The sequence below is a fragment of the Tamandua tetradactyla genome, chromosome 11, assembly GCF_023851605.1.
Source record: "Tamandua tetradactyla isolate mTamTet1 chromosome 11, mTamTet1.pri, whole genome shotgun sequence".
Classification (NCBI taxonomy): domain Eukaryota; kingdom Metazoa; phylum Chordata; class Mammalia; order Pilosa; family Myrmecophagidae; genus Tamandua; species Tamandua tetradactyla.
The window spans coordinates 70,438,781-71,015,496 of NC_135337.1; the positions used below are offsets into that span (position 1 = coordinate 70,438,781).

The following is a 576,716-nucleotide window of genomic DNA, read 5'->3' on the forward strand; positions in this document are numbered from 1 at the left end:
GGCAGTTCAGCCATCCTGGGTGTCCCATCAGACTCACCCCGGGGGCCTGACCGCTTCCCTTCGGATTTTAACGAGCTGAGAACAGGTTTATGACCGCAGTCGCTGGCGGCCATTCACATATAAACGTGCACTGCAATAGCTTGGTGTTTTCTGCAATCTGGCCTGTTTTGGGGTCACCTATTTGAGCAAGTCTGTGCTCAGCAGGTAACTGTGTCTGCAGGTAACTCTGTCTGCGCTGGGCACTGCTGTGGAGTCCTGTGGTCATCGCCGGCTGCACCGCCCAGCAGGACCGCGCCTGCTCCAGGCGAGAACCGGAGGACCCTGAACAATTTTAAAATCCTCGGCCACAGACACAAACACTAGTGCAAACACTTAGTGAGGACACTCAGGAAGGGGAAACAGATTTTTTTAAAATGTGGAATTATTCGACTAAGAGAAAAGAAACTGAGCAACGATCTGAAGGTGAGAGCCCAGTCCCTGCTATAAGGAAATCTTATATAAAGCGTCTCTAGACACTGTGGACAGGGTATGAGAAAGTAGGTTTTCAGGATTTAGGTGGGGGAAAATGTTTTCAACTGAAGGTAGTAAAACTCAGTGAAACTTCCAGAAAGGCTCAGGGAGGCTGTGCCGTCTTGTCACAGGCTCCGGTAGGAACTGTGCCATGAGCCTCTACCATGTGCAGGCGCTGCAGCAGCCTCGATGCTCACGTGAGGAACAGGCTCCCGGGAGAGCAGCGGACACTGACGTGCCTTGTCAGTGGCTGCACGCAGCGGCTGAGACAGCAATCACCCCCAGGCCTGGGCTCTTGGTTTGCTGAGTTATGAATTTCCTCAGCATCTACTCTTGCAAGCAAGATTTATTCTTTTTCTCTGGAGAATCACAGACCAGATGCACTTGAAGGATTCACTGAGCCTTAAGCTTGGATCAGTGAGTAACTTCTGCTTGGTGCCGCCTTGTTTGAGCCCAGGGGTAAAGGCTTTGGTGGCTCTTTCAGCAAGCCTCACTTGTTTCCAACATCTTGGAAGGCAGATGCACGTTAACACCCTGGGTTCATGTTGTTTATTAGAAGTAACTAGAAAAAAACCTCGGGAAAAAAATATATATTAAAAATATTCCGAAGGAAAGGTGTATGAGGGCTATTTGAAATTCTGTAAAAGACTGCTGTTTGTGGGCTACTGTGCATCTGAGATTGAGAGTTAAACTGAATGTCTTCTGCAAGATAAATGCAATAGCCCAAGCGTGAACCCAGCCTTCTTCTTCCACGCCTGCCAGTGGTTACTTGGATGACACTGAATTCAGCATTTGGGGACAGTAGACACAAAGTTGAGCTACTTAATGTTGAGAGCTATTTCTCCACGCATCTCCTGCAATTCTCCTATGTCAGAGCAGAGTCACCGGGTGCTTTTGTTGTGGACTGCCTTGTCACAGATGTTTGTATCACAAAATGTCTTGGAAGACAGAGAGGTTGTCCTCCTCTGTGGCAGAGGGCAGGCTTGCCTGCTGCCCAGAGTAATAAAGATAAGGACCCCCCTCTCTGGCAAAGACTGGCAAAGACTGGGCAGGTTTGCTTGTCACCTTAAAGACTCTGGCTTTCTAGGCTCAAGGTTCCGCTGCTGTGACGCAGTTTCCACCTGAGCCATTCCCCACCTGGGAGACGTGGGGGGGGGGGGGGCGCAGGCAGGACGGACTGATTTGCGGCGAGAGTCCATGCTGTTTGCTGTACTATCCCTGACCCAGGGGTCTCATATCCACTTCCTGCCACTCATGAAATGGTGGCAGGCTAATTTGTGGCAAGTCGGGTAAGCTCTCAGAAACGTCTCAGTTCTTGACGCCTCATTTTCGCTCAACCAGCACAATTCAGGCAGACTGGATGCTGGAAGCAAACCTATGCTCAACTCTGTACAGTGTTGCAGGCAGAGCAGTAGCCCTCCCCAAAGTGTTCTCTTCCTAATCCCTGGAACCTGCCAACAAGTAGGTTACTTGGCAAAGGGAGATTAAAGTTGCAGATGGAATTAAGTTTAGAGTAGGGAGATTTTTCTGATTGCCCAGGTGGGCCCAGCGAAATTAAAGGGCCCTTAAAAGTGGAAGCGGGAGGAGGAGGAGGGGGTCAGGGTGAGGTGGTGTGAGAAAGACTCGACCCGAGACAGTGCCGTGAGCCCAGGGCCGCGGGTGGCCTCAGAAGCTGGAAAAGGCAGAAAACAGATTCTCCCATGGAGTCTCCTGGAAGGGGCATGGCCCCACCGATGCCGGGGTGCTGGCCCAGGGGCACTGTGTTGGACTCTGACCCAGAGAGCTGTACAGTGACACACTGCGTTGTTTTATGCCACTAAGTTGTGGCAACTTGTTACGGAAGTAATAGGAAACCCATCCCTGTGGGATGCAAAGGCTTTTTCCCCAACTGGCATTTCCTGAGCACGGCCTGGGTGTACTTCAGTGCACTGACCTTGAGCCGTAACACATTTGAACAGGACATTTGCCTAAAAGTCTGCAAAACTAGTATACTGCTTAGTTTTGAAAACTGAGTGACATGCACGTTTCATTCATTTCTACGCACCCTGGCAGTGCCAGGAGGCACCCTTTCTTGTGTGCTTATTGTTAGCCCTGAAATTCTCTCAGTAAGTTCCAACAGTCTTGCTTTTACAGTGAGTCTAGAGGATTTTAGGAAGAGTCTCTCTGATCTGTTGGAGAAGCAAATCAGAAAATGATGGCAATTTATAACAGGAGCAAAAAAATGTGTGTGTGTGTGTGTGTGTGTATGTGTGCGTGTGCTACCTGCTGACACATGCTGGCTAGAAATTAACCAAATAGAAAGAAAAAATTAGGCTGGTGAGTCAACAACCACTGGTGCAGATTTTTGTTTTATTTCTGTATAAAGAGGGGATGGCGTGCCACGGCCAGGCGGCTGTGTACAGGAGGAGGAAACAGCGAGCGCCGCCACCAGCCGCCCAATCCAGTGGCCACCTGCTTCGCGACACAACACGGCTGCCCACGGTCCCCACCAGTGCCCCTGTCCCACCACCCAGCTGGGCTTTGCACGGGGCAGCACACGCAGTTGCACACAAGGGGGTCTCACTTCCGCGGGGGGACCTCGGTGCATGGCCCTCGGGAAGAGGCCGCAGGCAGCAGAGGCTGGCGGCAGCCCCGAGGCAGCGGACCGCATGGTGACGGCAGGGCGACCGCAGGGCGAGCAAGAAGCGGATGCGCAGACGTCTGCTGGTGACAGTGTAGAAAGTCCAAACAGTGTTGTTAGGCTAGAAAAATATTACACTTCAGAAAACCCATGTTTTTTTTCAAAAAATCTATTCGGAAAGTCCAGAAAGCATAATAAATATCTGTACAGTGGCCACCCATCACGAACATAAAATACACAGCGAGGACATAAAGGTGATGTGCAAACATAAATGCTGAGCTTGTAAACAAAGTGCTGACTCATGGCATCTAGGTAGGGGCTTGTTACACGCTAATCAAACCCACTTCCACACGGGACACAGGGCACCTGTGCTGCTTTACTGCAGGGGAAGCGAGCCCGCCAGAGTGGAATTCCTTACAATTTCCTACCGCCGATTTCCTGCTTTGTTTTGTTTTGCTTTTTTTTCCCTTATCGATCAAGGATCTAAACTGCCCCTTATCATTCTAGAATTTTTATGACACTTTGAAAGATAATGAGCAACAAAACCATGTTGGAAGTAGAATGGAACGCAAATCAACTATTATCATGTGTTTGAGGGAATCGGTGAAGCAGAAGGTAAAAATCCCAACGTGCAGCTTTCAAGAATAACATCATTTAATGAACAATACTCACCAACATTAAGTACGACTGTCACTTAAAAAGTCAAACAACCTTTCAAACATCAACACACACGAAATGGGTTTAAAATCACATACGCATCTGACCCGCACACACATGACATCCCCGCCTCTGGGCTGTGTTTTGATTCTGTGGGTTGAATCTGGCAAAGATCTCAAGCCGATGGGATCAGGGATTTCTGGAAAGCAGGGGGCTGCCAGCGTAGGACGACGCTCCAGTGAAGGGGACACTGTGTGGAGGGGTGGGGAGCCTGAGCTCAGTTTTCTCATTAGGAGTCCTATGGTTTACATGGTCCGGAGGGAAAAGGCTGTATGCATGAGCAGGGAGAGCTGTTTAACTCCTTGTGCGGTGGTACTGTTTGTGCAAATCAAGTTGAGTCTCTCAATCCTTGTGGAGGTGCACTGTCCAGGTGCAAAGAAATTAGTAATAACGCCTGCCCTTTACAAACAGACTGCTGCTTATGAATCACAGCCGCCTGCGGGCTCGCTAAACATGTCTGAAAGTTCATTTAAAAATATTATGTCCTAACTTCAGGCTGACTTTCTGTTGAAGGATTTCAAGTATCATTTCATCCTACATCAGGGTGGGGAAACAGAGGTATTTTACAGACATTCAAGTAGAGTTGGTTCGGCAGAGCCGGTGTTAGCCAAAGTTTTCTTCCGCTGACACGCGCTGAAATCTTTGCTAAGGATGGAGTTCGGTGCTGAGTCTTTGGAGTGCTCACGGTTCTGAGGGTAAAGCTGCGTCAGTCTGCATGGCCCCAAGGTAGGACCTGGCTAAGAAGTGAGGAACTGCCGCAGCTGAAGCCACACAAAGGGACACGCCCATGGCCCCTCTCAGTGGCACTTTCTCGTTTATTCCTCTGTGTTCCCTCTCCTTCCACCTGAACTCATGGACTTAGACCAGCGTGCAAACAAAACCCAGGCCCAAAGCCCTCAGCAGCTGATGGGCAGAGTTGCCTGCATGGCAAATATATGATATAATGTCTTCTGTTGATCTCTAGGAGGGCGAAGCCTAGGATTTGAGGACTCACAAGTTTTTCAGAAGTTTCTGAAATAACTCAGAGCTGAAATAAAACTCCTGTGGGTGGAAGCCACTTTGGCCACAGGGAAAAAAGCACTTCCTACTGAGAAAATATGAGACATGCCTTATGAGCTCTAAGTGGAAACAAGTGCACAAATCTATGTGCCTCCTTGTATTTTATTTTTTTGTGGTTCTCTGAAAATAAGAAGCCTCATAAAATAATTAAATGTTCTCTAATAGGTTTATAGTTTAACATCAGAAAACAATTAGACCATGTTTAGTGGTTAGAAAGCAGCACTTTTTTCCTTTTTTGAGTGGTACTAGAATGAATGGAGGTGGCTAGAGGAAAGCAATGGTGACTTGCGGCCCCACTTTGTGAAAACCTATCAGTGGCCTAACTGGTGCCTGGGAACTACCTGGGAGCAGAAGGAGAGCTACCTGTCAGCGAAGCTGAGGACAAAAGAGTCTGGGGGCAAGAGTTCTCCCTGACCCACCTAGGCGGGGGTGGGGATGCAGCACAAGGGGTCCCCAGGGAATAAGCTCCATTCAATCTAACCAGGAAAAGCACAGCCACGGCCCCTCCGTGGGCGGGCACGACGCGTGGGGTCAAAATCCCGCTTCGACCAGGAAATTCGCAGGTGTCAACTTAAAAACGGAGCTGTGCAACAGAAACATCAGACTCGACACACAAAACACTCTTTACAAACCGTGTCGCTGCTGCGGCCGAGCTCCCCTCGCCCCCCAAACGCTGCACGGCCGCCCCCGCCCCCGTGGGCCCCGGAAAGGCACAAACCGCCGCAGAACTTGCCGGGCCCCACCGCGCCACATACTCAGGAGTCACAGTTTCTCCGTGGACCAGAAGGGAAAAGCCGGCTCAGCAGGGCCATCCTGGGGCCGCCAGGCAGCGGCTGCCCCCGCTCAGGTCGTCCTGGCTCCCTCCCGGGACGCCCCCCTCCCAGCCCCGGCCCGTGTCCCCGGCAGGGAGCCCCACGGCCTGACCCCGGGCAGGGTATTTCCACCCCTGCACCTGGTGGCCGGGCAGGGCAGGCTCAGCACCGCAGGCCACACGGAGGGCGCGACAGGACGGCTCTTTGGATTATTCTGGAATGGGACCACCCGCTCCCCGGGGTCGCGGTGCCCAGTCCACCCTCCCACCCCCCTGGAAACGCCCGGAGCCGCGACCGAGGCGGTCCTGCACCTCCCGACGGGCCGGGGCCGCGGCGGGCTCGGTGTCGGGGCAGGTGCAGCCACGCAGGAGGGGCCGAGGGCGTGCGGGAGCCCCGGCGGCCGTCGGGTCTGGCGGAGGAAGGAGCGCGCGGGCGAGGCGGGCGGGGCAGGTGGCGGCGCCGCGGCGGGTGTACGCGGGGGCTCAGGCCCGGCCCCGCTCCGGCCCCGGGCCCGGCCGGGCGCTACAGCCGGGTGGAGGTGAGCCGCTTCACGCCCCGGCGCTGCGCCAGGCTGGACGACAGCACCGGCTCCAGCCGCGGCGCCTGCGGCGTCCTGTGCAGGGCGAGGTAGGTGGCGGCCACGGCGCCCTGGAAGACAGAGAGGCAGGCTGAGGGCAGCCGAGAGCCCGGGCCCCGCACAACCCCCGTCCCCGCACCCCGCGCCCACAGGCGGGAAGTCAGACGTTCCTTGCAGCGCTGCTGGGCTATTTTTTTCTTTTAATTTGATTTGAACCTCTCCCGAATCCACCAGTGCTCTCTACCCACCAAGCCAAAGCGCCCCCCTGCCCCTCCGACGCCCGCCCCTGGTGACTTCTAATATGCTTTCTGTCTCTATGAATTTGCTGTTTGCAGATATTTTAGGTAAGTGAACCCTGCAGTATCTGTGCGTGTGTGCCTTCCTCATCTCAGCATAACGTCTCAAGTTCATCCCTATGGTGGCATGTTGCACAACCCTTCCTCCTGACAGCTGGATGACACCCCACGGGTGGGCGCCTGGCTTTATCTGTCTGTCTACTGGGACACTTGTGGTTGCTTCCGCCTTCCTTTGGAATAATGCTGAGGGGTGCTGGTTGGACACTGGCGCACAGCATCTGCCTTCAGTTCTGCCCAGCAGACCATGGCAATCCCCTGTGTAACTTTCCAAGGAACTGCCATGTTTTTTTTGTTTGTTTGTTTTTTTTACATGGGCAGGAATCGAACCCGGGTCCTTGGGCATGACAGGCAAGCACTCTTACCTGCTGAGCTACTGTGGCCCGCCCCCAAGGAACTGCCATGTTGCTTCCAATAGCCGCTGCCCCATTTTCCATCCCACAACAGTGCATGGAGTGCCTGGTTCTCTACAGCCTCCCAGCACTGGTTATTTTCCATATTCTAAATAATAGCCTCCTTGGCCTCTGAAGTGGCCTCTCACTGTGGTTTGGGTTTGCATTTCCCCAGTGGCAAATGGTGTTGATTCCTTTTCATGTGCCTGTGGGTCACTTGTCCATCCTCTTTGGAAAATGCCCATTAAAAATTTATTTTTGGCTTTTTGTTGTTGAGGTGTAAGAATTCTTATATATTCTGGATATTAAGCCCTTATCAGAGGTAATTTGCATTGATTTTCTTCCAGTCTGGAGGATGTCTTTTCACTTTCTTGATACTTGAATACTATGTGTGGGCGTGGGGCCGGGGTCTGAGGCAGCCTACTGGGATCTTCATAAACGATGTGGATTGTTATTTTGATTACTGTATCCATCTACCATTCTGGGTCAGCCTCGCATTGTGTGTGTGACTTGGGGATGCACATTTTAAACTTAAATCACATAATCCCCCGAAATGCTGACCATTAGGCAGGTCAGTTCTTGGTGGCTGGTTGGGCCCATCATAACATACTCATGGCAAATACCAGAGTTTTGTCAACCTTGAATTTTCCCACCTTTAAGCAGTCTTGGACTAACTTGGTGTTTTAATCTTCTAGTTGATAAAAGAACTACCATACAATAGGTTGGCTTAAAAACAGGAATTTATTGGCTCATGGTTTCAGAGACTAGAGGCTTGTTTCCTCCAGGGGTCGGTATCTTCTCGCTGGCCAGCAGTCTTTGGGGTTCCTTGGCTTCACCAGCACATGGCGAGGCACATGGCAGTGCCTTGTCTTTCTCTTCAGTTCTGTTCACTTCCAGCTCCCGGCTGCTCCAGCGGCTTCCTCTCTGTGGCCTTCTCTATCAGGCCCCCAGGATTAGGGTTAAGTCTCACCCTGATTGAGGTGGCCACACCTTAACTGAGGTAACGTCATCAAAAGGTCCTATTTCAATGGGTTCACACCCACAGGAGTGGATTAAGATTAAGAACATATTTTTCTGGGGTACACAACTTGAAGCCACCACAGTCCACCCTCTGGTCCCCCTGTCCTTCCACATGCAAAATACATTCATTCCACCATGACACCCCAAGAGCCTTAAGCCATTTTAGAACAAGGCTAAATTCAGAGTCTCATCAAAGTCAGTCATGGGTGTGGTCCATCCTAGGGCAGAATGGATTGGCTTAACAACAGGAGTTTATTGGCTCACGGTTTCAGAGGCTGGAAGGCGGGCTCCCTCCTGGGGTCGGTGTCTTCTGGCTGGCCGGGAATCTTTGGGGCTCCTGGCTTTTCATCACATGGCAATGCACATGGCAGTGTCTTCACCCTTCACTTTTGGGTTGCACTGAGCTCTGGCTCCTGGCTGCTCCCCGGGGCTTCTCCCTCGGTGGCTTCCCTCTCTCTGGCCTCTCTGTAAGGCCTACAGTAACAGGACCGAGACCCATTCTGATTGGGCCGGGCCACACCTTAACTGGAGTGACCTCATCCAAAGGTCCCACTCACAAGACTTCAAACCCACAGGGACGGGTTAAGATTAAGGACATGCTCCACCACCCTCAGTAAACTGGGCTTGCCCAGCACAGCTTTTAATCCTTGGGACATTCCTCGGTTCTTACCGGACAATTCTTAGCCCTGAATCGTTGGGGAGAGTCTACATTTCTTAGAAGAGGGGTCCCGTCCAGAATACAGGGTTACCCTGATTGGTGAATACTGCTCTGAAGGTAAGTCACTTAAACTGAGCTTTTTAACATGGTTTATATCATACACCTGATATTGTACCAGGGGCTCACCGTCTCACACGCCCTTACCTATCAGGATGGATTTAAACACTTCTCTGGGAATTCTCTTTGAGATGCTGCATGTCACTTTGCGAAGCAATACTAGGGTGCTAATGTTGTATATTAAAAGTGAACTCTATAAAAGAGTAATTTTTAACCCCCCAAGGGCAGACCCTGAAATCTGGAATTCTGAACTCTCAGCTTTGCAGTCCTTCTCCATATTCAGCTCTAAGCTGCCAGCCCCAGGGGATGGGAAGTGACCCAGGAGGTGAAACCTCGCTCCTGCCTGGGCTCCCCAGGCCACTGACCTTTAATCGGTTTATCTGGGGCGCCAGGGCAGAGCTGCCTCTGCCTAATGCCTCCAAAGCCACCGCTTTGCTGAGTCAGGCTCAATGACCAATGATTCCAGTGCCTCAAGAAGGGTCCAGAAATTATAGTTGTTATGGCAAGGTCAGAAAAAATAAGGTTTGGGGATTGTCAGGTGGCAAGAATCTAGCATAATACATTAAAAAATTTAATCCCCCCAAATCAGACCTTTTTGCTGATGCCTGGTGTCCATACTACGTGGAAGAATCCTGAATGCTTTTGTTTCCGCTATAATCTTGGGTTTCTTTCATGGTCTCCAGGCTTCAGAATCCCTGCCATTACATAGTGCTTGCAGATGAAGAGATGATCTAATTTAAGAGGCAAAACTAGATTCCATGTTGCACGTGCCACAGCAAATTTATGAGGAAGACTACAAGAGAGGATTAATGGTCTAGAATAGAGATCAGGGAACGATGGCCCACAGGCCACATCAGCAGCTACCTGCTTTTATAAATAAACTTTTACTGGGACACGGCTGCAGCCCTTTGCTGATATCTCTGCTTGGTCCGTGGCTGTTTTTGTGTTACAATGGCAGTGTCGAGCAGTTGCAACAGAGACAGGTGGCATCCAAGACCCTAAAATATTTAGTGTCTGGGCCTTTACAGAAAAAGTTTGCAGATCCCTGGTCTAGAATTGAGGGAATTGGAATTTTGAGGGGTGTAGCCATGTCACCCCCCCATATCCCCACTCCCCCCACCACACACCCTGAAGTTGTTGGCGTACGCTAATAGGAGTTGTAACTTATTCAAATAAGAGTTTTGTCTGTGACTGCCCATGTGTGATGAAATGCGTGAAAGCGAGTGCACCAGGGCCGCGTGTCTGCGCCTGTCGCTGGCCCGCCCCGCGCGCTCTGCTGGTACCTTCACAAGCTGCACGTCCTGTCTGCTGAGCTGGCTCTGCGGCAGGCACTCCCTGTTCACAACCCACGGGTGTGTGAGCACCTGCACGGCTGTCAGGCGCTGCTGAGGGTCCACGTGGAGCATCCTGGACACAACATCCTGGGGGAGACCCAGAGAGAGAGGAAGGAAAAACCATGGGTGCTGGCCCGGCGAGCCCCTCCGCCCCCTTCCGCAGAAGCTGCCGTGCTCTGGGGGGGCCTCTGCGTTGTGGGGTCCGGTTTTGACTTCCAGGTGTATAAATGTGCCAGCGGCTTTTAAGTGCTAGCGGTCTCCAGCTCAGCAAGCTTACTTTTTTATTTTTTTGCATGGCCAGGCACCGGAAAATGAACCCGGTAAAGATTGGATGTCTGAAGAGACAGCAGATGTGGAAATGTTAAACGGTGTGTGTCAATTAGGAAAGTACCATTTTAGTAAAAATGATCTTTTCCCAAAGCTTTCATAATGAATGTCTCACAGATATAAAGCGGTTGATAACATTGCATGCAGTAACATTTTTATTACTACTATCCACAGATAGTTACTACAAATAATCACTAGTCACAGGGCCACAATCTGTAATCTTCACGTATACCGTGGGCTCATGTTCGATAAAGCTAATGTTCATAACTGATAGTAAATTATAACACTAAAAATTCCTAAAATTCATTTAAATATAGAGCTCTACGTTACTGGTTTACATTTGCATAATATTTCACAAAAATATCCTGATATCATTGCTGCATCTTCTCGTATGCGCCATCATCATCGTACCTGAGGTAAGAATCTTCCTGGTGAAGAAACTAAAGTTTCTAGTAATTAATTAATTGTCCAATGAAGACCCAAGACCAGAACCCCTGTTCTTCCTGCTAGCCTACTCTCCTTCCTTTAGCATCTCGCCACGTTTAGAAATGAAGTAAAATGAATTCAGGTGTATACACAAGGTGAAGCTGAATTACTCAGTAGACTTTCTGTTCAGAAACCAGAACAAAGAAATACTATGAACTATCATGATATTCTTTTCCTACAGAGTAACACAGCACCTTTTGATATTTGATAACACTAATTTTGGTAACTGCTGGGAATAAATATATCCTGGAAGTATTACTGTTCCCATTTCCAGGTATAACAACAAAAATAAAGAACTTTACTGACTTTCTCAAGATCTTGTAGTCATGACATTTAGTAAAGAAATGCATTTTTATACAGCAAATGCAGGATGCTGATGAGGAAAAAACACTAATTAGTAGGCTATATCTGTTTTTGGAGGACTGGAATTTTGTTTTCCGATGGCACAGAGAAGGGAGAATGCAGAGGGAGACGAGGGACGGGAGGCTGTGGAGGCGGCAGGGGCCAGCGGTGAGGGACATGAAGGAGGAGCAGGCAAGTGGGGACATGTGGGACCCTCTGCCCAGGGCAGCTGTCCCGCTAATACTGCCTCCCCTTGACCACCCTCCTCCTGATTCCTTCTTCTTGCTCCCCCAATAAGTCAGCACCTATGTCCTGTCTCTTGCCCTGCTTTTGGAGGAAGCCAAACTAAGACAATTCCTACACTTCTGTAGAGACAACAGTGACATGTGGAAGGAAGCACTTGGTGTGGCAGGCCTGACACATGGAAAATTAACCTGCCATGAAATGTCTCCTCCACCATCAACTCTGCCATCACCTCCACCATCAACTCTGCCATCACCTCCACCATCACCTCTGCCATCACCTCCACTATCACCACCACCATCCCTTCACCATCACCCCTGCCATCTCTCTACTATTCCTCAATCGTCACCTCCACCATCACCTCCGCCATCACCTCTGCCATCATATCCATCATCACCTCCACCATTACCTCTACCATCACCCCCACCATCACCTCCATCATCCCTTCAGCATCACCTCTGCCATCATCTCTACTATGCCTCAATTGTCACCTCAGCCATCACCTCCACCATCACCTTCACTGTCACCTCCACCATCACCTCCACTGTCACCTCCACCATCACCTCCATCATCATCTCTGCCATCATCTCTACTATTCCTCTATCATCACCTCCACCATCACCTCCATCATCACTTCCACTATCACCTCCATCATCCCTTCACCATCACTTCTGTCATCATCTCAACTATTCCTCCATCATTACCCCCACCATTACCTCAACATCACCTCCATCATCACCTCTGCCATCACCTCTACCATCCCTCTATCATCACCTCCACCATCACTTCCACCATCACCTCTGCCATCACCTCCATCATCACCTCCACCATCACCTCCATTACCTCCACCATCACAACATCACCTCCGCTATCACCTCCATCATTAACTCCATCATCACCTCTGACATCATCTCTATGATTCCTCTATCATCACCTCCACCATCACTTCCACCATCACCTCCACCATCATCTCAACATCACCTCCATCATCACCTCCGCCATCAGCTCTGCTATCACCTCCACCACCACTGTATGAGGCTGCACAGCCATGGCAGAGTTTGATTCAGAACCCCAGATCTTCTCACTCCCTACTCTTCTAGCCCTTTCACAGTAACAAGGAAAATAGACTGTTGATGTTTCTTCTGGTGCTTTGGATTGCAATTTGCTATTTGATTAGAGAGGAATCTGACAAGGCCAACTCTAAAGACCAAGAGTCTGACACTCAGAAGAAATGAGGCTGGGTCACAGATGAGGCAGCCTGGAAGAGAAGCTGCCGTGCAAAGTGCTTTAGAATAACAGATCGACACTGCTCTACCGGTGCTCCACTGATGTGCAGTTGTTTTGCAGTATCTCTAAGAAATTACAAAATGTGAAAAGCACTAGAAAACACTTTTGTAAATAAAATTTTTAGCTAGAAGGTCTTAAAAAACCTATAATTTTATGAAAGGTAGTGTCCTAACTTCCTCACAGCTAAATGGGACTTTTATAGTATCTCCATACTGAAAAAGTAAGGTTACCAAAACATGTACTCACCTTTGCTGCATCAGATATTGAATCCCAGTTTCCTCCAGATAGGGCATACTTCCCACTGCCAATCCTTGCCAGAATCTCCTCGGGGGTGTCATCTGGCCCATTGGCAAAGGGGGTAAATCTGTGTAATGAGAACATTTTACCTTAGCGTCCATCTTATAGTCTCAAATAAAGTTAGATGATGCCACTTTATGGTTAGAAAGAAGAGCTATTTTCTCTTCTTTACTTCAAATCTGTTGCCTGAAGATTCATGGCAAAGCATAATTTATTTCCTAATACTTATGTCGATTTCCCTTATTTGATTAAAGCTCGCCGTTGGTAAGGGAAATGGAGAAAGCTCTGTGGACCCTGATTAGCCATTTCTGGACCATTCTGGTTTCCCTGGTGATTCAGTTTCCATGGTGACAGTGATGTACAGTGGTGGGAGCCAGAGACTTGAAGTCTGAGAGATGCACATCAGAGCCTCAGATCTATTACCAACTGTGGGTTCTTTGAAAAATTATTTAATATTTAATATTTTTAGCCTCTGTTACAAAAGGGATTATATAATATATGCACAGGCTCCTAGGAAAGTTATGTGTGGGAATACATGTAAAATGTGAGGCACAAAACTTAACCTGTAGTAAGTGCTCAGTGGATGTTCATTTCATCACCCCTTAAAGTAAATCTCGGCATATAAGACAGGTTTTCCTAGAAGAGAATTATATGGGATTCCCATAGCACTTCCTTTAAGGGCAAAGTCTGTGACAAAGTATCAGAAGAAGGGAAAGAATCTAAGCATCTGACACGAGGAAGAGCCTGCAAGACTTTCCTTTGTTATTGCAATCCCCGGGTCACGAGTTTGCTCTCCTTTCAGCATGGATGTGAACTGCCGAGTCACCATGCGATGCCTCACTATGTGCTCACTAGGAAAAAGGACTGGTCGAGGGTCCTTTTGTAAAAAGGGATTTTATAAAGCTTAACAGTAGCTAATTTTTCCTGCTTAATTTCGCTATTTACATATATCTTAGCTTCTGAAATATCCAGCAAAAGCATTTGTGTCATTTTGTATTCATGGCTATGCATTTGGTGTGAGTTAAGAATTATAAAGAAAAGAATTATGAGCCCCATCAGGTTGAAAATAAACAATCCGAGACTTTCCCAGGGCGGTTATCTGTTTCTCGCCCTTCCCCTCCCCCCCCCACCCCGACTCCTTGCGCCTAAATCACTTGTTGTAAAACTGTGGCTATCTGCAATAGCCACTCCCATGACTCATGCTCAAGAAATGCTCGCTGTGAAACTGTTAAAAGTGCTTGTTGTAAAGCTGCTCTTATCTGCTTTTTGAAAAACAGCACCTGTGACCCATGCTCAACCCCCACCCCCCTCATCTTACCCTTTAAAAAGCTTTTGCAGACTTAAGTTCGGGGCTCTCTGTTCCTGCATGTTCAGGGAGCCCCACACATGTGTGGAAAATAAACCCCTTGCGTGTTGCATGAGAGAACGTCTCTTGGAGTCCTCCTTTGCGTGGCAAAATTCTCAAATTCTTACATTTGGAGGTTCCACCGAGATCAGCTCTTCGTAGGGGAGGCTCTAACAGCCTTCTCTCTCGGGGTAAGTGAGGCCTTTTTGTCTGAGGTGCGATCGCTTAGTCTGTCAGACTGGCAGTGACTGTCGGAGAGTCGCGTGAGCACTCCCCGACCGCAACCGACAGACGTGTCCGGGGTTGCAGGTCACTCTCCCGAGGGACGCCTCGGGATTGGGGGACCTCCGGGGACGCCTGGAGGCTTCCTACAGGGCCGACTCTGATTCTGTTTCCCTTCTGATGGGGGAAACTCAATCACAGTCATCAGGCCAGTCTGAGCTGTGTCTCTGAAACTGTGTAAACGTGGTGTGCCGGCTCTGTGTGTGTCTGTCTGTATTTGTGTGTTGGGAATTGTTTTTGTTTTAACAAAGATGGGTCAGGGAGTGTCGACTCCACTTTCTCTGACCTTAAGACACTGGTCTGAGGTCAGGGAAAGAAGTCAGAATCTATCTTTTATTGTAAAGAAAGGCAAATGGCAGACCTTCTGCTCGGCTGAGTGGCCCTCTTTTAACGTGGAATGGCCTCGGGAAAGAGCTTTTCATCTACCCTTGATTCGGGCCGTCAAGTCAGTCATCTTCCGCCCTGACCCGTATGGCCACCCGGACCAGCAGCCCTACATCATGGTTTGGCAAGACCTGTGTGAAAATCCACCTCCATGGGTAAAGCCGTTTCTCACTCCTCTTGGTCAACATGACTCTCCCTCTGTACTCCCAATCAAGGTGCCGGGTCCTTCTCAAGCTCCGAAACTCTATCCTTCCTTACCTCCTGCAGTCCTACCGGAATCCCAATCGGATCTATTCCTCTTCGACGCAGGTCCTTCTTCCCCTCCTCCCTACCCTTCAGCTCCGGTACAGGACCCCCCTTCTCTTAGCTCATCTTCTCCCTCCTCTAGTTCCCTCTCTCCGCCCTCTTCCATTCCCTCTCCGCAGGTTCACCAACAGACGATCCCAGATGAACCAGGACCGGCACATAGTACACGAAGCAGACGAGCACTAAGCCCATCTGATGTAGCGGTCACTCTCCCCCTCAGACCGTACGGGCCTCCAGTGGATGATGGACACGGGGGAGAAATGCCCGCTCTACAATACTGGCCCTTTTCCTCCTCTGACTTATATAACTGGAAAAATAATAACCCTCCTTTTTCCGAGGCTCCCACTAGGCTGACTGGATTGGTGGAGTCCCTTATGTTCTCTCACCAGCCCACTTGGGATGATTGTCAACAACTCCTGGGGACTCTCTTCACCACGGAGGAGCGAGATCGGATCCTACTGGAAGCCAGGAAGCAAGTTCCTGGACAAGACGGGAGACCCACCCAACTCCAGCATATCATCGACGATCGGTTCCCGCTGCGCCGCCCTAATTGGGACCCAAACACCTCTGAAGGTAGGGAGCATCTGTCCATCTATCGCCAGACTCTAGTAGCGGGTCTCCGAGCAGCCGCACGCCGGCCCACCAATTTGGCCAAGGTAAGAGAGGTTATTCAGGGAGCAGACGAATCGCCCTCAGTCTTTTTAGAAAAACTAATGGAAGCATACCGCAGGTATACTCCCTTTGACCCTCAATCAGAGGATCAAAGAGCCTCAGTGGCCATGGCCTTTATCGGCCAATCAGCTCCAGACATTAGACGCAAGCTGCAGCGCTTAGACGGGTTGCAGGACCTAGCCTTGCGAGATTTAGTCAAAAAAGCTGAAAAAGTGTTTTATAAGAGAGAAACAGAAGAGGAAAAAGAACAAAGGAACGAGAGAGAGAGAGAGGAAAAAGAGTTAGTGAGAGAGAAAAGGAAAACGAAAGAATTAACAAAAATCCTGGCCACAGTAGTTGAAAGAAACACTGAAAGTAGAGGACGAGCTGGAGAAAATCCCTCGGGTCGGCGTTATCATACCCCTCTTAGTCCAGACCAATGCGCCTACTGCAAAGAAACTGGGCACTGGGCCAAAAACTGTCCGAAAAAACGGAGGGGTACTAGGCCCCCAAATTGGCAACAACCGGCCACGTTGGCTCTAGAAAGTGAAGACTAGGGGAGTCAGGGCTCGGCACCCCTCCCCGAGCTCAGGGTAAAATTTAATGTGGAGGGGGTACCAATTAATTTTGAAGTCGACACAGGAGCAGTAGTGTCGGCCCTCCAAAAACCTATAGGCCCGCTCTCTACAAAAAGGTCCTTGGTGCGGGGAGCAAATGGCAGTCGCTACCGCGCCTGGACTACCAAAAGAACCATGGACCTGGGGAAGGGGAGGGTTCAACACTCCTTCCTAGTCATTCCTGAGTGCCCTGCCCCGCTTATAGGAAGAGACTTGTTAGCTAAACTAAAGGCGAAAATCACCTTCAATCCTAAGGGGCCAAAGGTGGAATTTTTAAACCCGCTAGTAAGCCAACCTGTAATAACTGCCCTCATCTTGCCAGTCGAAGAAGAATATCAGCTGTATATAAAACCAGAACAGCTCCGCAGTTCTATTCCTCAGGCCTGGCTTGAAGAATTCCCTAATTCCTGGGCAGAAGTTGCCGGGTTAGGGTTGGCAATCAATCAGCCCCCAGTAATAATGACCCTAAAGCCCACCACCTCTCCAATTTGGGTAAAACAATACTACTTAAGCAAGGAAGCCCGGGAAGGAATCAAGCCCCATATAGAGAAATTCCTTGGCTTGGGAGTACTTAAGCCCTGTCAATCAGCCTGGAACACTCCCTTATTGCTGGTCAAAAAGCCAGAGACTAGAGACTATAGACTGGTGCAAGACTTACGGGAAGTAAATAGCAGAGTGCAGGACATACATCCTACTGTGCCAAATCCCTATAACCTGCTCAGCACTCTCCTTCCTGAAAAGACTTGGTATACTGTGCTTAATCTAAAAGATGCTTTCTTCTGCCTGCCCTTGCATAAGGACAGCCAACCCTTATTCGCTTTCAAGTGGATCGATCCAGAGACGGGATCCTCGAACCAACTGACTTAGACACGCTTGCCCCAGGGGTTCAAAAACTCCCCCACCATTTTTGATGAAGCTCTTCATAGAGACTTAAGCTCCTTCAGAATTCAGCATCCCAGAGTCACCTTGCTACAATACGTGAACGACTTACTGTTGGCAGCAGACACTAAGGAGGACTGTGAGTATGGGACCCGAAAACTGTTAAATAAGCTAGCCGCACTGGGGAACCGAGCCTCGGCCAAAAAGGCCCAAATCTGTAAAAGGGAAGTAATCTTCCTGGGATATACTCTTAAAAATGAAAAGCGATAGCTCACTGAAGCTAGAAAGAAAACTGTAACACAAATACCCCCGCCCACGACCCAAAAGCAGCTACGAGAATTCTTAGGGACAGCGGGATTCTGCCGGTTGTGAATCCCAAAGTTTGCAGCCCTTGCTGCCCCATTATACCCCTTGCTCAAAGGGAGCGCTGATTTCCAGTGGAGAATAGCCCAGCAGGAAGCCTTCGACAGCATTAAGAAAGCGCTCCTGTCAGCTCCAGCTTTAACCCTCCCAGACGTGAATAAACCTTTCACGCTCTACATAGAAGAAAGGAGAGGCGTGGCTAGAGGGGTCCTAACACAGGCTTTAGGCCCCTGGAAAAGACCGGTGGCCTATCTGTCCAAGCGATTAAATTCAGTTGCCAGTGGATGGCCACGCTGTCTCAAAGCCATGGCAGCAGCTGCCTTCCTGGCAAAAGACGCAGACAAACTCACTCTAGGACAGAAGCTGACCATAATAGCCCCTCATGCCCTGGAGAGCATAATCCGCCATCCTCCAGATAGATGGATGTCAAATGCCAGAATTACCCACTATCAGAGCATCCTCCTAGACAAGGACAGGGTGACTTTCGGGACCCCGTCAGCTTTAAACCCCGCTACCCTGCTCCCGGACGAGACCGCGGGACCTGTGCAGCACACTTGCCAAGAGATATTAGCTGAAGAGACCGGAATCCGCAGAGACTTAAAAGACCAATCATTGCCTAACTCGGAGGTAACCTGGTTTTCGGATGGAAGCAGCTTTCTCCAACACGGTAAGAGACGAGCGTGAGCGGTGGTAGTCAGTGGGACAAAAGTTATTTGATCATCTAGCCTCCCGGAGGGAACATCTGCCCAAAAGGCTGAACTAATTGCCCTCACAAAAGCTCTAAAATTAGCAAAAGAAAAGCAAGCAACTATCTATACAGATAGCCGTTCTGCCTTTGCTACTGCCCACGTACATGGGGCAATTTACCAACAAAGAGGGCTATTAACCTCAGCTGGTAAAAAAAATCAAACACAAAGAAGCTCTGACCCAATAACCCTGGGTAATAAGCAAGCAGATGAAGAAGCAAAAGCAGCAGCATTAAAGGACCTTATAAACTTAGTCCTAGTAACCAAAGAAAACCAGCAACCCCCTGAAACACTATCTGAAGTTGCACCCCTAGGAGAATCGGAAGCCCTAGCTTACATACAGCAGGTCCACCAGCTCACTCACCTGGGGACAGGGAAGCTACAGCAGCTCCTGCAAGACCAGAGGGAATTGTACCCTCTGACAGCCTCAGAAAAGAAAAAGCTGGCAGATCGCGTAGCTAGAAAATGTCAGGCGTGTCAAATTGTGAACGCCTACCCCACCAAAGCTCCTAATGGAAAAAGACTAAGGGGAACTCGACCTAGGCAGTTCTGGGAAGTCGACTTTACTGAAATTAAACCTGCAAAATATGGACTTAAATACTTACTAGTTTTTATAGACACCTTTTCAGGATGGGTTGAAGCCTACCCAACTAAGAGAAAAACAGCCCAGGTCGTAGTCAAGAAGATTATGGAAGAAAATTTTCGGTCTACCAAAAGTAATAAGGTCAGATAACGGACCCGGATTTGTAGCCCAGGTAAGTCAGAGTGTGGCCAGGATATTGGGGATTGATTGGAAATTGCATTGCGCATACAGACCCCAAAGTTCAGGACAGGTAAAAAAAATGAACAGGACAATTAAAGAGACCCTAACCAAATTAGCTTTAGAGACTGGCTTGAAAGATTGGACCATGCTCCTGCCTTATGCCCTGTTCAGAGCCAGAAATACCCCCTCTGCTCTCTTGTGTAATCTAACCCCTTATAAAATCTTATATGGAGCGCCAACTCCAGTCAAGGACATGTCTTCCATTCTAGAGATTAATAGTTCCCTTCATACCCCCTTGCTTGACAGGCTGCGAGCCTTGGAAAAAGCCCAGCGGTTCCTGTGGCGGCAGCTCTCCACCTCCTACCAGCCTGGAGACAACAGAACTCCGCATCAATATCAGGTGGGAGACTTCGTCTATGTCCGCTGCCACCAGGTCCAGACTCTTGAACCTCGCTGGAAAGGACCGTATCAGGTACTCTTGACCACCCCCACCGCAGTCAAGGTTGATGGCATCGCATCCTGGATCCATGCGTCTCATCTCAAACCTGCGCCTTTGCCCTCTGAGTCCCAGTGGAAACTAGAAAGGACTGACAATCCTCTCAAGCTGCGGGTTCGTAGGGTTACTACTCCTTCTCCTCCCTCCCCCATAGGAACCCAATTCCAACCCGCATAAGCCTTGGAAATAGACAATAACCAGATGGGAAAATGGGAAGACTATAAAAACTTGGGAAGGAGCAGGGGAGCCTTCTTTTCTAGTGACCCCTTGTAATCTTACCACTCTGGGGGTAACTGTCGCTGCCGGTATAAGCACAGGGACTGCTGCCATTTTACATAGCAATCAACAAACCAGTCAATTACAAGCTGCGATAAATCAAGACTTAAAAGAAATTAAAAAATCTGTCTCAGCCCTTCAGAACTCTCTGACCTCCCTTTCAGAAATAGTTCTGCAGAATAAGCAGGGACTTGGCTTACTTTTCCTTAAAGAGGGGGAACTATGTGCAGCTTTAAAAAAACAGTGCTGTTTCTATGCGGATCACTCTGGTGTTGTTAAAGAGTCCATGACAAAACTCAGAGAGCGCCTTCGTGAAAGACAAAAAGAACGAGAGGCGCAACAGGGGTGGTTTGAATCTTGGTTTACTAAGTCCCCCCTGGTTGACAACGCTATTATCTGCTCTCGCTGAGCCCTTAACTGTGTTACTTTTAATAATGACTATAAGACCATGTATTCTAAATAAAATTATACAGTTTTTACAGGGGCAGATTAGAAATGTCAAACTAATGCTCATCAGACAACAGTACTCAGTGTTAAATAATCCAGAAAATCTCTAAGATTAGAGATTTATACGAAAAAGAGTGGGGAATGTAAAAAGGGATTTTATAAAGCTTAACAGTAGCTAATTTTTCCTGCTTAATTTCGCTATTTACATATATCTTAGCTTCTGAAATATCCAGCAAAAGCATTTGTGTCATTTTGTATTCATGGCTATGCATTTGGTGTGAGTTAAGAATTATAAAGAAAAGAATTATGAGCCCCATCAGGTTGAAAATAAACAATCCGAGACTTTCCCAGGGCGGTTATCTGTTTCTCGCCCTTCCCCCCCCCCCCCCCCCCCCGACTCCTTGCGCCTAAATCACTTGTTGTAAAACTGTGGCTATCTGCAATAGCCACTCCCATGACTCATGCTCAAGAAATGCTCGCTGTGAAACTGTTAAAAGTGCTTGTTGTAAAGCTGCTCTTATCTGCTTTTTGAAAAACAGCACCTGTGACCCATGCTCAACCCCCACCCCCCTCATCTTACCCTTTAAAAAGCTTTTGCAGACTTAAGTTCGGGGCTCTCTGTTCCTGCATGTTCAGGGAGCCCCACACATGTGTGGAAAATAAACCCCTTGCGTGTTGCATGAGAGAACGTCTCTTGGAGTCCTCCTTTGCGTGGCAAAATTCTCAAATTCTTACACTTTGTTGCCTCCACTCCATCTCAAACAAGCCCAAAGACGCTGAGCTCCATGGATCTCTGAGGATCACACACCTTGGTGGCTGGCAGGCACCTGAATGCTGGCGGCTTCTCTTCTTGCTCACCCCCGAGGGCGGTGAGGAGGCTGCGCAAGCAAAGGGGCTTAACCTCCCTGCAGAGGTGTGGACAGGAAGCTGAGTCCAGACTCAGGACCAGTCCTGCTGTCACCCCATGTCCCCCTGTCACAGTGCCCTGGCTTGTACACAGCTGGGTGCCAGGAAAGCTGGCCACGGGGCCACTGACTGCCCCTGTGGACGCGTGAGACCCTCAGTCCCACAGGCACATCTAGGCGCAGACGTGTGTTTAGGGAACAGCTGCTGCTACTGTTTAGGAGTGGGGCGTGGGGCATTGGGGAAAGCTGAGCCGCCCGTCCAAAGGCTTGGCTTTTCGCTTACTGCGCTGGCTTCAGTCTTCTAATTGAGGGGGTAGTTTTTTTTTTTTTTTTAATAGCTGAATGTCTTATTTGTATTCTTTAATTGTCCTGAAAGCAACTGTGGTGGTTTGCTGTGTGTGCCCCAGAAAATGTGTTCTTAAAGTTAATCCTTCTGTGCACCCGCTGTAAGGAGAACCTTCTGATGAGGCCACTCCAGCTAAGGTGTGGGCCACCTCACTCAGCATGGGGCTAAACCCCATCCCTGGAGACCTTTATAAGAGACTGAAATTCAGATATAGAGAGAAAGACAGAGTGGGCAGCCCAATGCTGAAACCAGCGGAACCCGGGAGGGGAGGGACAGGCAGGGGACGCCACCACGTGACATGCCCAGGACTGGACGGCGGCTGCAAGCCCCGAGTGCCAGGGTCCTGGCGAGAATGATGGCCCTGGTGATGCTGCATTTTGAGCTTCTCGCCTCAAAAGCACGAGCCAGCGAGGCTGCACCATTTAAACAGACCCACTCCGTGGTGTTCACTGGAGCAGTCCGCAGGGACACCCCAGCCAGCGTGGAGGGGACGGCCGTGGGGGTATCCCCTCCACTGTCGTTGGAAAGGACGCCACTGAGGAGCCCACCCGAGGCCGTTACCCCGCAAGCATGGTGTATAGCAGGATCCCCAAGCTCCAGACGTCACACGCCGCATCATAGCCTTGTCGCTTCAGGACCTGGAGGGGAAACACAGAGACGGAGACCAGGTTACCGCCCGTTTCCCGCCGGCCAGCTGGGTGAGCGAGGCAGCGGGGGCTGGCGCCTGTCTTTGGGCCCCCCCCGTAGGAATGTAGAGGCACCCCCAGCCTGCAGCGGGCGCCCCGTCGCCCCAGCACAGCACGGCCAGGCCCCCCCCCCCGGGGGTAGGGGAGCAGTGGGGGGGAAGTGAGCTCCTAAGGCGGGGCCGCTCAGGTGTCACAAGCCTCAGGCCATTGGCCACGCCCAGCTCACACGCCAGCATCAAAGGTCACCTGAACTTGCTGAGCTCCTTTTTCTTCTTAACTGTGGAACACAGCTGAGAACATCCACCTGTCCACTTAACATGGCTGACGGGGCCAGCACTGAGACCACTGGTCAGAGTGCACCGCGATGGTACAGCAGTGTGCCACGTAAGGCATTCTATCACCAATGGAATCAATAATATCAATAGTGGTATTGATCCAAGAAGGCATTAACAGAGGTCCATTGCCATGTTATTTCTAAAGGAGGCACAGCTCCCTCTTCTAAGCGGGGCCTCTGGGTACCACGGGCCTCAGCCTGGGTACCCAGAGGCCCCGCTCCCTCTTGAGTGGCTGCTCTCTCAGGACTTCCCCGGACGCCTCACGGACTCACCCGACAGCAAACCTCCCTTCACACACGCACAGGCTTGTCGACAAGCAGATGGGCCACTGGGCTCATGTTTATTTTTGTGCCTAATGCCCAGCCCCCCCGCCTTCTTCCCCCCTCAGCCTGCCTTTGCCTGCTTTCCTAAAAAGGGAGATGCCAGATCCATCCTCACAGACATATCAAGGATCAGAAAATGTGGAACTATCGCAGGGACCCAGCATCCCCACGCATCCCTTGGCATCCTGAGATGAGGGGGCAGGCAGAGCCCTTGCGTTCACTGGAGCTTTCGTTTCCAAGACCCTGTGGGACTCTGGTGGCTTAAAATGTGGTGCTGCCACCTCGCTCCTGCCAGGAGCAAGAATTAGGACATAAAATCAGTCCGTAAAATGTTAATCTTTTGCTGGACTGTTGTAGAAATATTTCTGATTATAGACGCCCATATGTTCCCCTTCCATGTTTTGTAAAGAAGCCAAAAGCTTATTCCTCACTGAGTTGCAGTGAATATGCAGATTTGACCCAAATTGTCTATAGTACGATGACAATTTTAGCTGAAGAGGTGATCATTTAAAAAGTTTCCACATAGGCAAACAGAGTGATGAAAATGACTGAGTTTTATAGCAAAATCAGTGGGCGAGTCAGAAGAGACAGGAGGTTCTCGTGTATGTCCCTGACACCACGGCTGGGCTTAGATGGCTGGGCCAGGGCCCTCGAAGGAGGGGGTCAGCGTGGGCTTGGAAGGGCCTGGCTTTAAGGAGGGGGTCAGCGTGGGCTCTGGAAGGGACCCCAGCTTTAAGGAGGGGGTCAGCGTGCGCTCTGGAAGTGCCCGGCTTTAAGGAAGGGGTCAGCGTGCGCTCTGGAAGGGACCCCAGCTTTACAGGGTCTGCTCACCTCGGGGGCCACGAAGTTTGCTGTGTAGCAGGGGGTCATGAGCAGCCCATTCTCGGCTCGCAGCTGCTTGGCAAACCCAAAGTCACAGATCCTGATGGCCTCGGGGTTCCCGGACTCGTCCATGTACAGTATATTGCTTGGCTTCAGGTCGCGATGGACAACCTGGGCAGGCGGGGTCAGCGCGACAGTGGACGGAGGAGAACAAGGGGGGAGTTCAGAAGATAAGGCGGCATTATGGGATTCTTTACCCCAAGCAGGCCCTTCAGCAGGAGCAAATGAACTCTATACAGTGGGGCGCTTCACCCTTCAGGGGGTCCCACCCTCCCTTCTCTGTCTCTCACTGAAGTCCCAGGGCCCTGCGCAAACGGCTTTGACCGCGCGTAGATATTTGGGTGAGTAAATAAACGCACACGTATGGGGGGGAGGGGGGACGCCTGTTGGAGCCATTACATGGAAGGAAATGTTGGGGTGAGTTCAGGTAACGCGGAAAAAAGTTGTCTTTTAAAATTATATTCATCAGTAAATATTTGCAGCATGCATATAATGTGCTGAGCGCCGTTTGTGCTGGAGAGACGACGAGTGGAGGAACAGAAAGCTGACAGCTGCCCGAGGACTCAGCCCTGGCACCTGTGAGGGGGGCCACGGAGGAGGGGGCAGGGGGCAGGAGGGCAGGGGCAGAGGGGAGGGCGGGGGTCAGGAGGGCAGGGGCAGGGGCAGAGGGGAGGGCGGGGGTCAGGAGGGCAGAGACAGAGGGGAGGGGCGGGGTCAGGAGGGCAGGGGCAGAGGCCACTCAAGAGGAGCAGCTCCTTAGGGCCTAAACAGATTTGTTTAGAAGGGGCTGGGAGGCCTGTGTGATGGCCACGGGCACCTTTCTATGCCTGGCCCCCACCCCACTGTCCTGTTGAAATCCAGGGAAAGGAGGGAAGTGAGCAGGACGGACTAGGCAATCCAGCTTGGTTACACCCCGCTGGTCCCAACAGCAACAGAAAGGAGATATTTTGGTGATAGTTTCGTCACCTCCCTTTATTGAATATAAGCAACCCCGCAAAAGCTCTGTTCGGAGGGCTTCCTCCAGGCAGAGGGGTCTAGGAAAAGCAGGAACACTTGCTACCCCCAGCCCACCCTGTGACCCCAGAAAAGGCCCACTGTGTGGCCCTTCCAGATACTCTGTTCAGAGATGACTACACTTGAGAAACTTATAGAAAGACACACAGCGCTGGCTAAGGAGGTACTGCCTGTTTCATAAGACACGCCAAGAAGGAGAGAGGGAGGGGAAAGATGGTCAGATGTGCCCAGGCTGTGCTGCCCCTGGGCAGGTGTGAGCCCCACTAGCCAAGCGAGCTTGGAGGACAAGCCCCCCACGCTACGGTCGCCTCCTCTACGAGGGACAGAGAGGGGCCAAAGTGCCCGGAACCCGCGGGGTGGGCAGCTCTGACTCCCATTTTCACTGACCGTTGCTGTGCACCCCCCAATCAGCAATTTCAGACACTGCATGCCACGAAAATCCCGGCGTTTGCCTTCATTAAGCCCAAAGTATCTCTAAACACCTGACTGTGCAGGTGAATTTAATTTCCTTGCCTGTCTTGTGGGCACAGCGCCACGTCCCCGGGGTTCCAGATTCTCCTGGAGGCACGTGCACACACACGCACATGTGCATACATGCACGTGCACATACACCCGCGTGCACACATATACACATGCACACACACGCATGCACACACATATACATGTGCACACATGCACACATATGCATGCACACACATACACACGAGCGCACACATGCACACAGATATACACACATGCGCACACATGCACACACATGCATGCACATACACACATGCGCACATACACGCATATGCACGTGCGTACACACATGCATGCACATGCCTATGCGCACGCACACGGGTGTGAGGGGTGCCTGCGGTTTGGAGGAGATCCCCTTGTCCCAGGTCCCGGCTGGCCCCTCACCCCCTGGGCATGGAGGTAATCCATAGTCTTGGCGATGGTGCACAGCACGTCGCGGGCCTCCCGCTCCGAGAAGCACCGCTGCCGCAGGATGCGGTCCAGCAGCTCGCCGCCCCGCATCAGCTCCGTCACCAGGTACACGCACTTCCCGTCGTCGTAGACCTGAAGGCCGGGGAGGGGAGGGGAGGATGGGGCTGAGAGGGCCGCGGGTGCCGCAGGACAACCCACCGCCCAGGGCTGGCATTGTGCCCGCAGGCGAGCTGGGTGGGGGCTGACCGGGCAGGGGAGCAGGCTGGGGGGGACGGGTGCGCCCCTCCCGCGCTCTAGGGCTGCCCTTCCGCGCCCCAGCCTCGGACCCTGACCGCCTGTGCGGCCGCGTGCGTCTGGCTGTAGCCGAATGAATGTCCTTGCCCTGGCACGTCTGTATCAGAAGCCCAGCTACTTAGAGATTCAAGTGTGAATCTTGGCACAATACCATGCAACGCGCTGTACATGCGTTACTAGAATAAAAATGTAAAAACCCACACAGAGGACTGTAGAGGACAGCGAGCCTGCTGGGAGCGATGCACTGCTGTTAACAGGGCTCGCGTTGAAGTGTCCTGTTTGAGCGGCCACAAGCGCTCGGCCCCAATGCCAGATGCTAATGAGAGGGTGGTGTACGCGAACCCTGCACTGATGCACGGCTTTTCTGTAAACGACTTCTCTAATAAAAACAGAAAAAAGGCAGTTCTTCCCAAACTTTAACATGCATATGGTCTTGGGGGACTCCTGGGAGGATGTACTCTGTGGTTTGCGCTGAGATTCTGCATTTCTAATCGGGTCCAGCTAAAGTCCCGACTGTGGGCCCAGGAACATGCGCTGGGCAGAGTTAATTTGCAACGCCTGGTAGGGCTTTCTTTCAGAAAGGCAGTAACAGAGGTAGCTTTTGCCTGCACTAGAAAGCCAACCCCTCTGGCTAACGCACGCAGGTGCATCCGCCGCCGAAGCACAGGGAGCAGGAGCTGCACGTGAGACGCGGCGAAGCAGGACAGATGCGTCCGCGACTGCAGCTCGCAAATCAGTCCCTTCCAGGACGAGCTACTGAAAGGACTGCTCTGACTCTGAACTTAATAAAAGAGGCACAATTCACGCTGGTGAGTTAATTTCTGACTTTCTCAGCATGAATACCCTGGTTCTGATAATGCAATCACAATGACAGTTCGTTGGAAATCACTTGTCAGGTATAACACCTAACAGGGTTTCCAAATTAGTTGATTTCTGTTTGCTGATTGTAATGGATAAATGGAAGCCTGAATGGCACATGCACTGGAGATAACCGTCACCCAACATGGATAAAAGTGTGGCTTAATTGCACGCTCCGTCACACCCAGTGCTTCTTCCACATTTCTCTCAGAATTTAGCTGGCATCCTGAAGGCCTCTTTCTCTAGGAATGTACCAGGTCCACAGGAGGGGGAGGTGACCCGATGCTCTGAAGGCTCTGGGTTGGGGGGTGGGAAACCCTCTAGGGCTGGAGGGGAGGGGAGCACGTGAAGGTCACCCCGACCCCCACCCTCCTGCTGTTCCTGGCCGCCTGGCCCAGGGACCCTGACCTCTGATCACCCACTGGAGGACCCACTGCGTGCTGCGGGAAGTCCCCTGGCCCAACCCCCAGACCGGAGTCTCGATGCTGACCCAGCGCCCCTCTCGCCTGCACTCCCCCGACCCCCATTTCCCTTACATTTAAGAAAGACAATGAAAAACAATACATCTGAATTGTAAGCCACAGCAGTTGTCTTTCGTCTCTTATGTGTGCAATCTGTGGGATTTGGGAGGAGCAGGGGTCTGCCTCAGTGACGTGAAGGGCCAGTCCAGAGAGCCCGGCCAGCCAGCTGCCCAGCGGCCGGGGGACACGAGCGGCACACAGTGGCCCTGGCATGCACTCTTGGCTGCCAGGGGCAGCTGCCCAGGCCTGCAGAAAGCTGGCCCTCAGGAACCCAGAGCCCCAGGGACGCCTCCGCTGAGGACCACTTACGTCTTTCAGGGTGATGATGTTGGGGTGCTGGCCGTACCTCAGCAGAATCTCGATCTCCTCCGAGGGGTCTCTCTTACTCTTATCGATGATCTGGAGGAAACGTGGGTGACAGTGAGAGCTGTGCCGAGGCCCCCATCCCAGGGATGGGCCAGCTGCCCTGACCACACACCCACGGCCACACTCAACTGGGATCACTGACTGTTGCCTACAGGCTCACACTCACTCCTCCTGTCTCAACTGGCACGAGAGTCACGTAGCTACTTTTAAGATCCCGTGAGGTCGAGTGGAGAAGGCTGGGTTTGGGAAATTCATATGGACACCAAAAAATAACGGAGGGCGCTTTCCTGCCGACACCCGGGGTCTGGGTTGGACTCCCCGCGCCTTTCACTAGTCCCGTGAGCCACGTGCCAGCCACAAATCACCGAGGAAGCTGGGCACGGGAAAGGGCGCTGAATTCACTGTGTGGCTCACACATGCCCGCAGCTCTTCCTCCTACCCGACCCCCCCCCTCCACGAGTGTGTCAGTGCCTCACGCCCACAGGTGAGTGACTTTTCCCTAGAGGAAAGAGATGGCCGGGAGACCTCGTTCCATCCTCATTTACAGGCTTTGAATTCTGAGCCTTGTGGATATAGTATCTATTTAGAAAATTAAAGAAAAATGTCACAATAGGGCTGCAAGATACAAAATCTGGGATTAGGAACCATACTTATCTAGTAACCCAGATTCACTTTTATCTTGCCTTGTTGTTTTCCTGCGAGCCTTAAGAAAAAATTCTGATTTACAGTAGCAAACATTTGTAAAAATCACAGTTTTAAAAGACAGTTTACCTTAAAATCTAACTTACTTTTGAAAAATATTGTAGGATTGTAAGAAAAATCAACGTATATCCTCAAATGCACAGCTCCCTGAGTTTTTTTCCCATGTGTTTCCATTTTTTTGAAAACTTTTTATTGTATAGTATAACATATATACAAAACAAAGAAATAAAAAAGCAATAGTTTTTAAAGCACTCTTCAAGCAGTTACAGGACAGATCCCAGAATTTGTCATGGGCTACCATACCATCCTCTCATTTTTCCTTCTAGCTGCTCCAGAATAAAGGAGGCTAGAAGGCTTAAATATTTTTTTCTCATCACAATCCATATATAATATACATATAAAAAAAGCAATAAATTTCAAAGCACAGCATCACAATTAGTTGTAGAACATATTTCAGGGGTTGACATGGGTTATGATTCTACCATTTTAGGCTTTTAATTTTAGCTGCTCTAAAATACTGGAGACTAAAAGAGATATCAATTTAATGATTCACCATTCATATTCATTTGTTAAGTCCTATCTTCTATGTATAACTCCACCATCACCTTTGATCTTTCCATTCCACTCTTTAAGGGTGTTTGGGCTATGGCCATTCTAACATCTTCATGTTGGAAGGGTCTGTACTAACATGGGGTAGGGAGATGGAACCATCTGATGTTCTGGAGAGGCTGGGCCCTCTAGGTTTCAGGACTTATCTTTCCAGGGAACTTACTGGAGGTTGTAGGTTTCTGAAAGTTACCCTAGTGCCTGGAACCCTTGTGGAATCTTATATATAGGCCTAGGTGTTCTTTAGGATTGGCTGGAATGGTCCTGGTTGGGGGTCGGCAGGTTATGATAGGTAGCAAGGTCTACCTGAAGCTTGCATAAGGGCAACCTCCAGAGTAGCCTTTCGACTCTATTTGAACTCTCTCTGCCACTGATACTTTATTAATTATGCTTCTTTTTCCCCTTTTAGTCAGGATGGCATTGTTGATCCCCTGGTTCCAGGGCTGGACTCATCCCTGGCACATTGGAGATGCCATCATGTTAAGTGATTACGATTCAATACCCATTTGAGCATGCATGTTGGTTTTTAGTACATTTTTAGAACTACTATTTAAACATTTTTCAATAAAAAATTCAGCGGCTCTCACAAAGCACCACTGGCAACAACTGAAAACCAGGGACTGGCAGTTTGCTAAGGGGCATGTGCAGGAAGGAAGGAGCCTTGGACAGAGTCGATATGGGTGTCCCACAGGGATGAGTGACTGCTGGAGAAGACCTGCGTGGCCTCAGATGGTCCTGCTGTCTCCTTCCTGGAAGGAAGCTACTGCAGGCTTACTTGTGGGGAGGCACAGATTTTCATTAGAGTAAGGACTTGCAGTGGTTTGGTTGTTTACGATGGAACAATATTAGAAATTACTTTAAATAATTCTACAAAAATGTAAAAAGGTTGATTGCTTTAGTCGTAGATTTCATCTCGGAAGTTGTATACAGTGGAAAATGAAGAAAAAGCACCCCAGCCCTGCAGTGGGGGAAGCAGAGTTACCCCTAGCACCCAGCACGAGTGTGTGGGGCACGGCTGGCTCCTCCTGCAGTGGCGTGAACAGCCCCGATTTCCCGTCCTCTACTCCCGCGGTCTCGCTGCACTGAAGGAGGATGCTGAATGGCTGCCCTCCTCACTGAGGCCCCAGGGCGGTCCCTTGCCCTTGCCAGCTTCCAGAGGCCGCCACGTCCCTGGTCCCCAGAGCCAGCACAGCGGGCAGCAGGCCCCGGGATGCAGGGTTCCCCGCTGGACCCTCCTCCTCTTAGGGCCTGGGGGTTCCTGGATAATCCAGGATGCCTGAGGAAGGACTCTGCTCCACCTAACAGGGTTTGATTAGAAGCAATGCTGTGTGGAATACCATGATAATGGATAAGGCATTCTGTAAGCCCACGGATGGTAGTTTTGGCAGAAGCACTGCGTGCAGGGAAAGCAAACCCATATCCAGAGTATGTATCTATTCCAGTTAGAACAAATCGCTGCCCCTTCCATGAAGGGTGTGGTCCAATGTAATCAACCTGCCACCATGTAGCTGGCTGGTCACCTCGGGGAATGGTGCCATATCGGAGGCTGAGTGTGGGTCTCTGCTGCTGGCAGATTGGGCACTCAGCAGTGGCTGTAGCCAGGTCAGCCTTGGTGAGTGGAAGTCCATGTTGCTGAGCCCATGCATAACCTCCGTCCCTACCACCATGACTACTTTGTTCATGAGCCCATTGGGCAATGACAGGAGTTGCTGGGGAAAGAGGCTGACTGGTATCCACAGAATGGGTCATCTTATCCATTTGATTATTAAACCTTCCTCTGCCGAAGTCACCCTCTGGTGTGCATTCACATGTGACACAAATATGTTCATGTTTTTAGCCCACTCAGAAAGGTCTATCCATGTACTTCTTCCTCAGACCTCTTTGTCACCGATTTTCCAATTATAGTCTTTCCATGTCCCTGACCATCCAGCCAAACCATTGGCAACAGCCCATGAGTCAGTACACAAATGCAGCTCTGGCCAGTTATCCTTCCAAGCAAAATGAGCAACCAGGTGCACTGCTCGAAGTTCTGCCCACTGGGAGGACTGGCCCTCACCACTGTCCTTCAAGGATGACCCAGACAGGGGCTGTAGTGCTGCAGTTGTCCACTTTTGGGTGGTACCTGCATATCATGCTGAACCATCTGTAAGCCAGGCCCGAGTTTTCTCTTCCTCAGTCAATTCACTATAAGGAACTCCCCAAGAGGCCATAGCTCTGGTCTGGGAAAGAGAAGGTAATGTGGCAGGAGTGGAGACCATGGGCATTTGGGCCACTTCTTCATGTAACTTACCTGTGCCTTCAGGACCTGCTCTGGCCTTATCTCATATATACCATTTCCATTTTATAATAGAGTGCTGCTGCGCACGCCCAACTTTATGGTTTGGTGGGTCAGACAACACCCAGCTCAAGATTGGCAACTCGGGTCTCATGGTAACTTGGTGGCCCATGGTTAAGTGTTCAGTCTCTACTAAGGCCCAGTAGCAGGCCAAAAGCTGTTTCTCAAAAGGAGAGTTGTTATCTGCAGTAGATGGTAAGGCTTTGCTCCAAAATCCTAAGGGTCTGTGTTGTGATTCTCCTATAGGGGCCTGCCAAAGGTTCCAGACAGCATCTCTATTTGCCACTGACACTTCCAGCACCATTGGATCTGCTGGATCATAAGCCCCAAGTGGCAGAGAAGCTTGTACAGCAGCCTGGACCTGTCGCAGAGCTTCCTCTTGTTCAGGTCCCCACTCAAAATTAGCAGCTTTTCTGGTTACTCTATAAATGGGCTGGAGTAGCACACCCAAATGAGGAATATGTTCTCGCCAAAATCCAAAAAGACCAACTAGGCGTTGTGCCTCTTTTTTGGTCGTAGGAGGGGCCCGATACAGCAACTTATCCTTCATCTTAGAAGGGATATTTTGACATGCCCCACACCACTGGACACCTAGAAATTTCACAGGTGGAAGGCCCCTATATTTTTGTTGGATTTATCTCCTATCCTCTGACACGCAAATGCCTTACCAGTAAGTCTAGAGTAGTTGCTACTTCCTGCTCACTAGGTCCAAGCAACATGATATCATCAATATAACGGACCAATGTGATGTCTTGTGGGAGGGAGAAATGATCAAGTTTCCTGCAGACAAGATTATGACATAGGGCTGGAGAGTTGATACACCACTGAGGTAGGACAGTGAAAGTATACTGCTGACCTTGCCAGCTGAAAGCAAACTGTTTCTGGTGGTCCTTACTAACAGCTATCGAGAAAAAAGCATTTGACAGATCAATAGCTGCATAGCAGGTACCAGGGGATGTATTGATTTGCTGAAGCAATGATACCACATCTGGAACAGCAGCTGCAATTGGAGTTACCACCTGGTTGAGCTTACGATAATCTACTGTCATCCTCCAAGACCCATCTGTTTTCTGCACAGGGCAAATAGGAGAGTTGAATGGGGATGTGGTGGGAATCAGCACCCCTGCATCCTTCAAGTCCTTAAGAGTGGCAGAAATCTCTGAATCCCTCCAAGAATCCAATATTGCTTCTGATTTACTATTTTGCTAGGTAGGGGCAGTTCTAGTGGCTTCCACTTGGCCTTTCCCACCATAATAGCCCTCACTGCATGAGTTAGAGAGCCAATGCGGAGTTTCTGCCAGTTGCTCAGTATGTCTATACCAATTATACATTCTGGAACTGGGGAAATAACTACAGAATGGGTCCGGGGGCCCACTGGACCCACTGTGAGATGGACCTCAGCTAAAACTCCATCGATCACCTGGACTCCATATGCCCCCACTCTGACTGGTAGATCAGAGTCACGTTTTGGGTCCCTGGAATTAATGTCATTTTTGAACCAGTGTCTAATAATCCTCGAAATATCTGATTATTTCCTTTTCCCCAATGCGCAGTTACCCTGGTAAAAGGCCGTCAGTTTCCTTGGGGAAGGCTTGGAGGAAGATTAACAGTATAAATTTGTGACAGTGTAACAGGGTTCTTCCCCAGAGGGACCTGGCCTCCCCTTCATTCATCCCCTTCATTCAAAGGGCTCTGGTCTGAAAACTGTTTCAAGTCTGGAAATTGATTAAGGGGCCGTGACTCTGTGTTTTTGTAATTCAGGTTAGACTTCTGTTCACTTGACTTAGAACTCTTTTGTTTATACAGCTCAAACAAGAATTTAGTAGACTGCCCTTCTATTGTATTTCTAGGTACCCCATGATTTACTAGCCAATGCCACAAATCTCTGTGAGTCATATAATTCTGACGCCTGCTTTGAGTTTGCTGTCTATTATAATAGCCATGTCTACCCTATCTTTGGCAATTAAATGCTGCCACCTGCCTTCTGCCACCTCGGGATCCCATCATCCCCATTGTGTTTAATGATTCCAGCTCAGTGACAGCAGTTCCTACAGTAATATCTGACCTACAGAGAAGTACAACCACAGAGCTCTTCAGGGATGATGGCGCTAGTCTCACAAATTTATTTCTCACTGTTCTGGTAAAAAGTGCATCCTCTGGACATTCTTGGAGTGTAAGAGCAGGCTGTGCATGATAAATCCACTCTAACATTCTAATCTCTCTAAGCCTTTGGGTCCCCTCATCTACTTTATACCAGGGCAGTTCTGGCATTTCAATCTCAGGTAATGTCGGCCATCTTTTGATCCATGTTTCAACCAACCATCCAAACAAACTGTTAATACCTTTTCTAACCCCTCGAGCTATAACATCGAATGCAGAATCTCTGCTTAGTGGGCCCATATCAATAAATTCAGCCTGATCCAGCCTTATATTCCTCCCACCATTATCCCACACTCTTAAAATCTATTGCCACACATATTCCCCTGATTTCTGTCTATATAAATTGGAAAACTCACACAGTTTTTTTTTGGAATATAACGTACCTCCTCATGTGTGATACTGTGTACCTCACCTTTAGGGGCCTGTTGGGACTTTAGTCTAGTTATAGGTCTGGAAGAAATGAGGGGTGGTGGGGGTGGGTCATGAAAAGAATTAGAAATATCTTCCAAGCCATTTGCTTCAGGGCCTCATTTGCAGTTTCATCTGGTGAAACAGGATTAATCACTCTAGGGCTAATCCCTTTGGGAGGAGGTTGGGTGGTCAACTCCTCAAGGCAGGCTGGAGGTGGGGAGGTTATGTCCTCACGGCAAACTATTACAGGGTTATCTAGAGAAGACTCCGCATGGCCTAGGGTTTCAACCTCACCCCTGACATCATTATCAATCCATATGTCACCATCCCATTTTTCAGGGTCTCACTCCTTTCCAATCAATGCCCTCACTTTAATGACAGACACCATGCAACACTGAGATTTCAGTTTATGCTGTAAAGTTGCTACTCTAACAATAAGATTCTGAGTCTGATTTTCAGAGATTTCAAGTCTACAGCTACAGGAAATAAGATCTTCCTTCAGGATACTCATAGAAATTTCTACATCTGTCAGACGGTGCTTAAGCTTCTCATTTGAAGCCTTAAGCCCATCCCTTTCACTCCTTAATGTAGCCAGTGTATCTAACAACAGCCAGCCAACATCTCTATACCTCTTATTTCCACAAAACTCTGTAAAGGTGTCAAAAACATTATCCCCTAGATCTTAGCTTTGTACAAGCGAAGTATTAGGAGAATTGAATGGTGATATTTTGACTATTTCTTTTGCCAACTCACTCCATGAATTAGGAGTGTCATTCTGATTATGGGAATCAGAGTCCTTAATGCCTCAGAGTCCAGTCAGAGTAGAAAACCATTCATAAAAACCCATTTTTAAGATTCTATCTCTTAAGAACCACTCCTGGTACCAAGATGTATTAGTTAAGGTTCTCTAGAGAAACAGAATCAACAGGGAACACTCGCAAATATAAAATTTATAAAAGTGTCTCACGTGACTGCAGGAACACAGAGTTCAAAATCCGCAGGGCAGGCTGTGAAGCCAACAATTCCGATGGAGGGTCTGGATGAACTCCACAGGAGAGTCTCACCAGCCGAAACAAGAAGAGAGCCTGTCTCTTCTGAATCCTCCTTAAAAGGCTTTCAGTGATCAGATTAAGCATCACTCATTGCAGAAGACACTCCCCTTGGTTGATTACAAATGGAATCAGCTGTGGATGTAGCTGATGTGATCATGATTTAATTCTATGAATTGTTCTCATCATAACAGACAGCCCAGCACTTGCCCAACCAGACAAACAGGTACTACCACCCAGCCAAGTTGACATATGAACCTGACCATGACAGTCGAGTTCCTGCTTCTGGTAATAAAATACTTTTATAATCTTTATTATGACATAAAATTAAGGTGGGGGGGCGCTATGACAGTGGCACAGTGGCAGAGTTCTCGCCTGCCATGCCGGAGACCTGGGTTCAATTCCCAATGCCTGCCCATGCAAAAAAAAAAAAAAAAAAATCTAGCGGTGAATTGCCAGTAAACAAGTTTCTGTATAAAGCCCCCTCTCCATTCTGAAGCTCAGAGAGGAGAAGTGAAAGCAGCTGCCCCTCCTTCCTCTTCTGATCTGCCGTGAGCTGCTGGAAGGTGAACCTGGGACGGCTGCGGGACCACGAACTACATTTTCACTTTCTGTAGGAATGCTCATTCATGCTGTCGGAATGTCCATGACACAATTTCCTGCTGGATGGCATATGATAGTGATTCTTCTCAGCAGGTGAAAGATACAGGTATGGAGCCAGTACGTTTTTATTCCTGGTGGCTGGAGACACTAGCAGGAGTGGGCATCACTTCACCACCATGGACACACCTCTGAGTTTTCGGCCCTTGGATCCATCCCCCCAACTTCCTCACCCCCCTCTTCTTCTGGGGCATTGAATAACTCAGGAAACTGGGCATGGAGGCACTGCCGTGGTTTCTGGAAACTGGGTGTGGAGGTGCTGTCGTGGTTTCTGGCTGCGACAACTAACCCTGGGCAGTGGGCTGTGCTTCATCAGCGGGAATTTATCGGCTCATGGTTTGGAGGCTCTGAGTAGTGCAAAGTCGGGGTGTGGTGAGGCGGGGCTTCTTCCCAGATGACCGCCTTGGGGCCACTGGGGCCACCCCATGGCACACATGGCTCCTCCTTTCTGCTCGGTTCCAGGGGAAAACCCAACTGGCCCCGGCCTCAGTGACCCCCAGCAATCTCATTTACCGCGGCTGCACTCCCGCAGGAGGCCAGCTGAGCCCAGGACCACGCCCAGGCACCACTGAGTCCACCACAGGTGCCGACCCAACGAGGTGGGTGCGCCCGTGAGCTGCAGACCCACTCCCCACGCACTGCAGCCCCAGGCAGGCAGCAAGGCGCCTCCTCCCCCGGACGGTCAGAGTGTGGGGTTACATCTGAGAGAAGGGTCAGCGAGAGCATGGCCATTGGTAAAACCTAACAGGCACCATCTCCCTTAAAGCTAATTTATACAGACAACCCGGGAAAAGCACTCCAGTGTCTTCTAATGGGAAAAAAATTAAAATTCCCATGCCAATCAGTGTTCCATCTAAAAATAAGCTCTATTCATGTCAAACATCTGCCTTAATTTCATTTCTCTTTTGGTTGACAAATTACATACACAGCATGAGACTGTGCACAGAAGTGTTAATGCTATTTTAAATGATCTGGTTTGAATATGAACAGGAGTTTCTTCTAGAGAGAACTGATCCCAGCTTTGGGCATGTGCATTTTATCAATAGAATTAAGAACTGGGTGACCTGTACTTTGTACAATTTTAAGGGTCTCTATGTGAGATTAAGTATAATGGTATTTCCAGGAATACTGAGCACTACTCTTATCCCATCTATGCTCTGACCACCTGATCTTCTTTGTCCTAGTTTGCTAGCTGCTCTGACCATCTGATCTTCTTTGTCCCTGTTTGCTAGCTGCTGGAATGCAATACACCGGAAACAGAATGACTTTTAAAAAGGGGAATTTAATAAGTGGCTAGTTTATACTCTTAAGGCTGAGAAAATGTCCCAATTAAAGCAAGTCTACAGAAACGTTCAATCAAAGGCATCCAGGGAAAGATACCTTGGTTCAAGAAGGCCGATGAAGTTCAGGGTTCCTCTCCCATCTGGAAGGGCACATGGCGAACACAGCGTCATCTGCTAGGTTTCTCTCCTGGCTTCCTGTTCATGGAGCTCCCCGGGAGGCGTCTTCCTTCTTCATTTCCAAAGGTTGCTGGCTGATAGACTCTCTACTTCTCATGGCTGTGTCATTCTGCTCTCTCTGAATCTCCTTCATTCTCCAAAATGTTTCCTCTTTTATAGGACTCCAGAAACTTTTCAAGACCCCCCCAAATGGGGGGAGACATGTCGTCACCTAATCCAGCTTAACAACCACTCTTGATTAAATCACATCTCCAGGGAGATGATCTGATTACAGTTTCAAACATACAGTATTGAATAGGGATTATTTTGCCTTTATGAAATGGGATTTTTCTTGTTTTTTTTTGGTTTTTAAAAAGGAGAATTTATTAAATTGCAAGTTTACAGTTCTAAGGCCATGAAAATGTCCAAACTAAGGCATTTAGGAAAAGATACCTTGCTTCAAGGAAGGCAGATGGGTCCAGAACATATTTGTCAGCTGGAAAGACACATGGCTATGTCTACTAGCTTTCTCTCTTGGCTTCTCCTTTCATGAGGATCCCCGGGGGTGTTATCCTTCTGTATCTCTGAAGATCTCTAGCTGTGTGACTCTTTTGGCTCTGGTGGGTCTGAGCTTTTTCCAAAATGATTCCTTCTTATAGGACTCCAATGAGCAATCCCACCTTGAATGGGTGGAGTCACATCTCCATGGAAACCATCTAATCAAAAGTTACCACCCCCAATTGGTGGGTCACATCTCCATGGAAAAAAATAAAAAGATCCCACCCAATGAAATGGGATTTTGATTAAAACATGGCTTTTCTAGGGTACATGCATCTTTTTAAACTAGCACATTCTTCTTAGAGAGAAAAGCTTGCCCTTGACCTACTGTCCTTGAAGTACCCACACTTGGAGCTATTCCTTGGTTATAAGGGGTACATGGAGCTGGTACCCCCACCCCCTGCCTCTGGTTAAATCTTGGGAAACACCAAACTCTTAGTCTGATTATCATCCTGCTACGAAAACAGCAACCAGAAACTTGACAAAGATGGAAAGCTGCCCCTTTCTCTAAGCCATCAGTGTTGTGGGTTATCCAAAGGAGCAGTCCAGAGGAAGGGCTCTCTCACTCTCGGTGCCTCTGAGCTCTGCTGGGGCCATCCTGAACATGGAAGGGTTTTCAGCAGCACCTTCAGTCTCTGCCCAGGGCAGCAGCACCCCGCCCACCTGGTGGCACCCCAAAACACTGGCAGATGTTGCCTATCTCCTGGGGGGCAGTACCCCGTGACTGGGAATGGCCACTCTAGGGAGACTCTGCAGTCTCCACAGGCTGAAGTGTCACCCTTTCCTCCCCGGCGCTCACGCCTCCAGGGGAAGCTTCTGAGCTGCCCCATGGGGAGGGACTGCCCAGCCGGGCTCTGCCTTGGGTCCTCTCTCAGGATGAAGCAGCTGCCCCTTCCCACCTGAGCCAGGTAGAGCCCAGGGGAGCTGGGGAGTCCTGGGGAGCTGGGGAGCCCTGGGAAGCCCTGGGGAGCCCTGGAGAGCTGGGGAGCCCTGGGAAGCCCTGGGGTGCCTTGGGGAACTCTGGGGAGCCGTGGTGGCCAAGCGCTCAAGAGCGCCAGGGGTGCGGGAGCTAAGGCTGGGCCGCAGTGAGGCATCTGTGACCTGGACCCAGCCTGCAGACCAGGTGACGCAGAGCCACATTCTCAGACCTGTGTCCACGGGGCTCACACCTCATTTAGCTGGTTCTCAGCTCTTCCACCAATGGTGAGCTGGCACAGGAAACAGCCCCAACAACACACTGCGGCATAGACCTCAGTTATCCGTCACCCTGCTGACCACAATGCCACGGGCATGGGCACCCTGCTAAAGCCGACTGGGACTCAGGGCCCACCCTAACCAGGGCCCCCGCCCCGAAACCCCAACCCGGTGAAAGCAGTCGGGACAAACGTGTCCCCAGACGGAAGGGCCGCGTGTGCGCTCCGGGGTTGCCTTTCTGCTGGGGGCGGCCGCAGGGTGACTGGCTTCGCGGCCCTCAGCGGCAGCAGCGTGCGCTTTGGGGGCCGGGTCGTGCCCCAACAGACGACGTGAGGAAGCTCAGTGAGAAACGACGCGCGCAGCAAACACTCCCGAGAAGCACGTGCACGCTCACAAAGCGTGTGCAAAACGCAGGTGCAGGCCCAGATGCAGCACTGTCCTCAGGCCGGATGTGGGGCTCCACCACCCTCCTGTGCGGGCACCGGGGTTGCAGGCGTGCGGCCATGTGCCAACGGGGGCGTGTAGTGAGGGACGTGGCCTCTGCCCTGGGTCTGGGGGCGGGGGCAGCCTCCACAGCCTTGGGATTTCCCTGGAAAGGGGTGACTTCTGTTACTCGTGGCCCCGGACCTCAGCTGACCGTTTATGCCAATGGAGTGGGGCCGAGGGGGGCCAGCCACGGTGATCTCAGGGTGAGGGGCCAGGCAGGGCCTGACCCCCGGGGAGGGGCGTGGTGACCAGAGATGTGTTCAGCCAGCCCTGTGCTCGGGCCTGTTAGTGACACTCCAGGAGAAACTGGACACAATGTCCGACGAGCTTCCCTGAATTGGGTGCTGGAACAGGGTGTGCCCGATTCCAGGGGGAAAGACAGGCATCGGGGGCCCCCCACAACCCCCTTTGCATCTCTTCCTTGGGCTTCTTCCGCTTTGCATCCTTTCTTTTGCTATAATAAAATCATGACTGTAAGTAGAGAGTTCGTGGGTCTCTCTAGCAAAGCAGTGATGCTGAGGGAGTGGCGAGAACCCCTGAACTTGGAGCCATTTGGTCCAGTGTGGGAACCCCCAAGCTTGTAGCTGGGTCTGAAGTGACAGCTGAACAATGGGGTCTGGCCTACCTGCGGGCAGAGTCGGAACTACACTGCAAATGCAGCGTCCACCTGAGCTATGAGGTGGAAGAGGCGGAAGAAGAAAATTCCCCAACAAATCACATCCTTGAACCCCATTGAGCAGTGCCTTGCACGAACCCACCCATGCCCCGCCGTGGGGTGACCCCTTCCTACCAGGTCTGGCGTTCTCGTGCTCTGAAATCACAGCAAAGATTTAGAAATCTCAGTGCTCCCCGCACCCCCAACTGTCTACGGGTGGGAACCCAGGGCATAGCTCCTTCCTGCCACCCCTTGCAAAGGCCTCAACACGGGGTGGCTGAACGCAAAAACCCATCCATGAACTTGCAAATCAATTCTTCTGTATTTAACATTCTTCCTCCAAGAAAGTCAGGGTACATTTCTCAGAATGCCGTAAATTCCCGCCCCAAGTTAAATCGGGGGTCCGGTCCCGGGCCTGCCCCTGCCCAGGGCTGGGTGGTCTCACGGCGCTGATGCAGGAACATGTCCCCAGGGAGCGTGTGCGCCGTTTCCCAGGACCTACCTTTTTGAAGAAATCTTCGTTTTCACAAAGTGACTGTAGAACGGCGGGTGAACTGGCATGAAACAAGACCAGCCTCGTAGCCCTCCCCCTCTTGGGGCAGTTTTTTAAGAGTTTAGAAACATCGCAGTGGAGACGACGGTTTTTCTACGGCACTTCGCTGGACGGGTCTGTCTCTCCCCAGAGGTGCTGAGTTGCATATGAGCCGGATCGGGAGGTCCCGGTCCCGGGGACAGCATGGGGGGTGGGGACAGCATGGGGGGCACTTAAGGGACAGCGATGGAATTTACAGCATCTCTTCCTCTCTTGTCAACAGAATGAAGGATTTACACATTTTACAATAAATTAAATTCTCATTTTAGCAGGAAGCTTTAATGCCAACTCACATTTCTCAACCAAGAAACTCTAGAAACTGGTATGTGGATTAGCAGGTCAGCTATTTAGTCTAGCACATTAAGGAGGCTAAAGGTGACATGAGGTGCTGGCTAGGTGGGAGGACAGGCCATCGTTACTGCTGACCACTCTTCATGACACTTCAGGGAGGGAGCCACTAGCTCTCGGCCAAAGTTTCTACAAATAACCTCATGCTTTGTCTACCTGATTCCCATTTCCTCAAAATGCTGGGTGTCCAGGCTTCCATTCTAAGTACATATTCCATGCACAGCTGCCAGCGGGGCACCCAGACACACGGGCAGGACGGGAAACATGGGTGACCTGCAAAACTGCTTTTAAGGGTGACCCAATACAGTGCACATCGAGCCATGTGTGATGGGGCCTGGGCAATGTGCATGGGCGCCGAGGCTCCCCAAGAAGGGAGACGCCGACAGAGTGTGTGCTGGGGGGACGTGCAGCGGGTACAGCCTCACCTTCACAGCGTACTCGGCGCCTGTGGCCTTGTGCACGCAGCGTTTGCACACCGAGTAGGAGCCCACGCCGATGTCCTCCTGGATGTCGTAGCCGTCGGTGAAGTGGACGTTGTTTCCATGCAGCTGCTGCAGAGAGAGGCCGAGAGAGGAGAGCGCTTTTAGAAGTCTTGCACAGGCCCACGCCGCCAAGGCCGCCTGCGACCTCGCGGACTGCGAGCCAGATGAGGCAGTGAGGTGGCAGCTGGCCGTTTTATCTGCCCACGGCCCCAGCCCACGCAGAGCCGCCCTAGAGCAAACTCCCCATGCCCTGCGCCCACCAGCCAGCCGTGGCTCTCCACGGACAGGGGAGTCCGAGCGTCAGGCAGAGAGGTGCGCTGAGACGCTGGCTGCCGGGCCCCGGGGCTCTGATGCGCCGTGTGCTCACAGTCTGGACCCCATTATGCACAGCCATGCCAAGGGTCCCCAAAGAGCCATGGGGAGAGAAATGCCACAGGAATCCCATATATCCTGACTTGGTCCCTAAATAAACATAATCATAATTTCTTAAAGAGCTCGGGATCTTCCAGGCACAGCTAAAAGGTGGACCCTCCTCATTAAGATGCCTCCCCAGGAGGTCATTTCACAAGGAAAGCGCCATCTTAGGAACTGGCTCCACTAAACAGGCAGCGCTGCCCGAGGCTGACCCCGAAGGTGGTCCCCCGGCTACAGTCTTCTCAGGACTCTTCTCCTCTAAGGGACTATAGAGCGGGGGGAGACAATGGGTCATGGCCTGAGAAACGCCGCAGGATGTGGTTTTGGGGGGTCATCATTGTTGTGAGCCCTTGAATAAAAACTGGAAGTGCTGGGATGAAAAACAGCTGGAGGCGAGAACCACCCGTGCAGTGGTCAGGGCTCAAGGGCAGGGGTCATGGTAAGTAGGGGTCACTGTGGGCAGGAGTCATTGCAGGCAGGGGTCATGGCAGTCAGGGATCACCATGGGCAGGGGTCACGGTGGGCAGGGGTCACAGCGGGCAGGGGTCATGGCAGGCAGGGGTCATGGAGGGCAGGGGTCACGGTGGGCAGGGGTGCCCGCAGGCAGTGATCACCACGGGCAGGGGTCACCGCGGGCAAGGGTCATGGTGGGCAGGGTTCACCGTGGGCAGGGGTCACTGTGGGCAGGAGTCACCAAGGGCAGGGGTCACAGCAGTCAAGGATCACGGTGGGCAGAGGTCATGGTGGGCAGGGGTCACAGCGGGCAGGGGTCACCATGGGCAGGGGTCACCGCGGGCAGGGGTCATCAAGGGCAGGAGTCACCGCGGCAGGGGTCACAGCGGGCAGGGGTCACCAAGGGCAGGAGTCACCGCGGCAGGGGTCACAGTGGGCAGGGGTCACCGCAGGCCTACCTGCACGATGGGATGCACGGCTGCTTTGTGCGACTCATGCTGCGCGGGCTCCTGGGCCAGGCTGGACGCCACGAAGCTGAAGCCTCTGAAGAGGTGGTGGGCGTTGGCACTGGGGGGGACGCCAGGAGAGTCTGCATGGAAACAGGAGTCAGAACCCCCAGGAGCGCTGGGGGCGTGGTGCTGCAGCTCTGTGCGCACGCGCGTTGCAGGACGGAGCGCAGAAACGAAAAATCCCAAACCACAGCAAACCGCGCTTTAGTCCGGGAGACGCCAATGACTTGATTTTTTTCTTTGACTGTCACGCGCTTTTTATTTTTAGCAGCTTGATTGAGATATAATTCACAAACCATATAATTCCCCCATTTAAAGTGCACAATTCAGTGGTTTTTATATTCACAGATTTATACAACGCCACAGTCTACGTTTACAACATTTTTGTCAGCTAGAAAAGAAACCCTGCATCCCTTAGCCATTATTTCCATCCCCCCACACTCTAGACAATCGCGTCTCTCCTTTCTTTTTCTATAAATTTGTCTATGATGGATATCTGAAATATATTTTTCGAACCTTCAGTGAGTTTTATAAAATCATTTATTTTTCATTGATATATCTTATATAGTCACATACCATGTAGTCATCCGAAGTGTACAATCAATGGTTCACAATACCATCACATAGCTGTGCATTTAGCATCACCATCTACTTCTTTTTTTGGTGAAAAAATAACCTATATACAAAAAAGCAATAAATTTCAAAGCACACTGCAAAAGTTAGTTGTAGATGTTAAGAATTACTGATTGCATATGTAGAATGGAATGATTTCTAAATGTTGTGTTAACTTCTCTTTTTTTCTTTAATTAATAAAAAAAAAAAATTAGAGTTAGGGCAGGCCACGGTGGCTCGGCAGGTAGGGTTCTTGCCAGCTGTGCCATAGACCCAGGTTTGTTTCCTGGTGCCTGTCCATGCAAAAATAAATAAATAAAATTAAAAAAAAATTAGTTGTAGAACAGATTTCAGAGTTTGGTATGGATTTCAATTCCACAATTTTGGGTTTTTACTTCTAGCTACTCTAAGATACTGGAGACTAAAAGAAATACCAATATAATGATTCAGCAATCATCCTCATTTGTCAAATCCTATCTTCTGTGTATAACTCCACCATCACCTTTGATCTTTCTATCCCTCTCTTTAGGGGTATTTGGGTTATGCCCATTCTAACTTTTTCATGTTGGAAGGGGCTGTCAGTAATATGGGGTAGGGAGATGGACCTATCTGATGTTGGGGGTGGTCCCTCTAGGTTTCAGGACTTATCTGGACCAGGGACCCATCTGGAGATTGTAGGTTTCTGGAAAGTTACTCTAGCACCTGGAACCCTGGTGGAATCTTATATATTGCCCTAGGTGTTCTTTAGGATTGGCTGGAATGGTCCTGGTTGGGGGTTGACAGATTATGATAGGTAGCAAGGTCTTCCTGAAGCTTGCATAAGAGCAACATCCAGAGTAGCCTCTAGACTCTATTTGAACTCTCTCTGCCATTGATACTTTATTAATTACACTTCTTTTCCCCCTTTTGGCCGTGATGGAATTGTTGATCCCATGGTGCCAGGTTTGGATTCATTCCTGGGAGTCATGTCCCACACTGCCAGGGAGACTTTCACCCCTGGATGTCATCTCCCACATAGGAGGGAGGGCAATGGTTTCACTTGCAGAGTTGTGCTTAACCAATGGCTACATTTTTAAATGGCAGAAAGCCCTAGAGCAAGGCTAGGATGACCCTTAAGCCTACCTTTTAGCTTTCTGGTTGCCTAGACATTCTAAAGCACAATGGTCCATGCCTACCCCTCCAGACAGCGCAAAGCTGCAGGGGTGACTGCCAGCTCACGGCTGTGGCCCACAGATGCCCCGCTCTGAGCCTTGGCACCTGCAGTCCAGGAGGGACACAGGCAGGGGCACCAGGGGCACCATGTTCCTTTCCCACTGCCTACATGGCACTCTGCGGGAGGCCTTTCCATGGGGCACTGCCCTCTGCCCTGCAGAGAACATTGGGGAAAGTCAGTCCCTGTCCAACATGGAGGCAACAGGGCACAAGGGGCATTGCTTTGATGACGACTTTTCTAAGTTCTCCAAGATTTGTTAAAAAAGATGACCCCTGCAAGGCTGGACCCAGCCCAGGTTTACTATTAAGTAAAACGCCACGCTCCCTTGGGTGCTCCACGCCAGACCCCTCGGGTGCTCCACGCCAGGCCCCCAGGTGCTCCACACCACATCCCCTTGGGTGCTCCACTCCTGGCCCCTTGGGTGCTCCACGCCTGGCTCCTTGGGTGCTCCATGCCAGGCCCCCTCGGGTGCTCCACGCCAGGCCCCCAGGTGCTCCACGCCTGACCCCTCGGGTGCTCCACGCCAGGCCCCCTTGGGTGCTCCATGCCAGGCCCCCGGGTGCTCCACACCTGGACCCCTTGGGTGCTCCATGCCAGGCCCTTCGGGTGCTCCACGCCAGGCCCCATGGGTGCTCCACGCCACACCCCTTCGGTTGTTCCACGCCAGGTTCCATGGGTGCTCCACGCCACACCCTCTCAGTTGTTCCACGCAAGGCCCTTGGGTACTCCACGCCACGCCCCCTTGGGTGCTCCATGACACGTCCCTCGGGTGCTCCATGCCATACACCTCGGGTGCTCCACACCAGGCCCCCTCAGGTGCTCCATGCCAAACCCCTTAGGTGCTCCACACCAGGACCCCTCGGGCACTTCACACCAGGACCCCTTGGGTGCTCCACAACAGGACTCCTCGGGTGTTCCACACCAGGCCCCTTTGAGTGCTCCACGCCATGCCTCTCGGGTGCTCCACGCCAGGCCCCTTTGGGTGCTCCATGCCACGCCCCCTCGGATGCTCCATGCCACACCCCTCAGATGCTCCACGCCAGGTCCCTCAGGTGCTCCATGCCAGGTCCCTCAGGTGCTCCACGCCAGGCCCCTCGGGTGCTTCCAACTCTGGCCCCCTCGGGTGCTTCAAGCCAGGGCCTCTCCAGGGCCTCCAGCACGGCCACCCTGACTGATGAAGGCATGCACGTGACCCTAAACACACGCTCTGGGGGACTGTGCTTGGGACAGGCCCCTGAGGGCAGGGTGTGGGCAGCCGTGAGCAAAGCCCGAAGGGCCGAAGGGCCGAGTGGGTTTCGGAGCCTGTCCAAGCGCTGTGAGGCCCCAGGCACTCCAGGGGATGCCGTGCCTTCCCCACCCATGGAGGCAGCTCAGCTCGCAGGCTCCCTGCTGCTCCCCGATGCCATGCCTCTGGCTTCCAGACCTGCCCTCCCGCAGAGTGCCCAGCTCCCGGGCTCCCACCAATGACGACCACGTGGCCGTCCGAGCAGCCTCCACACCCGCAGCCTTGTCCCTGTCCTCCCTGAGGTCTGCAGACTGAAGAACCAGCCCTTTGTGGGAATCAGCAGGAGCCCCGGGACCCCAAGCTCAGGCGTGATGCCCTGGGAATGGCTGTGGGCTGGGCTGGGGCACGCTGGGGCGGGGAACAGCTCAACAGCTCGCCAGTGTTGGGGTACTCACACATCAAATTAGCCATCTCCCTCCAGAACAGCAGGCACCAAGCACTGCGGCACCTCCTCCTCTGGGCACACTGGCCTTCCCGGGCGCAGACAGGGAGGGACGCCTGAGAGGGTGGGAACCGGCTGAGTTCAGACGCTTCTTAAGGGAGGTGCTGAGCGGAGGCTGGGTGGGGAGAGACTGCGGGAGAGAGCGCAGCACACACACAGTGCTGCTTTCCTCCAGATTACCTAAGGGGCACTGAGCTGAGCACAGCATTTGAAGGTGACCAGGGTGTGTCTGGATAAAACTGAGTCCAAACCCTTCATGCGCTTTCTGCCTTGCAGAGTATACACCTGATGACTCTCGGGCAGGTGGTGTGCGATCAGGGAACACAGCCTAGTTTTAACAATGGCAGAATTTTAAAATAAAAGACTAAACTCCACGTCTGCTACCAAAAAACCCCACAGTGTGCACAGAAGTCCAGCAGAACGGGTGTGTGGATTATCTGGTTTCAGACTTACCGCTCCTCTTCCAGCTGTGCTCCCAGCAGCCAGTTACTACCTGCCTCAGAGGTGAAGTGGGCGGAATAATCAATGAACTTTAAATAGAAGTGACTGGAGAATTCGAGAGTAAGGGTTATCAAAGCCAATTCTGGATGGCACTGGAACTCTGTCTAATTGCGTTTTCCTTAGGTCAATATTAAAATAAAACTGACTTCTCTGATTACACCAAACGCTTATGAGTGACTCAGAAGATGCTTCCGGTGAAGCCGGCAGAGCAGGGGTAAGAGAAAAACCCTGAGCGCGTGAGCGATGTGAGTAGCCTGTGTCGCAGTGCCTACGAGGGAGCGCAGGCGTGGCCCTCCAGCCTTTTAGACACAGGGCCACACAAGGGGAGCCGTGATGGTCTGACGTTGGACGGACCCCAGGAGACGTTCCTAAGGCTGACCCACTCTGGGCGTGGGCCTGCTGCGGGTGGGCACTGTGGACTGGACCATTTCAGTGGACGCGTGCCCAGGTGGGACTTACTCCTCTTACTGGAGTCCTCCATAAGAGGAGATTCAGAGAAGCACACAGAGAAACTGAGCGAGGGCACGAGCAAACAGAGAAAGTACAGACACGAGTGGAAGCCACTGGGGCCAGAGCTGGAAGCAGTGACACCCAGAGAGCAGGAGCGGCCAGCTGCCGCCACCGCGTGCCCGGCCAGGCGGCCGAAGAAAGGGAGCAGGTGCTGCAAACTGGGTCAGCCTTTTCAGCAGTACTAGTAGGTATTGTTCAAGAAGGTGGAGAAGTGTCTGAAAACCCAGCACCCCCATCGGAGGGAACAGGCCACGGGTGTCTCTTTCACCTGCAGCCTGGCTGGGTTCCGGCACCAGCAACCCCCAACCTGAGGCAGGTGTCACTGGGGCCGCACCACGGTGGCAGTTTCATTTTTATCGGGGGCCTCAGGAGGACCCAAGGAAGTCGGTTAACAGCAGGCCAGCGTTCCCGGAGGCACCAGGACCGGCGTCGTTCCAATTCTGGGACGGGAACGGCCCAGGCTCACAAGTGGCTCCCTGCAGGCCACGTGCGCCATGCACACGGCGTTCACACCTGGCACACCTGGCACGCCCGCGTGGTGCACGCCTCTGTGGCGCGGGGAGCTGGGTCGGACAGCCTGGATTCAGACGCAACAAAACGATTCTCTGTTCCAATCTCACCCACTCAATGGTTTGAATTTGGCCATCTATTTATTTCATATCTTAAAAGAAATACACTTTCTGTTACAATTTCAAATAGACTCTGAAGCAGGGAAGAAAGCCCCCCTGAACCCCGCGTGCCCCTTCTGCAGCCCAACAACCCTTGGCCGGCAGAACCTCTCTACTGTGTCTCTACAGGGAGCGTCTCAATTGTGCCAGAAAACACCGCACCATCTGCACACGCACCCACGAAAGAGCAGCCCATCAGCACCGCCAAAGCGACACTCACTAAAGGGAGCAGACTGGGTCCGTTGATTGTGACAGGCTGTAAGAAGAGCTCCAGATTCACAGTGAGCGTCAAATGTGCGTGCCCATCTGCTGTCCCCGTGGAGCTCTGCAAACCAGCTAGTTTTCCGCACGGGGAAGGCCACACTCTTAAGTGGCAGACAGAACTCCTCTTTCTCCCTCGCTAATTCAATGGGGGGAGCTTGTGTCCTTGAATTTCTCTCCTTGTTCTCACCTGTGTGCACCCCTCGGGAGAGGAGGGAAAGGAGAGGGGCAGGTCATGGCAGAGGTGGCACAGGGGCGGAAACCCACAGAGCTCCCTGTGGAGCTCCAAACCGGGTCCCATCGAGGGACCGATCGATGACGAAAGTTTTATTTTTGAGCAGCGACCACAAGGGAACCAAGCAAAACTGACATTCACTTCCTAATAAAAGGATCCTCAACTTTGCACACCACGGCACCCACACTTGGCACACCTACGGCATTTACACTGGGCACACTCACGGCAGCACACTCCTGCGTATTGTGGTTCTCAGGTTCTAAGACGCCTGCTCCCCGGAGCTCAACTAGGAAAACACGACGCTGGAAAGCACCCCCGATGCTTCTCCTACTTGCTGCTGCACAAACCTGTGGGCGTCCGGGACGTGAACTCAGGGTCAAAGTGGAAGGTGTCCTCCGGCCTGCCCACGGCTGGTTTAAAAGGCGGCTTGATCTCCTTCCTGTACAGCTTCTAGAAGGAAAGCACCAGAGGGCACTGAGCAGCTGCCAGCACCACGAGAAACCATATAAATCTGCTGTGGGGATGAAAAGCATACTTTATGATATACTACTTCAGTTTTCATCTTGCAGCGGAATCTCTTATTTTTCTGGCAGTTAGAGAAGAGGTACAGCTGGGGATGTAAAGGTTGGGCCCGTGCTGAGTGCTCGTTTATGAAATGAAGCTATTGGAATAGGGTGGAGCTCTCAGCCTTTTTCGTTTTTCTTTCTTGCTACGGACTTGTCTTCAAGTACACTGACGGGACAGCCACCTCCTGCCCCACCCCTAGCAGTGGAGGGGGTGGCCCGGGCCTGGGGCTGTTGGTCTGCACTGGTCAGGAACCCCCCGGGTCCTTTCTCAGACGTCAGGGCATTGCGCTGGGGGTCGGCTGCTTTCTCTGGACCCTCCCGCTGGGCATCCCCAGCTGGGTCCCCCACGCCATGCCCAGGTGGAGGGGCCCCCCGGGAGCCTCTGCCCATCTCCCGACAGTGTCTTCTCAGAATCCCACAGACCCCGCCCTCAGCGCCCAGAACTGCCTGGAGAAGCCGTCCAGGAGGGGCGCGGTTCCCAAGGCGCAGGAGGACATCTAGGGTGACTGGGTCAGGGCGCCGTGGGAAGCTGCTCACGCATGTGCCGGGCCCAGTGAGCGGCAGATGGGAGCTGGGGCCGAGGGGTGCTGCGGCCGGGCCTGGGGGCTGCCCTGGAGGCAGGCGAGCGAGGTTCCGCGGCCGCCTCCCCTCAGCAGAGCCCCGAGTTCCAGCCAGGTGGACTCAGAACCAGAGGGCGGTAGGCCCAGGGGACGCCCCGTGGACAGCAGGGCCTGAGCTAGGGAGCACGGCCGGAGGGAGGGCAGCACGGCCCGGGGGAGGGCAGCAGGGCCCGGGGGAGGGCCACCCGGGGAGGGGCCGTGGTCCCTGTGAGCAGGTGCTCACCCCTCCTTGGCACTCGCGACCCTCCCACCCCGCTTTACCCGGTGCGAGCTCAGGGCCGCGGGGATGCCCGGGTCAGGCGCGTCTGGGAAGTGGGCCTGGTGACTCTCGGTCTAAGTTAGCTCTCAATCACTCCTCACCCCAATTTCACAGGCGAGGAAGCTGAGGCTGAGATGGCCAAGTGCCCCAGCCCGGGTCAGGACAGTTCAGTGGCAGCACAGGACAGGACCTGGGTCTCCAGACTCCTGCAAGAGGAGCACTGGCTTCTCAGGCTCGACAATGGACTTGGAAGCCAATTCCAGGTTAAACAGGGAGGGGGGAACGTCTCCTGATGACCTCTGAGTGCCTAAAGGACACACGCGGCTAAGGTGGGACACCCAGTGAGGGCCAGGTGAGGTCAGGTGAGGGCAGGTGAGGGCAGGTGAGGTCAGGTGAGGGCAGATGCCCACTGTGGAGTGCCTGAGAGCAGAAGGGGCGCTGGCAGGACATGGAAGAGCTTAGGGTAAGCATCTGGGAGCCATCAGAGGAGAAATGATTTGATTCAGCCCCAGATTACTCGGTCATTTCCTGCCCTCGGTGAGTAGCTCTCAGGCATTGAGTCACCCTTTAAACTCTTTCCAGAAATAAAGGGATGCTGCTTTCTGTCTGACGCGCTTGTTGAAGGGGAGAAAGCTGCTGGATGCACAGGCTTGTCGGGGGCCGCTGACCAGGCCGAGGAAAGCTCCACTCTTGCTCCAGGGTTGGCTGACGGAGCCCACTGGCCATGGCTCTGCCTCGTGCCTTCATTTTCGGCCGTGCGGCGTCACCCACTTTTTGTGTCCCGGAGCTGGGTTGCTAAGTCAGGGCCTGCCCTGCACCAGATCTTTTGTCTTCATGCACGTTCACCTGCCCCTTTCCCCAGTGGTGGGGGGGAGGGAGGAGGGTCCACTACAGAGCCACAGCTCCCACTTTTATTAGGAGGGAGAAATTATGTAAACGAGGGCTTTCCAGCCTTAAAAAAATGGTTATCACTTAATTCAGTTGAGAAAAATGTTATCTGCAAAGCTGAGCCTTGCACACGTTTTAGCTTCTGCCCTCACGCAGCCTGTTCTCTCCCGGAGCCCAGGGACCCTGGAGGAGGGCGGTGGGTCTGCACACTGCCTCGGCCTCACAGAAGCTGGCAAGGTCATGCCCTGCCATGGCTCTCTACTGGAGGCCAGTGTGCCTCCCCTGGGGACGGACGTTTAACAGGCAGCCTGGGACAGTTCTGGTTGTGATACCCGGGGGTGGGGAAGGGGTTGGGGTGGGACAGGGGTGGGGTTGGGAGTGGGGGTGGGGGGCAGGGGCAGGGTTGGGGGTGGGGGTTGCGCCTGGGAGCCAGTGGGTAGAAGCCAGGATGCTGCTAAGCACCCCATGACGCAGGGGACAGCCCCCCCCCCAGGGAAGATGATGGGTGCACAAGGGCAGCGCTGAGAGCTGTGGTTTAACCCCGTCTCCCCTTCTGTTCTCTTTCCACCTTGTTCCCGGGCACTCAGTGGCAGCAGCTGAAAGCCAGGTTTATTAGGAAGCAGGGAAGGAGTGTCCGGTGTGTGGCCATTGTCCTTGGAATTGCGTCCTTTCCCTACAGGAATCGCCTGGGCTCCGGCGCCCCTTTCTGCCCCCTCGTTTCCCCACACGGGCTGCGGAGGCAGGTGGTGGGTCTCCACTCGGGGCTGTGGACCCTGGACCAGAGCCCCCCACTCATCTGTGTCCCTTCACCAGGGGCCATCCAGGAGGCGCCTGCGGCAGATGAGACGTGGCTTTGCTCACGTTGGGGTTTTTACCCGTGTGGAGGGAAAAATCAGACGGATGACTCGGCAGTGGTGCCAAATAGTTCTCAGCTTCAGGGATGGGGACACCCCGTCTTTTCCAGTGCAGGGAGGTGGGAGTCAGCGCAGGGCCTGGCTTCTCCTGGGGGGCCCGGGCCGCGGGGCTCAGCTCGCCCTTGCACTCCCCTTCTGCGCCCTGCTGCAGCCGGCTCCTGTCTGTCCCGTTCAAGACCCTCCCCTGGCCAGGCCTGCACAGGTGCAGCTGCTCCAGGGCCACGGGGGACGGCGACACGATGGTCCCCTAAAAGGCACCAAACCTCGTTGGGAGGTTGGTGCAGGCATCTGTGCTTTTCAAAGCTCCCCCCTGGGTCTTGTGTATCGGGGAAACCCTGACCGTGAAGTGACAGGAAGGGGACGTTGGAGCAGCCGGGGTGCTGGCCACTCGTGCAGCTGTCCGCTCCCCACCCTCCGCTGCCCTCTGGGACACTGCCCCGTGGTGGCTCCCCTAACCTACGCCCTGGTGCGGGGGCCAGCGGACTACCCGCCTCCCGGGCCCCAGCCATGGGCCCCCCTGCTCTCGGGTGGGCAGCGCGGCTCTGTGGTAGCTGCTCCCTGGCCTGCCGATGGGCTCTCTGGACCCGCGGTCACCAGGAAGCCTGCCCATTTCCTCCCATCGTGGGAGAACATTCTAGAAGGTGCTAGTGTCTGTTATTACAAATGTTCTTCACTTCCCCTGGGTCCAAAACTAGCAGCGGGGTTGAGCTTGTAGGAAAATGAAATAGTTTGCCTCTGGGTCTGCAGTGCGAGCTGACGGGCTTCGGGCTAACTCAGAACGAGAGCAGCCGTGCTTCACTTGGCATGTGCTAGTAACTCCGCCCCAGATTCTCTCTCCCTGAGGTGGGAGCAAGTCAGGACCCCCACGGGGAGGGGCGGGTGTCAGGTCCCAGCGCCGGCTCTCACGTCACACCAGCCCGTTGGTGCCAGGGGCCGAGGACACCACACGAGGCGCTTGCTGGGGGCTCCACGTGCCTAGGGCGGGTCCCTCCAGCCACATCCTCCAGGTCGGTGAGGACAGGGGCGAGGAACCCCGTCCACCGGGCAGTGCAAGAGGTTCTCAAATGGACAAGCACAGATTCCCGTTGGGGGCCACAGCCCCTGACATCTGCTTTCTGCTGACAGTTTGGGTCTCGGCATCTCAAAATCAGCACGCTCCACTGTGGCCAGGGGCATTCCCGAAATACTCATGCAAAAACATGTGTAAGAAAGAACCTCAGATGAAAGTTAGCTGCCTTTCCTCTGAAGAACTAACGAACTAAATCCCTTTTTATTAAAAGCCAATCCGTCTCTGGTGTGTTGCATTCCGGCAGCTAGCAAACTAGAACAGTTCTCTTCACAGTGTCGCGCTCTCTTCATGCCATAGCACGCATCTGCCTGGGAGGGGGCTCTGGGGGTCAGGCTGTCCGCCCCCCCCTCCAGGAAGGAGGTGCAGCTGAGCACACCAAGAAGGGTGACCAGTGGTCCTTCCCAGCCTGCGGTGGGCAGAGGGCACGACAGGATCCGACGCAAAGGGGCGCCGGGGCATGGCCCTCAGAGGAGGTGCTGGCCTGCAGGGATGAGCTGCCAGGCTCCCAGCGTTTCTACAGGACGGTGCCCAGGCATGGCGCTAATTAAACAGGCCCACCCGAGAGCTGGCCAGCGTGCACGGCGGCGTCCACGGAAAATGCCGTCCACTGCCGGGCAGTCCACCACAGGATCGTCCTGCGCCCGTCTGTGCGCGGAGGGCGCCTGAGGGCCTCATCGCACCAGCTGCTGCAACGCCAAGGAAAAAAGAGATTTCCAACGCGGGCTGTGGTTTTCACTTCTCTGAAATCCTCTACTCTCTCTCTCTCTGTTTTTTTAAATCACAACCAGGTTTCTGCTTGGTCCTGGAACACGGCTTTTCCCTGGCTGGGAGCTGCGCGTGCTTCTCTAATCCTACCTTTGAAAGCAGGTCTCATCTTATAAAAGTTCAACAATCAGATCTGTGAAAACAGGCTGAAAAGACTCCGCATCCCCTCCCCATGGGCCCGCGTGCCTGAGGCCGGGTTGGAAGAGGAGAAGCCATGACGGACCAGGTCGGCCGGTGGCGAGGACAGCTGTTTGTGCGCCGCCCAGAGCACTGGAGCCTGGCCACCTGTGCCACCTGCACAATCCACGCCTCGCCGAGATCCGGGGGAGTTTCCAACTTCACAGGGCACAGAAGGGACAGGAGGACGGCAGAAGCAGCTAATATATTCTGTCTTGAAAAAGGGCGTTTTATTTTACTCTTTCACATTCAGTTAAAAGCCCCTGAGGTTGTTAGCTCAGGAAGAGCCAATTCCAAATGTGACGTGGTCGGGTCACCCTGAAGAAAAGACTAAAGGAGCCATGGATCTGAGCAACTGCCGGTGTCAGATGGACACGCTCGCACAGCCCCTGGGGTGGGCGACCTGTGCGCCCAAGCTGAGCTGGTCCTGCCTGGGGCAGGGGATGGGAAACGGGACAGGGAGCCCAGCACCAGGGCCCCGCGAAAATATCAGGAAGTGGGGCTGCATCTTCTCCCCAGAGGCCTGGAAGCCCAAGTCGCGCCCGAGTCGTTACTGCCTGACCCCGGGCTCTTCCTCTCTGTACAGGAGGCCTCGCCAGGGCGGCTGCAGTGCAGGCGTGGGCCTGCTCAGAGGGCCCGTGGGGAAGGGGCTGTCCTGGCCCCGCCACCTGCCCAGTGCCTCTGGCTGGACTGCAAGGTGACCTCTCCTCCGGGTCAATCTGGAAAGCGTCCTTAGCGGGCGGGCGGGTGCAGGGGCCAGCTAAAGGCTGCTTCTTAGTAAAAGAACGCTAAAGGGACTTTGAGCTGAAGAGCAGGCGGGAGGGCGGCTCATCTGTGCCTCGGAAACCTCCTTGTCCCCGGTGACCTGGCCCCCTCCCCACAGCCCTGCCTTCCACCGGGATGGAGAGGACTGCCCTGGGCCTGGCAGCTGCGCGCACCCCCCCGCCCCACCCCCCTCCACCCCGCCCCCCACCCCCACCCTGCCTGCCCAGCGCTGTGCCGTCAGGGCCCGTGGACGCAACTCACGTTCCAGTCTATGGTGAGGAAGAAAGGGTGCCGCTTGATGTCCTCCACGCCATCCAGGCCCGCACCTGCCGGACAGCAGAGCAGAGGGGGCATCAGGACAAGCCCAGGCGCCAGGTGGACGGAGGGGCGGCAGGGCAGGGCCTGACCCGCTCTCCCTGGGGAAGGGACCCCCGCTGCTCACGGGCCCACCCGGGGCCTCAGAGCCCACCTGCCCAGCCCACCTGTCCAGCCCCGCTGCAGAGCCGCCCAGGCCCGGGCCAGGTGTGAGGGGGCAGGGGTGGGGGCGGGCGGCCTGGCGGGGGCTCCGGCTGGCCCTGAGCAGCGAGCCCCGCACAGCTTCCCCAGCGGCACACAGGACACCCGCGGGCGCGGGGAGCAGCAGGACAGGAGACTCGGTGCCCAGCGCCTGGGGGTGGCCTGCTGGGGGCCCGTGGGGAAGGGAGGGGGCCTCCGAGGGGAGGGCGGGGGTCTGGACAACCGCGGGGCAGAGCCCTGCGACGAGCCACTGAGAACCCGGGACTGCGTGGGAACAGACCAACACGTCCTTTTTTTTTTCACCTTGAAAATGCTCAAAAAGATTTTTGTGTTGTTTGTTTCTTGTAAATCCCTGGTCCTTACTAAAATCCTAGCTCCCTAAGGGGGCTGTGGGTCCCGTGATTCCTCTGGGATGGATGGTCAGCGAGAAGCCCAGGTCCCCCGCCATGGGCAGCAGGCAGGCTGGACGGGAAACCGGACCAGGGTGGACCGGGCAGGGGTGGCTCCAACCGGCTGCAGGGTCCGTGTGTGGGGGCAGCGTGCTCTGAGCGTCAGGAACCCACGCTGGCGGGGGCGGCCCTGTCCCCGGGTCCCCTCCTCACACCCCCCCCCACGCTCCCTCCGCTCCCCCGACAGGCCTGAATGCAAACCTCCTCTCCCCTCCCATTCCCACTCGCTGAGCCATGCCACAGCAGTGTCCACGAGGGAAGGAATGGGAACCGGTGGGGAGTGGGCGGGGAGGGCAGGGCCAAGCCATGGAAGGCGTCTTGTGGAAAGGCTGCTGGCCGCTTGCCCTGTGCTGGCCGCTGGGCCCTGGGCCTCGTCCCTCACCCCCTGCAGTCCAAGATGTGAGAGGACGGTCATCAAAGTTAGAGATGTCACCTCCCTATGCGGGGGCAGTGGGGGCCACTGCACATCTATTTCTTAGCTGGCAGATGGGCAATGAGGCTAAAGTGGGTTCAAAGCTTGTCCAAGGTCAATCCAAGAGCTGGACTCTGGCGTGAGGGTGTGCACTCCACTGCAGTGTCCCCTCTTCTGGGATGGGAACTTGGGTGCCCCTCGAGATGGCGCAGGGGGCCCTCGTGCCAAGGCCCTCATGGGCTTCATAACCAGCTCCCTCACTCTTCTGCAGGCCGGGAGCCCAGAGTGCTTATGTCCCATGTCCGTATTTCTATCACCTGGCACTGTACTTGACTGAAGCTCCCAGGGTTGTAATAAAACGGGGAATGCAATGAATGGCCTAACTTCCAGCAGCTCTCACAGCTTTCCTTCCTGCTGCAGTGTGCCTCTGATAACAGCCAAAAATCCAGACTCAAAAATCCTTCTGGTCATGATGATAAAAGGAAAAGGAAACAAACCAATCGCCTTCTATTTGTACCTCTTCCTAGTTATTTTATTTTGTAAATGCCTGATTTCAGGAAATGCCAGGGCTTTCCAGGTAGACAGTTATTTAACCTCATCTTTCCAGGCTTTCCTGCAGGACAGAAAGAGTTACAACAAATATAAAACCTAATGAGCCCACTACATTTACCAGTGGGCAGCAGGAAGGCGCAAGGGGACCTTCAGTGACAAAAAACAACCCTGCTGAGACTCAGACGCCCATGTCCCATTTTATATGTCGGATCCATTATATTTCACTCTCGTTCAGGAAGAAAAGAAAAAGTGAGATGCAAAAGAAGTACAGGATTTGGTGTCGCCACAAATTCTTCATTTGGCCTGTGCTGAGAGTTTTTGGTGCACGTAACAATGCACTCTTATCTCTGTATCCGCCCTTCTGCTGCAGTGAGATCTGGCACCATGTGGTGTTTTAGACCCAGCAAACAGGGTGAGTGTGGATTTACACTGCGCTGTCACTGCACAGGCTTAGGTGTTCCGGCAGGGCCGAGCTGGATTTACACTGCGGCTGGCACTGAGCAGGGTTAGGTGTTCTGAAGAGGGGACAGTGGAGACAGAAGGAACACTTCTGCCACAGTTCTCAGAGCAGGAGGCAGCCCTCCTCGGGCAGCATGGCCATTGCTTTGGACTCTAGTTCTGTTTGCTCTCCCCTGCAACACTTAAAATCGGCTGTTCTGTGCTGTTCATCCGAAATGAGCACGTGCGGCTAATAGCAGCAGACGGAATCCCAGCCCGGAGAACAGGAAGCGTCCGTGCCAGCATCTGAACCATCCCATCCGCCAGGCCTGAGACCGAGTACACTGTTCAAGGCGACGCCTGCGATTCACCTGCGTCACACAGGGCTCACCAGGAAAGAAATGTCTAGAACTGTAAAATAGCACTTCTCTCTTATTGAGCTTGGAGATTTTTCATTAAATTCCCCAATGCCGGATAAACAGGACTTAAAATGCCCAGGGAGCGGCATACCCAAGGATCCACCCTTTGGTTCTCAGTGGTAGCAGCATCTGATTACAGAGCTTCCAGGCACTTGGGGTCTATTTCCAATCTGGGGTCCACCAAATGGGTTGATTCCACCCCGTATCTCAGTTTAATACATTTTTAACGATATAACTTGGTATCTAGTTGGAAGTTTCCTAAATATACATATATATTTCTAAAATGCAGTGCTGTGTCTGTGCCATGGTTTTACTTTTTATTACACCAATCGGATAAAGCTCTTCTCCTCCACGTTAAGAAGGTAATCACAGTCGCGTCCTTGTAGTTTAATCACCATTGGACTTCTAAATTCTCAATAAATTATTCCCAAAAGCCAAAATTATGTTTATTATGTGTTTTCATTCGCAGATAGCTTTGGGAAATGTTTAATTCTTAGATGTTTTGAAACTCCTTTAAATATTTAAATTTTTTTGTTCAATAGTACTAAAAATCTGACTGTAGACTATTCAGAGGTAAAGCTCTATGATACACAACGCTTCTGCATACTTTCCTTGAATCCCACAACTCCCTGTGCACAGCTGACTTTTAATGTCCAGTGTGCAATCATCAGGGTGACTGCTGACAGCTGAGTTGAACACGAGGCTTGCTTCTCTCAATCATTCATGGCCTTGCCATGTGCTATTTTCATAGTTTTAAATTATTTTCTGCCAACTTGAGATTTCATTCAGGGCCTGTCCAAGGTCTTTGCTTGCTGGTGGCCAGTGCCCTGTGGAGCCCAGCTGGCTGGGCCGTGGGTGGCTGCAGGTGCAGCCCTGGTCACCGCTGCCTGGGGAGACCAGTGCATCTGTGTGCCGTTCCCGCAGGCTCCCTGGGGCCGTGCTGACCAGCCCCACGTGCGGGGCCAGGATTGTCAGCTTGTATCGAGCAGACGTCCAGGCTGGTGACCACCTAAGGTCATAGCAAATGGAAACCTGCATAAGGTAGGGAAGACAGCATGTGTCGTGCCTGAAATCAGCTCCTTAAAAGACATCTCTCAAGGAGTGACTCTGGGAAGGAAAACAGAAAATGGTACAGCAGGAAACCCTCTGCCAGCGGCATTAGCTGCACCAGCTGGCATTCTCTGACAGACGGTGAGGCCAAGCTCGTGGAGGGTGGGTTACTGAGCTGCGCTGTTGTTTGTTCATCTCACTCCTTCCCAGCCTCTGCTTCACGGTCCCCATGGGGGTCTCACAACAGCCGGTGAGTATCCGCTTCATGGACTCTGAGAGAAGCGACAGCTGCTTACTTGTGATGGGTTCCTGAATAGGAGGAGCAGAAAGTGGGTCCCTTAAACTTTAAATTCATCGTAACTATTTCTGTCCTGTGGAAAAGTCTGCAGAGCTGAGTTTCAAGAAGCATTTACCTTGAGAGCCCTGACATTTCCTCAAGTCCACACAGCCAGATGCTTTTCACATTCTTTTTGGAAATCAATCAGCATTAACTTTTATTGGAAGAGGGATTGGCTCAAGTTGTGTCGAAAACAAATAACATCCTGCCAGGCTCAGGTCTACAAAATTCACTTAGCAGAACACGCAACCACTGCTAGGTGGCGACTCGAGTGATGTCCGCAGTCTGCCACCAGCGCATCTAAGCCCAAAGGACACGCACGCTCCGGAAAGCCTGAGGTTTTGCAACGTGCTTGTTCCAGGATCCACCTCTGTGGCTTCCTCTGCACGTTTACAGGGTGCTGTGAGGAGCTGGTGCTCTTGACTCAACGTTTTAGTTTTCTGGCTGCCAAGACAAATACATATAATGGGGTTGGCTTGAGCAATGGCAATTGATGAGCTCACGGCTCTGAGGCCAGGAGAAATCTAAAATTGAGGCGTCAGCAAGGAATGCTTCCTCCCCAGAGGCCGTGGCACCCTGGAGCTGGCTGTCGGTCCTTGGCTTTTCCGTCACGTGCACTGCATGTGGTGGCAGCCTCTCCACTCTCCTCCGGGTTCTGTTGGCTTCCAGCTTTCTCTATGTCTGAACTTCATTTTGCTTAAAAAGGCCTCTAGGAATCCGGATTAAAGCCCACACTGAGTCGGCTGGGCTGCACTTGGCCTGTGGCGACATGCTGAAGGGATCTAGTCACGACGGGGCCACCCCGCCAGGAGCAGATCAAGGCCGGGGTGTGCACAGGGGCACCTCACGCCCCTCACTCTCGCTGCCTCACTCCCCGACTCTCCTGTGGGTGGAAATCAGTCTGGGCCATGGAGGGTTGTCGCTGGGGAGCCTCTCACTGCACAGAGAAAGCAGCTGTCCCAGCTCCTGGTGTGGGCTGAGCTGTGTCCCCCGAAAGATATGCTCCTCGCCTAAGCCCTGTCTCTGGGACAAGTCCGTATTTGGAAAGAGGGTCTCTGCGCATGTCGTCAAGTTAGGACGAGGTCATCCTCGGGGAGGGTGGGCTCTAACCCATCGCCTGGCGTCCTTCTAAGCAGAGGGGCCTGGACACAGGTCACTGAGATGTAGGGAACAGCCACAGGTCAGCGACCCAGAGACTGGAGTGAGGGAGCTGCAGGCCAGGGACGCTAAGGATGGCTGGGGGCCAGGAGACCTGGAAGAGGTGAGGAGAGGCCCCCCAGCAGGCCACAGAGGGAGCACGGCCACACCTCGAGGTCTGGACTTCAGCCTCCAGAGCTGTGCAAGGAGTTCCCTTGTTTCAAGCCACCCTGTCTGTGCTGCCACAGCGGCCGAGGGAAGCCACGTGGTCCCCACGTGCCATGCAGCCTCCGTCCACCCTGTCCGGTTCCCCTGTGACACACAGCTTCCATCCACCCCATCTGTGCTGTCACAGCGGCCGAGGGAAGCCACACAGTCCCCACGTGACACGCAGCCTCTGTCCACCTCGTCTGGTCCCCACGTGACACGCAGCCTCCACCCACCCTTAGCTCCTGACCCCTCGGCCCCAGCTCACCCGAGGCAGCCACACTGCCTTTCTGCCTCTAGTCGGCCCTCTCTCCTTCGGGCCACACTGCTTCCAGAACAGTCACTGTGAATGAGAATACGGCTTGGCCCCCTCTTCCCCACGCCTCCTGGGATCCCCACACCTCACGCAGCGAAGCCCAGAGCTCCCCTTGGCCCCTCCCGGGCTGCCCGTGGGCTCTGCCGCCCTCGGTGTGTGGGGCCCTCGAGGCGCTGTCTGTTTAGGGGCGAGACTTTCCTGGCCTGGGTCTCACTGGACGGCGTCCCCTCCCACCCCCGCCGCCGGGCGCGCCTTTCACCCAGCTCAGGCGCCTTCTCCCTGTGCAGGTCCTGAGGGCAGTGGCCCATGGCTTGGCACGTGCCTCTGGTGTGGACCCCACAGCACTGCTGCAGTGACCACGCCTCACCCCCCGGTTCAGATGCCCCCAGCCCTCCTGAGCCCAGAGGCGTCCGATTCAAAAGAAACACAAATCTTTAAAGTCTGCCATGTGTGACTGCGTCGCCATGCCACACACAGGAAGCCCCCCGGCCCCTGCATCCGCCCAGGTGTTCACGCTGGCCGGGCCTCACTCCTGGCAGCCGCTGTCAGCTCCCACTTCGGCTCTCCCTCCTGAAGGGGCCTGTCCACCTTACTCTGCTTCTCCAGTCTTCTGGCTGCTGGTTTCTTCCCGGAGCAGCTGCAGGTTCCTTCCCAGGTGATCCAGCCCACTAATTCTTCTGTTCTGCGAGTGCAGCCCCCACCCCCGCAGGGACGTGGACACCCCAGCCTGAGGCTCGGCCCTCCTTGTCCCGCGTCTGGCTCCCTGAGGCCAGGCGTCTGTGGACACCCTGCTGCGGTGTACAGTAGGCGCTTACTGTATGCACTGAATCAGTGGCAAGCTGGAGATTTAGATTTAGGTCTCTTGGAGTGAAGAAGGCACTCCGGGTGCTGCGGTAGGAGAACCACAAGGCTCCATGGAGGGGTGGGGTGGGCGGGTGCGGCCAGGAGAGGGGGCCACGTGCATCTGGGCTCTTCCTCCAGCTGTCCAGCTCAGCTCTGTGCACACTGTGGAGGAGCACCCAGTGGACACCGCAGGGCCTCCCCCGGCTGCCTGGTGTGGGAAGTGCCATGCACGGGTCAGTTCCCTAAACCGTGAGCTCCACAGGCTGCTCTGCCCAAGCCCTCGTGGTTCCCAGCTTACTGCCGGATTAGCTGGGGCTGCCCATGGCGTCGGGGTGGCAGCAGCCGGCGGGGGAGGTGGAGGGCGGGGTGGGGGTCCGGCTGCGAGAGGGTCTGGGGCCCAAGGAGCGGGCAGGCGGCACAGGCAGGCCTGCCTCTCCGGTGGCGGCTTGGTTCCCGTGTGCGTGAGCATGGGCCCTGGGTACGGTGTCCAGTGTGGGTGGTGCGTGTGTGGTTTACTCCTCAAGAGACAGAGCCCTCAGCGCTGTGACGGCGACATGACCATGTCAGGAATCTGGTGGGGGGGCTAGCATGGGACAAAGGCCTTCCAGTAACCTCTGACAGCTGAAATGGGTGCTCTGCGGGGGTGTGAGGAAAGGCTCGCGGCGGTGAGGGGGTCCCCGCGTGTCCCGCAGCTGCGGTGACGGGTTCCCCGTGTGTCCCGAAGCCCCGGAGACCAGGATCCACCCAGCCAGAGGCAGCCCCATCCTCATGCTAAAGCGTCTCCACCGACGGCAGGGCAGCTGGCCAGGGACCTGGGTACAGTTCTCTCCCGGGTTCAGCCTGTATAGCTTAGGTTGCAAAATCCAGCTGGGTGGGGAGGGGTAAATTATATAAATTTGAAAGCTTGTTGCTAATTCACTTAGCTCCTACTTGAAGGACAATATTTGGCGGCAGAGGAACGATTACCCACGCGTATCCGCAGCCACTATCAACTGACGATTAGCTCACCATCTCACAAATGCATCTTCCTCTCCCCAGTTATTTAATGAATGATAGAGCCACATTTTGGATTAAAGCACCATGATTTTTCCGACACCAAATTCTAAGACAAAAAAGGAACAGATGATTTAGAAAATTATTTCCTTTGTCCAGATCCAAGGGGAGATACCAAACCCCCCACCCCGTGCTGGTCACAGCCACAACTTCCTCTCTGACCAAATGTACTGACTCCTGAAAGAAATCGTGACCCACAAGATAAATTTCGTGGCACGCAGCCAGCCCCCCACCCTTGGATCCCGTCTTCCCACACAGCCTCTTAAATTGTTGCAGGAGACGAGCCTGCCTTTCTCCTTCGTAGGTGCACCTTTAAACGGCAGCAACGCGGCCGACATCTTCCCTTCTGACTCCAGTTCACAGCTGGGGGAGGTGACCTGGGCGAGGACGCACGGCGCGGGCTCGTGGATGCCTGGGAGCAGCCGGGGGGTCCTGGCTGATCTCGGAGGAAAAGGACCACGGAGCGAAATCAGTGCCAGCTTTCAAGGAGGATGCTCACAGCACGTTAGGAAACGTGTCATTTTCAAACACGCTCACACGTTGATAATGTCGGTGAGTCTAGATTTCACCCTTACGCTCAAGAACGACAAGGCGGAGATGAGACAGATTTTCATCTTAAAAACTCTGTGTTGGAAGAGAAGTTTCCAGCATCAGCAGTGTTACTGGTGTCAAGCTGGGGAAAGCGCCCTGGAGGGTAAAGGTGGGGCCTGTGCTCTGAGGTGGGGGTAGGGGGTAGGGGGTGTGACTTCATGCACACGCAGAGCTCCAGGGTCACCTCTAGGATGCTGGCAGGTGCCTCGGGGTTTCTGTCGGACCAGGCAGGGCTTTCTGGATGAAGCCAAATAATCCCTTTTCCATTTATTTTTCCTCTTTGCAAAGATCTCAGGAGAGGGCTTCCATGTTTATTATAAAACGTGATGGTCTGCCAGCAGTCGGGCTCACCGGAGCCTGTGCATCTGTGCATCTGAGAGCAGTTGTGGTTTCGTCTGGTTCTGTCCAGCAACCATGTGGCAGAGAAACAAGCAGGGTGAAGGCACAGGAAGCGGTGCGGCCAACAGGCACAAGCCCAGTGCCACCGTGGGCAGGTTTCCATGCCAGTGCACCACACCTGGCTGGTGCCGCCTGTGTGTCAGGCCTGCCCGCATGCGTTCGGACCCCAGCAGGTCCAATGCTCGACATTGCGTGCCCACCGGGCGCAGCCAGCGGGGCCAGGGCACAGGGAAGTGGGCGCCGGCCAGGCAGGGCTGAGAGAGCCCAGACCCCCGCCGCGCTGCCCAGCCTCCTTTCAGCCAGTGGCTCCATCCTCCCCGGGGCAGCAGGGCTTGCAGGTGCTTCTTGGCCTGGGATCCGTCCTTTTCAGTGCCCTACAAACTCCAGGAGGGTCCAGTGAGCTTCCGTCTGGTTCCAGAGGCCGGCATGTGCCCAGCAGAAACAGGCAGGCCGATGCCTGCTCCTCCTGGGCCCCTATTCCGTAAAGACCCCCTTCCCACCGCAGACAGGCCACTAAGAGGTTGCAGGGGCAGCAAGCCATGGGCAGCCACGCGTGGTGCAGGACCCTCCTGGACGGCAAATATTTTCTTCTAACGCAACTTGCAAATCATGAAAATAACACAGACTATCGGTCAAGAATTTAACTCTGGATGTGTATGTGGGGAAGGGGAAAGCTCGCCCCCACACCTCTCACGGCTGCTCGCATTTGCAGATGTTCCTTGCTTGCCTCCTGTTTTAGTTAAGGTTCTCTAGAGAAACAGAATCAACAGGAAATATTCATAAATATACAATTTATAAAAGTGTCTCATGTAACCATGGGAACGTAGAGTTTACAATCTGCAGGGCAGGCTGTGAAGCTGACGATTCCGATGGAGGGTCTGGACGAACTTCACAGGAGAGGCTCGCCAGCCGAAGCAGGAAGAGCCTGTCTCTTCTGAATCCTCCTTAAAAGGCTTCCAGTGATTAGATTAAGCGTCACTCATAGCAGAAGACACTCCCCTTGGCTGATTACAAATGGAACCAGCTGTGGATGCAGCTGACCGTGATCATGATCTAATTTTATGGAACGTCCTCATTGCAACAGACAGGCCAGCACTTGCCCAACCAGACAAACAGGTACCACCACTTGGCCAAGTTGACACATGAACCTGACCATGACACCTCCCTTCCCCCTTCCATCGTGTTTAAAAACACAAAATAGATTATTCTAGACGTTCCTTCTGCAATTTGCTCCTTTTACTTAAAGCTTTCTATTTTTTTTTTAACTTCGACGTCTTTCAGTGTTGAAAGATGAATGCTTCCACACCCACCTCATTATTTAGTACCTGCTTATGATTCCACTCTTTTGGACCGTAATTCAGCTAAGCATCAGTTCTGGTGGGAACTTAGGTTTCTTTCTTCCTTCTTGCACAGATATCTCATGTATTTCGGTGCAACTGAATATATTTGAAGGATAAATTCCCTGAAGTAGAATTACTTGGATAAAGAGTATGTGTATTAAAATTTTTGATAGATATTTTCAAAGCACATGAAAAGGTTGAGCTAATTTGCATCTCTCCAAAGTGGAACCCCTCCAATCACATCCTCACCAACACTGGATATTATCAAACATTCATATCCATGCTAATTTGAGTAGTTAAAAACTGGTCCAAAACTCTTCTTAAAAAGACAGAAAGGGGATAAAATATCATAAAGAACTATACAGTCCCTGACTGAGTTAAAAGCACAAAAACATATAGAAAGCAATAAAACAACTGCTCTGAAGATCTTAAAACCTACATGCTTGCTACAAGTTTTAGATCTGATCAATACAGTCTTATATTCTTTGAGACTGGGATTTTATGTAATTATCTTTTTTGGGCTTTTCTAAATCTTGATACTGTTATCCACTTTTTTCAACAAAATTAAAATCAATGAAAACAAGTGAGATTCTTCACACAATTTATTAAATCCACTTTCAGTCAAATTTCAGGGAATTTTCTGCTGGTTAAGGGAGGAAATTACACTCTCAGCCCCAATTAAACTAAACAAGAATCATGTTGTGAGTGAAAGATACTTCACTTTTTAAGTTTAACAGGTCCAGAGAATGTGCTTCTCTTATCAGAAATACAGAGCTATAGGGAATTTTCACTTGTTGGAAAAACAGCTTTCACAATTCCTAAAAAAACCTTTTCATATCTTCATTAAAACTTGGAAAATCCAAGCATGGCTGTCCTAGTTTGCTAGCTGCCGGAATGCAACACACCAGAGTCCAATTGGCTTTCAATAAAAGGGGATTTATTTCGTTAACATATAGTTCTTCAGAGGAAAGGCAGCTAACTTTCAATTGAGGTTCTTTCTTACGTGGGAAGGCACAGGGTGATCTCTGCTGGCCTTCTCTCCAGGCCTCTGGGTTCCAACAACTTTCCCCGGGGTGATTGCTTTGTACATCTCCAGAGGCCTGGGCTAAGCTGCGAGTGCTGAGAAGAGGTATGCTGAGCTGCTTGGGCTGTGCTACGTTGCACTCTCTCATTTAAACATCAGCCAATTAAGTCAAATATCATTCATTGCAGCAGGCACACCTCCTAGCAGACTGCAGATGTAATGAGCAACAGATGAGGTTCACATACCATTGGCTCATGTCCACAGCAACAGAACTAGGCACCTTCACCTGTCCAAGTTGACACCTGAATCTAACTACCACAATGGCATTTGTTGCTGCAGAGATTAGAAAGAAATAAACCATGTGTTAATTAAGCTGCCCGAATGAAATATACTAGAAATGAAATGGCTTTTAAAAAGGGAATTTTATAGGTTACAAGTTTATAGTTCTAAGAAAGTGGAAGTGTCCAAACTAAAACTCCAACAAGAGGTCACCTTCACTCAAGAAAGGCTGAAGGCTTTTCTAACCCCTCTGTCAGCTGGGCAGTCACATGGCTGGCATCTGCTGGTCCCTTGCTCCTGGGCTCTGTCCCTTTCAGCCTCTGTTCCTGTAGGGGTTCCTCACTTGGCTTCTCCAGGGCTGGTTTTCATCTCCTGGCTTCCCTTGGATCTCCCCAGATTTTGATTTGCTCAGTGTCTGCAGGGCTGCAAGCAACTCCAGACATACTTGTCTCTGCTCTCCACATGTGCCACCCTCCTGAGGCCTGGGGCAGCATAACACCTCCTCCAAAATAAAGCGGGAAGCCCATCCTCTGCTCCTGGGGCAAACTCACCCTCTCCACGTGTATGGGTCAGTCCAGTCTCCTAGCCCAGATTTCCTGGCTCCAGACCTTAGCTTCTAGGGTTCTGCTTCTGAAGCCATTTTTCCTTTAATTTGTTCCTTTTAGTCCAGACTTGCAGTGAGTCCATTCATATAGATGTCAAAAAAAAAAAAAAAAAGTTCATTTTCCATGTAGTACACAAGGATCAAAGCCATCAAACAATAGGACTTTCCATAAATCCTTTCTGGAAACTCCACCTTCAATCCTGGCTTGTCTTGTATGGCTGACTGGTTCCATGTTTGGTTAAATCCTCATGTGGGGCACTATTCTCTGTGGTCTCACTTTCTGGAAGCCCAGATTTTTCAGACCATCAGTTTCTGTTTTCTTTATACCAAAGAGTTTAGCTCTTAACTTATCTCATTCCTTGCACTTTTTATTGTAAGTTTCAAGGAGCAGCCAGGCTGCATTTTTCAGATTTAGTTTGGAAATGTCCTCAGCTGATTATCACACATTATTACCTTTAAATTCTACCTTCCATCCCAAAGCAGTGCACAACTTTGCAAGATTCTCTGCCACTTTAAAACAAGGGTTGCCTTCCTCCCAGTTTGCAATGGTACATTCCTCAGTTCTGTCTAAAGCCACATCGGAGGAATTTGTAGAGTCCACATTTCTACCAACAGTCTTTCCAAAGCATTCTAGGCCTTCTCTATCAAGATCCTTACAAATCTTTCAGTATCTTCCCCTAATTCAGTTAAAAAGCCGTTCCAATAGTTTGGTATTTGCAAACCTCAGCAGCACCCCACTTCTCCGGTACCAAAATCTGTATTGTTTTGTTAAGCTGCCAGAATATGATATACCAGAACTGGAATGGCTTTTAAAAAGGGAATTTAATATGCCACATGTTTACAGTTCTAAGGAAGTAAAAGTGTCCAAATTAAGGTATAAGAAGAGACTACCTTCACTCAAGAAAGGCTGATGGGTCAGGAACCCCTCTGTCAGCTGGGAGGGCACATGGCTGGCATCTGCTGGTTCCTTGCCCCTGGGCTCTGTTGCTTTCAGCCTCTATTCCCGTGGAGGTTCCTCACTTTGCTTCTCCAGGACTGGCTTTCATCTCTCATCTTCCCTTGGCTCTCCCCAGGTTCTGGCTTGCTTAACATCTCATGGCAATGTCTGCTGGGCTCCAAGCATCTCCAAACATCTGTGTTTCTGTTTTCCAAGAGTTGATCTGTTCAGCTCAGAAATTTCTCCAAAATGTTTCCGCTTCTACAGGATTCCAGTAAACTAATCAAGACCCACCTGGAATGGGTTGAGTCACATCTCCACCTAATCAAAGGTCACACCCACAATTGGGGATGCCACATTTCTGTGGAGATAATCTAATCAAAAGTTTCTGCCTACAGTGTTCAATCAAGGTTGAAAGAAATGGCTGCCCACATAAGATAGGATAAGGATTAAAACATGGCTTTTCTGGGGTATACAATAGCTTCAAAAAGGCACATAATGACTGCTTAGCTGTAGCTTTAAAACAGCAGAGTGATGCCTGGTATTGCTCTGGAAACAAATTAAAGTCCCTTTGAAAGGCTCTGCTTTTTGGGAAGGTTTTGCTTGGATTTATTTAATGAAATTATAAATACTGATTCTCTCTCATCTCTCACTCCGTTTTTAGTGTATATATAAACAAATACATTGTAAAGTCTTGGTTCTTTCTTATTTTACTTGGGTTGTCACCAGTTCCTACTTCTCTGGGTCCTGGCACTGAATCTGCTCCAGCTATTTGAAAGGATAATCTTAAGGCCTGGCATCACCCAGAAATTTTCCAGAGACATGCTACTTTCAAATGTCACTGTATTCACACTGTCCCAGTGTGATGTGACTGTTCATGGGGGTTGGTATATTTTAGTTTTTGTCTTCTTGGATCTGGAGGAAGAAGTTCTTTATTTCTGTCTTAGAAAATCAAACCAACAGAGTATTACAAGTTAATTTTATGATAGCTTTGCAGTAGCATGTGCCCGTTAATATAAAATGTTTCAGATGCCAATGAATAAATGGAAAGGTATGGCACAGATTTCATGCTGACTCCACTGGAAAGAGATGTTAGTGTTTGGAGAACAAAGAAAAAACAAAGTGAATATTCAGCCTCTTTTTGGGGATCTGGGGTTGGTAGGTATGGGGTGAGAGAAAGGGATACGGGAGGGAGAGAGAGGGGAAAACCAGGGTGGGGGAATTCCCAGCTTATTCTGCATTTTCTAAACACCAAGAGGCAAATGAAATGCCATTCTACAGGACTCCAGTACAGTGGGGTCAGCAGAGGAACCGTTGTAGGTCAGCGCGTCACAAGGGGTGCCACACCAGTCTGGGACCTGCAGCGCGGTTTCCTAGCATCTCCGCAGCTGCCTGAGAACAAGCATTCCTGAAGGAGCAGGTACCCCAAGGCGCCCAGCGCTGCAGGGTTCTGAGGAGCATGGGGTGGGAACTCGGACCGCGTGGGCGCCCCACCTGGATGGGCAGCCTGGGGAGGAGTCGCGGAGGAGGCCGTGGAGGTAGGAGGAGCCGCGGGGAGGGCTGAGTCCCCTACTGCCCGAGGAGCCGATCCCCGCACAGCCAGCGCCCAGAGGTCAGGGCAGGCTCTGCGGTAGCCTTCAGGGTTATGGGTAGAGAGGCCGGTGGCTGAAGAGCATCCTCGCCTTTTCCAACGTGCTGGCATCAGGAGGCTGCGTGCATCCAGCAGCAGGACAGCACCCAAGGCTTCCGGGAGAGGGACAGGGGGTCCTGCCATCGCACAGAGAGGCGTGCTTTCTCCTCACAGAGCCTGAGAGGGCCAGAAGCAGCGGTGCTCCAATCTGCAAAGCCAAGTGCAGGGCCTGCCAGGAACTGGACGAGAAGGACCCTTCAGCCCTTTTGAAGATCCGAGGCACATCACGTCTGGTTGAGGGGAGCCATGGACCCGCCTTCTCAGAAGCCCAGGGAGCATGCTCCTGCGGCCCGCTGCCCCTCTGCCAGGGCAGCACCAGCTGGGAGGGGTGCGCTGGGCTTCAGGCCGGCCAGCGGGAAACGACCAGTCCTGCAGCCATGTCCATTCTTCCTCTGCAAGGGGCACGTGTTAGCTCCAAGCCCGCAATATACCGGGGTCAGGACAAACCTGAACCTTCTGAACCAGGTCTTGTTCAAACACACGGTGATGGATGCACGTTTCACAGCAGTCACGGAGCCAAGGGGGACGAGCGACGTGAATGTGTGGGACATCTGACACGTTAAACAAATGCAAGATCCTGGAACTCAACAGGGGAAAAGTCTGTTGTAAAAGGTGCTGGGCATGCACCCAAACAGCAGCAGCTGTCGAGCGTGGCGGATCCGAAACACGCACTGTGGGAAGTACCGGGGACTCCAGCATGAGCACCTTTCTCCGGTGCTGTCTTGTTTTCTTTCTCTCTCCTCCCTCCCTCTCCTTCTTTTTTGGCTGCATGGGCCGGGAATCGAGCACGGCAGGTGAGGGGTCCACCACTGAAGCACCCGTGCACCCTTTGCTTTAAGCAATTTCGTGACAAGGAAAATGGGTTGGGATGGAATGGGAACCTCAATGGGCAGGCTCCAAATAGGTCCATCATCTCAGAGCCAGGTAGTGCCTTCCATTCACTTCTGTTCAACAAATGTTTACTGGGGTCTCTGAGTGACCAGGGAGCTAGGATGTAAAGGAGAACAAGACACAAGAAGCTCATAGTTCACTGCATTCCTCCTGCGGCCAAAATTCCCACCCTTTCTCCTTGACTCCAATGACAGATGCTTGCTTGCCCGGCCTTCCTCTCAGTTTAAGCACCACGTGGCAGAGTTCTCACCAGTGAGAAGCCAGGGTTGTCCTGGGGGCACCTGGCTGCGTGCCGCGGCCTCCCCTTGCTCTGCCTGAACCCCACTCTCCGACAGAGGACTCCAGCCCATGGGGTCAGGACCTACCTGACCGAGGCTCATCTAACGGACGTAGGCCCTCTTACACCGGGCCACGCACGCAGGGGGGCTTCAGGTAACGACCAGTTTCTGGCCCCTCCTCCCCACAGGGGGGACGGGAAGGTGTGGGCAGCGTGCGGCGGTGACGGCAGCTCAGCACCAAGACGCACGTGGCACCAGGGATGTTTTAGGTTGTATGGATGTTCCGGGTGTAAAAACTAAAAACACAAAACAAACTAGAAGCCTGTGCAGGGAACCCTAAGGTAAATGATGGCCTAAGTTAACGGTGAAATTACAATAATGTTCCTTCATCAATTGTGGCAAAGGAGCCGCACCACTGCAAGGGGTTATAATAGGGGGGTTATGTGGCAACTCTGTACTTTCTGCGTTTTTTCTGCAAACGTGCAAGTTCTCTAACAAATGTATTAAAAAAAGAAGCTTACTTACGTGATGCTCCCCACCCCCAATAGTTAGGACAGACATTTACAAGATTGGAGGAACACGAGCCGGGGCTGTAAGGCATGGACTGCGGGTTCGGAATTGTGTGGAAACGCCGCGCAGAGGGGTCCACGTGTGTTCACGTGGCTCATGGCTTTTCGAAACTAGATGGAGAGGCCGTTGCAGATCCGCTGGCCCTGGCTACAGCTCCCTGCACGGGCACCTGGGCCCCTTTGTACCGGAAAGGAGCAGTCGGCACTCCTGCCAGCCTTCCCCAAACATCAGTGGGAGGTGCTCAGGGTGGCTCAGACCCAAGAGCCAGCGGGGCCCGGTGGGCAGCTGTGACCTCAGAGACCCCGTAAGAGACGGAGCAAGGGCCCTACAAGGACTCAGTGCAACCGAGGCACTGTGTGTCCTGACATCTCAAAACGCAGTCCCAGCTCTAAAATACTGCCCACCTCCTGCACGGGAGGGGCCACACAAGCGGGAGTGGGGTGGGCGTGGGGTGAGGGCTGTCCACCTCGGGGCCAGAGGACAACGGCAGAAAGCTGCTGCCTCCAGGGCAAAGCCTCGGCCCCGGGGACGGGGTCCCGGGTGCCGCGACAGCCCTTGCGCTGGCCCTGCGGCCGTCCTGAGGCAGAGACCACCCGGCAGTGGGTGGGCGTGGGGGGGGGGGGAGATTCCAGGGTGATGGAGGCGGATGCAGGGGCCCCAAGGGGTTACCAGGGAACCTGCCAGCCTCTCCACTGCTTTCCTGGCCGGCTCCCAATCCAATCACAACGTTAGGAGGCACGCACCCTCCCAACAGACTTGTGGGCGGTGCTCAGGGAGCGAACCCGCAGCTCTCCGCGCGCAGGGGGCGCACAGCCCTTTCCCGCAGCGCCCCCACGCCACAGCCCGCTCGGCCCCGCCCAGCGCGCGCGCAGGAGCGTGGCCGCCCCCGCGGGTCCTGGCCTGCTGCCCTGCGGACGCCGCTCTGCGGGCTGCGGGCACTGCGGTCTCGGCCTTCCGCTCGCCGCGCTCCTCGCGGGAAACACTCCACCAGGCGCAAACTCCCCGCGCGAGGCTCACGGACAGCGCTATGGACAAGCCAGCTCACTTGCATCGCGCTCCTTCCACGACGGTCCCCGGAGCAGAGGTGGCGGTGGCCCCAGGCGGGGCAGGAGGACGCCTCTTGTGGGGACTCCCCTGGCAGAAAAGGGGGCACCGGGATGGGACAATTCTGTACTTCTGGGACACTGATTCTTTCTTCAACCCAAGAGTATATGACGGGCATCTTTCGGGTTAGTCCCTGTCCAGCCAAGTTCTCATCAGGGTATTTTGTCCATGGACATGGGGCCATTCTAGAGACATTTCTGGGTGCCACAGCTTGGGGATGTAGCCTCAGGGGGGCAGGGCCGAGGTCTGCTAACGCCCCGCAGGGCACAGCACAGCCCCCACCCCAAATGGACAGGCTGAGTGGGAAACCTCCAGCGTCTTCTGGATTGTCACCTGGGGTGGGGTGGGGGGCTTGTCTTCTGTCCTCTTTCCCCGTCCGCTTCTCGTCCAGGAAACAGGTGGCCACGGGAGGGGGCTGTGCACGGCCAGCTCCAGACCAGATTCCACGCGGCTGAGAGCACTGGGCACCTCCTCTGGGTCTCATGAGGGGCACATCTCAATGCTCTTAGCTGCTTCCTTATTAGGATGCTGTGTCTCTGGGTCTTTGCTAAGCAGAAATATTTTCAGCATACCTTTTCTATACATTGTGCCCACTGGCACAGGCGTTTCTATAGGATAGATGTCAGAGGTAACATTTCTGGGGGTAAAAGGCAAGTATTCACTTGACATTTTGACGAGTTTCATCACACCGCCGACGCGTGGTCCAACCACACCGGGCAAGTGCATGGGGGAGGCTGCTGCCGCACTGACAGCTGTGAACTGGTCCAACCACACAGGGCAAGCGCATGGGGGAGGCTGCTGCCGCACTGACAGCTGTGAACTGGTCCAACCACACAGGGCAAGCGCATGGGGGAGGCTGCTGCCGCACTGACAGCTGTGAACTGGTCCAACCACACAGGGCAAGCGCATGGGGGAGGCTGCCGCACTGACAGCTGTGAACTGGGGGCAAAAGGGGCATTTGTGGTTTTAGTTGGCTTCCCCACAGGTCAGTTTAGGTAAGGTCTGCCCTCCTGCCCCGACATGTCCTCCTTGGCACTGAGGGCCCCTCCCGGGACAGTCATTCCTAGTGACCACACGCAGCATTCACAGCAGCACTTGGTGACAGCGAGAAATGGCTTTCCAGGATTCTGCAAGGCAGTGAAAGCTCGGCAAGCGGGAAAAGATGAGCAGTAACGAGCTCCTGGAGGGTTCTTAAGTGGAGGTTTTAAGAGCCAGTTACTTGTAGGAGAATTGCCATTTAAAGGCAACTGGGATACTCTGTTTCTAATGAAAAGAATTATTTTGAAAACAGACTAGTACTTTGCACATGTTCCTGCAGATGTTGGCTTTAATGCGTTAGAATTTCTTAATTAAAGGGGGATTAAATTAAATGCAGCTGTTTGATTATCCTGCCCTTAATTCAGAGTTCCAAAAGTAAGGGAAGAAATGTGTACAAGAATTGCCACCATTTTGTAGTCAAGCCATGGCTTTGAGGAACCAGCTGACAATTTGCAGCGGCTAGAGGGGGGTCTCACGAGGCCACACAGACCTCGGGGGGTGGACGTGGGTCAGGTGCACGCTTCCCGCCTCTGCTTTTGGTTCTGCATGGGTGCTGGGGGCCCTGGCGGGCCAAGGTGGGGGCTGGAATGAGTGGGGGGGGCCCAGGGCTGGCGCTGGGGGGCAGGCCGGGAGAGGGGCACCCCCGGGAGGGGAGCAGGCTGGAGGAGAGCCCATGGTGGACAGGCAGGGAGGCTGGGTCGGGAGAGGGGCACCCCGGGGAGGGGGCGGCAGGGGCGGGCAGGCAGGGAGGCTGGCCCGGGGTGGCCAGGCGGGGAGAGGGGCACCCTGGGGAGGGCGGCCGGGGCGGCCTGGAGCTCCTACCGAGCCGGTTGCTGGGGTTCCGCTTGAACAGGGCTCGCAGCAGACTCTGGGCTTCGGGGCTGAGGAACTGTGGCATGCCCAACTTGGCTCTGAAACACAGAATCGCCACCCAGGGTGAGAAGGACCACGGGGCAGGTCGGTGCTTTTCTCCAGAGCTTCTAGATTCTTCTGGGTCACACTGGGTGGGGGGCTGGGCAGGGCAGGGGGACTTCCTCTCCTACCCGGGCAGCAGGGCGCAGGCACCTGATCTTAACGCCCTTTTACGCTCCTAAAAATGGTTGAGGACACCAAAGAGCTTTTGTTTTTTGTGAAATGAAATTAAAACAAGAATTCAAACAAAAATTTTAAAAAGTGACAGTATTTGATAATTCAAATGATCAACATTTGACAAAAAGCGCTGAGATGTAAAAATACTATGACCGTATAAAAGTAACAACAATGATCCCATGAACATAACATTTTTGATAAAAACTGTTTCCAAAACCAGAAGCCTGCGTGCGCTCCGCGGCGCTGCGTCTCCTTCTGGAAGTTGCTCCCTGACCTGGCGGAGGCAGCGGGTCCTGTGCGCCCCCACCCCTCGGGTGGGTCTGAGGTCCGCGTCTGCCAGGAAGACCCCCCGACAGGGTCTCCGGACCCAGAGCCAGTGGCCATGCGCTGGGGCCGCTGTAGAAGGGCCCCGCCCCGCACGGCTTCCCGTGTGACCAGCGGGGGGAAGGCTGGGAGCCCGCCCCTGCGGACGCCGACGGGGAGGCGGGCGCGACACACGGAGACGCGCTGGGCTCTGCAGTGCCAGGGTCGCTGCGCCACTGCCCGGGTTCTGTGTGAGCCAAGAGTGCCCGGCTCTGCACGCGGGGGGGTACTGTCCCCACTGCTGGCGCGTGGGACCCGCTCAGCAATCAGCCCTTCTGTGGGGCGCTCAACAAAGGTCAGAGAGAGCGGACACCACGCGTCTCCGAGGCTGGGCAGTCTCTGCTGGGTCAGAAGGGCGCATGTCGCTGTGACTCACATTGGTGGGTCAGAAGCGAATTCCCTCGGAGTAGGGGCCTGCGGACGGCCGTGAGACAGAGGGAAAGGAACCCCGGCCGCCCCCCACGCTGGAGCCCTAACCCCTGCTGCTCTGAAGCTGCAGTTGGCCTCCTCGAGGTCAGCCGTCACCCCACCTCCGGGGGCCAGCTCAGAGGACGGGGCCGGTGGAAGGCACTATCTACGGTGGCGAGCCCTCCAGAACTGCTCACCCGCATCAATCCAGCCCGCAAGGGGCCCCGCCGGCCTCTGCCCCCTGATGGCTCACGGTCCCCGGTGATTCGGGCGCCTGGCGGCCTTTCACCCACCGCTCCTGCCGGCCGAATGAGAACGGCCGCAAGGACTGAGGCGGGCCGGCCAGCCTCTGCTGGCCCTGGGGTGGCAGCCCTCCTACTCACTTGAGGATGAGGGCCATGGTTTCCTTCCGGTCCTTCCCTTGGAACGGCAGCGAGCCTGTCAGCATCTCGAACTGCAGAAGAAGACACAGGCTGGTGACGCGAGAGCTCGACAGGTTAGCAGGAGACCCCTACAGAGCAGTGTGACCGACACTCAGGACAGCGAATCATTCAGGGCAGGCACTGCTTGCAGCACAGCAGTGAACAAACCTGTCCGAATGGAGTTAGATTTCATGGGATGAGGCAGATGCATGAGAAGTGGCATCGAACCTGCACGAAGTAGGTGCCAGGCAGGGTGGGCGCCAACCTGCCCACCAGTTGGGAGGGACCCTGACTTCACTCTACAAACAACAGCTGATAGCAACAGGTAACGGCACCAGCAAGCTCTCAAGCTTAGGCTGCCGCACGCCAAAAAGGACAGCTGGACGCCTGTGGAGAGAGAGCTCGTGATCAGAGGACACGTGGTGCCGTCTCCGAGCGCCGCGTTCCTCTCGCGTGAACCTCTCTCGGCACACGCCGCTTTCATTACCTGGAATCCGAGAGACGGTTTGGCGGCCGCACGGTCTTACCAGGACAACGCGCACATCTAGCCACCTCAGATGAAAAGAACTAGGGCTGCACAAGCACAGAAAGTCCACTTAAAAAAGGGAAGAGCCCGATCTAATTGAAAAGGGCTTTAGAGCGATGCTGCCGTTCCATGTCTTTCATGTCAGTTTCAATGACAGGAAAGCAGCCTTGATGCAGCTGTTCATAAACCGAATATCTTCTGCCCTAGTCTTGAGTTTTAAATATCTCTGCCCCTTTCAGATTTATCCCACAGTAGTTTTCCTTTACAGTACAAAAATCTCGAGCGATACAGGAAAGTAGAAAGACCAAACTAACCATTCACAGTCCTATTCTAAAGAGAGTCACAATTATTTTTTCCTTCTAGTACTTTCTTTTCAAAATAGATAAGATCTGCTTTTCACTGGATAATATAAAAACTTTCAATGTTTATTATAAAATCTTTTTTCACTTTATCTGTGCTTGTGGCAAAAGATAATAGTTTATTGTTGGACACAGGGTATTTCCAATTTTCTGCTATTGTAAGTGATACTGGAAAGTACATAAAAGTTTTCCTACATTTTAGAATTTTTCTTATGCCAGGCTACCAGGAGTGAAATTACAATGTGAAAGAAATGGATGTATTCAATTAGGCCTTATTAATGTTACTGGTCTGCTCCCTGAAAACAACTTTTTACAAAGAATTTTTAAATTTCTGTCAGATCTGATGGTTGAAGCCTCTTTCCTTACATTCAAGTTTCCTCTCCATCCTGTGCATTAAGTGAAGACACTCAGGATGGATAAACCTATAGGCAATAAATAAATAAACAGATCAATAAATAATAAAATCAAGAATAAGGAGAGTCCAGAAGAGCATTAAAAATAAAAATAATTAAATTGAAAGGCTAGAGTACTCCAGCAAGTGAGACACCCATCTGGTATTAAAGGAGGAAAGCTGGGATCACCCAAATGAAACATCTCAGAATACGGTCATATCCACTAAGAAGAGTCCCCGCCTATTTTGGTTCTTCCTGCTTTCCCTCTTTCTTTTCTTCTTGCTTTCTTGAGTCTGCTGTCAACAGCACTCGGGAAGGGGCGTTTTGTTAGAATTGGCCAAGCGCAGTAAGAAAGCATCACTGAGTCCTGCCACAAAGGGCACCCTCCCTGCCGCCGCATGCCGGCCCTGGCTGATGGCCCAGCATGCAGCGGTTTGCCTCGAGTCCGGCTCCTGATGCCGACTAGCGGTTGGGGTCCGTGTCCTTTGTGCTGTTCTCTCCTTCTCCCCCTCGCCCTCGCTTCCTGTACAGCTAGATAGAAGGGCGTGGTCCATTTATTACCCCATGTAACTGCTACATGATGCCATCTGCGGGTGCTTAATCTATGCTTCTTGACAATGACGCCAATAAACCTCATTTTTCCATTCCCCACGAGCCATGGGATTTGACTTCTCACCAGCCTGTCAGTCCCGGTAATAGTCAACTTTCTGTCCATTGCGGAGAAGAGAGATCATTTCAGCATTAGCATCCTGCAGAAAGCCTCTCAGGAATTTTCAATTGCTTAAGTGTCACTTTAAATCAGAGTAATTTCTCGTTTCCCTGGGACACTGCATAGCACGAGCTTTTTGCTCTAGAATTGTGCAAAACCAAGAAAGATGGCCAAATTTTCTAGGCCAATGGAAAAAGGCCACAGGGACATGAGAGTCCACACCTGGACCCATGCTGGGTGGGCACTACAGGTGATTCATTCACAAATCACCCCGCAGGTAAGGAGGGGACCTGCAGACACACCTGTGATCAGTTACCGTGCTTCTGAGCAGACATATAACTCGGTGTCTCTAAGCACTGGTTCCCTAACGGGGGACATTCTTCCCCAAAGGGACCATCTGCCGTGTGTGGAGAGATTGCGGTTGTCCTGGCACCTGGTGGGCGCAGGCCAGCGACGCACTGAACACCCCCCCACGGCTCAACCCTCCCCCAAATGCAGCACTGGGGGTGGGAAGCCTGCTCCAAAGGGACATCTGTGAACCCCAAACTGACCGGGGGTCACAGGCACAGCAATGCTCCCGGAGCCTCGAGCGAAGGTGCCAGCCTCTGAAAGGAGAAGGTTCTGTGAAAGGGAGCCGAGAACTCAGGTTTATTTGGCTGAAAATACCCTTAAAAAGACACCGAAGGCAAGTTAAATTTTAAATCTGAAACTAGGCAAGGACAGACACTACTAAAAGTGGACTGTTCTAGGCAGTGGCTGTGCTGGGTCAGCGGGACGTGGGGGGCTGCAGTGTGCTAAGAAGGGCAGCCCCACACATGTGTGAGTGTGTGTGTAGCGGTGTCTGCGTGTGCAGAGACACACAATCACAACTTGACTGCCTGCTACACGTCAAGCCCTGCTGTAGGTGCTTCACATGTAAGGACGTATTTAGTCTTCAAAACAACCTCGTGCGGGAGGCGCTGCCCTTTGTGAGGGAGCTGGCAGCGCTGCCGGTGTGCGCAGCTCACACACGCGGGGGGTGCAGGTGTCACGTGCATTCTCTGCCAGCGGCCAGGGAGCAGCAGAACCTCCTGTGGTGTCCCATGAAGCCAGAGCAGGGAAAGGCTACGTATGAACGTCCACAGAGAGGAACCGATGTGTCCTGAAAATGGACGTGCAGGCTAGTATGAACTGTGCTAGCCATTTCCTGAAGCTACTGAGCGATTGCTATTTTTTGATGTTCTTTTCTAGTAACAAGTAGTTAGCAGTGGGCTTTCAGTGCGTCCACAGACAGAGGTTTCCACCACCAAGGACATTTCCATGAGCCCCAAGGAGAAACCTGTGGGTTTTCAGAAGTGACGATGAACCTGCCTCAGCAAGGAGACTCAGGGAAAGCGTGGCATCTTCTCTAGCAAAGTCAGGGGCAGGTCTCACCACTACACCCATTCCTTTATTACAGAAGAGAATTCAGAAGCAATTTCAGATGCCAAAGGAAGTGCTGCAAACACGAGGTCATCATACTCATTGCATCTGCTGAAAGCTGATCATCACATGGGGTCAAGAGAATTTGGTGGGCAGGACTAAAGAAGGATGTGTAATGGGAATGAATTTTTAAGAACAATTATGTGAACTTAAATCAATCACATGTTCCTGAGCCTTAATGTCCTTTTCTCTAAACAGGGAGAATAATCTTTCCTGCCAGCCTTACAGATTTTTTTGTCGCTCAGATCAATCGTGAAACCACGCACATGAGGATGCTTTGTGAACTCCGAGTGCCATGCACATTTGCTGTCGGCATTACAGTGACACCTCTCCTACTTCAGGCAGGTTAGTAAAATAACGGGGTTGGCTCTGCTGACCGAGAAGCTAAGCGTATTAGCGTTTTTGATTGAAATGATCAGACTATTCCATCAAACTGAGGGCCCAATAACAAGTATTGAGTGCTCAGTGGGAAACGTCGCTGGACAATCCTTGGTGTTTTTCTTTCAATCTTTTTATGCGACTTTACTGGTCACGTTTTTTCTCAGCTTCTCCATTTACTTGTTTTGCAAAAAATTTAGGCCAGAAACATTTTTTAAAGGAATATTTAAAATGCTTACAGAATCGATTTTATGGCCCACTGTCCTAATATAAGCAGCAGGTTAGAGGAACGTCATGTACGTGCCTCCCTCTTTGCAGAAATCTCCCAGAACTAAGCCAGGGGGTTCTGAGTTGTGGGGTTCTCAGGCTGTCAGGCCTGCCCGGCCCCCCTGCTCGTTCATGGGTAGCAGTGGCCGAGGCGGGAGCGGCAGCGCTTGGACTTCGGTTCAGGAGGAAAAGGGCCACCCCTTTCGGACCATTCCCCAGCTCACTGCACCCTGCCCTCTTCCCTAAGGGCTCCGTTTGGTTTTAGGGGAAAACGTAGGTGCTGGAGGCCACCCAGGATGGGGCAGGCTGAGGAGCAGGGGGTGCGGGGAGGCGGGAGTCACGCCCCGGCCGCGTTGGGTCCGCTGCCACCCGCCGGCCACCTGGGCCTCGGCCCATCAGGGTCTCAGCAAATGGCTGCCCGCAGCTAGAGGTCTAGGCCCCCAGCCCAGGCTCCCACTGCACAGAGCGACAAAGGAAAGGAAGCAGGAGGTGTGGCGTGGGGGAGGGTGAGGCCCATGAGGGCAGTGCCCGCGGTAGCGGCTCCCGCACAGACCCTTCCAACTCGGAGCACAGAGGAGGGCTGGGGGGGGGTCGAGCCTTGTCTGGGAAACTTCTCACGTGGACAGGAAGGGCCTGTTAGCGAGACATCATCTAATGCCTGGACGGTCACAGAGCAGAGCAGCAGTGGCCCCCACGAGGCCCGAGCGCTGCTCTGGTGGACGCGGGCAATGCTCTAAGGTGCCAGCCGCAGCTTTTGCCCTACCCCTGGATGTGCTGGGGTCTGCCCATGGGGCATGGGGGTCCTGAGGCCTCGTGGCTGGTGCACAGGAGGTGCGCACTCCGCATCCCAGCTCCATCAGCCGGCGGCCAGTTTAGGCCTGAGCCCAGGTGACCAGGTGGTGAGGGCAGCTGTGAGGTCACCTGGGACCAGCCTGAGGTCTGCCCGGCGACGCCCCTGACCCCAGAGCAGAGCTCAGCGCTGCAGCATCCCCGGCAAGGGGCGGGGGCTGGCGGTGGCAAGAGCAGCTGCTGCTCCGCTATCGGGTATCTAGAGGGAAGCTGGGTTTGTGACCCTTGCACTGGGCCGTGCTAGCCGAGTGGCCTTGGGTCAACTGACACTCTTTCTGCCTCAGTTTCCTCATTTGTTCAGTGCACAAGAGGTAGGGGCTGGAGAGCCCTGGGATGCTGTGATCCTGTTACCGTCCAAATGCCAGCTTCCCGGACTCCAGGGGTCTTGTGTATGAGGAGGGCAGGGCAGGCACCACAGTGGGGGGCAGGGGGAGGGGAGGTCCATGCTGTTTCCATCCAGCTCCAGGTGGCCCAGGCAGAGGGACCGCAGACGTGCTGCCCTGGACACCCGCTCCTCTTTGCCCCCTGGCCAGCGCATGAGCTTCTGGGCTGGCACGTGGCAGTGTTTAGCTCCCTGTACATTGTGGTTCGTGTTCACTTTTATGAGCAGGATTTTATGACTAGGGTTCTACATTTGAAAGGAGGAAAGTAACCTGGAAGTCACGATCCCTTAAACCCCTTGTGTTAAAGCCGTTAGAGCCATTAGTGCCAAGGAAGATTTGACCATCAACATATCTGCTTTCCTATTTGAAGACAGCTGCCTTTTTCCAGGCCTCGGGGTTTTCACTTTCTGGTGGCAAGAATTCAGGATGGCCAAACAAGGACGCTGCAGAAAGAAATGACCGGGCAGTGCAGGCGCAGGAACTGATGGGCCTCTCTTCCGCTCAGGTGCGAATGGATATAGGATTTGCACACTTCGAGCATTACTTCCTTCCCTTCACTCCAGGGTCTCTGCACCAACCTAGAGTGGGACCAGGCATGGGGACAGCTGCACCCCCGGGGGAGGGCAGGGGAGGGGCTTACCATGAGCACGCCGAACGACCACCAGTCGGCGCTGTGCGTGTGTCCGCGGCGGTTCACCACCTCGGGCGCCATGTACTCGATGGTGCCGCAGAACGAGTAGGCCCGCTTGTCAGGGTCCACGGCCTCCTTGCTCAGGCCGAAGTCTAAGTGCGAGACAGACACACAGACTGGCTCAGAAGCGGGGGCGGGCGCAGGACAGGCCCAGGCAGGGCCTAGGGGGGCTCAGGCCCTTACGTGAAGTCCACTGACCAGGCCCCGTTTATAGTAATACCACTGGCCAGCACTGCACCCCCTTATATTAATAGCACCGGCCAGCACTGCACCCCTTTATATTAATACCACTGACCAGGCACTGTACACACCCCCCCCAATATGCTGCAGGAACCCCCTCCACAAACACAGGCATTATCACATCCCAGCATGTGTTTACACCCCAATTCAAAATCCACAAAGTACAGTGAATTCTTTCTGAATCCACTATTCCTGGACCACTTTTCAAACAAAATTTAGAAACTGCATGTCTAAGCCACTGATATGAGTCCCTAGAGCCCCTCCTTGGCTGCTGAATTTCTAACAAGCCTGCTGGGTGGGATTTTTGCCCCAGTGCTTGTGTCCAGGAGGAATCTGGGGCAAGAGGGCAGCTTGGGGTGCTGCCTCCCTGGAGGGGAGGGACGTGGCTGCTCCTGAGAGCCTGGGGCCTTGGGAAGCTCTGCACATCAGGGTGGGTGAGGTGAGAATTCCGTTAAATTTATAGCCTCCCTCTGATGTACAAGTTCATGAGAAATAAGAAAGTCTCCCTTTAAAAACATCTCATAAATATTTATCATGCCATTATCCTGTGCTCTGTCCTAGGCCGGGGACTCATGGCATGAACAGGACATGACCGGTTGGTAGGGAAGTGAGGCCAGGGAGGATGAGGCAGGGAACAGCCAGCCCAGGGTGGTGCTGGAGCTGCCAGGGGTGGGGAGAGAAGAGGGCAGGGACGGCATGGGGAGCCCCGAGAAGAGGGGAGGCCCAAGGCAGTCCTGGAGGATGAAGGACTCCCAAAGGAAGCAGCACATGGGCTGAAGTCGGAGGGGCAGGAGAGTGAGGCAGCATCGGGGTGCAGGGAGCAGGGCAGGGCGGGGTGCAGTGAGTGTGTGGGGTGCAGGGGAGAGGGACAGGGTGCAGGGAGTGGGTGGGGTGCAGGGAGCAGGTCAGAGTGCAGAGAGTGGGTGGGGTGCAGGGAACAGGTCAGGGTGCAGGGAGTGTGTGGGGTGCAGGGGAGCAGGGCAGGGTGCAGGGAGTGGGTGGGGTGCAGGGGAGAGGGGCAGGGTGCAGGGAGTGGGTGGAGTGCAGGGGAGCAGGGCAGGGTGCAGGGAGTGGGTGGAGTGCAGGGGAGAGGGCAGGGTGCAGGGAGTGGGTAGAGTGCAGGGGAGCAGGGCAGGGTGCAGGGAGTGGGTGGGGTGCAGGGGAGAGGGGCAGGGTGCAGGGAGTGGGTAGAGTGCAGGGGAGCAGGGCAGGTTGCAAGGAGTGGGTGGGGTGCAGGGGAGAGGGGCAGGGTGCAGGGAGTGTGTGGGGTGCAGGGGAGCAGGGCAGGGTGCAGGGAGTGGGTGGAGTGCAGGGAGTGGGTGGGGTGCAGGGGAGAGGGGCAGGGTGCAGGGAGCGTGTGGGGTGCAGGGGAGCAGGGCAGGGTCCAGGGAGTGGGTGGGGTGCAGGGGAGAGGGGCAGAGTACAGGGAGTGTGTGGGGTGCAGGGGAGCAGGGCAGGGTGCAGGGAGTGGGTGGGGTGCAGGGAGTGGGTGGGGTGCAGGGGAGAGGGGCAGGGTGCAGGGAGCGTGTGGGGTGCAGGGGAGCAGGGCAGGGTGCAGGGAGTGGGTAGGGTGCAGGGGAGAGGTCAAGGTTGGGGAGTAGGAGAGTGTGGCAGTGGCAGGGTGCAGGGAATGGATCAGGGTGCAGGGGAGTGGGTCAGGGTCGGGGTGCAGGGAGCAGGGCAGGGTGCAGGGAGTGTGTGGGGTGCTGGGGAGAGGGGCAGGGTTGGAGATCAGGAGAGTGTGGCAGTGTCAGGGTGCAGGGAGTGGGTCAGGGTCCGGGTGCAGGAGAGCAGGGCGGTGTCAGGGAGAGGAGGCAGTGGAGTGTGGCGGAGTGCACAGAGCCAAGGGGGCTGGCTGGGGGCGTGGTGTAGCAGGCAGCGCTGCTGTGGTTGCTTCCCAACACCCGTGCCCTGGAGACCCTGCCTGTGGTAGCTGCGTGGTGCAGGGCCTCTGCACCTGAGGTAAGGATCCTGAGGTAGGAGCCTGACCTGGGTTATTTGGGGCCAGGCGAACACAGAGCCCTTACAAGGGGAAGAGGGTGGAGACAGGGGATGGAGCGAGAGGTGCTGCCCTGCTGGCCTCAGAGACAGAGGGGGTTGTGAGGTAGAGGTGTGGGTGACCTCAGGGAACCGGACAAGAGCAGGACAGATTCTTGCCCAGAGGCTGCAGAGAGGACACATGAGCTCCACCTGCTCTTGCCCAGGGGGACCCATTTTGGACTTTGAACCTCAAGAGCTCTAAGATGGTACATGTATGTTGTTTTAAGCTGCTAAGCTTGTACTCATTTGCTCCAGTAGCAACAGGGTATCGTGGAATTAGGGGTGTCCCGTGTGAGCTGGACTTGGGGGAGTGCAGGACAGCTGGAGGGATCCGAGGGGGCGGACGGGATCATTTGAGCGGCACCGGACAGGGAGAGCACAGCACGGGGCTGCACAGCGAGGCTGGGTGTGAGCCTGTGTGAGAACCGAGCAGCAGGGTTTGGGAAGGAAAGACCCTGAAGGTGGCAGTGCTGAGGTGCAGGTTGTGGGGAAAGCCCCAGGGGTAGTGTTGCTGGCCAGGAACGGGAAAATGCAGGGCACGGAGAGGAGAGAGAAAAGAAAAAGAAATTGCAATCAGAAGATGAAATAATTTCTAAATGCATATGGATACATAACTAATCCATATGCTCAGTCGATTCAGCAAGATCGAAGGCAAGGGTCTAAGATAGCAAATATCACTGTGGTCAGGAGAGTTCAGCTTTGAATTGATCCCCAAACTTTCCAGGACTGACACGAAGGCACAGGGGTAACTGCTGTCTTTGACAAACCTGTGATCTTTATATGTCCCTCTTCGTCCAGGAGGATGCTGAAAGAAAGGGAAAGAAAACATGTGCTTTAAGGAGACAGCAACTTAAGAGGCCCGCCAGAGCTGGGAGCTGAGAGGGGGTGCAGAGGCACGGCCGTCCAGGAACACCAGGGAAGCCTGACCTGGGCACTCCTACCTGTTGTTTGGGGAATGTGCGCTTTCAAGTTACTGCTTCCCAAGGCAGCAACTTCTGTTAGGGGTCTGTGGCTCTTTGGGGAGGCAGGGGTACATGGTTTAAGCAGGCAGAAGCCACGGGCACAAAAGCTTAGTGAGCCCCTGGGAAGGTATGGGCACTGGCAGCCGTCCTGCATGAAAACAGAACTGAGGGGTCGGGGCTGGCTCTGGCCCAGGGAGACCCCGGAGCCGCGGCTGAGCCCGCTGCACCTCTGCTGTGCCCGCTGCACCTCTGCATCCAGAGACCAGTGCCTCGGCGTCTCCCGCAGACCTTTTCCCTCTCCTGGGACTGAGGCTAGCCTGGCTACAGGGAGCATCCCGAGTTCCCTGGAAGCCCTGCCCCACGTGTGGCCTGAGCCTGCAGGACTCCTGTGATTAGCCAGGTTTATTTGCCATAAGACCTGGCCCCAAATGTGTGCCCCTCCTCTGACCCAGGGTCCCTGTCTTATCCCTGGATGTGGCTGCCTGGACTCCCCAGGAATGAGATTTGCTTTGCTCCTTTCGCCTCTCCTGCTGCAGGGCAGAGAGCAACTCCTTGTTAGGAAGGGAGGAGAGTCTGTTACAGGGCTGGAGAGGGGTCAGCGCTGAGTAGGCGCCTTCTGTTGCAGGGCTAGAAGGGTGAGTGCTGAGTAGGCGCCTTCTGTTACAGGGCTGGAGAGGGTGAGCACTGAGTAGGCACTTTCTGTTTTGGGGCTGGAGAAGGGTGAGCACTGAGTAGGTGCCTTTTGTTACAGGGCTAGAAGGGCAAACACTGAGTAGGCGCCTTCTGTTATGGGGCTGGGGAAGGGCGAGCGCTGAGTAGGTGCCTTCTTCCTTGAACCTCCTGCTGGACTCGAGGGCTGTACTGCCCACTGCCCCTCTCTTGTCCTGTGATTAAATCCTGTTCCTCCAATCCCGCCCCCCCACCCCCCCAAGGAAGAGAAAGACCAGCAGGAGAGCCCACCTCCTTCAATGTCTCTGCCCTGGGATGATATGGAACAGCTACTACTATGGAAATGGGGAGGGAAAAACAACAGTGTAATTAAGATGGCAATTTATAATTACAGAGCCAAATGTTTTTATCTTTGCTTTTCAGTTATACTTAATCTTTACCCAGAAATAAGCAACTTCTAAAATTAATTCCCTAATAATTCTAATTGAACAACAAGACCTTTCTCTTCAACGCTGCAATTAAATATTACTATTTTTAACCGCAGGGATGACTTTGACCTTTAAAAGACTGGAGAACAACAGCAGCTGCTTTAATACATGCCTGGGGCAAGCTCTGCGGAGGGAGGGCTCAGTCCAGGGCGGTGGGTCTGGAGGGGTTAGGGAGCAGCGCCGCAGGGCGTCCCTAACGGGATACACCTGGGGGGGGCAGCAGTTAAAGGTGCTAAGGGGTGGCGGGCCAGGTCCCAAGAGAGTGCCTGAGTTAACAGATGGTCTAGGTGCCAGGTCAGTGGTTTGACCTCTGACATCTGGCCGCATGCTCCCCACCTCTGAAGGAGACAGTTGCCATTCTCAAGAAACTGTTCTTCCTGTGGATTATTAGAGATGGGGCTTTTTACGCTATTTTAAAACTGCATTTACAGGGGTTGCTCCCAGTGGCCTCCTTTGTTTGCAGCTACGTGTAACCCAGGGCCCGCCGCGCGCTTCCAGGAGCTGCCCACGTAGGCCACGGGTCGGGCTTCTGGGCGTGGGCTGGGACCCTGCCTGGCCACGCGTGAGCCCGGGGCTGCCCTGCCCCGCCCACGGCTGGGGGTGGGTATCCACTGTCCGCCCCATGGGCAGTGGCTGGCGAGGGTGAGCAGGACTTCCCGGGTACCGCTGTGAGGCCAGGCTGCCGGAGCCCGGCCCCCAGCTGCCACGTCTCCTCTCTCCTAAAAGGGCGACGCGTGGTTCCTGTGACAGCTCACACGGGAAATGCAAGGAGAAAAAGAAATCGGAAATAGGAACACTATTATTTTGGAGGGACTGGTTTATTTTTAGAATAGATTAGCAAAGTATATTCGAGGTGCTCTTATAGGCTTTCATGGCAAACGGACACAAATCTTACTGGAATTTAGGTCTGGGGAGTTCTGATGCCTTTATTTTTTTCAGAGTTAAAAATACTTTCTTTGAAACTTTTAGAAAACACCACGGGGGCTACAGCTAATACAGAGCCAAACTTACCCCCGTTTACCTGAGGCTGTTGTGCCAGCTGCCAGTACCGTATGGCTCAGCTCAGGCACCTTTAACCGCAGGGATGTGAAGTGACCCGGGGTGACCAGTCCCTGACCTGGGGGACACAGACCGACGTGTGGCGCCCTCTGTCCATCGTATGTAAACTGTACCTCAATAAGGTCGATAAACACCAAGCCCTTGGGTGGGGGGCAGCTTTAAGAGCAGAAATGTGACAAACACTGCCCTCAGCCAGGGAAGCAAGGTCAGACCTGATAGTGACAAGCCAGGTGGACAGTATTTGCCCTTGATATGAGGCGAGGGAATCCACTTTACTTCTCTGTCTTCCTGAGGAGCCAGAGCCCAGGGGAGTCACGGGGGAAACATCGGACATATCCAATTTGAGGGATATCCTACAAAACGCACGCTCACTACTCCTCAAAATCATCAAGTGATACCTGTTTTTATAGATAAATTCTTGGAAGAGTTAATCTGACTTGTCACCTAGAAATGCACCAAATAGTTAATTAATAAACAGCGAACTGACCACTTTCCTGGGCTTGCTGGGGTAGCTGCAGGGACAAGACGACAGGGAACAGAAGCGGCGAGGCAATGCCACAGGAGTGGAGTGCACCGCAGGCAATGGGGGAGAGGGGGGGTGGCGCAGACCCAGAGCCCCTCAGTCCCTCCCCCCCACAGCACCCTCGGGCATGTGCCTGCCTCTCAGACCGTTCCTATGACGACGCGATGGCAGAGGGCCCGAGAAACTCCCCTGCAGGTGGGCAGGGGAGACCTGGGCCCAGGAAGTGGGGTCTGCTGGCCTCTTTGGGAACCCCGCTTCCGCCATGGCATGAGTCCCCAGGCCGATTTTCTGAGAACTGCTGAGACGCGGCTGCCGTTGGCAGCAGAGCCAGGCTCGTGCGCTCGCGAAGGTCCCACGCGTTCCTCCCACTTACTTCTCTGGCTTCAGGTCCCTGTAGATGATCCCCAGCCCGTGGAGGTGGTCCAGCGCCAAGGCCAGCTCAGCCAAGTAGAACTTGACGTCCTCCTCCGTGAACATGACCTGGGAGAAAAGGAAGGAACGGGGTGCTCGCCCTCCCTCGTGGCCTCCGCACGGTGCGCAGCAGGCAGCCCCTGCACAGCCCCGCCTCCGGATGGAGGATTGAGGGCTCTGGAGGGGAGCGGGGGCAGGGGGGAGCGGCAGGTGAGTGGAGAGGCAAGGGCTGTTGGGCAGGTCGGGCCGCCAGGCACGGTTCCCCCTCACCTTCCGTTCTTCTCACCCCCAGACCGCTGGGCGACGGGGTGCTTAGCAGGAGGGACGAGCTCTCCCCTGCAGACCCCCGCCCAGGCCCAGCCGGAGGGTGCACGGGGGCGCTGGGGCAGGCTGGGAAGGGGCGGGGCCCAGGCCCCTACACCTCCAGGGCAGAGCTCGGGCCGGGCTCAGGGGCACCAGGGGCCGCGAGACGGGGGCCAGAGTGGTCACAGAGGCTCGAGGTCAGGTGCCCGCCCTCCTTGGTGACACGGCTCTGTCCTCAGGGGGGGATCAGCAGGTGCGGCCCGCGGCCGCCTGCATGGGAAGCCACGTCCTTATCCCAAGCCAGTTCTCAAAGGCGCCGTGGGGAATCTGCGTCCTGCAGATGACAGGTCAGTCCCCCTGCTGAGGCCTCTCCCGCGAGGCGGGTGTGGGAAACGTCAGCTGGTCACGGGGGTCGCGGGGCAGGCGGGGTGAGAGCAGGGTGCCAGGGAGCGGCTGTTGTCTGTTTTCCGGAGGAGACAGACTGGGCGCCTACCAGGGCCCGGGCAGTGAGGTGGGCGGATCTGGGCGGTGGGGTGGGCGGATCTGGAAGGTGAGTGGTGGGCAGGCCTGGGCGGTGCGGTGGGGGGGGTCTGGGAGGTGAGTGGTGGACAGTCCTGGGCGGTGCGGTGGGGGGGTCTGGGAGGTGAATGGTGGACAGTCCTGGGTGGTGGGGTGGGGGGGTCTGGGAGGTGGGTAGTGGACAGGCCTGGGCAGTGCGTGGGGGGGTTGGGGAGGTCTGGGAGGTTGGTGGTGGGCAGGCCCGGGTGGGGGGTGGGGGGGTCTGGGTGGTGGGTGATGGGCCTAGGCAGTGGTCAGTGGGTGGTGGCCGGCCCCAGTGGTGGGCGGTGGGGTAGACAGCCTGGGCAGTGGTAGGACGGCTGTGGCCCCAGCTGCTGCTCCTTGCTTGGCGTCCCTGGGTCCTGTCTTTGTGCCTGGCCAGTGTCTTCTCTGGTGGCTCTTTCTTTTCTCAGTGGGTCAGTGCCTGCAGGGACCTGCTCAGGTCCAGTCCTGCTGGCAGTCAGCTCTCATCCACGTGGCCACACCTGTGTCCTGCCTCGCCATGGATGGTGTGTGGGCTGACGCACGCAGGGACCTCCCTTCCCTAAACGTCCTGCGCTGGGGACTCATGTCAGAGCCCAGGCTCCCCCCAGGGAGTGAGAAGGCTCAGGCACGGCCCTGAAGGCAGGAGGTATAGGGGGGCCGGCTGGGAGTGGGGCACCCCTGCTGAAGGAGGGAACACAGGGAACACAGAGGACAATTCCCTGTCCCTGTGGGCCCCGGGCAGCCTCTGGGCCACATCTGACAGCTTTGCTTCCCCTTGAAATAAAGGTTCTCAGGGAGACAGACTTCCCTCCTGTGAGGGCTACAGGGCTTTTTGTTAATTACAATTTGCTTTCATAGTTTTTTTTTTTTTAATTAGAGCAGTTGTGACTTTGCAGAACAATTGTGCCAAAAATACAGGGTCCGTAAATACAGGTTTTCCTTTCTGCTCAAGCCCAGCCCAGGGCCTGGCTCCCTGGGGCGGGCAGGACAGGTGTGTCTGCGGCTGCAGGCGGCCGAGGCTCAGGTCCCCTGGTCACCCGTGGGGACCAGGTGCACACGGTGCAGCTTCTGCCCTGGGAGGGGCTCTCGGGTGGGGGGGGCGGCTCTGCTCCTCCAGCCACATCCCAAGAGCCCCCAACATACCCGGGGCACTGCCTGGCCGTGGGCAGGGGGGCGGCTGCTGGGCCCCTCACTCTGCTTCAGCCAACAGCTCTGCTGATAACATCACTTTGGGGGGTTGCTCAAGATAAAGGGGCCTCCCCCTCAAAACAGGTAGGGTCCCTGCTGGAAAGGGGCACTGCAGGCCACGGTTAAAGTCAGCTCAATAGCTCAATAGCGCAGGCATTCCGAGCCTGGCCCGTGCTTTTCCTGACAGGCTGCTGCGCTTGTCAGCATTTTATACGAAACAATAATGAATAACCATTAGCAAGCCCAGCCTTCTCATGGCTGCTGGCAAATTCTGCTCTCCCTGTCCCCACGCTGCCAGCTGCCCGCCCCGCTGAGTGCCGCGTGAGCGATCCTACTCAAGGCCTGGCAGGTCAGGGGTGGCCCCGGGCGGCAGGTCACCGAGGGCCCCAGGGAGCATGGATGGTGCACGGGGACGCCACTGCAGGGGACGCCACCGCAGGCTCTGGACCTGCCCAGGCACCAGACCTCCCTCAGTGCGAGCGGTCAGCTGAGGGCCCAGGACACCTGCCCACGATGAAGAGGCAACTGAGGAAAGAGCCCTGGGCCACCACTGCAGGGAGTAAGTCTGGGCCCGTCCCCCCACGCAGGGTGGAGGGCAGGGTATCCCCACACTCAGGGTGGCTGGCAGGGGTCCCCCACGCAGGGTGGCGGGCAGGGTGCCCCCACACACAGGGCGGCGGGTAGGGGTCCCTGACGTGTCCCTCACTGTGCCTGCTTCTCTGCAGGAGACTTTCTGCTCAGCTGTGAGGATACCAAGGGTCCCACTTGTGCTTGCTGCACTTCTTTAGAACCAACACACACACACTGGTACACACAACACGCACAAATATCACAGATACACCCACAAATTACATAACACACAGAGCTATCACAGACACACAGTACATACATATGCAACCCACAAACATACACAACACGCACATACATGGAGAGATCACAGATACACGTCCACTCAAACATATATAACACACACACAGACATCACACACAAACACAAAGGCCACCCACGCAAACATACACAACACACATACATACACAGATCACACACATACGACACACACATATACACAAACATATATGCACGACACACTCAAAAACTCAACAAATATCACACACAAATACACAACACAGGCGACACAACACACACAGATATCACACACATACACAAGACACTCACAAATACAACACACATATCACCTGCAAACATATACGTGACACTCAAACTACACAACACACAGACATTACAAAAATACACACCCAACACATTCATATATACAGCACATACACAGATATCACAAACATATATGACACAATCACAAACATACACATATCACTACCAAACATACACATCCTACACATTCACACACCACATAGGTATTACACACAAACATACACACGACACATACAGAGAACACACACAGATATAAACATATATGCTACACACTCACAAACATATACAACACACACACACAGTACCCAAACATTCACAACACAGATATCACATGCACATGACATACACATATACAACAGGAGAAACATACGTAATGCACACAGGTATCACACACACACTCCCACACACACAGACGTCCACAACACGCACGCACACAGATGGAGACGCACAGACTGCGTCCCGCCCCCTGCCCCTGGCCGGCCCGCGTACCTCTTTGGAAAGCCTGGTGAACAGATCCCCGCCCCGCAGAAAGTCCAGGGTCAGGTACAGCTTCCCCTCCGTCTGGAAGGCTGCGGGGAGAGTCGGCGGTCAGCAGGGGCTCCGAGGCTCACGCACGGCCCTTCCAGAAGCCCACCGGGGAAAAATGATGGCCCCTAATACATTCTCTCTTGACTCTTAACAGTGTTGAGGATCTTTCCCTTTTCCTCCCCACCCCTCTCCCCGGCCTTCCCTTTTAACTCACAAAGGGACTGGAAGACGCCCAGGGAGAAAAGAAGGGGCACTTTCAAAGGTGTTCTCTGTCCCCAGGTAATTGCAGGCCGAGGCCCGGGGCCTGTCCACCGAGGCTGCCTCTGCGGTCAGCTGTGAGTGCTGAGGCCGCCGCCCTCCCAGGCCCTCTGCACTCCCACTTCCTAGGACCTGAATCCTCTGATGTGGCCTCAGGCACCCAGTGCTGAGCCCTGAGCCCTGGGGTGCCCGATGCTAAGCCCTGCAATAAGCCCTGAGCCCTGAGGTGCCCCGTGCTGAGCCCTGAGCCCTGCATTGAGCCCTGAGCCCTGGGGTGCCCAATGCTAGGCCCTGCAATGAGCCCTGAGCCCTGGGGCACCCTGTGCTGAGCCCTGAGTCCTGCATTAAGCCCTGAGCCCTGAGGCGCCCCGTGCTGAGCCCTGAGCCCTGCATTGAGCCCTGAGCCCTGAGGTGCCCCGTGCTGAGCCCTGAGTCCTGCATTGAGCCCCGAGACCTGAGGTACCCTGTGCGGAGCCCTGAGTCCTGCATTGAGCCCTGAGCCCTGAGGTGCCCCGTGCTGAGCCCTGAGCCCTGCATTGAGCCCTGAGCCCTGGGGCGCCCCGTGCTGAGCCCTGAGCCCTGCATTGAGCCCTGAGCCCTGGGGTGCCCAATGCTAAGCCCTGCAATGAGCCCTGAGCCCTGGGGCACTAAGTGCTGAGCCCTGAGCCCTGCACTGAGCCCTGGGCAGCAGCGCTTGCTGATCCAGCCCTGGCAGGTGGGAAGAGCTGAGGGGGGCAAGTGCCTCACAGCCCCTGCCATCAGGTCCAGTATCCTCGACCTCACACGTAAGGTGTTGGGCTGGGGGATGTCCTGAGATCACTGCCTACAGCAGAACTTATCTTCTCATGTGATAAGTGTGGGGATTTTACAAACACAGTCTTCAAGTAGAAAACTCTGTGCCAGAACTATGTCTGTCTCTTGGACAGAAACAGAGAACAAGCAGATTTTGATATAACCCAGAGTCTGAGATGAAAGCCTCTGGAAGCTGCCAATACTAGCTGTAAGCTGCTGGTACTAGCTGTAAGCCACCGGGTACTAGTCATAAGCTGCCCGGTAGGAGTCGCAAGCCTCCAGGCACTAGCTGTAAGCCGCCAATACTAGCATCTTCAGCAAAAGGCCCAGAGACCAATGAGAACTCTATGGGGTGGGATGTGACCCCCACCAACCAGCAGCAGGAGGTACAGCAGCAGGAGGCGTGGAGGGGGCCCAGCTCTCTCACCCTGTGCTCTCTGTAAGAGGAGCCGGGAATCTGTCCCGGGGCTGAGAGGGACTGTGGCACGAGCTGTGGCTCATGGCAGGTGCACGATCAATATTCACTTTTCTTTTTGGAAAGCAGAAGTTATGCAATGTCCCAGCAAGACTGAACTGTTTCCTCAGTAATACAAAAACTAACCAGCTGCAAAGCTCGATGACTCCTCTGTCCCACCTTCTGGCTCTGTGTTCATGTCTCTGCTGCACAGTTAGGGACGCCCTACTAGCAGCCGCCCTGACACTCCATACGCCCCTGCTGCCTTTGAAACCAGCACCCAAGCACATGATTTCGCGATTCCACACTTTACTTGCATCATTATTTCAGTAGGGTAGACAGCTTTAAGGCAGTCTGGCATGACCCTGAGTCACCACTTTATTATTATTTTTTTAATTTGAAGACCTAATTCACTGTTCCTCTGAGAAGATGGAAAAGGCAGAAAGCAAACTAAGGGAAGTCGTGTGGCCTGGCAGACACGTGGCCTGGGGTGAATTACCTGATGTGAACCTCAGTTTCCTCTCCTGAAAAGTGTAAATGATAACCTCCCTGCAGTGGAGGCTTTGAGGCGTGTGACATGGTAGTCACATAAAATACAGGGGCTGTTAGCTCGGGTTGAAAGGAATGATTAGGTCATAGAATATTTTATTCCGAAACAGCACAAAATTAGATCACAGAATTCACCCCTGTTGAGATGAAGAGACCTTTGAAGCCAGATCATCAATGACAGTGATTTAATGAACACAAATGGGAGCCCCTCCGAATGAGGCCTATGCAAGGACAACAAGGCATCTCCATCGGTGGAAGAGCCACAGACAAGAGCGAGGGGCTGGGCGAGGTGAGACAGTCACCCCCACGCGGGCGGGACTACTGAGGATGCAAGAAGGACCCTCTTCCTTCCGACCCTGCCTCCTTTTACGTTTCCCTGGGATTGGAGAAGATGGCCCTATGGGCTCCTCAGAAGTAAGCTAGTTTGCATTGTGTTTACCATAATGAAGCTTTACAATGAACGGGTGATTCACTTCTGCCAAAATGTCTCTCTCCATCTTCGACCTGACACGGTCCCGAACTGCAAAATAGAGAAACAAAAGCTTTAAAAAGGCAGGGTTTAGAGTTCTGCTGAGCACTGAATTCAAAACACTAGAACTGATTTCCCCCAACTTTTTATTATAACAATTTCTGGACATTTACTAAAGGTGATGAGGAGTAAACAATCACCCTGAAATGGTCCACCTCGATTGGAGAATTAACATAGTGACACGTTTGCCTTCTTCCTCTCTCTCTCTCTACACATACACACACACACACACACACACACACACACACATATGCTTTTAGCCAAAAATATTGAAAATAAACTGTAACATCTTGATTCTTTACATTTGGGTGCCTCTGCATGTATCTCCTAAGAATAAGAGCACTCTCCTACGTAACTAAAATACCTGACACACCTAGGAAAGCCAACAATAATTCCACAATGCAATCTAATATCCGATCCCTGTATAAATTTCTCCCTGCTGTGGTTAATTTTTGACTCGACTTGGCTGGGCTATGGTGCCAGCTGCTTGGTCAGCCGCTGGCCTGGACTTGACCTTGAAAATGTTTTGTAGAAGGGTCAGCATCTGCCGTTGGGCACTGCGAGTGGAGATCACCCCTGACAATGTGGGCAGCTTCAGCCGATCAACCGGAGACCTTTAAAAGCAAAGAACTGATGGTACCAGACCAAAGAAGGAATTCTGCCTCAAAATGACCACAGGAACTTCCAGCCTGCCAACCTGTCTGTGGTAGTTAGAGTCAGTTGTCAACCTGACCAGGTGAAGGCACCTAGTTCTGTTGCTGCGGACATGAGCCAATGGTATGTGAACCTCATGTGTTACTGATTACATCTGCAGTCGGCTAGGAGTTGTGCCTGCTGCAATGAATGAAGTTTGACTTAATTGGCTGGTGCTTAAATGAGAGAGCTCAACGTGGCACAGCCCAAGCAGCTCAGCATACCTCATCTCAGCACTTGCAGCTCAGCCCAGGCCTTTGGAGATGCGGAAAGGAGTCACCCTGGGGAAAGTTCTTGGAACCCAGGGGCCTGGAGAGAAGGCCAGCAGAGATCACCCTGTGCCTTCCCATGTGAGAAAGAACCTCAGTGGAAAGTTAGCTGCCTTTCCTCTGAAGAACTAATGAAATAAATTCCCTTTTATTAAAAGCCAATCCGTCTCTGGTGTGTTGCATTCCGGTAGCTAGCAAACTATACAACACTGCCCTACACATTTCAGACGCATCAGCCTCCACAATCAAGCTAATTCCTTAAAACAAGCCTTAAAATACCATACATACACGTATGTGTGGTGTGTGTCTGTAAGTTTTGGGGGCCCTGTTGATTCTGTTTCTTTGGGGATGCCCAACTGACAGCATCCCACGGCCTCTGACAGCTGTTATCTTTTGAGAGCTTGGATCCAAACTTCACCCATTTGGCTGTTATGTTTTATTCTTTTTGTATCTTGAATGGTCTCCCACCTTTTCTTTTTCCTGTGCCACTGGCTTTGTGATAAATCCAGCCAGGTTTTCTTGTGGAATGGTCCACATTCTGGGTTTGCTGATTGTTGCCTGATTTCTCTAATCCTCCTATTTCCTGTAAACAGAGGGGGGCTTCACTCAGCTCAGGCTAAATGTTTTTTGCCCTAAGTCCTCTGCTGAAGCTGCTGTGTACTTCAGGCCGCATTGGTCAGGAGATCAGGGGTGCTCAGGAGGGGCCACTTGGCTGAGGAGGGCCCCTGTAGAGGGCCGTGCGCCCCGCTTCAGCACCCAGGGCCCTCAGGCTGATGCTGTGCCCCCCACGGATGGGGCCCCCAGCCGTCTCTCACTGCAGGAGGTCAGCCTGAGTGGATGACCCCTCCCTGAATCATGTGGGGTTACAAAATGGTAATTTTCTAATTTTGGATGGAGCTAGAAATGTGGAGGATGCTGGTCCCTTCTCTCCCTGAGGGTCACTACGCACCCAGGTACTTTAAAAATATTTGCAATTTAACCTGTTATAACGTGTTGTGGAGATTCTTGTTTTTGATGCTCATTGTGGTCCGAGTTCAGCCATTTGGGATATAGATGGAATTAGTTTTGAGGTAAAAACAACAAAAGCAGGGGACCACTTTAGAGTAAGAATAACCTAGAAACTGGGCATGCTGGCCGGAATCCATTGTGGGGCCAGTGGTCAGGCTGTCTCCATGGAGATAGGGCCCAGTGCCCTCACCGTGGGCCGTAGTCCCCTGTTGGCCGTCCTTTATGAGAGGATAAAAGATCAAAGTCCAAGAGCCCAGGAGAGCAGCAGACGGGGGACACCCAGGGACTTTGGAGACAGCCACTGACACCAGAGGCAGGAGAGGAGGGCGGCAGACAGCGCCACGTGCCTCCCGCACCACCGGGGAGCCCGGAGGCAGCAGCCTCTTCCTCTGGACGCCTTAATTGGGGCATTTTCATGGCCTTAGAACTGTGAATTTGTAACCTAACAAACCCCCAGTATTAAAGAAACCCATTTCTGCTTTATTGCATTCCGGCAGCTGCAGCAAACCGCAATGATGGGCTGCCCAGGTGAGTGCCAGGTGTCCTCACGCGGACCCAGGCGGGTGACGGCCGGAGACCTCCTCCTTCCTCTACGATAAACGTCACATCACCCGGCCAGGTAACCTAAGTCAGTCCTTCCTTGGCCTTGCAGCGAACACTGCTGAAGTCTGGCTGAAGCACTCGGGCGCGCCCAAAGGAGGGTAGGGGCACCCGCCTCTCCGGGCACTCAGCCTCACCTCACCCTCAGGCTCTCACCTTTGGTGCCCTCAGACTTTTACTTTCCCCATACAGGGAGCCAGTTTCCCGACACCATTTATACCACAACCCACCGCTGCCCATTAAGCTGCAGCTGTAGGGCCTGGCAGTCAGCTCCAAGTAGAGGCTGGGCTTACCTCCCCGTCCCTCGGGCTCTGCCCTGTTCCCCGCCGTCGGGCCGCCTGGTGGGTCAGCGTCCCGCAGCCAGCGTGGTGCTCCCAGCCGCACCCACCCACAGGGTGACGGTGATGGACACACAGCGCTGGGCACGCAGCTTGGCTTTGCTGGCTGAGCCGCTGGCTATGGCGCCGCCTCCCAGGGGTTTGTCTATGATGTCCCCTGTAGCCCCACAACCCTGTCCCCACCCCAGTAGCAGGCCACTGGCACCACGAGGCCCAGTGATGTGCCTCACTACTCGGCAGGGGTGGGGCCGGGCGGGCTGGAGGGAGCCCCGTACTCTCCGTCCCCTCTCCCCACCCCCCACCCCCTGCCCCCCCCCCACGGCCCTGACTAAGCTCCCCTGCCAGCTCCAGGCCCCTGGCCAAGATGGGAGGCGAGTCTGCATATGGTCACCCATGCCTGATGTGACACACGGGATGCTTTCCTTCTGCTTAAATAAATGGATCATAATTTTATTGCTTGAAAGGTCTCGGAAATCAAGTAATTCAACCCTTACATTTTATAGAAGGGGAGGCCAAGGCTCACTGTGGGAAAAAGTGGGCTCTCAGATAGAGGGTCGGTGAGGGCCACACTGAGGGGGAATCCAGCCGAGGCTTTCCACTGCAGGAAAGGACAATCTTTCCTGCCTGCGAGCAGCACCACAACAGCTAGAAAACAAGCAGGCAGCGCAAATGACATCCACTCTGGGGAAGACGAAAGAGAAACAAAGCAATTCAGGTGGTGAAGGATTTAATGAAGCAAGGGCTATGAATGGAAACTATTACCAAAATAATGAAAGCAAGAGCACTGGGACCAGGAGTTAAAATGGCTGCTGGGCATTTTTATTTAATACGATTTCACTTCCCCGACTGTGGTTCCAGCTCTGGGGTGAGGCTCCCTGACTGCAGGTTCTCCTGTCTTCCGTGCTCAGGTGAGCATGCTGCAGGAGGGTGGGGTCAGGACCCAGCCTTGCACCCTGTCCTGTCAATCATGTGTTTGCAAAACCACGTGTGAATTAATGCCTTAGAGATGTGGACCCTGGATTTTGGTTCACGCAGATTTTCTTGTCTACGTAAAATGAACCAGAAAAGAGACAACGTGGTGGAGACGCTGAAGGTAGCGTGAAGATTCCTTAAGCAGTGAGAACAGAGTGATGTGGAGAAATGGCCAGTCTTCCTCAGCTCTTTTATGAACTAGACAACTGTATGGCAAAGTAACAATTCCAGTCACCTGCCTCGAGCTTTATATTCCCCTTCCCACTCCTTCTCCATAAATATACACCAGGCTTCTTTGTGTTGGCCAAGGGATCCAAAGCTGAGAGGCCCTGCCCCGTGGGGAGAGGCTGTGAGTGGAGAGGGAGGTACAGAGAGGAGTGGCCCGTCCTGAACGCGAGTGTGGGGTCGTCCACAGGACAGAGCGATGCCACTGGGGAGATTCTGGGGGTTCCCACGGAGGCTGTGCCACATGTGCCAGAGAAACAGGGGTCTTCACTCGGGGGTAGGGTGCTGCAGGCAGAGTCGCGGCAGCCCAGACGCTACGCCGTGCCCTGCTGCCCTGGGCTGGGCCGCAGAGCTGGCTGCGGCTGTGGTGTGGGAACGGGCGGCGAGGACCGGGTGAGGTTGGGACCTGAGAAGGGCTTCCACGGACAGCACGGCCTGCTTGGGACTTGGTGAACTGAATCGGGTGGCGGATGCAGTGGTGCGAGCTGACCCTGTGGCGGGGAGGTGACACGTCCCTAGTCAGCGAGAGGTGGAACAGAAGGACTTTCATGGGCGCTTGGATCCTGGAAGAGCTGGAAATGTACAGCAGGCCCCCGGTCTTCTGGCTAGGGTGAGGGTGCGTGGAGAAGCTGCCCGGAAGGAGAAGCACAGGAGAGGGTGGAAGAAGCCACTTCTGCGTCCCGCTGGGTTGGAGTCAGCTGTGCGTGGGCAGGTGCGACCACCAGGAAGAGAGAGCGCCTGGGGCTCCCAGATGGCAAGGGGTGAGCTAGACCCCAGGGCGAAGACTTAGGGGACACCCACAGGAGGGGACAAGGGGAACGGGCCCTGGGAGAAGCTTGGAGGTGACCCTGATGTCACAGCAGGCTGAGGAGGGAGAAAGGACTCAACAAGCCATGTCAACCATGCTGGAGACCCGGAGACACTGCGGCAGGAGATGCAGAGAGAATTGCAGAGGTCGTGGCCCAGCATGGCGAATGCCCGAGGACGGCTCCCGGGGACCCCTGCGGAGACACTGGCAGCTTTGGGGGAGTAGAGGCCTGAGCCCCGGCTCATCACCGGGGAAGAAGTCGGTGTTTCTAGTTGACTTTGTAAAATAAATTTTCACAGACACTTTTATTTAAAGATATTCCATTTTTTTTTCCCATGAAAAAAGGTATAGCTCACGAAATATGTAAAAATGAGAAAAATAAGAGAGTGCATTATTAACATGATGGCAGTTAAACAGCAGAGTTTCTAAAAGGCAGAACTTCATGCCAACATGTGTCTGACTCCTTAGGATGCTCTCCGACAACTCCCAAGAGACAGGAAACACTATCGCCTCCCAGATGCGCCTTCTTCCCTGCCCACGTGGGATAATGAAGCAGGAATGAGACGCCAATCCACGCATCCCGGAGACAGTTATCCAGGCTCTCGCATGTCCTGCACAGCCTGAGCTGCAGGTTACACAGCTCAGCCAGCGCGGACACCGAAGGGGGAGGGTCCCGGGAGAGCTGACAAGCGAAACTGACATCTGTCATTTCCACAGAAGGTGCTCTCAAGGTAACTAACCTGGAAGAACGGACACTTGTGGTGCTGGCATCAGAAAATTCTCTTTCAAAATACAACTCGAGAGTGAGAAAGAGATGGTGGCGAAGGCCAGCAGGCGGCGAGTGCTGGGTGAGGGAAGGCCCGGAGCTGGAGCTCACGTCAGGGCGTGGGGGGCGGTCCCTCCGACACCGTCACATCTCAAGCCAGGCTCTGGGAGGCGGCTGAGGGTAAATCGAGCTGCTTCTCTGTGTCACCTGACGACTGGGCAGCTGCCAGGTGGCTGGGCTGCCTCTGCCCATCTGGCCAGGCCTCTAGCACTGTGCCCTGTATCTTGTCGGAGCATGGCCTTGTGGAGAAGGGTCTCTGGGGAGCAGGTTTCCCGCTGCCTAGTCTGCCTCCTGTTCTGGGGAGAAGTTCCCTTCTCCTCCGTCCCTGCATGTCCCAGTCACGGGCCCAGGTCAGCAGGTGACAGAGAAAATGGGACGGGCGTGTGTGCACCCATCTGGCTGCCTCTTTGCAAAGCTCAGTCTGTGACGCTGATCCAAAGAATCTAAAAGTCCCCCAAGTAGGATTGATGCTATCATCAAATTCAGGGCGATGGGAATGAACAAAACTGTTCAAGCACATCACTGATTAGAGGACTGATAATGCAAACCCGAGGTCACTCAAACCTCTCGAAAAACTAGGAAAAGATGTTTTACAATCAAATTTCCAAGGGGTTGTCAAGTTACTGTGGAAAAATAAATATATACTCCTCCCTTCATCTTATGCTGAAAGCTGTTAAAGAGTTTAAAAAAAAAGACCAAACCATAAAAACTTATCTGATGCCCAAACAATGGGAATTGTTTGTTTTGTTTTTTAAATAAAAGCAATGGAAGAAATAACATAGGAAAGATTGATGGGGCTACAAATCACCTACAAACTGGTCATCCAAAAAGATCATAACATTAAAGGCAAACACAGAAATTGGAAATTATCTGAAACAAACAGAAAAAGGGCCAGGAGCCTAAATAAACCCTGTATGCTCTCCTGGTATCTGAGCTATAGGGTGGAGTCCAAGCTGGACACTGCAGCAGCGAGCCGGACATGGTGTGGACAAGTGCATCGGCTCAGGGAAGACCCTTCCTGGGGGCACCCACTGGCCACATGGACTGGGCCCGGGGGTGGGGGGCAGGCAAGTCCGTGTTCTCATCCCAGGACAGGCCCTGCTGCTAAGCGCTGACCATCTGACCCCACCTAGACTAGCACAGGCTCCAACCCCGCAGATGCCAAAGGAAAGTCTTCACCCCAAATGACTGCCTGGGTATGTGAAACACACGTGCGGGGAAGTCTCTCCCTGGACCACGGGACAGCTTCAGATCTCTGCAAACCGGGTGTGTGCCAGCCATGGCGGCAGTTCTTTGATCTTTGTGGTGCTGGCCGGTGCGGAGGACTGAAGGGCTAGACCAGGCACCCATCAGTTCATCCCACTGTCAAGGGCATGGCTGCTTTCCCAGGAACATATGGGAGAGAACACTTTGTGAAACTGCTTCAGTGGACATGGCATACACGCAATTGGAGCCATGCTCTAGAAACACTCTCCTTAGGATCCCAGGAAATATGGGAGAGGGCACTTTGTGGGAATGCCCCAGTGGGTATGGAATAAATGCAACTAGAGCCGTGTTCTAGAAACCCTCTCTTTACGGTCTGTCACCACGGCCTGAAATTGCTTGACCTGCCTGATTTTTAAATTATATCAATCAATACATATTACCTGCATATTATATTATTTATTATAGATACGTTCTAAAAGAAAACGAAGGGTAAAATAAAAAGAAATGTCAATCTGTCAGTCACTGTGAAGACAAGAAATGACCAGCTTCATAAGTACACCTTAGAAAACAATCACGGGGTCATGGTGGCTAGGAAGTAGAAGAAGTAGCAGCAGTGGCTCTCATGTTAAAAAGCCCCAGTGCAGTAGGGCCAGGCCTGCCTGTGGTATGGTTTGCTGCACCTGGCAGTGTGATCCGTGGACCTGCAGTTTCTAAGAGGCCCGGCAATGAAATAAATGAGGATGGTTTTGTGCTTGTGCGTGACAGCTTTAGGGGGTCTGAAGACTGAGTTGAGTTGTAATTTTTTCAATCCGAGACTTCACGATGAACACACCATGGGGATCCGTGACTGAAGTTCAGGTTCTTCCAAACTGCGTTATCATATCTTCACGCTTTCTTTCTTTGCCCTCCATGAAGCTCCTTGGTCTAAAACAATATCCTGAGTAAGTTTCAGGATGCAGAATAAAAACCCATCTTCACACAATATCTCCTAGTACTCAGGAGGCTACAAATGGCTTTGCACGAGCAGTTCTATTGCTAAACGTTTTAGGGTCAAAACTGCGTACTGTCAGCCATTCCAAAGAAAAGAAGTAAGGGATAAAACCATAAGTAAAAAAAATATTAAACATTCATGACAGTACACAGGCATAATGCCTCAAAGATGTCATTTTATAATAAATTATTTTAAATAAGACTGCCATAGTCACCTAACACATTTTCCTTAGAATCTTTCTGCAGATAAATCTTAAGTCCATTACTCTTTAGCAAGGACATTGCAAAGAAATTTGAAGATGACAAGAAACAACGCAAAAAGTCCATTTCCTAGTTTTTACATATCTGCAATTCAAAAAATACACACCGGCGAAAACAAACATATACGGGACTCCAAAGCACACAGCCGGTGCATCAGTTATGAGCTGGAGGACCCATTGCCCTAAGGCTGTGCACCTAAGCTGGGCAAACCTGGGAGCGCGGGTGCTTTACAGAGGGCCTGGGGGAGAGCTCTGCTCGCTAGCGGAATCACCTCTCCTGACTTTTCGCCCTAGGGGACGGAATGAGAGTGTAAATCCTGAACACAACTCCTTACGGACACCGAGGCAGGCTGCGGGGCCCGTGGGGGAGTGGGGCGCAGGCAGGGGAGTGGGGTGCGGGCAGGACTGGGGAACGGGGCCCCACCCCACTCGGCTCTCAAGCCCCACCTCCACACAACAGAATTTTGATGAGTGCCTCAACTGCTTTGTGCCTCAGTTTCCTCAATGTAAAACGGGGAATAGGATAACACCAGGGCTCCCCTTAAGAGTGCTTAATGCTGGGGCTTGGGGTTTACCTATTCCCACCTAAGAATGTGAAATCGTTCCAATGTGACTCCTGACGTAAGTGAACTAGCTAAGAAATAAAGCCAGTTCAGACTCGGGCGACAGCTGACGCTTCCTTTCTGGGTTAGCCCCTTTCCTTTCAGGCTTAATTCACTTCACATTCCTTGAGGAAAGAGCCCACTTGGTGCCCACGTGGGTGGGTCCTCAGCACGGAGGCCCTGGGGGCGCGGGGAACGCGGTCCCCTCCCCACAGGACGGCGCCAGGGGCCGGAGGGCTCGGGACACACCACAGGTGGCCTTGAGATGGGCCTAGGTGGCCGTGCCGCCCCTGGCTGAAGTGCAGCTGCCGGCGCCATGAGCAGCAGCTGCTGGCGCAGGGCTGGGACGCGGACAGTGCCGGAGGGGCCAGGAGGATGGCGGTGGCTCCTCCGGAGCACGACGGCCCTGAGCTGCTTCTGCGCCTCGTCCTTGGGGGCCCCCCAGGAAGATGGCCGTGACCGCAGCCTCCCCGAAGGGCAGAGACGTCCCCTCAGGGCCCTGGTCTCCCATCTGTGCCCAGGCCGGCCAGCCTGGTGACAGCGGGCAGCCCTACAGCCTTGGTCCCAGGCCCGGCCACAGTCACGGCCACCACCTCTGCCTGGACTCTGCTGCCCGAGCCCCTGCGGTCCCCGGTTCCAGGGCAGCACTGGCCTCCCCCCCAGTTTGGTGTTTCCTCCAAGAAGTAAGCTCATTTTTTAAAAACAGTATCTTTATTATGGCGTTAATGTTAAACATCATAATATGAGGTCAATGTTAAAAATGTGAAACATGGAAGCCGTTGCTTGTGAAGTCATTTGCTACTCTAGCTGCAGAGATGCATCATCTAGTTCAGTGCTACACACGAGTGTAGATTTGCTTCCTGGGTCCTATGATTTGGGTTTTCTCTATTTGCCAGAGGCATAACAGTGAAATCATACAGTATGCATCCTTTAGTGGCTGGCTTATTACACCCAGCATTTTGTCCTCAAGGGTCCCCATATTGCCATGTGCTTCAGGACCTCACTGCATCTCACTGCTGCGTAAAATGCTCTTGTATGCATATACCACATTTTCTGTATCCTCTCATCTGTTGATGGGCACCTGGACTGTTTCCATCTTTTGGCAATTATGAATAGTGCCACTATGAACATCAGTGTGCAAATGTCTGCTTGTGTCACTGCTTTCAGCTCTTTTGGTTATATATTGAACAGCGGTGTAGCCACGTCACAGGGCAACTCGATATTTAGTTTCCTAAGGAACCACCAAGCTGTCTTCCATAAGAGCTGTACCATTATACATTCCCACCAGCAGTGCATTAGTGTTCCAATTTCTCCACATCCTCGCCAACATTTATAGTTTCCTGTTTGTTTAACAGCAGGCATTCTTTACTTCCTTACAGGTGTGAGATGATATCTCAGTGTAGTTTTTTTTTTTTTTTTTTTTTTTTTTAGATTATACCACTTCAGTCTTGATTGTCTCTCTTTCCTTCTGATTTCATTTGTGCCCCCAGGCCTCCTCCCTCTATTCTCAGTATAGTTTTGATTTTCATTTCCCTTATAGCTAAGGAAGATGAGCATCTATTCATAGGCTTTTTAGCCAGGTGTATTTGCCTTTTGGAAAAATGTCTATTCACAGATGTCTATTCATATTATTTGCCCATTTTATAATTGGGTTGCTCATTTTTTGTTGTTGAGCTGCATAATTTCTTCATATACACAGGAGATCAAATATTTATCCAAAATATGGTTACCAAATATTTTCTCCCATTGAGTTGGCTCCTCTTCACCATTTGACAAAGTCCATTGAGGCACAGAAGCTCTTGATCTTACAGAGTTCCCATTTACCTATTTTTTCTTTCATAGCTTGTGCTTTAGGTATGGAATATCCGAAGCTATCTCCCATCAGTAGGTCTTGAAGACATTTCCTTGTATTTTCTTCTAGGAGTTTTATGGTACTGGCTCTTATATTTAGGTCTTCGATCCATTTTGAATTAATTTTTGTATAGGGAGTGAGGTAGAGGTCCTCTTTCATTCTTTTGGCTATTTGTATCCAGTTCTCCTAAGCCCATTTATTGAAAAGACTATTCTGCCCCAATTCAGTGTATTTGGGGGCCTTGTTGAAAATTAATTGACCATAGATTTGATGGCCAATCTCCGTGCTCTCAATTTGGTTTCATTGGTCAATACTTCTATCTTTGTGCCAGTTTTGTGCTGCTTTGACCACTGTGGCTTTACAGTAAGCTTTAAAGTTGGGAAGTTTAGTCCTCCCATTTCACTCTTCTCTTTTAGGATACCTTTAGCTATATGAGGTTTCTTTCCCTTCCAAATAAATTTGGTAACTAGCTTACTCAAGTCCTCAAAGTAGGTTGCTGGAATTTTGGTTGGTATTGCATTGAATCTATAGATCAACTCAGGTTGAACTGACATCTTAACAACATTCAGCTTTCCTATCCATGAGCAGGGAACATCTTTTTCCATCTATTAAGATCTTTTTTGATTTCTTTAAGCATTGTTTTATAGTTTTCCTTGCACACGTCCGCTCCACTCAGTCCCCAGTGCATCTGTAGACATACCAGGATGAGTCCAGGCTCTGAAGAAGGGATAGACGGGTGACCAGCAGGCCCCTGACACGCTGCTCCAGGGCACTCCCTCTTCTTCCATCCTCCGGGCCTGGACACAGTTATTTTCTTCAAGGCAGGGGGAAAGTGTCACATTTGTGTTGAGAAAGTTGACTTGCAGAAAAAATTGTTGACGATAGACAAATCAGATCTGAAAATGCAGGTGAAGTCTTATTGGAAAATTATCATTGCAAAGAAATAAATGTTTAATAAAAAGATCTCTGCACATTGTGGAGGGTTACCCACTGAAACAAGAGACTTCTGCATGATAAATATCCTGGCTCGTAAGTTTCTTTTTGGTTTCTATTCAAGCACCTGTTCTCTTTGGCAGTTAATATGATTATAAGCTGTTAACCTTGTAGCTGGAAAGACTGGTGCTGAATCAAGACACGATTCTTTCTAATCAGATGGCAATTAACGTTCAACCTTCCTCACCACTTACCCACTCGGTCACAGCTCAATAAAACCTAGGTGGGAAGAGTCCCGACACAGCTCCAAAGCAAAACCATTTTGGTGGAGGAAAGGATGAGCGATGGAGACAGCTAACATGGAAACTCCCCATCCTAACCAATGCAATGGGCGTGCCAAAAGCTCCAGAGGTAGGAACTGTAATTACTGTAATCCCCATTTTAACATGAGGAAATGGAGGGAGAGGCTCCCCAAGGTCACTCAGCCAGGAGGCCCAAAGCTTTGGAGGCACCTGAGGGCTTTTACAATTTCTCATGTTCAAACCACAGCCCAGGTGAGCTAAATCGAAATCTCTGGGAGTGGTCTCAGGCCTCAGTATCTTGTTAAAGTCCCCCAGGCAATTCTGACATTCAGCCAAAGTTGAAGACCATTGCTTCACCCCACACAGAGGCATTTCTTTTCCTTGGCGGCTGTCTTCATTTGCTAGCTCCATCCCCAGTGGACGGCGAGCAGGCTTGCAGTTTCTGTCTTGTAGCTTGGAAACATGTTTCTTAGCAGTGCTCTTTTAAGCCGACTCCCTCATAATACAAAGTGGTACATCTCCCTTGGGCTATGTTATATCTGAATACATTATACAGAATCTTACCTCTGATAACTCAGTGCGGAGTCACGGATACAGAAACTGTCCATTTAGAGAAGGTGAACGTTTTAAAGGGTGCTCAGTTAACCAGGACAGAACAAAATCATCCACAGCTAGGAGGGGAGAAGGAGGTGGGAAGGGAGGGGAAGAGGGGCAAGCCTGCCCGGTACAATTCTGTCTGTACTTAAGCACTTGGCATTCCTTTAGCGATGACTTGCCACCCTTTAAAGAAAGGAGGGGCAGGCGGCTGACAGCTCCAAACTTTGATAAATTAGAGCTGTCAGAAACTTATCCTTGAAACCGAGTTAATAGAGGCCCCCACTGACAACAATTTTCACTTCTGTACACATGACTGTCATCCAAGCTTTTGAGAAACAATCTGGAGTTTTAAAACTATTTCCACAAACCTCCCACCCCCTTTCCATTTTTCCTTTTCAAAATAATTTCACCATTCAAAATCCTTGCATTTGCACTTGGGTGGGCCAACCGTATTTTTAGATTTCCATTGTCAGTGAGTGGAGCGCACCACTGCTGCTTTCACACTGTATTCCTTTTCTCTCCTTCAGATTCTTGGGAATGGTTAATTAGATTGCAAAATGGTGACATTACAGAGATGGAGAATGAGCCATGGGATATTTAAATAACTCACGCTAATGGAACGCAGAGGTGTTACAGCAAATACAAATGGAAATGATCCTTTGAGCCAATCCTTTCATTGTACAAGTGTGGAAAGGAAGGTTTAGAGAAGTTAAGTGTCCTTCCCAGGACAGGTTAGTTAGTGGCTGACCAGAAAGCAGACGCCCCCTCTGTGTGTGACCCAGCCACGTTACGGTCAGAGCCACAGGACTACCTCATGCAAGGTGCTATTTTATAAAGCTTTTACATTCTCTTTTAAAATGCCTTAAGATTCTAATTGAATTTCTGGGGGAAAATATCTTCCTTCTCTCTTTTAGTGATGGATCATTACAGAAAGCTAAAACAATTTATCATATAAAATAATATTTGATTATAAAGTAGGATTTTTAAAGGTCCACAAGGAAATGAAAACTTTTTCTATTCTTCTATGCTTGTATGGCTCATCTCACAATATAAAAACAATTTTACGTAGTCTGGCATATGGTTCAGAAATGTTTTAAAAATAGCTTTTTATTACCTGAAGAAATATATATTGTTTGTTGAAAACTTGAAAAGGAGAACATTGAGAAGAAAATAAAAGTGACACATCATCTTCTACCTGAGGGGCAGCCACTGTTTCCCTCTTGGCCTACTCCCTGCTGGCACGATAGGATCCAGTACTCGCACATGCACGCCAACACCTCCAGTTACACCAACGGGGAAAGTCGCACCCTGAACAATATTCTATCAATCTGTACAAGTCTTATGTCAGGAATGTTTCCTCAGGGACACTCTGGATTGGAGCAGACACAAACACTCACGGGTCCAGGGGCTGTGAGAACACGTCAGCCGCGCGCTCTGCGCTAAGGAGTCGGGGCCAAGAGGGACAAATGCAGGGCACGGCGACAGGGGAGGCGAGGAGAGCAACTTCCCAGCCCCTCGACTTTATTTCACCCCTCAAGAGAAGGGTGAATAGTGACAGATTCCCTCCACAATGATTCCAATTTTACTCCCGATAGATTTTTTCTCCTTTTCAAGAGCAGGAAAGGATGTGATCAGGATCAGGGGAAAGAAGGAACAATTAAGGTATTAGAAGAAAGGAAACCCAGTGCTCTAGGCCATGACTCCTACCCTGTGAAGTCAGTATGGACTCTGCAGCCAGAGAGGAAAGTGAGTGTGTGTGAGAGAGAGAGAGTGTGTGTGTGTGTGTGTGTGTGCGTGAGTGTGTGCCCATCATGAACAATCTGGGTGTAATGATAAATTATCACATCTTCCCATTTCTACCTTCTTTTGCCTTAAACTAGAAGAAGGTATCTTCATCTTGTTTTGAGATAGTAAATCTCAATGCCTTGAGGATGTAAGGGAGGGTTTTAGTAAATGGCCATACTATTTGGCTGCCCTTCATTTTAACATAATAGCTTTATTAAGAAATAATTCACACACCATACAATTCACCATTCCAAGTGTACAATTCAGCGGTTTTTGGTATAGTCACAATTGCCACTTTTAGAACTTTAGAACATTTCCACCGCTCCAAAAAGAAATCCCACACTTCTTAGAAGTCACCCCTCATCTCCCCTCCCCCTGCCCCTAAGCAACCATGGACCTCCTTTCTGCCTCTATGGGTTTGCTTGTTTTGCTCATTTTGTACACAGGGCATCACGTGGCATTTTGTGACTGGCTTCTGTTACTTAGCGAACGGTTTTGAGGCTCACCTGTGCTGCAGCAGGTGCCCACATGCCCTTCCTCTTACGGCCAGATAACGTCCGCTGCTTGGGATGACCACCCCTGGGAACCCCAGCGGGCCGACACTTGAGCTGTCGCCACTCCTGGCCATTGTGAATAGTGCATGTGAATATCCGCATGCACACTTGGCATGGCGCAGCTTTCCATTTTCCTCAGGGGCAGAATTCCTGGGTCATATGGTTACTCTTCCTTGGACTTTTGGAGGAAGTGCCAGGTAAGCCTTTTGGTTTTTTGGTACTTAGATGACACCGAACTAACAAACATCTAATGGGATTTTCTATTTCTGTGAAGTGCTATGAAGTGAAAAGATTATTTTATGGTAAGGTGGGCATAGAAAGTCCAAACCTGCTTTGTTTTCTTGCACATTATCTCTTTAGCAAGGAACAATTATTTGAAATAACTGTTTCGTGAGAATCTCGGCATATTCAGCTGCATCCACTTGATAACTTTAGAATATCATTATAGCTACAATTAAACCATGCAGAGTGTAGTTTAAATCATGTTGCTACAGACAAAGCTGAAATGAAAACTCACTAGAATTCCCAGACCAGAGGACCTCAAAATTACTGGGGCAACCTGTCAAAAAAAAGCCCAATTCCAGGCTCTACCCCTAAGAGCTTCGACCCAGCGGCTGAGTAGAGGGGAATGCATTTTTAACGAGGCCACCCCCTCCCTGGGCCCAGTTCCTTCCCTCAAGGCTCATGGGGCGGGGCCAGGCTGGGGAGGGTCTGTTTTCTTCCCACAGGCCGTGCTGACCAAGTCCCCCTACCCCTCTCTTCTACAGAGATGTGTCCCATTCTGTAGGACCTGAATCTTGCCCTCCAAGTCCTTCTTTAACTGTCTTATTTGAAGAGAATGTTTCCTCCGTTGTCCACTTTTAAGTCTGTATATATTTATTTTTATGCATTTATTGTTCTATGTTATATATGGTTCAAATATATATTTTATTTCCCAACCAAGGTTGCGAGTGACCTGCAGGCAGGGAATGACAGTCCTGGCACCACCCGCATGTAGATGCGGGGACGGGGTGGGGTACAGTTAGCACGTGTTGACTGTTAAAGGACGGGGAGCAGGGAATACATGTTTCTGATGACATCTTTATATCAAGCCTGTGTTTGGGGCATCTGCCTTCCTGGGGCAGGGAGGACAAAGGGCTGTAAATCAGTCATTTACTAAAACCCAGCACCCACAACAAAGGGGAATAGAATCCTGAGTCACATGTTATATAAAACTGAGCAATTGGTCTGACGGAGGCTATTTAAGCTGATTTGTCATGCCACATACAGTCATAACAACGTGTTTTCTCGTTGTTCTTTTTTCAACTAGCTCTCTCCAGCGCAGCATATGTGGGAGAGCGGTGTTTATGCAATATGGCTTTTCTCTCTGAAAATTGTTGAGCTTGATGCAGGGATGTATTAAATATTCAGGCAAATGTCTGTGCTATTTGCTATCAATTGGGGGGCTACATGCCCGCCCGACGCCTCTCCGGATAGCTCTGGAAACTGTGCAACACGAAATGGAGTGAATACACCCTGAGCAGCAGGATGACTGGAGCCGCACCCGCAGGTCTGCAGAGCCGCCCCGTCCCCGGGGCGCTTACCTTTCAAGGTGGCCTTCTTAAGGACCTTCATGGCGTAGAGCTGCCCCGCGTCAGGCCCCTTGACCTTCCTCACCAGGAACACCTGACAGAGAGAGACAGGACAGATGAGAGGCCCGCGCAGGAGACCCAGCGCAGCCGCCTTGTTCGCTTTGAAAAACGGATAAACAGGGGAGTTGAGAAAAATTCGAAAAGAATAAAGGACAATTTAAAACTTGCTCTACTGTCTAGGCTGCCAGGAAAAGTTTTGTCTAACGCACTACACAATGATGAACGTCCTAACGTGTTTGCAGGAAGAATTGACGCTTGTTTTCGGTACCATTTGGCTGTCAGCAATGTTTTGTCAGGAGCACAGTACCCCTTTTATCTGCAGGCCAGCTGTTTAGAGAAATAAGCACTGTTCCGACATGCTAAGGGAGGGCAGATTAATTGAAATACCCCTTTACAATTCCCAGCTGTAGGTCATCCCCAGAGCTGCAGCCAATGGGACGGGCAGGCTGTGCGCGCTTTTCACGTAAACCAGCCCCTCCTACTCTGAGCTGGGGGTAGGTTAGGTTTATAGACTGAGTTATTTCCAGCGGGCTCTTAAATCTGCCCGTGTGCCATCTAACGGCCTTCCTGAGATGTTCGTTTGAAGTAGAGTCCAGAAGAAAACTTAAAAAGAAGAAAAATGATAACTGTGGGGGGCTACGCTGAAAGCCCTATTAAACTAGTAAAAAACTGGACTCTCCTTTATGAAACATTACCTTCTATGCGAAACATTACCTTCTATGCAAAACATAGTATTTGATTTTCCTGAAAGTATTTTCTCCGAAACGCCCCCGCAGCGTGCAGGAGGGCAGGGACCAGCGTTGGCTCCCGTGCGCGGGGGTCGGCCCCACGCCAGCGGGGGGCGAGGCCGGTGGTTGGGGCCGCAGGGGCCGCCCTGGGCAGCTGACGGCGGATCCGACCACTAAATGCATTTCGGGCCTCAGGCTCGGGGGACACGCAGCGGGGGTGCACGGCCCCCGTTCTCAGCCCTGCCGGGCCACCAGCACGTCCGTGTTTTCTTCCCGCACGGCCCCGCGAGGGGGAGAGGGAGGGGGCGGCCCAGAGACCTGCGGAGGCCGCGGAAGGCAAACTGAACACCCCCCAACTCCCGTGGGCGTCAAGACTGGAGAGGCACCGGGACCTCGGGTCTACGCGTCCCCCTACCCGGCCCCGCCCGCCGCCACCTCCCGCACCGACGCGACTCTAATCACGGCCCCTCCGCAAGGGACACCGGGTGTCGGGTGTCGTGGAGACGCCGGATCCGCTCCGCCCCGCCCCGGGGGTGGGAGGTGGGCAGCGCTGCACAGGTGCCAGCTGGTCAGGCCCTGGGGGGGCCAGCAGGGGCTCTCTCCCCGGGTGTGGACGCTTGTGTGTGTGTGTGTGTGTGTGTGTGTGTGTCTGTGACCACAGCGTTTTGATGGTCAGTTTGGTAAACAAGCCTGCAGTGTAGACTACTGGGGAGGCCATCTGGGCCCCCACTCACCAAGCACAGCTGTGTAAGATACACAGCCTGACACGCCTGCAGGGCCGGGGGCTGGGGGCTGGTGTGCAGTGCCTCTCCTGCAAACCCAAGGGGGGAATGTCCTGGGGAGTGACCCCTGGGCAGAGGCCAGGCCCCCAGGTGGACAACTGGATGCTGGAGGGGCAGGCAGAGGTGTGCACGTGCGGTCAGGGGGAGGGAATGGGGAGGAAAGACAGCTGGGAGCTTCTCCCACTCTTCCCCATTGACTTAGGGGAACATTCATGGGACAGCTCCTGCCCCCCTGCAGCCGTAGGGCCTTCCATTCCTTGGGTCTACACCATGGGGCGAGCGTGGTGGTGTAGAGAATCAGGCTGGGTGGGGGACTGCTGCGCTCCCCCAGGTCTGCTGAGGCCCATGGTGGGGGAGATGCATCCCAGGAGCTTGGGACGTGGGGGCTGGGGTGAGGACGTGGGAGCTGGAGATCCGCTCTCCTGACAGTCGGGAGAGAGGACTGGTTCTGGGCAGGGACATTCAGTGGCCAAACACCGCCGCACTCTCCAGTTGCCCTGCAGCACGGGGTGGCATGGGTGAGCGGAGGTGGGCTGGCCTAGGGAGTGGCACAGGTGAGTGGAACTGGCTGGCCTGGAGGGTGGCACAGGTGAGTGGAGCTGGGCTGGCCCTGCAGTGTGCGATGGCATGGGTGGGCGGGAGCTGGCCTGGCCCACCCGCTGTGCCCCGAGGAGCTGATGCCCACCTTCTAGCGGTTGCCTTCCCTGCTGTAGTCCCAAGGACACCAGCGGCCGTGGCAGAGCCTCATGCACGAACGGCCGGGACCCGGGTGGTGGCCCAAACCAATGCCAGCGGACGGACACCAGCCTGATCTGGCCTGTTACAGGGGAGGGGCCATGTCAGCTTCGGAGATGAGGCACTATTATGACTGGAAAGCTAGTGACAACAATACAACCCTTCTTTCACAATGGGAGAAGGCTGAGCAAAACATAAACAAAGTCATGGAGGAGTCGTGTTTGGACGGTCGCCCTTGGAAACCCGGAACCCACGGTTCCTGTGTCCTGGCCATTTCCTTCCCTGCCCCTCCTCCCCAGGGCCCTTCCCTCTGCGATGAAAGGACAGCACGCTACACTGATTCAGGAGCAGCGGAAAAGCCACTCCTCCGAAATCTGAGCTGGAAACCAGGTTCAGATGGGGCAGCAACCAATCAAGATCTGGCTTAAATGAGGTCAAATTGTATGTAGAATTTTACAGATGAAAGTTTTTTCTCCATGGTATTTCAATGTAAGCAAGAGATGATGGATAGCCATGGCGAATCTTTGTACTTAGTTGTTTTAATAAAGAATTCCACTTGCAATTTGTTTAAAAGAACAGGAGAAATACCACTGTATCGATATTTATCAACTCCGTTTCTCTGCGCGTCATCGCACGTCCCGCGGCAGGTGTGTGGCGAGCAGAGTCCCTGCCGGGACAACAGCAGCTTGAGATGGAGAATGAAACCGTGAAAACCAATTTCAAAAAGGCAGTGAATAACGAGTAAGGAGCGTGGCTCTCCGCAGCAGGGCACACGTCTCACGTGCAGCGGCACCTGGCCGCGCTCTGCCTCTGTCATCCTTATGTAACTTGGGAAGAAATTTCAGTGTAGTTAATCCATTTCTATGGGTTCCCAAAAACTCTGCTCGATTTTAGCAAAAATAGTCGCTGAATCTTTAAGACTTAATCCAGGTTGGGTTTTTAAATGTGCTCCCCATCTCATTCTGAGAACTGCTTCCTCAGCAGCTCGGCATGCTGCACTGCGGACGTCACGTGAGAACTGCCATTAGGAGAGAGACGCCCTGTCCTTCTCCACTGCCCCGGATCCTCCTGTGTCACCGCAATCAGCAAAATCACTACCTGACTCTTTTAGCAGAGCGTTCGTTCAGCTCTATCGGGAAGCTGGACTGCCATGTCCTCACGGCGCCTGATGGCTGGGTCCCTTCTAAGGACACGGGGGAGCAGTCCCCCCCAGAGGAAGAAATTTAGAGAAGGCACATTCTTATCATGCCACCCAGTAAGTCACAGGAAAGCAAAGGAATTTTTTTCTTTTGCTTTGATCCCTTCTCAGAAGGTGGGATCAGAACCTAAGGCCCGCCCCAGGAAATGTTAAATAAAGCCATGTCCATGCCTGCCCCTGGTGTGGACCTGTGCAGGAGAGCAGGTGAAGAGATGGGGTTGGAGGAGCCTGTTCCCCTCCAGACTCCCACGCTCCCCTCCCTCTCACAGGGAACGTGTTGCCTGCCCCGCTCACTCCAGCACTGGGATCTCTCTGCCATGTTTCCCAAGTGTTTCCTGGCCTTCGCAATCCAATTTTTTAACGCACTTTTCTCTTTGAGGATAAGACTGTAACCCAAGCATCACTGAGACCCCGACCTCTACAGAGGGTTGAAATCAAGCCAGCCTTGGATATAATTAGCAATTACTGGAAGTTTCAGTCATCACTCCCGACACTGGCTCCCACAGGCGGGTCACTTGCTCCTTGCAAGTCGCAGGGCTGCCTGCAAAGGCCCCAGGTGGGCGGGATGCGCGCCGATGGCCTGAGGCTGCCCGGGGACGCCCACCAACAGCCCTGACCCTGTGGTCCCGGCAGGGATGGCATGTGTGGGGGGGTGGCACACGGGGCTAGTTCGTGGGCGCCCACACAGGGGGGCGGGGACAGCACCCACCCGGCTCCCGGAAGGCCGGGGACAGAGCCCTAGAGTCAGGTCTGGTGGTCAGTCCGGCTTCTGTCCCGGATTCTGTCCCGCCCGCAGGCTGAGTGGCCCAGGAAACAGTGAGGGCGCGGGATGGCCCGGCCCATGGGAGGTTTGCTTCAAGGTTGGTGGTGGTGCAGCGAGTTCAGTGCAGGGGGGCTCTTCTCCAGGGGCTGGGCGCTCTTCCCCAGGGGCGGGGGGCTCTTCCCCAGGGGTGGGGGGCTGGGTGAAGCTCAGTAGACACTCTGCGGGCTGAAAACACACCGCCACAGGTGGCAAAAAGGGGGCTATTCCCCAATACACATGATTCTTACTTAGAGACAGGTTAAGAGAATATGGGGTGTTCGAACATACGACTTTTCCTTCTCTTTCATTAGTTTTGTTTTTTCCTTAAGGGATACATGACACAGCCCTGGGAGCACAAGCACCCCTCAGAGGGCTGCCCAGGGTGAGCGCTGCATCTCCTGGGGGGCTTCCCATGGGTGATCCTGTCCACACTGTTTCCCTCCGGAACTCTGTTCAGATAATTCCTTCCCCCCTTACACCTCACCCTGCCCCCGCCCAGGAGGCCCGCCCTGCTTCCCATGCCCCACACCCCCAGACCACCCACACCCCATGCCCCACACCCCCAGACCACCCACGCCCCCATGCCCCACACCCCCAGACCACCCACACCCCCATGCCTCACACCCCCAGACCACCCACACCCCCATGCCCCACACCCCCAGACCACCCACACCCCCATGCCTCCCACCCCCAGACCACCCACACCCCCATGCCCCACACCCCCAGACCACCCTCACCCTCCATGCCCCACACCCCCAGACCACCCACACCCTCCATGCCCCACACCCCCAGACCACCCAAGCCCCCATGCCCCACACCCCCAGACCACCCACACCCCCATGCCCCACACCCCCAGACCACCCACACCCCCATGCCCCACACCCCCAGACCACCCACACCCCCATGCCTCCCACCCCCAGACCACCCACACCCTCCATGCCCCACACCCCCAGACCACCCAAGCCCCCATGCCCCACACCCCCAGACCCCCCACACCCCCATGCCCCACACCCCCAGACCACCCACACCCCCATGCCCCACACCCCCAGACCACCCTCACCCTCCATGCCCCACACCCCCAGACCACCCAAGCCCCCATGCCCCACACCCCCAGACCACCCACACCCCCATGCCCCACACCCCCAGACCACCCTCACCCTCCATGCCTCCCACCCCCAGACCACCCACACCCCCATGCCCCACACCCCCAGACCACCCTCACCCTCCATGCCTCCCACCCCCAGACCCCCCACACCCCCATGCCCCACACCCCCAGACCCCCCACACCCCCATGCCCCACACCCCCAGACCACCCACACCCCCATGCCCCACACCCCCAGACCACCCACACCCCCATGCCCCATACCCCCAGACCACCCACACCCTCCATGCCTCCCACCCCCAGACCACCCACACCCCCATGCCCCACACCCCCAGACCACCCTCACCCTCCATGCCTCCCACCCCCAGACCACCCACACCCCCATGCCCCACGCCACCCACACCCTCCATACCACCCACAGCCCCAAACCTCCCATTCTCCCACACCACAGATACCCCCCAGCCCCATTTCCCCATGCCCCCTCCCCCACCACCCTGCCCTGCCCTGCCCGGCCCTGCAGCTGGCGGCACAGTGGCCGAGCTGGTGAATGAAGCACATGGTGGCAGCTGAACACCCTCAGAAGTAGCCACCACCTCTTCCCGGCATTTCCCCTGCTCGCTGTCATCCTGTGAGCCTTGCTTTTTTATTCCTTATATGATGATGACATGAGTAAAGATAAAATTAGAGTTTGTGAGAGGGCTGGGAAGAAGTGTGCTGCGCTGTGAACGCGCCACTCCAGGGCTTCTGCCAAGCACCGCCGATCAGCTGCTCTTGCCAAAGAACAGTTTTTTAAAAGCAAAATTGTAATTCAAAATTTGCAATTTGAAAGTGGAAACTGGTGGAAGCCTTTCCACCCTTCATCTTTAACTCCTCCCTTATCCGAGGCGGACTTCTTCAAGGTCATTTTTAGGTCGCTGAATGGATACCCTGGAGCCCTGGGCCTCTTCCCTTGAGCTCAGAAAGCGTTTCCCGTCTCTCCTGCAGCACGGGGGCCTCCGGGGTGCCTGCCCTGGGCTGGGCCAGCATAGTGAAGCAGGAACCAAAGCCCACCCCAGCCCTCCCCGGGCTCCCCCAGATCTGCCAGGCCACGTGCAGGCCAGTCTGCTCACAGTGTGCCCGCCTGGGCTTAGAAACAATGCAGGAACATAGTCCCTGCAAGGCGGAAAGAAGGAGGTGGCCCTGGCTTGTCTCTGTTTTCTGTTCAAACTTCTTAGGCCCCTTCACTCATTTCTCCTACATGTCTTATAAATGGCAAGGCATTACATTACCACACGAAATAGGCTTTGCCTTCTGTTGACACTGCAAAAAACTGAAGTCATTATTTCCCTTCTTCCATAAATACCATAGGCACCATATGAATCTCCTTAAACAGTTGTTTTTGTAGGTAAAAAATTGAGCACTGGTAATTTCATATGGTTAAATCTGTTTGTATACACGTCAGCATAAACACATGTTCCTTACCAGCATACCTCGTGGGAAAGAAAATGAGGAAAGAACAACACTTTCTACTGTGTGAGCATGCCAGAAGATAAATTTTGCGAATAATCAAGTTTATGCAGTCTGTAAGAGTTTACCCAGATATTAACATACTACTTAGTAGTCGTAACTTCAACCAGCAGGAGCCAGATGTCATTTTGGCACCAAGCCCCACGAAGAATGGAAGAGATGTGGCAAGCCAGACAAAAATAGTTCCATTAGAGGCAGGAGTCTGTCCTACCTTCCCAGTTCATTTTAGGACCTTACATCCTAGAAATAATTTTGCCTGAATCTATATATTTCTACCCAATCACTATACCAAGGACGCAGAGAAATTAGCATGTGTGTCTGCGTGCAAATCTGGGTGTGTGTATGTGTCTGGATTTGTAAGTTGATGTCTGTGTGTGAAAGTCCGTGCACGTGTATCTGCGTGTGTGTACTGTGTCTGTGTGTGTGCCTCTGTGGTATTTTCACGAGTTCAGGCAGACCCCAGTCTGCACAGGTCCAGGCAGTGGGATTCGAGCTGTGCAAAGAGAGGCCACAACTCCGGATTCGGGGACCTGGCGCCCATGGGGAAGTAAGGACTGCAGGGGCTTCCATCAGTTGAGTGAGTGGATGTTTGCCTTCGGACAGCGCCTCTGTCTTCTCTCCGTACCCAGCCAGGGCTTCGGCCTAAGAGGAGGGCCAGCCACACCGTCCAAAGAGGAGTGGCCCCACTCTGAACTCGGCAGTTCAACTTACCTTTCCGTAGGATCCTTGTCCTAAAACTTTCAACAGCTCGAACTGTGAAGGGTCTGCCTTTTCGAATCCCTCTTTTACATGATGACTGATGTCGATTTCCTTCACAATGCCTTCGTCCTAAAGAGAGCAGAAACACGATCAGACACACCAGAGGCCCCTTTAAATCTGTCACCGTTTGGCCCATGCTGAAGTTATGTGATGAGCTAGGTGGATTATGGATTTTTAGAATTGGAACTTTAAAAGTGGGATCCCACATAGCTTTTTAGAATTGTCCTGGTCGTTCACCACGTTTGTTAATTTTGGGGCTGTGCCAGTTTGAAACTGTTGTGGACCCCAGAAAAGCCATGTCCTTTAACTCTCATTCGATATTGCTGGGTGGGAGCTTTTTGATTGTTTCCATGGAGATATGACCCACCTAATTGAGGGTGGTACCTTTTGATTAGATGTTCTCCGTGGAGATGTGTCTCCACCCATTCAAGGTGGGGTTGCTCATTGGAGTCCTTTAAGAGGGAACTATTTTGGGAAAAGCTTTGGAACCATGAGAGCTCACACAGCCAGAGACTTTTGGAGACGATGAAGGAAAATGCCTCTGGGGAGCTTCATGAAACAAGAAGCCTGGAGAGAAAGCTAGGAGATGTGGCCATGCGCCCTCCCAACTGAGAGAGAAACCCCGAACATCATCTGCGTTCTTGAACCAAGGTATCTTTCCCTGGATGCCTTAACTTAGACATTTTCATAACTTGCATTAATTTGGATATTTGTCCAGGCTTAGAACTGCAAACTTGCAACTTAATAAATTCCCCTTTTAAAAAGCCATTCCGTTTCTGGTATATCGCATTCTGGCAGCTTTACTAACTAAATCGGGGGGTCAATGTTTCTTTTCTCCATGGATTTCTATGATTTGGTCTTACCAAAACCTCAAGGAAATCTAAGGGGCTTTCAATTAAATCCATCTTCCTTTTTGACAGTTTGGTGCTTCTTAAATCCATCCTGCTTCTCAAAAGTTGTGGAAGGGATGAATATAAAAATTATGGAACAAAATGACCCTCTCAAAAGGTCTTTGTTTTACTGTCTGCACAGCTGTGCTGTGAGCTACAGGTTTTCCCCCTCCTCCTCTTCCTGCCTGACATTTCCCCCGTGGCCACAGCACAGAGTGTGTTTCATAAGAAGCAACCTGATAAGATTTTCTGCCAGTCCAGAAGCAAGATTTTCCAGTAGGAAAAAGAGTCCTTCATCTTTAAATTAAAATATTGACAGAAATCACTATAAATTTCCATCACAGAACTTCCTGTCACCAAAGATATATGATTCCCCTTGGAAAGAGGGATTGTTATCAGCCCAAATGCCAGCAATCTGAAATTGAGAGACCGCAAGGCAGGTGTTTTCCCTGACACTCTGGCCCGATGGGCCTGTGAAGTTATTTCTGTACTTCTCTCAGCTCCCCCTTCCAACCTGTCCATCCATCCCACCGTCCATCCATCTCATGGTCCGTCTGTCCTCACAGTCCATCCATCTCATGGTCCGTCTGTCCCCACAGTCCATCCATCTCATGGTCTGTCTGTCCCCACAGTCCATCCATCTCATGGTCCGTCTGTCCCCACAGTCCATCCATCTCATGGTCTGTCTGTCCCCACCGTCCACCCATCTCATGGTCCGTCTGTCCCCACAGTCCACCCATCTCATGGTCTGTCTGTCCGCACCACAGTTTCAGCCTCAGCCTGGGCAGGTGGGCTTGCTGAAAACCTCATTAATAACTGTGACGGCTGAGCAAAGGCGCATTGTGGTCTGAGCACAGAAGACTTTTCGTAGCTCCCGTACTTATTCCTTGGGAGGTTCATCTGGGGTGGAGACAATTCCTGACTGGGCCATGGGGCTGGAAGCATTGCAGGTGGCCTTTCGATTAAAGGCTGAACCCCACACTGTACTTTCTCCCTACCCATTTTAGTCTAAGAATAAATAATTTACATGACAGTGGTACGTAAATGTTTAAACTTTCTGTCTCTCAAAAGTTTTTTAGAAATTTTATTATTTTTGTTATTTCCATTAAACAAATATTGCATACCTACAAAAGTCAAAAAAAGTTGCAAAACCTTATTTAGCAGGTCGGAGGCTATGGAGTTCCCTTTAGCTATTCCATTTGGTGGTTAAAAGAAACACTTGGATTTTTATATCTTAAAGCACTGTTTAACGTTTTTGTAAAAAAACAATGGTGTTTCTATTTGGGTAAACAGTGAGCATGGACAAAACGGATCCTCTTTGGTCAGTTAGCGACGATCCGTGGCTCAGTTAGAAGATAAAGGACGACAATTTAATTGCTTTGTCTTTACTTCTTGAACAAACAAGTAAAATTGGGGAGGGGGGGTACGGGCCAGCCAGGAGGCTCGGCTCACCCATCGCCCTTTGGGGTGGAGAAGGGCGCTCATTCTTGAGCTTTCCACGCGGCTTTCTGAAACCGCAGGGCCAGTCAGCCTGGGGAGACAAACCAGCACAGCTTTCCTAGGGAAATCTTCGAGTTTGCAGCAGGGAGAAAAGAGTAGACAGGGGGCCCTGCATGCAGTGGGAAACAGCTCGAACCTGGCTACAAACAGACTTCCATTTCCCACTTAGAAAACAAAGCCAAACGCTGGAGTGTAAAGAAATGCTCCAAATCCCTATAAAAGTAGGTTATCCTTTCTTCCACTAACATAGCAACACTAAAGAAAGATACCTGTCAGTTAACTAAGAATAAAGGGCCCCTTTCTGTTAATAAAGTTCTCCCGCGGCAGGGGACCCTGCACATCATCTAGCTACACACACCCAGCCCACCTCCCGTTCCACACTGCCATGTCTGTGAGTCAGTCATTAGCATCTTGGGTCACAGGTGCAGACACAAGACTTGTGACACTTCAAGTGGGGTGCAGGTCCTCGCGTGGACGCAGGGAGAGCTGACCTTCCAAAAGCGCATTCCTGATTCCGCCAAGACCAGCAGTCCAAGCCCCGGTGCTTTCCCAGGTAATATAGTTAATTTATCATTCAAATCCAATAAAGTTTCCACAGCAAGGAATCTTGACTATCAACAGGAAAGGAACCCACACGCACCCCCTTTCCACCTGGAAGCTCTGCCTCCACGGTGACATCTTGTCCTGAGCTTGCCTGAGGATGTGTGACTTCGTTCTCTTTTCCGGGAACTGAATTTTTTTAAAAAAGGTCTGGAAGCCAGTGCTGACTCCAGGTCCTCTGCAAGGAGTAAACGGGGCCTGGTGGGAGGAGGGCACGTGCGAGCTGCCTGCACGGCCCCATTTTCTGAATTATTTCTCGACTATTGCCCCAAAGAGCAATCAGGATTAAAATAGGATCTTTAGGTCTCATTTTGACGTAAGTGTCTCCTCTGTCTTAGGAGGAAGGTCCGTCTAGCAAGGCCTCTATGTGGACCCCACCGGCCTCTACGCGGACCCCACCGGCCTCTACGCGGACCCCACCGGCCTCTATGTGACCCCACCAGCCTCTAAGCGGACCCCATCGGCCTCTTCGCGGACCCCATCGGAAGCTCCGGGAGTTCCATCCCGTCTCTTAAAACAACAGGGGCTGCTCCTACGTCCTCAGCACACAGCACCAGCACGCCATTCCCGGCACAGCTCCTGGGACAGGGATTTTAAAATAACGACACATTTCTGGGGAGAAGCTGGTGTCATCAGCAGCAGCTTGCTCCCCAAGCGAGGATTTCGAAAACAATTTCTACTGTGACAGCGAGAAACTAGCAAAATAAATCACTTGAATGGCACTACTATTAATAATAGTTCATGAGAATGAATTTGAAAAACTGCGGTTGGATTGCTTTTAAAACGCTGACCAACTGCAAAAAGTCCCTGCAGGGAGCTCGGGGGTGGCGTACAAGGGGCTGGAGGGAGACACTGTTTTGCCCTGCTTCTTTCCCCCCTGGGCAATGTCACCTTATTTGGAGCCTTCTTCTGTGCAGAATCATTTGCTTTTCATGACATTTAAGCACAATATTTATGATGAGCAGGCAAATTAAAAGCTGTAAAGTATTAATAAAAAGAGAAAACTAAAAATGGGCAAGTATTCGCTTTATTTCTAAAAAAGGAAAGAGGCAATCTAGAAATCGCTGATTCACATGCTTGACATCAATTCTCAGCAAAATTACAGAAAGAAGTATTAACCAGGTGGTTTATGAGAGTTAGGAAAGAGGAAGGAAATCCCCTGAACTGTGTGACTGACCACAAGCCAGCCAGGTCCAGCCAGCTGTGTTCTACGTTGCTCTGGCGAGTGTACTGGGAGGTAGAGTGCTCACGGGGCAGACGGTCCCCAGCCTGTGATGACAGCTGGGACACAGTCTCTCCCGACACTCGGGGAGGCAGGAGGCTACTTCATAAGGGGTTGGATAACAGCATAACCAGTTGCTCTGCTGAGGCACAAAAGGGATGTTTGCACCCAGGCGCGACGTCTTCCAGAGGGCCGCAGAGTGTGCAACCAGAACCACCTGGGGGACTTGTTAAAAATGCAGATTCCAGGCCCTGTGTGGGGCCCCCTGAATCTGTAATCACTTTGCAACATGGGGGAGCTAGCTCAGGAATTTCTGTTTCTAAACAGATTTTTAAATTATTATATTCATTAAATTTTAAGCAGCATTTATTCATTCATTTCTCCATGCATCCATCTCTTAGGCCATCCATCCATCCATCCATTCATCTGTCCATAAATCTGTCCATCCAGTAGGAATGTATTCAGTGCATACTAATAGGCTAAGCAGTGCTCTGGGCCCTAGGGACATAAATCAGTGAATTGAAAGAACAAATTCCCCTTTCCTCATGGCTCCTACACTCCAGTGGGGACAGAAAGACAACACATTTCCCATAAGGGGATATTAGCTACAGAAAGAAAAATAGAGCCGAATAAAGAGTTTGGCAGTCTGGGAGGAAGGGCTGCCCTTTAAACTGCAGGAGTCAGCAGGCCTCCTGGAGAAGGTGACACGTGAGCACAGATGGAAAGGAGCGCTGTGCAGGTACAGGGGGAACAGCATGGCAGGCAGAGGGAAGAGCCTGAGCACAGAGTCTCAGGCAGATGGGGAAGCACGAGACGCCACGTGTGCGATCCTGGGTGGCGTGCGAACTGGACTTTGGTCTTCACTCTGAAATGGCGAGCTCTGAAGGGTAAGATCAAGCCTACATTTCCACAAGCTCCCCCTGGCCACAGTCTTGAGGATGGGCAGCAAGACCCAAAGCAGGAGAGAGAGTATCTGGGGCATTTGCAACAAAGGAGAGGAGTCACATTGGTGGCTTGGGCAAGGCGGGGGTGGGGAGTGGGGGGATGTGAGTAGAGTGTGGTACATGCTGAAGAAAGCTCCAACAGAGCACCAGCAGGGCTCTCTGATGGACAGATGTGAACAGACAACAAGAGAAGTCAAAGTTGGCTCTATGGGTTTAGCTTGAGCATCCAAAGGGTAGAGCAGTCATTTACCAGGAAGACTAACCAGAGGATCATCACATTTCACAGAAATATCTTTTATCCTTAGAAATTTTAACATGCAAAGCAATTTACAAAAGTCTGAAGTGATAATTCATGGCTCTTAGAAGAACTTAGCCCTAATCATTCACCTTCCAACACGTATAATATTGCTGCTGTACTTTTATTTTATCTACAAAAACTCACAAGACTTTATTACTGTTTTGTATTGTTCATTTTGTGTAGATTTACACACATATTTACAACTTTCTATTACAAAGTTCTATTACAACTTTCTATTTTTGTTCCATTTTCGTATCAAAACTTCTAGCTGCAATTAACTTCCTTTTGCCTGTTTAGAATTTCATTAAGTGTGGGTCTACTGGTCGTCAGGTCATACAGTTTCTGCAAGTCTGAAAATATCTTTATTTTGCCCTCATTTCTGAAAAATCATTTCTCTGCATATATAATCATAGGTTGACAGTTTTTATCTAAGCACACCTAAGACATTTTCCCATTGTCTTCTGTCTTTCATTGCCACTGTTGAGAAATTAGCTGTCAGTCAAACTGTTCTGTTGTTCTCTTGAAGAGCATTTATCTTTTCCCTCTGGATGCTTTTAAGAGCTTCTCCTTGTGTCTGACCCATCGCATGTCTGGATATGGATAATTCTTAGTATTGTTAGGGACTGCTGAGGTATCTGGAATCTCAGAAATGGTATGTTTTATTAGCACTGAAAAATTATCAGCCAATAAATCTTTGAATATTTTTCATCTCTCCTGTCATTACGGAACTCTAATTAGATATGGATATGAGACTTCTCATCTATCCTCTTTCTTCAGATCTACTTTTTCATTCACTATTATTTTTGTGCTTTGTATAAGTTGCTATTAAATGCAACTATTCAGTTTGTATTTTTAATTTTTATATAATTTTAGAGGTTCTATACGTTTTTGCTTATTTTCATAATTAAAAAAATCATTTTTAGTCATATTTTCAATCCTTTCTTTTATGTCATCAATCATTTTAGACATACTTATTTTATATTCTGCACATAACGATTACAATATCTTAGTTCTTTGCCAAAATGACTCTAATTTATATTGTTTTACTGGCTCTCCTTCATGGTACCCTGCTTCCTTATGTGTGAAGAAATGTGACTGTGAGCTCACATTTCTTATAAGATTTTATCCAGAGAAGGTTTCTGTCGTATCTTCTTGCTATCTGGGGGACATCAACAACCCATGACCATTTAAAAACTAAATATGTGACTTATGGCTCTTTGGGCCACTGCAAGTGGTTACCAATTCTCACTTTCCACTGCAGTGACCCTCATCTCGAACCAATATTAGAAAGTCAATCAATTTTCCTGGTAGATGGAGGGAGGGAGAGGGGAGAGAGAGAGTTAGTCGAAGGGGCACAGGATGGTGTGTCCTGGTTTATTCCTGCAACAGAATACAGCTCTCTGAAGTCTTGTTTCCAGCAAGGGTGAGGGGCAAGAGATAAACCTTGGGGAAGCCTGAGGCGCTGTCATCTGTTCCCCCTGCCCTGTGAAGCGATAAAACTCCGACATCAAATTCACTAATTTTGTCAACTCCTGTTGAGGAGAAAGTCAGCTTTGATTGTCTCTGTAAATTACTTATGACCTTCTTAACTTCCAAAGCACTTAAATAATATATATATATACTTTTTTTGCATGGGCAGGCACCAGGAATTGAACTCAGGTCTCCAGCATGGCAGGCGAGAATGCTGTCTGCTGAGCCACCGTGGCCCGCCCTGCACTTAAACATTTTTAAAAAGATATTTTGTCCAATGCATTTAGTTGTTTTTGGCAAGAAGGATGGTCCACCTAGTCTAACCTATTGCTAGAATGGAAATTGAGGAATGTCGTTAAAATGGAAAGAAGATCCACTGAAGAGTTTTATCTGCCTCTTCCAGGAAGGAAGGAAAGAAGCAGAGGTGGGTACACCAAGGGGACTTAGAGGGTGCCCGGCCATCTGAGAGGGTTCCTCGTGGCCCCTGTCACCGCAAAGCTCACTGCACCCGTAGGCAGATGCAGCTCACGACAAACATCCTAGAGGAGGTGTCTGGGCTCACAGCACTGGGAAGAAGTGAGAACCAGACCTGTGAATTACGGCTTCTAGGAGCCAGAAGGAGCCTCACTCCCTACGCAGGTTGGGTGGCTGACTCCAGGGGTAGCGGCAGAAGCAGACCCCACCTCCTGCTCCTGGGCCCCGGGCCCGCTGCTCCCAGGGCCTGGGCACTTTGTAAGGAGTAATGGCTAAGGAATTCCGGCTCCTTCCCTGCCTTTTAAATCGCCCTTTATATGTATCAGCAAATGTGTCTGCTTTTGCTGGTGTGCACAAATGCAGAACGAAATTATAGGACTGGCTGCATGTTAAACCAGTCTCATGAAACTATTCCTACAAAAGGCTTCCCTTCATTTCTAAGCTGAACATTGGCCAGCCTGAATACCATAGCAGCACTCTCAGCAGGAGATGAAGGCAGGTCGACTGTATCAGTACATGTTGACATTTAGGGAAATCAAAGGTGTCTTTATTTAAAGTAGAATCAAACCTCCACAAAATCCTCAGTACGGGAAGCAGGGAGGAAATGGTGTGGGAAAGAACAAGGAAAATGCGGGCTGAAATGCCAGCACAGTGGATAGGAACCCTGCAAGTTGAGGAGTGGGACAGAGCATACTTGAATAGAGGGAAAAGGACCCTCGCAGCTGCCCAGGTCCCATTCTCCAACTCCAGGGACTTGCAGGGCTTGAACTAAGGATAACACACGTGATGCGATGTTGAACTGACGTAGCAGCATTCCTGGAGGGATAGAAATGAACAATAACATGGCTGACCTCTGTTTTCTCAAATACCCTGGAACGTTGGTCCTTTCTTTTTCTTACCAACAAATAGTGACTTGGACTCAAGAGTAGCCCCTGAAGTAATCACAAACACAATAACCAAAAGTAAGGACTGGCTTGGCAGCCCAGTGCCTTCCTTCAGAAGGAACTCTCACACTCAGACTACTCCCAGAAGACCCCTGGCTAAACTAAAATGAACTAACCACAAGATTTTATAACTGGTGGCACCAAATGAAGAGATACTAGTGGAAAGAGAGCAGAAACAACAAAAACAACTTAAAGCCAAACACTTATTTTCTTTCTTCTCTCTGCCCCCTGCCCTCCCTACAGCCACATTCATTTTTGTTACTCAGGCAAGATGAATCGTGCCTTGGTTACATTTCCCCCCCTCTGTTTTTGAATTAAAGCTCCTTACTCTCCTGGCCTGTTGTTCCTATGATTTTCCCTCCCAGCAGCCTCCTGGTCTGCTGGTATTTTTATCAATCCCAGTCTATGCAAGTTGGACTCTCTAAAAGCTGTGATTACACATGATGCTGACAGATGGAGCCACATTTTTGCAGCTCTGTCTTCTTCATCCAGCAAAGAGGTGCAAAGATTGGAGAGTAAGGGCATACGACAAACACAGAGGCTGCAGGCTCCTGGCTACTAACAACAGGTGTTCTTTCTGGGTGGGTGGATTCCTGTGAGTTCCCCCATCTTTAACCTCCTCGAGAACGGTTACTGTGAAATGGTAACTGAATTATAATGTGGCACAGTTCTTTTAGCATTTGGATGTGGTGCTTTAGGTGTAGGCTCTAAATAGGATGTGCTGATCCACAGACCTTCAAAATTATCTGCAATGGTTTGCTCCATAAAAAGCCATTACTAATGTGAGCAGGAGGAGAAAGTATCTACTTGATGTTAATTTGTTGAGATGCACTAAGTGATTTTTAAAGAGTCTGGAAGCTGGGAGTGGATGGAAAATGTATCTGTGTTGGGTCTGAGCCTCAGATGAGATTCCTTCTGGAGAATCAGTGTCATGTGGGGGAACTCCTGTTTCTATGCAGTGAGTTGCATGCCTCTGGTTTAAAAGGGCTAAATAAATCTTTATTCTTTAGCACAGCTTCAAAAATGTTGCAAAGTAAAATCCCACAGCGGATAATATAATGGCACCTGACTGCACACCTGGTGAGCACTGAATAAGAAATTATGTATGCTAATGAGTCATCTTTGACTTGGAAAATTACATTTTCTTCTTTCTCTTACTTAGAACATTTTTTTTTTTCACTCTGGCTTTGGGATGTCTAGTATTAAATGCAGCACACACCAAAATAATTGGAGAGAAAACTGCTTGCATAGACTTTTAAGTTTATCAAGACTTTAATCATGATAAACTATAATATCAGTATAATTGAGGAATGAAAAATCCCAGTGAAATCTAAAGGGTTCAACTTCATATTATGTACCAGAGAAGGAAAATGTTATTTACCAAATATCTTCTCTGAGATTCTCAATTCTCTAGAGATTTCTTATACTATGTCCTAGTTCTTTTTCAAAATCAACAGTAGTAAATACTACTATTGGAGTAATTTGTTGATAAATGTGATATCTCTGGAAAAATAAAGAGTATAAGAGAATGCTGGGTTAACTGAGACAGAGTGAAAAAGTACATCTGATTAATAACTTGTTATCAGGAACTTTGTACCAGTGGAGTTTTTCACCTGCCCTAAATTATTTTCCCACTCCAAGTCTCTTTATGATGACAATCAGTTAAAAACCTTGCATCTTCACTGCTTACAATTATATATCATAAATATTTAAAATGTGCTAAACCAGTTGTGATAGTTAGATCATCACTTTTCTCTACTGCATGCAGCCAGTTCTTGTTCCTACATCTAAGCAGCCAGTTCTTGTTCCTACATCTAAATATTTTGTCTAACAAAAGGTGACAGTCATAGCAGGACTACCTATTTAGAGGTACAAAATGCATTACAGATTAATGTGGGATTATAGAGTGTGACTACAGAGGTTTCCTTTAGTTCTTCCATAAAAAGAGAATTTGAGGTGTGCAACCACGGTTTCTCTGGTAGCATTAAGAAGTTCTTTATATCTGAGGCCGGTACATGTGCCTCTTCAAAAGGGCGAAGAATACTCAAAAAGATAATAAGGCAGGACAGGTCCTTTGTGCTGACCGTGATGTGCTGGGAGGGCTGCCACTGGAGACTCATCCTTCGAAGTGTTTATGGCAAAGGCAGGAATTTTAATGAAAGTTTAGCACTGTCTATGGTCAACCGGCAAAGTAGACCGAAACTTAACCCAAGGCTGGATATGGAACGATTACACAAAAATAATGAGCTGTGGGAATCTGATCATGCAGACATCCACCAGCATGACACTTTGGGGAGAACTGTGGACCAGTGAGATGAGTTTTTGTACCTAGCAAGCAGAGAAAAGAGTATACAGAAGGTTCATACTCACTAAACATCTCTGCAAGCAACACTTGTTCAGAGAAAGACAGTTTGGTTTGGGCAAAGAAAAAGCTGCCTAAGTAATTGATTTTTTTCATGGTCCAAAATGCACAGCAATAGTTAATGAAACTGATTATTGTGGATCGGAAAAGTCTTATCTTGGCATGTTTAGGGGCAGAAGCCTGTGCCCTTTCTATGACAGCAGAGAGGTGCAAAGGCCTCTGCTCCCCCAGAAGCCATGCTTGCACCCAGGCATTTAGCAAACATGCTATGTGGGATCTGGATGAGAGCAGAAAGACCTTTAGACTGCAGGTAGAATGAATTATTCCAATGCATTACATCTTAGCACACAGGAGTCATGAGCTCAGGGCTGGTAGGGGGCACTGGAGGGGGCACAGGGAGGGCAGCGCAAATAAATCAAGGGACATTTAAATCAGTGGGGAGAGTTCCGTGTTCCTAGATTTGAAGACACAGTAGAAGAAAGATGTCAATTCTCCACAAATTGACTGTAGGTAAAATGAAAACTTTACTGAAATCTGAGCTATGTTTTTTTTTTAATATGCGCAAGCTTACACTAAAATTTATATAGAAAAGCTAAAGAACTAGAAGAGCTAAACCAATTTGGAAAAGAAGGATGAAGTGGGAGGAGGAGCTCTGCCCGAGGAGAAGGCTTCCTGAGAGAATACAGCAATCATGACAGGTGGAGTTGGCAGAAGGACAGACACACTCACCCATCAAACAGAACGGACAGCACAGAAACACATGCACACCACTGATTTTTGACAATGGGGCAAAAGCAATTCAACAACGAAAGGACATAGTCTTTTCAACCAACAGTGCTGCAGAATTGGGCATTTGTAGGCAAGTAAATGAAACGCAGCTAAACCTTATACCTTCTATACAAACTAACTGAAAATAGATTCTGAACTTGAACCATGAAACTATCAAAGTCTCGGAAGAAAACAGGAGAAAATCTTCATGACAAAGGGCTAGGTGAAGAATCCTTAGACAGGATACCAAACGCACAATCCATAAAAGGAAAAATTAGTAAACCGAGCCTTATCAAAATTAACTTTTGCTCTGTAAACGACCCTGTCAAGACAATGAAAAGACCAGAATGGGAGAAAACATTAGCAAACCATATATCCCACAAAGGTCTTGTATCCACAATATACAAAGAACTCTCTAAACTCAACAATAGACAATCCATTTAGAAATGGGCAAAAGAGTTAAAAAGATGCTTCACCGAAGAAGTTATATGGATGATTAATCATGCCCGCGGAAAGATGGCCAACATCACTACCCCCTAGAGAAATGAAAAACCACAGTAACATGCCACTGCACATCTATAGAGTAGGTAAGAAGTAAAAAATAAAAATAGTGACAGCAACAAATGCTGGTTCGGATGCAGAGAAACTGTCCTTTTCATACAGTGTTGGTGGGGACGGGATACTAGCCTGGTGGTTTCTTATAGAGGGAAGCACTTATCATGCAGCCCAGCAACTGCACTCTTGGACATCTGTCCCAGAGAAATGGAAACTGTGTTCATGCAAAAACCCATGCACCAATGTCCAGAGCAGCTTTATTCAGGATAGCCTAAAACTGGAAACAACCCACGTGTCCTGCAACGTGAGTGGCAAGATTACACCATTCCATCAAATATCACCCAGCCGTGGAGGAAGGAACTGTCGAGACATGTAACCACCTGGACAGACTGCCAGAGAATTCTGTGGAGCGAAAAGAGCCAATCTCGAAGGTTTAGATAATCCATGCCGCCACCTCCACAATGCTCTGAACTGGTTGCCAGGGGTGAAGGACAGAGGGCGAGGGGTGGTGGAAGGGAGGGGGCGTGAGCACAGAAGGGGGCACGGAAGACGTTCTCGGGGATGGGATGGCTCTCTACCCTGATAGCGCTGGTGGCTCCACGCGTCTACACGTGTGAAAAACTCTGCGGAACAATTTGCATGCATAGACAAGGACGCATGAAATGGGCAAAACATGAGTAATGTGCCAAATGTCCACTTTTCACATTGCACGACGGTCTGAGGGAAACCAGAAAAGGCTGGGCAGGGTTCTCAGTATTAGCTTCTGTATCCTCCAGTGATGCTATCATTTTTCAAAATAAAAAGTAAAAAAATAAATGTGACTTTGATGTTTACTTTGCAACACTGAAAGACCCTTATTATAAGATTTAAAATTAAAGAAAGCAGTACCATTATATATATATAATGATTAAATGACAGTAACATTAAAAAAGAGCTGTAGGAGAAAGAACTTACGCAAGCACATCAAGCTATAAACAGAGATAGTGTTAGGAATATAAAAATGATTAATTTTTTTTCCTAAATTTCCCAAACAGAAATATTAAAAAGATCAAGAGGACACCAGGCTTCTATATAAGGGAATTTAAAGCAATAAAGCCACGTCGCCAACCGTCTGTTTGGATTCCCACCACTCGCTCACTGCCATCACATCCGACTGCACTGAAATATAATGGAAAGTCTGGGCCAAATTAGCTGCCTGTTTTGAAAAGCAAATATGATGAAATAACTTGCTGCAAGAAAAATACAATGGAAGCATAAAAAGAAAATAATGTGGATGTCATTCGTGATGTGAAGAATAAACCTACTCATTTAATGAACAGGAAAGGCTCAGTATTTTTAAAGCCATTAATATTTTATACTAGGTGTGCAAGATTCATCTTCTGGATGAACACAGAATTTCCCATCAGGGCACAGACAGCATAAGTGCATACAGTATGGAGAGCAAGACAAACTTTTCAGCGTGGCAATCAGCCACTTAGGTAATTGATTTTGTTTCCTCCCCAGGAGGCTTGATGTTGGAGATGGGACTATCAGTTTACTGAGACCTGACAATTAAACAATAGCAAAAAACAGTTCAAAAGTGAAATTAGGAAAATTATCTAATTGGAAAAGGAATTAAGTGTGATACATTTATCTCCCTTAAGTGAAGCAGTTTTCTACAAGTAAATATAAACAGCTTAAATCTGTTTCCTCCCAGTCATTAGCAGTGGCCCGAGTGAGTCCACTGCAGTGAGTCTGCAAAGCATATGCGGTGGAGGAGACCTCTTTGCTGTGCCTCTGACCAGGGCCAGCTTGCCCAACTGAACACCCACAGGAGCCCACGCCAGCCTCAGTCCACTAGTAGGTCACTCTGTCACTGAGCCTGACACAGACTATTGCTTTACATGTACCTCACTCGTTTCTTCACCAATTACAAGCTGATGCACCAAAAAAAGAAAACCAGCTTACTATCTTCTGTTTTTGAAGATTTCCAAATTGCTATTCTTTCCGAGAATGACAGCTTTGGAACATCAGTGCAAGTCCCCACTGAGATTTGCATCCCTATTTCTGGCTCTGACCCAGAGTTCTGCGCCACTGGCAGAGGCACAGAGAGAGGTCAAAGTCTGTCCATGGAAAGCAGCGAGAGCCCAGCAGACTGAGTGCTCCCCAGCAGCCAGCCCAAAGCACCCCACGAGAGAGGGTGGGGTCTATAGGGAACAAGCGACTGGAATTCGTGGGGTCATAAGCATGGAGTAGCTGACTTGGTTCATAAGTTCAGCTACTTCTTCCCACAGAGTGACACAGTTTTCTTATTATACTTTGAAAATTTTCAAATAATGCTTAGCCTAGAAATTACTGCTACCACTTTCCCATAAGGGCACCGCAGATTCTAACTAGTTAATGCAAATGTAAACTTCTGCCTGAAGCCTCATGACTAACACTCCCAATTTGTCAGGCCAGTTTTGTAGAACTGAACATGATATAAAGCTTAAGCTTCTTTTCGTTGTGAAAATTGGATGCAAAGAAGAATTAACTACTGAACTAAGAGCTGCAGATTGCACAGAAATCCCACAGGAATTTCTGTTCTATTCCTACTTCTCTTCCCAGCTCCAGATGTGCATCCTGTTTGACAGGAGAGGCAGAGAGAAATGCCTGGGAACTGTGACTTAAGTCAGTAGGTTTAGTTTGATAAAAAAAAAACAACACAAAAACAGACTCTAACTTCCTAGTGATAGAGAGGCTTCCACTGCAGTGGAGTCACATTGTTTCATTTGCTAATGCCGAGGCATGCAATAAAGGCATGCAATAACCAGAAATGGATTGGCTTTTATTAAGAGGATTTATTAAGTTACAAATTACAATCCTAAATCCATGAAAATGTCCAAATTAAGGCAGGAACAAGAGGATGCCTTCTCAGAGGAAAGGCTGCCGGCTTCTGGGACACTGACACCTCTGTCAGCTGGGATGGCCCGTGCTGACATCTGCCGTCCTCTTCCTGCCTCTGGGTTCGATGGCTCTCTCAGCTCCCGCTTCCACCCTAACCATCTGTGCTTCTCCTTTCATCTCCCTGCTGTGTCGGCTCTTTTAAGGTCTCCAGTAAACTAATGAAGACACCCCTTAGATGGGCAGGGCCACATCTCCATGGAAACACCCTAACCAGAGGGTCCTGCCCACAGTGGGTCTGCCCCCACAAGACCGGACTAGGATTAGGAGAACGTGGCTTTTCTGGGGTACACAACAGTTGCAAACCAGCCACCATGACCCTCCCTCCTCTCAGCCCTGGTGAAGGGCACACTCTGTCCTTGGAGAGGTGGGAGGGAGTCAGAGCCACTATTCCATCTGAAACATAAAGCTTGTTTTTCAGAAAACAGCGCTGACCCCCATCCCTGGGCAGAGAGTCTGCCTAGGAAAGGGCCCTGCGTGTCTGCAGAGCAGTAAGCAGCCCCACTGCAGGGGCATCACGCCTGCAAAGTACAGAAATTCCATGATTTAACTACCTAAACCAAAAATACACTCAGGGTCCACCCACAGAAAAAGGTTATGAGTTTTGCAAAGATCAAATTATAATTTACAAAAACTGATTTTTAAATGCATTTCGGAGTTTCCAGCTCCTGGATTCCCCCCATGGTGTGGCTAGAAGACATCCTCGTGACAGCAGGAAACTCCAGTTCTGTGAATATTCCTGGTTTCCCTAGCAGTGGAGACTCAGGAGCACACACGCAGACGCAGGCACATAACCCCACGCACTGATGGGCACGCGCAGACCCCACAGCGGGAGGAGGGCGTCCCACACCGGCCGCACGTGCTTAGGCCTCTGTTTGTAAGGGGCATTTCCCCTGTCGCCTTCAGCATCAGAGGCGTTTATTCTCAAAGGGAAGAAGGAGTCACCCCTGAGAGCACGTCCTGCCTGCATCCGGCATGGCCCTGCAGCCCAAGTGCTGAGGGTCGGCTGCTGTCGCCTGGCTTGCGGGCACAACGTGGCGGGAAGGAAGAGTGGGGAGGGGTGAGAAGGCGAGGCCGAGGGGGCTGCTCCCTGGGGGCACCCTGGGTGGGGGAGCTCGGGACCCGGTGTGCAGCCCTGCCTGCACGGCTCACAGAAGGCCATTCCGACGCTCTTTGGGTGAGCGTCCCCTGGGAGAGTGCACGCCCTGGGCGGCTCTGCTCCGCCTCCCCACACTTCTGGACCACGAGGAAAGGAGAGGCCCGGCCCTCCGGCAGGGTCCTTGCTCCAGTCCCAGAGGCGCCGCGCTGCCCAGCCCGCGGGGGCCCGCCCGACGTCCAGACCAAGTCTGCTACGGCCACGCCCCCAACACCCACTCGGTGCCCCGGGTGACCAGCCCTGAGGCTCTCCCTTCTCCTGGCTTGTGAGGCCCCGAGCTGTTTCCTCCTGTACCTGACGCTCCGAGTCTCCAGGCCTACAGCCACTCAAGTGTGTCCTCTCTGTCCCTGAGCACGTCCACCTCGACCTCCACCGCGGCCTTTTCAGCACACAGCCCCGGTCTCAGAGGACAGTGAAGCTCAGTGGGCAGCAGCAGCAGTGGCTGAGCCGAGCAGGGGCGGGGACACGGCCATGGCTCCGACGGGCAGGTAGCACCTGTGGATGCTGCAGACTCCGCAACCCCTCCTACCCCCGCAGCACACTCAAGGGGAATCAGAAGAAGCTGCGTCCATGTGTACATTTCTGAATTGAGCCTCATTATTCTAGGCAGGTATCTTTAACCTTCCAGAACATTCCACCAAACACCCCCCACAACCCAAACCAAACACAACCTGTCGGGAACTCTAAAAGTAACTCCCTGGGATGAACACTCTGTTCCTTCACCAAGCTGTAAGAAGCCTGCGGGGGTGCCCAGCCTGGCCGCAGGACTCTACCTGTGCCCCTGTGTGTGCCACCCCCACGAGGGCTCAGCTAGGGAAACGTCTGGCCTGGGCAAGGCCACGGCCTCCTGTCTGACCAGGTGAGTTATTTTTTGCCCAGATGCCAAAAGGCAGCAAAGTGCAATGGGTCAGCGGGCACAGCTGGGGCTGCCGGCGACCTCGGAGGGCTGGGCAGGGGGTTGCACGTAGGGGGAGGGGGCCCGGGTAACTGGCTTCCCAGCGCAGCAGGCGGGATGGATCCCAGCAGGGGCGGGGCCCGGGTGGGCTAGCCCTGCCTGCCACCCCGGAGTGAGTGCTCTCCACGCCAAGCAGCTGGCACTGGGGCGGTGGTATCACTCCATGCCACACCCTCCCACCCTGTATTTCCTCTAAGCTATGTGCCTCGAGCCGCATGTGCTGAGAGAAATGCAGACGTGTGTCCTCCACTGGATGCTTCCTTCTCCCTGCCCCCGCCGCACAGCAATGCCACAGTGCTTGCAGCACCCTGCGCCTACTAAAGTGAAGGCGTCCCTCCTCGCCCAAATCCAGTGCTGGGCAATCTGTTTTTGAAATCCAGGAGCCTATGTCCTGAAATGATAACATGTTCCCAGCTCAGCCCAGCCCAGTTCTGTCCCAGAAAGACCACTGGCATCCTCTGAAATGCCTCTGCAACAGCTGACAAGGATTTCTGCCTAATGGGAAAGCACCTCCAGCCCACGTGTCCCCTCCTGTCGGCCTCCATGAGCTCCCACAAAGGTGCCCTCGTGGAGTCCAGCCATGGCCTGGGTGCCACCATGCCGCCCTCTCACCCCTGGGTTCTCGTGGGTGAAGGTCACAGAATGTGCTCCCTCTGAGAGGGCCATAGCAGTAATGGGGCCTCTGCAGCAGGCACGCGACCCTCCAAAGGCCGAGAGGAAGGGCAGGGGGAGGGTAGGGGGGAGAACAGGGGAGAGGGCGGCGGGCAGCTTGGGGCATGGAGCTGCAGGGAGGGCTCCTGTGAACAGCCCCCACCCCCAAAACGATGGAAAAACCCGTTGCCAGGCCTGGAGCCTGCTCCATTCTCAGAACTGCTTATTTTCTTTCTTCCTCCCTAACCCCTCAGCAAACACGTGCCGAAGGAAATTATCACTGGTCACTTATTTCCATGCAAGGTGACCTATTTTGTGGCCGAATGGGACATACTTTTAGCCCAGTGGATTCTTCTTTGCCCCCAAGACTAACCCCTTTTGCCAACCGTGTGCCTCAGTGATTCATGCCTCCATCAGGGAGGCCGACCCTCACCATTTACCCTAACTGAAGGCAATGATCAGAAAAAACTGGGCAAGTCACCGACCACTTTAAAAAGGAACTCAGCGCTATTCTCTTCATGGTGATCACACAAAGTTAGACTGCTTTTCCTCTGATGGCGGCATGTTGCACAAGCTTCTACAGACACACACACCTCCCTCTGGCCGTGCACACCTTTCAGAAGCCCACGGGAAGGCGGCAGGCAGGGGCTCCCTTGGCCATGTCACCCCATGCCATGCATGTGCTTTCATCCTTGCCCTCTCTCAATGCTTGTCTAGTCTCAGAGGATGAAGAGCCAGTGTTAGCTAAATGTCATTTGTTATTTAAAGTGCTGTCGTTATTCCATGTGCCCACCTGCACACATCTCTGTGTGCACTTACATGTGTGTATATGCAGCCAATAAACGCCACAAAGGGCACCCACCTCTGGGCTCTGTGAAAGAAAGGGGAGGTTCTAGTCTGTAGCTCAAAATGTGCAGGTTCTGGTAAGGCGAACAGCTGCACAAACAGTGAGACAGGAGACTGAGGAACACTCTAACAGTCATTCAACTAACATCTCTCACTCACCTCCTGTGTGCCCTGTGCTCGGGGTTGGCTGTCCTCAAGGCTCAATCTCGTGGGAGGGCAAACGTAGTGTGTAAAAACCACATATCAAGTGAAAAGCCTCAACAGAGCCTGTGCCAGGGGTACGGAAACTGGGGGGCAGGAACCCGGGGTGGAGGGCCCACTCTCGTGGCCGCAGAGGGACCTGGGGCCCAGCGGTGTCCACAGAAGATGTGTGGGAATGGGCATGCGGTCACAGGGACTGCCACAAGTGGCGGGGGTGGGTGGGACAGGAGGGGGCACACTGAGAGTACAGGAAGAGTCCAGATGGTGTGGGTGGGCAGTGGGGCCGCAGTGGGCCCAGCAGATGCAGGGCGGGGCCTGGGTGGGCAGTGAGGATACAGGGGCCCACAGTTTGTTCTGGGGCCCAAGGGGAGCGTGAGCCCCATAAGGTGAACAGAGACTGACCCGTGCGTGCTTTCTAAGCCAGACCCGGCAGGCAGGCTGCGGCAGGTGGTGGGAGCTGGGAGAAACCCTTGGGGGGAGCGGGGAGTGGCTCTGTGGAAAAGGGGGGTTCCCTGAGGGTCCTGGGTGTGTACCAGGGGTGCTGGCCCTGCCCTGGAACAGGGCTCCTTCCTCTGCAGATTCATGATCTAGAGAATTGTTCCGGGGCCTTCTACCGTGGAGCCTTGCCCGGCTGAGCTGGGCTTCCCTTCCACCCGAGGCCCCGAGGCCCAGACCCCCTGCTCGTCTTCTTGCCCACCCGCCACCCCCTGCCTGGCCCCCATGGTCCTGCCCCGTGGCCCCCAGCAGGCACCTCTGCCAGGAAGCCCAGGGTCGGGGGCTTTCTGGGCAGGAAGAAGCCGGGAGCAGAGGGCTGGGTGCCCGGCCGGGAGGCGGTGATGGATGGGAGAGGACGTGGTCCAACCACTTAGGTATCTCAGCAGTGTCACAGGTTGGCTCAGCTTTTATAGGCCGGACCTTTACACTTTTGTGGAAAAGTGATACTGTTTCCACAAAAAAAAGTTCCCCGTGTTGACACCAGATTTGCAAATGAGCCTGACTGGTCTGTGAATTATGAACTGTCGGCACATGGGCGGAGATAGGAAAAATGGAGAAAAATTATTTTTTTCAACAGGAAAAAAAAAAACTTTAGTATTACAAATGCTTAAATGGTGAGTAACTTTACTTATGACCAGGGCCAGTTGGCAGAAATATTGAGGAGCCTGCTCCGAATAATCAACCGTGTCCCCAACTTGGTTATGCTTTGGTTCCTAAGGAAACACAGCTGCTTAGAGAAGCAATGATGAACAACCTTTCCCAGGGAACTGCAAAACCCTTTTTATGAATCAATTAGGCCCATCTTTATTGCCCTTTCCCCCCTCCAGGTGTCTTTGTTATGTTATTCAAATTTCTGTCCCAGATAATTAAATCCGAGATTGGCTATAATATCACCCAGTTAAAATGATCATGCATTTGCCTAACTGGCAATTATAGCCATGCTCCTGGGATGCCCTGCCTCTGGCCAGCCGTGTGTCTGCCCTCTCCACCCGCAGCTCCCCGGTAAGGGCCTGAGGACAGGCGGGACAAGCTGAAATATTCTCCCTTGGCAAACACCTCTTGTTCCCTTCCGGTCCTTTGACCACTTAGGCATCTGCTGCCCGTCCCACATGTTCTCTCTCCTCCCTGCTGTCTCTCCTTCAGTTTGTAAGAGATTCTGCAAGAACAGGAAACCAGGAGCAGACACATGACTGGACGCATTTTCCTTTTTAGGGCTTGTGTGTCTCACACCCGCCCTTTAACTTGAGATGCCCTGGACAGTTTTCGCTCCCCTTTAGGGGTGCTTGCTCAGACGCCGCCCAGAGGCTGTTTCCCAGGTGTACCCCAGGCAGCGTGGGGCGAGGTGGGGAGAAGGCCTGGGCACTGGACCCCTGTAGCACCCGGCACGGCACCCCACTGAAGTGTCCCCTCGTCCTGGCCCCCTGCACTGCTGCTCTCACCCAGAGGCCTTCGTGGTCGGTGTACCTGACAGCTAGAAGCTCCCTGCCGCAGAGCCAAGGCCCAGGGCGGGGCAGGGGGGCTTGGGGCACTCTGTGCCACTTTCCATGCAGAGCTGGCATGGAGAAAGACGGCAATGAGAACGGCCAGGTGGGAGGTTTGCAGTGAGGAACCTAAAGAGGCTGCAGCCAGGGACAAAAGCAGATGGCTACCCCCTAGGGTGGGAAAGCAGCATTTTAAAAATCACCCACCCTTTTGCCTACTGAGCCTCGCCTGAGGTTGATCTGGGGGGATAGAGCTGAGATCCACCATTGTCTCAGTATTATGGGGTTTTGAGAAATTGAAATGGCCCCTTGCATAACCATGGGACTATTTCAATTTCCTCTCCGAGGCTCCTTAAGTAAATCGCTAACATTAAGAAGAGAAAAGGAAAACGAGTCTTCCACAAAAGTCCTACTAAAAAACACAGCTGTTCTACAGTGCAAAATTGTCTTAAGCAATGGAGACATGCTTTGGAGAGGCCGACTTTATTCTGAGGCTGCAGCCAACCCGCGTGGGGAAGCTGGGTTTGTGGGACACTCGCAAACGCGATGGTCCCAGGACAGCTCCTGGGCCCAGAACCCCAGCCAGCCTTGGCTCAGCTGCCTCCAGGGGCTGCTGCCCTGGTCCTCTCCCACCCCTAGATATTTCCACTTAGAACCAATTCCAAACCTCTAAACCCAAACAGGGGAGGCTCCCTGTGAAAGCCAGTGACTGAGGATGACGACAGGGACCTGCTTTTAAAGCAGGTCCCAGACACTTCCTCATGCTTTGAACCTCTGCCACCTCTTCAGCCTCGCTGCCGAGAGTGCAGTGCGCTCCGCATCGGTGCCTCCGTCCCCGGGGGCCAAGCCTGCACTGAGGCCTCGGCGCCCATAATGACACACGGCAGTGCTGCCCTGTGCACCCCCGCGTGTTGGTGCTGCCCCGTGCCACCCCTGCATGTCGGTACTGCCCTGTGGCCTCCTCACGTGTCGGTGCTGCCCTGTGCCTCCACCACATGTCCGTGCTGCCTTGTGCCCCTCCCCCCTGCGTGCTGGTGCTGCCCTGTAGCCCCCCCCACATGTCAGTGCTGTCCTGTGCCCCACTCCACATGTCGGTGTTGCCCCGTGCCCCTGCCCCCAGCCCCACGACCGGGAGGATGCGGCGGGCGTGCTGAGCGGGGTGGGTGGCCTGAGGGCACCGTGCCCCCCACCTGCCTCAGTCGGGGCTGCCAATGGGTCTAGATGCCACCCGGATTATTCTGCAGGACGCCAGGGCAGAGCTCCTGCAGGCGAGGCTGGCACCACCGAGGGCTGTTTAAAATGAGACCCCAAGTGCTGCCCTGCCTTGGGATAAACCGCTGCCATGACCACGCACAGTTTGGGTGGCGACTTCTCAGGAGGGAAGCAATGGAACTGGGACAGGATTAGAGAAGGGGCAAGTCTCCACCTAACCTAGATGGAGAATTCAGAATGAACCTAGAAATCAAATCTGAAACAGGCGGTAATGAAAAGGGTGTGCAGAGGACGAAGAGCCTTCTATTGCACTCCAGGAAGCTGGTGTCCCAGGCTGAGACCCGCCTGTCACCCTGGGATAAGGCGTGATCCCTTTCTGCAGCTCTGGCCTGTGGGGAAGAACCTACATCAGCATCATTTCCAGAACATTCCCCCTGGAAAGTCTCCACCGGCATCTGCAGAGGGCTGGCGCACGTGTCACACACCAGCCTTCCATCGTGGTCCTCACTGCCCGTCCAGCTCTGGCTGGGGCCGCCACCACTCACCACTGCCAGAGCTTCGCGGTTGCTGCCAAAGGTCCTGCCGGAGGCTGCCAGAACTTCTGTTCTCTCCAGATCCCACGCCCTGGTCCTGGGGTTCTTTGGAGTAGCAGAATTCCGCATGGAAAGGGGATTCCACGGCGGGCTCGGCCCTCTCAACTCTGCAAGGTGGTGTGACCGCCCGCAAGTCCTCCCCTGCGCCAGCCTCAGGTGTGCCCAGACATGCCTGCGGCTCCTGTGCATGACAGAGCCCTCCCGGGGGCTCGCACCAGGCATTTCAGCACAGGCAGATGCGAGAACCTGCAGCCTCAGAGCTTTCAGCAGAGGCAGGTGTGTCCTCCAGCCTGAGGCCTCACACAGGGAACTTCCAGGTTGGCTGGTGGAGGGGCTGGGTGCCCAGACCCCACCCCCCTTCCCCGCCTCCCTCCTCACCCACTCACCCCTCAGGCCTAAAGGGGCTCAGGTGACCTGTGACTGGCCTGAGGGCAGCACGCCAGCCGGTGGCGGTGCAGGGCTGGATGGAGCCAAGTCTCGTAGCCCACCCTTGCATGTTGTCCAGCATCACATCATAGAGATCAGAGTTAGCAGAAAGGGATTTTCCTCAGATTCAAAAGACTTAAAGAAAAAAGTCCTATGTTACACAGCAGACGGTAAATTTAAACTTCAGCAAGTTGTGGTGGTGTGGAGCTGTCCACACCCCAGAAAGACATCTTCTTCAACTCAGTCCCCTCCTGCGGGCGCACCCAGAGTACGCAGACCCTCCTGACAGGCCCCTGCAGCGTCGGTGTGGCCCACCTCACTCAGGGGGGTTTTCATGAGAGAACTTTATAAGCAGAATGGAATTCAGATAGAGAGAGGAAACCATGGGAAGCCAGAAGCCGAAGTTCAGTGGAACTTGGAAGAGCAGGGAGAGGCGAGGAGAGGCCACTGCGTGCTGGCCACGTGGCAGTGGCCCAGGGCGAGGGGGAGCACCAGCCCGCAGGGAGGCAGCATCGCCTTGACGACGTCTTGATTGGACTTCTCCCGTCTCAAAACCACGAGCCAATAAATTCCCATCGTCGAAGCCAGCCCACTGTATGGTATTTGCTTGAGCTGCCCAGGAAACTAAAACTAAATGCAAAGAGCTGTGAATATGCTGAGCACAGATTCTGGGGTGAGTCAGAGGAAATAATGGAAGAAAAGTCCCTAATCAGCTCCTGAGGCAAATTCAGAAGACATTACAAACATCAAGGATCCCCTTAACACTCATCCAAAACCACCATTTGGCTCCCTAAAAAGCAGATTATTACATCTGTTGTACTAAATGTGACATTATTTCTATGGTGCGATCTTAGGAATCGAGCTTCGGATGTACCCATCCTGCCTGCAGTACCACCCTCTGCCTTCCTGCAAAGGACTCCTCCCCAGGTAATCTTTCTGTTCGTTTCCACACGTGTCCCCAGGCACGAAGGACTAACAGGGAGGCTGCAATCCAGAAGATTCATGCTCCTGAGCAAAACACTGGGAGGAAAAGGCTGGCCGAGTTAGGGCCACACAAAGAGATGAGCAAAAGCCAAAGGGGAAATAACAAAAAGATGGTAGTTTTGGCCTATATCCTAGGGCTCTGATTTAATATAAGAGTGTAGACTTGAACAGATTAACTCTGGGGAATTTTTGACCAGGAAGCAATTTTAAAACACAAGAGGAGTAAATCAGCAGTTGATTTATTTGTTTATAATTGAATATGCAATTCTCTCTATCTCTGAATTGAGCCTGGGTTAAAAATTTAGCTGGGACTGAGATATAACATAGAATGTACTCACTCCCCAGGGAGTACTGAACTGTAAAACCTGTATGGGGTAAACCCACTCCGTTCCAGTGGAAGATGCGGAATTTCTCAGACCCGTTACATGCAGGAAGGTCCATCTCTCTCAGGCAATCTATGATAAATTTAAATTTCCCAAGTCTCTTGCAATGGGTTCAACAGCATCCCTCAAAATTCATGTCCACCCAGAACCTCAGAAAGTGACCTTATTTGGAATAAGGATCTTTACAGCTGGATCTCAAAATGCAACCATCCTGAAATTAAGGTGGGCCTTAATTCATTTAGACTGGCTTTGCCTAAGAGAAAAGTGAGGAAGACTTGAAACAGAGAGCCACACAGAGGAAAAGGCTGCACTATGACAGAGGCAGCAGCTGGAGGGCAGCCACAAGCCCAGGAGTGCTGAGTGGCCAGCAGCCACCAGAAGCCAGGAGAGAGGCATGGAATGGGGTCTCTATCAGCCTCTGCAGAAGGAACCAACTTTTCTGAGACCGAGCTTCAGATTCTGGCTTCTAGAACTTTAAGCCACCCAGTTTGCGGCAATGAAAAATAATGGCTTAGGGAAAACTATTCCCTCCTACTTGATCTGAAAACTAGCTCATTTGGGGAAAGAGACACCACCAAAGTAGAAGCATTCCCCGACGCGGCCTGCCTGCCAGCATAAGCACACCATGGAGACCCCAAGGCACCACACGACAAGACCAGGAGTGCGAACAGAGCTGCACGCCCTTCGCGGTCTGCCCAGGGCCGCCCCTCAGCCTGCGGCTCTGTCTAACCAGGAGGAAGGGCAGCCTGGACTCACGCAACGGATCGTCACTCTCCTGGGGTGAGAGGGGTGCTTGAGAGTATGATACGATGTCTGTCTTCTTCCTGGAAAGACACATACATGCAGGATTCCACTCACAATGTCAGGAATCCCAATTTAAGAATTCCTGTTCTAAGTGGACCAAGCTAAAAGAAATTGAATTTCAGTGCTATTACTTAAAGTTTCACACTTTGGGGGGTGAACTTATTTCAGTGTTCCTGAATCATGTCAGACTTGAAAGAATCAAATGCATGTGAATCGTCGCACTTGTCACTACTTGTAGCAAGTTGCTGGGGGCAGCGTGACGCCTTAGGCTCAGTGTGGTCTCCAGCTGGGATCTCTGTGGGTTTGTGGCTTAAACTGCCATGCTGGAAGACAAACGAGCCTGTTCCGTGCAAAGAACAAGATATTTTAAATCAGAAAAGCTGAGTCTCAGGCTAGATTTTGCTTCCTCTGATTTTATGATTTGGGGCAAGTAAGTTTCTTAGTCTTATTTGCCAAATAATGTATGTGAAAGGTGTATTAAAAAATTCAAGTTACTTTTACACATTTACATGAAATATTTTATTCTAGATTTATTAAAAAAGGAATTCATTGGGGGAAAAACTGAACATTGCTTTAAGTAAAAGAAATGCAGGTTTACTATAAATTGATGGGCATTGCACAGATTTATTTCCTTTCAACTTGGGTTTCTCCCTAAGCACAGAGCACCCAGCCCGCAGGCTGCGAAGGGCTCCTTGGCCAGCAGCTGGACTGATCCCCGCCATCTTTGTGCTGCCCACTCCTCCTCACTGGACTTTCCCCCAACAGCAGGGTTTGCTCTCTGTGGAGGAGCATTTTTCAAAACGGTGCCCCAGCCTCAGCCACGTGGCCACTTCCAGTCGTGCTTCCCTTCCAGATTATTCCTCTTTGCATGTGCGCCTTAGAGGTCTGGTGTTTTACGCCTCCTTCTCTGTAGAAGAAACTTTTGGACAGTTTGAAAAAGATGCCATCGATGCCATCTGCCTGTGTCCTGGGGACCTGTGCTGGCCTCCCTTCCTGGCTGGCCACAGCCCTCTTGAGCTGTCCCATAAGTAGGTTTGTAAGTAAAAAGATATGCTGGGAAGGAAGAATGAATATTATAAAGATGCTTATTCTTTGCAATGTCATAGATGTTTACTCCAGTTTCAATCCAAAAGGGGGGATTCTTTAAGAATTTAAAAATGACAAAATTATTCTAAATTTTACATGAAATAATAATCTGAAAAAAATAGCCTAGAAATTTTGGGAAAATGAAAAGTATTTTAAAGGAGAGTTATACCGCCAGATCTTAGCCATGTATAAACCTACACCAGTTAAGACGTGCGGTAGAGGTGCAGTGATTACCAGAGCAGGAAAACAGCACGGCCTCGAGGAGAAATAAGAAGTTAATATAGTTGAGGAGGGTTTCACAACCTGATGGGAAGGTGATGGGTTAACTAACAAGTGATGCTGGGAAAACTGCCTCTACTTGGGAAAAAAAAAAGTCAAGTCTATCTTCAGTTGACATCAGATACCAAAGGATATTCCAGCTGGCTGAATGCTGAATGCACATATACACTGACACACACACGACATGGAAGGCTGGAAAACAATACAGGACTATGAGCGTGTCCCTCCTTCAGGACAGGGAAGAACTTACTCCAAAGGGCAGGGGAAAAGCATCAAGACAAATATTCGACTACATACAAGGTTCTAAACTCTACAAAGCTCATGAACAAAATTAAAGGGCAAATGAGAAACAGGGAAAATATTTGGAACACAAACAATAGTGAATGTGTTTGCATTTGTGTGTGTGTGTGTGTTACAGCACCCCAAAAGAAAAAAGCAGCAAATGGAATGAATAGACAGTTTATGTGTAAGGAAATTAAACATCCAAGAAATGTATTCTTCTAAAGTAATCTCACCAATAATCAATGAAATAAAATTAAATAAATGAGATGCCTTTTTTTTGCCCATTAAGTTAACAAACATGCTAAAAATCGAAATATCCAATGTTTTACAAAGTGAAATGAAGTTATTAACAGCTGGTACTGGTGGGAGTAGAGATTAAAGCAGGTTTCCAGAGAGCAGTCTTACAATTTTCTATTAAAGCCTCAATCTTGAAACAAGTGATTTCACTTTCAGGATTTCTGGAAACAATCAGTGATAGGGAAAACTATTTGCGTGTAAGGATGTCATTTTTGTGTAATTTGTGGTGAAAACTTTGGGGAAAAATCCCTAAATATTCTGTAATGCTTAAACTGCCGTCATGGTCCACCACGGGATTTACTGTGTTATAAAGTCCTGGATTTTCACTTCCAGCTTTCCATCTGTGACCTGCATGCCTCCAACCTCCCCCTTTCACCCACTCACACGCAGCTCATCACACTCACAGTAATGCGCCACGTCACCTTACCAATCTCCAAACGTGAATTCAGCCTAGTTCACCATTCCGCTCGGTAAGCAACTGCTCCCATCTGTCTCCTGGTGCCCCACTGCCTGGGCCCCCATCTCATCTTCATACAGAGGAGGGTTTAGGGCCACTTTGCAGGGAACTGCAAGCGTCTGTGCAGAGCTAAAGTAGGGACAGTGGGGACACAGCTCTGCAAATGTGATCCATGAGGTTCTGTATCTAATATCCGAACTTGACCATAGTGCACTCGGGAGGCCAGGACCTCTGTGTTTCACATTCAGGGCTCGTGAGAAAGCCCAGGTGGAAAGAAACAACCACTCTGATGGGAAGCAGCCCAGAATGGGGAGGAATAGCAGTAAGGCGTACAGACAGGAAGAGGCCATCAGCGGGCAGGGAGAGCTCATGGCGGCCACTGCGCTTGGCCACGCCTGCCCCGGGTTTCGTGGACATGCACGAGCACGCCTCTACACAGCTCGCATGCTGCATCCAGCTGCGTTCCACTCCACAGGTTCAGCCGTTTCTGAGTCCCATGGACACCGTCAGTTTAAAGTTATAAAATTCAGAATTTCATCAAATGGGTGCAGGAGCAGGTGGAAAAAGTCAGCAGAGCCCCTTCCATGCCCCAGGGGGCCTGTGCCCACCAACCCCTCGCCAACTGCCTCCCTGCCGTCTCCTGGCCTAGACGGCGAGACAAATGCAAGACCATTTGTTTCCAAAGGTTTTGATGACAGCAATTCTGCTGTCACAAATACAGCATCAGTGCCTTGTTTACTTACAACAGGAACACATAATTACAGAAAAAAATTAAACAAAATGTTGCTAAGTATAAACTTGATTTTGGAGAAGTTGGACAGGCTGTGTTGCCATGACATTGCTTTCCTAAGATCAAGTCTTGAAGAAACTGAGTCACGTTAAAAGAATGAAGCAGTCTGAGTTCAGTTCAAATGGGGGAAAAGACCAGTTTTGTGGTATTTAAATCAACTAAATTTTGATTTACTATCCTCTACGTGCTTGTTTTTTCCATGAAAGATCCCACTGTAAAATTTCTTTTCTAGGTTCAGAATGGGCTTTTCAAAAAAGCCATTTGATGATTATGCAAATAACTCAAATACTGTTTGGAGAATGGAAAACATCAACAATTGAATAACCTGAGGATGAGGATGCTTCATCAACATCCCAGCCTCAAAGGACAGGGCATAGATAGTTAAAAATGTACCCCCACCTCTGGCCTTTCTACTCAGGGTGCTTTACTCATTGTGGCACTTAAGAGTCTTTCTCTAGGGCTCCAAAAAGCGGCTCTGGGGTGGTTTCCATGCCGCCATGGTGGGCCACAGCCACGGCCACGCCGCCTGGCTCCCCACGGCGACCAGGCTCCTCATGCCGCCCAGCTCAACTCCTGCCAGCGGCCGTGCTGAGGCCCTTGGAGGTGGTGAGGAGGGGCCAAGACCCACCTGGTGCCCCTGGAACCCCCGGGGCTGGGCCAGTGTCCTGGCCACGCGCTCAGTGTGGACAGCAGTATCGCCCGCCGCTGCTCCCCAGCCCTCGCTATGTAGGGTTAAGCTGAAGCCAAAAGCCTGAAGTGGCTCCTAGGACCTAAGCAGAGCCCCCAGCCCGTCCCCTGGCCCCTCCCAGCCCCCAGCCCGCCCTCTGGCCCCCCTCCCAGCCCCTAGCCCCTCCCCTCCCCGGCCCCCATCCCACACAGCCCCTTCTTCCCCGGCACGACAGCCAGGGGAGGACTGGGGACACGTGGCGTGCTCACACAGCCGTGCGACAGCCCTGAGAAGTGCAAAGGAAGTGACATGACTGTGGCGGGTTCCACTGTCCTGGCAGGAAAGGTGGGACCAGAGAGCCTAGGGGGTTCTGCCGATTAGTTGTCTTAGGAGAGTTTGGGGTGTCAGGAAAGAGAAGAGCTGTCCATGCCTCAGAAGAGGCTGGGGAATCCAGCTCACCATGAGATTTGACGTCCTATGAGTTAAACTTAAGGTTCACTACAAAGGACCTCTCGCGAGCCCTGTCCCCAGCACCAGCCCTTGGCTCTGAGTGGTGACCGTCCCTACGGGGTGGAAGTGGCACAGGCCAGGGGCTCCTCTCCGCCGGGGCCGGCCTCAACAAGGCAAAGACTTCCCACCCGCCAGGAGGGTGCTGAGGGGCTCGCCACGCCGCCCAGGCCTGGGTGCCTTATTACAGACGCCGCATGAGCATCCTCTCCAGTCTGGGCAGGAGCCACGTGCACTCGGGGAAAGCACTGCTGGCCAGGGCCCCAGCACCCCAGTGCCCCTAGCACCCCCCGCGCCCGCAGGCTGGGTGTCTGTCCCTGGGCTTCCTTGCAGGTGGGAGACACAAGGCCCTCACTGCCTCCCCAGCCCACCCCCCACCCCAGTCCCCCAGCCTCGGCCCCAGCAACCTGGAGCAACGTGGGAAAACAAGCGCCCTGCCCCCAAGGATGGGATGGATGTTCTGCTTCACTCTTTCAGCAGTCGGTCTCCGCTAGCCCCGGACAGTGGACTGACCCCAGGCATGGTTCAGTGTTTCCAACACACCCACGAACACATGCGTGCAGGGAGCCAGGCCCTGCTTCGGGGGCTGGACACTTAGTGAGGACACTTCTTCTACGTCACCTCTGCGTGACAGACTTGTGTGCAGACACACGCCATTTTAGACTTGGAAAGTCCTTACAAATCATCAATGCAAATGAGAACCTAGAACCTTCTCACCTTGGAGAGGGGTAGGGGGTGGGGCACGCCCATCTGAGGCGGGAGGAGCTGGAGGAGGCGGGGGACAGAGCAGGGGCCGGGGGAAGGCAAGGTCACGTGCCGTTTTACACTCCCGTGCACCCAGGATGTTAGCAGCTGCCGGGCCGGCTTCCAGGGCAGAGGTGCTGAAATTAGCTTTTTAATTGGAGCAGATTCACGCCCAATAAAACCACACTTCCCAGAACATGGAAAGATTTTAATAATGCCATTTATTAATCTACCACACTGACTATTTGCAGCTGCTAAATGCCAGTGACCTCGTTAAATGGACACAGATAAAAATGCACTCATTTTACACCCTCAGATTATGTTCCATACCTTGAATGTGTGATGTGTCTGCAATGGTTTTCTAATCGCAAGATTCATAGTAGGCTATGGACTTTTGCCAAATATAAATGGTACATCTTATTTTGGACCACTAGATAGTCATTTATTTTCTTTATTGAAAAAAATACTAAAAAATAAAGATGGTACTACAATTTCCATTATTAAAACTGTCCAATACTTTGGAAGACTTCTACCTTTTAGAGGTTCTTATGTAATTGCAATTATATACCCAGTTTGCAAAGTAGGAAGAACACACTGTTGAATAGTAAAATTAACAAAACACAACAATATAATAATCAACTGGTTTTACCACAAATATTTTGGTAATTTGATGTGGAGAATAATTTGGAACTTAGGAAAACACCTCACTGGCATGCTTGCTCCTATTTTAAAATTCATTTAACTTGTCTTAATTTGCTTGTTGACTGCTTTCATTCATGCAAAACTTCACTGGGGGGGAAAGGAATTAAAGCTTATACAAAATCGGACTTGGAAAAACAAAATAATTATGACATCAATTCCTAACTTTAAAACAGTTTGATAAAACTAAACATTGCACGTTTAGTTCCTAGAAAATACCAAATTGCTATCAGTGAGCTAAAAGCACTGAAGGTGTACTTGTTTGGAAAGCAGGCAGTTTCATCTGTGTGCTCTCCCAGGGTCTCCAGCCCACTTCCCTGCAGGTTTTGTTCCAGAGGAAGCTTCTCCTTAACTGGAACCATGAAATTGTCGGCTTTGACTTGCCAAAATGACTCGCTGCCCTTTGCCTCCCTTTGACTTCGGGCGTAACAGACGCAGGCTCCCTCGCCTGAGGTGGGGGGATTCCCACAGTCACTTGGTCCTGAAGCACTGTACATGCGCACAATGAACCTGCTCAGAAGAAACACTCGGATTTGCCATTTCTCATATTTTTCTACCAAATTTTACTTCCGTGAATGTACTGCAGGCTCTGTTTAAGGGAGTGTAGCGTGACACAGGTGTCAGCCTGGCCAGGTGATGCTGCCCTGTGGTTCTGCTGCTGGGGACTTAAATCATGAGCACGTGGAATTCATCTGTGGCTGATCACATCCGCAGCCAGCTCAGGGGACAGTGCCTTCTGCAATGAGTGAGGTTTAACCTAATTAGCTGGAGGCTTAAGAGAGAGAGGTCAGTAGAGAGCTCAGCAGCTCAGCCCAGACATTTGGAGATACAGAAAGGAGTCGCCCAGGGGAAAGCCGTGGAGCCCCGGAGCCAGGAGAGAAGCCAGGAGATGTCACCATGTGCCTTCTCCTGTCACAAAGAAACTAGATGAACACTAGCTGCCTTTCCTCTGAAGAACTATAAGCCTTTAACTAAGTAAATCCCCTTTGACTAAAAGCCCATCCGTCTCTGTGCGCTGCAGTGCTGGCAGACGGAAGCAGGGACTGACATTGAGCTCCTCCCACCGCGGGTAGGGCCCTGGTGGGGGGGGGGGCAGGGGGGGGCCCGGCTGGACAGAGAGCTGGGCTGTGAGGCGTCTGCACCCTGTGTAGTCTCTTAGCGTCGGGTGGGGGAGCACTGGTGCACCAAGGCACCCCCTGCCCCCATGCCGCAAAGAGAGCTGTGCCCAAGAAATGCCTGCGCCTGGTTTAAGTCATTAAAAAGCAAAGGCCAAGCCCACTGAATTCCTTTTTGGGGTTTATTAAAACTCTGCCAGCAAAAAAATAAATAAAAATAAAAAACTCTGTCGGCTAAAAGAGGTGGCAGGTGTCATAGACCCGGGCTCCCTCGCCTGGGGAGGGGGGTTTTCTACAGTCGCTTGGTCCTGAAGCACTGCACGTGTGCACAATGAATTTGCTCAGAAGAAACACTCAGATTTGGTGTTTCTCAGATTCTTCTACCACATTTTACTTCTGTAAATGTACCGGAGGCTCTGTTTAAGGGAAGCGTAGCATGACACAAAACACCATCAATATATTTGCTTTATATATAGTAATTTTGTGAGGATATGCAGTGGTGACGGGACAATCCAACTAAGAGTCAATAAAAATGTACATCTTAAGAACATCTTTAACACAAAACAGATAGCTCTATTAGACCAGCTGTGCAATGAGATAACTTTGATAGATGAAAAATGCCTGGGTGTTTTATGGATATGACTTAGCCCTCCAGAGTAAATGAACTCAAGCAGTTTATCCAATTTGCTCATATCCAGGTGCTTGTGATGGCATCCGTCACCCTGTCCCAGCTTCTCTTCTAGTAGTTCCAAGTGCGTGTTTAAATGAAAGGAAGGAGCCGCAGCGCCCAGCGTCCGGGAAGCGAACTCCCTGAAAATCTGTGGACACGGACACCGTTCCACAGGGCTGACCACGCAGTGAGCAGGCCAGGAGTGGTCAGTGTGGGAAGCAATACTGCTCCAGAGACTAGATCCATATGACGGAGCCCAGGGGTTTGCACCGACAATGTCGGGCCAAGCGCCGACCCGGGCATGTTTAAGAGTGTGGGGCGGGGGGAAAGAGTCGTCCCGGGAGCGTGGCGCTGTTCCAGGGGACGGACAGCTGGGCACGGGTGCCTGCACATGGACAAACAGCTACGACCACGCGGGCTCAGGAAGCACAGGTTCCAGAGGAAAATGCTGACTAATACACTGTCGGGTGCACGTGTGATATCTCAAAGCAGACATGTGCAAAGCCAGCACCGACTCGATCAGAAAGAGCCGGAGATACAACTGAGGGAACCACCAGCATCACTGCCGGGCTGCCATCTCACCCTCACATCTACAAGGACGTCAGCTTCTCAATAACACCTGTTTTGGAGAGTGAAGAGTTGAGGATGTGCACACGCCTGTTTGGAGTGGAAACAGTTCCCCGTTACGCCTCGCTCCCAGTCTAACTGCATAACCTAATCCTGGAGTTCATTGATAACTGTGTGTCACTGCCCATGCTGCTCATGAATGTTAAAGAGAAAAACTCAACCACCATATCAAAAACTTATTAAAATGAGTCCTATGAACTACTCCACATTAAAAGAAAAAGAAAAAAACCGAGCAGACGTGTATTCTGAGGGGACGACCGACTTAGCCTACATCAGGTCCAATTCCCTCGTCGCTCAGCAGCAGAGCGTGTGACCGTCCACTGGGGATGCCTCCCCCGCCCTCGTGGGCCCAGGCGAGGCCCCGCAGCCAGTCCCCACCCCGAGCTGGAGAAATGGCAGTGGAGAGGCTCTCTTGAAATGCAGAAGAAAAGGACAAAGATGAAAACTGAGAGGGAAGACAAGGCAGAAAGTGGTAAGGGAGCAGGCAATCAATAATGGGTACTGTGGGCCTCAGGAGATGACCAGAGAAAAATCAAACAGGAAAAAGAATTAAAGGTATGAATTAAAGTCTTGTAGGATTAAAAATAAAAAAAAAAACCTCTTTGCAATTAAATGAATGTGCTTGCCATGTTACAATAAAGTCAATGAAGAGAGTCCATTCTGAGCATTTTTATTACAAGCACCCAAAAGCAGACACAAACAGGATGCCTTATCTGACTTGAGAATTCTCATTTGCATATCAAATACCAGAATAGAAGAGAGAGCAAGGTTCATTGAGCATTAGGCACAGAAAAACCGCACCCCCGATGCTGCCACAGCTCCCTAAACCCGCGCATCTGTAAAGGATGGAGGCAATGGAAGATCTGCGATGCAAGCAGTCAGCAGATTCCCTGTCCATGTGGCCTGCATTGAAAAAGTCCTGAAGACATATCTGAATTTCTTTAGCTAGGAAACATGACTAAGAGCTCAAGAATGGAAAAGCTCCGTTATTACCAGAACATTTCTAGGCTGGCAGAGCTGGGGCTGTTCCAGTCAAAATGGCACAATCACCATGACCTCTGCTAACACATCCCCTGCACCCCTGCACCCCACACTGGTCCATCGTGGCCACTTTCGAGCTTGTTCATATTGCACAAATAGTACCAGAAAACATAATGTTTTAAACAATGACCAAACCCAAACCCAACCAAACAGAAGAAAGACTGACTGTGAATCTTTCAAACCTTGAAGGGACAGAAAGCATTTCTGATACAGAAGTAGTTAAGAGCTCAAAACAATACAAGGAAATGATGGAAAGGTTTATTTAAAGCAAATAATGAAACGATAACCTTGTTGGAAAATAAGTCAAGGTGCCAGTGGCAGACCAGAGAGTCTGGAGAAATCCCAAAAGAAGAAAAAACACTTGGGAATGGCCTGTCAGGAAAGATATATGACAAAGCACCAGCATCAAAGAGTTACTTCCCAAAGGAACTAGAGAGCCAACATTATCAACAGTGGGCTTGGGTCATGGGGAAGTCATCAGGGTACGAGTTAACGACTATACTTGGAATCACTGGTCTTTGGGAACCCCTGGCTGAGGGTGGCATCAGATTAAAACTGGAGAACAGGTCTCCAGTGAAGGAGCCGCCCTGGGCGGGAGCCGCTAGCAATAAGAACTGGCCCTTCAGGGTGCGTCACGCTGCTGGGCCCTGTTCTGAGTGTTTCACGTGGGTGAACTTTTAGCACAAGCTTGCGAGTTAGGCATTATCTGTTTATCTCACCTTTTGTGCCAGGAACACAGAAACATAAAGATAAGTTCTAGCAAGATGGTGTTTCCAAAAAAGTATAGGTGGGCCCTGAAGGAGGAGCCTGCAGCCAGGGCTTTAACCACTACCCCGTGATGCCCACCTCAAGCTCCAGACAAGTCACGGGAGAGAGGCAGAGAGGGGGAGCGGGAGGCCGAGGGAAACCAGGCAGGCAGTGTTCCTGAGTGGATGGCGCCGAGGCACTTCACCTTCGAGGAAAGCAGTCGTCCTGGCAATGGTGGGCCAGGGAAAGCGCCCCGGATCTGTCCAACCTCTTGTAAAGGGCGCACCTGTCGGGAAAACAGACCCACCAGCGCCCCTCTTCTTTCATTTATTTGTAAATTTGAATCACTAATAAAGGATCATTAGGTGTCTGAGCTGAAAATACCAGCAGCGTGGAAATGAAAGCTGAAGACGAACAAGCAAAACAGTTCACCCTGGAGGAAACAGAAGGAAGAGGACTATTCAAATCTATCTGGTAACCTCAGGGCCTTTGAGACACTCCTACATCCATAAAACAAGAACAACATACCATAAAATAGGAAGAATCAGAACAGGAAAGAATGTCTTATCATTACAAACTTGAACTTCAAAATAAAAATATTCAGTGGAGGATGGAGATGGGTTAAAAACCAAGAAGGTCACCTGGGCGATAAAGTCAAGGAAATATCCTAAAAGTGGGGCAGGAGAGTACGGCACACGAAGGAGGTTAACTTAAAGAGCCAGGGGCCAGGCCAGGGGTGCGGCTTCGCCGTGTCTGAAGGAGCAGAGGCCAGCGACAGAGACAACGTGGGGATGAGAAGCATCCGAAGACGAACATCAGGAAATGGCACAGCCAAGACGGCGATGGGGTAATGCAAACAGCGAGGGCGGCGGGCCGGGAATGAGAAGATGCACTTAGATGCACACCATGAAGCATCTGAGCTCCAGGGACACTGAGCAACGACAAAGTTTTAACTCCTCCAGAAGGAGAGAGGGGGGGAGGGAGAAAATAACTTTGAACCTCTCATTCAGTCTCTAGCCAAAATACAAATCGCATCTGACAGCAACACAATTTTAGACACACAAGGATTCACGCATGCAGCCTGCAAGAAAAAGGAGCTCAAGCAATATTACCTGAAAACAAGGAAGCGATGTAGAAGAAAGGGTGACACAAAATAAAAGAAAAATAACTACTGACTATAACATGAGAACAAAGAAAGTGGATGAGAAATCAAAAGAGAACTCACCAACCCCTCAGGCTTGGAATACTGTCTTTCGAGGGGCAGTACATAGAGCTGGTTTATTTCCTTCCCTATGGGTCTAAGTATAACACCAATTGGTGGTGAAATTAATGACATTCACATGCATATAACATCATAACTGCTGTCTTATTTAGGTAAAGCTTTTAGAGTCAACATCCAGAAAAAGAAAGAAGATTGCATCACGAAACAGAACTCAAATATTAGAAATTAAAAAAAAAAAATCAGCAAAAGCAGTTAAGGCACATCAATCTTCTTATACACATATCTTTTTTCTTTCTTATATAAATGTGATGATTGCACATACTGTTTCTATTGCAAATAGGTTTGTCTTTTTCTAGACAGTTTTATATCCTTGGCTCTGCCTCCCTCCATCACACCCACCCCATCCCACCAAGTAACAAATGTTAACAATCTGTTAACAATTTTTACACTGTTCTCAAGCTACATATTAGATAGCTCTCTGCATCTTGCTTATTTTGCGTCACAACACATTGTGATATTTAACGCTTTCTTTTTAAGTGGCTGCATACTTTTCTATGCTATAAGGAATTTATTCAACTAAGCAGAAATAAGTATCTTTGTTCATAAATTCCTTAAGTACTGGAATTTACTTTTATGGGATGTTTTATGAGCTTTTATATTTACGGGTTAGATTCAAAAGAGGAATTGGTGGGTTGAAGGATAAGTACACTTCTTAAATAGCCATTTACAGATTGCTTTTCCACAAAACTGCAACTATTCACATTTCCACCAATTATGTCTAAAAATAATCCTTTATCTACACCCTGGCAAATAAAATTTTAACTTTCATTAATTTCATTAATGATATTTCATTCATTCATTACCATTTAAATCAATACATTTAAAACGGCCTGCCAGGTGACTGGAGAGAAGTGATATTCCATGGTTACCTGGGCTTTTATTCCTCTCTCTGGGAGGTGAGAAGGGCTGGGGGACCTGTTGGACGTTTGTTCTCGAGCCCCTTTGGACAGCCTCCCGTATCCTTGCTCCCATGTATTGGTCTTGTTACATTTTCTTAGCAATTTGTTGGACTCTTTGTACACTTTTAATGAAAGGAACTGCACATATTATAGGGACAGCAATAAACCTTTTCAAACTATTAAGGACTATCACAGAAGCAAGCGACATTTTAAAAAGTGAAATGGTAAAACTATTCATATAAAGTGAGGAAACGCACAATAATGGCTTCTAGCAATCTTATTTTTCAGCATTTTTCTGGAGGAACTAGGAAATAAAATAAGAAAATCAAATACTCAGTTTTAAATTTTCTCTCTCTCTCTCTTTTTTTTTTTTTTGCATGGGCAGGCACCAGGAATTAAACCCGGGTCTCTGGCATGGCAGGCAAAAATTCTGCTACTGAGCCACTGTGGCCCACCTTTTTTTTTTTTTTTTAATACTCAGTTTTAATACTGGGAAAGAAGTGGTAAACTTCATGTTGGCTCATATCCTGATCACATATCCAGAAAACCCATGTAATTGTCGTAAACAACTACTACAATTTATGAGGGAATTCCTGAAGACAGCTGGAATCATGAAAACATGTAAAATTGTATTTTCTCCATAACTAGAAACAACCAGCTCAAAAGAGAATGTGAAATTATATTCTCTTTAAAAATACCAATCAAATTTAATGAGAAAGGTATGGAACCTACCTGTATGTACAACTGTACATTCTTCTTAAAAGAACAGAAGACAAAGTCTGAACAAGTGGAAGATATTTACCAATGGAAAATCTCAACGTCATAAAATACAAATGATCATAATACATAAAAGGCATGTGACTTCTTTTTGAATAAATCCAATTTTTCTAGAGGTAATCATAGTATTAAATTTCATTCGGAAGAATTTAAATGTATCTTAAAAAGAAGAAAAATTAGAAGCTTCCGTGCCAGGTATTATCACACAGGACAGTATTGTGTCCATACATACATGTACACGCCATGTGCTTAACCACCAGACATTCCTAATAAATGTGTTAAAGTTAATGTTTTGAATGCAAAAGGCCTAAGCATAGTCCATCATATTAAAAACTGGTACTGAGAAGATGACGTTAACTACTTGAAAAGGAACCCTTTCAAGTCGGCCTGGGATTAGAGGAAACTCCAGCTGAGATGGTGAGACACGCGGCAGCCACGGCACCTGCCGACCTGGAACAGGAGGCGATGCGCGGGGCTCGGCGCGCCCGGGAGACCTGCACCCCACGGAGCAGCCCGCGGTGAGGGAGACCCTGCACCCCACAGAGCATCCAGAGGTGAGGGAGACCTGCGCCCCACAGAGCATCCAGTGAGGGAGACCCTGCACCCCATGGAGCAGCCTGCAGAGAGGGAGACCCATACCCACAAAGCATCTAGCGATGAGGGAGACCCCGCACCCACAGAGCAGCCCGTAGCGAGGGACACCCCATGCCCACAGAGCATCCAGCAATGAGGGAGAACCATGCCCCACGGAGCATCCAACCGTGAGGGAGACCTGCGCCCCATGGAGCACCCAGCGGTGAGAGACCCTGTACCCCGTGGACCATCCAGCAGTGAGGGAGACCGGTGCCCCATGGAGCATCCAAAGGTGAGGGAAACCCTGTACCCCATGGAGCAGCCTGCAGAGAGGGAGACCCGTGCCCATGGAGCAGCCCATGGCAAGGGAGACCCCGCACCCACGGAACATCCAGCGGCTAGGGGGACCCTGTGCCCATGGAGCAGCCCACAGCAAGGGAGACCCTGTGCCCCACGGAGCAGCTTGGGCAAGGGAGACCCTGTGCCCACGGAGTGTCAGGTGCAGGAGCCCACAGTGAGGGAGGGGCCCGGGGCTCTCCTGCACACCAGTCGCCAAGCAGGAAACGGGGTTTCCCAGTGCAGGGAATGATAGAGAAACGAGCCTGTTCTGGATGGCGTGGTGCTCCGAAGCTGAACGGGCCTCGAAGATCACGTTCTGAAAGCTAATCCACTCCTGCGGGCAGAGACCTACTGCGGGTGGGACCCTGTGATTAGGTTATTTCAGTACAGACGTGCCCCAGGTGGGTCTCAGTCCTTTTACTGGAGTCCTGTGTAAGAGGATGAGAGGCAAGGAGGGCAACACAGAGAGAAAAACACAGAAGCAGAGAGGAAGCCACTGGAGTGAGAAGCTGGCGGCAGGAGAGAAGCCACCTTGTGCCTGGCATGTGACAGAGAAGTCCAGGACTGCCAGGGGCCTGTCTTCAGGAAGAAGGTATGGTCTTGATAAAGACTTGATTTGGACATTTTCATATCCTCAGAACTGTAAGCTTGTTAAAAGCCAGCTCATGGCTGGTGCCATGGTGCCTCGGTGGCAGAGTTCTCGCCTGCCATGCCCAAGACCCAGGTTTGATTCCTGGTGCCTGCCATGCAGAAAAAAAAAAGAAAAAAGCCAGCCCGTTCTGATATATTGCACTTTGGCAGTTTTAGCAAACTGAAACATATGGGAAAGGCTTTCTTGACCATGAACCTAAATTATGCACAGCTCCATGAGCTTCGTGTAGAGCGCGCTATTTCCCCTGTGCCCGCCACCGTCTGTATGACAATTTCAGTTATACAGTATATTTGTTTACTTGTTGGATATCTGCCTGCCAACTACAAAGGAGTGAACACTTCATATCTGTGGTGTCCACCTCTGAAAATCCAGGATATTTTTAATTATAACCAAATGCAATGCATCTTTTTGGATACTGAAAAAGAATTTTAAGTGTAAGGAAGAAAAATACTCAAAAATTCATACCAATGCTAAAAAAGAAAGAAAAATGAAAACAAAAAAAGAGACTAAAACAGAAGAGAAGAGAATAAAAGATGAAGCAAGCCTAGAACTATACAAGAAGAGAGCATCAGGAAAAAAAGGCATTTAAAATCATTGGGTAAACCATTAAAAATGGGCAAAACACTCAAGCACACATTTTTGAGTCCTATTTTTCTTAAGTAGGAATACTGATGGTCAATAAGGAGAGGAAAAGATCCTCCATGTCATTAGCCATTAGGGAAATACGAATCAAAACCATGAGACATCACTTCATACCCACAAGGAGGGCTATTATTTAAGAACAAAATAGTAAGTTGGAGAGGATGTGGAGAACTCAACCTCAACTTACTGTTGGCGGGAATGGTAAATGGTGCAGCCAGTGGGGAAAGCAATGCAGTGGTTTCTCAGAATTTACATACAGAATTGCCACATAACCTGCGGGTCCACTTCTATACTCAGAGAACATGAACAGGGTCTCAGACAGACACTGAGACACAAGTGTTTAAAAGCAGCAATAACCATAATAACCAAAACCCACAAACAACCCAAGTGTGCATGAAAAAATGAATGGATAAAAACATGAGGGACGCTCCTACAATGGAATTTTATCCAGATTTAATAAAAATGAAGTTCTGAGGCAGGCTGCAATATGGAAGACTCTTTAACACAGCACGCTCAGTGAAATAAGCAAGGCATGGGACAAATATTGCATGAGGTCACTTATCAGAGCTGTCTAGGAGGGCAGATTCACATAGGCAGAAAGTATATTAGAGGTTACAAGGGAATGGGGAAAAGAAGGAGGAGTGCATGTTAGGTTGGGTATGGGGTATTTGTAAAAAATTTTTAAAAATTGTTGGGTAAATAGATAGCTAAGCCAACAAATACATATGCAGTCTCATACCATCGTGTGGAATGATTGTGATGACATGTTAAAAGTAAACAGTACAATTAAAACTTAACTAGAATAAATATAGATGAACATCTCCCTAAACCCCAGAATGGTGGAAAGCTTTCTTATTTAGATACAATAGGCAAAGGAAGAAATTATGAAGGAAATGATTTATATATTTGACTATGTTAAAATTTAAAATTTAGCAAACATTCCATAAAAAAGGGAAATTAAACAAACTAGTTAAAAAAATATTTGATTTGCAACAGGAAAATTGTTGACAATCAATATACAAGGAGCCCTTACAAATCACTAAGACAAACAGCTCAATTAAAAATGGCAAAGGATCAAAACAGGTGATTAACACAGATATACAAGTGATCAATAAACATATGAACAAATCTCCAACTCACTAATATTCACTAAAAAAGGTATAATTTTCAATCTATAAAAGGATGCAAATTTTACTAAGGCTTGTGAGCAGCCGGAGGGTGACAGTCTCCAATGACACTGCTGGGAAGGTAAGTGAGATTCCTACATCCACTCAGGGACCCAGCAAGCTCACATCGGAAAATTCATCCCAAGAAAACCAAAGGCGAGGGGCCGTCTCTGGAGCCGGCAACACAGGGAAACGCGAGGACCTCTGGTGGCCCAGGACCGGGAGCTGGTGGCCAGGGAACACTGGTGACAGTAGCCGGAGAAGGGGATGGGCTGGGGGGCAGAGGGACATTAGCCTGGGAAGGAAGAGGGGTGTCTCTTTCTCTGGAAATAGAAAAGGGAAAGATCAGTGTACAGATAAAGATACTTAAGATATATGGGAAAGTCAAATTAGAATTTCAGTCAAATGGTCACCACAGTTTTCAGCAGATAAAACACCAGATTGTAGTGCTCCTGGAGAGTATAGGCAAAACCAGCATTTTCATAAATGGTTCTCTGGACTGGACAGTTGCATGGAAATGAGCACTTTTAATGCTGAGACCCAGGAGGAGAACTCCCCAAGGGCGGCGTGCGAGGGGAAGCCATCTTGCCGTGAGCAGCTCTGGGGCTCGGCTCTCGGTTTGCTGTGCTTGGCCCTGTCCCTGACTGTCCCCCCACGGTTCTTCTGGTTTTACTTCGCCCACCTGTCCTGCCAAACAGAGCGCCCATGTGCACGTGGCATGTCTCCCTCCATTCAAATGCCCGCCTGCTCCCCTCTAAATGGCCCTGGAGATGCACCTTGGACTGCGGAGAAGCAGAGCCTGCTTTCATGGGCCTGTGACAACCAGAACCGTGGCTGTCATTTGCCCCTCAGTGTTCACCTCTCAGGCTGAAAAAAAAAAGAACTTCTCAAGAAGGAGGGGAAAGAAGGGAAGGAGAAAGGTGCCGCAGGGCCAAACTGGGGCGCAGGCCAGTGTGCGTGCAGCATCCGCGCTGTCCTCGGTGCCCTGGCTCCCTGCTGCCAGGGACAATGCCGCGTTCTCTTTGCTGAGCCTGGTGTGGAAGGAGTCCCTGTAAGAGGTCAGGAGAAGACACAGCAACCATGCTTTTATTTTCATATATGCATGTATGTTCCTATGGGAACAATCTGAAGAGGCTTGCAGATGGAGTAAATGGTTTGCAAAATTAAGTCTGGATTCACAGTCCTGTAGCTAGGTAGGGAAAGGAGCCAGCCCTGAAAACTCAAGCTACATTTGGGGCTAATGAAATTTCAAAACCAGCTTTAGACAGAACCTTGGAATTAGATGGGCTTTTGAATCTTTTAGACATTTGTTTAAACGACCTGGAATCTGAGCTTTTGAGCCTGCTTACCACGAACTAAATCATGGGTGGTTCGCACGGTAAAACGTGTAAACATTTGGGTTCCACATTTCTGTTGGCTATTGCAGCAGGAAAAGGAAATTTGTTTCTTTGTGGAGAATGGAAGCAGTGAAGAGACGTCACATCCGACTCTGCTAGAGCTGCAGCAGTGCAGGAAACAAAGAGACTTTCTCCATGCAAGCATCCTGGAACCCCTCTTTCTTTCTTCCTCCACCCTGCGTTCTTCCAAAGCTGATCAGGAGGCACTCCCATCAGCACCACTTCTGTCTGCTCTGAGATGCGAGGCTTGGTGACCAGGTGATTTTTCATCTGACGCCTACGACACTGCAGCTGCTCCCAGGACCGGGCACGGGGGAACAGCTGGGGCAGCAGACGGACAGGACAAGCCCAGCTCGCCAGCAGGTCTGGGGCACTGAGGCTTACAGTTGTCTCAAGCACAGAAACCGGAACCTCTGTGATGGATTCCAGCCCAAGAAGTCCTTCTGGAAGGTTCCGGAACAAGGAGTCACCTGGTATGTTCAGGGTGCGAAGATCCATGTTGGGTGGTCTTCGAAGAAGCACGGGGTCCTGCATTGATAGCAAGGACCAAAAACAAGCAAATGATTTCTGAGAGCTGGATTCTACAAACCACAGTCCAGGATAGCTGAAGACAGTTTGAGAATAGCTTAGAGTGAAGCTGTGATCAATAGGAATCAGAAGAGTTACGCTAAAAGCCAGCCCATTTCCTTCTCTCTGACAAGGCTGCCCGATGAGCAGATGAGGGAGAGGTAAGCCTGGTGTCTCCAGTCTTTAGGACACTGGGTGAGGGTTTCTCATTGAAATATTTTGAATAAAATGGACACCTGATGATGGGGATGAGAAGCAGCCTCAGTGACTCGACAAAAGGGTGTGCTTCACCCTCCATGCCAAGGACAAAGGGGATTTCTGATAGGGGCACCCAAGGCCCTGCCTTCAGCATGCTTTCCCGGCCTGTGATGCAGAAGTCGAGGGAATGAAGCCAAGAAGGAGAGTTCCTGTGCAAGGTTACAGGGTCAGCAGCCAAACAAATACTGACCACTCAGAGGGCTGAATGTAACACCAAACAAAATAACAGGAATAAATGGAAGATCTCACTGTGTCAAACAAGCAACAAACAAGCTGCAGTGATGGAGTTTAGTTCAATATGAGCTCAATGATGTGACCATAATAATAAATATTACACAAATGAAGGGGGATGGCATTTAATTCTTTCCTGGGCTGGTCAGCTCACACCTGCAGCTCCTCGTCCCAGGTGCAGTCCTTGGCTGGTCCTCTCCTTCCTATGACATTGCCTCTCACTCGTCAAATGCTGCTCAAACGCCATCCCTCCACAGGGCCCTCCCAGGTTCCCTGTGATGTGGCCGTGGTACTCTAGAGCCCTCCTATGCACCTCAGGGCTCTGGAGTGCCCGTTCACTGGCTCCCCCAGTGGACGATGGCGCTGGGGCTGGCGGTGCCCATCGCCTATGTGACTGTTTTCCGAGGGCAGTGCTGGGTCCCTGTAGACACTCTACAGCTGAGCGCGTATGAATCGGCCGGCGCTCCCTCTCTGGCATACCGCCCTAGGAACCAGGGATGGCTCTTACTCCTGACAGATTTTAGGGCAGAGAGAGGGCCTAATTAAACTCAAAATAAGCACCCATGGTAGTTTCATGCTCAAAAGTTGGTAGAATAAATGAATGGGAGACGGAACAAAAATTCTTTTAGCATAAAAGTTTATTTTCTTGCCCTGTATGTGGGACCAAGTAATAAAGCTGCATACAGAATATTTTCAGGGAAATGAAATTTGAAATGTATTGAAATCCATGAAAAAAGCTAATCTATTCTACAAAGTGAATAGAAATAGCAAATAGAATACTTAGGCACTTTGAAAACAGTCTTGTCAAAATCAGTAGGAAATTAAAGTTCAAACTCAAAGTCACTTTTATTATACTATTCCTACTGAAGTTAACCTTGCTTCTGGCTGGTAGACATGGGGAGCAATTTATTAAAATACCCTGAGTACCCAGTATTTCTTTAAAAGAAAAAAAAATAAAACTGTTGGCATTCACCTCAAAAAGATGGTGACAAATGAAGGCATAGTTAGAACTATTAAAAAGTAATAACTGATGTACCTCGGAGCCTGGTTGATGATTTAATTCAGATACTATTTACTGAGCACCACAGGCTGCCTGACTTTATAAAGAGGAAGTCACGTAAATCAAGCAAGTTATCCAGTAGCAGGTACAAGGGATATATAAAAAATGTCCTTAACTATAACTATCAACGACGACATCTTTATCATGTGAATATCCACAACTCACATTTGTATAGCACTCTACCGGTCAGGAAGCACTTCTACGTAAACCATCTTTCTTTCTTATCTGAAGGCCAGGCAATCTGGCTGGACTGAAGAGTTGAGTCCATGATAAGGAGTCTCTAAAAGCCAAACGGAAGCACAAAGGACCAAGAAGAGGAAAGACAGTGTGCCGAAAAACAAAGCGAAGCTACGAGAGACTTGCCGTGTCTGGTATCAAGACTGGATAAAGCTGCAGTGACTAGGAGAGTGTGGTTTCAGCACAGGTTAGACAAATGCAGCGGTTCAGTCTTTACATGGACTCTCGCAATGGGAGGGCCGTGGCCCTGCAGATAAGGGGACAAAGGATGGACAATTCACCAGGCAGTACTGAGAGAAGTGGTTATCATATTAAAAAGAAAAACAAAAAAAATTAAATTAGTTCCATATGTTAGAATTCATTCCAAGTAAAGACTAAAATGTGAAATGTAAAACTTAAAATTTTTAGATAAGAATGGATTATTTTTATGACTTCAGCATAATGACAGGCTCCTTAGCTAAGACAACACAAAAGGTAAAGAAAAAGACTGGTAAACTCATCGACAGAAATTAAAAACTTCTGCATAAGGAGGCTGAGAGGTGCCACTGGCTAGAAAACACGACACCTATAACTGGGTGAGAATTGTTATCAGAAGGCATCAAGGCTCCCATAAATCAATTAAAAGAGGGGGAGGAGAATGGGAGAGCCACATAAGTGGGCAATGTAAAGCCGAGGGAACACAGAAAGGTCCCAGCCACACCAGTCATGCGGCACTGCAGGTCGAACCAGAGTGACACGGCGGGGCACAAGCGGCAGACGTCACAGACCCGGCGGACGTCACAGACCCGGCAAACGTCACAAATCCTGCAGACGTCTCAGACCCGGGAGACGGTCACAGACCCGGCGGACGTCACAGACGCGGCGGACGTCACAGACCCGGCAGACGTCACAGACCTGGGAGACATCACAGACCCGGGAGACGGTCACAGACCCAGCGGACGTCACAGACGCGGCGGACGTCACAGACCTGGCAGACGTCACAAATCCTGCAGACGTCACAGACCCGAGAGATGGTCAAAGACCCGGCGGACATCACAGACGCGGCGGACGTCACAGACCCGGCGGACGTCACAGACCTGGGAGATATCACAGACCCAGGAGATGGTCACAGACCGTCGGTGGAGTGAGACAACAAAACACTGCACAGAAGCAAACACATGACCAACAGGCAAGCGTCTCATCCATTTAACAGCGAGCACTAGAATACATGCAATGGGATTTAATTTATATAACACTCAAACCGTGAAGAAATTATACGATATACTGTTTAGGATATTTACAACAAAAATATACAAAAGGAGATGGGAATGATGGGCCCCAAACTCCAGAGGGAAAGGAAGGAGAGCGGGTGACGTAAATTGTGCTCAACCACATTGACAGTCTTTCTCTTAATCTGAATTATTATACATAAGCGTTTGAAACAGTTCACGACAAAAATGTCAAAAGGACCCACGTGAGTATTTCTGCTTACAGAGCTGAGGACTTTTCTGCAGGTCCAATAGCCTGACTGGGTGTGGCGGGTGGAGGGAGATGTGCATGCTGCCTCCACGGCCCGAGTGAGCATGCCTGAGACTAGAGAGAGGTCAGTGTGCAAACAAGCACTTAAATGGATCTGCACAGATGGCTGCTGTCAAGTATCAAGCTCCTCCACGGTACAAGCAGGAGCATAAAAGATGCTGGAGGACTGGGGGAGCAGACAGGAATTACTGTTTAGCCGGCAGTTTCTGTCCTGGATGATGAAAAACTATACATAACAGGTGGTGGGGACGGCAGTCCCGCACTGTCAAAGTAACTGACGCCGCTGATGTACACTTACAGTGGCTAGGATGGCAAGCTGTAAGTCATGTGTGCATTTCCACAATTTAAATATGTTTAAAAAGTATACTAGAGAATCAAGAATTGAATGCTGTGGGTCTAGAGAGACCCTCTGTTCTGCGGACCCTGGGATCTGGGGACCGGGCTGCCGTTCTGAGGGAAGGGCATTTCTGCTGGGATGTATGGCGCCTGCTCCTGTCGTCAGTGGGTTGTGGTGCCTCCAAAGCAGAGGGTGGACGGAGGACTGAGCCGGGGGAGGGGGCTCACAGGGGTGGCCCTAGTCCCTGGAAACACCTGCGTGGCAGGCAGGGCCCTGGGGTCTGCACTGGATGGCCCACTGTCAAAGCCGTCTGTGGGAAGGACCCCCGTGGTGCTGCCAGCCACTGCAGGGAATGGGGAGGGAGGGTCCTGCCAGCAGCTCCGCCCTGACCAGCACAGGCCATCGGTAGGCTCCAGGGAAGCTGGCAAACAAGTCCAAGGTGACCCAAGTTGCAAGTGAGACGACGTCATGGACCTAACCAAGGAGCCTTGGGGTGTTAAGAGAGCCTGAGGGAGGGGGTCCTAGGGGCTGCCCACAGCCTGGGCACAGTGTTGGGGCGGGGGCAGTTACCAAGCTCCTCGTCAGCTGCCCAAGAGGCCATCACCTCTGCCTCCCGCAGAGGTCCAGAAACTGCAAGGTTGAGATGCTCAAAAGAGTGAGACAGAAGCTAAGACATTATCCAACTTCCTGTGATGAAATCTTCCTTCCAAAGGTCTCAAAGAAAAAAGGGAGGGTCTACAAACAAGAAGAATGGAATATATGCCAAAATGTTTAAAGGTAAGGAGACATGATAGTAACAGAAACGCCACGTTTCCTAGCCCACCATGAAAAACGTCCCAAGGAGGAGATGGTTCCAGCATGAAGTTTGCACTGTGAGTGACACACGTGCACATGCACGTCCCTTTGCAGAGCACAGTCCTGGTATGAAATGTGACTTGGAAAGTTCTAGGAAGTGATCGTGTTACAATCAGTGCTTAGAAGTTCCTGAGTTTACTTAAATGGGAGCATAACGTTTCACTCATTAAAACGTAAGGAATTTCCTTCTTTTATAAAATTTCCCCTAGTACACGTTTGCTTTTGTGACCTATTTGGATATTTGGTGTGAGCTTGTGGGGAAACTTATTTTTTTAAAGGCAGAGACAAGTAGCTGGATAAGCTACACATTCCACATTGCCCAGGATGGTTGCTGGCTCCCCGTGGTGGGAGGAGCTGAAATCGCTGGACTCATTCATCTGGTGGTTAAATCCGGAACCTGCGGTGTCGGGAGTCTGTAGACCTTTCTGGTGTGGGCTGGTGGATGGTGGCTTCTCCAGCTCCGTCTGGGGACCACCAGCAGGTACCGGTCAGGTGGTGCCTTCGCTTCCCACTCTGCACAGCCAAGTGAGGAAGAGCTCTCACACCCAGGGCCGTGGTGAGCATTCGACATAAATGTGCAGAGCACTTGGCACGTGGTGCAGTGCTGTCTGGGGAAGACGCTAGAATCAAACACTAATGTTTCCACAGCACTAGGATGACTGCACTAAGAAAGACAAACAAATGAGACGCTGCAACGCTAGGGCAGCCCAGCGCCCATGCCCAGAGGCTGTGTGTGCCAAGGGGCTCGCAGTACACAGGTCCAGACACGGGCACCATTCACTCCCGGTTAGGGGTGTCACTTGGAAGTCCTTCATTCTTAGACTCAAGATCCTACTCCCACCACCTGTCCCACTCCACTCCAGTCGGGCTTTCTCTAAAGGAGGCGAGAGGCAGGATTTGCAACGGAGGCTCATTCACTCGGGGGCCCGGCTCCGATGGCCGCGGCCAGCATTCAGAGGGTATTTCTTCATTACATGAATGAATATTTCAGCCTCCAAGACTTTCCTTGTCCTCAACCCCACTGTATTGATAATCTGTGCCACACATGTAGCATTCTCAATTATTTCAAGACTATTATGTTTTTTCTCCTTAATTAGATTACAAGCTCCTTAAAAGGTAACCCTGGGGTCATTACTCAGCCACTAAGGCAACGCAAAATGTGAGGACCCTGGCGATTGTGGCACGGAACTTAAATTTGCTTGTTAAGAAGCAATCCAAATAGGATACTAGGATTTGCATTTATTAAATCATTAGTACTGATTCCTATTTGTTTTAAAATATGGTTTCTTTCTAGCCACTTAAAATTGATATACTATTCTTAAAAATTAGCATAAAGACTGTGATTCTAACCGTAAAGAGCTGTGTGGGGGGTGGCATCTCTGACGTAAATACACACATGGTTGCACACGCGCCTTTTCTACATTCAACTAATGGGCTGTTTCAAAGGTGACATCACAATTTAAATGGCATACCAATTCTATCAAAAAGAATAAGCCCAAAGATTGCTTCTGCCTTAATGAGATGTGAAATAAAACACGAGCCATGATGAGACACCCTCTGCCTGAAAACACATGGCCAGAGCAGACGTCCCTCCTCTGCGGGATGGCGTGAGCGCGGCCTGGCCACTGAGTCACCACTTGTCCCAGCTCACTGGCCTCGCTCCCTGGCATCCTGCCACCTGTTCAGAACCTTGACTGAGGTCACGAGACAGCAGAGCTGGCAGTGAGCCGCTCCACGGGGGGCTGTGGGGCACAGGACTCAACCCATGAGATTCCCCAACTTTCTTGTTACACCTACAACCTGTGGGTTCAACTCCAACAATTCCTGCCCTGATGAAAAGAAAATGGGGTACACAGCCCCGGATAGTTCAAACAGCTCAGACTTCAGCCATCTGCACCCTATTTCATTGGCCACCCACAGATCCCAGTGCTTGCAAAAGAGTTAAAATTGTTTCCCTTGAAATATGCCGACCTGATCACTGTGAGGGAGACAAAGCTGAAGAGACCCCACACATTCCTTGCTATATTCTATGAGAAAAGCAAGAGGCACCATGAATTCTGCATAGATATATCCTGAATAGAACACCCTCCTGGAAACGTGGCAGAGTTCAATCAGCCTTCAAAGTGACTGCAAATCAAGGTGGAATGGTAGGTAACCCAAAAGTTACATACAGATGTATCATTTGTGCTCCAAATGATACAATGAAGAAAATGTAAAATAATTCCGAAAGGGAAAATATTTGCAAATCATATATCTTATAGGGGGTTTACATCCAGAACATAAATAACTTTTACAACTCAATAATAAAAGGATAAATAACCCAACTGAAAAATGGGCAAATGATTTGAACAGACAATTCTCTAAAGAAGATACACGAAGAGCCAATACGCACATGAAATGAAGACCAACATCATCAGTTACCAGGAAAATGCAAATCAAAACCACAATAAGAATATCACTTTATACCTATTAGGATGATGGTACCAAAAAGATGAATGATAACAGTGTTGGTAAGGGGGTAGGAAAACTGGAACCCTCCCATACTGCTGACGGGACTGTAAGATGTACAGCCACAGCGGAAAGCAGCCTGACAGTTCCTCAAGAGGTTAAACACAGAGTATCCGTATGACCAGCACTCCCATTCCCAGCTATGTACCCATGAGAAATGAAAACACATGTGCACCCAAGGACTTGCACACAAATGCTCAGAGCTGCAATATTCATAACTGCCAAAAAAACTGAAAACAACCTGAGTATCCATCAACAGACAAATGGATAAACAAAATGTATCTAAGTCTGCAAAAAATCTTACCAATTACACTATTGAGAGGCTTTAAACAAAAACAAAAACATGTCTAGCCAAGCCGTGGCCTAGAATTCAGCACTAAAGAGGAACACAGTCATGACAGACGCTACCATGTGGATGAAGGGTGAAAACAGGACATCAAGTGCCAGAACCCAGCACAAAAGGACAAATGCTGTATGATTCCACTTACACGGAACGCCTGTGACAGACAAACGTACAGATACAAGGTGAACGTGTGACTACCTCGAGCTGGCGGGGCATACGGGAGGGAAAAGGGAGAGAGTGCTAACGAGATGGTGGTTCTAGGTTGGGGTGATTTTTACACAATTCTGTGGCTTTTATTAGAAAGCATAGAATTACACGCTTCAAATGAATGACTTTCATGGTACATGAATTATATCCCAATAAAGCTGCTAAAACGAAAGCAAAAAAAAAAAGTTATGGCATTCAAGGGAATTTAGAACAAAGAACAAATACTGAGGCAGCTCCTAAGAGGACATCTCCCCGTGCCTTTTGCTACAGAGCAGCCGAAAAATGAGTCAAGACACAGGAAAGATTTTGGAATATTTTCAAAGATCCCCAAGAAGCACTGGCTTAATGGACGATAGACTGTTTCCACAGGGTATTTGTTCAAAGGCAGCATCAGAGAATTTAGGATGCAGACATGTTTGGGAAGGGATTTATCTCCAAAAGGGAAAATGCTTCCCTCGGCTATTAAGCAACCTCATGGTTTAGAAGTTAGATAACGTTATTTGTATGGTGGTAACAAATGTTTTTATATCCATGTAAATTTAACCCAATTTGGGGCTACAAAAATAAAAATTGCTTGATTCAAAATCCTCATGTCTAACTTAACTCAAATCTACCTAAGAATTTCCAGCTTAAGAATTTAGGATTATTTTCTTCTGGGAGGGAGACAAAATCTAGAGTAACTTTCGAGTCTCAGGGAAAATCTAACATTCAACTTCTGTTAGATGTAAAACGCACATGCAAGCAAATGTCCTTGGAGACCATAGAGATGTAATATATTAGAAATTGGTAGAACAGTCCAATAGTCTCTTTTCTATGAGACTTACAGCAGTTTTCTTCATTAGTTTTCTAATCTGTTCTTCAAAGGAAAACTTTGTCACTCTTAGACTTTTCAGTGTGGGCCCATCTCAGAGGCGGAACTATTCTTTAGATATATATGCTGCTTCTTCTGAAGTTGATTCAGAGTCATGTTTATTCCCAGATCCAAACAATCAGGAAACTAAGGACACTTTTTAAAAACAGAACCTCTGTGAAAGAGATAAATGAACTAAACATTTTAGGTTTATTTGTTAAGCAACAAAACAATTTAAGATTGGGGTTTACACTGAAGCGCAGCTTCCAGACTATTGAATGGGGTGAGTTCAAATTCAACCCAAGCTCCACTGACATTAGAAAACTGTCAGTAAGAAGAGGGGGCAAGTATGCCCTGTTCTCTAAATCCCAAGCCAGGCGAAGGGTAAGGAGGTGGTTATTTGCTTCTACACCCAGCACATGTGCTCACGCGGACTCTAGACCACTGCTATTCTGGGACCCTGGATTTCAGGGGGCCTGGCTTGAGGCCCCTACCAGGGGCCCCTACCAGGAGTGGTGAGGAGGGCAAGGAGAGCACCAGGAAATCAAGCAAGCAGGACTCCAAGTCCACTCAGCCTCATCAAATGCAGTGGTACTTCTAAAAAATCTGTTTCAGATACTGGAGTTTGAACACGATGCTTGACAAAAGGGTGTTAAGTGTATAGGGTAATGGAAAAATCTTGATTTAGATCAACTTTCAGGGTTATTACAGACAGGACTCCTAGGATATTTTGCAGTTAGATATTTCTCATAAATTTTTCTATGGTATATTATTATAGCTACAGCAGTATGCTCTAATATTTGGTATTTATGATAATGATGTAGGAACACTAGGATCTTGAATGGCATTTGGAATTATCAGAAGTTTAATTTTATTTAGTAAGGTTTTAATGTCAAGTATAGTGCACTAATCTTTAACTGTTCTGAAAATGGAGAATTCATGAACTGAAACATTCAGATAATCAGAAATAATCTTTCTGTGATTATTTCAAGATCAAGAAACTTTATTAGCTTTGAATCACTTATTCTTATTTTCATTTTATATATTTTTCTAGCCATTTTTACTTTTTCTCTTGTTTTGTAATCTTATCCAAGTCCATCTCCTAATTATATTGCTTGCTGTTTATGTCAACACAAAATCTTTTACTACCAAAGAGCTTGCTAGAAATGGCATTATGTAAAGGTAAACAGAATGTAAAAAAAAAAAAGTCCTGAAATAATGATGTAAGCATGACAAGCTTCTACAACGTGAAGCATGTCATTTAATGAACATAGGAAAAGCAAGTCATAAATGACTTTTCATTCCCAAGCAGCGTCGAAATATCATGCAAAGTATCTGCAAATGGTTTTGTTTCCTTGTGGATAAAAAACGCTCCAACCAACAAAGATAGTGGCTGCAGGGGAGGGACATGAAATCAACGTGAAACAGGGACTGAGAATGAACTGCTTGTCATCTACAGAAGAATCCAGGACTCAACTCAAAGTAAAGAATCCATGCTGCTCAATACAGATAAAACCCTATGGCTATTTGGTTATAAGTTTCATGACTCCAACAGTTAAATATGCATTTAGTATATAGTTTTGTTTTTCTGCCAAGGACTGTGAATACTTCCAGGATTTAAAAGGTTCCTTGCATCCAGATTTCTTGAGGAGGCTTTTTCTTGTACATCGTATTTTTGTATATTATTTTATACAACATATTCCTTCTACTAATTTGTCAAAATGTGGTCACTATTATTAAAGGTGGTACTGTCAAAAATTTGAGCATAAAAGAATGAAATGTAATAGGAAAGAAAATATTATAATGTTTTCATAAAATGTATTCTACAAAATGAATATATATATATATACACACACACACATTTATTATACAAAGTTATAACTCTGACTAATTCTAAGAAGAACTGGGAAGCTAACCAAACTACTTCTTCTGAAATCCGTATCCATTTCTATCCTGCTCTTTTGGATCTTTATTTTTTTTAATTATTATTCACATATTCTGGATTTTAGACTGGGAGGTCATTAAGGGTAAAGAAAAGTAGACAGAACAAAAACTAAAGCATACTGGAGACCCAGGCTCGATTCCTGGAGCCTGCCCATGCCCAAAAAAACAAAAACAAAGCAAAAAAAAAATAAAGCATCCTTAAGTACATGAAAGAATAAAAGGATGATTGCAAACATAGAAAATAACACATTTCATTTTTTTCACTGAATGAAAAAACTGAATTGTAATTTTCCTATTTTATGATCTCAATTAAACTTATAAATTCGAAAAAGTGTGTCTACTATATTTCGAGGATAAATTTAAATTTGAATTGCATTTTAGAAATACACATATTATTAAGATATGCCCGTATTTTTTATATGTACCCATTTAACAGAATTCTCTTGACATTTCCAAAACTGTTAAAGGAGCGTGAATGTCCGCTGCTTCTAATGAACCAAATAGCATGGAGACTGCCAGGGTCAAGCCCCTGACAGCTGGGGACTGTCTAGAGACTGCAGAGCAAAACCACTGTGTTCCTTGTACATCCCGGCCCGGCTCAGCCCAGCTCAGCCTGCCCCATCTCGAAGATGTGCCCAGTGTCACCGAAAATGGAAGCCCAGGAGAGAAAAACGCCGAGGCGCCGTGGCAGAAAGCATGGCTCCTGTCGTGAGAAAGCTCTCCGGAGCCCTGAGAGTGAGTGGAAGGCAACCCCGGATTCTAGTCGCGGTGCTCTCGAGGCGCGGAGACACTCCCCCGCAGGGCCTCAGGACAGCCGAGGCGCAGCCTTCCACGCCTGCAAGCCCTGCTTGCTGAGCTCCTGCCTTCTACCAGCAACACGAAAATGCAGCCCCTCATTACAGGGAATTTATAGCTAACAAGCCAATCTCCTACGAGACATATGTCCATATTTAACAGAAAACACCTTCAGGATGGCATTCTCCCGGCCAGGGGGCAGGGGGCAGGCAATTGCCCTAACTGCGGTGCTGAGGGTGGCGGCAGCAGGCCCCGGAGGCTAAGGGAATTAAGCCTGTCTGCTCATGCCCCATTTACTATTAGCGTGACCCCAGGCAAGCTTTTTGACCCTTTTAAAATTCAGGTGCCTCACCTAAGAAACACTTTTTAGGCTTTTTAGTGAAGAGTTAATGAAGTATCAAGATGGTTTTGTTTGCAAATAGGAGAAAACCCAGATCAAACTGTTTTAAACAATAAAAGTAAAGACCAGACTACAGAACTAAAATGTCCCAAGGCAGCTTGGACTTCAGGCTTGAGCTGATGAGGGCTCCGATTTCATTTCTCTACGATTTTCTCGGCTCTGCCCTCCCCTGTGCATTAGCTTTACCCCTAGTTTGGGTAACCTCCTGTCACAAGAGGGCTGCCAACCAGCCAACCATGCATCTACGCTTCCTCATGCTGCCACAGCCACGGAACAAAGGGCTTAAGCTCCACTCTGCTATGACTGCTGTGGGCCACGTGCTTGATGCTGAGCTAATCACCACGGTCAGGAAAGTCACACACACATACACACACACACTGTCATAACACACCAGCTGCTATGGCAAGAACCACACAATGCTGGCTGAAACAGCAAGCATTTATTGTCTCACAGTTTTAAGGCTAGAAAAGTCCAAAATCAAGATATGGGCAAGGGTCCCCGCCCCAAAAGGGAGAAACAGGAGGGAAAACGGGATAACTGGAAGAATAAAAAGCACGTGAAGACCAGGTGCAGACAGCACAGCTCCTGAAATGCAAAGGTGAGCTGCTATTGGCTGATGGGGTTTTATGAAAAGAGAAGAATTCATAGAAGGCTTTTGTCATGAAGAATTTGGGGAAGTAAGACAAAGTCTCCTAAATGGTCATTCTTGAGACTTTTATCACAGACATCGCAAAAGTTCAATAAAACTCAGTCCTGTGAGCTGCCAGCTCAAACATTTTACACTGTTAAGCAGAAGATGATGCCGTCTTACATTTCCATAATGTCTTAAATAGTTCTCAGAACTCACCTGACTGTCACCAGCGACACAGGATATCCTGGGGGAGGAACAGGCCCACTTGGCTGAGGAAAAGCTGGAGCTGTGGGTCCTCTGGGGATTGCACAGCCAGCCACTCAAATACAAAAACATGCATTTTATTCCTCACACACAGGGTAGCCTAGATCTTCTCCCAACTACCCCATTTTTCTAATCCCACAGAATGAGCACTGGGAATGAACTGAGCACATGACCCTCCATCGCACGCCCCTTCCAAAGCCCTGTGGGCATTTTTCCTTCAATTTTTCAGCGGGGCAGTGCCCGGGCGCGGGAAGCCAGCCCGCCAGGCCCAGATGGGGCAAGGCAGCGGGAGGCGCGAGCCGGCTCTCCCCACGGGGCCTTCCGTGAGGGTCCTGCACACTCGCCTGCGGGGGCTCGGGGCCAGCCCGCCCCTGTCCACCGTGTCCGCACGTTGTGACCTAAGCTACAGCAAAGCTGCGTGCCCATTCTTCTGGGATCCGGGTGGTGGTGGATGGCCCTTTCCCTGAGGTCAGGGCACCGGGAGGCTCTGGGCTCAGAGGCTCTTCCTTAGGGAGCAGTTTGGCACCCCCTGGGCACACCGGGAAGCCATAACGAACCCCTGCTCCTCCAAGCGGGATGGGCGTACCCCCTCTTCACCCAGGAATCCTCCTTTCCCTGGGCCACGTGTCAGGCCGAGGGAACTGTGCAGCTGGCTTGCGCCTGGCTTCTGTTTCCACCAAGCACACTTTCCCTTTCCCCTTTGGCAGGCTGGGTCGTAGCTGTGTAATTTAGGCGAGACACCTGCTTCGCAGCGGCGCCAGGAGGAGCCACGTCGAGAGGCTCCGGGTGTGCGCGGCCTAGCCAAGCGGCTGTGAGGGCAGCTCGTGCCACCGTGCAGACGTCCATCCCTCCCGTGGACAGATACACTGCCCTAAGCACCCCACGACCTCATCTCTCAAGGCCAGCGACTCGCTTTATCTTTTTTTTAACACATGTTTCTCTTGGTACCATGTCCATCTGTCCCACCTGCCTTTTGGCTTTCTGCGAACTGCCTGCTTCCCGTTTCTTTGACTCACCTTCCCTCCCACTTCCCGTCTTTCTCCCTGCCCCTCTTCTCCCTCTCCCAGTTCCCGCCCCTTAATTATTGTGTGAAAAGAAAACCACTCGTGTTAAATTTTCAAGACCTGTGTGGAGTCTTTGGTGAAAAGCATGGTGAGACAACTACTCAGCAACCAAGGCTAGCTAACCAACTAACTAACCAACTAACTAACCAGCTCACAGCTCACAGAAGCGGCTCCTGATTCCTGACAAAGTACATCTCATTCCAGGTGCCTCCTATCAGGGCCAGGCAGGCCCCCAGCACTGCCAAGTGCTTTGTTTGTTGGGAGGGGGGTGGTGGCACTTATCCCAGGGACCTGGGCAGGGCTGGGGGGGTAGACCCTGGAGGGACCCCCTGAAAGGTGGGGGCAGCCCTGGTGGGCAGTGGGGCAGCCGGGGGGCTGCGTGGGCAGAGCCAGGCTGGCTGTGCACACAGGGAACCCTGAGGAGTGGAGGGCCAGGCTCCAAAGTGCGGTCGTTTATCACAGAAATACGTGTTAGGAGGCTGGAAACCTTTACATTTGACTAGATTTGCCTTCAGAGACATCACAAAAGCGTTTAGCTACCTAATCAAGCCTGTTTGTTTGTGAGCACTGCTGCGAAAATAAAAACAGTACCTCTACTGTTTTTCATTTTTCAAAAATATACAAGTATCAGTACAGTTTGAAATCTGATTGTTTTGTGTTGATAGCTTCTCAATAGCTTGTTGCTTTTAAAATTAAAATGGATTTTTTTATGCATCTTATGGCAAGATGACATTGTACCAGCTATCTTCTGAAGCTACCTTATTTCTACAGAAAATCTTTAACCCCTTACCGTTTGTAAACTGCTCAAAACCAGTGCCAGCTCGCGCTGCCGCACTGCTCTGTCTCTGTTTCTCAGTTCCTCCACACAGGGGGTGGTTTTAATTTATGCCCACCCACCCCCGATTAATTTTAGATCGCAAACATTTTTTCCTACATCTTAATCCTTTAAATACAAGTTCCCTCAGATAATGCTCGGCACATAGGGACTACTGAGTAAAGGGTTAAGGCGTGGGGTAAAATTTGCAGCCAACCCCTTCGCCTGTGGACACGGGGGTGGGGGTGGGGATGGGGGGCTGCTGCACGGGGGTGATGGTGGCTGTGCTCACGGCGGACATGAGCGAGGCGCAGGCCTGTGGCTCCTCCTGCAGGCGGCGGGGCCGGTTTCCCACACAGGTCAAAGCAGGTGTTATGAAAGGTCACAGGTGGCAAAGAAACAGTGGGGCCCCCGGGCGTGGTCTGGCACCCAGCGCGATGACATCGTGGAGGACAAATGCGAGCGGCCTGACCCCGCAGGCAGCTCTTGCTTTACTGAGACATTTCTAAAGCAAAGGGCAAATCCTATCCCGTGGGTTTATAACCTGGATTTCTGAAGTCCAGGTTACAGGAGAGGTGACTGAATCCAAGTCACAGAGAAGGTTCCCAGCTTGCTCCACCACCCAGCACATGGCTGGCCCCTGAGATGGGCATGGCTTTGAACGCGATGGCGCCTCTGGGTCAGGCTTGGCCGTGGGGCGGACCCCTGTGGGCTCAGCCACTCCCACCCATGCACAACAAATCCAACCTGTCTGGGCCGCAGCCTTCCAAAGGGCGAGCCGGGCTGGAAGCTGAGCTGGGGACAGCGCGGCCGCCAGGCACAGGGCTACAGACGGGTGTGGGCCGAAAGCGGACCCTGAGTGGCAGTCTCAAGGAGTGGCAGAGGGAGGGGCAGAGACACAGAGGATAAGGAGTGGAGGTGGGAAACCAACTTCCTGAGGGGCGAGAGGCTCTGCTGTCCTTCACTGGGTTTTAGCTGACCCTGGCTGGGTGGGCTGAGCAGGTGCTGAAACAAAATACGTCCACTGCTCCACGACTGCCAGCACCATCTGGGCAAACGCCTATTAAATAGGACCCATCGGGGTAGGGACCCTTTGGGATAGGGACGAGGGCCCAAGCGAAGGCTGGTTCACATGAACTAAACACTCTCACACGTCAGTTGAGTTTTTGTGCCATGAACCTCGACCACACACTGTGCCAAGGAAAAAAGTAAAGTGTTGGTGAAGACGGAGAGACCGAGGACTAAACACTTACAGTAGCTGACCAACCTGCTTCACACATGCACGAACCCACGGCGTATTATTGCCAGCGTACCCTGTCAGGCTCATCATTTTTATTTACTCCTAGGTTGAGTTGGATTCCACAAAGTCTTGATTAGGTCACACATCAAAACTCAGGCCATCTCATTTTGCTAAGATCTAGAAATATAAAAGTTATACCCAAGCTCAGGCTGTGTCCAGGACTCTTGTGGACGGGGGCAGCCAGCTGTAACTGCTACAGTGACTCCTATCTCCCATCTGTCCCATTTCCTGAGTGATTACAAACTAAGCAGAATTCAAGAAGCCAGAGATGTTCTAAAAATAAATGGCCTTTTCTGTTTTGCTTGTGTTTTTTTTCCCTTCCCTTATCTTCAATCCCTTCCCTTATCTTCAAAGTCAACCACACTAATAGTGTTTTTGGGTCCCCTATGCAAACATGCCTTGTCGGCAGAGAACTCGCGTTTCCTACGTGTTTCCCCCTTGGGTGTGAGCCCCTGGGCCTGAGTGAGGGCAAGGGGTCTCATCAGCTTCACAGAGACCGAGCCTCAGTCCCCCTCCTGCCTCACCATGATTCTGGGGTCCCCATTTCTTCTCCCATTCAAAGGGATCTCCAGGGCACCCCTTGAAGAGCTTACTTTCCCTTGTGTTTTATCCTCCATTGCAGAATATGAAGCTTCTCATTTTTTATGACTAGAAAGGGATTATCCACATTATAGTTGAATTTTAAATTATATTTGGCAGTGAATATCATATCTGATATTCATTCTAGAAAGCTTGCAATTATCCTGGACTGAAAATGCTAAAGTTGTGAACAACTTTGTAAATAGTCACTTGAGCATTTTTACAAGAAGCATTCAACAATAAAGCCTTTCCAAGTTAAATCTCTTTCCCTTTCCCAACTGTGCAGGTTTAGCAAATCTGGCTATAGTTAAACAAGTAAAAGGTGCAAGGACTGGGGCCTGTGCGGGAGGGTGCATGTGGGATATTCTACTGAAAAGAGAGCTACAACTCATAACCTGAATGCACAGAGATGCATTTTGCAAAGCAGGCTCTGGACTTGCCTTCTGGCTGATGCCCATCCGAAAATCCAGAGATTGTGGAAATAACAGCATACAAATCATTCCATGGGTGTGAAGCATATTTTTCTTAGCTTGTCACTCTCATTCAAGCCATTCTTTTCTTTGGCAACAGGAGGAAAAATGCTGGCCAGGAGCCTAAATACTCATTCTCTGGTCGTTCTATTAGAATCTTACTCATTTCACATAGGAGACAATAACAGCCAAGAGAAAAAAAAATTCTTTTCTCTAAGAAGTCAGGTAATTTCTCATGGCTTCTCACCCCTCTCCCCACAGCTCCAGGGACAGCTGTTCCTCAAAGCCCAGGACACAAAGGCATAACCCGAACGCTCTCTTTTGTTTTACAAGGCTTTGAGCTGCTATGTGCATGAATTATGTTTAAAATGACAGCCACATGGATTAAACCATCATTCTCATTAACGGGGCTGTAACCTAGGGGAAAGCTGGCTTTATGGCGATAATGCTAATTTGAAACAGATCATCCTCAAAAGGGGCAAGGGAGAGGGGGTGGCAAGGGAGGAAAACCGTTTTTCTCTTCCGTGCCGTGGCGCAAAATTCCTTATCGAGAAGGGCTAATCAAAGTCTGCTCTGAGCAGCGCCATGGAGCAGCAAATGCAAGTTCTCTCCTGACAAAGCACGTTTCGATTTCCAGACAGTTCGTAACTTGAGGATAATCATGATGGGAGGGTGACACCTGTTCGGTAGCTGGGGCCTGGCGAGGCAGACCAGGCAGGAAAACGAGTGGAGTGTGGGGTGGCAGGATGCAGGCGTGGTCAGTGGCATGGAGCCACGAGAGGGACAGGGACATGGGTGCAGAGTCTGAGGGCGAGGGCAGCCTGTGAACTTGAGCTCAAGGAGAGAGCCCAAGGCCACTGCCTCCGCTGCGGCCGGCTCTCCGATCAGAACCACCCTTCCTGGGACGCCCTTCAACAGAGCTCGTGGAACTGATGCCCAGCACCGCCCGGCTGGGGTGGTTACAATGCTGTCCTCGCCCGCTTAGTAAAACACCACAGGTGTGTGCAGGCTGCACGTCCATCCTGCGGACCCCACGCATACGTTCCCTGTGTTTAATTATAGCTGTACCATAATTTCATCCCCTCAGCTAACTAGCCAGCGTGACAGGCTTCTAACACAGCTGCAAATATGATTAACAGCATTTTCTCCAGATCCATTTGCCTGATTAGATCACACTGTAGCTTAGCAGGCTGTTTGTTCATCGTTTCTACCTATTCGAGTTTAATTTAATAGCTTTCACCAGTGAAAATCTTTCAGCGCGCATACAACGCTGGGAAAAAAATTACAGCAAAAAAATTCCACTGTAATCGGAAACAAAATTGTAGCATTCTAAAAAAAAAAAAAACAAAACGCTTCTAGTGTTAGACTAGCTTTACAGATTTAACAATCATTGCACAAAACCTTGAAGCAAAAGATGTAGCGTATTTCCAGTAAAACTACCGGTTGCCTACTTGACTCGGTTTCGGCGCAGACACAAACAAGGCGCGCTTTTCCTGCGTGCTCTGAGTCACCCACACTGCCGCAGTTTACATGGACAGCCCATTCTTCCTTCCGCCAAAACTCCAAAGTCTCTCCTCTCTCAGAAAATCCATATGTCTCCTACCCGTTTATCAGTTTTCCACATCTGAGAAAACATTCACCCAGCAGGTGAGAAGCAGGGAGAAATCCTGAGTAAGTCAGATGAGATGGACAGATATCCCATTTTTAAATTTAATATGGCTTAATTTCATTCTTCTACTTAGAAATGCATGAAAACTATATTGAAATATCTATGCTCTGTTGGTGGTAGAAGGCAGTAAGTAAATGGGCTTATGTAATGGAGTTGAAGAAAGGGGAAAAAAAGAGGTGAAACTTCAATAGTTTAAGTTGTCCTTTCTCTCATGTTTGAGTAAGCAATGATATTCTGGGGGAATTTTCCAGGTTATAAGGAAAGAAAGCCTGTAATCAACTTTTAAGGATAAGGCATATCAGAGACACCAACCAAAAATGAAGAACCTAGTTTAGTGTCTTTAAAATAGAATAAAACATAAATAAGCAAAAAAATAGGCAAAATAGGTATTTACTAATATGGATTACTTATCATAATCTTATCTTAAATATATACTTTTGGTTGTTAGGAAGCCCAATTAAAATAAGGATTACCATGAATTTGGGGATGTATTTATTGGTAATACCCACAAAATTTTTAAATCAGAAATAGTTTTCCTGGAATTCACCCAAGACCCAGAAGAAGAGCTCACCTATGAAGTAACCAGCCTTAATATTTAATATTCCAAGAAGATTTGTCCCCCATGTCTGCAGCTAATATTGCTCAGGATATTTGCTAATAGTCCTTTAATATTTAAATTATTAGGATACTATACTTCCCTTTTTTAAGGGGTAAGCAATTAAAATATATTTATATGTACCCATAGATAACTTATGTATCTCTGTGACCGTGGAAAATAGAAATCAAAAATTGATTTAATTAGACCATTTAAATCCAGTGATGCCAATAATTTCCCAGGACTTAAACACTATCTAGCAAGCATCCATTTCCTTGTCTGCCTCTCTCAATAGATGTTAAGTGTCCTGAGGGCAGGGATCATGTCTTCATATCCCAAATGCTTAGCACAATGCACAAAGGACGCATTAAAAAAATTTGACTGCATGAACAAATGAGCAAATACTTAAATGAAATGATCCTTCTACTCAGCAGTTCACCATTACCAAAATCCCATTAAAGGGCTTGCATTTCACTCTCATCATTTATCCCCAACTGTCTTTTAGTAGAGACACCAATAACAGGTGAAATGGCCCAGTGATAGGTAACAAAAGAGGTCCCTTTGGCTTCAGTACCTCCAAACTAAAGGACTTTTCCCTAAAGGAACTGATCATGCATAGTGATACTTTAGCAAATTCATTGATCTTGTACCCTGAGTACATAAGACACCTTTTAATTACTTAAAAACCTCTAAATCCCTCCTGGATTTTTTTTTTTTTGAGCTTCAACCTGAAAATAAAATTTTCATTAATGAAAATACAATTTTTCATTAAAAAGTATGAATAGGTAAACCACTGAATATGTCTTGACATCAGAAGGTCAAACTGACTGGAAGGAATAACTAAGGAAAAACAGTCCCGATACGGTTCAAAAAGGAAAAAAATATGTCATCTCACAGACTTTACCCTCTTTGTCAGAGTCAAGCCTCCCAGGCTCCCAGGTCACCCAGGCGGGCAGGGATCCGCGCGGTCCTCGGGGAGGGCTAAGGGGGCAGCGCCTCCCGGCTGGGGTCTCAGTTCCACCAAGGGGAGGCTCAGGAAGTGGCCTTGGCCACGGTGCCCGTGGCCGGGAGCTGGCTGTGAAGCAGCAGAGGATGACTGCAGGTGACCCACAGGGCAGGCACCCTAAGATCCTACAGGCCTGTCCAGGTCCAGCCGGAAGGAAGTCACTTCACATGGGGGCAGCTGATTGTTCCCCTGGAAATCTCGGCTTCAGACACACCAGGAGACAATGAACAATAGGGAAAACATAAATATGCCTCTGTGTTTCTCAATCTCACACTACTAACAGGCCTCCTGGCCTAAGTTTCACGCTATTGTGATCAGTGTTTCTCGGCTGTGAATACATAAATGCAGCAAAGGATTCTCCAGAAACGCCCCTGAGGGCAGCTGGATGGACACTGGATCTAAGTGGACCGAAGCTCAGGCTGTGCCTTGTGTTCCATCTCCCTGCCTACGTTGGAGGCTCCCAAGCCAGGCCTCTACATCTTTTGTATTTCTTGGATCTGCAGTAAAGGGTGGAAGGGTTTCAGTAAACATCCACACAATGAACTGGCTGGCAAGCCTGCAGCGAGACCTTCAGCTTCTCGGGTGCTCTTTCTCCCAATCTGGGTGAGGAGAGAAAATGCACCCACCTGGGCTCTGCAGGCGAGAGCTGAGCGCACCTCGGCGGAGGCAGTGGTCAGGCTAAGGTGCTGGGTCAGCATTGGACGTCTTGGCCAGCACCCCTGGCCCCGCCCACAGTGGGCGCTCACCCATCTTTGCTGATAGACTACCTTTTCTCCTTCCAGTCAGCTTGACCTTCTGGTGCCAAGACATATTCGATGGTTTACATATTCGTATTTTTTAATGAAAATTTTATTTTCATTAATGAAGTTTTATTTTCAGGTTGAAGAAACCTCAATTCTATGCCCCCCATGCACTGTTTCTCCATTGCATACTTTTTTTGGTAGGGGGGAGGCATTTCCACAAACCCAGTTCTCCGCCAAACCACAACCCTGGAGGTGAGGGTGAGAATTCTCAAGGCTGAGGGGCTCAGCACAGCGCCCAGCGTCTTCCTGAGCAGCCCCCGAGAAGCTCACACACACGGCTCTTTGGAAAGGCCCACAAACTGGAGGAGACAGGAAGCTCTGCGAGGAGCTCTACAAGAAACTCAGCGTTGGGATGAAACAAGAAACAAAAAACTTATTTAGCGAAAAGGTAAATTCTGTCCTGAGCTTCTGCTCTTACCAACTTTAGATTTTTTAAGCGCCTGACTCACGGGGTTATTATGTAACTCAACAAACTTATAATTAATTTCAGTCAGCCTTAAATTAAAAAAGCCCTCCACCAGGTGTGTGTGCGTGTGCGAAGCTTAGTTTTCCCTGGCAGAGCCACAGAAATCCTATCTGCTACTCTAGATTCTGAATCAGCCATACCACAGCAGAAACTTTTTAAACACATAATTCCCTGCTGCTTTCTGTCTGTTTCCTTAAGGATCTGTCTCTTTTTTTCTAATATTTTTATTGTAAACAACAAACAAACATACAAACATTCTTGACAGGGTTACGATCAGTGGCTCACAATATCACATAGCTGTGTATTCATCACCATGATCATTTTTTTGAACATCTGCATTTTTAAAAATTATTATTTTTAGGCTCTCTTAATTGTTCCAGAACTCACACAAGAGTCTACTCTCCTGGCAGCAGGAACCAAGGCTAAGATGAAACCATGGCTCTGTTCCAACCTATGCAACTTCTTTGCCAATAGGCAAACCCAAACCCCACAGACAGGAGCGTGGGCAGGACATGCTCCAGGGAGTCCCCAGGCTACCTGTCATGGCTCCTTCAGCCACAATGTCACTTTCTTCATTTGACATCTGCAGGTTCAAACAGTGTAATCGGGATCCTGAGAAGTAAAGGGGAATGCATGGGGATGGACAGAGAGACCACCATGAAAGACCCGCCCATGAGATGACTCTGGAAGCCTGGACAGAGGAGGGACCTGAGGAAAGGACACGGCTTTCAGGCTTCTGGGTTTTCAGGACCAAATACCCACCCAGGCTGCGCGGGCTCCTGCCTCCCGCCGGCCACTAAGGGGCATCTCCGGGAGCGGCTGAGAAGCCTGGCCGCTGCTTTTGTGGCGCTGCTGTCACTTGTGCATCGGCTCACTCACACCCCAAGGGCCACGATGGATGGCGCTGCCTGCGCCCCCGGTCCGCGGACACACACCTGGTCCGGCTCGGCCGCGCGCAACTGGGGTTCCCCGGGGCGCCCGACGCCAATGCAGGACAGCCCGCCCCGCCGGCCGCACCCCAACCCCCGCCTTGCGTTTCCCACTACTGCCCCCAAGTTTCTGGGCGCGGCGCTCAAGCCCGCGGGGACTGGAGAACCAGGGCTCTGTGACAGAGTCACCGCATACCCGGGCGGGCCATTCCCGCTCGGTTCTCCGCCACCGCACAAGCGCTCCCGGGACGGCCACCGGCCTGGGTCCCGGGAGCCTCCCTGCGGGCCTCGCTGGTGCGGGGGACGTCGGGATCCCTGGACACCTTGGCGCAGGGACACCTGGACACATGGGCTCAGGGACACCTGGACGCCAGGACACCTGGACACATGGGCACAGGGACTCCTGGATGCCAGGACACCTGGACACCCTGGCGCAGGGACACCTGAGCGCCGGGAGACTTGAGAGCCGGGACACCTGGGCGCCGGGACACCTGAGCGCCGGGACACCTGCGCGCAGCGGCCTTTACCTCGAGTCCGCTGAGGCTGGCGCTCTTGCCGCGGGACTTCCTGCGGAGATAGACCGAGAAGAAGCGGCGCACCGTGAACTTCCTCATGCCAGCGTCCATCGCCCGCCGGCCCCCACGCAGGGCCAGGAGGAGCCGCGGGGCCGGCGCCGCGAGCTCGGGCATCCCCGGCGCCCGCCTGTCGGGTCCGCGGGCGAGCGCGCACGGCCGGGGAGCGCGGGCCCGAGCCCATGCAGGCCGCGACGCGGGTGGGCGGGCGAGCGCAGGGCGGGCCCTCGGGCCAGCGCAGCCCGGGCCCCTGCGCGCCGCCTCGGTCCTCCCTCGGGTCACTCTGCGCCCTGGGCCCCAGGCGCCCCGCCTCGCCCGAGACCCCGCCCTTCTTGCCCCGGCTCCGCCTTTCGCCACTCCAGCCAATCTACGCCTCGTCCCGCCCCCGTCTCCGAACCGCTCCATTCCAACCAATGAGCGCCCACAGCCCGAGGCACCCCGCCCCGCCCCTCGTCACTCTAACCAGTCATCGGCCGTAGTCCAAATCTCCCCGTCCCGCCCCGCCCCACTCTTGCCAATCAACGCCCGCAGTCCTAGTCTCCCGGCCCTGCCCCGCCGCCTCTGCTCCGCCCCGTCCTCATCTGGCCAATCAGTGCCCGCAGTCCAAGACTCCATGCCCCGCCCCACGCCGCGGCCCCACCCCGCCCCGCTCCAGCCAATTAGCGCCCGTGGCCGCCGCCTGCACAGTGAGCCGAGCTGACAGCCCCGCGGCGCACCCCGCTTGCGGGGCGCACCTGCCGGGTCCGCCCGCTCCGCCAGCGGGGCCTGGGGCTCGCCACGCGGACGCCCGCTCCCGGCCGCGCCGCGCCCCGCCCCGCCCCGTCCCTCCCGCTCGGCCGCTTTCCACCGCGCGCCGCGGACCGGGGGGCTCTGGGTGGGGCTCCTGGTGGGGCCCTGGGTGCGGCCCTGGGTGGGGCCCTGGATGGGGCAGAGCTCCCCCTTGGTCGGTAGCGGACGGTGCAGGGACGCGGAGATGGCGAGGCGCGCGGGGAGCCCCGGGGCCCTACCGGTCCCCGAGGTCCCGTCCCGAGGCTCTCGCGGCAGCGCCCACAGCTGGGAGGCCTTCCGGCTGCGGTTCCCTCCTCGCGCCGGCGCTGCCAGCCCACCCGGGGCAGCCCGCCTCGCAGCCTTGGAGCCCCTAGCGAGGAGGGCCTCCGGAGGACCACCTGCCCAGAGGGCGCCTGCTGGCTGCTGGCTCTGCTTCGTCCTAAAGCAAACGCTCCTTTTTTCCTCACCACCCCCCCCGGGGGGGCACCGACCCGGGCGTACCCTGAGCACTGTCCCACCTGGAGTCTGTGTACAGAGAAATGGGAGAGCCTCTTTGCTAACACTAGCACCGCCACCTGGGAAGCCCAGAAGCGCTGATGCGGTGTGGAGGGACTCCTTTTGCCCTATGGACAGTACAAATCTGCGGGTAGTTTTATTCCCCGTGGCTGTATCAGACTATTTATGCCAAAATAGGCAAAGAGGGTCCAAATAGGAACAGTAAGTTCACGTTGCATATCCAGGCCGTGAGGTAAGAGACATTCTCTGGGATTTTAGTGGAGGCTGCAGGGCTCCGCGTGGAGAGGGAGTCAGATCCCAAGAGGCCACTTCCTTGTTGGTGAACCTGGGCCCACCTGCACATTTTGGGGCCCCCCTGCTCAGCACTAATTGGGTGTATGATACTGCTTTATGATGAGGCTTAAACAAGACAGTGCTTTTAAATTAAAAAGTACAAATTCATTTTTCATATGTTACTTTAAAACAGCCATAACTGATGTTTTTCTATAACTGTCACCAGAAGTACAGAGTCCCACTATCTACTGCTTCTCAAGACAAAGTGTGCCAGTTGAATTCCTATCAGAACCGGCTTCCTGCTTCATTTTAAGGCTCTGATAGAAGAGAGCTGTCTGTATGCTCAGCAGAGCCAGCCTCCTACCCATTCTGTGGTTGCCGCCCTGGCTCTCAGCACATGCAGGCAGGACACGGAAATGCGACACTGAGGCGCTGGCATAAAGCGCTGACATCTGGCTGGTCCCGGCTCCTGGGGCTGAGGGAGGGGCAGCACGGCCAAGTTTCTACTGTGGAGGGGCTGGGACAGCTGGGCAGAGACAGAAGTACAGTCTGCAAACTAACTAGCGGGTTTCCTGGCTCATGGCAAAAACTTGTGTTTTACCAAGAAGAGCATTTTACCCTGGTGTAACAGAGTTGGAAAGGAAAAACCACACGGAACATTCAGGGCCCCCCAAGTCCAAGTGCAACAAAATTATACTATTAAATTTGGAAATCTCAAAGGCAAAAAGAAGATGGAGGAGGAGGAGGCAGAGGACAAGGAGAAGGAGAAGACAAAGAAAACTTTCCATATTTCAACAATGGAATTCAGTTCAAGAAAAAGAATTTCTTCTGCTTTTGTACTGGTAAAACACAGCTAGATGAAAACCTTTGGCCATCACTCAACCCGACTGTACTTACATAATAACTTTCTCCAGGCCACCAAGGCCCACTTTTACTTGGCTCCAAATGATTCTTACCAAGTACTAGAAAAGAAAATGTAGACTCAATAACGGCTCGGGCACAGGTGAGACAGGGCAGGCGGCTGAAGAGAAAACAAAGAGCTCTGTGGGTATCTCCTTACGTTTCCTCTCACTTAAGCACAAACATTTTGGGACTAAATCCATGGCTACCAATAGGTCTTAAAAATGTGTTCAAGAAGCCCCAGCTTGACTGCATACAACTGAGGGTAAGGAAGGCTGAGCCTTGGGAGGCACCAGGCCCAGCCTTAGGGAAACAGGTGATGGTGACGTGCCGTGACCTGAAGATGTTCACAGGTGCACGGAGGGAAGGTTAGCAAACGAAAAGTACAATGCGGCTTTTCATGCGATGTGAGAGAACAGAAATGCATGTCAGGGAGGTGACACTTGGCCTGAGCCCCTGGAGCTAAGTAGACTTGCGGGAGGCAGAGCGGCTGGGAACGTGCAGGGAAAATACCAGGGAGGCTGGCCATGGTGTCATCCCATCTGTCTCACCACCTGCCAGAATCCCAGCACGGGGGCAAGGCCTGCGTCCTCCTGCATTTTGGAGAGACTTCCAGCGCTCAGGGTGGAGAACCACGTGGGTTTCCAGCAGCGGAAGCCCTGCAGAGAGAGGCCAGGGAGGGGCCGGAAGGGGCTCCAGCCTCTCCTCTTGGTCAACTGAACAGCTCTGAGCTTCACTTGTTTTTAGGACCACATGCCTGCATAGCAGCTTATCCCAGGAAAGAATGTGGGGGCTCAAACCCATTTGCAAACCACAGGTCTAGGATGGAAGGGGCTGTTGATCCTGGCAGCTCTCTGGGAAACGTGGGTTCTTTTTTAGCCCTCTGCCTGTTGTGCCTAGGAGAGCACATCTGCAATCATGACTCCCCATTGGGTGAGAAGGTAGAGACCAGCTGCCAGGGACATTTTATTTTCCTTTCAAGACAGAGTGAAATCTAAGGGGTGCTGGAAATACACAGTGGGACGAAAGAGAGAGCAAGGCAGCGAGACAGAGAAAGGCAGAGCAGTTACCAGGTCTGGGGTCACAGGCATCATCAGCTCAGGCATACGTGCTTTGAAAGGACCTAAAGCAAATCCCAGATTGAGAAAGATGCACAAATTGAAATTCAGACAGAGAGCTAAGAGGTGGGGACAGAGACAGAATGAATGAAGGACAGAGAAGAATATAAAATGGACGGTGATGGCCACAGAGAGAAAATAAGAGGCACAAACCACCCAGAGTGAGCTTTATCTACAAAATAAGAAAAATGAGAATGGGCAGCTTAATGAGTAGAAAGAAAGCAGAAATGGACTGTGAGACTCAAAGGATAGAGTTGTGTCGAATCAGATACAAATTGAAAGACTACAGGAGAGCCAAGGAAAATAATGATACGCCCAATAGGAATATGAAGTTTATCAAAAGTGAATGGATCACGGTGAGGACTGAGGAAAATGTTGCTGCTTGAGGCAGAGTAGAGGAGCATGTCTCTTTTACTATACCTGGGTGATAATGTGTGATAATGTGATGTCCAGAGCTAGTGCAGCTATTTTGGGACCATGAGGGAATTTTGCTAAGGATGGCATCACAGAAATCTGGAAAAATCTTGACTCCTTGATAACATAACTGAGTTACTGCATTAACCATTTCTGAAGCCAAATTTCCTTGGCATTTACTTTTATGGAAAATAATAAATCTCCTTACTGAACCAGGTTTTCTGTTATTTGCAGCTGAAAAAAATCATAATTGATATATTTAGCAAGCCACTTTGTTTTACTTGCTCAGTTGATTAATGTATAAAATGGATATATTTTTTAATTTTTAGAAAAAGTTAAAAAGATCATTTAAATAGCCATAATATTTGTAAAACTGGTAGAAAATGTTTTGAAGTTATAATTGCAGTTTTAATTATATGACGGAAGAATTACTCTTTTTGATTCATTCACATAACACGAAGCCCTCCTCTGTTTGCGGCACTGTGTCTTCCCCCGGGAAGGCCACAGCCAGTGGAGAATTAACATACACACATGTGACGATTTGGAGCTTTATGGACCCAAGGAGACCTCGTTCTTAAAGCTGATCCATCCTGCGGGTGAAGACCTATTGTGCGTGGGACCTTTGGTTAGGCTATTTCAGTGGAGACGTGCCCCAGGGGGGTCTGAATCCTCTTACTGGAGTTCTTTATAAGAGATGAAATCCAGAGCGAGCACGGAAGCTGAGAGAAGGACACACCCAGATGCTCAAAAAGAGCTGCAGCCGAGCGGCTGGACGCAGTGGAGCTGGGAGTGAAGGAGGAGCGGGCACTGGTGCGTGCCTGCTGGGTGCCAGGAGCTGCGATCATGGGTCACCTGCTGATGCCTGGATTTGGGCACTTCCACAGCCTCAGAATGGCAAGCCTGGAAGCTAATAAATCAGAAAAGCCAGACTATTTCTGGTATTTCCGCAGCTTTAGCAAACTAAAGCAACATACCCAGTGTACAGTGCGCTGCTGGGCACGGAGGGAGGACAGCGGGCACAGGGGCAGGGGGTGGGGGGCGACTGCCTGGGAGAGGGCTCCTCGGGGAACGGGGCGGTCTGGGGAGAAGGGCGAGGAAGGGAGGGGCATCTTGTGCCAGGGCTTCTGGGGCATCCTGGCTCACAGGTGCTTCCCACATGGCCCCGAGCATGGGTGGGTGGCAGGTGAACGGGTGATGTTGGCCCTCGCATTAAGCAGTAAGCAGGGACACATGGGGACACAGCTGCAGCTGGGAACGCTGGCTTGTGTCAGGGTGGAGAGTGGAGGAGGACCCGGGAAGCCTGGGCACAGCACTTTGGAGGAGAGGCTCTCCTGACAGTTGTGAGGGGCTTGACAAGCTCCCGATGCGGTGGACACAGGAGTGGCAGGAGTGACGTGACGGGGTAGGAGGGATGGCTGTGGAAGGTAATACCCAGCATAGATGCAACCTGGGACCAGGTGCTCGCGGGGAGGGCGGAAGCGTGTGTTTGCACTGGCCAGGAGAGCCTCGTGCCCTCACGCTGTCCCTCAAATCCACTCTCGCCACCCTGTCCCCTGCTCCTTTGTGACTCCCACGATAGTGCCCTACAATCTCTGAGTCTTGATGTAGCACATTCCGTGGGTGCCCTGGAAACCTATGATTTGCAATACAGTCCATGTTTGATTCCAGAAGTGACCACGAACATGGAAAGAGGGAAACCCAAAATCATATGAGATGAGAAGACAAAGCATAAACTCTAAAAGATGGGAATTTTACTTTTGTCAAATTTCTGGGCTGCTTGGTGCATTTTCACACTATCCATTCCTGAACTCTGAAGGAAATTATTCAGAAAAAAAATCTAACAGCAAGAGGTAACTAGAAACCTTAAAATAAAACACGCAGAAGATGAGATCATAATTAGGATAAGATGCCTCATAAATGTGAACTAATTATAGCACAATGAAACTGATAGACCATGATGCGAATATTTAGTTGTGTTAGCAATTCATGTTCTTGATTTGCTAATTATTAATCAATCCTGTCTCCCATCAATTTTAGCATAAATTTGTTACAAGAGAACCACAGCCAGGTGGCATTCATTTCTCCAACACTGTGCATTTTGCTGGACGGAGCCAGGAGTCAGCAGAGAAGACGGAAAGCTTAATTCCTGCCTTGGTACAAACAGGCCAGCGAGCACCTTGGACAGTGTGTTAAGGGCTCTGGAGGAGAGGCAGAATGGAACAGCCCTTCCTTCCAGGTGGGACGTGGCATCAAGTCCATACCTCAGGGTGAGAAGGAGTTAGCCAGGTCACGGGGGTAAGGAGAAGATGGTCCAAGTAGATGGGGGGACATCTTACAGGGCCAGAAAGCACAGTGCAAAGGAAGTTTCCTCAGGCTGGAATGCACGTGTGTGCGCGAATGGACGTTTTGGCATGGGGGGGGCTGGGCCAGGGGTCAAGGAAGAGGGTGGAGGCTGACGTTAAAGGGCCCTCGGGTGCACCTGAGGACAACGAAGGGCACTGAAGTTCCCTGCACGGGAGTGTTGGGGATGAAGTGGCGTCTCCCTCAACAGGCATGTTGAGGTCCAGACTCCTGGTTCTGTGGACGTGACCCTGCCTGTAAGTGGGACATCTGAAGGTGCCATGGCTAAGCTAGGATGGGCCAACCTGACGGGCGCGGGCCTTGACCCAGTGGGCCGGAGGCCTTGTAAACAAGGATTTGGGACATGTAAGTAGAAGCCAGAAGCAAGGAGCCAGAGAATGAGCGCTCACCAGGAGGCGGAGAAGACCGAGGACCTCGGTGAGCCAGCGCCAGCACGCTGCGGCCCCGGGGAGAAGGCCTGGCCTGTGGCCACCATGGTGGGAGCCTCCAGCCTCAAGCCCTGGGGGCAGTACATTCCTGTGTAAGGTGGCCAGGGTGTGACGTTTGTCCTGGTGGCTGGGCAGTCGGGGACAGAAACACTGCCTCCATGCAGTGCGTGCCGGTCCAGTGGAGGCCCTCTCGAGTCTGTCCCCTTCTCCACCCGTTTCTGCCATGAGTTCAGTACCAGCTGCTGACTCCTGCCTGGGCATGTGTGCCAACACCCACAGTCCGCTCCACACGCAGCAGCCAGTGTGGGGTTTGTAGAACCCACAGCAGACAGCATCACTCCCCTGCTTGAAACCCTGCAAGGACCCCGCTTTCTTGCCATGAGAATAAAACCCAAACGCCTCAGCATGGCCATGAAGCCTCCATGCCACAGAGACCCTGCTGTGTCGCCCACCCACCTCGATCCCCCTTGTCCTTCACTCCCAGGGCTCCGGCCACCCCAGCCTCCTCTCTCTTCTCTGAATGGGCCAAGCGTGTCCTCGCCTCTGGCCCTTTGTACTTGGTCTGTCATCTGCAGGACCTCTGTCCTGCTGGCTCCTTCTCGGCTTCAGCTTTCTGCTTAAATAACACCTCTCTTCCTCAGAACCCTGTCTAAAATAGTGCCTTACTCCTTGACGCTCCGGAACATTTATTTTCCTTATACAAATTCTCATGGTAGATGATTCTCTTTTACTTCTTCCTCTGCCCCGTTGTCGTCCTCCTCCTCCTCCTCCTCCTCCTCCTCCTCCTCCTCCCCCTCCCCCTCCCCCTCCCCCTCCCCCTCCTCCTCCTCCTCCTTCTCCCCCTCCCCCTCCTCCTCCTCCTCCTCCTCCTTCTCCTCCCTCTTCTTCCTTCTGTTTCTTCATAGTAAAAATGTCCCCACCAATTCCAATGCGAGGCTCTACAGGACAGAACTCACCATCCCCGAGGCTAGCATTATACACCCCAAGCTCACAGCACACACTCGGTAGATACCTATCGAATGAACACACTAGAGGAATGGAACAGCAGCTAGTGCAGCAGTCTAGGACAGAAACGACGGCAGCTTAAACAAGAAGAGTGGTGGGGAGAGGGGAAGAGAAGTAAATGAACTACAGAGTTATTGAGCCATTACAACAAACAGGATCTCAGGATTAATTCATTAAAAGTAAAGTTTCTACTAAAACTTTAGAAGGGGTCACATTCAAAATCTCTGTACAAATAACTGTATGCCAATGACAAATAACTGTGCACCTGGGCTCCGCGCCTTCTCTGAGAAGATAAAATGCCCTGAGGAGTGAAGGACAGGAGGGGCTTTGTAAGAAAATCAACTTGGGCAAAATCTGTGCTGTGCTCGCCCTTCCTCCCATCCCAGCCTGGTAGAGGACATGCCACTGTGGCCGGAAGCTGCCCCCAGGGCCTCTCGCGGACCTGGCAGAGCTCCGCGGCTCCAGCTCCAGCTCCCTTGGCTCCGGGGCTGGCAGAGCGTGTCGCTGCGGCCTTTGGGCTCTGGGACCCAGAAGGGCTCAATTCCTTGTTGATGATAAGTTTACTCAAGAGACAGTAGGGAGGCATCACAGTGAGGCTTTCTAGTGAAATAAGCATCAGCATCGAGAGAGAAGGATGAACAGAAGCGAGGGGGAGATTGGTAAGCATGGCATGCAGACGCTTTAACTTGCATCCTTTTTGGCTCAATACAAACGTGGGGTGGGGTGGGTTAGAGGGGCATTCTCTCACCCAGAGGTGACGCTCCCCCCTGGCTTTTGGATTTGAGCTTCAGTTCGGCTTTTACACTCCGCATTCCACGGTGGGATGCCTGGTGTGGGTGGTCAGTGAAAAGGCTTATTATCGACGGAAGCATTTGGTCCAACAGAACAGAAGGCTACTTTTGTGAATGGAGAAGTGAGGAGCTTTCTGTTGCCAACCCAACCATCTACCTAAATTCATTATAGAGGAACTTAAAAAGGAGGGGAGTGGGTGGGCCACGGTGGCTCAGCAGGCAGAGTTCTCACCTGCTATGCTGGAGACCCCGGTTTGATTCCCGGTGCCTGCCTATGCAAAAAAAAAAGGGAAGGGAGTTAGCAGGAAAGAGGAAACAGGTTAAAACTATAGCAGGAAGGATTTCTGTTATTTAAAAAGGAAAAAAAAAACCCTTCATAATAAAAACGTCTCTCAAGACCTGGAATGGATACAAAGGAGAATGCAAACTCCCTGCCAGAATATTTTTAGCAAGAAGTTTTCATCATTTAAAAAGATTTCATAGACATTGCAGGACTCCATGAATACCAAATGCTTACAGTAGAGGCGGGAACTAAATGAACACAAAGAGGAACGCGTGGGGCAGCTGAAGCCTACAGGGCTGTCATCCAAGGGGGCCGCGACGGGAGGGGAGGCACGCTTGGCAATATGGTGGGCTGTCCCTGTAGAGAACTCCTTCCTGGGATACACACAAAACACCCTCTTTTTTAAAGCATGGTCAATCTGGTAGTAGGTAGGGAAAAACAAACTCAGGCCAAAAAAAAAGAGGATAAGAAGGTATCTCCCAAAGGTAAGGCTATTGTGATTGGCAGGTGAAGTCATCCACACCTGTCCCCACCCCCCCCACCCCCCACCCCCGCTGCGGCCCAGGGAACGGGTCAGACCAGAGCCCCCTGAAGTCGGGGTTCTGGGGGAGCAATGCCCAGGGGCCCCCTAGGAAAAGCCCCTCCCTGAAGAAGGAGACTGGCCTACTCGGGGCAAGCACCAGAAAGAGCAACAGAAAACAGTTCTCTGCGTGGACGTCTGGACCAGATGCCCACAGTTATGCCAGTGTGAGGCCTCAATTCACACTTAGGAATGACCTGAAAAACTCCAAACCAAAAATGTAGTTTTTAGAGGTGGCACCCCAAGGACCTGGCAGAAGCAAATCTACGTAGTCTCTGGAGGCATGTACCCCAAATACAAGTCCTCAAACTTTAAAAATGGAGAATGTTGACAATAAAAATAAAGGTGCTTAGGAGTAAACATAACAAAAGATATGCAAGGTCTATGTGGAAATAATTCTAAAACTATTAAATGACTTTAAAAGATACTTATGGGAAATGGAGAGACAGCAGCTACTCCAGAATAAAAACAAAGTATCCTCAAGATTTTGAGCATGTAAAGTCTCTCCAAGGTGATCCATAGCATAATGCAATTCCAATGAGAATGCAGCTCTATAACCTTTATGGAGAATGAAAGGATGAGGGTGACCAATTGCCCACCAGAGGTCAAGCAAAAAGCCTTAATCTAGTGACTAATGACTTCATCAAGGTATCGAGAGGGGCAGCATCGTGTAGAGAAGAAATGGAACAGAACAAGGACACCTGGACATAGAAATCCAGATGCTCTATCGGAGACTTCATGGAAGCACCCATGACCTGTTAACAGAGATCTTGGACCGATTTCCCTACCGATGCCTTGGGCTGCCCTTCTCTCCCTGCAAGCCCACGCGAGCCTACCAATCCTCACCCCAATCCTCACCCCACCCTGTAGCAACGACCGAGACAAACGTGGACCTTCTGGCCTCCGCTCGCCAGGCTCTTCCCCCTTCCCCCGGTGCCAGGTCTTCAGGTTGTACGAGCACGTCGCTGTCTCGGGGCCGTCCTGCCACCTGCATGTGGAGCATGCCTACCCCCACCCATTCACCTGGGTTGGCGCCTAATCCTCCAGCTCTCCCTCAAATGTTAGCCCTTCGGGGATGTCTCCCAGGACCCCCCCAGAATCAACCAAGCCCCACCAGCTACACGCTCCTGAAGTTCTTGGCCATTTTCCTTTGGGGTACTTAGACACTCACGTGTGGGTGTGCAGGACCACTGATTATTTCCAATGGGCCGTAAACTCAACGCGGGCGGGGGGCTGACTGCACCCCACTGCCTGCCCGTGCCTGCTCAGAGCTTCACCTGCTGGCAGGGAGGGGAGTGGGCGCTGGCCGCGGACCCCTGCTGGGGCGCTCCAGCTGCCCCTCCCGCAGGAGGCGCCGCTGAGGCCCAGGAGGACCGAGGAACCACTCAGCACCCCCCACCCTTCCCCTCGTGTCCTCTCTCCATCCTCTCTTCCTCCTCCTTTCCGTTTCCTCTTCTTTCTTTAAGCCCATGAGGCCACATCAGCTTGGGGAATGAAGGGCCTAAGTTAGCAGCCCTGAATCATATTTTTGGGTTTGCTAAGTGGTGCGATGTGCACTATTAAAAAAAAACTTTTTTTTAGTCGGGAACCGATGTCACATGCACAACGGTTCATCCTCGAGTCTGGCATCATGCAGAGCCGCATTCCTGAGCCAGTGTGTGCCCGGCTGACACGGCCTGTCTCCTTAGCCCTGATGTCACTCTTCCAGGTATGATCATAGCTGTGCTCCCTCCCCAAGGGACTGGCTGGAGATTCTGGGGAGTTATCAGGAAGCTTGAGAGCCCATTTCTGCACAGCACGTGCTTTCGTTACCCCACCCAGTCTTCTCAGGGAAGAATTAGACGTAAGCTGCAAACCCAAAGGCAGAAACATTTTACCATGGAAATACTTTTCAATAAAGACCTGAAAACATGGAAAACCAAAGAGAGATTAAGTCCTGGGAATTTGTCATGCCCATACAGTATTAACATGACTATTATACAACCTTTAAAGCTATTGAACTTTGCACAGAATGAACAAGTATGTGCCTTTTTTTTTTTCCCCGCATGGGCAGGCACCGGGAATCGAACCCGGGTGTCTGGCATGGCAGGTGAGAACTCTGCACTGAGCCACCATAGCCCACCCAAGTATGTGCCTTTTAATGTGAAAAAATACCACAGCAATTGGTGATGAGGCTTCCATAAAAGTAGATACATTTTGGAGCTAAAATTAAAATTTCTATAGCATTTAGTTTCTGAATTACTAACCTTGTGGGTAAGTCAGTTAAATAAAAGCACTGAAACAGGGAGTCAAAAGAGTTGGGTTCGAGTTGCAGATCTGCCTTTTATAGCTATGTGACTTTCAGCCTCAGTGTCCCTATTCGCAAAATGAACAATTCAGACTGAATAATCTCAAAGAAAACCTTATGTACTTGAATTCTGTGACAGGTAGAAAAAAGCACAATGCTGTCTAATATGTTTCTTTTTAGAAATGCCAGGATTAAACAAGATCACCTGTGTTTTCTTCGAGTCATGACCTCCCAACCCAGTTCTCCTTTCTCCTCAACAGCCTTGCTTCTCCCCATCTCGTTGGCCCAGCTCAGCCCTCACCTCCCCTGGGGAGTCTCCCCTGCCTTCTCCAGGCTGCATGACAAGTTCTCCGCCAGGAACTGGCCCTTGTTTCTCTGGATGTACCTGGCATGAATCCTGGGCCCTCAACCAGCATATTCAATGCCGGTCCAGTTCTGAGCCCATAATGGGTCCAGAGCTAAAGAAGTAAATCTAGTAACGAATAGTGATACTCCTCTTGCCGTGGTTTTGCAAATTCACACAATAGGTAACATGTTTTTACCCTTCAGCCCATTAACTTCCAGTGCCTAATAAGTGTGTGTATATGTATACACGTAGTGTGTGCACGCCTACACACAAACACACCACACATATAAATACATACAGCTCCGCAGCTCCCGGAAACAGTTTTTCTCTCACAGTTAAAGGGATGACAGTATTTTCCAGGTTTGTGCTTCCCTTACTCTCCTCATCGACAGGGACTGTTCGTGCTTTTTACCATTTTCTGGGCTGAGCACATTGGCAACGGGCACCGAGGGGCCACAGAAAGCACCCCTTCTGGCCAGACTCACCAACTGTGCTGGTCTGGAGCTGTTATGTACCCCAGAAAAGTCATGTTCCCCTCATTCAGTCTTGTGGGTGCAGACTCATTGTGGGTGGGACTTTTGACTAGGCTGTTTCCATGGAGATGTGGCCCAGCCAATTCAAGGTGGGTCTCAGTCAGCTTACTGGAGCTCTCAACAAAGAGAATAAACCATAGAGAAGGCTCAGAGTCAACACAGAGAACAGAGAGATGAAACCAAGTGAAGGATGCAGAGAGAAAGAAAATGCCCCAGCAGAAGCCCAAAGGACCCCCAGCAGCTGAGAGAGCCATTGTGGAAGCCAACCCAGGGGAAGGGCCAGCAGACATGGCCATGTGACTTCCCGTGTGCCAGAGGCACTCCGGATGCCAGTGGCCTTTCCTTAGTGAAGGTTTCCTCTTGTTGATGCCTTAATTGGGACATTTTCATGGCCTTAGAACTGTAAATTTGTAACCTAATAAATCCCCTTTGAAAAAGCTTATCCACTTGTGACATTTTGCACCCTGGTGGCTGTAGCAAACTGAAGCCATGCGCATACACGTCCTCCCTTGGTGGACCCGTGTCCTTGTGGCCAGTATCACGGCGGAATATGGGGACAAAAAAGAACTTTTTGTATGTATTTTTAAATTTTTCCATGATTTTTCACACTGCTTGAGCTCTCTGAGATAGAATCCACTGTCATGTGTGTGTGAAAAGAAAAGGGTGATAGAGGTAGGAATGCTGAAATATTTGCTATTTTCCCACAGATTTATTCCTCGAGTCCTTTTCCTTGTTCTGATATGAAGTTAGTTTCCAGTCTCTGGACACACACGTGCTGCAAAGCAGGTGCCACCCACAGTGTGGTAAGAAGGATGCTAGTCTAGTATGAAAAGTAACTTTTGCATGGATAATTCACATTTGACTGGGGATTGATGTTTTTACATTCAATTTAGTTCTAGCACATAGATTTTGCTGCCATTATTTTGTGGTAGGGATTACTATCTTGGATTACCACAAGCATTCTTTGATTCTAAGATTCTAAAGCTGCATGAGATTGAAACACAAAAATCTCTTCGTGAAAGTACTGAGCCCAGAATAAATGTGTGTGCATGTGTGAATGTGCGAGAGAATGTGTGTGTGTGTGCAACATCAATCTAAAGGGGATTCTTAGCCAGCACCCCCTGGGCACAGAGATCTGGGGGCAGTTTTCCTTGTCGTGAGTAGAAGGCTGCGAGGGCACCCAGAAGCCAGGCATGCTACTCTGCATGCTACAATGCAGGGGATGGCCCCGGCGCATGGGCTTAGCCACCCCAAATATCAACCCTGCTGACGTGGGAAACTCTGAGCTAGAGAGCTGAGAGCTTGTATTGCCAGGAAATAATAGTGTATGAGTGCTGAGGCGAGTTTAAGAAGATCACATGTGTTACTCAGCATTGCTACCCCTGCCTCAAGGTTTAGCAAGAGTAGGCACTTGAGTGTTTGCTAAATGAGCACTTACTTAATGAAGACATACAAAAGCAAAATTGCACAGGATTTTGTCAAGAGCTGATGCATTTGTGTTATTTCAAATTTTCCTAGAATGATCCCTATTGTATGTTTTAAACATGTCTGGTAAAACACAGATATGTCTGGGCTGAAATACCTGTGCTGCCGCTGTGGGCACACCTGAAATTGTCCTCCCTCATTCCAGGAGACTTGTGGCCTCATCCATTTCTCTAACCGAACATTTCCTGTACAGAGTGCATAGCTCCATTCACTATGCACCCAATTTAACAAAATTAATAGCAGGCTCCAGGCACCTCAGCACTGAGTGGGCCATATATTGATTGGTTCCCTGCAGAGATCAATCTCAGACACTGGCCGTGGAACAAAAGAGAAGGCAGCTGTGACAGGGAAGACAGGATGAAGGTACCGTGGTGCCTCCTGGACTGGCAGGGCTGGGTGAGGCCAGGATCAATAAATGCTAAGTGGCCCTAAAAGAAAACAGCAAAACAAGCTTTCCCCAAAAGAGGGGCTGCAGTATTCAAAGAGAAACAAATAAGCCGTGGAAATGATTATCAGCCACGTGTGGGTTCTTTGAGGAGGAAAGGCCATGGTAAGGATCAGGGTCTTGGGATTTTATTCAGGGCTCTGTCCAAGCCGAAGGGAGAGGGGCCGCACCTGCTCTGTCAAAATCATGATGCCGCCGGGCTGGCCCTGCCGGGGGTATTTCAGCTCCTGGCCTCCCCAGGATCTTCTGTGATCTACTGCTGCTCTCAGCGACCCGGGATCACTTTACGAGAGCTTCTCGCTCTGGGGCGGAACCCACAGAAGTCACTCTCCTTTGACCCTCCCCTGGCTTCCACGACTGCCACCTCCCAACACTCCTGCTTCTTTCTCCTTGGGAATGTCCTCTGAGACTCGCCAATGAAGGCATGGCTCAGGAGTCTCATCTCTTTCCCCCTCTCTAACAAATCCTCCTGCTTTCTGAGGACATTGTCTTGGGCTCAGAAGCTGACTATTTTCCCCTGTTTCCCCTCAAAACAACGTGCCAGCCGGGCTCCCTCTTTTCAGCCCATGCCCTTTCTAAGGCTGATGTTCCATCAGAGCTCACAGAACCACGCTGGGATGTCCAGGGAATGCCACTCCAGCTAGAAATGAACTCGTGTGACAAAGATTTACTATGTGCCAGGAAATTTTCCAGGAAATGTGAACTCCCCAAGTCACCAATTTTATCCCCAGACCCTTCCTTTTATTTTATTCCTGCTTGTGGTCAGTGACATCATGTTAGGTCATTAACTCCAAGTCAGAAATCTGGGGCTCATCCTGCAGTTCTCCCCTTTCCCTCATGTTCCAAATCCAGCCTCCCATCAGATCTTGCCATTCCATGCTTTTAATAACTCTCACAACTACATCCTCCTTCCAGGGGTTCCCATGGCCATGGTCTCCTCTCCAGACTGAAATCCCGTAACTTCAATGGTTTCCCACAATTTTTAGAATAAAGTTCAAATCCCCTAGAGGGCCACGCAATGTACCTTTTCAATCTCTTTTCCCTCTACTCTCAACAGGAATTCTTTACTTGAGTTGTTCTGATTTAATTTAAATGACCTGAAATATAGCTTATTTTAAAATAGCAGCTTCATTTAGCCAATTCCTTTCCATCCTTCAAAAGTTTGTTCCTGCGCCCTTTCCACCACGAAAGCTTTCCTAACCACTCACACACACGCGTGGCTGCGCCTGGTTATATGCCCTTGCTCTGAACATCTTGTCGTAGCACACGGTCACGCACCTCCAGCATATAATTTATAATGACTATAATAGTTAATTTCCCTTTTACTCATGACCACACAGAGAACTATTTGAGAGTAGAGACCGTGTCTCCTTTCAAAGTAGGCAGTTGGCACATGGTAGAAATTTAGTGAATGTTTCTCGATTGAACAAACAAAAATTCTTGTATTCATGGACCAATGATTTTAATTCAGGGACTGACCATTTTGGTGTTTCCATTTATCACGTTTACACAGCAAACTTCTAAATCTGTGTTTGCAGCTCCAATGTCTCTCAATAGCTGTAACCTCATATATCCAGCCATCTGCTGGGCGGTTCCACCTGGATGTCCACGAGCCCTTCACACTGAATGTATTTCAGTCTGTATTTCTGATGCTTTCTCTGAAATATGCATCTCATCCTGAGCTCCTTAATTTTATAATGGCACCACCACCCTCTGAATCACTTAGTCAATCAGACTCAAAACTTGGGTGCCAGGCACAGCGGACACTCTCTCTCTTCACCACCCTTTAGGCATCTGTACTGGTTGGAATGTCCCCTAGAAAAGCCATGTTTGAATCTCAATTCCATTTCGTAAAGGCAAAATAATCCCTATTCAATACTGTGTATTTGAAACTGTAATCAGATCATCTCCCTGGAGATGTGATTTAATCAAGAGTGGTTGTTCAGTGGATTAGGTGACAACATGTCTCCATCCATTCGGGTGGGTCTTGATAAGTTTCTAGAGTCCTATAAAAAAGGAAACATTTTGGAGACTGAGAGATTCACAGAGAGCAGAGCAGAATGACATAGCCACGAGAAGCAGAGTCCACCAGCCAGTGACCTTTGGAGATGAAGAAGGAAAATGCCTCCCGGGGGGCTTCATGAAACAGGAAGCCAGGAGAGAAAGCTAGCAGATGATGCCGAGCTCACCATGTGCCCTTTCAGCCGAGAGAGAAGCCCTGACTATGTTCGCCATGAGCCTTCTCACTTGAGAGAGAAGCCCTGAACTTCATCGGCCTTCTTGAACCAAGGTATCTTTCCCTGGATGCCTTTGATTGGACATTTCTATACACTTTTTTTAACTGGGACATTTTCTCGGCCTTAGAACTGTAAACTGGCAACTTATTAAATTCCCCTTTTTAAAAACCATTCCGTTTCTGGTATATTGCATTCCTGCAGCTAGCAAACTAGAACAGCATCTAAGTCAACTGCCAGATCCCACGAAGTTGCCTTTGCAACATCTCATAAATTCACTTCTCCCTTGTCCCCATCTCTAACTGAGCTCCTTCCTTGGGTCTTACTCCAGTCTGGCCATCATGTTACTAACAGATGAGCGCCTATACAGTGCTCTGTCCTTAAGTCATCTATGGCCCCAAAGCCAACTCCGTTAAATCCAAGCTGTCATCCAAAATTCCTGGCCACTTGTCCCCATCTTCCCTCAAGCCTCACCTCCCACCACAGCCTCTGCTCTACACACCACCGAGCTGGGCCAGGCAGCATTTTCAGGTCTGCTCTTTGAGTTCCTGCTGCATCCTCTTCCCCTTATACTTTCCCTCCTCCCCCACGCCACTGCCCCCTGAAGCTCTACCCGCCTTCTAAGCCCAAACTCAAACAGGACCTTTTAGCCATGCTTTTTCCGAATTCCCAAACGGATAAGACTTCTTCCTTCTTCAAAACCCGTAGAGATCTGTAATCAGTGTGTTGTCTAGATCATTTTAACTTGTATTCAGTTATTCATGTTTTGCATTATCCTCCCTGTTAAAACACATGCTCTTTATAGATTATACCTCCTTTGCCTCTGCAGTCTCCACTAGGACAGTTTGGGCAGAGGAGGGAAAGGGCCAGATGTGGGCAGGGCTCCTTGTACCACCCCAGGCAAGTGAGTCTGTACACGAAGCTGGCAGGACCCAGCACGGCTCTTCCAGCTGCCAGCACCCAGGGCTGTTCTGGAACCCTGTCTCTCTGCTGCTCTCCTAACAATCGGGCTCTCTAGCAGGGATTTTAGAGATGTGTGGAAACATCTCATTAGGGCTGTCATCGAAAGTGGGAAGACGACACAGTCCTCACGCCAAGAGGGTAGATGAGGCACCCGTAATGCACCATCGGCTTTCACTCTTCTCACACCTGGAAATCTCTTTCCACGGGGAAGATTTCTTAGTCTCATGCTCATTTGTTTTATGGGGAATTAAAAAAAAAAAAAGCCCACTTACCTGGGGCCACATGCTATGGGACAAAAGCCCCTTCCTATCTGTGCGGGAGTGAGTTGCTGCTTCCGCCAGGGTTTCTATCTTCCAGGCCTCCCCCAAGAAATCTTCCATCACCATTTTCTTTTTCATAGCCCTTGGCCCACTGCCAGCGCGCAGTAATGGACTTGGGGGTGCTAGGACATTAAGGAGAGGGGGCTATCTTGAGTGGGAGGGGGAAGTGGTGCCATTTTCACCATCCTAAGTTCCCAGACCACAACTTTGGGGTCAAGAACTGACGCTTTCCCTTCCAGCCTGTGTCCTGCTCGGCGCAGACGGAATTCAGAGGCATAGGTACTTCCTGCAGTCGGGCGCTAAGGCCCGGCCTGCGGGTGTAGACAGCGGCCTACGGACTGGGGAAAGCTCAACTTGTTGACTGCAGACGCGCCCAAGCCTCCCCCTTGGTCTTTTTGATGCCGCAGCTGGAATTCTAAATAACCCTGACCTCGGGAGCTCTCTGAACAAAGGGCCCCCAGGTTTCCACGCTGCGCACTCACGGTGGGGCTGAAAGTCGAAGCCCCTTCTGCAGAGGTGCGGGCGGGGTCTGCGGCGGGGTGGGGCTGCGTGGCCGGGGACTGCGGCAGGGCGGGAGGGGCGTGGGCATGGGTTACGGCGGGGCATGGGCATGGGCATGGGCTGCGGTGGGGTCGATTGTGGGAGGTGGGTGCCGGCCCCTGAACCTCCCTTTGGCTGGGGGTTAGCACCTGCGCGGCCCCTCGATGTTCCCAACACCTACAGTCCTGGCCCTGGACAACCCCTTGCAAGGGCCTCTGGACCACCGGGATTCCCCCCGCCCCCGCCCCCCAAAGGGCCCGATGACATCCGCACGTCCAGCGCCTCATCCTGCAGCCCAGGAAGGCGTGCACGGGAAAGCATCGGTTCTCCTCTCAGGTCGCTCGGCTGTCACAATTTACATAAGCATTTTTAGCTTAAAAATCAAGCTAAAATTTCTCCTTCATCACACACTTACATCTTGGTGTTGTGCGTGCGTGTGAACACATCTCTACTTCTAATTGGCAATCTGTAACCATTTCTACAATTCAGCCAGAACAGAAAAGTGTTGTATCATGTGGGCAGCAATTCAACATTTGTTTTTGTTTTTTCTTTTTAACAGATTATGCCATTATCTCAATGCACAGCATTATGTAAGTGTACCTGAAAAAATAGGTACTTCACGCAACAAAATTAGAGATTTGAAGTTGATTCATTCTTGCGTGGTTTTAAACTCTTGAAAAAAATTTATACAGGCACCAAGTTGTTTTGTTGCTTAAGTTAACATTTTATCAACGGCAGACAATTCTTCAAAGAACGGCAAAGTAAACCCACAGAAGGCTATGAATACTTGTGTCCTATGAACTGAAGAAAAAATCTTCCTTGTCGCGCTTATGCTCTCACTTGGAAATACAGGTGGGAGAGGCCCATGCACCCCACGGTCCGGGCCTGCTTAGAACCCAGGCAGCAGCAGTGGACCAGGGTCCTTAAATGCACACCCCAACCAGCGCGGTCAGGACGCCGACCCCCAAGCAGCCACGTCGGCTGGGGACGTGCAGGTAGCCGCTGCCACCCAACCGTCCTGCGCCTGACAGCATCCTCCTGAGTCCATAAAGCCCGGGGCCTGGGCGGGCACGTGCGGACCCGCACTTGCCTTCAGTGTGTCGGGGTCCCTGCCACTGCGCACGACAGCAGCCCTCACCCTTACACCCACGTGAACCGTGCCCAGTCGGGGGAGACCTACCATTGTGATGGGGTGAACTAGGCCCTCGCCCCTGAGCGGGGCCTGTCAGCAAACAGGGTCTTCGAAGGTGCTAGCAGTTAAGACAGCCTGGACTCCGGGGGGCGGGGATGGGGCTGGTCCAGCAGGACTGGGGACCTTACAAGGAGAGGGAACCTGGACACAGAGAAGACGCCCAGTGACAGAGGCAGGGGTGGAGCGGTGGCCTGAACTGCGGGCACAGCCACCCCGCGGCCTGCAGAGGGGCCCCGTCCCAGCCCCCCGCCTGCTGCGCCGCTGCCTCCACCTGGGTTCAGGCTGTCCCACCCCCCACCCCCACACCACCTGTGCTCAGGTTGCGCCACGCCCCCCCACCTGCGCTCAGACTTGAAGGCCCTTCCACACCTGGGCTCAAGTTGTTCTACCCCCTGCCCCACCTGCGCTCAGGCTCCGGACCCCCCTGCCCCCCCGCCCCCCTCCCCCACCCTGTGCTCAGGCTGCTGCAATACCAGAGCGCGCTCGGCACACCTGGGTTGTTTTAATTCGTTTTTGGTTCGGGCACTTCCCTGTAACCGAGACACCCATTTTAGGACTTATTTCCCAAGTGTTCTTATGGCTGCCACATGTTAACTTGTCCTCCGTTTCTTTCTGCTGTTAGGTTTTTGAAACCATTGAGTGTTGAAAGAACTTAAGAATGTTACAGAATATTAAAATAGAGACTCGAGGGCAATACTGTGCTTTGCAAATTGTTGCCCTACGGTCCCACGGAAGTAGAAGCCGCAGGGATAGAGCTGCAGGTCATCTCAGAAAAGTTAGGTGTGGAAGGTGGATTTTTTGATAATACATCCTCTCGTTTGTATTTGTTTCAGTCTGCAGGTTACATTCCAATTTTCTTCCCCTTTTCAAAAATTTTATTAGACATTTTTAAACTAACCTTTCTTGGGAAGTTGACACCAATTAATTTTTGACCTATAGGATGGATAAAAACGCACAGTCTTAATGGTAGTAATCTGCCTTCATTTAAATAACTCCATGCAGAGTGTGATCATTTTTACTTGGTTCTGTTGAGGAGTTCAGCAAAAAACACATGGAAATCTTCAGTTGTAGAATGCTCGCCTCCCATGCAGGAGACCTGGCTTCAATTCCTAGACCATGCACCCCCCCAAAAACATACAAACAAACAAACAAACAAAAACCCACATGGAAATCACTTTCCTGTGCTGTACCCATGTACCAAATGCTACATTTCTAGACTTAACCAGTTCTTACTTTGGCTTATACTGCATTTCTTCACATAATCGAAAACCAATTTGGGACTTGCCAGAGGGTAAAACAATAAAATACTAAACTAACAACTGTGTTGCTAAAATCTGACCAACAGCAGCCTGTTTGGGTTCCCAGGGTAAAAGATTCTTTAACATTCTTTAATTTAACAAATGTTTGGTTCAGAGCTATTGAACAGAAAAGGGCTAGAAGTAATTATGGAGAATAATGCACCCAGTGCTATATTTTACTCTCCAGAAAATTAAGAGATTTCTCTGCAAGTAATATCACAGAATTACAATGAGTCATCCTAATGCCTTATAGCTAACATTGAGTTGGAAACAAGCACCCCTTCCTTGCTATATTTAGAATGAAACAGCACCGTTCGTTCTATTAGCTCAATTAATCACGGGGGGGTGGCAGAGAGGGCTGAGGGCGAGGTGGGCTGGAGCCAGCTGCGGCTCGCCACTTATGACCAGCCAAACCCAGCCTTTCATCTCCGCAAAATGAAGTGCTTTACTGGATGCTCTCAAAGGTCATTTCCAACACGTTCTGTGCAAAAGTTTTATTTTCTTAAATGAGAGGCGGCCACCCCACGCTTTGGGAAGCAGGGCCCTTCCACTGCCATCACCCGTCCGCCACCGTGTCTGCTCCTCCTGGTTTGCATCGTCACCATCCTGTGACTCCGATGAGCTGCCGGATGCATCCACCGGACCCAGAAACACAATGGGATGCGGCGCCACTCCACAGCCACAGGGCAGCTTGGGGTCAGGGACGCGTGAGACTGGAAGGGGCAGGGACTGGGACATTCCCAGAACCGGTGAAATCCTTCGAGCTTACTTATTTTTCCCCCAGTCTGTGTGAATTTTATTAGCTCTTATTCAGAAATGTTTCTCTGTCCCTCCAGGGCTGTTAGCGTGCCATTGCATTTTTTCCTTTTGTCTGAACTTCTGATGTTGAAAAATTTAAAATCTTCAGAACCATTTTGGGAGAATTGTCCTGTGTTCCATTCATCTCGCTGCATGGACTGGTTAACCTTTGCCACATTACCTTCTCTTTGTTACTCTCCCTCCTTCATGTAGATGCATCTATCTATGTATATGATTCTCCCTATCTATTCTTTTTTTCTGAAAAAATTTTAAATAAATTTGATATCATGAGATTTGACCCCTAAAATGCTTCAGCACATTTCTCCTAACATTTATCACTGCCTGACATGCAACTCTTTAATTTTTTCATTTTCTAATTTCCCTTGCTACTTAGGAAGCTCTTGAAGAACAAAGACTTTGCCTGTTCTTTTTGAGGTGGTAGTCTCAGCACTTTAGAAGAATGCCTGGTATGCAGGAGACAATCAGTAAATATTTGCTGAACACAAGAATTAGTTAAATTTATGTCTCTAGAGCCCAAATCTTTCCCGCCATGCCATACTGCCCACACGACATTGGCACGCACCCGTGTCCTTCTCTGTGCCATGGGAACTGGCGGCACTGACCTAACCCCACCGCTGCCGTGCTTTTATTCAGTCAAGGGGGCCAGAGTTGGAGAGGAGTTAGAAAGATGGAAAAGTCACAGGAGACGTGAACAGAGCGTGCAGGGGACCTTCCGGCCAATTGCAAGGACTTTGACTTTGTGAGAGAAATGGGAGGTACAGAAGGGTTCTGACTGAGGAAGGAGTACGATCTGGATAAAGTTTTTAAGGGATCGTTAGCTTTTGTGGTGAGAATCATCTATAGCTGCGCCATCTAATGCAGTAGCCACTGGCATACGTGGCTATTGAAATTTAAACAATTTAAATAAATACAATTTAAAATGTGGTGCCATTAGTGGAAAAATTGGTGAGACCCAAATAAAGTCCGAAGTTTAATTAATAAATATGAAGGAGAATCAAGGAGAACAATAGAAAGTGCTATTTTAAATGCAGGTTGGTCTCAACTGTGGGCATTACAAATTCTCAGCTTTACGTCCCTTCCCCAACATACCAACAGTAGTTCTCAGGTTTGAAAAATGTCCCATGATAACGTGACATGTCAACGAGAGAGGAAAGTGGGTGAGGGCTGTAGGAAACTTTCTACTCTTTGTAACATTCATGCGATTCTAACGTTATTCCAAAATAAAATTAAAAACCAAAAACTGCAACAAAATTCAGTTCCTTAGTCACACTACCCACATTCCAGGCAGCCACAGATAGAGAACATTTCCATCATCCTAAAAATTCTACTGTTCAGTGTTGGTCTTTAGGCAGAAGGGTGGAGGCAGGGGAACTGACCGGGAGCTCAGGTGACAGAAGAAGATGGCTTGGTCAGGGTGTCACAGGGGTGCCAAGGAGTGGTCTGGTTCGCTTGACCCAATATATTTTGTCAGATCATTATACTTCATACTTCAGGTTCTTATGGTCCAACTAGGTCCCAAGTCTCTATATCATTTGGATTGCAATTGTGGGGTTCAAAAACTCAAGAGGGTGTGCACAGGCTCCAAGGAACAGATGGAAAGGTTTTCAGCCTCCCGAGGCGCACAGCTGAGTTAGGCCAGCATCCCGCAGGCCCGCTGCCCCACTCTGGCCACCTGCCTCACGTGAGCTCCCCTAACTTCTCTCACTGCCTCTTTTTTAGGGGGTGCATAGGCTGGGAATTGAACCCGGGTCTCTGGCAGGCAAGTGTCCTATCACTGAGCCCCCATGTGCCCTCCTCCTGCCTCTTGACCTTCTCATTCCCTTCACTGGACTTCAGCATAAGCCATTTTGTCTGGCCAGTCATGGTTGCAGTGTGCCAGCAAATGAGAACCATCAGTCAGATCAGGAAATTGTGGGGGGAAAAACAAAAAAGATCAATTCCCCAATGCTCTCTTTCTATTTAAAATATATAAAAACACATTTATTTGCAATCTTTTACGTAGGGCCAAGGACTTCTTATCTGAATGTGGGTCTACTTTATTTTTATGGTTAAGCTCAGCCCATAGCACAGTGGGTTCTGTGGGTGCTGTCAGTGGCCAGTGACCCAAGCAGCCTTAATAATGAGTGTCAGGTTCTCACAGTCCAGGGGTGAAGGCTGGTCCAGAGCTGGCTCGTCGGCGGGTCCATGGCATGGGCAAGGTCCAGGGTCCTTCTCACACTCTTCTTCACTAACTACAACGTTAGCTTAACGCTGAGTGTTTCTCTGCTGGTAGCCGTGCCTACGGCAGGGCTGCATGTTTACATGTTCACATTTAGCTGGAAGGTGAGATTTCACTCCGAATTCTGGGACCCTAGACCCCGTCTCATCTAAGCTGTATTCCATTTTTAGGAATGTGAAAAAATGTGCATCTCAGCATCAGTTGGCCAATTTACAGGCTCCCCTCCAGCTCAAAACCCCCTAAGAGAATGTCACCTGCTAACAAGATGAAGTGAGAACCTCCTGTCACAAGGAAATGGTTTACCTTGCCGACACCACAGACCCACCAACGAGCCAGCTCTGGACCAGCCTTCACCCCCGGACTGTGAGATCCTGACACTCATTATTAAGGCTGCTTGGGTCACTGGCCACCAACAGCACCCACAGAACCCCACTGACAGCACCCCACAGAACCCACTGTGCTATGGGCTGGGCTTAACCATAAGAACAAAGTAGACCCACATTCAAAAAAGAAGTCCTTGGCCCTACGTAAAAAGATTGCAAATAAATGTGTTTTTATGTATTTTAAATTGAAAGAGAGCATTGGGGAATTGATCCTTTTTGATTGTTTTGTAATTATTGCTTATACCATGCCAGCCTAACTCAGCTGTGCACCTTGGGAGGCTGAAAACCTTTCCACCTGTTCCTTGGAGACTGTGCACAATGTTGTGAGTTTTTGAACCCCACAATTGCAATCCAGATGATACAGAGACTTGGGAGATAGTTTGACCATAAGAACTTGAAATATGAATTATTATGATCTGGCAAAATAGATTGGTTCAAGCAAACCAGACCACTCCTTGGCACCCCTGTGACACCCTGACCAAGCCATCTTCTTCCGGACAGTCCCCTGCCTCCACCCTTCTGCCTAAAGACCAACATCCATAACTGGCAGTGGATTTGCCTCTGGTCCTGGGGTACAGTCCCCGTGCCCTAGAACAAAGTGGTCTCCAGCCTGTGAGTGGGGCATGCCTGGACAAAACTGGACCCCATTTGGGAGAAGAGAGTGAGGATGGGTGTAGGAAGGTCCCTGATGGTTTTCGTGATAGTGATGATTTCCAGGTTTACATTTTCAAGGTAGAAGAGTAGGGGGAGAGTTTAATCAACATGGCAAAGAACTATAAGGACAGAATTCTTCGGAACGTTCCCAGCCTCACCTTTTATCAAATGTTTACAATTATTCCATCCATGCCTAGTCCAATAGAAGTTCTCGTTAGTGTGCGTATATATTGGATATTTCCAAAATATTCATTTAACTTGCACAGAAATGGCTCCCTTTTTTTCTTCTGACCCAAAATTCCTCAGTTTTTAGTAATTACTTATACCCCATTGACTCTAAGTTATTACTGATTGAAAGATGCATCATAATTTTACTTGCCCACCAACAGAAAATTCTGCCAACCAAACATGCTGGCTGCTGTTTATTGTAAGATGCATTCTGATTTCAGTGAAAATATTTGCATCTTAGAATCAGTGAAATGTGGTAAATGATGCCATATGTACAACTAGCACAAACAGGTTAGGAAACAAATACAGCTGACTCTTGGAAAGCGTGTGGGTTCACTGGGGGAGCAGAGCTCTGCAGACCTGCCAGAAGTCACTGCCCAAGCAGGAGGCATGAGCCGTGGGCTCTGGGCTGTATGTCCTGCAGATGCGCTTACAGCACTGGTTAGAAGGGTGGATGGCTAATTGGAGAGAGGTTCTCCTTGTTATTAATTTCACATTGAATATCAAATGAAAAAGTAAAACTCTCCAAAGGAACTGAGAACTACGTTACTTTCTTGTTATCATTCAAACTATCTCATAGCTACTAAACTCCTACTTACTATTAAACGTTGACGGCAAACTGGAGCAATTTGCACTCTCACACATGGCTGCCAAGGGTATAAACTGGAACAGACGTTTTGGAAAATAAAGAGGCATAATCTCATAGGCTGAAGCTGGGCACACACTGTGGCTCCCCGAGTCCATCCTCGGGATTACATTGTGCAGAAATGTTGAGCACACGTGCAGTGAGAGGCCACACGAGAATGTTGGTACCTTTCCCATAAGGGCCTCCAACTAGAAATAGCCTGTGTGTCAGGGAACAGTAACGTGAATACTTGAATTGCAACAGAATACTCTGCAACAGTGACAATAAGCAAACCACAGGTACGTGTCAAAACAAAGATGAACGTCACAAATATAATGATGAACAAAAGAAGTGAGACACACAGGAAAGCAAATGGATGGACTCTATTCACGCAAACTTCAACAACAGGTAAAACAAGATGGATTGTTTGGAAACCCTATACAGGTGGTAAAATGATAAAGGCAAACAAATTCCTTAGATAAGTGTCGGGATGCTGGTGAGAGCTGGAAGGGGCTTCTGGAGTCCTGCCTTGTGCCATGTCTTGGCCTGGATGATGGTTACACGATTGTTTTGTAATTTTGCTTATACCGTATGCATATTTTTGAAACTCCAGTGCATGCTATATTTCAGAATATAAAGAAACCCCTTTCACCCGAGCCCAGCTGCAATGGCATCTACCTTGTGAGGCAGTGACCGTGCGTAGAACTTTTGGCCACAACCTCGTCATTCATGCCCCACCTGGAATTACTCAGATGAGTGCGTCTCCCCAGAATTGTGCACATCCTGCAGTTAGAGTCACAGGTCATTAAATGGTGCTGCTGGCAAGTAAAAGTACTAAATAAATGTGCATTGATTTAAGCACAGCAATTCAAGAAGCATCTATGTAATTCTTCTACCACCAGCAAGTGAGGGGTGGGCTCTGAGAAAGACAAAGCCTCATGACGTGGTTCCTGATTTTAAGGATCTCTCAATTGAGTTTGGACAGAAAAAAATTCACTTGCCCATGAAACATAAGTAAGTATAATGACATGCAATGTGCATGACAGGCCCATACGGCTGGGAACTCTCTCCTATGGTGACTTCTACTACTCACTGTCCAAAATTCCACCCGGAGGGAGGCAGGACGCAAGAGGAGACAGCCCATCTCAGGCAGGCTCAGCGCAGCCCTGCACGGGCACACTGGAAGGGCTCCCAAACCTCTCTGTCCTCCTTGGTCCAAGAAGATGACATCCACTTCCCAGCCCGAGCGACGGTTTTGCAGGGGTGCAAACAGAACCCCTGGCAATAGGACGCTGGGTGGACAAAGCTGCTCTCGTCAGTATGCGGTGCTGTGAGAGCCTGCTTGTCTTAGAAAAAGTGGAAAAGGCCACTGTTCTTGAGGGCCCAAAAACTAGAATTTGAGTCACTGACTCACTGCATGGCCTTTGGCAGGACATGTACAGTTTCTGAATTTCTACCTCTTTCCTGAAATAAGGGGAATAGCTGACTCGAGAGGGTGGTGGTTTTGAGCAAAGAGCTAATGAATGCAGAAGCCGGGCCCAAAGCCGTGGAAGGATCATTGAGGAATCCTGGCTCTGCGGGAGACACACAAAGAATAAGAGAGCTCGTTGGGACCTGAACCCCCAGCTGGGCTGAGGATGTCCGTTCTGGATTGGAAACGCCTTTCACGGGAACAATGGACACCACTGGAAAATAGGACGTGTGTGCTCAGGCTGGGTAACTATTAGACCATAAATACTTGTCCTGCTATTGTTAATTTTCATAAAAGACTTTAGAGAAAGCTTGAAACAGACACTAAGAGAGGGAACTGGCATTTCAGCCTCAAAAATTAAAGTCAATTCACCAAAAGATGGCATACATGAAGCTCAGTTATGCATAGCAGTAACATTCCTACAGTCTCTACAGGCCACCGTTTAAAACAAATACTAGAAAACTGTTTTAAAAACTATCGGAAGAGGTACTAATGAGCATTTATTATTATTATAAGTATCGTTACCTTATTGTTATTGTCACTGTTGATTTAGGGACTGGACATAAGGCCCGAGATAGCACCCAACAAATGACCTAAAGGACTGGGGCCGAGCACCTGGCTGGGCTGTACAACTTGTAGTTTCTAAGGCAGTGACGTGCAGCAAAGGTGTCAAAAGGGAAGAAGAAATCGAAGGGAGCAAAGAATCGATAGCCTGCTTGTCTTTGCTTTCAAGCCTGATAGATTTTCTCCACCTTATAAAGGAAATGGGCAAGCGCGGTTTTTAAAGGAAGAAGGATAGAGACAGGTACGCGAGATTAGTGGCCTCAGATGAAGGGTGGCTGGCACTGATGTAGTGTTCTGAAGCAAGGGGTGATTGTTGGCCCATGGTCTAGTTTGCTAGCTGCCGGAATGCAACACACCAGAGATGGATTGGCTTTTAATAAAAGGAGATTTATTTCATTAGTTCTTCAGAGGAGACAGTTAACTTTCAACTGAGGTTCTTTCTTATGTGGGAAGGCTCAGGATAATCTCTGCTGGCCTTCTCTCCAAGCCTCTAGGTTCCAACAACTTTCCCTGGGGTGATTCCTTTCTGCATCTCCAAAGGCCTGAGCTGAGCTGCGAGTGCTGAGATGAGGTATGCTGAACTGCTTGGGCTGTGCTACATTGAGTCTTTCATTTAAGCACCAGCCAATTAAGTCAAACATCATTCATTGCAGCAGGCACGCCTCCCAGCCGACTGCAGATGTAATGAGCAACAGATGAGGTTCACCTACCATTGGCTCATGCCTGCAGCAACAGAACTAGGTGCCTTCACCTGGCCAAGCTGACAACTGAATCTAACTACCACACCCCATAAATATAATTTGGGACCAAGGGGACCCATAAAGTAGGGTGGTCCCGATGAATAATGATAGCTGATGTGTGTTTGTGTGCATGAGGGTAGCTATGCCAGGCTGCATGTCCATTCGCGTTCAAGTCTCCTGGCAGCCCGTGGGCTCAGAATCCACCATCAAAGTGCAGCCACTGAGGTCTCAGGAGGTAAGCCACTGAAGATGACACAGCCAGGAATTGATGCAGAGGCTCTGCTCTTAGCACTTTTTCTCCTTTTCCCCTCCTGCGTCACGGAAACCCTTCACTTGACATAAATTTCACGACTGACAAATAACAGCGACAGGTTTCCATCTGTGAGTTGTGGGCAACTTCTCAAATTACACGCTGAAGATCATTCAGATAAATAGGCCAGCCTACCTAAATAAAAACATCTTCAATCTAAAATGTACTGAGAAACACTGCCAGAATCACCGAAGGGCCTAAGGAGAGGAGGACAGTCATGTAGCTATGAAAACAGTGGGAAATGGGAAGCTTGGAAAGCTCCTGCATTTTCTTGTGCAGTGCCAGCATGGCTTGTGAGTCTGAAGTTGACATTTCTCAACTCCATCCTTCTAAAGAGAATTTGCTGAACTATTTTCGACCAGAACAGCTGAAAGCTCTGAGTCTTCCACCTCTGTCAACACCCTCATTAGATCAGAGAGTAGGAGACCATGTTGTCGCTGGAACGTATCCTTGAGATGCCTGCTGTGGACAGAACTGAGCCCTCGGGACCTTGTGGGTGGTTGGGCGGGCGGAGCACACTGCAGCTGAGACCAGTAATCAACAGGAGCATTTATCAGGTGGGCAAACTCTGCCGTGCACGGCAGCCCTGTGACTGTCACTGCATCTCATCCCCTTTGAGCACGCCCGTCAGCGTCGAGGCCGGAGAGCTTCGGGCGAGGAGTAGAGCACGCAAGAGGGGCTGCCTGGCAGGCCTCCCAGCCCCGACTGCATTGAATGCCACCGGACCAGAGACACCCAGACCCCTTCCCTCAACGGGAATGACTATTAGCAGTACACACGCTCCGCCCCCTCCCCTCCCCTCCCCAGTTACGTTTGACGCTCTAATAAACCCGTCCTCGGTTTTCTCTGTGCAGATCCCGTGACCCCATTGCATGTGAGGGTAAAGCCATTTCACATTCCGAGGCCCTTTGTGGCAGCTACGTGGGGACGACAGAGCCACCAGCTGGAGATATAAATTGGACAGATGTCCAAATCGAAGTACTAATGAGGCAGGAAGAAAAACAAGTCAAATATGCTAAATATATTAAGACAAAAAGTGCCCTTTCCCAATTCCAGCCTGATTAATTAAAAACCAAAATTAAAATTACGTAGGATCACTCATTAAGTCTTTCATTTAAAGCCAAGCTGGCAAAACTAATTGGACTCAAACTCTCCCGCAGCTGTGCCCTGCTGGCCTCTGTCCGGTTCGGGAAAGGCTCCTGCTGAAACCGCAGACATGGGGCCAGTCCTACCTACAGTGGCCCCCCAGCTTGGGGACAGGGCCACAGCTCCTCGGACGCTAGGGGGCTTGTCCTGTTTCTACTCCTTCAGGACAACAGTAGGAACGTCTTCACTTCCAAATTGTGTTTTCTTCTTTCCTACCCAGGGGCTAGCATTTCACGGAGCGCCTCCTCTGTACCGGGTGCCTGACGTTAGTCACCAAGCCCAGGGCGCAGGCAGAGCGGGGAGAAGGGAGCGGCCCAGGCGGCGCTGGGTGCAGGAAACCCAAACGCCGTGGGCCCAGCGAGCACTTGGAGCAGAGTCAGAAGATCTGGGTTCAGATCCCGCCAGCCCAGCGCCAGGTTCTGCAGCTCCAGCGCCAGTGGGCAGCCGAGGCGAGCGCGGCTCCTGGGCCCTTCCCTGGGAAGGTGACGTCAGTTTTGCCCTCACCTGGTGCTTACAGGAATCCAAGGGAATTAAAACATTCCAACCAGGAAGCACCAGATAAGTGTCCGGCATGAATAATTCCCATCAGAGGGGCTGAGGAATCTTAAACCCTGCTATATTTTTTTCACCAGTACTTTTAATAGCTAAATGTTCAATACATTGGATTGAGACATAATGCCATTTTCTTTTTAAAGTAAGGAAGCCATAATCTTATTGCCCATCGATAATCAATGCGGGTATTTTGGTGTATTGTTTTCCAAAGTGTGTGTTGAGTCTGCCTGTGTCGCTTTTTCTGTCTGTCTGTCTGCCTGCCTGTCTGTCTCTCAGGGTGAGAGACCGGTGGGCAGTATTGAAGTACCTGCCAGCACCACACAAGTCTCTTGTGGGTACAGCCTTACTGGGGACACAGAGGCCAACCAGACGAACAGTGCAAGCCTCATGTGCATACATCCTATTTGAAGAAGCACAAACAATTAATTTTGCACAACCGATGGCTGAATCACAAAAGTGGATAAGCATCACCAAGATAATTTGAGTGACGGGAGGGTGTGTAATAAACTCTCACCAAATTGAGACTTTCCAGGACATAACACTTTTAAGTCTGCTTTCTTCTCCCGACATTGTATGACAGGCGTTCATTGCGACCAGCTTGGTGGTGGTTGCAGCGTATCTTCACCATGTGGGGGTGAATAGTTGCACCAATCCCCCATTTTTGAAAACTTAAAATAAAAACCTAAATCATTAACCAATGTCTTATTATTTTCTGAGAATACATTTCTGCAACTTGGAATACTGATTTAAAAGTCATGAAATATTTGAAGCTAATGGTACATATGTCAACTTGCTTTCTACAAGATTGATTCAATTCATGCCCCACCAGAGAATATGCAGATATCTCTCAAAGAATGCCCATGGGGATTACGCACTCCCCTAAAAAAACTGTCAATTTGAATGGTCAAGTCTTCTATTATTTGAATTTGCATTTATCTGATTATTAGCAGTTTTAAAAATATATGGTGCTTCTTTGATATTTTTCTATTTTGTAAATTATGTTCATTTTTTTCTGTTGGAGAGTTGGCAGCTTTCTTAATTGTTTTCTAAGTGTTCTTTATATATTAAGGAATTTTATTGTACTTTATATTTTCCCCTAGCCTATTTGCCTTATTTTATTTATAAATTTTGACATAGAAACAGTTTGCAATGGTTTTTTTTTTGTTTGTTTGTTTGTTTTTGGGGGGGCAGGCACCGGGAACCGAACCCAGGTCTCCGGCATGGCAAACGAGAACTCTGCCACTGAGCCACTGTGGCCCGCCCAGTTTCCAATGTTTTAATAAGTCAAATCAAATGATCTCTTTTTGTGTGAGTTTCCCCTTTGTATGCGTGCTTAGAAACCTTGAGATCAGTTAAATATTCACCCATATTTTCTTTCAATTGTTTAATTATGGCATTATTTTTATTTAGCTCTTTGATCTGGCTGGAGTTTCTTTTGGAGTAGAAAGTGAAAATCCTCTTTAGCTGAGTCAATTTTCCAACATGATTTATTGAACAATATATATCGTTCCATTTTTGATGTCTCTTTTATAGCATAACTAAGTATTAAAATCTATTTCAGGGCTTGTTCACACCCGTTCAAAACCTCATTAACACAAACTCTCAATGGTGCAGTGTGGAAGCATGCCCAAAGTGAGCTCAGCTCAGTGACGGGTCCATGTGTGTGAATAGAGTCGGACTTGGAGTCAGGCATATATCCATCGGACATGGTGACATCTGCCTGGACTCTGATTTAGTTTATAAAGCCAACATTTCATCACAATCCATTAAACCAAACAGAAAACTGATTGTGCCTCTATGCTTATTCTTACCAAAGATCTCAATTTAGAGACTGTCAAGAAACAAAAACTAACGGAAAATCATTTTTCCTCTGTACTCCTGGTGTACTAGAGTGGGAAATTCCCTATAGAGCAGAGAAAATAATGTATATTATATATTGTGTACCCAGGGTCCGTGAGGGCAGGGGAAGGTCTGGGGTTACAGGGAGCCTAATTTCATAGTGCTCTGGGCATCTCCCCAGAACCCCAGAACCCAAATTGCACACTCTGCAAAAGCACAAAACACGGAGTCCCTAAGAGTGTTTTGTCCACCATGACAACTGAATCTTCAGTGACCTCTCGGCCCTACACACTTGGGGGAGGTGTAAAAAAGTTCTTCCCCATCTTTGCTTGGTTGGTTTTTTTCCCCCTTCAAAAGGAAAACCTTAGTTTCCTCGCCACCTTTCCCACCAGAGGATTAGGGTTCATTCTTCCCAGGCCACCTGGAGGAGCCCAGCGCGTGGTCAGCAGCTGTTGGACATGCGTGGTGAAGGCGCTGCCTCTCCCTGGGGACCTGAGGAGGGGAGCCGAGGCAGGAAGGCCAGTCGCAGGGCTGGGAGGGGTGAGGGTGGCGGGGGCCTCGCAGACAGGGGGTGGGAGCACAGCAGGGGCAGCCTGCTCTCAACCCCACAGTCACGTCCCATTCACTTCCACGAAGTGAGAGCTGTGCCAGCATCCCAGCAAGGGTACGCGATTCGATGGCAAGACCTGCGTTGAAGTTCTGAATTGGTTCTCTACTAGCTGTGGGACTCAGAACAAATGACATAGACTTCTGATGCCTCCAGTTTATTCTCTGTAAAGTAGACCAGCATTGCCCAACTCACAGGCTTTTTGGAAAGTTCAACAATGCTGGAAAGTGTTTTAAAAAGTTCTACTAGAAATTCATTACAACTAATAGTAATGTATGGGTCCATCTGCACACTGTAAACCATGCAGGCCACTCTTTTTAGCATTCCACTTGACCTTGATTAAATTTCCTGGGTCTGCTCAGCTTCCTAGACTCATGACAACCATGACAACGTTGCTTCTGCTTGACCCTCACCTGGGTAGCCTTGGCAACGAAAAGGGCATCAACTGCTTTCCACGAGGCCCGATGAATCCACAATGCACCAGGGCTGCCAGTAAATGGAAAATAAACACTTTCCAGTATATGAGAGGTGAGCAATCACTGATGAAAGCCAAGAGTTGACATGCTCGTTTTAGAATAAAATGTTCTTAGAATCACTAACCCAAACATACACCAAATGTGAACTTCAGAAGATATTTCAAGGGCTATAGCAGACAATAAAATCGTTCCTGTCCCCTGAGGAATCCATAGTTGAGGAAATGTGCACACCGAAACATTTCCATGTTTGTTTTACTTGAGTGTTTGTTTTAAAGAAAGGGATTGCAAAGCTAGGCATACAGAATCTTGAATGGTAAAATGAACAAATTGTTAGGTGGGACCTTATGAAATTTCTAAAGCTTTGATCATGTTTTAAGCACAAAAATTGTAATTTTTATAAATTACATATTAGGAACCTACTGAGCAAGAAATAGTCTGTTAGATGCTATTTGTGAGAAATTATTTGCATTAAGAATGTACTAGAAAAGGAAAGAAAGGAGAAATTACAAATGAAAAAAATCCCCTGTAGTCACTGGTTGATCAACCCCAATAAAAATGAACCATGTCAACTTTTGCAAATCAGTATTTTACTAAAAGGTAGCCATTATATAAACCAGTTCCTTCTGGATAAAGTGTTCATATAACAACTGCTGCTGAAATCCCCAGTAGGCCTTTCCAAAGGCCTGCTTCCCAGTAGCCCCACCAGCCACATAAAAAAGAAATTCAATTGTCTCGCTCTTTGGCTTCCTATATGTTGAATAGCGGCCTAAATACTAAAAGGGATCATAAATGAATCAAATGATGTCAAATAATAGGGCCAAGTCTTGGCTCAGCCACACAGCTGAGTGATCTTGGCACATCTCGACATTTCAGAACGGTCATTTCCTCCTCTGTGAAACTGTGAGAATTCCTACCTCATATGCATATAATATCTGCAGAAATGGTTGCTCTGGAATTTTATATCCTTTAAGGAAGAATGGCTCTATTTTAATCCTTAGTTAGAGTGCCAAAATATTTATATGCCAGTAACGGAACATTAATCATCCTTAAATTTCTCTTCAATGCATCTCTTTCCTTCATCCCCCATTTGGTGGCCTTGTCTCCAGCACTGGCTCTTTCCTGAGTGTAAGAGCCGCTCACTCTATGGCTTCACTCTGTCCAGTCCAGGCAAACCACAGAATTTCTCCGGAGCTGCCTTTGGGGGTGTTTGGTGGCTGAGTCCTACGCCCTGGCGAGGCTGGGTGGTGGAGGAGCCCTTCGCAGGGCTGGACTTGGGCCAGCACAGCACGGACACTGCAGGGTGGAGGTCTCGTGGGCACCAGGTTTGGGTGCTGCAGTCTGCGCCTCGTCTCAGCCTGATCCCACGCTTCCAACAGGACGAGGTGGAAAGCAGCAAGGGCCACAGACCCTGGGTTTGAGTCTGGGGCTGGAGGAGACTGATAGGTGACTCTCAAAATGGACAGGTTATTGAAAGGCACTTTCTCCTGCTGACTGGCCCAGAAATTACAGGAAAGAACACTGAAGTCTCATCAGCAGTGTGAATCTAAAATTGGAGACTTGTTCTAGGAGATGTGCTTCAGTTTCCAGGGCCATCAGAGTCAGGATGTCCTCATGGACGTCAGAGCGAGGGGCTGTGACATGGCACCCAGCACCCGTTAGAGCCAGGAGTGTCCCAATGGATGTCAGAGAGAGGAAGTGACATGGTGACCAGCGTCCATCAGAGCCAGGAGTGTCCCCGTGGATGTCAGAGGGAGGGGATGTGACATGGTGACCAGTGTCCATTAGAGCCAGGAGTGTCCCTGTAGACATCAGAGAAAGGAGATGTGACATGGTGACCAGTGTCCATTAGAGCCAGGAGTGTCCTCATGGACGTCAGACAGCTGTGATGTGAGGTGGTGACCAGTGTCCATCAGAGCCAGGACTGTCCTCACGGACGTCAGAGGGAGGGGATGTGACATGATGACCAGTGTCCATTAGAGCCAGGAGTGTCCCCGTGGATGTCAGAGGGAGGGGACGTGACATGGTGACCAGTGTCCATTAGAGCCAGGAGTGTCCTCATGGATGTCAGAGGGAGGGGATGTGACATGGTGTCCAGCGTCCATAAGAGCCAGGAGTGCCCCCGTGGACGTCAGAAGGAGGGGACATGACGTGGCAAGTCCCGGGGAACAGAAGCCAAATGCACTCTCCTTAAAAGAAGTGGATGGTTTCCAAACCAATCTGTTCCCTGCTAGCGTCGATAATAATGTTCCATTTAGTTAAGTGGATTGTCAGCGGTCTGAACCCTGACATTTGTCTTTTCTCTAGAAAGAACAGTTTTTGAATGCCAAGATGTTTTGTTTTGGTTTGATTTTTAAATGTGAGGGTAAAAATATCCATGGTATACGTACATGACATATAACACCGTATGATAATGTTGGTAAGATGATTCTATAACGTACATTTATCATTTTAACCTACAGAAGACATACTAAGTGAAAATAGCTTATTTTCCTGCTATTTTGTTTTCACATGTTGGAAACATATGTTGAATTTACAATACATATTGATATTTTTTGGTGGTGCATGCATTTGTATAAAATCTGAATGCTTCGGAATTCTCCGTAGAACAGACATACAAAGCCAGATTTCATGTCATTTAATTAACAAAAATACGTCACAGGAACACACAGCTACTCATAGAGAGTTGTTTACAAAATTACCACTTTGAAAGCTCATATACTGTATATTGCAGCCCCCACCCTGCTGTGGTGGAAATGCAGACTTACATCTAGAGAAAGGAATCAGAATAAATAGTAATACAACGAGCAACTCTTGGGGAGGGTGGCATCACACCTTTAGCACCACTAATTGAATGTTTTGAATGAGACAACATTTGAATGATATTTGGAATGATGAAAATCAGAGAACTTGGCAACTTTTCAAGAGTTCCAACCCGTGGGGAGTGGCTGCCAGGCCCTGAGACCCTCCCCGTCCTGGCCGAACAGAGAAAGGCTGGGTTTCTTGCCTTGAATGGCTGTGGTGACATGTCAAAGTGCACCCAGAGTCTTCAGGGGAAGCGTGCAGGAGCTTGCTAAATGGAAAATGACTGGCGGACTAGACAGAATTTTCTTGGTTGAAGCAGAGAGAGCTGAGGAGCTTGGGTGCAGCAGACAAAGACAAGCTGGCAGTGACCTTGAAAACCAGAGTGAGAAAGATGAATTGGAAGCTGCGTATTTTGAGGAACTGACCCAGGGAAGTGATACCATTGAGTGATGAAAGTTAAATTAGAGCAGAGAAAATGCAAGATAGAGAAGCCTGTCCATGCTTCAGAACAGGAAATCATGGTCACAAATACACCCGTATTCCTTCCTAATACCAAGGGCCCTTCGAGAGCTCAAAGTTCATGGACTGGCTCGGCATCAAGAGGGCCTTGCCGCCAGCTGGACTGTGGTCCTTTTCCTCAAGTCACCGAGTGTCCCCATCATGAGCATCTCTCACGGCCAGGCTTCTGTCTTTGTGTCTGAGTCAGGGTCCAATGGGAAAACCAGTCATTTTAACCAATAGAATTTAGCAGATGGAATTGGTGAAATAAGCATTGGGAGAATGAGGAGATAAAGAGGGGTGCGGGCGCAGCTAACCCTAGGACTTGGAAACCGAGGGAAAGGCTGCAGTCATTGTCAACTCGAAGCACAGGGAGCTGCAAGCGAACCTCGGATTGAGACGAGGGCAAGGGGCCCAACGACAGACTGATCCTGCCGAGGGCGGGGATGCCCGGCTTGTCTTAGGGTCTCTGAAGCAGCACAATGAGGCCAGCTCTGGAATGTGACAAAACAGACGAATAAATCTGGAAACCATTCAAATCTCTCTTACCAGAAAACAGAAGAGTCGCAGGGACGCCACTGGTGGGAAAAAGAAACAGGAAGGAGCCAGTACTCCTCCCTCCTCCAGCCTTCCAGTCCCTCTCTCTAGTGCCGTGGTGGTGTTGTGAAGCTGTAGGCACCCCAGGAAAACCTATTCTTTCTATATGTGAAACACATTCATGCTTCATGGTATCCCAGAGCCTCTAGTCATTTCAGAAACAGTGCTTAGTACAAAGCCTCATCAAAATTGGTTTTAGGTGTGGTCTGTCCCAGGGTCTAACTCCCCTCTGTGGAGAAACCCAGAGTCTAAGCTGTCCACTTCCAATGTGCAAAGGAGGGTCAGGCACAGGACAAACACTTCCATTCTGGGAGGGAGAAATTGGAAGGAAAACAAGGGTCATGGGTCACAAATATTTCTGAAACGCTGAGGGCATACTCCATTAGATTTCAGGGTCTGAAAGTCATCTGTGGAATGATTTTTCGTTTGCCCGACCTACTGGAGCAGCAGTCCCCTTCCCCCTCCAAGCTCTTGCCCAGTGGCCAAATTCTCCCCAGCGCTGGGTAAAGGCTCCAGCCAGCCTTGCTCAGCACCGGGACAGCCGCCAGGCTTCACAAACGCCGGGGCACAGGGTACAGGCTCTGACTAATCCCAGTGCCTGCTGTTGGCCCAAGGTGACAGGGCCAGCTGGCAATGGAGAGGTGTCGGTTTGCAGGCTCCATCTCCAGCCTCCCAAGGCAGAGTTTTGAAGAATGGGTTTGGAGCTGAGAGACCACAGCTCAATAACCAACATGTTGTCTGGTCCCAAGTTCGTGCTGCTGGAAACTTGTTGTGCTCCTGCCTCTGTCTTTACTGGAGCCTGAAGGTCTGCCCTGAATCAGGTCCCACCATGTTTTCATGAGATGGCGCACAGAGCAGCTGCAGAAGTGCTGGAGCACTAAATAGGCCTTACCTGTGTCCTCTCCAAGGACAGCCAATGGCTTGAGCTTCTGAGTTAACACCACTTTTATTCCACATGTCAGGATGCCTCACTGCTTCCCCAGGAGTCCCTGCTATTCCCTGTTCTCCACCCTGCTGCCACATTGCACCCAGAGTCTCCATGTCTCCTGGACGCATTCATGCACAGTAGCTGGACCCATCGTGTTTGCTTTCAGTGCTGCAGATCATTCTACTGAGGAAGATCTTGGCATCCCTCTGACTCCCCATCTTGTCATTACAGCTGGTGATTCCCACGGAGCCCAAGGGCATGCCAAGAATACCGACGGCCTGCAAGAAATGTGTCACAGTTTGAAAGTTGCATCCCTCAGGCAGGTACATGACCAAGGAAGGAAGACAGGCTGTCCCAGAAGTGGGGAAAGCCTTGTCTGGGTCTAACCATTGCAGTCCAAGGGCAGCTCCTCATTCTTGCAGGTTCAGGAACTCATCCTCACCAGGGCACTCTGGAAATGAGCATACTCAGGAGATCTGACTCATACTAACTAAACTCACAGACATATAAGTTACAATGCCAATCCATTAATTTTAAAGTAGGGAGTATACATTTTCCAGTCCCAGGGTACACATTTACAGTCCCAGGGTACAACATTCAGGGTACACCTTTCCAATATTGAATTAACTGAGAAGGACAGATTGCATTCATGGCCTAATTTTTCCCCAATCCATGTGTCCATGTTCTTTGCCATGTTACTGCAGCAACTCCCCTGAGAAGTGGAATGTTCTTTCTACTCCTTGACTCTAAGTTTGGCCATGTGACTTATTCTGGCCAGAGGGATGTTAGCTGGTTGAACACAAGTAAAGAGCACCTGTGCAATGGGGGCTTATCTCTCGTGCAGCTGGCATCTCTATGCAGACATTCCTAGGCTAGCTCACTGGTCCCAGCAGGAGAAGGAGAGACACAGGGGCAGGTCGGTCTGAGCTGTTACTCGAGCTACTCCACAGACGAATGGGCGAAGCCAGCCAAGATCAGTCAACACCTAGCCCAGCGACTCATGAGCTCAAACAGATGTTTTGAGCCATTGGCTTTCGGAGAGGTTTGTTATATAGGAAGAGCTGGTAAACTGGGAATCCAAATTATTGAAAACATTTCTTGGTGAGCATGGGTGATGGTTAGGCTCATATGTCAAGCTGGCTGGGCGATGATGCCCAGTTGTTAGGTCAAGCAAGCATTGGCCTAACTGTTACTGTGAGGACATTTCATGGACTTGAGTCATCAGTAAGTTACTTGCATCCATGGCTGATGACATCTACAACCAACTGAGGAGACTGATTGCCTTCCACAATGAGAGAAATTTCATCCAATCGGTTGAAGGCTTTAAAAGGGGAAGTGGTGACTCCAGCAGTCAGAAGAGAGAATTTCCATCTCTGTTTCAGCCAGCTTCTCCTGGGGAATTCATCAACAACCTTCATTGGCGTCGCCAGTTTGTGGCCTGCCTTACTGAATTTGGACTTGTGCATCTGACACAGATGCGTGAAACAGTTTTATAAAATCTCATAATATTTACGGATCTCTTCTGTTGGTTTATTTCCCTAGAGAATCCAGACTAATTCAGCATGAAAGCAGAAGAAAGGAAGGTGGAGAATCTGATAGCTTTCCAGATCAGTTTTTTTCTGACGAAATAGCTTTGGTTCATCAGAGTACACTTCTCTAGCAACTGGGGAGTTTCTATCCTCCAGAGACCGTGTTTCTTATATGGATCTCAATGATTAATAGTGCCCAATTTGAGCTCTTTGAGCTTCTCCTATTTCTTATGCTTCATTGTTTATCATCTCTTTTTGGCTTACAGTCTTCCCTCTACCCCACCCCTAAATTGCCCAGTACATTTATTTTATTTCTTCCCACAAAATTATGATCACACTTTCATCTCAGCCTCAGGACTTTCTGAATAGAATTTTGAGTATCCTACTTTTATGGAACTCTTTCCAATTTTTCTGCAGATGGCTAATTACATGGGTCATGTGTGTGGATTTTACCATTTTGGTCTCAGAGGGCCCTGTAATTTTCTATATTTCCACATACTTGAGGTGATGCCTCTGTGTTAACACTATGCAATGTCAAAAGAGAAAATCACTGAATTTGGTGATTAGGAAGTGTATTAGTTAGAGTTCTCTAGAGAAACAAAATCAACAGGAAACACTCGCAAATATAAAATTTATAAAAGTGTCTCACGTGACCGTGGGAACGCAGAGTCCAAAATCCGCAGGGCAGGCTGTGAAGCCGACAATTCCGATGGAGGGCCAAGAGGAACTCTGCAGGAGAGGCTCACCAGCCAAAACAGGAAGAGCCTGTCTCTTCTGAATCCTCCTTAAAAGGCTTCCCGTGATCAGATTAAGATCACTCATTGCAGAAGACACTCTCCTTGGCTGATTACAAATGGAATCAGCTGTGGATGCAGCTGATGAGATCATGATTTAATTCTATGAAATGTCCTCATCGCAACAGACAGCCCAGCACATGCTCAACCAGACAAACGGCACCACCACCTGGCCAAGGTGACACATGAACCTGACCATGACAGGAAGTCACTGTTGACCTTGGAAGGGAGTCGTGAGCCGCGACTGGCAGGCACATGACATGTGCCAAAACACTCTTAAGTAGGAAATGGAAATATGATGTGTGATTTAAATTAAAAGTATTTCAGTACAGGCAAGAGTTTCAACCAAGCATGGATTTGAGGTCTGGAGTTGTACAGCTGCCTGCCAGGACCATGTGGATTTATTTTTATTTTATATTAAGGAGCTGAAATCGGGGGACAAGTGTGGGTTCTGGAATTTGGAAAACAGAAAAGCAGAAGTAGCTGGCGATGCTTACTCTAAAAAGGTAAGAATGGAAGGTGTGTGGGCTCAGGAATTGCACGGCCATGCCCTGCTTCCTCGAAGCCCAGAGCCCAGAGGAAACCGGGAAGGCATGGGAAGTTGTGGCACGTTGGCAGCTGGCCTGAAACCCTGGGGCTCCCAAGCGTAGCAAAGACCCAAGTCCCTTCGAGCCCCCCCCCGTGGCCCTGGCAAGAATCAGCAGCACTTGTTACCCACGGACCTCTGAACGACAGGCTTCTCCTTAGTACAGGGGGGCTGTAAGAAGAGACCCCCCCAATACCTGGCTTGTGTAGGAATGCCAGGGAGTTTGCCTGGTGGGGTGAAGAAGAGGCCAGGTAAGTCCTCAGACTGTATTTCTAGGCAGCCCCAGCACACCTGGGGGGAGGGGACTCAGAGGCGATTACATTTGTTTACAGGAATTTTTGTGAAAGAGACATTTCTTATAGCCCATGCGATTATCGCCAAACTTCACACCTGCTACAGAAACATCCAGCCAAGGATGAACATTCACCCTCCACGGGATTTTAAATCTACTTATCATAGTAGATCCAAAGACGCATCTTTCCTCCTCTTGTGCCCTTGAGTATTTCCATAACACCTTGACAAAAGAGTAACAAGAATCCACACCTCCTTACAAAAGGACAAGCGAAAAACAATATGGAAAACGTGGTTTCTTAGGAGGATGTTAGCGGCGATTTTTCTTTCCTAGACTCTGCGCAGTTAATCATTCTTGCCTGAAGCAGCAGTGAGCTGGGCAGCTTCCAGGGAGACCCCCGGAGACCTGCCCAGCAGTGTGACTCCCGGAGACCTGCCCAGCGGTGTGACCCCCCTGCCCCGGGAGCGGGGCCTGGTCCTAGGACCTCGCTCCTAGCAAACAGAAGTGGCGGACACAGTGGGCCTGACCTCCGAGCCAGCCTTCCACCTTGGGGCTCTCTCTTGGATTGCTCACCTGGGTGAGGGGCTGAGACCTGCCGACGGTCCCAAGGGCAAACGGGGGAGCAGCTCCCCACGTCACCAAGGTCCCTGGGATGGCTCCACTGCCAGCCCATGACCCCGAGCCAGAGACAGCCAGCCAAGCTGCAGTCGCGGCATAACAAACCTTTGCGATTTTAGGCTCCTGGGTTTTGGCTAATTTGCTATATAGCAAAAGGCGGCTAATGCAAGGGGTGAAAAACTGAAACCTACACCGTTTAATTCTGAGATAACACGACGTGTAAACTTTGAGATATTAATTGTAATGCTCATCATTTGAAAAGAATAAACATGATCTTAAGCTTTAAGACTTAAGGATTGCCCAAGCAAGGTGGGAAAACGTGTGCCATCGATGAGACTGCCCTGCAGCCTGAGGGGTTTTTATCCAGAACTTTACTTGTCATATTTAGAATGTGACAACTTACAGTTCCTATAGATGATAAGAATTTCTCTACTGTTAAGGCTCTCCTTAGACACAGTTAGATCCCATTATGTGCCCAAAGTGTTATTTAAATGCCATTTTCCTGTTGCCTATTGCATCATGACAACACAGAATGAAATGCCATACATGTCCAATGCAAGTAGGACGAGACTGCGGGAAAACTGGCATGACAGTGACCGCAGAAAACTCAGCAGAGGAAACAAAACATAACTTCCGCCCCTCTAGTTTAGTCTATTTTTAGTATATTAAAGAGGGTGTGTCTAGTAACCATCTCTATTTAAAATCAAGCACACACAGTTCTTTGTGGCTGTTTCAAGTAGAAAGACTTTTTTTACAATTAGCAACTGTGATCGCTGGCTATGAGCATAAACAGTTCCAAAATAACACCCATTGGTCTTTGGAGCCCCACCCGGGGTTTTCCTATTATTGACAGGTATCATGGAGGGTGAGACAACCTCACAGCAAGACTTGTCTTCATATCAAGAGGTAGACAGTTGGACTCAGGGGTATCAGCCCAGCTAAGTTATTCTCAGAGGGAAGACTCAGCCTCAGGACGCTGTGGCAGGTGAGAACCGGACAGGACCCTCGCAGGCTCATCTGTCAACGTCAACTTTGGTCTGTGACCTCTGAAATCATGTCATCGGGGAGAGGGTAAAAGTCAGAGGGAAGACAGCTGGGTCTGCAAAGCTGACGCTGAAGAGGGGGCCAGAAGCCCGGAGCCGACCCGCATGAGGGCCCACCCCAGGAGAAATTTCAAAGAAGGAAGCCTGGTCTTCTCAAAAGTTAACCAGGGACCCTGCGAGCCCGCTTGGTGCCCCCATCCACCCCCAGGGGCATGCCGCTTCCTGGGTGGAGGGGGAGAAATCTGGCTTCATTCACAAATGATGCCTCTCCAAAGGGCAGCCTTTCCCCGTTTCGTGTTTGTGTCCTCCTAGCAAAAGCCTACACGGCATTTTTCCGTCAGCTTTTCTGAAAGATGCTGGGAAAGAGGGGGCACAGGGCGCACATCGAGGGCGCCCCCACCTGCCCTCCGCCACCTCCCTGCTTACTTCTGCCTACTGGGTCCCTTGTGGGCGCAGGAACCCGGGGTGCTCTCGGGGGCACAGGTCACGGGTGCTGTGCGCCCCCGCCCTCGCCCACCTGCCCCTCCTCCGACTCTCCACTGGTGCCCCGAGTCCCTGCTGCCCTGGGGGGCGCCTGGCCCCGAGTCGAGGGTGAGAAGGTGCTGCCCCGGTCCACTCCTGGTTGGGTGCCCGGGGCCAGCTTGGTTGCCATGGGGCGGGACAGGCTCCAGGCACGAAGCCCATCGCCGGCCGCAGGGCTCCCCGAGGACTTGCCGCCACAGCCATCCTCATGGGCCGCTCCACGCGAATGCGCTTGTTCTAGAAGGCGGGCCCCCAAATCTCTACATGAATACCACGGGGATTGCTCTTCACAGTAAGAGCAATCGTTCCACGGCACCGGCTTCTATCTCTTCCAAGTACGTTATAGGCACTCAAGAGAGTTGCTGCCATCGGGAGAAGAGTTCTGTGTTGAACTGTTGCTTCTTCCTTCACATAATAATAAAATAATGATAGAATCCTACACCAGGACTCTTAGATCCCTGTAGAGTCGGGAAACAGGAAATGTGAAGAATTCCTCACCAAGACGATCCTTTAGAGTCATCCACGTCAATAAATAGATTAGGTTTTAAAAGAAGGCAATGTCCGGCATTCAGGAAGTTGTGAGAAACAAGGAAAACTCTTCTCTGAAAGAGGCTGGAGCAGAGACCATAGTGCTTTGAATGTAGCAGGTGGCCTTGGGCTGGGGCCACTGCCTCGCCCCAGGGAGAGAAAGGAGATGGCCAAGCCACAGGGGCCGGGCGATGGCCATCTGTCAGAGAAGAAGATTAGACGGTGAGACGGTGACCCATGTCGTGGGCCCCCAGGGAGGGGAAGGAGGCCGGTTTAGCTGCTGATCAAGTCCCTCATGTCGGGACCTGAAGTCACACAGGTGCGGACAGCCTACGTCCCTATCTTTGGAGGGAGGTCAGGCTGGGGAGAGGATGTGGGAATTAGCAAATGTAGGAATAGGAAACACAGGAATGCATCCAGACGTTACTTATGGGGAACAAGAAATCTATGTGGAAAAATGGGAAAATGAGGCAGAAAGAAGATTCATGATTTCCAAGAACAATTTTTTAAACTTCACAAATTATTTTGGACCTGAATGCAGATACGGAAAATGTGGGCTGTGCTGGGTAAAGAAAACCAGGTCCTGAGCTTCTGGGTGTTCTCTGCTCTCCTCGCACGGATCCTTCCACCTTGCTAAGGGCATCCAAAATCAGCGTAGGGACTTGACTCTTTCGCTTTCAAAGAGTACAGATGGAGAGAAAGAAAACGGGAGAGAAGCCTTACGTTTACTCCTTGTTTCTGGCTCAGAAGTGTGTCTTTTGCGCTTTCCTGACAGGTGAACCTCTTCTGCCCCCTCCCCCTCCATTTACAAATTCAATCCCACGTTTCCGGTAGTTCTTCACTTGGGTTCCCTCCTGCTGGCCCCACTCAACCCTGCTAAGTGCCACTCTCTCCAGCCCTTCATTCTCCTCTCCATTAATGTGTTAAGTTTGAAAATATTCATATCAAAGTCAGACCTACAAAAGGTAACAGGTGTAACCAAACAGAAAACCCTATGGCTCAAGGGAGACACTGCCCACCCTCGGTCACCCTCGGTCACCCTCGGCTGTTGTGATTTCAGCTCCATCACTTTCCTTAACGTGCAGATGCAGTCTTGGCATGTCAAACGTGTGACTTTCCCGTATGATGGTGAGGAGCTAATGAAATTTCTTCTCTTTCAACTGCATTTTATGAGTCTGCTATTTGTTCTATCTATTAGAAGAACTCCTCACTCTTTTCCCAGTTTTTCTGTTATTTTTTTCCCCTAGCAGTCGTATTTTAAGTTTCTAAGAACTTTAAGAAGGATTATTCCTTACTCATTCTGTCCTATTTGTTTGATGCCAGAATGCCATATTTTCTTAAATCTGTCTGGGTTTTCCAAGGTCTCCTCTATCCCCTGAGTTATATCTGCTTCTTCTGTGGTCAGTATTTGTTTGCTTTTTCCTACGTGGGTAAGGAAGCTGGCAATTGCAGCGACGGAAGCCGATGGCAACTGCCTTAGGGAGGAAAAGTCCAGGGGGAGACCCAGCTTTAGGCAATGCTCAATTCCTTATCTTTCTCCTGAAATTTTGAACCTGACCTTGACTGGTCTCCCCTAGAAAATGCTGTCAGTCTAATTTCCTAAAGTGCATTTCCACTCCTGTGTTTTCTGTCCTCAAGCCTTCAGCAGCAGCCCAGTATTTTTTACATTTTCGAATTTCTAGGTCCATCATTTAAAGCTCCCCACAGTAACACCTCACTGAATTCCCGTGTGGAACTCACATCCCAGGTCACTGCAGGTACATACTTTGTACTTCCAGTATGTCATGCTTTTCCTCCCAGTAGATTACCTCTCCTGAAATGCTCCTCACTTACTTATTTTCTTGATTCCCTGTCCTGGTAAGACTTTCTTTCCCTTTGAAGTCCATATCAATTTGAACTTCATATTTTCATGGCACTTAACATGTTGTGGTGTGAAGTATACTCTGGTAGTCGACAAGTTTATACTTAACCAGATTTAAAATTCCCTCAACTTTCAGGTCTGTATATATTCTGCAGTAGCTCCCATACTTATTACTCATTGAATAGGCTAATAATCATGAATTCAATTATTTCCATTGTCCTCTGCATGCTGTGATGAACACAGAAACTAGAACTACGGTAAGTTTCTTTAATAATCCAGCAATTGCTTGGCCACCAAAATGTGTGTACTCTACCAAAAAGTCATTTTTAAAGCTGGCATGCTAACATGGAGCTGGGACACCGGGCACCTATAAAACTACTTTCTCAAGTTGACACACTTGTGTCTGTATTCACACAACACAACTTGAGGATAAATGCCAGCTGCAGGCTCTGCATGGCCTGTTGCTTTCTCCTGAATCCTATCCCAATTCCCAGGGGCTCCGCGGCCCAATCACCTTATTCTCTCCTTTTCTCAGCAGTTATCCTGCTCTGGTCAACTTTAAATCCACTCTGCCCCTACAGAAGCCACTGCCTTCCTAGGCTTGTTCACGATACCGCTGAACCAAAGCCTTCTAGGGCTGTACCTTTGCAGACGCATTTCAAGTTCCTCTTATAGTAAGAAGCCGTTTTCTGCAATGATTTCGTTCGCAGTGTTCTCTTCCCTAGTTAATTTTTCATTTTACTGAAATGCAGCATACATAAAACCTCAATTTTCTGCCTTCAAGTCTTCTCTCCTTTATTTCCTGCAGGAGGCTTCCTTTCTCCTAAATAAACGTCACCACTGTAAGGTAGGGATTATGTTCTAGCGCCTTTCCAACAGGACAGAATGTTTACATAAACTTCAGAGTTTACTATGTATGTTCTCACACATCATCTCTTGCTCCTAATAATGAAAATGAGAGAAGTTACTGTGACTCATATTTCGGGGAGGAGAGGGAAAAGGTGAGAGAGAGAGATACAGAGAGAGAGAGAAAGAGAGAGAAAGGGAGAGAGGAGAGAGAAGAGAGGAAGATCGAGAGTCTAAGAGGCTAGGGGGCCTCCATCAGGCTACAGTAAGTGGCAAAAAAAAAAAAAAGGCTCCAAATTTGTCTTTTAACTATAAGTTTCCCACATTTCCTGCTGTGCTCCAGGATGCACTGTGCATATGAGATGTTTGTTGACCACAAATGAATTTCTAAAGTTTGGCAAAAGTGCCCAAAACTCTAAGTATATGCACATTTGGATGTCTATGCCCCAAGTGAATTTATTATTTATTAATAAAAAAAATTATTACAGTCATTAGGAGATGAAAATATAGTTGTTTGCCATAAATATTAATTCGATAGGACTTAGTTGACATTACAAAACCTGTCTGACCAACCACCAGCAAAAATAAGCAATGAAACAGTAAGCCTGGAGAAACGAACTGCCAACAGAGAACACCTACGTGGGAGATGATGCCTTTCAAATCACAACACAACAAGAAGTAATAAATATTTTCCCTCATATTTGCCAGTGCAATGGAGACCATGCAAATATAAAAAAATCTGAGGCTAGGGACCACAAAAAGGACATGGCCAAAAAAGATCTTAACAGTAAGAGGAGGCATTCTGCAACCAGCCTAAAGATAAGCCACCATTCAAGCTTCCATAAGATGTAAAATAAAAAATGTTTCAGCCTCCTCACCATTTTCCTCTCATCTTTTAATCCTGGGAATGTCTGACCACGGATCTGACATAGCATTTTCTGTTGGGTGAAGATTTCTTCTCTTTCCTATCAGCCCCTTGTCACGTTCTCTCTCCTTATCCATGTCTGCCTTAAGCCTTGACCTTCAGGTGACAGCAAAGACAGCAGAAGAGAGAGAAAAGGTCAAGGAAGAATTGGAGTGAGAATGAGAGCAAGAAGTAAAGAATGCATTCCTTAATGCATCAGTCATAAACATTTGGAAAAAGAGAAAGGGGTATGAACCCCCATTTATACCTGACATTTTTCAAAGGAGGAGCCATCTGAGTGTAAGGAACAGATGCAACATTCCAAGACAAGTACGATCAGTGCACTGCACATTTGAACTTTTATCATTTCCTCCTAGGTAATACAAATTCCCTCATTTCCCAAGCAAAAGATGGGGCATATCTGATGGCTGAGAGCATAGAATTGTGAATAAACCATTGCCCCTCTTGTAGCCCAGCCTGAATTCCAAGCTCTGCCTTGGCAGAGGGTACGATGTTCTCAGTGGCACCTCTCAGCTAAGCAGCCCTCAGCCGGCAGCCCTCGCCACTCCTTCCCCCTACCACCTGCAGGTCCCCTGCTAGGGACAGACCACTGGGAGGGCCACTCGGCCTTTCTGACCGCTGGCCCAGCCCAGGCGTCTTTGCCCTCCAGGAGAAACATGGCTTCTGGCTGGCCCCCAGTCCCCAGCTCCTCCTTCCTCAGCCGATGCTGCGCTCGGGCCCAGGCATCTTGGTCTCTGCCCTGGTTTCAGTCCTGCTGCCCTGTCTCCCGGAGAGCAAAGCCGGGCGTGCGCCCTAGTCCCGGGGCTGGGGCCCCAACACCCAAACACATCTCCCAGAATGCCAGCGCCACCGGACCCTCAGGTCCCCCCCCAGGACAGCCTCGTGCCTCAGCTGCCTGCAGGGCACCCCTTCCGCCATCCCCCCAACCACACACACACACCCCACCCTTCGCTCCAAGGATGGTACACTCAGGCTTGCAGCTTACGGTGACAAAGAAGAACATAAAAGAAAAATGACCTCACCGTCCCATGGTTTAAATGGCAACACTTTGTCCACCTCTAAGTAGCGTCGTAAGGGTTTCCTGGCACTGCTATTGTATTTAACCTACAGGCAATTTGCTCCAAAATACGTTTCAATATGAAGTTCTGCTTGAAGAATGACAGGCAATAAAACATACCAGCTTTCTTCCTTTTTCTTCATTTATGAATTAGGGAACATTAAAAGTGCAATTAAAAATAAAGAGTTGTGGGCGGGCCACGGTGGCTCAGCAGGCAGAGTTCTCGCCTGCCATGCCAGAGACCGGGGTTCCATTCCCGGTGCCTGCTCATGCAATAAAATAAAAAATAAAAAAAATAAAGAGTCGTGCATCACTTAAGTTCTTCCTCTTAGTCCTTTTAATAAAACATGGGTGCTGAAATGCCCGGGTGGGAAAATGTCATATTATTGCTCTTTTTTCTTGCTCACTGTCCATATTTGGCTTACACTGCAATGCCTGAGCAGCGGGGATGGGGGGTGGGGGTGGGGGTGGGGGGCTGTGTGCTCCCCTCACTTGGCTCTAGGTCCTGGACCCTCCCAGGAGGAGAAGGCCCGGCCAAGCGGACAGGGTGGTGGAGGAGCAGAACACAGAGAGCCCGCCCCAGGGAAGCAGCGGAGTGGAGGCCCCATGCACACCAGCTCTGCTTCTCAGCACAGTGCTGGAGGGAGCAGGGCCTCACATAATTGGTTGCTGAATAAATGGAGGCTCAAGGGGAAAACCGGGTGGGAGCGCTGAGATACACAGAGTAATATGGTCACAAGGAAAGCAAAGCTACACACATCTCACAAGACTGTTCATCAAAAACTATGAAATGCAGCATTAAGCCAAAAATAAATCACCCGCCCACAGCAAACTAACTGCCTGGTTTATAGTGGGGCCTCATGCAGCACGTCCTTTGACCACCCTATTTCAGGAAAAGAATTGTAGCCAGGATTTTTTATTAACCATAAACCTTTGCTTCCCTGTGTGTATATCTGCTGCTGCTGCCAGGCCATGTAGGGATTCAAGTCTTAACTGTTCAAACTGCAGTCTTTAGTGCCAAGTCATTCCAGGTTGAAAAGGTGAAAAAATAAATAAGAATATTAAATGGTAGGGAGGCCTACAAGCAAATGGACATCCAGTCTCACCACTTGCATTGGGTCAAGTCAACCCTCACTCTAAACAGAGGCTGGTCTACGGGAAGGAATTGTGAACTTCTCAAGGCTTATCACTGAGGCTGGTCTCACTAACAGGCAACAAAACTCCAAGAGGGCCACTTCGTCCCAAAAGGAGCAGAGACAGATGGTTAAAACAGGAATATGTGCATCTTAAGACAACTAATATCTGCGTGTGTCTCTGCATGGATGCAATGTTGTGTATCACAAATGCACGCAACTTCAAAAAGCTTTAAATGTATACATTGCATGCAGTTATGCTTTGTTTACCAAAAGAAAATATTGGAGAGCACAGAAGAGGTAGCAGGTCCTCCAAAACAAGCAATGATAAGCAAGAAAAAAAGCTTTTGTTTCAAAGAGTCACTTGTAATCTATCACCCACATTCCCTCAGTTACAGAGATAGGAACTATGTTTTAAAATTACCTGATTAGTTACTCATGTGACCATATGAAAAATCATATTTCATCTGGCATGAGTCAATGGGTCATCTCAGGACAATCTATGGGTCAAATATTTCCCTTCATTTATCGATAATAAAATTTCTTTTTTCCAACAGTGCTTCATCGCCAGAGAAATCAATGTCCCCAGATCATTATATAAACGTAAATACCATCTGAGCATAACAAATTGAGAACCATGAAAGAGAAGATTCATTCTGGGAGCTTTAACACCTTTAGGGACCCAAACTCACAGCTCTGACGATACAGGACCACCCTGCCATGTCCTTCCTCGGTGGCTTAGAGGAGAGGGAATGGACACTGAATGGGAGCGGAGGACCGCGTCCAGCCGCAGATGGCAGCCTGAGAAACGTTTCTGTGGCATCTGTGTCTGGGTCCCTGCCCCATGCTGTTATAAAAGCCCATAAGGAGGAGAGAAAATGCATCAAAAGACCCGCCCTCCCGGTGTCTATGGCCACAACTGAGTGGAGGTAGTAGAGATGGCCGGGGCAGCAGTGAGACCCCAGCTCCCCTCAACCCAACGCGGGCGTGAGCAGCTCACCCTCTCACCCTCTCACCCTCAGCCTCCGCAGCCGCCGCACGACCACCTGCTGTGCGCCAGGTGTAATGGGGACTGCACCTGCTTTACCTCATTGGACCCTGACAACAAGGCCGTGAGAGGGACACTCTAGATCCCATGTCCACGTGCTTTTCATCTTTATTAGAGAAGTGATGGGTTCACAACAACCAGCCATAAAGTATAGGATTCCCACCTACCACCCTATTAGTAACACCTTGCGTTGTGTGGCACATTTGTTACAACCGGTGACAGCACATTTTATAACTGTACTGTTCACTACCGCCCATGGTTTGCTTAGGGTTCACTGCTCAGTTCCATAGGTTTTAAAAAATGTTTATTCTGTTGCCATATATGCAATAACCTAATATTTCCCCTTTAAACCACAAGCAGGTATAGATTTCAGTGCTGTTAATTAAATCCACAATCTTGTGCTACCATCACCACCATCCATTACCAAAACATTTCCATCATTCCAAATGGGAACCCCAGACATTATCTTAACTTACCCTTTCTTATCCCCACCCCAGCCCCTGGTAACCTATATTGTAGATTCTATTAATTTGCTTATTCTAATTACTTCATATCATTGGAAATCATTATATGTTTTTCCTTTTGTGTTTTGCTTATTTCACTCAACATAATGTCCTCAGGGTTTATCCATGTTGTTGCATGTATCATTATTTCATTCCTTTTTACAGCTTAATAATGCACCATTGTATATATATATATATATATATATATACCACATTCTGTTTATCCATTCTTTGGCTGATGGACACCTGGGTTGTTTCCACCTTTTGGCAATCATAAATAATGCCACTCTTAACATCGGTGTGCATATTTGTTCAAGTCCTTGCTTTCAATTCTTTTGGGTATGTACCGAGCAGTGGGATTGCTGGGTCATACAGTAGTTCTATACTTAACATTCTAAGGAACTACCGAGCTGTCTTCTGCACCAACTTTACCATTTTACATTCCCACCAATAATGAATAAGTATTCCTGTTTCTCCACGTCATCTCCAACACTTGCAATTTTCCAATTTTAATAGCAGCAACTCTAATGGGTATGAAAAAAAGTATCTCATTGTGGTTTTGATTTATATTTCTCTGATGGTTAAAGATGCTGAACATCTTTTCATGTGCTTTCTGGCCATTTGTGTATCTTCTTTGGAGAGATGTCTGTTCGAGTCTTTTGCTCATTTTAAAATTGGATTGTTTGTCTTTTCGTTGTTAAGTTGAAGGATTTCTTTGTATTCAGGATATTAAACCCTTATTGGATATGTGACTTCCAAATACGTTCTCCCATTTTGTAGGGTGTCATTTTACCTTCAAGATAAATTCCTCTGAGGTCACAAAAGTTTTTTATTTTGATGACGGCCCATTTACCTATTTTTTTCTTTTGTTGCGTTTGCTATGGGTGTAAAGTCTAAGAAACCATTGCCTAACACACATTCTTGAAGATGTTTCCCTACATTTTCTTCTAAGAGTTTGATAGTTCTCTGACTCTTATAGTTAGATCTTTCATCCATTTTGAGTTGTTTTTTGTTTAGCAGGTGAGGTAGGGGTCCTCTTTTTTTTTTAAACTGGAGACCTAGTTTTCCCAGTACTGTTTGGTGAAGAGATTATTCTTTCTCAACAGAGTGGTCTTTTCCCCCTTACCAAAAATCAGTTGGCCATAAAAGTAAGGATTGATTTTTGAGCTCTCAGTTTGATTTCATTGGTCCATATGTGTGTCCTTGTGCCACTACCATGCTGTTTTGTTTACTGTGGCTTTGTACTAAATTTTAAGATTGGGAAATGTGAGTCTCCCAAGATCATTCTTATTTTTCAAAGTGGCTTTGGGTATTCTAAGCCCCTTACCCTTTCATATGAATTTAATGATTGGCTTTTCCATTTCTGCAAAGAATGTTGTTAGAATTTTGATTGGGATTGCATTGAATCTATAAGTTACTTTGGGGTAGAATCACCATCTTATGATTTTTAGTCTCCAATCCATGAACACGGAATATCCTTCCATTTATTTAGGTCTTCTTTGATTTACTCTTAGCTTTGCAGTTTTCTGTGCTCAAGTCCTTTACAACATTTGGTAGATTTAATCCTATATATTTGAATCCTTTAGTTACTTTTATAAATGGAATTGTTTTCTTGATATCTTCTTCTAATTGTTCATTGCTTGTGTTTAGAAACACTACTGACTTTCGGGTGTCAATTGAGGGCAACATCACCCTCATACCAATGCCAGAGAAAAAGACCCCAAGAAAAGAAAATTACAGACCAATATCTCTCATGAATAGAGGTGAAAAATACAAAAATCCCCAACAAAATACTAGCAAACTGAATCCAACAGCATATTAAAAGAATTATATAGCATAATCAAGTAGGATTTATCTCAGGTATGCAAGAGTGTTTCAATATGAGAAAATAAATTAATGTAATACAGCACATTAAGAGAATGAAGGAAAAAACCCACACGATCATTTCAATTGATGTAGAAAAGGCATTTGACCAAATCCAGTCCCCCTTCTTGATAAAAATCCTTAGAACATTAGGAATAGAAGGAAGCTTCCTCAACATGATAAAAGTTATATATGAAAAACCCACAGCTAACACACTCAATGGGGAAAAACTGAAAGCCTTTCCTCTAAGATCAGAAACAAGACAAGGATGCCCACTGTCACCACTGTTACTTAACACTGTACTGGAAGTTCTTGCCAGAGCAATTGGGCAAGAAAAAGAAATGAAAGGCATCCAAATTGGAAATGAAGAAATAAAACTTTCGACTTCCGGTGAAGATGGTGGCTTAGTAAGACGCGCGGGTCTTAGTTCCTCCTCCAGAAAAGCAACTAAAGAAACAGAAACAATACGAAACAGCTCCCGGAGTCACGACAGAGACCAAAAAGACAGCGTACCCCATTCTGGAACAGCTGAACCGGCAGGGAGAATCCGCTGCGGTGAGATACCCGAGGGGCGCGCGTTTTCCCGGCCGGGGCGGCTGGCGACTGGGGTCCCCTCCACGCACGTGGCTCCCCGGTCTGACTGGGAACGTTGGATAGCGGGGCCGTCCCGTCACGCTTGGCGTTTCGGGCCAGCTGGGCAATTAGGACCGGCACTCTCCCAAGCCGCGGCAGCCAGCGACCCCCGCCTCCACGTGCAGTTTCCCGGGCTGACTGCCCCGCAGACAGACGAGCGCCACGAGCGCCACCTACTGGGCAGGAAAAGAAAAACAGAGCCCAGAGATTTCACAGAAAAAGCTTTCAACCAGCTGGGTCCCACACCCAGGGAAATCTGATCAAATGCCCAGACACCAGCAGAAAATAATGGATGACGCTTGGAAAATTGAAGATATGGCCCAGTCAAAGGAACAAACCAATAGTTCAAATGAGATACAGGAGCTGAGACAACTAATGCTGAATATACGAACAGAAATGGAAAAACTCTTCAAAAACCAAATCAATAAATTGAGGGAGGACATGAAGAAGACATGGGCTGAACAAAAAGAAGAAATAGAAAATCTGAAAAAACAAATCACAGAACTTATGGGAGTGAAGGACAAAGAAGAAAAAATGGAAAAAACAAGGGATACCTACAATGGTAGATCTAAAGAGACAGAAGCTACAATTAGTGAACTGGAGGATGGAACATCTGAATTCCAAAAAGAAACAGAAACTATAGGGAAAAGAATGGAAAAACTTGAGCAGGGGATCAGGGAACTGAATGACAATATGAAGCGCACAAATATACGTGTTGTGGGTGTCCCAGAAGGAGAAGAGAAGGGAAAAGGAGGAGAAAAACTAATGGAAGAAATTATCACTGAAAATTTCCCAACTCTTATGAAAGACCTAAATTTGCAGATCCAAGAAGTGCAGCGCACCCCAAAGAGAATAGACCCAAATAGGCGTTCTCCAAGATACTTACTAGTTAGAATGTCAGAGGTCAAAGAGAAAGAGAGGATCTTGAAAGCAGCAAGAGAAAAACAATCTGTCACATACAAGGGAAACCCAATAAGACTATGTGTAGATTTCTCAGCAGAAACCATGGAAGCTAGAAGACAGTGGGATGATATATTTAAATCACTAAAAGAGAAAAACTGCCAACCAAGACTCCTATATCCAGCAAAATTGTCCTTCAAAAATGAAGGAGAAATTAAAACATTTATAGACAAAAAGTCACTGAGAGAATTTGTGACCAAGAGACCAGCTCTGCAAGAAATACTAAAGGGAGCACTAGAGTCAGATACGAAAAGACAGAAGAGAGAGGTATGGAGTAAAGTGTAGAAAGAAGGAAAATCAGATATGATATATATAATACAAAAGCCAAAATGGTAGAGGAAAATATTATCCAAACAGTAATAATACTAAAAGTTAATGGACTGAATTTCCCAATCAAAAGACATAGAATGGCAGAATGGATTACCACCCAGCAATACCACTGCTAGGTATCTACTCAAAGGACTTAAGGGCAAAGACACAGACGGACATTTGCACACCAGTGTTTATAGCAGCATTATCTACAATTGCAAAGAGATGGAAACAGCCAAAATGTTCATCAATAGACGAGTGGCTAAACAAACTGTGGCGTATACCTACGATGGAATATTATGCAGCTTTAAGACAGACTAAACTTATGAAGCATGTAATAACATGGATGGACCTAGAGAACATTATGCTGAGTGAGTCTAGCCCAAAACTAAAGGACAAATACTGTAAGGTCCCACTGATGTGAACCGACATTCGAGAATCAGCTTGGAATATATCATTGGTAACAGAGACCAGCAGGAGTTGGAAACAGGGTAGGATGGTGGGTGGTTGGAGCTGGGGGGATGCAGACTGTGCAACAAGACTAGATACAGGAACTCAAAAATGGACAGCACAATAATACCTAAGTGTAATGTAACTAGGTTGGAACACTGAATGAAGCTGCACCTGAAATATGGTTTTTTGTTTGTTTGTTTGTGTGTTTGTATCTTTTGTTTTTGTTTTTTTCTTTTTCCTTTATATATATATATATATTATTAGTATTATTATTTTAATTCTCTTCTCTATATTAACATTCTATATCTTTTTCTGCTGTTTTGCTAGTTCTTTTCCTAAATCGATGCAAATGTACTAAGAAATGATGATCATACATCTATGTGATGATACTAAGAATTACTGAGTGCATTTGTAGAATGGAATGATTTCTAAATGTTGTGTTAATTTCTTTTCTTTTTTTTATTAATAAAAAAATTAAAAAAAAAAAAAAGAAATAAAACTTTCCCTATCTCTCCATGAAGTAATCCTGTATACAGAAAATCCTAAAAATTCCACAACAGAGCAACTAGAGCTAATAAATAAATTCAGCAAAGTGGCAGGGTACAAGATCTATGTCCAATTTTCAGGTGAGGAAAATAAGGTTTTAAATGATATTAAATAGGTCTATGCTTAAGTGCTCGATAGTATAAATCACTGTTGTTTTTATGTAAATCAGTGCTAGTGAAATATTCATCATTTAAAGAATAATAACAAGCACTTTCCAGCCCTTTGGCATCTGTCATGTTGCTGACACAGGCAGGGGAAGAGGAGCTGGGGTTAATGGAATTTTCCGAGGAAGCTATAGAAAGCTAAAGAAAAAACACAGAGGTGGTTTGGAGGGAAAAAAGAGTTTGCTTAAAAGATTCCAGAAAGCTATGGGACTCCATCTGACTTCACCATATTTATTTTTCCACTAAGAGAGTTTACCGGATCATTTAAAATGCATGAATCCAATCATTTTTATTTGCTTGGTATGTAGTTTGTTGAACTTTGATTCGCTGTGCTGAAAGCAAACATGAAATGTTCAAACAAATTAAATTTGGAACATTTGAATGAAGCACATTATGGCTTTGAGAGAGCTGATATGTCATGGGCAGGGTTTGCCCTAAAGCATGGGCACAGAGATGTGAAATCGCCTTTCCCCAGAATTACTCTGGGACTACCTGTGGATGGAAGAAATGCTTCTGAGCCACTTGGGGTAGGAGTGAGACCTGGTACTCAACCAGGTGGGACAGCTGCCAGGGGAGCAGGGAGGGGGCCCGGAACTGGATTTCCCCGTTACTCTGGATACCCCGTCTGGGAACAAGAGCTGGGGCAGAGCTGATCTGCTCTGGTGGGGATGGGGAGGGCTGTGCTGGGAAGGAGGTGGAGGGCGTCTAACAGCAGGGGGCGGAAGGAGACAGGTGGGCTGTGGCCCTGACCGGAGGTGGGGAGCCCAGGTGGGGTCTCTGGGAGAGCGGGTCTGTGGCCCGGGCCTGGGGTCTGGAAGGACAGGGCGTCCACCCGGGGCAGCGCAGCGCACCTGCCGCTCGCCCTCCGCAGGGGGGACAAGGGCCGTGCGTCCCCGTCCCAGCGCTCGGTCAGCAGCGGCAGCTGGTCCCGCACCGCCGCAGTCCTCAGGGACACGCGCCCGCCCTGCCTGCCTCCCGCACGCATCCTCCGAACCCAAGCATTTCTCCTGAGTACAAGCACCTCTCACTCTTTCTTCAGAGATAACCTCTCAAAAATATTTCAGGACCTTCCAGTCCCCAGGTCAGCTTCCAGACCCTGGGCCTCATTAGGGCCACTGCAGAAACCCTGGTCTGCATCTGTCAGAACGTTCCAGCAAATATTCCCATTACATAAACATCGATGTTCCCAGCTCCTTGGACCTGTCCCCTATTAATACAGAAGTGACTGCTCTCCCCTCTCTAAAAGGGAAAGGCACAAATTCGAATCGACACGAATTACAAACACAAGCCCAGGTGCTCGGTAAGAGAAACAAACTACGAGCCCACCCGGGTGCTGGCAGGCGGGTGGGCGGACATCACGGTGGCCTTAAAGCCGAGCCAAGAAAAGAGGAAAAAGGAGCCCGCCGTGCAGCAAGCCACAGGGATCAACTAAATGGACAGACAAACGGAGGGCACCTAGCAGGGCGGGTGTAAGCTGAGCCTGGCTGTTCCATCTGCAGACGTCACAGACCGTCTCAGGGAAGCGGGTGCTGGATGGCGAGCCCCAGAGGTGTGGGTTCGCAGCTCCTGGGGGCCAGGTGTGCTGCCCACGGGGCATGTTAAGGGCAGGTGGGGGCAACTGAATACAGCCACCTCTGTCGGCTGCCAGGAGCCTTGTGAATTTGAATAGGCTTTTCCAGGGCTTGTAGGGGGACCCCTGATGCTTTGGAACAAGGACCACCCAGCCTGACTCACGGTGGGGCACAGTGGCGGCGGCCCCAGGGAGCTGAGCTCTTGGCTGGGGAGGAGAGGGTCCATGGGCCCTGCACGGCGAAGGCTGCACGTGACGTGTGTCTATGCACAGTCCAGGTGGGCTGCCAAGGGTGCCTGGAGGCCAGCAGCCCTGGAGGCCTTGGAGTAGCTGGCCCAGGCAAGGTGCCCCCGGGAGGTGGTGAGGAAGCAAGACCCCTCCCCACGGAGCGCCAGACCTGAGGAGATGGGTCGGGGGGCCCGAGGGCCCAGGAGGTAGCCTGTCTAAGAAAGGAATAAAGCTGTGGAGCTGGTCCATAAGGAGTGGAGGGGAGAGGATCAAGTCTTGACCCAGTGGTGTCTAGGGAGACCGAGTGTTCCTGCAACACACAGTACCACAAACCCTTGAGTCAAGGACCCCTGCCCACGTGGGGCATGTCACAGCTCTGAAGCCCGTGGCGAGCATCTGACACGGACACCAGAGGCCTCTCTCCTAGACCTCTTTACATAAGAGATGCTAGAGAAACCTTCCATGCTGCCACGTCAGGGTTGGACTGGTCTATTCTTTTAAAGACGCCATCATAACCTCAAAGCTTATGTGGAAATATGGATATGTCAACACAGAAAAACAAATAGTTTCCATCAAGATCATCTGTCATCAAATCAGATTCACCACTTTCTTTGCTCTAGAACTGTGTCCAGATGGCTGCACACAGTTTTGCACAGTTCTAGGATGCTTAAAAGAGAAGACACCTCGCCATGTGTTAAAAGACACCTGCCATTTACTAGGCAAAGCAGCGTCAGATGAATCCATTTAATTCCTTGAGCTTTGGTTTTTCTCTCCTGTAAAACCTGAGTTTCTGTGTTGGGAGGCAGCACTAGGGAACGGCTGACACCCCAGGGTTAGACGACTGCACAGAATCCTAGTTTCACAACTTAGGATCTGAATAACTTGAGCAAGTTATATCATCAGGCTAAGCCTCGGTTTCCTCATCTATAAAATGGTCATAAGCAGGAATTTAGCAAACGCTGTTTCTGTGCCAGGGCAGTCCTGGAAGTGACCCGTTTCCTTGTGGCAGAGTGGATGGTACAGATGTGAGTGGCCACAGGTCCAAATGTGAGCCCATGTGCTTTTGGTCGAAGACCTAGATCTGTTCTTTGAAAGTTTTTAGGGAAATCTCTCATCGTAGACATCTTTGCATACCCCTGGCACGAATAGATGATAATGGACTTTCCATTGGGCAGGCGCATCTCCATGATGACATTTTATGAATAACATTAGTGGAATGAACACACTAATAAATGTATGATTAATTTAAAGATGGTTACCAATGGTCTACAGTAGCTATCAAAATTAACAGTGTACTGTATATATAATGTATTCTTGATGGCTTTTAAATATAATGACCATAAACATGGAAAAACTTTAGGTTCTGGAAGATTTAAGCATCACCAGTTCATTTTGGGAAATCTGAATTCAGCTGCAAGACAATAATGCTCCTTGTATATATGGTTATCATATTTGAGCCATGAGAATTTAGGTATGAAAAGGAAAAATATACAATGTAGCTTTTACAGTGTGCAAGAGAAGATCTGGACCCCAGATTTCAGTATTCAGGGAAGGTACTTTCAGGATTTGACTCCAGGAGCTCTCTTGGAGTCCGTCCCCCCTCTTTTCATTACTCTCAGGCCAGCTTGGGCCCCACTCGCATTATGATCTATGACAACCTCCCAAAACACTTCCTGCTGTCCATCCCTGCCCCCTCTCATGCAGCGTGGTACCAGCCAGGCTAACATCCCCTTAAACAAGAGTTAAACAGCTCTCTAGTATGTCACTACCCACTCAAGTGCCAACCGCTGCCTCCAGCCATATCTTTACTGCACCCTTGACACAAAATGATAGGCAGCCTGGCAGCCTCTCGCTTAGACATGCAGTTCTCACCTCCAGGTTCCTACCAGCACAACTCTTGCAGCCTGGAACTTCATCCCTACGGAAAGTCTTGGGCTCTGCAAAGCCGTGTGCACTCTGACCCCCTCCAGGAGGTTCTCTGAAGTGTTTCACCCACGTAACTCCAGATTCCTGTATGTTGTGTCTGCCTACCACCTTAGGTCCATTATTTATTTGTCCATTATGTACCACAAGGCACGTGACATTTTCTGAGGGCCCCCTACCTGAACAATTTATCTTCAGAAGGATTGGAGGATTCCTAGGTGGGGGGGGCCCTTGGGCTTGGGGGGTCCTCAGGCTTGGGGCTCTTCGAGTGACCCAAGAGCCATGCTAAGCAGATCACAGGCATTTATTTATGTAATTATCTATTTACTCATCTCATATACTATAAAATAAGGAAAGAAAAATAATAAGTAAATAAATAACAAATAGAAATGCTAACAAAAAAAACAAAGATTGGCACAGAAGATCAAGGATCATAGAAAGCTAGAAGGACACTGAGCAGGGCACGGGCTCGCGTGCAGCTGTACGTGGCACTCAGTGACCAGCTGTTCACCGATGAAATCACCCCCTACATCCAGGCTTGCCAACAGGACATGGCATCCTGCACTGGGGGGAAAGAATGGCCAGCCGACGGGGACACAATCTGGTTCACGGGTGTTGCAAGGGAGGGCGGGAGCAGTGGGCGTGCGGAAGCTGTGGGCGTGCGGAAGCTGTGGGCGTGCGGAAGCTGTGGGCTTGGCCTTGCAACGGCAGGGTGAGCACAGAGTCCCCTCCCGGCGCCTGTGGTCAGAAGAGGGAAGAGAAGGGAGGAATGGCAGGAGGTTGGATGGGTAGCATAAAGAAAGAAGGAGGCAGGGAAATGAGGGGAGGAGTCGTAAGAAAGAAATGAGCTTCTCCCTTCCCTTTTGGGCTCCAGTTCTGTGTCAACTAAAATCCCCACTCTCTTAAAACATGCCCAAGCAAAAGAAATGACAAGAAGTTTGCAGTGAGCATTTGAGCATCTCAACCCAGAAGTCACTATCTGTCCAGAGACATGTGAGGGGGACCGAGCCTCTGCAAATGCAGGGATGAGATCAAATAACATTTGAGAGAGAAGAGACACTGCACAGCGCAGGAAACTTTTGCAAAGCAAAAGGGAAAGAAAAACAGAAGGAGAGTAGAACAAGTTTTAACCTCAAACAGGGACAGAAAAACATGGGAAACTGAACTTTAAAAAAAATCCTGCTTCCTAGTAAGTAAAACATTAAGAGGTAAGGAGAAAAGGTACAAATGTCATTTGACGGTGAAAAGAAACCAGTGACCTGACTGCCTTTGCCTGCTTGGTCTCCAAGTAGGCTAGGGGTCACTTCAAAAAGGAAAAAAACGACCACACGTTCCAAAGTGCCTTTTAACAACACGGGCAAGGGTACTTACTAACAGTGCCCCGTAGACTTTCGAGAAGGCTTGGCGGAGGAGAGAGATCATACCGCTAAAGTTAGAAATGACGATGAGTTTGGCCAGGGGACAGCACAGTCTTGGTCTTCAAAGTGTCAGAATGTCATTGCTGCACGCCGTGGGGAGCAGACCTTCCAGCGAGCTTCAGCCACACTCAGCCCAAGCCTCGCTCGGTCTCCCCGCGAGTCGGAGGAGAGCAAGGAGCCGCTTCCTCACAGAGATGGCATATCAATGTCACTTTTAGTAACTGACTTAATCCAACACCTCGGGGTCACTTACTTAATATAGGGACTGCGATTTCCACTGGGCGGCACATCCAGCCAGGTGGCCACCTGCTTTACGGCAAGGCTGCCTGTCTTGAGCGAAGCCCAAATCAGAGGCAGGCACCAAGAAGTTCACAAGGTAGAGGGGACAGGAAGCTCCCCGAGGGTGCTGCTGCCACTGAGACACCCTCCAACCCTGTCGTGAAATCCAGAAGAGTCATCCCCTTCTTCTGCATCCCGAATGGGCTGTGAATTAGGTGCTGGCATAAGCAAAAAGTGATTCTCTTTATTAATATTGTTATTTATACAGTTCCTCTGGAAACTTTGTGTCCTTTTAAAACACTTCTTCTCTCTGCCATGCATAGGGGCCCTGTTTAAAAAGCACAGCCCGGGGGAGGGTGGCCGTGGACCCAAGGGCACAGATTCTTAACCATGAAGCCGGAGGAGGACTCACAGTGCCTGAATCAGGATTTTTGGCCCATCAAATCAGGATCTCTCTCCAAACCTGTGGCCACACTTATCTAAAGCACACTAACTTCTTATAAAATGGCCCAGGCATTGTATAATGATGCTGTTTTTAAAAAACAAAATAAAACAAAACTGGACCATTAACTTCCCACCCCACCTGCCCTTTAAGGCACGTGCTTGGCTGATTGAACTTGTGTGGTTTTGTGCCCTCTGTCCACACACCTGCCCGTGGATTTGAAGCTCGACCATGGCCACCGGGCTTTGCTTCTGTGCTTTCCCCAAGAGCAGCCTAATTGCAACTTTCCAACAAGAATAGAAGAAGTTGTTAACAGACAGGTTCCACTCACCGTGTCCTTGGTCAACCCCACCTTTTGGCTGACAGTCGCTCACCTGGCTTGCTAAGGGAAGGAGTGAGAACCTCATTTTACATCCCCGCTTAGCCACGAGCGTCTCTCTATCCTGCCTCTCAAAGATATCCCTCTCTCACTCACTCATGAGTTTCAGCATTTTGTGGAGTGACAAAACTAATTGGTGTCAGTACCCTGCATTATCTCACGCTGCTGTTTATCAGGAATTTATGCATCACTTTTAACAAGAGGACAGAGAACATCTTTATAACCAGGGCTCATTCCACAAGTCACTGCAGAGGGTTAAGCCCTGCCCTGCCACATGCACACCTTGTTTATTAGATGTGTGGAAACCCCGTCTTGCGTAGGAATTTCCTTTGACAGCTCATTTGACCCACATGGAAGCCAGCTGCTTTATTTCATTTTGAAGAATGAAATATCCAGGTTCTTCCCTTTAGGTGAACTCACTGAAAATTTCCCACCTCCTTCGGAAGACTCAAGGAGCCCCTTCCTGCTCGCGCCTCTCAAATGAGAAGGACCTGGCCAAGGTCTCTCGCTGCAGGGAGCTCACTGCCAGGACCGCCGGGGCAGTATCTAAACTGTTAAAAGAGGGACATTTCTGCAGATGGTGAAGAACCAAAGACAGCGTCTCTGATCAAACGGGCAATGTATTTGAAACTGCCAAGGGCAGCGCTCAGCCTCCGTGGAGTTGGACTCCTGAGTTTTCAGAATCGGAATTGCTGGGTGACTGTGCCGTGACACTGCCAGGTACTGTCTGTGAAGTGGCCAGAGCAAGAGGATTGGGTTAATTCCGCCCCACCCCACCCCCACAATGGGAATCCTTTACCTTTCCATGGTGTTTATATGTTATTTCTGAGCTCTGCCTCCTGATCTCCAGAAGGAATTCCCCTGCTGAAGGGCTCTTCTGGATGCCAAATAGCCAACTCAAATTCAAAGTGTCCAAAATCGAATTTATCTTCTTCCTCAGCAAGTTGGCGGCTCCCGATCTGCTTGGTTTGCCGTGGTGATGGCACCGCCTCCAGCCCCAGGCACGCAGGCCCAAAACACGGGAGCTGTGCTGGGTACTTCATCCCGCCCGCCTTGTTCTCCACATGGCACAATCACTCCATCCTCCTCTGCACCCTGCAGCCCCACGAGCACCCCGTTTCCCTCCTGGGTCCCGGCACACTATCCACGGGCCCTGCCAACTCCATACCCATCCATCTCCAAACCATTCTCCATAGCACAGCCAGGCTGCCTTGACAATGACACCTGGCAGTCCTTCAAGGGCCGCCTCCTGCCCTCGGATGGAGACTTAAAACGGCTCATCATCTCTCAATCTGCTGTGATGGTTAGGTTCATGTGTCAGCTTGGCCAGGGGCTGGCGCCAGGTGTCTGGTCAAGCAGGCACAGGCCTACTGTGGCCGTGAGGACATTGGTGGACTTATATCATCAGTCAGTGGACGCCGCCTATAGCTGACTGCATCTGCTCTTGGCTGAGGGGAGAGTCTTCCGCAGTGAGAAAGGTGTGAGCCAGTCAGTTGGGCGTTTAAGGGGGAGGGGGCTTACTTCAGCAGTCAGAAGAGAGAGCCTTCATCTCCCATTCAGCCAGCCAGCCTCTCCTGGGGAACTCATCGAAGACCTTCCTGGGGGGTGCCAGCTTGCAGCCTGCCCTAAGGAATTTGGACCCGTGCATCCCTGCAGTTGTGTGACGCACTTTGATAAAATCTCTTACTATTTTCACATCTCTGCTGTTGGTCCTCTTTCCCTAGAGAGCCCTGACTGCTACATCTGGTGTCTGCTACCTCTTCTCTCATCCTTTCCTGGCTCGCCTCATCCAAACCTCCATATTTCTCCACATGTTACTTTCTTCCAACGACCTGCTCCTCCGACATGGAGTCCATTTCCTCGCCTCCGGCCCCTTTAGCCCGGCCAGGACGTACTCACCCGTCTGCTCTCAGCAGAAACATCCCTTTTCCACGAGCCCCCACCCGGCCCCCCAAGGATGGGTGAGGAGGATGCTCCCGTCTGCTGCCAAAGCACGCTGCATTGCAATCTCCGCTTCCCGGTCTGCAGGCTCGGCGAGGTGCTCTGTCTCTGGGGTCAGGGAGAGGAGCTACGCATCCATGAACGCTGGGAGAGGGGCCTCTGCCTCGGAGGGCCTCGCAGGGCCTCGCAGGGCCTCGCATTCCACAAACACACAGAAATCGCCCAGGAGCACAGTTCTCAGAGTGGGCGGACACAGCCCCAGCCCTGACCCTGAAGAGTCACGGCCACAACGAACGCTGCTCAGAACCACGAGCTACATGTCCGAACTCTTGCCCTGTGCCTTCCAAAACAGAAACCAAATGAGGTGCTGCGGAGTGGGGGCAGCATTGGGCCAGAGGCACACTCACCCAGGCGAGAAGGTGGAGCAGGTCCCAGACACGTCCTCCCCAGGTGGGGGCAGCACGCAGGCGTGTCAGAGTCCTGCGTCCCAGCAGGCCCATGCACAGGCCGGGCTTCTCCTCAGCCTCCAACTCACGATCCAAGAAATAACCAGGAATTTCTAGGGATTGGCAAGGCTTGCCTGTGACAGCTGAGGAATGTCTTGTGATGTTAAGCAATTCATATTACTTTTAAATGTGTATGCACGGGCCTAGACAGATATGCACGCTGGGTAGCGGGCGTTCTTTAATGTTTACTGTTAGAACTAGGTCTTGTTTTAGGAGGTGATGAAAATAGTGATAAGAGTGATATCAATTTTATCTGGTGAAATAAAATATTTTGTAGCGTTTTTCTGATAACGATCAATTAAGGGACCTCATTATAAACCTTGAAAATGATATGCAAAATTCATGGTTTATTTATATCTAAATCTGAGACTTGCTTAAGGAAGTGTATTGGCAATTTCAGCTGCTTTTGGCAGAATGAAATTTCTCTAAAATGAAATGGAATGAAAAACTAACTTCAGTTCTCAAGAAAAGCTATCCATTTTGGCATTAGTGTCCATGAAATGCAATGCATGTGAAAAACTTGATTATGACAATATAATTAAGACAAGAAAAATAAAACTTATGGAATAACATAATATTTTTTGAGATACATGTTATAATTTTATTATTCATCCATATATCACTAGCCTACTAACACCCGGATCTGGGCAAGAAAAACTAACTATAGTCATATTTGATATTTTACTGACTTTCAATCATAAGAAAACCCATAGTTTGATACTTTAAAAAAAATGTGTTTTTCTGCAACTATATTTATTGAGATAGGAAAGATATAACTTATTTTATATATAACTTTTAAGTATTTTAAAATACATGACATGTGACTCTCCATTGTTTTACTTTGTCCTAGTCCTGCTAATTTTGACTGCACATCCCCACTGACTAACGTGGGCACTCAATAAATGTTTCTTAAATGAATGGATGCCTCCTTTTTCCACCAGGATAGAAAAGGATTCAGTCAATTAATTCACACTAACATGTCAACTTTCTCAGATAATCATGGCCTTGAGGTATTTTTCCACCAACAACTGAAGGGCTTGGTTGCCTGGAGAGAATTCTTTGGACTCTGGTTTCATCATCTGACCTCGTCACCACGCCTGCGAGCTGGGTTTCAGTTACAATGCAGTTGGTGTGTTATTAGTTTCTACAGTTCTGGACACAGTACCCATTTATTCGAGAAATATGTATTAATTATGCTGTGAAATAAACTCTGGAAGTACAGCAGTGAGTAAGAGGGGCCGTGCTTGTCATGATGCCGCCAAGATGCTGGTTGGACAATGGTCACTAAACAGAACTGTTAGGCTCCTGTTCAGATGTAATTGTCCTTCTCGCTGGCAGTTGAGGAGCTACGGCAGTGAATGGCAGAGAGGCCTTAGCATAGCCCCGAAGAGACGTGGGAGTCTCCCTTGAGAAAACATCATTAAAGCTGAAACCTTTAAAGCCAAAGTGAGTTAGAAATCATCTGGGGAAAGAGAAGTAGAAGAGCAAGCTGTAAAAGGAGAGAGAGTGGGAAAACAAGATGCAGACCCAGAACAAAACAAAGGTGCTGACACACACCAGACAAAGCTTGAGTTTGAGATAAACTCCTGCAACCAAAGCCACGTGAAGGCCAGCAGAACTGGGACGGCTGAGGAGAACTCGTGTGAAATGTGGAAATGCGGTGAGGGACTCGGGGTTTACTTGATTGAGTGGGACCCTAAAGGGTGAGCAGCGGCAGGATGCGGTGTTCTGGACTGCACGGGGCAGGGTGAGCAGCGGGATGTGGTGTTCCCAACTGCACAGGGCAGGGGAGGGAGCTGGGTTAGGGTGAGTGGCAGGATGCAGTGTTCCCGACTGCACGGGGCAGGGGAGGGAGCTGGGTTAGGGTGAGTGGCAGGATGCGGTGTTCCCGACTGCACAGGGCAGGGGAGGGAGCTGGGTTAGGGTGAGTGGCAGGATGCGGTGTTCCCGACTGCACAGGGCAGGGGAGGGAGCTGGGTTAGGGTGAGCGGCAGGATGTGGTGTTCCGGACTGCACGGGCAGGGTGAGCAGCGGGATGTGGTATTCCCGACTGCACAGGGCAGGGGAGGGAGCTGGGTTAGGGTGTGCAGCAGGATGAGGTGTTCCCAACTGCACGGGGCAGGGGAGGGAGCTGGGTTAGGGTGAGTGGCAGGATGCGGTGTTCCCGACTGCACAGGGCAGGGGAGGGAGCTGGGTTAGGGTGAGTGGCAGGATGCGGTGTTCCAGACTGCACGGGGCAGGGGAGGGAGCTGGGTGAGCAGAGCAGCGAAGCGGCTGGGACAAGTCTCAGGACACAGATGGCTCGGACCAGGTGAGGCACGGGTGCAGGACCGAGCAGTCTGATCTAAGTGGTGGTAAAATCCGCTGGCTTGGTGATTGCTTAGATGCACGGGTGAGTGGAAAGGACATATCCCGGGCGGTTATCTGCTTTGGGCATGTAGGTTGGGTCTCATTTCCTGCTATAGCCGCCTCCTTTGAATGCGGTATGACTTTTCCATCACTTTCCAACCATGACTGCCATCTAAACAACAAATACACGTGAAGCATGTTTACCCCACTCTGGTATAATTTTAGCTTCATTATCCACAGCATGTTCATTCATATAAAGATGTCAGCAGCCATGGAGTGTTGTTTATAATTCCCTCCGCACTTATTTTATTAGGGGAATGACTGGGCACATTTTAAAATATCATTTTTTGTGTGTTATGCCTTAAGTCGTACTGGATGATAAGTTTCTCCAGAGGACAGATGATATTTTGCTTTGCTTGAACTTCTATCTTGTACAGAGGGTTCAACTAACATTGGTTGGGGACAATTTTTTAAAATAAATATGGATATCACCTTCCTTATTAAGCACGGAACATGATCTTGCTAAACCACCCCATTAATTAAATAAAGACCCAGCCTTGACTGGGAGTTAGTTTATGATCAAAGCTAAAGCAGCTCAACTGTGTACCTGAAAGAAGCTGGCATATTGGAGTGGTGAGTCATTTCTTTTATACCCCGCACCATTAAAAATACACCCTCTTTTCTTCTTAAATGTTCCTCTTGGTAGCTCAAAAATTCTTCATAGGAGAAATATGAAGAATAATAAAAAAGTGACATATATGTGAAACCAGAGAACCAGAGATTTGTTTAGGAGAATGGAAAGTTCTATTTACTGTGATTACAACTCAGAAATGCTGGCAGCTTCCAATTTCCTTTTTGCAAGTCAATTGGCCTTATATGTACCTTTCTACTATACAATGCTAATTTTTTCCCACTCAGGGAAAAAAAAAAGAGGCTGGAAGAAATTATGAGAGGATATAATTGTTCTACTCGCTGATTAAGAAATGGAATAATTAAGTTTGAATATTTCCGCAGGTAACATTAGTTTTATGAAATTACTTTCAGTTCTTCTACCTGCTTTCTTCAGAAGAATTTAAATATGGGTCTTATTATTTTCATTTTATAGAAGGAATTGGCTTACGCTTCTCACACAGAGTTGAGGAACTGGAACTTGATTTTGTGTAGTAGAGCTGAGGTCACGTCTGGGAAAGGACTGTCCACCCCGAAAAAACCTTAGGATGCGCTCAATCACAGACAAGTGGCAGTTATTCTAGATACAGGCATAGCGTGGAGACTGTGGGCTCAGTCCCAGACCAGCCCAAATGGGCCCGGGCTGCGTCACAGGAACCTTTGGTTTTCCCAGGGCACGTAAGTTATGTTTGCAGTATGCTGTGGTCTGGTAAGTGTCTAAAAACCACCGCACGGGCCTCACTGAGGCAGCGGCGGGCAGTGGGCTCGGGCAGCTGGAAAAACGGGGCCGATGAATAGACTGGCCGGAAACTAGGTGGCAGCTGTGGGCAGAGAGGAGGGTTGGAAGCCCCCGCCTTGCCCAGCCATCCACAGGCCACAGGGATCTGGCCTGGACACCCTCAAGAAGGATGGATCAGTTTTCAAAAGTGCAGCATTATTTTCGATGAGAAAATACTGTTAGATTATTAAAAAGAATGGAGATTGCTTCCTGAAACAATTTCAGTGGAGTGGCGAGGGACGAGGCAAAATATAGGGTGACAGCAGTGGGGAGATGCAGAAAAGTTAAAATATCTGGATTTATATCTGGGCACATTTTAAATGATATGGGAGAAAATGAAGGATGAAGTACAGAATGGAGACGCTAACAAATAAGGATAATTATTGAAGCCTAGGAAGTGGAAAGGGATTGGATCGAGCAGTTGACAAAATTTATCATAAAAGTGCAAATATATTATTTTGTGATTATGATTATGATTACTTTTCATCCTTTAAAGAAGAAAAGAATTTGTTGTTGTTAAAAAGCAAAATATTTTCTAGGATAGGTGTCTACATTTTTGCGTTTACATTTATGCATTAGTTCATTAAAATATTCGCATTCATCTTAACTGGATTTGAAACAAAAACTAATATTACTAGGTATATTTTTATAATTATGTCCTAATTCTGTTGGAAACATAACAGGATTAAGTGTGATATCAAACAGAAGAGTTAAATCACTTTAAGGATAGTTAGTTGCATTCTCTAAAGAAGAGCCTCAACACTCAAAAAGTTAAGCCAATCCCAATACTCGCCTTTATCAAGATGCTAAAAACAATTAAGCTGATGCAAAAAAAAAAAAAATTACTGTAAACAGAAGCACTTCTTATTCATTTTCCAGGCCAATTCCTTATTGGCCCCACCTTATGAGGCTGGTGTAAAACTAGGAACGTGGAAGGTGCTTCACAACACCTTATATACTGAACATTTTTAATATAAACAAAGGTGCATGGAATCTAGCAATGTCCTCTCTTATGAAACAGGCAAACCCTTACTGAAGACTAAATAATGAACAGGCTTTTTTCCCACCATGAGTAACCTCCGGCACAACTGAGCCTTTGTCCTCTCAAGTTCAGTTACGTACTTGGAATACGTCACTTCCAATTTGACGTCTCCACCATCGATATTCATAGGTCACAAATGACCAAAACAGTGAATCATACCACAGAATTAATATTTATTAAATTTTGTGGAATACCTTGAGCTAGTTATGTAGCTAACTGGACAAGTGAGAGTCAGAGGTAAAATCTGCCCAATGTGTCTTACGTCAAAGGAGAAAAATCAGAGCAGGATGACACATACGACACAGGTCCCGAGCCCAGGCCAGTCGCTGCATTTTTGACTCTGCCCTTCTGTCTATCTGCATCTTCTTTACGCACCACTTATCCTTACCATCTCCCTTTCCTCACACTTAAAATAGGGGTGAAAATGCGGGTCTGCGAACCTCGGCGGGGTGCTGTGAAGATGTGATGGATCATGCCTGGGAAATGCTCTCCAAGGTGGAATAAATGTAAGAGATCATGACTTTTATTACTGGAAGAATAGAAATGCTTGCCTGATAATCCAGAAATAAACACAGGACATGTACTTAAAGATAAATATTTGGTATTTTCTAAAGATTGCTTTGGGTTTTCCCTTGACCACAAATCAAATTCTATTTCTAATCATTGCTTTCCTTTACCCTCACCCCCCCCCCCCATTTATCTGAAAAGCCAGACATTTAAATGAAATTGTGGAAGAACCTGAGGTATGGGTGGGTTAAGAGGATTAGTTAACGTCAAATAACAAAAAAGAAGAGAGGGATGAAAATAAATCCTGGGCGCACGGGTAGTTTAGTGGTTAGAATGCCCGCCTCTCATGTGGGAGAGCCGGGTTCGATTCCCGGACCATGCACCCACCCCCCCCCCCCCGAAAAAAAAGAAAAAGAAAATAAATCATGCGGCATTCTTTAGTCAGCTGTATTTATCTTCCTGGTCCCATCATCTCACTGATTTATAGGTACATAAATGTCCCTTCTATTCACAAGGATGGATTTAATTATCATCAAGAAGTATCTATCAAACACAGGGTTTTCCATTTCCACCTGCCTCTGACTTATCACAGATGAAAGCAAATCAGGGGTTGCAAAGGTCCATATTGTGTACAAAACAGCCACGATTTTCTGATTGGAAATGACATCTTTAAAAATTTGGGAGGGTTTTAATTTTCAAGTATAGCACATTCTATTATTTGACCAGAATCCTCAATACAGAGTAATATTTGCAGTCCCAGTGAATACTGATCAAATCAGCAACTTAATTTTAATATATTTGTTTCTAAAACATCTTTTTTTTCTTCTTTCTTTACCAGTCTCCTGGTCTGCTGTTGTAGAAATTCTCTTATGGTGCCATCATGGGCATGTCAATTAAAGAATGTATAACTTGAATCTCTGAACATCTGAAGGATTCAGTTCATTTTTGTCTTTTTCTGTAAAGCCTTATTCCAAATCTGAGGTATTTCAAGTAGCCTGCAATCATAATCGTGGTAGCATACTGTGGCTTTATATCAGTTCCATCACATAGATCATTCTCGAATATCGCTCTCAGCTCCAGGATGTATTGTCCTAGTGCAACACAGTTTCCTCTGTATTCTTCAGTAGATTATAATGTGTACATATTACCACCTGCATTTGTGTGTATGTGTGTGTAAGTGTGTGGTCAAGTACTGGCCCTTTTTGTCATATCCTGGAGGTACATATATTGTGTAACCACCTTTCACTCCACTTCCAGGAAGCTGGAGATGATGCACTTTTCCCAACTCTCCCACTAAGTACAATTTAAAACCCAGGACATTGCATATAAATAAAAAAAGGAGAGAAAAAGGCAAACAGCAAGACTTCAGGACCCAAGGAATGACATGGTGGTGATTTCCCTGTGTTTTCTTTTTGCCAGAATTGGAGCGGAAGAAACCAGCAACCCATAAAATACCAGTGGGCACACAAAAAAGAAAAAGCCCCACGAAATGCCTGCAAGGCCCATCTCCTTTTGGTTCTGTTTCTCTGGGGAACGCTGCTAACACAGTCACACACCACGTTAACCAACTAAAGGAGAAAAATCACATCATCGTATCAATTGTTGCAGAATAAGCATTTGACAAAATCCAATATCCATTCATAATAAAAGTTCTCAGGGAAATAGGAATAGAGCATTTCCTCAACTTGGTAAGGAGCATCTACAAGAAACTTACAAGTTTTAAGTTTCAAAGTCCAAGGTGCAGCCTTAGAAAAATATGCCAAGAAGTCAGTTAAAGCTGTCGTCATGGGAAACCCAGCCCATGCTAACTGCCTCGCTGCTCAAAGTTGGCTCCATCCGTCCCCAGGGAAACTTCAGTTGCTTGGTGCGTTTGGGTCAAAACTGAGGTAAATCTCAAAGTGTTCTTAAATTTGGTGTGACTGCTGATAATGTAAATAATGTTGTCACCTGAGGAAACCATTCCTCAATTCAGTATCCAGATGTCAACCAAGCCAAGATGAAATTGCAAGGAAGGGGATTTGGTGTTTGAGAGGGCTGGTTTGAGATGGCTGTATTCCTCAGAAAAGCCATGTTTAAGGTGGGATGTTTTTTGATTAAGTTGTTTTCATGGAGATGTGACCCCCTTAACTGTGGGTGGGACCTTTTGATTGGGTGGTTTCTATGGAGATGTGTCTCCTCCCATTCAAGGTGGGCCTTAATCTACTTATTGGAGTCCTTTAAGGGGGAACTGTTTCGGGAAAAGCTCAGAGCTGACACAGACAGAGACATTTGGAGATGCCAAAAGAAAATGTTTCTTGGGAAGCTGTTTGAAGCCAGAAGCCAAAGGACCAGCAGACACCAGCCACATGCCTTCCCACCGAGAGGTGTCATAGACACATAGGTATTTCTTGAGTCAAGGTATTTTTTCCTGGATGCCTTAGTTTGGACATTTTTATGGCATTAGAACTGTAAACTTGTTACATAATAAATCCCCATTGTAAAAGCCAACCCATATCTGGTATGTTGCATTCTGGAAGCTTTTGCAAACTGAGGCAGGTGTTATCTCTGATGCCAACTCCTACGTATTCCTGATGGTCTACTCTGCTTGTTCCCTGCTGTGATCAAGAATAATGTCCAGGAGTTTCTGAGGGTCCCCCATTGATGATTTCTCACCTGAGAAGATGGATCTTACTGCAAAGGAACTGGGAGAAGAAAAAGAAACAGCTTTTGAATTTCTTAGCTCTGCCTGACTGGACAATGAATTTAATGTTACTAAATGCCCCAAAGCTGAAGAATCTTCAAATCTAGTACCAAATAATAATAATGCTGTACTTGAATTACTTGTGAAAAACAGCACATTTGAAAGTTGTGTGCTTCCTGATACAAATCTATGGCTGTTTATCTTCATGGTTTTAATGCTGCAAAAAATATATTATATTCAAATGAAAAAAAATGTATTATGTTTCCATATACTAGCAAGGAACATGTAAATGCTGGAAGTAAAGACACAATACCATCTACAATTGCTCCCAATGAACTATTTGAGGGTACGTCTTATAAAATATGTGCAAGACTTGTATGCTGGAAACTGCACGGTACTGACAAATCGCCTCAAAATAGAGACAGACTGGGCCATGTGCCAGCGGCTCAGCAGAATTCTCTCTGCTGTGCTGGAGACTTGGGTTCGATTCCCAGAGCCTGCCTGCAATGTCAAAAAAAAAAAAAAATAGTGACAGACTAATTTCATGGATGGGAAAGTCATGGTCCCCTTCTGACTCTAGTTTCTCCCTCTTTAACTGTTTATTTTCACATAATCCTCTGGTTTAATAACTTCCAGGCAGTCTTCATTGCCAAGGCATAAAATCAAAATTGCCCAAAGTGCCATTGTCCAACAAAACTTCTGCAGTGTCCTTTGACTCGGTTCTTGCTGCTCCTCTACTTGAGCCATTCCCCTCGGCTGCATTGGTCCATTTACTGATTCCCAAGTGTACTCTGAGAATTCTGCCTGAAAGCCTTAACTCTCAATTGTTTCCCATTCTTGGGCTGGCTCTCAGCTACCCTCTGATTCTTACCTATTCGGAATGCCTAGCTCCAATCCCTCCTGCTGCATCCACAGGGCTGGCCCGTCTCTTTCCAGCCTTCACTGAACACGTTCGGCTTTTTTACTTGGCTGGCAGCGCATGCTTTCTTTTGCTACCTGTCCTGTTATCCTGTCTGATTCACTTCAGATGGCTATAATGGTCCAAACGGAATTGTGCAGCTGTCATAGCTTCAGAATCAAATAAGTGTCCTACACAGAGTGAGGGGACATTAAATGTAGGTCCACACCTAACATTTGAAAAGTCTTGCAAATGGACGCTCACATCCCGTGTGTTTAAATATTTAGAAGTTATATATCAAGCGAATAAATCATTAAATCAAATGTTCTATTCTTCTCCCTTACCAGACATGCCTTCACAATGACCTAGAAGGTCAGGTTCAAATTCAGAACCCCCTGCTCAGGGCTCCCTGCCACAGTGGAGAAAACCCGGAGAGCTCGGCTCATGACCTGTCACCCACTCCCCCAGCCTCACCCCACAGGGATGGCTCTGGACTCATGCCCACAGGTGCCACGAGCCCAAGCTCCACACACAACCGCTGCAGTCAGACCTGGGCTATATGCACGAGTGGGGCAGTCCACCCAGCGTGGAGACACCGAGGCAGGAGGCCCACACAAGCCACGGAAGGCTCGGGCTCCCTGCGACAAGGAACTGTGGGATCCCAGGTCCCTGGGCTGCAGTCTGGAGGTGAGGGGCGCCACATCTGGGGGCACAGCCCTGGGTTCCGCAGACCCTCCCCTGTGGTGAGCGGCGAGGCCGGGGCAGGCTGGGAGGGGCTCTGCCTCATGCTCAGGGTGCAAGGCAGGGGCCCCTCCTGTCCAGGGCTACATGTGAAATTTTTAAAGATTTTTTTCTTGCAGTTGATGATGAGATACATGAGCAGTGTTGCAGATGACTTAGTTTTGGGGGTTAGGACTAACCCCCATCCATGCAGATCATATAGTCGCTTCTCGGCTGTACATTCATTTATTCGGCAAGGATTCATGGGGTGCCAACTCTGCGCCAGGAAGAGTCTGGCGACAAAGGGGCCACGACAGTATGACAGAGAGGTACCACATCCTGAAACGCCGGCAGGCACTTTGTGCACCACGACCTGATGGCATCCAGCCCTGAGCTGTGTCCCAGCGAAGCAACCCTGAGCTGCATTTGCATGCCATCTCATCACATGGCTATAAAGTATATTAATGCCAAAGAATGAGAAAAAATACCTAAGAAATGGGTGCATGGGTGGTTCAGTCTAGAATGCTCTCCTGCACTGTGGGAGACCCGGGTTCGATTCCTGACCCACGCATCCCCACGCCCAAAAGAAACTATTAATGCAGAGGGCTCTGCCTTCTCAGTTACTCCTGCACACAGCCTTGTGTCCTCCGGGTGGAGGAACATCTGACTGCTAAATATAAAGTTTATACTGAGCTTTCTTTTTTATTAATAAGGAAAAAATCTAATCTGCCTCTCACTGAGGTGGATTAATTGGAACATAATTGTACATATTGAGAGCTGACCATCTGCCATTTTCCACCTGGCAATTATTTCTTCGACAGCTTTTTGTGGTTAATTACTTGCTCCTCTTCCCGCAGGTAGGAGTTGAGTTTCTGCTTATAGCAGAGGCAAAGCACTGAACCAAGGAGGTTTGGATTCCTGACAGCTTATTTAGAAGTGAAGCCAAAAAAAAACCCAGATCAGGAAAACAGCCCTCTGACCACTGGAGAGGACCCATCTTCTCACTTCAGTATCAGCCAGCATATTCTCTACGGCTCCTCCCAATTTTAGATTTTGTTAAGCTTCCATGACCCCCGGGGTTCTCATGTTATGACACCCCCTGGCAGACACTCTTATGTTACAGCACCTGCGCTTTCCCACCCCTGAGTTTTACTCACTCTCCACCTCAATCGAAGAATTACTGTTATTTTCTTTTCACAGATTAGGAAGCCTTGTCCCAGGTTGACCTGCTGACCAGTTGGATTCCTATAAACTAGAAAAGTAGAGCCAAATCTACTGCTATTTTACACCTGAGAAATGGTGAGTTTGTTTCTAATCATGCTTGATTGAGTAAAAAGATGGGAAAAATCAAAGTAAGTGATAATAATGACATGAAGGAGCAGATTTGTGGAACACTTGGTAAGACAGCTGGGGACATGGACTTCTATGCTGTTTAATATGTTTGTGTAATAATATGTTTAGTGCCTTCCCTCATACTGTCCACTGTTTGCGTGAGCTATAATTATTTTTTATCAAATCACTACTATCAAACACTATTACCAGGTTTTTGCTATTATGAAACTTGCAGGGTAGAAACAATGATCTAAAACGTGACTTGAAGTACAAAAGCAAACAAGTAAACTCAATTTGAAAATTTTGATAAATATGCAAAAGATGATATGTGATAAATTATAAAACTACACATACTACATCAAAATGATCAATATCTGAAAAAACAGAGACAGGAACTATCATTTTCAACCAATATATTGTTTAAATTAAACTGTAGCCTAAGACTTTTTTTTTTTATTGTTTTACTTTTGATCAAATTGTTTTCAAGCAAATCACCAGGAACTATTTCACAAAACTTAATCTGAACATCCAACCATATGGAATTGATCTCATAGAACCATAAAATATTTAATCCTTTAACAATTATAAACTAAAAATTATTGACATAAAAAGGTATTAAGCTTTAAAAAAGCCAAAAATGATACAATTTTTACCTTAAAATAATCCAATTTCAAAATTTATATATTATATATCATATACAAAACACACTTAAAAACAAAGTCTAAAGACTTGTCAAATTGTTAACAGTGGTAATCTCTGGGTGGTGTGATTATAGGAGATTTTATTATTTCCTTTTTATATTGTCTAATTTTCTTTAGTGAATATTGATTATTGGTGTTATGAAAAATATCCAACTATTCAAGTTAATTACTTGACTCACTCTTTCAGGAAGAATCTACCCAGTTCTTAGTTTGCATCTGCTACTGTATTAGGCACTGCAGAAAAATATTTATACAGTTCCTTTATTCAGTAAGCCCATCGACTAGTGTTTGAGATAGGGGCATAAACCAATAATAATAATAATGCAATCTAGTAAGCTGGAGTTTCTGGGACCGTTGAGGAAGATGCCCGGTGCCACCCAGGGCAGGAGCAGGACGCCCAGACCCAGACACCTAAAAGAAACCAGCCCACGCCACTCCCTGCCGGGCTGCGTCTGTGCAGCTGACGGACAACGCTCAAGGGAGGGAGCCAAGTGGGTGGGCCGTGGGGTGGGCTGTGTCCACCTCACGGGAGGCCCTGGGCACCACGCTGTAAAGTGGAAGATGGCGGGGGTCAGTAAAGTTCTTCACAGAAGGGCCCAGTCTAAAGGACACTTTAGCCAGTGCATCGTGATGGCCATGTGGGCTGTGGACACGAGAGGTAAGACGGGAGGCAAGGAGGTCAGTCAGGACTGCAGGCCAGAATCAGTGAGGAGGAAGGGAGGTGGTGGACGTAGGAATGGATGAGAGGAAACTGAAGCTGCCACCTGCCAGCACACTCCTCCCACTTTGGCTCCAAAGCACCCCCTTTCTTACTGGTTTGAAGAAGTTTCTATTTCCTTTAATTGAGCCCCCGCCTCCTCATGTTGACTCGTAAGAAGTTTGCTTCACTACAAGACAGTTTCCTGCTTTTCCCTCCTTGCGTGGCCCCTGCTAAAGCCTTAGGTCCCAACCAGGTCTAGCCAAAAGGAAAGGCACAGGCAGGAGAAAATCCAACCTGAGGTCACCTCTGCCTGATTATAATAGTAAAAATCACAACCACCGATCACGCCAAGCCATCATGTTATATATGCAATACATGAAGGAGCATGATTTAGAATGGTCCATGGCTCCACTAAAGCCCACCTCCTAACCTGTGTGACCTCCCCTCATCCTAAACCACTCTCTTGGGCCCACCTACCCAAAACTGCACAAATCCCTCAGACCTTTGCAGCTCAGCGAGACAGCTCTGAAGCATGTCGCTTGTCTTCACTGGGCTGCCTCACGGTAAACTCTTTTCTTGAAATTGGTGTTACAGCATTGAATTCGGTTCAGATTGGGCAATGAGCCCAGTGGGGCAGTGACAAAACAAACTTTAGGAAATAAAATCAGGAGAGGCTGTGAGGAAAGCACAACCAGTGGGGAACCTGCAAAGAGCTGTCTTTGAGATACATCGAATTTGTGGTACCAGGGGACGGCTGGTTGGTTGCTTTGTGAATCTGAGGGCAGGGGGAGGTCTAGATTGGAGGACACATGGACATCTGGCATTCCATTCCAGTATTGGTGCTACTGAAAGCAATGGGCACAGGTCAGAAAATCCAAAGCTAGTGTAGTGAAAAGTGAATTCTGGAGAACTCAAAGACTAAAAGGAAGAACTGAGGAAAAAGAAATCGGAATGATCAGAGAGAGGGGAGAAGAAGTAGAGCAGTACACTGACGGCCTGGGGAGCCTTAGAAAGCAGGAAGGACCAGCTGTGTCAAGTACAGCAGAGAGGGCCTGCGTCATGAGGGTAAACCCTGCTCTTGGTGGTGTTGAAGGATTGTTGTCAGTAGATCAGGGAAGCCTGAAGCCAGATTTCAATTTCTCAAACTGTGGCAGGAAGGAAGGAAGACAAGATGACGTCTGTAGACTGACAGGCAAGCAGGTTTGGGGAAAAGAGCAATTGAGGATGAGAAACATGTAAACACGTTCATAAACTAAGCAGAAGAGTCTTAAGGAGTGGCGGGATTAAAATGACAGGATTCAGAATGAGCTGAAGGAGCAATGACTTGGAGGAGAGGCAAGCAATGAGAGCAAGAGCTGTAGATGGGGAACTTCCAGGGAAGATGGTGGAGTGGGGAGGTCCAGGACTCAGTCCTCCAAAACTGGGAGTGGATAGCAGGAACTGTCTGAAAGAACTGTTGTGGGGCCCAAGAGGCCTGGGGAGCCCTGTGCGGCTCCAAGGAAGAGCAGGACCAGGAGACTGAGAAGCTGCAGTGAAGAACCGTTGAGTAACCTGCTCCGTGGAAGCTGTGGTGCCCACCCCCCAGTCTGGAGGTCTAGTCCCTGCTGGCTGTGGCAGAGGGAGATGTGGAGGTCCTCTTCCCTACAAAGCATGGGCGGTGGGCAGGGCGTGGGCGGCGGGGAGGGCGTGGGCGGCGGGGAGAGCACAGCTGAGCACTGGCCGTAGATTTTGATCAGAGAATTAGGATTGCCGGGTCCTGGCTCTGAGCTGCAGTTCCAGCCTGCCCTGCCTGATAGGGGCACAGGTGGTGAGGTATCAGACCACCTTAGGGCGGTAGGGGGTGGGCAGCTGACGAGGGCCATCTGCTGGGCAGGCCAGGAAAGCATAGCCTGGGGAGCCGTCAGAAAGCGTCTGTTGCCTTCCTGAGCCTCCCCCTGGACTCTTTGGAGCTGGTCTTCACTCTCTTCATGGGCCCCTGTCCTCGTTTTGACTGGGATCCTGACCTGGGAAAGTCTTCTCTGGAGTGACCCTCCTCCCAGAATTTGCTCTCCAGGCAAAAGCAGCTAGAGGCAAAGAAAAGAGTGTGAAAAACAACTATAGAAGCAAAACAGAAACAAATGGAACAAATCAAGATTCCCAGCAATGGAACAGAGGAAAGGAAGCTTTCTCATGGAGGTGGAATAATTGAACAAATAGTGCAATCTGAAAAATGGTACTTCTTATCCAGGGCAAGAATAAATGAATAAGAAGTGGGAAAATCTAATCAATTAAGCACAGGCAATTCTAAAAATTTAGAATAAGTTGAAGTAAGTGTCAAAGAAAAGCCTGAACCCAAAGCCAATCAACAATAAAACCCTAGGCAAGAAAAAGAAATTGCCTTCAGGGTAAATTCATCAAGATAATCAATGCCTAAATAGACATTAGCAAAACATTACAAGCCATATTAAGAAACAGGAAGAGATGGCCTATTAAAAGGGACAAATCAAAACTTCAGAGGAGACACAGAATTTGGAATGGCTGGTCAAAGATGTTCAAACAAATCTCCTAAACTCAAGGAGATGAAGAAAATACGGCGAAACAGATATAAGATATTGAGAAGACACTGGGGTGAGCACAAAGAAGAATTTGAAAGCATGCAAAGAGAAATAACAGCTATTATGGGAATGAAAGACACAGTAGATGTGATTTAAAATATTCGAAAGCACACAATAATAGATTTGAACAGGCAGACGAGAGGATCAGTGACCTAGAATATAGGACATCTGAAATCGAAGAGACAAAAGAACAGATGGAGAAAAGAGTGGAAACAATGGAGCAGGACCTCAGGGATTTGAATGGCAGCATAAAATGTGCAAACATGCACATCATGGATGTCTCAGAAGGAGAAGAGAAGAGAGAAGGGACAGAAAGAATAAGGAATATTTGAGGAAATGATGGCTGAAAACTTCCCATTTTTTATGAAAGACATAAATATACATGTCCCAAAAATGCAACATACTCCAAACAGAATAAAATCCTAATAGACGTACTCTGAGAAACCTACTAATCAGAATGTCACATGCCACAGATACAGAGAGAATCCTGAGAGCAGCGAGAGAAAAGCGCCTTATCACATCCGAGGGAAATGTAGAAACCAAGGAGGCAAGAAGGCAATGGTATACTATATTTAAATTATTGAAAGCGAAAAACTGCCATCCAGGAATTCTTTATCCAGCAAAACTCTCCATCAAAAATGAGGGAGAGTTTAAAATATTCACAGATAACAAAAACTGAGACAGTTCATCAATAAGAGAACTGCTCTATAGAAATAGTCAAGGGAGTTCTGCAGGCTGAAAAGAAAAGACAGGAGAGAGATGCATGGAGTAGAGCGTACAAATGAAAATTATCAGCAAGGAGAATTAAAGGGGTAAAAAGAGAGACGAAAATAAGATAAAGCATACAAAAAAAAAAACCAACAAATGATAAAATGGTTGATGTACTTCCTTTACAGTAATAGCATAGAATGTTAATGGATTGAACTCCCCAATGAAAAGATTCAGATTGGCAGAATGGATAAAGAAGTATGATCCAACTAAATGCTGTCTACAAGAGACTCACCTTAGACTCAGGGACACAAATAGGTTGGAAGTAAAAGGTTGGAAAAGATATCCCACATAATCAATAGCCAGGAATAATCTAGGGTAGCATTACAAATATTAGATTTTAAATGCAAAATTGTTATAAGACAAAGAAGGATACTATATATTAATTAAAAGGAGCAATCCACCAAGAAGAAATAACAATAATAAATTTTTATGCACCTAACCGTGGTGCCCCAAAATACACCAGGTAAACACTGGCAAAACTGAAATTGAGAAATGGACACCTCTGCAGTAGTAGTTGGAGACTTGAGTACACCAATCTCCTCAATATACAGAACATCTAGACAGAGGATCAATAAAGAAAGAGGAAACTTGAATACTGTGATAACTGAACTAGACCTATCAGACACTGCACCCCCAATAGCAGGACACAAATTCTTCTCAAGTGCTCATGGATCATTCTCTGGGCTACAACAAATGTTTAGTTATAAAACAAGTCTCAATAAATTTTAATCGATTGAAATTATACAAAGCACTTTCTTTGAAATGAAAGTGGAAATAAATAACAGTCAGAGAACTAGAAAATACACAAACATATGGAAGGGAAATACACACTCTTAAACCATCAGTGGGTCAAAGAAGACATTGCAAGAGAAATCAGTAAAAGCCTTATGACAAACGAAAATGAGGAAACAACCTATCAAAAATGATGGGATGCAGTGAGGGCAGTGCTGAGAGGGTGAAGAGGAAAGAGCTAAAATCAAAGACCACAATGCATACCTGGAAGAACCAGAAAAAGAAGAGCCAACTAATCCCAAAGCAAGCAGAAAGAAAGAAATAAAAAAGACTCAAGCAAAAATAAAGGAAATTGAGAACAGAAAACTGACAAAGACAATCAACAAAACCAAAAGTTGGTTTATTGAGAAGATCAATAAAATTGGCAACCCCCTTGCTATACTGACAAAGCAAAAAAGAGAAGCTGCAAATAAATAACATCAGAAGTGAGAGTCAGGGAATTAGTTTAACTACCAGCCCCACAGAAAGAAAAAGGCTCAGAAAAAGATACCATGAACCACTGCATGCCAACAAATTAGACAACTTAGGTGAAAAGGAAAATTTCTGGAAACACATGAATTCCCTACACTTACTCTATAAGCAGTGGAAAATGTCAACAGACCAATTACGAGGTAAGAGATTTAATCAGCAATCACAAACCTCCCACCCTCTGAGATTGAGAGGAGGGGGCCTGTGTTTATAGCTAATTTACAGGTAAGGGGCAGGAATTCGAATTTGTCAGAGGCTCAGGTTTACAATGAACTTGTCACCATCACCGGCTAGGACCAAGGGGGCTGGAGTAGGAAAGGGGTTTGAAAAGGACAGTGAACAGCTGGAATTGTTATTGCATGTCTCCTCCTCCAGACATCATGACAAAGGCTGCACGATGTTTATACACGCAGCACCGCCCAGCACTCGGCAGCACAGCCCAGCACTCGGCAGCACCGCCCAGGACTCGGCAGCACCGCCCAGCACTCGGCAGCACAGCCCAGCACTTGGCAGACTGCTGAAAGGCACATGTGGAGCTCTAGGAGATGGAAGAGAACATGGACCAAGGACAATCAAGAGCACGAATGTGTGGAACTGAAAACACTGCTGAGGTTAGAGGCCACCAGTGAGCACTGGTGAGGGTTTCTCTCCGGCTTTGCCTGGCTATCCTGAAGATAAAAAGAAAGCAGTGGGATTCTACCAGGTGGGAGCAACGGCAGAACTGGGGTGCCGAGGGAATCAGGGAATGAGTGTGAGAATAGTTCAGATGATGAACTGTGAGATGAGATGAGATGAGATGAGATGAGTGCACCACCAGAAATTAAAGGATCCGGGGGCTGGGAGGGGAGAGTGTCGGACCTGGCACATGGTGGTCGGAGACAGGGGATTTTGAATTTATGATCTCAGACACAGGGCATACCAGTCTGAGATTCAGCATGTGGCAATAAATCAAATTAGCATGCTGAATATGTCCCAGAAATTTCACCAATAGTAGCCTTCATAATTAACTTCTACTCATGGCAAGTACATTTGCCAAGGCTTTTTCTGATGATTACTTCATTGATTTGTTTGTCATTTGTCTACAAAGACAAAAACAGCTTTGTAAGTTACCTTCACTTCCTTTACAGCGCTTACTTAGACACAGGCACAAAAGGAAAGAGGAAAGATCTTTACTGTCACCAGCTACCTTTCAACTGACAGAGAGCAGTTATCAGGCTGACTCTGGAGGAAGTTAATAATTTCTTCAGGTATTAGGGTGTTCTTTAGGAAATGGTGCTGAGCCTTCTTTGTTAAGCTATACTTAAATTTGCAAAGGACATCTCAATTAATTCATTAGAATAAAAACTTTCGAAAATGATTTTCCCTTTGAAAATTAAGACTAAGCATTTGATGTTCGAACAATATTAATAATCTTAAGGGCATATCAATATCCAAACCAGTTCATATTGACTTATTAACCATACAGTAAAATACAATTACATATGAAAATGTAAGTCTCAAGTATCTGTGGATATATTCCTTTTTAAATGTTCAATATAACTTCACCCCAAAACATAGACTAATGAGAATGTGGATCTAGGAAAATAGCAAATATTTCAATAAAGATATATCTCAAAATGTCATCTACTATTGTAAGGTACCTACACACACACACACACACACACACACACACACACACAGGCAATGCAAACTTGGGAAATACTTTAAGATCAGTTATCTCTTACTAACTGACCCTTATGTTCAAGAGAAGAAAGATAAGGGTTTTATCCCAGTATTTCTAAACACACTGAAGAGGGTTTTTGTTGTTGTTGTTAATGAAATTGGGGAGGGCAGACAAGGCAAAGGGGGAAGGCCAGGATAAACAGGTTAAAAATCCAACCATGATATTTGCTTGTTTGCACTTACGTCTGGATGGAAATTGCACATCTGAAAGCCACCAAGAGCTTTGTGGTTTCCCACAGAATTGTAGGAAGCCCAGGGCCTTAAGAGTGGTCCATTCCCACCACAGGGAAGAAACTCTCCATCTCCAGACCAAACGTGGGTGCTGACAACAGGCCAAGAGCCCTGGCAGCAGCCAGCAAGCTTCTCCTATAAAGGGCTAGACAGTAAATATTCTAAGGTCTGCAGGCCACGTGGCCTCTCACATGCTCGACTCTGCCACCATGGAGGGAAACAGCCCTGGACGATATATAAATGAAGGGGCATGGCTTGGTTCTTACAATATTTTATTTAGGGACACTGAAATTTGAACTTCATATACTTTTTATGGGTCATGAAATAAATATTCTTCTTTTAATTTTTTCTGAGCCATTTAAAAGTGCAAAAGTCATTTTTAGCCTGGGGACCACTGAAAAACAGATGGTGGGCCGTTGCTTGGTGACCCCCAGGCCGTGGCTTCTCCATGGCTTTGTGGGCCAATAAATGGTCATCATTTAATGGTGACCTGCAGTAGTGACAGGCAGACCCAGAGAGGACCCCGAGTCCTTCCCTGGAGCAGCTGTCCCCACAGGCTTCTCCCAGCTTCCACCGGCAAGGGCTGGCCAGCAAGGCACTTCACTTTCGGGTTTGTTGTTTCTTCCTGATCTCTGGCTCTTCCTACAAATGGCCCCAGGCACACCAGAGTCTTCTTTTCCTCAAAATTTCATATAACTGACATGTATATGAGGTTTGATATCAATAAACCGTCCCAAGGACCTACACTGGTTTCAAAGAACAAATGTGCTGACGTCTCACCCGATGTGCCATCGCTCTTTGAATGACTCGTGTTATCCGAAACCCTTTCTCTGCGAACTTAATTTTATTGTGAATGATTTTCTTCAACTCCAAGGAGGATATTCTGGATATAATGCAGTTCCTGGTAATTTATTGTGAAATGCATCAGATGAAGCAAGGATTGAATGACTGCCTCCCAAATTCTGCTAGCCTGGCATTCCAGCACTCACTGATGAAAAGTTAATCAATCTCACCATTTTTCAGATTGGAAGATGACTCCGTTCTGCTCAGGAGTGACAGGGAAGCATGATAAATAATCCTGAATTCCTCCTCCTAATAAACGTCATCCTAATAACACTGGCTTGGGCATGGTGAGGAGACCTCACGAGGAATGCTGAAATTACAATGTGCAAATTCTACTTCCCAGCTTTCAACCTCAATTTGCAGAAGAGATTTCATAGCAAATTTCTGAAAAATTGACAGCTTTGAAATGTTTGGGAGAAAGAACTAAGAGCTAAACGTTTAGCTGTTTTAAACTCCCAGTTTAAAAATCTCCAAAGCCTCAAAACATCTCAAGCTACTTTGTAGAATTTCTAATAAGGCTTTCACGTATATAAGCACTTACTACAATAATTCAATATAAATTTTTAAAATAATAATATATTGTAAAATGGGCTTCTTTTGGCTAATTAAATAATACCATTAAATAATAATAATGTAGTTAAATTACATAATTTTAATATACATTTAATATAAAATTTAATATAAATTTAATATTAGACTTCTTTTATTTTAGATAATAAGTAATTGAATGATTGCTGCATCCTATATAAGTTGGAATAATAACTACCATTTTGTGAGCTCCTATTATTGCCAAGAAGTGTTACAAACTCTCAAGTTAGGACATGAGATTCATTTCATCCTTTATTTTCTTCCAAGCAACCTACAAAGAGTAGGTTCCAATAAATCCACTAAATGAGATAACTGAATTACTCTTTCTGTAACCAATGAATAACATTGAAAAGTGAGTACCCCTGGCATACTTCTCCCTGTGAACAGAGATACTTTTATAAAGTGCCTTTTTTTGGCCACGGCAGTCATGAAAACCAAGTACCAAAGTCATTTGGAACCAGATCTTTAAATATCTATATCACATCTATTTTGCCAAGATTTTCAAAAGCAATCGTGATATTCTTTTATATTATCTGATTAAAATAGCATTGGATGTGGACAAAAGTTTTTAACACTAACACATAAAATTTAAGAGTATTTGTGTCATCCTTCCTTGACCTTCACCGAAATCTGTGTGGTGACCATTTTGGGTAATGCCTACAACTTGAGGGCACCGTAGAAGCTGAGTCTCCCTTAACAATGCATAAGCAGACACACACATGTGGAAGGGATGCACATTCTCACTAATTAACCCATTAATGGGATTTTCAGTTGGAATGTCAAGTGGGCACAGTGGGGTCGGGGTAGCTCCCGGCAGCTCCCAGCAGTGAGCCTCCCGGCCCAGCAGCTTCCGCTGGCTCCCTGGAGCTTCCAGCAGCGTGCGGGGCTGACCCTCAGCTGGCTTTGGCGCCTGACCCCTTCCCCATGGCCCAGCAGGCCTGGAGCGCCTATTGATTTGCCATGAAGGTCTCAAATCTGGGCCCTCAGGCAGGGGCAGGGTTCATCCAGAAGGCTCTGTGGGGCTGAGCACCCATGAGGCTGCCCTCAAGCCCTCCCATGCCAGCACAGCATGGGCACCACCATGCCATCTCCGGGCTGCGTCCCTGTGCCCCAGCATCACGGCAGGAGGATGCAGACTCCAGCCCTGAGATGGCATCGCCTCCCCATTGCCCCACCATGGAGGACATTCCCTTTCTCTACTTCGACTTTCCAACCCTCTCCAGCCATCTTTTGTGCCAACTGGGAGGGGAGGGACTGTGGGCTGGGACCTGTGAAGCCGTGTCCTGGGGCCTGGGTGGCCGTGGACTCCAGAGCAGGGGTTTGCATTCCTTGAATTCAGAATGTGAGCTGCTTAAATCTTTTTGATCTCTCATGGTTCCTGGACACCACTTTTCAAGAAAAGTGGAAAGTTTTCACTGTTCGCTGCACACCTTCATTTTATAATTGCAAAAGGATTTTTTAAAAGTCTCCCAATGGATTTACTTTGCCATATCTCAGGTCCAGTGAACATGCTCTTCCTTCTGGCCCTAACGCTTTCCACCTCAACAAGCTCATCACCATTTTCCCTCAGATGCTGATTGGCTGGACTATGACACACTAGCTTGTAAGCCCTTTCGAGGAAGGACCCAGTCATGGTCATTTTCAGTGACCATAATGGCCAGCAGAGCGGGTCACTCAGCAGACCCTTTTAATACCTTCCTGTCTAAGTTGGCCCTTTGCAGGGTGTTTGCTTGGGCAGCCACGTGGCCCACCTCAATCAGGACTTAATCCTGCTGCCAGAGTCCTGTATGAGCAGAACAAAATTCAGATAGAGAGAGAGGAAGCTGCAGTGGGGGCAGAACACCAGCAGAGCCTAGAAGAGAAGGGAGAGGCCAGCAGATGCCTCTACACCTTGCCATGTGACAAGCAAGGACCACGGATCACCAGCAGCCAGTCCCAGAATGCCACAGCTTTGGGGAGAAGGCATCGTCTTGATGATGCCTTGATTAGGATTGTTTCCCAGCCTCAGAACCATGAACTAATAAATTCCTGTGGTTGATACCAGCCCACGGCTTAGTATTTTCTTGAGTGGCCAAGGAAGTTAAAACACCTACCCTACATCTTAAAATAACCATCTCCTTCACAAGACTGAAGCCAGCCCTCCCAGATCCTGAAGTCTTCTGCTCCCCTTTCTCCCCTCCCTTCTCTCCATGCGCCCCCCCCCCCCCACCTTTCTGCCTGTCTTCTCTCTCGGCCACCCTTTTGTTTGCTTTTTTAAAAGTTTGTTGCCGCAACTGAATTAAACACACAGAACCCCTTTTCTGGCAATTCCTTGGCAGCTGATCACAAAGGGGAAAACAGGTGAAATATAAAAAGTCTTGGTTCACAGTTACCAATTCCTCTCTGATAAGATAGGTGAAAATGCCTGGTCGTCTGCCCTCTGCATCTCGTCCTGTCGGAAGCACTCGATCTGCGTGCCCTCCCTTACTCTTTAAAAACAGAAACTCTGTGCTGTCGTTCTCTGTACCCCCAACATCTAGGGGGCCCTAAATTAATCAATGTTTGTTTTTTTAATGTATCAGTATTTTTTAACCAAATCCATATTACCCCAGGGCAACAAATGCTCAGAGTCAACACGAGTACACGATCATTTTGACAATATAATCTTTATCTTTCACGCTCTATTAGATAAGACAGTCATTTGAAATAATTAAAACAGAGGATAACATTTTAGAAGAGATCAATGTGATGACAATAATAAGAATGTGAATTACTTCAATTAACCCTCTCAGCGACACTGAAGGAGCGGATATGACTATTCCATTTACAGGGGAGGAAGTGGAGACATGGAGAGTTGAGTCTTTTCCCCAGAGTAACCCATGTAGTGCACAGAAGCAGCCAGATGGACACTGAGAAACAGAGCCATCCACCAAAAAACTGTCTCTCTTAAAAAAAAAAAAAAAAAGGAGCCTAAGGAAAAGTGTTATTAAAGGAGATCTGGAAAGTTCTTGAATGAGACACTAGCGCTGAATAACCAGCCTTCGGAGAATGTTGGACCATATTCCTTATTCAAAATGAGACGTAATAGAAAAATGGCTTCTATGTATTAAATGTGAGGTTTATACCATGTATTTTATATCCCATTTAAATCCTACTAGGTCATTATCATTGCCCTCATTTCACCAAGAAGGAAACTGAGATATGCTGACTTTAATTTGTATGGGGCAAGTCTCTGTTCACCTTCTCACCATTAAATCCCAATGGACTTCAAAATTCTCCCAAAGCACCTCTGAGTAGCTATCAGATAAGTATTGTATTTAATTTCGGATTTGGGAAGATTGTTTGTTTGTTTTGTTTTTCCATACATCTTTTTTAATTATATTTTTTAAATGCCAAAAACACCAAACAAGCTCAAACATTGTTAACTTTTGATCATTCTGTTCTATATATATAATCAGTACTTCACAATATCATCACATAGTTGCCTATTCATCATCATGATCATTTCTTGGAACATCTGCATCTATTCAGAAAAAGAAATAAAAAGACAACAGAAAAAAAATCATATATGGCATACCCCTTACCCCTCCCCTTTCATTGATCACTAGCATTTCAAACTAAATTTATTTTAATATTTGCTCCCCCTATTATTTATTTTTATTCCATATGTTTTACTCGTCTGTTGATAAGGTAGATAAAAGGAGCATCAGACACAAGGTTTTCACAATCACACAGTCACATAGCAAAAGCTTATCATTATATAATCATCTTCAAGAAACATGGCTACTGGAACACAGCTCTACATTTTCAGGCAGTTGTCTCCCAGCCTCTCCATTATATCTTGACTAACAAGGTGGTATCTATTTAATGTGTAAGAATAACCTCCAGGATAACCTCTCGACTCTGTTTGGAATCTCTCAGCCATTGACAATCTATTTTGTCTCATTTCACTCTTTCCCCTTTTGGTCGAGAAGGTTTTCTCAATCCCTTGATGCTGAGTCTCAGCTCATTCTAGGATTTCTGTCCCACATTGCCAGGAAGGTCCACAACCCTGGGAGTCATGTCCCACATAGACAGGTTGAGGGTGGTGAGTTTGCTTGTTGTGTTGGCTGGAGAGAGAGGCCACATCTGAGCAACAAAAGAGGTTCTCTTGGGGGTGACTCTTAGGCCTAATTTTAAGTAGGCTTGACCTATCCTTTGTGGGGTTAAGTCTCATATGGAACAAACCCCAAGACTGGGGGCTCAGCCTACTGCTTTTATTGTCCCCACTGCTTGTGAGAATATCAAGAATTCAACTTGGGGAAGTTAAATTTTCCCCCTTTCTTACCATTCAACTTTGCAAATACTTTTTTATTCGCTGTTCAAATTACTCTGGGATTCGTCGGGGCATCACTCTGGACAAACCAACCAAACTCATGTCCTACTCAAGGTTCCGTGTACTTATGGTGGTCAATTAAACTGTCCACATAAGTTACATTAGGAAATGTACTAGTCAAATATAAATTTTGTACCAAAGAAACATTTTTTGCTTTGGTCTCACACATAAGGTGAAATTTTTAAATATTAATTGGGAAGATACTTTTTGAAAAGTTACATGTTTAATGTGAAAGGATAATTTAGCTGTCAAAAGTCATTTCATATAAATCTCACAGCAAATGGAAGCTATTTGACTGGTTTGCGTGTCTCAATACATGAGTTCTAACAAGTATGCCTCTGTCCACTTCATAAGGATCTCAGTTCCAACTCTGGAATTTAAACTCGTGTGTCTAATGAAATGGTTTAATATTGAAGCAACGATAGACAACGGCAAATTAATCAAGAAAGGTGTAAAACCTCAAATAGTTTTTCCAGAATGATTAGCGTCTGAGTAGCCACCAATAAGAGAGAAAAGTTATCAAAAAGGGTCAAAGCTTCACTTAAACGTTTACTAGAAAACAATGTGGTAACTGTGACTCCATCAGGGCAGGGGCCTTTGGGCACTCACAGTTTCTAGCTCACGGACCAGATGACGATTCGGTGTTGCGGGGCGGGCAGGAGACAGACTGCGGTGCCAGGGCAGCCAACCCGGCAGGGCTCTGCGGAGTTAGATGGGTCAGTGTGCTCCTCTGCGGACTTAAGATGTGCTCTCCAAAGTCCAGGCCTCCTCATCCTCAAAATGAGTGGAAGGCACCGCAGATGACAGCTGAGGTCCCTCTCAGCTCTGAAATCCCAGAGCTGTAAATCCCAAAGCTAAGGCAAGAGGCTTGTTAGGGCAAGTGAGGTTCGGTCACTAGGGAAGCATTTAGCAGGACATTGGACCTGGGATGGCCACTGCCCCATTGACTGTAACAGCAAAAAACAAGACCCAAATGCCCATCTCTAAGGAAAAGGATTAGTACGCTATAACACTTTCATACATCTATGTAAAAATACAATGTAAATCAGCCTCCAGGACATTCCCTTTGGTGGTAAAATGCAAGTTGCAGCTTGTAGTTTATATTAAACCTTCAAAATACCACTCTACTATACTATAACTAAATGTATCCTTAAGTAAGAAGAAAAACCAGTGTAAGGATGTGAGCCCTCGAATAGGGAGGGGAACTGGGGTGGGGGCACAGTCAGGATAGACTTCAGCATTCTCTATGGTTGAACTGCTTGCAAGAACAATTTATTCACATACTAATTAAATATAAAATTAGAGAGTAGTCCAGCCAAGGGGCCAAGAGAGCATCCAGGGCAGCTTTGGACTCAGCGGCCGGGTGATTCCAGCCACCCAGTTCAGATCTCTTTGGCAAACGTGGTCCCCTGGAACGACCTCTCCAGACATATGATGTTCTCAGGTGCCCGGCCACTCCCCTCCCTTTCAGCACGAGCCCTCTGGAGCAGCTCCTTGGAGCAGATGTGGAGTCAGGGTGGGGGTGGGCGTGGAGCTCCAGGCATGTGAGAGGTGGGCAGAGCCTGGGTCACAGGTGTGAGGCCGTTGGCCTGGCGGGGCCTGGGAAGGCCTCGGAAGGTGGGACAAGCTGACCGGGAGTGTGGAGGGACCTGGGGAACCCACCATCCCTTCTTCAGTTTGGCCATTAGGGACCCTGGCACTGACAATCCCGCCCTCTGGTTTGGCCAAGAACAGCGTGCCCAGGCCTGGGAGACAGGGCTGCCCTGCCCTCGATGAGCTGAGGGAGCTCCGTTCCACGACTTACTCAGGTCAGTTCTCTGGGCTGCAGTTTCCTTATTTGGGAAATAAGGATATTTATCACCCATCTCTCTACTGCTAGGATAGGCATGAAAATCAGTGAGTTAATAGACGGGGATGTTGGCCCTAAACTGTAAAGAGCTATCTATTTGCAACAAAATACTGACTTCCTAAAAGCCTTTAAAAACTTTTAAAACTACAGCTGTCATTCCAGAGTAGTGAGAAGTCAAAAAAGTTGGCAGGTTTGATGGGCCCTGTGACACAGGTAAGATTAAAAGAAAATAATGGTGGGGCCTGGCCCTCGATTGGTGGATTAAACAATGGTTTTGCCATAAATGAACAATTCATGTGTTATCATTAGTGGAAGGCAGCTTCATATAGTGATTGAGAGACCAGGTCCAGAGCTGGATGGCTTCCATTCAACCTCCCAGGTCCGCCTCTTGCTGGCTGGGTGACCTTAGGCTAGTTACGCATTCTCTTTCTTCTTTCGTGTCCTCCTCTATGAAATCTAATAGTAGGAAAACCTCCTAAGTTGTCGTGAGGATTAAACAAACTAATGTTTATGAAGTCCTTAGAACAAGGTCTGATGTGGAAGAAGTATGGGAGAGTCAGTTGTCAAATAAAGACCAAGACCGTGGCCTTGTTCTCACGTCTACAGGTGAGGGTAGATGGAGACCATGGGCTTTCCTGTCTCTCAGCTGACAAAGCACGTTGACGTACGTGACTCCACAGCATGGGACTGTGTGATTCATAGCTCCTGCCGCTCAGTGAGTGAAGCTTGGCTAGGCTAGGTTTTCACACTGCTAGTACTTTTCCATCCAGCCACCCTTATCCATGCATCCATCCATCCATCCACCCCTTCAAATATTGCAAGGCCCTTTGCCAGGAGCTGTAGAGGTCATAAAGGGATGTAAATGACAGTCTTTGCCTTCAAGGTGCTGATCATTTAGAAAGCAGATATGTCATCGGGCAGATATTAATACTACAGGACCCTCAAATTGCTCTTCCTTTCTCTGGGAGGAATTTGATTATTTGCAGTCAAGTCATAGCTTTTATGTCTGGTGCCCAACTCTGCATGCTTTTCATCCACCAGTGGAGACGATAACCCCTGGAGATGCTTTTCACCCACCAGTGGAGACGATAACCCCTGGACCTGCACATCCAGCCCATGTCCCTGCAGTTCTTCACGCAGTCCTGGCGAAGCTCAATCTCCAGTCCCTCCCTTCTTAAGGGACTTCTCCAGACAGTGTTATTATTATTATTATTATTATTATTATTATTCTAGAAGATGAAGCTTTTAAAATGCATCTTTGTTAAAGAAATAATTCTCATTTTCTGAACCAAACAACAACAACAAACGAATATGCTAGTTTCTTAAAAATAAAATGATAGGGTACTTTCCTTGTAATGCCAGTTAATCACAGTTGCTTTGTGCTGGCCCTTTATTCCTGAAGTAGATAGAACCTTATGGAAAAGCCAGGTACACTGAGCTCCTTTGACTGTTTTCCTAGCAGCCACAGAATTAGCAGAACTGGGAGTTCAACTGATCCCTGTTCTGTGTTAGCTAAAGCTGATGAAATGCAATATACCAGAAATGGACTGACCTTGACAGTGGGGATTTGTGAGTTTATAATTTACAGTTCTCAGGCCATGAAGATCCCCAGCTCATGGCATCAACGGGACAACACCTGGACTCTGAGGACAGGCGGCTGGCATCCAGGCTCGTCCATCACGTGAGAAGGCACATGGTGATGTCTGCTGGTCCTTCTCTCCAGGTGTCCTTGCGTCCACCTCCTGCCTGCTGTCTCTCAGCGTCTCTGGGTGATTCTCTGAATTTCATCTCTTACGTTCTCTATGGCTTTATCTTCTTATAAAGGATTCCAGAAAAGGATTGAGACCTGTCTTGAAGGAGCTGGGTCACATCTCAACTGATAGAACCTAACACAAGGCCACAGCAGGTCCGCCCCAGGGACGGATTAAAGGAACATGACCTTCTCTGGGCACACACAGCTTCAAACCAGCACTAGACCCGCCTTTGTTTTACACCCTCTGTTCATCAACCACCCTGCACTGCCTTCACGAACTGCCAACTCAGAGGAGAAAAGGTAAGTAAAGCTGTGCCTCAAATCCAGATGCTTTGACTCAGAAATGCCTGTTTCCATCACATGTCTCTGCCTGCTAGGACACCACCGCTTCTGAAAAATATTTAAGTACCCAATCGCATGTATAGAGTCATTAAAATGTTACATTTTATTTGGAATATCATGGTAGAGAAAATATAAAATATAGCAGGAAAATATAATCAGAACAAAAAATATAATGAGAATAAAAGGTAATCAGAAAATATAAAGAGAAGAAAACAACAGGTGCTAGTCTCCTAAAGTCCTAGTTATGGAACAGTGAATTGCCCAGAGAAGCAATTTACATTTTAATAGTTGGTTAAGATGACTGTAGAGTAATAGCTCTGACAATCCAAACAGTTTATTCTAAATTCTAGCTGTTATGTTCCAACCACCAAACAAAATGGTCTCTTTTCAAAGCCATATCAAGATCCCACGTCTCTTTTTCTTCAAGGGAAAGGAGGTTACAAACATGTGTAAAGTGGAGCAGTGTCTGGTCAGATCAGGCGGACATTTCAACAAAGGAGATAAAAATGATAAAGAAGTGGGCGAGCCTCAGGGGACGGGGAGAGAGAGAGATGAACTGGTGGGAGGGCACACTTTATTTTTCCTCTTTTAGTACTACAAAGCGGTGGTGTTTCTAAAAATACAGCCACACGCACGGCCAGGGACAAAGCAGGGTCCACCTGCTGCAGAGACTGGGTCTGGTTTTGAGAACCACGTTACATCTCAGTCATGAGGGGAGGAAAATTCTCTTTAAACGCGGGCTGCACGGTTCACGCTTTTATCATCAGAGTCCGGAATTTCAGAAGAAAAAGGCCACGGCACCTTTTAGTAGAGCTGCCTGAGATTTGTTGTAGGTGGAAAGCTTTTTAGTTTTCTTTTGATCTCTTCCCCTGAAACACTCTGTGCTTCTCTGAGTGAAGTAAAATTGTCCCTTGTTGAGATTTGCTCCTGTTCAGCCTGTTGGAGCTTCCTTACGTCCCTACTGGGCTCAGCCGCTTGGTTTTTCATTCAGTAACCCTGGGCCTCCCTGGGGTTCTGGTTCGTCTCTCCCAGCAGCTCCATCCCCACCCGTCCTGGGACGCTTCATGAGTCCACGCGGCCCCACAGCCCCCACGACGCGTGTCCCCTCCTCTCGTGGCCGCGCAGGGACCTCTCCCGGCCCCGGGAGGACGAGAAGGTGGCCCACAGCGCGGCGGCTGGGTCTGGGTGCTGCGTGCCAGGCGCAGAGGCCAGTCAGGGCCGACCATGCTGGGGGGCCAGCCGGGGCTCCAGCCAAGCGCTGCAGGGTTCCAGCCCCTTCTGCCGCTCCCTAGCGGTGACGCCCTGGTCCAGTCCTGACCCCCAGGGCTGCCTCCGAAAGGTGGAGGTGCCCGGCGGCCCAGGAGGGCTGGTCTGCAGCTGCAGCCAGCCAGGACGCAGAGAGGATGGCACAAAGGGCTGCTCAGCTGGTGGGTGGCACAGCGAAGAGAAAGTCGGGTCTTTCAGGAGACAGTGGGTTTCCTTTGAGGCTCACTTTAGAGAATGATTTTACACTCTGTTTCATGGATATTGCATGGCAAGTGTAATCACACACACACAATCACATAGGTTTATCTATGCTACCATATTATTCCATTAAGCGCCTTTATAGCTTTCATGGATTAGAACTTTATCTTATAATAAGTGCCCTTTAATGCATTTTTAAGATTTAATCGTCTCAGTTATTCACATTACAAACTTTGCTTCCTTTTTTATTTAAAATCCTTTCAGCCCAGTCTTCTACAGTCAACCCTTCACAGGCATATTATTTTGCATGCAGTTTTTATACAGATAAATAAAGATGTTCTGTTTTTTAATCCAAGAATGTTTTTTTATGTGTGTATATCGCATTCATATTTTTGAAATGATAACTCCCTCTCGCCTCGGTTTTGTCATCACATTACATATTATGTTTCCTCCATTCCGTGCTTCCATTGTTTTCTACCTTTGTCCAACTGGCCTGGTTTCGTGGTTTTACGTTGTGGCTATGTGGGCATGATTCTATTCCGTTAGCTTGAACCATCTAAGTACGTTGTTGTAACTAAAAAGCTTTATAAGAAGTTGAAATATATGACATCTGACAAGAGGCTATGTAAAAAGCATGGCAGAGGGAGCTAGAAGCTTAGATGTGTTAAAATATTTGAGGTGTCAAAATATGAACAATGGATATTGGGTGTGGGTCCAGAGGAAAAACAAGGAACAGTTATGCAAGCTCCCTTAGTAAGCTAAGATGAAAGATAAACAAATTAGCGTACTCCCCTCATTTCCTCTCCACTTCTTGTTTTTATTTTTTAAATTGCAATATTCAATTTTCTGGCAATTTAAAATCTTTACATTTGACCTCTCAGATGAAAATTTTCCCCACTGACCCCTTGCCTCCAGGGTCAATTAGAATAGCAGAAGCCTTTCCCTCCCCTTTTCCTTCACCGCACTTGTCTTATCTCCTTTGATGTGCAAAGTTTAACCATTTACATTTTCTTCTGTAACAATAATCCCCACAGGTATTTGGCTTTGGTTCTGCATTTAGATAGATTCATTTTTTTCCTTCTTCCCCTGGCTTTTCCATTTATCCTTTGGTTTGCTGAACAGATAATAAAATGTTTTTAAAGAAAGACAATCTTGCTCCATTGTCTGATTTCTTTCCTATTTAACAATGTCCGAATTTTCTTCTTCCTTGAAGACAAACGTGGATCAGTATTAAATTCTTATGTATTAAGCTACATGATGCTTTCTCTTTTAAAAATTGTGTTTAGAAAAATTGGATGCATTATACTGTAACATCCTAAATTCTAGAACTTAGTTTTCATTTCTTTGTTGAATCGATGATTATGCCAATTCAGATAAGGGTTTAAGAATCTTACACATTAAATGAAAAAATTCAACCTCGTATTTAATTTTAAAAGTTAATGATGGGTGGGCCACACTAGCTCAGTGGCAGAGTTCTTGCCTGCCATGCCAGAGACCCGGGTTCGGTTCCCAGTGCCTGCCCATGCAAACAAAACAAAACAAAACAAAACACGTTAATGATGAATATGATGTACTCTCAGCTTGTTTCAATATCCTATCAGTTAACAAAACTTCTTTAGCTTTCTGGAGAATTAGATTTTGTTGAATATTAAGTTGCCTTTTATGTCTAATAGTTAATGAAGGCAAAGCGAATGCAATCACTTTTTAAATATCATAGCAGTTAACCTAACTAGGGCAGGCAAAGCGCAAGTTAGGGGAGAAATCAATCCTCCATTAAAGTACTTATCCCTGAAGGCCTAAAAGTACAGCACTACTTTCTGTATGAAAACCTACTGTGAGTACTTGGCTGTGATTGTGCATTTCTCTGTATCTGGCAATTTTAGGCCTATTGACCCAGGTAGAAGGAAGACAAGATTTGCTTTTATAGAAATGTTCATTTATAGGTAAAGGTTTGTCACGATTTTATCCAACCTGGTATGAGCATCCGGCAGCCCTGCCCTTTGACTTTGATTCAGGGAGAGTTGGGCAGGTGGGGTGGGGGGCGGAGATGTCTCCGGGATGGGGGGGGGGTGGGGGGCAGGCAGGAACCAGGCATCGTGTGGGAGGGAAGCTGGCCAGACCTGGGAGAGGTGCACATGCTACGTGAGCAGGCAGATAAACCCACCCTGGTGTCTGGTTGAGACAAGAAGGCGGTGTGTGTGTGTGTGTGCGTGCGCATGTGTATGTGTGTGCGCGTGTGTGCATGTGTGTGTGTGCGTATGACATGGGCTGGACATGGAATCAGGCTGCGGGAAAGGAGCGCTGGCATGCTTTCCTCTTTGGTGTCCTCGATGTTCCGTCTTAGCAGCAGAACAGTGGCGTGTGGGGACTGTTAGGAACATCAGAGAATTGTGTTTCAAGAACATATTTACAGTGAAGTTCGCTCTCAGCCGGTGTTAGGTTAGCCCCTGGACTTGTGTGACATTTAAAAAGAAAATTTTGTTATTTCTCATAAGGATGAAAATTGTCACATCTTCCTCATGTGGCATCAGAAAGAGTATTGAAAAGACACAGAGGCCATCTCGAGTATAATTCTTTAGATACAAAAATCTCTTTTATGACGTCCTTTTCCGAGCTCATTTAGTTCTCTGTTCTTTAAAAATCGCCAGTAATAAGGAGCACATTGTGTTTGGAAGCAACGCTGCTCGTTTTCACAGCTCTGGTTGTTGAGCTGAAACCTTGCTCTGAAGCCAAGCCTCGGTCTTTGCCGCCTTCCCTCCCCGCCCGGCTCTGTCCCCTGCTTTCCCTCCGGACACACACGCTATAACCATCCTTCACATCCTGACACCTCAAATACCCTAACACTTCTAAGCATTCGTGCTCCCTGCACCCTGTTTCCCAGATGACCTCTTGTCAGACCCCTTCCTCACGGTTCTGGCGCTGTTCAGGCACGGTCTCCACTCTGCTAAGTGTGTTTGAACTTCACGTTTACCTGCTCACGACATTGATTTTCCACTCAGGGCAACTTCCTAGCAGTAGATGTTGCAGAATTACGAAAAACACTTTCCCAGTTAGGTGTGCGAATGCAAAGAACTGAGAACTGCAATTGTGACCAAATTCACGTTTGGCCAATCATAAAAAGAAAATGCACCTAAACTTCCTCATATTTTCCCACGCAACCAAACATGAATTTAACAGATTATAGAAGCCAGAAGAGTTATTTATTTTGAATAAGAGGGTGTGGGAGCTTATATTTTAAAAAATTTATCTTCACTTTTTGAGTGTTTTGAGGGCCACTTCTTCGCTGAGTACAGCGCTAAGCAAGCAGTTTACATGGACAATCTTATTTGACAAAAATGAATCTCTGTCTTCATTTTACAACCACATAAAACGAGTCTTACAGAGCTTAACTGCTGCGCGCTGTTTCATCCTGCCAGCGGGGGGGCTTCCGTCCTCACCCAGACACCCTGACTGACATCCGAGCCCCCAAGGGGTCGGCAATCTGGATGCTGTTTTCCCTCCCGATATTCACACCAAGAGAAAAGATTCACCGTTAAATAAAAACCGTTCATTCAAGAACAGAAATAAATTGGCGGGCCGGAGTAACTGAAGGATTGCTGTTTGACCAGAGGGGTGGTGGAAAGTTTGAGGACTTCTGTCCACTTTGTATGTGGCTTCTCCTTTGTTTTCACTGTGGTAACGGACGCTCCCAGCAGGGCTGTGGAAAGAGCTAAGCCGGTCCTCGTGGGGCCACGTCGCTGAATGGCTGAACTTCTGCTTTGCCAAGGCTTCTGGGCTCTGGGTCTACTGGGTTTGCTCTCTTCTTCTTTACAATGTCCCCAAATGTCCCCAGCATCCTGCACCACTGTCTAGCCCGTAACAAGTACTCCAATTAACATATAATTTAAAAACATGTGTTGACCATCTACTATGTGTCAGGTTATGTGTGAAGACCTGGGAGATGAGGACAAAGCAGACCTGACCTGGCCTTGTAGAGCGCATGGCACAGGGGGAAATGGGCGCCTACTGTGTCATCACACATACAGTGGAACTGAGCTCACCCCCAGAGGAAGCTCCCTGGTGCCCTCCACCTCCCAGCTGAGCGTGTCCTCCCTTCTGTGCCCCTCTGCTCTCTTTGCTGTCCAAAGGGAGAAAGACCTAAAGCCACAGTCAGGTGGATTTCCACCAGAAAGTCAGTTTGAGTGAACATCACCTTTAGCTGATGCCGTGTGTCTTCGCTTCTTGGGGCAGCTGTAGGAAAGCATCGTGCTACGTAAGGTGCAGCCGGGGACAGCAGAGAGGTGTTCTCTCACCATCTGGAGGCCACAGGTTCCAAGTCCAGGTGTCCACAGCCCCAAGCTCCCTCTGGACCCTGTAAGGGGGAGTCCCTCATTTCTTCTTAGATCCTGCTGTGTGCCGGCCGTCCTGGGCCATGCTTGGCTGGCAGCCGCAGCCCTTCGGTCTGCCCTTTGTGGCCAAATGGCCATCTCCTCTCTGTGCCTGTCTCGTTTCCACTTCTTACAGGGACATATTGGGTTAGGGGCCCAGCCTTCTCCAGAACGACCTCATTTTAACCTTAGTAGTCCATCTGCAGTGACCCTATTTCAAGTGAGGTCCCATCAGGAGGTTCTGGGGGTTAGGACTTTAACACATCTTTTGGGGGGACACAGTCCAACCCCTCATGATGTGCCTCGTAGCAAGGTGAAAGGGTGGTAGTGGTGACTGCAGTGCGAATGGTGAGGGCGGTAGGAGAGAGGCGGGCTGGTCGGGGGTGTAAGGGGCTGTCGAGGGGCCGCCAACAGGGAGGGGCGGGGCGCAGGCATCTCCAGGACAGCAGCCCCGGGCTCTGATGTCCATCTTCTCTGTAAATGTTTGCGATGGGGGAGCCAAGACTGGAATTTCTGCTTGCACAACTTCCTGGGCCCAACCTGTGGGTTATGCCTTGCTGAATCCTGCATAGGATTGCAGCTGCAGTGAGCGGCTTGCAAGGGCTCAGCTCCTGCCCACTGAGGCCTGGAGAAGGCTGTGGAGACTTAGTGTCCCCATGGACCTCCCATGACAAACAGAAGTATCAGGGTGAAGGCAGCGAGGAGGCTGCGGGAGCCCCATGCGCAATGCCCCATTGGGCTGGAGCAGGAGAGCAGGGGATTTTGAGGAATCGACAGAGGCTAAGACAGATTTCCTAAAGAGAATTACATCAAATTTGCAAGAGTCTTAGTGGAACTGAAAGTTTTCAGCCCAAAAGTGTAAAAATAGACGGCACAACCGTATATTATACCACGTATTACTATGAAAACATGTTTTTCAGATCCTGAAAATATCCCTGAGGCCACAAAATGAAGACTTTTTTTAAACGCAAAACTCAGTTCCCATCACTAATAAACCCACTGTTTACACCATGGGACTGGCCACTGGCGTCTCATTTTATCCTTTCTTGTGGTAGACAAGTGGATGGAGAAACGGACGGCATCTCAGACAGGAAGGTCACACGCAATCGGTCTGCAAACATTTGTAGAAAATAAAGAAATGGCGAGATCGAGGAAGGAAGATAAACTCATGGGGCATTTCATTTAGTAATAAAGGTGAAATACCTTTCGATAAGACTTCATTTCTTTTTCCTTTTCTTTTTTTTCGCTCAACAGATAAAGAAAGAGTAAGAAAATATGACAAAATATTAACGTAGCAAACTGGCTTCTGGGGACCTGGCATCTGATAACTCTTTTCAGAACTTCTCCATAGCTTTATGATGACCCCTCCCCCCCACATATCATAATTAAAATTTTAAAGACTCTTAGGACTATTGCTTCCCACTGAGGTACACCGGCTCTTGGAAATATGCAGAGCCCACCACGTAGCAGGCAGCACGTGGGCCCCCTGGTGTTGACCACACCGGAGCGTCCATCATGGACCTCACAAGCCAGCACCGGACCTTGGCTTGGCCACTCAGGTCCAGTAAGCTGCCCAGAAGGTACCTTTCTGCCTTCTCTGACAGAGCTGCTGCGGGATTGCCACAGTAAGAATAGGAGAGATCTACCCCAATTCCACTCCACAGACGCTTAGGGTATGATGTTCTGAGCTGTTGGGTATTCAACAGTAACAAGGAACAGTGACCCTTCAGGCAAATGGCTGGCCAGGGATGAGAGTGGAAAGAGAGGTTACTCCTTGAACTATGTTAGGTACAGGCATGAAGGTGGGTGGGGGGGTGATCACGGAGCCTCCTCAGGATCTCTTCCCAACGGAGGCACTGACGGAAGTGAGTTTGGAAGGCTACCGAAGGGTGAGTCAGGCAAAGGAACGTGGGTTGGACAGCCTGCCTCAGAAGCAATGGGTTCCCAGGGCTGACAGGACTAGGGACTGTGAGGCAGATGGCAGGAGATGAGGCAGAGGACAGGTGGAGTGAGGTCCACCTCATATGACATGGTAGACCTTCTGTCCAGACACTTCCTTGATAAGCCCCTCGCCCTGCATGCTAGTCCATCCCAGGTGGGCTGAGTGCTAACATTAATGTGGACAGCCATGGTTTTAGTGAGAAACATGGAAGTTCTGTTTACCTGCACCTGTCGGGAGACCTGACCTCAAACTCAAAGCCACTTACTCCTCAAAAGTCATTATGTTCAGAAAAAGGGATCTGATGAAAGCTTTCCATCCTCTCCCTAGGGAATATGCATATAAACATTCATCAGATTTCTCCAATGTTTTCTGGAGGTTGGGAAAAACCCACACATGGATGCTTTCATGAGCCTGGGGGCAACAAGTCTGTCTTGGTGGAAAACTGACCCCAAGGTAAAACCAAACCATCCCACAGCACTTGACACTTCAGAACCTTCTACTGAATTATACCTGGATGAAACATCATCAGTCTAACTTGAAGGAATATAAAAGAGGATGCCCGATGGATGTCAGGCTGAAAGGACACTGTTGATTGGCTGCTCTCAGAGGCCGATGACCTTCTTTACAGACCCACAGGAGACACATCTCACTGGCCTCTGTGGCAAGAACAGCCTTGGTCCTCTTGGTTGGTTGATCTTCTGAGTCCACTGGGGTGCTTCCATCTAGAGCATTTAGAGACAAATGTAGGATCTGATCCCCGAGAGACAGAAATTCTCATGGCATGGATTTTGGGCACTAACCTCATGGTTTATTTTATCCAGTCTTTCCCACACTCATGTCCTCATTTCATTTTGTCCGTAAAATAACTCCAATTTTATTTTGTGTTATATATAAATTTAAATCTTTTTTGGGACCATCAGGAGATAGAAATAGGGTAGATACTGGGTGACTGGAGCTGAAGGTATACAGATTGTGCAACAGGGCTGATTGTAAAAATTCAGAAAAGGATAGCACAATACTACCTAACTGTAATATAATAATGTTAGAATACTGAATGTAGCTGAATGTGAGAATGATAGAGGGAGGTGGGCTGGGGGCACAAATGAAATCAGAAGGAAAGATAGACGATAAAGACCGAGATTGTATAATCTAGGAATGCCTAGAGTGTACAATGATAGTGACTAAACGTACAAATTAAAAAATGTTTTTGCATGAGGAAGAAAAAAATCTTTTCTGGAAGGAGGCAGGTAAAAACAGGTGTTGGGTTTGGTGACACAGAGGTCACCGGTGACACCTGCAGCAGTGTCCGTGGGCTGTGGAGAGAACTCAAGGTGGGAAGTGGAGGCTGCCATAGCAGAGCCCCTGAGCTGCTTGGGGATGGGGGGAAGCCAGGGGAGAGTGTGTGCTCAGGGAAGGCTCCTTTTCGGTTTGTTCGTAAGAAGGGATTCAAGCAAGTTTTTAGGCTGAATAGAAAGAGAGAAACTTGATGATACAGGACAGAAGGTAAAATCAATGAAATAATAATTAAAGCGAAGCACAGGGGAATTGGGAGGACGGGGAGCGGGGAGAACGCTGCTGGTGGGCTGTGGAACCAGGAGCAGTGGGGAGGACTGACCTCCTGTAGGAGAAGCATCTCATCCTCTGAGCTGAAAGCAAGTCAGGCTGGCTACAGACAAAGAGATATTTTTAAGAGGGAGACAGGAAGTTGAGGTCATTTGATTGCTTCAATTTTATCGAACAATAGGAGATGAGTCATCTTTTCAGAGGTTGGGAAGGGCCTTGAAGAGGGAGATGGAAGTTAGAGACGCCCAGGCTGGCAAGGGGAGGGCGGTATGAGGCAGGAGCTGGGAAAGTGATGGATATTGGATGCTCCTGTCCTTACTACTATTTTGTTATAGCATCATTTAATAGCTCTTTCATCATACATGTCACCTACTTTTCTTTTTCTCTCTTTAGCACTGACTTTTCTATGATTTTGACATCAAAAACTAGGACTGTGTACTCAGGTGGAAGATAAATGAGTTCACCCTTCCGTATTCAGACACTAGGAAATAAAAGTAATCTATCAGCATCTTATGTTCATTAGTATGTAATGACTGTGCTTGCAAGCAGTGTTTGATATTGGCAAAGTAATTGGGAGGTTCCAGCAATTGATTCTTTTCCGTGCCAATTAAAGCACCCAGCCATTATTCATTAAAGTACAGTAAAATAAAATAATGTGTTTAAACACAGGTCCACGGGGCCTGACCGCATTGCAAGTGTAACCAGCGGTATGTTTATCTTCCCTGCAATGCACGATTCATTCGATGCTAAAGAGAGCACGAGCTGCTGGGATTCGGCATGCTGGAAACTGCAGATGCTGAACCAGAACTAACTGATGTCATGTTTTATTTATAAAGCTATTTCTCCTTCAGGGGTATTTAAATATTTTATAAATTTGCCTCATGAAATATTTAAAAAAAAACTCAGAACAAACTCACCTTTCTCGGTCTTTTTATAAGCAGAATGATAAAATGTTGCTGATTTTGAAACTTCATATCCCCTTATTATGGCAATTGGTGAAATATTCAATAGAAAAGAGTCTCAATTTAAACACTCTTTAACTCTGTGTCTATACCCTTGTACTACCACTTGCTTTTGATCCAGTTTCTGAGTTGTGATTCATGGGAAGCAGATTTTAGATTAAATTTCCACCAAACTTGAAAGAACTTAGAAAAGTTTCTTAGCTTGTCCACATTGGAGAACAATTTGGCAGCATACTTAGAGCTTAAAATAATGGTTCTTTAAGTCCAGGGACACAGAGAAACTCTTGCGCACATGCACATGGAAATGTGTTATCTGCAAAAGCAAAATAAATTTAAAAAAATACCTGAAGTCTACAGGGGAGCTGATACATGAATTAAGGTACCCTTTCATGACGGATTACCCTGTTTTTAGAGGGAACAATGGCATAGATAGTTCTGAAAAGGTTTGTTGGAAAAAGTACAACGTAGGATTTATGGGTACAAATTCAATCTGATTGAATAATGTACTGATTGTTTCATTAAAAATATGGTAGTTTGGTTCCCGATGCCAAAATCATGGTAAAACTCCCCAAAACAGCCAGGTGCATCAACAAATGCAGAACAGTTGATTTTCTAGTCATCACCGAAATAGGACATCACTGAAATTCACATACAAATGAATTGGGAAGAAAATACGTCTGTGTAATGTTGTCTCTGCTTTACCACCAGAAAATTATTGAGAATCATAAAATTGAGTGACTACGCGGTTGTATTTCATCTCTTATAAGATAGGGTAAGGAAGTTGTCTCAAAACCCATTCCATCCACCGAATCAGGCTGTCCTGTTCCTTTCTGGATGTTCCTTCACGAGAGTGGTTCTCACCAAGATTATCTAGAGTCACGTGAAGTCATCACCCATGCAAGAAGCACGCTGTAATTATGTATTGCTTGCATTCCGTTCTCAGGTGATTTCCAGATCAAACTTTTATTTTTGCTCCCCTTACCATTTCGATGGCACAAACGTCAGATTCTGAACTATCCCTGCCCTTTTCTTGCTATTCCTTTTGATTTTGACAGTCAAATATACCCAAACTCAAGAGGGAGCCACAAAATACTGAGGCTGCATGTAGAGGGGGAGGCCAAGTGCACAAACATTTTTTTCCTGGCCAGGAAAACTCCACCCCTATATCTGAAACCCTCTAAAACCCCATCGCTACTTGAGCCTGCCTCCCTGGCAGCTGTGCTCCCGCCCCTGTCCCTACCACGCCCCCGTGCCAAACTGGTGAGGACAGTGGGCTCTCCTAAAAGCTCACGGAGCACTCTCAGAAGGGGAGGACTTTTTCTTCCAGGTATAAAGTCCACACATCACAGACGAGCTGAAGGCTACAGCAGCAAGAGGAAATGAAAAATATCTCCTTGGTGGAATCGACAGAATAGAGAAACCCTTGAAGATGTGTGCTTGCGGGGGGGGGGGGGGGGGGGAGGCGGGGGGGGGGAGAAGGGGGGGGGGGAAGAAAGCAGAGGCGGCCCAGCTTACAAGGGCTAAGATTTTTGTTTGTTTCTTAACAAAAATGAAAGGATAAGTACACATCAAGTTCTGAGATTCTTTGGCCCACAAGAAAGGTTCTGGATTTTGAATGTCCATGAAATCTTAACTAAAATGCAAGTTCCACAGTTCAGTTCTTGTCCATTGCTGATTAGGAATCATGCGCTTCCATGAGGGGACGACACTTGTAAAATTATTTTAGTTTAAATCGATTTACAAGGCTGTCAGCTTCTCCTTACCAAATCAATCATGCTGGGCCATGACCCATTGCCCCAGCTTCAGGCTGCTGCAGCAATTGGTGTGGAGCCAATTAATTTTTTTCCTCCAAAAATTGCTTAATTATCTCCCTCGGATTCCTAGACATGTGCAGCCAGCCACCTCATGCAGTGGCTCACGCTTTTTAATCGTATTCATACTCAGCGTCATGCAGACAGTGAAACATTTATAAGTTAGAGCAAAGCTTTACACTCCAGAGGCTCTAAAGAGAATTCTCATTGTCTTGCTGGTAAATTGTTAAATTAAAAACAAATGCACTTACTCACAGAGGACACTACTCTTTAGTCCTCTACATGAGCAATGCCCAGTGCAGTGGGGCCTCCAGGCTCTGTCCTGCTGCCTGAAGGTCCCCCAGCTCCATCTTTCCTAAACGGGACCTGCAGAGTCTCCCAGGGCACCTGGAATCATGCACCCGAGGTGGGTGAAGGAATCCACCTACACAGCTATGAAAATGTCCTACGTAAAATGGAAGAGAGCTCCCCAGCAGACCGTGGTGAGGAAGGAGTTGCGATCCTCTAAGTTATTTTGCAGCAAGAAGGTTTAGACTTTCTTTCTCCTCCCTTTCTGTGATGACCTTGACATCAGAAAAAGAGAGCACCCAAAAGAGAGAAAACCCATTCCATTTTGGGGAAAGAAAAGCAAAATCCTATAAAGTGTTGTCCTTTGCTTTGAAAGGAATAGTTTGTGTCTCTGAGGGTGACCCTCCCTTTCCTTTGCCCTTATGCCCAGATGCCCCCCCACCTCCACCCAGTATCTGAACCTATTACCAGTCCTGGGGGGAGGCCACTTTGGTGGAGGCCACTTTGGTGGGGTGCCTGATGGTCCCCACGCCTGGGGTTGACCCCCATCAGGGGCTGAGCCCAGCAACGTCCTCTCACCAAGAGGACATGGCAAGGGGAAGGGGTGTCAGCTTTATACTCTTTGGCCTCAGGAGAGACCCAGGTGAGTCAGGCCTGGATTCCTGACCCACAGAAACTGTAAAATCATAAATGTGTCTTATTTTATGCCACTCAGTGTGAGGGCAATTTGTTACACGGCAAAGGATAACTAATACACTCCATTTGTATTGCCTTGTTCGACCAGCCCCTTCTCTGCGGACACCTGCTGACCCACCCATTCCCCTCCTGGGAGCAGTGTTTCCTTCCTTGGGACCTTCACATGATAGCATCTGTCTTCTGCACTCATAATCACAGCAGTCACCACTCTCTGCACTGCATCCGAGGTGTGATCGCCAGGTCACCAGCTACCTGAGGTTGCTGACCCCAACTCTATCCTCACCACCTGCCGTCAGCGAGGCCGTGCACACAAGCACCCAAGCACCGGATGAGTTCATTTAGAGAGAAGAGCACAGCCCTCTGCTTTGAGAGACGCAGGGCAGGGGGTGCGCAGGCAGCTGGCGGACACGCACACCCACCCTGGGACATGGGCACCATCAGGGTTGTTACTGTTAAGACAGATACTGAAAATAGTAAATCTCCTGCTTAGCCGAACTCTAAATTAACCTCCAATCCATTTCGTTCTATCTTATTAATTTTTTCATAAAGAGAAATAGCCTTGTTTTATGGATTATGTTAAAAGTACGATTCCTCATTGCAAAAGATATGAAAATACTGAAGAGCATAAATAAAAAGTAAAGTAAAACAAAAATCGTCTCTGATCTTGTCATTCAATGAAAATCACTTTTAGCATTGTCATTTTATGCCCTTCTAGAATTTGTATGCATACATCTATCCTTATTTTTAATTAAAAAATTACGTTCATATCTACTGTCTTATAGCCTGCCTTTAGCCTTTAATATATGTGGATTCCTTTTCTTATCGATAAACATATTGAACATTGTGGCATTTCATTGTCGAATGTTCCAATCCTATATTGATGCACATTTGTCCTCAATTTTTATCATTGTCATTATAAATAGCAGGGCAGAGTAGTCATAGCTTTGCAATCCTAAAAAGCAGCTCTTTGGAGGCAGCCCCCCCAACATTTTAGAGACTCACCCAGCAGATTCCCTCCATCAATTAAGACTAAGGGTTTCCCAGGACTTCATAAGGAGGGATGAGGCCAGCGAGAAGGGGACAGCCTGGCCCCAAGTCACCAAGAGCTGACCACGAGCAGCAAGAGACAAAGCCAGACCTGACCCACTCAGGAGTGTACCCACCATCCATGGGAGAACACGCTGGGGGGCAAGGCTGGAGAGCAGCAGCAGCAGCAGCTGCCAACACCTGCTCGGGGCTCCAGGGGGGGCCTGAGCCAGGTACGGGCCGCCCTACAGCTTGACATATCGCAACTCATTTAATCGTCCCCATAAGCAGTTACTCACCAGCATGACCCCACTTTACAGATGAAAGCAACATAGCTTCCTTGGTTGGAAATCTATGAAATTGGGTGGGATGAAATCTGCCAGGGAGATAGCAAACTATTTTATGCAAAACTAGGGATGGAGTTTTAAAACAAGAGTTCCCATGGAGAATGCTTTGTTCCAGCCATGGTGTCCCCCACCAAGAAAATATTCAAGGGCATCAGGGGTTATTCATCAGGTCCTGGCCAGTGATTCCCCTCAAACGTCCCTACCCTCCTGCGGGAGGTGACGTGCAGGCTGTATGTTCGCCAGGTCAGCATGTGGGAAAGCGTTTAGATGTCTGTAAGTGCAAACTATCTCACACTCGAATGCCAGCCATATTGTCTCAGTGGAGAATGTAAAAAAAAAATTGAGAGTGATTTTTAAAGGGAGGGGGGAGAACTCCTAACATCAGAAATACAATTTACAAGAGTGAGCAGATATTTTTAAAACTTATGACAAGCTTAGCGTCTGTGGGTGAGTCATTCGGATTTAACTTGTCTAAACTCATGCCTTCGATTATTGTAACATTTCCTCTTTTCCTTGATATTTTTCATGGCGCTATTACACATTTAAGTAGTCTGAAATCTGCCAGTCACTTAAAAGTATAATGCAGAAGAACCTTAAGCAGATAAACTTAAATATATAAATTCCAAGAAACCTGCTCTCCAAATGGATTACGGCTGTTAGGCCAACAGCATATCTCTAAATATTTGTACAAATAATTCCAGCCATATAGCATTGTTGAAACTATGATTTAAAATAACCAAGTTGGCATGGTGCTTATTTTGAAAATAATTTTCAATTAAGCATTTCGTTAAAGCTTTGTCTCCTGAAAACTGGGCCATGACTTTTACACTGTGAGCTAGTAGATGAGGCTGTAAACCACCGTTTCCTTCCCTAAGGTTTTGCTCTGTGGCTGAGGCATGCAACTGAAACCGTAGGGCCAAGATCCTGAAAGTTATCCAAAGGACTGAAAATAGTTCATTGCCACAGAATCCGAGCATCTCAGGCTCTAGGCCAATGGCACTTCTCCGTTTTCCTCCACACCAAACTCTTCAATAGCAGGACACTGCAGAGAGCCGTGTCATCTGGCCAAGTTCCGAATCAGAAAAGAGGTAAGGGGGAACCAAGCCTGCCCCCTCACAGCCTTCACCCGGCCATCCCGCGCCATCGTGAGGGACTCAGGGCAAGTCAAACATCCTTCCGTCACGTGGCCAAGCGTTTGAGAAATTACCCTATCCACCCTGTTTTCTCTGTTTTTTCTTGCCTCCTCATGCTAAGTGGCACCCGTTTCTTCACGGTTACGTGGAGGGCATGCTCTGAGTTAGTGCGTCCACTAAGTACTGGTAAGCACCTTCCCTGGACAGGCCTCTGAGTGCTGGATGCATCTCTGAACAAAACCAAGTTCCGTTCCCTGAAGGCCTTTACACCCCAGTGGATGGGCATGCTCAGCACCTCTGAACATGGCTTCCGGGTGTTTCCATTTCTTTTCAAGTGTAGGATGTGGAACTAAACCCCGCAGCTGGCACGTGAGCTGCCCAGCAGAGAGGCTAAGCTTTTCCCAGAGATTCAGTGCCTCGCTAAGTGCACTCTAAGGAAAACACGTGAGTTAATTCCAGCCGTATAGCATTGTGGAAACTACGATTTAAAATACACAAGCTGGCACAGTGCCTATTTTGAAAATAATTTTCGGTTGAATCATCTGTTTACTGATGGCTAAGGGGCTCTTAGGACCCAAAATGTACATTTAAAACCAATGAAAATATATGATGAAAGTAGCAGAGAGGAAAAGATGGGCTCTCAACTGATCCATATTGAATAATTGTTATTCTACCTGGAAAAATAACATTAGAATCCTATATCATACCATATGTAAAATAAAATTAAAACAATGATTTAGTATAAGAAGTAATATAGCCGGCCTTTCTATTCTTAAGTAGGGAAGAATTTCTTTAAAAAATACCAGCAAAAATGTTAAAAGCAGTGGTTGGTTTGAAAGCTAAAGACAACGAAAGTTGTGAAGATATTTGTAAACATGATGGATTGACATCCAGAATTTATACAGAACTTCAGGAATCATTAAGAAAAAAGACAGCCTAATACAAAAATGAACAAAAGGATGTGAATAGGCAATTCACAGACAAGGCAACAAAATGGCCAAGAAAATACTGGATGAAATGCCCCATCTCACCATAAACAGAGAAATGAAAATTAAAGTATTTCATCCATTAGGCGGGTGAAATGTTTAGAAAGTGTGAGAACCTCAAGTGCTTTCCCACACTGCTAGGAGAAATCCAAGTGCAGAGTCATGGGCAGCACCTGAGAGAACTGAAGATGTAGGGGCGTGACAACACAATTCTACCTCTAGAGATGCCGCGTGGGACACATTCGCACATGGACAGCTGTTCAGGATGGTCCCTGCAGCGTGTGTAATAGGCAAGCTGTGAAAATACGTAAATGTCCAGCAGGAGTATGGGTAAAGAATCAGTAAAATGTTAAAGGGACATGTGGGCTGCAGAAAGACAGGTATGGCTCCATTTGTCAGACTTTCAAACCACACAGGACACTTCCGTGCACTGCGCGCGCATATTGTTTATATAAGCATATATGTTGTTTGCAGACACGTCTTTAAAATGTAAAAAATGAGAAGGCTCACACGCCAAATCCGAGGCAGTGGCTGCCTTTGGCAGGGAAGAGGGATTGGTGGGGTGGGATTGAGTTTTACAAAGCAGAGTTCAACTTTAAAATAATTTAAAGCAGATAGATGAAATGCTATTCTGGCTTGGTAAGAATAGCTAAGCTTTGGATGTTGAATGTTAAATTCTTCTCTGTTCTTTTCTACATGCAATTTCTTCCCCAACTGAAAAAGGGAACACACAAAAAAATATATACAAGCTGGCACTGAGGTTGATAATTTAGCAGCCCTAATGAGCATACCACCTACTCGAATCTGGATTAATTAGAACTCTAGTGTTATTTAATGATGGGTTGATTAATCATCGACTGTTTTTGACGTATGACCTAAGCGTGCTACTGAGGAATATTCAAACAGCCACATAAGGTAGCCGCAGCTTTCCTTCCCAGGTATCTGCCTTCTGGGTCTGCAGAAGGAGCAGGAACCCCACAGAATGGCTTCCTGCATGTGCTCTCCACGGCAGCCCCCTTCCCAGCCTGGCACACGCCCCCCAATCCCTCATAGACCCTGCAGCTGCCATCCTGGGGCTGAGAGCTGTAGCAATCCCAGACAAATAGGGCTGTCTGGGGAAAATGATGTGGCAAGCACAGGTCTTTTCAAGCATGTCATCCTAGTGTACACAGGTGCCTGGAGGAACAGAGCTTAAGGAGAAAGGCCTTTCAAGAAATGCAAAATGCTGATTTTGTCTGAGAATATTTGTCTTTAAGGAAAACACTTGGAGTAAAGCCCTCTGCAGTGCTGACCCCATTAGAGGTACACCAGAACCACGGTCCTAAGCAATAGCAGGAAATGCATTCCCCAAAGCGAAAGGAACATGAAAACCCAGCCAGATGTGTGATTGGGTCCCCTCCACGCAAGTCCACGCACAGCGCCCTCACTGCAGGCAGAGGAGACAGGGCGGGGGAGGGGAGGGTGCGGGGTGGGGGGGAGACTTGAACTGTCCTTGCCTCGTGTGTCAGTCACTCGTGCCCTCACCTGCTCGCGCCCTCGACCTCCTTCGCCGCACTCCTCCCTCTTCCTTCACCTTCCCCACAGGACTCCCAGCCGCCCAACGTCCTATGCTTACTTTTAGTGTCTATTTTCTCCCCCCGCCACCCCACGACGATGCCAAGCAGCCAGCAGGCAGGGGTGAGAGCTCGCGGAGGGCGGAGCGGGGCGCGGGGCCCCCGAGAATTCCCACAGTCAGGCCGCAGGTGCGGACCACGTGCAGTCACTTCCCACACGCGCCTTGTCCACTCGGCACGCACGGCCACACCCGCCTCAAGACACTTAATATGGAGCTAGGAGCCAAGAAGCAAGAACTGACACTTATTAAAAAAAAAAAAAAAAAAGCTGATATACTTCCCCCTGAACTAGTCCAATAACGAAAAAAGAACCAGAAAGAAGGGTCACAACTGCCACCCAAACTGGCATGTGCTTCCCATCCTGGGGGCAAGCTCCACTGACCCCGCCTCGCCCGCCGGCTGACTGGCAGAGCTGCGGGTCCCAAACGCCAAGCCGTACCCGTTCTCTAAAGCATTAACAATGCACACACCTGGGTATTCGTCAGGTGTGTACATTACAGCTTCCGCTGCTGTAATGACAGTGCTGCTCCGTCTGCCAGGAGGTCGCCCTCCTCTCCTGTCCCCCGGGGCAGTGGCTGGGCCCTCCGTGACCATTTAGTGCAGCCAGGTGTGCACAGGTAGACCAGGAGCACTCAGACGCTTCCATTTCCCCGCCAGGGCGAGCCCACCATGCCTGAGGACGCAAGGGGAGCTCGCTGCCCTCCCCGCTGCCTTTTCACTCATCAACCGGAATATGAAACCCGCCTGCCGCGATGCACACGCACCGCTTCCCTTAGAGGGAGAAATGGAGGCGGGGACATTTGAGACACGGCAAGCACTCCCGTTCTCAGTACTCTCCTTCCCACACCAGCTTCGCATACTCTGCACAGGCCTGTGTCACCTCCCACCAACAGTGGCACAGTCCTGTGCGTCACCAATGCCTTCCAGCACCGGAATTTCCACTGGACAGTTTCTGTGTCCGGGAATAAGAACTAACCACACCCATGCTGACCACAGCCTCTCCCACAGCATTTAGTATTCACGAGATTCTTTTCACCGACCTGGGTTCTCCTTTTTAAAAAACCTTGGAGGACACCCACCCCTGAAGATGCGGTGGGTTGCTGAGGCCACTGGAAGGGTCCCTCATCCTCGGCCAGCGAGACGAAGGCACTGTCCACCGAGGGCACATCCGCCTCGGAGCACAGGTGCGCCCAGCTCCCCGCGCACTCCCGACCCGTGCGTCGGGGCCGGGCCATGGCGGCTGCACCTGGCGCCTCCTGGCACCTCCCAGGCTGGGCCAGTGCCGTGCCGCCCTCACCCACACGCAGCCAGGAGGCAGGGCCTCCTGGGGAGAAGGACAGTCCTCGGGAGACTTCTCTTCTTGCAAAACACAGCACTCTGGGTTGCAGAGAAGTAAGTGCTAGGTTTTCAGCATCCATGGATCCCTGGAGGAAAAGCTCAAGTTGGAGCAGAGCGCAGAGGACTGGGAAAGTAAGAAATCAGGAATACCAGCAGCAGCGTTGAGGGCAAAGGGGTGAAGCCCAGGTCAGGACTCTGGCTTCCAATTGCACAGATACAAGGGCATTCCAGAACCGGCCTCCTGTTTCAAACAGTCATTTGTGTTTTCTTAAGGGCAGGACAGAGGAAAACAAGGGTGAGGCGAGAACAGCTGTGCCAGCACCCAGGGGCCCATCTCCATTCTCTGCTTAACCGCAGCATCCCTGGTGGCTGTGCATCCATTTATGGAGAGAGCTGGAGAACTGCCACCTCCCATACGATCCGTGACAGGGACCTTGCCACCTGACTCCAGTTACAAAAAACGGAGCGAAAACCCTCATTACGCTGCCTCTGCAGCTCTTGAAGCTTGCGGAAGCGCGTGTTCTCCCAGTGCCTGCAGTGAGTTCTGCTCTCTGTCTTTCAGCTCCCATTAGGGCATTTTGTGGCTGAATTCCAGAAGCTGGGCATCTGCTTAGGACTCATTTGGAGAAGAAGGGTCTAAGCAGCAGCAGCTGTCATTTAGGGGCCGTTCTGGAAAGATCAGAAAACACCCATCCTGGCTCTCCCATGAGAAGGGCTGGCAGCCCTGCCTGCAGCGTGCACTGCACAGCCCGCATCTAAGGCAAGGACACTTTCGGGCCCACCGAAAACCCTCTGGCTTGTCTCTGCTCACAGTGACACTGCACAGAGCTGAGGATCCCACCATCTCTACAACAATCAGAGAACAGAGACCCGTTCAGAAGAGCTGGCAGGGATAACAGGATATTAATGGTGGTGCTGCAATACCCAGGACAGACACCAAGGGTGAAAGGCAGCAGGTGGCACATACACCATGCCTACTGGCGGGCCGCTGCCTCTGCCTCTCCCCACCCGCCCTTCTCTCCCTCTCCCTTTCCCTTTCTCCTTCTCCCTCTCTGCTTCTCCCTTCCCTCCTTCTTTCACTCTGTCCACACTCGGAGCAAATAGCCCAGACATAGAGCTCTAGGAAATGTCCATCTTGTAACTGGTGACACACCAGTTTTGCTCGTCTGTGCTTCCCTTCTGCCCCTAGGAGTTTCCCTGAGAGGGGCCTTTTGGCAGAGAAGCCAGTGACGCCCTGGCCAGCTCCTCTGCGTGTGCAAACTCACCCCGCAGGCAGGCGGGGGCTAGACGGCAGGGAGGCAAAACTCCAGGAGCCCATGGGGACTTCTCCTCGAGGTTCCCCTTGCGTCAGCTCTGAATTCACCTCCTGGGCTGGGGCCCCCATATCCCGACTGGGACACGGCCAGCCTCACAGGGCTGTTCCGGGTGGTCCAGAGCCCAGACTCATGAAATGAGAGAGCCAGAGGCCCCTTAGAGGCTGCTGCACCCCCCGGCGCTCGTTCTCTCTGCCCTTGAGCGACCCTAGAGGTGGGGAACCTCTGCCTGCCAAGCTTCGGTCTGCGGGCGGGTGTCTGAGGGGAGCTGCACCATCCACCTGGGGGCACAGTGGGTCTGGCTGGGAATCCCTTTCAAATGCAAGCGATCTCAACAGATGTCAGGAGGGCAGACAGACCGCCTTCAAGGCACCCTTTAAAATATGTGGATACTCTGCAGCCATAAGCGGGAGACACTCACCTACTGCTAGGGAGGCGCCTCCCAAATGTAACGTTGGTGAAAAAGGCCCAAAGTGCCAAAGCGCATGTGGAGAGTGATGGAAAACAGATGGAGAACCATGACGTGCCGATGCTTGTCAGTGCAGGAAATCTCTAAAGAGTCACAAGAAACGGCCGGCCTGGGTCACTTGTAGAGGTGAGACCTGGGTTACTGGTGAACAGGGTAGCAGAGATGTTCACCTGTTACCCTTTTATTTTATACACATTTTAATTGTAGACTAATGTGAGTGCATTACCACTTAAAAATAAAAATAAATGCATAAGTGGATGGGGAACCACATATGCATATGCTATTACTTTTTTTAAAAGAAGCCTTAGCAGTAATGCCAGGGGCCCCAGGTGTCCCACCCTCCCAGCCACCAGTACTGACACACTGTCCTAAGCCCAAGACAAAGCTAAATGTTGAATAGTAACAGCGAACATTTATGCAGCATTTGTGTGTTCTGGAAACTCTGCTAAGTTTCTTACATATATTATCCCGTCTAAGCCTTCCCACAGTCTCATTCTTCACCTGATGAACAGAAAAGACCTCACGATGGTGGATTTCACGTATGTCCATAAGAAGACACTCAGTAGCTCCAGCAGCGAGGGGCTGCAAATCGAAGCCACAGCACGTGCCCCCTCACCCCCTCGGATGCGTTCTTACAATGAGGCGAAGCAACAGTGTTGGAGAGGATGCAGAGAAACTGAAACCCTCATGCCTTGCTGGGGGAAGCGTAAAAGGCACAGCCACTGTGGAAGACAATTTGACAGTTCTTCAGAAAGTGAAGTATAGAATTACCATATGACCCAGAAATTCTCTTTCTAGGCATAGATCCCAAAGAATTGAAAACAGGGACCTGAACAGATACTTGTACACAGATATCATCGCAGCATTTTCACAATAACCCAAAGTTGGAAAAAAACCAAGTGTCCGTCAACAGATGGAGAACCCAAATGTGGTGCAAACACGCGATGGAATCTTCTCCAGCCCTGAAAAGGAATGAAGCTCTGGTACGTGCCACCGCATGGGTGAACCTGAAGACATCACGTTGCGTGAAATAAGCCACACTCAAAAAGATGAGTCTTATACGATTCCACTTAGATGAAATAGCCCAAATAAGCAAGTTCATAGAGCCAGCAAGTAACTCAGCAGTTACCAGATGCGGCGGGGAGGGGCATGGGGCATAATTGCTTACCTGGATACAAAGTTTCTGTTTGGGACAATGGGAAAGTTTGGAAATAGGGAGTGGTGATGGCTGCACAACACCGTGAATGCAATTTAAGGCACAGAATTATACACTTTAAATGCTTAAAATATTCAGTGGAAAAATAAAGAGGCGGGGTAAGAGGCTGAGAAGAAAATTGATGTTGAAAGCGAGGCAAGTAGCACCCTCCGAACCCAGTGTAGGTGAGGTGTGGAGGAGTTCCTTCCTAGAGGAAAGGCTCAAGGCTTCCTCACACACAAGCCAATCTCAGCATGAGACGGAAACATGGCATTTTTAAAAATTTTAAATTAAAAAAAATTTATTGTGACAACATATATAATACACAAAATTTCTGCTTGTAACCACTTGTACGTATAGAATTCGGTATATCAGTTACATTTTTGATGTGTGCAGCCATCATCTCACCATCCATTACAAGTTTTTCCATCACCCCAGACAGAAACCTTATACCCCATTCATCAACCTCCCCCACCCTGGCCCACCACTGACAGTCTTGAATCTGCTCTCTGCTCTGTGAATTTGCTTATTCTAGGTACTTCATAGGGATGAAATCTTACAGTGGAATATTATTCAGCCAAGAAAAGGGAGAAAGAAGTTCTGATATACCTACAACATGGATGAGCCTTGAAGACCTTGAGCCGAGTGAGCTAAATGCTGCTGGGAGGCTGGGCCACTTTGGGGAAGCGATTTCACTTCTCTGAGCTCCATGTTCTTAAGCCAGAAAATGGGTTTGGGCCCACTTCTGTGACACGTGCTGATGGGCACGCAGGAGTTGGTGGAGGCTGGATGCTGTCCACCTGCGTCCTTGGCTGCTCCGGGGTGCTGGCCTGGGGTGCCATGCTGGCCACTCCAGGAACCAGGAGGCCACGTGCCTTTGCCTGGTCTTTGAGGCCCCCAGCCTGCCCCACGTGCCCCACAGGACCTCCCCCCACCCAGCCGTGTCCATCCTTCCCTTCCTCATAGCTCTGTCCCTGGCGCTCCCCGGGTGTCCCTTCAGACCCCTGCCTCAAGGACGCCGTCCAGGGTGTCCTCTCCCACGCCTCCTCCTGGCCCAGCGTCACCGCCCTTCACTCTCCTGGCCTCCATCAGTCACGACAGCCTTTGCTCATCTGTGTCCTGTCATCCCTGGCTGGGCATCCCCCAGGGCCCTGAGCGGGCCAGCCACAGCGGAAATGAGGGCGTGACTGGTTGGGGGGCCATGCCATGGAAGCCTCCAGTCCTCACCTCTTTGTTAGAAAGAGGGGGGATGTTCTGGTTTGTTAAAGCCGAGGAAATGCAGTAGAGCAGAAGCGGTCTGGCTTCACGGTGGGGGTGTGTCAGCTTACAGGCTTACAGCTCTGAGGCTGTGGAAATGGCCAAATCAAGGCATCACCAGGACAATACCTTCTGCCTGAAGAGCGGCTGCCGGCGATCCTGGGCTCCCCTGCCATGCGACCAGGCACACGGCGCCCTCGGCTGGACCTTCTCCCGGGTTCCAATGCTGTCCGCTTCTGGCTGCTTCTCCCTCAGCGTCTGTGTGTTTTCTGCTCTCAGCTTCTCCTTTAAAGGACTCCAGTATGAGATTAAGACCCGCGCTGAACGAGGCGGGTCACAGCTTAACGTCCCGCTCACCCAAAGATCTCCTTACAGGGGCCACGCCCACAGGGATGGGTTCCCTTCAGGAACCTGATCTTGGTCTGGGGACGTTCAGCCTCCACCCCATGCAGCGACATGAAATTGCACCACGCAGCTCTGACTCCAGCTGTGTGCTGGGCTAGGGCAATGGAAGGTGGAAATTCAATTCACCCAATTCACCCAGGCTCTTCTCCTTTGAACCATTTAAAACTGGCCAAGGAGTGAGGCTCCCATCTCACTTTGGAGATTGTGATCATATTCAGAAAGGAAAGCACAACTTTCTGGGAGGAATTGTATTTGTCTAAAATGCAAGGAGAGTGGGAAGGTCCGCCGTGGCCTGCAGCACTTTGAAATGCTCCAGGCTCCTCCGTGCCCACAGCGCCCGCCTTTGTCATCCTAAGCAGGGGCCCGGGCTGGCACACAGCACCTGACCCCACAGCTCACAACCAGCCCATGGCCCAGTGGCGAGACAGCAGGGACAAAGGCACTGGGGCATTACATCTGCAAGTCAGTGGGAGGTTTGCAAAGCCCCGCACTGTGTTTTGCAGCCTTCAAGGATGCTCATCAAATTGTCTGTTTATTGTCCACGTGGCGTGACCAGGTCCAGATGTGTCCCAGGGGACTCACTGGCCAAAGCCCCTGAGGGACTCCCGGGAAGCCCTGGGGAGCTCCTCCACCGCAGAGGGGAAACTTCTTCACGCCACTGACTGTCGGTGGCACCTACGGGGGCAGAGGCTAAACAGTCAGCTGCAGGATGCTCAGAGCGGGAGGGGCAGCTCTAGGGAGAGCGAAGGAGGTGCAGCCGTGCTCGCCTTGGGTAGAATCTTCCAGAGGCTGGAGATAACCCCGGCCACTGACTGAGCATTGGCGATGCGCAGCCTTCGTGCTAGGCACTTAGAGTCTTTCTATCCTGTCTTTCGCCCATCACAGACAGGAACATTATTGTCTTAGTTTTCCAGCTGCTAAGAGAAATGCCATACAGTGAGTTGGCTTAAGCAATGGGAATTTACTGGCTCACGGTTTTGAGGCTAGGAGAAGCCCAAATCTAGGCATCAGCAAGACGGTTCTCTGTCCCCAGAGACTAGCATCTGTGGGCTGGCTGCCAGCGATCTTTGGTCTGTGGCTTTCCGTCACTCAGCAACGCACAGGGCAGTGTCGTCTCCTTTCTCCTTCGGGTTCCACTGACCTCTGACAGCTCCCATGGCTTCCTCTCCCTGTGTCTGAATTTCACTCTGCTTCAAAAGGACTCGGGAAATCCAGGTGGGCGCCCAGCCCACCTCAGGAGGTTCTACCCCGGAGCGGAGGTAACATCGTGAAGACCTCGTAGTTGCAGTGGGTCGGCACCATCGGAACGTGGACCGAGACCAGGACCAGACCCAGGCCAGGGCAGACAAGTCCGTCCAGTGCAGGTGCGAGCAGGGTGAGCCCCCATGCGTCCCCGTGCTCACGTCCAGCCTCATCCTTACCTGTGATGTGACAAGAGGCAGGCGCTGAGGCTCTCTGTAAGACAGAAGAAGGCAAGCCCTACCTCTGTGAGAGATAAATGAACACATTCAGAAAAAGCACTAGCCCTGCGCTTGGCGCATGGTGCTAGCATTAGCATTCTCTGTCCTTGTTTAACAGATAGCGGGAGCTGAGGTGCCAAGAGGCCAACAGACTTGTCCACAGCCACACGGCCTCCACTGGGTATCCCCTTCTCCAGCTCATTCTCCCTGCATGTGTTACTCAAACATTCTCTTAGTTTTAAATACCTGCACTCAATTCTCCTCCTACAAAGTATTTCAAGTTTCTCTTGATTCCATGTCTTGTCTATACCGCACATGCTTGAGGGCAGAGAAGACACATCCCTGAGTTTATTTTGAGCCTCACAGGATGTAGGTGTCAGGTGCTATGATGGTTTAAAGATGCATGTACCCCAGAAAGACATGTTCTTAAATTCAGTCCATTCTTTGGGTACGGACCCATCGTCAGTAGGACCTTTTGATGGGGTCACTTCAGGTAAGGTGTGGCCACCTCAGTCAGGATGGGGCTTCATCCTATTTCTGGGGTCTTTCATAAACGGAATGATACCGAGAGAGAGACAGAGACACAGAGAGCCACAGAAGCAAGAAATTTAGATCAAGGAAACCCAGAACAGAAGGCAGGGCCCAGGGGACTCCGCCATGGGCCCTAGTAGGTAGTAGAGGAGCCCAGGATCGCCAGTAGCTGTTCTGTGGCAAGAAAGCATCACCTTGACCATGCCTTGACTGGACATTTACTTGGCCTCAAACTGTAAGCTCCCATTGTTTAAGTCAACCCGTTTCACAGTATCAGCTTTAAGCACCCTCAGAAACTAAAGCAGGTGGAGAACAGATTCTCTGTCCATAGCTGTCAACCTTTTCTTTGGAAATGAGGTTCATTTTCTGAGGACGTGCCGTGTTGAGGGCACCGAGCTAAGTGCTGCAGAGGCCCCTAATGCGTGTAGGAATCACTCGGTGATGCACTTGAAGAGAGCTGCACACGAGTCACTGTAATAAAGGCACGTGTGCTACGGGAGGTCTGGAAACAATGAGCGTGTGGTCCCACGTGGAATCAGGGACAGCTCCTCAACTCGGGAGAGGGTTCTGTGTTGGGCCCTGAAGATCATGTGATTTTTAACAGATAGAGATTCCAGGAAAATTTATCACAAGGCATTGCTTCTAACGGATCAGTTCAGGGGTCTTTGCGAGAGGAGATTTCCACGTGCCCGGGGCTGGCAGTGGGAGCCGAGCAGCTGTGCGTGCTGCAGAACTCTGCCCCTTGACCAAGTAGCTTCCAGAGACTCTGGGCTCGTCTGCTTCCGGCCATGGCACGAGACTATGGCTTATTAATTCCTTCTTAATTGTACCCCACCTAGTTCCCAAAAAAGATATGCAGGTGCCAACAAAAATACAAATAATGCCTGTAAAATGTGGGCTCCTATGAGCCAGGATTCTGTTTGCCCGGCTCCTGCTGTATGCTGTGTGTAGACACAGATTTGAGGAACGGAAATCGGACCTAAAACGCGCCCTCCGGGGCCAGCAGGCTCAGCGCAGACCTTGTGTCGGGTTGGGCGAGTGGTGCTCCCTTCTGCTGGCCTGGGGCGACGCAGCCAGGGGACAGGACCCACCAGGAGCTGCCATGTGGGGGCCGGGCACCCACCGAGGACGTGGAGGAGAAGACCCAGTATCCCGATGCCAGGTTCCTGGGTTTCCCGTTTGTGAGCCACCTGATTCTCATTTTTTTTGTTCGAGCCAGTCTGATTGGTCTTTGTATCCTAATGAATTCTAAGACCTCCCAATCGGGAGATTTTATACGAAGCCAAAGAGACACGCAGACTCCCGGGAATCTATAGAACCACAGAGCATGGCTTCCCTACTATTCGTCATCCAGCCCTGAGAGCAAAGAAATTCAAGAAGAGCCGAAGCCAACCTTCCCACAAGACACAGAACCCAGAAGAACGTGGAGGAGCGAGAACAAGTGCTGCCTCTGAAAAATACTGGAGAATTTGAACATGGTTATTCATCGTATTTTTTCCTGTCTAGTGAAAAGGATATTTAATTTGCACATGAATGTTGGTATTCCTTTAGAATCTTACTCCAAAGTCTATATCCATGCCTCATGTACATTAATTTAAAAATTAGGTAGCCTCTAGGTATATTATTTAAAATAAAAACCTTACTGTTGACCATTTTAATTAGTAATATCCTGTAACGACTCAGAGGCCAGCCTGGCATACTGGACAGTGTGCCACCCGTAAGGCCCCTCTGGTGACGCGCTGGGGTCTCGTGAAGCAAAATCAGCCTCTGAACCCAGGGCCCCGAGCCACGCTTGGCAAAATCCGGAAGCCCAGAGCATGCTCAGTGCCTAAACCCTCAGCGTGACAACACGAGCTGGGCACCACACTCAGCTCCACAGAGAATTCAGAATGGACTAAAAAGAAATTGTAAAAGGAAACAAAGAAAAGTCTTATTTTATGGGTATAGTAAAAACAGAAGGAGAGCATCATGGCATTGGCTAAAAAAATTAATGGGTTATTAGATATTTCAATGAATTCAAAGACGATAGATCCATAAGGGTGATTAAGGTTATTATAGAAAATTATGATTCCTGGTGTCAGAAATCCCTTACTCAGCCACTTCCGTTTGTACACACAGGAAAGCAGAGGCTGAGAGAGAGAAAGTGACTTGTTTCAGAGCGAGGGGAGGACTAGAACCCTTTCTCCCCGCTCGGATTCCTAAAGCAGGGCACTGGGCTGTTCCCCTCCCCCCGTAACTGCCCCATCGTCTCACGTTGCTTGTCCCTCTCTTGGTGGTGGCCCCTTGAGCCACTGCCTGACCCTCGGGTTGAGTCGTCTACATTCTGCTGAGAAGCTGGACCCTTCTCTCCCTGCCTATGGCCCTGTGTGCTGTGGTGGCTGGGCCCCTTCCTACCCACCAACAATTACAGCGAGCAGTGTGCTCTGTGTTTCCGTCGCTTTGTTGAAGCTCAAAGACGCCACTTCTCTTTTATGTTTCATGGAAAGCACATGTTCCTTTCCGGCAGTCTTCCTGGCTGTCTCTCCATGAACTGCATGGTCACGACAGCCGAGGCTGCAGAGAATGTGTCCCACTGTGGCCGACCTCCCCGCAGGACTGCTGGGTCCTGGGAGTAGAGCCCCACCCGTCCAGCCCACACCTGCATCCTTAGCATGTAGCACGTAGCTGATGCATCCTAAGAGGTCCGCGATAAACATTTGTGGACTGACTGACTGAATGAACAGACTGCCTTAGGGGGGACAAAGAGGTGCCATCTCCTCACTATATAATGGTGCTCAACTGACTCTCATTGCTCATTTGAGACTAAGCTCCTTGGAAGTAAAATCTGAGACATAACTTCAGAAAATTAATCTCCGTAAAGACCCAATAATATACCTTAAAAGCCTCCGATGAAGCAGCCTTGCTATCAACCTGGGCTGCCTTGTTGCTCACGGCCTTTCTTGAGTAAAAAATAAAGGACATCAATGCCTCTTCCCACTCCTTCTAAAAAAGCAACATCATTAGCCACATGCATCCCATTATAAGCAAACAATTCTGTGTCACTGGAAAACATTTTACTATAAGCAGACGAATAAAATTCACAGTAGACCCTCACAGGTCAGAGAACAAGAGGTTTGAACAAGAGGTTTTACAAGTCTCAGGGTGACCTCAAACTATCGGAATCAGCTCTACGCATCAACCCCATAGTATTATAAGAATTACTTACACTTTCTTTCCTAAGGTTTTTACTTTTGGGGTATTTTTGTCTTCCCTTCACAACTCCTCTTAAGCTTCACTACCACAAATTTCCTTTGAACAGCCATTTTCATTGATAAAATGGGAAAGAGAGACTCAATAAGTTGATAAATATTTGTTGAATTCTACTTTGCGCTGTGTAAGATCCTTGCCTCTTCCCCCTTTGCCTCGGGTCATTATATTCCTATATTCTTAAAATTTCCAACGGTGAACACTGCGGACCAGCCATTCTTAAATAATAGTCAATATATCAGCTCTTAAAAACTCCTCAACTATGTACATTTTCGGATGTCTTTTAGTAGTGGTAGAAAACCCTCTCAAGTTTGTGCTTTTAAAGCAGTTTAATGACATTTCTCCTCCCTAATTCCAGGCAAGTCAAAACCTACTTGGCCCAGATTTTCTTATCTTACCCAACTAAACTGTGGTTTACATTTATCTTATAAAATAGCTGAGTATAATGCTATTGGAATCTTTTTTTTTCTTGTCCTATATTAAACATAAAATATCCTATATTTATACAAAAATTGCTGTTTGTGGGTTGACCTTGTGCGGACCTTGTTACACTGGCTTCCTCAACAGTCTTCCTAATATTACACCACATGAAACAAACTCATCAAAACCCGGACGGGCTTAGTGGTAGCATCACAGGTTTAAAAATACATCTATAGGGAAACAGATTGAACTGTTGAAAGTTTATCACCTCACTAGAAACATATTTCAACCGTCACAAATTTTGACTTTGTTAATGAGATGTCTTATTATAAAGAAGTTCTTTTTACATGTCATGCGTCCTTTAGACAGTCATTGCTGCCTGGGAAAACAGACTGAACGCATTTTCCCATGAGCCAGCAAGGGTCCATAATGAGTACTTACGAAAACCTTTGGGAACCTTTAAGTGGCATGCCCAATCATCAAAATTTTCTAAAGACGTCAGTATCGGAAACCCCCCTAAGCCAACCCAAGAACGAGGAGGCAGTAGCAGCATTCTGGAAAATTCCTTTGTGCTCACCAAGAATTTTATCTGTACCATCCTCTTGGGCTGTCCCTCCCCTTCTCGAGCTGTAGGGGCCACCCCCGTCCCCGGGGACCAGTGCACAGCGCCTTTCATCCCAGGTTGCTCACCTGTCATCTGAACACCTCTAATGGTCTCTGGAAACAGGGACTCAGTTTTTGCTTTTGTTATGGGTTGAATCATGTCCTCCCCAAAAAACACGTTCATATCCTACCTGCTGCCCTGTGAACATGAGCTTATCTGGAAAGGGGTCTTTGAAGATGTGATAAGTTAGCATGAAGCCAAACTGGATTTGGGGGGCCCTTAAGTCATGGGATTGGTATCCTTATAGAGAGGAAGACCTGAACACAGACAGACAGATGTAGGGGAGTTGGCTACGCGAAGACTGAGGCAGAGCATGCCGTGGGCTCCTGCAAACCAATGCCTGAAGCCAGGAGAGAGGCGTGGAACAAACCTGCCTCCACGTTACAGAGGCAGCACGACCTGCCGCCACCTTCATTTCAGGTCTTCATTTCAGATCACCTTCTGGTCTCTGGAATGGGGAGACGCGCAGTTCCCATGGCTTTCAGCCACCCAGCTTGTGGCCCTGTCTTACGACAGCCCTAGCAAACTAAGGTGCCTCTCTTTGCCTTTCCCAAAGCATATTTGTTCAAAGAATATAAATAAAAACTGGCAAGCAATGGGTTGGGATCGTTTCCCCAGCTCTCCTTTGGGTGTGCTGAGGCTGCTTCAGGCTATGGAGGTGGCCATAGGCAAGGTTCTGGCCCCAGCTCTGCCACTCACTGTGTGATCTTGGGTAAGGCATTTCAGCTACTGAGACCCTCAGTCTCTTTCTCTACAAATGAAGGGCTGGGCATTGGGACTTCTAAGACCCCTTCTACTTCCAAAATTTTATGAATCTTTCCTTACAACATGCGACATGTGTATTCCTGGTACTTGTCAAGGAACCTGAATTTGGGAACACTGAATTCTAATAGAACATATTGATGTCCTCAATGGAAGTTAGGAAGAACTGTTTGAAGTTACGACATCCATACGTATTTCTAGGTGTTTCCCATTGGGTTCTGGGATGAAGTCCCATCTTCAGAGAGCCATTTACCTGGCCCACATCGTGTTACCTTCTGTTAAAACTGTTTTATTCTGCTTTGTCTTTTGACCTTACACCGTCAGCCTATGGTCAGGATGTTACAGAACAGGCTATTAAGAAGTTCATTCTATTTACTATAAGGCCGTTGGTGAGGAAATTGCTCACTCCTTTACATGACATCCTATTTTCAAGGCCCTCTGCAGGAAGTGTTTCTCTCTAGGCTCGATTAAAAAATTGGATGTGTTCTCCTAAACAGTTGCTTTGGTTTGGGCTGGTTTTGGTTTTCTGGTCTATGCTATGAATTCTGCCACAGCCTGTGCCTTGCTCTTCGGGAAGCTAGCAATTTCAGAGCCAAACCCACAGCCATCTTCCTCAAACGTACTCGGCCTTTGGACGTAAATGCACTTACCTGTTTTCTTAAACTTGTTTTGAATATATTTTAATTTTGTATGGAATAAGACTTACTGAAGTTTTTTGGGAATATGATGAATATACATAAGGAAATACTAGTGTAGATACACTGTTCATTTAATTCTAAACAATCAGCCGCATGGGAAAAGACAATTGAAGGCTTGATCATCAAAGGCTGAGGAACTGGGACTCAAGGGCAGACATTTTTCCATGTCTCTCTCGTTGCTTCTAAAATGAGACATGTCACTTACTTTCTTCCTGCTTCCGTTTTCTTAGCCCCTCAAACAGAAGGAAACAACTTACGGTTATCTTATAAAATCAGTAAAAATTTTATCATTTTAGGAGTGATTACAAAGTGACACGTCAGTTTACCTTAAAATTAGAGTCTCATGCATAAAGAATATTTATTAACCATAAGTCTGCATAATATATACATATTTACATATTATATATACTTATATACATGTATTTATTTAAACACATGCATATTTATATGACAAACATATACACAGAGATATTTACTAAAACAATGGGAATCAGAACACTTGTGACCCTGTTAAAAAAATCATGCACAGACTTGGTAAAGTCACAGGTTCCTTAAACAAAAAGTTAACACTCCATAGTCATATATCCATGTATCAGTTACTTTTAAACCCTGTGTTTTATATTTTTCCTTTCTACAAAGAGCTATGTGAGATACAACAGTTGAAAGTAACTTCTTCAGCAAGCCCAGCACACAAGCTATAGCAGCTCTTCTGCATGACCTGGTTTGGACTGGAATTTGATGCAGGCTTCTCACACAGGACCGTAGAAGTATTTGTGTCATTTAACCTAAAATTATGGACAAACTTACATCCTGACCAGTCGATGCCTTTCACCCAAATCTTTATCTTTTTGTGGCAGTTTAAATCAACATCACTTTAGTCACATTCCCTTTCCTTTGCTTCTAAAAATTCGAGTGACTTCTGCACAATTGACAAACACATTTGAGAACAATAAAATTAAATTTAACCAGCTTCTAACAAGGTACATTTTTTTTTAAAAAGACGGCGACAGCCCTGCATGTGGTGCTGGGCGGCTCTTAGCACCGTGTGTCCCAGCGCCCAGGACGTTCTTACCCATAAGGACATGTGAAACATCACCTGCCCCACAAAAAAACTTTAGAAGTGACCCCTCATCAAGCAAAAGCTACTCCACGTGCGGTTTCCCAGCAGTAAAGACAAACTGCCCAGACTCCCCCAGGATCACCGGACAAGCTCTGCCCCTACCTTTCTGAGAAAGAGTCTCTGCAGTTTCTTGCGCGGCAGCCTGATCATGGCTCACTCCGCAGACCCGGGGGCCCAGTGCCGCTCGCCCCGCGGCCATCACCTCCCTTTATCCTCTCCTTGGAGCCAGCTTCCCTCCGCGTCACAGGCGGCCTCTCCAGCGCCCTCCCCGCCGCCCGCCGCCCCTCCTCCCGCAGCGACGGACCAAGCCCCTCTGCCCCTCCAGCGAGCCGAGGCTCCGCGGCCAGCTGCTGTCGGGAGCCGGCGGAGCGGGGCGGGGTCAGCCCCAAGGCTGGGCGCTGCGTCTGGTCAAAGCCCGGGCGCCACGCGAATATTCGAAGCTGCCAAAGACACCCAGCGCGGCAGGCCCCGAGACCCTCCCCAGGGCGCCTGCCGAGGGCCGGTCTCCCGGCAGCGGCAGACGGAAGGGGCCGCCCCTGCTCGCCTGGGTCACTGAACTGGAAGGAAACACTCGTGGGACAGAGCTACATGACAAGGCTTGCTTTCCTTTTAGGGGCACCGATCCAACGATCGCACATCGAGTGTGCCAGGATGAGCCCTGGCAGCACGACTTCTCGTAACGGCCGCGACCCCACGACACCCACGCGGGCACACGCACATGCGCTTGCACACACGCACACGCGTGTGGACACACACACACGCTTTAAAGATGCAATATGAAGAGGTGCAACTAAGTATCCGCTTGTAGGTGGTGGGAAGCAGAGGCCGAGGCTGAGGTGTGGGCGCAGAAACGAACCGGTTTAGACACACAGGGAGGGAAGAGAAGGAGCCAACGGGGAGGGGCGGTTCTGGACGGAAATGCACAGAAGTGACCTTGGCTAGAGCAGCTCCGGACGAGGCCCGGGCCCCTCCGCCCCTGTCTTACTCTGAAGGATTGAACGGTACAGTACTTGTTTTCCAATCAAATAAAATAGTTGAAGTGCAATTGTCCTTTCTCGAGTGGTCGCTATTCCGGGAAACGTCTACCAAAACAACTTTTCACTCAGTCCATCAGGTGTGGAGCACACAGGATGCTCTCTCTAGAGTGGCAGAACTGATTAGAAGCCATCTGCCCACGTAAATGCTCTATCTGCGTGTGCGTGGGCGGCACGGACATAATTTAGATGAATAACAACCTGGGAGAACTTGGAAGAAACGCGGTTATCACGTTATCCTTCAGGCGCGCTAAGGTATTTTTATTAATCATACTTCCTACAGGGAAAACTTTATTAGAAACCTATCACATAGGATTTAAAAAGAAAATATGTGCTGTGCATCTTTATATATGCAGTTTATTCTATTCTGGTACATTGGCAATTCCTCAAAACGAACAATCACTTTGAGATGTTATATTGAGAGTAGAGCACGGCTAAATATTGTTCATACACAAGTTACGGCAATAGGGAAAAACATTTCTCTTTTTAAATTTTTCCCAATGATTTATTTTGTTCTGATAGCTGGACAAAATAATATCATAGAACTAATATCAGCCCGCCTTCTTCATGGTCTCATCGAATTACTTCTGCACTATTTTGTTTGGGTCTAGGCCACATTCAGTTTTGAATTCTCTCTTTGTCAAATCAGCAGAAGCGCTAAAATAAATCCAGTCCTACTGCATCTCACCCCTTTGGAACGATATGCAACCCTTCACAGAGATAAATAGTTCTTTGGAGAATTTTCACACTGGTGGCATGTTCTCCCGCCCACAACCATTAGGCAGGGACTCAACTTCCCACTACAGACACGGCCGGTAACCCCAGATTTTCCCCCTTTCAGTGACCATCGCAATGGCCACTGAGACACTGTAAAAAGAGCAGCTGATGTTTCTTCACGCCTGAGCCCACAGTCTTTCTAACTATTGAGGGTGGACAATATAAAATACTGTCCTTAAAGCCTGGGCTCCTGTGATCCTTCTTGAATATTTTGTTTTTTAATATTTTACTATTTTGCTCTATCAAGAGAATAAGCTATCCAGGCTTGAGTTAGACGTAAGAGAATTTTTTACTGAATTTTTGTTTAGTGGAGGGGTGATGATTGAGGCTCTGGTATTGCCACAAACATGGAGAGATAAAGGTGGGGGGCTTATTTTCTTTTACTGACTATAACCTCTTTAACCCCTGGGAAAATATACATATCTCATTCCCGGAAGTGTTCATAGCATAGCCCAGATTAATGTCCAATGGGAAATGATTTTTTTGGTGAGAGAAGAGTGGGCTTATTTGGGGACCCAAACATTTCCTGAAATTATTTTGCATGCAGAGTAAAAAGATATAAAACGTTTGCTTCCCAGTACCTGCCCATGCAAAACAAACAAACAAAAAGATATTAAACGTCTGCTTCCATGGGCATGTCTAGCTGTTCTGCGGGTTTGGCTCTCTGTACATCTACCAGTTTAATCCTTGGGATAAGTCTACCCTAAGGGGGAAAGCGCAAGCGTAAAAGCAAAGAATATCGTAATGAAATCAAAGATGAATTTGACAGAGCTCTAATTAGAATGTGAGAGAGATGATGACTGCTCAGAATGGAGACTCTCCGTAACCAGTGAGGGCTGTGCGGTCACTCAGTCAGCGGGGTAAGGGACCCTCACCTAGATCAGATTAATGCAAGCCACGGGGAGACTCAAAAAACCGCTCAGCCGAAAATGTTCAGCTTTCCTGTACCACACATTTTCCTTGAAATCGCCTGCTCGCTGGCAGTTCTTTTCACCTGTTTCCAATCCGGTAGCTGTGAGCGTGAGTACTGAGTGATGAAAGAGAGAGAAGAGGATGGGAGAAATGGAGAAACAGAGGGTCTGAAAAATCCTGGCCTAAAATTATTAGTTTTTTAGTAAAAGTATTTTGAGTTATCTCACATGCAATTCAATGCAAACCTCCGTAAGAATTCAAGTGTAATTACACAGCACTTGGTACATTTGCAAATGCATTCGTCGAATGGATCTGACCTCTGGCTAAATTGTCATGTAGATCTTCTGGCTTTGCAAAGGAAACCTTTCTTTCTGAATGGAATTTAATTGCGGCTATATGTAGGCTGGTGGATTCAATTTTGTCATGGTTACTATGGCAAGAAATTGCCTCTAATTTTGTGCCATGGGAAAGAGTCAGAACACAATCTTGGCTTACTCATCTTCCAAACATATTTTTAAAGAAATCATTTTGGAAAGCAGCTATCACTGTTTATTTGCCACTGCCCATGGTCTCACAGGGCCTAAAGCCCCCTCCTGGGAACCAAAAGGCCCACACAGGCAGGCCCAGGAAATAAACCACCTCAAGGCCCCGGAAAGCACCCCGTCTTCCTTCACTCCACAGGCCACAGGCTACCTCCTTAACCCCCGGAGGCACGCAACAGCCGTCATTCCTTGTCACTTTTCCAGACAACCTTATCCTGCCTGCCGCAGTCTTCAGAGATCTGGTGGGGGGGGAGGGACGACACATCCTAACCCCGCCCCCAGCACCCAGCCTGGAACACACTTGGCACAAGGCGTGTGTAAAGGCATTTTTACCAAAGGAAAGCATGCTTGTGCTCCCATTCCCTTTGGGACCGGGTCTCTGACAATCGCTGTGGTACGTGAACCTGAGAGTGGGTTTTAGAGAAAACGCATAATAGGAGCACATCACAGTCAGGTTTTAAGCTGGTATTTGGTTCCACTCTTTCCTGAACTCTAGTCCCCGAGAACCTCCAACTCTAGTAAAAATCCCATTAACTCCCGATTTGCAGGTAAATCGATGACGTCGCAGGAAAAGGCAGCTCTTCCCCTCCCCATCCAAGCCCATGAAATTGTCTTCATTTCCACCATGACTTCCAAGAAAACTGGAGCGGCAGCTGGGGCACCGGCCTGGGGTATGGAATTCGCTGCACGCTGGTGGGTTACTGTGAAGATCCCCGCACACCCGGTGTTTCCGGCAGGCTGAACAAACACCGCCTCCCATGCATGTGTATCACAACCCGCAAGTATGGATGCTATTGTGACGAATAAAATTCAATTTTATTTAAAAGGCATCAGTGGAGTCATTTTTTCTTTTTTTAATATTATATGCTTTCTTCAATGTCTAGATAACAAAACTGGAACTACCCTAATGCAGGATCTGCAGTTTATTATTATTTTAAACAAGGGATCTCATATTAGAAGACAGTTTGGGACTCAATCAGGATCCTGGGAGGACTCTGATTTCTTGCCTTTTATTTCCAGGATTAGGTGAATGTCATTTGCTTAGGATGAAGAAAATAAGGTGAAGAGTCATGCTAAATTCTTTCTGAATTATCAAAGGGTTACGTGAAGAGGATGTAAAATGTCATTTCTACAAAAGGAATTGCAGGAGAAACTTTGTTTTCAGCAAGAGTCTGTGCATTGCACTTATGCATCTTCACTAAGACTCGAGAGCTCGAGGGCCCAGGCGCAAATCTTCACTGTGTGACCTTGGGCAACTTGTCTGCCTCAATTTCCTCATCTGTAAAGTGGGACAGTAGTAATCACAGTAGCCACTTCACATGGTTGTGAGAGTCACCTGACTTAAGTTTGGAAGGTGCTTAGAAAAGTTCCTGGGGCATACAATAAATTATTTAAGGATTTGCTAAATGAATGAAAGGAAAACAAAAGAGGAGCCAGAAAACATCTTGATTGCATTGGTGAAAAAGCTAGAACAGTCCATTTGTTCAAGCTCCTCACTGCACATAAAGAGTCCTTATGATAAAGCATTGTATACACCAAGGGGTGTGGGACAGATGTACCAAGTACTGGCTCAGCCAGTCCAGTGTTATAAACCGCTTCCCTGGTGCTCCTTCGCACAGCCGCCTGTGAACAGTCACCTATTTTGAAAGCCCTCGATGTTGTCTTACTTACAGAAATAAAACAGTATCAAGCAATCCTTTTAAGAATTGTTTTTCAAATTCATGACTGCATGATCTGGTTATGTCCACACCTCTGCTGTGAACTACTGAACTACATCCCCTAGGCATAACGCCTTCCACGATTAATTACAAAGTAATTTCCTATAGGACCTTAGTGTTTCATGAAAAATAATGGAAAGTACCTATGGATTGCTCTAAAAGGTAAAAGAATTGACAATGGTGGAGTCTGTGGACAGAGGACCTGCATTTCTGTTTCTTTGTACAACTCACAGCCCCCTACTCTGGGGACCATTTATTCCCTAACAAGCCTGTGGCACCCACCCCCACTGGGGAGAAGGAGGGTCCAAGGCTACCCCGCGTGTCAGAGAGAAACGAGCCTGAGCTCTGCCTCACCAGAGGCCCAAGAGCGTGTGGACAGAGTTCGGCAGCATTGACAGTGAAGTGATGGGCACGAGACCAGGGCACCGGGCACCAGGGCAGCGAGGCAAGGGGTGAAGCGGGAGGATGCCACTGGGGCTGCACGGAGAGGGTCCTCCCCAAACAGGAGCCGCACAAAGTTACCTGTTCCAGCTGGGGGTCGAGCAGGATGAGACGTTGCCTGGGAATCACAGTGGACTTAACGAGAGGGAGCGCATCCATCCCCTCTTACAAGTGCAGCTGTAGTAGAGTGGACGGGACAAAGTCAGATGACAGCGGAGTGAGGAGGGGATGGGAAGTCGGCAGGAGAGGAAGGAGAGAGACTCAAGCAGTCCAGAGGCCCCACTCTACCAGCTGGGCAGGGGAGGGGCAGGGGAGGGGCAGGGCCATCTCCTCTGAGTGGCCCGTTTAGGGGTGAAGGCGTGCCCCACGCAGGTGGGCGGCGTGTCAATATTCTTCAGAACATGAGATGGAAAATCTTTATCACGAGTGGGTAACCTCCACTACCGTGAGGACAAAAATTCTTAGAAAGAACCTGGAGAAGAGCAGCAGATACATTTTTATCTCTTTATCTCTATATCTGAATCGGCATGTGCATCTAGAGTTATAATTATCTACTATATTTATATATGTACATACTGTATAATAAGTATTTATATATGTGTGAGCTTATAGATGGGTGATCATATATATGAAAGAAAAGCAAAGTACCTAAAATACCTTACAGCTCATCTCTGATTCAATTCCATCATTTCAGCTGCCGCCCAGCAGAGTGGCATGACATTACCAGGTTTAAACAGCTAACTGGGGACAAAGGTGGGTCTCAATGCCAGGTCTCTTGGCCCTTAATGGAGAGCAATTTTAATCCACCATGCTTCTATTCAATACCAGTTCTAAAAACCATATAAAGAAATGATTGTTGTGTGCCAAAGAAGGGAACTATCCAAAAATAACATAAGGCAAATGCCAGTCTTCGAGTAACATTACATTTTCTGAAAAAGGAATCTGAAAAACTCTCAAGGTGGAAAACCGGTTGAAGCGATTGTGGCTGTTTGCATTCTAAACACCATGAAATATCTATGGACAAATACATAATGCTTCTCAAACCGTGTTCCACAGAAAACCAAGAGCTTCGAGGAGCTTTCCAGGCTGCTTTCCGTGGCTGCTGTTGTTGGACTGGACACAGAGCGGCCAGACCCGTTATTGCAGTGGGCAGTACTGCGGGACCTCACAGCCCCTGGCCCGGCCCTCCACCCTCCAGTGTCCTGTGCAGTGGGGTTCCTTCGTGTTTATCCACAGCTGTGGACAGGCACCTACCCGTTAGTAGGAGAGTCTTGTATAACGAACTCCTCCACTCACAGAAAGACTGCTAATAAAGCTGCTTCGCTTGTACTAGATTATAAAAGACAGCCACAGTTTCCTGCAGCTGTTTTTCAGGAGAACATAATTCAGAAGACGCTGGCCTAAATCAGAGGGTGTGACGCACGGAGCTGGCATTTATTAAAAGGGAATGGAAACAGTGTCCTATTTTTTGGAAGACGAGAGGCTGGGCATCACTTTTTAGTTGTATGACTGTGAGCAATTGCTTAATTTCTTTCAACCTTCACTTCCTCCCCTGGAAGTGGCAATAATAATAGAAAAATAAGCCACAACTACGTTACCTTGACCAGTGTGACATGGGGTGGGTGCTCAGTTATTGCCAGTTCTTCTCCAGATAAGCGAAAGGACCTCGGGGAGCATGTGCAGACGCCTCTTTGCAGTGGCTCAGCTCTTAATATGTTCATTTAAAAATGGTTCAGTGGTATAGGTGAATATGCAAACATTTGGAGTAAACTTTTCTCCTAGTGTTAATATTTGTTTTTTCTCAAACTATCCCAAGAGGGAATTTCAAAGCATGACCTCGATGAAAGGATTTTCATAGCTTGAAATATGAAATACGCCTCTGAAGACAACTAGTTTCTGCTGAAGCAACAGACACGGATATGGAGAGACAAATTCAGCCATTAGAATGGATCGGGGAGAGGAAGCGGGCAGCGCAGGGGCTGCGGGGGCTGTGTCCTGGCATCTCCTCTGGGCGCTGCCCCTCTGCTAGAACCTACCCCCATGCCAGCGGCCCCGGGACTGCTCTCGTGCCCCCGCTGTCCTGATGAGCTGCCTCCGGCCCCCTGCCCTCCGGCTGACCCTTCCTCCCAGCCCCACAGGCCATCAGAGTTGGAAATGGGACTTCCTCTCTGAAACGCCTCACACAGAAGTCCACAATAGACCACTGTGGAGCCAATGAATGAATGAATGAATGAATGAATGAATGAGTGAGTGAGCCGCGCCTTCACAGGCAGAAGGCGGCCAACTATCCTCCGTAATTAACAAGATCCATGGTAGAGATTTTGTCTCTGAAAACAGACCGAACCACCCAAGTTTTGGATTCAGCTCATATCACCCGTTTTCCCACATCACATATCGACTGCACATTATTGGCTCCATCAGAAGCAAAATTGATCTGTGGGCACCACGTCATGTACTTCAGCAGTCACGACAGAGGCGAGGACAGACGTGATGAAAAAGGGAAAGAAAAACAGAAAAATCTCTTTGAGGGCCAAGGCAACAGCGCAGGGTCAGCTTGGTCCAGGGCAGAAAAGATTAGCGCACAGTTAGAAGACACCAACAGAGCGGACAGCGCAGCTCCTGCTGCAATTTCAAAGTTCTCATCACAAATTGAATTCTGTGATGCAGCCTGGGCTGCCGCTGTCACCCGGGCGCCTTAGACAGCACCCTCACTGCTAATGCGTCCCCCAAAGAAGCTGGGCCTCAGCAAGTGTTTATCGAGTGCCTCTGATATCCAGCCATACCTGCAGCCTTTTTAAGCTCTAAATTTCTGTTCAAAAGGATTGAGTTGAAGAGTCAGGGTATTCTGCCTGCATCTCAAGGTATCTGGGAAAGGAACAGGTTGTTTCACAAATTATTAAGAATTAGAAACCCAACCATACGCGCCACAGGGGTCTGGTAGCCACCGAAGGATGGGTGCTAAGGGCTGGGCATGCCCTAGGCTTGGGCACACATCTTCACCTGGGCACACGGGCTGTCACCTCTCCACCTGCCAGACTGCCACCTGGTCCCAGCAAGAGCAGCACATGGCAGGAAACCAGGCCCAACAGCTGCTTTTTCCTAAGAAAAGTCCCACCAAATCAATACGTCATAGGGCAGTGCGAATGCCCAGGCTGGGCCACGTGTGTTCATTCCAAGCCATGAGAGAAGGAAAAGGGAGGCAGAAACCAAATGGCCGTGGGCAGAAATGGCTCCCCATCCGCCACTCCTTCTGTTATGGTTAAGGCTGAATGCACCCACAAAACACACATTCTCCCTTTGGAAACTTAGCCTCCTTTGTCTCCTTTTCAAATGTCTTTTTATGAAACAAAGTAACTGATGAGTGAGACCAAGGTAGAGAAAGAAGAAATTCAATTAGCTGCTACATGGGAGGTGGCTTGTAGGTTCTATTCAGTAAAACACACAAAAGATCGTGCATCATTGTGTTTGGATATTGGCAGCTTCCATGACCTTCTGCTATAATATAGCACTTGTCAAAGTTACTGTGGGAGCCCCTGCTCGGGCCCCAGCAGCGAATCCATGTTAGGATTTTAAACAGGAGCCCCTATAATCCTCTAACTTGGTGTAAAAATGTGTTTAACACAAACTTTTACAGAGCCTTATTAAAAATAAATTTGTGGGGGCAGACCACGGAGGCTCAGCAGACAGACATCTCACCTGCCATGCCAGGGACCTGGGTTCGTTTCCCAGTGCCTGCCCATGCAAAAAAAAAAAAGGTAAGAATTCTCACTTGTCATGTGAGAGACCAGGGTTCGATTCCCAGTCCATGCACTTCCCCCTCCCCAAAAAAAAACCAACAAACAAATAAACAAAATTCAACAAATGGTGCCAAAATAATTGGATACTCATATGGAAAAATAATGAGATGTGACCCCGCCATATAGCATACAAAAAATTATATATATATATACATAAATATGTGTGTGTGTTTGTGTACATAATATATATGTAGGGTGGAAGGGGAAGGGGGAGGGGAAGGGAATGGCAGGGGAGGGGAAAGGAGAAGAGAGGAAGGGAGGGGAGGGGGAGAAGGAGAGGGGATGGGAGGGGAGGAGAGGAAAAGACTAACAGAAGGAAAGGTTCTTTTCTCTCATCCTTTCTTACTTATCTCTTACTCTTATCTTTTAAGTCCCTGCTACCTTCCTACCCTTTCCATACTTTTAGTGGGTCCTGGTGGTGCTGTTTGAGCTCTGGCATCTGCTTTTTTTATCCCGAGAATCAGAATAAAATTCTGATTTTGCTGAGTGCTGCTTCAGGGGCTAAGATGCTAATCTGGACACAAGGCGGAAGCAGACGTCCTGAGAGAAACAGCCACTCTCCTTTGGAAACCTTCCAGTTCTCAGCACACTCTCGTGTGTAGGATGGGTCATGCGTTTCCAAAGAAATTTAACTCACGTGTGGCCCCTCATGTGCATCACCAATCCCTGGTACTCGGTCAGAAGCATCCAGCTGATACGTGTTAACTTCCATAACCAAGAAAAGAGAGACATTGGGTTCTGATACTCTGAATTTTTGTTTAGTGTGGCCAGTCCAAATGTGGATTATGACGCTATGTGTAATAATAATCTTTTGATTTTCCAAGAGACACAATTTTTTGTTCATTTTTATAAAGCCAAATGAAGTTTTACCAAGAGTCACCAGCTAGAGATTAACTTCTTTTTCCTTGGACAGACTATAAACTACACTGAGAAAGATCATGAGAAAAGAGTAAAAGGGCTATTTCCCCCACCTCAAGATACGGAGCTTTCTGAATTTATTTAAGTTTGGACATTCATCTGGTCACTTAGCTAAAAATAACTAGAAGCAATTTGAGATTTTATATGGTCATAAAATTCTACTGACACAAGTTTTAGATCTAATAAGGGGATCCAATTCATACCAGTTAATGGATCCAATATAGTGGCATTCAATATTAAACTTGAGAACCTACAACCCAACAACAAAAAGACAACTCAATTAAAAATGGGCAAAGGGCCTAAACAGATGTTTCTCCAAAGAAGATATACAAATGGCCAAAAAGCATGCTCAACATCATTAGCCATTAGGGAATGAAAAGATGCTCAACATCATTAGCCATTAGGGAAAGGGAAATCAATTCACAAGGATATAGCATTTCACACCCAGTAGAATGGCTATTATTAAAAGAACTGGAAACAACAAGCACTGGCAAGGGTGTGGATACATAGAAACCTTAGTACATCAGTGGTGGGAATTTAAAATAATGCAGCTTCTTTTGGAAACAGTTTGACAGTTCCTTAAAAAGTTAAATGCAGAATTACCATGAGACCTGGCAATCCCACTTCTGGGTATATACCCAAAAGAACTGAAATCAGGGACTGCAGCAGATGTTTGCACACTGTGGCATTATTCACCATAGCCAAAAGGTGGACCAACCTAAATACCATCAACAGGTGAGTGATAAACAAAAGGTGGCATATATGTACAACGGAATATTAGCCATAAAAGGGAATTAAGTCCTGACACCTGCTACAGCATGGATGATTTCTGAAGATCTCCTATTGAGTGAAACAAGCCAGGCACCAAAGGGATGCCACTTCTGTGAAATAGAATATGCAAATTCATAGAGACAGAAAGTGGAGTACGGGTTCCCAAGGATGGAAAGGGCGGTAGGAATTGGGAGTTAAGGCCTAGGGGAGCAGGACTTCTGCTTAGGAAATTTCTAGTAATGGATGGTGGCAAGGGTAACACAGCATCGTGAGTGTGGTCAATCCCAGTGGCGTGGAAGCTTAGGAGTGGCTGAGATGGGAAAGTTTATGTTGTACTTATGTTTACACAACTTAAAAAAAAACGTTCATAAAAATATGTTCAGACACCAACAGAAGTACCACAAATACAGAACCAGTAATCAAATTCCGTGACCAGATTTGCTTGTGTCTGTGTCAGCCGCTGGCTAAAGCCAACTATTGAGTGAAGTATATACTATTCCCTGAGGTTACTGCCTCCCCAGCCAGCCAGGACCCAGCAACGCCCCTGGCTCCCCACTCCCAGCGGTGCCCCGGAATCCCAGGGCCAGCTCGGGCAGCTCCACACCTCCGCAGGCCACGGCGCTGACCCTAGAAAACGTCTTCCCTTGAGATGCCTATTTTTTTTTTTAATTTCAAATATTGCTAGAAAGTGGCCAAATACACGAGAAACTCAGGAGCACTGAGTTTCAATATAACTTATTGTATCATTATAAATGAAAATAAACCTCACCAGAACCCAAGTTTCAAATGAACTAACTGTTTGGTACCCACAAGTAGTAGCCCCATTTTACCTGCCCTGGCTGCCCGGGAATATTTAGCACTGATACCCATAAATCCTCCAGCAAGCGTCACATGTAGTATTATTACTTACCAGCATCACGGGAGTTGGAAGAAATTAAAACTTGAAAACAATAATAAAACTATGTTATGGGCGGTACAACGGTGGCTCAGTGGCAGAATTCTGCCAGGCGAGAGACCCGGGTTTGATTCCCAGAGCCAGCCCATGCCAAATCAAACAAACAAAAACACTATGTGATAAAATGCCTTATTTATAATATTACTATTAAAACCACATAATTGTTTGGAAAAAATATGTATGAGAAATATACCTCCAACTGAAATTATCCATTTTAGGCCTAATTCTGAGAAAATCTTCCGCTGAGAACCTGACCTCATACGCACTAAGGTTTTAGAGCTGGCTGGCCACCAACCTGAAATTCCAGTGGTCGAGGCACAGCACGTTAGCCTGCCCCATATTCCAAGTTTGTTTAGCTTCAATGCCTCTTTGTCATTTGTAATTCCAATTTATTTTGAAGACACACAATAAAATTTTAAAATACATATTACATGTAAAATCACGTTATCGCCTATGACTCTACATATACATGTATATATTCATATCTGTCCATAATGATCCAAGATTCTGTAAAAAACACAATCTTAAGGCATAATGGATGAAACTTCCAGTTCAACACACAAGGCAGACCCCTACTGTACAAAGACGTTATTGCACAACTCTAAGCATTTATTGGTTTCCCACACAATGTCAAATAATTTAAGTTTTACTGTTTAAGACGGCACTCTACTACAAAAGCCCATTGCAGCATGCTTTGCTAGACCTTGGACAGGGTAAAAAGCCAACGAAATTGAAAGAAAGACTTTGCATTCCACATATTAAAAAATGTCACTCCTATTAGAATGAAGAAAAATAAGCCAACGTGAATTTCTCTTACCTCTCCTGGTGCAGCCGACTTTGTCTCAGGTAAGGCTGGGTCCCATTTGCCCTGGGAAAGTAGAATGTTAAGAGAGAATTCCTGTAAGTCATAGTATGTCATTTACAGTAAGCAATTCCTTCACTGAGACTATTCGAACAGACACTAACCAAAGCCATGAACTTTTTGTTTCTGAACATTAATCTCCACATGATTTTAAATAACTTGAGGAGTTTCTCTCACTTTCAGGAAGCCCTTTAGTGACAACCAAAAGAAGGGAACTTGCTACGTTTTGTGCAACTTTTAAAATTCAGCCAAAGGAAGTGATGTTGCTTCCATCACCAACCTCAAAACCCAACTGAAGAAAAAAACAACTGTTCTAACCCTCCAGATACACAGCATCTAACTAATCAGCTGTGGTTATCACCAGTGGAGCTGGGCAAACGTTTTAAGTTGACTTCTAAACTCTTCATTCTAGAGAAGGGGCTATTTCCAGCTATGGGAAAGTGAAGCGTTTTCATCTCTCAACAGGCTACCATATACCCAACGAAAATTCCAATAGGGGCCCACACTCAGAAACACATTCATTCAGGCTCCTTCCTCTTCCCAAACCTCTTATGGATAGAGTAAGATTTGGAGAGAACCTGAAGATTTTACTCAGCAATGTGGCTCAGTATCTTTGAGAACAGAAATAATAGCTATTCTGCGCACACAATGTCACAGGGCAAGATTTTCATTTTCTATTTTATCCATGAGATTTACTCCTCCTGCCTTGCTCTTCTGTTCCTGTTCCTTTGTTAAAATCCACTAAAAAATGAGAGATGAGAGAGAGCAGCCACAGAACTCAAGTTAAAAATCTCTTTTGCCTCTTACAAACAATTGTGGGTCAAAATGTCTGTAGAAAGAATTACGTCTATACTGGGGGCTAGCAGGTGATTTAACTTATCTACACTCCCTCACACTGACCTGGTCAACACCACACAACTGTGGACAGGCGTCTACCTACCAAACCCTGGAAAAGGAGACTCAGGGATCCCATAGGACCTTAACAAAACCCAGGAAAGGGAGCTCAGCATGTTGGTTATTATTGTGTTCAGTGTTAACTTCCAGCACCTCTGCCTTCTCACAGAACAAGCAGCTGCTCCGCGACATCTTCATTTCTTTCTTCCCTAGAATGTGCCCAGCTTTGTCTGCACGTCAGAACCTTCTGGAAAGCCTTGAGAACGTGCGGTGCCAGTTGCACCCTAGATGAATTACATCAGAATCTCCGGAGAGAGAATCCTGGCTTGTCAGCAGTTTTAACGCTTCCAGATGATTTCCAGGTGCCCTCAAGGCTGAGAACCGTTGCTCTCAGAGCTTCTTTCTCCTCATTTCATGTCCTCAACAGGACTGTAATTATTAAATGGCGTGAACACATTTTCACCACTTGTTTTTCTAGTTTACACACCAGTTTCTGCTGCACTGGATACGTAGTGAGTACTGTGGGTTGTTTGGTGCTGTTGTTTTGGTTTTTTTAACCCGACCACTCTTCTCCTGTCTTGACCAGGAGTACCTATCTTGTAAGAATGAATGCATGTGGCGCAGGTGAGAATGTTCACCATCTGGCACCAGCCCCTGCCTCTGCTGCAGAGGGGCAGGTGGCCCAGGTCTGGGCATGGTGACAGATCAGAGGCTGGCCGCAGCAGGCAGGGCTGCCCTGGGCTCTCAGCCGCCTCTCTTACTGGCATGCCTGCTCTGGAGCTGTGCTGGTCTCACCATGGGAAACATGCCTGCTGGTGAAAGTGAGACAATATGGATGGGGAGAGATACAGCGTCCCAATGACACCTTTTGTAGCCTTGGATGCAAACCTTCCAGAAGCCATCGACCCCTAGACATTTTAGTTAATTGCTAACTTCACTTAAACCAGTTTGACTTGGTTTCCATAGCACAAAAGAGAGTGTAGACCTAATGCAACATAAATGATGTGTTTACAGATAAATGCCTGATAGCATGAAAGGAGAATCTCAAAAGTGCCACAGCACCATGCACTCACCCATTCACGTACCTGACCACGGAACCAGCCCACGGGCAGACCCATCTCCTAACTCCAGGCCTGTGTTTGGGGAGCTCACACACACAACAGGCAAGTTGTTAAATTTTGCATATTTTCTCCCTTAGAATCATTGATCTTTTCCTTTTTCATTTTCTGAACCTTCCTGCTTTGCCGACAAGATTCAGGATGACAGTGAATTAAACAGGGAATCAGGGATGACTTGGAAACGCAGTTGTGATTCTCTCAACCTTTTGGTAACCGTGCTGTTCCTTCAGCCCCAGTGTATTCCCTTATGCTCCTTCTACCTCATTTCCTACCCCCATTCTCTCTATATCATGAGAAACCTACTGTACTTCAGCTTCTGTCTCAAACTTCGGTGGCCAAGAAGAGAGCTCTTTAAACTCCAAAAACGAAATCCCAGGAGCTTTGCTTCGTTTTATCCAGGATATGAGAAGACTTCCCTTCTGGCCTCTTCTCGGAGCATCTGTGATGCTCCGAGGAAGGACAGGGAAGGGAGTGGAAAATGGAAGGAGAGGGACTGAACGGAACTCTCAGGCCAGCTCTCAATGACATTCCTTTCAAGGGATTTTCCACCACAGGAGGAATCCGAACCAGCCAGGAAACCCCACATCTACCAGGAAATCCTGCCTCTAAATCTGTTTTTGTCCCTTTCCTCTTCTGTGGTAAACCAGCCACTCTGCTATTGTCCAAACATATCTAGCGTGATTTAATATCATCCTCGCCAGTCCCCTCAGAGAAGAAAAAATAAGAAAGTGGAGATGATTTAAAACACTTTGTACAATTTGTGTTCCAAATAGATTCCGTGAAGAATAAACGCGTGGATTATACCAAATACCAAAATGATCAAATATTTTTGTGCGTTTTGTTGATTTGAAATAGAATGTTAGAAATGTCTAGACAAATTACAAAGAAAAAAATTTTAATTAGCTTTTTTAACTTAAGAAAAGCAATCGTTCTGTTATATAACTAATTCTCGTGGTGTGCTTTGAGATGCATTGCTTTTTTGTATATATATGTTATTTTTCACAATAAAAAAAGAATGGAAGATGCAAAAAAAAAAAAAAAGCAAACGTGTCCTGGGGCAAACATGACAGGCAAGCAGGAAATTTGCAGCCGCATTTGAGATTTCTGGTGTGAATGGCCAAGCTTTAGCAGGTAAGACTGACCTCCCGTGTGTAGGGCTGAGCGTCCGTTTCAGAATGCAAAAGGGGTTGGGCTTGCTCAGTCACTCTTCACTCCACTTACTAGATAATGGAATATGACCAAGGCTTTGCTGGTCTTCCTCAAAAAAAAAAAACACTTTTAGACCGTCTGCGGCAAGTGTGTGATCAATACAAGCTACTTTTCTCTGAATGGAATGAGTGTGAGAGATGCTAGGAAAGCTTGCAGGCTCAAGCGATGATTCTATGATTTGGCTTGGAGCGCTGTTGCCGTTGCCCTCATTAGCAAACGTCCTGGGCAGGTGGCGGCTCCCCTCCTCACCTGCTCCGTGGCTGAGTGCCAGGTTCATCGGCCGTCCCTCCGCGTCCCTAGAGGCCCACGCCCGGGCTGGCCAGCGACGGCGCAGGGCCCACTTCCTGCCCCAGGACCTTGGGCAAGCCGCTTCCCCGCCGGGCCTCCATTCCCCCCGGCAGAGTCGTACCTGCCCCGCAAGGTTCTCGGGCGGGATAAATACGCCAGAGCATTGCAGGCTCCGCACGCAGCAGCCCTCTTTCAACACTAGTCCTGACGATGAAGATGTTGGGGAAAAAGTAAGGGGGGGTCCCCAAAGTATAGTTGCATAGCATGCCCCGAATGTAATCTAGCCCTTCTTTGAGAAGGCTGGAATCCCGTTTCCTGACAGGGCACACCTGTGATCTCTAAAGAGTCTGACCATCAAGGTGCTTGATATATCTGAACTGTCCTCAATTCTGACTCGATTCCAACTTCTGGTTTATAAGGGTGGAATGATGAAAGATAAACAGCAGGTGGCAGTACAGATATCTTTATCATTTCTTTGAAATGCAACCCTAGAGGGAAATTGCAAAAATTATACAGAAACAATGCATTCAACTCCAATGCACGGGTGCCCAGACACCCAGCCTTACAAGTGTTAGCTGTTTATGGCAGATGTTACGTCACACCTTCACCTCCATCTACCCATGAATTTCCTAAACATTTGAGGGTAGGTTGCTTACATGGTGCTCCCGGAAGCACCCCCACGCCCATTTCCTGAGACTAAGGACACTCAATTGAGTTATCACCTTGAGAATAGTTATCAAGTACCAGAAATTTAACATCGCACTATACAACCTGCTTAAGAAATCTGCCCAGGTGGATGTGGACAGGGTCCAGCACCGCTTGAATTCTGTTTATCAACAGACAAATCTATTTATCCTACGATCAATGAATGAGATTCTATCACTTTGAAATCATTTAGAAATTATCCAAATGGTTCATTTAAGTTTTTGACTTGACCCAGACTTTTTGCTTCAGTATCGAGTTCAAGAATATCTTTGGGTGGTGGATGGCTTAGATGTTTGCTTAGTCCCCCCCTTAAGGAACTGCACCTCCACCCCACACCTGTAGCTCCCAGGGTGCTCAGCCCTCTGGGACCTAGCCATCTGGTCTCGGAGAGACTTTATCCCAATGTCTGTAATCCTGGCTGGGTTTGAGCAGGTTCTCCCTCCTCAATTTGTACTCTGTGCCACTAGATGTCAGCCGATGAAACCCTAGAAATTTATTAAATTGGCAGGTCCCCGTGCTTGTGAGAATATCAGGTCCTTGCAGGGTGGATGTTTGATACTTTAACCTTTTTCTCCATTCCCTCAAGGGGACTTTACAAATACTTTTTAATCTCCTGTCCAGATTACCCTGGGATGTACTGGGCATCACACACCCACACAAACCCATGGGCTCCCGCTCCCTGGTCAAGGTTCCATGTAACAATGGTGTCCAAATAAACTGACAAGTTAAATGAGACGGTGTGCTACGGAAAATATCAATTTTGCATCAAATAAACATCTCTCCCTTTGGTCACATACCGAAGTTGAAGTTTTAAAATACAGACAATAGTGTATGTATATCCAGGAGACAATCAAGAAAAACCAGTAAAATTACAAAAAGGGAGAGTTTCTTGGTTGATGCTACAGCATCAAGTCTTTAATCCTTTAGGGTTAATGCATCTCTAAATAAAGCTGACAAATTTGTGGAGAGTTTTGGGTAGCCTGGGGTGGAGAGGTGGGAGAGATGAGGGTCATGGAAAACAGACTTAGCCTTCCCTACAACGCGGACTGCATGTGAAATTAGCATTTTAATTTTTCCAGGATCACATGAGCAAGAGCTAAAAACAAACAAAACCAAAGACCTACATCCTTTCTTCCCCCGTGCCTGTCTTCATTTTATTGCTCAGCTGTCCATACACTGGGGAAAGGGGGTGTCAGTCACAGGTTTGCAATCGTCACGGAAGGCCGGGGCTGCTGGGTTGCAGTTCACAGGCCCCTGAGTCCCAGAGGGCAGGGCGGCAGGTCACAGGCAGCTGGATAGAGAGTCACCATTGATCATGCAAGCTCGTTCCTAGGACTGCACTCAGAAGAACTGAAGGCAGGGCACAAAAGGACATTTGCACACTGCTGTTTATGGCAGCACTGTCAACCATAACCAATGGGTGGGGGTGGCCGAAGTGGCCATCGGCCGGCGAGTGGAAGGGCGAACCGTGGTGAAAACATACGATGGAATACTGTTTGGCTACACAAAGGAACACAGTTGTGAGTCATGCAATGAGGTGGATGAAACTTGAGGACATTATGTTGAGTAAAATAAGCCAGAAACAAATGGACAGATATTGTATTGTCTCATTTAGAAATTGCTTCTGAGAAAATTCGGGCCTGGATTGTCAGCAGTCACATCTTTTCCTGAGTTGTAACTGTTATTTCTAAATTCTGAGAGGCAGAGCTCTTTGTGCACAACCTGTTTAGTCTCTGAGACTTTGGGTACCCGTGTGACACCTGAGACTCAGAGCTAGGGCTCTGCATCTGAAAGTCAGCATTACCTCATACAGCAACTGCTAGGCTGTAAAAGAGACCAGACTTCAAGCAGAGATACTAGTGAAGCCGATCTGGTTAGGCCGAAGGCAGGTCAGAATACAGGGTAAAGGATGACTGATCTGTAAATGTGGCGGTGGGTGCACACCTCCGGGTCTGAGCTCCGGGATTTGTGTCTGGAACGAGGCACTGCAGTGGGGTAGACACAGGAGCGGGGACAGAGGCGTATCTTGGGGACTTATTCAAGAAAGGGGAATAATTTCATCCAGGATGGAGGGGCGGCTGTGGGCAGTTAGAGAAGCAAAAGCCTCGGAAGGTTGGAACTCGAAGTGATTGGGGACTAGAAGTGACCATTGCCTGACAAAGGACAGGGCCAAAGGCCAAGGAGGAGCTGCTCCATGCCCCACGTCACAGGGGCAGCAGGAAAACAAAGGCCAGAAAGCGGGTTTTCTGCATGTGGTTCAATCTCCTTCTCCTTTCCCCCATCTCTGATGGACCAGGGAAATGATAAAATAGTTCCAGGAATCACTCTGAGGACGTCTAGTCTAGCAAGGCGGCAGGAGGAATAACCTGAAAACTATCCCACCCCACACTCCTACAGACGATGGAAAAAATAAAACAAAAAAAAATTCAGATAAATGAAAAGCTGAATTGTAAGAAAAGAAGGTCAATCCAGGGGTTCCAAGGCGCCGAGTGGCTGGAGGAGAGAGTCAGCACAGATACAGGACCGGGTGTGTGAGGTGCCTGGGCGTGCGAGGGGTCGGGACTGAGACTCCTGCCGGCAGCAGTGCACCAGAAGGCTGCCCACTGAGCTAGAGGAACCTCCACCACCCACTTAGAAGAGTAATAAAGAAATTAATCTATCTTGTCCAGGACTCAGCTTTGCACCCACAGTAGAAAAAAAGTTTGCACCCATAACAAAAACCCCAGGGCCATGCTTTCCATGAGTCTGGGTGTGATTTATAATGCCATTACAGTTCAATCTGAAGTTGAACATGACAGTTTGGTCTTATTCCAAGACTACCTCTGAGTTCCCTGGAGAAGCTAAAGGAGGACACCTCTGGGGGACGCCATTCAAACCGAGGTCACGGGAATGGGCCAAGGAAAAGCAAGGCTTCCAGGACATATTCACCACCAAAAATCACAAAGGCTGAGAAAAACGTACCATGAGTAAAAGAGAGCAGACTCACAAAACGAAGACCTGAGTCAAGAAACACAGAACAAAATGCGAATATTAAGCAGAGAATATAAAATAAGCATGTTTAAAAATAATAAGAGCATAGTAAAAAAAAAAATAAGTGGAAACAAGTTAGAAAGAATAAAAATGTTATGTTCACAGATACTATGACTGCACAAAAATCTAAGTGCATATACTGACAATTTATTCCTCATAATAAGAGGGTGTGGAAAGATTGCTGGATACAAGAGCAAGATTTTAAAAATTAATGATGTTTTGTATACCGACAAACAATTAGAAAACATAACACTTAAATGATCACAAAAATTAAAGGAGAGAGGAGAAAAAAAGGAAAGAAACTTTTTAAGATATAAAAGGGTAAATATAACAAAAATGTATTAGGTCTTTACACAAAAAATCATAAACTTTATTGAAAGAAATCAAAGAAGATCCAAAAATTTTAAAGTGAAATGTCATATTCATGGATGGAAATCTTAATGTGGTAAAAATGACAATTTATATCAAATCAATGTATAAATGTAAAATACAATGTAAAACAATAATAACCCGAGTAGGATTATTTTTTTCCTAGAATTTGAGAAACTTCCCCTAAAATCATATGAAAAGTTGAAAAAAAGACAATACTATTTTGAAGAAGGGTGAAGGGGGAAACCCACCTCGTCAGACAGATATTAGCACTTATGCTTATGTAATAATTAAAACAGAGCTACAATTGTGCAAGAAGCAAATAGAGCGTGGAAGACACACCTCCATATGGCTGAGTGCACGGAGAAACACAGTGGAGAAAGGGTAAATGGGCCATTCACTAGCTAAACAGAAAAAGATAAAAATATACCAATCTCTCATACCATATACAAAAATAAATTTAAAAATGAAAGTCAAACAAATTTAAAAACCAAAATGTGAAAAAGCCAAACTACACAATTTTTAAAGGACATCTCAGAGACTATCTTTATAACTTGTGGCACTAAAGTTTTTTACAAACAACACATTATTAAAAATATATATAAGTCAATAGATTTGACTTCATTTAAATAAAAAACTTAACGTGATAAATGATCTGTACAAAAAGGTAAAATAGGCTAAAGACAGAAAAATGTATTTGTAACTTGTGTAACTGAAAAGGGATTAGCATTTGAGATATGTTAATATTAATTCATGCAAAAGCTAATTAAATAATTAATAATCATGCAAATTCTTTGCTCTTAAAACAGCACAATAAGTATACCAAATTGTCAGCAACTGTGGGCAAGGATTTGAAGAAACAGAAACCCTGATCCATTTCTGGGTAGAGATTAAATGATTTCACTGGGGAGAGCTATTTGTCAATACCAAAGTAATTCGAGAATGCACTTACCTTGTGACCCAACCATTTCACTTTTAAATATCTAGACCAGTGTTCTAGTTTGCTAGCTGCCGGAATGCAATATACTAAAAACAGAATGGCTCTCAAAAAGGGGAATTTAATAAGGTGCTAGTTTATAGTTCTAAGGCCAAGAAAATGTCCCAATTAAAACAAGTCTATTGAAATGTCCAATTAAAGGCATCCAAGGAAAGATACCTTGATTCAAGAAGGCTGATGAAGTTCAGGGTTTCTCTCTCAAGTGGAATGCGAACACAGTCAGAGTTTCTTTCTCATCTGGAAAGGCACGTGGTGAACACGTTCAGGGTTCCTCACTCAGCTGGAAGGGCACATGGCGAACACTGCATCATCTGCTAGCTTTCTCTCCTGGCTTCCTGTTTCATGAAGCTCCCCAGGAGGCATTTTCCCTCTTCATCTCCAACAGTCACTGGCTCGCAGACTCTGCTTCATGGTGCTGCAGCATTCTCTGCTTTCTCTGAATCTCCTTCATTCTCCTAAATGTTCCCTCTTTTATAGGACTCTATAAACTTATCAAGACCCACCCAAATGGGTGGAGACATGTCGTCACCTAATCCAGTTTAACAACCACTCTTGATTAAATCACATCTCTAGGGAGATGATCTGATTACAGTTTCAAACATACAGTATTGAATAGGGATTGCTCTACCTTTATGAAGTGGGGTTTTGATTAAAACATGGCTTTTCTAACCTTCTCGACCAAAGGGGGGAAGAGTGAAATGAGACAAAGTGTCAATGGCTGTGAGATTCCAAACAGAGTCGAAAGGTTATCCTGGAGGTTATTCTTACGCATTAAGTAGATATCACCTTGTTATTCAAGACATAATGGAGAGGCTGGAGAGAACTGCTTGAAAATGTAGAGCTGTGTTCCAGTAGCCATGTTTCTTGATGATGATTTTATAATGATACAGCTTTCACAATGTGACTGTGATTGTGAAAACCTTGTGTCTGATGTTCCTTTTATCTACCTTGTCAACAGACGAGTAGAACATACGGAATAATAATAAATAGTAGTGGGAACAAATGTTAAAATAAATTCAGTATGAAATGCTAGTGGATCAATGAAAGGGAGGGGTGAGGGGTATGGTATGTAAAATTTTTTTTCTTTTTCTGTTGTCTTTTTATTTCTTTTTCTGAATTGATGCAAATGTTCTAAGAAATGATCATGATGATGAATATTCAACTATGTGATGATATTGTGAATTACTGATTATATATGTAGAATGGAATGAGCATATATTAAGGATGTTTGCATTTCTTTCTTGTAATTTTTTTAATTAATAAAAAATTATTTTAAAAAAGTAAGCAAAAAAACAAAACAAAATAAAAAAAAAAACATGGCTTTTCTAGGGGACATACATCCCTTCAAACCAGCACAACCAGGTAGAAAAACCCTAGTATATGATCACAGTATAGGAAAACAGGTACATGATTTTCCGTTGAGCACTGCTTAAAATAGAAAAAAGAGTGAAAATAACCTAACTGTTCCTCGGTAGGAAAATGGGAAAATAAACTGTGATATTTTCCATATCATGGAATACTACACAGCACTCAAAAGGAGTGAGCTAGAACTATTTAATTAACCTGAATAAATCTCAAAAACATCATAGGTAGTTTTATTTTTTTAAGTGAGTTGCAAAAGGAAGCACACCCGTTATCTATAGATACAGATCTAATATTCAAAGAGTAAACTCATGCACAGAAATAATGTGTGCCAATAGCAGGGGAGTGGTTAACTGTGAGTCAGGATAGAGTGGAAATATGGTGAGTAGGAGAGACTTCAGCTGATTCTCTACGAAGTATGGCAGAATGCTAACATCCCTTCATCTGAGCGGCATGTATATAAATATTAGTATACACCTTTCTGTATTTTTCATAGGTTCTAAATGCTACATTATTTCAAATGTTTTAAATTAAAACATAGTTAGTGGCCATAAGGTAGAGTTTTGGGACATGAAAAATAGTTAAAATAAATTAAGGGGGTGCAAGGGTAGTTCCACGGTAGACTTTCTCGCCTGCCATGCAGAACACCCAAAAAACCAAACAAGCAGGCAAAACAAACAAACAAAAAATTCAACAAATGGTGCTGTAATAACAGGACGCTCACATGGAAAAACAATGAGAGGTAACCCCACCAGACAGCACACAAAAAATCAAAAATTAAAAAAAAAAATTAAAAGGTTAGGAGAATGGAGTGACATCATCAACTTGGCAACATAAACAGCTACTGAAAACCTCTCCCCAGAGATTCAGTGAGAAAAAGGACAAATCCCACTTGCTCAGAACTCTGGAGGAAGGTACAGACTGGAGAAGGATCCCACAAACACTGAATCAAAGAAAGATAAAAATACCATGCAGGAAATTTCTGTCCCCAACTGGCCGGTCCCCACTCCAACCCCCACTGCTCACCTGTCCCCACCCATCTTGGGAAGTGCTGGGAGGCAGCGGCCGGGGTCCTCCCACCTCCCACTGGGGACACGGACTATAAAATCTCTCACAGCAGTGAGACCCCCACCGTGTGAGGACCTGGGGGATGGGGGACGACATCTCAAGGCCCAGGTTAGTGAGGGACGAAGAGTCTAAGGAAATGTGGACAGAGACTGCCTCCAGCGCTGGGTCCTGGGGCCCCACCCCCACCATAAGGGAAACAGCAGCAGGAGACCTGATCCTTACCTGGGGGACGGCTGCAGACTGGGGTGGCTGGAGGACCCCTCCACCCCAAGTAAAAGCAGGGGACACAGCCCTGCACTGAGTGGAGTGAGGGACAGGAACCCTCAGTTTCAGCCCCACCTGGACACACTAGCCTGGGGCCCAGGAGGAAAACAGCTTCCCAGGAAGAGTAACTCACTGAGCAGTGCCATCTGCTGGGCAGGCAGGAAAGTACATGGGAACTGCCGGGCTTCTCAGAGCCTCTCCAGACCCTATCCCAAGACCATCGGAGCAGGTGGACACACCCTGACCTTGTTAAGGGAACTGCAGGGCTTTTCAGAGCCTCTCCAGACCCTATCTCAGATCCACTGGAGTGGGCCCGGCTGAGAACCCAGCCTTAATTTGGCTGAGAAATATGGACGGCCCAGCTGTCAATGCAGTGCCCTAAAAAAAACCTAGGTCTTGCTGGCCAGCGAAAGGCAGAGCATTCCCAGGCCAGCTGCTGGCTGGGGAAGTTGAATTTCTCAGCCCTGCAGCCCGAGTCCTTTCAACATGGGAGCCTGGGAATCCCCAGACGCAGTGTGCCAACAAGCAGGGTCTCAATTAGGGTGCACAAGCACCCACCCTCTACTCCCGGGGTTGGCAGCTGCTGGCACACGTGGAGAATGGCAGTCTCGGCTGGAGTTGCACCAGGTCTCTGGCCAGCTCAGCCGGCTGCCACATGGCAGAGAGGCAGGGCTGTGGGGAAGAGGTGACCCGGGAGTGCCACTGGCGAGAAAGATGGGGAAAGCGCAGGCTGGCAAGAAGCCTTTCCGCCCAGCACATAATGGACCTCGGAGAAGGGCTGCCCTCTCTGCATGAGGCCCCAGGCCAGGTTTGTCAGGTGCCAAAAGAACCTTCACCGCAAACCCGACAACTACAGCATCTTGGACGAGTGAGGGAAATCAACTTTCATAATAACCTCATCAACATAGTCAAATGCCAAGAGACCAACAAAAATTCGCAAAGCACAAGAAGCAGCAAGAACACGTATCCAAGCCAAATGACCAAATTAAAAAGCCAGAGGAGACACAGAGTTTGGACCAATGAATCAAAGATGTTCACACAAATTTCCTAAATAACTTCAGTGAGCTGGCTAAAGAGAGAAAAAAGACACCAGAAGAGCATAAAGAAGAATTTGAAAGAATACGCAGATTTTCATGCGATGATGGAAGGCAAACAGGACACTACAGGCTTTGAGGAGAAAGTACGGGCTCTTCAATGCCTTCATTTGGGACTTCTGACTTCTACAACGATGAGCCCACAATGTGTGGTATTTGTCATAACAGCCCTGACAAACTAAGACAAATACTTATCAAATCCTATTAGAATTTTACATCCTTCTCTGGCCATTATGGACTAGAAATCTCTCTAAAGGAACAGTATTATAGAATTGTGGTTGAGCGATCTCTTCAACAACAGAAATACAAAACATTTTGTGCTTTTCCTCTTTGTCTCAATTTACAAAGGCCATATCTTTATTACGATTAATCAATATGTAAAGTTCTTACTAAGTGAATTGAAGACCATCTCGGCTCGTCATCAACAATTCACACATAGAAACTAGAAACTGCCTTTTGTTCTTAATTATGCATAAATTGGTTATACATTTAGGGATTGTTCAAGATGATTTCTTAATATGAGGACTTTCCCTTGTTCCTTGGAGTATGTTCTGTATCAGTGGGCATGTGCCCAGAGAAGACAAGGTAATTTCACCCCTATATAGGGCGAAGCCAACACACGAGGTGTCATGACCCCCAACAAAACCCTGATGTGACTGAGGAGCATCAGTGGCATCTGGATAAACCAAACTAGGGATTAGATGCCCTCATTCATTGGGCAGGTGCTCGGTGAGCAGACCCAGCTGTCCATGACAGGATGCTCGGCACAATGGGACGTCACTGCCATCAGAGGACCGAGTAGCTGGTCAGTGGGTAGACAGCATCGGAGAGACTCAGTGGGAGCTAAGCGAAGAGCCAAGAGATAGGCAGACACCGCAGCGAGCCAATGAGGAGTGATTCAGGCTTCCAGAAGGCAAGCGCTTCCTAAGAGCTAGCACTGAAGACGGGGTTGTCAACCTCAGCACCGCTGAAAGGTGGGGCCGGATAATTCTTTGTTGTGGAGAGTTGCCCTGTGCGTTGCTGGATGGTAGCAGCATGCCTGGTCTTTACCCTCCAGATGCCAGTAAAAAGCCCCTCCCAACTGAGACCATCAAAAAGATCTCCAGACACCGGGAAACAAAATCCACATAGCCCCCACCCCTAGCTTGAAAACCACGGGTTTAGGAGCAAGTCTGTCCTGGCTGCTAGAGGGTTGTGAAGACAGGAAACTGAGATAGAGAAGACATGCACCCACAAACCAGATCGTTAAACAAGGTCCCAGCCATGTTCCTAAGAGCTGTTCAGAAGCCAAATACAAAAATGGTAGCCCAAGGTTAAAGCCGGGCTAGCAGAAAGGATGAGTTGGTTCCAAGACCCAGAGATCTGGGCTTGACCCCCTTAAATCTTCCTTTAGCCCCAACGAATTAATTTAAAGCCTGAATCTTAAAGTGGGAAGCAATTGACTATAGCTATGGTGCAGAAAGAAGCAAACTGCAATGCCACGCTTGGGTACTTCTGACCACTAGGAGAGACACGCCACCCCCACCCCAGGCTTATGTACAACCAAAACCAGGAAATGCACGGTACTTGTCAGGGTTCTCTAGGGAAACCGAGCCGACAGGAGACATAGCTGTACATGTATACATACATATATTATATAAATAGTATGAGATTTTTAAATAGGAATTGGCTCACACGACTATGAGAATGGGCGAGTCCAAATTCCGTAGGGCAGGTTATAAGCTGGGAACTCCAATGAAAGTTTTTGGTGAATCCCCCAGGACAAGTTGGCTGGCTGAAGGAGAGATGGAAACTCTCTCTTCTGACTGCTGAAATTATCACTTCTCCTCTTGAGGCCTTCAACCAGTTTCAGGAGACATGTCTCATTGTAGATGGTGGTCCCCTCAGTTCATTGCAGGTGTCATCAGCCATGATGCAATCAGCTTACTGCTGAGTTAAGTCCATGAACCTCCTCCACAGTTACAGCCAGGCCAGTGCTTGCTTGACCCAACAAATGGACACCATCACCTGGCCACGCTGACACATGAACTTCACCATCACACACGGCAAAGGGAGAAGCAAGCAGGCAGTGGGGATGCCATCAGGAAGCACTTTATGTATTAATAGGTTTATTTATTTATACACTTACTCAAAATTTGTATTCATGTGTGAATTTCTTTAGCATAGTTTCTTCCTCTGCCTCAGATGAAAGAATACTTCAGGCCCTCCCAGGATGGGTCTGCTCCTTCTAACTGATCCAAGTCCCTTGGTCCCTTCCATTCACAAAGGCAATCTCGACTCTAAAATGAGAAGACGCCCCCCCACCTGTCCTTGTCAGAGGCACACCTTCCAACGTGATTTAAACGTCTATGGTCGCGTCTTAGACCTTCTCCAGGAGCCAGGGGAGGGGCGGCTGCTACTTCTCGTTGTCGCCTCCAGCGTCCCCTCCCAGGAGCTGCCTGGGCACGTCTCCCGGTGCTGCGGGCCTCCGTTCCCTGGCCGCCCACGCAGCGGTGGTGCTCAGCTGCTTGGATAAATGACCACGAATTGGGAATCATTTGCTCTGTCAGATGATGGGGGCTGCTGCTCCTTTCTTCAACCTCCCAAGGTCTTCATATTCTTAAAATGATGATGCTCCATGGACCACATTCCAGAAACATCTGCAAAATGGCAGGCATTACTGCAAGCCTTCCTGTGCTAGACACAGCCACGTGCTTCTCACGCTTCACTGACGCCGTCCTCCCGGTAACTCCAGGAGGCACAAGATCATCTTCTCCGAAAAAGGAACTAAGACTTGGCGATGCACTTCCCCAAGGCCGGGCTGCTGGTAAGCATTTAAGGCAGATGGACCAAATGCCAAGCTGGTGTTCTTCACTGTTATTGTCTCCATGTACTTTGTTTTCTTAAAGGACGTAGAGTTTTACTAAATTAGTCATGTTTATTTGAGATTTTAGTCACCCAAATATACTTTTAGACCTTTTAAGTATAAAGATAACATTATCAAAAGCTTATCTCTCTTCCTTTTGTTCTAGATGATCAATTGCAATCTCATAAAATAGAAAGAATAACAGCAGCTAACAATAAATTGATAAAATTTGGCGCTGTATATATATTTTAATTCTACATCCAAATTGGTTTTGATAAATGTGGCCTAAAAAGCATGCATTTCAGTGTTCCTCTCCCAGTGATCATTTGGAGGCCTTATTTCTTGGAGGGAACTGTGATATGAGCTGTGATTACTTCACTCCAGCCGTCAGTGTGGACAGCTGGTGTCACAGTTACTCAGGAACCTCCCCGAGGTGAAGCACCCACACTTTGATGGCCCATCACAGGGAACAGGACGAAGCGAGGACCTAAGCGTGGCATCAGGGCCCATGCCTCGGGCAGCTGCTGCAGCGTGTGTCCCTAAGAAGGAAGGAAGGCTTCTATGGCAGGGTCGGGCTCTTTGGAAGCAGTCCGAAGATGTTTTCTAGAACACGCCAGCTAGTCTGATGCGCCATCCAGCTGAACCTGTCAGATCTGTGTCTATCTAAACTCATTTCGGCTTTAGGTAAATTTCTACCTGAGACACCGTTTATGAAACAAAACTTAAAATCAGCAATGTTGAGTTGCTAATTTTAAGCAGAGTAAATGGGTCAACAATCTTGCAACTTAAGGCTGTGCCAGAAGTGTTTTCCTAGTGCATGCTATTTTCCAAAGATCCGGGATGAGTGGCAGTCACGAGTGAAGTGCATTTACCACTTCTGAGTCAGAGGATTCAGGGCTAGTGTGACCATGACCAAGAGAAACGTTATAATGGAGACAATCAAAAAGCAGGGGGCACTCAGCATGACGTTTGCCAGCATGAAATGCTTTTAGGTCTCTGAGAATATAAAAGTGAGCTCACTAATGGGACATGGTAAAAATAAAAGGTTAACACTGCTAATATTTTGAATAGAAGAAATCAGCTTTCATACTGAAGGCCTGGTTTTGAACCACAGACACAATCGATGGCCGACCCCCAAGCTCTTGCTTCCTGTCGGGTTTGGCTGCAGGAGCACTGCTGGGACCCAGGTAGGTTATCTTCCCAGGGCTCCCTGTGGACCTGCCGGTACATTCCTTTCAGAAATCATTGATTTTTGGACACCGGATTTATGTAAGGAATTATACAAGCTTTTGGAAATGATAAAAATAAATATTTACAATATATCCTACTGCTCTGAGTCTTGCATTATCTTATATGACATGTTTTATTACAGGCCCTATGAAGTATTACAGGCCCTATGAAGTAACGTGCCAATCTGAGTCCTGGCAGAAAATAGCAAGCTGTGCAGTGCAGACAGATGAATAAATGATGTTTACGCCTGTGAGGTGAGGGGCAAGCAGTACCCACGGTAAGAGAAGAGGCTGGTGTGGCATCCAGGCTGGAAATGGTGATGGGGGGTGGCTGTTAGAGATCCGGGCTGCGGGTCTGGTAGAAGCTGGGACCTCTGAGGACCACAGCACTGAAGACGGAGGGAGCCATTCCCAACTGGGCATCCTTTGTTGCCCAAAGCCAATGGAAGCAGAGTTTGAGGCCACCAGGGAGCCCCACAGGCACTGGGCACACAGTTTTGAGGCAGCCAGGCGCCATGGACTGCCCAGTCCATCCTCGCGGGTCCCAGGGTAGGTTGGAGAGGGGCGAGGGTGGCACAGGTTCAATGGCAGCCAAACTGCAAGGGCAGATGTTTTATTATCTCACCTTTAAATGATGCCATGAGGCTTTTTCAATGTTTATATTTCTAAGTAGAGTCTAACTCATCTAGATCATTTAGCCGATTAGTGGCAGAATTCTACCCAAGGCGACAAGCCTAGATTGGGTAGGGGACGATGGCCATCCGCTTTGAGAAGCAGGTCCATCTATTGATTAATAATTACAGTGTTACACATGGTCAACTAGAAGCACATGAAAAATACTCTTGAAAGCATCGCAAGAACAGGTAATTCAGCTCCAGAAGGGCTGTACGGAAGGGGTGACAGGAGTTGACCCTGAGGGAAGGGTGAGTGTTTGGGAGGCAGGTAGGCCCACCCGTGTACAGTGCAGAGCCCCGAGTCCCCTCCCAGCCGTGGACAGCAGGAGACTTGTGTGGCTGGACTCCAGAGGCCACGGGGTGAGAAGTAGCCGACGCCCAGAAGTTGGACTGAGGCAAAATTGTAGGAGACCATACACACCAAATGAATTTCTTTGGGCAGAATTTCCTTTGTTAGCTTCTGTTCGGCTACCTGTTTTTTGACCTATTTACTGCTATGTCCAAGGTAAACATTCAAAAAGCTACCCTCAGGCATCCCCTGGAGATATGGCGGGTTGGGTTCCAGCCTACTGCCGTCAGGTGAATATCGCAATAAAGTGAATTGCACAAATTTTTTGGTTCAGTTCAGAAGATCTCAACAACGTCAAGTTCCAGAAGAAAAGAGAATGCACACAAGCGATGCAATTGGAGATGGTTAATGAAGGGCTTCACGAGGCCTGAGCAAGCTCCAGAGAATGTGCAGGGCTAGCAAGGTCCCCAGCAGCGGGCAAGGACGGGTACAGGTGCCCTCCCACGCCTCAGGAGACAGGAGCAGGCAGGGGTCCCAGGTGGAGGGAAGGGGGAGAATTGGACATATAGAGAATGGGGACCTCCTGTGGGGTGGAGGGGCAGCGCTGGAGAGAAGCTTCCAGAAATAGGAGGCATGAGGAGAAACGCAGCCTCCCTGCCCCCATCTCCCGTCTCCTGCCAGGGACCCCTGTCGACAGGAAACGACTGGAATGCGCAGGGCAGGGGTCCACTTTAAACTCTATACACTAGGCAGGGCAGAGGGGTTTGTCTGAAAATATCATGAGCGGGTTGTCCCGGAGGTTCTCTTTTAAAAGCCTACATTTCCGAGTTAGAGAAAGACGGCAGCCCCAACTCTATACCCAGCTAAGTGGTGATCCCAGACTGTGGACAACAGACAGAACTTCTCAGTTTACCATCCATGTGCTTGTTCCCCAAATTACTTTAAAAGGTTCATTAGTCTAATAAATAATAATTCAAAACAAAGAGCTTGAGGAAGGAGAATCTACAAATAACTGCATTGGCTGTAAGCAAAATAAACCTGTTAAACATGGAATTATTTGTGAATAATTGTTGTCATTAGGGCTATAAGAATCAAAGCAAATGACAAAACTAACAATTAAAATAGGAAAGACAACACAATAATCCATTAATGATAAAATAGATGTAGAAAAAATCCTGATTCTATTAACAAGAACTTTTAATGGGGTGAAGTGGTAGGGAAGGAAGAATGTAAAAGCATTGTGCTTTTTTACTTCATACAGTGCTAAGTTAATAGATATTGTGGGATTTTATATTGATACAGATACGAAATTTTAAAGTTATTTTTTAAAAGGGTCCCTTTCCAAATCATTCCTGAAAATAATTCTAAAAAATAAATCCACGCAAAGAAGAAATAAACCATGTAATGTTAAATTTTTAGTGGTTGTGTCTGCACTCACAAGTAGTTTAGTTTATGTCCCTCTATGCTTAATTTTAGCTCATTTTGTCAATTGAGTAATAATTCCTATTTCACTTTTCGGCTTTTTTTATTCTCAGCATGTCCACCAGAGGGCAGGAGAGAAGTACAGGGAAGTGCAATACTTGGTCAAATGTGCTTAACAGTATTTTGGGGGTCTTGGCTAAAATGGGCTGCAGAATTGAGGAGTTTTCATTAACGTTAGGTATTCTCTACAAAGGGTGTCCAATTTCTGCACAGGGAACTTGAACCAGGAATTAAAATATTGTTTCTTACTTAGCTCTTAGAGTATTATTTTTCATAAGACATAGAAGGTATAAAATTGAGCGTGTCCACGTAAAAATATATGCATATCCTTTGATCCAGCAACCTCTAGGGATTTATGCAAAGAATATACTAAAAAACAAAGCCCCATGTCTGTGGATGTTTAGCATAGTGCTTTTCATAATGTTGGAAATCAAATATTCAACAATAGAGGATTGAATGAATAAATGTGGTGTAATTATATAATGGAAAATGCTACAGGTTTTAGAAATCATATTTTTAAAGTAATATTTAAGTTTTTGGGGGCAAAAGATAAAAATGTTAAGAGAACATTATAGAAAGTATGATTGAATATTGGTAAGCTATATCAATATGTGTACAGTGATGTAAACATAGAAACATATGGATATTGATTATAGAAAAAAGCTATAGAATTAGATATGGACTTCAGATGTGGAGACAAAAGCTACCAAACCAGGCCCTGAGATGAGGAAGTATTAAAATCATTAAAAGTGATTATCTCCATCTTACTGTGTTATGGTGAATTAAAATGGCTCATTTATATTTCCCTACGTGTTTCACATTTTCTATTATGTAACGTATTATTTTTAAATTCAGGGAAAAATAAAAGTCCTTTACGAATATTACAAAACAAAAACAGAGCTTTCTTTGGCTTGTTCATATCTCAAAATGGTGACGTCAAACCCATTTGGGATCAACCAGTAGTTTCTAGTTCAAAGAAATCTGCAAATCTTTACCATGTTTTTATTTATTTTGCTATTCTATCAAAGCTATTTTTTCATCACAACAGGAAAAATAAAGAAGGTGCAGCCTTTAAATGAAAATAAGCCAAAGCGCACACATATATATACATGCATAAACGTATGTATGAATATATACAAACATATAAACATATATAAATATATATCCCAGACCCTACAACCACTGGACATTGGCATTGAAACTGGTCCAGAAGACAGGTGGAGCATGGCCATGTGGCATGAAGAGCCATTGCCCAGTAAGGACACCTCCTCGCTCCGCCTGGACTCTAGTGCAGTTACACAGCAGATAGGACGTGACTCCCCCATTCCCTACATTCTCTTGATTTTTCAGGACTTCATTTTCCTTTCCTGTGAGAGAGGATCTATCCGTCGATCATCACAGAGTGAAGCTCTCGTTGGTCTCTTCCCCAAGTCAGGCCTTGTGGCTCCGAGGTGGAAGCCCGAGCCCCTCGGGCGTGAAGGGGCTTCGCTCTGGGCGCGGAGCGAAGGACAGCAGCTCCTGGACAGGACGGCAGAGGCTGCAGGTGCCAGCTCGCCGGGCCATGTGCCCACACCATTGGACCAACTCCACCAGAGGGCCTCAGGGACGGTCCGGAGAGCAGTGCTGCTTGACCGGCAAGGCTAAGCAGGCAGGGGCAGGGTGGGGTCCCAGGCGGAGGGAAGGGGGAAGAACCGGAGGTGTGGGAGAGAAAGACACATTCAGGAAGTGGCAAATGTTCCCATGGGGCTGAGTGGCAATGGAAGAGGAGTCAAGGAATGGGGCGCGCATGGGGAAGTCTGGCTGCATCCTCCGCGGCAGCTTGTGAGAGCAATTCCTAAGGGGTGGGTGAAGCCAAAGCTAAACCATCACGGGTCACAGTCCTGGTTAGTGGGACTCCTCAAAGCTGAGGATGAGGGTGGAAACGACCTAGGAGCTGGAAAAGGCACAAGGGGGCATATGGATAGAGGAGCAGGGAAGCCAGCTCCAGACACTTCTTCCCCCGATAGGCATTGTCCATGGCTGGTGGAGGGAGTTGCCCACACAGGCAGAGGGGACACCGTGGAGGATGCCAAGAGGTGAGGAAGCAATGAACAAGGTATGGGTGGCCGAAGATTTGAATATCATTTGAGGAGATTAGATTATATTCTACAGACCACGGGAAGACAACTGATTTTATTTTCTAAGCTGTGATATATTATTCACCTTGGAATATTATTTCATTTTAGAAGACAGAATCACTGTAGAGAAGAGTCCTTAAAGGAGATTAAGCACAGAAATTATTGTTAGTTCTAATTGCCTGCTTTAAGGTGACGAGGGCTTGAATACAAGGTGGCTGGTGGAGAGAGAAGAGAGGAACGAGTCAGTTTGTGTTTGGGCTATTTAAGTGTCAAGACTTGACGGCCAATTGGATGTCAGGGATAAAAGAAGGAGAAGGAAGACATGAGAGTCCCCAGTTTCTTACCCAGGGGACTGGAGAGAAGATGGCGCCTTCCCAGAGACGGTCCAATCCACCTGCTCTTTCATCAGCTCCAAACACTTCTACTTTTGCAGCAAGTGGTAGACACGGGAGGAGGTGGAAGCCTCTTACATCCTACAGGGTTTGCCCTTGGTGGGTGATCCACCCACCCAGGCAGGCTGCCAAACTGAGAGAAGATCAAACGATTGGCGAAACAGACTTGGAGTTGTAACTTTCTGTTCAGCCACGTTTTTGGTTCTTATCACCGGTAACTAAAACAGACCACCTATTGGACAGTGGTCCTGCTTGGCAGCTTCATGAGCGGACCTTTCACTGGCCTAATTGGAAGCCCGAGGTGGCCGGGTCCAACAAGCACGTCCACCACTGTCCCAAACCAACATCCTGCACAAAACATCTGGGGAGGTCTGTAAGAGCTCTTAACCCTTCAGAGTAGACAACTCTCGTATCAGAATTTAGTGCCCAGAAAAGCGCATCTGAGCAAAAGCTCTTTGGAATCCTTATGCCCAAAGAAGATATGACTAAGCTTTTCTAAGAAGCCCCAAACAACATTTCTGCAAATCTGAGTGCAGATCCTTTCCCGCTGTAATGGAGACACCTGAGATGGAGGAATGAATTCTCCAACACAAGTAGCTTGGTGCACAAAAGGCTTTCTGAGGGGTTGTGGGCAACTGTGTTTTCCAAGAAGTTATTCATCGTTTCCCGACCCTCGTCTCCTGAGGGATCTGAGAAGTTCATCGATTTTTGCTGCCCTCTCGCCCTTCCCAGCCCCCACTTCCCAGTCTCACCCTCGCCCCCCACCCCCACCCCACAAACCTTACTTCTTGGCATTGTCCTGACAGATGCAGAGCTCCTGAGGCACCTAACGTGCCACCCTGTGAAATATTAGAAGCTAATTGTACTTCAACGCCTAAGGAACAAAACCTCTTGCAAGTCAGGCAGTTTGCTTTCAGGAAAATTGGAGGGGAACCTATTCAGGTTGTCAGCAGATAGATCTTTAAAAATAATTTTTCACAACAATCATAAGGTGATTTTTGACACACGACTAGGAAGGTGTTCAAAAAATTTGAGTGACTTATTATAACAAATCTCTTTCTGATTCCATTTTCCATTTCGATTTATGTGAACAAGTTGGCTTCATCTCATAAAAATAAAATTAGAGGAAAATATTGATGCTGGGTCCTTCTCACCTTAGCAGTTCTCCACAGGGTTGGGAGAACCCTCCCCATAGCCTTCTTAGATATTTCTAATAATGCACTTACTCTATTTCATATTTATCAAAATTATGGTGTTTTCATTTTCACCAATTGCATACTAAGAATAAATGTGATGATAAGTTAAAAGAAACAACACTTGGAGTCTCACAGTAATAGAAAATTAATTTTGAACATTAGTTTCTATTTATAAACAGATTTCTGTTTCAAGAAATAAAAGGTGAGGAATAAGACTTTCAAGCACAAAAATAAATTCTATTCGGATAATATTCTAAGGGATAAGTAAAATGGAAATCTACATCAAGGTGAAAAAGGAGTCATGAAAATATTTTGCCTGGTAAAAGAAAAGCATTTTCATGTATTAAAAAAAATGACTATGGTGGTTTATATTCCAGCGGAAACAAGATTGGTGCAATGGTTTTATATCAAAATGTCAATATTTTTTAATGCTAGAAGATACAACTTTTCTGAATAACAAAACTCAATTTTAGATGAAAAATTCTGAAGGTAAGAAAGGATATATGATTTTTGCAAAAATGTTTGAGTGCATTCATTAGCCAAGATATCTGCGGGGTTCGCCCATCTCACAACCCAGAAGGAGATGCATTTTAGGCCCAGCTTGCTTCGTCTGGTGGGAGTTCTGGGCAGCTGCTCCATCAGAATTATGAGGGCCCCTTTAGAAATTTAGGTGTCTTTTCAGTTTGTAGCAGTTCTGGCAGTTTCTGTGTAACGGCACACTGGATTTCTAGGCAATAGACCCCTCTGTTTCAATTAGGATAACTCTTTAGTTGTTTTAGAAAAAGCAGCTTAAGCTGATGACTCCTTTGGGTCCTGATAGAGAGGACCTGGGAACTCATTATGCCACCGAGTAGGGCCCTGGGTAAAGGGTTAACTGATGTACCCTTGGACAGGACAGGGCAGTGGCAGCCTGTCCTCCCAGGGAGGCAGGGAGGCTGTTCTCTGGAACCTTCTATCCCAGTGCATTCTGGTCTCTGTTCAATCAGAGCAGCTAGGGCTGGTTAAAAGTTTCAAAAGAAAGAAAGGGGTGGGGGAGGGAAATACAAGCTTTAAGAATGAGGCATCTGCAAAACCACGTTTGCAAGTATCTTTACGTTTCCTTTAACTAATGAACGTGACAAATCCATCTTCCCTTAGCTGGATCACTCCTGCCAGGGAAAGTATTTTATTTCATAAGTCTTCAGTTTGCTCTGTAGCTGCAAAGACTATTTATAACGTAAAATACATGGAATAGGACTCCTTGTACAACTCTTGAAGTATGAAGAATATAAAATAAATTTAAAATAAACTCCTCTACAGAATGAATAGGATAAATGTCAAAGTTTTAGATGTAACTGAAATGAGAGTGAAACCGAGAAATTCTCCAGGATTTCATGGGTTTTAAGGCCTCTACAGAAGTTAGAGGGAGGGGTGCACAGGTGGTTCAGTGGTAGAAAGTGTGCCTTCCATGCGGAAAACCAGGGTTCCATTCCCAGACCATGCACCCAATAAAAAAAAAGTTAGTGGAATGAAGAAAAAGCTTAAACCATGGCCTTTTAATGAAGAAATTAAAATTTAGGGATAATTATGTTTGCTGAAGCGTTACATAGATTGTTTTTCTTTCTATATTATAGAAAAAGTTAATTCCTGAACTTACTAAAAATGAACTAGTTTCAAACTTGTGTAAACTCACTATTGTGATGTTACTCTAGCCCACTTTCAGCCCGTGTAGACTCACTCTTGTGATGGTCACTGCAGCCCGGTCTCAGCCCTGCATAAACTCGCTATTTTAAAGGTAACCACTCCGTGTCCCTTGTTGAATCCTTATAAACCTTGAACCATCTAAATTTGGGGAGACATATTTTTTGGCTTCTCGGCCATCTTATCCTCTGCTTTGTACCTAGAAATAAATTCCTTCTCTTTTTGAAGCCCCAGTGTCTCAGGAATTGGTCATTTGAGTGTGTTGAGCAGAGAATTCACTGCCTTTGTCTGGTATCAGCCTTAGCACTTTTGCATACGGTTTTGTTGTTAATGCAGCGGCCTGGGCAGGCATTGTCTCCCTGCCTGCCTCCGCGCCTCGCAGCCCCGCGCGGGCCTCCCTTTTCTCCTCGGTTCCCGCCGTGCCTCGCAGCCGCCGCGCCGGGCCTGTCCCTCACCATTTCTCTATTTATCTTGTTGATAAAGGACTCCAGGAACCTAATCCAAGACCCACCCTGATTCAGTTGACATACTTTAAATAAAAACGGCATCTCTGAGAGGGCTCGTTTACACTGGGTTCACACACACACAGGGATAGAATAAGACCAACCCCACGTCTAAATCGGGGGTAAATAATTGAAGCCACCACAGCAAGCAACCATGTTAATACGGGTAAAACAATTTGATTGTCCCGAACCATAATGATAAACTGTGGATTAAATTAGAGTTACCATTCTAAAATAGAAAAATATTCTAAAATGGTGAACTGTCCGTGATCATGTAATAAACACTATACACTGTGTATATAAAATGATGAAACGAGATTCATTACAATCCTTTTTAAACCTTACATTGCTTTTATGTCATTTGTTTTAATCAATACCCTTTAAATACCAGAAACCAAACCTGTCTCTTTAAACCTGTGGCCCTGAGACTTTGTGATTTGTGCTGACTGATTGGGTTCTGAGACGAAACAATGTTCTGAAATAGAGACTCAGGAAGTATCCTGTACATAGACCAGCCATTCTGCAAATGGTAAATGAAACGTATTTGAGAACTGGCGTGCCACGGGGAAGCACACAGGGAGTAATTGTTTTCTGAGAGCCTGCTGTGCGGTTACCTGGACAGGTACCATGTTCATATTTGCATCAAATGTACACAAAAAGTCAATAATGGTAAACTTCGTTGTTACCCATTGTTCTCAAATATTCTGCCATGACGTGATGCTGAGATGAGTGTACTGGAATGTATTAAATAACTGCCTTTTCTATTTTGGAAATAACTTTGCTTTGGTAACCCCAAATCCATCATAGACAAATACCGTTGTGGCCCCAGGGCCCCACCTCGTCAGGGGCACTGGGGGACGCAGCCACACCCAGCTGGAGCACCCTGGACCCTGCCCTGGCACAGCTCAGATCTGGCCAAGTCAAGACAGCACTTCCTGGAGCTGGGGAGAGAGGGTGGAAGGAGGAAAACTGAGAGGAAAATTTGGCAACCAAAACAAAGCAACCCCTTTGTCCCAGACCCTTGCGGGGAACACGGAAGGCTGCTGTGAGGCTTCCCACAAGTTCTCCCCGTCTCACCCACGCACCATGGACGGGCGACAAATCAGCCTCAGAAACGTAATCAATGTTTCTCAGGAGCATCGCCTCGTGTGCAATATCTGCAGTTTACAAGGTAAAAACTGTAAGAAAACTTGTAAAGTCACGTATGCGCAGGAAAACAGCACCTCGGAGCCTTTCCTGAATTTAAAAATGGATTTCACTCAATTTTCCATCATAAATTTATATACATATTGTCTAATAATTTCGTTTATTTCTCCTGTTCTCTAGAAGGATATTCTTCTTAAAGAACTAATTCAGCTGCAGTCACAGGGAGAGCTGGACGTAGGCAGTCATTCCCTGCCCCACTGGGGCAGAAAGTACCTCTTTCCACTGCAGTAGCAGGAAGCACATCTCATAGGCCAGGTCCTACAGCAAATCAGTACATTTCTGTGCATAACTATTCCTCATCACCCTCAAAGGCTAGGCACAGTTAAAAAGAAGAAATTGAAACTTTAAAAATGAAATTGACTACATGACAAACTCTGGGATCTGTCCTGTAACTACTTGTTGAAGAGTGCTTTGCAGACTATTGCTTTTTTCTTTCTTTGCTTTGGGTATATGTTATATTATACTATTAAAAAAGTTTTTAAAAAATGAAATTTGTGACAAGGGAATTTAAAATTGGTGCGAAAAGCCATCCCTTTTTGACTCAGTACATATCAGGACGCACATGAAAGGAAAATTATATTAAGCACAAATAAAACAATGAATTAATAAATACCCATTTTGATACCAAGAAAGAGAGAAAACGGTTGTCATTTGCATATAATATGTTTTTCACATACAAAAATGAATGGAGTCAACAGACAAATCTTTGGGTCTAATAACAGGTAAGAAGGTCGCCAGTGTAAAGATTCACTTTACAAAATCAGTATCATTTCTCTGTCCCAGCTGACACGAACTAAGAAATTTGATACAAATTATGTGCCGCTCACAACAGAAACTGTGAGGCATTAGACACTAACCAAGCAAAGCTGATGCCAAGCCCGTGGCCCTGCTCCTTCCTGGGGATGCGCCTTTGGGCAGGTTTGCCAACAGCCCTCGTGCCTCCGCCTTCCGCCTTCCGCCTTCCGGGAAACCGGTGTGATCCTAACAGTATCTGCCTCCCTGCTACCTACCATTGCATCCTTTACCCCCTTTGGCCAAAAAGTTCCTTGAGAGAACTGTGGGTTCTCTGGCTATGGTCCCCCTCCCCTTTCCCTTTGCCAGGCCCCAGCGCCCCAGGACGCAGCTGACCTCCCGTTGCTGAGGCCAGCAGCCCGTTCTCAGTTCCCATCCTACCAGCACACTGGGCCTCCACCTCCTTTCTGAAACCTCTTTTACGTGGCTTCATCATATCCAGCCTTTCAGAAAATCCTCTTTGTTCTACCTTTGAAATAGCCTCACAGTTCAACTTCTTCTCCCCACTTCTCTCGCAGGCCAACACGCTGTCCAAGCAATGCTCGCCCGCAGTGTGGGGGACCGCAGGGTCAGCCTGCCTCTGCCCTCCCGCCCTGGCGTCGCTGCAGCCACACAGAAGCAGACGCTGCGCGGAGCCGCTGGCTCTCCGTCTCCTCCAGGAGTGAGGATCACACCTTACCGTGCCCCGGGGCCCTGCAGCCCCCTGCACGCCTCTCTCAGCCCCATGCGGGCTCCTTTCCCTGACACGCCCTCTGTGCCAGCGGAATTGGCCTTCTGGCCACTTCTCCCTGTCCTCAAACGGGCCAGCGCACGCCCCTCCGTCCGGAACGCGAGTTTCCCAGATCACTGCAGGGCTCTTTATTCCAACGTCATCTTACCGAGGTCTGCCTGGACAGCTGTTTACAGTGATGACCACTCCACTCCCAGCGTCCCTGTTCCCTCCCCTGCTATACCTCACATTTCTTCCATAGCACTCATCCCCTTCTAATAGACCATCTAATTTTGTTAATTAACAAGACCGTCATGAAAAGGCTGGGAACAAATTGCCGGACAGCCCCAGCTGCCCCCCCACCCCAAGTCTCCACTGCATCCACGGGCACCCCTTCCCGGGCAGTTTCCCGTGGGGACTGGGGCAGGCCCACCATGTCCAGAGGAGAGACTCCTCCAAGCAGCACCTCTGCCTCAAGGCTCCCTGCTGGCCTGGGGAGAGCGATCTTGGCGCTGCGCAGCACCCTAAGGGCCTCCCTACCCTCTCTCTCCATCCCCTCTCTCCTGCCCAGGTGCCAGGCCGCATTAGGATCCGGGAGCCCTCTGACCCCCCCACCATCTGACTCCACCATCTGACCCTCACTGTCTGACCCCACACCATCTGACCCCCCACATCTGACCCCCACCATCTGACCCCCACAATCTGACCCCCACCATCTGACCTTCTACCATCTGACCCCCACCATCTGACCTGCCCCCACCATCTGACCCCCACCATCTGACCCCCACCATCTGACCCCCCACATCTGACCCCCACCATCTGACCCTCCACCATCTGACCCCCACCATCTGACCCCACCATCTGACCCCACCATCTGACCTGCCCCCACCATCTGACCCCCACCATCTGACCCCCACCATCTGACCCCCCACATTTGACCCCCACCATCTGACCCTCCACCATCTGACCCTCCACCATCTGACCCCCACCATCTGACCCCACCATCTGACCCCACCATCTGACCTGCCCCCACCATCTGACCCCCACCATCTGACCCTCCACCATCTGACCCCCACCATCTGACCCCACCATCTGACCCCACCATCTGACCTGCCCCCACCATCTGACCCCCACCATCTGACCCCCCACATCTGACCCCCCACCATCTGACCCCCCACCATCTGACCTGCCCCCACCATCTGACCCCCACCATCTGACCCCCCACATCTGACCCCTCACATCTGACCCCCCACCATCTGACCCCCACCATCTGACCCCACCATCTGACCCCCACCATCTGACCCCCACCATCTGACCTGCACCATCTGACCCCCACATCTGACCCCTCACATCTGACCCCTCACCATTTGACCCCCACTATCTGACCCCCACCATCTGAACCCACCATCTGACACCCCACCATCTGACCCCCCACATCTGACCCCCACCATCTGACCTGCCCCCACCATCTGACCCCCACCATCTGTCCCCCCACCATCTGACCCCCCACCATCTGACCCCCCACCATCTGACCTGCCCCCACCATCTGACCCCCACCATCTGACCCCCCACATCTGACCCCTCACATCTGACCCCCCACCATCTGACCCCCACCATCTGACCCCACCATCTGACCCCCACCATCTGACCCCCACCATCTGACCTCCACCATCTGACCCCCACATCTGACCCCTCACATCTGACCCCTCACCATTTGACCCTCACCATCTGACCCCACCATCTGACCCCCACCATCTGACCCCCACCATCTGACCTCCACCATCTGACCCCCACATCTGACCCCTCACATCTGACCCCTCACCATTTGACCCCCACCATCTGACCCCACCATCTGACCCCCACCATCTGACCCCCACCATCTGACCCCCCACATCTGACCCCCACCATCTGACCCTCCACCATCTGACCCCACCATCTGACCCCACCATCTGACCTGCCCCCACCATCTGACCCCCACCATCTGACCCCCACCATCTGACCCCCCACATCTGACCCCCACCATCTGACCCCACCATCTGACCCCATCATCTGACCTGCCCCCAGCATCTGACCCCCACCATCTGACCCCCCACATCTGACCCCCCACCATCTGACCCCCCACCATCTGACCTGCCCCCACCATCTGACCCCCACCATCTGACCCCCCACATCTGACCCCTCACATCTGACCCCCCACCATCTGACCCCCACCATCTGACCCCCACCATCTGACCCCACCATCTGACCCCCACCATCTGACCTCCACCATCTGACCCCCACATCTGACCCCTCACATCTGACCCCTCACCATTTGACCCCCACCATCTGACCCCCACCAACTGAACCCACCATCTGACACCCCACCATCTGACCCCCACCATCTGACCCCCCACATCTGACCCCCACCATCTGACCTGCCCCCACCATCTGACCCCCACCATCTGTCCCCCCACCATCTGACCCCCCACCATCTGACCCCCCACCATCTGACCTGCCCCCACCATCTGACCCCACCATCTGACCCCCCACATCTGACCCCTCACATCTGACCCCCCACCATCTGACCCCACCATCTGACCCCCACCATCTGACCCCCACCATCTGACCTCCACCATCTGACCCCCACATCTGACCCCTCACATCTGACCCCTCACCATTTGACCCTCACCATCTGACCCCACCATCTGACCCCCACCATCTGACCCCCACCATCTGACCTCCACCATCTGACCCCCACATCTGACCCCTCACATCTGACCCCTCACCATTTGACCCCCACCATCTGACCCCACCATCTGACCCCCACCATCTGACCCCCACCATCTGACCCCCCACATCTGACCCCCACCATCTGACCCTCCACCATCTGACCCCACCATCTGACCCCACCATCTGACCTGCCCCCACCATCTGACCCCCACCATCTGACCCCCACCATCTGACCCCCCACATCTGACCCCCACCATCTGACCCCACCATCTGACCCCATCATCTGACCTGCCCCCACCATCTGACCCCCACCATCTGACCCCCCACATCTGACCCCCCACCATCTGACCCCCCACCATCTGACCTGCCCCCACCATCTGACCCCCACCATCTGACCCCCCACATCTGACCCCTCACATCTGACCCCCCACCATCTGACCCCCACCATCTGACCCCCACCATCTGACCCCACCATCTGACCCCCACCATCTGACCTCCACCATCTGACCCCCACATCTGACCCCTCACATCTGACCCCTCACCATTTGACCCCCACCATCTGACCCCCACCATCTGAACCCACCATCTGACACCCCACCATCTGACCCCCACATCTGACCCCCACCATCTGACCTGCCCCCACCATCTGACCCCCACCATCTGACCCCCCACCATCTGACCCCCCACCATCTGACCCCCCACCATCTGACCTGCCCCCACCATCTGACCCCCACCATCTGACCCCCCACATCTGACCCCTCACATCTGACCCCCCACCATCTGACCCCCACCATCTGACCCCACCATCTGACCCCCACCATCTGACCCCCACCATCTGACCTCCACCATCTGACCCCCACATCTGACCCCTCACATCTGACCCCTCACCATTTGACCCTCACCATCTGACCCCACCATCTGACCCCCACTATCTGACCCCACCATCTGACACCCCAACATCTGACCCCCACCATCTGACCTGCCCCCACCATCTGACCCCCACCATCTGACCCCTACCATCTGACCTGCCCCTACCATCTGACCCCCACCATCTGACCCCCACCATCTGACCCCCCACCATCTGACCCCCCCACCATCTGACCCCCACATCTGACCCCCACCATCTGACCCCCACATCTGACCCCCACCATCTGACCTGCTCCCACCATCTGACCCCCCCACCATCTGACACCCCACCATCTGACCTGACCCCCCACCATCTGACCCTTACCATCTGACCCCCCACCATCTGACCCCCACCATCTGACCCCACCATCTGACCCCCACCATCTGACCCCCACCATCTGACCTCCACCATCTGACCCCCACATCTGACCCCTCACATCTGACCCCTCACCATTTGACCCTCACCATCTGACCCCACCATCTGACCCCCACCATCTGACCCCACCATCTGACACCCCACCATCTGACCCCCCACATCTGACCCCCACCATCTGGCCTGCCCCCACCATCTGACCCCCACCATCTGACCCCCCACCATCTGACACCCCACCATCTGACCCCCACCATCTGACACCCCACCATCTGACCGCCCCCATCATCTGACCCCCCCATCATCTGACACCCCACCATCTGACCCCCACCATCTGACACCCCACCATCTGACCGCCCCCATCATCTGACACCCCACCATCTGACCCCCACCATCTGACACCCCACCATCTGACCGCCCCCATCATCTGACCCCCCCATCATCTGACACCCCACCATCTGACCCTTACCATCTGACCTTGTCTTGCCGCTTGCTTCTTGGTAAACCTAAACTACACAATTATTATTATTACTACTATATAAAATGTACTATAAAACCTAAGAAGTAATGATAATAATTTTTTAAGTATGATACTGGTGCAACAACAGACAATCAAACGGAATAGGAAGTTCAGAAATAGACTATACTTAGGAATTTAGCCTCACAAGTCAATAGGGGAAAAGATGAATCTTGAGTGTTTTTGGGAAAACTGGATCACTATATGAAGAAAGAACAAAATCAGATTCCTAATACAACTACATGAAATAGTGAGCTCCCAGAGGATTAAAGAACTGAAAGTGGAAAATTAAACAATAAGATTTATGGAAGATAATTTAGGAGACTATTATTTGACCCGAGAATGGAAAAAGATGTCTTAAATAATAAATACCCAAAACTCAAACCATAAGGCAAAAACAAAAATGTGGATTTGCCAATTTCAAAATTTAAGACTTTCATTCTTAATGAAATGAGGGGGAAATGGACAAAATTAACATACAGTAGATATATTAGATGATGCGCACAATTATTTAATTCAGTGAGGAACTAATATCAATAATAAGAAGGAAATCTTGTGAATCCAAAGAAAAAGGCAAGAATTCAAACCAAGAAATGGGCAAAGGACATGGATAGGCAATCATCAGAAGAGAAAACCCAAATGGCTCGCAAACACAGGAAGAGATGGTCAAGGTTGTAGTGAGTTAGAGAAATTCAAGTGAAACACCAATAGAATATCATTTTGTCCATGTCAGGTTGGTAAAAGTTAGAACGCTAGACAATGCCAAGGGCTGAGGATGTGGGGTTCCGCCAGGCCACGCACTGCAGGTGGGAGTGTGCTCCGCTTCAGCCGTGGGGAAGGGCATCCGGCAATAGCTATTCAAATTAATAGTACATGTAGTTGCAGAGTTTCTGTTCTGTGATGAAAAAGTTTGGGGAGTGAATGTCGGTGATGGCAGCACAAAATTGTGAATGTCATTAACACCATTGAAGTGGTATTTGATGGAATTGGGAAATGTAGAGTTGCAGATGTGTCACTGTGGTAAAACTTTGTTAAGAAAGAATATAGTAGTCTAAGACCCAGAAACATCGTCCCTAAGGATATGCACACACACGGGTCAGTGGCGGGACTCTCCCATAGCAGCGTGCGTGGAAACGGAGTGCTGAGGCAGCCGAGGCGTCCAGGCCTGGGGAATAGAACAAAGAACATATTCTGGTGCACGCAGTAGGATGGAACGTTTACAATGGGTCCCCAGTGATGGACAAATGAGAATGGAGCGACATGGGAAGAACTTAAGCCACGTTAGAATGTTTGTCTTTGGGCAGAAAGGAGAATAGGATTAAAAACAGGACAAATTTAAAAAATGAGAGAGGGATCTTAGATTAAAAATGAGAGTGTGCCTTGGGCTGAGAGTGTTTTTTATTCAACCTGATGCACCTGAATTAAAAAGAAAAATGCCCTTGAATAGTGCAGAGTACAGGTAATCCATAACTTCCCCTCACGGGGTCAAGCTTTGTAAGTGACCGGAGGTGAAGTCTGCCCTTCTAAGCAATTGCGCCCAGGCTGTCGCTAAGGCTGACCTGTGTCAGGGCCTGTCATGGTTAGGGACACGTGTCAACTTGGCCAAGTTGTGGTACCTGTTCATCTGATTGGGCAAGCGCTGGTCTGTCTCTTGCAATGAAGACATTTCATAGGATTAGGTCATGAGCACGTCAGCTACATCCACAGCTGATTCCATTTGTAATCAGCCAAAGGGGAGTGTCTTCTGCAATTAGTGATGCTAAATCTAATCATGGGAAGCCTTTTAAGGAGGACTCAGAGGAGACAGTTCCATTCCTGCTTTGGCTGGTGAGCCTCTCCTGTGGAGTTCATCCAGGCCATCCATTGGAGTCGTCGGCTTTGCAGCCTGCCCTGTGGATTTTGGAGTCTGCGTTCCTGCGGTCACGTGAGACACTTTTATAAATTTTATATTTGCAAGTGTTTCCTGTTGATTCTGTTTCTCTAGAGAACCCTAACTAATACAGGGCCCTACCTAGACACTACCAGATCCTCAACGCGTCAGCTCTTGGCATAGCACACGATCATAAGTTGCTAGGGTGAGAAATCTGGACACGTCAATATCCAATTGAGGCCACATTTCAGTGGACCAGCTACCTCTTTCTGAGACTCAAAAACAATATAACAAAAAAGTGCACCAAGTGCCTCTATACCATATTACAGCCAGCCGAGAGGGCTACAAAACACTCAACACAACTGTCTGATGACCCATCTTCTCCTGGGAGCCCGCTGGCAGAGAGCACCGTGAGACCTGTGCAGCTGGTAAGTGGTTCATGTGTTTTCAGGCAAGTCTGTCTTTTGAGAGTTAAGACTTTGACAACAACTAAGAAGAGATGATGAGATCTTTAGAAACGTCATCGAGATATATGTCACATGCATATTCTATGTGGGTGTCCTAGGAGGTGGACAAATTGATCTCATTGATAGAATTTTAATAACTTTATTTATATTTCCTTATCTTTAACATATGCAGGCTTAGACTGTGGTCTGTTCCAACAGGCCAGAACCCCCTCAGATGTCCTCAGCCAAATGACAGCCAATAGCCCTGGTGCTCTGTTGGTCTTACCCAAAATATTATGATCTATGTCATGTTTTCAGAGTGTCAGCCTGCTATCCTCTTATAAGATTTGCTCTACCTTATAATGTCCTACTTGAGTGGGCTTCCCCAAACCTTACCACACAAACTACAGTCAAGTGACACACCCATAGACCCTAGAACCTCCTTCCATTTGGAAAACAACCCATGGCCCATCCCATATGACTCAGGAAATGCCTCTCCGTCAACATTTCTCACTTCTGTCTGGCACCATACACCTAAAATTGGTTACACAATATGCCACTCTCTCCTAAACAGCACCCGTGATTAGGAACAGTGAGAAAATAAGCTCCAGGAAGGAAACTTCCCAGTGTGAGCACTGCAACGCCACAAGTGATGAGAGTTGGGGAGACACCACCGCTACTGTAAGATCTTCAGTTACTCCAGTGCAAGGAACAAGGATGTTCTACTTGGGCACAGCACTCCTCTTTCTCAATCCCATCTTCTACCAGATCGTGGATAAACCAGGCCTTGCCACTGACACAGTCAGAGCAGTTTTTCAGCACTGGCCTTTGGGTGGCTACTACACCCTCTCATTGGAAGGGCCACATGGAAACATCTTCCGCGGGGTCACCATTACCCAATGCTCTTTGCTCACATGACCAAACCAGGGCTCATGCTGGTCGATGGAACTTCCCTGGCTGAGCTGCTCGTAACGGGACAATTAAGGCATCTATAACACAACTGTGCATATTGTGAACGGATGAAAACATGGGAACCGTGTATTCCAGGGTCGAGGGTGAGTTTATGTTGAGATGCAGGGTCTGTTAGCGCTTGAAAGTCCACACTGAACTCTGGGGCGTTAACCTGTTGACGCTAACACTGGGAACTATACAATTAGAAACTTTCTTTTTCACAGTTATAGACTTTTGATCCCTTCTTGGGATGCTAGAATCAATGTTTACTAATTAAAAAAAAACAGAAGGGTTTCACACTGAGCAAAAATTCTTTTTGACCCTTTGATCAAAGGAAGGCATCCTGACCTTTGAAAAGCAAATCCAGTACATCACATGTGCAAATATGAAAACCATCTGGTTTCTGCCAGAGTTGTGTGGCTAAGGAAGGAAAGTAATCGCATGTATTTCTTGATAGCATTATCCTATATACAATCCTTCAAACAACGGTTTTCAAAGATTAAAACCCACCTAACAAGAAGATTATGCTGAACAGAGTATGTTCTTTCTCTCGCGATGCCCAAGTCATCCCAGGGTATTTCAGCACCTCTTCAGAACATTCATCATGAACTTGAGCAATAATTCCAGTGCCCTGCACACTGGGAAGTGGGCATTTCGAACTTTTTATAAAATGATGCTACCATAGGCTCACATTGGAAGACGGTGAATGAAAGCAGGTGTGGGCTGCTCATGGCACTGTGTGCTCACACCATGGCCAGCCTCCCGGACCCCGGGCCTTGCCCCCTGCCGCCTGCCCCCGCCCCTGGCTCTCAGCTTGAGGGGCACTCTCCCAGGGAGCTCTCCCAGTGCTCCATGCAGCGAGGTGCCCCCCATGGGGTCCCCGAGACCCTGCTGCACTTCTCCAGCACGGCTCTGGGCACACTCGCACTCGCCTCCTTGTTTGTTCAGTGCACCTGTTTTAACCTGTAAATAGGTGCAAACTCCCATGACCTGCACCCAGCTCCAGCTCCCACACGTCCCTGGCCCTGTTCCCTCCAAGTTCACGCCCTGCCTGAACTATTTATTTTAAGCTAAAGACAAACTATTTTAATAGACCCTGCTCATTTGCATGTTTCCAAGTGATCTAATGAGCAAATCAGTTCAACAGCTTAGCACATTTTTCATCTTTAGCTGCATGGTGCCGTCACCGAGAAATAGGCCTGGGAGGGTCTGCTGAGTCATGAGGTCGCCAGGCCCCTTCAAGCATAAAGAGCATTTGCTGTAGAAGTCAGAAAATTCTCCATTTCTAATTGAGGATGATTTTAAGACAATTTAGAGGAAAAAAAGTCATGTCGGTTTTATTTTCTATTCATTCAAATAAAATAGAGTGAACCATGACAGTTCCCTGTGCTCCATGGCCCTGCCTGTCACCTGAGTGCAGGGAGGGGACTGGCTGTTTACCTGGCCCACAGCACTTCCCCTTAGAAAGCCGATCTGTGCTTTTCCACCTTGGTTATAACCCTTCCAGCCAGGCCGGCCCTGCCTGCATTTAAGGAGTGGGCGACAGGCGCAGCTGCTGCAGTGACCTGAGAGGCCACCTGTGGGAGCCCCTGCCCCGCCCCCACCCCAGCCCCCCATGCACCCCCTGCCGTGGCCCCCCACCCCTGTGCTCCTTGTGACCAAACTGAAAGCCATTACATCCCCGTTGAGCGCCTAAAAGCAGCTAAACCTATAACGTGAGTCTGTGAATGTTGATTTGATTCTATCAAACTCCAATAAGTTGAAAAAGAATTCTGAGTTTTATCATTTTTTCCAAGTTCATTGATAATATAGTACAGAAATGTGTACTTTCCCTGCAAGACCTCTTTGACGTGACTTTTTTCTAAGGGGAAAGAATTGGGAGCACCTTAGAGAGCAATAGTATTGGAATTAGAGAGAGATTTTTGCTTCACCTTTCTCCAGTAAATTGACTTCAGATGTTTCAGTAGGATTGCCTTGTCCCTTTAAATGTAATGATGCCTAGAACCTCATGTTCTGTCTGGCATGCAGCAGACACTGCATAAATATTTATGGATCAGCTCATTGCTACTAATCAATTCCATGTCACTTATGTGCCTACATCGTGAAATCATAAACTTAAAATATATGTGCTATTTGTCAAAGATATGTATGATTTCATGCCTACATTTTTTATCGCACTGGGGCCATCTAATTGGAATACCACATTGATGACATTTCTTAAAATTTTAAGAAATTTTAAGAAAAAGATTGTACAATCAATTGTAACTAGGAACTATTTTTAAATGTCGACAATATTAACCACTAAAGAACAAAGAAAAAATATTTTTAAACTCTAATCTAAAAATCATATGAGCTCTTTGATTTTAAGGTACAGTAGAGCAAAGACAAATACTTTTCTTTTAAATTGCTCATTGTTATTCTTTGAAGTCAAAGGAAACTATCTTGGAATTAAGTACAACAATTTCTTAGGAACTCTTTAAAGCTAGGAATAGCTCATGTTAACATTTGAGAGATGGTATTCAAGGTACGACAAAAAAATGAGGAATCTAAACATGCTGCAGTTTCTTGTGCAGGATCTACTAAAGAATCATTTATCAAAAATCACTTTTTATGGGCATGAAGTATGGATTTTAAAGATTATTCTGCAATCACCATTCCGCAGAGTCTAGAAAAGTTTTCATCTGAACTCAGGTCTGAATACTGCTGGTCCCCAATATCTGGGCAGCACTGCTCAGCTGCTTTCGTCTCTAAGGGGCAGAAATGGAACAAGCTTAAGCTTGACCCCTAGTTCCCAGGTTGTCAATAAAATAAGCTTGACGGACACTCACACATAAAGAACTCACCACACACTCACTGGCTGAGGGCAAAGAACTCACTGTGGTGAGACAGTCCTAAGTCAAAATGGTCTGCTTAAGATGATGTTCCCAAAAGATATTAACTGAGACGTTTTGGTCCCTCTTATGGTGATTTTCAGCCTATCTACAATTTTTTGGCAATCCTCCATCAAAAGGTAGAGTTTGTCTCCTCACTTCGAATCTTTGAGTGGGCTTCTGTGATGACGCTGCAGAATTCCACAGCTGGATTAGAAAAGGGGCAGCTGCTTCTGCGGCTTCCCCAAGGCCCTCTCTTGGAGGTGAGACACCCACACACACGTGCGTGCACGCACACCCTGAGAGGGAAATGCCCAGAAGCTCCGGCTCGTCCAGCCCGCAGCCCTTTGTCCTCCAGCCTGTGGCCGAGTCTTGTGAGCGGAGGCGCCTCTGAGATGTCCCCAGCCCTGTACGGCCGGGGCGTCCACCTGGGAGACCCCAGGAGGGAACTGCCTAGCTGAGCACAGCCAATCCCTGGGGTCACGGTCGAAAGAAATGAGTGCTGTTGTTTTAAATCCTAATGCTGTTACCCAGAATTCAGAACCCCTTGTTTTCAGCAGAAGCCCTATAACTAAGAGAAGTTATATATACATGGGTCAGGAGAGCCACAAATTCTAAAATGAACTTCCAAGCCATCTAAGGAAAATTTGCTGCGGATGTAACCAGGATGAGTTCAGGGAGCCTCACTCCTCACCCACTTCCAGAAAATCTGTTTGAAAGGAGATTGAGAAAGGAGTTCAGGGAGAGCATGTCAGAGAAGATTGGGTTCTTCTCTTTGGAAGAATGAAAATGCTCTGAAATGAATTGTGGTGATGCATGCACAGCTCTGTGCTGATACTAATCGCCATGGATCGTACATGTTGGATGGATAGTATAGTATGTGAATATATTGCAATGAAACCGCTTTAAAAAATACAATAAGCACCCGTATTCCCTTCACTTGGATTAACTAATTACAACTATTATGCAATATTTCTTCTGTCCCTCTCTCTATTCATTCATGCACAACTTTTTCCTGAACGATTTAAAGTAACTTACAAACATTCAGCAGGTTTTCCCTAAGAACCAGGAAAATTGTTCAGGGCCACAATAATTTTATCATGCCCATGTTATAAAATGTGTAGTTTATAGTCACATGTTTCCAGTTATCAGCAAAATGTGTTTGTGGCTTATTTCTTAATTCAGGATACCATCGTACATGGCACGGCATTTTGTGTTTGCGGCTCTTTAGTCTTCTTTAACGTAAAACATTCTCCATTATTTTTACCCTTGAAAAGTCCCAGGTAGAGGCATTATACGATTTTCCACAATCTAAATGGTTCTATTCATTTCCTGCGAGTCAGATGAAAATGTTGTGGTGTGGATGCTGCAAAGGTGATGCTATCTGTTTTCTACCGCAAGCTGTCAGAGGCACGTTATTGAGGAGGCTCTTTGATCAGTTGATTAAGGAGCTATCAGCCAGGTCTCCCCACCCTAATGGACCCTTTACCTGTTGTTAAATAACAGGTAATCTCTGTGATATCTGAGACCATGTGACCATCCTGCTTCCCACCTGGTTTTAGCATTGGGTGCTGGTATTTGGGCGCTGGTAATACAGGCAGGAAGGTCTTTGCTGGTATTAATTATTAAATTCGGGGTTGAACGTAGAGGTTTTCTAATTCTATATTCCTTTGTCATTTACTGATGGGCATTCTTCTTTTAAGAAGAGAGTTTCTCCTCTACTTTTTTACCTCTCAATATTACAATATTATTTTTTATTCAAGGTTTTATAATCCAATACCATCATGGTTCTTTTTACTATGCATTTTTTTTTTCCCAAATGTGGCCAGTTGAAGCCTCTTCAAGCCAGTTTCTGTGTCGTTGTTACATGTTCCTGTTTATCTTTGGCCATTTCCTTACTGTCTGGAGCAGCCAAGCACTGCAGCCTCATCTTGTATGTGCTTGTCCCAGACACGGACTCAGCCATCATGCCAAGGACCCTGGTTCCTTTTAGTGGCACCATGACTTAGAAACCCCGAGCTGGATGCTGGGTTTGCTCACTGCTGCTCATTCCTCGAAAGCCCCTCGGTGGACAAAGCCAGGAAAAGTGTTGTTTAATACATAAAACATTTACACTGTTCAAAAGCCAAGAGTGTATATTAATAAAGTACCCTCTGAGAAGTCTCATACTCATCCCCACCCTTTCCAACTCACTGTCTATTCCAACTCACTCCCTAAAGGAGACACTTGCAGTATAAGGGCGTGCTGGTTTTGTACATTTGTTTATCTTGTTTTTTACAAAATAAATACTTGCATATGAATTTTTTACTTCTCCCACTTATTACACAAAGGTAGCATTATATATAAACATAGCTATTATATATAATATGTAGAAGGTAGCATTAAATAAAAATATAATTACTCTACATAATATATAGTACATGCTATACATATACTATATTTTATACATAGCTTGCAAGTGGAAAAATTAGAAATAAATCCTGAAGATTACTCCATAATATTTCGTAGCACTCCACCTCATTTTTTTTAGGGCTGTTCAAGGTTCCATTGTGTAGATGCAGTATAGTTCCCTCAACCAGTCTCCTATGGATGGCATTTAGTGTTTTTATTAATTGGTTACACAAATCATGCCACAATGCATAAATAACTGTGGGCCAATTGTATTTGTGGAGATATGTCTTCAGGATAAATCCCCAGAGGTGGAATTTCTGGGTTGAAGGGCAAATGCATTTATAGCTGTGTTACAGCCACAAGGATTGTGCCAGTTTGTGGTCTCCTCAACAATATATAAGGGCCTATTTCTCCACAACTCAACAACATGTGCAGAATCAAGATTTTGAACTTTTGCAAAAATGAAAGGTGATGTCTCAGAACGGTTTTAATGAAATTTTTCTTCTCATGAATATGATTGAGAGTCATTTTTTACACTATTTTCTGTGAGCTGTCTGCTCATGTTTTTCATAGGGCATATCAACATATTCCAACAAAACCTCTGCTGCTACCTGTGCCCTGAGTTCTGAGCCCCCTTCCTTCGAGACTCCAGAGGCTGACATGGCCTCAACCCCCTTTGCCTGGCCGGGTCCTAGTTATTCCTCAGTTCTCATTTTTATGTCTTTTCTTAGAGCTTTCCCTGTGTTCCTTACTCTAACTCAGCCTCGCTTTTAATCAAGTGCCTCTCCTCAGTCTCAAATGATTTGATTCAACCTTGGGTAAAATTACATTTAGTTTCCTGGGTTGTCAGGGTCAGCATTACTTTCTAAGAAGCCTCCAATGAAGGACTCTGCTTTGGAAATGCGAAGCCCTGACTTGGTTGAAAAGATAATGGACAAGGTTACCAGGAAATGTAAATTAAATGCTCTATTTTGTCACCATGAAGTGGTTACTGCGTATGTCTGTTTACTGGGAAGAACAAAAGGTTTTGTACAATTCCGAAACGTTTGTTGCAATAATTCCAAGAAGAGTTGACTTACAACCTTGAGATTATAAATGTATGTTTAAAGAAACTCATTTCTCGGAATATTTGCTATAGAGAACTGGGCTTGTCAACTTAGAATTGTAAACGACGTGTGTCATAAGAGAATACATTCATTTCCAAACAAATAACAGTGAACCTGCTTAGGCTGACCTCAATTATTTTGTCTAATTAAATAACCAATTGCTGCATTAAAGCGTCACTGCTTCTTACTAGTTTAGAACATTACTTGAAATCAGTCCGCTATGTGTGAGTTCTACGCGGGTAAAAATTCAACAAGAACCTCCGGTCTATGAATGCGTGAGCACAGCCCAAAGAGTGGCCAAGGGAGAGCCCTGTGGGCAGAGAGGGTCACCTCTGGGGTCCAGTACTGTGGAGATTTGGGCGCTGAGGTGCACACCCCCCACCGGAACATGGGTGACCCTTGCCCGAGCAGGGGTCTCCCTTGAGCCCACCTGGAAGAAAATGCCTTGGAGAGCCAGTGACTCAGAAGTGGTTTTTATCACAAAGATGGCCTTCGATGAGTGATGTGCCTCACAATTGTTTAAGATGAGCCTTTACTGTGTGACTCTGGGAATGGACTGCCAACCCAGACTGGGACCCCAAATAGGAAATGTTCACACTTTAAGAATCCTTTAAATAAGCTGGTAATGTAATTTTCCTAAAATTTTTTAAATATAAAAAAATCTCTCGTTTTTCTGGCAAACTGGGAGTCTGTCATGCCAACCTGCAGGAGAATGGAGAGTTCGAGAGGGCGTGTGGTTTCTACAGAATTTCAGTCTTCTCTGAAGGGGACCATATTGAGGAACCCAATGAGTGGGTCCTATTGCATCGATGAGGAAATCAAGCACACGATAATTCTGCTATTTTGGAACAATAATCACACGGCCACGTCTCAGGAATAGAACACATATCTATGGATCTACACAGATATCAAAAGCACCAAGCATGTGCTTCCCACTGGCATATGAGAGGACCTCACACCATATGCAAAAATCAACTCAAAATGGATCAAAGACCTGAATATAAAAGCTAAAACCATAAAACTCATAGAAGATAGGGGCAAATCTTCATGAACTGGGATTCAGCAATGGATTCCCAAGATATGATACCAATAGCATGAACAACAGAAGAAACAATTGATAAATTTGTCTTAATCGAAATTTAAAAACTTTTGTGTATCAAAGGAAATTACCAAGAAAGTGAAAAGACAGCCTACAGAATGGGAGAAAGTCATTTTAAACTATATTACACCATATATCAGATAAGGATTTAACATCCAGAATATATACAGAACACCTACAACTCAACAACATAAAGACAAACATCCCAATTTAAAAATGGGCAAAGGATTGAATAGACTTTCCTACAAAGAATATATACAAATGACCAATAAATACATGAAAAGATGTTCAACATCATTAGCCATTAGAAAAACACAAATTAAAACCACAATGAAATGTACTTTATCCCTGCAATAAAGGGGATATTATTAAAAGAATGGAAAAGAACAAGTGTGGGAGAAGATGCGGAGAAATTGGGACACCTGTGCATTGTGGTGGGAATGCAAAATGGTGCATGTGCCGTGGAGAACGGTTGGACAGCTCCTCAGAAAGCTAAGTATGAAAGCTCTACATGGCTCAGCAATCCCACTTCCGGGTCTATACCCAAAGAGGGAAAACAGGGTTGCAAACAGATAAATGAACACCAGTGTGCATACCAGCATTATTCACAACAGCCAAAAGCTAGGAGCAACCCGAGTGTCCATCACCATATAACTTGGTAAACAGAATATGGCACACAATGGAATATTATTTGTCCATAAGAAAATATAAAGTTCTGAGACATGCTGCAATATGGAAGGACCTTGAAAACATCATACTCAGTGAAATAGCAAGACATATAAGGTCAAAAACTGTATGATAGCATTTATAAGACATGACTAGAAATAGGAAATTTGCAGAGATAGCAGATTAGAGGTCATCAGGGAAGAGAGGAATGGGGGGAAGAGGGAAAGAAAAGAAGGAGTGTTTGTTTGGAGACAGAGAGAGAGGGTGAGAGAGAGAGAGAGCCTGGGGCTGCATATAGATACATTTAATTTCTGTGCTTAGAAATAAAGGCCATAATAAGCAAGATAGCCTTGAGAAGTTCTATGGTTTTTAACAGTATTTCCTGTGTCTGCAGAGTATGAGGCAAATAAGTAACTGATACGAATTGTAGTGCATTGACTTAAAGTATTACTTGTTTATAAAAAGTCCATATTAAAACAAAACAAAGAATTCACAGATGATTTTCTCAGGAGGGGAAAAATAATGGGGGAGAGGGGGAACAGGCAGTAAACTCTACAACCTAAAATGAAATTACGAGGCAGAGAGAAATGAGGGATTTAATTTTAGAAAAGAAAAGAAAAGAAGACACTCACAAATCTGGTTTAGTTACTGAAATATTTGTAAAGCGATTGCTTATCATCCTTCAGCAATGAAATGGATGGCAGGAAAAATGATGTTATTCTCGAGATTAGATGAAAGACATTTCAAAGCAAGAAAGCCACACAGCCAATTCATGTATCTACTAGGACTAATGAGGCATTATGTTATAATTGGCAGCAGTTCTTCCTTTATTCACAACAGCCAAAAGTGCACAAAATAATGAATGCCTCTTACAAACTCTAGCATCTGGATTTTATATTTGGTATGAACATCAGTTAGTGACTGTATTCAAATGCATGTAAGAGAAGCTGAAATATAATAACATAATCAAATATGGCTTATTTCTGCAAAAAAAAAAAATCGAGTGTTGCCAATATCCTAGAAAACTTTCTATTAGGTATTGCTGCTCTAAACAAATCATATGTGGAAGGTTGACCATTCAACTAGTAACATTAGAAGGTATCAGAGAAGGGAATGGCAAGTAAAGGGTCCACATATTTCTTTGATGATGATGGCACAGATTATTCATCATTTTTGGATACAAGGACTGGCTTCTTAGCAGAATATTGCCATTTATAATTAATTTATAATAAAGAAACCACCTGATGGAGCTGCTCAGATAAATGTAACATTTTGAAACATTAAAAAAAAAAAAGGAAAACATTGCTAGAATTAGAGTAGTGCTGTTTTACAGTCCCTAGTGAATTAGTGGATTCAGATGAGGACCAGCAACCGCTGACAGCATCGCAAAGAGGAAGCATCCAGGTACTGTGAGCCTCTTACTGTGAGACATTCGTGCCCTCCCGCCCAATTAAACCTCAACTTAATCAAGATGCTAGATCCGACTTACAAATGACAAGAAATGCAAGGGACAGAAGAACATATTAAATGATATGTTGAATGACAGAATAAGGAGACAAGTAGTCAAATCCAGATTCTGGAAACTCTACAGGATAAATGATTCTGTTTCTTTAACAAATAAAAATACAAGAAAAAAACAAAAGGTAGATAAGGAAACCACAGATTAAACAAGACTTAAGGACATTTCAACCTACCATGTTATATGAACCTTATTGGGATCATTAAAAATTAGGTAACTGGGGAAAGTTGAAAATGACATTTGATGATATTAAACATTATGATTGAATTTTTCTGTTACAATTATTTGGTTGTCCAATTCTTGTTTTTAAAGGGAGGCCTTACCTTTTAGTAACATTTCTTGAAATATTTACGGCTGAAATGATAGAATAATGGAATTTCCTTCAAAACAATCTGATGGGGTTGGGTGGGTGTCATGGTTAGGGACAGGTGTCAACTTGGCCAAGTTGCGGTACCTGTTCATCTGATTGGGCAAGCGCTGGCCTGTCTGTTGCAATGAGGACATTTCATAGGATTAGGTCATGATCACATCAGCTACATCCACAGCTGATTCCATTTGTAATCAGCCAAGGGGGAGTGTCTTCTGCAATTAGTGATGCTAAATCCAATCATGGGAAGCCTTTTAAGGAGGACTCAGAGGAGACAGGTTGCATTCCTGCTTTGGCTGGTGAGCCTCTCCTGTGGAGTTCATCCAGGCCATCCATTGGAGTCATCAGCTTTGCAGCCTGCCCTGTGGATTTTGGACTCTGCATTCCTACGGTCACGTGAGACACTTTCATAAATTTTATATTTGCAAGTGTTCCCTGTTGATTCTGTTTCTCTAGAGAACCCTAACTAATACAGTGGGCAAAGAGACAGGGTAGGACCTATAAATGAGGCAAGGACTGGCTTTGAGTGATAATCGTCGAAGCTGGGTCCTGGGGACATAAAGTTCAGTGTGCCTTTCCCCCAACTTTTGCAGTTGCTTAATATTTTCCAAAATAAAAGTTATGTGAAAAAAAAAAAAAAAAGGAACTATTCCGGGCAAAGAACACGAATAGGCATTTCACAGAGAACAATTTGAATATTGCCACTAAAAGTATAAAGAGATGCTAACTTTTTTGACCAGGAAAGTGGAAATCAGAACCATAAGGGAAGTTTATTTTATACCTTTTCAATTGGCATAAAGTTTTAGCAAGTCTCATTATACTAAATGTTGGGGAGGATGTAGAGCCCCAGAATCTCTTATTCATTGCTGCTAGGATGTAAATTGGCTCAATCGCTTTGGAAACTAATTTCTCACTCTCTCATAAAGTTGCGCATTCACATTCTCTATGACCAGCCACTCCAGCTCAGGTAAACAGGGGTGTGTGTACACGTGTGTGCATGTGATGTGTATATGAATGTGTGTGCATACGTGGTGGACGTGAGGGGAATGTGTGTGTACATTGTGTACTCTCACGTATATACTTATTCAGGAGAAACTCTTGCACATACACTTCAGGTATCTTGTGTAAAAAATGCTTAAAGCAAATAGCTAAATAAAAAAAAATAATAAAGGAAGGCTGCCCGTGGACCAATGATAAAAACGTGATGTGAACCAAAGCCAAGCATTAGAACTGAACCAACTGTGGCCCAAGGCCCACTAAAAGTGCCAACCTGGACCAGTGTCTGACCCGGGCAATGAGGGAGCAAGTAGAAACTTGTCTCAATTCTCACTTGATGAGATACTTGGGGATACATTTCCCAATTGCCTTGTGGTTGTTCTCACTTAAAATGAAGTTTGAATATATAATCTGGTACCAAATCAAATTTTTCTGCCTGTGTGTGATACCAGACGAGGGCAGTAAGTTCTCTGCCAGGTGCGCTCAATAACCAATTCCTGGGACACCAGGGTTTCAAAGAGAGAAAGAGTTTTATTGCTGGGAAGGTAGTAGGATGGCAGATGGTCTAGTAGCCTAAAAATCTGTCTCCCTGAACTGCAGGAATTCTGATAGTTTTATAGAATTAAAGCATGGGCAGATTTTAGGATAACGCGCACACCGGCCCCAGATGATGTAATTAGAGGGGATCTAATTATTGAGCAAGCACAGATTGATTATGTGCTTAGTCACAGAATGTATACAAGAAAAACAGGGTCCTTAATATGATACTATGACGATGGGCATGATTTTTAGTATTATAATGAGGTCCAGGTGACTGGCAGGTTAAAGTCTAAACTGCTGCACATGTCAGGCGGGCCCACATTGGTTAGATCCGGTCTTGGTTATCAAGTTGACTTTGGACTTGGGGTGGGTCAGTTCTGGGCTGACCCAAGGTCCTTCATTAATAAAAATTAAGGACTGTCTTTAGTGATCACAAGACTCTAAAATCCAATAACCAGATAAAGCAGGTATAAGTGAGGGTCGGTCACAAGGGTTTTGCAGTCATGAGGACACAAGATAAAGGCCGTAGAGTCATTATTAGAGATCAGGCACCTGGGTTACAATTCTAAGATTCCAGGTATTTCCCTCTGTCTACTCCAATATATCAGAATGTAAAAAGGAACATCTATATAATGATTCAGCAACCATAATCATCCCTTAAATCCTAACTTCTCAGTTATATGTATGTGTGTGTGCACTTCAACCTGGTGAAAAAAGGAGAGACAAGATTAAAAAAGTTAAGAGCCAAAGCATTCTGTACTTTAGCCTCAGCTGCTGACCTGGCGCATCCATCCGTCCCCAGCCCCAGGCATGGTCTACTCAGCAAAAAGCAGCTCCAGTGCCCATGCTCATGCCCAAATCCAGCATGCCGGCACTTCACTGATTGCCGTCCTCTCCAGAAAGTCAGCATGCTTCCTTTCTTGCTTCCTAAACCACAGGGAAAGTGAATAACCTTCAAGCATCACCCACAGGGCATTATTTCCAAGTGCTGTTTTTCCTCAAAGGAGTGAAAAGAGCCTTTAAAAATCCTTTTAAACACTTCAGCCGATTTTGCCATCAGGACTCCTGTTTCAAAGCCGTGGCAGGGATGGAATCTGCATATGAATGGAAATCACCTGGCTGTCTGCAGATTCTGTTTTCCCAGCTAGGAGCTGGCCAACCAAGTGGGGCATGCAGGTGGGAAACAAACACTGGAGAACAAAAGCAAGGACTGAGAGTTCTACCTCTCTGCAGCTAGGTATGGCAGCTAGCTAGCCAGAGATTGCAAGTGAAGGCAACGATTTCCAAAGCAAATAATTTTTCACTCTCACTTTTAGATAATGCCATGGATGAAGATAAACCCCCAGACCAAGCCAGCCAGACTCTACGTGGAGGTGTGGAGTGGCCAGAGACGGGAAGATGGAACACATATTCCCAGCAGGAAGAAAGGGCTCTGCAGTCTGACAGCCACCTGTGTGACCCTACCTTTCACACCTCTTCTGAGTATAAAATAAAGAAAACTGGATTAAGTTAGTCTAAAAGAATGAGGCTAGGCAAATACTAACAATGAATCATTAAATAACACCATGTACGTAAATAGATGTTCTGCCAATTTTCTAGGTTAGTGGGTATTTTAAGTTTTACAGAGGAAAACAGATGTAAATTTTCTTAAGCTACTGGAGGCATTGTTACACCAGAAATATTTTTCTGTGTTTTTTCTCTTCATCCTCCAAATAATTTTTTTTCTAAACTGATATGCAGTTTACATTTTTAATCTACAAATTAACATATTTTATGTTTGTTCTTAGAGAATTTAAAAGAAGTAATAAAGAATTACTATTTCCATGTCTTGACTTTATATAAATGCTTAATTCTATAGCACATAATCAACAAAAATAAGCATTTGTCCATTTCCACTTATGTACCTGGTATTATGCTGGCACTGTACAGAAGCCTGAACCCTCCTCCTCGGACAGCTCTGTGCCAGAGTGTGGGCGAGCGAAGTCGTGCCCCAGAGCGCTGCTGTAACATGCACGTGTGGGAACTTCCACACTCACGCATGCAGATGACTCAGCTGCTATTTGACTCGTACAAAAGCTTGGGTGGGCAACTCATTTTCCTCGCAGATGGCCAGAAAAAAAATTTCTAAGCATGTACTTTTCTAGAAATTGTAAGTTCTACCCCCGAATCAAGCAAGAGTTATCAGAGGGCTTCAACTTTGCCATGTGAGCTTGTGTCCCTTCAAATTGTTTTCACTGACCTCAGTTTTTCCATCATACTCTCAGGTTCCATTTATGGATGCTGTTAGAGGAATGGGCAGGTTGTCAGGACCCCTCATCATGGAGATTTATTTCAGAGGTTGCTGCTCTGGGTTTTCAGGGTGTAACTGATGGGCAAGGGCAGGAAAACGCACCCCAGCCCCCAGTGCTGAGACCAGCACCCTCCTGAGCTGCCCTCGTGCTTCAGCTGGAGAGTTGCCTGGTTCTCCCTCATGTTATTATTCTGCCTTCCTTTTCTTGTCAACGGCATGGCTTTTTGGGTTCACCCCATTTTGTTGTGAGGATTCTTCAGAAAGTCTCTCAAATTCCTCTTGGAATGTAAGTTGGGTATAAATATGTAAAAAGCAAACAAATGCATATATTCTATTGGAACAGAGGCGGATCTGTGAAGTCCACGTGACAGAACTTGGCATCTGACCAAGGCCTGAGATAGGAAGGAGGGAGGGGAGGTGGCCCAAAGACCCATAATAAGAAGTTGCTTTTGGCGCATGCACAGCCAGCCCTCACTCAGGTCGGCGCCCAAGAGGACCAAAGAAAAGTGCAGCTCATCAACCCCTTACTGCATAAATGGAAGGGAAAGGGCCCCCACATCCTTATGATACAAGGACCCCCAACCTCAGAGGGCTTCTTCTCCTCTGAGAGACGAACACGCTCACCACCATCAAGCATGCGATTTCACTATGCATTAAACTTTTGGGCTGTACATGCTCACTACTCCTTAGATTCTTTGTCTATACTAGTCCTAGGATTCCTTGGCTGTACACAATGATTGGTCCCTGAATTCTCTCCTGTGGCTGAGTCAAGAACCTTTACGGAGTTCTTGGAGAGAACTCCTGGGGTCTTCAGCATGGAGCTTATTAAACCATTTGGCTGGGCACATTGACTAGTCCCTGAATACTTTCCTGCAACTGACCCGAGAACCTGCACAGCACCAGCCCTTCGTGGAAGTCTCAACGTCTCTGAGAACTCCTGTGGCATTGACTGGTGTCATTGGCAACCATGGAGGGACCCAGTAACACCTGCTGCAGGTAGGAGGGTTGCTCTCCATCTTTGTCCCCTTCTCTCCTCTGGCTGCAGAACATACTCTCAGCTGCCTGTGTGACCACATCTCCCCCCGCCCCACCTCCCCCACAGGAGGGGGAAGGACCACAAATTCAAGGGTTAAATGTATAAAAGTTGACGCCATCCTTCAGGCCTTGGCTGGAGGAGCTCTCCCAAGTGTACAGGAGTTTGCTGGCTTATCTCTAAGCTATGCTTGAGTCTCTCTCCCTACTGCCTTCACACTCTATGATATTAGTACTCGTGGTATCTGAGAAAAAAACCAACAACCCTTTAAACAACAGGGTTCAAAGCCTGGTTTTTGTTAGTACTGTAAATCTGGACATTGTAAAGAAACCACCCCTGGAATTTCCCTAGGGCTGCCAGAGGGCTGCTTCAGGGAAAAAGGCAGTTCTTGAGAGCCACCCAAATGCCTTAGGGACTCCCTTCAGGGAAGAGTTCTCCTGTCCAGGTTGAGGACCTTTATAGCCTGTGCTCATCTCCTTCCATGCCCCAGGGACACCTGGGCAAGGGTCTCTGGGGATGTCCAAAGGTGGCCTTCCCCGGCAGTCACACCGAACCGGGCCGCTGGGTCTAAGGTTTGGGCCCAAGGCTTGATCCTCTCATAGAGCCTTCCATGAACACTCCCACTGCTTCCTAATCACCCTCCTTTTCTACCTTTCTCTCTTTTTCTCCCTCTCATAGGCAGAGTCATGATAATTATCCTTCTGACTTCCCTCTTGGATGCCTCCTGAGGCAGTGGGACACTTTCCAGCTGCATGGCCTGGCCCCAGAATAAACCAATCTCTGAAATCAGTGTAGCCCCGTATAGACAGAAGGGAGGGTGGTTTGAGTTTTTTGTTTTTGTTTTTGCTTTTGTTTGTACAAAAGACTTGGGCAAGCTTGCCAAAGAATTTCAGTTACTTCCACTCTCTTTTAAGCTAATCTGGGGGGACAGCCCCCAAAAAACCTGTTCTTAAAATTGACCCATCTCTGTGGGTGTGAACCCATTGCAGGCAGGACCTTTGGATGAGGTGACCCCAGCTAAGTCGTGGCCCACCTCAGTAAGTATGTTTTAATCCTATTACTGGAGTCCTTTATAAGAGGAATGAAATTCAGAGAGTGCCACAGGGAGCAGCCAGAAGCTGAAATTCCATGCTACCTGGAAGAGAACAGAGGCCAGGAGAAGCTGCCATCTGCATTGCCATGTGACGAGGATCATGGCAGCCAGCCCCAGAATGCCGGTCTTCAGGAAGAAAGCATCTCCTTGATGATGCTCTGATTTTGACTTTCTTTTAGTTTCAAACCTGTAAGTTAATAAATTCCCATTGCCTAAGCCAACCCAGTCATAGTCTTTGCTTGAGCAGCCAAGGAAATTAAAATAGTGCGCTCTGGAATTAGTCTTGTCCCCTCCCATTTTCCTTGCCTGGGTGGGTGAGTGCCCAGAGCTGTGGCCTTCTGTCTTGACTCCGATGTTATTCTTTAAGGTCTTTTATTTGGGAGCCAGAATATTCCTCTCTCTTCTTTCCTCTCCCTTTCTGGACAACAGCCATTTCCCAAACTGCATCCTATTCCATTTCCCAAACTGCATTCTATTGAGCTAGAGTCCTGACCACCGAACAGCTCTGGCCAGATCCTCCCTCTTCCTTGGGGCTAGACCCTGCTGTTTATCTGGGAGGTTTTCCCCCTGGATCCCTGGCCTTCCCCATTGACGAAGTGAAGACAATGCCCTTCCTGCATCCAGCTACTTGGTACTGAGTTCCTCCTTGAAATCTGTCCTCAGCTTAAGAGAAGTACCTCTCCTGAGGGTATCCAACATCCAGTGATATGAGCTACCCAGGCCTGGCCAACTTCCCTTAACGATGGACAAGTCCTCAGGCCACCCTTTGGAGACTGGCTGAGGCCTTTGTTGTGACTGTATACATTGCATATCTGTGTCGTTCCTTCCCTGTCCAGTCCGGCCTCCTTCTCTCCCCATTGGGTCTGATCCCGAGAGCATTCCCCATTAGACTTCCTCAACACAAGTCTTCATCTCAGAGACAGATTTGTAGGCATCCTATATCAGCTGACATTAGGAGAGGTCCAAAGGAGCAAATTGCAAATGGCATCCTCAAGCTGGATGAGCCATAGGTTCTAGCAATAGGGGTCTTATCGCTGGAGGTAGGTGGAACCCTGGTATCCCCTGGCACACTGTAGTGGAGCAACTGTGTAAACTTCTGCTAGTCATGAGCTGACAATGCACAGCTAGTGACTGAAATGTCCTGGTGGGTCAATATTCCCAGTATTTGAGAGGAGAAAGGGAAATAGGAATTATAAGAACCTTTGAGTGAGATTGTTGTTTCAACCTGTGCTCAGGAACAGACAATGAATATCCAAGGATGAATCATCACCAACCAAAGCTAGGGGCTCCTTGGCAACATACAAAGAGATTTTCCTCCCCTGCAGTTGAAGGGAAGAGAACAAGGACTTACTAATAAGAATAGCATAACTCCAGAGGAGATGGAGACCATGGTGAGTCTGTTATGCCAAGGTCCTGGCCCTGACTGGGGAGAAGGAAGACCCTGAGATATGGGCTAAAAATAACTCTATTGATCACTCACAAGTTGAAGATGAAGCAGAGGTCTCTGCTTTGCTAAACAAGATTGGTTACCCTTAGAATCTATCCCTCCTCTTCTCTTGGCCACCAGAATAACATATAGGGTTAGGTTACAGCAGAACCCTTCTGGGGAAGCACTTGGTCTGCTGAGGTCTTGAGATAAGGAAGTAAATGTTAAAGGAACTGCAGGACCATGTCTACACATGGAGGCTAGAGCGTATGGATGGGACTGGATTCTCAGGGTGCTGGATCAAGGGGGCTGAGACACTAATGTGGAGAAAGGAGTGTTTGTCAATATGGGAGCACTCTACCATGACTCACCACCCTGGCAAGGACACCTGGAGATGGTTGTAATCTCCAGCTCTTAGGCTGGTTTTTGGAAGTTAGGAAAAGCAATGGCTCAAAGTGTGTGATGTAGGACTGGAAGAGCCATGGAACATAGTGGAGGAAAAAATAAAAAGCTAGAGGAGAGGGTGACAAAATTATATATTATATAAGGTCAGAAAATAGACAACCTGATAGTGTTTCACAAGAGGGTCCAGATGATGCTCTGTTTATCAAAGCCCACAAGTTATGCACCAGTGAGAGGGGATCTAGTGTTCCAAAGAAGCTTAATAGGCCAAGGATGACAGTAGATGTCATTACAGAACTGGGCATCCTGAGAGCAAAGGGGATGATAAGATCCAGGTTGTAGTGTTAAACAATTAATGTAATTAATTAATTACATTAAGGTGAATGCAATTAATGTAATGATGGCCAGGTCTGAGTGGCAGCCAAGGGGGCCTGACCCACAGAGAGTTATGGAGTTGGTTAGGTAGACGTAGTATTCTCTGAGGCAAGATAGGAAGTTCTTCCATAATCTGTATAACCAAAAGTAATCAAGATGGCATGTCAGGAGGTTAAAAGGCAACTCCTCAATAAAAAGTTAGGATCTCTTGCCCGGATTTAAGACCTAAGCCAGATCTCAGACCCCAGAATCACTGAGGATGGATCCTGTGACATTATGGCAACAGTTGCTAGCAATGAGTTGCTCAGTCCTTTGCGAAGGGGGCTACTACCATGTAGGTAACTGAATACTGGCAAAGAGAGAATGTGCACTCATTTCAAGAGTCTGAGCTAATACTGATTCCTAGAGACACAGAGTTATCATGGCCCTCTTCTTAGAGTGAGAGAATATGGTGACTGGATAATAAATGGAATCCACCTCTCAGAGGGTCCACTGGATCCAGGAACCTATCTGATGCCCATTTCCATGGTCCTCAAATATACACCTGGAATACACATTCTGGGGGTTGGCAGAATCCCTACACTGGTTCCCTGGCCCCTATCATAGTGGGGAAGGACTAGGAGAAACCTCTAGAACTGCACCCTCCTCCACAGCCAAGAGGAGAAATAAAATCAACATCCCATCCCAAGGGGAACAGCAGAGATTGGTGCCTCACTTAATGGCCTAAAGGATGGAAGGGTGGAGTTACCCATTGAGTCCCCATTGAATTCATCGGTTTGCGCATAAAATAATAGATGTCAGTGGACCTCTGCAAACTCAACCAAACAAAAGCCCCAGTTGCAGCTGTTGTGCTTGATGTGGTGTCTTTGGTTCAACAGATTAACATGGCCCCATGTGACCACTGAACTGGCAAGGCCAATGCTTCCCATCCATTCAGAAAAGAGGGTCAGAAACAGTTTGCCATCATTTGGAACCAAAAGCAATATGGATTTCCATTCTTGTTCATGTGGTAGTTAGACTTGGGTGTCAGCTTAACTGGCTGATGGTGCCTAGTTTGATGCTGTGAACTGGAATCATTAGCTTGTGAAATGATTCCCCCAAAATATGATTCTATGGACCCTGAGAAGCAAGGACCTTGGGTTTGCTCTCTTGTCCTTCTCTGCTCCTCTTTAAAGCCTTGCTCTTCCTACAGGGGCAGGGCTTTCTCCTTTCTGAAATGGGTTCCCATAGACCCTCCTCTTTCCCTAGGATAGACCCTCTTCCCTGCCCTGGGCCTGTCCACCTAGAGCCTAGAGAGAGAAATTCCAAAACCGAGAATGGAAACTAAAACAGGAAATATTTCAAAAAATTATGATCTACCACATATACTAATACACAGACAGACAATCACATAATTATACATGGGCCAGATAGATAGATAGATAGATAGATAGATAGATAGATAGATAGATAGATAGATAGATAGATAGATAGATGATGCATACATACTGTGCCAGTTTGAAATAATGCATGTACCCTAGAAAAGCCATGTTTTAATCCTAACCCCATTTTGTAAAGGCAGCCATTTCTTCTAATTCCTATTCAGTATTGTTCGCTTGAAACTGTAATTAGATCATCTCCCTGGAGATGTGATTTGATCAAGAGTGGTTGTTAAGCTGGATTAGGTGGAGGTGTGTCTCCACCCATTTGGGTGGGTCTTGATTAGTTTACTGGAATCCTATAAAAGTGGAAACATTTTGGAGAAAGAGAGTCTCAGAGAGAGCAGAGCAGAACGACATAGCCACAAGAAGCAGAGTCCACCAGCCAGCAACCTTTGGAGATGAAGAAGGAAAATGCCTCCCGGGGAGTTCCATGAAACAGGAAGCCAGTAGAAGAAGCTAGCAAATGATGCTGTGTTTGCCATGTGCCCTTCCAGATGAGAGAGGAACCCTGACCGTGTTCACTATATGCCTTTTCAAATGAGAGAGAAGACCTGACTGTGTTCACCATGTGCCTTCTCACTTGAGAGAGAAACCCTGAACTTCATCAGCCTTCTTGAACCAAGGTATCTTTCCCTGGATGCCTTAGATGGGACACTTCTATAGACTTGTTTTAGTTGGGACATTTTCTCAGCCTTAGAACTGTAAATTAGAAATTATTAAATTCCCCTTTTTAAAAGCCATTCTGTTTCTGGTATATTGCATTCCAGCAGCTAGCAAACTAGAACACATATATACATGCATGCATACATGCATACATACCTAGATAGACAGAATTTGTGCACTCAGTAATTGACCAGGTGCATGGTACAACAGAGGAAGAATGTGACCAGATTTGTGGTTTGGGGATATGTTTAACAATGAAAGAAACAGGAAAACAGTCAATGGCTGGTGGTGATAGCATTAGCCTAGGGAATGTGGGAAGAAGAACAGAGTTAGGGATGAAGGTAAGTCAGATTTCGACACATCAAGTATGATGTTTGGAACTTACCTAATGGGCATGCTCGAATGGCAGCTGAACCATTGGTCAGGAGCTGGATTAGATATCTAGATTGTCTCTATATATTTGGATTTACTCAAGAGAGCACAGAGAGCAGAAACCGAGCCGGGAAGCTAATCTAGTTGGAATCCAGTTGTGGTGGACGCTGGAGCCCAGATTCATAATCCCAGGCAATCCTGCCCCTTGGTTCTCATGATGCTGCCTCTAAAGACACAGGAAGCACACCTTTTAAAGATAAGAGCTTAAAAGTGGGAATTATGCTGTTGTTTTCTTTATATTGGATCTAATTACCTCAAGGGAATCCAATTCTATCTTGAAAATAATTTTTTTCTGAATCTATCTCGCAACAAGTATGCTCAGAAAGTTGAATCCTCCCACAATTTAAATGTTGAAAAATTTATAGATATTGAAAGCATAGTTACTAAATGTCTTTTGATATCTACTGTAATTAATCTGAACTAACTAGGAAAATGGTATGAATTAAGGAAAATCCTGAATTACATATAACATTTTTAAAGTTGAGTTTTATCGCTTTCATGCACTCATAATTAGAGTAACTAAATGTTCAAACAGAAGTGTTGAACCAAGGCTTTGTCCATGATGCCTTAAAGAGCAGAATTTATTTATAATTTTCACATTAAAACATCTTATTGCAAATAGATCATGCCAATGTATTTGAAAACAGCTGTTCTCTTATGTAAGAACAATTTAATTGGTCTAATTAGATATTTAGCAAACTTTTTCTTCCATGCTAATGCAAATAATCACAATAGCTAATATTGAATGCTTACTCTGTTCAGGCCTTGCCAAGTATAACCTCATTTAATCCTCTCAATCCTGTGAAGTAGCTGCAAATAGTATCCTTACACTCTGAAACGACACAGAGATGGTCGGCCACTCAGTTAAGATGTGGTAAAATAGATTCACACCCAGGGAATCCGACAGAAGAGCCCATGTTCTTAACCAACGAAGGACAAATTAAACAGATTAAACCATCCACAATCTCAATTAATGGGGTTTATGACAGAATATGAACTTTGCCTTTACTACACAATATTTGAAACAGTAACTTCCCAGAACTTATATATTTCTTAAGTCAAATTTATTGAAGTACAATTTACCCACAAAAAATTCACTTCCTTTAAATAGATTTATGAAATCTGACACATTTAGATGGTCATGTAGCTATCAAGACAATCAAGATGTAGCAACTGAAACATCCTCTCCTGATCCTTTGTGGCCAGTCCTCTCACAGAACTTACTTTCCCTGGAAGTCACCGAGCTAATTTCTGCCCCTATATAAATGGAATTATAAGGATGTGACGCTGTGTCTGGCTTCTTCTACGTGGCAGGCTGAGGGTGAGGTGCACCCAGGCTGCACATGCCTCTGCAGGTTGTTCTTTATACTGCTGAGAAGTAGCCCATTTGTGGAACTAAATCCAAGCTCCTTCATTCATCCACAAGTTGATGGGTATTTGAGCTGTTTGCCCTTTTTGTGACTATGAACAAAGCTGCTATTAATGTTGAAATACAAGGGTTTGTGAGAACATGTGTTTTATTTCTCTAGTGGAAAACTTAGGAGCAGAATTGTTGGGCCATGGTGCAAGGGTATGTGTAACTTATAAGAAATTATCAAGTTGTTTTCTAAGGTGGCTGTATTATTTTGCATTGCCATCCACAATGTAAAAAAGTTCCATTTGCTTCACATCCCTGACAGCACCCGATACTGTCAACATTCACCTATTCTGATAGGTGTAGAATAGCATTTCATTGTGGTCTTCATTCACATTCCCTAATAAGTAATGGTTTTGAACACCTTTTCATGTATTTATTTGTCACTCTTATATCGTAATTGTTGAAATGTCTGTTCAAACCTTTTGACCATTTTTTATTGGATGCTTGTCTTTTTATTTTGCAGATGTAAGAGTTTGTTATGTAATTTGAATATTGGTCCTTTATCAGGTATGAATTTTGAAAACATTTTACTCTCAATCTATGGCAAATCTTTCAACGTTTCTGATTGTGTCTTTTCAAAGAGAAAAGTCTTTGATTTTTACCAAGTCCTATTTTTTTTTTATTTTAAATGGTTCTTTCTTTTTGTGTCCTACCTGGAAAAACCTTTCATTAAAGGTTCCTCTAGAAGTATTACAGGTTTAGCTCTCATCCTTAGTTCAATGATCCATTTCTAGCTATTTTCATAGATGATACAAGATCTATGAAAATTGAGATTCATCTTTATATTAGTTAGGGTTCTCTAGAGAAAAAGAATCAACAGGAAACACTTGCCAATATAAAACTTGTAAAAGTGTCTCACGTAACCATGGGAATGCAGAGTCCAAAATCCACAGGGCAGACTGTGAAGCTGACAATTCTGATGGAGGGTCTGGGTGAACTCCACAGGAGAGGCTCGCCAGCCAAAGCAGGAAGAAAGGCTGTCTCTTCTGAACCCTCTTTAAAAGGCTTCCAGTGATTAGATTAAGCATCACTCATTAAAGAAGACACTCTCCTTGGCTGATTACAAATGAAATCAGCTGTGGATGCAGCTGACATGATCATGATTTAATTCTGTGAAATGTCCTCATTGCAACAGACAGGCCAGCACTTGCCCAACCAGACAAATAGATACCACTGCTTGGCCCAGTTGACACATGAACCTGACCATGACAGTCCACCCCCTGTCAACTTGGCAGCTATACATACCACCTTAAACCGTACCTAATTTTTAAATAAAAAACAATAAAACACAATTTTTTTCTTTCACCTAACAATACTCAACTGTCCTGCATATAACTAGATACACATTAAATCTCTCCAGAATAGGGTGCAAATCCTTGGGTAATATTCATTCTTAAACTTGATATCTTACAACTTAAATAGTATAACATGAACAAAACAGCATTACCGTCCTCGTTTCTGTAACTGATCACATGGACGTAGTTCATATTTATCCCTACCCTCTCCCACTACCCATTCCATATTCCCTTTACCCTCAGCAAGCACTTCAGCTGGCTGTGGTTCTTTGCCTGATGGGGTGACCCAAACCTTCATTCCTGAAGTTTCAGAGCCATTGGTAGTCCTGCCCAGATTGGGTTGTTGCAGTTTTCCATTGATTTTAATCACAGGGCATGGTAGTTCTAAAAGATGCCCTAGGGGATTTCTTATGTTCCAAGAAAACTCGTCTTTACCTCCATTGTGTAGTTGCAGTCCTATTTCCCCGATAGGGTCAATCACCCCAGACAATAATGTAATCCCCTTCTTGGCTTGTTGATCCAGGGGCATGAGTAGCCCAAAGTGACCAGGTGGCAGTCTTGGATTCTAGTTCAATGGAACTAAAACCTGTAGACCAGCAGAGCTCAGGGTTGCAGGGACAGGAAGCAAAAATTTTCCTAGTGGATCACTAGGGGTAATACTGAGTGGAACCACTCCCATTTCCACCCCTTGGTTCCTGGACCCATGGATACTGGCTATGGGGGAAACAGTACCATATAGTGGACGCTGATTCAGAGCATACACAGCTTCCTGGAGAACATTACCTTAGCCCTTCAAGGTATTGCCACCTGGTTGGCACTGTAATTGAGTTTTCAAAAGGCCATTCCACCGTTCTATCAATCCAGCTGCTTCTGGATGATGGGGAACATGGTAAGACCAGAGAATTCCATGAGCATGTGCCCGTTCTCGCACCTCATTTGCTGTGAAGTGTGTTCCTTGATCAGAAGCAAAGCTGTGTGGAATACCATGATGATGGATAAGGCATTCTGTTAAGTCCATGGATGGTAGTTTTGGCAGAAGCATTGCATGTAAGGAAAGCAAACTCATATCCAGAGTATGTGTCTATTCCAGTTAGAACAAATCGCTGCCCCTTCCATGAAGGGAGTGGTACCACTCACTATTACCCCTAGTGATCTACTAGGAAAATTTTTGCTTCCTGTCCCTGTGACCTTGAGACTAATACAAGCTTCTTACTTACAGATATCCAATGGTCCGTACACCATTTGTTAAATGAGGTTATCCTTCCCCCATTGAATTTCCTTGGCACCGTGTCAAATTCAATTGATTGGATCAGTAAAACAGTGAGATGCTCCAGCCCCACTCCTCCAGAGCAGAGTCATCTTTCTCAGTTAAAACTTTGCAGTAACTGGCAAGCATTGTTAGGAAAACCCCGTGGTGCTGTTGCAGGCCCTCCCCTCACCCGTCCTCGGCTCAGTGTAGAGCCAGCCTGTGCTGTCAGTGCAGGCCCCAGTACCAGAGGGAGCGACATAACCCTTGTGCACACACAGGGCGCATGTACCAATCTGTCTGGTGGCAGCCTGAAGGACAGAAACAGGACAGCATTCACATCTTAAATACTGTCGAAATGACAGTACGGCCCATCGTGATTTACAGATTCAGCACAATCACAATCAAAACTCCACCAGCCTTCTTTACAGAAATGGAAAAGCCAAAGATCAAATTCACATGGAAGGGCAAGGGACCCCAAACACCCAGCAACATCTGGAAAAGAAGAACAAAGGTGGAGGACAAAGCTACAGAGATCAGCATGGTACTGGCTCATGGACAGATATATAGACTAATGGAATCAAATTGATAGTTCAGAAATCAACCCTCACTCTGTGGCCATTTTTTATTTTTCGCATGGATAGGCACTGGGAATCAAACCTGGGTCTCCGGCATGGCAGGAGAGAACTCTGCCTGCTGAGCCATGGTGGCCCACCCACCATTTGATTTTTGACAAGGCTGCCAAATCCATTCAACTGGGAAAGAATCATCTCTTCAACAAATGGTACTGGAAGAAGTGAATGTCCAAATGCACAAGAAAGAACATGGGCTCCTACATCCACCATACAGAAAAATCAGTGCAAAGAGGATCAAAGACCCAGATGTAAGAACCAGAACTATAAAACTCCTAGAAGCAAACAGGGATGCATGTTCAGGATCTCATGTTAGTCAATGGTTTCTCAGACTTTACCCTCAAAACACAAGCAAGAAAAGAAAAAAGTAGATAAATGGTACTTCATCAAAATTAAAACCTTTTGTGCATTAAAGAACATTATCTAGAAAGTGAAAAGACAACCACCAAATGGAAAAAAAACATTTGGAAACCATAGATCTGATAAAGATTTAATATTCAGAATCCATAAAGAAATCCTTCAACTCAGCAACAAAAAGTCAACTACCCAGCTTAATTTCTGTTTACCTAGCTTTGAGTTCTCTGACTTTTACCTTGCTGTGTCTAGTCTGCAAATAAGCTTGTTGAAGGAATACTTTTTCTCTGATATCAGCTTTTACAATTTCTGGTACATTCACTTGAATCATTTGGTTTCTGCTTTATGCTTTGACAATGAATTTTTATTCTTGCTTTTTTATTGCTGCATGTCTCAAATTTTTGGCCAGGTATCACCTATTATGCACGAAAGAACAGCAGAGACCAAAGTAAATAAGATTTGCACCCAAAACTGGCATACCTCTCCTTTTGTGATCCTTTTAGTGTAGGGGATTGAGTTAATCTAGTCTGCAGTTGAACCAGGTTCGAATTTTATTGTTTTCAAAGTTACCTTCGGCGCACCGCAGTCTTCAAATGCCTTCAATTTCTGTGTGTATGCTCTGTGGTGGGGGTCACACTTCATTCTTTTTCCCTGCGAGTGTCCCATTATTGCAGCACCATTTATGGAATCATTCTTGGTGGGGGAAGGTGCACGGGCTGGGAATCGAACCCGGGTTTCCTGCATGACAAGCAAGAATTCTACCACTGAACTACCGTTGCACCCACAGATGCCTTCCGTTTTATTCTGTGGTTTTCCCAGTACTGGATATGGAGGATGGAGTACCAGAAGGTTCTTCCGGTGTTCCTGCCCCACGTTCGGCTCTCAGCAGGTGCTGCACACCTGGGCCACAGGTATAGTCTGTCCTCACAGCCTGGATCCCCATGCAGGAGGCTGATACTGACGTTTCTCAGGATAAGGCTTGTGGAGGAACCCGGGGAGCGCTGGTCCGCCTGGTCCAACCTCAGTCTCGGCACAGGCCCTGAAGACCTGGGTCTCAGGACAGCAAAACTCTGCCTCGTATCTTTGGGGGGTTGAGTTTCTGGCCCCTTCCCTGGGGAAGTAGTTCTCTTCTTTGTTTCAGTTCAGGGTGCAATCCTTTTTCCTACCTGTTCTCCAGGGGGAAAATGCTTTTGCCTCTTTGTCTCCTTCCGTCTCAGTTCACCTGCAGCTGGAGCGCAGGTGGACAGCTGGCGCACAGGTAGACAGCTGCTGCCTTTCACGCAGGTCAAGGGCTGCAGTTGGGCGGCGGGGGTGGCCGGCCGCTCTCAGGGAGCAGTGGGCTTCAGCCTCTCCCTCTCCCTGATGCGAAGGTCCCGCCAGGCCCTCAGCATGGAAGGTTTTCTCCATCCCTCAGTGACTTAGCCTTTTGCTTCACGTGAGAAAGGTGCACCGGACTGGATGCGGTTCTGCGGAGGGCTCTCCCGGCCCTGCCCTCGCCCCGCCCTCGCCCCGCCCTTGCAAAGGTCCAGTGGAGACCCGTGGAAAATGGGGGGCGAATAAGTGTGAGCTCCCGCGCCTGGGCTCTTAGGATTCTAAACTGGTCCACACTCAGCCGTGAGAAGTTCATACACTTAAAATTAGCTGTTTCCTTTTTACCCCCTTGTACGGTAGCTGTGTCGTCCTGCTGTTCTCTGCCAAAGGTGCCGTAGTCAGGGTCCCAGCTCCCGTCCCGAGGCTTGTCACCCTTTAGAATTCCACGTGCCTGTGACCTGCCCTCTGATGGACTTGAGAAATGCTGTGATTCTGCAGATTCTCCTTCTCTCATTGCTAACAGTGTTCCCTTGTGGCTTTCTACCTCCTAAGCAGGAGAACGCCAAAGGTTTTGTTGTTTGTTTTTTACCACAACCTATCCAAGTGTCTTCCCTTCAGCATGAAAAACAACGCTCTCACATGAGAAATGACAGAGCAGGAAGTGACTTCGTCTTAAACGACCAAGTGCTCAAGGGCTGGTTTGTACTTTCAGGACACACACAAAATGAAGTTGGTTCTGTGTACGAGTGAGCTGTCCCCGCCAAAGGCCACTGTAGTAGTTAGATTCAGTTGTCAACTTGGCCAGGTGAAAGCACCTAGTTCTGTTGCTGTGGACATGAGCCAATGGTAGGTGAATCTCATCTGTTGCTAATTACATCCGCAGTCGGCTAGGAGGCGTGTCTGCTGCAATGAGTGACGTTTAACTTAATTGGCTTGTGCTTAAATGAGAGAACGCAATGTAGCACAGTCTAGCAGCTCAGCATTCCTCATCACAGCACTTGCAGCTCAGCCCAGGCCTTTGGAGAAGTCACCCTGGGGAAAGTTGTTGGAACCCAGGGGCCTGGAGAGAAGACCAGCAGAGACCATCCTGTGCCTTCCACGTAAGAAAAGAGCCTCAGTGGAAAGTTAGCTGCCTTTCCTCTGAAGAACCAACAAAATAAATCCCCTTTTATTAAAAGCCAATCCGTCTCTGGTGTGTTGCATTCCGGCAGCTAGCAAACCAGAACAGCCACGGACACCCAAATCTCTAAATGGTGAGGAAGGAACAAAGTCTGAATATCCAGTCCTCATATGAGGTTTGTCAGCACCATACGTTTGTTAAAGTTAACAGCTAGAACTAAATATCCTTTCTAATAGAAGTACAATTTAGCTACAATTGATTTTTTAAAGGAAGTTAAATAACATGGGAGGGGAAGGGCGGTTTTTAACTTACCAAGTGAAATGACTGACTTCCCTAACCCATGGTTTGAGGAAAGCAGGGACAAATGCTTCAGCCCATCAGAGATTAAAACACATTGTGCTTATGTAAAAAAATGTTCTTAGTTTTGAAAGAGGCATGCTGAAATACTTAGGAGTGAAATGTTCTGGTTTATGTACGTCACATAAAAGTACATTAGCAAAAAAAAATTTAATGAAAAGTTCCTAATACAAACTGATACCTACGCATGCCCCAAATCGTCCAATTCTCCCAAGAAATGTATTTTAGGGTTGGTTTGTTCCAATCAGGATCCAGTCCAGGCGCGTGCGTTACATTCCGCTGTGACGTCCCTTGCGCTTCTCTCACGCACCCAGGTCTCCCCGCCCCGGTTTGGGACTTGCGGAGGGATGGGGCCGCCTGCAGCGAGCACCTCCGGCAGCAGAACGTGGCTCCCTAGAGGGCCCTGGCCTCTCCCCAACTCCTGCATTCGTCACCCCCCAGCGCACAAGAGGCGACAGGGGTGACAGGGGTGACGGGTGAGGGGCAGGAGGCGGGAGATGGACACGGACAGCCTCCGGAAGCAGGAGGAGGCAAGGACGCAGATTCTGGAAATGGAGCGCAGCCTTGCCAGCCCCTAGATTTGGGGACATCTGCCCTCCAGAACTTTAAAATAATAAATTTGTGTTGTTTAAAGCCACTGCGTGTGTGGTGACTTGTTAGAGCAGCACTAGGAACCTGATGCGAGCACAGGCAGTGTGAGCAGTAGGCAGAGTTGCCCGAGGGATAGATTACAGTAGCTTAAGCCTGCTGATTCCCCTGTCTCCTGTAGCCGGGAAGTTGGGTTTAAAGTCCTTTCCCGCATTGTTTTGTGAATTCATTGCTGTAGTTATCACTTCAACCACACAACAGGCATCATGGAGCCATCACTGCGTCTTCTAAACTGTCTTTCCGAGGTTAGATACTAAAGAAATCTCTCTTAGATAAGTGAAAAAGTGTTTATTATTCATGTAGGAACTTCTAAGGGAAGAAAAGTGGGAATAAGGAGGAAGAGGGATCTACCCCTTTTCTGAAAGTTTAGTTACTTGAGCATCATTTTCAAATGTAAAATTAAAATGGCATTTCTGATCTTATAATGGGGACTCCTGAGCAGTAGTTTATGAATTAAAAATCGATGGCGTCATGCCTCTGGCTGGGGGGAGACAGGATCAGGGAGTGCATGGCGGACATATTCTCCAAGGCTGCCGGGACCGCCCCTGTGGCGTTTCTGTGTAGGAGTGAGCTGTCACTGCCAAAGGCCGCAGATATCCACATCTCTAAATGGTGAGGAAGGAACAAAGTCTGAATATCCAATCCTCACATGAGGTTTGTCAGCTTATGTGACGTACATAAGCCAGTACATTTCACTCCTAAGTATTTCAGCATGCCTCTTTCAAAACTAAGAACATTTTTTACATAAGCGCAGTGTATTTTAATCTCTGATGGGCTGGAGCATTTGTTCCTGCTTTCCTCAAACCATGGGTTAAGGAAGTCAGTCATTTCACTTGGTAAGTTAAAAACCGCCCTTCCTCTCCCATGTTATTTAACTTCCTTTAAAAAATCAATTGTAGCTAAATTGTACTTTATTAGAAAGGATATTTAGTTCTAGCTGTTAACTTTTTATTTATTTCTAGCTGTATAACTAGACTTTGGCGACTGGCTGCTCAGCCCTTCGTCCGTCTGTCCTGTGCTGTTGGTCCTCAAGAGGTGGTGAGAGACCTGCAGCCCAGTCCGAGTCGGAGCTTGTTGGAAACGTAGAATCTGAGCCTCAGCCCCGACCCACATAGCAGAACCTGCAGCTCTACCAAAGCCACCAGGTGGCTTTTGTGCACAATAAAGAGAAACTACTTTCCCCACCAGGCCACGTAAAGAACGAGGTGGTTTTCCCTCCCCCTTCACTTCAGCTGCAGCAAATCACAGGCAGATCAACTTAGCTTCTCCTGCATGATGCAGTCCACGCCAGAGAAAGACTAAGTTTGCATTGACGGACATCTATTCCACAGCTGTGCAAATGGGGTGGATTTTGGTTTTTTGTGTTTTTTTTTCTCCAGTTGATTTCAAATATGTCATTAAAGCTGCCAGTAGCACAAAACTATGGGACATCCATTCACCCAGGAAGGAGGATCAGTACTCTGGTGACAACAATCCTAAAAGTGCTATAATTTCTATGGTGACAGCACGTCTCTATTACAATAAATACACCAATTAGTTGCTTTGTGAGGCTCAGAGGCTTAACTTAATCATAAAAGCTGTAGCTTCACATTCTTTCAAAAGAAAATATTAAATGCTCCTGAAGTATTAAAAATAGGAAGACAAGGCGGGCCACGGTGGCTCAGCAGGCAAGAATGCTTGCCTGCCATGCCAGAGGACCCGGGTTCGATTCCCGGTGCCTGCCCATGTTAAAAAAAAAAAAAAAAAATAGGAAGACAATGCTGGTTGTCCATGTAAGAAGCAAACTCATCCAGAAGCTGAAGCGCTTAGCACATAGCTCCTTTGTTGCCATTCTAAGGCAGCCAGGCAAGGCTCAGGCTGCTCTCCTCCTCTTTGGAAGATGGCAGCAATCTGATTTCATAATTAACAGTTACTGAAAGACGAAGATGAGTGAGTCAGGCACCAGGGAAGCTTCAGAAAATATACTTTCTCAAAGTCATAGGAAGGCAAGATGAGAACACAAGAATGAAAGCTGAATTGCAAAGGTGAGTGCACATACACACACACGTCTGAGATAGTGGCTCTTGGGACAGTTTAATCTAGACAAAAAGCAGGAATTGCCCGTGGCCTCCCAGGGCCACCCAGCAGAGGGGGTGCTGTGCTCATGAGGGAAGGGCCCAGCAATACACTCAGGAAAGGGTGAGAGTGATTCTAAAAGCACAATAATAAAGCTTGTGTTCTATTCCTCTTTTTCTACATGGTACAATGGTAACATCCTATCATCCTCTAAAAGGGACAAAGGACATAAAGCTTGTCCAGGAGATAAGCTTTGACCACTGCAAGTCTGTTGCAAACCACCCCAAGCACTGTCCTCTGCTCTTGCAGCCCAGGAGTTCGGCCGGCTTGGGGTCTTGGCTGAGGTTCACCAGCGCTTCTGATGGCCTCTGGCTCGTCTCCGGCGTGAGCTGGAGCTGCTGTACAGGAGCACGCCCCAGGCAGTGTGCGGTGCCCCAGGCAATGTGCAATGCCCCGGGCAGTGTGCAGTGCCCAGAAGGGAGTTCTCCACACACTTCCCTGCCAGCATAGGAGAGGCAGAAATCACTACAAAAGGTCAGGATAGTGTGCAATATTTGGACTTTCACTTCCTGCCTTAAATTAAGCCAAAGTCTTGGGCCCTGTTATGATCAAGATGGCCAAGTGAGATGCTCTAGGGCTCTATCTCCTGCAGAAATTTTAAGCAAACAAATAGGAACTGGCAGAAACACCTTTCTCAAAGCTCCAGAAAATAGTCGATATAACAGGGTAAGCACTGAGTCAGGAAAAAAGGCAACCTAAAAATTATAGATCTCCTTGAGTCTTTGTGGCCCCTCCCCCACTCCTTACCAGGTCCACAGCTGGGCCAGCCTGTATTCCTTCCAGAGGGGACAGAATGACCTTGGCTGCATACTAGGTGCATGCATGTCTATGCCAATCTGTCTGGTGGCACCTGAGAGACTGAACCAGGACATATGTCACAAGTTCGCCACCCCAGAAATTTCCCTGGACATACAGGCAGGATGCTGTGGGAGAGCCGACAAAGCACAGCTGCCTGCGGGCGATGACTGCTGGCCGTGGGACATGCAAGACCACGGGAGACACCTTGTCCTAGGGAATGGAGACATACGCATCCATTTCAACAGGGGATTCGTAGGGCCACACACAAGTGCCCAGGTCAAAACGCAGGCACAGAAAAGATGGGAGGACCGTATGTTTTGCCTGTGACTCATGGATACAATCAGCCATCTAGAAGAAGTCATGATTTCAGGATTGAAAATATATTTGTCTAGGGATGATCATCATAAAATCCTTTTGTCTGATGGTTTGAACTTCCTTGAACTGCATGGAAAACTGACAAATTATTTTAGAATTTTGTGCAAGCAGAAGCAGTACCAGCCCAGACTGAAAGGGTCACAGACGACATGAACTGAAGGAAAAGTGACTTCAAGGAAGGACATGGGAGCAGAAGTCAGGGCCAGAGAGCTCTTCAGCCCAGAGAGAGGGCACCCCCATGTATGTGGATGGGGTGGGTCTGACCCTGAGCTTGGAGGGGGCAGGGCTTCCACCCCAAGGAGAGTTCAGCCACCACCCCATGCTTGGAGGGGTAGGGCCTACACCCCAGTTTTCTTTCAGAGCAAGGCTGCCACTCCAGTGCTCAGATATGTTGGGGCCCAGGTCCCCGCATTCCAGGAGGAAACGACCATAGACCTAGAGTGCAAAAAAGTCGGGGAGGCCGTTCCAGCAGGCCCAGAGGACAAAGTTGGGGAGGCCACTCCAGCAGTCCCAGGGGACAAAGTCAGGTAGGCTGCTCCAGCAGGCCTGGGGGACAAAGCACAGGTCCAAAGATGACTCTCAGACCTTGAAATTTAATGCAATTTGTTCTGCCGGTTTTTGGGTTTTCTTAGGACCTGGGACCCCAGTTTTCCTTTCAATTTCTTCCTTCTGGAACTGGAATCCCTGTCTCACCACTGTATTTTGGAACCAGATGACCTGGTTTCTAGGTTTTCATGGTGCGGAGAGCGAGAGGAAGACTTGCTTCAGAACAGACCACACCCAGAACTGATTTTGTTGACACTTCGGACATAGAGTTGTTACAGAAATTGGGATTTGGGATCATTTTGCGGGTGTTGTGATGGAATGAATGAATTTTGCCTGTTGGAAGAACATCCTTTCAGGGGTCTGAAAGACAGACTGTGGAGGCTGAATTTTGTGCCCCAACAAACACATCTTCTTAACCCATGTCCCGGCGAATGTGAACCCATTGTAAAGAGGGCCTTTTAGGGGGCTTATTTTTGGTTAAGGCACAGCGAACTGAACCAGAGTGGGTCTTCATCAGGATTCCTGGAGGCCTGATAAGAAGGCCACGGGGAGAAGTAGGAACTTAGTGGGGTCCTGGAAGAGAAAGGAGAGCGCACCACCACGCCATGGGAAATCTGAGGCATGTGACAGCTTTACTGCAGCCAGCACCAGAATGCTGCAGGTTTCAGAGAGAAGGAAAGTCTTGCTGAGATCTAGAATTGGGACTCCTTTTAACTCCTAAACCATGAGCCAGTAAATTTCTGTTGTTTAAACCCAAACCATTTGCTGCATTTGTGATAGCTCTGGCAAACTAAGACAGTTTACAAGTCCACTCTATTGGAAAGACAAGAATGAAAATGGACTCATACCTCACATCATACACAAAAATCAACTCAAAATGGATCAAGACTTAAGTATAAGAGATAAAGCTATAAAACTCTTGGAAGAAAACACAAGGAAGTATCTTTAGGACCTTGACTTAGGCAATGGATTCTTAGACTTTACAACAAAACTACAAATAACAAAAGAAAAATCAAAAAATTGGATTTCATCAAAACTAAAAACTTGTATGCATCAAAGGACATTATCTAGAAAGTGAAAAGACAACCTACAAAAAGAAAGAAAGAAGATATTTGTAAACCTTGGATCTGATAAGGGTTTAACATCCAAAATATATAAAGAACTCCTACAGCTCAACAATGAAAGACAACACAATTTAAAAATGTGCAGAGGACTTGAATATACATTTCTTCAAAGAAAGTGGCCAATGAACACCTGAAAAGATGCTTAACATTAGTCATTAGGGAAATACAGATCAAAACCACAATAAGATATCCCGTCTCACCCACTAGGATGGCTATTACTTAAAAATAATGATAATAGGTGCTGGTGACGAGGCAAGAAACAGGAGTCTTTATGCGTTGTTGGTGGAAGATAAAATGGTGCAGCTGCTGTGAAAAGCAGTTTGGCATTTGCTCAGGAAGTCTGACATAGAACTACCATATGACCTGGCAGTCCCGCTTCTAGTATAGACCCAAAAGAATTGAAAGCAGAGACTCAGACAGATGTTGATACATCAATGTTCATAGCAGTGTTATTCATAAAAGCAAAAGGTGAAAGGAACCCAAATACCCATCAGCAGATGAATAAACAAAATGTGGTTTACTCGTCAATAGAATATTACTCAGCCTGCAAAAGAGATGAAGTTCTGATACGTGAAATGGTGACAAATGAAGTGCTGCAGCGTGGATGCCTTTGAAGGCATCGTGTTGAATGAAACAAGCCAGATGCGAAACGATAAATATTGCACGGCCTCATTTATCTCATTTATAAGAAATAACCAGAACATGCACACTCACGGAGGCAGACAGTGGAGTGCGGGTTGGCTGGGGGTGAAGGCAAACAGCGAGATAAGTCACTATGGGTGGGAGGTTTCTGTTTGGGTGAAGGGACAGCTTCAGTAATGGCAGGTGGTGAGGGGACCACCACAGTGTCAATGTGACGAATCACTGAACGGAGTGCTTGGGAAGGGCCATCTCAAGTTGTTCATACATTTCCACAATTCAAAAAAAAAAAAAAAACGGAAGAGACAATGACATTAAAAGCAATACAGGATCCTGGCCTGGATCTAATATTGAAGGAGAAAAGATCCAGAAAGATCTGATTGGGACAGATGACTATAAACAGCAAGCTTGAGATCAAGATAACTTCCTTGAAGTTGATGACAGCACTGAGGGTGGTTGCAGAAATGAATGTCCCTGTTCTTAGGAAACACACATGAAAGCACTAGGTGTTCAAGGAATTTGATGTATACGACCTACTCTCAAAGGTTTAGAAAATAGATAACAGATAGACGGATGGACGGACAGCTGCGTAGACAGAATAACATTCAAAGTTGTGGAGCTGGGTGGCGTGGGGCGGGGCAGTGGCGTGTAGTTGGAGTTCTCCGCGTGGGTTTTGTATTATTTTTGCAAGTGTCCTCTAAGTTTGAAATTATTTCAAGATGAGTTAAGAGGCAAAAGCAAAGTCTCTGACAAAGACTTTGTGACCTAGACCCACAAAACCAACAATACAGGATTTCCCACATGTGCGACTGACGCTGGAGGCTGCCTTATCCCTCACAGGTGACTTACAAGCAAACCTCTCAGTGTGGCCACTGCCAGCACCCCCGTCTCCGTCCCAGGCTACTGCAGGAGCTACCAACCCATCCCACAGACATGCTTTCCCCGTAAGGCTCATGCGCTTCTTTACCATAACCAGGGTGATTTTTTGGAAAACATAAATGAAATCACATCACATCCCTGCGTGGAAGTCTCCAACGGCTTCCTAGAGAAAAACTCGAGTAGAACCCAAACCTTACCCCAGTGTCCCTGTCCCTCTGTGATCTGGCCTCGCTTACTTCTCCACCCTCATCTGCCAGCCCGCTCCGGGTACCTGGGCCAGGCCCAGCTCCGTGCTCCCTGAGGCCCATCCATGGGCTGTTCCTTCGGCTTCAATCTTCCCCCAGAGCTCTGTAACTCTGCTTTCTTCCTTTAGGTTGCAGCTGAGACATCACTTACTCAGAGAAGCCTTCGGCACCATTGCTCTCAAATGGCCCCCCAGTCACGCTCCAGCCCTCTGTTTTCTTTCCACCTAGCACAGAGCCATAAGGAGTGATCTGAATCAGCTGCTTGTTTATGAGAACCCCCAAATCTGAGCTGCGCGGTGGCAGAGGCATCACATGTCTTAGTTCTCACGAACCACCGGCACCTCGCAGGTGCTCGGCACGTGGCCACGGCTCAGGTGTCACCGCTGGCAGCGGAAAGGGAGACAGCAGGAGGAGCGGACTGCAAGGAGGAGCGGAAGGCACCTGCTGGAGCCACCTGTGCAGCCCGGCACCTGTGGCACCCACGGTAGCTTCACCTGCCCGGGGCTGAGCACGGGCCCTGTGGTCGCATGGAGAAGGAACTTTAGGAAATTACCCTGTTGTCGCTGCTGTTATTCTATTACCTGGGAAACCTGCGTCCAGGTGTCTGAATCCTCCAATTCCTGCACAGTGGGTGTTTCCTGCCCCATGCGTGTTTGGGTCCACGGAGCTTCTGCAGTGTCTGCCTCAAACCGAGGTGCAGGGCATGGTCCCAGAGCCGAACCATCTCCTCAGTGCATTCCTTTTTTTGTATGCTGTATGGCAGGGTCACATGTCATTATTTTTCCATGTGAGTGTCCCCTTAATGCAGCACCATTTGCTGAATTTTTGTTTGTTTTGCTTATTTGCTTGGTTGGGGGAAGTGCTTGGACTGGGAATTGAACCCAGTCTCCCGCGTGGCAGGTGAGAATTCCACCACTGCACGACCCTTGCACCCCCTCGAGTACATTTTTAATTTTTGCCTTTCATTTTCTTCCTATATAGTTATAAACTGTTTGCTCCACTGGTAAGAATCCAAGTTTAGGGGCCATGGATTTCAGCCCATCACCAGTGTTTCTGCGGATTCCTTCCAGGGTGGAGGCGCGCTGGAGGCGCTTCCGTTGTGGCGCTGGCGGGCGCTCATCACGCGTTGGCACTGCGGAGTGTTTGGGTAGTACATCTCGGAAAAGAATATGTTTTAATGATGCCTGAGAGAGTTTTATGACTCACATAAATTGCAAATCTATGCCTTCACACCCAGCTCCCAGCTGTACGTATGTTAAAAGGGTGAGCTCTTTTCCTTTTGCTTTTACTCTCCCTTACTTCAGAGTGTCTCAAGCACAGTAAATTATCCAGCTTTCTAACTGGTGCCTTGCATCTTACCCAGACATGTACTGCATTATTTGGGGAGGAAAACTGACTCAATTAAAACATATGTAGACATCCTCTCTTGAAATCATTGTTCAGTTATCCATTTGAAATTAATAAAATACAAGGACATTTTTCAATTGCAATTTCAATTGCAATTCAATCAGTGATCCCAAGTTGAGAGGGATATTGGTCTCCCCTCTCCCCGGAAAAAAGTAGCATGGTTTTCAAAAGCATCTCTAGCTCATGTTACCATGGATTTTTATGCATACATGAAAAAAACCAACGTTTGCATTTTTCACCAACTTGAACTGAGAAGGAAAGAGAATACAAGAGGAGAAAAGGAGAATCACATGTGACCAGGTGGAGTCTGAGCTCTGTCCAGCTCCTGGGGAAGGAAGAGCCATGCAGGCATCTGTCCAGCTCCTGGGGAAGGAGGAGCCATGCAGGCATCTGTCCAGCTCCTGGGGAAGGAGGAGCCATGCAGGCATCTGAACCACTGGGCCTTTCCCCAGAAGACCTCTGCTCCAGACCACACCTCCTGGAGTTAAACTCTCCGGAAGATTCCAGGAGGGGCAAGGCCCAGGCGGCGTGGGCAGGACCCCGTCCGTGTGACTGAAGGTGCATGGAACATGATCTTAAACCCACAGGGAAGGCCTGAGCCTCAGCATTTAACCCCATGGCATGGTCCCATTGGCCAAGCACCCTTCCCCACCCCCACCTTGAGCACAATATGGGGACTCAGCAGTTCTAGAAAGAGAAAACAGGTCAACAGAGCAGCTTTGGTTGAGGCTCCCTTATTTACTGGTTCTCTGATATACCTGACAAGTTACCTCATTGTTTGAGCCTTAATTTCACCTCCCCCCCCCCTTGAAAAGGATGGAAAGTTGAGGCCACTCCTCCACTTCCCAGGGCTCAGAACATATTAAAAGGCAGTGGTATTATTTTGTCTCACCATTGAGTTTCTCTGCAGGGGGTCAGGTGCATCGCCATCTCAAGAGGCTAAAAGACAGCAAATTTACGTGTAGGGCTTCCTCCACACTACCTCTGCACGTGACAGCACAGGGAACAGACAGCCTTGACCGGGTGCTTTGCTTCATGCTTCAGCGACTATCCCAGCACAAGATATTCTTCGCATGAGAGGGTAAGCGGGATGTCCCCCCAGAAAACCACTGTTCCCTTTATGAGGCCGTCTGTAAAGCTGCCTGAGCTGGCAGGAAACGCCTGCGGGCTCCGAGTCTGCTCCTGCAGCGTGTCTAGAAAAGGGCAGTGGAAACACACAGGCCATTCGCCGGTTCACCCCAGGATGGAGTGAGATGCGGAGGGTTTGTTTACTGGTCTACATATGGAATAATGTCGTCTCTGGATTACAAGACAAGATCTCCAACTGGGGCCTGTGATTTTAGCGAGAGTGCTGCAGTTAGTGGTAAAATGATAATCATTTTGTTTTCAGAGAGAATGTACTCAGGGAAATGAGCTCATTCTGACCAGGCTGCAGAAGCAGAACCGTGAGGCGCTCAGAAACTGAAAGTAGCAGTAAATCGTCCCAAAACATGTCCAGTAATGATTACTGACTAACATTTAAGTGCAATTGAGATAACTGAAAGGACAGATGTCTATAGATGACAAAAGCCAGACTTCCTATCTTTTGTTGACTCTTGCAAATAACTACCTCCTGCACACCAAATAATGCATTCCACCAATTTCTGTTACAAAATCATAAACTTTCCCTCCTGCCTGCCTCAATAAAGGCTGATGTTTCATGAAGCTAATATTACTGTTATCCTCCCCACAGTCCATTTCAACCCAGATGGAGTTTCTAATACCTTAGGCACATCACCCCTTTCAAAATGAATATTGTTTAATTGAATTGTCCAGAATGTCTATAATGCTGAAAGTGGTCCCTGTCTTTTACCAGACAGAAAGATAATACAAAATACAGCTGTAAATAGATTGACATAGTTAATGTGACTAAATAACACCAGCTTTTAGAGATATGATAGATGTTTTCAAAGATAAGACAATAAACAGGGCTTGGAAAATTGTTTTATCAATCTTTTTTTCCCCCCAAAACTATTAACTATTTGTAGGTGTATTGCTCTTGATTGCTTTATTAATTCCTAGATATCATTGTTCATCTTGTCCTATTTCTATTGAAACCAGCTTCCTTTTCTCTTTATTTTCAAAAAAGAGGAATAATACTCTGCCTGGATCCCAGGGAAGGTGAACTGAAGTGGAGAAGTGTCCACTTGCCCCAGCCCTGCCAGGGTAATGTCACTGTCACCATCTTGACTTCCTTCCAGAGAGTTCTGATGAAACTCCAGGATTGGTTCTTTCCTTCCAGTTGACCTTCTCTGATACGATCCTGCAAACCTCTCCCCGGCCTTCTCCTGACTTCCCTTCCAGGGCCGAACAATCTAGCAGTCCAAGCCTGTGACCAGCCGTGGAATTCAGAGAGAGCAGGTCATTGGCAGAAGTTATGTTAATCAGAATCAGAGTCTTACAGGACTTTGTGCTCTGGTGGACTTCCCCCTCAACCCCCTGGCACTTTGAGGAAGGGGCCATGTGCCCAGACACACACATCTCCTCCTACCTCCCTAGCTGAGAAATGCGTGGTGCTGCACACTCAAGAATTTGCATAGGAGTCAAAGAGAGTCGTCTTCCTGCAGCCAGGACAGGGGCGGTTCTCAGGGGTTCTCCTTCCAGCCTCTCCTGTCCACTCATTACTGAATGACAGGGAGATGCCACCCCCTCCAGCCCTTTTTGGATACCACTCAGCTCTGTGCTGGAGAGCCTAATTTCTGCTGTCAAGTCAGAGATTAAAATTGCTGGGAAAATTACCCTAGTGACCAATCATAAGGAAATAAAGTAAAAACCTGCTAATATTTTAAGTAGATTCTTTGGGTCTGGTTTTCTACAGTTGACCAGATAGGAAAATGGTCTTTAAGACTATTAATAAACAGTCCTGAAATCCAAGCATTCTTAAAAATGCATAAAACAGATTCTAATTTATTCACAGACTGTTGTGTGACATTAAAAAAATCACCTATGGGGGGATGGATGCAAGGGTAGTTCAATGGTAGAATTCTCACCTGCCATGCGGGAGATCCAGGTTCAATTCCTGGACCATGCACTCCCCCCCGCAAAAAAACTCAACAAATGGTGCTGCAATAACAAGATAGTCAAGTGGAAAAAGAATAACACTTGACCCCCACTGCACAGTTTACCAAAATATATATATATATCACCTATGATTCTAAAATACATGGCACTAGAGACCAAAGGTTAACACACAGCCCAGAGATACTGCGTGGAGATACTCAGTAAGGAGACTTAAATTCCATACTGTGGAGTTAGGAGGTCAAGACTTTCCGTGGCTTGTTCTGACCCGTGCCCTCCCCTCCTCCACTCCATGCCTGCCCTGGGCCCAGGGCTGAGGGTGGGGGCACAGGGTGGGCTGAGAATGGGGGGCACGGGATGGGCTGAGGGTGGGGGGCATGGGATGGGCTGAGGGTGGGGGGCATTGGGTGTGCTGAAGGTGGGGGCACTGGGTGTGCTGAGAGTGGGGGGCACAGGGTGGGTTGAGGGTGGGTGCATGGGATGGGCTGAAGGTGGGGGCACTGGGTGGGCTGAGGGTGGGGGCACATCATGTCCCCTTCTCTCCCACGGTAAATTCGTGAATGCTCTAGTGCCTAGGTCTCCTGAGTGGGGCTGGGCAGACCTGCCCTAAGTGCTCTTGGTATCATGTCCAAATCGTGCTTCCCAGACAATGAGGCTATAGGTCGACTCTGGGCCGTGTTGAATTCACGAAATTCACCCCAAACTGCAAGGTTTCTTGGCAGCCAGGTGGAGGACCTGCTCTCAGCCCTCCTGTCTACATCACACTAGCTGGGCCAAGTGAGGCACGTTTTTTTCCTGCATTTAACTTCAAAATATTTTAGCTAATGTAATTTCTTAGGATCTCCACTTGCTTTGTTATGCAAAAAGAAAATCAAGAAGGAGGATCAGGAATCCTTACATAACACACTATAAATGTCCATTGAGAATTTGTTTCTAGAAATTTCTTTCCATGACTGTGATCTGTTTTGATATAGAGCCCATTTGAATCACCCTCAAAGAACATAGCTCTAGAAATGTTTCTAATGAAATGTGCCAATTTATTTTTTCAGAATATGAAAAGGATGCCTGCCTATGTGTCGAATGAAATTAGCCGGAATCTACCCTCCTGATCAATAGAACCCAAACTCCTCAGCACCAATGCTTACTTCCTAGGAGAGGGAGCCTTTTCCTTAGTGATAGGTGAGGAAAGGATAGGTTGCATTAACACCCACATTCAAACACAGACTTCCTGTCTTATTTTCCATCTTTGTCCTAGACCTTCACCAGAATTCTCTTTTCAGCAGTTGGACAGAGCCACAGCGTGGTCTACCACTGGACAAGACTCACACACTGAGATATATACACACAAACTATCCCAAATGGGTTCTATACTTAAAAAAAAAAATCACGTGAGAAAATGTTCCACAGAAGAAAGCCATCTAAATTAAAGTAATTACAAGGTTGAAGTAATTACAATGTTCTCCTCCAGTTTTCCAAGACAAGTCTTACTTACCTTTTTATCTTGCAATGCTGAGCATGGTTATCAATAAACACTGGTTGAAAGAATGAATTAGTGAACAAACTTGTTGATTTGAAAGATTTTTTCCAAATAAGATGACTCTTTATCATCATACACTTTCAGATTAGCAAAAGGCATCAGATTTTTTATACTCCATTCAGTTACCCTCTAATTTCCCTCATTTATCTTGAGCATTAAATTCTTCAATTAAAATAGACATTGCAAATTACCACTCTGAAGCTCAAGAAGGATGTACAAGGAGAATGATTCCCTTGTTTAAAAATTAGAGCACTGTATGGAATAACCAAATGATATTCATCTGCTGCTAGATTAAAAACTGCAAGTTGAATTTTTGGCATCTTCTGTTTAAACCATCAAGTCGACAACAAATAATTTACCACACTATTTTCCATTATTCCTTCCAAAAGTGTATAAATTTTTATCTACATATCAATATTATGTTTGGTAAGGGCTCTGCAAAATACTAGTAAAATTTGTTGGGAAACCATTTTTCTTCATCGATTAAGAACCAGAAAATATACTGATTCTCCTATCATTCAGAAGAAAAATAGTAATGGTTTCCTATATCTCATATTCCATTATTAAAAATAACTTTTGAAGAGGTCAGTTGTTTTAATCACAGCCTGCAACCAATTCATATCTAGATCTCCATCACAAATATCAAGGATAAGACCACCAGGAGGCCTCAAGGAAATTAATATTGTTACATAAGTAAAAGATTCTTTGTTATCTGGTTAAGTGCTTTTGAACATGTCATGCCACCCGATCTCGTTGCTCAGTTCAAGTCGACCCAAATGAATAGCCTAATAATACTACTTCAGCTTGATGCCAGAAAGTCTGTCTCCTGAAGTTAATTGCTAAATTACCACATTAATCTGCCTGCAACTCTTAAGGTTCACTGGAAATGAAAGTTTCCAAGAAACCTATCAAGGTGTTATTTAAAATGACAGGCAGTGGCTTGCTTTCTCTGAGATGCTGGGTTCTTAGAGCTTTCTTTCCTTCTCCCCACTGCTTTGTAATGTACTGGACTGAACCCCCAGTTTTCCATGATATTTGCTGGTTTATATGCCTTTTCTCTCTGTGATCTTTGTGGAACTAGCAAAAGCAGAGACACACCTACTTTCCCAGGGGAACACAAAAGTGATGGCCGGGCCAAACATTTTGATTAAGAACACAGCAAGATCATTGTAAAGCTAGGAATAGAATCGGGGATCCAGACTCCCAGGCCAGGTACAAAAGCACAGAACTTTGAAGGGCTGGCAGTTAAGGATGAGGCCGCTTAAAGCCATTTTGCTTTATTTAACCAACATCCTACATCATCTAATCACAAGATCCATTTTACGCTTGGCTTAAATTTCTGTTGGTGCGCCTAGGCTGAGCTGGTTGTCATAAGCATTTTTCAGCATCTGAGTGGACTCTACTGTGAAGTCAGTAGTGTTCATTGATCCAGGCTTCCTACCTGGCCAGCTATTTTTAAAAGTTGACAGAGTTGCAAACTGTACAACTTTTATGGTTCTAAGTTGTTCCTTTCTGAGCCACTTAGGTTGCTGAATCTTATTAATTGCCTAGTCAACTTTCCATGGTTCCATCTGCCTTTGAGAGAATTTACTTTGTAAGTGTAGAAATATGGCTGCTTCAGTAGGATTATTTTACTGCTTCAATTCAGCTTCGGGATTTAGCTCTTTCATGCCCAATGCCTCCCCTGTGATGTGCTCGTTATCAATGAAATCTGCACTGGGATGCCAGTAAGGCCCTGAATTATTAAAGTTGGAGTTGGTTTCCTGTTGTCTGGTTCAGAAACACACTCTTCAATGTGTGTTCAAATATAAAATTGAAATATGATGTGAAAGCAGACATCAACTCCAACTTTAATAAACCAGAAAGCTCATTGGAGAGGCCATTTGCTCACAGGCGAAATTCCCTTTTCTTCCATGGCTCTTTGACACATCACTGAACATTTTAACACTCTACATTTTCTACTACCAACAGGCAAAATTATTTGTCTCTTATTTCATGCCCCTGCTGGATATATTGTTGATAACATGCCATTTCCTTCCTTTAAAAGGTCTATAACAAAAAGACTATGAATTTTGTCTTGGATCATAGTTTTTCTTTCTACGTTCTAAGTATTTATTTTGTGGGAAATTATTGAACATCATATGCACATAATATGTGCGTGTGCATACATACGTTTGTGTATGTGTGCATGTGTGTATACATATTTCAGTAAAATAACTACTCATAGACTATCACTTTCAAACTTCCATGTTCCCCTCCATCCTGTCTTCTGGAGCCGACCCTCCCCAAACCATCAGGCTGTGCTATGAGGATAGTTACCTCTTCCGTGGTGTCTTCTATGATGGACTCTGCACCCAGGCCAGGGTCCTCCTCGGGGGTCTGACAACAAAGATAAGCATCAGCTATCGTCATCCTTGCAAAGGTTTTGTCAATAGCCACCCACAGGCAATCGCGTAAAGGAGGATTTGATGAATACTCAGTGCAGCCAGCATGTGAAAACTGTGCAAGCTCTTTTTCTGCTTGAATTTACATGTAACTATATCATGCTTCATTCCAAAGGCTGATCCTTTACAAAGTAGGTGTGACATAAGGCAGGGATCACTCATGTCCAAAATTGTAAGTCACTAAATGAACCAAGGTTGTGTAATGTATGCCACAGTCGAAAGGATAGGTGGTTTATATAAGTTCCTTATAGCTTTGCAGAGCTGGAAGGGTGGAGTAACGTGAAGCTGAAATGCTGGCATGGTTAAGAAGGCAGCAGAGAAGTGACAACCAAAGGTATGTGTCACCATTCCCCAAAGGTATGTGTCACCATTCCTAGTTGAATGGAATAAAACCATAATCTCAGGGGAAGGCCTAGAGAATTAATGAAACCAAAGACTGGATAGGCCCCCACCCATGATAACACAAAGCACGGCATTGCTGTATTCTGAACATTAAACAGCCAGGGACCTGAGCCTCTGCTTCTGACGTAACATGACTGGGCAAACGCCTAACGAACCTTTGGTTTAAGAAAACTGATTACTTCCCAGAAGCCTGGAGAGGAGGCATGAGACCGCAGCCCAGGTTCCAGCAGACAGGAGACACACTATGTCAGCTCTTTGCATAGTTCTAAGCCCTAGTTTTGCCTTCCGACCTCAGAGTTGTAGAATAATATTCATTATACTAACTTGACCACAAGTCTTCAGGGAATCATGTTTTATCTGCATTGTTGAAAACAGGGATTTTCCTCTCTCTGATGCATTGTGATAGCCCAGAAAGACAAGGCATGTTTATCCCTCGGAAAGAATACAACTGAAATGGCCCAGGGGCACAGCCCGGCTGGCGCACATACTCACTTTACTTGTCCCATCTTCTACCTCTCACCTCCCCCCAAAGCGTGCCCTGTGCCCTACGGAAGCTACTGATCTGAAAAGCCCTGCTTTTGAAGCATGGATTTAACTTGCAAAAATATAACTTTTGAAACACCGCATGCTTCTTTTTAATGCTAGATTTTCAGGGATTTTTATGGCAGACCCAGTTTTTAATTAGCACATGTTTCCTTGTCAACACACCTCGTTCATGGGTAAAATGTATCATCCAAAATATCTCAAAACAGCTCACAAAAGCACAAATACTTTCCCTAGACAGTCACAGAGATTTCCCCGGTTCTATGTTTTTGAATGAAGATGATTTGAATGGAAGAGATGCAATGAATCTCAAACTCTGCGTCCTCAGAGAAAATAGGTGAGCTGCCCAGTGCCCGGGAAGCGGGGGAGGCAGAGGCATCTCGGCACAGACAAAAATGGTGAAGATGCTCAGAAGGGCTTTAGAAAGTGCTGACAAAAAAGAAAAGAATTTCTGCTTAATAGTTTGTTCACTCATTAGCTCAATTTTGTAAATATTCAACTACTTCTCAAAAAGCAAGCAGCGACAGTGCCTGGCCCGGCAGAAGTGAAGGACTCTTCTCGGCGCTGTGGGGCACAGACCACACAGGCTCCCGCCGCCGGGTGCCAGCTGCTCCCAGCTTAGGTAGCGCTCTAGACACAACCCAGCTTGGGGGATTACAACTTACAACTTGGGTTTAGTATCTGTGCTGTGCTGGACAAGCTATATAAAATGCAGATATGCATTTCAAGCACGGTTAAGTTAGTTTGACTTCCGAGTAAAGTATTAAACATAAAACATTAAGTGAAAACTCTCTTCCAAGATGGAATCTCTCATTCGGTTTAAAATGGTGATGTCAATATCTCAATATACTGTATGTATACTTAAAATATAATTTAAAACAGAAAGGATTAAACTTTTAGATATGATAGTTGATGTGGGAGATAAGGCAAAAATTAAAGCTTGGCCTTTAGTAAGTTATTGAAATGAGCAAATTGTTCAGTGCAATTTGAGTTGCTATAGACACAGTACATCTAATAATTTAGTAGATCTTAATAATTTGGGGGAGCTTTCTGTTCACGGAAAAATAAACGTTCATTTATAATTCAAATTAAGCAAATCAAATTCCAGGAAAGAGAGCTCTGCCCATCCCTGGGGAAGCAAATACTTAATATCAGCAACGTCTTCTGCACGTCAGCCAGCCCTGGGAATGGGTTCTTGATATTGACATTTCATTATCTTTTCCCTTTATCTTTAAGCATGCCTCTTTGTTTGAACAAACATCCTTTTAAGATTGTATTGTGCTTCTGCTTTCTGTTCCTTGAAGACGAATTCATCATTTATTTTGCCTTCTAGTTTCAGCCTCCACTGTAGCAAATGGAGGTCTTTTAATTTAAAGCCACTTGTTGAAGGGAAATCAAAGTGAGGCAGACTAGTTTGGAAGCCTGCAAACACTTTAAGACACACACACTTTAACAAACACCCTGATGGCATTAGAGCAACAATGTTTTCCAACTCTATTCATTTTCATTTATATATTTGCCCTACACAAATACTGTTCATATATAGTGTATATGTATAAGGTATAAACACATCTATACAATATAACATATGCATGTATACACGTTACATCTATCACATAATAGTCACTCATTAGATAGGGATTCATTATATTAAATAAAACAGTTCATTTGCTACAGCTAGGATTTTCCAGGATAGTATGAAAAGTACATATTTTCTTCTCTTTACTCACCTCTATTTCCATGGGTTCCACTTCTATCTTTTTCCATAGCTCCAGCAACTGTGCAATTGGCATTTTAAAAAACTTTTGGCTCTCCTCTGATCAAGTATTGATAGCAAAAGAGAAAATAGAGACACCAAACAGTGCAGACACAGACAGAACGTCAGAAACAAACAAAACCAGAGCCAGAGCAGGAGGGAGAGGGCGAAAAACGAAACCAGACGGGGCTCAGGAGGGGAGTCCGGTCGGGGTCTCCTGGGGGCGCGGTTGCGGGGGAGCTCCCCAAGAGGGGTCTGCAGTGTGGCTGCTCGGGTGAGAGCCTTCCTGCCAAATGCCCAGCTCGGCGCAGAGCTGCTGCTGCTTCCCGCTCAGGCGTGGACACAGGAAAGGAGATGCAACTGCAGCTTCAGAATCTCTACTGCGACTTTGGCAGAGAAAACGCTTCACTTGCAGCACCAAATCGCTTCCCTCCCTCTCCCCCCCGCCCCCTTACATTGCAAGCTCTTCCCTATCACACCCCCCCTCCCCCCTCCACACACACACTATTTTACCTTAATTGGCTCTAAATGAAAGGGAAAAGTTGAGTCTGAGGATGCTGCTACCATAGAAACTGCCTAGCAACCAGAGGCTAGGGAAGGGGGGGTGGGGGGGGAGGGGGGGAGCAGTGAAGCAGGCTCAGCCCCTTCTCTATCCTCAGCCACATGCATGCACATGCATACACACACCGCATGCACAAGCATACACACGCACGCACACACACCTCTCCATTCTTTACCTGAGACCCCTCCAAGGCCTCCCACGACCACCATTAGCCAACAGAGCACCAGGGCAGGAGGCAGACCAGCAGCCAGGGGCAGCAGAGCCACTTTTCTTGCATTCATATCCAAGAGACTCCCTACACAGCAGCCAGGCCACTAACGTGGGTTTTCCCTTTCACCGCTCCCACCCCAAGCAACGGGAAACACACACAGAGCAAAGGAGCGCAAAGCAGCTGCAGGTGAGGAGCCGGGGCCCTGCTCCCCAGCCCCTGCCTGCTGGTGCCCAAGGAGGGCTCAAGAGGACAACGCTGGCTATGCACTGCGGGCACAGGGCAGCAGAAGTGTCACTGGGAGAGAAAAGGCAGCGAGTGCGTGGTTCAAACCCCCACATGCCAGGGCCCAGTGACAGCGGGTCAGAGCTCTGGGGAGTGGTCCTTCCGATCAGTCATGCCACTTGTTTATCGAACTCCCCAAAGACTGCCAGGGGCGTCCAGACCATTATCTCATTCAAGTTTCTGCCTTGAGGTCAGCATCATGATCCCATTTCACAGCTGAGAACCCTGAGGCTTATCCAAGGATACACACCCAAGGAAAGAAGTGGAAACCACGTCCGGTTGTGAGTGGGGGACGATGAGATCCCAGTTTCTTAGAAAGGGGAACGCTGTGAATATAATCTTCCCCTTCTTTAAAACGTAGGGACTGTTTTTCTCCCCTCTCCCCAGAGTTCTGCCCGTCCAGGTGGTCTCTGGAGGGGAAGCTGGAAGGCAATGCCTTCCCCGCCCCCCTCTCAGCTGAAGGCCTTTTAGTTCTCTCTTTGGGCAAAGAATGTTCAAGTCTACTACAATTTAACGTTGCTTTTTGGAGAAGTGTTTTCATTCCTATAGTTAATTCCTTTATCTTTGAGAACAACATCTAAGAAATGGCCTCCTACTTCCAGAAAATGATCAATCCCCTTTCAATTTTTCACCTTTATAAAATCACTAAGGAATCCAGTTTGTTACCAAAACAACTAGAGCCCGAGTCCCAGATGCCTCATGTTTCACAGCAAAAAGAACGGGGAGTGGAGGTGCAAGGGTAGTTCCGTGGGGGGTGCAAGGGTAGTTCATCTCGCCTGTCACGTGGGAGACCTGGGTTCAATTTCTGGCCACTGCACTCCCCAAAACAAACACACAAAAATTCAGCAAATGGTGCTGCAATAATGGGACACTCACATGGAACAAGAATGAAATGTAACCCCACAATGCAGCATACAAAAAAAAAGAATGGGGAGTGCTGTAGTTGTGACATCTCAGAAGGGAGCAGGAGACAGAACTGGTGAAACATTTGACAAATTGGTAGAGTGAGGTGGCACAGGAAGACTGCATTTGATGTCATGATGAGCCTCTCAGTATCTCCAGACATCATTCTGTAATCCGCTTTCTTGAAATCTGTAGTATTATCATCTTATAATTTCTTGGTGTACCCAGATGTTGTTTTCTATCTGCTGATTCAGATATTAGAGACCAAAGGCTGAAAAGCAAAACAAATAAGCAAAAACCACTAAAATAGTTTATGCTGTAAGAACCAGACTCACATGCCCCAAACAGCACAATAACTAGTCTTAAATTCTGCTTCTCCACTCTTCCCCCATCATTTTTTTTTCCAGAAATCATCTCTCACCTTTCCCCCAAAGAAGAAACAAACCAGTTGCACCTTAAACCATGGATATTTTCCTCAAGGGCTTTAAATAGTTTCCTTTGCAACTTGTCTTGTAGCACAAATTAAATCCTAACAAAAAGCTGCAATAAATTTTATTTGGATATTTGAAAAAAGAGAAAAAAGGAATGGAGAGAATAAGTCAGAAGTTAACAGTGGAGGGTCTGATATACAATCGCCATTTCATCTTTCTGCTACATGAGGCCAATAGGGATTTTGGGGACTAATTCCATTCAGAATAAAAACGATCCTAGTATATCATTCATTTTCAAACTGTACAGTCATTGGTTGACAGAGAAAAGTGAAGGTTTCCAATATGGTAATCATAGTGAGGTAATTTTTCACATAATATAAAAGGTCACAGATCAATAACATAAAATGAAATGGTTTTCTGTATTAAAACTAGGGAAATTCCTGATATATAAAAGTAGGCTGAAGCAGTGCCAGGATTTTTTTATCTGCAGGGCTAAAAAAATGGGTGCCAGCTCAAGAGGGAAAGGGTCGGGAAACGGAATGGAATGGAACGCCATACCACGTTCCGGGCCTCCCTCCAGGGATTCACAAGGAGCAGACCGCAGGAACGCGGGGCCTGTCATCTGGGGAATGGGCGTGCGGGAAAGGAACTTCAGAGGGACCCCTTCGGACCGGCATGCTTTCTGTCTTTGGCCGAGCAGCTGGGACGTCCCCGCCCTCTCTCCAAAGAAAGGTGCTGGAGCCTAGGCTGGGAGGCTGCGCTGGGAGGCTGCGCTGGGAGGCATGGGGTCAGAAACCCGGCCAGGAGATTCCGGACTGCTTGATATCGCGCCGGCTTTGTTCCCCTCTGTGTTCCTGGTAGACTGGGAATGCGCCTCTCATCACGTAAATATGACAGAATAAAAAGTCAATCTATTTCATGCAATAGAGAGAAAAACACCTTACCAGAATTAGATGACACTGAACACAAAAGAGCTATTATTAGGGGTATCTTAGGAATTGCTCAAAATACGGTTCATAATTGAGCATGCTATCTATCTTTTATCTATGCAAATGTGACAGTAATGAACAGACAACATTATTCAACCATTTTACAGATGAAAGTGACGCCTGGAGAAAGAAAGTGATTTGATCAAGAAAATAAGATTTTACATAAACCAGCCTCTGGATTCACATTTTCATGCTTAATTCATTTCTCATTGTCACTTTTTAAAACATCTACAATTGTTATTTAAAATTAAACAGCCACAGCATTGAGCTATCTTTTTACCATTTTTTTTTATAATGTATGACAATTCCATGATACTACCTGCCAAGGTGCAGTAATAGATATGCTAGTTGGAAAAGAGAAAAGGACATGGAAACAGACTATGCAGGAAAACAAAATGTGAGTGTGTAAAAAGAAAAGTTTCAAAAGGAATATTGCTATGAAATAATTAGAATAAGCAAACTCATAGAGGCTAAATCTTGAATAGAGGTTATGAGGGGTTCAGGTGGGGAAGGGAATAAGGAGTTAAGACTTAAATTTTACAGAGTTTCTATTTGGGATGATGGAAAAGTTTTGGTGATAATGATTGTAGGGCAACACTGTGAACGTAACAGCACTGAATTATATATTTGAATGTGGTAAAAATGGGAAATTTTAGGTTGTATATATGTTGCTAGAATAATAAGTTTTAAAAATCTGTAGGACTGTACACCACAGTGACCCCTAGGATAAACCATGGATTATGGTTTATATTGCAATTATAAAAACCTGCTTTTATCAATTGTAACAAATGTACCACCTTAATGCATGATGTTAATAAGAGAGTGTATAGAGGAACCCTGTATTTTATGCATGATTTTTGTGTATACCCATAACTTCTCTAAGAAAAAGTAGAAAAGTTCAAAAATAAATATTGATCAGGAAAACATTCACTCCATTTATAAAGCTGGAATTCCAAAAGATGAGCAATTAGAAAACACAGTGTGGTGGGTTGAACCACGTCGCCCGTTTGGACATGGTCTTGGTCTGGGCACACATACTGGTGGGTGGGGGCCGATTCAGGAGGTCACTTCAGGGGGTCACTCCAGGGGTCACTTCAGGAGGTCACCTCAGTTGCGCTGTGGCTGACTCAGATGGGCATTCCTGGACTCGGCGTCACTGGAGCCCTGTATAAGCAGAACGAACTGCAGTCATGGGGAAAGGGCCACGGAAGTCAAGAGAACTGGGGAAGGAAGGGGAACTGCCACCGTGCACATGGTCATGTCAGAAAAGCCAAGGGCCGAGGATGGCCGGCAGCCAGCCCCTACAACGCCACAGTCCACAGGGAGAAAGCATCACCTTGATGACCTCTTGATTTGGGACATTTCTTAGCCTAAAACCGTAAGCCAATAAATTCCCATTGTTTAACCCAGCCCAGTGAAGATTGGTTGTAGCTGGAAAACTCAGACAACAAGCAACAATTTTTCTGAAAGGAAATAATAATTCTATATAAATGCCTAAAAAGATAAAGATTCAAATAAAGGACCAAAGGAATCATGTGCATTAGTATAAAAGGGTTCAACTAAATTCCAAGAAAACTCAAAACAGCTCTCTCAACAGAAATGACACCTATAAAGGCTGATTTCCAAGAAACCCATCCAATAAGATCAATTTCCAAGGAGAAATGGCATTTGCAGCAGACTTGCTGAAAATGACTCCTTAATGAGCAAAACCCAACAGACTGAAAGCAATGGGATGTATTTCAAGATTCCTAAGTCACAAAATCATCGCGAGACAAACTGCACAAATTGGCATCAAATCCATTGAAATCCAGTCCCTCAGAAAAATCACTACTCTCCCGATCAAATGAAGAGCACCATTACAGCTTATTCCCTTTAAATGCTAAACACTGTTTCTTTTCTCTTAGAAAGAAAGGGAGGAAGGAAAAAAGGAGGAAAGCAGGAAGGGAGACGCCATGTACACAGTGGCTTTCCCATTTACCAAGTGAAAGCTAAATCTTTTGGGGGACAGAACTGGGAGGTAGGAAATCTGACACTAGTCCCACTCCCTCCGTGAGAGCCATGCTTCTCTGTGGCTCAGTTTCCCATCTGAGTAATGGCAGCACCCACAGTGGCTCACAGATTCTATACAAAATAAATAATGAAATAAAATAATGCCTATAAATGTGCTTCATGCCCTGTAAGAAAAGCCCCCCACTAAATCCAAGTTATCTGAAACATAAGATGATAAGATGTTTGATGTTCCTATTGGCTTTGCAAAACACTTTTAAAAGACAAAAATGCTTATCCTTGGCTGTGCCATTTGCCAACCGAGACCTACAAAGGAGTTTGGTAAACAGGTGTCCTCACTTCCAGAAGCTGCAACTGGCTTGGTATTTCCACCCAAGGAATTCGCATTGGTTTCCTGGTTGCTAAAGCAAAAACCACACAATGGGTTGTCCTAACACAGGGATTTACTGGAGCGGTGTTTCAGAAGGCTTGCTGCCTCCAGGCTGGCATCTTCTGACTGGCCAGCAGTTTCTGGGGTTCCTGCCTTTTCTGTCACACTGGGCTGCATCTGGGGACTCTGCTTTCTGCTCCAAATTCCCCTGACTCGCCGCTTCTAGCACTCCCCGAGGCCTCTCTCCACGGCCCATTTCCTTTTCGGCAAGGACCTTGGCCTGGTTGGAGGAAGGTCCACCCTTTTCAGTGTGGACATGCCTTACCCAGGAACAGCTCCAAACGCCCCATTTACAAATGGTTTCCTGGCCGCAGGAATAGGTGCCCTTTTGCAGGGGACACTCATTACTCCAGAGTTTCACCAAGTTCTCCAAAACCCAATTAATTTAACATTCCCTGTTAGGGAATCAGGAGAGAAGGTAACAACAAATCAAAAAGCCCCATATCACCCCAATTCTCCAGTAATCAAGACATGGGGTCTGAAATAATGTGTCACATAAAGACCGTGCCTGGACACCTCCTTGTATTGGGACAGGCCAGGGCACAGGGCGTCATCCTGCCCGGCGACCAGTCGGCGTCCAGCAGCTCGCAGAGGCCTGAGCACTCTCCAGTTTGGCCCAGAGAGACCCAAAAGGAAACCGGCAGCCAAAGCGGAGCTGCCTCTGCAGGACAACCCCGGAGGCGCCTTTCCAGCACAACAGAGCCAGGACACACCCACTCACGACTGCAGCTTCTTTCCAAAAGAAATTGTTCACGGGGATGGACTGAATACAGAGCGAACCGATCCACTTACTATGAAAAGTGAATGATCAGCTGGGAGAGATGTTTACCGAGAGCCTTTGCTGGCAGGACCCGAGGACTCTTTCCCATGACTGGTGAGGAAGCAGCTGCCCCCAGCAGGAGCTGACCCTTGGCTCGCTGGGGCAGTGTTTCTAGATGCTGCAAAGGCAACTCAGCTCTGCGGTGTAGACACAGCACTGCTATGTCCATGGCATGACTCTCCTAAAGAAACAAGAACCATCTACAAGAGGAAAATAAATACAGGAGGTAAAAGTGATGAAACATTTATACTCTCTTTTCAACTCAACATTGTAGTTCCCTACATATATTTCACAGAAAGTAATGTGATCTTGTAAAAACTAAAACACGCAGTGTTTATCAGCTTTCGTGGGTCAGGGTTTTTGCTGAATTGCTGGTCCTGCAGAGATCGTGAAACAGAAGTTGTGCTCTGTACAAATTTGGCATAGTATGAAGCAATGGTCAATCAGGCTCATTCCAGGGATTTATTTAGTTTAGTCTCCAGCCAAACATTTAGTTCAGCTTTCATAATACTTCAATGAATACGCCCTAAGCAAAATATCCTCTGGCAGTTGCAATGCTTGTCATTTCCCCCAAGCCACATCCGAGAGGGATGAGCATGGAGCCTGGACCTTGCTGCAGGATTTCACATGAATGACCGAGACTTTCAAGGATGGTTCTTAAAGCAGGAGAGAGACATTCCTAGATTTTTTTTTTAATGTCTCCTGTGACCAAACTCCGTTCTTTTTGAAAACAAAAATATTTTTGCTGAATATGCACAATGCCTTTTGTTGTTGTTCAGTGTTGACACTCTCACGCCTGGGAGTGGTGAAGTGGAGAACCGACCATAGGATGAGTGTCACGGACCCGACCCCAGGGCTGTGCCTTTATTTCCTTTCCTTCTCAGCGCTCATGGTACTCGGTCTTTCATTTACTTCTTTTTTTTTTTTTTAATAATGACTGAGTCTATTTATAAAGAAAGAAATGATCATCAGTTGTCAGGTTAAGAAACAGGTATATAAAAATGACTAAAGACCATAAATATTGAAACTTAAAAGTCTGCTCCAGGGCGGGCCACGGTGGCTCAGTGGCAGAGTCTCACGTGCTATGCCGGGGACCTGGGTTCGTTTCCTGGCGCCCGCCCATGCAAAAATAAAAAATAACAATTAAAAAAGACTGCTCTATACTCAGTAGAATTTGGAAAAGCATTGGAACTATTCATAATTATAATTTGTATTTACATTAGCAAATTAAATGCATGTGTGAATGGAACTTGGCCAATTCACAAAACAAAGTTGCTTTCTTATAAATAATCATTAAAATCATGATATCTATAGACATCTTTCCAATAATCTATGGAACCAAATATCGACTCCTGAAAGTATGTGAAGTACATTAAAATATTCACAATTATGGAATAACAACTAGAGTGGTGTTGAATTTTCCTCTATAGTAGAAAAGGAGAAGTTTGAAAAGTGGAATGTCATTTGATTCCACAAGTGAATTAAGCCTCTTGAGAGAGAAAATTGAGGAAAGGAGAGTTTGCACTATGAACTCCAAATGTCCAGTGGCTAGAACACATTCAGCTTCAGAGCCCAGAAGCCTCAGCACTGGTCCTTCTGCTGAAAGGGCTAGTTTTTTCCCCAGCTGTTGGCTTTAATTTCTACTCTGGTTTTTTTAAAAAGGGGGATGAGGGTGGGGGGTTGGGTGGGGGATGGGGGTGGACTAGTGCTTGTCTTTAACACGATGGGAAAATGCAGGAAGGGACTGGATCACCTCACCTCGAAACAGCAAGAAAATACTTAAGAGTGACCAAAACAGTAAGAATGATAGAAATAAATAACCATTTCTGAATCAACTGTTTGAGATCTGAAAAGAATTATACAAACAAAAAACCCTAGAAAGATAACCCTTAGAATGATAAGCTAACACAATGAAAACATGCCACCCACCACGAAGCAAATATTTATTTGCATTTTGCCCTGCTGGACCTGAGTGTGTGTTAAAATGCCTTCCGGAAGGTGACAGGGCGGCGTGCGTAGAGACCAGTGAGCACCTGCGGAATTTCTCGGAGCAAGCGGCAGGCGCGCCAGCTGCTCCTGGTCAGACAGAGCAGGGCGAGCTGAGAGAGCAGCTCACTGTAGAGCGAATGGCATGTACCCCGGCCACAGCAGGGTGGGGGCTGCGTGGGCACCACCGCCCTGTCCCCTTCCCAGGCGTCCCTTCGCTCCGTCACGCCTCATGCTCATTAGCTTAAAGCAAAGCAAGCATGAAATTCTGGAGAATGGTTTATTCCGCCTTCACCAAAACACCCAGCACAGCAGTGGACAGACATGAAGTACGTGATCAACGGTCACCGACTGGTTGCTAAGGGGATTTGCCAAGGGAATCTTCAAGGTGTCAGCAAAATTGTATGTGTGTGCATGTGTGTGAGCATGTGTGCACGTGTGTGTGTGTATGTGTGTGATGGCAGCCCATTCATTTCATGGAAAATAATGAAGGTTACAGAGTCCTCCAGGAGCCCCCAGGGCCAGGGCTCTGGGTGGCCCCCGCAGTGTTGCCTCCCTGTAGGATTCTCGTGCCCCGAGGCCCGGCCAGAGCCACCAGGCCTCTGCTAAGTAAAGGAATATCGGAGGTGTTGCAGGGCTCAGGTGGGAGAGGCAGGGTGGGCAGCGAGGGCTGGGACCCAGGCATCCATCTCCCAGGGTGAGCGCACTGAGGATGGAATTCGGCAAAGGACTATAGGGGAAAAGATTGAGAGCTCCCCTACTTGTAAATGAAATCGTGCAAGATGAATATTGAGTCTATTAATGAGAACACTAAAATGGAGTCATCACAGCAGTGTAACCAAGAAACAATGATAAACAAATGATTATGATTGTAGAATCACTATATAGATGTTTTTCTTTCTGTAGTGTAGAAGAGGCAGAAGTTCATACCTGAAACGACTCAAAATCAACTACAGTTACAGTCAACTGTAAACTCTAACTGTTTACAGTTACAGTAGTAGTAGCTATTCGACCCTGGTCCCAGCCCCGAGTGCACTCGCTATTGTGATGGTCACTCTAGCCTGGTCTCAGTCCATGTAGACTCACTATGTGATGGTCACTCTAGCCTGGTCTCAGCCCATGTAGACTCACTATGTGATGGTCACTCTAGCCTGGTCTCAGCCCATGTAGACTATTGTGTTGTTAATCTAGCCTGGCCCCAGCCCCGTGTAGACTCACTACGGGATGGTCACTCTAGCCTGATCTCAGCCCTGTGTAGACTTACTATGTGATGTTTAAACTAGCCTGGTCTCAGCCCCATGTAGACTATTGTGTTGTTAATAGTCTTCTCTTTCCTCCCTCCCTCCCTTCCTTCCTTCCTTTCTTTCTCGTCATTCCTTAATATCCTTCGAGCTCTGTTTCATAGGAAGCAACAGAACTCTACCCTCAGGACGAGAAGTTTTGGGGCTGATTGGTTGTCTGCTTTCCTGCTTCTCCCTTAGCAGCATGTTCTGTCCTGCCTGCCACCCTGGGACCCCCGGCGTGCTCCGGGTCGGCCCCGAGGTGCCGCAGCCCGGCCTGGCCCTGGGGCAGCCCGGCTCCCAGGGGTGGAGGCTGCGCCCTGCAGGGGATGGTGGGGAGCCGGGCTCCCTGAGGCAGCGCTGGCCCTGGATCTAGGAGGGTGCAGACCTGCGCGGGAGCCCCCGCGGGGGGCGGCTGCAGGGAGCAGGCCCTGGGCGCAGGCCAGGAGTGGGACCGGGGACTAAGGAGCAGCTGTCCTGCAGGGACCGCGTGGGCGATACCAGTGACCCCAGAGCTACGCCCTGGACACCCCCTGAGGTTCAAGGCCCCCGGAGGGCGGGTCTAGCTGGGTGCAAAGGGATGAAACGCGGTAGCTCTTGCACACCCGAGCTTATGAGCCGTTTCTCCCTCTAAGGAGGTAAGACAGGTGGGCTTCCATCACCCGTGGACCCAGCTCAGCCCCACCAGGATTCAGTCTTCCAGCGGTCAGACTTGGTAGCCTCTGGATAATAAAATTACATCTTGGGGCCAGGGCAAGCTGGAACACCTGGCAGTGAAAGACAATTATTTTTCTCCTCTTTCTGGCTCCTATAGTTGATCCCCATATGTACCACCCAATCGGTAGGTGAAATTGACCTGGTTGCTCAAATCAGCCTGTCCCTTTTTTAACGGGCCTGGTCTTCAAGCTGGATGCACTTGAAAGCTTTTAAGTGTTGGAACAGGGACAGACACACTTTCTGCCAGCTATTTTGTTTCATTTCTGTGTTTTCACGGACCTGGATTCCTTTCACATAAAAATACAGGCTTTCAAAAACAAGCCAAATAGGCTTCTGATTTGTTTGTTCCATTAAGCTTTTTTTTCTCTTTTAAAAAATCTGGCTTGATTTTCTTTAAAAAGTCTTTTATCTAATGTTTTCAGTGTTTTCTTCCTCACAGATGACGCAGCAGTCTTTTTAGATAGCACTTCTGTCAGCTGAGAAGGCTTTGCTTGACTCTTTTCTTCATCCTAGCAAAAATAGATATTTTCTGATGAGAGTTTATGGAAGTTTTTTCTGCATTTTCAGATGTGGCTCCCTCATCAACATAAATCTCAGCTCTTTCCTGAGAAGTATTTTTAAATGAACTTGGGAAAAGTCAGAGTAGAAGGACATGTTTTTTTTTTTTTTTTTTACTTCCTTATCACCTGTTAAGCGATAGACTAGATTTGGAGGAAATGGTTGGTGTAAGACAAGGTGTGATACAGGTCAACGCAGCCTTCTCAGGAGAGCGGGCACAGAGCAGAGGGCATGGCAGAGGTTACCTTGCCAGTGTCGTTTCCTCATGAAGGTGAGGACAGAGGAGACCGTCAGCTTTCCTCTTCTGTGTCCACCTTTTCCACGCCACTCAGACACACATGAGTGTGTAGGATTACAGGACAACTGATGCCAGGAGATGGCACTGAGCCCACTGAGACCAGAGATGCTTTTCATCTGGATCTAGAAAGTGGGGGCAGAGAGGGAAGTGGGCATGGGTGAGTGCCTACCCAATATGCAAATGGCAAAGCTTACCTTCATCTCCTAAATCCCATCCCGGGGATGTACAGCCTTCCTTGTCTCTTCTCAGGCTGCTCTCAGGTTGCTGTTCAGAACTGTAGCTTCTTCTAGGAAATTACTATCCCTCCATCGATCTTTATCAGCTTTTTATTGGTGATTAATAAAGATGTGTGGACAAAGCTGCTTCTAGCAAGAGCTGAGAGCACTTTTTAATAAATATTGACAAGCTAATATAGTTGTTTCAGTTTGTAAAGCTGCCAGAATGCAATATACCAGAAATGGATTGGCTTTTACAATGGGGATTGGTTAACTTAAAATCTACAGTTCTAAAGCCATGAAAATGTCCCAATTAAGACATGACCAGGATGATACTGGACTCTGAAGAAAGGCTGCTGGTATCTGAGACACATCTGTCACATAGTGTGCTGGCTTGAAACTGTTATATCCCCCAGAAAAACCACACTCTTTTAATCTAATCTTGTGGGTGCAGACTTATTGTGGGTGGGACCTTTTGATTAGATTGCGTCCATGGAGATGTGGCCCTGCCCATTCAAGGTAGGTCTTAATTAGTTTACTGGAATCCTTAAAAGAGCTCACAATGAGAGAGAGAGAGAGAGAGAGAGATTGAGTTGAGCCAACACAGAGAGCAGAAAGATGAAACCAGGACACAGATGTTTGGAGATGCAACGCTAAGAGATGAAACCCAGAGTCTGCCCCAGAGAAGCTAAGTGAGGCCCCACAGACACTTAGAGAGAAAGCCACTGGAAACAGGAGTGAGAGAGCCATTTGAAACCAGAAGCCAGGAGAGAAGGACAGCAGATGTCACCATGCGCCTTCCCTAGTGACAGAGGAGCCCTGGGCGCCACTGGCCTTTCTTCAGAGAAGGGATTGTCCTGTTGATGCCTTAATTTGGACATTTCATGGCCTTAGAACAGTACATGTATAAGCAAATAAATCCCCTTTGTAAAAGCTAATCCATTTCTGGTGTATTGCATTCTGGCAGCTCTAGCAAACAGAAGCACATGGGGCAGAAAGCAACGCCTGGCTCAGGAGATGAAATGAGCAAACACTGGGAGGTCATGAAGGAGCCTTGCCCCGTAAGTGTCCAGATAAGAGGCAGGGGGCAATGGAGGTCAGCACAGCCGAGGTCTGCAGTGGGGGTGTACTGGGCAAGGGCAAGCTCCAAAGAGGAGCTGAAAGAACAAAAGCAAAGGAGAAAGGAGATACTGTTAAAAGGCATGTACCATTTTGTGGTCTTCTTTCTACCCACAGTGCAGCATAAGCATTTCCCACATTACTGTAGTCCTCAAAACTATATTAAATTTCTGTATAACAGCCCATTGTGTAGCATCACACAGTACGTCTATGGAAGCATTCCCCAGAGATGAATACTTTTGCTCCCTAAATTCTGGCATATAGCTTTTTGTGCTCTTTGCACTATGCTTAAGCACAAGCGTGGGCTTAATTCCCAGAGGTGAGCTTGCTAGGTAAATGGCTCTAAACAGTTTTGTGCTTCTTGTTATATACCACAGGAAGATGCTTTTTCATGAAGGGTTCCTCCTACAAATAGAAACCATGTGGGTTTTCTTAAGGCTGCGGCCTGAAAGATCATCTCGACCACAGCGTACTTTCCACTCTGGACTGTTTGCTGGAAAGTTGATTTGGGGGCATCAAAGGATTGACTCATTGACATAAATACTGAGGAATGTGGAAAACTTGAAAGATGTATATTCTCTTGAAATTAATCTTAATTTTATTGTGACAACAGTCAAAATTCAAATGAGATTTGCAACTTTAAAAAACAAGCAGAAGTGTTTCTGAAAAGCAAAAAGACCAAGAATAACAAGAACAATATCTGCCAGATCAGATTTATATTCTGAAGGTACGATAATTAAAGCAGTGTGGTAGTGGGACTAAAAAAGTACAGTACACACAAATCGGTGAGAGAGAATAGCTGAACTGGTAACTGCAGCAAATGTACATATGATTGAAAAACTACTCAACACCAGTTACAAAGGAACAAGCATTCAGTGATTGTTGTGAGACAAATTGATTATTTGGGAAAAAAAGTTTAAAGTCTCACTTTAATATTAAAATCATTACTATAAAATATGAATTCATAACAAAAGAAAATATAGGTAAATATTCATCTTAGTTGGGAGTAATTTTTTAAGCATAAAAATGGAATAAATCACAAAGGAACAGATTGATATATTTTTCTACGTGAAAGCTGAGGACTGAAACTAATGTCCTAAAGTAACAGGAGAGCCTTGCAACAATCACTGTGAATAACTTATGTAATGCCACATTTTAAATTTGATGGACAAACCTAAATCTTCGTTGCCATGAACTATTTATGAAGTCTCCCTTTCCCTTGTGCTTAGAAACAAAACTTCTACCTTTCCCCCTATTGGGGAGGAAGGAGCCTTTTTAAACATGAAATCTATTATCCATTTATTTCCTTATGTATCTGTAACACTTTTGATGTTTTTCTACTACATTTTAATGAACCATCTGTCCAAAGTTTATTTTCAAAAATGAGAAATTAGTAATTGGGTAAATTATAGACTTGTTTATGATGACATCGTTAGTTGTGATTTAACTGGCACCATCTGAGCTAAACCCTCCGAGAAGGCAACTGTGGGCTTGGAACTGGACTGCAGACAGGCACTCCAAGAGGACTAGAATAAGTCCATCGTGCTTTTTGAGAAGACAGAAATGTCCGTTCCTACATTTGCAAGGGAACGAAATTAAACTAGACTCATATGGGCCAGATCAGGGCATATATTCACAAAATGAAACGAAGGAGACTCAAGATGAGGCTAAGCCGGGATCACCATTTCAGCAGATCCCGCAGGTAATGTAGGAAGTGTATTATGTAGTAAGTGTGAACAAGTAGTAGGTGTTGAGTTCAGGTGTGGAGAGAACTCAGGACTTGGGTTAAAAGACCTGGCTCTACTACATAATCATCCCATGACCTGGGCTGGTGACTCTTTCTCTGAGCTTCAGTTTCCTCCAGAGAAGTAAACGTCACAGCCTTTTAGTCAACAACCACTAACACATCTGCAGGGTCACAGCCTGGGCTGGCTGGAAATGACGTGTGCCCCCTAGGAAAGCCATGTTTTAATCCCAGTCCCATTTTGTAAAGGCAGCCGTTTCTTCTAATCCCTATTCAGTATTGTATGTTTGAAACTAATTGCACCATCTCCCTAGAGATGTGATTTAATCAACAGTGGTTGTTAAACTGGATTAGGTCGAGGCATGTCTCCACCCACTTGGGTGAGTCTTGATTAGTTTCTGAAGTCCTATAAAAGAGGAAACGTTTTGGAGAATGGGAGATTCGGAGAGAGCAGAGAATGCTGCAGCACCACAAAGCAGAGAGTCCACCAGACAGCAACCTTTGGAGATGAAGAAGGAAAACGCCTCCCGGGGTGCTTCATGAAACCGGAAGCCAGGAGAGAAAGCTGGCAATGACACCGTTTTCACCATGTGCCCTTCCAGATGAGAGAGAAGCCCTGACTGTGTTTGCCATGTGCCTTCTCACTTGAGAGAGAAACCCTGAACTTCATTGGCCTTCTTGAACCAAGGTATCTCTCCCTGAATGCCTTAAATTGGATATTTCTATAGACTTGCTTTAATTAGGACATTTTCTCGGCCTTAGAACTATAAACTATCAACTTATTAAATTCCCCTTTTTAAAAGCCATTCCGCTTCTGGTATGTTGCATTCCGGCAGCTAGCAGACTAGAATACAGTCCCAGGCTGATGGTGGCTTTCTGAACTCCAGACCCTGCAGCAGGGTCTCCCACCTTGAGCGACAGTAGCACCAAAACCAGGGGCCCGGAACCCAGGAAGGAAAGATCCGTTCTGTGATCGGAAGTCCGGGCAGGGGAGGGCATACAGCGTGCAGTCTGAGTGGGAAGGAATGGGTCCCACTGGGTCGAAGCAGGGTCTTTAGACGAGGTGGGCTTGTGCGCCCAGGTCCCTGCCAAACGGGAGGACTGGCTGCAGTGTCGGGCTCTCACCTCTAACAAACCCAGCAAACTGCTGTGGGGATCAAACATGTTAATGTTTTTTAAGTGCTTTTTTTAAAAAAAATATCTTTCGATTGACTGCAATACTCACTCTCACTGTCCCATCACTATTGGCAAGCAGTCACTCAGCCCTCAGGTCCCTCAAAATTGGCATCTTCCAGGCCTTGGTAGACTGGCGGGTCTCACACTGCACACCCAGAGCCACTGACTGTCCACGGGACATGGCTGACCCGGGCTGACCCTGGCAGCGTCCGGTGCACAGCTGGCGTGGCTGGGTGCAATGTCCCTGCTCCCTGCCCAGCCCCTCTCAGTCCCCTCCACACTCTGTTAGGAGCTTTGTAACAATTATCCAGGGTGTCACACCTGATTTCACACCTGTTCCTTGGTGCTTTACCCCCACCTGCTCACTCTTCTGAGCTAGAATTAAATGACCCAACAGAGACCTCGATTTTCCAATCTTGCATCTCTGGCTCTGCAGACAGCCTGGACGTTATATAATTCATGAGCTAATAAACACATGAATCATTATTACATCATAACTTGGGAGCTTCCACCATCAAAGAATGATTCAAACCTTCTTTCAGGGAGGACTGTGTACCAAGTGGTCAGGAAACAGAAACTGGGCCAAATGGTGGAAAAGATGGAGAACTAGTTAGCTCACAGAGGTAGTGACTTGATCTACACTGGGTCTAGCCCAGAAAGAACCAGCGCATAAATCAGAGGGAAACTAATTTACGAGAGGACTGCTACATTGGCTGAAAATACCAATAGGATAATTTTAAGGATTGAGCAAATTGCATTTCATTAAAGAAAAAGATAAAATTTGGTTTCATCTCCTAACAGATCAATCTCCTGCAAATCACAGTGATCAATTATGGACAAAAATAAAAACTTAAAGGCTCTAGAGAGTAAATGAAAGCAGGCACATTTTAGAAGGGAGTTGAAATTTGTAAGAAAGGAATAGCACGGGGTGAGTTTCCCATCTAATTATTTTTAGCCACAGTCACAATATTGTGCCCCTAAAACCCTGATCATAAACTCATAGTCAGAATTCTGCTCCAGCCATGACATAGCAACAGGGGCTGAATTTACCCTCCTGCCTTAAGCAATAAGACATATGAACAAATATATATTTTTTAAATATATGAAGCACTGGTTTTCAGATGTTTAACACAGGAAGCACAGGACGGAGTTTCCACTGATCATTTATTTAAGACAGAGTGAACAGATAAGATAAGCGCCAAGATTGCGCCACCTTATTGCCCAGTGATAGTCATAAGAAAAACCTAAACAGAGCCTGGGGGTCACCCTGAATTGAGGAGAAAGAATTTGGAGTTGATAATTCAAGACAGCGAGAAATACCAATGAAAGGGTGCTCCAGAGACACGAAGTGGGGTGTCCTTGGAAATGTGGCTGGCACTGACCTGCCAGATGCATTAGGTTGCTACCTGAGGCCAGGGGACAATCTAGATTACCCAGACTGCCCAGAGCTGAGAATAACTCATGCTTTCACCAGACAGAATGGAAAGACTTCCTCAGAAGAATACTAAATGAGGTATAGTAGATTAGCCCTAGTCTAAAGGCCTCTCTGGACCCATGCAACAGAGTTTAAAATCAGTATTTGAAGGGTGGGCCATGGTGGCTCAGAGGCTAAGTTCTTGCCTGCCATGCCAGAGACCCTGGTGTCTCCCCATGCAAAAAAAAAAAAAATTCAATTCCTGGTGTCTCCCCATGCAAAAAAAAAAAAAAAAAGCAGTGTTTGAGGGGATTGTGCTAATTGCTAATTAGAAGTAACTGTATTCTAAAACAAAGTTCAACAATACTTAAAGTAATAAAACAAAATCCAGCCCCCAACAATATTAAGTTAAAAATTCCCAGTATCCAATCAAAAACTATCAGGTATGCAAAAAAAAAAAGGGGGGGTGGGGGAGTATGATTCACAATCAGAAAAAAGTCAATCAAAAGAAAGACTCAGAAATAACACAGATGGTAGAAATAATAATCAAAGATATGTAGACATCTATTCAAACCGCACACCATAAGCTGAGGAAGACAGAGGAAAGCATGACCATGAGAGGGACAAAAATGCAAGATATAAAAATGATCCAAAGGGACTGCTATAGATGAGAAATAAAATATCTGAAATGAAAAAAATATTGACTGGCATTAAGAGTATATTATCAATGAACTTTGAAGACATAGTGACAAAGGGGGAAACATTAAAGAAACTAACAAAGTAACGATCTGTGGGACACTATCAAGTTGTATTCGACATGTGTTATTGGAGCTCTGAAGGAGAGGAGGGGAAGAAATAAATAAAGATACTTTCATAAATAATGGGTGATCATTTTTCAAATTTGATGCAAAACTAAAAATTTGCAGATCTAAGAGGTCCAAAGAACTACAAACAAAATACAGTAATCAACAACAAGCTATGCCAGGGGACATTTTTTTTAGTATTTTGGTAAGCCAAGTTTTTTTCCCAATTATTTATTTATTTATTAAACATAAATAAATTTATGTTTCCCAATTATTTATTTATTTATTAAACATAAGCACTTACAAACACAACCATTCTTACCACATGATCATTCCATTCTTGATATATAATCAATAACTCACAATATCATCACATAGTTGTGTATTCATCATGACCATTTCTTAGAACATTTGCATTAATTCAGAAACGGGGAACAGAAAAAAAATTCATACATCCCATACCCCATAGCCCTCCCTTTCATTGATCACTAGCATTTCAATCTATTAAATTTATTTTAACATTTGTTCCCCCTATTATTTATTTATTTTTAATCCATGTGTTTTACTCATCTATCGATAAGGCGGATAAAAGGAGCATCAGACACAAGGTTTTCACAATCACACAGTCACATTGCAAAAGCAATATCATTATACAATCATCTTCAAGAAACATGGCTACTGGAACACAGCTCTACATTTTCAAGCAGTTCCCTCCAGCCTCTTCATTACACCTTAAATAAACAGGTGATATCTATATACTGTGTAAGAATAACCTCCAGGATAACCTCTCAACTCTGTTTGGAATCTCTCAGCCATTAACACTTCATTTCTCTGTTCCCCAATTCAGTTGAAAAGGTTTTCTCAATCCTTTGAGGCTGAGTCCCAGCTCATTCTAGGATTTCTGTCCCATGTTGCCAGGAAAGTCCACACCCTGGAAGTCATGTTCCACGTAGACAGGGAGAGGGTGGTGAGTTTGCTTATTGTGTTGGCTGGAGAGAGAGGCCACATCTGAGCAACAAAAGAGGTTCTCTTGGGGGTGACTCTTAGGCCTAACTTTAAGCAGGCTTAGCCTATCCTTTGTGGGGTTGAAGTTTCATATGAACAAACCCCAAGATTGGGGGCTCAGCCTATTGCTTTGGTTGGCTCCACTGTTTGTGAGAACATCAAGACTTCTCCACATGGGGAAGTTGAATTTATCCCTTCTCACTGTTCCCCCAAGGGGACTTTGCAAATACATTTTTATTCACTGCTCAAATCACTCTGGGATTTATTGGGGCATCACTCTGCCAGGGGACTTTTAACCAACTTTCTGTAAACATGATAAAGCGAAAATCTCAAAAACAACCAGAGAAAAAAGACAGAGAGAGAGAAGCAACGATTGGAATGACAACCAACTTCTTGTCATAATTGGGTAAGCCAAAAGACTTTGGAGTGACACCTTTAAAATATGGAAAGACAAAAGCCTAGAATTCTATACCTAGCAAAAATGTCTTTCAAAGATGAAGGTAAATTCACACCACAAGGAGAGCTGTTTTTTAAAAGTGAAAAATAGCAAGTGCTGGAGAGGATGTGGAGAAATAGGAACATGACCTCACACATTGCTGGTGGGGGTGTAAAATGGGGCAGACACTGTGGAAAACGGTTGTGGTTCCTCAGAAAGTTAAACAGAGGATTACTACATATGTCCCAGCAACTCTATTTCTAAGCATGTACCCCAAAGAATTGACTCATACAGATATTTTTACACTAATGTTCATCATAGCATTATTCACAAAAACCCAGAGGTGGAAACAACACAAGTATTCATCAATGGGTGAATAGGATAAACACAATGTATTATAAAAATACAATGTAATATTATTCAGCCACAAAAATGAATGAAATTTTGACACACGTTATACCATGGGTGAAACTTGAAATCTCACGCTGAGTGAAATGAGCCAGGTCATATTGCGTGAAAGAAGCCCAGGCACAAAGGAATATTATTATATGATTTTACTTATATGAAATTCCTAGAATAAGCAAATTCATAGAGACAGAAAGGTGATAACATATTACCACAGGCTGGGGATGGGGAATGGAAAGTTATTGCCTAATAGGTGTAGAGTTTCTGTTTGGGATGATGAAAGAGTTTTGGTAATGGATAGTGGTGATGGGAACACAATATTGTGGATGTAATTGATGTTACTGAATCATGCACATGAAAGCAGTTAAATAAAAAATTTGCATTTTATATATGTGTTCTAGTTTGCTAGCTGCCAGAATGTGATATAAGAAACAGGATGGCTTTTGAAAGGGGGAATTTATTAAGTTGCAAATTTACAGTTCTAAGTCTGTGAGAAATGTCCCAATTAAAGCAAGGATATAGAAATGTCCAATCTAAGGCATTCAGGGAAAGATACTTGGTTCAGGTAAGCCGATGACATTTAGAGTTTCTCTCTCAACTGGAAAGGCACATGACAAACATGGTGGCATCTGCTAGCTTTCTCTCCAGGCTTCTTGTTTCATGAAGCTTCCTCAAGGGTGTTTTCCTTCTTCATCTCCAAAGGTCTCTGACTGCGTGGGCTCTCGTGGCTCTCGTGGTTCTGTTGCTCTCAAGCTTTTTCAAATGTGTTGCGTCTTTTAAAGGCTTCCAATGAACCAATTAAGACTCACCTGGAATGGGTGGGGTCACATCTCCAGTTAATCAAAAGGTAATACCCACAATAGGGTGTGTACATCTCCATGGAGATAATCTAATTAAAGTTTCCAACCTACATTATTGATTGGTGATTAAAAAGAAATTGTTGCTCCCATAAGATTGAATCAGGATTAAAACATGGTTTTTCTAGGGTGCATAATCCTTTCAAACCAGCACAATATGTTACCATGATAATTGTTTTTTAAATGAATGTAACAAAAATTGACTTGACATGTATTGCAAGACAGCTAAAGAAAACTCTTCAGAAAGAAATAAAATGAGAGGGAAATTTGGACCTACAAAAAGAATGAAAAACACTGAAAATAACAAGTACATGAACTAATATAAAAATACTTTTCAGTTTCAAAATATCTTTTAAAATAATTGACTGCTTAAGTTAAAAATAATAACAATGTATTTGGAATTTATAACATGTATAGAAGTAAACATAGACAATAACAGTAAAAAGGAAGTATGAGAAGGAAGAAATAGAAGTACGTTGTTGTATCAGTCAGGGTTCTCTAGAGAAACAGAACCAACAGGAGAAATCTGTAAATATGAGATTTATAAAAGTATTTCACACAAGCATGGGAACGGACGAGTCCAAAATCCGTAGGGCAGGCTGTGAAGCTGGCAGCTCCATTGAAGGGTCTGGATGAACTCCACAGGAGAGGCTCGCTGGCTGAAGAAGCAGTGAAAGGGTCTCTCTTCTTCTTTAAAGTCTTCAACTGATTGGATTATTTCATTGCTTGGAGACACACCTTCGTTGATTGCAGATGTAATTAGCCACAGATACAATCAACTGACTGATGATTTAATACACCCAACTTCTGGTTTATCAACCACCATGAAATACCCTTGCAGCAATGGTCAGGCCGGTGCTTGCCTGACCAGACAACTGGGCATCTTCACTTGGCCAAGTTGACACCATAGCCTAATCTTCACAATTGTCAAAAGTATTTTACAATAAGTATGAAATGATATAATTTTCTTTGAAGGTGGAAGGAGCAACCATTTAAAAGAGAGGATGTATAACTACCATGTATTAATGGAGTTGAAATGGAAAGATAAAACAATTATTCTGGAAAAAAAGCAGGAAAAGAGAGGAAAATGGAACAAAGAACAAATAGACAAATATAAAACAGGTAACATGGTAGATTTAAACCCAAGCATACCAGGATGACATTAACGTAAATGGTCTAAGCCCTCCAGTTAAAGGGCAGAGGGTATCAAATTGGATTAAACAGCAAGGGCTAAGTAAATGAACTCTACAAAATAACAACTTTAAATAAAAAGACAAAAATAAGTTAAAAAAACAAAAGACCAGCGTGGGTCACCGGTGGCTCAGCAGGCAGAGTTCTCGCCTGCCATGCTCAAGACCCAGGTTCAATTCCCAGTGCCTACCAATGCAAAAAAAAAAAAAGGACAGAAAAATATATACCATCCAAATATTAATCAAAAGAAAGCTAGAGTGGCTGTGTTTAGATCAGACAAAGTAGGTTAAATCTAAAAATTGTATGTCCCAAATATCAAAACCTCAAAAGACACCAGCAAAATCATACAGAATGAAAAGGAGAAAAAGAGAAACCCACAATTGCAGCTGGACAGCTCAACACTCCTTTCTCATAGTCACCAGCCCAAGCCAACAGAGTCTCAGTAAGTGTACACAACGCTTAAGGTACGGCAGATCAGTTTCCAAAGAAGTTGCACTGTTTTTACACCCCCACCAATTATGTATGAGGGCTTCTGCTTGTTCCACATCTTGCACACACTTGGTGATATTGCTCTTCCTTATTCTAGACATTCTAGTGAGTTGGGGGCAGTATTTTATACGGTTTTAATCATTTGCATTTCCCTGATAACTAATAACGCTAAGTCCTTACCCTGTACTTTTTGGCCATTCCCATTTCTTCTTTAGTAACGTGTCCATTCAACTTTTTTGCCCATTTTTAGGGGTTGTTTGTTTCTTTCTTATTGAGTTTAGGAGTTCTTTACAGATTCTATATATCAGTTTTTCATCAGATAGGTGTTTTGCAAACATTTTCTCAAGTTGTACCTAGCTTTGTCATTTCATTAATGGTGTGTTTTGATGAGCAGAACAGCAGCTATAGAAAAGGAAAACTAGTAAAAAGATTAATAAAAATAGAAAATTAATATGTTATTTAAAAATATAGACATCAAGCTACCCAATTTTTTACCCTTTATCTCCCCCCATTATTTATTTTTTATCCATATGTTTTTACTCATCTGACCACACCTTGAACAAAAGGAGCACCAGACACAGGTTTTCACAATGACACGGTGACACTGTAAAAACTTGATATTTATACAACCGTCTTCAAGAGTCAAGGCTACTGCAAATAGAGTCTAGAGGCTACTCTGGAGGTTGCTCTTACACATGCTTCAGTTAGACATTGCCACCTATCATAGCCTGCCAAGTCCCAGCCAAAACCATTCCAGCCAATCCTAAAGAACACCAGGGTATTATATAAGATTCTATAAAGGCTCCAGGCACTAGGGTAACTTTCCATAAACCTACAACCTCCAGATGGGTCCCTGACCAGATAGATCCTGAAACCCGGAGGGCCCAACCTCTCCAGAACATCAGATAGTTCCATCCCCCTACCCCGTATTACCAACAGCCCCTTCCAACATGAAAACGTTAAAATGGGCATAACCCAATTACCCCCAAAAATGGGAGAAAGAGCAAAGGTGATGGTGCAGTTATACAGAGAAGGTAGGATTTTAAAAGAGAGTATGATTGCTGAATCATTATACTGATATTTCTTTTAGTCTCCAGTATCTTAGAGCAGCTGGAAATAAAAACCTAAAATTGTGGAATTGTAACCCATACCAAACTCTGAAATCTGTTCTACAACTAATTGTTGTGCTGTGCTTTGAAATTTATTGTTTTTTTGTACATATGTTATTTTTCACAAAAAAGAAATAAGAAGTTGAGTGTGATGATAAAAAGATATTTGTTCCTTCTAGCCTCCTATATTCTGGAGCAGCTGGAAGGAAAAATCTGAGATGATGGTATGATAGCCCATGACAAACTCTGGGATCTCTCCTATAACAACTTGTTGAAGAGTGCTTTGAAAATTATTGCTTTTTTATTTTTTTGCTTTGTATATATTTTATACTATGCAATTAAAAAAAGTTTAAAAAAATTAAGTTACTGGACATAGTTCAACAGTTTCAGGTACTTTCATCTAGCCACTCCAATGCATCATAAACTAAAAAGGGATATCTATATAATGTGTAAGAAAAATCTCCAGGATAACTGCTTGACTCTGCTTGAAATCTCTCAGCCACTGACACTTTATTTTATCTCATTTCTCTCTTCCCCCTTTCAGGCAAGAAGGCTTTCTCAATCCCATGATGCCAGGTCTCAGCTCATCCTGGGAGTTCTGTCCCATGTTGCCAGGGAGATTTAAACCCCTGGGAGGCATGTCTCACATAGTGGGGAGGGCCATGAGTTCATCTGCTGAGTTGGCTTAGAGAGAGAGGCCACAACTGAGCAACAAAAGAGGTTCTCTGAGGGTGACTCTTAAGCATAATGTAAGTAGGCTTAGCTTCTCCTTTGCAGGAATAAGTTTCCTAGGGGTGAACCACAATATCAAAAGCTCAGCCTATTGAATTGGCTGTCCCCACTGCTTGTGAGAAGATTAGGAATTCCCCAGATGGGGAAGTTTAATATTTCCTCCTTTCTCCCTGGTTTCCCAAGGGGACTTTGCAAATATTTTTTTATTAACTGCCCAAATTACTTTGGGGCATATCAGGGTATCACACTAAGCTGTATAAACCAACAAGATCTCATGTCCTTTTCGAGATTCCATGAAATTATGAAAGGGAGGGATAAGGGGTATGGGATGCATGAGGGGTTTTTTCCTTTTTATTTCTTTTTCTGGAGTGATGCAAGTGTTCTAAAAATGATCATGGTGTCGAATACACACGCTGTGATGATACTGGGAGCCATTGACTGGATACTACAGATGGTGGTATGTGTGTGAAGATTTCTCAGTAAAAATATTTTTGAAAAAAACATTGAACTCTGCTAGTAATCAATGAAAGCGAGGGCTAAAGGGTATGGTGGTATAATCTTTTTTTTTTTTCTTTCCTGTGTTCATTTTACTTCTTTTTCTATTGTCTTTTTATTTCTTTTTCTGAATTGATGCAAATGTTCTAAGAAATGATGAATATGCAATTATGTGATGATATTGAGAATTATTGAATATATATGTAAAACGGAATTACATGTTAATGTTTTTGTTTGTTTTTAATTTTTTAAATTAATAAATTTTTAAAAAAAGAAAAAACTTTGAACTCTAGTTAATGATATGCATGATAAAGCATTTATGTGGAAGTGTACAGGTGTCTGCAATTTATTTTGAAATGTGCTAAAAATTAGATGGATTAATAGGTAGATAGAAGGGTTGGTAAGTGGATAGATATGAACAAATAAGTATAAATACTGGTAGAATCTGTGATGGGTGTGCAAGAGTTCATTGTAATATTCTTTCAATATTGTCATTTAATTGAATCTTTTTACTTTTAGTAAAAGTAACAGGGTGAGTCCAGATGAAGAAAGTAAATGGAAATGAATCAGAAAACCTAAAGCTTTAGGCCAGTTGGTTAGATCGCTAAGAGCTATGGAAATTCCCGTGCCTGAGTGCCCTTCCCCAGGGTTTGCGACAACTGGTCCGGGTGCCAGTAGTTCTCAAAGCCCCAGGTGACTCACTCGTGGTTGAAGAGAGCAGGGATGGGGAGGGAGCGAGAAGCGGGAGTGGGAAGACGGCACTGGAAATAGAGCACGTTTTCAAATCGTTCCCTTTGTATGATGGAATCACGGCCACGTTTCAGTTCCTTTCGTCTATGAATAACCATGCATGCTCTAACAATTAAAAGTTATTTTTGCAAGTCCAAGCTCTGTGTCACTGGCCGAGGCCCCTGGGTCCTACCGAAGCCGCGCCGGGGACCAGGTGCAACCCTCAGGGCAGGACAGCCGGACTTCGAGAAAACAGCGCCCCAACAAGCTCTCACCCAACACAACCTCATTTTCACCAGTTCTGTGAAAGTACAGGCGACGAGACACTGGAACTTAAAGGCTTTTCACCTGAAAACTTGTGTGGGGTGTTGGGGGGGGGGGCGCGGCGGACAGGAGAAACAGCCCTGGACTGCGATAACCTCATGAAAGGCTGGGAAAGAGGAGTGGGGAGAAGGGCAGCGCCATTGCCGCACGCCGTGCTCCACCCGCGAGCCCCCCGGGGCTGGAGATGCTGCCACCCACACTCCTGCAGCCTGCAGCCAGGGCCTCATGCAGAGTCCGGCCCCGCTGGGGTCCCCGCGGCTCCCACGGGCTCCAGCTGAGGGCAGCTCACAGGCCCTTCCACAGGCCCCAGAGGTCATGGCCACAGGTCAGGTGCTTGACACCCCCACCCCCGACCAGCGCCCACCTCGGCACTCAGGATCGTGCCGCAATCGCCCAGGGTTACGCACGTTTGTGGCAGAACATGAGCGTAGCCCCACCTGTGGCGAATCCGGAATATTTCTTGACACTGTTGGAGCCTCCCCCCACCCCGGCCCCCCCAACACACACACTTTTAACGTGCTTGGAGGGCTGGCTGGAAAAAAACTGAAATGCGAACTTCTGTTTTCTGACGAAATTAGGTAGCAGTGAAATTAGCTGAGATCTCTATGTTCCAATTCCCAGCGAATACCTCCATAGGAGAACTAAATCCTTAATGGGTGAGAATAACCTCCAGGATAACCCTCCACTCTGTTTTAAATCTCTCAGCCACTGACACTTTATTTTGTCTCATTTCTCTGTCCCCCTTTTGGTCAAGAAGGCTTTCTCAATCCCAGGATGCTGGGTCACTACTCATCCCTGGAGTCACGCGGGACCCTTGAGGTTTGAAATCTCTCTTCTACTGCCAACCTGAATGCAATGCTGCTTGTCAGGCCTCAGGGTTCCAAATGCGGGGAGCCTTCGGTGTAAATCACTAAATCACATGCCAAACCAGCCACCCTGGGGCAAGAAGTGAAGTGCTGCTGGCGTGGGCCGTGACTCATCCTCCACTCAGGATGCTTTGGAGAGTAACAGGGGGCACTAGGAAGAAAGCAGAGAAGCAGGCGTGAGCTGGGCCGGCTGCAGTGGCGCCTGTAGGAGGGTGACCCCCCTCCCCCTGTGAGCATCGGCCTCGGGGGGGCCCCTACCTCTGGGCGCAGGCAGCCTCAGCCCAGCACCGCAGCATTCTGTCCTTTGCTGAGCTTGGGGAGGGTGGTGCCATGCCATTCCCACCTGCAGCTCACGCTGCGCTCGGAGCCCGGTAAAATAATGGTAATGAATTAATTAATTTGGAGAGTAAAAAACGACTTGCCCAAGAGATTTAGAGAGTGGCTGAAGTCTCAAGCACACCCAAGACCCCCCTGAGGGGCTGCTCCATTCCTGCCCCTCGCACCCCCGGGAGACACTCAGCGATGCTCAGAGATGTTTTGTGGGTAGGGCTGCCCCCACTTGAGGTGCTGGCCAGAGATGCTGCTCCATGTTCTCGTGTGCATAGGGGCCCCCACAACAGAGAATTATACTCCCGAGACGTCAATAGTGCCGAGATGGGGAAGCCCTGCTCTAGGGCCTGAAATCCCCATTACTTCCACCTCCTGAGAAGGTGATGGACTTCAAATGATTGAGAAATGAACTCCCAGCATTCAAGCATTACCCCAGCTAATACAGAAACATAAACTGCAGTGGACGGCAGCAGCAATCACTGCAGGCCAGGCGGGCCCGTGTCAGGAGGCACTGGAGAGACCCCTGTCCTCCTGCAGAGACCCCGTCCTCCTGCAGAGACCCCCATCCTCCTGCAGAGACCCCGTCCTCCTGCAGAGACCCCCGTCCTCCTGCAGAGACCCCGTCCTCCTGCAGAGACCTGGTCCATCTGTCTGCGTTGTGCACAGCAGCCCTGGGGAGAAGTGGGAGCTGGGCCCAGGGCCTGGGCTGGGTAGAGCAGGCAGCTCCTCCGGCCAGCTCTGCAAACGCTTCCTTGGTCCTTCCTCTGAATCCACCCTGGCAGGTGGGTTCCAGGTGACAGAGCTCTGGCTTTGCATAGGTCGCAGCAAGGCTGTCGTGGAGGGATGCGCCTTCATTCAGAGATCCCGGGAGCTGTGTAGCAAGCAGCTGTCCTCCCTCCTCAGCTGAAGGGCAGCCAAATCCAAAGTGGAGCGCAGCCACTCACCAGGAATACTGACTCCAGCAGCTCGAGTGGGAGGGTGTGATGGGGGAGAGCCGGAATTGGAGTTGAGCCCTCCTGGCTAGCGGATACTCCCCCCCACCCCATCCCCACACCATCCCCCACCCCACCCACACCCACCCATACCCCACCCACACCTGGCTCCACGACAGCCTCGCCTGCGCCAGACGCTTCCTGGACGCCCAAGGCCTGGCTCCATGGCTCCTCAGCCCCTGCCCCCTAAGGAGGACGCCCCTGAGCACACCATGCCGCTGGTGAAGGTGGGGCTGGGGTCCTGCTCTTGAATGTCCGCTGGGCGCTGGGGCTGCCCTCACCCCTCCCTGGGCCAGCCGCTACCTGAGGCCCGCTCTGTGCTGCTGTGCATCGCCTGAGCCTGGGCCAGGACACACCGGCGGGCCACCACACGAGGAGGGAATGCGGCCACCCTGGACCCACAGGCCGCGCTCACCACCTCTGGCCCCTGAGCGCGTCCCCCGAAGTCGCAGCCCCGCAGCCCTGACCACCCGCTGTCACTGGGCGCCTGGGAGAAAGCGGTTCCCACGCGGCACACGGCGCGGATCCCGGGAAGACCGACTGCTGGCCTCGGGACCTCGCGCAGACCTGCCCGGCCCCTCCTGCCCTTCACGTACCCTGGGCCATCCCGGGCGGCTGAGAGGGCCGCGGGAGTCAGGCACAGGGAAGCCCCGCGAGCAGGGCCCCCCACACGTGGCCATGCTCCCTGCTGCCCACCCCAGGGCCTCCGACAGACTCCCCTGGCTGGGAGCGCCGCAGCGGGGAGGCTTGCGTGGCCCACGCCCCACAGGGAAAGGATGGACAGCAGAAGTCAGGGCCGGAAAGAAGGCACAGCTCGGGCTGGGAAAGGGGCCTTCCCCCACGCTGGGGAAAGGACGCGCGTGGCTTAGTCCGAGCAGGTGCCGTGAAACCTTTCAGCTTAAGCACTGAGAATGCATCGGCTTGCAGTTGAAGTCCAGGAAAATGGCCAGGTCAGGCCGCATCAAGGTGACGCTTTCTCCCCCAAAGACTGGCTGCTGAGCCCTCTCCCCCTCAGCCAGGCGCGTGGGGCATCTGCTGGCCTCTCCCTTCTCTTCCAGGTTCCCTTGATCTCAGCTTCTGGATTCCGAGGCTTTCCCCCTCTCCATGCCTGAATTTCACTCTCTTATAAAGGACTCCAGCAACGGCATTAAAACCCGTCCTGACTGCGGTGGGCCAGACCTCAACCCAGGTGACCCCATCAAAGGTCCTTCTTACACTGGTGCACACCCCTAGGGAAGGAATAGATTTAAGAACCTGATTTTTGGGGGTGCACAGAGCCCCACACCACTACATCATGTCCATCAGGATGTAATTTAAGGATGAAAAAGGTATATCACTTGTGGTCTCTTGCTTGCTACTTGAAGGCTATAATTTTAAATGCATTTTAGAGCCATTAAACACCTGCTGACTAATTCCCAACTAAGGGAAAAAAAAAAAAAAAACCCAGCGTCGCCTGGCTCCCCATCTACCCAGTAATGCGGCTGGCAGCGAACCCGGCAAGTAAACAACAGCAGATGCACCAACTGCCATCAAAGCAGAGGGAAACGGGGCGTTCTAGCGGCATTACAGTCTGAGAATGCAAATCCAAAGCTCTGGCCTCGATCCCAGTGGGATTTAGGCGCAGACCCTCATGCCCCAATATTTAGGGTCTAGATGGAAAGTCCAGCATGCGGTTCTTTGTGTTTTCTATGACAATAACTAAGACGTCCCAGAACGTGGTCTGCTGCCTCTGTGCCTTTGCTGGCAGCCGTGGTTGCGGGGTGGAGAGGGGTGGTCAATCCAGCCCTGACTGGATGAACTGTGTTTCCGTGGAGGTGCCACAGGACATTGGCACATGCTTCTGTGCACACTCCCTGCCAGGTACTCTCTCTCTATGGCCGGGCGCTCCTGTGAAAACTTAGCATAAAACCCAAGGGTCCTGCCCTGCTGAGATTCTTGGGGGGGTTCTATGTAGAGATATTTAAAACTGACCTATGCCAGAGACCACAGAGGTAGCCAGCAGGGGCAAGGGGCAGATTTTCTGCTGTTTGAGAGGTGCAAGATCGAATGCCGAAGCAGGGCCAAGCGGAGCTGGACAGTGCCCCTGCTCCTAAGGATGCTCACCGGCCCTGGCCTCCTCACCCTTTCCTGCAGTGGTGTATGTCCTCGTCTGTCCCCCAGATGGCAGTAGGGGCAGGGGTCATATTCTCCAGTCACCAGGGGTGGTGGGTGATCTCCAGATTCCAACATCTGCACCTGGGCTGTGACCTTATTTGGCTGTCGGGTCTTGTGATGAAGCTTAAAGTTGAAATCACCCTGGACCGAGGGCTGACAGGTCCTTTAAAAGGAAGGAGAGGGACTCGAGACAGGGAGACCAGAAGACCCGTAGGCAAGAAGGTCACGTGACCATGAAGGCCGAGCTTGAAGCGATGCTGCCACAAGCCAAGGGGCGCCAAGAGCCACTTGAAGCTGGAGGGGGTGAGGGCAAGAGCCATGGAAGGAGCAGGGCTGACGCCCTGACGCTCCCGCAGAGCTGGCAGAGAATGCTCATCTGCTATTTCCAGCTGCCCAGAGCTGCCCTTGGCACAGGGCTGCTGCCCCACAGCAGACACCTGACACATCGCTATTAAACGAATGTGTGAATCAGTGAGCCAGTAAATAAAAGAGAAACTGCATAACGAGTTCAGGAGCGGCAGAGGACAGCAGAGGGACCAGATGCTTGCACTGGGAAATCTATTGCCACGGAAAACACACCCAACACTCCATGCATGTGTGTGCACACAGTGGAAACATAAGTTCATTTGAAATTGATGGCAATCGCCCCTTTAGAGTGCATGCGGTTTTTTCTATAGGCTCAGTTAAGTCGTTTCCATCTGGACATCAACAAGGAACAGCAGCATCTCTTGATAACCAGCTTTGGCTCATAGGTTTCTCCAGGCTTTTCAGTCCTTCTGAGCACAATGCCCTGCCCGTTCCTGGGGCTGCTGTCCTCTCACCTCCCACCAATGCCTGCTCCTATGACAAGGTGTTCATGTGTGCAGCAGAGCCACCGCCCACCCTCATGCCAGAACGGGGCCTTGCTTTTCCTTTGCGTCGCCCATCCAGCCGAGCTCCCAAGTCCTATGGCTTCTCCCTCCACCTTCTCCCTTCCATACGTCCCCTGGTTTCCTTCTGACTACCTTGTGACGTTCCAGCCGCCAGAAGCTACTGCTCCTGACCTTTGGTCTCTAAGAACCACATTCCACTTCCGAAACCCAATTCTGACTACTCTCCTGCTAAACTTCCAACAGCTCAACATTCGCCATCAAAGCCCGTGACCACTTTCTCTACTCCTCTCATTCACGTTGACCACCTGAGTCCTAACGCTTGCATATGCCTCGTTCGCAGCGTACGGCATGCCATCGCTCATGCTGTCCAGCCTACCTGCAGGGTCCTGCCTTGCTTTCCCCATCTGTCACCCTCCTTCAGCTCTGGCTCAGGTCCCTGCCTGCTGCCTGCTGTGCCCATTGGGCAGTACTTTTCCTTTCTGCCTCATCTGGAACTGCAGTTTCTTCTGAATGGATTATTTTCCCAGCTATACATTAGGCTGCTAGAAGGCTGGGGCCATGTTTCATTTTCCTTTGCACTCCTCTCCAATTCCTTATCACAGTGGCCTTCTAAATTGATTCATCATGAAGATACTGTCAAGCATTTCCTGAATGAAATATCATTCAGTTAGAAAAATAAGAGGAAAGGCAGATTACACACAGGTGCCATTTGATGTGGGAAAAAAATTGAATTATGTACACTTTAAAAAGACTATACTTTCTTAATAATTGTGTCATTCCCCGCATGAATGGATTGATTACAGCCATGTTGGTTGAAACTGTAGCTTACAGACACTATTGCTTTTCGGCTGCATTTCCTTTTCTTATTGAGCAATTATTCAAGAAATAATTACATCGATCCTGGCTCAACTGAGCTCAGACTTATGAGGTTTTGATTAGTATTCATTAATGGTAACTATTTTACTATTTCGTGCTCTTTTTAACACTAAAGGAAGCAGATAAAAGGCAACTCAGCCTTTAAGATGATGCATTAGTTTCTTGCAGCTGCTGTAACAAGTCACACAAACGTGGCGCATATGACAGCAGACATTTACTCTCTCACCATTGCGGAGGCCAGAGGTCCGAAATCAAGGTGACCACGGGGCCACACCCCCTGCAGAGGCTCCCAGAGAGAGCCCTTCCTTGCTTCTCCTGCTCATGACAGCTGCCTGCGTCCTCCGGCTTGTGTCTGCATCTCTCTCTGCTCCACCTTCACGAAGCCTTCTCCTCTGCCTTCTCCTCTTCTGCCTCCTGTAAGGACCCTTGTCATTGAATAAGAGCACACCCAGATAATCCAAGGGGTTCTCATCTCAACACCCTAATTTGGTTATAGCTACAAAGAGTCTTTTTCCAGATCAGGTCACTCTCACAGGGGTTCAACCCGTGATAGATTAACATAGGAAAATTAAGACCTTCTGGATTTTCCTAAAAGTAGGGCTTAAGGGGTGGAGTTGCATTCGAACCCCTTCTCTGAGGAAATATCCTTTCCAAGTCACTGATCTGTTCCAAATGCCTCACAGAAGGCTCTGGAAATGTGAGATGGACCAAAAGCAGGTTCGCTCTCAGAGAAGAACTGTGACTTGGAGACAGAGGCCTCGTCCAGATGCGATTCTGATCTCCGGGACTCGGTGGTGTCCACACTGCAGCTGGTGCTTTCTCGATGGCCTCTGTCCCAAGGACCCACACAAATTCTAAACACATCCAGTGAATGCATCATCCATAAAAGGTGATAAAATGATCTTCGGTGGTTACATCTCTGAAAGGATGGGAATGGTCACTGTGAGGGGACAGTGTCTCGGCTTCAGTTCAGACAGACCCGAGCTTGAGCTCCTGCCGGCCCTTAGCTGGGGCGTGGTGAGGTTGGGGTGCATGCCTGCTCTGAGCCTCCATCTGCTCATCTGCGACATGAGGCTGGTGATGTCCAGTTAACGCTCAGACGGCCCGCACGGTATAAGAGCAGAGATAAAGCAGAAGGTAGCCATTACATACTAAGCACTCAGTGACTGTTGGTAGTATATAATAATTTAAATGATGGAATTCATGTAAGGAGGATGAAGATGCACTTAGGGTGACAGGATTAGAAGGTCAGGGGGATCATGGACACACCAGAGTTGGAGGATTTGGGGGAAATGGAGAAGGCGATAGTGTGTGCGGTGGGCTGAGTCGTGGGCCCCGTTGGTCTCAGTGTGCACCTACGGGTGTGGACCTGCTGTGGGTAGGATCTCTTCGAGGTGTCGCCTCGGTTAAGCTTAGCCCCACTGAAGCCGACTGCTGGAGTCCTTCATACGCAGAGTGAAGTTCAGAGGCGAGAGCAACACGAGGAGCAGCCAGGAGCTGGAAGCCATCAGAACCCAGAGGAGAGGAGAAGATGCTGTCACACGCATCGCCTGGTAACAGAAATGCCAAGGGGCCCCCAACATTGCTGGTCCATCAGAAGGTACCACCCCAGGGGGAAGCCAGCCTCCCAGCCCCTGAAACCGGGAGCCAATAAATGCCTGTTTCTGAGCCAACTCATTGCAAGGCGTTGGTGCTAGCAGCCAGGAAAAGTAAACAGTAGCTATTGGTGTAGCAATCTGGGAAAAGGGGCTGGGACCAGAGAAAGACTTGAAAATTGAGCTACATGATGACAGGAATTCGAGGACCCAGGAGAGGAGAAGAAATGCGTCTGACTGGAGGAGAACGAAAGGGTCCTTCTCAGGAGCAGAAGGCCCAGAGGCTGCAGTGGGGTGGTTAGGTTAGGCCAGGCGCCACCGGAGAAGCCCCGGCGAGCTGTGGTGTCCTCAAGCCCAGCATTTCTGAGCAGCTCGACAAGAGAGGTGGGACAGAGAACTTGGTTCCACAGGATGAAATAGGGCCCTGGACCGCCTCTATTTCCCTCTTCTCCCTTTGTTTGGAGTAAAATCTGCCTGAAATTTGTTTTTAATGCTGGTTGGTGAATCCTAATATACTGACCTCTTATGAGTCTACCTTAATTTATCACATCTTGCATTTTGCAGTGCTGTTAACAGTTTCTCACTTTCAACCTCAGAATCAAGATGGACATCTTCCTTAAGCTAAAAAAAACATTCCTATTCACAGCATAAAAGATTTAAAGAAATAACTCATTCCCTACTTTTCTGAGTGTGCCTCTCTCTTGAGGCCCTTTGCTTTGCTCCCCAGCACACCTCCTGGGGCAACATGTCTTCTGTCCTCTAAACTGCTTCCAGCCCTGGGATGGGGTGCTCTCTAAAACCTCTCTCAGATACTCATACACCATTAACTTAGCAGCATTAACTCTGAGAGTCCTCGAGTACTTCTCCCACTTCTCAGTAGAAGGCTCTATGATGCGGATTAGTGCGGGTTTCCCAAAAACACGAAAGTCAGAAGCGCTCGTGATGGGATGTCCTGTCTCATTTGGGGCAATGGCTTAGCAAGCCTGAGGACAGAGTCAGCAAGGAGCTCACCGGGGTCGTCAGAAAGCAAAGGCAGAGGGTGCCTGGAGTCACCTACCAGTGGCCTTAGCGAGAGCCCGTCCTTTTCCAGAAGGGGACGGGGACATGGGCAGCTACTGGCAGCTCGGCCTGGTGCTTCTGCCCTCGGCCTGCCCTACTCGGCCCGGTGAGCAGCTCATGGGAGCCCAGGGAGTCGGGGGTTCTGGGCTGAGCCTCTCTGTGCCTTGGCCTTGCGTGGCCTCACATGGAACGAGGCCCCCAACCCAGTTTCTCCTCAGGCACTGGCTGCTCATTGTGTCTGCTGAGGAGGTTTCATAGCCACAAATCCTGCTCCCTTAGTCTTCCCTCAGGAGGATTTAGGGGAAAACCCGAGAGGGGAAAGGCGTCTTTTTAAGAGCAAACCTGCCCGCTCTGGCACGTGATATGTGCGCTTCCGAGACCGGCTGGCACCGCGCGGGGCCCTGCTGCGGGGAAGACCACAGCCCCTCCCCGTGCGGGGAACGGCCCCGCCCGCCTCGTCCCCGGAGCCCCGGGAACACACAGGGACCCGCAGGCGCGCGTCTCAGCCCAGCGCCTCCTTTCGCGCCCGGCCCCGGAGGACACGGCCGAGGGACACGCGGCCTGCCCTGCTCCTGCCTGCTCACCGCCATCGGGCCCGGGAAGCAGGCGACGTGGGAAGACAAGTTATTTTTAAAATATTTTCACAGCCACGCAAATTGCAGGATAGAGGGAACTACAAACTCCACTCCAACTAACCCAGGCTCTCTGGAGGTTCCTGGGGTGAAATCTCAGCTTTTAGGGACCTCTGGTGAGTGTGACCTTTACCCAGCAGGGACAGGACCAGGGCAGTTTTCTTCGTTAATTTAACCCCAAGTGAGCCTCTCACCACCCCTTTCGGTGGGTCCTCCCAGCTGATAACTTGGATATAATTTGAGTCTTGGCCATTAAAACACGTTTCTTACTAAACACATGCTGTGCTGGTTTCGGCTGCCGTGCGCCCCACCAAAACCATGCTCTCTTCCCTGACCCATCTCATGGAGGCAGACCCACTGTTCAGGGTGGATTGGGGGGTTTCCACGGAGCTGCGACCCGCCCACTCAAGGTGGGTCTTAATCCACTTACTGAGTCCTTTAAGAGGGAACTACTTCGGAAAAAGCGTTAGAGTTGACACAGATGGACATTTGTTGATACAGAAGGAAAACGCCCCTGGCGATGTCTTTTGAAATTAGAAGCCAAAAGACCAGCAGAGGCAGCCACGTGCCTTTCCAGCTGACAGAGGGGTTCTGGACCGACTGGCTCATCTTTCCCTGTATGCCTTAGTTTGGACATTTTCTATGACCTTAGAACTGTAAACTTGTAGCTTCATAAATTCCCTTTATAAACGCCAATCAATTCTGGTATACTGCATTTCCAGCAGTGTTAACTAACTAAAACATATGCCATGTTCTCTTTCCTCTTACTGTTTTTATTTTATGTCTTCTACAAGAATGTTAGTATATAATAAGCCTACATGTGAGCAGACTTTACAGAGAGGAAGGATACAAGGATTACTATGGTTCAGAACGTGGGCTCTCTCTCTTCCCTCCCCCCCACCTCCCTCCTTGTCCCCCACATTGTTTCCTTCCAAGCCCCCAGTGGAGGGAGCCCGGCAAGGTGTCCCTATGGGAGGACGGCCCCATGCACATGGCCAAGGTGGGCAAGGTCGTCTGGTGTGGCCTGGTGTGGCCGGGGTCAGGTGAGAAGGGCGCTGTGTGGGCCAGTGTGGCAGACCCTGCCCTGCTGTCGAGCCGACACTGCTGCAGGGGGAGGGGAGGCAGCGGCAGTGACAGGAGACAGTGGCAGACGGGTGGCTGAGTCGCGTGTGTAAAGGGCGTGTGCATGAGGTTAAGGGAGCCAAGTTCATCCACACTGCAGACGGAGCTGCAAAGACAGGGAGGAGAGAACTAGGATGGGGCGGTGTATAGACCCGGAAGTACTGGAGAGCACCCAGGGCTTTGCTTGGGCGTGGGTAGGTGCGAAGTCAGCACGGATGTCGCCGGGGTGTGGACACAGAACCATGTTTCTCTCCCCAGAGACAGGGCTGAGCCCGGAGTTGGATGCGTGCAGGACAGCCTGCTGGCCAGAGAGTCAGGAACTGCTCAAGTGATGTGGGCCTGTCGAAAGGACACGGAAGCCAGCGTGAGGGGCCCCCACCAGCCAAGTCAAGGGCGATTTGAGCATGAAAAAAACAGATTATAACTCCTTGAACAAAATAGTCCATCTGCGTTTAAATGACTAACTGGATGAATCGAATGTTTGATGAGGTCCGGGTTAGCTGTATAATTTCAGAGTTCATCATTCAAAGTACATATTGATAATAAGAGAAGAGATGCCTCACAGTGAAGCTTGCAGCCCTCGATGCCAGGGATAGTCGAGTTGGGCACCAGCGGACGGAGGGCCGTGGGGACACATGTCCTTCCTGCCAGGAAGCTGCAGACAGACCCAAGGGGGGCCTGAGATCTTGGAGCCCCTGGTGGGGGCCCCGGGGCGCTACTGGCGACCGCGGAGACTCCCAATGCAGCGTGGAGCGGCCACATCCAGCCCCACGGGGCGCTGCGGGAAAAGCAGGCGGTGTCTGACTCCCGGGCCACGGCGGGTCAGAGGCCTCCTTCCCACAGCCATGGGGCCAGCACACCCGAGCTGCCCTTCTCCGCAGAGAGCCACGCACCCCTGCCGTCGGGGGCTGCGGTGACATGCCACCAGCTCACTCTCAAATGCCGCAGGGAAGGGATGGTTCCCCTTTGCACTCGTGCCACTTCTCTGTAAATGTAAACTCTAAAGAAATGCGGCATCATGTGACCAAGACGGCCCCGTCTGCTGGGCGACTGCGTGGCCACCTGGGAGGTGGGAGGCCCTGCGCGGGGGGCATAATTTCCTCTCTTCACCTGCCCCCAGCATGGAAAAACCCAGACAACCAGTCAGCTAGAGAGACAGAGGAGCTCAGGCCAGCAGGAGCAAGGCATTGCTGAGGGGGCTGAACAAACAGGAAAGCAGGGAGCGATTAAGCTATTCCCATTATTTTCACTTTAGGTTTCACTATTTGAACACACATGGTAAATTCCCTGAACTTCACAGCTGTGGGCAAATGGGAGTGCAGTGATACATTTCAGTTCTCCTCCATGTCATGGTTTCCTCTGTCCTGGTGCAGAACGAACAGCCTGTGAGCCTGGGGGCATGAGCCCTAACACAAATCTAGAAACCCGCCTGCTCTCAGCTTCACAACACAGAGTAGAGGCCAGTCTGTCTACGTTCAAATGAGTAGGAGATGCACAACTTTCTCAAGCAACTGGCCACTGCTTTCCACGGGAGGTGGTCACCTCCAGACCTTCACTCATGGAGGGACGGGTCACGTCAGGCCAGGAGGGAGCCCGGCTGGTCACGTCGTGCTCACTCCGCTGTCCTGCTGCTCTGCGTCGCTGTCCCCTGCCCCGTCGCCCTCCAGCCTTGCTCTGCTGGCCAAGCCCAGGGAGAGGCAGCGCCGAGGCAGGCACAGTAGTCCCGGAGAGAGACAGGGAGTTCCTAGCTGCATATTCGATCAAGTCATGCCCACCTGCACCACACCCACCCGTGCCACGCCCACCCGTGCTGCTCTCACCCGCACCAAACCCACCTGAGCCGGAAATGAGCACCTCTGCCTCCCGGCTGCCCTAGGAAATTGCGGCCCCGATTCTGTGGTTTGCGCACACAGGCCGTCACTGGACACATGAACTTGGCCCACAGTGAGCAGGTCTCAGCTCCACCCACCCAAACCACGCGCGACCAGCCCTGAGCTCTGGGCAAGCAGGATCTCTGACACCGCCTGGCGTAACCCAGATCTGAGAAAACTGGCCCCAGTCCCCGAGGGAGCGTCTGCTTTGGAAAAGACTGACACCTTCTTCAGGGGTCCTGCAGCACCAGCGAGCCCGTCGCCGTCTTCACCACGGAAGGAGGGGACTGTTGGGCTCCTGCATGTCACTGAGACCCCTTGGGATGAGGCAGCAACCTCCTGGCACGTGGGCAGCACTGGGTTCACGCCCCCGCCCCCCCCCCCGCACCCCTGCTGCCCGCTGCCCTCGGGAGGCGCCGTGGAGGGGAGGGCCTCCCCAGCCCGGGAGCCGCCCCAGAAGGAAGACTCCTCCGTCTTGAGCTGCGCCCTCCCAGCTGCGCCTCCTCGGGGAGTGCGGGGAGAAGACGTGCATGGCCCAGCAGCACTCTCCCCGCGTCCTGGAGGCCGCTGGGCTGGGGGGCCGTCCGCGGGAGCCCCCTCCTGCGGGGAACGACTCTGCGGCAGACCAGCTGCTCCGCCTCGGTGTTTTGCAGCCTTGTCCAGCTCTGTCGGAGATGCCCCGTGCCTTCGGGCTGGCCCCCCACTGCCTCCCCAGGACTGGCCGTGCTCTGTCTGCGGAGGTGCCCGGCATGCATGCACGCTCCTGTCACCCCACTTGTGACCACTGAGCTGCCGCGATGTCCTGCTCCGTCCATCTGCCCGCTGCCCCCTGAGCTGGCTTCATCCTGCCACGGTATCTTGCCAGCCGTCCCTCTCTTGCTCTTTGCCGTGAACCACTCTCCACGTGACAGAGAGTGTCGGAGGAGCCTCCCCAGTGGCTGACGTCGGCCCAGCCCCAAGGACACCGTCAGTGCCGCTCAGTAACTCAGCAGGCAGCACCAACCGTTCGCACCAAGCGGCCGAGAAGCAGAGGCTTTCCGCTGGGCATGAGTTTACTCCTTTAACAAAGATCCACTGAGTATCTGCTTTGTGAAAGGAAGTTCCTCAGCAAGCGATTCTGAAAGTTCAAATGCTTTTTTAAAATGCCATTTACCATTACCATGCCCCGAGGCCACTTGGTTAACCTACCTGTCCTTGTCTGTTCTTAGTTAAATTGGCAAAGCTTACACCTGCTTCTCAAGTTATCGGGAGAATTAAATAAGAATACGTACGCAGAATACCCAGAGTACGTATTTTAGGCACTTAAATATTTTAATTAAGCATGAAGCATAAAATGTGGTCTTTCTTTTAGAAAGATCCTTGAGCTCTGTAAGAAAGGTGCCACTTTTCCTTATAAATCCTCTACAGAAAGTAAATGGAAGCATGAATTTAGGGAGATGGTTTGGGGGACAGGTTGCTTTGCTTTACCAAGGAAGTAACATGGAAACTGCTGGATGAAGTGCTGGCCCCATCCAACCACGTGCACCCTGTGGGAGAAGCCAGCGCTAGGGAACTACAGAACAGCTCAGCTGGACTCCTGACCAAACCGTGCCTGAAGCTAGCAAGAATTTTTCAATTACGCGAGCTGATGAACTCTGTTCATTTATAATGACAGTTGCATATTTTCAAACATTTGTAACTACAAGGATCCTAACTGATACCTAGTTATACCCAATTTCCATATATGTGTGTGTGTGTCTACTGGTGACACATATCACTGACTGAGGAAACTATATGTCATAATATCCATAAATGTGCTCATGGGTCACTAACTTCCACATCCATGATGCAAGGCCCCCAGGGCTAGCAAGCCCTCTCTGCTGCCTGCCTGGTGACATCCTCTTCCTCTTATCTCACAGTCAGCCTTTTGCATCCCACTCTGCCCACATTGAAAAACGACCTGGTAGTTTCAAATAGTCCTAAACTATTGTCACAGTTTAGATCCTCAGTCGTAGGGAAATTAAATTGCATTTGTTGGTTTAAATGGAAGCATAGCTGTGGGCAAGCCCCTTCCATCCAGCCCCTTGCTGAAGTAACTCTTGGATTCTGTTCTAGGACATTCCGAGAAAATCAATCTATTCTGGTTGACAGTTAAGGGGTTTTGTAGGGGTTGGGCCTGGGATGGGTTCCAGGTTATTTTGGTAACTCCTGGTCTTTTCATTTATTGGACAAACAAACCTTTCATTTTAGCTCATTCAGTAATAGTTGAATAAATCTTGAAGTACTGCAGTTGGTACCCCCTGCCTAGCCAAGTGCCACCTGCAAACCTGAGTGCTCAACAAATGTGGGTGAACTGGATTAAAGTTGGAGGTGGAGGGAGAGTCAAGTGGCCTAAGAATCCATTTACTTCATCTTTCTTGTTACGATGGTTTGGTTTTATACTCTTTTCCGTGACTGGACTGCTTTGCTCAGCCTTCTCTTATTTCCACCAAGTTCGCGCTTTTGACCAACCACTTATGCTATAGTAGATGAGTTATAACCTTCCATTGTGCAGCCCTTCCTCGGAACTCTTTCATAGCTAGACAACTAACCATGCAGATTATGGACTCCTGAGGCTTTCCCAGACTCGAGGACCATGTTCTCCACAAGTCTTTCCATCCTACAAATTACTAAAATTCTTCCAGGAACTTCATGCAATTTTGTTGGAACCACGATTGTTTGAAACACACTCATGCCGATACATGTGGTGGACTTGCCCACTCACATGTCCACCTAGGTGCAAACATGCATCTTGCTCATTTGTGTTTCTGATTCGTGGCACCACGCGGCTGGACAACAGGAGTGGTTTGGTGACGGGCCACAGCGAGGGTTTGTGTCAGACACCAGCTCTTGGTGCACGGCGCACTCTCCGGGTCATGCTGCCGCCTTCCCTCACTTAGCTGGGCACTGCCACGTCCCGGTGGGCATGCGGGCAGCGCAGAAGCCCGCTGCCTCCCCACCGCGGGGCGCACACAGATTCGGGACAGGCAGAGGGCAGCAGGCTCTCTCCAGGGCCCCTCTTTGCTGTCCAAGACCCAGATCTTTGTGGATAAAAATAGGCGGGTTCCCTGCAGGCTTTCTCCCACACCTGGAAATGAATAGGACACGTTTTCACCTGAGTCTTGCTCCATGAAACAAGGGATCATAAGGAGCCGTCACGGCTTCACAGGTCGGAAATGGAGCGCCAGCTCAGCAGAAGGTCTGTAAGGCTCAGCAGCTGGACTTCCTCCACCTCGAACTGCCTAGTAGCCTGGCTTCAATCGAGCCCAGAACGCTAACTCTGTCTTTTCGTACAAAATAAATGGACGACTCACTACAGTCGCTCAAAAAAGAAAAGAATCTCCATCACCAAAATTACATAAAATTTCAGTGCTTCTCATTGCCTGGGAGACGGCTTAGGGTAAGAAGACAGTCCCTTTCACCCTTTTGTGGAAAATGTGGCTCCATCCCATGGGCACTGCAGTAGATACGTAGATGAAGCTATTTCAAACACAGATAATCTATTTCAAATCTGGGATCGTGTCCCTGTGATTTCAGGTGTTGGTGAGGGAAAGCAGCTATCCCCATTTGACATAAGTTTTTCAGCCTTCTGCCTTCATAAATATAGTCAGCAGGTGAATTTTGAAAAATATTTGCAGGGCAATTTTCATGTGCCTTGGGATTTAGATGAAAAATTTCTTTATTCCTCAATTCCACAAAAACATCACCGAAGAAAGAGAGGGATGGAAAGATCAAAGGTGATGGTGGAGTTACACAGAGAAGATAGGATTTAACAAATGAGTATGATTGCCGAGTCATTAAATTGGTATCTCTTTTAGTCTCCCGTATCTTAGAACAGGCAGAAGTAAAAACCTAAAATTGTTGAATTGTAACCCATGCCAAACTCCAAAATATGTTCCACAACTTATTGTAGTGCTGTGCTTCGAAATTTACTGCTTTTTTGTATATACGTTATTTTCACAAAAAAAGAAGGGGAAAAAGTCGATTATGATCATAAAAAAATATTTATTCCTTCCAGCCTTCTACATTCTGGAACAGGTAGAATGGAAAATCTGAGAGGATGGTATGGTAGCCCATGACAGACTCTGGGATCTGTCCTGTAACTGCTTGTTGAAGAGTGCTTTGAAAACTACTGCTTTTTTATTTCTTTGCTTTGCATATATGTTGTACTACACAATAAAAAGTTAAAAACAAAACACATCACCGAAGAGAAGATGGAGACAGACAATTCACATGACTTCTTCTGTGCCTGACAGTAAGGAACAGTCCCTTTCACGTCCCTCAGACCCTCCGTGGCATTAGTTCTGTCCCCTTCTCCGACTGGCTCAGCCGCAGAGGCCATTACTTTGGCCTTCGCAGGTCTCCGGACACCGCGGTGAACTCTGGGGCGCAGACAGTAGCGCCCACTGCCCTGGACGGTTTGCCGCGAACTTCGTGGCCCCCGTGGCTGCTGTGCTTCTCGGGGCACATCCTCCGGCCCAGCCCCTGTGCCCCTGTCCCCGTCTCGCCGGACCCCTCACTCCCCGGGCTTTGCCCGGGCCATGGCCATCACCTGACAGCTCCTCCCCCGAGGTCCCTGCCCACCTTCTCAGCCGCAGGAAGCACCCCCCTCTTGCCTGCTCTCTTCTCCCAGACTTCCCACCGCTGTGCACCCCACTCGCGTTCCCTGCGACTTTGTCCTGGCTCCTGTCACCCCCTCTTCTGGGACGCGGAGCCCAGGGGCAGGCGCGGCCCAGAGCCCCGGGACACGTGCACGGTCCTGGGTCCCACGGCACAAAGGAGAATTCACTGCACGTGAGGAGAAGGAGACCTCAGGTGCCCCGAGCAGCACAGAAAACCCGGGTGCGGGACAAGCCTGAGCGGAGGCCTCCGGAGGCCGGGCAGCGGCGGGAGAGGTCGCCGGGCGGGTTGGCTGGCAGGGGCTGCAGGCTGGGGGCCGCCCAGGGATGGGTGCTGGGCCTGGAGCCCCAAGGGCGGGCAGTGTGTGGGGGAGGCTCCGTGGCCTGCGGGCAGACCTGCAGCCTTGACCCGACAGACTGGTCAGCAGCCCACGCAGAGCCCGGACGAGAAATGCTGAGGCCTGAACTCCATCAGAAGTGGAAAGGGGACTTGAACATACAGCATCAAGCAATGTTTTTAGGGACTGAGGGAAAAGAAGAAAAGCATTTCCAAGCTAGCTTTGAGGTTTCCCCCTGGACAAGGGCACGGACTAAAGGAGGCAGAAAGGGTTTCAGCGGGAAGAGGGGATATCCGGCTCTGAATGTGAGATGATCGCCAGTGACAAGTCCCCCGTGACACCCTGGCCACAAAGGCGTGTCCTGGTGTGGCCGCGCTGCTCTCAGCCAAGCTCTGCAGCCGTGAAGATGAAGTTCCTCTACGACGGAGCACCTTCCTTTCCTCGAGCCACAGGGAAACTCGCGCGGACGTAGCCCTCGGCGGGTCTCGAGGGAGAAGGACTGTGTGGCGGGTGCTCGCAGCTTCCCTGTGCGTTCACAGCGCCAGTCGTGGCTTCCCTAGGGCGTCTGAAAAGCACCGCAGACTGTGTGACTCAAATCGACAGCACTGTCTTCCCTCACAGTCCCGGAGGCTGAAATCAGGGTGCAGGCCGTGTTCCCCAAACCTGCCGAGAGCACTTAGGTCTCTTCTGGCTTCCTGCCGGCCCACAGCCCCCCGTGGCCTCTCGTCCATCTCTACCTCGGCCCCCTGAACTATCCTGTGGGGTAAGGACCCAGCCTGCCCCAGTACAGCTTTGTTGTCCCCGATTCCACCTGCAACACCCTGTTCCCACATAGAGTCACAGGCGAGGAGGCCTGGGCACGGGGCTTCCGCCTGCTTTGGGGTGATCCAGCCCTCCCTGGTGCCCTTGTCTCTTTCCCCCATGCCCAGCCTCCATCACTCCTCTAGGGCTCGCCCCACTGTCCTTTCCCAGGAGGCCTGCAGGGACGCTCCCAGGGATGCCTGTCCCCGCTCAGACCCAGCGGACACCTCCTCACCTGCTCCTTTTTCCACTCCGAAAGCTGGTTCTCACCTCCGGGCAGGGCTGGCTCCTCTCCCCCACTTGCCAGCCCACTGACCAGCCCACTGCCCAGCCGTGCTCCACGGTTAGGCGGCAACCAAGGCCACATGTTGGTTCCGTGAGCGGAGACACGAGCGAATCGGGCTTCCCCTCTGCGTGGAAGCTATAGTGAAGGGCCCAGTGGGGACTAATCGACACCCGCCCTGAGGACGGCATCACCTCCAGGTAGGGGCTGTTTAGTCAACGTCACCAGTCGGGCTTTCTCCTCGGTGGGAATTCTCATGAACCTAGGTCCAAGCCCACCCCCAAGAAAAGCTGAGATGCATATGTTTCAGTTTCCTAAAGCTGCTGGAATGCAATCTACCAGACACGGAATGGCTTTTACAAAGGGGCTTTATTAAGTTACAAGTTTACAGTTCTAAGGTGACAAAAATGTCCAAACTAAGGCATCCAGACAAAGATACTTTGACTCAAGAGAGGACGATGGGTCCAGCACACATCTGTCAGCTGGGAAGGCAAGGTCACTGCCCGTGCTGGTCCTCTAGCTTCCAGTTTCAGCTTCCCCCGGGGCCTTTTCTTTCTTCATCTTAACGACTTTCTATCCGCTTTTTCCCAAAAAACATCCCCACTTAAAGGTCCCCAGTAAGTGGATTAAGACCCACTTTGAATGGGCAGAGACACATCTCCATGGAAACCACCTAATCAGAAGTTCCCACCTGCAACTGGGTGGTCACATCTCCATGAATACAACTTAATCAACAAGATCCTGTGCAAACAATAAGCCTGCCCCCACAGGAGTGCACCAGGAAAAAGAATAGGGCTGTTCTGGAGCGCACAACGGCCTCAGACGGGCTCAGCACACATGAGCAAATGCACGCCCGATGCATTTTAACCAATACGCTTGGTTTATGAAGTTACAAGGCAGCCAGGGACGGTCAGTGTCTGAAGTGCACAGCCGACCGCTGTGCTCCCTGACTCCTCAGAGTGGCATATTCAATAAATGCCATCTAAATATGGAGTTTGTTTAAATTCACCGGCTTATCTGGAAATAAGGAAGTGGAAATCTTTGCCTTGGGCCCTGTGAATTTGCAAAATGACTCAAAAGAAACAACCGTCATCTTCTAAGTGACCCTCTGGGAGTCCTATTCGACATGAGCAAAATCCATCCTGCCAGTCTAGGCACAAAATAATATTTCCTCTTTAGGTTTTCATCTTTTCTCTCTTCACAAACGTCCAAACAGTAAACCTGTGTAGGAGAAAAATGAATACCTTCTCAGTTGGCATGCCAACGGGGAGAAAAGCAGGAATGACAGGAGCCAGGGCTGGGCTCCCAGAGAACACAGGAGAAAAGTGGCAGACAAGGCCAGGGCACCGGGCGGTGAGCGTGTCCTCGGTGTGGGCACGCTCTCCTGCCCTGCAGGACGCAAACCGGCCAGGTCACACCACGACTGAGGGGCTAAGCTCCCCTCTCATTCCAGAAAAGGAAAAATCAAGAGACTGTTCATGATTCAATCTCCGGATAATTTCACTTTATGATCTGTCTGAAGAAGCTATCACTCACCACTTAGCAGCTTTCTCTGTTTCAGAACATTATTAGTGTCAAGGTCATTTTTAAAACTTATCAAGTGCCTTCTTCATCTCCTTTAATATCTGGAGTTGGGGGGCTTAACTTCTACGTAGTCTGGTATTGGGTTTACACCTCCTGCCTCTCGTCATCTCCATTTGCCTGGTAAAGCCTTGTCCCAGTCTTGACTTTCCGCCTTTGGGCACCTCTGCGAGGGCGGTGTGTGCTGGATGGAATTGTGCGCCCCTGGGTGTGGGCCCACCGTAAACAGGGTCTCTCCAGGAGGTTCCTCCAGGTGAGGGGCCCGGGGGAGGGGGGGGCAGGTCAGCTTCAGTCCTGACTCCAGGAATCCTTTATAGCACAGTGAAAGCCAGACGGGAGAGGAGCCAGGAAAATCTGTGGCTGTGTGCACTGTCGGGGGGCAGGAGAGCCCAGGGCGGTGGGCAGCGCCCCCCACAATGTCTCCACGGACAGAGCAGTGCCTGCTGAACTCTCAATCTTGGACTTATAACCTCAAAACCATGAGCCAAATGAATTCCTCTCCTGTTATAAGTCAACCTGCTACACGGCATTTGTTTTAGCAGCTGGGAAATTAAAGTGCGTCTTGCGTACAACATAGAGCTAAGTTTTCCTTTTGAGCCAATTTGAAGATTTTTTTTTAATCAGCAATTTAAGCCCACATATATTAATACTGCTGATATGTTTGCTTTTGATTCTGTCATTTTATATTATGCTGCAATGCTGCAATTACTGTTAATATCATAAGATTTCTGTGTCTCTACTGAGGTGTTCTTTTTGCTTTTTTTTTTGGCATGGGCAGGCACTGGGAATTGAACCTGGGTGAGAAACTCTGCCACTGAGCTACTGTGGCCCACCCTCTTTTTGCTTTTTAAAAATTGTATTTTGGTACTTAGGAAGATTCATTTTTTTACTCTAGTGACAACCTTTAGATTAATACATTTTAGAATATGGATAATTGGTGTCCCTGAAGAAGAAAATTAAAACACCTGTGTGCCGGTCTGAAAGGATCATGTCCCCTAGAAAAGCCAGGTTTTAATCCTGAGTCATCTTGTGGAGGCAGCAGTTTCTTTTTCTGTCTTTTTTTTTTTTGTATGCTATATGGCTGGGTCACATTTCATTATTTTTCCATGTGAGTATCCGTTATTGCAGCACCATTTGTTGAATTTTTGTTTTTGCTCATTTTTTGTTTTTTGTTTTGCTTGTTTATTTTTTGGGAAGTGCATGGACTGGGAATCGAACCCAGGTCTCCCGCATGGCAGGCGAGAATTCTACCACTGCACTGCCCTCGCACCCCCAGCCGTTTCTTTTAATCCCTATTCAGTACTGTAGGTTGGAAATTCCTATTTCTTTTAATCCCTATTCAGTACAGTAATTGGAGCTGTAACACACCTACTTGTGGGTATTAACCTTTGATTAGAGGGAGATATAACTCCACCCATTCCAGGTGGGTCTCAAATAGTTTACTGGAATTCTTTAAAAGAGGGAACATTTTGGAAAAAGGTTTAGAGCCACTAGAGCCACAAGAGCCCACACAACCAGAGACCTTTGGAGATAAAGAAGGTAAATGACCCCAGAGGAGCTTCATGAAACAAGAAGCCTGGAGAGAAAGCTAGCAGATGTCACCATGTTCGCCATGTGCTCTCCATTTGAGAGAGAAATGCTGAAAATCATCAGCCTTCTTGAACCAAGGTATCTTTCCCTTGATGCCTTAGATTGGACATTTCTATAGCCTTGCCTTAAATGAACATTTTCACAGCCTTAGAACTGTAAACTTGCAACTTCATAAATTCCCCTTTTAAAAGCCATTCCATTTCGGGTATATCGTATTCCAGCAGCTTGCAAACTAGGACAACATGTAACTGATCATTTAAAACTAAAATCATAGGAAACATTCTAGAAGTGAGCTCTGGACCTATACGTTGAAGGACCCACTGGGCACCAGGAAAAATGATGCAGAGGATTAACTCAGAGACACATCCTAGCAAAACCTCTCCACAAAATGATCTTTCATGGGCCTTTCCGCTCTCCTGTCCTCTCTTAAATCTTCTCCTGTTGGCCAGAATTAGATGCGTCGGCTCCTTTCTGTGTTTCCCAGAAATCTGTTTCGACATCTGTCAACACAGACCGTAATCCACCTTAAATCCCAGCTCGTGCTCACGAAGCTGTAAACATCTCAAATGCATCGATTCAAAATCTATTGTGTGCGGGCGTCTCACTTCAGTTTTCGTGCAGAAATTACAAAAGATAACCTCACACTTTTTAAAAAAACAACCCCTTCAATCCTGATCAAGGAAAGCCTACTTTATTGCATGTCTTTTATCTGTACTCAAGAGCTCCTTATTCAATGATTCCCAGGTTGTTCATTTTCTTAGGAGGGTGATTTCATTTGTTAATAGGGTAATCTTTGAAGCAAAATCTCTGTAAAAAACACAAAGACAAGCAGCCAAGATCCTGATAGGCTAAGACAATAGAGACCAACAAAAAGTTGTAGAGATTCTTCCTGAAAAGGGATAGAAGCAAGATTTTTTATGAAGAGAAAAACAGCATTTAAAGAAATCTTTATGCTATTGGAATCAGGTTAGCTACCAGCAATTATAAAATATGAAAAGGGAGCATCTAATTGTTATTAACACATCACCTCTCACAGTCATTCAACATAGTAGGTTTTTAAAGATAGGATTATTTCAAAATATGGTTTTCTGAAGACAAGGAAGTTGGTATTTATAAGGTCTTAACACAATGCCTGACATATATGTTCTATTTTAAAATGTTTGTTGACAAAAATAAATAGGAGAATATCAACCTAATTAAGACAAGCAGATGGGTCATATTTTTATATTGTTACATACCCATATTTTTTTGAAAAAAATGGGGCAAAGATCAGGAAAAATATAATGTTAAAAAGTAGTTTACATTAGCATGTAGCATGGGAAGTATTACATTTTATAGAGCATTAGTTACCCTGATTTTTAAAATGAAACCCCACCACAGCTGGTAAAGTTCGTTACTCGAAGAGGGTGCCTGAGGCCTGGGGCTCTCCATCAGTGCAAGAAAAACCATGTTTTCTTACATCTAAAAGTAAAGAATGTTTCACTCCAAATTGAATGTAGTATCTCAAGATGAAAACACTATACTTGGAGCCAGAGTTGATTACAGCATGTCCAATTACTTACCAGCAGCCTAAATCTTTCACAGGGGCCCAGACTATCTTCAGATACAAAATGAGTGAAATGTAACTGCAAACAAAACCACAGCTTTCAGAGTTTGCAGGTATGCCAATGTGAAGCTGTCATGTACCCCAAATAGCTACATTCTTTAATCCTCATTCAATATTGCTGAGTGGGATCATTTTGATTAGGTTGTTTCCATAGAGATGCGACCCATCCATTTATAGGTAGGACCTTTTGATTAGGTGGTTTCCATAGAAGTGTGTCTCCACCCATTCAGGGTGGGTTAATCCACGTACTGGAGTCCTTTAAGAGGAACCATTTTGGAAAAAGTCAGAGCTGACACAAAGACATTCGGAGATGCGAAAGAAAATGCCCCTCGGGGAAGCTGTTTAAAACCAGAAGTCAAAGGACCAGCAGATGCCAGCCAAGCGCCTTCCCAGCTGACAGAGGTGTTCCAGACACCATCAGCCTTTCTTGGGTCAAGGTGTCTGTGATGGTGAGGTTCTGGCATCAACTTGGCCAAGCAATGATGCCCAGCTAGCTGTCTGGTCAGGCAAGCACCAGCCTGACTGTTGCTGAAAAGATATTTCATGGCTGGTTGATAAACGGAAGGCTGGTGGATTAAATCATCAGTCAGTTGATTGCTTCAGTGGCTGATTACAATCCACTGAGGTGTGTCTCCCACGACGAAATAGTCCAGTCAGTTGAAGGCTTTTTAAGGAAGAGAGACTCTTTCAACACTTCCTCAGCCAGCGAGCCTCTCCTGTGGAGTTCGTCCAAACCCTTCGTTGAAGCTGCCAGCCTCACAGCCTGCCCTGCAGATTTTGGACTTCTACATTCCCACGCTTGTGTGAGACACCATTATAAATCTCACCTTTACAGATCTCTCTTGTTGGTTCTGTTTCTCTAGAGAACCCTATTATAGTTTGGTTCCAGGAGTGGTTCTTGAGAAACAGGATCTTAAAATGGGTTTTTACAATTGGTTTTCTACTCTGACTAGACTAGAGGCACTAATGACTCTGTTTCCAATAACCAAGATGGCACTGGCAGTCCACGGGGTGAGTTGGCAATAGAGACACTCAAAATATGACCATTAGATCCTGCCAGTTGTACATTTATGCAAGGCAAGGCTCTGGGTAAGAGTGGGTTTTGATGCCTTTATGGAGTATTGTGGAATTAAGAGGCATAATGATGTTGGCTGGTTGTTGTTAGATATGCTAGATACAGTGATGAGGGAAAGGGATGAGCTGAAGGCTTCAAATTTGCCACTTAAGCACCATATGACAATGTAAATGTTTCCACGTTTGCCCTGAAAGAAAATTTTATTTCCTATGGTTGCAGGCTAGAGATCTCTGAAAATGAGACACAAAGCCTCATTGTGGGAGCAGCAGATTGACAACGTGAATTCAACATTGCAGGGTGTCTGTTGTCAAAGTAAGGGCTCTGACAGGAAAAGATGGACCCTGAAACCTGGGATAGAGATGCCTGGCTCAATAATGATGGTGATGGGTAAATGGACTCCCTGGAATCTACTGAGCCTTTGGTCTATAATGGACGCCCAAGGACAGAGCTTCCCGACGCCCAGCCTGCCTTCAGGAAACAGTTTCCCAGACCTTAGCCTGCCCAGAGGAGTCTGCCATCCAACCTCCACCTAAAGAGATTAACCCTTCAGTGTCTGTAACCCTGTAACCAACTCCCATGCGAAACACCCCTCACCCCTCTATCTGGAGAGAATCACCCTGTTTTACCAGATAGAAACTGCAAAGGAATGCTCTGATGTAGTTGGCTTGAAAGACACTTCTATTTCTTTTCATGACCCACCCCCACTACCCCTCTTTTCTTCAAGACGTATAACTGTACTAAAGTCCTAACAGACTCCAAAAGGTGAGGTACAAACTGTGACCTAAGAGGGGGTACGCTATACTTCAAAAGAACTGCATGAGTTTTCCCATCTATATAGACAGAAATCAGGGAAATACGTGGGGGAATGGATATTAGGGGTGTAGGATAGTGGTGGGAGGAATATAAGGCTGGATCAGGCTGAATTTATTGATATGGGCCCACTAAGCAGAGATTTTGTATTCAATATTATAGCTCGAGGGGTTAGAAAAGGCATTAACAGTTTGTTTGGATGGTTGGTTGAAATATGGATCCCAAAGTGGCTGGCATTACCTGAGGGTGAAATGCCAGAACTGCCCTGGTATAAGGTAGATGACGGATCCAGAGGCTTAGAGAGATGGGACTGTTAGAGTGGAATTATCATGGAAGACCTGCTCACACACCCCAGGAGTGCCCAGAGGACACACCTTTCGCCAGAACATTGAGAAATAAATTTGTGAGACCAGCGCCATCATCTCTGAAGAGCTCTGTAGTTGCACTTCTCCACAGGTCAGATATTACTGTGGGAACTGCTGTCACTGAGCTGGAATCCTTAAACACAAGTGGGAATGATCAAATCCCGAGTTGGCAAAGCCATGTGGGGACAGTTAATCACCATAGATGAGGTGGGCATGGCCACCATAATGGACAGAAGATTTAAAGCAGCAGACTACATAATCTGACTCCAGAGACTTATGGCATTAGCTAGTAGAGCATGGGGTACCCACAAGTAAGATAGATCGACAGTCTACAAAATTCTTCTTTGGGCTATATAAGCAGAATTCTAGGTTAGGTGAACAGAAGTCAAATCTGAATTACAAAAACTGAGAGTCACGGCCCCTTAATCAATTCCCAGATTTGAGACAGTTTATAGGCCCAAGGCCCCTTGAATGAGGGGAGGTTTGGGTACCCTTGGGGAAGGACCTAATTATGCTGCCCAGAATTTCAAATGTTAACCTTCCTCCCAGCCTTCCCCGAGAAGACCTATGGCCTTTTACCAGTGTGACTGCGTGCTGGGGAAAAGGAAATGATCAAATATTTCAGGGATTATTGGACACTGGCTCAGAAGTGACACTCATTCCAGGAAACCCAAAACATCACTCTGGCCCACCAGTCAGAGTAGTGACTTATGGAGATCAGGTGATCTATGGATTTTATCTCAGGTCTGTCTTGGTGGGTTCAGTGGGTCCCTGGAACCATTCTGTGGTCATTTCCCCAGTTACAGAATGCAAAATTGGAATCAACATACTCAGCAACTGGCGGAATGCCCATATTGGTTCCCTGACTCATGGAGTGAGGGCTGTTATGGTGGGAAGGGATAAGTGGAAGCCACTAGAACCACCTCTACCTAGTAAAACAGTGAATCAGAAGCAATACCTGATTCCTGGAGGGATTGCAGAGATTAGTGCCCTATTAAGGACCTGAAGGATGCAGGGGTGGTGATTTCCACCACACACTCCCATTCAACTCTGCTATTTGGCCTGTGCAGAAAACAGACGGGTCTTGGAGGATGACAGTAGATTACTGCAAACTTAACCAGGTGGTAACTCCAGTTGCAGCTGCTGTTTCAGATGTGGTATGATTGCTTGAGCAAATCAATACATCCCCTGGTACCTGGTATGCAGCTATTGATCTGGCAAACACTTTTTTCTCAATGGCTATTAGTAAGGACCACCAAAAACAGTTCGCTTTCAGCTGGCAAGGTCAGCAATATACTTTCACTGTCCTACCTCAGGGGTATATCAATTGCCCAGCCCTATGTCATAATCTTGGCCGCAGGGACCTTGATCGTTTCTCCCTCCCACAAGACATCACACTGGTCCATTACATTGATGATATCATGTTGATTGGACCTAGTGAGCAAGAAGTAGCAACCACTCTAGATTTGCTGGTAAGGCATTTGCGTGTCAGAGGATGGGAGATAAATCCAGCAAAAATACAGGGGCCTTCCACCTCAGTGAAATTTCTAGGTGTCCAGTGGTGTGGGGCATGTCGAAATATCCCTTCTAAGGTGAAGGATAAGTTGCTGCATCTGGCCCCTCCTATGACCAAAAAAGAGGCACAACACCTAGAGGGTCTTTTTGGATTTTGGCGACAATATATTCATCATTTGGGTGTGCTACTCTGGCCCATTTACTGAGTGACCAGAAAAGCTACTAGTTCTGAGTGGGGACCTGAACAAAAGGAGGCTCTGTGACAAGTGCAGGCTGCTGTGCAAGCTGCTCTGCCACTTGGGCCATATGATCCAGCAGATCCAGTGGTGCTGGAAATGTCAGTGACAAACAGAGATGTTGTCTGGAGCCCTATAGGAGAATCACAACACAAACTCTTGGGATTTCGGAGCAAAGTCTTACCATCCTCTCCAGATAACTATCCTTCTTTTGAGAAACAGCTTTTGGCCTGCTACTGGGCCTTAGTAGAGAATGAATGCTTAGCCAGAGGCCACCAAGTTACCAGGAGACCTGAGTTGCCTACATTGAGCTATCAAGGGGAAATAGGACTGCAACTGCATGATGGAGGTAAAGAAGATCTCCTTGGAATACAGGAGATCCCCTGGAGCATCTCTTAGTACTATCACGCCCTGTGATTAAAGTCAATGGAAAACTGCAACATTCCAATCTAGGTAGGACTACTAATGGCCCAGAAACTTCAGGAATGAAGTCATCCCACCTGGCAAAGAACCGTGGCCAGCTGAAGTGCTTGCTGAGGGTGAAGGGAACATGGACTGGGTAATAGAAGAAGGTAGTGATAAATAGGAACTACAACCATGTGACCGGTTATGGAAACAAGGACTGGGATTGTATAAATGTTTCCTCCCTGTTTTGTTATGAGTATGTTTGCATTTGTACATAAGCAAATATTTTGTTTTCCTCTTATCATATGACAGAAGGTGTATATCTCAGGCTATAGTATTTAAGTTATAGTGAATTTAAGTTAGAATGGATTTATGTACTACATAAATTAAAAAACTATAACTTTGTTTATAAATTGCATGAATACCTACAATTAAAATTACTAAAGTTAACAATGTAAAAACGTAGTTTGTCTTAGAAATTTTTAAACCATAGTAACATGTCACCTCCCTTCTTCCTACTCCACTCTCCCTTCCAGATATGAAGGGTATAGGATACGAAGTTTAAGAGTGAATGTTACCTAAGGACTTGTACTTTATTCTGGAGAGATGTAGCGCCTTTCCATTTATATGCAGGATGGTTGAGTATTGTTAGGTGAAACGTGTCTGCCATTGTGCACTATTTGGAAATTAAGCGTGTTTCAAGGTGATGTGTATAGCTGCCATGCTGATAAGGAGTGGACTGTGATGGTTAGTTTCTGGTGTCAACTTGACCAAATTATTATGTCCAGTTGTCTGGTCTGGCAAACAGTGACCTCACTGTTACTGTAAGGATATTTTGTGGCTGGTTTACAAACCAGAAGCCTAGTGTATTAAATCATCAGTCAGTTGACTGCATCTGTGGCTTTTTAGATCTGTGATCAAAAACCCACAATGAGATAGTTCAACACTTGAAGGCTTTTTAAAGGAGGAGAGACACTCTTTTCACTGCTTCTTTAGCCAGTGAGCCTCTCCTGTGGAGTTTGTCCAGACCCTTCAATGAAGCTGCCAGCTGTGATTTTGGACTCTCCTATTATAAAGTGAGACACCTTTATAAATCTTAGATTTACAGATCTTTCCTGTTGGTTCTGTTTCTCTAGAGAACCCTCACTAATACACTATTTTCTTTGGATGCCTTAGTTTGGGCATTCTTATGGCCACAGAACTATAAAATTGTAACATTATAAATTCCCTTTTTAAAAGCCATTCCATTTCTGGTATACTGCATTCTGGCAGCATTAGCAGACCAACACAGCAGGCAAGTTGAGAGGCTGTAGCAACCTAGAAAAGCTTCCAGCAACAGGCACTGGGGAATCGAGTGGGCTCGCCTGGTAAATACAATCTGAATCTCTTCTGGAAAAATATAAAAAAGTGGGGAAGAGGGACTGCGTTTTCTTTTTTAACACTTGCACACTGCTAGGAAGAAGCTGTCAGACAGGTTATGCAGCTCCGCTCTTTCAGAACACTTCTTCAGCTTCCGGGTCCTAGGAGCGCACCCGTTTACCTCGGGTCAGGTCACAGAAAGTGCAGGAGCTGGCAAGGAAGGAGCGTTCTGAAATCGTTTTAACTACGGGGAACAGAGAACTGTCAGCACCTGGCCAGGGACGCTAATGCCCCACCCCCACCACTGCAGCCGAGCCCAGGCTGCGGCTGGTGACCAGGTCTCCTCCTTCCCAACAAGATCCACCCCCCCCCGCCCCAGGAAGGCCAGATATTCCAACAGGAAAACACAGCCAAGCCGTGCTCCTCAGTCAGTACCATTTCCCCAAACCCAAGGCACATGCCCCAGCCTCTCAGTGATGTGAAGAGTTTCATACAGGAAAGCAAGGCCATCTGTCAGTTTTCCTTCAACCCCAAGCCAGGCTGCTCAGGCCTTGAGATCATTTTATTTTTTTTCAGTGCACTCGAACTTAGCCCCGCTTTTAATACAACCCCCCCAAATCAACTCCCAGCCATGGAACTGAAAACAGCACAAGCAGACAGGGTTCTGTTACCGAGGAGGGCACATGCGGCCTTGCCTTGGAGAGGTTTTCTTAAGAAGCAGTGGGGTTGGTGATTGTCTCTTGCTTTTAAAACACAGGCCGCTTCCTAGAGTTTGGCAGCCCCACCTGAGCTCTTCGGGGGGGCGGGTAGAAGGCCGGGCCCTCGTCGCAGACAGAGAGCGTGGGACTTGAGGCTGGGGGGTGCGGCTCCGGCTCCGAGCAGTTCCGTAACTGGAGCCCCTTGGTGAGGCACAGCTCTATCTGGGCAATTAACTGCACATCCTCATCCTGGCCAGGAGAGAGGTCAGACAGCTTTAGAATTCAGGTCTTGGGTTACCGTCCTGGTTTTAGAATTGCAAAGTTTTAGAACGTGAAGATGACAAAAGACACGGCTGCAGATCTGCGATTCCAGGTCCCCCCAACAGACCAACCTCCCTTGACGTAACAGAAGAAAACTGGGGGGAGTGTGCAGAAGAGAATGGAAGGCAGAGGACCAAAGGGCTGTGCCGTGAGCAGGGTAGCTGGGCTTCAGCTCAGGTCTGCAGGTGACCAGTCCAGCACCTGTCTACATGACACCCACTTGGTAATTGTGTGTGCAGAAATACAGGTTTGATCTTAGAAAAAAAAATTAATAAGCCATGCATGCATCCTCAAAGTTCTCCACAGATACTGCTGCGTGCACACACACACATACACACACACACAGACCACATATCTCCAGACATTAGGATAAGGAAATGGCTTTTGGAGAAGCAGGTAAATGGTACTCTATTGCCAAAAGAAGTTAAATTTTTAATCAGCTGGGGAAAAAAAACTACAACTTTGTTTATAAATTGCATGAAAACCTACAATTAAAATTACTAAAGTTAACAATGTAAAAACGTAATTTGTCTTAGAAATTTTTAAACCATAGTAACATGTCACCTCCCTTCTTCCTACTCCACTCTCCCTTCCAGAACAGATACGTTCTGATTTGAGATAAGGGACAAGGAAACAAACCCTATCCTGGCACAGTGTGAAAGAAAACTCTGTTATCTCAAAATACACACAAACATGGCCACGTGTGCACATATGCACGTCTGTACAAATTCAACTCTGCTCCAGGGAACTCTGGTGAAAACTAGGCTGTCCAGAGAGAAACTTGTTTCACAGTGAAGTAGAAAGGAAGACAAAATGCAATACCTGTTTTGGCGGAAGGCACTGGACTTTAGGAATTACTCCATACACACTGGCAAGGGCATCTTTAATATCGGAAATCTGAAATTAAATAAAGTTGATTAGAAATGAAAGGTCAACCATAAAAAAAAGATCAGTGGTGTTGGCAGCCAAGCGTGCAACGCACATTTACATCTCTGCAAACATAAGAAAGAAAACCCGTCCGTTTCCATTTTGTGTGATGCTCTCCCAGACAGCCAGCTCCGAACTGGGCCCTGGCGGGTAGAGAGGACTCTAGAAGGCTCCTGGGAGTTCAGCGCCCTGCGTGGGAGGCTGGGCCACTCGGCTCCGCCCAGCAAAGACCTTCTTCCCCAGCTGCCAGGCTAAGGCCCTAAAGGTTTTCAGGTTTTACTCCCTCTCTCTCCTGAGATTCTGTTTGGACCCAAAGCTCAACCCACTCTCCTACCACCTCCCCTCCCTTCCTTTCCCTTAAATGCCACAAGCCACACGTGACCCTTTTCAACTACCGCGTATCTCTCTCTTTCCCGTCTCCACCGCTGCGGCTGCGTCCTGCACACTCCGCGGAGTCTCCGCCCACGGCCACCCTAACCAGCACACGCCGGTAGACACTGCTGCTTTCGGGGCACAGCTTCCCCTGAGGCCCCCCGAGGCCCCCCCAGCTCTCTCCAAACCGTCTTCACCGCGCTCTGCAGCCTTCCGCGCCTCTCTCCTCTCTGCTTCCCTCCTGAAGGCTGCTGGCATCCGCAGTCTCAGTGTCATCCGGGGCCATCGCCCTCCCGGACCAGCAGTCCTTCCCCCCCACACTCCCACGAGCCCCTCAGCGCCCCTCGGTCCTGCGGCACTGCAGGGCCGCCCCCAGCGCGCTCTTCTTTGGGCTTCTGGGAGCTCTGCCTCCCTGGGCCTCCCTCCTGCCTGCCCTGTATCCCTTCTTCATCTTCTTTGGGCTTCCTTTCCCTCTAGGGACCCCTAAATGTTGGCTTTCCTCCTGCCCCTTGCTTCAGGTCCTCTTTCGGCCCAGGGCAGCCAGCACCCCACTGCGTCTGGCCTTCAGTCCCTCCAGAGCCCCAGAGCATAACTGGTAGCTCCATGCCAGGCAGGCACACAAACCCAAACTCTCCGAGAGGGATCGAACTCTCCGCCCCCGAACAGCCCCTCCCCTGGCTGTGTCCCCAGTGGAACCAAATGGCACTGCCAGGGTAAAACCCAGCACTCTGTCTTCCCCCTCAGCCCACAGGTCCAACCTTCGGCCAAGACCTACGCCTCTCAAACCCATTCATTCTTCCCCAGCTGCATGACACTAGCGATTCACAGATTCAACACATCTCAATCTAAACTCCATCAGCAGAAATGGAAAACCCCGTCATCAGATTTATACAGAAGGTGAAGTGGCCCAAATAGCCAAAGCTATCTTGAAAAGGAAGAATGAAATTGGAAGGACTCACACTTCCCACTTTTAAAACTCATTACAAAGCTACAGTAATTACTACAGCCTGGCATCTGCACAAAGACAGACATCTAGACTAATATAATCAAACTAAGAATTCAGAAATAAACCCTCACATCTACGATCAGCTGATCTTTGTCAAGGGTGCCAGGTCCACGCAGTGGGGAAAGGAGAGTGTCTTTAGCAAATGGTGCTGGTCTAATGAGATGTTCATATGAAAAAGAAAGACGGTGGACCCTACCTCATTCCATATAGAAAAACTAACTCAAAATGGATCAGAGAACTATGCAGAAGCCAGGACCATAAAACTCCTGAAAGAAAATGCAGGGAAGCATTTTCAAGATATTGTGGTAAACACTGGTTTCTTAGACTTTATGCCCAAAGAATGAGGCTTAAAGAATAAATAGGTAAGTGAGACACTGTCAACATTTAAGTTTTGTGCGGCAAAGTTATTTATCATGAAAGTAAAAAGAAAACCTGCACAATGAGAGAAAATACTTGGAACTCAAGTAGCCAATTCGAGTTAATAAATAGAATACATAAAGAAATCTGACAACAAAATGACAATTCAATTTAAAATGGGCAAAAGACTTGAATACACATTTCTCCAATGATATAAAATGATCAGCAAGCACATGAAAAGATGTTCAGTATCACCAGCCATTAGGGAAATGCAAACCAAAACCACAAGGAGATATTTCACACCCACTAGAATGGCTGTAATTCAAAGGATGGAGAATAGTAAGTGTGGGAGAGGATGTGAAAAGATAGGAACATCGTTCACTGTTGTTGGGACTGTAAACGGGTGCGGCTGCTGTGGAAGACGTTTAGTGGAGCCTCAGAAAGTTAAGAACAGAACTACCACGTGAGCCAGCAATCCCACTTCGAGGCGTATCCAGGACTTGAACAGATACTGGTCACCGGCGCTCACAGCGGTATTATCCACAATGGCCAAAAGTCGGAAGCGACCCCAGCGTCCATCAAGAGAGAAGTGGATAGACAAAATGTGGTGCATACACACAAAGGGATATTATTCAGCCATAAAAAGAAATGAAATTCTAAGACATGTGACAACACGGACTCACCTGAAGACATGACGTTGAGTGAAATACGACAGACACAAAAGGACAGATGTTGTATGATCTCACTGCTATGAGCTCATTAGAATAACAGATGCACAGAACCAGGAACTAGAATGCAGGTAGCCAGGTGTGGGGTGCGGGAAGGGGTGGGGAGCTATTGGTTACTTGGTGCAGTTTCTGTCTGCAGTGGTGGAAAGTTTTGGTCATATGGATGGTGGTGATGGTAGCACATTGCGAATGTAATTAACTATTGAATTACATATCGGAATGGGATTAGGAGTGAGAAATTTTAGGTTGTATGTGTTACTAGAATAGGACCACACAACACAACACGGTTAACCTTAATGCGGACTATGGACTAATATAACGATAACATTGTTTCATCAATTTTAACAAAGGCACCACACTAATGCAAAGTTCTAATAGAAAAAAAATCATGTTTTTGAGGGGTAACTATGTGAGAACTTTGCATATTCCACAGAATTTTTCTTTAAGAAAAAGAAAAAAGTCAGAAAGTGGCTGGATGGTCAAGTGCAGATAACACTGAGAACAAAGACAAAATTAGCCAATTTATTTCACAAACTGTCAAGAAACCCAAACATCCAACAATGATACTGCAACCAAAAAATGGGTTAAATACTTGGAACCACAGAATTGTTTAAATCAGTGATTCTCATTTTTTTCCAGCCACATCTATGATAAACACAAAACCATCTCAAAGACCTTGAGAATGTTTCTCTAGAGAGAGCATCAGTGAATTTTTTTCTATACAGGGCCAGAGGGTAAACAGTTGAGGCTTTGTGGGGCCTGTGTCTGTTTCTCTTACAGCTCGGCCACTCTCATCTCTGCCCGCCCCACCCGGCCTTTAGCCCCAGGAGCCAGGACAATATGTAATGAACGGATGTGTACGGGACCTCAAAATCCTTATTTATAAACAGGCTGCCCACTGAGCTGAAACTAACTACCTTTCCTATATCCTTCCTGCCAGTAAGAGTGGGTGTCCTTTCATTTGTATAGTTTATTCTGCAAACGAGAGATTTTTCCTGAAACGTAAAGCTGTGGCTGAGTGTGCTTTTTTTGACTGGCACGTCCCGCCTGCTCCCTGAGATCCCGAGGCAGCCTTCCCACGGACAGTTGAGGTGTGCTGCAGCAGCGCTGCTCCAACTGGCTTCAATGTATGCTCAAAATACACGAGAAAATAAGACTTAAGTGAGATCCATTTAGAAGCATAAAAGTTGGGGGAGAAGTGGCTTGTGTTGGGTCCCTTTCAAACACAACCGTAGCTCACCAGCTTAAGTGATGTTTTCATTTTGCTAAGCATCCCCCTTTAGTAGAAATACATTAAATAAGAAGTTTAAAGCAAGACTTACCTGGTAGTAGTTGAGAGACGGTCTTATCCCCAATTTTTGAAGCATGCTAAAATTCAAATTTAAAAACAAATTAGTTGTACAATGAAAGTCCATTTTCCTTTCTTTTTCTTTTTAAGCATTGCATTTCAGAGTAAACATTAGTAAGATATTCTTAAAGGAGTCTGCTTTTTCGACTACTGTAGGCACCAAGCCTTTTTTAGGCAGGCGAGCTGAGCATTCGGGTGGCCCTGTGACCCCAACAGACAGCGCTCCCAGCCGGGACTTTCTTTCCAGCGAAACCCCCAGTGGAGTGTCCAGGGGTACTGCCTAATTGCCACACCTGCTCTAAAAGGTAGCTAGCAAAAGCTTTTGGTTCCAGGTCCAGCTTAAAACCGCATCAGTTCAAGCCTTGAATCACTTCCTAACCCACTGTAGAGAATCCTATCAAGGCATCATAGAATTGATTGATTGATTGATTGTAGGGGTACAATGTAAAAGATTCTCACAGTAATCATCCCCAAAATATTACTCTGCAGGACCCCACTGCACCCTTCTTGCTTATTCCAAATTGTGAACACACAGGGTGGGCTCAGAGACTTGGGCTGGGCACTAAGCAGGCCTCTGCGGAGAGTGAGCCCTGAGGAAAGAAAACCACCCTGGAAAGGGTCTTCTGTTTCTAGCCGGCGTTTGTTCCTAGGGCGTACACTATAACGAGGCAGTTTCTCCTAAGACTGCACATCAGCGCGCCCATCTTGGGACGGTGCTCCTGAAATAAGCAGTAAAGAGGCAGCGGGCACAGGCCCTTCCACACCGGAAATGCCCCCACGCAGTGTAAACCTCCCCCTGCTGCCCCCGCCTCGGGGTTCCAGACCGAGGCGGAATGCGCCGCAGCCCCTCGAGCGGAGCTGGTGAAAGCGGCAGAGGGCCGAGCTGCAGGCTGCCGCCCCCTCCCCGAGGGCCCCATCTCCTACTCACAGGGCTCGAGGATGCGCTGGGAGCCCTGCCTTGCTTTGCTTGGTGCTGCTGGGTTTGCGTATTTCCTTTCATGATAACAGTCAGAATAAACGGGGTTTATGTTTAAGAAAACTGGGCAGGAGATGATGCGATCTCTGCACTGCTGCTTACGATGCACACTGCTCGCAGCCATCCCCCCAAGCCAGGGTACCATCTAATCAACGACATTTAACCGGTATGAATCAAATCCGCTCAGAAGACGACCCTACCTCAGCTCTCTAGGCATGTACTCCCGTCCCCTGGCACACAAAAACATCCAGAAATGAATACACCACCCGCCTCCTACAGATGGGTCTTCTATTTATTCTGATCAAAAGCAATCTAACAGCTCGGATCCGACAGGATGGAAGGGCTGGGAGGCTGGAAGGGAAGGGACAGGGTGCCTGCGGAGGCCAACTCATTTCAACAAAGAACACTTTACATCAGCAGCTCACATGCTCGTATTTTTCGGTGTGCCTTTGGATCCTCATTCTGACACTAACTAGCTGCATGCTGGGTCATCTAACATCTTTAGAGCTTGCTTTCCATGCTGTAAGACGAATGGGGCCTCAGATTCTGAAGTCTCTTCTAGCTCTAAAAATCTGCAATATAACAAGGAAGTTATGTGCACTGCAGCTTATTACAGCTCCTCTAACTTGATTACGTATAGGCCTGTCACAGAGAAATATTTGCAGTGCATTGTTGCAGTAAGAGGAAGGTCACTGTAAACTTATTTCCTTGTCCAAAAAACTGTAGTTATTACCCACTTCAAAAGTCAGCATGAGAAGGAACTGAGAGAACGCCTGCAGTATAAGCCCGTGGACCCCGGAAGGGAGGCACGTGAAAGAAGCAGCCATTACTGCTGGCCTGGCAGGACAGAATCCAAGGACGAGCCTCCAGAGCCAAGCGGCCTTGCGTGTCCCACAGGAAAGCAGAGTGCCTGGACGCTGTCCTCACCTAAAAGCCACAGCATTCACCCCCTTAGTCAACAAAGATGAAGGACTCCCATTTACACTTTTTACTCCCAGTATCTTCACACACACACACACTCTCTGTGCTAGTCTCGGAAGGTATGCTGGTTTGAAGGGATGTATGCCCCCTAGAAAAGCCATGCTTTAATCAAAATCCCATTTCATAAAAGTAGAATATCCCTGCTCAATACTGTATGTTTGAAACTGTGATTGGATCATCTCCCTGGATGATGTGATTTAGTCAAGAGTGGTTGTTAAACTAGATTAGATAACAACATGTCTCCACCCATTTGGGTGGATCTTGATTGGTTTTCTGGAGTCCTATAAAAGAGGAAACATTTCAGAGGAGATCCAGAGAGAGCAGAGAATGCTGTAGCACCGCGAAGCGGAGAGCCCATGAGCCAGAGACCTTTGGAGATGAAGAAGGAAAACGCCTCCGGGGAGCTTCATGAAACCAGAAGCCAGGAGAGAAAGCTGGCAGATGACGCCGTGTTTGCCATGTGCCCTTCCAGCTGAGAGAGAAGCCCTGACTGTGTTTGCCATGTGCCTTCTCACTTGAGAGAGAAACCCTGAACTTCATTGGCCTTCTTGAACCAAGGTACCTTTTCCTGGATGCCTTTGATTGGACATATCTACGGACTTGTTTTAATTGAGACATTTTCTTGGCCTTAGAACTGTAAATTAGAAACTTATTAAATTCCCCTTTTTAAAAGCCATTCTGGTATATTGCATTCCGGCAGCTAGCAAACTAGAACAGAGGGCATGGACAAGGTCAAATGCACCATTGCTTTGGTGCCAGAAACGCTTCTCTTAGTTTTCACACAATAAATGTTGACAGGGAGGGCCGACCGTGTGGAAAGCATTCCTGGGGGTATCGTGTTTGCTAAAAATCATGTACAAAACATTTATTCTTTCTTACAGTTTCTCCAAGGAAAATCTAAAATGCGTGGCACTCAGAGAATTAAAACTGGGAAGGCAAATTTAAAAAAAACAACAACTTTTTGCCCTCTAGAAAACATTCCTATAAGTTATATTTTTCTCATATGTGAGTCTGTCAAATTACCATGAAAGTAGCAATTTTTAAATTCACTTTAAAACATAAACGTAGGGTGGTGCTAGGGTGGCTCAGTGGCAGAGTTCTCGCCTGCCGTGCCAGAGACCTGGGTTCGATTCCTGGTGCCTGTCCATGCAAAAAAAAATACACACACACAAAGGCAGCAAACCCGAAAAACTGCAAAATATCCTGAACTGAACCCCTACGAATACCCACAGAGACAGGCCAGAGGATGAGCGCAAACTAATTAACCCAATAGAAAACATTATATATTCTATAAATATATCTGGGTTAGATGCAGAGTTCTCTCAAATATCTCTCTCTTTGCCTTATTTCCTTGAATCACCTAAGCACAATTCAACAGAGATATAATGCAATTTTAAATTTTCTAGTCACTTCATGACAAAAAGTAGTTAGAAAAAAGGTGAAACTAATTTTAATATATTTAACTCAATACATCCCAAATACTCGCTTTTCAATTGGTAAAAATAGAGACCATTTTTGAGGCATCTCCTCTTTTTTGGTATCAAGTCTGTGGAAGCTGGTGTCTATTCTGCACTCACAGCTCATGCCAACCCAGGGCTCTGCGGCATGCGTGGCTGGCTCTGCTGTCACCCTGGAGACTTCAGCTGCTGAACTTGAGCGCGCAAACAGAAGTGTGCCACGCGAGGCTCACACCAGCCACGGTTCTCCACCAAAGTGAAAACAGGGAGCTAACCCACCTGTTCAGGTCCAGGTCCTCATACAGATGCAGGCTTGTCCCAAAGTACTTTTTCTCAGAGTTGAGAGAGTCCAGCTGTGCTGCACAGGTCCCATGTTTCTCCCACTCGTGCTTCCTGCGAGTATCAAAACAAACCAAAATACCCTCCCGTTGAAATGTCATGAGACCCATTCACAAGGATAACAGTCTAGGACATTCACGTGCAGCCGCCGGGTTGTTTCTCTGACAAACTGGGAGGATAAAGAGAGGCAATCATGAAAATCCCCCACGAGCCCCCCAGAAAACAATCCTCTTTATCCTCCCTGCAAGGTTCTCACTGCTAATCACTTGCAATTTACTTCTACAATGACAGCTTGATCAAGCATCAGAGAAAGCTGAAAACACAGAAAATGCAGTGTTCCCATGCCCACAAGCCCACAGAAGTGTGGGCTCTTGCTTGGGGACCCAGTATTTTGCAGGTGGAGAATTTCACATATGAAGGCAGGCTGAATAGTCATTTCTAAGCAACTAGCAAAGACAGAATTACTAATTACTAAGAAATGCTGAAGGCCCACTTCCCATTTCAACTTCTGCTGATTATTACAGCTTCTATGTCCAATCTACATATAGGACCATAATAATAATAAATAAATAAACAGGTCTTCAAACAAAAAGCCATATTTATTCAATAAAAACATTGTTACTAATAAAATAATTCCCTAGATTTTATACAAATTCTGTAAAATATTTCCACATTTCTCCTTTGTTTCTCACAATTCTGTGAGGCAATAATATCATCTCTGCTTTAGAGACAGGGAAACAGACTCCGCAGTCCTTTTGGTTTCGAAGTCCAGGCCCTTTCCCCTGTTCTGTGCAACTGCTAAAGGTAATTTTTATCTACCTTCAGAGTGCCCAGTGACGTGTCACTTCACTGGATTGTCAGTTCCATTTGGCATGGAAACAAAAAATGGACATCAGGTTTCCAAAGCTTCATCAGCAATTAATTCACAAGGTTTTAATAAATGGCATGCCTGCCACCTCTTATAAAGCACATATATGCAGTCTCTCAAAAATATAACCTAAATACTTATTAACCCATTGGTAAAATTCACCCAGAGTGCCGGTTTTAAATAACTGCATTGGTCATATGCTACCAAGACCTAAATAAACTATGGTAAGTTGAACTTAGGAAGGATAATAATGGACAAATTACTAGCTTTATTTAGAAGCATTTCCACAGTGAATTATTTGGTCTCATTCTACTCTGTAGAATATAAAAGGGAGATTCTCTCAAAACAAACCAAACGTATAATGAGGTACCATGGTTTCTGTAATCCAGGAAAATTCTAGAACCCATTTCGAAGGGCTGTTGAGTAAATGAGTTGAGGAGGCAGAGCATTTTACACAAGCAAAATAGCCCCTAGCTCTTAACAAATACTCAAGAAATGTCCGTTTTTTTATTTTCGGAGCAAGTTTAACTCAACAGATGTTGGGGACAGGAATATATTCAAGTATTGATATCTGCAGGGTTCAAAATATTGAATCATACTTTAGAACTGGACATTTTTTATTTTAATGCCCAAATTCTGAATTTGCAACCCGAAGTGACTAAATTTGTCCGCCTTTTGTACCCAATGATGCCCAGACCCCCCTAGCAGGAGCGAGACACGATTGGCAATTTCCCTACGGTCAGAGGCCAGCGGCAGGGCCTGGGGGTCCCTCGCTCCCTAAGTGATGAGATGCACGCCCCCGGGGCCACTGGGCTGCAGGGCCAAAGTGGGCAGGACCCAAGGCTGGTCCTTCTCTCCTACAAGAATCAAAAAGCACGCTGCTCTGCAGGAGGCTGTGTCTGTAACATATTTCAATATGGCTATTTTTATGAATAGATTTACTACTGTATTGTGAAAAATAATATATAAAAAAACAATAAATCTCAAAGGACACCACAACAATTAGTTGTGGAACAGATTTCAGAGTCTGGTATGGGTTACACTTCCACAATTTTAGGTGTTTCCTTCTAGCTGCTCCAAGACACTGGAGACTAAAAGAAGTATCAATACAGTGATTCAGCAGTCATCTCGTTTGTTAAATCCTGTCTTCTCTGTTGTAACTCCCCCTTCTTCTGTGATCTTTCTTGCGCTCTTCATGGGTATTTGGGTTATGCCGATTCTAAATTTTTCATGTTGGAAAGGCTGTTGACAACATGGGGTTGGGGGGTGGAACTAGTTGATGTTCTGGAGAGGCTGGGCCCTCTGCATTTCAGGACTTATCTGGTCCAGGGACCCCTCTGGAGGCTGTAGGTTTCTGAAAGCAATCCTAGTGCATGGAGGCTTTATAGGATCTCAGGTGGAGATCCAGGTGCTCGTAGGGCTGGCAGGATGAATAGATTTACTCCTACAGAACTGTCTTGAGCACCAAGCACCACCAGGACACTCAACTTCACATACTGATGCTTATTTGGGATTAAAAAGAAAGCATTTTTTTGATGGAAGCACTTGTTCCCTCCCTGCAGGTCTCCCCTCGGATGCATCGCTGTGGGACAGCCTGGGGGGCTTTAATAGTAAAGGCACAATTTGGGCAATGATGATGACAAATACAACACTTACAGAGATATTAAAGATAAGAGCAGGATGTAAGCAGTTTCCTTAGCTGTCATGTTTTACTCGGGAGCCCTAAAAAGTAAGATTCACTAGTATGTGATATTTACCTTTTTTGCTTAGAACAGAAAAGTTTTATACATATGTAATTTAACTAACTTACCTGAAAAATTAAGGTATTACTTTTACATCACCTTGCCTTTGTAAGAGCCACAAAAAAAATGCAGACTTAGCACACAGGACTTTCCTTAAATTTCAAGGACCTGCCCACAGTGGACCTTTCATAGATATGTTTGTTGGTTTATTTTGAGCCAGTTGGCTAAAATTTGATTGACTCCATTGTAGAACACAGAAATAACTCAACCTGTCTGGATAGATCATTTAAACAATCTAAACACAGGGAGCCCAGAATAAGAATGAGGGTCTTTAATCCTGTATAGCTTAATGAAATGCCTTGATACATCCCAGAGTATATTAAGGAAATGATCAGAAAGTCTTGGCAAAGTACCTTGAGGGATGGGAGAAAAATTTTGGAACTATTTAACTTTACCACCGAGGAAACCCCAGATACTGTGCCAAACATTAGGGACACCCAAATCAATAGTTCCATGCAGTAGGGTAACTTTCCAGAAACCTACAACCTCCAGATGGGCCCCTGGACCAGATAAGTCCTGAAACCTAGAAGAGTCAGCTTCTCCAGAACATCAGCTAGTTCCATCTCCATCATTTCCCTTGATCTTGAGGCTTGTTCTTGTGAAGCTTATGCAGGTAGCAGAGAAGTTTTGTCTACCTATAGGTATGCCTAAGAATCATCTCTGGAGGGCCTCTTTTGGTGCTCAGATGTGGCTGCACTCTCTCTAAGACCAACTCTGCAAGTAGAACCATTGCCCTCCCCACTATGTGAGACATGACATCCAGGGATGAAAGTCTCCCTGGTAGCATGGGAGATGACTCCCAGGGATGAGTCTAGACCTGGTACCATGGGATCAACAGTGCCAACCTGACAAAAAGGGGGAAAAGAAGAGAAACAAATAAGGTATCAGTTGCTAAGTGAGCTCAAATACAGTCAAGACGTTATACTGGAGGTCACTCTTATGCAAGCTTCTGTTAGACACTGCTACCTACCATAACTTGCCAAACTCCAACCAAAACATTCCAGCCAATTCTAAAGAACACCTAGGGCAATATATAAGAGTCTACAAAGATTCCATGCAGTAGGGTAACTTTCCAGAAACCTACAACCTCCAGATGGGTCTTCTGGACCAGATAAGTCTTAACCTAGAGGACCCAGCCTCTCCAGAACATCAGCTAGTTCCATCTCCCTACCCCATATCGATAGCCCCTTCCAACACGATAAAGTTAGAATGGCATAGCCCAAACACCAGTAAAGAGTTAGAGAAAGATCAAAGGTGATGGTAGTGTTATATAGAAAAGATAGGGTTTAACAAATGAATATGATTGCTGAATCGTTACATTGATATTTCTATAGTCTCCAGTATCTTAGAGCAGCTAGAAGTAAAGACCTAAAATTGTGGAATTATAACCCATACCAAACTATGAAATCTGTTCTACAACTAATTGTTGCGCTGTGTTTTGAAATTTATTGATTTTATGTATACATGTTTGTTATTTAAAGAGAAGAAGGAGTATAAGAGAAGATAAGATTTAACAAATGAGTATGACTGCTGTATCATTATATTGATATTTCTGTTGGTCTACAGTGTTTGGAGCAGCTAGAAGAAAAAATGAAAAATCGTGGAATGGTAACCCATACCAAACTTTAAAATGTGTTCTATAACCACTTGTCAAAATGTACTTGGAAATTTACTGTTTTTTTGTATACATATTTCACAACAACAACAACAAAACATTAAAAAGAGAAAGAATTGGAAATAAACTATACCTTGTAAATTTAGCTATCAGAGATTAACAGTGTTGAAGTATACTGTGTAGTGCCCTGTGAATTTTCTCCCCTTGCTTTCCCCATCTTAATACATGAAAGCCCTTATTTATTTTCTTACCATTCTCTTAGAATACAGGCTGTGTAAGAGCTGAAGCACTCACATCCTAATTTTCATTAAGATCGGTTCTCCTGTCTGTTAAAGGGGTGATTTCAAGCTAAGGACCCAGGATGCTGGATCTGTAATGAATCACAAAACTGCGTCTCTGTCACAACCCTCAAGTGGAATCTCAAACTAAGCACCAGTGAACCAGGAAGATGGACATAACTTTCATCCCATTTTGTTTCCAAAAGCTTTTTTTTCTAAACTTAACTCTGTTTTCCGATCATTCTGTACAAAGATATTTCCAGGTTCATCTTTTTAGGTAAAGCCCAATTAGCTGTCATCTGAATTATGAATTGCCATATTGAAGTGAGATGGAGAAAATAAATACTTTTACTTTCAGCTAATTTGTAAATAAAAGGAATGTTAAAAAGTCAAGCACTGTTAGCAAAAGCAATTTATCTTGAATCAAACATATCATTTTTCTAATAGGCTCAATACCCGATAAACTTAAAGGTGCTCAAAACAGACTGAAGATTTAGGTGAGAGTTTCACTCTGTCCTCCCTAAGTCATAGGAGTAAGATAACCATAAGATTTCTCTGTTTTTCTTAATATATTTCAGAACAGCAGCGCCATTAAAAAAAAAATGTCTTGTCTGCTTTGAAGTAACAACTTCTTAGAAATTCAAATATTTGGCTCAGTCAAACCTTAGCAGAGGAGACTTTTTTAATTGAACTACGATGACTAGCCCACCAATTAGAAGATAATCCTGTAAGTTCCACTTGCCCTCATTTTTATCCACATTTTTTATCCACTAGAGGGAGGCAGCTGAAATGGCAAAACAGAATTCCTTCTAGATAAAACGCTGTTCAAACTTCTCAGCCGCAGAAGGCAGACCCGGGCCTATTACCTGCGCTTCCCTGTCCCTGCCCTCTGGCTGCAGCCCAGAGCTCCCCGCAGCGCGTGTCTAGGCTCAGGGCATGTGAGAAATGCGCACTCACCAGAAGTGGCTGCGGTTCGGATGCACCACGTCCGGCCAGTATTCCTTCATGGCTGGGAGAAGGTCCTGCATGTGAGCAAAGAAAACGAGGTCGATGCAGGGCAGGCCTCGTAACCCAAAACCTAGAAGGCAAATCTGGTAACATGTGAAAAGCATTTATCTCTGCTCATTTGTTACACTCAGGTGAGTAAAATGCTTCTGTGCTTATTTTGCAGGAAGCGTTTCTTCAGTTCTACTTAAAAATGAAACACGATTAATCATAAAACTGAATTTGAAAATACAAACTCTCCCCTTCCCAGAAAAGAACCCCGGCCGGGCAGTTTCGCTGAACTGACCACCCCGGGGTTGCTTCCCAGTGTCTAGAGATCCATGAGACCAAAAACTACAAAGCTGCTCCCTACAGAGGCCTGAGAACAAACTTAGGGCGGCTTCACTTTCCACCCCCCACCAGATCCTTCCTGTCAGCGTAGTAGGGAGTTACCCCGAGCACCAAGGCACCCCAAGATCACCCCGGTTTCACTTCTTATTTGGGGCTGAAAGGCAAAAGCAAGTTCCTCCCCCCCCCCGGGGGGGCAGCTGGAGGGGCTCCGGGAGGCGCGGCTGGGCAGCCTGAGGAGGGGTCATAAGCGCAGGTGCAGCTCAGTTGAGAGGAGGCCACGCATCCACCCTGGGCAGAGAGTAATAGCAAAGCGGGGTGCGGCGAACAGTAAGTCCACTCAACATCCTTTAGGGGCTCAGCAATCTAAATAAGGAACCCGTGCTGAAACGCCCTCAGCTTGAGTTCTCTCTCCCTGGCTCAGCACCGCCTTCTTCCTGCTCACAGCTGAAGCCCCGGCCGGCCTCTGCCGCTGACCCAACTGACCATGGAACTGTGGCCCCGCCAGGCCCCTTCCTTTGGGGCTGACGCCACCCTGGACACAAGGCTACGAAAGCAAGTCAGCCGGGACCGCTGCAGCACAGAGTGCCGGGCTGCGAGCACAGCACCACAGGCCCCGTCGTCCCCTCCGGGGCCCGGGCAGGCAGGGGCACCTGACCCCTGCACCTCCCGAGGCTGGCTTCGGGCTCCTGCACTCTGTCCAATTTCAGGGCTCCAACTCCCACGCACAGGCCCGCTACCTGCATGGCTGCCCCCTCCCTGCGCCTCCCCGCCCCCCACCCACACCACTTGGGCTTCAGCAAGGCCGACTACAGCTGCTCCCACTCCGCCCGCCCTGCCTGGTCCCCGCTGGCAGGGAAAGGACCGAGCACCATTCCGGAGGCTTCCGCCCGCAGCCCCATGTGCCATCCACCAGCATGTCCAGCGCCTCCCTGGCCATGGGGGAGCCCCCCAGCTCATCTCTCCATGTGGCTCCAGGACCCCGCTCAAAGGCTGGGATGCCCCAGAAGTCCTGAGCTGAAACAGCAGTTCCTCCCCCAGCCCTGAGGCTCCACACCATCCAGCCCTGGGCCCACGGCAGCCCAGACCCCTCCCCACCGCCCTCTCCCCACCCCACCTCAGGGCCTTTGCACACCCTGCTCCCCCACCCTCCTTCCACCACTGCACTGAATCAGCCTCAGGTTCCCGGAGGAGCAGAGGCCAGGCCCACCCTCTTCAGCTAAAGCGTGCTTTCCTCCGCAGCTGGTAATCGTGTGTGCCGGCGTCCTTGGTGACCGTCTCCCATCGACTGGGGTCCCAGTGGCCAGAGACTACCAGCTGGGCCGCTGGCTGCTCATCTCCAGGCTGGGCCCAATGTGGGCCACAGAGTAAAACCATCTCCACCGCCTGCGAGGTAACCTGTCACGGCAGGCATGGCCGTAGGGGGAGCCAGGGTGTGGCGGGACAGCCAGTTGGAAACACGCGGTGCTGTCCAGGCTTTGGGGCGTGCTAACTGGCCTCCCGGACCCTTGCCTTAGGCCAGGGAAGCTCCTCACCATGAGGAAAAGCAGACAACATCTCAAGCTGGATTTCAGCCCAGGGTGGGCTCTGGGCTGATGACCCTTACTTTGCAGGGGCCTGTGTCCCCGGGAGGGGCCACCATACCAGCAAGTCCTCCACTCTGCCTCGTGCTTTCAAGAAGGCCCCACGGACCCCGGGACCCAGCCCTGAGAACCCAGGCTGTGCTTGCAGCAGCGTCTCACTAACGACACACACGCCAGGGCTTCTCGGCACCCCACGGCTGGATGGACGAGCTCGGGGTGGGGGGGCCCTAAGGGTAGCTGAGCAAATGAAGCCACTGAAATAAGCACTTCAGCTAACATCTCTTATAGACCCCAGTTCTGTGAATTAGTCTTTAATGCAAGCTTTTCTGCTGGAAGGCCCCATTTCCTCCTTGCTCATAATCCTTCCTACCCCCAGTTATAGGTCCTCTGTTCCACGTGACCTCTTCTCGTGCCTGGGGGCTGGGCAGGGATGGGCCACGGGTGCCGAGAGCTGCGGCGCCAGACGCCCGCTCAGCATGTGCTGCCACATCAGAGCCACCATGCAGTGGTGTGGCCCAGGCGGGGGAGGTGGGGGCATTTTTAAGACATCCATAATTACTAAAAATTACCAGGGGCTCCATCCTGGCAAAGACATTCATGATCCCATAACTCCAAACATGACTGTGCATGTCATTTATGGAGAAAACAATGACCCAGTTCAACACTCTGCAGAAGGAGCATAATTAAAAGGCAATACCTTAATCTCATCTAAGTTAAAGTGCCAGGATCCATTGCAATCTTCAGCTTTGTCAGGCCTTGAAATCCAAATAACAAAATAAATAAAGAGAAATTAGTCTGTGATGGGATGGCTTCTACAGGACAGTAGAAAATTCTTGAAATTTATGAAAGTCATCATTAAGCTCCACAGGGGGTGGCAGAGTTCTCGCTTGCCATGCCGGAGACCCGGGTTCAATTCCCGGTGACTGCCCGTGCAAAAAAAAGAAAAAAAAAAACCCACAACAACAACAAAAAGATACACAGGGAGCACAAATAACAATTCCAATTGGGAATTCCTTATGCCATACACACCATGCAACAGGAACACTCAGATACACAGTCTCTTTTGAGGAGGAAAACAGTTGCGATAGGAAGGTGCAGGCCTGATTCAAACCCGCAGGTGGCTGTCAGAGAGCCAAGGAGTAACCCTGTGCTGGGGGCCGAGGGACGGACCCCAGCTTGCCCTGCTCTCCTTCGGCCTCTGGAAACCTCCATGTCCACAGCCGAGCCGCTCCCCGAACCGCAGGGAGGACAGCGAGGCGGTGGGCGCCCCATGCTCACCCTGGGGCGCAGGACCCGGGAGCTGCAGCGGGGACGAGCTTCTCTAACTACCGAGAGCGTCCACCCAGCAGGCACCCCTCCTCCGGGCACGGACCCACCCTCTCCTCGCCAATCCGGCTGTGCACCGTGGGCGTGAGGCGGTGGCGCTGCGCACCTTTATTCCAGCCTTGAGATGAGGCCGCAGTTCGGAGCAGAGACTAGTGAGGGCGTGGGAACGCCTCAGAGGCCATGGAGAAAAGTCCAAGGTCTCCGAGGTCAGGCGAGGAGCCTGTGGCCAGGAGAACCGGGGCTGCTCCGGAGCAGCCTTGTCCCCAGGGGGCGGTGGGGCCCAGAGCACTACACACCCCTCCACTCTCCTCCCAGCAACAGCCATGCCCGTGACCGCGCAACTCACACGCGCGTGTAAGGTCACAATTCCCACACCAGGAACAAAGGAAATAAATAAATAAATAAAGCGAAATGCCGGCCAAAACAGAAGCATGAGTTTGGATGTCTGTAAAGTACGACTATTATTCAGACCCTTATTTATTTCTAATACATGTACTTCTATGGGATGTAGACACACATAGAACATGTCAGTAGTACTTATTTACTTATAGTTAAGTGACATTTATTTTCATGTATATATTTATTTATTACCCCTAAAAGGACAAAAGGAGAAAACTAAGATGTCGTGATCCCAAATTGTCCCCAAAATAAGTATGCTCATATTTAAAATAGACTGTTACTATTCTATCAAAACAGAACAAAACAATGACAGAATCAGGGTTGTTAGAAAAACTAAGGATGTTTTTAAATAAGGATAGGGCCTACTGAATTTCTAACAAAAAAGAACAAGAATAAATATAAAGACTAGCCTCTTCAATTTATCTCCTTTCTTCTGTTTAATTGGACTTTAATTGCATTAAATACTTGCCATAATCCATGTATTGTCCAGTAGTCTGGAGGCTCAGTACATTCGTTCTCAATTTCCTAGGGAGAAAAGACATACACAGACACAAAATAAATGGTTAATTCTTTGTTTACACACATTTAACAACTCTTTTCTTTTGATACAACATCAGTAAGATACACAATCCTTGTACAAGATAAACCCAGCATTCTTTTACAATAAATTCATACCAGGAATACATTCATGAGGTGACCACACTGGGGCTGAATTTTCTATTTGAAATGCCTAGACAGAGTTTCAAACAGTTTAAATAACAGAATCAGAAAGCTATTTTTACTTTTTGCATATGCTTGCAAATTAGGCCAATCTGATGGAAACATTCATATATGTCCATGAATTATTTTGTTACCATCCAATTAAAAATAACTGTTTGTGAACAAATGGGTCATAATATTCTGCCATATTCAAGCTTGTTCAGTTACCAGAGAAAACGTAAAGTATTAAAATTCTGGAACCAACAAAAAAATGCCAAGGTGAGAATAAGAGTAGATACTTCATCTCAATAATAAAGATAAAAATCTCATTATAACACTTTTTAGGGACTTCCAAAGTGTTTAGCTAAAAAGGAGATTTCCCCAAATAACGACAGCAAGAAATGTGTGTCCGCCAAGAGACCAGACGAGGCAGCTGATGCCTCCCGAAGGAGCAAACGCACACACAGCGGGCACTGCAGCCTGGTAAGGGGGCTGAGACCCACGTCCACTGCACCTCATCCTCTCCTCTCTAAGCCCCTCGGGTGGGGACAGAGCTCCTTTTCACAATTCATTTAAAATTATAGCGGTCCTTGTTGAGGTCCCCAAAATACCTGATGTGAGGAGAAATGAGCAGCACCTGCTGTGTAATGAAATGGCAAAAGAACAGGGGAGGAGGTGGTCATCGAATGTTAAAGGTCACATATTTTACTCTACCTTCTTCCCAGTTTTATCAATGAGGATACCAAAATCTAAAGCAGTTGGATGACCTGCCAAAGGGCACTGGGCAGATAACCAGCCAAGCCAAGACTCAAACCCTTGGCTGGCTCCATGTCCAGGGCCTTTCCAGTGCCATGATGCTGTTCCTGGAGATAGGAACCCCATCCTCTAATGCAGGCGCAAGCATTCAGAGCTCTGGAGGAAGAGTTGGACAAACAGACCCCCGCGCCGTAAGGTAAGAGCGCTCAGCTGGGGTGGCTAGGACTCACCTTGCACACCGTGGCAGGCCAGTGGTGAACCATAATCAGTTTTTTCCACTCATGGTTGCCACTGTGAAAAGACAAGGAACCCATTTTTTCCCCAGAACTTTTTTTAACGGTACTAAGCAGATAAAGAACAGAAAATCCCAAAGGAAAAAAATGAACTCATCCATTCATTCACTCAATCACTTCTTCCGTAAACACCTAATACATGCAGGTAGTGCTTACTACACGCAATACCGTGATGCTGTTCCTGGGGACAGGTAGCCCATCCTCTAATGCAGGCATAAGCATTCAGAGCTCTCAAGGGAGAGCCGGACAGACAGACCCCAGCGCCGTAAGGTAAGAGTGCATAGGCAGGGTGGCTAGGACTCACCTTGCACACCGTGGTAGGCCAGTGTACTGTACTGCTTACTACACGCAGTACCTACTACATGCAGGTAGCGCCTATTACATGCAGGTATGGTTGTGAACTAGGGCTCCCGCAGTGAACAGACAGACAAAAGCCTAGGGAAGGGAGAATAAAGGCCCAAAGTGCAGGTCGGCCACACAGAGTCCTCCCCCAGGACATGTAGTTTAGAACCCCCAGTTGCTCCCTTCTCCTCTGCGTCTGTGAAATCCCAAAGGCCCTGGAAATTGAACAATTTGCTATAATCCCTTTGACGATACAACATGACCCAATTTAGGAGGACCAGTCATCTGTTTCTCTCTGGAATCAGCAGTGATAGTTCCATGCCCCAGGCCCCACCAAGGCTGCTAAGAGAAGAGGGCGTGTGCACACACTGTGTCCTAAAATCGGAAATCCTGAAACCCCTCTGACTCCAGCAGGATGGGGTGCTGTGTTCTTACTCCAAGCCCCAAGGCGGGAGGCCTCCAGCTACGCCGACACGGCTAACCCACACAAGCAGAAACTGTAGCTTGTACAAATCCTCATTCTCTACATGGGAAAACTCACAAGCAACACTGAAATAACTCAAATTGACACTTAATCCAGGATAAATTAAATTTTAGCATAAAAGATTCCGGAGTAAAATGGAGTCACGCTCTGACACATTAAGCTGTGTAAATAATTAGATGCTGATGAATAAGAATGGAAGTCACAATTAAGATGTTATGGAAAATTAATTATAAGTCTGAACCAACAACGCCAGCTCTCTGCATAAAAGAAAAAAAGAAACGAACTACAGGGTGAGAATATCAGTGCTGGGAAACTGTCAAAGGATTGCTTTTCTGGGTGTAAAACCACTATTTACCTCTGCGAATGCTGAGGCCAGCAGAGGCCAAAGATCAGCCAGGAAAACTAGAATTCACTTTACAGTTGACAACGAAATTATCAACAGTCAGAAAATCTGTGATGAAATCTCCACGTAAGAGCCAGTCAAAACAGTGATGTGGGTTTAAAAGAAAGACCACACTGAGAAAGCACTAAGAAGGTCAGGAAATAAAGGGGACACTAAAGGGTGCTGCTAAAGAGGAAGTTCCCGAAGTACAGGAAGGAAGGACAAAAAAACATCGCTAGGCTCTCAAACTCAGTGAGCTTTACAGAAAATGCAACATGCATCTGGGAACCCCTTGGGGGGCGGGGGTCTCGATCAATTTTGTGTTCCCCAAAACTGTATCTTGCTCAGTGTGGCTGTTTAATTACGTCTGTTTCATGAATTCTGAGATGGTCTTAGCTAACATTTATCGGTTACTTACCACTGGCCAGGCGATGCTCTATTATCTCCACCCTTGACTCTGAAGTCAGTGGATTTTTATTCCCCAGGGAGCTGCCAGGTCACATATCTAGACTTGAACTAGCCATCTGCACTCATCAGTACACCTTTCAACTGGTATACTTCTTAATCTTGTAGCGACAACAACAAAAAGAGACTAGCTATTTTTTTTTTTTCAGGAAATTAATTGCTGGAAGAACTGAAAAATGTTACCTTTTAAACTATATGATAAAACAGCAATGGTGCTTAATTAAAACCCGTATTTCTTCATACTGACTCCATAAATACGAAATTCCTCTAATAGACTAGTTATTATCCAAATAAAATAGAAAAAATGGAAAGACTGGTGTTCAAAATGTAGTTTCCTCCAGGGACCTGAAATGAGAATCCTTGATGGTGTTGGGCACGTACCCTAACTGACATGACTGACCCTAACTGACAGGGCTGACCACTGCTGCAGAAAGGACAGGGAGGGGAAGGGAGAGGAAGGGATACACATTAAGAAACTTAAAGGCAACAACAACTGGAGCACCAGATATCACATTGGAATGTAAAAATAAATATTTCCATCAATTTGTTGGTGAGTCTCTGCAGGGCTGAGAGCGGTCCTCTGCTTTGGCACCTGACGCATCCGTGGATTCGCCCCTCCCTCCCTCTGCAGTTACCAGTCTTTTCACTCTTAAGACACAGTGCTTAGCTCAGTGTTCCAACACAATCCTGAAACAGAACAAGCTCTCCAGGCTCCTGCCTTGCTGCAAACAGTTAGCTGCGTCTGTATACTCATACTAGGTCTGCCACCCTGAAAACAGCTATTTTCAAATGTTCTTTCAAAAAATTAACTCACCTCTTCAAGAAGTTATCAGCATGGCACAGGCAATAAAAAGCCACGCAAAGGGAACCCAGAAGGAGACTGTGAAGTCCTCTGGGCTTCATCGTATTGAAATCTACGAAGAGAAGGCATCATATATTATAACATGCTCCCATCTCAAACTTAAAAAGTACATTAGAAAGATACCAGAATTTTAAATCCCTAGAATTGTCTGTTTCTCGAACACAAAATTTCTTAACACGTTTTGCCTAATGTAAAGCGGCTTTAGCTAGTGTGTATATAATTTCGCATACAACAGCAGCTGTCTCGTCTTCCCATATAAGGAACGCAACTGAGATCCTGGAGTGAAACTGCGCCTTTACAGAAGTCCGAGCCCGGGAAGGGCCGCTGGGGTCCCCGCAACCCAACCTCTCAGCGCCTGCATTTATGTTTCTTAATTTGTGACGGTTGTAAAGAGCCCACGAGGACCCGAGGAATCCCCACTGCCGCACAGGGGCAGCCGGGGCGGGAGGGCGCACGGCAGCGCCGGCCCCGGTGCTTCCGCGGCCCCGGGCGCGACCCGAACACCAACCCCTCACGGGCCTGCACCCCGAAGGCGGCGCGCCCCTGCCCTGCGCTCCGGGCGCCCCGGGCCACGCTGTGCCGGCCTCCCCATACCCGGCCGGGCAGGAGACGGGTCCCTGCAGCGGTCGGCGGGACGAGGGCAGAGGTCGCGCCACCAAGCCCCCCGGCCCGTCCTCCGCCGCCTCGCAGCAACCTGTGCGCGCCTGCGCCCCGGGCCACCCTGGCTGCCGCTTTACCCCGGCCCGTGGCGGCGTCCCGACTGCGCACCCCGATCCTCTGTGCCGCCGCCGCCGCAGCCTCCCCGGACGGCCCGATGTCCCCAAGGCCGGACCCCAGGGGCACTTCCGTGACCCGCCCGGACCCGCCCCAGGACCCGCCCCAGGCCCCAGCCCAGGTCACGCCCTCAGCCCAGGCCACGCCCCCGGCCCAGGCTACGCCCCCGAGCGCGTTTGGGGCCCCGCGGCATCCGCCGGGTCCCCACACACCCTCCAGCCCGCCGGGTCCCCTTGACTGAGATGTTTCGGTGTTCAGCCGACCTGGCCCACCTCCACTCCCCGCTGGGCAGGCGCCGGTTTTCAAACCCCTCGCGCTGGCTCTGCTCCAAAGGGGAGAGGGAAGCGGGTCGCCGGGTCTGGGCCGGGGCTGAGGGCGCCAGGTGAGGGAAATGGAGGCAAAACCGCACGGGCTCCCACCCCGTCCCCATAAGGGTGCTGTGGGGAAAACCGCAAGTGTGGGAGAGGAGCTGAGAACGGGGAATCCTCGGGCACATGGGAACGGGAAAGGGGGCCGCCGCCGGGGAAACAGCGCGGTGGTTCCTCAGGGAGGGCAGCCCAGAGGCACACGCGCCCGGAGTGTCTCTGCTAGGTCCGTGCCAAGCTGGAGAAACCGGCTCCCAAACGGGTGCAGAGGCGGCAGCCCTAGCAGAAGTGTCCCCACTAGCCTAAAGGTGCGCCCAGCCCAAACTCCGGCTGGGGAGCCGGCGAGGAGCAGAGGCGCGGGAGGAACGAACGGCTCCAGAGCGCGGCCGCCCGCGGGACACCCTGTGCTCAGCGCAGCCAGCGCGGCCTCGGGGCCAAGGCCTGGCCAGTTTCCCTTACAGGAAACGTCCAGAAATCGCAAACTTGCGGGGACGGAAAGTGGACTAGAAGTTACCAGGGTTGGCCGGAAAGGGGAAGGAGTGTCGCGTGGCGGGTAGAGTGCTTGGAAATCTGGGGAATTTTAAAATAAAATAAACAGTTGCGAAAGGGGAGGGGGGAACCCAAGTTCTCTTGCCGAGTCGCCAGTCTGCCTCTGCCCCTGCAGCTGCCGGTTGAGTCAGCAGCGGCGCTGGCAGAAACCAGGCGCCGGGGCACAGCACCCTGACAGAGTCGCACCGGCAGCGATGCGTTGGCTTATGGCGTGTTCTGGTTTGAAAGGAAGTATGCCCCCTAAGAAAGGCGATGTTTTAATATAAATCCCGTTTCATAAAAGTAGAATAATCTCTATTCAATGTTTGAAACTGTAATGAGATCATCTCCCTGGATGATGTGATTTAGTCAAGTGGTTGTTAAACTGGATTAAGGGAGGACATGTCTCCACCCATTTGGGTGGGTCTTGATTGGTTTATTGGAGTTCTATAAAAGAGGAAATATTTTGGAGAATGAGAGATTCAGAGAGAGCAGAGAATGCTGCAGCACCACCACAAAGCAGAGAGTCCACCAGCCAGTGACCTCTGGAGATGAAGGAGAGTGCCTACAGGGGAGCTTCACGAAACAGGAAGCCAGGAGAAGATGCTAGCAGATGATGCCTTGTTTGCCATGTGCCGTTCCAGATGAGAGAGGAACCCTGACCGTGTTCACCATGTGCCTGGTTCCAGATGAAAGAGAAACCCTGAACTTCACGGCCTTCTTGAACCAAGGTATCTTTCCCTGGATGCCTTTGATTGGACATTTCTATAGACTTGTAATTGGGACATTTTCTCGGCCTTGGAACTGTAAACTAGCAACTTATTAAATTTCCCCTTTTAAAAGCCGTTCCGTTTCTGGTATATTGCATTCCAGCAGCTAGCAAACTAGAACAGGGCGCCTCCCCGCAGGGCCTCAGGAAACTCCCGTCTTTGTCTTTGCTGTGGCCCGAGAAAACGTGTGATGGACATCTTAAAGACAGGGGTTTGGAGCTGGAGGGCGCAGGCGCCTGCTCTAGTTCCCCGCCGTCTGCCCGGCTCACCCCAACACACAGCCAGTCCAGTTCCTTCCGCCCCTTCACCTACGCTGCCCTACTGTGTGCCGCCCGGCACCGACACAGTGGAGGCAGGCTCATGAAAGGCGCTCTGCGCACACCCCGCCTCCACTGTGTAATGCGCTTCCTTGGCCCGCGTGGAACCCAGCGGAGCAGCAAGGACCATCATTAAAGGCTGGCGGCGGAGGGGGGTGGGGGGCGGATGAGCTCCTACATGAGAGCCAGGCTGTGCGACAGCCCCCCACCTTTTACCATCTCCTGCTCAGTCTAGTGCCTCCTTCGGGCGCCTGGGAGGGGACCCCTCAAAGAGGCGCCAGAGGGCGGTGGTTCCCTTGCTTATGGGTGGCCCTTCCCGTCTGGCTCTCCACCTTGCGCCCCAATATGGAGGGGCTCCACAACTAAATGAGGAGCAGATCAGGGGCTCCCTTGTACAAGAGGGCAGTGTCTTCCCGGGGAGTTTTGGACAGGGCCTTGGTTTCCATTTTGTTAGTAATTACATAGTATTAGTCTTGTGAAACAAACTAAACAAAATACAAAAAGCAAATAGGGAGCTATATTGATGCCTTTAGGGATATTTTAAGTATAAGAGAGAGACAATACAAAAATAAAATGAAAGAAATTAAGAAATGCATTAAAAATTTAGTAAAAGTTCTTTCATTCTAAATTTGAACTGTCAACAGCAAGTTGTATTAGTTAGGGTTCTCTAGAGAAATAGAATCAACAGGAAACACTCGCAAATATAAAATTTATGAAAGTGTCTCACATAACCGTGGAAATGCACAATCCAAAATCCGCAGTGCAAGCTGTGAAGCTGACGATTCCGATGGAGGGTCTGGACGAACTCCACAGGAAAGGTTCGCTGACTAAAGCAGGAATAGAGCCTGTCTCTTCTGAATCCTCCTTAAAAGGCTTCCAATGATTAGATTAAGCCTCACTCATTACAGAAGACACTCCCCTTAGCTGATTATAAATGGAATCAGCTGTGGATACAGCTGACATGATCGTGATTTAATTCTATGAAACATCCTCATCACAACAGAGTCCAGCACTTGCCCAACCAGACAAACAGGTACTACCACTTGGCCAAGTTGACACATGAACCTGACTATGACAGTCCACCACTTGTCAACTTGGCAGCTATACATATCACCTTAAACCATACCTAATTTCTAAATAAAAAACAGTAAAACACACATTTTTTCTTTCAGCTAACAATACTCAACTGTCCTGCATATAACTAGAAACACATTAAATCTCTCCAGAATAGGGTGCAAGTCTTTGGATAATATTCATTCTTAAACTTGATATCTTACAACTTAAATAGTATAACATGAACAAAACAGCATTACAGTTCTCGTTTCTGTAACTGATCATATGGTTGTAGTTCATATTTATCACTACCTTCTTCCACTACCCATTCCATGTTCCCTTTTCCCTCAGCAAGCACTTCTGCTGGCCGTGGTTCTTTACCTGGTGGGGTGACCCAAACCTTCATTCCTGAAGTTTCAGAGCCATTGGTAGTCCTGCCTGGATTGGGTTGTTGCAGTTTTCCATTGATTTTAATCACAGGGCATGGTAGTACTAAAAGACGCTCTAGGGGATCTCCTATGTTCCAAGAAAACTCGTCTTTACCTCCATTGTGTAGTTGCAGTCCTATTTCCCCTGATAGTCAGGGTCAATCACCCCAGACAATAATGTAATCCCCTTCTTGGCTTGTTGATCCAGGGGTATGAGTAACCCAAAGTGACCAGGTGGCAGTCTTAGATTCCAGTTCAATGGAATCATTGTTGTTTCTCCTGGTGGAAGCATTCCCCCTTTTGGAACTAAAACCTGTAGACCAGCAGAGCTCAGGGTCACAGGGACAGGAAGCAAAAGTTTTCCTAGGGGATCACTAGGGGTAATAGTTTATGGTACCATTCCCATTTCCACCCCCTGGTTCCTGGACCCGTGTATCCTGGCTATGGGAGAAACAGCACCATACAGTGGACACTGATTCAGAGCATATACAGCTTCCTGGAGAACATTAGCCCAGCCCTTCAAGGTATTGCCACCTAGTTGGCACCGAAATTGAGTTTTCAAAAGGCCTTTCCACCGTTCTATCAATCTAGCTGCTTCTAGAGGATGGGGAACATGGTAAGACTAGAGAATTCCATGAGCATGTACCCATTCCCGCACTTCATTTGCTGTGAAGTGTGTTCCTTGATCAGAAGCAATGCTGTGTGGAATACTGTTCTGGCTAGCTAGCTGCCATAAGGCAATATAGCAGAAATGGAATGGCTTTTAAAAAGGAAAATTTAATAAGTTGCTAGTTTACAGTTCTAAGGCCGAGAAAATGTCCCAATTACAAGTCTATAGAAATGTCCAATCGAAGGCATCCAGGGAAAGATACCTTGGTTCAAGAAGGTCGATGAAGTTCAGGATTTCTCTCTCAAGTAGAAGGCACATGGTGAACACAGTCAGGGTTTCTCTCTCATATGGAAGGGCATATGGTGAGGAAGGTGTCATCTGCTAGCTTTCTCTCCTGGCTTCCTGTTTCATGAAGTACCCTGGGAGGCATTTTCCTTCTTCATCTCCAAAGGTCGATAGCTCATGGACTCTGCTTCATGGTACTACAGCATTCTCTGCTCTCCTTCATTCTCCAAAATGTTCCCTCTTTTATAGGACTTCAGAAACTTATTATGACCCACCCAAATGGGTGGAGACATGTCATCACCTAATCCAGTTTAACAACTACTCTTGATTAAATCACATCTCCAGGGAGATGCTCTGATTACAGTTTCAAACATACGGTATTGAATAGGGATTATTCTCACTTTACGAAATGGGATTTTGGTTAAAACATGGGTTTTCTAGGGGACATTCATCCTTTCAAACCAGCATAAATACCATGACGATGGATAAGGCATTCTGTAAGCCGATGGATGGTAGTTTTGGCAGAAGCGCTGCATGCAGGAAAAGCAAACCCATATCCAGATTATTTGTCTACTCCAGTTGGAACAAATCACTGCCCCTTCCATGAAGGGTGTGGTCCAATGTAATCAACCTGCCACCATGTAGCTGGCTGGTCACCTCGGGGAATGGTGCCATATTGGGGGCTGAGTGTGGGTCTCTGCTGCTGGCAGATTGGGCACTCAGCAGTGGCTGTAGCCAGGTCAGCCTTGGTGAGTGGAAGTCCATGTTGCTGAGCCCATGCACAACCTCCATTCCTACCACCATGACCACTTTTTTCATGAGCCCATTGGACAATGACAGGAGTTGCTGGGGAAAGAGGCTGACTGGTATCTACAGAATGGGATCTTATCCACTTGATTATTAAAGTCTTCCTCTGCTGAAGTCACCCTCTGGTGCACATTCACATGGGACACAAATATGTTCATGTTTTAAGCCCACTCAGAAAGGTCTATCCACATACTTCTTCCCCAGACCTCTTTGTCACCGATTTTCCAATTATGGTCTTTCCAAGTCCCTGATCATTAAACCAAACCATTAGGAACAGCCCATGAGTCGGTATACAAATGAACCTCTGGCCAGTTGTCCTTCCAAGCAAAATGAACAACCAGGTGCACTGCTCAAAATTCTGCCCCCTGGGAGGATTTCCCCTCACCTCTGTCCTTCAAGGACACCCCAGAAAGGGGTTATAGTGCTGCGGCTGTCTACTTTCAGGTGGTACCTGCATGTCACGCTGAACCATCTGTAAACCAGGCCTGAGTTTTCTCTTCCTCAGTCAATTCACTCTAAGGAACTTACCAAGAGACCATAGCTCTGGTCTGGGAAAGAGAAGGTAATGTGGCAGGAGTGGAGATCATGGGCATTTGGACCACTTCTTCATGTAACTTACTTGTGCCTTCAGGACCTGCTCTGGCTGTATCTCGTATATACCATTTCCATTTTACAACAGAGTGCTGCTGTGCATGCCCAACTTTATGGCTTGATGGGTCAGACAACACCCAGCTCATGATAGGCAACTCAGGTCTCATGGTAACTTGGTGGCCCATGGTTAAGCGTTCAGTCTCTACTAAGGCCCAGTAGCAGGCCAAAAGCTGTTTCTCAAAGGAGAGTAATTATCTGCTGCAGATGGTAAGGCTTTGCTCCAAAATCCTAAGGGTCTGTGTTGTGACTCTCCTATAGAGTCCTGCCAAAGGCTTCAAACAGCATTTCTATTTGACACTGACACTTCTAGCACCATTGGATCTGCTGGATCATATGGCCCAAGTGGCAGAGCAGCTTGCACAGCAGCCTGGACCTGTCACAGAACCTCCTCTTGTTCAGGTCCCCAGTCAAAATTAGCAGCTTTTCTGGTCACTCAATAAATGGGCCAGAGTAGCACACCTAAATGAATATGTTGTTGCCAAAATCTGAAGAGACCAACTAGGCGTTGTGCCTCCTTTTTAGTTGTGGGAGGGGCCAGATGCAGGAACTTATCCTTCACCTTAGAAGAGATATCTCAACATGCCCCATACCACTGGACACCTAGAAGTTTCACTGAGGTGGAAGGCCCCTGTATTTTTGTTGGATTTATCGCCCATCCTCTGACATGCAAATGCCTTACCAGTAAATCTAGAGTAGTTGCTACTTCTTGCTCACTAGGTTCAATCAACATGATATCATCAATATAATGGACCAGCGTGATATCTTGTGAGAGGGAGAAACAATCAAGTTCCCTGAGAATAAGATATGATGCAGGGCTGGAGAGTTGATATACCCCTGAGGTAGGACAGTGAAAGTATATTGCTGACCTTGCCAGCTGAAAGCAAACTGTTTCTGGTGGTCCTTACTAACAGCTATCGAGAAAAAAGCATTTGACAGATCAATAGCTGCATACCAGGTACCAGGGGATGTATTGATTTGCTCAAGCAATGATACCACATCTGGAACGGCAGCTGCAATTGGAGTTACCACCTGGTTGAGCTTATGATAATCCACTGTCATCCTCCAAGACCCACCTGTTTTCTGCCCAGGCCAAATAGGAGAGTTGAACGGGGATGTGGTGGGAATCACCACCCCTGCATCCTTTAAGTGCTTAAGAGTGGCAGTAATCTCTGCAATCCCTCCAGGAATCCAGCATTACTTCTGATTCACTATTTTTCTAGGTAGGGGCAGTTCTAGTGGCTTCTACTTGGCCTTTCCCACCATAATAGCCCTCACTGCATGAGTTTGAGAGCCAATGTGGAGATTCTGCCAGTTGCTCAGGATGTCCATTCCAATTACACACTCTGGAACTGGGGAAATAACTATAGAATGGGTCCAGGGACCCACTAGACCCACTGTGAAGTGGACCTGAGCTAAAACTCTTTTGATCACCTGGCCTCCATAAGCCCCACTCTGACTGGTGGACCAGGATGACATTTTGGGTCCCCTGGAATTAATGTCACTTCTGAATCAGTGTCTAATGATCCCCAAAATATCTGATCATTTCCTTTTCCCCAATGCACAGTTACCCTGGTAAAAGGCCATTGGTCTCCTTGGGGAAGGCTTGGAGAAGATTAACAGTAAAATTTGTGGCAGTGTAACAGGGTTCTCCCCCAAAGGGACCTGGCCTCCCCTTCATTCAAAGGGCTCTGGGTCTGTAAACTGTTTCAAGTCTGGAAATTGATTAAGGGGCCGTGACTCTGTGCTTTTGTAATTCAGGTTAGACTTCTGTTCACTTGACCTAGAACTCTTTTGTTTATACAGCTCGAACAAGAATTTAGTAGACTGCCCTTCTATTGTATTTCTAAATAGCCCATGATTTACTAGCCAATGCCACAAATCTCTGCAAGTCAGATTATTTTGACTCCTGCTTTGAGTTTGCTGTCTATTATAATAGCCATGTCTACCCTGTATTTGGCAATTAAGTGCTGCCACCTGGCTTCTGCCAACTCAGGATCCAGTTATCCCCATAGTGTTAAAGGATTCCAGCTCAGTGACAGCAGTTCCTACAGTAATATCTGACCTACACACAAGTGCAACTACAGAGCTCTTCAGGGATGATGGTGCTAGTCTCACAAATTTATTTCTCACTGTTCTGGTAAAAGGTGCATCCTCTGGACATTCCTGGGGTGTAAGAGCAGGCTGTGCATGATAAATCCACTCTAACATTCCCAGTCTCTCTAAGCCTCTGGATCCCTTCATCTACATTATATCAGGGCAGTTCTGGCATTTCAACCTCAGGTAATGTCAGCTACCTTTTGATCCATGTTTCAACCAACCATCCAATCAAACTGTTAATATCTTTTCTAACCCCTCAAGCTATAACATTGAATGTAAAATCTCTGCTTAGTGGGCCCATATCAATAAATTCAGCCTGTTCCAGCCTTATATTCCTCCCACCATTATCCCACACCCTTAAAATCCATTGCCGCACATATTCCCCTGATTTCTGTCTATATAAGTTAGAAAACTCACACAGTTCTTTTGGAGTATAACGTACCTCCTCAAGTGTGATACTTTGTGCCTCACCTTTAGGGGCCTGTTGGGACTTTAGTCTAGTTATAGGTCTAGAAGAAATGAGGTGTGGTAGGGGTGGGTCATGAAAAGAATTAGAAGTATCTTTCAAGCCATTTGCTTCAGGGCATTCATTTGCAGTTTCATCTGGTGAAACAGGATTAATCACTCTAGGGCTAATCCCTTCAGGAGGAGGTTGGGTGGCCAACTCCTCAAGGCAGGCTGGAGGTGGGGCAGCTATGTACTCAGGGCAAACCATTACAGGGTTATCTAGAGAAGACTCAGCATGACGTAAGGTTTCAAACTCACCCCCGACATCATTATCAATCCTTATGTCACCATCCCATTTTTCAGGTTCCCACTCCTTTCCAATCAATGTCCTCACTTTAATGGCAGACACCATGCAACACTGAGATTTCAGTTTACGTTGTAAAGTTGCTACTCTAACAATAAGATTCTGAGTCTGATTTTCAGAGATCTCAAGTCTACTGCTACAGGAAATAAGATTTTCCTTGAAGATACTCATAGAAACTTCTACATCTGTCACACGGTACTTAAGCTTCTCATTTGAAGCCTTAAGCCCATCCCTTTCACTCCTTAATGGAGCCAGTGTATCTGACAACAACCAGCCAACATCTCTATACCTCCTATTTCCACAAAACTCCGTAAAGGTGTCAAAAACATTATTCCCCAGAGCCTGGCTTTGTACAAGCGAAGCATTAGGAGAATCGAATGGTGATATTTTGACTATCTCTTTTGCCAACTCACTCCATGGATTGGGAGTGTCATTCTGATTATGAGAATCAGAGTCCTTAGTGCCTTTGAGTCCAGTCAGAATAGAAAACCATTCATAAAAACCCATTTTTAAGATTTTGTTTCTTAAGAACCACTCCTGGTATCAAGTTGTATTAGTTAGGGTTCTCTAGAAAAACAGAATCAACAGGAAACACTCGCAAATATAAAATTTACAAAAGTGTCTCATATAACCATAGGAATGCAGAGTCCAAAATCTGCAGTGCAGGCTGTGAAGATGACGATTTTGATGGAGGGTTTGTACGAACTCCACAGGAGAGGCTCACCAGCCGAAACAGGAAGGGCCTGTCTCTTCTGAATCCTCCTTAAAAGGCTTCCAGTGATTAGATTAAGCATCACTCATTATAGAAGACACTCCCCTTGGCTGATTACAAATGGAGTCAACTGTGGATACAGCTGACATGATCGTGATTTAATTCTATGAAACGTCCTCATCGCAACAGAGAGGCCAGTACTTGCCCCACCAGACAAACAGGTACCACCACTTGGCCAAGTTGACACATGAACCTGACCATGATAGAACTCATGACGTCTGGTCCTTCAACAAGAACAAAACAACACAAAACAAACCTCTCATTACCCAGCCTTATCTATCACAAAGACCCAGAAACAATGAGTGGCCCAGCAGTTGCAGGCACCCCTAGTGCCTGAACCGTGCTCCCTATATATGAGCTGCCACTGAAAGGAACGAGGGCTCCTTGGGGAAATGGCTGGTTCCAGGTCTGGAGAAGGAAATGCACAGTACAGGCCTGGAATATAGTCATATCAGAAAGAAAGGAAGCTATAAGAGACGCTGGGATCAGGTCAGAATCCTGGATACTGGAGAGCCTCCCACCAGCAAAATGACCTTCAAGCAATAAAGACAATAATAAATGCAATGGATTGAAACGTGTCAAATATGTTACATTTCCTGGGTGCATAATGATACAAAAAAGTTCATATTGGTCACCTTTGGAGAATGCTAGCAAACCAACTCTATTGTGAAGAGTTGTAAATAAACAGCAAGCCCCGCTCATCTATTTTTCCTTTTATATATGAAGTGCACCTCAGGTTAATTAAACAATGAATGAGAAGTTCTCCTTTGTAGAATTCCAGCTGAGGAATGAAGAAGGAATGGTATACTTACAATATCACCACTTTGAACCTGAGATGAAATAATGAGCGTCAGAGGACGGTGACATCCTTAGCAGAAAAGGGAAGGGCTGGGGAAGAGAGAGATTCATAGAGATGCATGAATCCGACAGCACCGACAGCCCACTGGTCAGTTTTCACATCCTTATCAGGCGAGCAGACTCCTGATTTGATGGATGCAATAGGAAATACACAACTCTCCGGTGCAGTATCCTCACTAGAGGCTTGTGTTATCTCTTCCTCTCTCTCTCTCTTTTCTTCTTCTAGTTTGTTTGGTATTACAGCTTCCGGTTTTCTTTATAAAGTGAATCTTTTATCATGAAAAAGGTTCCTTTTGGTGCCATCATACTTTTAGCTTCAAACTCCACAGCCATTAGTACAGATATTGCTACCCCTGCTTTATTTTCTTAAAAGGAGCCCTTGTGCGGGGTGGGGAAAATGTGCTCCTAGAGGCGCAGGCTGGATGCGGGGCTCAGCGCACAGAGCTAGCCACTTTAATGTGTTTGTTTCTGTTTATTTTTTGTTTGTTTTAAGGAAAATATATCATGAGTTCACAGTGAAATTTATAATTCAAATTTAGGATGACAGGATTTATTTTGCTTCTCTGTTATTTTGTTTTCTTATTTTGATATGTCTTTGCGTTTCCCTTCAATACCTTTCAAGCAATCACTTGGCCACTGATTTAAAAGGGGATTCTATTTAGTCTAAATGGTATCTTGCCCTTTCTTCAAAAGGCAGTTAGTCATTAAGGTAATTTACCCCTCCCCCGGGGTGGGTTGACCTGGGAGCCTGATTAAAGAGCACGGCTTATCTGGACAGGCTAGATCATGAGTCATAACTTCAGTAGTTTAGGTAAACAAGATTTTCTATTATAATTTGGCTTTCCTTAGTCTCCTAATAAGTCTGAATGTGCGGGATGGTGGGCGGAGCCATTTGGCTCATTAGTATTAGCTGTGTATATAATTAAATACCTGCAGCAGAAGAAAGAGGCAAAGGTGGGTGCTGGTCCTTCCCCGTCTCTGTTGGCTAAGGCCTCTCCTAGGCCCACCCATTTCCATCCTCCCTTGCACTTTTAAGCTTCGCACCAAGTCTGTTTCTTCCAGAGGACACTCAGCCCACACTGGGGCGAGGATGTTCCACTGTCCTCCACGTCCCCTCCACCCCGCCCCCGCCACCCTCCACCGCCCTCCACATAAATCACGTGGCCAGAGAGGTCCACCTGCGGTAGGGCAGGGTGCACCCCCGAGCAGCTATGGAGCAGAGCCCCTAGTCCCTCAGCACCCCTTCAGATTAAGAGGAGGAACCCTCTGGGGGAACTTGAGGCTGGCTGGAACAGGGAGGAAGGGGACAGAGAAAAATTGTGAAGGAGCTCTCGAGCAAGGGTGTTAACCAAGGTCAGGAGGGCCCGTGCCCTGGACAGACACCTGCCCGGGGGCTACACACTTACAGGAAACACCTGGCGGCAAGAGACCCACCTGGAGCCTAACCAACCCCACCTGAGCGAGTCATCTGCGGAGAGGCTGGAGCCCACCCACCCTCCCAGCACCGTCTGCCAGCAGGCCCTGCCCGGAGAGAAGGGAGGGTTGGAGGAAGGGCCTCGAGTCCGAAGGGGGGTGGGGGAGAAAGTAAAGCAAAGCAGTAATAGTGGATGGTCCTGGTGTGGGTACCCTCTTGCCTGTATCCTCTCCTGAGGGTGCCCGCATGCGCCTTCTCTGCATGTGTGTTCAATGAGTTTTCTACCTACTTGCACTAAAAAAAAGTGGGTGCTGGGAAGAGAGGAGCAGGAGGAGCGGTGGCCCAAGGCAGGAGGCAGGTGTGCCCAGAGTGTCCAGTGGCGAGCACGTGTGTTTCCAGTTCACCTTTCTCCCCTCCTGAGGCTCTAGCATTTCCTTTTGGCATCTCTGTTGGGAGGACCTGGACCTCCTGCCGTCCAGACGCATTGCGCTCTTCACATCCAGCCCCTGTCATCTGCTTTAGGAAACGCCACTCCCTTCCCCCAACCCTGGAGTTCTCTAATCAGAACTCTAATTTTTTTTTGTAGCCCAAAGTCACTGGAAAGGTAGTCTCATATATGGATGGATCATTTTCTTCAACAAAATGATAAACTCTGGGGACAGAGCTGTGTCTGACGTTCCTTGCACACTGTGTTATGGATAGGGCATTTACGAGGCAGTTGTCAACGTACTGTTTTCGTCCCGGTCATCTGCTCAGCCCAAAGCAATCTGTCCACAGATATCCCCAGAGGTATGCTCAAAACAAACAAAACCAAGAATCTTACATGCACGTCGCAATTTCTGGATTGGAAAGCACTTCACTCCATCTTGCTTAGTTTTCTGACAACCCTGTAGATGGGCAAAGTGGGTATTTGTGCCCATTTCACAGAGGAGGAAAGTGCACTCTTAAGATGCTCAGCCTGTGTCAAAGGAGATGCAGCTGTCGAGCAAGTGAGCCAGGGGTTCTGGAGAGCATTTGCTATGAAATTTACCCAGAATGTGGGGCGCACTGACAGGCTGACTACATGGACTGTCCCCATCCCTGGGGTCCATAAGGGCTAGTGCACGACCTCCAGAGCGGTTCTCAAACCTGCCGCCCTTGGGAGCCCTTACATTCAGAAACTGTTGAGGACCCCAAAGAACTTTTGTTTCTATGAGTTATATCTAATGATATTTACCTGATTAGAAATTAAATCTGGGAACACTAAAAAATATTCCTTAACTTAAAAATAACAGTGAACCCTTATACATGAATATAAACAACATAGTTTTATTAAAAATGACAATATTTTCCCAAAATGAAAGCAATTTAATGGTAAAAGTGGCATTGTTTTACATTTTTTGCAAATCTCTTTAATGTCTGGTATGCTGGAAGAAAGCTGGATTCTCATATTTGCTCTTACATTCAGTCTGGTGCAATATGGTGTTTGGTTACAGTTTTTAAAGAAATTCTGGCCCCACAACTGTATATTTCCACAGTAGCTGGAAAGGGGAGGAATATTTAAATAGCCTTTTAGATTCTGGACTAAAACTCTAGAATTTCCAAAAGGTTGGCCTCAGTGTGGAATCTGAAACTGCATTAATTAACTTTTTCTACCTTAAAATCCATTGTTGTACCTGACATTTTGAATGTACCTTTTGCCTCAGTCCTACAGTAGTGAAAAATCTCCATTAGTGAAGACTGGGTGTGTGCTTAATTCAAGAATTTTGAGGCTGGTAAACCATGATGAGCCATTTGCCCTGGAAATTGGCAAATGTTTCAAATCAGGGCTACCCCCGGTTTAGCCGGTTTGTCAGCACACTGCCTGTTGACAATAGTATTCTAACAGCATTTGTTTTCCTGATTGTGATCATTGTACCGTGGCCATGTAAGATAATGGAAATCCACAGTGAAGTTTTAGGGATCAAAGTCTGCAATTTATAGTCAAAAGGTTCAGGATAGTTAGGTGCTGCCTAGCTGCACAGATTGGATAAATAGTAGATTGATGGATGGACTGGAGGGCGGGATGGATGATAGAGGAAAGACAGATAGATAGATAGACAGTGATACAGCTAATGTGGCAAAATAGTATCAACTAGTAAATCTGTGTAAATAGTTCTTTGTACTATTTTGTCACTCTTCTGTACGTTTGAAATTAATATATTTTTTTTTACATGTACAGGCTCCAGGAATCAAATCCAGGCCTCCAGAACAGCAGGCGAGAATTCTGCCACTGAGCCACTAGTGCATCTAAGAATAATTTTTTTAAACACCAATGCATGATGTGTCCATGTTATTCAATCCAAGCCACACAACTGACTCATTCAAAGTCGCCACAGCAAAGATCTTTGCCTTTTGGTCTGAAGCTCTCAGGATACCTTGAAGTGGCCTTTTCCAAAAGACTTTAAATTTCTTATGATAAAATTAATGTGTGAATATTTAAAAAATTTAAGTATATCTCCTACACATAAATTATTCCATTTAAAACTAAATTCTTATTTTCTTCCTTTTTTTGGCTTTTGAGTTGCAAAGTTTCTTTGGGTTCTGGTTTCAGAGCTGCTAAGAAGAGACTGGAATCACTGGACCCGGTGAGAAGGAGGAGATGTTTTAGGAGGCAAAAAGAATGTAACGTGAGCTAAAAAACGTACTAAAAGTTGGTAACTTGCACTTACCTACTTCTAGGGCAGAATTGCTCAGCCCTGTCAGTATGGATATTTGGTTCTGATAATTCTGAGCACTGCAGGATGTTCAGCCGTCTCCCTGGCCATGACCCACTGGGCAGCAGGGACATGCCCCCTTCCCATTGTGACAACCCAGAACATGTCTCTGGTCACCGCCAAATGTATCCTGGGGAGCAAGATCTCCCAGATTCTAGAGTCAGTGGTACAGAAAAATTTAAAGCAAAAGCAGGAGGTTGGTATATGTACAAATATACACAGACATGAAAGAAATTTTAAGAGCCTAAGGATTCGTTTTCCACAGGCATATTCTAATCTTCATAGTCTGTGTACATGCATGTATTTAATCTGTATTTTTTAGATTCCAAAATTAAATCAGTCTATTTTCTATTTCACCCAAGTTTTAGAGAATGAATTCATGTCCATTCTGTTATCAAAATAGAATCTGCTAAGGGTGCACGGGTAGTTCAGTGGTTAGAACGCCTGCTTCCATGTGGGAGACCTGGGTTCAATTCCTGGACCATGTACCGCTTGCCCCCCCCCCCCCCCAAATAGAATTGGCTAAAAGATGGTTAAAATGGCAAATATATATATATGTAATCATGATAAAAAAATAGATACAAAAATACAAGTGGTGTCTAACGGTTCTACTTATTATCTCAGACTTGATATATTGGCCAAATTCCATGCTCAAATGGCAAAGATAGTCAAGTAATAGATTAAAATAATGAGTTAAAATCGTGAGTTAAAAGCAATTCAAGGTAATTTTAAAAATTCCAATTACTCAATTATGAGCAGTACAAAGCTTTTCAAATACTCAGAATTTGCATTTCGAAGGTTTAAATGTACCTTGCTACGGTATCATAGCTATGGCTTCTGTACCAATCAATTATGCGTAAAAATTCACTTTAGCAACAAGTTAATCACATTCGTAGAGGTCTACTCAGTGTAAAGCAAAATAAGTAAATAAATTAACAAGTAAAGCAAAATTGCATTTCCAAGATTTAACTGTGCCATATATTGCTATGGTTCTGTAGCTAAGGTTTGTGTACCAATCATTTATGAGTAGCACTTCACTTAGCAACAAGACAATTAAATTTATAAAGAGCGCCAGTCTGCGTAAAACTAAATACATACATATATACAATGTGAAACCCCTGGAGTGGTCATAAAGTAGAAGAGAGCCATTTTCATGTTGCTTTAGCATTTGGGAACATCTGATTAAAAGACATCATTGAATGGAGAGTGTATGAACTGGCAGCACTCACGTCCCATCTTTTGTCTGCGCAGAAGCAGATGAAAACAAGCCGGGAGGCTGCTTTTCTTGGCGCACATCGCTCTCTGCTGGCTCGGCATCAGTCCAGCTGGCGTTGGCTTGGCATCTCTCCTTGGGAAGGTGGAGGCTCCTTTTCTACTTGTTCCATACCGTCTTCATTCGGTTCCTTCTTCTCTAGTCTCTCTATTTGAATTTATTACATTTTAGAATATTGCGAGGAAGCAAAATAAAATGGAAAGAGAATGAGTTTGAGAACCAAACTGACCTGGGTGGTTTAATTTTAGCTGCTGGCTTTGTGACTTTGTGCAAACTACCAAATTTTCCTGAATATAGTTGTCTCATCTGTAAAATGGAGTTAACGAAGAAAAGACACTTAGTTCTGGAGATCATGGGGAAAATTAAATGAGGTTATATGTGAAACAACAAATAATGGTTAATATTTGTATCATGCTTTCCATGCTTCAGTCATTAAATAGTATTGTAGTTTGCAAGCTGCCAGAATGCAGTATACCTGAAATGGAACCACATTTAAAAAGGGAAATTTAATAGTTTACAAGTTTACAATTCTAAGGCTGAGAAAATGTCCAAATTAAGGCATCCAGAGAAATATACGTGGTTCAAGAAGGCCAATCAGCTGGAAAGGCACCTGGCAAAGTCTGCTAGCTTTCTCTCCAGGAATCTTCAATGGCTTCCCCTGGCACTGTGTCTGTTCTGGGGCTCTAAAGCTTTTTCCAAAATGGTTCCCTCTTGAAGAGCTCCAATAAGCAACCCCACCTTGAATGGGTGGAGACACATCTCCATGGAAACCATCTAATCAAAAGTTACCACCCACAGTTGGGTGGCCCACATCACCATAGAAACTATCAAAAAGCTCCCACTCAGCAATATTGAATGAGGATTAAAGAACTTGGCTTTTCCAGGGTACACCACGGATTCAACCAGCACAACTAGCAATCTTTCTGCTTACACATACTCGCACGCACGCGCACACACAAATTCTTATTTCCATTTCACATTTGGGAGAGTGGAAGAGCAGAGAGGTGAATAACTTACAAAAGTCAATGTAACCAGTGAGTAGTTTTGAACTTGTGCAGTGTCTCAAAAATCGATGCTTTTAACATGACACAAAATCTGTTTTCAAGAAACTCTTATGAAATAAGTAAGTTCAATAAGGTATGGTGACTCTCACAGGGGAAAGGCAGAGCTCCTCTCTTTTCCCGGCATACCACTGTTTTTTGCCCAATCTATGAAACATTTATGGAGACAGACAGGCCATCAAGAAGCTTATTCATTCTCCACCTCTGTTCAAACTTTTCAGGTGCCTGCAAGACTGGCCACAAGTGAGAAGTCGTGAATATTAATGAGCACAGATGACAAATGACTGCCTCCATGCCTCAAAAGCCATTTTCAATCTTTAATATTAAAGAAACAGTGGCTTCATTTCAAGAATATGTAAGTGGAAAATCTGAAGGCATTTCTTCAATCATCCTGAATTTGTTCTTATCAGAATCTGTTTATTGAAAGGCTTTGTTACTGTGACATCTTCACCTCTCTGAAATCCATCCATCTCTCTTCATCTTCACTCCTGCAACCTGTCGGCAGGCCTTCTGAAGTTTACCCTGGATCCCTGGGATAATTTCTTAGCCTTAGGGTTGCCACATTGAATCCACCCACATGTGGCTTCTGCAAGTCCAAATGGGCTATTACTTTTAGCCCATGACTTAGCAGCTTTAGGATAAAAATTCAAATTTGTCAGAGTGGAAGATAAAGTCCTTCCTGACCCGGCCACTTTCCCATCTCCAGATTGCCACACCACTCGCCAGGCTCTGCCGGGAGCAAACACCTCCTGCCTCTTGGCCTCTGCTTCATCCTGCACTCCTTCCTTCTGCCTGGAAGGCCCCTTTCTTGCTGGATATGGTGTGCGTGTCTCTCCTGACCACTGCCTTCCTTGTGAAACGGCCATGCCCCCTTATGGCAGACTGGCTGCTCCTTCCCGCCCCCCATCCCCCAGAACTCAGCCTGAATCCTCCTGTTCTGACAGAGAGCCCGAGTCCCTGCAGCGGAGCTGGGCGTGTCCTCATCACCCAGCTGAAGGCCCAGGACACGGCAGGTGGTCACGCCAAGGCCTGGACTAACTGGGTTGCAGGCCTGCCTTCGGGCCCTGGACTCTAAGCTGACACCTGGAATTTTTCATTTTTCCAGTTACGGGTCACCTTCCACATCTAACCCAGCTCCTCTGGGTTGCGGTTTTTCTTAATGGCACTGCCTTTGTTTTCACTTCCTGGTGGGTCCATTATGCAGCCTTTTGACGTGGTGTCTCTCTTGGTTAGAATGCTTTTCTCTCCTTGGCTCCCCCTTGTTTAAGGTCTGCCTGTTCATCGGGTTTTGCACTGGTTTCCGTATCTATTGGTCACCATTCTTCTCTCACGTGCCCTAGTTTCAATCAGATTCGAGGCTGTTTGCCAATATGAGCCCCCCTTCCGGCCTCTCCTCACGTTCGCAAGGGCCTTCCTTCTCTCACACCAGTCCACTTACCCTTCCTCCTTACTGCCCATCTCAGAAGGTATCTTCTTAATAAATCCTTTCCTGATCTCAAGAAATATAGGTATGCTTCCAACAAACTATCTCATTTTACCTTACAAAACCCGTGAGATGCTTCATACTTCACAGGTGACAAAACAGGCCTGGAAGGGTCTGGAGACTGAGATTTCATCCAGGAGCCTAGTGAATAGAGTGGTGTGCTGGCAAATGTTAACAACTGGCTCTTTGCTAAAGGAATTTCAAAAAGCCCTGATTTTGAGTGTTTGCCAAGTTCCTTGCTCCTACCGTAGCTGACTTCAAGCTGCCAATGTGCTAGTGTGGGTGTCTCCGGCTCCCAGAACGGCTTTCACGGCACGCTACAGCTGGTGGCGGGCTGATGGGAGCCTGTCATTTTCTTCCTCCAGGGCTTTGATGTCATTACACTAACTCCCCAGTCCCTAAAATCACCCCGCCCCACCCCACATCTCTCCCAAATGCTAGAGATGTTGCAGCCGGCAGGGCTTCCGCTTCCACCTGTGTCCCGTCCCAGTTCCGACAGGTGAGGACTTTTGTGTCAGTAAAGCTGCTGCCCACGCTGCTGGATCTGAGTGCAAATTGTCCCCTTGGGAGGTGACCCTGGAAACATGGGGCGGGGGGAAATGGGGCAGTGAGGCAAAAAAGGGAAGGAAGCTAATGCAGGATGTGCTACTGAGGCAGTTTCTAATTGGACAGGAGCCCACACCTGGAGCAAGCTCCTGCCTTCCCACCTGGCACAGCGCGCAGCCAACAGACAATACCTACAAGTACAGATAAATGCTTAGGTAAGCAGTACAAAGTCAGAAGAGCATAAGAGTAATACAATTTATAAAAATAGGAGTTGGAGGAGAAGAAACGGGGCGTTTTTACTCTTTTGAAAGGTGCTGTGTACACTTGATGAATTAATAAATGGAAGTATAATATAATATTTAAAGTTATAATGAAAAGAACCTGAAGAACTTCAACCAGATGACTTGAACTGAACTCCACTGCACTTGGGTCTAGGGTGCGATACCAGGTCTGTGGATGGGTGAATAGGAAGAAGGATGGGGAATTTTTAATTCTCTTTTAATATTTTTCCCTTTGATTTGGATTTTAAAATCATTAGTATGCATTCTTTCTTCAGCAAACAAAGTCAATGCAAACTGTAGCTTAATTACAAAAATATAGAATCTACATGTACAGATATTGGAAGACGCTCAGGATTTATTAAGTGAAATTAATAGACAGGTAAGTATAAGATCCAGATTACAGAAGGGGAAAAAGTGCATTCATGTAGCCATCATATCTATGTAGGCATTAAAATTGCCTGGAAACAGTGTTCGCAATGGATAGAGGTGGCCTAAGGATACACTAACGCAGGCATGGAAGGCAGAGCGGTGGTGTATATAAACCATGGACTACTGAGTGGCTGCAAGAAGAAATGAAGTTGTGAGCCATGCAAAGAGGTGAATGAACCTTGAGGACAGTATGTTGAGCAAAATAAGCCAGGACCGAAAAGACAAATACAATGCCTCTCAAATATGGAGTAATTATAACATGCAAACTCTGAGAATTGAATTCGTGGGCATAGGTTATCATGGGAAGGCCTATTTCTTAGAAAGGGCCCTAGACTGTAAGCTCTTACAGCAGTCCCATCTATTCTGGAGTTGTAATTGTTATTTCTAAATTCTGAGATACTGAGCTATTTGTGTATAACCTGGTCGTTCCCTGGAACTTCCGGTATTTGTGTGACACCTGAGACTCAGAGTTGAGCTCTGAAGCTATGAAAGTCAGCACTACCCCATACAACAACTGTTTAAAAAGTTGAAAAAGCGATCAGACTTTAACTAGAGATATGAATGAAGCTGAACTTTATGGAACTAAGGTAATTCAAACTAAAGGGTAAAGGACGATTTTGATTGTATTTGAAAACTTCAGCTTCTTTCTGTGACCAAAGGAAGAGATGCTAATTTGGTGCAAAATTTATATTTTCAGTAGCACATTAATTTAACTTTGGTCAGCTTAGTCAAACTCTGTAATTACATGGAGTCTTGAATAGGGCGTGAGATCGTGTAGGTTTGTACAGGTTGTTGTGATGCCCCAATACATCCCAGAGTAATTTGGGCAGAAGATTCAAAAGTATTTGTAAAGTCCCCTTGAGCGACTGGGGTAAAATATTAACCTTCCCCACCTGGGGAGTTTCTGATATTCTCACAAGCACTGGGGGCTGCCAATTTGATAGGCCAGGCCCTAGATCCTCCAAAGGAGAAGCTAAGTGTAATTATAATTATGCCTAAGAGTCACCACCAGAGAACTTCTTTTGCTGCTCAGATGTGGCCTCTGTCTCTAAGCCAACTCAGCAGGTGAACTCACTGCGCTCCCCCCTACATGAGACATGCCCCCCAGGGGTGTAAATCTTCCTGGCAGCATTGGACAGAAATCCCGGGATGAGCCAGGACCTGGCATTATGGAAGTGAGAGAGCTTTCTTGACCAAAAGAGGAAAGAGAAATGAAACAAAATAAATTTTCAATGGCTAAGAGATTTCAAATAGAGTTGAGAGGTCATTCTGGAGGTTATTCATATGTAATAAATAGATATCCCTTTTCAGCTTTTGGTATATTGGAGTAGCTAGAGGGAAATACCTGAAACTGTTTAGCTGTAATGCAATAGCCTTGATTCTTGAAGATGACTGAATAATTATAGAGCTTTAAAGGGTGTCTGCGTGATTGTGAAAACCTTGTGACTGACGCTCCTTTGTCCAGTGTATGCACAGATAAGAAAAAAAAAAGACAAAAAATAAACGATAAACAGGGGTATGAGGTATATGAGATATTTTGGGTGTTCTTTTTAACGTTCATTTTTATAATTTTTTTTGGAGTAAAGGAAATGTTCAAAAATCTATTGTGATGATGAATGCACAGCTATGTGATGATGCCGTGAACTGCTGATTGTACACTTTGGATGATTATATGGTATGTTAATATATAATACATCTCAATAAAAAAAATTGCCCGGAAAGATATACATCAATTTTAACAGAGGATAGCAATGGGAAGTAGAGTTGGGAGAGGCATAAACTTCAACTTTTAATTAATACTATTTGCATCTCAAAATACAGCCTGTAGACTGCTTGCATTAAACTCACCAGGCTACTGTGTGAAGCCAGCTCCCAAGGCCTGCAGCAAACCCAGAAATGCCCACCCCTGGGCGCGGACTCCTAGAAGCTGCGTGTCCTTCCTCACAAGCTTCTCCACCACTGGCACGTGAGCTAGAGCCGGAGTCCCATCGCCGGCTGGGGGCTCGGACTCCCTCTCCTTCTCCACTACTTCATCGCAAAACGACTCAAACGCACAGAGGAGTGTACGGAATAGCGTGGTTACAGGGCCTGCATCTGTAACGGGGGTGCGGGCCGGGCTCGCCCTCTCCCCTGGAGGCCGCACCCCCGGAAAGGGGGCAGACAGCTGGCCTCCGCCCCCCCGAAGTGCTGCAGCCGCGTCTCCTGGAACAAATCCCCTACACCCCCCACACACAGCACACCTGTGCGTCCACACGCCCTCTGTCTCCTAGCACCTAGCATCTCCTGATGCCCCTAATCCCCTGGGGCTACCCAGCGGTCGCCCCTCCCCGCTCGGCCCCCCCACCTCCACGTCCCCCTGCACCTCCCAGCGCCGCTTCGGGAATCGCCTGTGCCGTGAACTTTGTGATCTAGATGGAACGCTTCCGCATTTTGTAAAAGTAACTTTGAGCATCTGTGCAAATAAATGAAAACAAATTCACAGTCGAGAAGCTCCACGCACATCCGCGTGGCACGACGTCGCAGCTCGCACCTGGGACGCGGGTTCCGAGCATCTGTGCAAATAAATGAAAACAAATTCACAGTCGAGAAGCTCCACGCACATCCGCGTGGCACGACGTCGCAGCTCGCACCTGGGACGCGGGTTCCGGGCTGCACCGCACCTGCCGGGGTAGGGCGGTCAAGCGGCGGCTTTCCCCCCGCCCCGCCCCGCAGGCCCAAGCCCCGCCCCAGTCCCCGCCCCTCGGACACAGCCCCCCCCGCGCCGCGTTGTCCGCACTACCGAGGCCCCGCCCCACGACAGTAGACCCCGCCCCATGGGCCTAGGCCCCGCCCCAAGCCGCCTTGTCGGCCCTTTCGAGGCCCCGCCCCGCTCCACGGCCCCGCCCCAGGCTTCCGGTCCGCGCGCCTGAGACCCCGCCCCCATCCAGGCCCCGCCCCTGCACCTCGGGCCGCACCGCGCCGTGGAGTGTCTCGCGGCGCGCGTCACGTCGCCCCGCCCCCTCCGCGGAGGTCTCGGCCGCGGCCGTTGGGCCATTGGTGCTGTTTGCGCGGTTGTCTTGGAGAAGCAAGATGGCGGCGACGGCGGCCGCGGTGGCGGCGGAGGAGGACACGGAGCTGCGGGACCTACTGGTGCAGACGCTGGAGAACAGCGGCGTCCTCAGCCGCATCAAGGTGCGCCGCGCCGTGCGGGGGTCGGTGTCACGGAGGGGCCGGGTCGGGCCCGCCATGCTGGCTGGCGGCGCGCAGGCCCGGGGCCCGACGGGGAGGCCACCGGGGTCCACGGCGCCGGAGGCGGGGCGGGCGGGGCCGAGGCCTGCGGGGCGGCGGGCGCGGCTCGGGACCGCCGGCTGGATCGCGGGCAGCGCCGGGGGCCTCGGGCTCGTGGAGGGACGCCGGCCGGCCTGGGAGTCGCCGCCCGGAGGTGGACTTGGCCGCTCATTCATTAAGGGAAAGCGGGGAACTCGCCCGAAATGAGGAGTCGGGAGGAGGAGTGGCTGGAGGGCTGACTCGGGGTATCTGCGCTTCTTCCAGAAGCGTCGGGCAGCCTCGGGCCCAGAGAGCCTCGCTGCCGGGCCTTTGGAGGGTAGGGGTGGTGCCTGCGGGGTTCACGAGCCGGCCCCCCACCGCCGCTCGCCCCTTTCCGGTCCCCTCGAGACACGCGCACGTCTGTCAGGAGCAGGAAGAGTAACGGGAAGCACTCATTATTCCAGTAGTTTGATCGGTGCTGCTTGTCGTGAGAATTGCCTTGAAATAATCTTTTTAAAATTCCTTTTCTACTTTTGTCTTGAAATGATTTTTGTTTCTACCTTTTTTTTCCTGTTTTTTTTAGGCTGAACTCCGAGCAGCTGTGTTTTTGGCACTAGAGGAGCAAGAAAAAGTAGAGGTATGAAATCTCCACTTTTAAATATGATATTCATCAATTTTTAGCTTAGTTTTCTGTTAGTTCAAAGCTGTTCTAAAATATGATTTGCAGTAGTGTATAGCCAAGGATAATTTTGAATTGCTCAGGATTACATTTCTCTATTTTTTGAAGAGAACCAAGTTTATTCTCCTTACCTGTATATTTTAGAACTCGGGAGTAATCTTTTAAAAGTCAAGCTGCAGCAGTGCCTCTGACAACAATACTAAATCTTAAATGGGCTATTTCTCTTTCAGAGGAAATTTGAAACAAATGATCATTGCTAATGAATTTTCTTTACTGCACACGTCTTCAGAACGTTTAATATGTTAGTGACTCTCTGTGAGGTGGGGGTATATAGTATACAACTTTTCCCAGATTAATGTTAAAGTCATGCTATTCTTTACTGTCAGAAGCTCAGCCACTTCTGTATTTAAATGTACAATTTAGCCTTTTCTCTTTTCCCCACTCTCTGCTACTTTCCTGGGCAAATATCTGGGACCTCGTCAGCAAGAAGCACTCCATAATCCAGGTCTTAAACTCTTTCTTATGACCATTCAATCTCCTGTCTTCCTTACTTCTTCACCCCTGTATACCTGTTCTTTCATGCCATCAAGTCCTTCATCTCTTTGCTCTTTCTGTGTTTGTCAGGGCTTCCGTTCTCTCTTGGTTGCATTTCACCTTTGACTGGTTCTGATCCTGTTGTCCACACCCTTAAACACGGATGCCTTCGCCTTCCTGCCAGACTTGTGCTGAAAAAAGTCTTATTTGATCACGCAAACTAACTGCATTTTCTGTTTGTGAGCACACTGCTAGAGAAGAGCCACTACCAGGTAGCTTGCTGATGGTGCAGGTGGGTGGATACTAACCTCCACCTGTCCTGAGCACTTTCTACTCAGCAGTTCTCACTTTAGCCTTCATCTCTTTAGCCTTTTTCTTGGTGCTTGTTTGTTTCACTCTCAACAGATGTTGTTTCTTCCTTCGCAGAGAAAGTAGAAGTCATCAGGACAACCTTTTGTCCGTTCCCCCCTCATCCATCACTTCCGTCAGGTAAAGCTTACCTCCATCGGCATTTATCTGTCTCCTCCCTCCCCTCCTCTTATCAGAGAGGCTCTGTCTCATTCCATAATATTCCCTTTATCTGGATTTTGCCTTTCATATACTCTCGTCTCCTGAGGCTCTCTACATCAATTTCTGGTGCCTTTGACCTCTCTTTTTCTGCTGGCTCTTCCCTTCAACATGAACAGATGTTTAAATCTCTCTTAAAGGGAAATTTTGTTCCCTTTACTCATGTTCTGCTCTTAACATCACTATTTTTTCCCTCATAGCCAAGTTTTAAAAGAATGTGTCTTATACCATTTCTTACATTCCTTTTATTTCTTAAATCTTAAATCCATAACTACTCCTAATTTCTTTTGCTATTGTCAAGAAGAATCTCCTAATTGAGTGTATTTTAGTTCTTATCTATCTCACTTCAACTTTGTGGCATTTGATCTTCTTAGCTCCTCCTTCCTTGAAATCTCTCTTGATCTCTAGGACTGCTTTCTGTTCTGTTTTTCTTTTTTTTTTTTTTTTGGCTTTTAACAAGGGGAGTTTAATGAGTTGCTAGTTTACAGTTCTAAGGCCGAGAAAATGTCCCAATTACAACAAGTCTAAAGAAATGTCCAATCAAAGGCATTCAGGGAAAGATACCTTGGTTCAATAAGGTTGATAAATTTCAGGGTTTCTCTCTCAAGTGAGAAGGCACATGGCGAACACAGTCAGGGCTTCTCTCTCAGCTGGAAGGGCACGTGGCGAATACAGCATCATCTTCTAGCTTTCTCTCCTGGCTTCCGGTTTCATGAAGCTCCCTGAGAGGGGTCTTCCTTCTTCATCTCCAAAGGTCACTGGCTGGTGGACCCTCTGCTTCGTAGTGTTGCTCTCTCTGAATCTGTTCTGTTTTTCTTTTTGACCACTCCTTGGTTTCTATAGCATGCTCCTTTTCCCCTGCGCCTCGCTTCAATCATTGGTGTCGTATCCCATGAGAGTTCTGCTCACGCTCTTATCCTGTTTTCCCTCCTTGGATGACCTTGACCCACGCCGCTAACTTTAGCCCATATCTCTAGTCTGTGTTTCCACCTGAGTATCAAGGCCTCCATCTTACTGTTACCATCATTTATCCAAGCAAGAAACTTGAGACTTTCCTAGACCGTGCTCTTCTTTTTACATGTCCAGTCAGCTGCCTCATCCTGTCAGTTCTTTTTCTTTCTTTTTTTATTTTTTGGGTGCATGGTCTGGGAAGTTCTGTATCTGAAATGTGTCTAGTGGATGTTTTCTATTCCCTCTTGTTTGCCTGGGCTTAGTTTAGTTATCTGTCTTCCAGACTGCTTTACCGCGTTCCTACTCACTGTCTTCCTAAAGTCCGTTCTCCAAATTGGTCTCTGATTGGCTCTTTTATGATACACATCTGATCTTGTCCCTTCTGTTTCTTACGTATTTTAGTTAACTCAGTGTCTTAAAATTCTCCCTTTCAGCCTTCTGGGTATGTTTGTGAACTTTTCTCTCCTTGTCTTTTTTTTTTCTTTTTTAATAATCATCTTTGAGCTTTAGTGCACCTATAATACACTGAACGTTTTTAAATTGCACAATTTGATTAATTTTTAACATATTTATGCAACCACAAATATCACCACATTCAAAATAATGAATAATATCCATGATCCTCAGAAACTTACCCCTTTATCCTTACTCTTCCCCAGCAATCCAAGCATTTCAACGAGCTACACATATGGAAGCATAGAGAAGTTTGTACACTTTTGTTCTGTGTTTTTGTTTTTTTTTTGCTTAGCATAATGCGTTTGATATTACATTCAAATTGTGGCATGTATTAATAACTCTGTTTTATTGCTGAGTTATATTTCATTTATGGCTGTTTATTCTTTTTATACAATTCCACAATTTATTTAGCTGTTCACCTATAGATGGTTTGTTTCTAGTTTTTGACAATTATGAATGGAGTTGCTATGAACATTTATGTAGTCTTTGTTTGCATCTGTATGTTCTTTTGGGAAAATGCCTAGTTGTGGAATAGCTGGATCATACGGTAGGTGTATTTTTTAACTTTTTAAGAAACTGCCAAACTATTTTCCAAAGTAGTTGTACCGTTTTACATTCCCATCAGCAGTATATGAGAATGTCATGTCCTCCATGTCTTTGCTGTGATCAGCCTCTTTAATTTTAGCCATTTTAAAGTATGTAGTTACATTTCATTGTGGTTTTAATGTACATTTCCTTAATGATAAATGATAGTGAGCATCTTTTTATTTGCTTATTATCCATATATTTTATTTTGTGACTATTCAAGTGTTTTGCCCATTTATTAATTGGATTCGTTGTCTTCTGATTGTTGAGTTTTGAGAGGTATTTATATATTCTGAATAAAGTCCTGTTTCAGATTAATGCTTTGCAAACATTTTCTGCCAGTCTGGTTTGTCTTTTTATTCTCTTAAGAGGGTCGTTAGAACAGTAGGTTTTAATTTGATGCAGTAATTTTTTCTTTCATGTATTATCCTTTTGATATCGTATCTAAAAAATCTTTACTCAACCCAGTGTCACAATTTACTTCTTGAAGTTTTCAGTATTTTGTTTAGGTCTATGATTCATTTTGAGATAGTTTTTGTTCATAGTACAAGATGTGGATGATAGTTTTTTTTTTTATACAAATATCTAGTTGATCCACCCCCCCCTTTTTTTAAATTCTAAAACATTATATTTACTGAAATTCTGGCAAGAGCTTTGTTATAAGGCACAACATACCAGTCTTGTCATTTAACTTGTTAATGGTAAGTCTCAGCTTCAATATGAATCTATTAAAGAAAATTACCAAAACATGCTTTTTACATATCTCAGCAAGGATGCCATTAAATACAGTAATGAACTTATTAAGATAGCAAAATAAGGCATTACAAAAGCTAAATGGTGCAGCCTAAACAGAATTTATATTAAAAAAATTACTATACTGATTGTAGAAAATCTTCCTGACTGGTAAAACTTAACAGTATGAAATGTGCATTTTAGAGTCTTTTGACTATCTAGTTTAGAAAGTTACAAATGGTTATTTGAAATGATTCCTCTCTAAAGCCAAAATGTAATTAAAATTAATTCATGTGACATAACACATTGTAATGCTGAAAAATATTCAGAATTATTGAAGTAGAGGTAAATTCCAGAGGTTTTGGGGCTTTCCCATCGTTCATTCAGGGTAGCATATGACAGTGTAAGGCTGTCCCTAAGCCCAGTGAAGGGAGAGATTGCTGGTATCCAGCTCTGACCTCCCTAGGAAGCACAGCTGCTGTATCCACAGAAATAGGATGTGAGGACCAAAGGCAGGCTATTCTGCCAGCCTAAAGAGATAGCAGCACATTCCCACCAACCTGAAAGTTCCTTCCCCAGGTAAATAAAAAGTGTACAAGGGGAAAAAATTGAAATACATTTATCTACAGAGTCAGGATTTTGGAATATCAATGTAATTCCTACCTCGAAAATGCTAACTAAAGTTGTCTGGATATTTCTGATAATAACTTAAAGAAATATTCAGATTTAATTTCTGTTTATTTATAATTAGATAACAAAAATCTCTAAATATCTGAACCAATAGTATGACTACAGTGTATTATCTCCCAGAGCCATTAAGCACTGAAGCAGGAAAAAAAAGATGTTCAAGAAGTAGGCAACAATTATGGCCCTTTTATACAGCAGCATCCTACTGGCTACTGAAAGTACAGGAATAATTCTAAAACCAAGAAAAATCATGTATTTTAGTAAATAGGTCATAATTTTCACAGCTGAAATTAGACATTGTACTTTATAAGGGAATCCTGATTTTTCTTAATGTTATGGAGAATCAGGAGTTGAATAGTAGCCTTCCTTTTCTTCTTCCTTCTGTGTTTCTTAATTTTTTTTTTAACTTTTCCATTGTATAGTATAACATATAAAACTAAAATAAAAAAGCAACAGTTTTCAAAGCACTCTTCAACAAGTAGTTACAGGACAGATCTCAGAGTTTGTCATAGGCTACCATATGATCCTCTCAGATTTTTCCTTCTAGCTGCTCCAGATTATATATAAATATTTTTTTATCACCACAATCGACTTTTTTCCTTTCTTTTTTGTGAAAAATAATATATATACAAAAAAAGCAATAAATGTCAAAGCACAGCATCACAGTTAGTTGCAGAACATATTTCAGAGTTTGACCTGGGTTACAGTTCCACAATTTTAGGTTTTTCTAGCTGTTCCAAGATATTGGACTAGAAGCAATATAAAGATATTGGACTAGAAGCAATATAAATTTAATGATTCAGCATTCATATTCATTTGTTCAGTCCTATCTTCTCTGTATAAGTCCACCATCTTCCTCCTCAGAATCTGAAGAACTGCTGGAAGAATCAGAGTTTGATGAAGAAGAAGATGAACACCTACCGGATTTCTTCTTTCTTTCCGTCTGTTTTGGATGGGCTCTCACTTCTACTTAAGAATTTCTCCCTGTTTTTTTCTAGTTCTTTTTTCCAGTTCTCATTCATTTTTTTCTTCAAATTCAGCCAATGCCTTGGAACCCTTCTTCTTTTCTAGTTTCTCTTTCACTTCTTCCAAGGTGGGCCTTGGTTGATTCAGGTAACCTTGTGTCGTTGATCCTGAAGACTGGATTGGACCCCTTGATCTGGCCACTGCTCTTGGGTTCATATAAACCTATTTTTATCTTGAGGCTGCATCAGTTTTAGAGGGCACAGTGGTACAGGAGAGAACATGAAGGAAATTTCACTTGATTGTCCCGCTTCCCCATGGTGCCTGTTTGCTAGTGGAAAGCACGGTCAGACATCAAGGGAGACCAGGCCTGAGAGGTGGCCGAACCTTCCGTCTCAACACCCTTTTTTGAAGAGACTACCCTTTCTTCTCTCAGTTGCCATGTATATGTGGGGCTGTCTAAGGATTCTGTTCTGTTCCATTGATCTCTGTCTATCTTTTACCCCCCACACTTAGGATAGTGTGATAAGTCTTGAAAGCAGGTAGTGCTAGCTCTCCAAGGGTTTTTTGTTGTTTTGACTATCCCAGGTCCTTCATGAACAAGGTCTCTGTCTTCAGGGCTAAATGTGGCCAAATGTGTAAGACCTTTATACTGAAAACTGCAAAGCATTGCTGGGAAAAATTGAATACTTAAATAAATGGAGAGATGCACCTGCACATGGGTCAGAAGACTCAATGTTGTTGAGATGTCAGTTTTCCCCAGCAGCCTTTTCTATAGTAGCCTTTTGTTTTTTCCTTGTGGAAACTGACAAGTTGATTTTGTTATTCATATGGAGGTGTGGAAAACCTAGAATAGGCAAAACTTCCAAAACTGAACAATAACTAAACGGACAAACCAGTTAACTTTATTAGCTCCCTCTACCTACTCTCTTGCAGTGTAATTCCTTCCTTTTCCCTTCAGAGAAAATTTCAGGTAATTTGAGAAGCAACAATTAAATAAAATGTTCATGATGCTAAAATCCGTATTAGCGATCATGTTATCTATTGTATCTGTATTCCTAACAGTTATTGGTAGAAAGTTTAGTTAAGATTTAAAGAATTTATGACTGTGTGTGGCCACTAAACCTGTAGTAATTCATGTGATCTGCTTAAGAAAGCTTACCATATAGTCCCTACTTTAGTCTCAGCAGTCATCGTAGGTTTGATGTGCTAAAGTATTTTTCTGTGTTCAGATAAATGTATAAATGTATAATTACAAAAATAAATTTTGTGTGCCACAGAAAATTATCTCACATACCACTGATAAACTGGAATTGCGAGGGTAAATGTCCCATTTTCAGTATATACTATGAATCGTAGATATATAGTTAGATGAAAAAACAAAGTATCAAATTTCATATACTTTTAAAATGGACAGTGCTTATGTAAGTAAATTTCATACATTTGAAACAATAAAGAGTGTTTATGTAAGTAAATGTAATTTCATTCTGTGTAAGTGGAATTTCATTGCATGCAAGATCTGTCTTCTAAAGCATTCTAACAATTTATAAAACATTTACAAAGTTAACTATAAATACAGTGCTTCATGTATTTTTGTTTTATTGGCCTTTGAGAAATTATTAAATAGTATGAAACAATTCATGCATAATTAGCAGTTGTGGAGTGGTTTTTGTAAACCATTGTTTTATAAATGACAGTATATCTTTTATCATAGCCATAAAAGTCAGCTTTAATCCACATTTTATAGTTGTGTGTAGGATAAATACAAGACACTTAATAATATTTCATTTTTTTAAACAGAACAAAACTCCTTTAGTCAATGAGAGCCTGAAAAAGTTTTTAAATACGAAAGATGGTAAGATGCTCAGTTTGCTTTTTAAAATTTTATTTGTGTATTTTAAAGTCTTGGCAAAATTTGGGAGAAATTAGGAATTCCAGATTTTTTCAAGTTTACAGCTCTTATAGGTCCTCATTTTAAACTAGTATTTCATAGAATAGCAGCCAAGTTGCTTTTAAATTGTATTGTTCATGGTAAATTGTTGGTTAAAGTCGATTTTATAGGAAGCAGAGCTTTGTAATCCACTTAGGAAGTTGACATTATCTTGCTGATAACTAGTTCTTGAACAGTGATCCTAATGGAAAAATTGGGAAATTGAGATTTTCATGACTCAGTCTTATTTAATTCAAAGAAAGAAAATTTGTAATTGAAAAATTTAGAAGTCTTTTTCTCCTATTCAGTTTATCTTATTTCACAATTTGTTAATGAGAAGATTTCAAAGTTCTTCAAGACTTGCTAAACCTGGCTCTTTGTCTTGACCCTTACAGGCCGTTTAGTGGCTAGTCTTGTTGCGGAATTTCTTCAGTTTTTCAACCTTGACTTTACCTTGGCTGTTTTTCAACCTGAAACCAGCACAGTAAGAATCATGACATTTAAGTCTGTCCCGTGAAACTTTGGTATGAATGAGTCATTTATAAGCTGAAAGTTAACGAGATTTGACAAGTTATGGTTTCTTACATGTTAATTATTTCATGTAGTTGATTATCTCTTTTCCTTAAAAGCCAGATAGCTAGCGTCAGTGTTGCTACTTAATGTATCTTGAAAGTTTGCTAATAAAGGGGTGTTTTATTATAGCTATGGTTTTAGATGGCAGCTATAAATGGAAACTGAATTGTAGAGGCTCTGTAGAAGAAATGCATGTGAGCTTTAAAAATTCATTAGAAAGACAGTCTCTTTGAGTTTAGAGCAGTCTTTAAGATGTGGAAATATTTTTCTTTAAGCTATTATTTCTTCTCCAGTTTCAAGGTCTTGAAGGTCGAGAGAATTTAGCCCGAGATTTAGGTATTATTGAAGCAGAAGGTACTGTGGGTGGACCCTTGTTGTTAGAAGTGATCAGACGCTGTCAACAGAAAGAAAAAGGGCCAGCCACTGGGGAAGTAAGTATAATCATGTGTTATTTTTTTCTGTTTAATTATTAAGCATTTAGTTCAACGATGCAGATTAGTGTATATAAGGTGAATCAAGATTTAAATAAAGAGAGGCTGTAGCTTCAAAACTAATGAAGCACACTCTGTATTGAAACTGAGTTCATCTTGGCAGTGTTGCTGTCCCAGTTCTGAATGCTCATGATGTTGGGTCAGGAGCTGGGCTATCTGGGAGCCCCTCCCTGCTCCCCCCCTCACTGGCAGCCTGGAAGACTGCACCAAGCCTCCCTGCTTCCTGGTCTGTGCCAGGGGATAGTGAGGCCCAGCTCACACAGTTGGTGCAAGGCTTTCATACATGAGTTCATACATGTAAAATGCTAAGAATAGTGCTTGGCATAGAAAATACTCAAATAATGGTTAGTTTTTACTTTTATCATTTAGTTAAATATAGAAATGCCTATTTATAGTCAAGCAGTTGCCTTTGGAACTTCAAGACATTTTTAAACTAGGCTTAAAATTAAGCTGCTGACTTTATCTGCTTTCTAAACACTTTGAAATTTGGCTTTTAAATGACCAATTACTTTTCTTATTCTTACCTGTTGGTTTTTTTTTTAAAGGTATTGCTAATGAAATTAATGTCTGGTCTCTATATATACTAGCTTTACATAAAGAAACACTGTTTCACAGACAGACAACATTTGTAACTAATACAGATATGGTAAATGTGTTCTTTTAACTGTAAAGTTTATATGTATGAAAGTGGAAGGTTATGGACTACCCATTAACTTTATATTGAGAGTTTCAGAGTATATTTCCTGGTATGTTAGAATCTCTGAAAATCAGTAAAGCTTGCCTAAATACTTGGCATAGAATAGCAAGTAGATTCTTTAGAAAATATAAAGATAAAATGTAAGAAAGTTTTGTAAAGATAGGAGGTCCTCACAAAAGGTGATTAGCACTTAAATACTGTTTTAATATAGAGGGAGTGTCATTCAGTACACACATGACGTGGATGGCATGTCAGGTTATAATGTGTGATTATTTCCAAACATTTTATGAATAATAATCATTTTCACTAAAAGGGGTAGCGATTGTTCCATGCTAAAATTTTGTTAACCCAATTTTAATGAGTGAGAATAGAATTATCAGCTGAGGTAAGAGGATAGGGAAGAGCTTTCCAGGAAAGTAGAACTTTACAAGCAGCATGTTGGGGTGGGAAGGCATGACCGAATCTTGGAGTGGGAGTAAATCAGCCTGTCTAGAGCAAACATTCTGACTTCAACTGTTAACCATGTATAGATTTTAACTTTTTATTTTGAAAGTTTATAGGGCAGTTAAAAACAAACAAAAAACCCTATACAGAGAACTCCATAATACCCCTACCCTTTCAGACACCCAGTTCCACCTTTTTTAACATTTGCCACATTTGTAGTATCATTCTGTCTATTCATCCATCTGTCTACCTGCCTCTGTCAACCCATTCTCTGAACACTTGAGTATAGGTTGTAGTCGTGATGCCCCTTGAACATTTAATATCACCAAGCACATTTCCTAAGAACAAGGCTATTCACTTATGTAATACTGTTATCCACGTTAGGAAAGTTAATATTGATACAAAGCTTACATTTTTTTTTTTTTTTTTTGCGTGGGCAGGCACTGGGAATCAAACCCGGGTCTCCAGCATGGCAGGCAAGAATTTTGTCACTGAGCCACCGTTGCACCGCCCTATAAAACTTACATTTTAGATTTCAGTTTTCTTATGTCCTGGTAATGTCCTGTTAAGCCTTTTCTCCTCCATTTTTAGATCCCATCTGGTATCATATGTTGTGTTTAAATGTCATTATCATATATTGTGTTTAATTGACATTATCATTTTAGTTTCTTGTTTTAAAAAATTGTGTAAATATATAGACAACAAATCTTCCCATTCCATCCCCTCCCAAATGTACCATTTACTAGGATTAATCATATTCACAGTCATCCTCACCTTTTTTTTTAGATTAATTATCTTATTTTATTTTTTTAAATACCAAAAAAACACCAAATAAATGCAAACATTCCTATTTTGATCATTCCGTTCTACATATATAATCAGTAATTCACAATACATCCTCACCTTTTTGTTACTGAACTCCCCAACCCCCCGCCCCCACTCCTGGCCACCTGTATTCTAATTTCTGTTGCTTTGAGCTTACATAGTTTCCAGTATTTTCTTTGTAGTTTCCATGGGGCTTAACTTCAACATTCCACATCTATAAACAGTCTCATTTGCTTTGATACCAACTTAAACAGTATATACAAACTGTGTTATTATACCCCTCCATCCCTCCACATTGAGTCCAGCAATCACTGATTTATCATTCTGTTTCATGTATCTGCCTTTTAGATCCTGTAAGAAGCAAATAATGGAGTTACAAACCCAGTTAGAGTTGTACTGTCATTTGTATTTACCCATGTTGTTACCCTCATTTGAGATCTTTGTTTCTTCATGTGGCTTCGTCTGTTACTATCTAGTGTCCTTTCCTTTCAACTTGAAGAACTCTCTTTAGCCTCTCCTGTAGGATTGGCAGAGTGGTGACGAACTCCATCAGCTTTTGTTTACCTGGGAATATCTTACTCTCTTCCCCATTTTTGAAAGATAGCCTCACTGAATATAAAATTCTTGGTAGTTTTTTGCTTTGGGCACTTAAGATATGTCATCCCTCTGCCTTCTTGCCTCCCTGGTTTCCAGTGGGAAATGGGCACTTAATCTTACTGAGGCTTCCTTGTATGTGAAATGTTGCTGCTTTTTTGTGGTTTCCAGAATTCTCTCTTTATCTTTGGCATTTGACAGATTGATTTATAATATGCTATGGCGTGCATCTATTTGTGTTTATCTTTTTGGAGTTCATTAAGCTTCCTTGATGTATATATTCATGCCCTTTGTTAAATTTGGGATGTTTTCAGCCATTATTTGTTTGAGTATTCTCTCTGCTTCTTTCTTTTCCTTCCGGGCTCCAGTAATGCATATATTGGGATGCTTGATGTCCCACAAGCTTTGTTCACTTTGTTCATTCTTCTTTCTGCTACTCAGATGGAATGAGTTCAGTTGTCTTATCTTCAGGTACTCTGATTCTTTCTTCTCCCAACTCCAAACTATTCTTGAACCCCTCTGGAGAATTTTTAATTCCTGTTACTGTAGCCTTCAGTCTGTTTGGCTCCTTTTCATCATTATCTTCTTTCTGCTGATATTTTGTTTGTGTCATTTTCCTGATTCGCTTTAGTTCTTTGTATTTTCATGTAGCTCTTTGCACATAGTTAGGAGCGTTTTTTAAGTCTTTGTCAGGAGTGATCCAGGTCTGATCTTCCCCACTGAAGCTAAGATCAGCTCTTCTTAGCTTCTGTGGCACTGACGTCCTTTTCTTTTTTGCCTGCCCTTTCATTTCCTTTGCTGGTTGCTCTTCTGCTCCCCTCATTACTGCTGATTTCTCACATTTTTTCCATTGCTTTGATTTTCTTTCCTTAACAGCATAGACTTTGGAGCCAGATTGCTTGGGTTCACATCCCAGCTCTGCCACTTCCTAGCTGGGTATTATCTTTGTAAGTTACTTGACCTCCCTGTGCTTTAGCTCCCCAAGTGTAAAATGGAGACCGTGCCCAGGCAGCATGCCACACTGCGCTCCCACAGAACTCTGAAGGACAGACCGTCGAGCTGCCTTCTACGCACAGGGTTGTAGTGTAGACAAAGGAATCGTTTTGTCTGAAGCTTACATGTAGAAATCATTGTATAAATATTTGACATTATTGTTATTATTATTACTGTTTCCGTCTTCTCTTTGCTCTGTGGGTGACTTCCTAAGTCACAGGAAAGAGCTGACCCCTTTCCTGTAGCTCTGGACCAGAATTTCCAGCTCTTTGTAGAACATGTCACCTGGTCATCCGACTAGTGTATTTAATCATGTGTGACAAAACTGACCTTTTTTCTCTTCACTTTTAATGAAGTGAAAGCCACAGAAGACAAAAACAAATGCCCCCAAAATCCCAGTTACAGTTCTTCTGTTTCACTTCTCTGTTGATATTTATTCTCTGGCTGTGACTTCTTGGTTGGTGACAGTCTAGTGGGTGAAGGATAGGGAGTGACTCTACTCAAGGAATCGCCTCTTCACTGACATGCGACCTGAGTGCGCGGCAGCTTAGACCTAGGCTGTGGGCGAAGAACCGGGTAATGGGATGTTCTCTGCCTCTGAAACTAAGTAAATATATTATTCGTTATCCCATTCGCACTGGTAGACCTTAAGCCTCCTTGGTCCTTTTGTCCCGACTGTTTCATGGTGTGATTCTGTCTAAATTGACCCAGAGTATGGTTTTCTGTGTCTTTAAAAGGGCATTGTTTTACTCCCTCAAATTATAAAACCATTAGGTTGAATATTTTGTCTCCACTTTTTGCTGGTTTTCCCCTCTTAATATATGGGTATCTCCTTTTAACTATGTGTTTGTGTTTGTGTGTGGTGTATACAGGCAAATTAACATTTAAAGTGAGGAGCCTGCAGGTTTCTGTTTTGGTTGTGTGTGTGTGTGTGTGTGTGTGTGTGTGTACAGGCAAATTAACATTTAAAGTGAGGAGCCTGCAGTTTTCTGTTTTGGTCCTTCCATCATTTACTGTTGTTCCACCTACCACTTTGCAAGGAAATTATGAAATAAATAATAAGATAATGAAATAAAAATAGTTCAAATTGTAGATTTTATTGATGTTCCTTGACTTCTGATTCTGTAGAAGAAAATTGCCTGCAGATTAGCCCAATGAGCTAATTTATTGATTCCCTTACAAAATCCATGTATTGAAATCACCTAAAGAATCAGGTTGCCATCATGACCCACATAATTTACCATGTCTTCTGATGGATTTTATTTGGTGCACCCAGGCATAGGTAATTACGAGCACTGCCTTGTTTTCTGAACTCCCCAGTGAATTATTTCTATTTGCATTACACCGTTTTGTTCCAGGCCTTCACCTCTGTTCTGCAGCAGCCTTATGTTCCCCCAAGTGGTCTTTGACATGATGAAGTCTCTTCTTTGCACTGTCTCCTTTTCACTGTTGCTAAGTTAATTTTAAAATTCAGCTCTTATCCTATTCCTTTCCTGTTTTAAGAAATTGAAGTGTCTGTTTAATGGCAGCTAGTCTCGATACCCCTCCTTCCTTTCAAGGTCCTGCACATAGGATATCAGTCTAGCTTGCTAGCCTATTGTCTCTTTTAAAATATTTGGAGCCTTGTACTTAAGCCAAACTGAACTTATTATTTGAAAGTGGCTTTTGTTTTCTTGCCTTCTTTGTCTTTTTCTCCACCTGAAATGGTTCACGTCTCCCTTCACCAGGTGTGAAATTTTATTAGTCAGTTTCTCTAACTGTGACTTTTCATGATGTCTTCTCTTGTTCTTCCTCTTTCTCTGCTGGCAACTCTGTATAAGTTAGCATTTTGTAAGTTTTTGTACTTATTCAGCCCAGCAGTACTAGCTGTCTGCACTCGGTTTTTCCATACTACTAGGTTGTAAAGTTTAGTGAGGACAGGGATTCTGTCTTATTTCTGTATCTCTTGTAGTGTCTGATACGTAGTGAAAGGGCAGTGTGACGCTGTCACAATTTATACAGGATAGGTGGAATTAGATTGGTGAGAAACATGGAGCAGTTAGAAGACAGGAAGAAAAAACCATTAGACCGCTAATCTGGACAAGAATAGGAGGAGTAAGAATAGAAATAAAATGGGCAGAGAAAGATTATATTTTTAAAGGGAGAATCAACAAGACTTGGTATACGGGAAAAAAAAAAGGTTTCAAAGACGAGATGTAGGTTTCTGGCCTGGGAGAAGAGGATGCCATTAGCAGAAATAATGGGATTCAAAGAGGAGGGCATAAGTTAGAAGACCAGCATGTTTTCATACAGAAGGAGTTGCAGTTTGTTCTAGTTTGCTAGCTGCTGGAATGCAATATACCAGAAATGGAATGGCTTTTAAAAAGGGGAATTTAATGAGTTGCTAGTTTACAGTTCTAAGGCCTAGAAAATGTCCCGATTAAAACAAGTCTAAAGAAATGTCCAGTCAAAGGCATCTAGGGAAAGATACCTTGGTTCAAGAAGGCCGATGGAATTCAGGGTTTCTCTCTCAAGTGAGAAGGCACGTGGCAAACACAGTCAGGGCTTCTCTCTCAGCTGGAAGGGCACATGGCGAACACGGCGTCATCTGCTAGCTTTCTCTCCTGGCTTCCTGTTTCATGAAGCTCCCCGGGAGGCATCTTCCTTCTTCATCTCCAAAGATCGCTGGCTGATGGACTCTCTGCTTCTTAGTGTCACTCTCTCTGAATCTCTCTGAATCTCCAAAATGTTTCCTCTTTTATAGGACTTCAGAAACTAATCAAGACCCACTCAAATGGGTGGAGACATGTCATCCCCTAATCCAGTTTAACAACCATTCTTAACTAAATCTCATCAATTACAGTTGATCTCATTACAGTTTCAAATATACAGTACTGAATAGGGATTATTCTACCTTTAAGAAATGAGATTTATATTAAAACATGGCTTTTCTTAGGGGGCATACTTCCTTTCAAACCAGTAGGGGGCATACTTCCTTTCAAACCAGCACACAGTTGTTAAAGGATTTTTGTAACAAAATATCTACTCTTTACTGTGCACAGAGTGGCAGAGTGTTTGTGATAATCTAGTGAATGAAGGTTAGAAAGTGACTCCATTCAAGAAACATTTACAAGAAATTTTATCTTTTTATGTTTTTTGCATAGTACTTAGAACCCAGTGGTTCCTGCTCTGAAGGTTGTGATTCTGTGATGACAGAGAAAGTTATTTGTGCAAGGCAGATGCACAAATAACTATTATAGAAACCAGAATAAAATAAGTGTGATAGATGAAAAAATTGATGAGACTATAAAAGAGGAAGAGAATATTTGAACAGGGCAAAGATTGTTTATAAGAGTGTTGCTATTTGATATTTTTTCTTGAGACAAATGAAATAGGGAAGAAAATCCAAAGAGGGTAGAAAGTAAATCTTTGAGGGTCACAGAATAATTTTGCTGGTTTGAAGAGTAGGGGAGAAAGGAAGTGAGGAAATTACTTGGAAAGGTCGATTGAGGGCTCTTAAATGCAGACTGGCTAGCCTGTTCAAGGAAATTAAGTGAAATGCTTTGAAGATAATTAGAATTTAAGCATTTATGATTTTGGTTAAATTAGGGGAGAATCTAATAAGGATATTTATATCATTAGAAAGAAATAGAAATACCAACACTGTAGAGGTTTTAAATGTTAAACTTCAATATTGGTGTATAATTAGTGGGTTTAAAAAAATGTATCTTAATTTTAAACTGTAAAATATTTTAGGGTGCACTCGATCTGTCTGATGTACATGCGCCCCCAAAATCACCGGAAGGAAAAACAAGTTCACACACAGTTCCAAGTAAGGTAAGTCAGCTACAAGGATATGGAATTAATTTCTGGACTGAGACTCTATAGAGCTCTTTCTCTCTCTTGTTGTTACAAGTTTGTTGTGGTTGTTTTGTAATGAAAATGTTTTTTAGTTTCTTGAAAGATTTTTTTTTTTCACTTAATAAGTATACATTTTTAAGAATGAATTCTTCTGCTTTCTTGGTAGTGTTTTAAATTTTGTCTCCCAGCAAGGAATACTCTGCTAGATAACAGAATTGCAGGATATTTGGACTCATTTAGTACTTTCACCATTTTTTTCTTCCATTAATAAAGAGGTTAACTTACTTTTTCATTTATAAAGTCTTAGCTTCAGTATGTTAGGTTTCAGAATATGAAATTGTTCTGTCAAGTATTGTAGACTTGACCACAGATGGCCAGAGTTGGGATTGTGAATCATGATGGCTTTTTATATTAATGAACTTATTTTGAAAGGATTTATAAGAAAACCTGTGTGTTCTGTGTGTGTGTGTGTGTATATATATTTTTATGGGTTGTTAAAGGTGAGGCCTTAATGATTTGGGAAATTTGGCAAATGGAAAAGAAATTTAGTTGAACACTTGTATTTAAAATCAAGGATGTATTTAATAATAACAGGAATGGATATAAAGGTGATTGTCTCATTGTTGGTAGAATGAGTCAGTCTTACCAGGAGATATGGTTGGGTCAGGTTTGTGTCGTGTGACTGTCCATTTACATTCTGTTGAATTGAAGTTTTGCTGTAGAGTGCTTGTCGAAAGATTAGGCATTCTGGTTCATGGTGGTGAACAGACTCTTACAAACAAGTTAGCATCTTTTTATGTCAGATGAACCTATTGAAGACAGTAATTATACTGCTAGATTTTCTTTTTTCTTTTGCAAATGTGTGGGCACAGAACACTGATAAGTGATTGCTCTTAGTATTTGTGGTGTTTTTAATGTTATTGTTCTTCTGTTCTGTATGTTTTAAATTTAGAAATCCAAAGGAATTTTATACTTTATTCCTAACCAAGGAGAGAGATCATTATATTGTTTATAGTTTCTTCTTTCTTTGATCTCTAGTTAGCCTTTTCTAATAGGGCAGGTCTTTTTTTTTTAGAGATTTTTCTCTTGATGCTCATGGGAGGCTATAACCACAGTATGAGTCATGAGTAAAGAACACAAAAACCAAAAAAATCCTTTAAATTAATTGCCATATTGAGCCTTTGTTTAAAAAAATGAAATAAAACTTTGCTTTTTGTAAAAATATCTTGCTTTAGGGGGATTAAAATAAGCACATATTCTGAAATACTTATGAGTACCCATGGCAGTAAATGATTCAGAAATTCTCTTTAGCAAAAAAAAAGAAAAAAATTTCTAAGCAAATTAGCAATACTAATCTTTCACATTTGGTATTTAAGATAAAATATTAATGTCTGATTTACATACTCTGTTCCTCTCTCCATAAAAAAAAACCACTTTTTTTAAGATCTAAGGATTATGATGAGACCCTTAAGTGTTCAGGTAGCACTTGGGAAGGACAGCTCTGAATACTTACTGAGAAGTGGAACTTACTGAAGGCTGAATTAGAGAACACTAATTAGTCCTTCAGACGGCACCACATTTCTCTTACCCACGTTGTATTTTTTTCCCATTGTCTCCATTTTGGGGCCCCTTGTCAGCATTGTGAGTCTGAGATCTTGAATGACTGCTTTTGAATACCGTAACTAGTCTTTGGTGAGGGCTGGAGGTGGAGTCTGTTTTAAGATCGGACCTTATTTTTTGGAATTAAAATAGCAATTCCCTTATAGTCCTAAAGGTTCTCAATTTGGGATTCCAGTATGTCCCCTACTTTTTCTTGCCAACTTTCTTCTGCCCTCAGTCTTTGAACAACATGGGGGCTCTAGGAACCGCCTATGCCTTATTGGTTTGGGGAACCAATGGAGAGCACTAAGGACTTGTGGAAAAGCTGTGGACAGTAATCAGTTCTAACCCAAACCTTTAGGAATCTTGTTTTGTGTGCTCCTGAAGAAGGTGATGTCAGGACACTTCTTAAAGCTGCTTGAGAATAACTCAAGCAAAGTATATTTAGGATGCCACTAATGATAGCATGAAAGAAGTGATGTCTCCACACCTTAGCAGTTACGCAGGTTAAGATTACAATATTTGCACCTGAACAAGCAGCTGTGGAAACAGTTGAACATGAAGTGATCCACTTTAGGAATAGAGTTAAGGACAAAAAGTCTGGCCCCAAAGAAACATACTGATAAGCTTTTCCTCTTTTTTTTTTTTTTTTTTTTTTTTTATTTATTTTCTTAGATACAAAAAAAACACCAAATAAATGCAAATATTCCTATTTTGATCATTCTGTTCTACATATATAATCAGTAATTTGCGATATCATCACATAGTTGCATATTCATCATCATGATCGTTTCTTAGAACATTTGCATCAATTCAGAAAAAGAAATAAAAAGACAACAGAAAAAGAAATGACGAAAACAGAAAAAAAATTATACATACCATACCCCTTACCCCTCCCTTTCATTGATCACTAGCATTTCAAACTAAATTTATTTTAACATTTGTTCCCCCTATTATTTATTTTTATTCCATATGTTCTACTCGTCTGTTGACAAGGTAGATAAAAGGAGCATCAGACACAAGGTTTTCACAATCACGCAGTCACATTGTGAAAGCTGTATCATTATACAATCATCATCAAGAAACATGGCTACTGGAACACAGCTCTACATTTTCAGGCAGTTCCCTCCAGCCTCTCCATTACATCTTGAATAACAAGGTGATATCTACTTAATGCGTAAGAATAACCTCCAGGATAACCTCTCGACTCTGTTTGGAATCTCTCAGCCATTGACACTTTGTCTCATTTTACTCTTCTCCTTTTGGTAGAGAAGGTTTTCTCAATCCCTTGGTGCTGAGTCTCAGTTCATTCTAGGAGTTTTCTCAATCCCTTGATGCTGAGTCTCAGCTCATTCTAGGATTTCTGTCCCACGTTGCCAGGAAGGTCCACACCCCTGGGAGTCATGTCCCACATAGACAGGGGGAGGGCGGTGAGTTTACTTGTGTTGGCTAGAGAGAGAGGCCACATCGGAGCAACAAAAGAGGCTCTCTTCGGGGTGACTCTTAGGCCTCATTTTAAGTAGGCTTGACCTATCCTTTGTGGGGTTAAGTTTCATATGAACAAACCCCAAGACTGGGGGCTCAGCCTATAGCTTTGGTTGTCCACACTGCTTGTGAGAATATCAAGAATTCAACTTGGGGAGGTTGAATTTTCCCCTGTTCTCACCAGTCCCTGAAGGGGACTTTGCAAATACTTTTTTATTCACTGATCAAATCACTCTGGGATTCATCGGGGCATCACTCTGGACAAACCAACAAAATCTCATGTCCTACCCAAGGTTCCGTGTACTTATGGTGTTCAACCAAGCTATCTACATAAGTTATATTAGGAAATGCACTAGTCAAAATATAAATTTTGTTCCAAATAAGCATTTTTTGCTTTAGTCTCACACGTAAGTTGAAATTTTAAAATATTAATTGCCATCTATTTTCAGCACCCGTAGTAATGACATTCCTTTGTTCTTCCTCATGCAAAAACATTTTTAAAATTTGTATATTTTGTCGCTGTCATTATATACTCTAGGCATTCCTAGATTATGCCATCTCAATCTTTATCTGTCTTTCTTTCTGATTTCATTTATGCTCCCAGCTCTCCTCCATCATTCTCACATTCAGCGTCATTCAATGTTTTAACATAATTGTATTACAGTTAGGTAGTATTGTGCTATCCGTTTCTGAGTTTTTGTATTCAGAGACCATCAGGAGATAGAAATAGGGTAATATATTGGGTAATTGGAGCTGAAGGGATACAGATTGTGCAACAGGACTGAATATATAAGATTTTCCATTTTTAAGAAAATTTCAATTAGAAATCTTTATTAGTTTGGTTTTGAGTAGTTTCTTCTTAAAAGATTTATATTTTGTGGTAAAATGTCATTTTATTCTCATGCTCAGATACCAAGGTATAAAGGACAAGGTAAAAAGAAGAAAAGCGGGGAGAAGTCTGGTGACAAGGTAAAATGCATGAGAGTGAAAGGCTGGCCAGTGCTTTTAGATCTCTATTAGGAAAAAGGCAACCTATACCAAAAACTAAACTGAATTTATTTTTACCTCATATTTGGCATTAAATATCTATTGACATATTGACCTAGATTTTGTTTTATTTTTTTAAATACTACTTTTATTTATGAATAATTAGAACATGAGAAAGAAGTGGCATAAAACAAAAAGTAAATTGACTAAGTTTTTATTCAGGTGAAAATTGTACTGTTGTAATTTAAAACTATGCTGTAAATTTTGTTTTAAGAATTCCTTGCATTATTGGCAATAAAAAAAGTTGAAAATATTTTCCTTTTGAATGGATGATCAACATTACGATTTTTTTTTACATGGGCAGGTACCGGGAATCGAACCCGGGTCCTTGGGCATGGCAGGCAAGCACCCTTACCTGCTGAGCCACCGTGGCCCGCCCAAGATTATGATTTTTATTGAGGAAAATAGAATATCAAATTGCTTTTTGGATAAATTACACTTGAGAAGATAAAGGTTAAATTTAATCTCGTTTAAGACATTTTTATTTTGTTAAGCTGTTTATCAGATCATTGCAAATTTGCTAATATGTACCCCTAACTCATGATAGATGAATATTAACACTTAGGTGTGGAACAGCTAATACACTGCAGACCAGTTGGTGCCTTGGCTGCTTTTTCTCACCTACTGAGCAGATTGCAAAAATGCACTAATAACTGTTTGTGGTCTCAGCAGTGGTATCGGCACTGCTGAGACGTTCCACATGAGACCAGTCCTCACCTCTTAGTTCTGTAGATTCGCTAGTCCAGTGCTGTACTCATGTTGTTTACTTATAGATCTTTTTTACTCAGTTGAAAACCTCCACAATAAGTTTTTTAAAATTATATGTGTTTACTAGGTTAGCTGGCTTTCTTTCTAGAAGTTTCACTGGTTCCTATTATTGTATTCTCTTTAGTTCATGCTATTTTATGCATTATTAAATGAGAAAATGTTTTAAAACATTTTTTGACCATTGTTTTTTGGAACATTTACTTAGTAAAAGTCATTGTGTTAAATGCCGTGGGCGAGACAAATTTAACACAGTCCTCCAGGATTTTGCAATCTAATTGGGGAGGTAAGACATACCTTAAGATAGATAATTAAGACAAAATAGCATATTCTTTGTAGAGGCTTTTAATCAGTTTCTCGGACACTTTTTTGAAGCCCAAATCATATTTCATAGCACTCACTATTTACAATCTTACTGAGTTCTAAGACATTTACCCATGTAACCAAAGCAAACTGACAACTTTATCTTTGTATAACGAACACAACTTTGATGGGCCCAGACTTCGTGGTCCATTGTACCTTCGGTAGGCTTCACATGCTCCCCTGATTTGAGAGGCGACTGAAGGCCCACGTCCTAGAGCTTTGGGGCCATAGGTTGAATGCCTTCTGTTTTATTACAATGTTCTGGAATCCAGGGTGCTTCCTCTATCATTTTGAGACTTTTTTCCTTTCGCTTCAGACTTGTTTTCTGAATTGCTTTGAAAGAAGCCTGTGTTGTACGCAGCATTGCCTCTTTCCAGTTGTGCTGTGCCTCTTCATCCCTGTGCCTTTTCTCTGTCTTGTGTGGTGCACCAGGCTCCCAGCACCCTGAGTGTCTGTCAGTGCTGCCGCATGCTGTTACCAGGCTCCCAGCACCCTTAGTGTCATTCGGCGCTGCTTTGGGCTACGTCCCAGGCTCCCAGCACCGTTAATGTCTGTCTGTGCTGCTGCAGGCTCCTAGCACCCTAAGTGTCTGTTGGTGGTGCTGCGAGCTGTGTTCCAGGCGCCCAGCACCCTCAGTGTCTGTCAGTGCTGCCGCGTGCTGTTTACCAGGCTCCCAGCACCCTGAGTGTCTGTTGCTGCTGTTGCAGGCTGTGCCCCAGCCTCCCAGCACCCTGAGTGTCCATGTCTGCTCAGCAGTGGGTTGTGCCCCAGTCTCCCAGCATCTTAAGTGTCCGTTGCTGCTACTGTGTGCTGTGCCCCAGGCTCCCAGTACCTTGAGTGTCTGTTGGTGCTGCTGTAGGCTGTGCTCCAGCTCCCAGCACCCTGACTGTCTGTCAGTGCTGCTGTGGGCTGCTGTGTTTGGCCATTCAGGCTGTCACAGTGAGGCTCCAGGAAGAGCTATCCGTGTTATATTATATTCTGGGAATAGCATTTCCCAGGTTGTTCAACACACAGTCCATGAAGCCATATTTGGTGGCTTGGCCTGCATCAGGCTCTTGGCATGGGGGGCTTGAGCAGAAGAGCTGGGAGTGCAAGTTCCTGCTCCCCATGGTACTCTGGAGCACTGAGCAAGGAGAGTTGGATGTGTCCTGCTTTTCTGAATGCAGCAGGAACAAGCCCCAAATGGCTCATTCAGGTTCTTGGCTGTTTCTTCGGGAATTCTAATTCATTTTAGAACTTACTTTTTAAAATATTATTCATACATATAAACTGATTTATAGTAATGATTACAGATGCCAGTTTGCAAAGCATAATTTAAGATTTTTGAACGAAAAATTACATGTATTTGTTGTCATTTCAAGACAATAAAGGATGGGTAGAAAACTTGGAATACAAGGTAGATTGATTGTAAATAGGAGGGCATTTTTTTGTGAGTTAAAAATTCTGAAATATATATTAATGCTTTCTGGTTTCTGGAGTATCATTTATAATTATTTCATTGTATAGGATATTCTTGTACCAAACTTTATTCTACTAATCTGAAAAATGTAAATGCACAAAGCTATGATAGACTTTTGATAGGATATACTAACTTAGGTTTTCACTGTTCGGTTGGAAAAACTGAGTAAGATATTAGATGCCTTTTGTTTTTAATATTTAGAGTAAGCTGCTTTTATCATTATATTAAATGTAATAAAAGGACATCCTTTCTGTTTTTTGGCTTGGGCAGGCTCTGGAAATCGAACACGGGTCTCCAGCATGGCAGGCAAGAATTCTGTCACTGAGCCACCGTTGCTCCCCCCATCCTTTCTTTTTACAATCAGTTTTTTAGATGTTTTAAAACTTACGTATGTTGAGATACGTTTTGCTTCAAATTGAAGACATTTCTTAATTGATTATTCCTTGCTTTCAGAGTGCTAGATAAGACCAGTTGGTATTGATTTAGGACAGTGCTGAAGCTCTCCTTAGATATATGTTTGGAATGTTTTTGGGTCTTTTGCAGGCACCTCAAGGTTTTCCAAATAAACATTATCATCTCTTTAACCCACACACTCACACATAAGCTGTCCTGAACCAATGTATGAATGAATACATTAGCCCTTTTCAGTTCTGCCTAGCCTGCTGTGTAATTCTAGCTACTTGTTTCTAGACTTGAAATCTTGACACTAATGATAAACTAGAGGTTGAATAGGCTGGGATGGTAGGAGAAGCATGGGGGACAGCTGCTCAGATGTCATCTTCAGTTGTGGTTTCATAGCCAGAAGATTAGGTCCGGTCCTATTGTAGGAATTATAAATTGTTTACAGGAAGTGAGGATAGACTTTTTCTAGAAAAACTTGAGGTTTTAGAAATGGGTTTAAATGTTTTCCTTTTGGTTCTTGCATTCCCAGCATTTACTTTCTAGATGAGTGAATTAAATTTTTAAAGTTTGTGTCTGTTACAACTGTAGTAAAATTACTTCTTAAATAACGGGTTAGTAAGTTACGGACCAGAAACTGCCTTTGGCAGGTTGATAGGGGAGCAGGCGGGTGGGAGGTGATGTGAGGTGGAGGCAGGAAAGATAATTAAATGTTTCATGCATTTTTTCAAAAATGGGGTATTCCTTTGGCTTTGATGTTTGTCTATTAAGAAGAGGAATTGAACAGTGCATAAAGAGCCTTTAGTCTGGAAAAACCTGTTTTCTAAGCTTTTAAGACGTTGTAGTGATAATTGAGTTTTTGGTTAATGGAAAATTAGCTGGTATTTTTACTGTAAAAATTATCTTGCTGATAACTGATTTTCTGTTAATATGGAAATGATTGAATTCTTGAATACATAAGAGTGTTGTTGATGAATTTAATGCATACTAAAGCTTTCTTACGACTTTACTGTAACTCACCATCCAAATACTTTAAACTTGAGCTACATCCAAAATAATTTAATGACTGCTGTAGTTGTATAATAGATTCCCTCGCCTTTTTGAAAGGAAAAAAATATTACTGTTAGTTTTATGTATTTATTATTACCTGTGAGGTTGTCCAGGGAATTAATTTAAGGGATTACCATGAGATCTTTTGTTTTTTAAGTAACTGTTGGTTTTTTTAAAATATTTAAGCTTAGTTGTTTAGCTTTATTCTGAATCTTAATGCCAGTTTACCCAAATCTAGGTAATAGAAAATCCAAGGAATTAAAGTTTATATATATAATATAAAGACTTGTCTAAGCCAATGAAGAGTTTTTTTGTTTTTTTTGCTAATTATAATTAGTTCATATTAGTGAGGTCATACGATTTTTGTCCTTTTGTGTCTGACTTATTTCATTCAAAATAATGTCCTCAAGGTTCATTTATGTAGTTTCAGGTGCCATGACTTTTATGTAAGTACAATAATATAGTTCAAGAAAACAAAAATACTACCATTCTAGAAGAAAAAAAAATCTTAGGACTTAAATATTTTCTTTTTTTGTAGAATTTATGACTTGTAGTTTAGACTGTCAGCATTTCAGACACTTGTTGACATGGACCATTCCTTAGCACAAAAAACTTGTGTTGGACTGTTAAAAGTCACTGCAGGGGAGCAAAGGGTAATTCAGTGGTAGAATTCTCACCTGCAATGCGGGATACCTGGGTTCAAGTCTGGGTGCATGCACTTCCCCAAAAACAAGCAAGCAAAACAAATAAAAATTCAACAAATGATGCTGCAATAATGGGATACTCACTCACGTGGAAAAATAATGAAATGTGATCCCACCATACAGCATACAAAAAAAAAGTCACTGTAGCCATTTTTAACAGCTACAATACTACTTGTCTTAATTTTGTTAATGGTTAGGATATTGAAATTTAAAAACCTGATTTCTGAGCACTTGAAAACTTTATTTAGGTCTGTAGACCTGTTTTTAACGTGCATTGGGCCACCTAAAAGCATGAATTAAGGAATTGCTCTATAGAAGTTATTTTTAATAAAAACTCCCAGCAGTAGCTGAAACATAAAAACTATTATTCAATAAAACGTACATAAGAGATCTGAAGGAGCAGACTCATCTTTACATGCTTTATTTCTTGAGCAAAGTAAAAATTCAGATGCCTGTGTAATAAACCCTGAAGTTTTCAAGAACAGAACAAAATCTGATGAAAAATAGTGGCCTAACATGTTATGATCCAGCAATAAAAGCCACAAAGTTGACTCTGAGAAAATACTGAGATGTGGTGTTCCTTATGGCATGTTAAATAAGACTTTTTAGTCTCTTGCTTTGTAAATAATTGTTGTATTATCTTGTTTGAAAGTGCTTTGAAACTAAAAGGCAAGTATATCTTACAGAACTTGGGTATACTATATTTCAGTATAATGAAATCTTAGGGAAGTATTCATTAGAAAGTTATCAAAAAAAAAAAAGCAGTTGGCTGTGGATGTGAGGATCTATTTCTGAACTCTCTATTTTAATTCATTGGACAATATGCCTATCTGTATGCCAGTACCATGCTATTTTCATCGCTGTAGCTTTGTAGTATGCTTTAAAGTCAGGAATTGAGTCTTCCAGTTCATGAACTTGGAATGTCCTTCCATTTTTTTAGGGCTTCTTTGATTTCTTTGAGCAACACTTTTTTAATATTTCTTCTTGACTTCTTCCTCAGATTGCTCATTACTAGTGTACAGAAACACTACTGATTTTTGCATATTAATCTTCTAAACCGCCACTTTGCTGAACTGATTTGTTTGGGCTAGTAGCGTCGTTGTAGATTTTTCAGGGCTTTCTAGGTATAGGATCATAGTGAAATATGTGAATATGTGAAATCATAGCAAATGGTGAAAGTTTTACTTCTTTTTTGATTTGGATGGCTTTTATTCCATTTTCTTGTCTAATAGCTCTAGCTAAAACTTACAGTACAATTGGTGTATAACAAAGGTGACAGTGGGCATACCTGTTTTGTTCCCAATCTCACAGGAAGCGTTCATTCTTTTCACCATTAAATAATGATGTTAGCTGTGGGTTTTTCATATGTGCCGTTTATTATGTTGATGAAGTTTCCTCCTCTTCCTGTTTTTTGAAGTGTTTTTTAAATCAAGAAAGGAGCTGGAATTCATCACATGCCTTTTCTACATCATCCGAGAGGTTCAGGTGGTTCCTCTCCTTTGATTTGTTAATATAGTGTATTGCATTCATTTATTTTCTTATGTTGAAGCACCCTTTGTATACCTGGGGTAAAACCCACTTGATTATGGTGTATGATTCTTTTAATGTGCTTTTGAATTTGTAAGTATTTTGTTGAGGATTTTTGCATCTATATTCATTAAAAAGATTGGCCTGTAATTTTTCTTTCTTGTTTGTTTATTGGATTTTGGTATTAGGGTGATGCTGGCTTTACTGCATGAGTTAAGTAGCATTCCCTCTTCTTCGGTTTTCTGGAAAAATTTGAGCATCATTAATATTTATTCTTCTTGGGATGATTGGTAGAATTCACATGTGAAGCCATTGATTATGGGCTTTTCTTTTTTTTTTTTTAACCTTTTTTTTTTGCATAATATAACCTATATGCAAAGCAAAGAAAGAAAAAGAAATAGTTTTCAAAGCACTCTTCAATAGGTAGTTACAGGACAGATCCCAGAGTTTTTCATGGACTACCATACCATCATCTCAGATTTTTCCTTCTAACTGCTCCACAACACAGGAGGCTAGAAGGAATAAATATTTTCTTTATCATCATAAAATGACTTTTTTTCTTTTTTTGTGAAAAGTAACATATATACAAAAAAGCAATAATTTTTAAAGCACAGCACAACAATTAGTTGTAGAACAGATTTCAGAGTTTGATATGGGTTACAGTTCTACAATTTTAGGTTTTTACTTCTAGCTGCTCTAGAATACTGAAGACTAAAAGAAAATCAGTTTAATGATTCAGTGTTCATATTTATTTGTTAAACCCTACCTTCTCTGTATAATGCCACCATCAGTTTTGGTCTTTCTGTCCTACTCTTTAGGAGTTTTTGGGCTATGGTCATTCTAAATTTTTCATGTTGGAAGAGGCTGTTAATAATATGGGGTAGGGCGATGGAACTAGCTGATATCTTGGAAAGGCTGGGCCCTCTAGGTTTCAGGACTTATCTGGTCCAAGGACCCATCCAGAGGTTATAGGTTTCTAGAAACCATTCCAGTGTATGGAACCTTTGTAGATTGCCCTAGGTGTTTTTTGGGATTGATTGGAATGGTTTTGGTTGAGGTTTGGCAAGTTATGATAGGTAGTAATATCTACGTGAAGCTTGCATAAGAGTGACTTCCAGTGTAACCTCTTGACTGTATTTGAACTGTTTCAGCCCCAGCATATAGATGGCTTATGTTTTTTATCCTTTCTGCCAGTCTGTGTTTTTTGATTGGAGAATTTAATCCACTAACATTCATTATTATTGTAAAGGCAGTATTTACTTCAATCATTTTATCTTTTGGTTTTTAGATATCATAGCTTATTTTTGTCTCTGGTTACCCCACTGATCATCTCCCTCCTGTCCTTTTCAGCCTACAGGACTCCTTTTAGTATTTCTTGTAGGGAAGTCCTCTTGTTAACAAACTCTCTCAGCTTCTGGTTATCTGCAAATATCTTAAACTCTCCTTTTTTTTTTCTTTTGGTACATAGTCTGGGAATCGAACCTGAGTCTCCCTCATGGAAGGCGATTACCCCTGAACCACTCTCCCTCATTTTTTGAAGGGAAGCTTTTTTTTTTTTTTTTTTTTTTTTGCATGGGCAGTCTCCAGGAATTGAACCCGGGCCTCTGGCAAGGCAGGTGAGAATTCTGCCACTGAGCCACTGTTGCACCAACTGAAGGAAAGTTTTGCCTGATAATTTTTAGCTGGCAATTTTTCTCATACAAGATCTTGATAGCGTACCACAGCTTTCTCCCACCTCCATGCTTTCTGATGAGAAACCTGTGCTTAGCATCCCTTCTGTGTAATGAATCACTTTTCTCTTGCTGGCTTTCAGAATTTTCTATCTTTGGCATTTGACATTTGAATTAATATATGTCTTGGAGTAGGGTCTGTTCAGATGTGTTTGATTTGGGGTGGATTGAGTTTCTAGGATCTGGATATCAATGCCTTCCATAAAAGTTGGAAATTTCTTGGCCATTATGTCCTCAAATATTCCTTCTGCCCCTTTTCTCTTCTCTTCTTCTGGGACACCCATGATGTAAGTGTTTATGCACTTCTTGTCAGTCACTTCCCAGAGACTGCTCCATTTTTCCCATGTTTTTCTCTGTTATTTTATCTGTTCAAATGTGGATGCTGTGTCTTCTAGCTCACTGATCCTCTGCCTGTTCAAAGTCTGCTGTTGTGTGCTTCTAGTGTATTTTTAATTTCATCTGCTGTGCCTTTCAGTCCCATAAGCTGTGTCATTTTTCTTTGCATACTTCCAAATTCTTCTTTATGCTCACCCAGTGTCTTAATATCCTTTATCTCTTTACCCATCTTGTTGACTTTGTTTAGGAGATTTAGTTGAACTTCTTTAATTAGTTCCAGATTCTATATCTCCTTTGCCTTTTTGATTTGCTCCGTTGACTGGGCCATGTTTTCCTGCTAATGTGCCTTCTTTTTCGCTAATGTCTGGGCTTATTATTACTTTTTTTTTTTTTGCTGATGTCTGGATTATCTTGGAGAGTTTACTCTGAAGGTCGAATTCTTTCTCTTGTCAAAACTGTTGTTGATTGAGTTTGTGTTAAGGATTTTCTTCGACATTTGGTTTGTCAGTATTACCCAACCAGTACTGGGACAGGGACCCCCAAAGGGGGCAGTGCACAGCAGCTCTGCAGGGCTCCAGGGAGAAGGTCAGGTGAAGATGCTTACATGTTCTTCATTCTGCTCCTGAGGTGCGGCTTCCTGGCCTGCCCAGCATATGGCCTTCACACAAAAGCCTTTTGGTGTTTTTTCTGGCAGTGCCCTTTCCTCGCCTGCCAGCAGATGGCATCTTCGGCAGCCTCTTCCCCAGGGCTTCAGGTGGCTGAGTAGCTCCCTCTTGGCTCCAGACAGTGGAGAGCGCCAGGCAGGGACGGTTTGAACTGATGGCCCAGCAGTGTAAGTTCATTAGTAGATTCTGTCCTTCCATTTTTTTGGGAGAGTGGACCTCTGCCCCCTTCCACTCTAGAGCTGCCTGTCCACCAGAGACTGGAGAACCAGACACTTTGCCCCTGAGTGAGGGTGGGCACCAGGAGCTGGGCTTGGGAGGTCATTCCTGGCCTCTCGCCGCAGCATCCCTCTTTGTCCTGCATTTCTGTTTGTCCTACATTTCTGTTTGTCCTGCATTTCTGGGCATTGTAGAGCACCCCCACCCCCCACCCCACCCCCACCCAGGTCTGTGGTTGTGGGCAGTTTCTGCCTGACCCTGGTCATAGTTGTGGGAGAGAAGTGAGCCCTGCCTCCCCTGACCAGCTGATAGAAATTTTTAAAAAATTTTAAAACAGATTCCAGAGGTTTTGCCATAATCATGTGTTGATTTGTTATGCAAAAGATTTGGACTTCCCCATTGAAATTCCTCTAAAAGTTAATGATACTTCAGTTTTTTTAATCACAGATCTGTGTTTTGATGACAGATCTTTTTCCTCTTAGTGTGGGTTTTTGTTTTGTTTTGTTTTTGAGTAGTAAAAGCTATTTAGAATTAAGTTTAATGAATTGATTGATAACCTAGTTAGGTAATGCTCTTTTTTGGTCAGAAATGAGCCATGGTTACAAAGCAATGAAATGTCCCCGTGTGCTTTAGGAACTTATTTTGAAAACACTTTCAAAGTACATTGAGTACTTTAAAAACTTAATGTGACTCCATAGATAAGCAGAACTATATTTTTATAACAAAATGCTTCTATTAGTTTAAAAAATGTTTTGTGTTGAACAAACTAACGTGCCTAACATGAAACTTGTCTTCCTAAAACTGGTCTTTTTGCCCATAGCAGAAATATTCCTTAAATCAGTGAAAAAATAAATATGGATACATATTAGTTAAAAAGTTTAGATAGTCTGTTGTGTGTACTTAAATTATTTAGGTAATATGAATTCATAGAGAAGAAAGACTTTATTATTGGTATAATTTATTGTTTCTAGTAATGTTGCTTTCATTTATATCTCATTTTGTTTCTTGCCGGTTATCCTTCCCAACTTAGGAATGTTTTGAAGGAGACATTCACTATCCCAGCATCTGTAATTGTAAATTGTGTTTATCACAGAACTTTGGGGCATTTATGTCTAAATGCCTGTACCTTTAAAAAGATACAAATCCATTACTAAAACATTTTTTAATTAGAAATTGCAACAGACATGACTGTTATCAGGAAACTTAAATAGGTGGCCCTTCTTTGTATTTTTTTTTTAATACCAGGAATACCTCAAGGAAGTTATTGGGAGATTTATAAAAGTTTCAGCCTCTTCACAGATGTCACATGTTGTTTAAAAGGATGATATTTTGATATTTACTTCTTCAGAATCTTTTCGTGCAATCATTAATTGATCTAGAGTAATAACATGTGGAATACATAGCTTTATAGAAAGCCCACAAAAATTTGTATCCTGTGTACCTTGCTTGTTTGTATCAGCTAATTAAACATCTATTGATGGCATCTAACTAGTGTAAAAAAATTAATTGTATTGTAGTAATACATAATATTTATTTATTCTGTCCCTAGATATCAAAAGTGAAATAAGCCTTAGAGAATAACTTGTTCAGTCATTTTTAACCTACATTTTTACCACCCAGCTCAGTAGTTAATACTTTTTAACTTCCTCAGCAACATGTTCCTTCTTTCTCAAGTCTTGGTTATAGTTTTATTTGGAAAATGCTCATCTAATTCAATTCTTAAGGAAATTCATGACTAAGAAAATTAAATTATTTAAGATTATGTATTAATTAAGAAACTTAAATAGGTGGCCCTTCTTCGTATTTTTTAATACCCGGAATACCTCAAGTAAGTTGTTGGAAGATTTCTGAAAGTTTCAGCCTCTTCACAAATGTCACATGTTGTTTAAAAGGATGGTATTTTGATAGTGACTAAATGTACAAATTAAAAAATGTTTTGCATAAGGAAGAACAAAGGAATGTCAGTACTGCAGGGTGTTGATAATAGATGGTAATTAATATTTTACAACTTTAACTTATGTGTGAGACTAAAGCAAAAATGTTTATTTGGTACAAAATTTATATTTTGACTAGTGCATTTTCTAATATAACATATGGACAGCTTATTTGAAAACCATAATACTTGGAACCTTGAGTAGGGCATGAGATTTTGTGAGTTTGTCCAGAGTGATGCCCTGATAAATCCTGGAGTGATTTGAACAGTGAATAAAAAAGTATTTGCAAAGTCCCTTTGGGGGAATGGTGAGAAAGGGGGAATATTCAACTTCCCCAAGTGGAGAATTCTTGATATTCTCACAAGCTGTGGGGACAACCAAAGCAACAGGCTGAGCCCCCAGCTTGGGGGTTGTTCATATTAAACTTAACCCTGCAAAGAATAGGCTAAGCCTACTTAAAATTAGTCCTAGGACTTACCCCCAAGAGAACCTCTTCTGTTCCTCAGATGTGGTCTCTCTCTCTGAGCCAACACTGCAAGCAAACTCACCGCCCTCCCCCTCTCTACATGGGACATGACCCCCAGGCGTGTGGACCTTCCTGGCAACTTGGGACAGAAATCCTAGAATGAGGTGGGACTCAGCATCAAGGGATTGAGAAAACCTTCTTGACCAAAAGGGGGAAAAGTGATATGAGACAAAATAAAGTGTCCATGGCTGAGAGATCCTAAACAGAGTCGAGGTTATCCTGAAGGTTAGTCTTATGTGTTAAATAGAGATCACTTGTTTAGTTAAGGTGTAATGGAGAGGCTGGAGGGAACTGCCTGAAAATGTAGAGCTGTGTTCCAGTAGCCATGTTTCTTGAAGATGATTGTGTAATGATATAGCTTTCACAGTGTGACTGTGTGATTGTGAAAACCTTGTGTCTGATGCTCTTTTTATCTACCTTATTGACAAATGAGTAAATATGGATTAAAAATAAATAATAAGGGGAACAAATATTAAAATAAATTTAGTAGATTGAAAAGCTAGTGATCATTGAAAGAAAGGGGTCAGGGGTATGGTATGTATGAATTTTTTTCTGTTTTCTTTTTATTTTTTTTTTGAATTGATGTAAATGTTCTAAGAAATGATCATAATGATGAATATACAACTATGTGATGATATTGTGAGTTATTGATTATATAACAAGAATGGAATGATCATATGGTGTATTAGTTAGGGTTCTCTAGAGAAACAGAATCAACAGGAAACACTTGCAAGTATAAAATTTATAGAAGTGTCTTACGTGACCGCAGGAACGCAGAGTCCAAAATCCACAGGGCAGGGTGTGAAGCCGACGACTCTGATGGAGAGTCTGGATGAACTCCACAGGAGAGGTTCACCAGCGGAAGCAGGAATGGAACCTGTCTCCACTGAGTCCTCCTTAAAAGGCTGCCTGTGATTAGATTTAGCATCACTAATTGTAGAAGACACTCCCCTTTGGCTGATTACAAATGGAATCAGCTGTGGATGCAGCTGACCTGATCATGACCTAATCCTATGAAATGTCCTCATTGCAACAGACAGGCCAGCACTTGCCCAATCAGATAAGCAGGTACCACAACTTGGCCAAGTTGACACATGTCCCTAACCATGACATATGGTAAGAATGTTTGTGTTTGTATGTGGTTATGTTTTATAAATAAAAGAAAAAAAATGATATTTTGGTATTTACTTTTTCAGAATCTTTACTTACAATCATTAATTGATCCAGAATAGAAATTATAGGCTGAACTCCAGACTCCTCATTTTAGTTGAGTACTTTTCTGGTATACCGTAGATCACAGTTCTGTTTTTTTGAGTATGTTCTGTTGACTCTTTGGGAATTGCCATTTTTAACCTACAAAAACAGTAATTTCATGATTCATCCTGGCAGCATAAATATTGAGAGCTAAACTCCAAAATCAGACTTTGATTCTGATATTGACCCTGCCACTTAACTAGCTGGTGACCTTGGAGAGTTACTTTAATCTCTCTACATCTCATTTTTTGTATCTCCAGAGACCATAGCCCTACCACAGGGTTATTTTGAGGATTAAATGTGAAGTATTTGAATAATTTACATAAATGTTAGCTGCTTTTATTACTACTCTCATACCTTTTTATTTTTGTTTTTAATAGTACTAAAAGTAATAGGCATGTCTAAGGGCCGAGCACATCTGATCAAGGATAGCATAAAATTAGGTTGTGAAATGAGAGTTAACTGCAAGCAAGAAAATACACTTTGATATTTTGTGTTAATATCACAATATTAGTAGGACATGCATAAGCATGAGAATTTTTTAAGTTGGCTTAAAATATATAGAGAAGTATATATATGTGTGTGGATATTTAATGATACGTAGATTAGGGAGTTTCTCTGAAAGTCTGAATTAAGATAATTATTTTAACTAGGCGATCTTTACTTTAGAAACTTGAGTGCTTGAAGCATCATCTTTCACCTTGATATTTACTGTTATGTGGCACTGGGTAGAAAACTGTATTTTTACTTAAGAATACTTTTATTTAAAGTATTTGGTTCATTTATGTGAAATGATCTTCTTTCTTTCCTTTAATAATAATGAACTCTTCTGTTCACAGGTTGAAAACACGTTAATGTAGGATAACTTACGAAGCAATGACATATATGTAAGAGGAATTAGGAATGTTATTTGTAAGTTTACTTATAAACAGGATAGGGCTAGTAAAGATATTTCCATTAAGAGGGGGAGAAAAGGAATTGTATAAACATTTTTCTTTGACATTTTTCCCCTTCAAAAATTAGTCACGTTACAAAGCCTGGGAATGAACTAATAAATCCTAGTGGAACTCTGCAGTTTTTGTTGTTTTGAGACAACATAGGACATGTACTTACATACACACACACAGATTTGTGTATGTTCACATTATTTCTTTTTATTATTTAAAATACCTGTTTTATTTTACCAAAAAAAATGTGAATGTATCTTTTTTTCTTTCTCACTTTTTCTTTCTAGAAGATCAGTGAGGCTAGTCAGAGTGATACAAGCATCTCTTCATCAGAAACCAAGAGCAAAAGTAGTCTTCACTTATTGGCCCATGAAACAAAAATTGAATCTATCTTAAGCAACAAAACTTTAGATGCCAAAGACAAAGCTGGTCTTTGTCCAGATGAAGATGATACGGAAGGAGACTCTTTCTTTGATGATCCCATTCCTAAACCAGAAAAAAGTTATGGTTGGTGAGTGAACTGTGTTTTTGAATTATCACACTAATTAAGTTTAAAAATAGAATTTTTAAATATTTTCAACTTAAAAAATAACGAACTATTAATAGTTCTATAACTATAGAATCCATAAATCTGGTTTTGTTTATTATGGTCTTCTATAATGTAAGAAAATTCCAATTTAAAAAAAAAGCCCAAGATTATTTCACTAATAAGTATATATTGAGTATCAGCATGTGCCAGGGGCTGTTCTAGGTATATATGCAACTGTGAAAAAAAAACAGATAATATCCCTGCCCTCAGGGAACTTATGTTCTTACAGACTGAGCTAGACAGTTAAACAAGTAATTAAAATACACTGTGTCAAATTGGCCTTACTGTAGAGAACATAACTGTGAGGGGAGTGAGCAGAGGTGTGTGATGGATATACAGTTTTAGTTAGAGTATCAGAGAAGACCTGTGTCTTAGAGGGTGTTTCACTTAGAAGGTGGCATTTGAACAAAAAGCTACAAGATGTGATAGAGTAAATCGTAAAGCTGTCTGGGTTTAGTTCTATGTAATTCCTTTTTTTTTTTTTTTAACTTTTTTATTATACAGTATAACATATACAAAACAAAGAAATACAAAAGCAATAGTTTTCAAAGCACTCTTCAAAAAGTAATTACTGGATAGATCCCAGAGTTTGTCATGGGCTGCCATACAATCCTCTAATGTTTTTCCTTCTAACTGCTCCAGAATATAGGAGGCTAGAGGGCTTAAATATATTTTTATCATCACAATTGACTTTTTTTTCCTTCTTTTTTTGTGAACAATAACATATATATAAAAAAGCTACACATTTCAAGCACAGCACTGCCATTAGTTGTAGAACATATTTCAGACTGACGGGTTACAGTATCACAATTTTAGGGTTTTACTTCTAGCTGCTCTAAAATACTGGAGACTTAAAGAGATATCAATGTAATGATGCAGCATTCATATTCATTTGTTAAGTCCTATCTTCTATGTATAATTCCACTATCACCTTTGATCTTTCCTTACCTCTTTTTAGGGTTGTGTTTGGGCTTTGGCAATTTAAAATTTTTTTTTTTCCAAAGAACCTGTGTTTTTATTTATTTATTTATTTATTTTTATTAATTAAAGAAAAAAAATTAACACAACATTTAGAAATCATTCCATTCTACATATGCAATCAGTAATTCTTAACATCATCACATAGATGCATGATCATCATTTCTTAGTACATTTGCATCAATTTAGGAAAAGAACTAGCAAAACAACAGCAGTTTTAAATTTTTGATGAATAAATTTTTGACAGATCTTTGTTGTAAGAGTATGCGGAGGAATGGGTGATGACTAGGGGAGAGATAGGGCTGAAACTTGTTTTTTTACAGTGGGAGAAATAGCAGCATGTGTGTGCTGATGTGCTGCTGAGAGTAGTCCAGTGACAAAGGAGGGAATTCCTGGAGTGCTGCATGAGTAAGTGCAGAGTAATAAAATCTAGAAAAATGGAGAGTGCTTGGGAGCAATTGTGGGCAGGTAGATAGATAAGATGATAGAAACTGTGGACGTTTTCTTGGATTTTTAGTTAAGTGAGGGTAGAGGAGGATAGGTTGGAGATTTGATAAGAGTGGAGAAGGTATATAATCATTACATAAGAAAGTAAAGAGAAAATGGGTAGTGGATTGTATAGGATTATTTGACAGTATTAAATGGCTGCTTGAGGTTAAGTTATTACATAAAATGCTTAAGTAATAAGGAGGAGTGACCCGGGCCTGTAGATAACTGTGGCAAACAGGATAGTGCATTGTACAGTTTGTTGATAAACCCATTAAAGCAGAGGGATATTAAGGAGGAGAAAGGGAGAATGGTCTGGAAGTCTCTTGAAGAACAGGGAGAACACTTTTCCCTCTAAGGCTCAGTGATACATGGGAGTTGTGGTAGACAAGTGGCCACTGTTTGAGAGTATGCAGAGGAGGTGGTGTCTTCAGGGGCAGCCGGATTTCAGTTACAGAGGGACGGTAACTGAGCTTTGGGAAGAAGCTGGGAATTTAGAGAATTTTGTTGATGACTAACTGGGCTTTAGATGACACAGTGAAAGGAATTCAGAAGTAAGAAAGAGTAAAACGCTGGCGGTGGCGGTGGTGGTTGCATTTCAGAGCCATAGCATCTTTTAAACTTTAAAACTGCCATTTAGTGATGCATGGGTGGTTCAGTGGTAGAATGCTTGCCTTCCATGTGGGAGACCTGGACCATGCAACCCCCACCCCCACCCTCAAAAAAAATTGCGATTTATAAACTTACATTTGTCCAAAAGAGCAAAATATGTGTTGTTCTCAAGTGCTCAAGATACTTTCTCCAGGGTAGGTCATGTGCTACACTATAAAACTAGTGTCAATACGTTGAAAAGGGTGGAAATCATAAAAAGTAGGTCTTCTGACCACAGTGGAATTCAATTAGAATTAACAACGAAAAGAAAATTGGGAAATTCACAAATGTTTGGAAAGTTAACAGATCACTTCTAAATAACTGATGGATCAAAAAAAAATCACAAGGGAAATTAGAAAATACTTTGAACTGAACAAATAAAAGTGCATTTCAAAATTGATGAGCTGCAGCTAAAGCAGTGCTTTAAGAAACATTACAACTGTAAACACCAATATTAATAAAGAAGGAAGATCTCATTTAATAACCTAAGCTTCCACCTTTAGAAACTAGAAATAAAAAGCCAGCTAAAGCAAGCGCAGCGGAAGCAATAATAAAGATTAAAGCAATAATCAATGAAGTAAAAAGCAAGATCAGTAGAGAAAATGAAGACAAAAATTGAGTTTTAGCAAATCAATGACTGACGACAAAGATCAACAAAAATTACTGATAAGTAATTACCAGAATAAAGAACGAAAGGGAACTTCACTATCAATCTTACAGAAATGAAAAGGATTATAAGGGAATACTATGAACAAATTTATACCAACATATTACAACTTAATTAAAACTTCCTAGAAAGACACAAACTGCCAAAATTGACTCAAGGAATTGAAAATGGACAAGTAATTAGATTAGTAATTAAAAATCTTCCCTTAAAGAAAAGCTCTGGCCCAGTTAGCTTCATTAATGAATTTTACCAAAGATTCAAAGAAAAATAATACAAAAAGTCTTTCAGGAAATAGAAAAGGGAATACTTCCCAATTAATTCGGAGGCCCGAATTATCCTAGTACTGAAGTCAGACAAAGACGTCAAGAGAAGACTGTCGACCAGTATCTCTCATAATTAGATGTAAGCATCCTCGACACAGTCTTAGCAAACCTGATCCAGCAGCATAAAAAGATTATACACGTGATCATCTTGTCTTCATAGATGCAGAAAAAGCATTTGACAACATCCAACACCTGTCTGTGATAAAAACTTAACTGTGGGTAGAAAGGAACTTCCTGAACCTGTAAGAGGGCATCTACTATAGATCTATAGCTGAGGTCATACTCAGCGATGCAAGATTGAATCCTTTCCCCAGATAACAAGAACAAGACAAGGTTGTTTGCTCTCCTTTCAGTCAACTTGTATGAGGGTTCTAACAGTTCTAACTAGTACTGTAAGGTAAGAAAAAGAAAGGCATCCAGATTGTAAAGGAAAAGCAAAGCCATCTGTAATCACAAATTACACGATCTTTTCATGTATAAAATCTTAAAGAATACCAAAAAACAAAAGAAAAAGAAAAAATAAATCCTTGATGGAACTAATAAATGAGTTCAGCAGCAACGGCATAGGATACAAGTTTAATATGTAAAAATTATATATACTAACAGGGAGCAATCTGAAAATGAAATTAAGAAATAGTTCTGTTCACAATAGCATAAAAAAATCTGAACTTAGAAAAAAATAGATTTTACCAAAGAAGTAAGGATATTTATGCTGAGAACTACAAAGTTTTGCTGAAAGAAATTAAAAGAAGATCTGAATAACTGAAGAGACATGCCATGTTCTTGGAAGACTCAATATTGTTAAAATACCCATTTGTTCCAAATTGATTTATTGTTTCAATACAATCCTATCAAAATTTCAGCAGTCACTTTTTTTTTACTTAAAAAGATTGTCCTAAAATGTGGACAGAAAGGCAAAGAATATATAATCAAAACAATTTTTTGAAACTCAAAGTTGGCGTGCCTAGCTTCTCAGTCTTAAAACTCATGATTAAAGCTGCTGTGCTGAAGACTGTGGTGCTGGAATAAGATTAGACATGCAGGTCAGTGGGACAGAATTGAGAGGCTAGAAATATATCTTTAAATTTATGGTCAGTCAATTTTGACAAAGATGTCGAGGCAGTACTGTGGAGAAAGGATAGTCTTTTCAACAAATTGTGTCAGAGCAATTGGATATCCATCTGTATGTAAAAAAGATTCATTTAGACCCTTACCTTATACCATACACAAAAATTTACTCAAAATTAAGAGTTTAAACTGAGTTTTTTAGAGGAAAGCGGTGTCTTCATGACCTGTGTTAAACTAAGATTTCTCAGATATCAAAAGCACAATCTATAAAAGGAAACAATAACTTTTATACTCCAAAAGACACCATCAAACAGTGAAAAGACAAGCCATAGATAGGGAGAAAATATTTGTAACTCATATATCCGATAAAGAACTTAAGTCCAGAATATGTAAAGTCTTTTACAGCTCAGTACTACAAAGATGAGTAATAATTTAGAAATGGGTTAAAGTGTTGAGTAAGCATTTCTTTGTAGATGATATACAAGTAGTCAATAAATGTTAGAAAAATACCATCAACATCATTACTAGTCAATAGAGAAATGCAAATTAAAGCCACCCTGAGATTCCACTTCATATCTACTACGGTGGCATTAGTCGGAAGACAAATGATAAGCGTTAGAGCGGAGGTGGAGAAAATAGGGCCTTTTATACATTGCTGGTGATAATGTAAAATGCAGCTGCTTTGAAAAACAGTTTGGTAATCACTTAAAATTAAACATGAATTTACTATGAACCCATCTATTTTACTCCTAGTTATCTACCCAAGAGTTGAAAACATGTCCATGTAGAAACTTGTACGTGTATATTCATAACAGCATTATTCATAATTGTTGTAAAGTAGAAACAACCCAAAGGTCCATTACCTGTTGAATGGATAAAACATTCATTTTTTATGTTTGTTTTAAAACATAAAAATGTTTTGTTTTAACATTTTAAATATTCAATAATATATGTTGATAACACTGTATATATAATGATACCATTCAATGGTATGTTATTCAACAATAAAAAGGAGTAAAGCTGTAATGTGTTACAACATGGAGGAAGCTTAGAGACAGTATGCTAAGTGAAAAAGGCAGATATTTATATGAACTATCCAGAAAAGTCAAATCTACAGAGGCAGGAAATAGATTGGTGGTTACCTGGAGCTGGGAGTTGTTGTAAATGGGCATGAGGGATCTTTCTGGGGTAATGAAAGTGATGGGTCATGGTGATGACTGAGTAAATTTACCAAAAGCTTTTGGATTGTACAGCCAAAATGGGTAATTTTGTGGTATGTAAATTATACTTTAATAAAGGTATTAAAAACCTCATGTGTGGATGAAATTAGCAGTGGATCTGAAGTATGCAAATAGGTAGCTTTTCTTATTGGTGAGAATAACACCAGAAAGGATGCAAGCATACCATTTTTGGTAATGTTTCTTTTTGTCCATTTTCATTGGGATATTGACACATGCTTTTCTAGTATAAAAGAAAGTTTTTTAAAAAAACAATTCTTTGCATAGTCTTTTGTGTCCTTTGTTCTTTTTTTCCAGCATCTTACATAGTCTTGGCCAAAATAAGTACCTCAGCATATTATGGTGAATACTAAGAAAACAATTTTTAAATATTAAAATTTCTTCAGCTGTTTTTCCTTTGGTTATTAGCCTGGATTTCTCTTTGTTCATTGACATCACTTATTATCTGAATTTAGTAGTCATTTGTCAGTAGGCTGCTGTTCTGTTTCATGGCTGCATTTTGGGGGGTGAAAACGGGCTTCTGATAAAATCACACACACTGAAGCTGAAAAGGAAGGTTGGTTTAACTTGCAAGGTATCAGGCAGTTCTAGAGAGAGGGGAGGTTGTTTCTTGTTGATAAACTTGTGGCATGAGTTTGCATTGATCCTTAATCTCTGCATTGCATTGCAGGCAGACTTTGTATTTTTGAATCTATGAAATGCATGTTCTTTTTTTGTCCATCCATTATAAGCATATAAAATACATTTCAATTAAGTTTTGGTGGCAGAATAAAAATTTTTAGTGGAAGAATATGAAATGACTTCATTTTAACTCTATACTTTTTTCTTGCTAGGAGAGGTGACCCTAGTAAAGGGGGAAGCCTTGTGTCGCTTTCAGATGCACCACCCTTAAAAAGTGGACTTAGCTCCCTTGCTGGAGCCCCATCATTGAAAGAATCTGAAAGTAAGTACCCTGAAATCTCCTGGATGTGTTAACTGAAGGTGTGGACCTGAATACTGATATTTTTTTTCTCTAATTAATTAGGTAGCATATGATTTTTTTTTCAGAAAAATATATATAAAAGTTATTTAAAAAAATCCTCTAATTTTATCACTCATATTTCCTGTTAATATTTTGCTGTTTTTTCATTTCTTTTTAAATAAAATTGTGATCATATTGTCTGTATCATTTTGTATTATTTTTCCTATGCTATTAAAATATTTTTTAAAAATTGACATTTTAGCTGATTTCTATTAGCTACAGTTATGTTACAGTTTCTAAACCATCCTTCTTCTTTGGAACATTTATACTGACTTTAGTGGAATTCCAGTTTAATTAAATTTTCCACAGTAATTATTATAGGAATATTTATATATTATGCATATATATAGTTCTGCCTTCAGGGATTTGGATTTGACATATCTTTTTATATGTAGCAGAGATAGGGATCACTGGCTTCAAAATAGAATGACCAAAGCCCTGTCTAATTTATCTTCCCAGCCCTCTCTACACACAGGTTCTCTACCAAGAATTAAAAACAATAGCATTAAAAATACTTATGTAGGTATGTGAATGAGCTTTGGAGCCATCAAAGAATGAGGGCAGCATTTGACTGGCAGAGTTTAGAGCATAAATGTGCCTCTCTTGAAAAAATTTCTTTAAAAAGTAGATCTTTACTTGGAATTTTCAGTGTGAGTTTCACATAGTTTTGTTATACTTCCTCATCTTTTTTTTTTGAAGTACATAGTAACAGTTGTGAAACTTCCTAGGACATATTGAAGTCTCTTCCTTCTCTTAGAATCTTAGTAAACTCGTCCTGTTTTCCATAAATACTGCCCACACCGGTTTTCATTTCTATTCCTTTCCCGTGGTTATTGCCACCTTCCAGACAGGAGTCATGCTCATGCCTGGGACCACCAGCACTGGTTAGGGAGTGGTGAAGTAGAGGGTATTGAAAACTGAGGACTAAGGAAACAAGACCACTGGGTAGGTCAGCTTGGCAAATAGTTAACAAAATTTTAGGTGTTGGTGAGAATAAGATAACTATATTCCATGAATTCATTCGTTTTGGGGCTTCCTCCTATAGGAAGTGGTATCTTTTAATTGCACAAAAAATTGTTTTGATGGTTGAAATTCCAACAACAGGTGGTATTGTTTGTAGTTAAAAAAGAAATGCATATATTAAAAAAAATTAAATTCTCGCCTGCCATGCCAGAGACCCGGGTTTGATTCCTGGTGCCTGCCCATGTAAAAGAGGAAAAAAAAGCATAAGTTAAGCAGCCTTTAATCATGATTTGCACTGTTTTGTTCACTTTCAGTTGTTATGCTTCTGTCATATGATTTTGGAAAAAATTGACATGGTTTGAAGAATGTATTCTAGAAGTCAGTTGAATGCTAATACTTTTTCCTGTTCACAGGTAAAAGGGGAAACACAGTTTTGAAAGATCTGAAGTTGGTCAACGATAAGATTAGATCACTTGGATTAGGTAACCAGATTTCTAATTTCAGTGTTGATTGCTGTAAGGTGATTATTTTTTAGGATAAAATCCTAAATAAAGTGACTTGGTAAACCTACTTTGAACACCTTATGTCATAACGTTCAACAAATGTTGGGGTCATTTTTATCCAGGATTACAGCATATGCCAGGGACAGAGTAGTAACCGTGCAGACTTCCATCCTTGTGAAGTTTAAAGTCTAGTAGGGGAGGGGGACGTTAAACAAAGGACTATAGGTATTTTGAATGGGAAAAGAGGAAGTATGAAAATGGGTAGTAGGTTGATTTTATATAACCGAAGCAGTCAGGGAAGGCCTCTCTTCGGAAGTAAATTCTATGCCAAGGCTTGATGGCTAAATACAAGGGGGATAAGAAGAGATTTCCGTGCAGTCTGAGAGAGGTTGGCAGAGGGACTTCTAGGTTCAGAACCCGGTGATTCAGTCTAATGGGGGAGACACGGATTAAAAGAGGCCTTGTGAGATACTCTGTTAAGTTCTTGTACACTTAGTGAGTGTGATGGCTGTCCTTGACCCTGTGCAAGCACATCAGTCCTGGCGAAGTAGGAGTCTTGACAGAAACATTATTCAGCCCTGGGCCGTATTTTAAGAACATGATTCTCACCCAGTTTTTTCTTCTGTGCAGAACCACAGGCAAGCATGGTAGGCACACATTAGGCATATCTTACCCGAAGGGAGTAATTCAGTCCAGGTTTATCACCACCATTTTTCTGTCTGCTAGATGGAACTTTGTGAAGTGTGTACGTGACTCAGTGTTAAATTCTGTCTGCTCTAAGAACACTCAAGTGAGTGGGCAGTAGGGCACAGCTTCACAGGCAGATTGTGTTTCCCTGTGCTCTTTGCATTACAACAAGATGGGGTTCAACAGCTTAATATATGCTCCCCTCCCTCTGGAGAAACATTTTAGATAGTGGAAAGAATGTTGACTTTTCGAGTTGGATAGATTTATGTAAAAATCCCAGACGTGGCACTAACTAATGGATAAGGGAGGCAGGTCCACTAAGCTTCTCATCTGTTAAGTGGAAGTAATAACATCTACCTCATTTTAAAGAGAAAGTGATATTTAAATATTTATCCACAGCATATAAAGTACAGTGCCTGGCGTAATAGGTATCACTTAAATGTTAGTTTCCTGTTTATGTTACTTTGTTCCCTCATCTGCAGCCGTTAGCAGAAGAACCAATGTCCCCTGAGCGGCTGGATCTTGGCCACCTCAATCCCATGATCTCCTGGTGACTGCCGAGTTGGTCGTTTGCTGCCCCTCTGCCGTTGTGCCTCCTTTTTGTGGGCTGGCCAGCTAGGTGGGCCCGTTTCCCTGCCCTCTGTTCTTTCCCCATTACTTGAAATCACATTTTCCCTTGGACGTTCTTCCTAGTTGAAATCATGTTTTCCCTTGGACGTTCTTCTCTGAAGCCCAGCGCCCGCCATGCTCTGTCTTCACCTGTGCCTCACCCCAGTGGCTGACTGTGGCCTCTGGGCTTTACTCCACACCTCTGTGTCTGCACAGAGCCTCCACTGGTTTTTCACTTTTGCACTGCTCCACTCTGTTGTCAAGCCACTCAGCTTCTCTCTCTGACTGCTGGAGTCCATATCAGTGTGAGGGCTTCCCCACTGTGTTTTAGAAAAGGAGCTGCTGAGGGTTCTCTCCTCAGAGGTGGGGGCAGGAATGGGGGCTTGCCGCTGACCCGAAGTCGCCAGGCGTATGGGAAGGTGTCTGCCACTGCTCTGGCATACCTCAGGTTGCATCACTCGTAGTCATACAAGTAAGAACTATCAATCCTCTAGGCTGTGTAGTTAATCATTTTGCCAAAAAGTAGGTTGTAATATAAAGTTTTAGTTTTGTAGTTGATATTGCAATAATCATGTTTTCTTTTTTTTTTTCGGTGTAAATATAGATTATTCTAGATGTTTGAGGTAATATATCAGTTTAGTAGACCAGCCTAGGACAGTGATGATGTTAAGTGATACAGCCTGGCACTGTACCATGAAATTATTTCATTCTTGTCTTATGAGATAGGTTCTGTTATTATCTCCATTCTTACAGATGAAAAGCTTGTGTTAAGTTCCCAGAGATCATACAGCTTCTAAAATCCTTATGTATCACCAAAGCTGGCATGCTTAACTATGGCCTGTGCATTATTTACACATTATTTAAATATTTCAATGGGAAAATAAATACTGAGTTGGAAAGATAGAATTTACAAATAAAGCTTTAGAGCATCCCTCATTTTAGTCTGGGTTCTGTTTCTTTTATATGCAGATCAGGCTCACCCAGGTGGAATCTTTATAGACAAATACTTTGCATGTTTGGAGCTGGGTTTGGCAAATTTTTCTGTGAGGGGCCACATGGTAAAGATATTAGGTTTTATGAGACACACATGATCTCTGTTGCATATCCTCTTTGTTTTTTTACAATTCTGTAAAAAATGTAAATGCCATTCTTATCACACAGGCCATATAAAAACAGGTCATAGGCCAGTTTTGACCTGCAGACTATAGATTCCCAACTCCTGATTTAAAGTAACAGATACTCTGCTAAACCCACTACGCTATTTTCCTTCTTTCACTTCTGCTCTACCTTCCTTCTAACTAGTTGCCCTTTGCACTTAGGCTGAAATCCTCACGGTTGCCCACAGGCCGCATATGATCTGGCCTCTGCTGACCCTTCTGATCTCCACTTCGTTTGTCTCCCTGCTCTGGCACCCATACTCATTATTCCATGATTATACTAACTTCCTGATGTTTCTTTGCACCCTCAGACGTTCTCGACTGCAGGGCCCTAGCGCATGCTTCCTCTGCTTGGAGTACACTCTCGCCTGTGATTTGTGCTTCCAGTGTCTTCTTTGGGTATTAGTTCACCTGTTAGCTTGGAGAGTTCTTTCCAACCACTCAGTAGATTTGGTGTGTTCTTTTCGTTACTGCCTCTTTCTTCCCACTAGAGTGTTAGTCCGTCAAGATTAGAGATGCATTCGTCTTCATTGCTGTACCTCCAGGGGACCTTGCACACCACCTGGCATTTAGTAATGACCTCAATCAAGTACTTGATAAATGAGTAAATTAATCATGGGATTTTAAAAAACTTTTTAATTGTATAATATAACATATTTGCAAAGAAAGAAAAAGCAGTAGTTTTCAAAGCACTCTTCAGCAAGTAGTTACAGAACAGATCCTAGAGTTTGTCATGGGCTACCATACCGTCATCTCAGATTTTTCCTTCTAGTTGTTCCACAACATTGGAGGCTAGAAGAAGCATATTTTTTACCATCACTTTTTTCTTTTTTGTGAAAACTAGCATATATACAGAAAAGCAGTTAGTTTCAAAGTACAGCATAGCAATTAGCTGGAGAACAGATTTCAGAGTTCGTCACTTTATACCTTGTAATCATTTTTAAAATTTTGATAACTTTGAGCAAATTGAAAAGTCTCATTAATCCATAAAAGGTAACTAAAGGGAGTTGATAAGAACTTGTTTTTGTTGTGTCCTATTAGTAGCTGTCAAAGATTTGCTTTTACTATTAAAGGACGTTATACTTGGAAAACTTTGGTATGGTTAAACTGAGTACCTGGAATAAAAGATTAGACGTTAACTACATTTTTATATAGGTATAATCACCTCTATGATAAAAGTTTATTTCCTAGGTAGTTTGTCATTTGCTTTTATGTGACATATGCCAAAAATATTATTTCTCATCTTTTGAGACTTCTTTTATAATAATTCAATTTGAATTTGAATTATTGAACATAATTCAATAAATATAGTGTATTTTTTGGAAGGCAACATGTTTGAAAATTTTCCATTGGAAAGTGTGGGTATATACATATAACATATCTTTTTAAAAACTTATCAGGGACTGGAGAAGAAGATGACTACGTTGATGATTTTAATAGGTAAGGAAAATAGTTGGATAGCATTTATTTTTGAGCTTAGAAAAGTATGGTTAAATTACATTTGGAGCTTAATTTAGTATATTTGATTTTCTTGTTCTTTTCAGTTAAAGGTGAGTAACAGATAGTTGATCCAAGATTATGTGTTTGTCTTTGGAGCATGGTATTGAATGTACATTAGAATATGGATATCAAAGTTATACGCAGGAAACTTGGTAAGAATAAAATAAATGAATTTGAAGGATTGACTCTGAAGTCATTAAGAAGCACTTAGGTTGCCTTATTATAGGTGCTTTCATCTTTCCTTGAGATGGGAATTGTCTGCATTCAACTTAAAAAAAAAAAGCCTTCTCAAATTGTTCTTCATCAGATTACATTTCTTACTGTTTTGTTTTGGATAACCTTTGTTATATACATGAAAAATTAATATAATTATGAGCTGGCTAATAAATTTGGAAGTAGTTTTTATTATGCCTGAGAATTTTATAGTGACAAATTTTTCCCGTTTGCAGCTTGTGTTTTTTTTTTTTTTTAACAGAGTAATGTATTGTACAGGATTTTGAGAGAGAGCATGACACACTAGACAACATTTTTAAATCTGGATTTACTTCTTTCTTGCGGTCTTGACCCTAGTCACCCATTATGGACCCTCGTTTTCTCACCTGTTAAGTTGACTTCCCCGCCTTGCTGTCCTCAGAGTTTTTTAAAAGGGTCAAACTAATTAATATGTATGCAATCACTGATAACCAATATTTTACTAAAATGACTAAACATCTGAAAGCTTAGAGTGGTAGTGCTGTCTTTAGCTGTTTGTATTCATGGTTCTTCTCTTTTTTTCTTTCCTGACGAAATTAGTACCAGCCATCGCTCAGAGAAAAGTGAGCTAAGTATTGGTGAAGAGATCGAAGAAGACCTTTCTGTGGAAATAGATGACATCAATACCAGTGATAAAGTATGTTTTTATTCATTTCCTTAAGATTGCTGTTTGGTTTATCTGCTGCCTTGATTTACTTACAAACCTTCAAAAATGTAGACTAATGGATTAAAAGTAGTTGAAAATTGTGCAGAGTTCATGACAGCGTTACCTGGTGCAAGTCTGAAGGACTCTCTGGTGATTCTGTGGGGTTGTTTTAGGTCACTACACACTGGCAGCTGCGTGCCCTGCAGCGTGTGTGCTGCACTCCAGCATGGCGGCTGTGGAATAGGCCGGGCCGCAGCATGGCAGGACCGCATCCAGATGGCAGCTAGTGTAGGCCAGTGGTCATGGTCAGCCACGTCAGGGCAGGCGGCGATCTGGGGATACAGGGGATGAAGTTGGTCATAGCAGAGTGAAGAGTCCTGTTGTTACATCTTACAGGCAGGTTAGGGCGGGATCTAGGAAAGCACACGAAGAAAGACACCAAGGGCAAAAATGGACCACGGGTATAAAATGAGGGGTCCATACTTGAGATCCAAATTTGTTCTTTTATGTAGCAGGAGAATGGAATATACTTAGATCTTGAGATCTAAGGTAGCGTCTCAGTAGCATTTACTTGCAGCCACATAAAGCTTTGCACACAGCTCAGGTCCTGCCTTTCATGTTGAAGCGGGAAGTGAATGTTACTTTGCAGAATGGGTGGATCGTCGAGGGCTGTTAGCTGCTGTGCGGTTATTAAACCGGGATGGCCTTTGGGAATGGAAAGAGCAGAGCACAACCTAAGTCAGCAACACTGGGTTGGAATTCTTATTCTTTTTGCACTCTGGTTTTAGGTGAGCTTTTACCTTTGATCCTCTTTTCTTCATCTGTACGATGGAAGTATTTATATTTGCCTAATAAAATTGTTTTGAAGGTTAAAGGCAATAATATCTGACGTACCTTTCCTAATTCCTGACAAATTTAGGCTTTAATAATTTCTTTGTCTTACCTTTTTACCCTACATTATTATCTTAAGAGACCTAAAATGCCTAAGGTTACCCTAAAAGAATTACAGAACTGTCCGAATAGTCAGTTTTCTTAATAGAGTTAATGTATTGTTCTACTCTTAGATGAGCCTCTCAGTGTTTTCCCAATTTCAGAGTAGTGAGATGAAAGTGAGGGGAAGACTTTTAAATAAATGAGTGTTTAGCTGTGGGTCTGAATTTGAATGGGCAGAAGAGGAGACCTAAGCCTAAGCCTGCTGTGTGGGTGCCTCAAACTCCTTCCGGTGGGTGCAGCAGAACCACTGCAGGCAGTGTGCAGGAGAATGGGCTGGTCTTGGAAGGGAAGGTGGGTTTACCTGGACGACCCCCCTCCGCTGTGGGGCGGGTCACCTGGACGAGGGTCCTCTGGCGTTGGCTTTAGTGGGCACCTGGTGGAGGGCACCACACAGTGCTTTCCCTTTGATATTTGAAAACATCACAAGAAATAATTTTCAAATAAGAATATTATATGTTTTAATGAATTAAATCAAGTATAATATTGGTTACAGGTTTTAAAGGGTTGAGAATTCATGGAGTAGTGTTATATGAACAGAAATCATACTTGGGACTATGCCCAAATAAGGCACTTTTTTGAAGTTTCTCAATCATTTCAGTTTTTTAGATTAAGTTAGAATAACATCTAAGATGTTGTCTTCTTTATGTTTGTTTTTTGTTTTGTTTTTTCTTTATTTTCCTTTGGTTAGAATGTTGTTTTTTTTTAAATTTCCATTTGAGACAGTTGAGAGTATACCCAGAACAACACAAACTCTGCACTGATTTATTAGCCATATGATTTTAGGCAAATCACTTCTCAACACTTGTTTTTTCACCTATCTTGTGAGGTTTAAATAGGAAGCAGTCTGAAGAATATAAAATATTCAATGCATTTTTAGATTATTTTGGACTCCTCTTTATTCTGACACTGACTCTTTTCTTTCTTCTGAACGGCGAAGCTTGATGACCTCACACAGGACCTCACCGTGTCCCAGCTCAGCGATGTTGCCGATTATCTGGAAGATGTTGCCTAGACATGAAAGAAGAACGTATTCTCATTAAAAAAGGACAGAGAATTCTGATCAAGTACATTTTTTTTTTCAGACAATCACTCTTTGCTGGGATGTCTGCTCCCTATTTGGTGCCTTGTGTTTCAAAAAGACTGCAGATATTTTTTAAAATTAGCTTTTCACTATAAACAAAAGACTTCCTATTCGAGCCCATGTATGGAAGATTTAATAGTCTTAATTTGATTCAGCTACACATTTCTTTATGGAAATTGATTATCTACACTCATGTTCATTACAGGGAGCAAACCTATGAAAATACCAGTATTACAAAGAGCATCACGGAAGGTGTCAATAAAGCTGTAGGTTCACCCAACTCAGCATGTGTGTGTGGCTGCGAGAATAAAATGGTATTTGAAAATTATGGCTTTAGCCATGTAGAGTCAAAGCTTACCCACTATATTATATTTTGGCATTAGGTGGTTGTGCAGAGAGTTGGCAAAATAACCTGATAAATTTGTGGTACTAGAGCATATTTACTATAAGTTAATTTTGATATGTCAGCTTTATTTTGTATTTCCTTCCATTTGGAAGGTTTGTTAGACCATTAAGGTTATCTTAAAGTACTTTTTTGTGTGCTATTTTAATTTACTTTATTTTGCTTGTTTAAAAGAAATCTAGAAGAGGTTATGACATTTAATTCCTAGATATTGTCAATAACAGTTAAAATTTGGTGTCGACACCCCTTTGTCCATATAAGAAACTTTAGTCACTGGTTCTCTTCATTATAGTTATAATTTATTATTTGTAAAGATGCCTTGAAACATATTAAATACCAAAATACATCTGAAACCATTAAGCAGTGCTTTTATTTCAGATCTGTAAGTTGATTATATTAAAATCCAAATTGGAATGTACAAGTAGTAATGGCCTAAGACCATATTCAGTTTGACAGAAAATTTGTATATTGTACATAATTTCATTATAACCCTTTACAAATAGAACTGATAATAGAATTCCAGGCAGTCTCATTTGTACTGTTAGGTATTGTGCTGCTGTTATGTAAATAATGCTAAAGTATTTTAAAATGTGCAAATAGAAAAAAAACAGAAGTGATGCCTGCATATTCACATAAATATAAATAAAGCTAAGATTGTGTTAAATCTGTGTACTTTTTTATTTGAATTAAATTATTTTTTTAAAAGTCAACTTGATAAAAGGAGCCAATTAGATCAAATTTCTTTCTCTCTTATGGTTTGCATGAGGTCAGTTTTTTTCAGACTAGCTTTAATATTACATGGATATTTGTTGGGCCCTAAAATTTAAAGGGAAATAAAAACATAAGAATTAAAAGCTATGTAACATAAAAAAATCTGATTTTGAAATTGACATGAAACAGAGCCTTAAACAGCAAGAGGAAGTAGGACAGAAAATGGGCCAGTGTAATTATTTGAAAACCTTGCTTTAAATCTTCCCTAAATTTATAAACCATTAACTCAGTCTAATTAGGACTTTTCATATTTTAAAGTGTGTGCTCTATTGAGTTAACAGTACCCTGTGTAAAATGCAATCTGTTGCTAAAAGTCCCCCAATTTGCTTGTTATAAAATGCATTTCATTGTATGTCATCTCTAAAGAAAGCATGGAACAGTTACTTTATATAAAGCATTTATATTTCTGTTCTGCCTCTCTGTATCAAATGTGTTTTAATTTTACTTTATAGGAGTTAGATTTCAGTGAAATTATTTGGAAGTATAGCAGGGTACGTGGCTTTAAATTTATGGAAAACTTTTGAGTGGCATGAGATTTGTCATTTTTCTGTTACTCAGAGAACCTGACCTTTAGGTAATATTTGGAAGAGTGGGGAGAAAAATGCCAAATATGATGCTTTTATCATCAGTACTACATACATCTTATTGAATAATTTTGATAATTTAAAATTCAACTGAAAAAAATTCAACTGAAAAAGTTTTGGTTCCACATGTAATCTTTGAGTAGATATTTTTAACCAACAACCCTTTAAAACATGGAGTGACGGAAGGTTTTGAGTGCAATTAGTGCATGTTTTTTTGTTTTAAAAAGATATATTAAAATATTAGCCATGTAATTAATACATTTTTGTGGTAGAACCTGTATTTTACAGCAGGTTCTTCATACTCTGATTTTATTGATAACTTAAAATGAATTAAAAGCTTGTCTATTTCTTTGTTTATATTCTCCTACCTTTTACACTTTGTCGTGTGTAGTAGTAACCAGAAGCCTGCGTGCTGTGCAGACATCCTCCCTTTGGCTGATGCCATCTCCTGCCCATCGTGTACGTGCTTGTTGTGCTGTGGCCACAGGGTCTGACAGCCGTGGCCTGGGTTTGGCTCCCCCGAGCCCTGCCTCAGGATCTTTGCTTTGGTCACTCCTTTCCTGGATTTCTGCTCCCCTGGTACTTCACAAGGCTGACTTGTTTCTGCCTTATTTTTGGAGAAGCTTCAAGATGTAAAGGATCTGTCCCTTTCCTTCCCTCCCTGACCCACCCTGTCACTGTCACATTCACCCTGTTTTATTTTACTTGTCCTCTTCACTCTCTGAAGTGGTCTTATGTCTCTACTTGCTTGATGATTGTCTTTGAGCTCCACGAGAGCAGAGACATTTCTTTTTTTTAGCCACTAAATATTCTTAGTAGCTGGAGCAGCATTTGGCCCACACTGTGCTCCATAAATACCTACTGGATTGGGAACAGACCCTTCAGAGCATGACGGGGGAGGGGGGGTGGTCTGGGAATAACGTTTCTGGCTGGGCAGCTGCTTCCCCAGGAACACTTAACACAAGCTTCTGCAGACAGCTGCCCCTTGCCCTAAACCAGGAGCTGCCCCCACCTGGACCCTGCAGGTGCGGGCACGAGTGCGGGCTCACAGTTCATAAATGAGCGCTCATCTGATGAACAGCCAGGTGGCTGCTGCTCATGCCACCACCAAAGTCTGATTGGAGAGCTGCTCTCTAAAGGAAGTGAACAGCCTTCCTGCTGTGAGCTTCTGCTGGAACGAAAAGGACAAAAGGAGGGCAATTTTCCTGGAGAAGAGACAATCACACTCCCTGCCCTACCAGAAGTAATTCCCTCCTAAATTGGCTTTGTGTAGGGTAGGGAATCCTCTGTTTGTTTTCTGTCCATGCACTCTAAAATAAATTACACTTACCATCTTGACACAGTCTCCTCCCACTCTAGGAGGCGTATTTGGGGAAGCATGCAGAAGAAATCCTGGGCAACTACAGAAATGAATTATCTTCATGTTTTTTTCATAATGTAAGGAAAACCAACAGCATGTTACAACAGGCTGAGGTAAACACAGAACAACTTAACTTGGGGGTACAAAATAATGTAAAATAATTTAGAACAAAATAACTTTAAAACAGTCTATACTACACAGAAATTAGACATGTTTTTTACATGAAAGACAAAAGCTTTTCATAATTAGAAAATTAAGGGTGGGCCACGGTGGCTCAGCAAGCAGGAATGCTTGCCTGCGATGCCAGAGGACCCGGGTTCGATTCCCGGTGCCTGCCCATGTAAAAAATAAATAAATAATTAAAAAAAAATTAAGACTATTTAAGGGCTAATTGATAGTGGGATGACCAAAAAATTAGTACTCTCAAAGATACAGTCAAAGAACTCTGCATGTTCAGCAAAACTAGAGGTGGGATAAGGAGGAGAGACAAGCAGGAGCGAGCAGAGCATGGTGCGTCTGCACTTGCAGGATTCCAGAGGGTGACGAAAAGGCCCGCGCTGGAAAACGTCCTTAAGATTTAGGGCATCAGCTTGCTCACCTGCGCTGAATGAAGGGGGTGCCCTAGTAAGATGTGACAGTTCTTAGTTTAAGAAAAGGAATGGAAATTGCATCAGACTTATTGCCATACTGGATGCTAAAAAGGAATAGTGCAGTGGCTACCAAGTTAGGTGGAAAAGTTTGTGAACCAAGAATTAATAACCTGATAAAAAGGAGCCTTTTTTTTGCTGGTAGAAGATGAATGCCGAGTGAGGTAAGGTCGGCTTTGTTGTCCCACTTTGTGCTGTGTGTCCTGTGGGGATGTTTGCAGCCGCTCTGAGCAGGGCCAGGTGGATGGCGTCTGGTCACCAATGGGAGCAGTGCACAGTTGCTTCCCAACCGTCTTTCTAGGACGGAATGTGGGTTTTCAGTTTGCCTGCCAGCAGCAGCAGTTCGATGAGTTGTGTAAGGTGGAGCCCTGAACTCAGGAATCGAGGTGAAGATGGAAGCAATGAGTGTTAGCATAAAGCATATATAGATAATGACTCCATAAAGTCCTCATTCTAATATTTTCACTTGAAGCTTTTGTTGTCCAGGGCAATTTATGAGTCATTAGATGTGATGATGAACTTATTTTTTACATTACTTTAATCTTAAAGCATTTTTGTAGCTTCTAAAAGAGCTAATATTGTTATTTTATGTTGCCAGACTTGGATAAAGATCTTGATCATACTTATTGTTTTAAACTCATAGTTTCTAAGTGGTGGCTCTTCAGAAACAAAGTGTCTTGATTAATAATTTTTTCCTTTTTCATTTAAAGTGCTCAGTGTTTCTCTCCTGCTCATTCTCTTAATTCATGTGGTATGTGGTTCTGGATCTTTTTATCTGACCTTAGTTTGACATTTTGCTTCAGAAAACAATGTCCTGCTGCAGTTGTCCTGAATTTTGGGTTGGGACCTTCAGGACGCGTGCACCTTTCAGACCCTTGCGTGTGTCGGGATTCTGCCTGGGACACACCACTCGGCATCTCATCGGGAAGAAGAGCCTGAGGGCGCGTGCCTTCCCAGATGGGCCCTTCCTGAATCAAGTTATCTTTCTCTGGATGCTAAAACACCTGGCAGGGTGTTGAGCTCCCAGAATTACGTCCCATTGTTGTAAGGCATCGTGGTGGGTTTGGAATATGGCATGTGGGTAGGATAATTCTCTCTAGGTTTGCTCTTCTGAGTGAGGAGTAGGAGGTCACATAAAATATTTAATACTGCCCCTCTCCTCCCAAGCAAAGTTAAAACAAAAGGCAGATTCAGGGTGGTCACCAGGTCTGGTTGTGCTGGGGAGTTTGCTTCTTCTAGCTCAGGAGTCACTCATCTCAGATTATCAGCCCCTGTTCCCTACTTCCTTAACTCTTCAGCTTATATGTGCTTTCTCTTTCCTGCCCTCCTTACCCCCCACTCCAGTCATTCTTCACCAGCTTCCACAGATTCAGCTGTGCTCTAGGCACAGCTCCACCAAACAGTCCTGTTCCTTGTGCATGTCAGTGGCACTTCATTTTTCTCTCATTTTCTCTTTAAATTTTAGTGTGAACTGTTATATATAAATATGTGTATTACACTGATGTAGGTTAGGCGTCTGGAAGATCATATCTCTGAGTGTGAATGACATTTGCCCAGTACTTTCATTTATCGTGATCTATTTTGGGACATTTATTTTTGATCTACACCAATTTAACACAGTTCCAAGATGTATTCGTTTATTAATGCTGCCGGAATGCACTAGACCAGAAATAACAGCCTTTATAAAGGGAGTTTATTATGTTACAGGTTTACAGTTCTAAGGCCATAAAAACGTCCACTTAGGGCATCCAGAGAAAGATAACTTGATTCAAGAAGGGCCCATCTGGGAGGGCACGTGGCTGGCACCTGCGGTCCTTGTTCCTCATTCCGCTGCTTCTAGCTCCTGATGCCAGTGGTGTCCTCTCTAAGTGACTGTGGCCTTCACCCAGCTCCGCCAGGACACAGCTCTGGGGTCTGGCTTGTCAGCATCTCATGGGAAAGCACATGGCGACATCTGCTGTGCCCTGTCTCCAAACGTCTGTTTAGGCATCTCTGTCAGTTCTGAAGCAACTGTGTCTCCTGGGGCTTCTTCATTTCCAAACGGCTGTGTCTGCATTGGCATCTGAAGTTCTCCAAAATGTTTCCCCTTTTAAAGGACTCTGGTAAACTGACCAAGACCCACCTTGAATGGGTTGGGTCACATCTCAATCTAATCAAAAGGTCACACCCACAATTAGGCGGATCAGTCTCCATGGAAACAGTCTAATCAAAGCATCCACCCTTAAAAAATACGTTTGGCTCCACAAGGTTGGATTAGGAAAAGGACATAGCTTTTCTGGGGTACAGAACAGCTTCAAACCAGCACGCAAGAGAGAGAAAAAACAAAGACTCCAGGTACCTGGCAACCTAATGCTATTTTGTAGTAAGTTTCTTAAGAAAATTGTGTTCCTGGAGTTAAACTCTCAGTTTGTGAATGTAATTTCTTAGATTAACCCTTAAATGTGTGCTGAAATGTACAGCATTAATTTGCACATTAGCACTGAACATTCCAGCACACACTTACCGGCCCCTTACTGCACTAAGCCTCTGCAGCATCGAGATGCAAAAGTGGCCCTTGCTCTGTGATGTGCCACCCAGGCCCCTGCTGCTGCGGGAGCGCTGCTGCAGATGGCCTCCAGCCCCCAGGGCCTCACCCTTTTCAGGGCAGCCCTCAGCTGGTGACCGCTCGCTGGCCAGCCCGGCCTAACACAGGGAAACTCCATGAACATTCCAGCACACATTTACCGGCCCCTTACTGCACTAAGCCTCTGCAGCATCGAGATGCAAAAGTGGCCCTTGCTCTGTGATGTGCCACCCAGGTCCCTGGCTGCTGCGGGAGCACTGCTGCAGATGGCCTCCAGCCCCCAGGGCCTCACCCTTTTCAGGGCAGCCCTCAGCTGGTGACCGCTCGCTGGCCAGCCCGGCCTAACACAGGGAAACTCCACAGGGCCGCTCTTGCTCCTGGGTCCCTGTCGCTGGGCTTGCTCCGTGTCAGGACATCTGCCTGGTCCTGCTTCCTTTCCCTCCCTCGAACGGGTGTTCGTCCCCAGGGGCTTCCTAGAAACACCGAAAGCGCAGTCTCTTCTGCGTCCTGGGCCGCGGGAGAAGCGGGAGGTCCTCGCTTCGCTGGCTGCTCTGTGTGGGGAGGGCCATGGTGGAAGGGGCTGAGAGGTGGCCTCACCCGAGCTCTGGGCCGGGATTGGAAGAGTAGCCAGCAAAACTTTAACAGAACACTGACATTTCAGAGTATCGTTGAATCTCGATCCTCTGGAAAACTGATGAACTGATGGGGTCTGCACATGATTAGCAGTTCTCCCAGAACCACATGGAATAGGAAAAGCACAAACTCTCAAAGGGACAGTAGGGCTTAGGGCGGGGGCAGTGTCGTGGGGGAGGGCAGGAGGCGCAGACATTCTGAAACACGAGCCTGGATTCATTACTTATGGGGTGAGAGGCCACGAATAAATAGTTAAAAAAAATTGTTTTATTAGTGAAGTTGTGGATTTACAATACAGTCATGCATAAAATACAGGATTCCCATACACCCGTCCCACTAAAAATGCCTTGCATTGGTGAGGAACATTTGTTAAAATTGATGACACTTTTTTACAATTGTACTATTTTTTGAACAGTACCTTCCTTTGTTATAACTGATGTTATAACTGATGAAAGATTATTAAGATCATGCTATTATCTACTGTCCATGGTTTACATTAGGTGAATTTTTCTATACACCACCCTATTATTAATAACTTACAGTAGTTTATTGTACATTTGTTGTAATAAATGAAAGAACATTCTTGCACTGTTAACTATAGTCCGTTATCTACAGTAGGTTTCACATACTGTACAGCCCTGTGTTTTATCTTTTAATTTTTATTCTACTAATATATAAATCCTAAAGTTTCCACTGTTAACAGTCACATACATAATTCAGTGCTGTTGAATAGACTCACAGTGTTGTACTACGTCACCTCCATCCATTTCAAGCCCTTACTGTTAACTTCAGTAGAAATTCTGTACATGTCAAGCACCAATTCCCCATTCCCTAACCCCAGTTAATCTCTGGTCACCTGGATTCTAGATCCTACCTGTGAGTTTGCATAGTATGATTAGTTCATGTCAGTGAGGTTACGCAGCACTTGTCTTTTTGTGTCTGGTTTATTTCACTCAACATAATGTCCTCAGCGTTCATGCATATTGTCACATGCAGCAGGACTTCACTCCTTTTTACAGCTGACTAATATTCCATTGTGTGTTGATACCACATTTTGTTCATCCATTCATCAGTTGATGGACACTTGGGTTGCTTCCATTTTTTGGCGATTGTGAATAATCCCACTATGAACATCAGTGTGCAAATATCTGTTCAAGTTCCTATTTTCAGTTCTTCTGGGTATGTACCTAGTAATGGGATTGAGGGGTCATGTGGTCATCCTATACTTGGCTTCCTGAGGAACCACTGAGCTGTCTTCTGCAGGAGCCGCGCCACTCTGCACTCCCACCGGCAGTGAAAGAGTGTTTGTGTTTCTCCACATTCTCTCCAGCACCTGTAATTTTCTGTTTAATAGCAGCCATTCTAGTGGGTGTGAAATGATAACTCCTTGTGGTGTTGATTTGTATTTCACTAATAGCTAGTGATGTTGCACATCTTTTCATGTGATTTTTAGCCATTTGTATTTCTTCTTTGGAGAAATATCTATTCATGTCTTTTGCCCATTTTTAAACTGCTTTGTCTGTCTTTTTTGTTGTTGAGTTGTAGGATTTCCTTATATATAATCTTATTGATATGTGGTTTCCAAATATTTTGTCCCATTGAGTAGCTTGTCTGTTCACTTTCATGACAGAGTCCTTTGATGCACAAAAGTTTGGCATTTTGAGGAGGTCCTATTTATCTATTTTTCTTTCATTGCATGTGCTTTGGGTGTAAATCTAAGAAATCATTGCCTACCATAAGATCTTGAAGATGGTTCCCTACATTTTCTTCTAGGAGTTTTATAGTCCTAGTCTTATATTTAGGTCTTTGATCCATTTTTGAGTTAATTTTTGTATTTGGTGTGAGAATAGAGGTCCTCTTTCATTCTTTTGAACATGGAGATCCAACTCTCCCAGCACCATTTGCTGAAGAGACTGCGCTTTCCCAGTTCAGTGGACTTGGCAGTCTTGTCAAAAATCAGCTGGCCATAGTTGTGAGGCTCTATTCTGAGCTCTCAATTCAATTCCATTGGTCAATATTTCTATCCTTGTGTCAGTACCATGCTTTAAAGGACCTTTAAAGTCAGGAAGTGTGAGTCCTCCAACTTTGTTCTTCATTTCCAAGATGTTTTTGGCTATTCAGGGCCCTCTGCCCTTCCAAATAAATGTAAGGAGTTCCAGGAAGATGGCCGAATAGGGTAGATCGAGTTCAGCCCTGCTCCAAGGAAAAGTTAGAGAAGGGACGGGAGGGCAACTGAGGCAGCAATTTGGGAGTGCAGCTGACCTGGAGGAGCGTCTGCACCATACAGAGAAGCCCTGGTGGCAGAGGCCGAGGAACCGAGAGGCAGAAGGCTGGAGCCTGGAGTGGAGCCCACAGGAGTGCACAGACAGGGAGCAGGGGACTAGGAAATAAGCCAGGCCATGTTCCTTGGGCATGCTATCCTCCCCAGTGCAGCCCCGTGACCCACAACAAACCCCACACCCCACGCACCCGAACCCTATCACTGGCCCCCATTCCTGTGCTCCAAGCACCCCGCCCCACCAGTCCCAGTGCATGTACCTGCCCCCCACCCCCACCCCAAGTGCAGCCCAACCCGCCTCTCCTGCACCCCTCCTGAGCACTACCTCCCCCTCCCTGCTCCCTGCAGGTTGTTGCCAGAGCATAAAGGCTGTGGGCACTAACCTCCATACACAGGTCTCCCCACACCACCACTGCCCATAGTGTCGCACAGCCTCACCCCGCCCTCACTGAGCTCTGTGCATCCATTTACGGCACTCTTAGTCCCACGTATGCACAGGGGCCCCCAGTCATGCCCCTCAGCTCCGAGAGCATCCGTTTATGGCACGCCTAGAACCGCGCATGTGCACAGCCCTCAGCCTCACCTCCCAGCTCTGAGAAAGTGCCAACCTGCTCAGCCGGGTCACATCTGTCCCCAGTTCACAAAGGCGTAACACCGACCTGCTGCCCCAGCTCTACACATGTGCACAAAGGGCCCCGCACCCCAGACCAGTGCACACTAGGGTTACGCCCCACAGACTGGTGTACCCATACAGCTACATCCTTCCTGGCCGCTGGGCACCCACGTTCACAAGCACCAGCATTACATCCCTAACCTGTGCCCATAGCTGCCCTGCAATGGATCACCATGCTGTCATTCCCCGCCCTGTGCCCTGCTCCCCACCCCATGTCCACTCTGCAAACACAAGGCTTTAGACTATTAAATCAACTCCAAACTAAATCAAGATATTTACATGTGACGAAAACAACAGAAGATCACAAAAAAATTTGATAATTGGCTATTCCATTTCTGTAAAGTAGGCTGTTGGAATTTTGATTGGGAATGCATTGAATCTGTAGATCAATTTGGGTAGAGTTGACATTTTAATGATCTTCAGTCTTCCAATCCATGAACCTGGAATGTCTTTCCATTTTATTTAGGTCTTTGATTTCTTTTAGCAGTGTTTTGTAGTTCTCTGCATATGAGTCCTGTACATCTTGGGTAAAATTGGCTCCTAGATATTTGATTCCTTTAGTTGCTATTGGAAACGGAATTTTTTTCTTTATTAGTTCTGTCTATCTGTCCATTTTTTGCCCCTTCCAGTCCAGACTGGCAGCAGTTTTGTTTATACAGGGCTCGCAAAAAAAATGTGTTGGCTTGGCATGCAGCATACAGGGATCAAAGCCATCAGACAAAAGGGCCTTCTGTACCTTTCTGGATGGCTCCACCTCCAATCCTGCCTTGTTCTGTTACAGCTGAGTGTTTCTGTGTTTGGTTGCATCCTCACGTGGGGCCCTATTCTCTGGGGTCTCACCTTCTTCAAGCCCAGAAACAAACCGAGAACAACTGGGCGCCATCACCTGGCCAAGCTGACACCTGAACCCAATCCCCACACTTACCTTTCAGTGCAATAACTTTCTTATTAGTAAACAGGAATGGGTGTTTAGAAGAGAAAAGGAAGGGTTTTTAGAAAAACAAGAATACATTGGGACAGTTTCAAAAAGGCTATCCTCCATTGGACCATCTTTGCCCCTTTGTTGAAGATCATGTGACTGTATTAAATTTGACATTTAAAAAGGACCCTCCCAACGAGTCTCTCAGCCAATAAGGCTGTTCCCTACATAGCAGAGAAATTTAACAAACAACAGATCAAGTCTCACTTGTGTTCATTTGACCTCTTTTCAAAAAATAATTTGCTTTGGAAGCAGCTACTAAAATAATTACTGTGAGAAGAACTAAGACTAACTCAGCCCTGGGCCCTCTACCCCTCTGTAGAGTGTGTGCCCCAGCGGGCAGCGCTCCAGGAGCCAGCACTCGGGCACTGCCACGGCCGGTCTCAGTGCCTAGCTTGTCCCTGCCCCAGGAGGACTCCCAGCAGCTGGCTCTCTGTTGAACATATGGCCACTCTCTAGTTGGCCTTGCTGCTCTCATGGTGTCCCCAGCCTCCTCTTAACTGCTCACTACACAACCTCACGACCTTTCAGTGCTCAGTCTTTCATGTTCGAGCTTCCCCACACTCCAGAATCAGTTCCCTGGGGACAGCTGAAGATCCATCTGGTTTTATGGACTGTTTCCCTAAGGAAAGCCTCTGTCCCCTCTTTTGGAGCAGGGAGTGATAGCCCTGCTTGGCAAGTGGGGGTGGCATCTCTTCTCAGCTCGCTCCCCTGGATGGAGCCTCCAACCGGTCAGTGAGCTGGGGAGAGCAGCTGGAGGCCGGTACCCTCAGGCCCAGGTGTGCAGTGGAGCTGCCATCTTCAGGGCAGCCTGGGTACAGGATGGGTCCTGGTGGCTGGGACGCTCTGGCCTGGAATAGAGCTCCTGACCGCTGAGACGTACTGGATGCCGGCCCAGCAGATGCACAGCCCAGGCCTGGGAGCTGGGGAGGGGAAGCCTGTGCTCTCGCTGCACCCACCCGCAGTACAGCTTCCACCCCACCAAGGGGAGGGAGGGGTGCAAGCAGGGTGTGGGGCCACAGAGGGCCACCCACACGTGCTCTTCCTGGAGTTCAGTTTCTTGCATAAATGCTTCTCCATCCTCTGTATGCGCTTAGGACTATTTCAAGAGGTTTTAAATGTTTGATTTAAACAGCTGTGGCCAGCTCTGCTTTCCCTCCCCCTATGGAGAGGGTTCATGTACCCTCATGCCGCCCCCTGACGTGCCTCCCCGGCTTCCCAGCCTCGCCTGCTTTAAGATGTCTGCTGGTGACGGCCAGTGGCCGGAGGTCACCAGGGCTGGGGAGGCGGCCTGGAGCGTGGGGACAGCGCGGCCAGGGACAGCACTTCTCAGGTGTGAGGGGGACGCAGGGCACGGGTGGGTGATGGCAGCCACCCTTCCTGAAGGTGATTTTTTTTTTGAAGTTTAATCTCTGATCTTATTTATTTGTAACTCTCAGGAAATCTTAGTTTTGACCGGACTCAGACTAAGAGGTAGGAGCTCTCAGAGAGGACAGCCTTCTCTCTTGGTAGTCTGTCCCTGGCATTTTCCTTTGGCCCCCATCATCTTCTTGGCCCAAAGCTGGTCATATCCTGCAGCCTTGTCCGTATTCCCCTTAGTCGTGGCTTCTGCTGGGCAGCAGGCCGCCGGTTACCCGGCAGGACCGTGGGCGACGAGACGTGAATTGGGGGCGCCCCTCGCTCTCACCATCTTTGCTCCGGGACTGTGCAGCACCCCAGCAGGCATCGCCATCTCTGCAGAGACTGAAAAGTCTGCGGGTCCTGCGGGCTCTTCTGGCCCCGGGCGACGAGGCGCCCAGGACCTCCTTCTCTCCCTTTCCGACAATGACCGCGTGCCGGACGCTCGGACGCGGCCGCAGTGTATGCCCAGCGGTGCGCGCCTCCCTCCCCCGTTCCCCTTGGCGGTGGGCGCCCCACCCGCGCCGGGGGAGCCTTTTCTGACGTTTCCTCCACCGACTCGGGCGACGCTAACGCCTTCCACTCTCCGCCCAGAGCCTGCGGCCGCGCCTGGAGCCCTCGCCTCTCATAAAGGGCCCGTCGTCCCCTAGAACCGGCTTCCGGGGCCCGCGGCCAGGCAGGTGTCGTCCAACCTCCCGGCCGAGCCCCGCGCGCCCCGAAACAGAGCCGTGAGGGTGACCGACGCCGCCGAAGGGACACGGAGAAATGACTGAAATGCAGATTCCATGTCACGTATAGTTTACCGCAATAAAAATTGTCCTCTGTCGTGTTTTGGCTGCCCATCAAAGGATTCGTAAAGTATTTTTAAGAAAATACAGTCAGAACCAGGTCTAGCTTATTTAACTAATATTGTCATTTTTGAGGCTTCTTTCCAAGAGAGGCGGGAATAGCAAGAATGTAGCAAACAACTCACCCAGGACTGGAATGAGATGCGCGATGGTAACGAGACGAGAAGAATGGAAAGGGCAGTGACCGCCCAGCCGCTGTCCCGGCCCTGCGGACAGGGCCTTCCAACCGTGGCGCCGTCTTAAAGCAGCTGAGGGTTCATGTCCATTTTTAACCAAAGGCCGAGCACTGAGGACCCGAGTGGAGAGAGGACAGGAAGGAGGAGGCGGCTGCCCGCCGCCGCTGTGCTGGCTGGAGCCTGCGCGCTCCACCAGAGATCTCCGGGTGGGAGAGGAACTTGGAATAAGAATGATTTTATGGTCTAAGGATCTATAGTCTCATTTTTCCTGTTGGCTTAGAGCAGCCATTCACAAGTGCTGTCAGGGGACCTTGGTCAATAAGCCCAGGACCATTTCATAACACCAAACTGTTTGCTGTTTCCCTGGCATCCCCCCATGAGTGTAGGGGAATTTTTGAAAAGTTGCATGACAGGGTATTGCAACAGATTGAATGCAGAAGCAGATATGAGAATCCAAGTGTCTTCTGTTGAGTCAGACGTTAAAGACATTTGCAAAAATGCAAAACCATGCCACTCTTGTCATTACATTTTTTTGTTTTGGAAAACACAGTTGTTTTTTTTTTCATAAAAACACTGACATAGGGGATTTATTATTCTCACATTTAAATGAATTTAAAAAATACTAAAAAATGTTCTCAGGTTTGATTTCTAGTTTGGTAAATACCAATAGGTATAACTCACATAAACAAACGTCTTTGGGGTCCTTAGTGAAAAGAGGTTTGAGAACTGCTGGTTTAGAGTAAGTGCAGGAAGCTGCTAAGATAATTACAACTTGTCAAAGGGCTGTTTATTTCCTAATCTAGCTTAATTTAGTCAATCACATTTGCTGAAGAAAGGAAGGGAGGGAAGAGGAAAAGGAAGGAAGGAATGAAGAAAGGAGGCAGGGAGGAGGAAGGCAGGAAGCTGAGGGGAATCCTGTGACTCCTAGCAGGCAGGACCCCTGTGTCTGTTTCTGGAGGCCAGGGGGAGTACATGACCTTTGCAGAGAATAAACTCTCCTGTCTCTACATCTGGAAGCCAACAGTATGTCCTGGAACCTACCACAAGGTTTGCCTATTCCAGGGACAAAATGTTGTAACTTTTTTTTTTAATTAACTTTTTAGAGCAGTGGTAGCATTACAGAAAAGTCATGCAGCAAGTACAGATTTCCCATGTACGCCCCCACCTCACCGTCACAGTTTTCCCTGCTAGTAAGATCTAGACATTAATGCTGTACTTTTGTACATTGATCTTGAGGGCCGAAGATTCCAAAGAAACTGGGTGTGTGTGTATATGTATATGTAATTTTATGTGACTTGAAATACTCCCTTCCTGGAGCTCGGGATGTGAGGCTCGGAAGCTCCCCGCGACACCGCCTCCAGGAAGCAGCCATTACAGGAATCTCACTGTGGTTTTCATTTGTGTTTCCTTAACATCCCTTGACGTTGAGCATCTTTTCATGTGCTTCTTGGCCACTTTTATATCTTCTTCAGAAAAATGTCTATTCAGATCCTTTTCCTAATTCTAAATTGAGTTGTTTGTCTTTTTGTTGTTGAGTTGTAGAGTATCTTTATATTTTATATTCCCTTAGATAAATTATTTGCAAATATTTTCTCCCATCTGTAGGTTGTATTTTCACTTTCTTGATACTGCCCTTGGAAAAGTTTTTATTTTTAATTAAGTCCAATATATATATATATATATATATATATTTTTTGCTGCCTGTGTTTCCTGTGCAATATTTAAGACTCTATTCCAAATCCAAGGTCATAAAGAGTTGATCCTGTATTTTCTTCTAAGAGTTTATTCATTTTCACTCTTAAATTTAGGTTGTTGGTCCACTTTTAGTTAATTTTTTGTATAAAGTCTGTGATAGGGGTCCAGTTTCATTCTTTTGCATGTAGAAATGCAGTTTTCCCAGCACCATTTGTTGAAGAGACTGTTTTTTTCCCATATAGAGACATGGTATCCTTGTCAAAAATCAGTTTGTGTTTTTTTTTTAAAATCAATTAGGCACAAATACAAAGGTTTATTTCTGGGTATTTAACTCTGTTTCATTGGTCTGTATGTCTATCCTTATGCCAGGATTATACTGTTTTTTTTTTTTTTACCTTATTGATGGCATTGTAATTGTGTTCTATTTTAGGTATTTATAAACATATACTTTTTTTCACCATTTTTTATTAGAGAAGTTGTGGGTTTACAGAACGATCATGCATAAAATATGGGCTCCCCATATACTACTCTACCACCTACATTTGCACTGGTGTGGAAAATTTGTTACAATTTGATAACACTTTTTTGTAATTCTATTTTTTTAACAGTAGTCACATTTGTTACATTGGATGAAAGATTATTAAAGTAGTACTATAACTATGGCCCATAGTTTATGTAGGGATATTTCCCCCATATTCCTGACCTATTTTTTTTTATGCATGTCTTTATTTTATTACTCATCTACCCGTACACTGGGAAAAGGGAATATTAGTTACAAGGTTTTTATAATCGCAGAGTCATATGAGTGCCACACTGTTTTGATTACTGTAGCTTTGTTCTAAGTTTTGAAGTCAGGTAGTGTGAATTTACCAATTTTGTTCTTCATTTTCAAAAGTGTTTTGGCTGTTCTGAGTCCCTTCAAATTCCATATGAATTTTGGAATGGATTTTCCTATTTCTGCACACAATGCCATTAGGATTTTATAGGGATTGCATGGAATCTCTATAATGCTTTGGATATTATTTTCATCTTTGCAATATTAAGTCTTCCAGTCCATGAACACAGGATGTCTTTCCATTCATTTACATTTTCTTTCATTTCTTTCAGCATTATTTCTGGTTTTCAGTGGACACATTTTCTGTCTTCTGGGTTAAATTTAATCCTAAATATTTTATTCTTTTTGATTATAAATTGAATTGCTTTCATAACTTCCTTTTTTTGATTGTTCATTGCTAGTATATAAAAATACAACTGATTTTTGCATGTTTTTTTTTATCCTGCAACTTTTCTGAATTCATTTATTAGCCCTGACCATTTTTAAGTATGTATTTTTTTTTTTTGAAGTTTTCTAGATATAAGATCCTGTCATCTGTGACCAGAAATGGTTTTACTTCTTCCTGTCTAATCTGGATGCTTTCATTTCTTTTCCTTGTCTATCAGCTCTGGTTAGAACTTCAGTACGATGTTGAGTAGAAGGGTTGAAAACAGGCATCCTCATCTTGTTTCTGATGTTAGAGGAATGTTTTCAGTCTTTCACGCTGAGTAATGATGTTAGCTATGAGTTTTCATAATTGCCCTTTACCATGTTGAGAAAGAGCCTTCCTTATCCTAGTTTTCTGGATTTTTTTATCATGAAAGGGCACTAGATGCGTCAATGCTTTTTTGCATCAATTGAGGTGATCATGTGTGACTCTCTTTCCTTCATTCTTTTAATTACACTGATTGATTTTCTTATGTTGAAACATTCCTGAGATATGGCTCACTTGGTCATGGTGTAGAATCCTTTCAATATGCTGCCATGTAAGTTTGCTAGTTTTTTTGTTTGTTTGTTTGTTTTTTGAGGATTTTTACATTTGTTTGCATAAGGGATATTGGTCTGTTGTTTTGTTTTCTTGCAATTTCTTAGCTTGGTCTTGGTATCAGGACAATGCTGACCTTATAGAATGAGTTAGGAAGAGTTCTCTCCTCATCCACTGTTTGAATGAGTTTGAATAAGAATACTTAATGTGTGATTCTGTAGGAATGTAGGACTCTTCAGATGTTGGATCCTAAAAGTGTTTGGTAAAATTTACCAGAGAATCTATCTGGTCCTTGACTTTCCTTTGTCAGGACTTTTGATTACTGATTCAATCTCTTTACTTATTTTAGCCCTATGCAGATTTTCTACTTCTTCTTGAGTCAGTTTCAGTAATGGTATGTTTTTAGGAATTTGTCCATTTCATCTAACTTATCCAATTCATTGGTGTGCAGTTGTTTATTACATTCTTTCATTATTCTTTTTATTTCTGTGAAGTTGGTAGTAATCTTCCCATATAATTTCTGATTTGAATTTAGTAATTTGAGTCTTTCTCTTTTTTTTCTTAGCTAATCTAGGTAAAAGTTCATCAGTTTTGTTGTTCTTTTCAAAAACCACATTTTGAAAAAGTTGAGTCTCTTGATTGTTTTTCTATTCTCTATTTTAATCTTTACTCTGTTCATTAATATTTCCTTCCTTCTGCTCACTTTGGGTTTAGTTTGCACTTCTTTTTCTAGTTCCTTAAGGTTTACACTTAACTTATTTATCTGAGATTCTTCTTCATTTTAAATATAGACCTTTAAGCTATAAATTTCCCTCTGATCAATGCTTTCATTGCATCATGTAAGTTTTGAAGATGTGGATGCTTTCATTTTTATTTATCTCAAGGTATTTTCTAATTTCCCTCATGATTTCTATTTGACTGATTGGTTGCTTAACAATATGTTGTTTAATTTCCACATATTTGTGAGTTTTCCTTCTGCAATTGATTTTTTATTTAATTACATTGTGGTAGAAAAGATACTTTATGATTACAATCTTTGTAAATTTATTAAGTCATATTCTGTGGCCTAATGTATGGTCTATCATAAACACTTATGAAGAAGTATATTGCTCTGTTTTTGAGAGTGTTCTGCCTATGTTTGTTAGGTCTTATTGGTTTATAGTGTTGCTCAAGTCTTCTCTTTCCTTGCCATTCTTCTGTCTGTTTCTTCTGTGCATTGTTGAAAGTGGAGTGTTGAGCCTCCAACCATTTGCATGGAATATTTTTTTCCATCCTTTTACCTTCAACCTTGTATCTAAAGTCTTTTGTAGACATTATAAATGAATCATGTTTTCCTAGTCCATTCTGCAAATCTCTGTCTTTTAGTTGGAGAATGTAATCCTTTTAAATCTAAAGTGATTTCTGATAAGAAAATAAATGTATCATATTTTCTTAGTCCATTCTGCAAATCTCCGCTTTTTAATTGGAGAATGTAATCCTTTTAAATCTAAAATGATTTCTGATAAGGAGTGACTTACTTTTGCCCTAAATTTAGTTATTTGTTTTCTATGTCATATGTATTTTGTTCTTCAATTCCTCCATTACTGCTTTTCTTGGTATTTAGCTGATTTTTGTAATGTACTATTTTTATTCCCTTCTTCTTCCGTTTTCTGTATTTTTTTAGTTATTTTCTTACTAGTTGGCTTGGGGATTACAATTAACATATAGCAATCTGGTTTGAATGATCATAACTTCGTTTCTCCAGTAAACAAGCACTCTGCTCCCACATAGCTCCACTCCTTCCCTATCATATCGTTATTGATATGGAGTACGTCCTTATACATTATGTGTCCATTAACCTAGATTTACAATGATTGTGTTATGCATTTGCCTTTTAAATCAT

At 46.8% G+C, this 576,716-nt stretch overlaps 3 protein-coding genes, 2 long non-coding RNA genes and 1 other non-coding gene across 21 annotated transcripts; 3 read left to right on the forward strand and 3 right to left on the reverse strand.

The window, feature by feature from the left end:
- Positions 1-2,839: 2,839 nt before the first annotated feature.
- Positions 2,840-407,128, reverse strand: RPS6KA2 (ribosomal protein S6 kinase A2). 10 transcript variants are annotated; one of them, XR_013159470.1, is made up of 24 exons: positions 406,766-407,126; positions 403,966-404,025; positions 324,530-324,580; positions 118,462-118,578; positions 110,850-110,931; positions 94,357-94,437; positions 91,826-91,905; positions 88,095-88,201; positions 84,788-84,825; positions 81,690-81,832; positions 75,687-75,757; positions 74,266-74,354; positions 55,231-55,295; positions 49,294-49,396; positions 43,169-43,299; positions 41,787-41,912; positions 28,110-28,199; positions 26,101-26,259; positions 24,133-24,294; positions 22,519-22,595; positions 13,101-13,218; positions 10,119-10,256; positions 9,201-9,566; positions 8,395-8,534 (listed from the first exon to the last, which is right to left on the reverse strand). XR_013159470.1 is itself a non-coding variant. In XM_077120826.1 (23 exons), the coding sequence occupies exons 1-23, from the start codon at positions 406,826-406,828 to the stop codon at positions 3,070-3,072; spliced, it is 2,292 nt and encodes a 763-aa protein (XP_076976941.1). In that variant the 5' UTR covers positions 406,829-407,128; the 3' UTR covers positions 2,840-3,069. The 10 variants fall into 10 exon arrangements, 8 of the variants coding, with proteins under 8 accessions (XP_076976941.1, XP_076976945.1, XP_076976944.1 ...); XR_013159471.1 differs by having other exon boundaries at positions 9,201-9,628; XM_077120826.1 differs by lacking the exons at positions 8,395-8,534; positions 9,201-9,566 and adding an exon at positions 2,840-3,210 and having other exon boundaries at positions 406,766-407,128.
- On the forward strand, positions 88,572-91,225 carry LOC143650258 (uncharacterized). The gene is made up of 3 exons (XR_013159472.1): positions 88,572-88,782; positions 90,623-90,725; positions 90,892-91,225. It is a non-coding gene; the product is annotated as an uncharacterized LOC143650258 (long non-coding RNA).
- Positions 255,744-255,815, forward strand: TRNAE-CUC (transfer RNA glutamic acid (anticodon CUC)). The gene has a single exon. It is a non-coding gene; the product is annotated as a tRNA-Glu (tRNA).
- Positions 407,129-461,991: 54,863 nt separating the features above from the next.
- Positions 461,992-485,335, reverse strand: RNASET2 (ribonuclease T2). 3 transcript variants are annotated; one of them, XM_077120835.1, is made up of 10 exons: positions 485,212-485,335; positions 484,427-484,526; positions 481,877-481,937; positions 480,661-480,716; positions 479,164-479,221; positions 476,509-476,573; positions 470,929-471,042; positions 467,210-467,255; positions 463,320-463,394; positions 461,992-462,425 (listed from the first exon to the last, which is right to left on the reverse strand). In XM_077120835.1, the coding sequence occupies exons 2-10, from the start codon at positions 484,513-484,515 to the stop codon at positions 462,225-462,227; spliced, it is 765 nt and encodes a 254-aa protein (XP_076976950.1). In that variant the 5' UTR covers positions 484,516-484,526; positions 485,212-485,335; the 3' UTR covers positions 461,992-462,224. The 3 variants fall into 3 exon arrangements, with proteins under 3 accessions (XP_076976950.1, XP_076976949.1, XP_076976951.1); XM_077120834.1 differs by having other exon boundaries at positions 485,243-485,330; XM_077120836.1 differs by lacking the exon at positions 485,212-485,335 and adding an exon at positions 485,069-485,176.
- A 13,015-nt stretch (positions 485,336-498,350) lies between these two features.
- LOC143650260 (uncharacterized) lies at positions 498,351-507,108 on the reverse strand. Of its 2 annotated transcripts, XR_013159474.1 has the most exons (4): positions 506,671-507,108; positions 501,252-501,328; positions 500,979-501,169; positions 498,351-499,903 (listed from the first exon to the last, which is right to left on the reverse strand). It is a non-coding gene; the product is annotated as an uncharacterized LOC143650260 (long non-coding RNA). The 2 variants fall into 2 exon arrangements; XR_013159473.1 differs by lacking the exon at positions 506,671-507,108 and having other exon boundaries at positions 501,252-504,294.
- A 706-nt stretch (positions 507,109-507,814) lies between these two features.
- On the forward strand, positions 507,815-559,106 carry CEP43 (centrosomal protein 43). Of its 4 annotated transcripts, none has more exons than XM_077120838.1 (13): positions 507,815-507,993; positions 508,652-508,705; positions 516,023-516,077; positions 516,548-516,636; positions 517,019-517,156; positions 524,505-524,585; positions 528,603-528,662; positions 542,903-543,126; positions 549,449-549,558; positions 551,013-551,081; positions 554,956-554,995; positions 555,848-555,944; positions 557,884-559,106. In XM_077120838.1, exons 1-13 carry the CDS (start codon positions 507,892-507,894, stop codon positions 557,956-557,958), a joined length of 1,194 nt encoding a protein of 397 aa, XP_076976953.1. In that variant the 5' UTR covers positions 507,815-507,891; the 3' UTR covers positions 557,959-559,106. The 4 variants fall into 4 exon arrangements, with proteins under 4 accessions (XP_076976953.1, XP_076976954.1, XP_076976956.1 ...); XM_077120839.1 differs by having other exon boundaries at positions 542,906-543,126; XM_077120841.1 differs by lacking the exon at positions 528,603-528,662 and having other exon boundaries at positions 542,906-543,126.
- The last annotated feature ends 17,610 nt before the right edge of the window (positions 559,107-576,716 follow it).

What these genes read in the sequence shown, in the direction of transcription:
- RPS6KA2 (XM_077120826.1), bottom strand. Translation starts at nt 406,828, where the DNA reads ATGCCAATTGCACAGTTGCTGGAGCTATGGAAAAAGATAGAAGTGGAA. An exon ending in AGGGACCTGAAGCCAGAGAA is followed by an intron (nt 84,826 to 88,094) that starts GTAAGTGGGAGG and finishes CCTTTCTTTCAG; the next exon opens with CATCCTCCTGGACGAAGAGG. An exon ending in ACATCATCACCCTGAAAGAC is followed by an intron (nt 26,260 to 28,109) that starts GTAAGTGGTCCT and finishes CCCGGCCTTCAG; the next exon opens with GTCTACGACGACGGGAAGTG.
- RNASET2 (XM_077120835.1), bottom strand. Translation starts at nt 484,515, where the DNA reads ATGAAGCCCAGAGGACTTCACAGTCTCCTTCTGGGTTCCCTTTGCGTG. An exon ending in GCTGATAACTTCTTGAAGAG is followed by an intron (nt 481,938 to 484,426) that starts GTGAGTTAATTT and finishes GTCTTTTCACAG; the next exon opens with TGGCAACCATGAGTGGAAAA. An exon ending in TTAACTTAGATGAGATTAAG is followed by an intron (nt 476,574 to 479,163) that starts GTATTGCCTTTT and finishes GCTCACATGCAG; the next exon opens with GACCTTCTCCCAGCCATGAA.
- CEP43 (XM_077120838.1), top strand. Translation starts at nt 507,892, where the DNA reads ATGGCGGCGACGGCGGCCGCGGTGGCGGCGGAGGAGGACACGGAGCTG. An exon ending in TTCAACCTGAAACCAGCACA is followed by an intron (nt 516,637 to 517,018) that starts GTAAGAATCATG and finishes TTTCTTCTCCAG; the next exon opens with TTTCAAGGTCTTGAAGGTCG. An exon ending in ACATCAATACCAGTGATAAA is followed by an intron (nt 555,945 to 557,883) that starts GTATGTTTTTAT and finishes TGAACGGCGAAG; the next exon opens with CTTGATGACCTCACACAGGA.